Source organism: Papio anubis, chromosome 16 (assembly GCF_008728515.1).
Source record: "Papio anubis isolate 15944 chromosome 16, Panubis1.0, whole genome shotgun sequence".
Classification (NCBI taxonomy): domain Eukaryota; kingdom Metazoa; phylum Chordata; class Mammalia; order Primates; family Cercopithecidae; genus Papio; species Papio anubis.
In genome coordinates this window covers 13,907,227-14,477,477 of record NC_044991.1, presented here as the reverse complement: position 1 = coordinate 14,477,477, position 570,251 = coordinate 13,907,227, and the positions used below count along the sequence as shown (strand labels likewise).

The following is a 570,251-nucleotide window of genomic DNA, read 5'->3' as shown; positions in this document are numbered from 1 at the left end:
TAGTCCGCCACGGGAGGCTGAGGCAGAGAATGGCGTGAACCTGGGAGGCGGAGCTTGCAGCAGCCAAGATCGCGCCACTGCACTCCAGCCTGGGCATACAGCAGCGCGAGACTCCGTCTCAAAAAAATAAATAAATAAAAATAAATAAATAAATAAATAAATAAATAAATAAACAAGGGGTGGAGCAAGGCCACATTTCGGGAAGAGGTGGGAATTTCCTGGAACTTGAATGGGGTGGGTAACACGCAGTTTTGTACCAAACATGGGCATACATGGAACTGCTGTGGCGCGGGTGGGGGTGGGGTTTAGTGAGACAAGGAGGGTATGATTGAGTGTGAGGCGAAACGTGAGTCCGACCCAGCACTGAGTTAGATCTTACTGGTCTTAGCCGGATTGGCCACTTCCTGTTTGTCAGGGTCCTGTGGGCCCGTCGCCTCCCCCTGTCCCTGCAGCTGGTTTCAGCAGCTCCTTCTGTGTCCGTCATGTGAACCTGCTGCCTGGAGTTCTTGTTTCCTCTGTGACCTCCCAGTATTCCCATCTCAGCATGGCCCGCTGTCAGCTGGCTGCTCGTGACTGGCCGAGGTTAAGTTTTGTTTGTGTCTAACAGAAGCGCCCATCTGATATGATCCCAGTTCAGTTTCCCACAGCTTGCAGTTTAAGGGGGGTGACAGCCGTTCTCAAGGCCTCGTAGGTATTGTTTGCCCAGGACTGTTTCAGGGCTGGATTTTGTTTTAATTTTGCTTTTATATCCACCAGCCCCACCCCATCAAGAAATACACACATTTAGTGCTGGAGGTTCCCTCCATCCAACCCTGGGTTTCCTTCCTCCTTTTGGTGAAGAAGGAAAAAGAAAAAACAAGACAGGCCCTCGCTCAGCCGAGTCAGCACTGCGTTCATTTCCCTAAGCCCCATTTCCTCAGGACGGCTTTCTCCCCTTACAGAGTTGCAGTGGCAACCAAGTCAGCTCTGCTCAGGAACCGCTCTGGACAGCAAACTGGCCTGTGCTGAGTCCTGTCCAAGACCAGGGGAGGGCGGGGAAGATTAGAAGCAGAGAGCTCTCAGCCCACCCCGGAATCCTTAGGAAGGGCTGGGCTGGGGGACCGAGGGAAAACTCTCCCCGCAAAACAAAGATAATCTGTGATTTAATAACAGGCCCAGCTGGGTTCAGAGGTGACAGTGGGAAGCCGTGTACCCTGAGACCAGCCTGCAGAGGACAGAGGCGACATGGAGGTGTCTCAAGGATCAGCGCTGAGGGTCTCGCCCCCGTGCCCCGTCAAAGAACCTCCTCCACTGCCCATCTGAGAGTGCCCAAGACTAGCATGCCCCTTTGCATGGTAGTTGTACTCAATGCTGTGGAGTTTGAGAAATTATTTTTAACCTTTAAATACACCCACAGGTAAGCTATAAGGGAGAATGCAGAAACCACGGGCATTTTTAAAACATAAGGAGTTTTAATGTTAAGGAGTTGAAGGAGCAATGTCAAAGAAACGTTGGCCTTGGAATCAAATCCTGAGCTTCCTGCTTGATGGTTTTGGGCAGCTCTCACTCTCTGGATTTTACTTTCTTCTTCTGTGAATTAAGAATGAGGTGGCCGGGCGCGGTGGTTCACGCCTATAATCCCAGCACTTTGGGAGGCTGAGGCGGGTGGATCACGAAGTCAGGAGATTGAGACTATCCTGGCTGACACGGTGAAACCCCATCTCTACTAAAAAAAAAAAAAAAAAAAAATAGCTGGGCGTAGTGGCGGGTGCCTGTAGTCCCAGCTACTTGGGAAGCGGAGGCAGGAGAATGGCGTGAACCCAGGAGGCGGAGCTTGCAGTGAGCCAAGATCGTGCCACTGCACTCCAGCCTGGGCGAAAGAGCGAGCCTCCGTCTCAAAAAAAAAAAAGAAGGAGGTCTCTTTTGTGTCCACAGCAAGGAACAATTTTACATCGTGTCTCAGTGCACACACAAATACATACCGGTCCCAAGTTCCTTATCTGCCATTCCATAATTTCCAGATCCCTGCAAACCACATATTTTGGGGGTAGCTGACTTTGAGAGTAATCCTGCTCTGTACTGATTTGAGTTCTTTATAGGCCTACCATTATTTTTTACATTTAATGTGAATATTTGCTTGTTTCACTGTTGAAACATGCATGGGTTTGATTACAGGGAGCAGTCCAGCCTCTGCTGGGAATGGTCAGGAATATACCATATGCACCCCATGTCCTTTCTAAAATAGTGAAAATTCGGAATGCCTAAACACATCTGGATTCCAGGAATTTACCTTAAGGGATATGTATTTGAAATAACTCACAAAAGCAATACTCACCCCTGCTATGCTTGGTACGCTCTGATATTTTCAAATTGATTTTCTTTTTAACATGCTGCTCTTGAACCAATGATTTCATAACCCAATGATGTGTTGAAACTCACATTTTGAAGACAGGGGTATAAAGTGTTTGACACCCAACAGGCATGTGGCAGATAGAAGTGATCACTGGGATGTTTCCACTTCCTTGGCCTGGAAGGCTCACTTTGTGTTGGTGCTGAGCTGAAAGGGATTCATTCCTCCCCAAAGCACTGTGGCACTCCCCTGGTGTTTCAGTGTTCTCAGGCTACCATGGTAAAATATCACAGGCTGGGTGACTTCAACATCTGGCTTTTCTTTTCTCACAGATCCAGAGGCAAGAAGTCCAAGGTGAAGGTGCCAGCAGGGTTGGAGTCTGGGGAGGACTCTCTTGCTGGCTTGTGGAGGCTGCCTTTGTGCTGTGTGCTCACGTGGCCTTCTTGTGTCTCTTTCTCTTCTTATAATAGGACACTAGCCCTCTAATAGAATTAGAGCCCTACGTTTGTGATCTCATTCAGTCTTAATTGCCTCCTTAAAGACCAGATCTCCTAATGTAGTTACCTGAGTTGAGGGCTTCAGCATATGAATTTTGGGGATACACAATTCCCTTGATAGCACTGATGATTCCATCAAACATATCCCACACCACAGCTGTCCAGGAAAATTAACATGTAACCACCTTTTATGCAATGGCTGTTATGCACTCCCACACTTTCCTCCAACCTTATCCTTTCTTCTTTCCAACTAGAGAGCAGCATCTTTATTGAGGATGCCATTAAATATTTCCAGGACAAAGTGAGCACACAGAGTCTGATACTCCTGCTGACTAATGATGAAGCCTGGAATGAATTCGTGGCTACTGCTGAACTAACCAGGTAACCTCCATGGGTTTACCTCCATTGGACGCCCCAGTGATGCCACCCAGATGTCCCCTGGGCTAGCTTTCCCTGACAGACACACCTCCTCCAGGCAGCACCCTCTGCTGGGCGTGAGGATGACCTCGGCACTCCAGGAGGAACATTTCCTCCCTGTCCTTCGCTGGCAGTGAGTAGCCTCAGGCTGAGGGGACAAGAAGCCCACAGGGACAGGGTCATTTCTGTCATCTGCTGGTCATGGGAACTTTGTGAGTTACTTTCTCACTTTCAGCCTTTCTTCATCCATGAAGTTTTATTGTGAGAAAAATGAGATCATGCATGTAAAGTGCTTAGCATAATGACTAACACATAGTAGGTGCACAGTTAACATTAATATCTAACAACCCTGGTGGAAATAGAACAGGGTTAAGGGTCTTCTTCCTGAAGATGGGAGCTCAGCAGGACTTCCTTTAGGACAAGTCAGAAAAATCTTGACCTAACCAATGCGTGTTCCTGGGGATGCTGGCTGGGGCCCTTTTTCTCATCTGAAGAATTCCATAAACACGGCAAGACCTTTCTGCTGGTCCAGGATGCTGAGAGGCTGGAGTGGAGTTGCACAGCGCTGGGTCTCTTTCCGGTTCTGTCTGTGCCCAGTCCCTGGGCTCTAGGCTTATGTCATGCAGACTGGAAACTGTCATCAGCCCATAGGAATAGCAATTCAATGTGATAGGAGTATAGTGAAGGCCTTAGAGTGAACTCCAGGTCAAAGGTGGGGAACCAAGACCAAGATCCTGCCCAAAGGCCCAGGGAGACCAGAGCCAGGAGTCAGGATGGAGAAAGAGTCAGCCTTGGTTGTAGAACAAGTGGGAAGTTTGGGGCACCAGGGCTGGGACTAGGGTGTGGCAAGAGAGGAACCAAGGGCTTGAAACTTAAGGAGGTCATGAACTTGCAGAGGACATGTGAGTGGGAGAAGGATATTTCTTCCCTGTCTAGATGATCCCAACACTCATGGACATAGAAGGTCATGGTTGCCTGTGTGTCTCACACTCTGCCTGGGAACTGGCAAGTTCCGGGCTACCGTTTGAGACCTTCTTCTCTTCTACACAGAGAAACCCCTGACAATGGCAAGCAGTATGCCTTAGTGACCATTTCCATAGTAGAATGAGTTGCTGCCAATTTGTGTAATTTCAGGGGTACTGAGTAGACTGATAAATCGCTAACCAAGAAGGGAAACACTTCCTCTACCCTCTTGTCCAAATTCAGGTCTTTTCAGCATTAACAATTTATATAGATGGTTCTGAAAGTGTCCTGAGTCTTCTAGAGGTTCCATAAAATTGCACACGGCCTTGTCGTGCGCACAGGTGAAGCTGTCACTGCTAAGGCATCAGTCAGGCTGGTGACATCTGCGAGTGAGACCTGGAAGGTTGGGGGTGCAGGGGGTAGGTCAGCAGGCGGTAAGGTGGCTGGAGAGTCCATGTGGAGCCAGAATGAATACCCAGATCTCCCACTCCAGTCAACTGGGCAGTGCCCGGACCCAGTAGCCTTCAGCCAGAAAGTGAAAGGGCGTGAGGCCTTGGAAGGGAGCAGACGCCAGGCAAAGTGATCTCCTGTCTCTCTGAGGTTTGGTTTTATTTGAATTCAAAGTACTCAGAGGTAGCCAGACGGCAATGTCTGAGGGTACCTTACCTTTGACACCACCTGCAAATTAATGGGGATTCCTAAAATCGTCCTTAGATTTTATAATTCACTAGAAGGATTCATATAACTCACTAAAAAGTGCTATTGCACGATTGTGGCTTACCACACAGAAAGAACACAGATTAAAATCAGCCTAAGGAAGAGACACACAGGGCAGAGTCTGGGAGGGCTTCAGGTGTGAAGCTTCATTGTCCTCAGGATGCTGTGATCTGCTGTGTCAATGTGGGACAAGACACATGGGGTATTGCCAACCAGGGAAGCTCACCCAGTTAAGGAAACATTCCTGTGAATCACATTAATCAGGAAGGAAGCCTTTATTCAGGATGGTTGTTACAGGGAAGGGAGACTGAGCCCAGCTCCAAATACAGTAAAGACAGAGAGGGAGTCACAGCCAACACCAGGGTGAGGGGCAGGAGATGGAACAGTTCTAACAGGAGACACCAGAGTGGGATGTTCCTGCCAAACTGGCCTAACAGGATTCAGGCTAAAGGCAGATCAGACACTCACCCATCAATGGTGGGAGTGAGGAGCATGATCAGATAGCAAAGAGTGCTCAGACAGCAAGCAGGGAGGATGCTCCCTAAACTGACAGGGCGATTCTTGCTGAACTGGGCGGTGTAGGACCAGAAAGCAGTGGGTGGGTGTGAAAGGCCAAGGTCGGCGCCTAGTGAAGAGGCTCAGAAGAGCCCAGCTGGAGTTTGATCAAACAGAAAGTCTTTCTCAACCCATGCCTTAGTGTTCAGAGTATTTGCTGGGGCTGGATCACAAGCTGCCCTCATGGCTGACCTGGAGTCTCCAGTCCCTCCCTGAGGTCTAACCACTTTAGTACACATGTCCTCTGCAGGTCAGAAAAGACACCAAATAGCGCCAAACTCCATCATCCGTCATATTGCTATACTGTCCCATGGCCAAATCATCAGGGAAATAAAGATGTTCCTACCAGGCAGGACACTCCAAGAGCCTGGACCCAGGAGCTGAGGACAAAGGGAAGGTCTCTCTTTGGGAAAAGTTCATGATTCACTTTGCTGTCATCCTGGGAATAAGGTGTCTTTATCCCACTCTCACTGTTCTTTGTTCATCTACAGAGTTTTCCCCTCTCCAAACACTTTGGCAGTCACGGTGTTGACCTGCCCTTGAGTGAGGAGGCATCTTTATCAAACACCTACCATGAAAGAGCATCTGAGATGCCTTTAAGATATTTATTTCCATATGGAATAAGTACTGAGGGGTATCTATGATGAACAAAACATATTTGAGCTTAAACTCTCTTCATTTGTAAAATTTGTTTCTATTTGATGATAGTGAAAGCTCTGCAATTTACACAGGATAGAGATCGCATGGAGCTCATTTCACAGGGAAACTGCATTTCTTAATCCTTTAATCTTTCCTTGTGCAGGGATGAGGCAGATGAGTTCCGTGAAGCTCTGAACAAGCTTGCAGAACACGTGATCAGGAAGGACAAAAACTGGCAAGATAAAGACCAGCAGCACAGAAAGTGGTTTTTGAAAGTTTCCTCTCTTGAAAAGGGACCTTCAGGATCACATAATAAAGCTCTATATCCTTGCAGACGGGGTTGAGCAGGTCCACAGAGGCACCACCATCACCAATGTGGTGTCCAGCACTGCCGGCGTTATCTCTGACATCCTGACCCCCCTCAGCCTGGGTCTGGCACCCCTCACAGATGGAGTCAGCCTTGTGCTCTCAGAAACTGGGATGGGGACAGGAATAGTGGCCACTGTGACCGGGATTACCAGCAGTATTGTGGAACAAGCAAAGAAGTTGTCAGTACAACGCCAAGCCGGAAACTTAGACCAAAGAGACCCTGATGTAGCGAAAGTGATGAAGGAATTAATGAGTGAGAACACACCCAACTTTCTTTCCTTAGCTGACAATTCTTACCAAGTCATACAAGGCATTGGGAAGGACATCCGTGCCATCAGAGAAGCCAGAGCCAACTCTCAATTGGTACCATCTGCCAGACCCCTTGAGATCATTGGAATCTCAGCTGAAAGCGATGAAGAGGTGGAGAGAGTTACTGAAATCCCCGCCCTGGAAATAAGCAGAGGAAACAAGGCTCTGGGTGTGGCCACTGGAGGCATCTTGCTTGTGCTGGATGTGGTCAGCCTTGTATACGAGTCAAAGCACTTGCAAGAGGGGGCAAAGTCAGAGTTAGCTGAGGAGCTGAAGAAGCGAGCTCAGGAGCTGGAGGGGAAGCTCAACATTCTCACCAAGATCCAGGAGATTCTGCAGGCGGACCAAGAACTGTGACCCCAGAGCAGGGCAGCCACCAGGGGAAGTGTGCCTGGCACAGGCCAGGACAAAATGCAAACTTTTTTTTTTTTTTTTTTTGAGATGGAGTCTCGCTCTATCACCAGGCTGGAGTGCAGTGGCACGCTCTCGGCTCACTGCAAGCTCCGCCTCCGAGGTTCAAGCCATTCTCCTGCCTCAGCCTCCCGAGTAACTGGGACTACAGGCAAGCGCCACCATACCCAGCTACTTTTTGTATTTTTAGTAGAGATGGGGTTTCACCATGTTGGCCAGGATGGTCTCGATCTCTTGACCTCATGGTCCGCCTGCCTTGGACTCTCAAAGTGCTGGGATTACAGGTGTTAGCCACCACGCCAGCCAAAATGCAAACATCGTATTAGGTGGATAAACAGGGTGAGGTAAAGTTTATGGAACTGAGTGTTAGTGACTTTGGCATATCTGCAGCTGAGCACAGCAGGGGAGGGGTTAATGCAGATGGCAAGTGCACCAAGGAGAAGGCAGGAACACTGGAGCCAGGAATAAAGAAGGAAAGGGGACTGGAGAGTGCGGGGAATGGGAAGAAGCAGTTTACTTTAGACTGAAGAATATATTGGGGGAGGAATAGAGGGGAGGTGTGCAGGAACCAGCAATGAGGCCAGGAAAAGAACCAAAAACGCAGAAAGTCAAAGAGTTAGAACTGTTGGATACAGGAGAAGAAACAGCGGCCCCACTACAGACCCACCCCCAGGTTTGACGTCCTTCCAAAAATGAAGTCTTTCCCTGGTGATGGTCACTCTGTCTTTCCAGCATCCTCTCTCCCTTGTCCTTCCCAGCGTGTATCTCAGTCAGCCAGTGGCTTCTTGATGATGGTTGTTGGGGTGGTTGTTGTGTGACGGTCCTCTCTAGGTTACTAAAGGGTGTATGTCCCCTGCTTCAACCCTGAAGGGCAGGAGGTGGGCCATGGCCATGGTCCCCAGCTGAGGAGCGGGTGCTTTGAGCCTGAACTTCCCAGAGGCATCTGGAGAAACCAATCAATGAAAAACAGTCCCACGCCTACCCCATACAAACAGTCAGAAAATTAATGAAAGAAGCAGGCACTCGAGCGCAGAGCTGCTGTTCTGCCACGCAGGAGGACCTGTGTGAGTCCTAATAGCCTACCCCACTACCGCTGGACTTATTCGGTCACCTTTGGTCTCAGAGGCTCCTTCCCAAGCTTTGGGGCCACTAACCCCAAGTTTTTTCTCAGAATGGTGGAGCGGTGGTTGTGACGGCAGCAGAGTCGGGGCCTTTGGCAGCTGCAGGATCTTCCAGACCTGGGACGCACGATCATGAAGTTCCAGGGGAACCAAATGCTGCTGGAGATAATTCTGTAGAAACAAAAACGGTATGAGATGCCAGAAACAGGTCAAGGAACCTTTTGAGGTCCAGGTTCACCTTACTCCTGTGGTCACCAGACTTCGCCTCCCCACTTCAGTTTCATATCAGCTAGAAGGGGCTGACGATGATCCTTGGCCACCACCCGCCTTGTATTCTGAGACTGGGTCCAATTCAACACTGATGGCTGTGCCTTTGTGGTGCTGATGGAGGCTCCTGGGTGACTTCCTCCTGCGATCCTTCTTCCAGGGCTACAGGCTTCCATGCACTTCCCTCCCGCTCACTCACTGACTGTAATTTTCCCAGCTGGTCACTTCCCTGAGAGACAAAACCCCAACACTGGGGCACCACGAAAGCCAGCTGTCTGTCTCGAGCTGAGACATGGTTTCATCTCGGTCAGAGCCTGGGATTGACATCAGGACACTGATTTAGTCAGAGGACTGTGTGATTGGGAGAGGATGAGTGAAAAATAGACACAAAGAGAGACATCCAGACAACACCCCATCCAGTCTGTCTCACATTTGCCCAGACTCCGCAACGGTCTTCAGCTCCCCTGTCCCCACCCCATGTCCTGGACCCGCCCACACTGCTGTGAAAACATAGTTTTTTTTTTTCCACATTTCTCACTCTGGCTGCAAGGCTGCTACTCATGGCATGATCATGGTTTCACTACATCTTGGACCCTCCTGGCCTCAAACTATCCTTCCACTGACTTTTATAATTGGAACATCCGCAAATGCCCTAATGCCTCATTAATTTGAACAATTTTTTTTTTCTGCAGACAGAGGGTTTCCATCTTGCCCAGGCTGGCATCGTAACCTCAGATTCACTCTTGGTCTTCCAATGGCTGCAATTATAGTAGCATGAGCCACAATCACTGCGGCTCACCTAAGAACATATATATAGATTTGATCGACACCTGCTTTCACCTCCAATGCTTCCCATTTCAGGCACAAAGATGGAGACCATGATGCTGCTGCCTAAAGTAGCCTGTTGTGGCCTGGGGTCCTGTAGGAAGAGCCAGAGGCACTGCTCTGGTGCAGAGGGTTTGTGTGGGGCGGATCAGGAGCAGAACTGAGGGATCCAGAGGGAAGAGGAAGGATATAAGGAGAAGTTTCTTGAATGGGCCAGGCTGTGGGCATTTCCCAAGGCCTCAGAATCTTTGTCTCCAGGGAGAGAGAGACTTTATCCACTGCTGTTTGACTGCCTCAGGGGACATTAATTCGTCAGTATTTCCTTTCTGTGGTGGAGCCTGCGGGCACCTCAGCTGGAGCCTAGAGCATAAGAGACAAACGGATGTATACACCCCAGAAACTCCTAAGCTCATAACGTGCAGGGCCTACCGAACCTTTCTCTTCTGTGTAGTATCCTGCAGAATGTTTACCTCAGTCTCTAACTCTCCATCAAAATAAGGTTTCCTTTGACTTCGATTCATCTACTCTTCCTGAAGAAGTCAAGAGCCACGCCACTCCACTGCTGGCACCAACCGTGTTTTACTTTTTTATCACGCTTCATCAATTTTTGATTATTCACATCTTTCAGATTTTTCTCGGCATTGAGGGTACAAATACTCATAAGGACATCCATCCACTTTGCCCTGAGCTCTTATTGAGTTAGCTGTGATATCCCACTGTAATGCCTGCTCGAGATTCTTTTAAAAGCACAGAAATGGAGTCTGGCTGGTTTAACAGGAAAGAAGAGCAAACGAAGCAATCTTAGGATAGAAGCGAAACCACAAAATCTACACACCAGGAAGGACAGCAACCAGGAAAGTCCATGAAAATGTGGTCGACCCCGAGGCCTCTGCGCTCAACAGCTACCTTGCAAGTCCATACTTCGTGAGTCCTAGTGTCTCTGATTAAAGTTTCACACCAAAAGACAGAATAGGCGTACATTATATACCCGGACCTTCAGGTATCTGGAATAGAAAAGCCAAACTTAGAGAGAAGTCTTGGGTCACAGCCACCCACGCCTACTGTATACACTCAACTCCTCAGACGGCACACATGTCCTCTCATAGAAACAAAATGACTCTTCACCTGTTACGGATCCAATTACCGCAAGGACGACACAAATGCACCTGTCACTTCTCCAGCTGGAGCCATACTATTGCTCACCTCCCAAACATCCTCAAGTTCTGCTCATGGAGAGGAGGGACCTGTGCATTGTCCATTTTTCTCTTGGTCCATTGGGGCCCATCCCAATTCTGAAAGCCCAGCCAGGCTGGGAATAGAAAAACTAGAGGTAGATGTCTTTCTACAGTGTCAAAGATGTCAGCATTGAGGGCCCATAGGATTACCAATTTTTCATGAGAGAACTAACTATTCAACATTCGCTCTCTTCTTCCTGTAGTCTGAGGTTGGGGTGAAATACAGCAGCTTCCCAGTCAGTCTCTGTGTGTATGGCTTGCAGGAAAGGAAGAGGTGGGCTGAGGTCCACCACTGACCATTGCTGCCACTATTACAAACCTTTGACTGGTTTTTCCACTCAAATCCTCTTACTGATTTGAAAATCTATCCCTTTTCCAGGCTGTCTGAACTCCTGCACGCAGGCTGTGGGATTTTCATCAGCTTTTACCACTGTTAGAGCAGAGCAAAACCTCGATCCTCCTGTCCTGTGTGTCACAACAACACCTGGGTTCTCTCTGATAATCAACAAATAACCAACCCGGTGACCCTGTGCTATCTTCACACTGCCAGCCTGAGTAGCCAGCGGGTGTGGTCAGGAACCACCGTTGTCAGCCCTTGAAGGGGCATTCCCCAATAAAAATTCCTGGTAAAAAATCCCAGAGTCATAGGTATTGAAAACAAAACTTTTGAAAGTGATTCATTGTTTGTAACCATAGAGTTATCACCCTCATCTTAACCGCTTACTGCCCAGGTTTATAAATTCTGGCTATCACAGGAACACCTTAGCATGGATTCAGAGCATAGCACGTTCTAAAGGCAGCTCCCAGCCTCTGACACGGAGTTGAGTCCCCTTTGGGCCATTTCCATGGGATCTAAGGCTGTCACTTCCGGGGGTGAGATTCACCGGGTGCCAAGTGGTCAGCCTTGATGACGAGTTCCAGCCAATCAGCACCAAAAGCTCAGGAAGCTACTAGCTACAGATTCCTGCCTTGGGGGAGCTAGGCACTTCTCCCGGGCCCTGCCTGCACAATGAGGTTAACCATTTAGTTTCTACAGATGTTTTCCTCACTTTAATAGTAAAAACACACCCCTAGGTGGAGATTTTATATGGTAATAATACATGTAATATGTGTTAGAGCAGAGAGATGCTAATCGCATGTGCCAATCCCAGGTCCACCTTTGCACACTTGACCTGACTGGTACCTTATGAATATGCATGCCCAGCTCCCATAAAGGGAATTCCCCACAGGCACTAGGGGCCTTTGAGCAGCCGCTCTGCCTCTCACAGCACACTTTCACTTTGCAGTAAACTTCTTTGCCTACTCTTGGACATGCTCTCAAATACTTTTGTGCAGCAAAGTCAAGAACCTCAACTTACCCAGCAACAACAGCCTCAGAAGAAATGTGGGACTGCTTATCTCACTACCTTCCCTCCCTCTTGCTTTCTTTCCTCTGTCCCCTCCTGCCCAATTTTTCCCCTTTAAATACTGAGGGACTCAAGACTCTCTTTGGAAAAAGCATGGGCCCCACATCCTACAGTGACTTGTGTCTGTTTCTCCCAGGTGCATCCTCAACCTTGGCCGAATAAACCTCTAAACCAATTGAGAACTGTCTTGAACGCTTTTTGGTTTACAAGTCTTGGTTCCTCTCTGAGTTGATGGATGAAAGCCACTGCCCTGCCCCCTTGCCTCAGTTTCCTCACCTGCAAACTCAGATCATGATCCTGGTTTATTGAGGGAATGATCATAAGACTGCAATCAAATGGGGAAGTAAATAAATGCATTGCAAGCTACAGCGAGCAGTTCCTGTGTGATCACCTTCTGTTCCTCCCTCAAAAGCTGGTGTGTGTGTATAGGGTGGTGGCCAGGATGTCCCATGGACATTTGTCCTGGATGAACTAGGACCCCCTGGAAGGGCCAGGTTGACCTCTGTTGTCCAGCCCCACTCCAGCCCTTCTGCCTCGGACAAAGCAGAACCGTTTGACAGCAATCCAGCTGCGTGACTTCTCAGCTGTGAGACTGTGGCCAAGCAGTGGACTTAGGCCCCTCCCTTCGAGGTGTCATGGGAGTGGGGCACAGGGCAGTGGACTCCACAGGGACAGATGCTGGGAGACTTCTCAGAGGAGGCAATGCCGTAATTGAGCTCTGAAGGATAAGCCTGATTTTTCAGATGGTGGAAGCCAGTGCTCCAGATAGAGGAACCCACATAAGCAAATGTCCAGAAGCCACATGGGCATGGCGTTGAAAAACAGTCATAGAGTTCAGTATTCAGTAAGCACCTGGTATGTCTGAGAGGTTGTGCTAATACTGATAGCACGGGGGCGAGTAAAGCAGGCACGCTGGGAGTGTGGGGGGCACTGGAAGGGGGGTAACTGGAGGGTCCCACAGCCTGTTAGTGACAGATGTTTCTTCCTGAAGATCATAGCAAACCCCCCTGAGGATGCGAGGCAGGTGAGTTGATGAGAAGGTTCTGGAATGTCGGGTCTGGGGTTGCTCCTGTAAGTGCAGCAGCAAGGAGGGAGGGACTGGGCTGAAGCTGGTGCTGGCGAGCAGTGTCTTTAGTGGGTGTGCGTGATCACGAGCTGCTGAGAAGTTGTGACTTGGTTTCCATTTCAGGCTCTCCAGGTGGGAAAAGATGAAAGTTTTAAAGTTATAAAATTGGGCATTTTACCCATTTTTATTTCCTTTCTTTTTTTTTTTTCATCTTTGATCATCAAGCTGCTGAGTTTCCACAGGGCACAGGACTGCCCAGTCTCCCTGACAACTCCTTGGGACCTTCTTCCTAAACTGTGGCTAATGGAAGGTGACGGCAGTGATGTCTGAAACCTGTAGGTGTTTCTCTTAAGGGAAGATTCTTGTGCTCCGTGTCCTCTTCTGTTCTTTGGGCTGGGATGTGTGGGTGGGCACCAGCTTCCACGTGGAAAACAGCAACTCCCTCTGAATGGCGACCCCTGGTCGACCTTTGGGAGCAAAACCACCTGCCACTGAAACTTCCTAGCAACGTTGGTGTGAATGTCTCAGTTCAGCAATCTCCTATATCGTTGATTGAAGATATTGGTATTTGGGAGCTCTTTGTTATGGCAGCCTGACATTGGCAACCTAACTAACTCAAGGCCCACCCCTCGGTTCCATCTCCACCCTTGGCTCTGAACCTCTTCCTCTTTCCGAATTCTGCCTTTGTGACCATCTCCTTTGGGCTGGTCAAAGGGCATCATTTGGACTACACCCTGTTGGTGGTGGATTAATTGTTGGTAACTTCCCCTAAGCAGGAGGATTTTGCAGCTGGGTTTCTCTGCCTGGTGGTTTTCAAAATTAGCTCCTGGAATTTCTAAGCACCCACATCATTGTTAACTGAGCGCTGTGCATGGAAGAGCCTGGTGGGAAAGGGAGGGGAATAGAGTTTTGAAGTACATTTTAAGACTACATTGTGAGATGAAGACAGAAAGAAAAGTAATGTTTAAGTCCATTTCAATGCTGGGATATTCGGTTACAACTCCAGTACACTGGGAGGCTGAAGCAGAAGGGTTACTTGAGGCTAGGAGTTTAAGACCAGCCTGGGCAACATAGTGAGACCTCATCTCTACCAAGAAAGTTAAAAAATTAGCCAGGCATGGTGGTACATGCCTGTAGTTTCAGCTGCTTGGTCTCCTGAAGTGGGGGGATCGCTTGAGTGCAGAAGTTTGAGGCTGTAGTGAGCCATGATCCTGCCGCTGTACTCCAGCCTGGGAAACAGAGCGAGATCCTGTCTCTAAAAAAAAGTGGGAGGCAGGGCACGTTGACTCACGCCTGTAATCCCAGCACTTTGGGAGGCCGAGGTAGGCAGATCATGAGGTCAGGAGATCGAGACCATCCCGGCTAACACAATGAAACCCCATCTCTACTAAAAATATGAAAAAATTAGCCGGGTATGGTGGCGGGCCCCTGTAGTCCCAGCTACTCGGGAGGCTGAGGCAGGAGAATGGCGTGGAGCTTGCAGTGAGCCGAGATTGCGCCACTGCACTCCAGCATGGGTGACAGAGTGAGACTCTGTCTCAAATAATAATAATAATAATAAAAACGGAAGCCATGGCCTGTTGTGTAGCCTAGGGGAAATGATCTCATTTTCTAAGTCTGTTTCTGGTCTGTACATGGGCACAGGAGAAACATCAAGAATACTAGAGGGTGCACGGAGAAGATGAAAATGTAACCAAGAGGCCGGGCGCGGTGGCTCACGCCTGTAATCCCAGCACTTTGGGAGGCTGAGGCGGGTGGATCACGAGGTCAGGAGATCGAGACTATCCTGGCTAACGCGGTGAAACCCTGTCTCTACTAAAAGTACAAAAAAAAAAAATTAGCCAGGCCTGGCGGCGGGCGCCTGTTGTCCCAGCTACTTGGGAGGCTGAAGCAGGAAAATGGCGTGAAGCCTGGAGGCAGAGCTTGCAGTGAGCCGAGATCATGCCACTGCAGTCCAGCCTGAGCGACAAAGCGAGACTCCATCTCAAAAAAAAAAAAAAGAAAATGTAATCAAGAATCCCATTTTAAGAGTTTATTTTTTTTGTTTTTGGTCTTCTCTCTTTGTCCATTTCTTGTTTTGCTTTCAGTAATGTGTGAATCTTTGCTCTCCTTTTCTATGAGGAACTCCCCTTCCATGCACTGTATTTTATTTAATCATGTGATTGCTTAGAAATTCCAGGGAAGAAATCTTGAAATCATCCAGGAAGCTACGGAATTACCTCACGGCTACAGTGAATTTCCAACCTGGCTGTCCTGGAGATGCCCCTAGTCGGTACACCAGATGGGGCAATAACTCGAGATGGTCATTGGACAAGTCGCTGGCACCTCTTCACCACTCTCGCATGGCTTTCATATCAAGTTTCCCTTTTGAAACCCCTGCCCTCAACTCAAAATCTGAAAGGGTTTCTTTAAGGCACTAGCCTGACCTCATTCCCCGATACGGGCTTTTGGAATGAAGTCACTTTCCTTTCACTGTTTCTCATCCTTGTTCATTTGCCTTTGCAAGCAGTGAGCAGCTGAAGTTTTCTACAGTTACAAATGGAGATCATGCAGACACCATGATTGCTCACTGCTCTGTATACAGAGTGAGTGCTCAGAAAAATTGATTCTTGTTTACTGAGCATCTACTATATGCCATGCATATTCCCCACCCTGCCTGAATTTATTCTCTTAGGAATTCTGAGAGATAAATTCTATGATGAGCTTTATTCTACAAGCAAGAAAACTGAGTCATGAAGCCAAAAACTGGGGCAAATTCCAGCTGTCTGATGCCAAATATCCTCTCCAGCTCATGGGAGGGAGGGATATCTGGACAGGACACTGGGACACTCTCTGTGATGTCAACATTTCAGGGCAGCTTTTGCAAATTGCTGGACGTGGGGTCTGTTTCGGGAGCATGTTAGTCCTTGATGTGGGTTACAGTTGGTCATCACCGGCCCAGCCAGACCCAGCTCCCTGTGGCCATCAGCCATAGAACAGGTGGGACATGGGCAGCATATTCTGGTGGTATTCAGAGTTCTGTGATTCATCTTGAGCCAACAGGGAGAAAGTGAGGAAGAAAATTAAATTTTCAGAACACTTGAGAGATTTTGGGAAGTCACTTGCTTTGGGGGAAACAGGATGGTCCAGAAATCAAAACAAAACAAGAACCAGAAAGGCCTGGCTAAAGCCCAGCTCTGCCTCTTTCTGGGTAAGTCATTTCACTGCACTTGAACTTTCGATTTTTCTTCCGGGAAACCAGGTTAGTAAATATTTTCATGACAGGGCTCTTGTTGAAACTCGTATAATTATGTGAGTAAAAATGTTTAGCAAACCTAAAAAGGCTCCGGTGCTATTACTTTTTTTCTGCAAAGGTTGTGTTTGAAAGAACTTTTAATTTTTTTAATTGTGATAAAATATTCCTAACTTAAAATTGATCATATTAACCATTTTGAAGTGTACAGTTCAGTGGAATTACATTCACTGTTGTGCAACCATCATCCACATAACTCTTTTCTTCTTGCAAAATGGAAACTTTGTATCCAGTAAGCAATAACACCTCATTCTCCCTCCCCCAGGCCCTGGCAGCAAAACTGAAACTTTGTATTTACTAAACAAGAACTCCTCATTCTAAACTCATTCTCCACACGGCCCCTGGTCCCTGGCAACCACCTCCCCGCCAAGGACAAAGGGAAGACCTCTCTTTGGGTAAAGTTAATTCTTCACAGAATAAGGTCTTTTGGATCCAGTCCCACTTCTTTTTGTTCATCTACTGGGTTTCTACTCTACTAATACTTTGCAAGTGATGGTGGTGACCTGCCCTTGAGTGAGGTGCATCTTTATCAAATGCCTGCCACTAACAAGCATCTGAGATGACTTTAACTCACGTGCTCCTGGAATGACGAAGTAATGCAGCGGATCTATGATGTACAAAACATATTTAATGTTGGCAGAAAAGTGTTTGCATTTGTAAAACAGCTTTCCATTTGATTTCTAGTTTTTACTCTCAAACTATATGATTTCCACAGGAGAGATCTAATTGAGCCCATTTTACACATGAGTAAACTGCCGTTCTTAATCGTCTGACTTTATTGGTAAGGGGATGACGCACATGTGCTCCCTAAAGCTCTGAATAAGCTTACCGCACACAAGGCCATAAAGAACAAAGACATGCTGCAAAACGACGGGCAGCACCGGGAGTGGTATTGAAAGACTTTCCTCGGTTGAAAAGGAAGCTTGAGGAGCATATAAGAAAGTTCCGTGCGCTTGCAGACAGGATTGAGCAGGTCCACAGAGGCTGCACCATCCCCAGTGTGGTGTTCAGTACTGCAGGTGCTGCTTCTGACATCCTGACCATCCTGGCCTGGCTCTGGCACCCGTGACAGAAGGAGCTAGTCTGATGCTCTTGAAAACTGGCATAGTGCTGGGAACAGCGGTTTCTGTGAGTGGTATTAACACCAGCATCATAGAACACTCAGTGACATTTTCTGAAGCATCCAAAGCCATCAGCCTGGTCATAGGCAACACTGGCCTAGTGAAGGGGATGCAGGAGTTTGTAGGTGAGAACATCGTTGACTTTGTTTCCTTATCTGACCATGTGTACCAAGTCGCAGAAGACGTTGGGAGGGCCATCCTTGCCATCAGACGAGCCAGAGTCATCCCTCCCTTAGTGGCCAATGCCATGCACCCCTTGGCAACTCGACGAGTCTCAGCTGGAACTGGTGCACAGGTGGAGAGAGCTGCTGAAGGCACTGCTCTTGCAATGAGCAGATGAGCCTGGGTCAGGGGTGCAGCCACCAGAGGTGTCTTCCTTCTACTGAATATGGTCAGCCTTGTGTGTGAGTCAAAGCACTTTAATGAAGGGGCAAAGTCTGAGTTGGCTGAGGAGCTGAGGTGACAGGCTCAGGAGCTGGAGGGGAGGTTAAGGAACTCTAGCCTGCGCGACAAGAACAAAACTCTATGTTAAAAAATAATATGATAGATAGATAGATAGATAGATAGATAGATAGATAGATAGATAGAGATACATATACATATACATATACCTGAGGCTGGGTAATTTATTTTAAAACATGATTTAATTGGCTCATAGTTCTGCATGCTTCATAAGCATGGCTCCAGCATCTGCTTCTGGTGAGGGCCTCGAAGCTCACAATCACGCCAGCAGGGAAGGGGAGCTGGCATGTCAATGGTAAGCGTGGGAACAAGAGGGGGGAGGCAGAGCTCTCACACTCTTTTAAACAATTAGATGTTGCATGAATTGAGTCAAAACTCACTCAGCTCCAAGGGGATGACGCTCAGCCATTCATGAGGAATCTGCCCCCATGATCCAATACCTGCCACTAGGCCCCCTTCCAATGCTGGAGGTCACATTTCCTCATGAGGTTTGACGGGGACACATATTCAAATCATATCATTCGACACAACCCCCCCATCACATGTTCTTCTCACATTGCAAAACACAGTCATCCCTTCCCAGTGGTCTCCCAAAGTCATAATTTGTTCCAACCTCAAGTCCAAAGTTCTAAATCACATGCAAAGACCCCTCCTTCCAGCTAGGAGCCTGTAAAATCAAAACAAGTTACTTACTTCCAGGATAAAATGGTGGCATAGACATTGCATAAACACTCCCATTCCAAAAGAAATAAGTCGGCCAAAAGAAAGGGGCAACATGCCCCCATGCAAGTCCCAAACCCAGCAGGGCAGATGTGAAACTTTAACTCTCCAGAACAATCTTTGAATCCATGTCCCATACCTAGGGCAAGCTGGCACAAGTGTTGGTCCCCCGAGGCTTTGAGCAGCTCTGCCCCTGTGGCTTTTCAGGGGGCAGCTGCTGTGGCTGCTGCTACAGATGGATTACAGTTGAGTGCATGTGGCCTTTCCAGGCTCAGGATGGAAGCTACTCGTGGCTCTAAAATTATGGGATCTGGAGGGCGAGTGCCCTCTTCCCACAGCCTCACTAGGTAGTGCCCTAGTGAGGACTCTGTGTAGGGGCTCCTACCCTACCTTTCCCCTCAGCACTGTCCTAGTAGATTATCTCTGTGGGGAATTTGTCCTGCTGCAGGCTTCTACCTGGGCACCCAGGCTTTTCCACAAATCCTCTGAAATCTAGATAGAAGCTACCAAGTCTCCTTCACTCTTGCATTCTGCACACCTGAAGACCTAAACCATATACGGAAGCTGCCAAGGTGGCTTTCACCCTCTGGGGCAGTGTCCCAAGCCACCTTTAAACTGAGGGTGTAACTGGAGCAACCAGTAGGTGAGGAGCAGTGTCCTGAGGCTGAGAAGGGGACCAACATCCCAAATCAGGGCCCTTAAATCATTTTTCCTCCCTGAGCTGCTGGATGAAAGCAACTTCCTCTCCTCTTGCTTCAGTTTCCTCATCTGCAAAATCAGATCATAATCCTGGCCCATTGAGGGGATGATTATAAAACTCAATCAAATGGAGAAGTATTTGCGAATGGAATGTATTGCAACATGTATTATGCAGTCCCTGTGTAATCACCTTTTTGTTCCTGCTTCACAAGCAGGGTTATGTGTGTAGGGGTGGGGGGAGGTGGCCACGATGCCCCCAGAGATGTTTGCTGAGGATGAAATAGGCTTCCATGGAAGGGTCAGTTTGGCTTCTGTGGTTCAGCTGTCTTTGAGGCCCTTCTGCCTGGGGCAAAGCACAAAAGTCCAACAACAATCTGGTTGCCTGACTTCTTAGCCATGGAAGTGTGGTGAGCAGTGGTCTCTAGTCCCTCCACCCAGTGTGCCTCGGGAGTGGAACATGGGGCGGTGGCCTCTGCTGGGGAGGATGTTGGGGGTTCTCTGAAAGGAGGCAATGCCTGATTTTGTCATTGAAGGATGAGCACGATTTTTCCAGGTGGTGGAAGCAGGTGCTCCTGGCAGAAGACCCCTCATAAGCAAATATCTAGAAGCCACAAGGCATGGCCTTCAACAAGAGCAGGCCTGGTACGGTGGCTCATGCCAAGGTGGGGGCATCACTTGAGGCCTGGAGTTCAAGAGTAGCCCAGTCAATATAGTGAGATCCCATCTCTAACATATTTTTTCAAAAAATTAGCTGGGTGGCTGGATCATGCCTGTAGAACCAGCTACTCAGGAGGCTGAAGTGGGAGGATGGCTTGAGCCCAGGAGTTTGAAGCTGTAGTTCGCTGTGATTGTGGCAGTGCACTTCAGCCTTGGCTACAGAGTGAGACCCTGTCTCCAAAACATAAACAAAATAACCCCAACAGCATTACAATAAATATACAATAAGCATCCACACGGCATGTGTGGGAGACTGTGTTTATGCTGATGGCATGGGCAGGAGGAAGGCAGGCATCTGGGGAGTGTGGGTGCACGGGAGGACAGGGAGTAACTTGGAGGGTCCCACAGGCTGTCAGTGGCAGGTCTTTCTTCCTGAAGACCACTGCAGACCCCCAACCCTGAGGATGCAAGGCAGGTGGGTTGGATGAGAGGGACCTGAGTGTTTCGTCTGCGGCTGCTCCTCTAAGTGCAACAGCAAAGGGGGTGGGCCTGGACTGAAGGTGGTGCTGGGGAGCAGCCTGTTTGCTGTGCTTCATCACGAGTTGCTGGGAAGTTGTGACATTCACCTTCCCTTTCCAATTTCCTAGTTATCTGGGAGGCCAGAGGACGTGTCTGATTATTACACAGGTGCACAGCTGGAGGTGGGATCCACACAGCTCGGAACAGCTGGATCTTGCTCAGTCTCTGTCAGGGGAAGACCGGTAAGTCGTGGGGACCGCTGACCTGCCCCCCATCTCTTATTCTCACAATAGCTCCATGAAGGAGGCTGATCATTCCGGCTTTGTAGGTAAGCCCAGAGACATTAGTAACTGGTTCAGATCAGACAGGAAAGCAGTGGTCGAGCCGGGATTTGCACCCAGGCTTGAGTCTGATGCTCCCTCCCTCCTGCTGTGCCCTTAAACAGTAGAGAGAGGCCGGGAAACAGCTCAGATGGGTTCACAAAGCTCCCTGGGCTCAGCTCTGGTTTAGACTGCGGAGACACGGCTGGGGGACCCCAGAAGGAAGGTCTGTGTTGGGGGTGCCTGTCTCTTTGGGAAATTTGAAGGAACCAAAGAAGGTGGAGGTGGGGAGGTGACCCGGACTCTGGTCTGTCCTTATGGCCTGGAAACACCCAGGCTGGCCCCAGGGTGCTGCTGCTGAGGCCCAATGGGAACAACAAATTTATTTTGAGATACAAGGAACCTAGAGGTCATCTCACCCCCTGCCAAGTCTGAGCACCAACTTGTGCCAGGCCCTGTGGGGAAACTGAGGCCCTGGGAGGGGAGTGACTTGCCCAGGGTCCCGTGTCTGGAGGCTGAGCGGGTAGATCATAGGACTCCACGTCTCTGGCCCTCACCTCTGTCCCTCTGTTCAGACCTCTGGGGGGATGGAGAAGAAACAGGCTGTGCTGTGTCCCTCATGGGAAACATGGCTGAGACAGGGAGTGAGAAGGGCATGTTGTGGAATGGTGTGTGTGGCATGATGCCAGCTTTGCAATCAAGAGATCCAAAAGCCTCACTGTGGAATTGTGGATATAACTACAGGAGTGACAGCTTAGATCTCTCCGTTTGTAGAAGCAGAATCAAACCTGGAAACTTTTGGATTATCAAAATTACACAGTTTTGCTTGTATATCAGAGTCACAAGGCCAGATGTTGGCCTCCCCTCTGCCCTCCAAGAGCTGTGTGACTCTGGGCAAGTCACCTCCACTCTCAGCCTGAGTATTCTCCCCTCTCAAAAACCTGATAGAGCTGCCAAAAGCACATGAAATCAGGGGGAAATTACCTGATAGAGCTGCCAAAAGTACATGAAATCGGGGGGAAATTTCTGTGAAATCTGAGTCATGGTCTTATTTTTCTTCACTAAGAAGAGATGCCCGTCAAGATAGAAAGCACTATGGCTGTGGCTTGTAACCCCAGTGCTGTGGGAGGTAGAAGCGGGAGGATCACTAGAGGCCAGGAGTTCAAGACAGCCTGGAAAACACAGGAGATGTTGTCTCTATGAAATTAAAAATTAACAAATTAGCCCAGCATGGTGGCGTGCACCTGTAGTCCCAGCTACTCAGAAGGTTGAAGGAGGAGGATCACTTGAGCCCAGTAGATCTAGGCTGCAATGAGCTAGGATGGCGCCAAAGCACTCCAGCCTGGGCGACAGAGCAAAACCGTTTCTCAAAAATGAAATGAAAATGGTGATTTCTCAGGAGGACCACACTGTGTCGACCCCTTTATTCCTGCTCAAGGAGGAGGCCCCGCAGTGACATGGAGGGAGCTGCTTTGCTGAGACTCTTTGTCCTCTGCATCTGGTGAGCTTGGCTCAGAGTGCTGAGGTGGGAGGGAGGGCCCCGGTCTGGGCTGCACAGTTGGGCAGGGCTTGGGCTGGGCCTGGGCCATCTGGGTTTCTTTCAGGAACCAAAGTCCCTTCCCAGAATTGACCAACCAGCAGACTCGCCCAGGGAGAACCTGCTGTATCCTAGTCAAGGCTAACGGGCAATATCCAGCCTCAATTCTCAGCAGAGGCCCCAGATCAGGGTTTGAGCCAGGCCAACAATGACCAAAGAGGATGGGATCCTGGGTGCAGCTCCTCACAAGTGTCGGGCAAGTCTGAGGCCGCAGCTCTCTCTGCCCTCCTGCTCCTCTGCTCTCTCCTGGTCCTCCTGTGTCCTCGTCGTTCATGGTGTTGAAATGGCTGCCCTGGCCCAGGGAGTCATACAGTGAGCAAAGCAGGAACAAGGGGAAGGGAACCCCCTCTCCTGTCACCCCTGTCCCTTATAGCAAGAAGCACCCAGACACCCCTCTGCATACGGCCTTTGTGAACTGCTGCCCAGGACTGGGTCCGCCTTCTACCCTTGGTGCGTGGGGTCCCAGAAGACAGACATCTGTGTGTCTGAACCCTGGGATAAAGGCAGGAAGGGGAAAGAGGGAGGCGAGTGGCTTTTGAGAGGGGGCTTTTGTATGAGAGCTGGAGGATGGAACCCCATCAGGGGGCCCGGAAACCACTGAGCTGTTAAAATAAAGGCTGCAAACAAAGACCAGCTGCTGGAAGTGGGTGTGCCAGGGAGTGAGCAGAGACACACGGTGAGAAAAGAGAAATGGTAATGCCTGGAGCCGCCCCTGACTGCGATGGGCCTGAAGCCGTATTATTAATAGTAATTATAGTATCATTATTAGTCATTTTCATCTTATTTGTATCCTCCCTCTATCTCTCCTCTCCACCTTTTCCTAACATTCTATCACCAGTTTTATGTCTTCCATTAGCAACTTTGTAGCTGTAAACAGTTTACTTACAACTTTCTCATGCCCTCAGTTGTACCCAGTATTTCTTGACTTCTCTCTTTAAAAAATGACGATATTAATCTTCCTTCTCCTTCCTTCAGTGCTTCACATCCCAACTGCTACCTTTGTGCTTTAAATTTTGTACTAATTGGTATTGGTAACAAGTATATTTAGTTCTCACATTTCCATGTCGTGTATATGGTTTTTTTGTCCTAAAGAAGAGACTACTGAGAGCCAGTGAGACTGAAAGAATGGGCATCTTCATGTACTGCTAGTTTGAGTGTGAATTTGGTACAATGTGCATACAGTGTGGCTGTAGGTATAAAACCTAATTCTACTCCTACGCATATCTTAAGGAAATAATCTCAAATGTGAGCAAAGTTTTAGGAGAAGGAGGATGTTCTTTGTAGCATAAATTACATGAAGAATTAGAAACACCCTGTCCATCAACCAGGAAGGACAGCAGAGGGGACAGGGCAGCACCAGGAGGGCTCGCAGCCACAGCAGGGGCTGAGCCTACATCTGAGTAGGATCCAGGTCTTTGTGGGACAAAGGACCTAGAGAAGCTGACGTGGGGGACAGGCTGTCCAATACTGCAGCAGCAGTGAATTCACCAAGACGCATTTTAGTTGAGCACAGAGTGTGAGACACGGATTTGCAATGAGGAGTCATTTCCCATGAGCGCACATGACTGAGTATTGTATATTGAAGGAGAGCACAGTCATTGAAGACATGGGGCTGAAGCTAAGTAGTCCTGGCTCTAGCACTATTGTGAAAAACACGGGCAGGTTCCCTAACTTTGTGGATTCCTCTGTGTTTGAATGGGGAAGGTGGTTCCCATCTCCCGGGCTGTGTGTGGTCATCGAATGAGACACATGTAAGGAGCCCTGCACATCACAGACACGCAATACACACTGGCTATCATCAACCAGTTATCACACATGTTCTCAGGCCCAGGTCATTGTCAGAACCTTCTTCCCCATCTCTATTCCTGTGTACGGACTCTGTAGTTTTCTGTAATGATTGGCTGTCCCTCCTCTGATTATCTTCTCCTCATACCCCAACAGGACAAGCGGACTTTTCCTTGGTGTGGGAGTGAGGGCAGAGGAAGCTACAGCGAGGTGAGTGTCTGTAAATAGCAGGTGATGGGGACTCAGTGACAGAGAAACAATCTGGGTTAGGTTGGTCTTGACATTTGCTGCCACCCTAGAAGGATGTGCAGAGCCCCGGCTGCTCAAGCCTCCCTCTGTCCACAGGTAGCTCACATTCAATCCCACAATTTGTTTTCTCCTCCTCAAGGGTGCAGCAAAACCATCCAGGTGGGACAGATACAGGAGATCCTCAAGGTAAGCCCCTCAGTGACCGGGCTGCTGGCACCATGGACCCAGGTAGGCTCGCCTCCTCTTCCCTGGCTGGTTCCCACTCGCACCTAGCATGGAGGGTGGTGCCTCCACAGCTGAGTGAGCCCCAGAGGAACCCAGATGGACAAGGAGACCGATGAGTCTGCTCCAAGCCCCAAGAGAAGCCGCATAGAGTCCCCCGACCCAGGGGTCTGTGGGGCCATCTGCATCCTGACGTCTCCTCGGGGAGGCACGGCCCAGGAGCCCACTTCTTCTCTATCCTGGCACTAGCAAATGTCTCAAGTGGGGCAGGACGGCCTTGGGGAAATGGAACCAGCAGGGGAGGGGAGTGGGGGGAGAGCAGGGTCCAGGAGGGGAGGGCTGGGAGAGCAGGTTGACCAGCAGCCCCGACCTGTCACCTCCCACTCTGCTCCCAGCTGACCCTGGGTGTTTCTAGCCGAGGCTGGTCCCCTCCCTCCAGCTCTTGCCCTGCACCAGCCCCTCTGCTCTGAGTGGCCTTGTGGGAATGTATCAGGCCTGATCCAGCTTCCAACTTAACTGGACCCCAGTCTGGCCTTTGCCACGTCCCCTCTGTGTGACCTGGCGCTCCTTACCTCCCCTCTCCTGTACCATGAGAATAATACTTCTCCATGTTGTCTTGAGGATCAAATATGACACAGCTATCTGGCCTGGCTGGTGCCTGCCACACGGTAGGGCCTCCCTAAGGGCTGGTTCCCATCCCCTCTACCTGTCTCCTGTTGATTCCAGGTGGAAGTCACCCAGTCCTCCCAGCTGTGTTAGGGGCACCCGCCCTGCCCTGCCCACCACAAGCACCTGCTGAGCAGGGATGACTGCCCCAGGCAGGGGTTGAGTCCAGTCATCTAAAATACCCTGGTCAAAGAAAAATCTGAGGCCCAGTAGAATTTTAAAGAGTTTATTTGAGTAAGAAAGAATTCTTGAATTGGGAAACAGCAAACTGGAGGAGGCTTCGTGCTATGGTGAAAAAGGGTGGGAGACAATGTTTATCAGGTGAATATGAAACTGCAATAAGGACATGACTTGATTGGTTGCACTTACAAAACTTCCTGTTTTGGTTTACCTTGTTGGAAAATCCCTGGTCACGTTGGTGCTGGTGAGTTTAGGGAGGTCTCCGAACGCAGGTGAGACCGGACCTTAGCCTTGCCCAGGTTTTTGACATCGAAGAGAGAAAAAGGTTAAGTCCAAGCAAAAGCAAAAGCAAATCAGCCATTGCAAAGCAGACGCGCAGGCCCGGGGTGGAGGCAGGCGGACTCAGAAGAGCCAGTCGGGCCCAGTGTGGTTTGGGGTTTCTGCCTTTGCTGGTTTATTAAATTAAGGGGTGGAGTAAGCATAAGGATTTCTGGGAAGAGGTGGGAATTTCCTGGAACTTGAATGGGGTGGGTACCACGCAGTTTTGTACCAAACACAGGCATACATGGAACTGCTGTGGCGCGGATGGGGTGGGGGTGGGTTTAGTGAGACAAGGAGGGTATGATTGAGGTGAGGCGAAACGTGTGAGCCCGACCCAGCACTGAGTTAGATCTTTACTGGTCTTAGCCGGATTGGCCACTTCCTGTTTGTCAGGGTCCTGTGGGCCCGTCGCCTCCCCCCTGTCCTTGCAGCTGGCTTCCCCTCAGCAGCTCCTTCTGTGTCCGTCATGGGAACCCGCTGCCTGGAGTTCTGTTTTCTGTGACTCCCAGTATTCCCATCTCAGCATGGCCGGCTGTCAGCTGGCTGCTCGTGACTGGCCAAGGTTAAGTTTTGTTTGTGTCTAACAGAAGCGCCCATCTGATGTGACCCCAGTTCAGTTTCCCACAGCTTGCAGTTTAAGGGGGGTGACAGCCGTTCTCAAGGCCTCGTAGGTATTGTTTGCCCAGGAATGTTTCAGAGCTGGATTTTGTTTTAATTTTGCTTTTATATCCACCAGCCCCACCCCACCAAGAAATATACAGATTTAGTGCTGGAGGTTCCCTCCATCCAACCCTGGGTTTCCTTCCTCCTTTTGGTGAAGAAGGAAAAAGAAAAAACAAGACAAGTCCTCGCCCAGCCGAGTCAGCACTGCGTTCATTTCCCTAAGCCCCATTTCCTCAGGACGGCTTCCTCCCCTCACTGAGTTGCAGTGGCAACCAAGTCAGCCCTGCTCAGGAGCCGCCCTGGACAGCAAACTGGCCTGTGCTGAGTCCTGTCCAAGACGAGGGGAGGGCGGGGAAGATTAGAAGCCAGGAGCTCCTAGGCCACCCCGGATTCCTGGGCTGGGCTGGGCTGGGCTAGGGGGCCAAGGAAGAAACTGTCCCTCCAAAACAGGATGATCTGTGGTTTAATACCAAATCACAGGCATTTTTAAAACACAAGGAGTCTTCGAAGCAATGTCAAGGAAACGTTGGCCTTGGAGTCAAATCCTGAGCTTCCTGCTTGCTGGTTTTGGGCGGTGACTCTCGCTGTCTGGATTTTACTTTCTTCTTCTGTGAATTAAGAATGGGGCCCCTTGTGTGTCCACAGCAGGAAACAATTTTACACCATGTCTTGGTGCACACACAAATACATACTAGTCCCCAGTCCATTATCTGTAATTCCATAATTTCCAGATCCCTGCAAACCACACATTTTGGGGGCAGCTGACTCCAGGAGTAATCCTGCTCTGTACTGACTCGAGTTCTTTGTAGGCCTACCATTATTTACCCCATTTAATGTGAATATTTGCTTGTTTCACTGTTGAAACATGTGTGGGTTTGATTACGGGGAGCAGTCCAGCCTCTGCTGGGAATGGTCAGGAATATACCATATGCACCCCGTGTCCTTTCTAAAATAGTGAAAATTCGGAATGCCTAAACACATCTGGATTCCAGGCATTTACATAAGGGATATATATTTGAAATAACTCACAAAAAACAATACTCACCCCTGCTATGCTTGCTACATTCTGATATTTTCAAATCGATTTTCTTTTCAAAATGCTGCTCTTGAACCAATAGACTAATTTCATAACCCAATGATGTGTTGAAACTCACATTTTGAAGACAGGGGTATAAAGTGTTTGACACCCAACAGGCACGTGGCAGATAGAAGTGATCACTGGGATGTTTCCTCTTCCTTGGCCTGGAAGGCTCACTTTGTGTTGGTTCTGAGCTGAAAAGGATTCATTCCTCCCCAAAGCACCGTGGCACTCCCCTGGTGTTTCAATATTCTCAGGCTGCTATGGTAAAATATCACAGGCTGGGTGACTTCAACATCTGGTTTTTCTTTTCTCACACTTCCAGAGGCAAGAAGTCCAAGCTGAAGGTGCCAGCAGGGTTGGAGTCTGGGGAGGACTCTCTTGCTGGGTTGTGGAGGCTGCCTTTGTGCTGTGTGATCATGTGGCTTGCTTGTGTCTCTTTCACTTCCTACAATAGGACACTAGCCCTCTAACAGGATTAGAGTCCTACCCTTGTGATCTCATTCAGTCTTAATTGCTTCCTTAAAGGCCTGATCTCCAAATATAGTCATCTGACTTTAGGGCTTCAGCATATGAATTTTGGGGGCACACAATTCCCTCGATAGCACTGATGACTCCATCAAACGTATCCCACACCACAGCTGTCCTGGAAAATTAACACGTAACCATCTTTTACACAATGGCTGTTATGCTCCCCTACACTTTCCTCCAACCTGATCCTTTTTTCTTTCCAACTAGAGAGCAACGTTTCTCTTGAGGATTACCTTAATTATTTCCAGAAAAACGTGAGCCCACAGGAGATGCTACTCCTGCTGAGTGACCATAAAGCCTGGGAGAGAGTGGTGGCTACTGCTGAACTGCCCAGGTAACCTCCATGGGGTTATCTCCATTGGGAACCCTGGTGATGCCACCCAGATCTCCCTTGGACTAGTTTTCCCTGACAGACACACCTCCTCCAGGCAGGCCCCTCTGCTGGGCTTGAGGATGACCTTCTCGGCAGTCCAGGAGGAACATTTCCTCCCAGTCCTTCGCTGGCAGTGAATAGTCTCAGGCTGAGGGGACAGGAAGCCCACAGGGACAGGGTCATTTCTGCCATCTGCTGGTGATGGGAAATTTGCGAGTTACTTTCCCACTTTCAGCCTTTCTTCATCCATGGAGTTTTATTGTGAGAAAAATGAGATCATGCATGTAAAGTACTCAGCATAATGACTGACACATAGTAGGTGCACAGTTAACGTTAACATCTTACAAGGTTGGTGGAAATAGACCAGGGTCAAGGGTCTTCCTCTTGAAGTCCAGCAGCACTTCCTTTGGGACAAGTCCGAAAAATCCTGACTTAATTGATGTGTGTTCCTGGGGATGCTGGCTGGGGCCTTTTTTCTCATCTGAGGAATTCCATAAAGGCGGCAGGACCTTTCTGCTGGTCCAGGATGCTGAGAGGCTGGAGTGGAGTTGCACAGCGCTGGGTCTCTTTCCGGCTCTGTCTGTGCCCAGTCCCTGGGCTCTAGGCTTATGTCATGGAGACTGGGAACTGTCATCTGTCCAATAGAAATAGCAAGTCAATGTCATAGGAGTATGGTGAAGGCCTTAGAGTGAACTCCAGGTCAAAGGTGGGGAACCAAGACCAAGATCCTGCCCAAAGGCCAAGAGAGACCAGGACCAGTGTCAGAGCCTGGGGTCAGGATGGAGCAAGAGTCAGCCTTGGTTGTAGGACAAGTAGGAAGGTTGAGGCACCAGGGCTGGGACTAGGGTGTGGCAAGAGAGGCACCAAGGGCTTGAAACTTAAGGAGGTCATGAACTTGCAGAGGACATGTGAGTGGGAGAGGAATATTTCTTCTCTGTCGGGATGATCCCAACACTCATGGACATAGAGGGTCATGGCTGCCTGTGTCTCTCACACCCTGCCTGGGAACTGGCAAGTTCTGGGCTACCCTTTGGGATCTTCTTCTCTTCTACACAAAGAAGCCCCTGACGATGGCAAGCAGTATGCCTTAGAGACCATTTCCATAGTAGAATGAGTTGCTGTCAATGTATATAATTTCAGGGGTACTGAGCAGACTCACAAATCTCCAACCAAGAAGGAAAACACTTCCTCTACCCTCTTGTCCAAATTCAGGTCTTTTCAGCATTAGCAATTTATATAGATGGTTCTGAAAGTGTCCTGAGTCTTCTAGAGGTTCCATAAAATTGCACATGGCCTTGGCGTGCACACAGGTGAAGCTGTCACTGCTAAGGCATCAGTTAGGCTGGTGACATCTGCGAGTGAGACCTGGAAGGTTGGGGGTGCAGGGGGCAGGTCAGGAGGCAGTAAGGTGGCTGGAGAGTCCATGCGGAGCCAGAATGAATACCCAGATCTCCCACTCCGGTCAACTGGGGCAGTGCCCGGACCCAGTAGCCTTCAGCCAGGTGAAAGGGCATGAGGCCTTGGAAGGGAGCAGACGCCAGGCAAAGTGATCTCCTGTCTCTCTGAGGTTTGGTTTTGTTTGAATTTATAGTACTCAGAGGTAGCCAGACGGCAATATCTGAGGGCACCTTACCTTTGACGCCACCTGAACATTAATGGGGATTCCTAAAATCATCTTTAGATTTTATAATTCACTAGAAGGATTCATATAACTCACTAAAAACTGCTATTTCACGATTGTGGTTTATCACACAGAAAGAACACAGATTAAAATCAGCCTAAGGAAGAGACACACAGGGCAGAGTCTGGGAGGGCTTCAGGTGTGAAGCTTCATTGTCCTCAGGACGCTGTGATCTCCTGTGTCAATGTAGGACAAAATACATGGGGTGCTGCCAATCAGGGAAGCTCACCCAGTTAAGGAAACATTCCTGTGAATCACATGGAATCAGGAAGGAAGCCTTTATTCAGGATGGTTGTTACAGGGGAGGGAGACCGAGTCCAGCTCCAAACACAGTAAAGACAGAGGGGGAGTCACAGCCAACACCAGGGTGAGGGGCGGCAGATGGAACAGGACTGACAGGAGACACCAGAGTGTGATGTTCCTGCCAAACTGGCCTAACAGGATTCTCGCTAAAGGCAGGTCAGACACTCACCCATCAATGGTGGGAGTGAGGAGCATGATCAGATAGCAAAGAGTGCTCAGACAGCAAGCAGGGAGGACCCTCCCTAAACCGACTTGGGGAGATTCTTGCTGAGCTGGGCAGTGCAAGTCCAGCAAGCAGTGGGTGGGTGTGGAAGGCCAAGGTCGGCGCCTAGTGGAGAAGAAGCTCTGAAGCGCCCCGCTGGAGCTGGTCAAGGAGAAAGTCTTTCTCAACCCATGTCTTAGTGTCCAGAATATTTGCTGGGGTTGGATCACAAGCTGCCCTCATGACTGACCTGTAGTCTCCAGCCCCTCCCTGAGGTCTCACACCTTTAGTCCCCAGGTCCTCTGGAAGTCAGGAAAGACACCAAATAGCGCCAAATCCCATCATCCATCACATTGCTACACTGTCCCATGGCCAAATCACCAGGCAAAGAAAGATGTTCCTACCAGGCAGGACACTCCAGGAGCCTGGAGATCACTTCCCAGGAGCTGAGGACAAAGGGAAGGCCTCTCTTTGGGAAAAGTTCATGCTTCACTTTGCTGCCATCCTGGGAATAAGGTGTCTTTGTCCCACTCTCACGGCTCTTTGTTCCTCTGCAGAGTTTTCCCCTCTCCAAACATTTTGGCAGTCACGGTGTTGACCTGCCCTTGAGTGAGGAGGCACCTTTATCAAACACCTACCACGAAAGAGCATCTGAGATGCCTTTAAGATATTTATTTCCATATGGAATAAGTACTGAGGGGTATCTATGATGAACAAAGCATGTTTGAGCTTAAATTCTCTTCATTTGTAAAATTTGTTTCTATTTGATTGATAGTGAGAGCTCTGCAATTTACACAGGATAGAGATCGCATGGAGCCGATTTCACAGACAGGGAAACAGCATTTCTTAATCCTTTAAACTTTCCTTGTGCAGGGATGAGGCAGATGAGCTCTATAAAGCTCTGAACAAGCTTATAAGACACATGGTCATGAAAGACAAAAACTGGCTCGAAGAAGTCCAGCAGCACAGAAAGCGGTTTTTAGAAGAGTTTCCTCGGTTGGAAAGGGAGCTTCAGGATAAAATAAGAAGGCTCTGCGACCTTGCAGGTGAGGTTCAGAAGGTCCACAAAGGCGCCACCATCGCCAATGCGTTCTCCAGCACTCTCGGCGTTGCCTCTGGTGTCCTGACCTTCCTCGGCCTGGGTCTGGCACCCTTCACAGCGGGGAGCAGCCTTGTGCTCTTGGAACCTGTGACGGGGTTGGGAATCGCAGCCGCCTTGACCGGGATTACCAGCGGTAGCGTGGAATACGCAAAGAAGCGGTGGGCACAAGCCGAAGCCCATGAACTGGTCAACAAAAGCCTTGACACGGTGGAGGAGATGAACGAGTTTCTGTATCACAACATACCCAACTTTATTTCCTTACGTGTCAATCTTGTCAAATTCACAGAAGACACTGGGAAGGCCATCCGTGCCATCAGGCAAGCTAGAGCCAACCCTCACTCAGTATCACATGTCCCAGCCTCACTCCACCGGGTCACTGAGCCAGTCTCAGCTACAAGCGTTGAAGAGAGGGCTAGAGTTGTAGAGATGGAGAGAGTTGCTGAATCCCGCACCACAGAGGTGATCAGAGGAGCCAAGATCGTTGATAAGGTCTTTGAAGGCGCCCTTTTCGTGCTGGATGTAGTCGGCCTCGTGTGCCAGTTAAAGCACTTACATGAGGGGGCAAAGTCAAAGACAGCTGAGGAGCTGAAGAAGGTGGCTCAGGAGCTGGAGAAGAAGCTAAACATTCTCAACAAGAAGTATGAGACTCTGCGCCAAGAACCGTGACCACAGGGCAGGGCAACCACCAGGGGAGAGATGCCTGGGATGGGCCAAGACAAAATGCAAACTTTTTTTTTTTTTTTTTTGAGACATAGTCTTGCTCTGTCGCCAAGTTGGAGTGCAATGGCGCGATCTCAGCTCACTGCAACCTCTGCCTCCTGTGTTCAAGCAATTCTCCTGCCTTAGCCTCCCAAGTAGCTGGGACTACAGGCGCCCACCACCACGCACAGCTAATTTTTGTATTTTTAATAGAGATGGGGTTTCACCATGTTAGCCAGGATGGTCTCTATCTCCTGACCTCTTGATCCACCCACCTTGGCCTCCCAAAGTACTGGGATTACAGGTGTGAACCACCGCATTTGGCCCAAACCCAAACATTTTATTAGGGGGATAAAGAGAGTGAGGTAAAGTTTATGGAACTGAGTGTTAGTGACTTTGGCATTTCTGCAGCTGAGCACAGCAGGGGAGGGGTTAATGCAGATGGCAAGTGCGGGAAGGAGAAGGCAGGAATTCTGGAGCCTGAAACAAGGGAAAAGTGGGAACTGGAAAGTGTGGGGAATGGGAAGAAACAGTTTACTTTAGACTAAAGAATATATTGGGGGACCCAGCACGGTGGCTCACGCCTGTAATCCCAGCACTTTGGGAGGCTGAGGCAGGCAGATCAAGAGGTCAGGAGATCGAGACCATCCTGGCTAACACGGTGAAACCCCGTCTCTACTAAAAATACAAAAAATTAGCCGAGCATGGCGGCGGGCACCTGTAGTCCCAGCTACTCGAGAGTCTGAGGCAGGAGACTGGCGTGAACCTGGGAGGCGGAGCTTGCAGTGAGCGAAGATCACGCCACTGCACTCCAGCCTGGGTAACAGAGCGAGACTCCATCTCAAGAAAAAAAATAATAAAAAATAAAATATAAAAAAAAGAATATATTGGGGGAGGAATAGAGGGGAGTTGTGCAGGAACCAGCAATGAGAAGGCCAGGAAAAGAAAGAGCTGAAAATGGAGAAAGCCAAAGAGTTAGAACTGTTGGATACAGGAGAAGAAACAGCAGCCCCGCTATAGACCCACCCCCAGGTTTGATGTCCTTCCAAGAATGAAGTCTTTCCCTGGTGATGGTCGCTCTGTCTTTCCAGCATCCTCTCTCCCTTGTCCTTCCGGGGCTGTGTCTCAGTCAGCCAGTGGCTTCTTGATGATGGTTGTTGGGGTGGTTGTTGTGTGACGGGTCCCCTCTAGGTTACTAAAGGGTGTATGTCCCCTGCTTGAACCCTGAAGGGCAGGTGGTGGGCCATGGCCATGGTCCCCAACTGAGGAGCAGGTATCCCTGAGAGCTCAAACTTCCCAGAGAGTATCTGAGAACCAATCAATGAAAACAGTCCCATCGCTCTTACCCGGTAAGTAAACAGTCAGAAAATTAGCGTGAAAGCAGCTTAGCATTGGGAGGAAGCGCAGATCTCTAGAGCTGTCCTGCCACCGCCCAGGAGTGACCTGTGTGTGAGTCCTAATAAACTCACCTACTCACCAAGCTGGACTTATTCGAGTCAATTCTTTGGTCTCGCAGCTCCTTCCAAGCTTTGGGGGCCATCAGTCTCAAGTTTTTCTCGTAACGGTGGTGATGGTGGTTGTGACGGCAGCAGAGTCGTGGGGGCCTTGGCAAGTAGCCAGTGATCTTCCAGACCCGGGGACACTGATGGGCCGATGAAGTTCCAGGGAAACTTGAAATGCTGTGTTGGAAAGAGGTTAATTTGGGAAGAAATAAAAAAACGAAAGGAGATGCCAGAAACAGGTCAAGGAACCTTGAGGTGTGTCCAGGAGTTGAATCCCACTTGTGATCACCAGACCTCGCCTCTCTGAGTCTCAGTTTCCTCATCAGCTATAGAAGGGGGCTGGACAAGGTGATATCTCAGGTCCACCCGGCTCTCCCCGTCTTGTATTCTAGAGACTTGGGTCCAATCAACATGAATGGCTGTGCCTTTGTGGTGCTGATGGAGGCTCCCCTGGGCTCTGACCCCCTCAGTAACTGGGACCATCCTTGTGTGCCACATTGCCCAGGCTGGTCTCAAACTCCTCAGCTCAAGTGATCTGTTCACCTTGGCCTTCCAATGGGCTGCAATTACAGGCATGAGCCACCGTGCCCACCTAAGAACATAGATTTGATCGAGCACCTGCTTCCAACCCTCCAATGGCTTCCCATTACTCTTAGCACAAAGATGTAGGTCATCATGCTGCCTAAAGTAGCCTGTTGTGGCCTGGGGTCCTGTGAAGGAAGAGCCAGAGGCAACGTTCTGGTGCAGAGGGTTTGTGTGGGAAGTGATTCTAGGAGCAGAACTGAGGATCCAGGAGGGAAGGAGGAAAAGTTGACACAAGGAGAAGTTTTTGAATGGGCCATGCATGTGGGCAACGAGACCTTCTGAGGTGCCTTCAAGAAGCATCCTCAGAATCTTTGTCTCCAGGGAGGAGAGAGGGAGGCCTTTACGTGTCCCAGAGGTTCTGGCACATTGTCTCTTTGTTCTCATTGGTTTCAAGAACCTCTTGATTTCTGCCTTAATTTTGTTATTTACCCAGTAATCATTCAGGAGCAGGTTGTTCAGTTTCCATGTAGTTGTGCGGTTTTTAGTGAGTTTCTTAATCCTGAGTTCTAATTTGATTGCACTGTGGTCTGAGAGACTGTTTGTTATGATTTCCATTCTTCTGCATTTGCTGAGGAATGTTTTACTTCCAATTATGTGGTCAACCTTAGAATAAGTGTTATACAGTGCTGAGAAGAACGTATATTCTGTTGATTTGGGGTGGAGAGTTCTATAGATGTCTATTAGGTCCACTTGGTCCAGAGCTGAGTTCAAGTCCTGAATATCCTTGTTAATTTTCTGTCTCCTTGATCTGTCTAATATTGGCAGTGGGGTGTTAAAGTCTCCCACTGTTATTGTGTGGGAGTCTAAGTCTCTTTGTAGGTCTCTAAGAACTTGTTTTATGAATCTGGGTGCTCCCGTATTGGGCACATAAATATTTAGGATAGTTAGCTCTTCTTGTTGCATTGATCTTTGTTGGTTTAAAAGATCTTTTTTGATCTTTGCTGGTTTAAAGTCTGTTTTATCAGAGACTAGCACTGCAACCCCTGCTTTTTTTTTTTTGCTTTTTTTTTCTTTCCATTTGCTTGGTCAATATTCCTACATCCTTTTATTTTCAGCCTATGAGTGTCTTTGTACGTGAGATGGGTCTCCTGAATACAGTACATCAACGGGTCTTGACTCTTTATCCAATTTGCCAGTCTGTGTCTTTTAATTGGGGCATTTAGCCCATTTACATTTAAGGTTCATATTGTTATGTGTGAATTTGATCCTGTCATCGTGATGCTAGCTGGTTATTTTGCGCATTAGTTGATGCAGTTTCTTCATAGTATCATTGGTCTTTACATTTTGGTGTATTTTTGCGGTGGCTGGTACTGGTTTTTCCTTTCCATATTTAGTGCTTCCTTCAGGAGCTCATGTAAGGCAAGCCTGGTGGTGACAAAATCCCTCAGCATTTGCTTGTCTGGAAAGGATTTTATTTCTCCTTTGTTTATGAAACTTAGTTTGGCTGGATATGAAATTCTGGGTTGAAAATTCTTTAAGAATGTTGAATATCGGCCCCCACTCTCTTCCAGCTTGTAGAGTTTCTGCAGAGAGATCCACCGTTAGTCCCTTTGTAGGTAACGTGACCTTTCTCTCTGGCTGCCCTTAACATTTTTTCCTTCGTTTCCACCTTGGAGAATCTGACAATTATGTGTCTTGGGGTTACTCTTCTCGAAGAGTATCTTAGTGGTGTTCTCTGTATTTCCTGAATGTGAATGTTGGCCTGGCTTGCTCGTTGGGGAAGTTCTCCTGGATAATATGCTAAAGTCTATTTTCCAGCTTGGCTCCATTCTCCCTGTCACTTTCAGGTACACCAATCAATTGTAGGTTTAATCTTTTCACATAGTCCCATATTTCTTGGAGGCTTTGTTTGTTCCACTGTCATTCTTTTTTCTGTAATCTTGTCTTCATGTATTCTTTCAATAAGTTGATCTTCAATCTCTGATAATCTTTCTTCTACTTGATCAATTTGGCTATTGATACTTGTGTATGCTTCACGAAGTTCTCATGCTGTGTTTTTCAACTCCATCAGGTCATTTATTTTCTTCTCTAAACGGTTATTCCAGTTAGCAGCTCCTGTAACCTTTCATCAAGGTTCTTAGCTTCCTTGCATTGGGTTACAACTTGCTCCTTTAGCTCAGAGGAGTTTCTCATTACTCACCTTCTGAAGCCTACTTCTGTCAATTCGTCAAACTCATTCTCCATCCAGTTTTGTGCCCTTGCTGGAGAGGAGTTGCAATCATTTGGAGGAGACGAGGCATTCTGGTCTTTGGAATTTTCAGCATTTTTGTGCTGGTTTTTCCTTATCTTCTTGAATTTATCTGTCTTTGATCTTTGAGGCTGATGACCTTCGGATGGGCTTTTGGGGAGGGGAGGTCCTTTTAGTTGATCTTGATGTTATTGCTTTCTGTTTGTTAGTTTTTCTTCTAACAGTCAGGCTCCTCTGCTGCAGGTCTGCTGCAGTTTGTTGGAGGTCCACTCCAGACCTTTTTTGCCTGGGTATCACCAGCAGAGGCTACAGAACAGCAAAGATAGCTGCCTGTTCCTTCCTCTGGAGGCTTCATTCCAGAGGGGCACTGACCTGATATCAGCCAGAGCTCTCCTGTATGAGGTGTCTCCCAGTCAGGAGGCATGAGGGTCAGGGACCCACTTGAGGAGGCAGTCTGTCCCTTAGCAGTGCTCGAGTGCTGTGCTGGGAGATCTGCTGCTCTCTTCAGAGCCAGCAGGCAGGAACCTTTAAGTCCACTGAAGTTGCGCCCACAGCTGCCCCTTCCCCCGGGTGCTCTCTCTGTCCCGGGGAGATGGGAGTTTTATCTATAAGCCCCTGACTGGGGCTGCTGCCTTTCTTTCGGAGATGCCCCCACAGTGAGGAGGAATCTAGAGAGGCAGTCTGGCCACAGCCGCTTTGCCGTGTGCTGTGGTGAGTTCTGCCCAATCCGAACTCCCTAGCCTCCTTAGCACTGTCAGGGAAAAACTGCCTACTCAAGCCTCAGTAATGGCGGATGCCCCTCCCCCTACCAAGCTCTAGTGGCCCAGGTCAACTTCAGACTGCTGTGCTGGTGTTGAGACTTTCAAGCCAGTGGTTCTTAGCTTGCTGGGGTCCATGGGAGTGGGACCTGCTGAGCAAGACCACCTGGCTCCCTGGCTTCAGCCCTCTTTCCAGGAGATTGAACAGTTCTGTCTTGCTGGGGCTCCAGGCACCACTGGGGTACCAAAAAAAAAAACTCCTGCAGCTAGCTCAGTGTCTTTCCTAAATAGCCACCCAGTTTTGTGCTTGACACCCAGGGCCTTGGTGGTGTAGGCACATGAGGGAATCTCCTGGTCTGTGGATTGCAAAAACTGGAAAATGCATAGTGTCTGGGCTGGATAGCACAGTCCCTCATGGCTTCCCTTGGCTGGTGGAGGGAGGCCCCTGGCTCCTTGCACTTCCTGGATGAGGCAATGCCCCACCCTGATTCTGCTTGCCCTCCGTGGTCTGTACCCACTGCCTAACCAGTCCCAATGAGATGAACTGGGTACCTCCATTGGAAATGCAGAAATCACCTGCCTTCTGCATTGGTCTTGCTGGGAGCTGCAGACTGGAACTGTTCCTATTCAGCCATCTTGCCAGATCTTCCCCTATCTTCTTTTTTTTGTTTGTTTGTTTTTGTTTTTTGAGACGGAATCTCACTCTGTCTCCCAGGCTGGAGTGCAGTAGTTTAATCTTGGCTCACTGCAAGCTCCGCCTCCCAGGTTCATGCCATTCTCCTGCCTCAGCCTCCTGACTAGCTGGAACTACAGGCACCTGGCTATTTTTTTTTTTTTTTTTTTTTTTTTTGTATTTTTAGTAGAGACGGGGTTTCACCATGTTAGACAGGATGATCTCGATCTCCTGACCTCGTGATCCACCTGCCTCAGCCTTCCAAAGTGCTGGGATTACAGGCGTGAGCCACCGTGTCCTACCGATCTCCCCCTATCTTAAGCTATTTCTAGAAATAGAATGACTAGGTCAGAGGGTATTAACATCTAAAAATGTTTTCATACCTAGAACCACACTGTTATGCAAATAAATTGTATCAATTTACACTCACACCCGCTTTACAGGAGGGTGCTCTTTCTTTCAGTCTTAAGAGTTCTCAGTAGTCTTTCTCTTTAAAAAGAAAAACAGATCTTTACATAGAGAAAAGTTTTTCAAGTTCAGCTTGTGATTATCCTGCCTTCAGAGATGAGGGAAAAGAGCGAAAGTGGATCCTGTTTAGGCATTACTTTAAGAAGACAAAAGAGCATTTTTCAACCACCCCTTCTGAGACCAGACTAAAGTGACAGTCAAGGCACTTATAGCTATAATAGCAGCGGATATGGTTTTGGGCTGGGTCCCTGCCCAAGTCTCACATCAAATTGTAATCCCCAGCATTGACGGTGATGCCTGGTGGAAGGCGACTGGGTCATGGGAGTGGATTTCCCCTTTGATGCTGTTCTCTTGATAGTGAGTTTCCTTCATCTTCTGCCGTGACTGGAAGTTCTCTGAGGCCTCCCTGGAAGCTGATACCACCATGCTTGCTGTGGAGCCTGCAGAACTGTGAGCCAATTAAGCCTCCTTTCTTTATAAATTACCCAGTCTGAGGTATTTCTTTTCAGCAGTGTGAGAATGGACTAATACAGCAAATAATGCTAAGAGTGGCAAACGTGTGGACTTTACTATGCACCCCTAACTGCTCTAAGATGTTAGAAAAAAAAAAACCTCACTGTACTCTTTCAAGAACCTTTGGAGCATGTATCATTTGTATCACCGTTAACAGATAAGGAAACTGAAACAGATGTTCAGTGACTCGGCCAAGGTCAGAAATCTATTGATGGCTAAAGACTGTGTTCCAACCCAGTCATATGGATTCCAGAGCCCACACACTGCCTCTGCACCCTCTCTGCTGACAATAGAAAACTTGAATGAGATCAACAGGAGATCAGAGATTTCAACAGATATTTGGAAGACAGAACTGGCTGAAGAAGTGACAACCGAATAGAGATGGGTGAAGGGAGCTGCGATCCACAGCACCACCGAGAGGACATCCAGCCAAGAAGAATCGCCTACTAGGCAGAGCCTCAGAGAGAGAGAGAAGTTCAACAGCCCCACGACCCATACAGGATTCAAGGCAGCCTCGAGTCTACACCGGTGAAAAAAATCAGAGAGTTCATTACTCAATCAAAAAACCCCAGAAATAATATCTTCGTATTCTGACACTTTAGGGGGTTCCCATCCAATCACCTGACAGGTAAGCCTGCCAGTGGACTTGTCTTCCTCCTACATAGGAATGGACTTAGGATCAGACATATGAGAAAGACAAAATGAGGAAAAGAGACCAAGACTAACAAATGCGAAATGAGCCCAGAAGAAACGAATAATTTTGAAAACGGGCAATAATTTTGAAAAACTCAAACTCATGTCCTTGCAGAGATTTAAACTCATGCTGGCCGGGCGCAGTGACTCACACCTGTAATCCCAGCACTTTGGGAGGCCAACGCAGGCAGATCACCTGAGGTCGGGAGTTTGAGACCAGCCTGACCAACATGGAGAAACCCCTGTCTCTACTAAAAATACAAAATTAGCTGGGCATGGCGGCACGTGCCTATAATCCTAGCAACTGGGGAGGCTGAGGCAGAAGAATCGCTTGAACCCGGGAGGCAGAGATTGCAGTGAGCTGAGATCGTGCCATTGCACTCCAGCCTGGGCAACAAGAGTAAAACTCTGTTTCAAAGTAAAATAAAGTAAAATGTTATGCTTAACATGAGAACTAGATGCACTGAAAAGGCGGGGAAAACAATAGAACAAAAAAAAAATTCTTGGGAATTAAATGATTGACAAAATAAACAACTCAAGAGAGGGTTGAAAAAGTCTAGAAAAGCTTCCAGAAAATAAATCAGAAAGATGACAGGAGAAATGAAGCTAAAGTGGAACTGAAATGTTACCATACATCATGATTTCCTAGAAAGCTACTTGAAAAAGAGCTGTAGGGGGAGTGGGAAGGACGTGCGTGTGTGTGCACGTGTGTGCACCCATGGTGAGGGGGTAGGGATAACCAAGAGAGAAAAAGACATGGGATCCAGGAAACAGGAAAATCAGCCCAGTGAGAAGGGAATCCAAGGATCGCGGCTGAGCGTGCAGCAGGCCTACAGAACAACCAGTCCAGGACGGAATAAGAAGGGAAGGGTTCTGTAGAGACTTCACAGAATACCTCATATGATTCACAATTTGAGGGAAACTGAGGAAATCATGAAGGCAAACAGTGCAAGGGGCGGGGGGAAACAAAGGCGATTAGAAACATCAGGAAAAACTAAGGCTGTGCCACAAAGCATGTGCAACCATATTGTACAACTCAACTCTATAGTAAACAGTATTTAAAACATCACAAAAATGTAAACACGCTTGTTTGATTTTTAACTTAGAGCACAAAACAACATTTAAACATGAGAACCAAATAAACTTGTTGCCAATCAGTACCAAAATTAAAGTACAATGGTAGTGGTTGGGAAGTGAGGCACTGAAAAAGAAGGAAGATTAATATCCTCATTTTATAAAATGGAGAGTGAAAAAACACTGGCCATAGTGAGGGCATAAGAAAAACATTGTAAGTAAACTGTTTACAGCGACAAAGTTTCTAACGGAGATTATAAAATTAGGGATGTAATATTAGAAGGTGGGGAGGGGAGTTAGAAGTGTAAAGATAACTTAATAATAATAAATAACAATAAGTAATGAATAAAAATATTAATAAACTATCCTAATAGGAAGCAAATAAATAGTGAAGTCTAAATTTCAAAATGGAGAAAAATAAAAATGCAGTAGCTTATATTTATTGACCATCTGCTTTGCACCAGGAACCTTCTAAGTGCTTTGCAAGCATTAACTTGTTTTTAGTTATCACAACAACCTTGTTAGAAAGATACTATTATCACCTGCACATTTCAGATGAGGAAATTGAAACTCAGAGCAGTTAAGCTAGTGACAGCACCTGGTTAGTGACACCCAGAATGCAAACTCAGGCTTCCTATCTCCAGGGCACCCACTCTCACTATTTCATGTCCCAGCATCAGAACATTATTTAAATATATTTATTTACTCCCTAAAGAAAAAGCTAGGGTTGGACATGGTGGCTCATGCCTATAATCCTAGCACTTTGGGAGGCTGAGGCGGGTGGATCACCTGAGGTCAGGAGTTCAAGACCAGCCTGGGCAACACGGTGAAACCCATCTCTCCTAAAAATACAAAAATTAGCTGGGGCATTGGTGGTGCCGTAATCCCAGCTACTCGGGAGGCTGAGGCAGGAGAATCACTTGAGCCTGGGAGGCGGAGGTTGCAGTGAGCTGGGATTGTGCCACTGCACTGCAGCCTGGGTGACAGAGCAAGACTCCGTCTCAAAAAAAAAAAAAAGAAAAGAAAAGAAAAAAAAGAAAAAGCTAAAATTGGGACTAATTGCTCTTAATTAGGGTGGTAGAGCCCTCTGTACTAATTGATTGGTCGATTGGGAAGGGGTGGGTAGAGCCCTCTGTACTAATTGATTGTCGATTGGGAAGGGTTGAGTAGAGCCCTCTGTACTAATTGATTGATTGATTGGGAAGGGGTGGGTAGAGCCCTCTGTACTAATGATTGATTGGGAAGGGTGGGTGAGGCCCTCTGTGTACTAATTGATTGATGATTGGGAAGGTAGTGGGAGATCCCTCTGTACTAATTGACTGATGGGTGGGAAGGGGTGGGTAGAGTCCTCTGTACTAATTGATTGATTGATTGGGAAGGGTGGGTGAGGTCCTCTGTACCCCAATTGATGATGCCCGTGTTGGCAAAGCCATTGATTGATTGGGAAGGGGTGGGTAGAGTCCTCTGTACTAATTGATTGGTCTTATCCATCTGCTGCACTCACTTATTACTTTATTTTTTTAATTTAGGAGGACAGAAGTCACTTTATAGTAGTTAGTAACTGCTAACCTCAATAGCGAGTTGGGTTCTGGTGTCACTTTCCTTAAAGGTGATGGAGCAATGTGAGAGCATGTGCCAATGAGAAATAAGCCTGCCTCTGATACAGAAGTGCTGGGAAGGGAAGAGTATAGTCCCTTTAAATGATATGGAAGAGGGAAGCTGAGCGCAGTGGCTCACGCCTGTAATCCCAGCACTTTGGGAGGCCAAGGCGGGCAGAGCACAAGGTCAGGAGTTTGAGACCGGCCTGGCCAATATGGTGAAACCCCGTCTCTACTAAAAATACAAAAATTAGCTGGGTGTGGTAGCAGGTGCCTGTAGTCCCAGCTACTCGGGAGGCTGAGGCAGGAGAATCGCTTGAGCCTGGGAGGCAGAGGTTGCAGTAAGCCATGATTATACCACTGCACTCCAGCCTGGTGACAGAGCCAGACTTCGTCTCAAAGGAAAAAAAAAAGAAGTGGGGGCCTCACACACAGTTTCCTGGATAACAGGAACTATTGTAAGAGATCTCAGCAAACCACGACCATGCACAAAGAATCACAGCCCTGCACAAAGGCCACCTCTATGAGGACATCTGCCCAACAAGTGTCTGTTCAACCTTGAGCTAAGGTGACCCTTGTTATTAATTATTGTACCTAGGGATCATTATTTAAAATAACTTACATAAGTCTCCTCATTTTTCCTTTAAAAACCTCTGCTTTCAGCAGGGCGCGGTGGCTCACACCTGTAATCCCAGCACTTTGGGAGGCTGAGGCGGGTGGATCCCCTGAGGTCAGGAGTTCGAAACCAACCTGCCCAACATGGAGAAACCCCATCTCTACTATAAGTACAAAATCAGCCAGGCGTGGTGGCACATTCCTGTATTTCCAGCTACTTGGGAGGCTGAGGCAGGAGAATTGCTGGAACCTGGGAGGCAGAAGTTGCAGTGAGCCAACATTGTGCCATTGCACTCCAGCCTGGCGACAGAGTGAGACTCGGGGGGCGGGGGAGGAGGAAATAAAAACCCTCTGCTTTCCTTTGTCTCCCCAAGTCTGCCTGTGGTCCCACCATGGGGTGTCTTCACACATCATGTATTCCTGGATTTACAAATCCTTCTGCTCATTCCAGAATAAACTCGTTATCTTCGGAGACTCCCTCTCTGCTGTTATTTTAGGTTGACAATAGACTCCCTGAACGTAATCTCAGAGTGGAGCAACCAGAATGGGGACTGCAGACTCAAATCCAGGTGAGAAACAGGTGTCTCTTAACTCCAGGGACGTGGGACGTGAGCAGAGACCATCCATTTGGAGATTCCAAGGATCTAGTGACTACAAATAGGGCTCAGCTTCACCATCGACACCACAGGAAAAGTCACCCTGGATGTCTGCAGCTCCAGAGGAGGGGGCTTGGGCCAAAATCTTGGGTCCAGACAAAATTTCAGCCACTGAGAAGGCAAACCCAACTTCAGCCACTGAGAAGGCAAACCCAACTTCAGCCACTGAGAAGGCAAACCCAACTTCAGCCACTGAGAAGAAGGCAAACCCTGAAATTGCTTTGGAAGAGGTATGGTGATATCACTACCACCATCTAGTGGAAGCTGGAAGTGTCGACGGCCAAAGGCTCCCAGCCACCACCCCCACCCTGCCCTGCCCAGCCAATGGAGAGGTGTGCTTGGCCAGGTCATGCCAGATGTCATTGTCTGTGTGCACCATGACAGGGACCCCAGCGCCCTGTTCTGCTCTCTTTTTCCAGGGACCCTGGAAGCAGGTGGCGAGCTTCAAGCTGGGCATTTGACAATGGGGGCTTCTGAAGGCATCAGTGGCTAGCGGAGACAAACAGCCTAGGACTGCAAAGTGCAGGGGAAGGGAATTGTGTTTCATGCCCACAGCCCCTGGGGACCCCATAGGAGGCTGAGGGAGCAGCCACTGGTCCCGGCCACTCACAGCCCGGCCACTAGCAGCATCTCATGGACAATCCTTTTTGTCTTTCCTCAGATGGAAAAATTGGGCTCTGAGTAACAGGTGTCAGCTTCAGGGAGGTTTAGAAGTAGGTATCAAAATGACAGACACAGTCAAGCTCATAATATTTTCCCGCTGAAGTCAAGACAAATGTGTGTTTCATTGTGGTGCACATATAACATTTAAGAGAACTGGATTCATTCACAGAGTTAACAGAGTTTTTGGATTCAAATTTGAAATAGGTCACTGAGTAATTGATTTAAATGCAGGATTTCAGGTTGAACTCCTCTCTGAGGGTGCTGCAAATAAGCATTAGCCCAGGGAGAGGGAGAAGCCTCTAGCTCGGTGGATGTCAAACAGGAGAAATGAGGAGTGGAAGGTGGGGAGGGTGCTGTGAGCACCCACAGCACCAGGATCTCTGGAACATGCACCAAGGAGCACCACCAACCTCTATCCCCTTCCCTCCAGCAGCCAGGAGACAAAGGAGACTCTTGTCTGGAGTCATTGCTGTGCCAAAACATGACCTTAAACATAATAGCATCTTGGCTGAGCGCGGTGGCTCACACCAGTAATCCCAGCACTTTGGGAGGCCGAGGCGGGAGGATCACCTGAGGCCAGGAGTTTGAGACCAGCCTGGCCAACATGGTGAAACCCTGTCTCTACTAAAAACACAAAAATTAGCCGGGCATGGTGGTGCGCACCTGTAGTCCCAGCTACTTGGGAGTCTGAGGCAGGAGAATCATTTGAACCTGGATGGCAGAGGTTGCAGTGAGCTGAAATCACGCCACTGCACTCCAGCCTGGGCGATAGAGCGAGACTCCATCTCAAATTAATTAATTAATTAATTTAATTAATTAATAGCACTTAGCTGCTGTGGAAAACCATATGGCAGTTCTTTGAAAACTTAAACATGGAATTACCATAGGATCCTTCAATTCTACTTCTGGGAATACACCCGACAGCATGAAAACAGGGACCTGACCAGATGTTTGTACAGCCATGCTCACAGCAACATCGTTCACCATAGCCAAAAGAGGGAGGCAACCCAGGTGTCCATTGACAGATGAATGGATAAGCAAAATGCGACGTGTACACACAGGGAATATTATTCAGCCTTAAAGAGGAAGGAAACTCTGACCCATGCTACAACAGGGCTGAACCTTAAGGACATTCTGCTAAGTGAAATAAGCCCGTCACAAAAGGACACATGCGGTAGGATTCCATTCATGTGAGGTTCTTACGGTGGTCAAATGTGTAAAGATAGGGAACAGAGTGGTGGTTGTCAGGGGCTGGGGGAGGGAGAATGAGGAGTTCATGTTTACTGGGTACAAAGTGTCAGTTTTGCAAGAGAAGAGTTCTGTCGGTGATGGTAGTTGCGCAACAATGTGAATGTAATTCCACCGAACTGTACACTTAAAAATGGTTAAAAAGACAAATTTTAGGTTATATTTTACCACAATTAAAATATTTTAAAATCCCTTCAAAGCCCAACCTTTGCAGAATAATAATAATAATAATAATAATAATAATAGCACCTGAGCCCTTTTTGGTTTGCAAAACATTTTCACACACATGCTTCACATACATGCTTCAACAACGGCCCTGTGATAAAAACATTTATTAATTTGGCTTCCTAGAGGAGAAAACTAAGGTTCAAATGGGGTGAAATGGCCAGGTGCGGTGGCTCATGCCTGTAATCCCAGCATTTTGGGAAGCCCAGGCAGGTGGATCTCCTGAGGTCAGGAGTTCGAGACCAGCCTGGCCAACATGGCAAAACCCCGTCTCAACTAAAAATACAAAAATTAGCCGGGTGTGGTAGAGCGCGCCTGTAGTCCCAGCTACTCAGGAGGCTGAGGCACGAGAATCACTTGAACCTGGGTGGCACATGTTGCAGTGAGTCAAGATCGCACCACTGCTCTCCAGCCTGGCTGACGGGGACTCTGTCTCAAAAAAAAAAAAAAAAAAAAAAAAAGGCCAGGTGCAGTGGCTCACGCCTGTAATCCCAACACTTTGGAGGTCAGGAGTTTGAGATCAGCCCGACCAACATGGTGAAACCCATCTCTACTAAAAATACAAAAATATTAGTCGGGCGTGGTGGTGCGCACCTGTAATCCCAGCTACTCAGGAGGCTGAAGCAGAAGAATCGCTTGAACCTGGGAGGCGGAGGTTGCAGTGAGCTGAGATTGCGCCACTGCACTCCAGCCTGGGTGACAGAGTGAGATTCCATCTCAGGGGAGGGAGAGAAAAAAAAAAGATTCTGACAAAATGCCGTGAAGATCATCTGTAGACCTTGTTAAAGTGGAGTCACATTCAGAGGGTTGGGGGGCGGGGTCTGAAAGTTTCTAAGGGGACCCACATGGAGCCAATGCTGTCGGTGCAAGGACCGCCATCCAGCAGCAAAGATCCAGTGTACTTTAATAGACAAGGAAGCTAGCCGGGAAGGGAGTGACTTGTCCAGGGTGACAGGCCAGGGTGGCACATAGGAAGCTAATGGCCAGGGAATGTGCATGCAGCTGTTTTGCCAAAAATTAGCCACCTCCTTAAGCTGACCCAGATAGTGTCCACTTTTTTAAAATTATTTTTTATTTATTTTTTTGAGACAGAGTCTCACTCTGTCACCCAGGCTGGAGTGCAGTGGCACAGATCTCCGCTCACTGCAACCTCTGCCTCCCGGGTTCAAGCGATTCTCCTGCCTCGGCCTCCAGAGTAGTTGGGATTACAGGCACGCACCACCCAGCCCGGCTAATTTTTTTGTATTTTTAGTAGAGATGGGATTTCGCCATGGTCTTGAACTCCTGATCTCAGGTGATCCCTCTGCCTCGGCCTCCCAAGTGCTGGGATTACAGGCGTGAGCCACCGTACCCGGCCTTGAACCAAGGTTTCTAAGATGCTCTTAGCCTCCTTGGATCTGGCCTAGCACACCTTTCCATCTTATCTTTTCTGCACAACCGCCCACAGCTAGCCCAGCCTACGCCTCAGCCAGTCTGGCTCCCTGACGATGCAGAGCCGGCACCGGCTGCAGAAGCCAGGCCCAGTCCTGTCCAGGGCCCCCTGGCCGCAGACAAACGCTACAGACACGGCTGGTAGCACATGGTTCTCTTTATTGTGATGCTCAGTGGAAAACATCCGTAAACCAGCTTACTGTAGTGGTGACAGCCGCAACACATGCTAAGGCACTTTTATTATATAAAAAAGGGGTGGGGTGAGAGTTTCACTCACTCCTTTGTGACAGCAACTGGGACCTGAATTCAGAGCTTTGTAGGCATTACGCAGCTTTTATATCGCTTCGTGATTTAAGAGTTTGTTTCCTTTAAAAAAAAAAAAAAAATGCCTTCTTTGCCGTAAGTCTCAATGCAGCATATACAAAAGTTAGGAATACAAGTAAATTCGGCAACCAGTGTAGACCAGTGAGGACGAGCTAACTCTCTTATAAACAAAGGCAGTGAGAAAGACTCGGAATTTTATCATTTATTACGAGAAAGGGGAAAAAAAGAAAACCTTGTTTTGCTTTCAAAAATATCTGTGCAGGTGGCAGATTTTTAAACTATACGAGTCAACGGTGCAGGTAAAGGACCCTCGGGCCCAGTCCTAGAGTAGACACGAGATCGCCTGGCAGGGCTGCTGGCCCCTCGAACGCTCTGGCTGTCATACTTGGGACAAGTCCCTTAACCATTAAATATATTTGGTCCCCAAAAGTGTTGGGAGAAGCCACTGGAAGGCTGCTGGCCTTCCCTGCTTGACCCCGGCAGCCTTGCTGTGGCAGAGGCAGGCTGTCCTCGGTAAAGGAGGGGAGGGGGCATTGCACTTGAGACATTTTAGAATCAGGAGGGAGACAGTGGACAGGGGCGCTGCCTGGGACAGGGCGGGGAGGAATCCACTCCTCCCCCCACCCCAGCATTCTGTGCCCTGCACAGAGGTGGAGCCCCAGGGCCTGCTCCTTCCGGACCGCCCAGAGCCACGGGAGTGGGAGGCCCAAGGGGCAGAGGTGTGTGAGGTCACCACGTGTGATTGCCAACAGCAAAGAAAGGAGGAGTGGGGGCGCTGGTGGCAGAGGTCAGGGAGGCTGACGACTGCGGGGGGTCCGACTACCAAAACGCCTTCAGTCTGAAGAAAAATAGATTCATAGAAACTCTGGCCCCTCCCCGGGGGCCTGCCCTTCTCGCCTCAACATCTTGTGCTTTTTGGCAAGAGGGGGCTGAGGAGCCTGCTGGTCGCTCTCTGCCTGGGCCCGGGCCCTGTCTCTTTGGTATCAGATTCTGAGCGGGGGAGGGAGCTGGAAGGGGATGCAGCAGAGGAAGCCAAATGCCCTCAACAACGCCTGGAGGGAAACAGGATGGGGGGACGGGGCTGAGGGCAGGGGGAGGCGTTCACAGCAGTCCCAAGAAGGTGGGGAGAGGCCTGCTGCAGGGTCTGGGAAGGGGAGGCTGTGGTGTCCGTCTGCCCATCCATCTCAGGCTGCAGGAGAAGAGACTTATTCGGCAGGTTTGGCCTCAGCCCCATCCGCTTTGCCATCCACCTCCTCGTCGGAACCATCGCCAGCGCCTTTCCGGGCCATTCGGCGGGGCATGACAAACGGCAGGTCCCCGCGCCTAGGGGCAGAGGCAGAGGCAGAGGGTCAGTGGGCGCAGACAGGCCAGGGGCGGCCGCAGCACAGCACACACATCTCAAAGCGAATTCGAGAGGGAAACCAGGCGCCTGGCCGCTCCCACCAGGAAGAAGCAAGGCGGAGCCTTGGGAGCCACAGGTGAGCTGGACAGGACCGCTCTCAGGAAAGCAGGCAAAGCTTCCCGCAAAATGTTTCGGTGTCAGACATCCTCACACACAACCGTAGCACAAAAACAGTTCAGGCAAACAGGACCAATTACAACAGGAAAGGCACAAAAGTAAGTGTAAAATGCCACCCTCTGTTGCAACTCCTATAAAACCGGTGAAACCAAGACAGGTAAACAGGTGTGCTTGTTCACACAGAGTACAAAGCCGGGCACCCTCTTTCTACCACATGGCAGAAAATTCATATCCATTACTGACTCCTTATGCTTAAAAAAAGAGTGCCATGAAGGCCTGGCGCAGTGGCTCACGCTTGTAATTTCAGCACTTTGAGAGGCCGAAGTGGGTGGGTCACCTGAGGTCAGGAGTTTGAGACCAGCCTGACCAACATGGTGAAACCCCATCTCTACTAAAAATACAAAAATCAGCTGGGCATAGTGGTGCATGCCTGTAATCCCGCTACTCCAGAGGCTGAGGGAGGACAATCACTTGAACCCGGGAGGAGGTTGCAGTGAGCTGAGACTGCACCATTGCACTCCAGTCTGGGCAACAAGAGTGAAAATCCATCTCAAACAAACAAACAAACAAGATCCCCATGAAAAAGAGGTAAGAAATGAGAGTCTCAGAGAATAAGATCCTCTGCTTCAAACATTCACTACTTGTTGAGTGTTAACACTCCCTGGGAAATGCAAAGGAGCCTTTTTCACCTCTGTAGACATTGTTTATGAGGCCCGTATTCATTTTGTAGATATTTATGAGGCACCTAATATGTGCCAGGACTGGGCCAGGTGGCCTCAAGCAACTTCTAATTCAAAAGACAACAGACTTTTAGGACAGGCTAGGAATAAACTACCTAGAGTTTACTGTGTGTTCAAAACACTAAGCTGAAGCCTCAAAGGCAAGAAGCCAGAAGGGACAGAGACTGCTTTGTGCAGTCCTTTCTTGGTGTCATTTGTGGTTTGCTTGTGGGCTGTGGTTGAGGAACAAGCTACCTTTTGAGAGAAGTGCCGAGGCAAAGGGGTGGGTTGGGCGGTGGGGGCTCACCTGAGCTTGTTCTTGAGGGAGCTGACCTCGCGGTTCATGGCATCGGCCGTCTCGGTGGCGTCCTCCAGCTCGCGCTGCAGTTTCCGGCGGGAGGCGTTGGCCCGCTGGGCCTCCTCTTCGGCCTCCTCCAGCTGCCGCTTGAGCTGCTTCAGGCGGGTGGATGCCTTGTCGGCCTGTGGAGATGGACGTGTGGCCCGTGGCCCTGGTTAGGGGCTCTGGGCGTGCAGCCAGCCAGCCTCACTGCCCTGCCTGTTGCCCCATCTGCTGCCCAGCCCGGCTGCCCTTCTCACTGCCCCACCAGCGCCCGCACCTGGTCCTTGTACTGCTCGGCATTCCTCCGCTCATCATCCACCTGCAGCAGCACATCCTTCAGCTTCTTCTCCGTCCGACGCACCTGTTTGCAGGCTGCCTGGCGCTCCCTGCATGACAGACAAGGTGGCTCAGAGGGAACACCCTCCTTCAGAGGGTCCGGCCAACAAACCCTAACATGGACCACCTGTTCCCCGGGGCTCGCTGGCATCTAGGGATCACCTAGGGAGGCCTTTGCTGGACACCTATGTGTGCCTGGCTTCTTACGATGGGCACTGCAAAAAGCCCCATTTACAGATGGGGAAACGGGCGCAGGTAAGGGAAGTGACACACCTCAAAGGGCATCTGTGTAACCGGAAAAGAGGTTTGGGGGCCTACTGTAACCCCCATTCCCTCCAAGGAAGTCTCAGTCCTGCTGAGCCCACAGAACAACTGCCCGGGTGGGCAGGACCCCCCTCTACCTCCTGCTCTGATTCACCCTCAGAGACAGCCACTAAAGCTCCTGGCTTTAGAGGTGGAACAGAGAATCCCGTTCAAACCCCTCAAGCTCCCCCAACCACCCAACCTGTGGAAGGGATGGGGGCCCCATCAGGAGGGAGGGAAACAGCCCCCAGGACTCAGGAGACAGAGAGCTGGTTGTGGCCCAGATTTGGGCAGGACTGCAGGGGGGCTGGAGTTTTTGCCAGGATGGCTGGGGTTGGGCGGGGTCAAGGGCACGTACTTGGTCTCGTTGTCCAGCTGCTCCTCCAGCTGTGCGATCTTGGCCTCGAGGGCAGTGATGGAGGCCTTGTACTTGGACTTGACAGTGCCCTCCATCTCCTGCAGCTTGACCTTGAGCTCCTTGTTCTGGCGCTCCAGCTGCTGCCGAGCATTCTCGTTCTTCTGGGCGTGGCTGCGCTCCAGGTTCAGGTCGGTGTTGATCTGGTCGATCTACAGAAGGAGGGCCAGTGACCTCGGGAAGGGCTGGGGCCCTGGCTGGAGGGCACGAGCAGGGCCGGAGGAAGGTGGCAGCAGGATCTCACCAAACCCTTGGGGTCCAGAGTCTTGGGTCTCCCAGAAAAGGGAGGATTAGAAACTTCTGAACACCCAACACAGAAGCCAGAGGGGACTCTTTCATGTCCAGGTGCCTGGACATGTTCCCATAAGCACCTGGGGAGCAGCTGGCACTTGGCCTGTGCTTCTGCCGGCTGGGTCTGAGGCCAGCTCTGCCGTGGTGGCTCCAGAGCCCAGGGTGGGAGAAGGCCTGGCACCCACCTGCAGGTTGGCCTTCTTCAGCCGGTCGTTGATCAGCTCCGTGTTGCCCTGCTCCTCCTCCAGCTCCTCCTCCAGCTGGGCGATGCGGGCCTCCAGACGCCGCTTCTCCTCCAACGCCAGGGCTCTGTGGGGTGGGTGGGAAAAGTGAGGGGCCTACCCTGGGGGCACAGCTGGTCCCCCTCAACTCTGTCCCCTCACTCAGCTCACCCTTTGCCACTGCTGTTGGCGATCTCATCAGCCAGCTCATCCCGCTCCTGCTGGGCCTGGCGCTTGGCACGCTCCGCGGCTGCCAGTTCCTGCCACAAAGACCCAGAGTGTGACCTGAAGGCAGCCACAGCCCTGCAAGACCATCCTTCCCAGCCCCGGGCACCCTCCTCTCAAGCCCTTCCCCAGGCCCACCTCCCCCAGGAAGCCCTTCCCCCAGAAACCCTCTAGCTCACAGGCTGGTGCCCCCCTGGAGTCATAGCTTAAGCACCACATGTTTCTAAAACTCTTACATTTAAGTGCTAGGAATCAAGCCAGGTGCCAGGGTGTGGCGATAAGAAGTGTCCTGGCCTAACCAGGGAGACCATGTGGACAGAGCTACTCGGTGTGGCCCCTCCCTATTTGGGTGAGCCAGAGCCTAGAGTCAGCTCCGGAGGCCACAGGCAGATGGCTACACCCTGGTCGCACTCGCAGCCAGCACATCACACTGCAGGGCACCCTCCAGAGCCCGGAAACACTTCAGGACAGGCTCAGGTGAGACGGGTAGGGTGGCCGAGGGGACGCCCAGACCCCTTCTCACCAGGCACCATTCATAGCAGGAGGTGGTGGCAGCCCCAAAGCCTCATCTCATGTGAGGGATGCCAGTTTCACACACACACACTCTCATTGTACCAGGGAGCCCCGCTATGTAATGGAACCCTGGAGGCAATCGTTTGTAACATGAGAGCCATCCCCAGCCAAATCCTGGAGCCCAGTCGGACCCTAGCCCTGTCCTCAACTGAAGGCCCCATGCTGCCACCTGCTGGCTGCAGGGCAGCGGTGCCGCTCTCCACTGCAGCCCCACCCACCTCCTGCAACTGGATCATCTCGGCCTCCATGCTCTTCAGCTTCTTCTCGTTCTCTTTGGCCTGGGCCAGGATCTCCTCACGGGAGGCGCGGGTGTCATCCAGCTCGCGCATGCAGTCCTTCATCTGGGCCTGGGGTGGCGACAGAGGCTTGGCACCCCACCCAGCTCCTTGGCCCTCCACCCCCACCCTCGTGGGTCACCTCGCCAGCAGGGCTCATGGCTGGTGCTCCGCTCGATGCTTTATTTAACCAACTAACCGTGGTGACAGGGCGAAAAGGCAACTAAAGGCAAACACCTCTGTGACCCACCCCATCATGCACACTTTGACAGTGCTGGTCACCGTGGACGTGAGCCCAAGCTGAGCTTCATTTCCTACTTTCTGTCCCCTCCTGTGGGCCGGAAGCCGGTGCCCATGGTGCCACCCCTAAATGTGCACCTGCCCCTCAACACCAGTGCCCAGGCTGCCGGGCCGTCCCCACCACAGGCAGGAAACACCTTTCCTTTTGTTATTCTCCTGTTATTTGTTTTAACACTAAAGATCTTTGTCAAATAGCCTTTTTTTCCTTTTGCAGATAAACCCTAAATTGAGATTCCCCAAACCAAAGAGTATGACTGGCTGTGTACAGCTCGACCACACCAGTAAAAAAATGCCACCAGCAATCAGAGTATCTATGCCCACAACCTTGACCACAGAGAGGTTTTAAAGTTTTTGTGGGTTTTTTTTTTAACACGTAAAAAAAGTTTTTTTAAACTAAGGTTATTCTTGTTACATGATATGGTGTATCAGAGCTGTTTTTACGTGTTAATTATTCTTTAATTATTGGTGAGGTAAAGATTTCCAAGTACGTGTCCCGCACTCTGGGCTGCTGCTCAGAACCATCACCCCAGAGCCCAGAAGGCTGGAGAGTGTCAGCACCCGGCTGATTCTGGAAATCTGCATTAAGTGAGACCTTCTCGAACTCCACCCATGTCTAGGCTTGTACTTGTTTGCTTCTGTGTTTTATGTACTCAGTCATTCACCGTTTTGCAAGTCTGCTGTTGGACTATCATGTTTCCACTCACCTCCGAGCCTCTGAGTCTCTGTCAGTGAGATGGGGCTGGAAGCACCCAGGACCTTCCCAGGAGGCACCACCCTGCCAGGTTCCCGCCCTGGGCCCGGCCCCTTCACATGTAGTTGTCTGGGTCGGGCCCCGCCCGCCCTCACCTGCAGCTTCCGCAGCTGTTTGATGGCTTCCTCCCGGTTCTTGTTGGCTGAGTCGATGTGTGCCTCCAGGTCCTTCAGGTCCATTTCCAGCTTCTTCCGGGCAGCCACTGCCATCGAGCGCTGCTTCCTCTCATCCTCCAGCTCTGCCTCCATCTCCCGCACCTGGGGGAAGGAAAATCAATAGCTTGGGAAGCTGGACCCACTCAGAGACCCTGCCCTAGCTCTGAACTCAGGAGCCTCAGGCCGGTTCTGCAGGATCCATGGGGCCTTGGGGGGCCAGTGGGGATTACTGACCATAAGAACTCTAAGAAGGTGAGTCACTGAACCCCGAGACAGGGGGCTGGAAAGAAGGGATATGGGAGGGGAGGCGTGGTCAAGGGGCCCTAACATAATCCAAGTGGAAGGAGAGAACAGAAGCCTGCGTGAAGCCAGGGCAGCCTTGGGCACTCGTGGGGTAGCAGGAGGCCATGCACACCTGTCTGACCAGCTGCTTCTTCTTCTCCTCGCTCTGCTCGTCCCGGCCCTGCAGATCCCGCTCGAACTGGGCCTTCATGGCCTGCAGGTTGACCTCCAGCCGCAGTTTGGCGTCTTCAGTGGCCTGCAGCTCATCCTCCAGCTCTTCCAGCTGCGTCTTCATCTCCTCCACCTGCTGCTCCAGGGCCCGCTTGGACTTCTCCAGCTCGTGGACCTGAGCCCCAGAGAGCCCAAGTCAGGAGCAAAGGGACTGGCAGGTCCCTGGGTCTGTGAGACCCGGAGTCTGTGCACACACCGACCCTCTGTGATGACCCCACTCGGGCCCCTCCCAAGAGCTGGCTGCCAGGTCCAGCACTCACGCTCTTGCCCACGTCGTCCTTGGAGCTCATGAGGTCCTCCATCTCCGTGCGGAACTGCTTGTTGAGCCGCTCCAGCTCCGCCTTCTGCTCCATGGCTTCCTCCAGGGCCCGGGCCAGCGACAGCGCCTTGGTCTCCTTCTCTCGGGCCTCCGCCTCAGCCCGGTCGCGCTCCTCTGCGTACTTGGCAGAGATGGTCTTCTCCTCTGCCAGGAGCTGGGAGAGAGGTGGGCACCATGAGGCTCAGCACCACAGGCTCAGAGCTACGGCCCCCGGCAGGGCAGAGCAGCTGGGCCTAAGCTCCCTGGGGAAAGAGGAGCCCAGAGGCCATGGCGGAGAGGAGCAGTTCTAGGAAGCACAGGCCCAGGGCTGTGCCCGGAAGAACACACACAGTCCTGTGCATCCTCATGATGGGATGACTGCCGACTGGGGCAGGCACTGCTGTGAACGCCATGTCGTAACATCTGTTTAATTTTCATCACTTACTAATCGTAACCCTTTATGGCATGCTGCCCCTTCCGTGAGAGCCCTCCAAACCTGTAAGAGCTTTGGTTCTCCTGAACCAAAGTTGGCATTTTGTTGGCATTTTTCATGGAGTGAATGCCAAGCTGGCTGCCAGGAAGCCTGAACCCCATTTGTGGTCTCCTCTAACGAAAGCTTCTGTCCCCTGGCATCTGTTCTCTGTGTGCACCCACCTGGCTCTATCCTATTTCCCCAGCTTCCCTTCCTTTTGGCCCGAACCTTAATTATTCCATGGGTGGCTGATCACTTCCTAAAGGGCCAGATAGTGTATTCTTTAGAGTACGCAGGCCCTACGGTCTCTGCAGCAATGGCTCAACCCCACTACCACAGCTCAAAGCAACCAAAGACAACGCGAGAACGACGGAGTGTGGCTGTGTTCACTCCATCTTTCCCCACGAAACGCAGTGGGCTGGACCCGACTGCCGCAGTCAGCTGCCCGGTGTCTTCTACTGTTCTATCCCGCCCCTGAGTCCGCATCCCCCTCAGCTGCCCTCTGATATTTTGGAAAAGGAAGCGATATGAGTGCATAAATAAATCGTTTAAAAGACAGTCAAACCACTTAATTACAGAAAATCTGAAAAATGTAAAAAACCAGAAAGGAAAAGTCACTCCTCAACCCATCACATGAAGACACCCTCTTCCACTGGCCTTCTCCCTGGGCCCCTCGACAAGCCAGAGACTGGGGGGCCTCCAAGCGCTGCCCCACACGGCCCTCCCGGGCAAGACCTTGAGGGAGCCCAGGTTTTCTCTGATGGGCCCTTCGCCTTGGACTCAGTGCTTGAAGAAGAAATACAAAGGATGGAGCCAGTGGCCACACACCTGGTCAAACTTCTTCTGCTTCTTCTCCAGGTTGCATGCGCTCTGGCGTTGATGGTCCAGGTCCACCAGCAGGTCATCCAGCTCCTGCTGCAGCCGCGTCTTGGTCTTCTCCAGCTTGTCGTAGGCGGCCACCTTCTCCTCGTGCCGCTGGCTCAGGCCCTCCAGGTCCTTCTGGAGCTTCCTCTTCACCTCCTCAGCGGTTTCCAGGCACCCCACACTGTCCTCCATCTTCTTCTTCATGTCGGCCACCTGGGCAGACGCCAGGAGTAAGCAGACGCCCGAGATGGCACCTGCTCAGGTGGCACACCCATCCCTGGGGCAGCTGGGAGCCTGCCTGCCACACCGTGGAAGGGGCACCAGGGATCTGCCCAGTTATGAAACCGTCTCCCCCAGTCACTTCCCTCTCCATGGGGGCGAGACAAATGGAGCTTCTGCAAAGGGGCATACATCTACCGTGTGAAGCCCGGGGGAGGTTGACCCCCAGGCCCACTGTGGGGGCTCCCAGCCCTCATCCACACCAAGCCTCTCGCTCCACGGAGACCACTCCCAGAGAGCAGGGCCAGTGCCCTGAAACCTGCAGTCACGCACACTCACGGGCTGCTCCCACCCTGACTGCGGAACGGACTCCCAGCCCATCCCGAGGTGGCTCAGGCCTTCTGGCCTGGCATATGGAGGCCCAAGATAGGATCTAGAGCAGGAGCTCTGAATATATATTAGGCTACGGACCCCTTGGCAGTCTAGAGAGGCCTAGGGACTCCTTCTCATGACAGTGTTTTAACAGCCATTAAATAAACATATGGGATCACCAAGGCAACCAGTACAGAAAAATGCAGTGTTCACACATTCTAAAACACCATGGCTCAGGAAGCCACGTGCTGCTAGGTAGCACATCAGACAGCAAACTCGGCGTAGGCCTGGGAACCACGAGGCCAAGGAGCTCGGCCGCAACCCTGACAGGGTAACTGGCCATTTCTACAGATGACGAGGGTGCAGGGACTGCCACCACCGTGGCTTGCTGCCTACATCCATCATGGAAGCAATGCTGAATTTCAGCTAAAGACTGGTGAAAATAAAGGTGTAAAATAGTGAAAATAGTGGTGTCCCCCATCTAAGTCCACAGACCCCTGGATTCCTCTCCTAGGGACTCAGGCTGAGAGCCCTGATGTGGGAGAGCAGGGTGGGCTTCCCTGGGGGAGAGCAGCAATGGGCTGGCCCAGTGGGCAGGGCTGTCCTGCAGTGCCCAGGCCAGTGCCCGGCCAGCAGCTCCCCAGCCTGCAGAGTGGGGCCGGTTCCCCAGCCTCCAAACCTGGGCATGGAGGGTGGCGATCTGCTTCTCCAGGTTGTGCTTGGCCTCCTCCTCCTCCTCCAGCTGCTCCCGGAAGGAATTCTTCTCGTCCTCCACCTGCTTGAGCTTGGTGCTCAGGCTCAGCTTCTGCCGGTTCTCCTCCTGCAGCAGCTCCTACTCGCAGGTTGAGAGGGGTGTGGGCGCTCAGGAGAGCGGTGTCTGAAACCCAGGAACTCCACACCCTTGAGGAGAGAGAGGAGCTGGTCCTGCTGATTTAGGGGATGGCCACGTAAAGACCTGACGGGAGCTAGGAGGATGCAGAGACCCACGCACGGGATGAAGGAGATGAAGGAGAGGATGGGCAGTCCGATGGGTTCTGGAGCTAATGTCGTGGACACCGGGGCCTTCCTGGAGGAGTTCACCTTCTGGGAACCTGGCACCACCCTTACCTGAGTGTCCTGCAGCTGGGACTCCAGCGCGGAGAAGTCCTTGGTGAGCTTGCTGGACTTGCTGTCGGACTGGCTGAGAAGCCCGGTCACGTTGTCCAGCTCCACCTGCACCGGGCGGGGAGACGCAAAGGACCATGGACCCAGCCCCACCGCTCCTGCCCCACCGCTCCTGCCCCACCTCAGCTCCTTTACGTAAAGCTGGACCTGAGTCACAAGCTGAAGCGTGAGGGTCTGAGGAGCCAGTTTGAGAAGAGAGAGAGACACAGAGCACACATGCACCCGGGGGTCTGGGCCACCACTGCTGCTGGCACCCACTGCCCGCGCCGGGATCCCGGCGGAGGCCTCACCTGCAGCTTGGTGACCTTGTCGGCCAGCTCCGTGCGCACGCGCTCTCCCTCGTTGAACTTGACCTGCAGCTCCTGCAGCTGCGCCTCCACTTTCTTGCGCTTGTGCTCCGAGTCCCCTTTGCCCTGCAGCAGCACCTTCACCTCGTTGGCCAGCTCCCCCCGCTCATTCTCCAGGGTCTGCTTTGCCTTCTCGAGGTTGGCTTTCACCTGGCGGGGAAGAAAGCAAAGACGTGAGTGGCGGCCTCCTGACACAAGGCTGGCTGGTCTGTCATCACTGGACTCTAGATCCAGACATTGCTACTTCTGCAGCCCTGACGACGGTGCGCCCGAGTCCTGGACTCAGAAGGCTCAGGCCTCATCTGTCCTGTCCTCTTCTCTCTTGGCTGGTGGGTGACACTTGGCTCCTGTCTTCACTGCTTAGGACCTCAGCTTCCCCATCTCTAAAATAATACCTGCCCAGCCTTCTACCCTGGGTAGAGGCCAGGTTCTAGAGCACAGCACTGGTGTTGCAGATGTTAGCAATATTTATAATGCAATGAGGGGAACTGTAATTGTTTGTAGTTAGACTTCCAATAAAGCCTGTCTGAAGTCTGATGTTTAAAGTAACGACGTAATGTTTTCACCCTCACATAACTACATGAGACAGACCTATCATAATCTTCCCTTGTGAACAGGGAAACTGAGGCACAAGTCACGAAGACCCTAAGATGGGGAGCCTGGCCTCAGAACCAGGCAGTTGAGTTGGATCCTGCAGCTGCTCTGCAGGACTGATTCGGATTCTGTGGGCCCAGCACGGGGAACCCTGCCTTCCCGCTGCGGTCTCAGGGAGGCTCCGCACCCGCTTCGTCTGCTCCAGCTGCTCCGCCAGCTCCTCCACGGCCTGCGAGTGCTTCTGCCTCATCTCCTGGATCTGGGCCTCGTGGGTCTTGGCCTCCTCCTCCAAGGTCTTCTTCAGGATGTTCACCTCCTGCTCACGTTTCGACCTGGACAGAGAAATCCCCTCAGAGTGGAGGCTGGGAGCACTGGAGCGAGGCTGCCCCTGGGGCTCTTCCCTGACCAAAGAGAGGCCTGACCAGGGCACAGGCACTCCAGGCAGCTTCTCTACCCATCGGCCCCTCCTGACCATCTATCCCATGGGCCGGCCTGAAAGACGCACTGTGAGAGGCTTCTGTAGCCTTTCAGCTTTAAAGCCCGCCCTTGCCTCACCCCCAACTTTGAGTCAGATTCTTCAACAGGCTTTCTACTCTGTAGACAGAAACCGCTGAGGAACCAGCAGCTTCCATGCCTGCTGGCGCATAACAGGGCCACGGGGCGCGCGCGTGTGTGTGTCTGTGTGTGTGTGAATGCGCGTGCGCACAGAGGCCCGGGGTCCATGTCTCCAAGCCAAGGCCCCCGTGGCTGCCCTCCCCATCCCCAGGGACTTGGTCCCAGGGCACACCTGAGCTCCTGCTGGGCAGCTGTGGTATCCAGCGTGTCCTCCAACTCTGTTTTCAGCGCCTCCAGCTCTTCCCCAAGGTCCCGTTTCTGCTTCTCAGCTTTATTTCTGGAAGCACGTTCAGACTCCAGGTCTTCCTGGAGTTCCGAGATCTGAGATTCCAGCTCCCGGATCTTCTTGAGGGCCATGTTCTTCTGGGCAGCTTCCTCTTCCACTCTGCCAAAGCGACCAGCAATATCAGTATAAGGTCAGTTTCACCCCCAAGGAGCAGAGTTTGCGGGACAGGCCTGAGAGAGGTGCGGCAGCCAAAGCTGCCTCTGGTGGTCACAATCATGGCACTTAGGGTGGCTGTCAGCAGAAACAACATCTGAGGCAACCAGACTGAAGGGCAACACCCCTCTGAGAACCAGAAAACCTTATAGGGGAATTGTTTCAATTTCCAAAGTAAGATTCACTGCTTCAAATATTTTTAAAAGTCAAATGATTTGTGGCCGGGCGCGGTGGCTCACGCCTGTAATCCCAGCACTTTGGGAGGCCGAGGCGAGCGGATCACGAGGTCAGGAGATCGAGACCATCCTGGCTAACACGGTGAAACCCCGTCTCTACTAAAAACACAAAAAAATTAGCCGGGCGTGGTGGCGGGTGCCTGTAGTCCCAGCTACTCGGGAGGCTGAGGCAGGAGAATGGCGTGAACCCGGGAGGCGGAGTTTGCAGTGAGCCGAGATTGCACCACTGCACTCCAGCCTGGGTGACAGAGCGAGACCGTCTCAAAAAAAAAAAAAAAAAAAAAAAAAAGTCAAATGATTTGTTAAATGGGAAGGAAAGGAAATAAAATATTACACCACAGGATGACTGCAACTCAGTAAAAATATGAACGTGCTATGGACTTTAGATGGTTGTGAGGAGTCAATGTAGGTTCACCAATTAGAACAAACACACCACTGCGCTGGGGGGTGTTGGCAGCTGGGGAGGCGGTACGTGAGTGGGGCAGCGGAAGATGGAGAAACTTCTGCTGACTCCTGCTGTGAATCTAAAACTACTCTACAAAATAAAGTCGCTTTCTTTTTTTTTTTTTTTTTTGAGACGGAGTCTGGCTCTGTCGCCCAGGCTGGAGTGCAGTGGCCGGATCTCAGCTCACTGCAAGCTCCGCCTCCCGGGTTCACGCCATTCTCCCGCCTCAGCCTCCCAAGTAGCTGGGACTACAGGTGCCCGCCACAGCACCCGGCTAGTTTTTTGTATTTTTAGTAGAGACGGGGTTTCACCGTGTTATCCAGGATGGTCTCGATCTCCTGACCTCGTGATTCGCCTGCCTCGGCCTCCCAAAGTGCTGGGATTACAGACATGAGCCACCGCGCCCGGCTTCTTTTTTTTTTAAAAACAGAATCTCACTCTGTCACCTAGGCTGGGGTGCAATGGCACGATCTCGGCTGATTGCAACCTCTGCCTCCTGAGTTCAAGCGATTCTCCTGCCTCAGCCTCCTGAATAGCTGAGATTACAGTCGTGTGCCACCACACTGGCGAATCTTTTATATTTTTGGTAGGGATGGGGGCTTCACCATGTTGGCCAGGCTGGTCTCGAACTCCTGACCTCAAGTGATCCATCCGGCTTGGCCTCCCAAAGTGCTGGGATCACAGACATGAGCCAACATGCCTGGCCAAGTCTTTTTTTTTTTAAGCGTACCTATAGCAAGAAATTAGCAAAGGACTATTGTAGGTGGGTGATAGAGTTGTGGATGACTTTTTTTCAAATTACAAACAAATAAACAAAAGACAAATGAGGCCCCTCCCCATGCCCTGAGTGCACAAGAACTGCTTTGCTATGAAATAAGCGGCTCTTCTAAGACAACAGTGGAAAGAATGCTCACAGCTCTCTGATGCAGAGAACCAGGGCCAGCAGCAAGCAGGAAGGGCTGGCCCAGGCCACCTGGCCTCAGGCGGGGTCCTCACCTGGCCAGGGCGGCCTGGAGCTCCTCCTCTTTCTTGGCCAGCTGCATCTTGAGCTCCGCAATCTGCGCCTGGAGCTCGGCGATCTGGTCGCTGAGGTCCGTGGAGTCTCCCTCCAGCTTCCGGCGGGTCTTCTCCAGTTCCTGTCGCTGCTTCTCCTCCCTGCGGAGGCGCTCTGCAAGGAGCGGGGAGCCCACATAGCCCTCAGTGCCGTGGGTTCTGTCTCCGTGTCAATTACTTACACAAAATACTGAGCACTCGTTATGAGACATGTGTCAGGCTGAAAGCATCACAAATACACAGACACTCGCACCCAACTCCTGGACGCAGGAAGAGGACATCACCGCAAACTGCCGGCCCCTGGCGTGTCTCTCTCCAACTCACCCCTCGTCCTTCCCTGCCAGGAGTTAAGTGCTCTCCTAAAGCTGGTGTTCGTAACCCCCTTGGTTCCCTTGAAGGCTGTACCATGTCTGTATCTCTAAAAAACATGTTCAATTTTGTGCGAATCTCAACTTATAAGATGGAACTGCCTTGTGTGAATTCCACAGTTGGAATCACAGAGTCAGGGCTCGGTGTCTAGCTTTATAACTCTGTGATGTCACTCGGGAAAGCTACTTTCTATACCTCGTCTGAATAATAAACAAAAGGAGACGGCCTACTTCATTAGGATGGTGTGAGGCGCCAATGAGTTACTATCTTAAAAAGGACCTAGAACAGTGCCTGGCTGGTGATGTTTATTCCCTGCCATGCCTTTGCCGCCCCATCCCATGATCTTGAGATGTAGCCCGTGAAGTTTCGCTGGAATAGATGTGTATGGACATTTATCTAGCATTCCATGATGTGAATACACCGCAACTTATTTATGTACCCATCCTGCAGCTGGCAGGCATGGGGCTGTGTTCATCGCACACTCTGATACACAACGCTGCTGCAAGCATCCTGCTCACTCTCAGCGCAGACGGCTGAGTGATGGATGGAACGGCCGGGTCACCAGCATGCCAAGCTTCAACCTCACTAGGACTGCTGGATCGTTCTCTAACGCCGTCTACCAGTCTGCAGTCCCAGCAGCAGCGTGTGTGTGCTCTGACGGCTCCGTGTCTGTGTTAGCGCTTATTAGTGTCAACCTTTCATGTCTGTCCATCTGGTGGGCGCCACCCCTAGACCTCCTGGATGACCAAGTCTTCCGCGCTCCTCCCAGGTGAGGCAGGGTATCTGTGGGCTAAGAGATCTCTCTGTGTCCGGACCTCTCTTCTGCTGGACCTGACTCACCTCATCCCCTGCAGATGTGAGGGGGCTGGACAAGGCTGTGACACCAAGCCGGGGAAAATCCTCCCGGCAGTCAGGCTGTGGCCTCCCTCCCCTGGGTATGAGCTCAGAGTTCCCACAGTAGTCAGGGTTGTCCTGTTCCCCCAGTTGTCCACTTCCCTCAAGGGGCAGGGCCGGGGGTCCTCAGACAACCACGGACCTGTGCTTCTACCCCAGCGCCCCCTCCCTGCCACAGATCCCCAGGGCACACAGAGACAAGGCAGGATTTGTCACCCTGCCCCAAGTCAAGCAATGAGCTTCTGCGGTAACTGTCGAGGACTTTACAGTACATACGTGTTCACATGTATTTAATGAAATTTTCACAGTACCCTAGCACTGTGTCCCCTTTTTAGGTAAAACTAAAGCTCATGGAGCTTAAGTCACAGGTGTAAGATGAGCCAGCTAGTCAGTGACAGAGCTAGTGAGTCCTGTGGGCCAAACCCAGAGCCTCCTAGGCAGTCTCAGAAGCTTCCAAAACCCACGGCACACGACAACGGGGCGGCGCCAAAGCTCTCCTTTAAACACACTTCATGCAGGGGGGCAACTAGCCACAGAACAACAGGGGCCTGGAGGCTCAGGCTCCCGCAGGCACCAGACACGGCTCCCCTCGACCTGTGACCTCAGGTCTGAAGGGCAGCAGCCAGTGCTGTAGTGTGGCCCAGGCTCACCCGTGAGCTGAGGAGGCCTCGGTATTGCGGTCAGACAGGCCAGTCCCTGCCCGCCAGCCCCTGCCCATCACCTCCTGCCCGTCACCCTCTCACCTTCCAAGTCGGTGATCATTGCCTCATGCTTGTTCTTGAGCTTGGCGAGGCTCTTAGATTTCTCCTCCTCTTCCGTGAGGTTGGTGGTGAACTCAGCTATCCTGTCTTCCAGCAGTTTCTTTTCCTGGGGAGAGGGGAATAGGCCGGCATTTAGTGTCGGTTGAGCAGAGAACACTAGCCTCAAAGCATGAGTCGCCCGGAAATTTGGGGCTGAATGGAGAGGGCTTTAGACACTTGATCAAGTTCATGAGGATTTTCCTGGATCAAAGGATAATTTTGAAAGATCACCAGCTTCCCTGAAATAGCGAGGTATATGCTTCCTCAGGATCGAAAAATGTGGGTGCCCAAGCCCTTCCCCTTCCCCTATGGGCTTGGGTGAGAAAGGCTTCCAGGTGACAGCTAGTGTCAGCAGGGACAGATGGCTCCACTCCTTCAGGAGGCTGCCATACGGCGCTCACCTGCGCCACCAGGCCACCTTCTCCGTGCCCCTCTCTCACCGGCCAGGTGGGCCACGGCCCCTCCCCCTCTTTAGCCCCACGGTACCCCGGGCTGCTGTCCTTGCTTTCTGTTCTGTGTGGCCCCCGCAACAGCCCTGCCCAGGGGCCACAGCTTGGCACAAGCGCCTCAGTCCTCTCATCCCAGTCCCGGGCGAATGTCCTGCCACCTCAGCCTCCCCAGCCTTTGGGGCTCCCGTGGTCTGAGGAGCCCCAAAAGGTGGGGAGGCTGCCTTCTCCTCTAACTGGTTCCCCAGTTGCTATCTGCTCCCTGGGCAGACACTGACAGGGACCAACTCATTCTCAGGAGGAACAGCTGCCACCCAGGGACAGTGGAGGAGGAGTACCCTGCATCTCAACAGAGAGTCACCAAAGTGTCCCCAACCCCACAGTGACCAACGCCTGCAATGCTGCACAGATGGCCACCTTTACAAAGGCTTGGGTCTCACGGGTGGCAAAGAAGAGCTTTCCAGAGGGGAAAGGACAAACCCTTCCCCAGGGCCCCTTCGTTTATGAGGAAATCCCTCAACGAAGGCCCATGGGACCTCCAGGGAGCACCTGCAGCGAAGCAGAAGCCCTCATGCTGCAGGCGGAAGAGCCAGGAAGCAGCAGCGGCAGGGCTGGGGCCCGGCCCAGCAGGGGTGACCACACTCTCCCATCCACGGCCCCCCTGGAGCAGCTGCAGGCGGCAGCCGCGGGCCTCACCTTGGCCAGCTTGCAGTTCTGGTCCTCCAGGATGATCTGCTCCTCCTCCAGCTTCTTCAGCTTCGCCTCGGTGGTCACCTTCTCCAGCTGCAGCTTCTGCCGGGCGCTCTCCTCCTCCTCCAGCTGCTCCTCAAGCTCCTGCCGGGGGCCAGAGACACGGTGAGGACAGCAGGCCCAGGGTCATGGCCAAGGTGAAGACAGCAAGGTCCGAAGGCCAGGTCCGAACACCAAGGAGAGGATATGAAGGTCTGTGAGCCCAGGGTCATGGCTGAGGTGGGGACAGCAAGGTCTGCAAGCCCAGGGCCACAGCCGAGGCAGGGCCCAAGCCCTATTTGTAGGATTCTAGATTTCAAACTGGGACACAGGGCCAGAACACCAGTGCAATGTTCTGAAGGGTTTCTTGCAGCAAGCTCCCACCCATGAAACACGCAGGATGCAGAGCTGCTGGCCCTGTGCCTCTCTGGCTAGCCAGGGCCAGGGCTAATGGCAGGGAAATCAAACTGGCCTTGATGCCGGCCCAGGCAGTACTCATGGAGAGATCTCAGATGCACATGTCACAAACTACCAGCCCAAAGGGAACTCTTCTCACTGAGTGCCCCAAGCAGACAGCGTGAGGAGCGGCCTCCTCGGACCCTAATTCCATGTTCTCCCAGCTCCTGGTCCCTGCTTCTCTGCCCCGCCCCGCCCCTCCAGTCCCACTCCTCCCCGGGTGCAGCAGGCAGGAACCTGGATGTTCTGCTGCATCTTCTTCTTCTCCGTCTGCAGGTGCTGGCAGCGCTCCTCCTCCTCCTCCACCCTGGCCTCCAGGTCATGGCAGATCTCTTCTAGTTCCTGCTTCTTGGCGGTCAGGCGGGCCCGGAGCTCCTCAGCCTCGGCACACAGCTCGGTTTCTGCCTGGAGCTGCTCCTGCAGCTGTAATTTCTCTGCCATGAGCTGCAAACAGCAAGTGGAAAACACAAGCTCCTCGCAACACCCGCAAGTCACTCCATCCTCAAAAGATGGACGCCGTGGCTCAGGATCCCAGCAGGAAAGGAACATGCGGACAAGAGTAGCTTTCATCTGGAGAGCTCTGAAGCTTCCAGGCACCTTCCAGACATCGTGTCCTTGATTTTTCACTACCCCATGAGCTCCACAGAAAGGTCCCGGGAAACGGGCTCAGGTCATGTGGTAGAGCTGAGGTTTGAACCCAACACTGGTGAACGTTCCATTCTATTAGGTGGCCTCCCTACATCACATAACCCCAAATCCGGTCGGCAGAGAGACTGGTCACTGTTCCTACAGTAATAGGAAACTCAGTCGTAGGAAACCCCTATAGTAACAGAAGAGGCCAGCATGCCGTGCCTACCGATGGCCAGCAGGTGGCAGCACCGGGCAGGTCACGCAACCTGGACGGAGCCTGCGCTGACACCCACCTGCGACTGCAGCGTCTCCATCTCCGTGAGCCTGTTCTCCGCAGCCAGCTGCTTCTCTCGGACCTTCACCAGCTCCTCCTCCTTGGCCATCATCTCCTCCTCCTGCCGGCTCACCTGCAGCAGCGGCTTGACCTGGGAGAGGAGATGGAGGTAGAGACATGCTTGGCTGGAAGATGCCCGCCTCTGCCAACAGGTGTGAGGCCTCTCCCTTACCTCTGGAAACATGAAAGTGAGGGGCAAGAAGACATGCTGTGGAGGGGGCTACAGCCTTCCTGGAAATCCATCTGGTGCTCTGTACCACGGGCCTCTGACCTGCTAACTACATTCCAGGGAAACTATCCCTGCGTGCGTGTGAAGATGTTCACCTCGGCATTGTTTATAACAGCAAGAAAATGAGGAAGGACCCATCTCTGAAAAAGTACCCAGATAATGATGTGGCCCCTAGGGAACAGTACGCTACCTCTAAAAAAACGATGCTTATGAAGGAATCATAAATGGAACGTACACACTACAATACTGTTTATGTGAGTCAAACTCAGCTATGGAAGAATGCATACTGTTTACATAGCTGAGGTTTTATAGGCAGTGAGAAAAAGAGCGAGAGAATAAACACTAAAATAGCTGCTGCTGCTGGTTTAGGGTAAGGGTTTATGTGTGAATTTTTATTTAATTCTTTAGACTTTTTGTTAGTTGGCTTTTTGCCATTACCATAAATTATGGATTATATACAAAAGCAGCCCGGACAAGTTTAAAAATAACGAGTTTTTTTTTTTTAAAGGCCAGGAAGGCCAGCCTGGGCAAGAGAGTGAGACCTTGTCTCTACTAAAAATCAAAAAGGGCCGGGCACAGTGGCTCATGCCTGTAATTCCAGCACTTTGGGTGGCTGAGGTAGGAGGACTGCTGGAGCCCAAGAGTTTGTGACCAAACTGGGCAACAGAGTGAGACCACACCTCTACAAAAATTACAAAACATTAGCCAGGTATGTATGGTGGTGTGCACCTGTAGTCCCAGCTACTCAGGAGGCCTTTCTAGCACGCACCTTGGTGAACAGCCGCCACCACTGCCAGTTCCGCAGCTTGAGGTAGGCAGCGCAGTTCCGCTGGAGGACCTTCATGGCGGTCAGCTGCTGCTGCCGCTTGGCAAACGCTCTGTGGGGTGAGGAACATGGTCAGTGCGGGGCAGTGGACAGCAGACCCGACCTAACAGTCCTGGCCTTGTCCTCAAGGCTTTTCTGGGGGTCTACCCTTGCCTGGGGTACCTCAAGACAGAAATTCAGGGAAGTGGCCTGGCCTTGGGGTTGAGATATATTTCTCCCACTTACAGGCTGTGTGACCCCATGAGGCTCTAATCTTACAGTGGGCGAAGGACCTAAGTCACCAGACTACCCCTCCACTGAGAAGCCCACGGGGTGACGGCTCCTGTGAAGTAACCACAGATCTCACTCAGCGTGGGGACTGAGCATGACCCTTGGTCATTAAGCTGACTGGCCCTGGGTGACTCTGGACTTCAGCTTCCCACCCTTCGTGCTGTTCCTTATCTGAGCTTTTGTTTGGTGGGAGAACGTCAGGAGATGATGTTCTGTGAAGGTGGGCTGCGGGTGTCAGCGGGAGGGCTTTTGGATAAACAAGCCTCCATCTGTGCAAATGCCACACGCTCGGGCTTCATCTCCCAGAGCTCGGCGCTCCTGCTAGGACCCTCAGCCCCGAGCACAAGCGGATGAGTGTGCAGTGCCCACACCCGCTGTCCTGCAGCAGGGGAGCCCTCACTCCCCAGGGAGTCAAGGATGAGTCTGGACTCAAGGATGGTCTGCTCCCCTGGAATCACAGGGTTCTTTAGGGCAGGCTCTGGGTGCTGTCCCCACAAGGGTCACACGGTGAGGAGTCCTGGTAAGCAGGATCTTTCAGGCAGGCAAATCCAAGCAGAGTCAGCCTCTTCCCACCCATCACTCTAAACCTCAATCAGAAATGCCCGATTCAGCCAGGCGCAGTGGCTCGCGCCTGTAATCCCAGCACTGTGGGAGGCTGAGGTGGGTGGATCACTTGAGGTCAGGAATTTGAGACCAGCCTGGCCAACATGGCGAAACCCTATCTCTACTAAAAACACAAAAATTAGCCGGGCGTGGTGGTGTGCACCTGTAACCTCAGCTACTAGTGAGGCTGAGGCAGGAGAATCACTTGAACCTGGGAGGTAGAGGTTGCAGTGAGCCGAGAACGTGCCACAGCACTTCAGCCTGGGCGGCAGGGTGAGGCTCCATCTCAAAAAAAAAAGAACTGCCCGATTCTACTCCTCAAAGGTAGAAATCCAGGAACGGGGTCAGGAAGAGCCACGTGGGCCTCCCTGACAGGCATGTGACCAGCTGCAGTGGGGTGTCCTAGACCACGGCCTGCTAAGTGCTCTTTGGCAACAAAGGGCGTGGTAAGGCCTGGAGTGTGGGGCAGGAATATCTCCCGGGACTCACTTCCTGGCCAGGTAGCCCCTGCAGCAGGCCTGGAACCCTATGATGACGTCAGTGATCTTCAGGTCCCGCTCCTCCTCCAGGTGGGCCAGCACGCCGGCGCGGAAGAAGACTTTGCTCTGGCCAATGCGGTACAGGTTGCTGTCGAGCTCCAAGGCTTTTATCTAGGTGGGAGGAGTAGGCTGTTTACCTGGCCAGCAACTGGCCACGGCTCCGTGAAAGGGTGGCCCAGGCACAGCTGGAGGCGTGTCCTTCACCCTTCTTCCTACTGGCTGACGAGCATCTGGAGAGCAAAAAGCCATCTCCTCTCCCTCCTTCTTCCTGTTCCCCATCTCCCCGTCACCAAATGCAGGTTTTGCACACAGTAGGTGTTGAATTTTTCCTTCTCTTTTCCCCCCACCAACTCCCCACTCTGCAGCCAACGCTTTCTGATTCTTTAGAAAGAACGTGAAGTAAAACGAGGCCAAAGGTAGCGGCTGTTAACCTGGACACGCCAGAAACAGGATGCTGGGAAAGGGAAAACAGGAGCAGGGTGGGATTTAGCCCTGACTTGGTACTGAGCCACTGCAGGGCCTTCATTCAACCGGAACGCAAAGCATGCGCACGGCACATCCAGCACTGTGCTAGGGCTGGGAGTGGGGAGGGAGGCAGGAGAAGCCCAGATCATGGTGCACCAGGCCAGCTGCCCTGGCTGTGAGCTGCCCTGCTCACCACAATGGGCGTGGAGTCAGACCCGTGAGCAAGAAAGCAGGAGAATGTCCCCCAAATGAAAGAGGCCATCATCTTACATCAGAGCCTGGCCATGGCTACAGTTCTTGTCTCCTCCACACCACCCTGGTGCCAAACACCATCCCTGGCTATCTGAGGCCGAGGGGCTGCTGCAAAGGGCGCCCGGCAGAGTCAGACGCAGAGCATCAGAAGGGACACAGCCTGGGCACCCACCGACCACTGACACAGCAAGGCGGGCCCTGGCCATGCGGGCGCTCCCCTGACAAGGGGCTGCCCATCCAGAGAGGCAGGGACAGCAGCTCAACTCACCATGAGCACGCACGCCTGTTTCCCATCCATGAAGCCCTTGGGAATGGAGTTTGGAGTCAGGATCTCATATCTGAGGAAGGAAAGAGAAGTCTGGTCATTTTACCCATTGCCTCGATTCCACGTGCCTGGAATATAGGCAAGAGATTAAGATCATTTTTACAGTGCAACAGACACAGAATTCTTTACACAAACTCTCCTAAGGAAAGAAGACACAGGCAAATACCACCCCGCTCTTTTCTTCGGCTGAATGACACAAGGAAGGCTTAATGTTTTCCGGAAAGTGAATGGAAACTCGTGTAGGACTGTTTCAATCACTCGAGGGTGTGCTTCAGGTTGGGCTCACTAACTGCTAATTGCCTGGGATCCTCGGCTGTCACCCACGGACAGTCATGCTCACATAGCTTCCCTGGGATGCTGCAGGGAGCTGATAATAAACAGAGATGCCCCAAGAAATAAAGGGCTGCATGCCGACAGCAACTGACACTCAGCACAGTCATTAGAGAAATAGGAAGATGTCGCCATCTTTGCACATAGCAATGCACGGCCGTGTTTTATGACTTTCATTTCTACAAAGTTCCTGTAATATCCCAGGTCTCTGGCTGATTCTTTCACATTTCTTTTCATAGCTCCTCTAACTGTAGCAAATAGCACCAGGGCCGGCAGTGACTAGGAGCAAAAGTCAACAGGATGACGATGACCTGCATTTTGGTATTAAAATGGGGAAGTCTCCTTTCCTGCAAAGGGTGGAAAAGAGAAGGCGGTGGGGAAGAGCTGGCCAGACTCAGTTCTACATGGATGGAGGACGTTGTTCCTTCACGACAGGACCCAGCCACGGAGCAGCAGCCCACCTCTGGGACTCACTGCGCACACAGCCGGGTCCAGGAGAAGCGGGCTCCGGGCCCTGGCTCACCTCTGCCGAAACTCCTGGAAGACCACCCTGTTGGGGAAGCCCTGGCGGCAGATGCGGATGCCCTCGAGGACGCCGTTGCAGCGCAGCTGGTCCAGCACAAGATGCGGGTCCAGCTTGCCGGCCTGGGGAAGAAAACACACGCATGCGGTCTCACTTCTGTGCCTAAAACAGTCAGAGAGAGGTCGGGGAACCCCTAGGAACCTGACAGGGCAAGAGCCTAAGGGAGGGGGTTGCTGCAGCCCACAGGTTTTGACAGTGAAGTCAAAGGATCCAGGTCTGGGAGGGGCCGGTGTCACCAAGAGGAAGTGTGGGCTGTGAATGGAGAGTATCTCCTAATCGAGCCAAGGCCCTCCCTGCAGAGAAACGACGGAGGGCTTTGTGCAGGCTGGGGGGCTGGAGGGGTGCTTTTGTTGGGGAGACAGACGGGCTGAGCGCCCCACACCACGGTGCCCCGCCCGGGCCATCCCACCAGGCGGCCGCACCTTCTTCTCGTGGTTGGGGATGATGCAGCGGACGAAGTTGGGGTTGGTGTTCCTGAGCGTGGCCATCAGCTTGGCCAGCTGCTCCTTGTAAAGCTGCCCCACGGTACGGAACATGCCCTTCCGCGTCTTGAAGGCACCGGGCAGCGCTGTCTCCGACATGCCGGCCACCTGGTCCAGGCCAATGATGCGGTCCACTGTGGAGACCACAGAGACCAAGTGAGTGCCCCCGCAGCTGCACCCAGAGGAGGGGGAGCACGCAGGAGAGAGAAACAGGCACACATGGGACAGGAAAAAAGGAGACAGAATGAAACAACAGGACCCTTTCCACTTGGAACCTACACAGGGTGCTAAGGTCATCCCCAAACACAGCAGAAAGCCAAGAGGGCTGCAAAGGCACTGGGCTTGTCTCTCACGGAGCCATGCGTCTGCCACAGCCACCTCACCTTCCCATCACCTACCTTCCGCCACTCTCGAAGCTCTTATTTCCAAAAAGACTCAATGAAGCTAGTCAAGTATTTTGGAATAGTGAGAATTCTACTAGCCTGTCTCTAAGGAGGGGTGTGAAAACCTGGCTTACAGAATTCTGCTGTCCTATGGTCACAGTTAGAAAAAAAAAATCAGTATCTTGAATTCTCACTGACCCTGTCGTAAAAGCACCAGGCTAGGAGTCAGGAGGCGGAGACTGGAGCCACCCTGTCACTGTCTGCAGAACTCGGCAGGGTCCCCTCTATGTCTACGCAGACATCTCAGGAAGAGAGAGCTCCAAAGAACCGCTCTTGATCATAAATACTCCAAAGTTTAGGGATCTCTTCACGTCCTTGTATTTCATTTTGTCTCCTGGTGCACGGGTCTTTCTCATGTTAACCGACCCTCAAGGGAAGCAGCCCCTAGCACTGGAACTCACGCCCAGCAGCAATTAAACCAACTGCATCCTCCAAGGTAAAAAACAAGCCAAACCAAAGTGGCCAGTGATTTGAGATCAGTTTAAGCAAGAGCTAATGTTAAATGTGAAGTCTTCCATTACTGGATGTCAAAGTGAAGAATACTGACGAAGCCCGTTTCGTATTCCTTCACGGCCAGGTTACTATTATTTACTTGAAGACAGCAAAAAGGATGCTTGCTTAAGACAGAAGCCAGGAGTGTGGATGAAGCCTACAGACCAGTCAATTAAAATGGGAGGTGGCTGGGAGTGGTGGCTCGTGCCTGTAATCCCAGCACTTTGGGAGGCTGAGGCAGGTGGATCACCTGAAGTAAGGAGTTCGAGACCAGCCAGGCCAACCTGGTGAAACCCCATTTCTACTAAAAATACAAAAATTAGCTGGGCGTGGTGGCAGGCGCCTGTAATCCTAGCTACTTGGGAGGCTGAGGCAGGAGAATTTCTTGAACCCGGGAGGTGGAGGTTGCAGTGAGCCAAGATTGCACCTCTCTACTCCAGCCTGGGTGACAAGAACAAAACTCTGTCTCAAAAAAAAACAAAAAAAAAACAAAAAAAAGGAGTCATCTTTGATCTTACGTACCCACCACAGGGCCAATATTCCTGGCTACCACAGGTTTCCTGGGCGTGGCAACTTGCAAAAGCCACTCAAGTTGTCCAGAGAAAGGTTAATACGGCCTCACCATAACTGGCCCTTTTAGCTGAGTGTGTCCTGCCCCACGCAGGCCCCACCCACACGGAGCAGACCTTGCCGAGCAACTGTTGAATGAACACACAGCTGCCACTTCAGCTTTCAGGTGCACAGACACACGCAGTGTGCATACCTGAGCCTTATGCTAAGACACTCGCAGCCATTCAAGCCGTTTAAGACACTGTCTTTAGGGATGAAGCTCTAAGGAGGATACAAATTTTTAAACAATTTTTGCTGTTTTAAGATTTTTTTTTCTTTTTTTGAGGCAGGGTCTCACTCTGTCACCCAGGCTGGAGTACAGTGGTGTGGTCACAGCTCACTGCAGCCTTGACCTCCTGTGCTCAAGTGATCCTCCCGCCTCAGCCACCTGAGTAACTGGGACTACAGGCATGCACCATCACACCTGGCTGATTTTTTCTTTTAATTTTTTTGTAGAGATGGGGGTATCCCTATGTTGCCCAGAATGGTCTCAAACTCCTGGACTCAAGCGATCCTCCCGCCTCAGCCTCCCAAAGTGCTGGGATTACAGTGTTTTAAGATTTGAATGTGACATCTCCAAATTCCAGACATAGCCCCTCATTTGCCCAGTTTGCTACTATAGGCCAGCAATAGGCACAGTGCGGGGAGCCTGCCCAGGAGCCCAGGGCCAGATCAGGGAACTGGGGTGTAAGCAGGCAGGAGAAGCCAAGGGGCAGCGGGGGCGAGAAAACCTAGGCAGAAGCATTTCTTGCACAGCTCTGGATGCACCACACACACAAGAGACACCACTCGGGCGGCCAGTCACCTGGTTCTAGGTGGAGAATAGGAAAGCGATGATAGAAATAGGCTCTCTGAGTGCTCTGCATCTCTGCAACAGAGAGGTTAAAGCAAAACCCAGGCAAAGGAAAAGGAGAAACCAACAGAAAGAATTAAAAAGAACCACTCAAAGCAACCAGCCTACCAAGGAGTAGAGGCGGGAATGCGACATGGCACGGGGCTGGGAGCCTAGGCTGCAAGGCTCGGGGCCGCCTTGGACTTTCCCACATGCTGAAAGCGTTCCGCCCAAGAGGACCCGGCCACGGTGTGGGCTCGAGGGCGGCGGCCTCCTGTTTCAGTCCGAGGAGCCCTCTCTCATGGGAGCTACAGAGGGCGGAGACCACCTGGCCTATGTCAGGGGGACGAGTGCACCCCTTGTTTGGCGGCTCGGCCCACTGTGGAGGTGGGAAGATGACCAGCCGCAGCCAAGAGGAGGCAGGGGGGGAAGGGCAAAGGGCGTACCATCCTTCCACAGTTCCGAGACAAACTTGTCAGAGGACTGGTGGAGCAGCGTGGCGATGTTGTCATTCAGGGGGTCCATGTTCTTCATCAGCCACTCGTCAGCTTTGTAATCCACCTGGCAGGGTCAGAGATGCAGGAGTCACAAGCTGCGCTGGGGACACGCGTGCTCACAGGCTCTCCAGAGCACAGGCTGCCCTCAAGCGTGGAAAAGTCAGAAAACGTGGAAACCCTTTGACCTAGCATCTCCACCCCTAAGAAGGAAGTGATGAGGATAAGGGGCACGAGGCCTCAAGACATTCCCTGCAGCATCTCGTGCAGAGCCAAAGCCTCAAAGCAAGGCATGGCCAACAACGGGAGCCTGGTTCTAGACATGGCATGGTGGCCACACAGTACCGTGCCGGGTTTCAGCTTTTTTAAAAATTTTTAGGTAATATGAACAAAGAAAACAATCCTGGAAGGACGACAAAATGTTACTATTTCTTTTTAGTCATAAGACAAGTCATTTTTGTTTTTTCTTTGTCTTTTTAGAATGTTCACATTTTCTCTGAGTATGTGTCAGTTTTATCTTTTTGGAAATATATTCTGTTTTTAAATATATTTTTTTAATCGGGCAGCCTCCTAAACCAGAGGGTTCAGAGAGACTCTCAGAAAGAGATTCATTTTTTCTCATTTTTAAATAGTTAGGGGCTGGGCGCGGTGGCTCACGCCTGTAATCCCAGCACTTTGGGAGGCCGAGGCGGGTGGATCACCTGAGGTCAGGAGTTCGAGACCAGCCTGACCAACATGGCGAAACCCCATCTCTACTAAAAATACAAAAATTAGCCAGGCGTGGTGGCACATGCCTGTAATCCCAGCTACTGGGGGGCTGAGGCAGGAGGATCGCTTGAACCTGGGAGACGGAGGTTGCAGTGAGCCAAGAGCGTGCCACTGCACTCCAGCCTGGGGAACAGAACGAGACTCCATCTCAAAAACAAAACAAAACAAAACAGAGATAGGGTCTATGTTGCCCAGGCTGGTCTCAAACTTCTGGGCTCAAACTGTCTTCTTGCCTTGGCCTCCCAAAGTGTTGGGATTACAGGCATGAGCCCCTGTGCTCCGCTAAAATATGTACTTAACAAAACAAGTAATACACCATGACATTTTCATTGCAAAAGGGCCCAGAACAATACCCAGAGAGCAGCAGGGACCTGGGCCTCCCTCTTCGCAACACAGACTGCAACCCAGAGGTGCTGCCCTCAGTATGCAGGCGAATGCGCGCTGCTGTTTATCATGAGGTAGGTGATGCCAGTTTCCTTTCCCCAAGCTCAGACCCTCCCACCCAGGCCAACATCCTTGTCCTTTTAGCTGCCACGGCACAGCCCACAGAAAGATGTATCACAGCTGATGCCATTGCACAGGCCCCTTGGTGGGCTCTAGGGTGTTCCTAATGGTTCAGCATTACAAACAATCCCACGGCAAAAGCCCTCCTGGAAGCTTCTGCACTGATGAGCGTGTGCGTTTCCCAAAGGTGAGCATGGAAAGGAGGCTCAGGAAACATTCCTTGGTTAATGGTGTAAATCGCTTTTTTGGCTTTATTATTTTTTTCATGGGTAGTTTAAGACAGTTGCTTGCTTTTGCAGCCCCAGGAACCAGCCAAGCTAAGTAGAAGAGGCGGGCAGTGGGGAGCCATGGCCTAGAACCAGGCCTGGGCTCCTTGTGGCTTGGGAGCAGACCTGTGAAAGCTCCCAGATCTCACCAGTCACCACCAACTAGTCACCACCAACTAGGAGATGGCGAAGCTCCTGCCTAATCACAGCAATTAACTGATAGGGTCTTTGTGCTGAGTAAAACCAGCTTTTGTCTAAGCATGCACCTGTATGGACTAAGCTGGGTCTAAGCCCCAGTCACATGCAGACTGGGAAGATGTCTGCTAGGTAAGTGTTGAGGGCAGGTCCACCACTGACTGACTGTGGCAGACTTGGCAACAGCAGCTGTCACCCACAGCAGTGGCAATTCCCTGCCCCGCCCCCCCCCCAAACTAGGACATGTTTGGCGATGTCTGGAGACATTTTGGGTTGTCACAACTAAGGACGGTGCTCCTAACACTAGTGGGTAGCTGCTAAACATCCTAGCATACACAGGAGGGTCCCACAGTAAAGAATGACCCAGCCCACAATACCAGGAATGCCAAGGTTGAGGAGCTCTGCCCCGTAGCACCGATCCGTGCCACGTGTTGGGCCTCAAGAGCTTGTTTAATCCACATAATCCTGTATGGTGGGTGGTCATTCTCATTTTCCAGATGAGAAAACCAAGGATCAGAGAGGTTAAGTAACTGACCTGAAGTCAAACAGCTTGAGTGGCAGAGCTCTATTCAAACTCTGAGCCCATGCCTTTAGCCAAATCTCTGCACCTGGCAGACAGGCCCAACAGTAATGCATGACAGCGTGACGACAACCAGCCTGGGCCCCGCAGTGCAGTGTTGCAGGCTTCTAACAGCACGGACCAGGTGAGGGGGCTCTGCAGGCTGTGTAAATGCAATGCTGATGCTGTCACCGGCCACATTACTGGGTGAGTCACTGGGCAAGAACTGTACTCAGGCCACACCCCCGCATCCTCAGGAGCTGCCCGGCTCCTGGTCCTAAAGAGCCTTGACTCCACCTCTCCTATGAAGGTCTGGCCGGCACCTCCCCATGAGTGCTCCTCACCTTGCCGGCGTAGTGGATAATGCAGAAATCAGCTTTGTCCTTCAGCTGCTTGGGCTTCTGGAACTTGGGGTGGGTGCCCTGCTCCTGCATCACCTTCTCCACGAAGCTCTTGTCAGTGGCTTTGGGGAACCAGCACTCCTCGTCCAGCAGGGCCAGGATGCCCGGGGGGCCTGCCTGGAGGAAGCACAGCATCAGCACAGGTGAGCACACCCTGGGAGGGGCACCCCTTCCTTCAAGAAGCCAAAGCCCGGACATCAGAATCCGCTGAATCCCACAGAGGGTGGGCAATGCACTCCCCAGGAGGACCATTGAATATTTCTCGTTTATAAAGAAACCTCTGAGGCCCAGGCTGCAGCTGAGACCTTTTCCCAAGGATCCATCACGGTGGTTCTCCAGCGTTAGTGAAACCCCCAGTGGGTGTGAGGAAAAGTGCAGATCCACTGACCCGCGGGGCCAGAGTCTGACTTCACCGTGTACTGGGGTCTGCCCAGGAGGCTGCCCTCAACAAGTACCCTGTGATCCTGCCACAGGAGATACCACCGCACACGCTTTGCGTCTGCACGTCTATGATGAGATAGGATACTTAGGAGGAGCCCCTTGAGGAAGAGAGTCCCAAGTGTGCCTTCTGCACACTGAGTTTACAAGACAAGAAAGCAGATTTGGACACTTCAGAGAGGCTGTCTGACAAAACTTGAAGCCTACTGGGTTCTTATTAGTTGGAAAATTCAATTGATTAAAGAAAAAAGCTCATTACAAAAGTAAATTGTTCGCCAGGCGCAGTGGCTCACGCCTGTAAGCCCAGCACTTTGGGAGGCCGAGGCAGGCGGATCACCTAAGGTCAGGAGCTCAAGACCAGCCTGGCCAACATGGTGAAACCCCGTCTCTACTAATAATACAAAAATAAGCCTATAATCCCAGCCACTCAGGAGGCTGAGGCAGGAGAATCGCTTGAATCAGCGAGGCAGAGGTTGCAGTGAGCCGAGATCACACCATTGCACTCCAGCCTGGGCGACAAGAGCAAAACTCCATCTCAAAAAAAAAAAAAAAAAGGAAATTTTTTTCAAACTGAAAAAACTTTGTCCTAGGCCTTCTGATTAATTAACCATAATCAAAAGAAGAACCAGAGACTGAAACAGCTCAGGCTTCATTACAGATCACACCCCCAACAAGCCTGAATCACAAACAGGCGACCCAACCTCCACCTGGCAAGAGGTTTAAGTATGAACTCGCTGGAAAAGGTTCCTCTTTTCCGTCTTCACACAGCTAATGCTGGTGATAAAAGCACTGCTGTTGTGCTGGTTTTATGGAGGGATGAGCTGAGCTTTGGTACGTGTACACCTGGGCAGAGCACTCAATGCCCAGCGTCTGCACAGCTCCATGCTACAGTGAAAGCAGCCCGTGATAGGGCCTTACTACATCCATGCATGGCTGTTTCTTTAAGACAAAGAAATGCTTATCGAGCCCAGCCTTCAGGAGGATACTGGGTGGTCTTCTGGGACTGAAAACAGGATGCTAGGGCCCCAGCCACATCCGCACCTGGTCCAGCAGCTGGGAGAAGCCCAGCCCACAGCTGCAGCACGGAGCATCTCCTCTAATGGAGGCACCCACCCAGGCCTCCGAGGCACCGGATCTCAGCCTCGGGGCTTCGTCCTCCAGGTGCCACCAAAAGGAAGGGGTGTTAAGACACCTCCACAACCAACACAGAGCTGAGGGGAGGAGCGGGTGCCCCGGAAGGGAAAAGCCAGAGGCAGGTGTGAGGTCAAAGCACGCCTGGCACTCACTGGCTTCTCAATGAGGTCGATGCAGGGCTGCAGGTCGAGGCCGAAGTCGATGAAGTTCCACTCGATGCCCTCGCGCTGGTACTCCTCCTGCTCCAGGATGAACATGGTGTGGTTGAAGAGCTGCTGCAGCTTCTCATTGGTGTAATTGATGCACAGCTGCTCAAAGGAGTTCAGCTGCAAGGAGAGAAAACAATGTCAGAGAGACGCCAATCCTGCACTAAGAGGCCCAGACACCCCTTGAGAAGGAGGGCGGGGTAGGGATACAGGAAGGGCCTCCTTGGGAACCTCCATGCTGCTGCCTTTAGAGCCTGGATGCTCCTGACCTTCCCTTTATCCACCCAGCAGTGGGCGACATTTACTCTTTGGAGCCGGGAACTACGGGCAGTCTGGTAAAGCCTTTTCAGAATAGTGCTTTAAATTGCATCCCATAGATTACAAATAAAGTAGTTAGGTTGAACTATAAACATCAAAATATTGTGATCGCGTAATACATTGTGCTTCCTTGTTTTTTATTTTTATTTTTTATTTTTTGAGACAGAGTCTCATTCTGTCACCCAGGCTGGAATACAATGGTGCAAACTCAGCTCACTGCAGCCTCTGCTTCCTGGACTCAAGTGATCCTCCCAGCTTAGCCTCCCTAGTAGCTGGGGTCCAGGCACACACTACCGTACATGGCTAATATTCGTATTTTTTGTAGAAATGGGGTTTCAACGTGTTGCTCGGGGTGGTCTTGAACCCCTGAGCTCAAGCAATTCTTCTGCCTCAGCCTCTCAAAGTGCTGGGATTACAGGCGTGAGCCACTGCACCAGGCCTTTCTATGTTTTCATTGAAGAGATGGGGCCTTGCTTTGTTGCCCAGGCTGGTCTCGAACTCCTGACTTCAATTCTCTTGCCTCAGCCTTCCAAAGTGCTGGCATTACAGGCGTGAGCCACTGCACCCAGCCTCTGTGCTTCCTTATTAACAAGAACTAGCCATGGGCTTAATAACTTCCAAAACTGTGAGGTAGTGATGCATAAATGACACTACCAGATCTCTGCAACAACCGGAATGTGACATGAAAACATCTGATTTCTACTGGTGACAGATCACAAGCACTGCTAATACAACTGTGGTTTGTATAGTTTGTTCAATTCACAACTGGAAAAAAATACATGATTTCAATGAGACGTTAGTAAAAAATAAAGATGTAATTTTCTCATCCCAGCTCCATGGCTCCTCTCAAACCTCCCATGGACTCCAGGTTAAGAACCTCTAATCTACTATAAGTATCGGTTTCCCTACTAGACCTCAAAGTCGTCACAGGCCAGGAAAATGCCTAATCCCGATGCTCAGGGAATATTTGCTGGGAGAATAAACAGGAAGCACCTGCCCAGGAAGCCTCCAAGAATGTGACCTAAAAGGTCCCATCCTCCGAGCCTGGGCAACATGGCGAAACCCCATCCCTACAAAAAATACAAAAATTAGCCAGGTGTCATGACACATGCCTGTAGTACCAGCTACTCGGGAAGCTGAGGTGGGAGGATGGCTTATGCCCGGGAGGTCGAAGCTGCAGTGAGCCATGTTCACACCACTGCACTCCAGCCTGGGTAACAGAGCAAGACCCTGCCTCAAAAAAAATAAAGAAACCAAAAGTCTCATTTCTCCAGTATTTCCGATTGAAAATGAGCACTTCTGTTTCGCTTAAAACACATCTAACTGAGCCTGGGCCACACCGTGAGGCCTTACCTCTACAAAAAATTTGTAAATTAGCTGGGAGTGGTGGTGTGTGCCTGTAGTTCCAGCTACTAGGGGGCTGAGGTGGGAGGATCGGTTAAGCCCAGGAGATAAAGGCTGCAGTGAGCTATGACTGTACCTCTGTACTCCAGCCTGAGTGACAAAACGAGACCCTGCCTTTTTTTTTTTTTTTTTTTTTGAGATAGAGAGTTTTACTCTTATTGCCCAGGCTGCAGTGCAACAGTGCGATCTCAGCTCACTGCAACCTCCGCCTCCCGGGTTCAAGCAATTCTCCTGCCTCAGCCTCCTGAGTAGCTGGTATTACAGGCATGCACCACCATGCCCAGCTAACGTATTTTTAGTAGACACAAGGTTTCTCCATGTTGGTCAGGCTGGTCTCAAACTCCCGACCTGAGGTGATCTGCCAGCCTCAGTCTCCCTAAGTGTTGGGATTATGAGCAACCATGCCCAGCCAAGACCTGTCTTTTAAAAAAGAAAAAAAAAAAAAAAACCCACACCCAACCAAAGTCTCCATGCAAACGAGATGGCCAACTCCGATTGGTGCGGGACCATGAGAAGCAGGGTTCTTAGCCAAGGAGAAGGCAACCAAGAGGCCAAGAAGGCAGCAGGGTGGGTAATGAAGGGCGAGGCTCACATCAAAGATCTCGAAGCCGGCGATGTCCAGGATCCCAATGAAGGAGGCGCCCTGCCTCTTGGTCTTGTCCAAAGCCTTGTTGATGCGCAGCACCAGCCAGCGGAACATCCGCTCGTAGGTCGCCTTGGCCAAGGCTTCGATGGCAAAGTCAGCCTGCGGGGCACACCGGGGGAGCGTGGCGTCAGATACAAAGGATCTGAAAACCCTCATACCCTTTGCCCCAGTAATTTTAGAGTCCTCCCCCTAGAGGAACAGCCCTAAGTATCTGGGGGGGAAAACAAAAGTCTTTCATGTACAAATACGTTCACTGTGGTGTTATTTAAAATGATGAAAAGTAGAAACAACCTAATATCTAACGATATGGGGACAATAAACTTAGATCTTTCCAAATAAAACGGGGACACACTAAAGGATTTATAGAAGAAGTGATGCTTCAAAATAAGGCAGCGGTCTACGGTCATACCACCCTAAATGCGCCCGATCTCATCAACATAAAGCAGTGGACAGAGGGGGCAGAGGGAGATAAGACAAACGATGAGCCGAGACTCGCCGTGAGTTAGTAACTGCTGAAGCCGCCTACGTGATGGGCACGTGAGGCTCTTTACACTCTCCCCCTTCTCTGTTTTGCACACGTTTGAAAAGCTCTGTAATTAAAAGCCAGAACAAGAACTAAGTTTAACTCTTTTTTTTTAAGTCTTGTAGGAAATAGCTGCCCAACGATATTCATCATGGGGAATTGTTTTCCTTCTCTCGATTTTTCTGTATTAAGAGTCATGTAGTATTTTTGTAATAGAAAATGGAGGTTTCTCCTTAATTGTCAGGGAAACGACAGGTGGCAATAGTAATACGCGATGTCTCTTGAAAACGGTCTTGTCTTTCATGCAATGCTTCTGCACAGAAACAGCCGTGAGCTGTCAGTGTACGGCGAATGGGAGAAGGACTAACAAAATGAGCTTCCAAGTATCTTTGAGAGATGGGTTTGGCACCCTAAAAACAACCCTGACCAGCACCATAAAAGAAACTAGAAACCCCTGAGAGAGGCAGAAAACGGTCCGCAGAGGGAGGGACGTCCACTCTGGGGGCAGGCAGGCACATCAGTCTGGCAGGAAGGAGCAAGCACTGCTGCTCATCTCTCAGCACATGTGGCAAGCCCAAGGCAGCAGGTGGTAGAGAAACAGCCACTTGGCACAGGCTTGAGGACGGCGGGAGCCGCCACCCTGGCACCAGAAGGAGTTGAGCTACAGTGGCATCAAGTTCCTCCTTTACACCAGAGAGGACATGCCTATATCCTTGATGACCAATCAGTCAAAATACCGTCTCAATGTAAAGAGGCACAGTGCAGCCTCAGGATGGCACTTCCTAGGCGTGAAGCCTGGGCGTGCCATGAAGCTTCTCCAGTGCTCTAGATGGAGTGATGCCACCTCTCTCAGGGTTGCTGTGACGACTGCATCAGGGAGTCATGAGAAAGTGCCAGGACGGCCCGGAACAGCCTCAACTGTGCTGCTGCAGGGACATTCACCCAGGAGGCAGCGGCTGCCCTGGCCCCAGAGGACATACCTGCTCTTTAGTCTGCGCCTTCTGGACGTAATCCCGTCCCACCTTGATGCGCGGGGTGAGGATTCCTCTGGTGAAATCGGTCACATTGATACCCAAGAGATGGGACACCTTTTGGGCAGCTACAATTTTTCAGAGAATAAGGGAGGGACAAAAAGTCCTAATTAGACCCAAGAGAACAAGTCCCTCTGCTTGACCTGGGAGCAGAGAGGAAGAAAGCCACGGGGTGAATGAGCAACTGTTATCAGGACAACTGCATCTGGGCCCTTCTTTAGCAGGGCCACCGACACCCAACACCCCCCCGACTCGGCAGCCGCATGCAGGTCAGTGGGCAGGGCAGCTGTACTTCCCCCACGGGGCAGGGAGGAAAGCATCCTGACTGGAGGCCCCAGTGGCGACAGTGGTTCCTCTGTCCACTCTCAGCCGCACACCTTGGAGTGCAAAAGTAGGTCCCTACCCACCAACGCGACTGAGAGGAGCAGGCCGGCCTGGTGTTGGGGCACGGAACAGCACAGGATCCCACAGGAGTGTCTTTTTTTGTTTGTTTTTTGAGACGGAGTCTTGCTCTTGTTGCCCAGGCTGGAGTGCAGTGGCTCGATCTCAGCTCACTGCAACCCCCACCTCCCGGCTTCAAGCAATTCTCCTGCCTCCGCCTCCCGAGTAGCTGGGATTACAGGTGCACGCCACCATGCCTGGCTAATTTTTGTATTTTTAATAGAGATGGGGTTTCACCATGTTGGCCAGGCTGGTCTCTAACTCCTGACCTTGTGATCTGCCTGCCTTAGCCTCCCCAAAGTGCTGGGATTACCGGCGTGAGCCACCGCGCCAGGCCAGCAGTGTCTTTTACAATCCACACACCCATGCGTTACATCTTTAGAGAGACCCTAAGGAAGGCACGTTAAGACTGAATAACTTGTATGGGGTCATTGGCTGCAACCCTAACAAAGGGGATGAGTCGGGTGCGGCAAGCACATAATTTCAAGATCCCGACATAGTCACAGGCAAGGCTCCCATTCAGGTGGAGCTACGGCAGAAATCATTAGTGTCCTGACAAACGGTTTGGTCTCAGGAATGAATGAGGGAAGCCCTGGTCCACGTGATCACAAGCTGAAGTTATTCTGAAACGCTTACTTGGTGAGAAAAAAAGCAGGGTCGTGTTGACGTATGTTTTATATCTGTATAGAAAATACCGACAGATATACGGCCATAAACACACCTAACATTAGAAAGAACGGTGTCCGGAATTTCCGCAAGACCTTCCCTCCTGGGCAAATCCACGGCCAAGCACCTGCCCCGTTATTTCCGGCGAGAGGCCCCGGGTGTTACCTGTGTTGTCGGGCATGGATGCCTGGTCAGTGTTCCGCTCCTTCTTGAAGACGATGTTGCCGAGCTGAAGAACCCCTGAGATGACCCGCAGCAGGCCTTTGGGTGCAATCAGAGGCGGCTCAGAAGCACACATGGGTCATGGTGATTCCCGGGGGTGGGGGTCACTCGCCCAGGGATCCTCAAGCGAGACAAGCCAAGCAGGGACACCCCCCAACTCCCTGGGGCCACAGGGGCGCCAGGTCTGGGTCTAACAGTGTGTAGTGGGCCCAGCCACCCTAGAGGGCTCACCCGCTCCCGGCCAGCATGGCCTGTCCACACTGCCATTCATGCCGGGCTTCCCCGGCACACAGCACCCACCCATCCCCAGCTTCTCCCACACTCCCCGAGACAGGACATGAATATTCTACTTTCAGCAAATGGCAAGGGCTGTGCAGTGGACCCGGGCCCTGGGCAGTTAAGGACGTGTCCTTTGCACCCTTTCTGTGTAAATGCCTGGGGTACCACCAGGAACAAATAACCCTGAACCTCAAATCTGAGGAACCATTTTCCCACACACTGCAGGCCTTCCCCTCCCCCTGGCCTCTCGCAGGCTCCCCAGGCCCATCGGCTGCCCTGATGCCCCTGAGAGCATGGGTATCAGCCTTCCCCCACTCCACCCTCCCCCACAGGAAGGCCAGCCCTGTACCCATTTGCTCCTCTTCTGGGATGCCCATAATCCTCATGGCCTCCATGGTCTCCTGGAACATGTCCTTGTCCTGCTGCCCGGGGATGGTGACGTGCCCATTGGACAGGAAGCGGTATTTGTTGTATGGTTCCAACAGGAGATCAGCTGTAAGGGGTGGAGGGCAAGGGCGCCTCAGCGAGGTGCTGAAAGCAGAGGCTCCATCAGCGCTGTGACCTCGAAGGTTGGAGGGACTGGGACAGACCCTGAGCCCTGACGCGCCCTGAAAACCGCAGAGTAGCCAGCGACGTTCAGCTTTCCTCAGTGTCTGAGACTCTGACACTCACATCTCCTGGCCCAGAAGAGCGCCAGGGCCCTGTGATTTGCAGCTACATGTGCAACCCACCTTAGCTTTTCTCTGGCATGGTCAGAAACAGACCAAGTCCTTAGGATGGCGCAGAGAACAGGAGTCGCTCTCACTTCTCCCCACTAAACCCAAGGCCAAAAGTTTTCATTTCCCAAATGATGTATATGGCCCAATTCTGGCAACAGGCCCAGAGCCCAGCAGCCCTGGTGTCAGGCTGCAGACTGACTACTCACTCTTCAGGTGCTCTCCAGCCCCAGACAGGAGATAATAGAAGATGTGGAAGGTCCGTTCTTCCTTGGCTTGGCGGATAGCACGAGATTTCTCCAAAAGATCTTTGTAAACATTAAGGAAGCAACACAAGGCGGGGGGAAGGCAAGCCCTCCACTGTTCTCTTTTTTTTTTTGGAGACAGAATCTCACTCTGTTGCCCAGGCTGGAGTGCAGTAGCACGATCTCGGTGGAGGATCACTCCGCCTCCTGGATTCAAGTGATCCTCCTGCCTCAGCCTCCCAAGTTGCTGGGATGACAGACGCGTGCCACCACACCTGGCTAATTTTGTATTTTTAGTAGAGACAGGGTTTTGCCATGTTGGCCAGGCTAGTCTTGAACACCCGACCTCAGGTGATCCACCCGCCTTAGCCTCCCAAAGTGTTGGGATTACAGGCGTGAGCCACTGTGCCTGGCCAGCCTTCCATTGTCCTCTTATTCTGGTCCAAAGGAACTGAACTTCATGAGGAAGAATGGCACAAAACGGCAAAACACAGCAAAAGCAAACTACCTGGGTTCTCACCTACAAGGGGCACGCCGTGTCCAAGAGGAGCTCACACCCTCGGGAGCCTTGTCTCATTCTTACAGGTAATGGGAACGAGAACATTCCCACACGCAAAGGCTAAACGCTGGCACATGGGAGAGATAAAGTAGCATCCCCCAAACGCCCACCTCTGGGAGCCACACTAGACGGCTTTCAACAGCTCCATCCCATTCAAGCAGGTGGTTATCCTGCCCGTAAAGAAAGCAAGCCCTAAGCTCTGTGTTGAGTTTGCACTGAGCCGATCCTGAATGTCCCCCCAGCTCCACAGACAAGGTGTCATAACAGGCCCACAGGGGGAAAGTGCTGGAATCAGGAGGCAGCGTCTTCTCTACAGAGGTCACGCCTCCCCTCCGGATCCAGAACTCTTATACCCACGAACCACAAGGATACAAGTCTCAATGTTGGCTCCAACAATGTAGCCGTTGACATCAAAGTTGATGCGAATGAATTTACCCTAAGTAAAAAAAGATAGCAAGAGATCGGGGTGCCCCTGACATGGGGAGCTAGAGAGCAAGGGGGAGACCAGAGGCCCCCACCCCCCCTCCGGTGGGCACAGCTTGGAGGGAGAAAACCCAGAGACAGGACCCATGTGCCAGGCCAGGGGCTCCCTATGCCTGCACCGCACGGGCCCTCAGGACTCAGGCGCCACACTGCCTGAGGCCACGAGCCTAAGACAAGCCGATCCCACACCCGGGTTCCTCGCAGATGGGGAAAGAGACCAGTTATCTGGAAGTGTTCCTCTCTGCCTGACCCGGGAACTAACTGGCTACTGGTGACAGCACAGCACTCTGGAGCAGAGTAGGCAGTGCCCTCACTGGCCTTTCCACCTCTCATGGGGGAGGCTGAGGAAGCTACTCGTGGCCTTCTTCCTTAAGAGGGGCAGGGCAGGTCCACACCAGCTGGCATTCGGTCCGCCCTAGTCCACACAACAGGCCAGATAGCACTGAGTCTGAACCGTCCTCGGTTTTGAGGGGAGCGCACCCAGGAGAAGGCAGCATGAACCAAAGCTCCGGGCAGGGCCCTCTGTCCCCAGAGCCAGGCGCCACCGCACTACTCACGAAGCGGGAAGAGTTGTCATTCTTCACGGTCTTGGCGTTCCCGAAGGCCTCCAGGATGGGGTTGGCCTGCAGCAGCTGCCGCTCCAGCTCACCCTGCAAGGAACCCAGGGGCACAGTGAAGGCCGGGCAGCGACCTGGGCTACCGAGCCTGCCCTGCCTGGAAGAGGGACGATGGCAGAGCCGTGTCAGCATGTCCAACATGCCAGGAACAGAGGTTTCCGGGTGGGCGCCAGTGTGCCACTCCAGCCAAAGCCAGGTCCCGGTATCACCCAAGTGTGGCCTTCCCGCCAGGCTTTGGAAACCTTGGTCAGTTTGAACTTACTTCCGTGGCCCTGGAAACGGCAGGCAGGAAGCTCCCTCAGCTCTAGGAATCTGGCCCTGGAGGACCTATGTGAAAGCAGCACCCAAACTAGCGAGCTGGCGGCACAGACACCCTGGGACAGTGTCTCCACCCTGTATACACCAGCTTCCCTCTACCTCCTTGCCTCTAATCTTCACATTTTTATTCCTTTTCATAGGAAAAGCAAATGAGGGGATTGGATCTGGAAAATATACACGCTCATCTAATCTGTGTCCTGATAAATGCTTCATTTTCTGTATCAGCCCCTCCACTGCTGCACCCAAAACCCACCACGGCAGGCAGTGAGCACGGGATCCATGAGGCCCACCTTGGGCTGCAAGCTGTTTACTGAGAATGTCACTAAATCCTGCTGTGGACTCCAGGGGTGCTTTGTGGTAGACAAAATGCATCCTTGTGCCTTCTTATCCCTACACCCTCACCATACTCAGGGGGCAGGACAGAGCGGCCCCATTTCACAGAAGAGGAAGCTGAGGCCAAGGGAGAGGAATGACGTGCTCAAGGTCATCCAGCTGTCAATCAGCAGAGTGGGCTGGCAGAACTCCAGTCCGCTACCTAACCCGTCAGCCACTGCCCTGTCTTCGAACCTGTGCAGCAGGCCCATTCAACCAGGGAATAACTAATGCTGACTGAGGAAACTAGGGAGCTGGTTCCCCTTAATGCCTGAGTGCCTCTGGGGGAAAGAACATCACACAAGGGCCAGGCCAGGCTTTGTATTTATTAAAGACTGGAGTCAAGCCAGTGTTTTCCGGGAACAGCAGCCGCCTGTGAGTGATGACAAGGAAAACTGGAATAGGAGCTCCCAGGACAGCCACGGACCCTGGCCTTACAAGCACACCTGCCATAGATGAGACTCATCTGCAGAGCACTGGGGACACTCTGGAGTCTAGCCAAGCCAGACTGGAAGCCCACCTGAGACCACAAGGGACAGAGCAGAGCCTCCTCCTCTGGCAGTCCTCCTAGGCCAGGACCTCCCAACCCAGGGCTAGGAAGCCTTACACTTGTGAACCATCTAGACAAGTGAGGGCATTGCTCTGACCGCCCCTGAAGGAGGGTCAGCGGGGCCAGGTCAGAGGGCAGGGGTCAAGCCCACAGAGCAGGCTCTACATGTGCGCTGGGCACCAGTGGTAACTGGACACTGGGTTTCCACCCACAGGCCTCGGGCGGGCCTAGGAAGTCGGCTGAGGCAGCCCACGGAGCCAGATTTGGATGAGAATGGCTCCCCCACCCACTACGCCGTTCCTCTCACAGCACAGGCCAGGCTGCCAGGCTGCCAGGCTGGCTGAACCGCTCCCGTTCCCGCAGACAGAAGGGAGCGCGGCCCCCTCCAGGGCCTGTGCTTGCCCTGGCTTGGAGGCGAACTGAGGCCTCTGTTTGGGACCACACGCTGTTGCCGTGGAAAGTGGGGCCGCGGGGCCAAGTCGGGAGCAGTCACTTCAGATTCCAGAGCCGTGTTCCCTGCTGACAACAGTGATGACTAACCTATGGCTTTTCCTCTACCGACATCTAATTAGGCACAGAAGAGATTTTAATTTTTCAATGAAATCTGCATAACATGAAGTGACGCGGTACTGTCTAAGGTTAGGGGTTACCCATTGGTTTCTGAAGGGCTTCACTGGGTGGTGTTTCTGCCAGTGAGCCCCAACAAGTACACAAATAACAGACCAGGGAGAGGCAAAGGTCACCATTTAGGCTCCGGGTATCTGCCCGGAAAGCTCCTTGGACCAAGCTCTGCTTTGCCAACCCCGCAGCCCAGGCCAAACCTGGCCTCCCCACAGCAAGGTGAGGTCTGGAACAACCCCTCTGCTGGTGTTGGGAGGGTCAACTTGGCCACTGCAAGCGAGCGAGAGACTGCTGGCTCCCAAACCAAGTTCAAGGGTATTCCATGCCCCGGCTGCCTGTGGAAAATCACAGCACAGCTTCAGGCAAGGAAATCAACCAAACCGGCCAATGGCCTTTCACACTAACAGCCTGAGCTGTGACTGGAACCCTGGGGCAACCTATTCCCTCACTCTAGTGGGCTCAGGGCAGGGACAGGGTGCCTAGCAAAGTCTGCATTTTGACAACGTGGCTCCCACTGTCACCCCCAACCCCAGCCTGCTGTCTTTGCTGAGTGCTGCCTTCCCCTCTACAACAGGAACCCCCGATGTAAGGCATATGAGCTATTTCACTGCTCTCTGTGTCCTGTCTCCTGTCTTCCAGGACAGGGACTCCAATGTCACCCTCCCAAGAACCAGTCATGTACTAGGCAGTCAATAAATACTTGGGAAAAGGATTTTACTGCAAATTCGGAGATGGAAAACCACGGCTAGAGAACTCCTAACCTCACAGTTTTGTTTTTAAAATAGGCCTCCTAAAAAGAATGCAAAATGGGGGGTAGGGGAGGGAGACAGGGAGAGAGGGAGATACGGAGACAGGGGGAGAGGGAGAGAGAAGAAAAGAAACTTTATTAGTTTCTAAATATAACTCCTGACACCCCATGGAAAAAGATTCCAAATGTCTTGAGAAGCTTGGCGCATGAAAAGTTACTTTTGGTTGGGTTCCAGAAGACTGTACTCATTAGGCCATTCTGCAGGCCACACCCCAGACCTGCATGCAGACTCACACCCCTCCTTACTTACAAACGCCGCACACAGCACGCCAGTAAGGTGGAGCCACCGCTGGGAGCGACCAAGCTCCCCCTGACGGCTTCAAGGAACACCACTGGCACTTAGGTTTCACAGGGGAGTTTAAGAGTGTGCTCGAGAGACAGCATCCCACAGCCATGCTTGTCTGATCACCCCAACCTCTGAAAAACTCCAACATGAGAACTCCCCAGCACTGCTTCTGACTGGCACGGCGGTGGCAGGCGAGGGCCGCCGGCCATCTGCATCTGGTCTGGACCACAGAGCATGGAGGGCTCCGTGAGAGCGGAGTCCCCGTCCACCGTGCCGGGGTCAAGTTCTGCATGGGACATGACAGCTATAGTGCGCTGTGGGGAAATCTGGGCATGACTGGAGTTTCTGAGAACAACTAGGTGTGAGGCCCATCTCCATTCTGCAGGAACTGTCACTTCAGAGTGCACAGGAGGTCACTGTGTGCCACACCCAGCCCCTCCTCCCAAGACAGTCAGTGAGCTGAGCCTAAAAGAAGAGTTCTAGCTGCAGAAAGTGACAAGTGTGGGGTGAAAAGCTGCTTAGAACAAAATACAGAATTCAAGGGCACACGATGGGCAGAACACGCATTCCCAGTGCAGAACGTGCAGTAAACGTGCAGCTCACCTAGCGAGGACGCTGCTGGTTCAACCATAATCCATCAAAAGGGAGAGGAAAAAAATGGAGGTGAGACGACTTTCCAATTGCCCTTTCTCTCTTCGCTGGGGTGGTGGGGTTGGGTGGCTGTCTGCCCAGAGGCATTTCTTTTTTTTTTTTTTTTTGAGACGGGGTCTCACTCTGTCACCCAGGCTGGAGTGTAATGGCATGATCTGGGCTCACTGCAAGCTCCGCCTCCCGGGTTCACGCCATTCTCCTGCCTCAGCCTCCCGAGTAGCTGGGACTACAGGCGCCTGCCACCACGCCCGGCTAATTTTTTGTATTTTTAGTAGAGACGGGGTTTCACCATGTTGGCCAGGATGGTCTCGATCTCCTGACCTTGTGATCCGCCCGCCTCGGCCTCCCAAAGTGCTGGGATTACAGGTGTGAGCCACCGCGCCCGGCCCACCCAGAGGCATTTCAACATCAGGGAAAAGAAATGGATTCAAACACAGCCTCCATCAACTTGAGGACCAAGTCTTGGAATCTGCCTTCCAGCCTCAAACACACAGCAATGAGCTGCAAACACCAAGAGGGCTGCTACGCAAACTCCAGGACCTCACCAGTTTCCACAGCAACTCAGAAGGCTAGGAGGCCAAGGACAGAATGGGCTTGCTATTGCTGGACCACTCCCAGGACAGGCCACGCCGTCGCCTCAATGGAAATGGGCCCAGCCTCTGCTTCATTCCCCAAAGCATCCTCATGTAAAGCTGAGCCACGACCACTAAGTGCTCTTCCTCCATCATCCCACCAAGGCCCAGCAAGCGGCCGCGGGGACGAGGACCACAGCGCTCACCTGGTCCTTCTTGCTCTTGTGCGAGGACGCCACGTACGCCAGATACTGGATGACCTTCTTGGTGTTCTCTGTCTTGCCAGCTCCAGATTCACCCCTACCAAGAGAGGCAAGGAAGTCTCGGGCTTAGGCATGGCCAAGTCCTTGACCTCTGTCCCTTCCCACTGCACACTCCACTGCCTCGCATTCTGTCAGGTGCCCATGAAGGACCCAACGTGTGGCAGAAAAAGGAATTGCCACATAAACATTCTGGAATCCTCATGCAGTCCACTTCCCATGGCTCTCCAGGGGCCGGATAGAAGTAAACTGAAATCCACTGCCTGCCCTGGTCACTTGGCAGCCTTCACATCCAAGTGTTTTAAAAATCAGTTTTAGGCAGCTGTGGACTTAGGGGTCAAAGGCACTTGTACATGTTCCTTTGAAACGTCACTTGAAGGAACGTTCTGTGCCATTAACTCTCTCGGCAATGGGGTTTATGGATCTCCTTGTTAAGTTCAGAGGGTGAGAGGCCCCAGTGTCTACTTCAATCCAGGTAAAGAAAAGCCACCATCCAGAGCAAGAAGGAATGCCTTCCGCCCAGAAGTTACGGAGGAGCTGGTTCCCAGCCGGATTGGGGGGAAATCTTGCTTTTCCTTTCTGCCGTAAGCGCCACCCTCCTTCCCACTGGCTCCTGGAGGAAGGATGATTCAGACTGAACTCATCCATGCGGTGGGATCAAACTGAAGTCCTGTCCCATGGAGAAGCGGAGGAGGGGGCCTTGACTTGGGAATCGGGGACTCCACCACCCCCAGCTGTGGTTTCGGTAGGAGTCCTCAAGAATGAGAACAGATTGGGGTGAAACGAACCACTACCCAGACGGAGAAATACTTACGTGCACAGGATGGATTGATCTTCTCGGTCTGAAACAAAGGAGACATCAGATTAACTCCCACCAGATACAAAAGCCTCCCCCGCTTGCTCCCGAAGAGCTGCCCGTTTCCGAGACAGAGTACAGTACCGCAGATGCTGTCTTTGCGGGGATCTCGCAGCCCACCCTCACACCTGGCTGGGAGGAGCATTTGCGGGGGAGAGTGCCATTGGGCAGCTGCTCCTGCCACCCAGGAGCTCAGACTGCCCACCCACACTGTCCAGCCCCCACCAGAAAACCAGAAATAGTTCTGCGTCTCCCACCTTAGAGGAACGAGTGTGTGGAAAGCTCTCCAGGAGTCGACTTTCCTGGGAGCTGAGTGGGACCTGCCCTGTGTGTTTACAACTGGGGGCTGAGATGGTTGGAAATAAGCCCACTGCAGGTGCTCTATATACTACCCCCACTGAAGGAAGGAGCTGGAGGAGGAGGGGTGATGAGGCCTGGCTTTGCAACGGGACAGCCCTGGGATAAGATGCTGCCTCACAGCCTGAGACCCGGGACAGGTGCGCAGGCTTCTCTGAGCCCCAGCTCCCTCCTCCGCAGCGTGGGATAACAGTACTTGTGTCCACAAGACATGTGAACGTACCAGCATGGCGTCTGGCAAGTGGAAGGCGTGCAATGATGTCACTTTAGAGGTAGCTTGTAAAGAATGACAGCTTCTGATGGGTTTCTGTGACAACCTGTTCTCTAGCCGGGTGTCAGGAACTTTCAGCAACTATCAACAGCTCCATGAACTGCTCAGCAGGAAGGTTATAAATACCCACCCTCCCCCGGCACAGGAGGGGCAGTAATGCCCACACTCTGAAAGCTAAGTTTGCCAGAAACACGAAGGCATCCTGGCTGTTCAGTACTGCGTATTCAATCTTAAGCAACAGCTGAAGATACAAACTCATTTCTTTCCGTTTTATCCCACCCCATCTAACGGCCTCACCATCCCTGAAGTCAAATTGGCCTGAATCCAGCATCAGGCTACTTACAAATATTTGAGCTGCAGTAAGGTATTTAATTCTGAGTCTCAGCTTCTACATCCACAAAGTAGATCTGCTACTAACTCCCTTGCAGGATTAGTTGGAAAGATAGAAATAACACATAAAAAGGACCTGCCGCAGTCCCTGTAAAGAGAGTAAGCTCCACAAATGGTTGCTGTCTATACTGACTTCCCCACGGCGACGTCGCCACGATGGGTGGCAGTGGTGTTGTCGGGGCAGCGGGAGCATCCGTGGCTGTTGGTACAGTGTCGGCACTGAGTGGAAACACGGATTCAGCGACGTGTGAAGGACACACTGAGTGGCTCGCACCGCCTGGTCAGGGCCCTGCATGACCAGGCACTGGGAGAATGACTCATGGCTTTCCACGCGCATGGCCTCGGGAGACACATTTAACCGTTCAACACCAGCCGACACCGACCCGCTAGGCTGCCTGCCTCTTCTGAGGTGAGCTTTCTAGCGTGCCTGACCTCAGCCGCTGGTGGGGCTGGGCCCTGCCTCCAATCTCTTCTTCTGCCCGCTGGTCATTCAGGAGGGCAAAGGAAGCCCAGACAGAAAGAAGAAAACACAAACCTCACACCCAACACCAAAGGCAGCTACCCCTCGGCGGCAGCTTCCTCCCAGCCCCCTAAGCATCAACGGGGTGGGGGCGCAGAGGGGCTGGGTCACTCCCATTCACAAACACACCCCACACTCTGCTCTCTGATGTGGAAACTGCTCAGGAGACAAGCTCGAGGGGGGCCTTACTCCCCCTCGCCTGTCTCAAAAAACACAGAGTCCTTCAAGCCTGCACAGCAAGGACAGAGATTAGAGACCTGCATCCTTGACCAGACAGACGGGAAGACAGAAGGGAGGGAGGCGGCAGGAACGACAGCCTGGGGAAGACAGAGCAATTTCATCGCTGGCCCCTAACAACGGTGTGGCAACCGATAAGGGTTTGGAACAAACATTTCTGTCGTCCCAGCCCCTTGCCCTCCCCCACTGCGTCTCCCTGTGGTCTGCCCCAGCTGTGGGCATGTTTAGTCACCGGCTCTGCTAGCAGGCAAGAATGTACCTGCGAGTGCTGGCAAGTCGTGAGCAGCAACGGCCCAATGCTACCATAAAAGGAAACATTCCCCAACCCTTCCAGAGGAACCGTTTTCCCAGGGCTGTCCCTAGGATGGCTGGAATTCCTCTAATTGTGTGAGGAGGAGTCAGAGGCTCCGCTGCTGAACAACAGGAAGCAGAGCCCCCGAGCACACTCGAGGGCATGCACACACAGGCACATGCACGCACAAGGACACGGACGCACACACAGACACACAAGCATCTGTGCCTACACAGTCACATATGGAGGCAGGTGTACAGAGGGACGTGTGCACAGAAATACATGCGTGCACACGTGTGCAAAGCCATATACATAGATCCACACATGGGCGCACACAAGGCACACAGCTGCACACGCATTCACAGACGCATATCCACAAGCACAAGTGCAAACACAGGCACCCAAGGCACATGTATTCACAGGTGAATGTGAACATACATGTATGTACCTAGCCATGCACACACACGGACGTATGCACAGGCACACGCACTTCAAATCCCGAAACCCCAGTGCCAAACTCAGTGTCTCCTCTCCATCCACCCCAGCATCCCCAGCTCTCCCACTTCTCCAGCCTTCCCCCTCCAATTCCTGAAGCCAGTTTACCACTGTCAACACAGCCTCACCATCCCTTAAAGAAATCTGGATTTGTTCTGCCAGGAACATTCATTTGGACAAATGCTTTCTGAAAGGCAAACGACTGGGAAGCCTCCCCATTGCTTCACCTCTTGCCACACTGCTTAGTATCCCAAATCCACCTGCCCTATGCACCACAAATCATACCATGGCCCCATGCAACCGGAAAGGTCTTTCCAATGCTCAGGAAGGGTTTTGGTCTGTTATCTTGTGTGGCCTTCAATAACCTTACAAGGTATTGTATTGTAATGTACAAAGCAGGTATTATCGTCATTGTTTTGCAATCTTTCCACACAGCGGTTCTTCTGGATTTCTTCCTGATCTCAGAGGCCTCTCCTCTGGGCAGTGGGGTGGTTAGAATTTTTAGCAACCAGTGGGCTCTTGATCTGACTCAGTTTACTCTGCAGCCCACCTCCCCACCCTGTGCATTCTGGTGGAGACCGCCAGTGGCGCCCACCCCATCAACCCTTCCCCGCACTGTCATCTCACAGGATGAGCACATTCAGAGTCCGGCCCAACCCGCTTGTTTTGGCTCAAGTCCTTATTTGGCCTGTAATGACTGAAGGCTTATTTGAAAACGCCCTTCCTTCCTCTACACGGGAGGAGGCCGCCAGGGACAAGCCTCTTCTGGGACACGAGCCCTCTGCCAGATGAAAGTCTAGCCGTGGTAGGCGCCTGAACCCCCTGCCCCAGCCCCTCTCTTGGTGAGGGTGGGGTACAGACTGGGTCATGAGTCACTCTGTAGTAGTTTTCATTCTTTTCAAAAAGCAGTGGCAGTCCTTCCTCAGACAAAATCTTCCCAAATCCCTGAGCAAGGGACAGTGGGTGGTGGAGACTGTGTTCCTCAGAGCACAGTTTGACAACCACTGGTCCATGTGTCTGGAGCAGCTCTGCAAAGGAGGAAGCCACAGCCAAGAGTGCTACGGCCCTGGGTTCTGCTCTTCCCCATGCAGTGCCTGGCCCCTCGACCTCTCTGGGAATGAAGGGACTGCTCTGACGATGGAAGGAAATGGTGTTCCTGTCATACACGGTGTGAGGCAGGCGCCCAGGCATGCTGTCCTCACCCGCCTGCTGTCTCGGAGCTCCCAACTGAGCAATTCCTTGGCACCGCCACAAGTAAGTCTGTTATAAATTCAGGAACCAGGCCATTTTCTCCCTGGATTTCATTTTACACCTGAAATGTCCTGAGGCCAAGCCCATGCAGTGAAGGCACCTGAGCTGATGTGGCCATCTACCTGTGGACAAGTGTTTCCAGCCAGCTTAGCACGCTGGGCCCAGGAGGGAGGAAGCGGGAACCTGACCGCAGGTATTTCATCCCAGGTGCAGACTTCTGCGGGGGGCTTAAGGCTCACTTCCTCTGTGAGAGGAGCTGCAGCTCACTCTTGTCCATAAAAGGCCACGAGGCTCGCAGAGCGGTGACATCAGCCTGACAGGAAGTACAGAGGAAGGGGCCTGCTTCACCAGCAGCCACTGCTGAGACTGACTCATCACCCCGCTCCCAAGATCACACCTCCCAAGGTTCCAGCATGGAGCAGCTCTTTTGGGTTCCACCTGGGAGACACCCCATCTTCGGCTCCGCTGGGCTTCTTGAGAAATGGGTATGGGCCAAGAAAGAAAGACAGGAAAAAGGGCAGTTTCAGGTTGGACAATATGCCCACGTTGGGTGAGACTGATGGGATAATCTGAGACAAATGGGACCAAAACCTTCCACCACCAGGGAACCTTCTGCTTTCAGGGAAACTCCAGAGTGGCCCCTGGGGGTGGCTCGCTATATGTGTTGGCACTGTGAGCCCTGCCCTGTGTCGCCAGGATGGGCGTCTCAGGCTGTCCTGGGCAGAGTCCTAGACCCAGAGTCACTTCTCCCCAAGACCCTCATGTGGACAGCATCTGGGTCTCAGTTGGTCAAAGCACAAAGCACCTGTGGGGCTGAAGCTTGGAACTTAGGGGCTTGGGAAGGCCTTGTAGAGGACCTAATTCAACTTGACCCCAAGATCAGGGCATCATTCTTCTTTCCTCAGAAACCCAATGACTTGATCAGAGTTGCACGAATGGGGCTGAGAACTCAGGCCTCTGGAGGCCTCACCCACCCCCGGACTCCCCTCCATCGAATGACCCTATGGGCCCAGCACTCAGCACCTCCCGCAGGCCTGCCTCAGTGCTGCAAAGAAAGGGCCGCGACACTCTCATGACGGGAAGCTCTGCTTCTCCACAGCCAGCTCAATTCACAAGCTTGGGTTACAAGTCTTTGGGAGGCAAACAGAGAGGTAAAGAAAAGCACGTGCAAAATGATGCTTCATATTAGCAGAGGCTGCAGATCTGTGCCGAGTCGGGTGGAGCTTCCCGGCAGCCTGCCTGCCTAGCAATCCGCCAGCAAAGGAGGAAGCCCCTGCCGTGGCTGCCAGCCACACAGTGTGGTCATGGGCACGTGTGCCCTCCAGGCCCCCACGGTAGGCCCAGACCAAGGTACATGCCTGCTCAGCAGCATCCACGCCAGAAGCCAGTACGACCTGGCCCAGTGCCTCTGCCCACAGCCCCTGTGTTCCCCCAGGTGGAACCTTGGTTTGAACCTGCAGAGACCCAAGTCCCCAGTCACAGGAGGCAGAGAATGGGTAGCCCTCCCGTTCCAGGCACCCTGGATAATTAAAAAAAAAAAAACCTTGAGGGATTGCTCTTAACTTTCATTATGTCAGAGACCAAGCGAGGCCCCAAACAAGCCTTCTCTTGGCCAAAATGCATTAGGAAAACACAGGTAAGTTCCCAGCACACAGGCAAATCTGCCAGAAACAGCACTGCTGGGCGTTTCTCTGCCCTTCCCGTGGGCGGGGCCAGGAGGGGGAACCTTCTCCTTCTGGGGTTGTTGCCAAGGCAGCTCCAACAGGTTTGTCAGACTGGAGGGAAATTCAAAAGCCACATATGAGTGCTGACCACCCACAGCACATGCCACCAGGACACTCCCAGTCCAGTTCTGCCTTGCTCCTACCTGACATTCCCCTTGGGAAAAGGAAAGACAAGGCAGGAGGGGCCCCTGTTGAGTTCTGCAGAGGGCTGGAGCAACAGGGAATAAGAGGGAAGGAGCCAGGACACACACAGGGAGCATGGCAGACACAGCCAGGCACTGCCCATGACAAACTCGGCTCCCTGTTGGGGCACAAACGGGCCTGCAAAGACAGCAACCGGCTTTGTGAAACTCCCTTGGATGAGTCAAACGTGCCTGAAAGCACCAGGGACATCAATGGTAGGAGGTGAACAGTAACAGCACGTGAACATGACGCCTTGGAGGAGCGGTCAGTGGAAGAAAAGGCGTGTCGGTGACTGTTAGGCCAGGATTTGCTCCTGCAGCACGGCTCACACTTCCTCTCCTTTCAGCTTAGACCTGTGCCCTGTTGTATCTGTGGACCAGCTCATGTGGAAGAGACAAGATCTTCAGGAAGAATCCTGATACCAGGTGGGAATGACATCCTGAGCCCCCATCAGCTCTGTCTGTTTGCCAAAAGAACAGCTTGGGTCCTCGAGAATTTATCGTCAAGGTCCACACGGGGCTGACAGCCTTGGTCAAGACAAAACAAATTTGACAGAAGCCATTTGCAGAATCTCAACTTTTATACCTGCAGACTTTCAGCTCACTTATCTTTCTTTAGTATGTAGGGAATTACTTTGGTTCTCAACTGATACCGTCATTCCAGAAATCAGGTAGGTAAAGGAAAGCAATGCCTTTCTCTGAACACACTGTTGTTCAGCCCTGACAAATTGGGACACAGTTCAACCGAAGTCTCAGAGCCGGAGCTGGAGAGAACAGGAAAAACGGGCTAGTAGGTGACACTCACCAGGCAGCAAGAGAACTCATCACAGGAGGCCAAAAGCACAAAGTGGCTTAGTGATGAGGGATTTGATGTGAGTTTTTGTTGTTGGTTTGTTTCAGGGGATGGGGAGCAGAAACAAAAACACTGGGCAAAGCTTCCAAACACCGCCACCCAAAGTTTCAGGTTCTAAGAGGGCACTTGCTTCTTATCTCCTGCTCAGTGGGCCCAGAGCAAAGCATGGTGGGCCTGTTTGGTTGGATTTACAAAAAAAAAAAAAAAGTAAGCCTAACGCTGAATCCTTGAAAAGGGCCCGTTAACCACAGATTCCTCTTCTAGAGAGAAGACGTTCTAGAAATGAGACTGACAGGCAGGACCATGGGTAGTTCAGCAGCCTCATGCTGGGGCCCGGCTTTCCTTCCTGGGGGAGGAGCACGAAGCAGCCAGCTCACATCAGCTCGAGGACAGCGCCTCCCGGCTGCAGCCATGGTGTTGGGTGGCGGCCCAGGGCCTGCTTCCCACAGCACCTCTCTGGTCCACCAGCAGCCCAGGGAACAGAAAAGCATTTCAGGGCTGCAGAAGAACCAACTCTGGATCAAGCACATCTCCTAAAGCTCCGCTGAGGCTACATCAGCCCCAGGCCTCAGCTCAGCTCTGCGTGGACCAGACCAGACAAGCCAGAGACCGCGTCTGCTATCGCGTTCCAGTGTGTGGCACGGTCGCTGCAGGGGAAGCGGCTGTGACAACTCACTTCCTGCGCCTGGACTCTCGGGGGAGTCTTTTAGGGGAGATTCAAATGGCTGCCTGCAAGACGCATTTGGCCATCACCTTCATTAAGCAAGCAGGAGTGTGGATGGAAGGAATGAGCGATTTGAAGGCTCCGTGGAAGGCGGGGCAGTTCAGTCAAGAAGTGTTTAGACTCCTACTGCCAGCTCTAAAAGGTACTTATTGCAGGCATCACACACACGGCGTCTTACTTCTTACCATGGCCCTGCCAGGGAGTGGTAAGAAGCCCAAGAGGAGGACAAGAGAACGAAGGCTCAATCAGAATGAGTTGACTTGTTCCAGCCAGGTTGCAGTTAGGAAGTGAAAGAGGCAGATTCCTGCTCTGTCTAGTCCAAAGCCCACAGTCGCTCCGCCACAACACACTTCCTCTTGCTCAAAGGCAATACATGGCACTTTTCCCAAATCTAAGGCTGAGACAGGCCCAGCAGCCCCTTTTTGGTGCCCTATAGAAGTGCTGTGTCATCTATCAAAGGCCCATACCCACCCCAGCAGCTCTCGAGGCTCAGTGGGGCGCCCCTCCTCTGTGCTGGTCTCTCGCTCTCATCTTGAAGCTGATTTGCCTGTCTCTGGGCACGAGTCAGTCACCTCCTCCAGGCAGGCCCCAGTCTGCTGTGTGTACACTCTCTGCAGAGTGCCCGGCACACACACAGTAGGTGCTCAGCCAGCACAGGAAGACCAGCGGGTGCAGACACAGAACGCCCCATCTTGGAGAGCCTGCGCTGCCTCCACGGGCACATTTGGGTGCACAAGGCCTGCTCCCGACCTCCCCAGCAGACAGCAAGGCCTTTGTGTGCTGACGGCTGGCAGGGCTGGCAGGGCTGGCAGGGCTGGCGGCCTCCCGGCTGGGTGCATTCCTACTTCAGCAGAGTCATCCCATCTGTGGCTTCCACGGCGCTCCTTCCTCAGCTGCCTGTCCCGGTGAGTCGATTCAAATGGAGCTTTTCTGCCCCCTTGAAGCATTTTCCTGAGCCTCTGCCGAACATGGCACTTTTCCTCAGAAAGACCTTGGAAAGCAGACAGTTCCACAGGAGACACAACTAGCGGGGCAGGGAGAATGTGGAGAGAAGGAAAGAGAAGGCCCCTCCTCCCCGAGTGCTCCCCAACCACTGAGCCGGAGATAAGAATTCCTTCAACACCCGCCAGAGAAAATGAGGGGCACCAATGCCCCGCGGGCCTGTCCCGGCGTAACAGGCACCAGGACAGGAAATCAGGAGACTGCTTTCTGGCGTTGGCTCTCTGTGGGCTTTTGACAAGCCAGTTAACACATCTGTGCCTCCCTCTTTACGTATGAATTCGAAGAGCCATGCTCAGACGTGAAGATACACAAAAATTCTACCCCTCATAGTTTACAGAAAAAGGTCAGACACCGAGGGGCATGTGCACACTCACTGGCACTGAGCAGCTGCTGGGTGACCGACCACTTCTGGTGCAGCTTCCACTGGGAACCAGAGATTGGGTGGGAGGGAGACTGGCACAGAGCAAAGGGTTAAATTGCTCTCAGACAAGTTTAGGCCTAGAATGAAAGCAGATCTGCTTCCCCCAAAATGCTGGGAACTCATTAAAATATTAATACCATAAAGTCACCGAAAGTGAACCAAACCTGGCATTCTACCTAATTCATACAGAAGGGGCTTTTTCTACCCACTGGGGAGATAACTGGGCTCATGTCAAATTCCTCAACCAGCGAGTTCTCCTATAGAGACATACATATCTTTCCCCACAGGGGAGACCCCAGAGGGTCTGGCCCAGGATCCAGAAGCACCATTTCCTAGGCGAGGCAGACCTTTTGCAGACCACAGCTGCTTCCGCCTGAACTCTGCAGCAGACATTGTGCCTGCCCTGGGACACAGCCCCACCCACCCCCGCCTGGCAAGGGCCAGCAACACAACGTTTATGCTCTCTCACTCTCCTGGCCTTGGCCAGTTCAAAGGCTTCAGTGCCATCACAGAGTTCCGAGGAACAGTCCAATCCCCAAGGCAGGAAGACCCAGGAACGGCCATGACAATGAATTAACAACATGGGAAAGCCATGGGCAGGAGGGTGAGGCCATGCTGGGCACGTCTGGGATGCCCTGTAACTACTTACTGACTGACACACACCACTGCCTTTCTGCAAGATCCGACCACCCCAGGCCTCACAGCCACACCTGACAAAACTCCCAGGACACCTGACGCTGGCTCAGTCGTGCTGGTGCAGGTGTAGGCAGCAAACGTCTTGTTTTGTAGCTAGGACCACAAATCTCTGTCTACAAACATGCCTTGTCTCTCCACCTGGACCGCCAGGGCATCCAGTAACAGGATAATGTCAAAACCTCCTGGCATTCTGGCACCTTCTGTCACCTACCTCCACGGCCTAATCCAAGGCACTACATGCTGTCATGCCCCACCCGTGGCCACGGCAGACAGCACTAATCCATCTCAGAATTCCCGCATTGAGTCTCAAATCCTTGCCAGCACAGGGCTCCAGGCAGCCACTACTGATGGATCAGAGATGACACTCAAAGTAAAACTAATCTGCAATGCTTAGTCCAGTAGTTCTTAACTGGGAATAATCTTGACCCCCACGGAACATCTGATGGCAATGTCTGAGAATATTTTTGGTTGTCACAACTGGAGAGGGAAGGTGCGGCTGGCATCAAGTGAACAGAGGCCAGGATGCTGCTAAAAATCCTGCAGTGATCAGGAAAATCCCCCACCCCCAACAGAGAATCATCCAACCTCAAATATCACTAGTGCCAAGTGTGAGAAACCCTGGCTTAGTCTGACAATAAGTGAGTGACATATAATTTATCCTCCAAACTGGGGTGCTTCTAAAAGTGAAAGAGAGTGCTATTAATAATAACTGTGGAACAACAGGCATAAATCAGGACTGTACAGGCAAACCAGCACACTGAACAGATAAAGGCAGAGGCAGGTCCCCAGGAAGGGTCAAAGAGCTCCTCTCCCACAAGTCCCCAGACAGAGCCACCAACTGCCCTATTTGGCAGAATAAATGCTAGTATGTCACAAGCCACAGTCGGCTCAGGAAGGAAATCTTTGTCTAGTTCTTGTTTAAAGGAAAAGCAGAAAAGGAACTTTCCGACTGTGCCTTTTAAGATGTAAGTGGCAGAGAACAAACCTGTTTCCCCCAAAGCCAGGTAGGCGGCATGCACTAAGACTTCACTCCAAAAGACAGGGGCAGATTTGAACAGCCTGCAGACCCTGAGGCTCCACGGGTGACACCTGACCCAGGGCAAGAACCAAAGCTTGCTCTGGACATTTTTCTTTTACTAGTGAACCAGCCTGTCATAACATGGACAACTTCTGTTACTAACTTCCTCCCTGCTGCAAGAACAAGAAACCTATTACTAATTGCTCTGCAGGTCAGCTATACACAAGAAGGAGGAACTTCCTTTTCTTTCTTTTTTTTTTTTATCTCGGCTCACTGCAAGCCCTGCCTCCCGGGTTTACGCCACTCTCCTGCCTCAGCCTCCCGAGTAGCTGGGACTACAGGCGCCCGCCACCTCGCCTGGCTAGTTTTTTTGTATTTTTTAGTAGAGATGGGGTTTCACTGTGTTAGCCAGGATGGTCTCGATCTCCTGACCTCGCAATCCACCCGCCTCGGCCTCCCAAAGTGCTGGGATTACAGGCTTGAGCCACCGTGCCCGGCCTTTTTTTTTTTTAAATTGAGACAGAGTCTCCCTCTGTTGCCCAGGCTGGAGTCCAATGACGCAATCTCGGCTCGCTGCAACCTCTGCCACCCGGGTTCAAGCAATTCTCGTGCCTCAGCCTCCAGAGTAGTTGGGACTACAGGCGTGTGCCACAATGCCTGGCTAATTTTTTTGTGTTTTTAGTAAAGACAGGGTTTCGCCATGTTGGCCAGGCTGGTCTCGAACTCCTGACCTCAGGTGATCCACCTGCCTTGGCCTCCCAAAGTGCTGGGATTACAGGCGTGAGCCACCACGCCCAGCCGAAGAAGAAGGAAAATAGCCTAGAAATGTCCTCTGTCAGTCAACGTGGGAGCTCAAGAGCTGCAGCAAGTCCAACGCTAGGCAGAAGGCAAAGTGAAAACCTCTCAGACTGAGGGTTAGAAAACACATGGACCCGATTCCTGCACAGCCTGCTTTAAAGGAGGCACCAACAATGCAGGCTTCCCATGCTCACAAATGTATTTCCTATCCCTGGTCTCCAAAAGATGAAATCGCCCACCTGGCTGGGTGCAGTGGCTCACGCCTGTAATCTCAGCACTTAGGGAGGCCGAGGTGGGTGGATCGTGAGGTGAGGAGTTCAAGACCAGTCTGACCAACATGGTGAAACCCCATCTCTACTAAAAATACAAAAAAAAATTAGTCGGGCGTGGTGGCATGCGCCTGTAATCCCAGCTACTTGGGAGGCTGAGGCAGGAAAATCGCTTGAACCCAGGAGGCAGAGGCTACATACAGTAAGCCGAGATCACGCCACTGCACTCCAGCCTGCGCGACAGAGCGAGACTCCATCTCAAAAAAAAATAAAAGAAATCGCCCACCTACCTGCCCTCATAATTTGCAAATCTGATCAAACCACTTGATTCAGAATCTTGACAAATCATGAAGAGACTCTTCATTCCACAGATGCATGAGGGCAGCCCCTAAGTTCCTATTAAGGCCATTTGGTTATGGCCAAGACAAAGGGAAGCTCTGGTTCTCTGCATCCTTTTTTTTGTTTCCCAATTACTTTCAATATATGGAGCTTTCAGGCCATTCCCACCAAATTTTTGTTGTTGTTGAACAAATAAATATTGAATGAATCTCTTGGAGAAGGAGTCCCACGGGTTAACTGAAGACAGTCTGAAGTCCAGACCTAAAGACTCTCTCTCCTGCCTCCTCAGTACACATTACTCAGTCTTAATGTCTTGCCTAAAAGCAAAATTGCCCAGTTGCTAGATAACCATCCCAATCCAGGATCCAAGTGTGAGAACAGACCCTTACTCAGTAGCTCAGATCTCAAGATGACTCCAGAATACACTTCTTGCACTAGGCCAATTAAGAGAGCTGGGAGCAAACTGACTCATAACCTCTAGAGACAAAGACTCAGACTTTTCTGGAATCCCACAGAATGTTTTTCCACCAGGCTGTTCTAGTTAACATTTTGAAACAGACATTCTACTTTAGAACTGAAGGGCTGACTTCCTCAAGGAATTTTGATAGACGTGAACATAAGCCAAAGACTCAGCCAAACTTGAGCATCCTACATAATGCATCAAGCTCAACAGTGAAATGCCTCCTTCACAGCACGGCGCGGGTGGTGGGGGACAGGCCGCGGGCTGCCACTCTAAACCACTACACCAGGGACAAAGTGGTTAACCCAACAAGATGCATTACCACCACTGTAAGTATGCAATGTAATATAAGTCCATTACCATAGACTGCAAAGTTTAAAGAAAAAAGGATCCTTATATAATGGGACATAACAAACCACTATCCATACAAGATAGGAGAACACAGCCCTGCCTGAAATTGGGTTTCAGTCAGGATTACATATGCCAGGTACTTGGCTAAGCTCTGAGAATATAAAGGCAACATGGGCCCTGTGTATATCTAGGGGAGAAAAAGAAATGTCTAAACACTGCAGTCAAATAAAGCATCACCAGGGCTCTGATGCAAATCTAGCCCAGATATTCTCTTTGGAGGCCCTAATGCTTCAGTCATGTTTTTAAAAAAAGAGTAGGGATTTGCCAGGCATTGCAGGCAGATGGAGCAGGTAGGGTGTTTTGAAGCAGAAAGAGCTTTTAGGGAAATGTAAGGAGTTCCACATAGCTGGGAAGGTGGAGAGGCAGGCAAGGGGCCAATTTTGAAGGGCATTGTACACTACCACAGAGTCTCAGTGTTATTAGGCTGGTGCAAAAGTCATCACAGTCTTTGCCATTACTTTTAATGGCAAAAACCGCGATTACTTTTGCAGCAACTTAATAGCCCTGGGGGAATGAGGAGCCTTTCTATGATTTGTCAAGATTTCAAATCAAGTGATTTGATCACATTTACATCCCAGAAAGATGACCAGCTGGTGGAAGCACAGGGTGAGGGACTCTATTAAGAGTGAAGTTGGCCAGGTACAGTGGCTCACGCCTGTAATCCCAGCACTTTCAGAGGCCGAAGCGGGTGGATCACCTGAGGTCAGGAGTTCGAGACCAGTCTGGCCAACATGGCAAAACACTGTCTCTACTGAAAATACAAAAATTAGCCGGGCATGGTGGCACGTGCCTATAATCCCAGCTACTAGGGGGACTGAGGCAGGAGAATCACTTGAACCTGGGAGGCGGAGGTTGCAGTGAGCTGAGATCACGCCACTGCATACTCCAGCCTAGGTGACAGAGCGAGATTCTGTCTCAAATAAAAAAAAAAAAAAAAAGAAATAAAGGGAGTGGTAGAGACCGTCCGATGCTGGGGAGAGGTGAGGTAGGAACTCCCGAGAGCCATGGACTTAGCAACATACAGGTCACAGGTGACCTCTGTCGGCCAGTCTGGAGAAGGAGTGGAGAGAGACAGCCAAGGTGAGGGGAATGACCATGAGGTGGGGATGGAGGCAGTAAGCACAGACATTTCCTCCACAAAGCTTCACTGCAATGGAACAGAAGGGGCACAGAAGCCAGAGTGACAGCGGGGCAGAAGCCACCCGAGGCTCTGCATCTGTTTGTGTAGAGATGGGAATAACTCAAATGTGTTTCTAGACTGTGGGGAAGGAGCAAGAGAGGAAGAGGGAAAAACACAAAGGGAAGGGAAGAACAGGAAGAAGAAGGGGCCTAAAAGAAAGCAGAGGGGACAGGCACGAGAGCTCTTGAAAAGTATGAGAAATTGGGAGAAAAATCAGGAAATGTATATTTTAAAGCTTCTAGAACATTCTATCAACATGTAAACATGTCCTCTGGATAGCCATTGGCCCTGGCTCTCATACAGAGGTCTACAGACCTCCATGATGCACTGCCCATCACCAGCCACTAGATCGATGTGGCACCAAATGTGACTTAGCACCTGTGGAGGTGTCGATGAGGCCCCAGGTGAAGAAGACTCAGCCCCAGGTGGGCTCACACTGCGTCACCCACCTTGCATCATACTCCTGTAGGCGGTGTCTGTGATGGCATAGATGTGAGGGGGCATCTCGTGCCTCTTCTTGCCCTTGTACATTTCCACAATCTCTTCAGAGTAGATGGGCAGGTTCTTGTAAGGATTGATGACCACACAGAACAGGCCTGAATAGGTCTAAAGAAAAGAGCGGCAGATAGGAACGGGTTAGGAAGTCTGATTCTCACTAGTGTACAAACTTCGCAGCAAAATACGTGCGGCTTCAAAGGACCTGAGTCAGCCTGACGTGAAGGCACTCCCTGATGGCCCTTGCTCCCAGTGGCCCAGCTCCCACAGCCCTGTTGCAGGTGTGGCGCACCGGCATCCTCCTTCTGCCCTGTAAGTGAAGATCCTCCCTCTCCACTGCAGGAGTGCTCCAGCCTCGTAGGTCACTGAGTGTGTGTATCCACCAGGCAAGGTCTTTGGCTAAACGGACAGCAGAAGTCCAGTTACAAAACTCAGAACCGAGGACAATGAGAGATGTGTTTGTCGTCGTGAGAGAGACATAAACAGAAGAGGGCTCAGCTGCAGTGCAGCAAACTGCAGAAACCCAAATCATTCCACACTGAAGGAGGCTGAGAGATAGTGAAGCTTACATCTTTCTAGCACTGGAAAAACGCACTGTGTCCTAAACCAATTAGATCTTTTGTGGGATACTGGGAACCAGACAGACACCTCTTTCTCTGGAATCTTCTAGAGACATTCACATGCAAATCCCTCAAAAACTTTAAGACTATTTCACGTTCCCTGTGAGCTTTCTCCAAGACTTCTCTGGAGGGGAACACAATTAATCAACATCCAGGCCGGGCGCGGTGGCTCAAGCCTGTAATCCCAGCACTTTGGGAGGCCAAGACGGGCGGATCACGAGGTCAGGAGATCGAGACCATCCTGGCTAACACGGTGAAACCCCGTCTCTACTAAAAAATACAAAAAAACTAGCCGGGCGAGGTGGCGGGCGCCTGTAGTCCCAGCTACCCGGGAGGCTGAGGCAGGAGAATGGCGTGAACCCGGGAGGCGGAGCTTGCAGTGAGCCAAGATCCGGCCACTGCACTCCAGCCTGGGTGACAGAGTGAGACTCCGTCTCAAAAAAAAAAAAAAAAAAATTAATCAACATCCTTAATGTGAGGTACCTAAAATACACCCAATACTCCAAGTGTGACTTAATCAATTTCAAATAAGACCCTCCAGAGTCAGATATCCTGAGTTCAAATCTCAGCAAGGGTAAGGTTCTTAACCTCTCTCTCCCTCCATTTCTTGATGTGAAAAACGGGGACAGGCAGAGCTCTAGACCTCATTGGGTGGTTAAGAGGATTAAATGAAGCGCTTACACAGCAGGCAGCGCAGCCTTGGAGAGTAGCTCTGGGCAGGTCAGGAGAACCATTTCCAACAGCAACAGTTTACACACATCTGTCCTTCCTCATCTTCAGGTAAATACACCTTACCTTGTGACTGCCTCCGTGTCTTCAGGTAAATATACTTTACCTTGTGACTACTAATTCTTTTTCTAATAAACTTCCTGTTATTTTTTTCTCCCAAGATCCCTCTCCCCCATCAAAAAAAAAAAAAGACAGAGACTCCTAATAGCTGCGCAAGACTCCCAAGACCACCCAGGTGGTAGGTGCTCAGTTGGGGGACGCAACTCTCTTTAAGAAGCTGGAGCAACCCAAGTACCCCCTTCCTAAGAAAATGGGCCTGAGGGACCCAGCGAAGTGAGGCCAGGGCTCCACGTACCACATCAACTGCGGCCCTGCCTCTGTGAAGTGACGATGGAAGGTCACAAGGCATTGGGTAGAGCTGGGAGCAGACTCGGGTCTCCAATGCCAACCTCCTTGGTCATGGAGGCCGGTTCTCCAAGCTCCTTCCAACCTTCTGCTTTCTCCATCACAAATGGCCTGCACCTTGATTGTTCATGAAGCAGCCACCAGTCCATGCACTATGGGGTCAACCCAGCCCCCTTGACCTGTGCCCTTTCCAGTCACTCCAAAACTGGGGATGGATCTTGTGGCTGAACCCAAAGACAGGGTCCACAAAGGAACCAGTCATGAAGAGAAGGCTCTTCTCAGGCACTGGCCAAAGGCTATTGGCACAGGGAACTTCCAGGCAGCAATTAGACTAAAGGCAGAACGCAGAGGGCCCCACCAACCACACAATGGTATGTATTCAAAACAGCTGAGGCCAGATACAGGGGCTCACACCTGGAATCCCAGCACTTGGGGAGGCCAGGGTGAGAGGATCGTTTGAGGCCAGGAGTTCAAGACCAGCCTAGGCAACAAAGCAAGTCTCCATCACTACAAAAAATTAAAAAATAATTAGGTGGGTGTGGTGGCATGCACCTGTAGTCCCAGCTACTCAAGAGGCTGAGATGAGAGGATCACTTGAGGCCAGGAGTTCGAGGTTGCAATAAGCCATGATGGCAATGCTGTGCTCCAGCCTGGGTGACAGAGGGAGACCCTGTCTCTTAAAAAGAAAAGAGCAGCTGAGCTTAAAAATGGACAAACATGTTTGGCTGCTTGGAAAAAGGGATGCAGGGCCCTTGATTTCCTTTCTTCCTGGGATAATTAGTTACTTGTTTTCCCTCCAACTATTCTTTTCACAAGAGACCAGGAAAGCTCTGAGGCAAAGAAGTGCAAACACGGTATTGGCAACCTACAGGCCCGGGCATTTCAGAAGGAAGAGAAGCGGGAGCCTATTCTGGTTTTCCCTCTGCATCAATGTTGAATGGGGACAAGATAGAAGGCCAGGGAACAGCAAGGTCACCCCAGGAGCTCAGAAACAATCAAGCTTTGTTCCTGGACTTTCAGAAAACCCACACTCTAGGAAATCCAGCCCAGGAAAATCAAGGACACGTGGTCGCACACTAAGGGAGTGCCATGGAGCCAGATGTTTGGAAACAGCTGGTGCTGACAGCAGAAGGGGACTGCGGGTCATTAGGACAAGTCTTTCTGACAGCTGGGTGGGCAGATGGTCCTGTGGAGTGGTCTACGGGAGCTCCAAGTTCTCTGGGCTAATCCCATCAAATCAGTGATGATGGAGCTAAGCCCTGTGGAATGAGCACTGAGGCTCAGGTGGGAGGAAGGAGATTCACTGGATGCTCGTGGAGGCAAGACATCGAGCAAAGCGGCTTTGCTCCCACGCGGCGCGGCCACGCCATGGTGCTGCTCCATTCACAAGCCACAGAGGCTCTTTGTGCCCATCCGCCCCCATCCCAGGGCCTCACCCCCTGAAGAAAAAGACAGAGCAGCTGTGGCTCAGAATTAGCCACGCCGCCCACAATGCTGGGCAAACAGGCCGCACGAAGGCTCCTGAGGTCATGATTTGGAAGCTTGATGGAGAGATAGACCGTGAATGAGGCAGCACCTCCTGCCCAGGCGGCCCCGCCCAGGGGCACTGACATCTTAACAGCTCTGCACCTGCTGGGGTCTCCACTACAGTGACTGCAGAGGCCATCAATGGGCCTCTTAGTGATGATGCTTAGAAGAAGGCTGGTAAGAGGCAGGAACAACTGCACACCAGAGGTGACAGCAAGGAAGCGAAAATGAGAGTTAATGCCTCCAGCCAAAGAGTCCTGGAGAAAAGGCGTAGGCACTACCCACCACGCCTACCCACAGTAAAATCTCCGCGTGTGGCTTGCAGAGGAAAGACGCAGCCACTAACACTGAATATATCTGAATAATGACTGTTCCCTTTTGTGGGAGGGAAAGGCTCTGTGCAGGCTCAGGCAGGTTCAGGTGCTCCGCTTGTTTTAATTCATATCCAGTGGATCCCAAAAGAGACTCAAGTTAAAAAGGCACCAATAAAGAGCTAAGCAGAGGAACAGGAGTTACTTTCACTTGTAACACACATCAGCAGCCTGAGTCCAGGCCCCCAGGCCCTGCCCCGAGCCAGGTGCTGGCTGGGCGCTTTAGAAAGTTCCCATGGAATCCTTGCAGATGAGAAAGTGAGACTCCATGTAGCTATGTCTCATGGTCAGTAAGGGGTAGAACTGGGATTTGAACCAGGTCCTGGAGGCTCCAACTGTAGCACTTAAGGGCTCTGCTTTACCGAGCAGAGGCCGTCTCAGCTTAGTGGCACAGCAGAGTGGGGGTGACATAACCTATAAAGCCTGCCAAGAGGAGCACCTCTCAATCCCAGACAATGAGGCTGCGGCTCCCATGTCACCGCCACAGACACTGTGCTTCCTTAAAGCACAGTCTGTCGTTCATTTATTTGCAAGTCACTAAGTCTGAATTTCAGTGGTTAATACTCCTTAGGGACAGGGGCTTTTAATTTGGTCCACATGATAATCTCATCAAGAAACAGATGAGACATAATTGGGCTGAAAATCAGGAACCCAAGTTCCAGTCTCAGCCTGGCCAACACCTGGCTGTGTGACCCTGCTTAAGTTCCTTGCTATCGGCTGGGTGCAGTGGCTCACGCCGGTAATCCCAGCACTTTGGGAGGCCGAGACGGGCAGATCACGAGGTCAGGAGATCGAGACCATCCTGGCTAACATGGTGAAACCCCGTCTCTACTAAAAAATACAAAAAAAAAAAAAAAACCTAGCCGGGCGAGGTGGCGGGCGTCTGTAGTCCCAGCTACTCGGGAGGCTGAGGCGGGAGAATGGCGTCAATCTGGGAGGCGGAGCTTGCAGTGAGCTGAGATCCGGCCACTGCGCTCCAGCCTGGAAGACAGAGAAAGACTCCGTCTCAAAAAAAAAAAAAAAAAAAAAAAGAAGGCTGGGCTTTAAAGGAGACTGTTCCCCATATCTACTTGTTGATAGGTCCTTGATGAGCCAGGCTCATCCCCAAAGGGTGGGCATCAATGGCAGAAAACAAGGACCTCGTTGTCACAGACTGACACAGACTGATTTAGCAATCAACAAGGAAATGCAGTCCTTGTCAGGAATTCCGGGCAAATAAAATGCCCCATGGCTCCACTGAAGGCTTTAGCACATGGAAGCGCACTCAGAAGCATGAGTCTACCTCGTAGAAATGTGCTTAAGTCTTTCTGAAATCATACAGAAAATTAAACAGCTGACCCTTTGAGAGCTGCTATCTCTGTAATGGAATGAGCCTGCCACCACCTCCTTTTATTACACATGTGATCGTGAGCAAAATCCCTCAGTCTGAAAGTTGGTCTTCCCATCTATAAAGTGGGAAGGCCATAATAGTCTTTTCTCTTTTTTTTATTTGAGACTCTGTTGCCCAGGCTGGTGTGCAGTGGTGCAATCTCAGCTGACTGCACCCTTGACCTCCCAGGCTCAAGCGATCCTCCCACCTCAGCCTCTAGCAAGTAGCTGGGACTATAGGCACGCCACACTATGCCCAGCTAATTTTTCTGTTTTTTGTAGAGATGGGGTTTCGCCATGTTGCTCAGGCTGGTCTCAAACTCCTGAGCTCAAGCAATCCTCTCGTCTTGGCCTCCCAAGGTCCTGGGATTGCAGGCATGCACCACCATGCCCAGCCTATAATAACCTCTTCATGGCTTTTTTCCTCCAGGTCAAAAACATTTTGAGGACTGTTTTATTCAGCCCAAAGTTCAAGGTGGCTAGAGCAGCATAAAGAAATAAAGAGCTATTTTAGGAATAATAACAAGCAGATATTTCTTTCCCACTGGGGACAAAACCAGAAGGAAATATCTTTGAGTTGAACAGAGGAATTTGAGGTTGATATTGGACAGGACTTTGTGATCCCAGAGCCTGTTGCCTCCAGGATACATAAATGCTCATCTCCCTGTCTCCTAACTTGGTGATGGGCTGTCTTTCTGCATTTCTTTCTTGCCAGAAGAAAGAAAATGACACCCCTGATCTGCTGCATGTGCTGGCCCTTTGCACATGCTGGACTCTCAAAACACTCCCCCTTGGTCAAGCCTGGCAAGGGACCAGCACTCAAGTGCTGGACAGAGTCCCGGAGCAAGTCTTACTCTTGGTGGCTCACCTCCGCTCAAAGTATACTCCCTAGTGAAGTAAGCCACACCAACATGCATCCATAAAGAACAAGATGGGCCAGGCACAGTGGCTCACGCCTGTAATCCCAGCACTTTGGGAGGCCCAAGCAGAAGAATCACTTGCGCACAGGAGTTCAAGACCAGCCCTAGGCAACATAATGAGACCCTGTCTCTAATAAAAATATAAAAAATTAGCCAGGCGTGGTGGCACAGGCCTGTAGTCCCAGCTACCAGAGAGGCTGAGGTGGCAGGATCGCTTGAGCCTAAGAGTTTGAGGCTGCAGTGAGCTGTGATCATGCCACTGCACTCCAGTCTGGGCAACAGAGCAAGACCCTGTCTCAAAAAAAAAAAAAGATGGCAGAGATACCAAAAACGGGCTTGGGGCAAACCGTGAAGGGAGAGGGGATCTGGTGACGCAAGAGAAACAAAGCAGGAAACCAGGAGATGGCACTCCCTACTTTAGAAGGAATCTACTACATTTTTGGAGTGCAAAAGGCTTATTGGAAAGAAATCAGAGATAAAGCTATTTTTAAAAATATTTTAAAAAATAACATATTTTATCTTAAAAAATACTTTAAATGAGATATTTTATTTTAAAATATATATATATATCTTTTTTTTTTTTAGATAGGGTCTTGTTCTGTTGCCCAGGCTGGAGTGCAGTGGCGTGATTTCGGCTCATTGCAAGCTCTGCCTCCCAGGTTCACGCCATTCTCCTGCCTCAGCCTTCTGAGTAGCTGGGACTACAGGTGCCCGCCACCATGCCCAGCTAATTTCTTTTTGTATTTTTAGTAGAGACGGGGTTTCACCATGTTAGCCAGGATAGTCTCAATCTCCTGACCTTGAGATCTGCCCAGCTCGGCCTCCCAAAGTGCTGAGATTACAGGCGTGAGCCACCGCGCCCGGCCATAAAAAATATTTTTAAAGATATTTTTAAAAATAATTAAAATTTTAGAAGATATTTTTTAAGATATTATTAAAAATAATTAAAATTTTTAAAAAGAGGCTGGGAGCGGTGGCTCAGGCCTATAATCCCAGCACTTTGGGAGGCCAAGGTGGGTGGATCACCTGAGGTCAGGCATTCAAGACCAGCCTGGTGAAACCCCATCTCTATTAAAAATACAAAAATTAGCCAGGCATTATGGCAGGTGCCTGTAATTCCAGCTACTTGGGAGGCTGAGGCAGGAAAATCACTTGAACCCGGGAGATGGAGGTTACAGTGAGCCAAGATCACGCCATTGCACTCCAGCATGGGCAACAGAGCAAGACTCTGTCTCAAAAAAAAAAAAAAAAAATTAAAAAATTAAAAAAGAGAAGGAATCTACAACATTGACCTGAACCTTCATATCTCCACCAAAACTTGAGGACAAAGGCCAGTGGGTGGGCATCCCTCAGACAGGGCCATATTCTTCTCCCTACATATGTTCTAAAACATGCTTCCTGTTTTGTTTTTGGCTGCAAAGGGAAAAGAATAATGTTATGGGAACATCCCACTAGGATGTTCAGATGTCAAAGTCCAAGGATGTCACCCCAGCACTCCTTCCAGACCCCTTCTCCACCAGAGAGCCAGGGCCCAGGCATGTGAGGGTGATGGGAAGACCTGGCCCGTCCCCACTTGGAGTCCTCAGACCCATCCTGCAGGGTGCCAGGGCAGCCACTTACGTAGATAAGCCCTGAGTAGTAACGCTCCTTGAGGTTGTGCAGCACCGAGGCTTCGTTGAGGCACGTGAGCTCCGCCATATCCTCCACCTTGGAGAACTTGGGCGGGTTCATCTTCTGGATGTCATCCTTGTTCACCTTCACCTTCTTCCCGTTCTCCACCAGCTCCACGATGGCCTCTTCGCCCACCTCCTCCTTGAGGCTGGCTGGCTCGAAGCCACTCTTGTCGGAAGGCACCCATACCAGCTTCTTGGCAGCCCAGTCGGCCTGGGCCAGCGGGTTATTGATGAAGTTTTTATCCACATAGAGATACTTATCGGCAGCTTGCTGTGCCATGGTGACTTACAGCCAGGACCTAAGGGGGAGGAAAAAGACAACACTTTACATACAACTACATCAGCCACACGAGATCACTCATACTCACACCTCTTCTTTTTGCAAACTGTATAGGATTAAGACGCAGTAAAACTCTGTATAACCAGGCTATACAATTTTCTTGCTCCACACTTTTGGAATAAAGATGTGCATCACTGAAAAAATAAGTTGGGTCCAGGACAGTGGCTCATGCCTTTAATCCCAGCACTTTGGGAGGCCAAGGCAGGCAGATCACCTGAGGTCAGGAGTTCAAGACAAGCCTGGCCAACATGGCGAAACCCCATCTCTACTAAAAATACAAAAATTAACCAGGCGTGGTGGTGCACACCTGTCATCCTAGCTACTCGGGAGGTTGAGGCAGGAGAATCGCTTGAACCCAGGAGGCGGAGGTTGCAGTAAGCTGGCTCACATCACTGCACTCCAGCCTGGGCAACAGAGAAACAGGCTGATAGCAGGGATTTTGTTAGCAATTAAAGGTAAGGTGTATCATCCTAGGGTCAATACACAATCAAACAAATCCATCAAGAAAACTATCGTGCCGAATGAACGTAACAAGAGTCTCCACGACAGATGCAATTCAAGTCGCTATGCTACACATAGAAGGTAGCAAAGTAGCCACACAGTTTAGGAGGATTTCCAACAAAAACAGGTTTCTAATCAACCAAAAACACGCAACTGACTACAACCCCACATGGCAGAAGTTTCCAGTTTAAAAAACTTTTTTTTTTTTTTTTTGAGACAGAGTCTCGCTCTGTCGCCCAGGCTGGAGTGCAGTGGCCAGATCTCAGCTCACTGCAAGCTCCGCCTCCCGGGTTCACGCCATTCTCCTGCCTCAGCCTCCCAAGTAGCTGGGACTACAGGCGCCCGCCACCTCGCCCAGCTAGTTTTTTGTATTTTTTTAGTAGAGACGGGGTTTCACCGTGTTAGCCAGGATGGTCTCGATCTCCTGACCTCGTGATCCACCCGTCTCGGCCTCCCAAAGTGCTGGGATTACAGGCTTGAGCCACAAAAACTTGTTCTTATTTCATGAAGTCAACTAAGACAAGAGAAGAAAATAAAACACCAATATATGTTGCCACCAGATTTGAATTCCATCTTGATAAGACAGCCCAAAAAAAAAGCAAAGAGAAAAGATGCCAGGTTCCAAGAAACATGTAGAATGCTAAGAGTGCTTCCCTTTGGGGACACTAAGGTCAAAAGTGACCCTCACAATTCATGGGCCAAGAGAACTTAAGTTCATGTGTGTTTGCTTTTTTCAAAACTCATCAACAAAATGAAGATATAAAATAGGCCGGGGACGCTGGCTCAGGCCTGTAATCCCAGCACTTTGGGAGGCCAAGGCGGGCGGATCACCTGAGGTCGGGAGTTCAAGACCAGCCTGATTAACATGGAGGAACCCCATCTCTACTAAAAATACAAAATTAGCCAGGCATGGTGGCGCACGCCTGTAATCCTAGCTGCTCGGGAGGCTGAGGCAGGAGAATCACTTGAACCCGGGAGGCGAGGGTTGTGGTGAGCTGAGATTGTGCCATGGCACTCCAGCCTGGGCAACAAGAGCAAAACTCCGTCTCAAAAAAAGGACATAAAATAATAATGCTGTATAGATCTGTGTGGTTTTATACTTTATGAAATGCTTTCATACATATTTCGCTATCTTGAAAGGTCTTTGTCATAACAACTCTGTAAACCAGGTAAGGTATATATTATTATCACCAATTTATAGATGAGGAAACAAGTTCCCTGGATGTAACGGGCTTTTCCATAGTCATTCAGTCCTGTGGCCTTTCCACGGCTAACACAGTCGTTATTCCTGCTCAGAGGCGCAGGCTGGGATCACCTGAGGTGGCCACCCTGGTGTAAAACAGACTCAGCTCGTGGCCACCAGAGGAGGCAGCCCAGAAGCTCACTGCCCAGCTCCCGCCGGGAAATCAAGAAAGATCAGGAAGGTGCTTTTTTTCCCTCTGAGATCAAGCCCCCTCCCCTCCGGCCCTTGCAATTCAGAAAGTCCCCAGATCCAAATACGGAATACCAAGGGCTTTCGTGCTTCCAGATTCCAAGAGGGTCTTGGATCCCAAGGAGGCTAGGGGCATGGGAGGGAAAGAACAAAAGGAAAAGTCTAGGCTGCCCAGAACTTTTCATCTGGGCTCATTAGCGGTTTTCAGTCAAGGCCGAGGGGCTCCCCTGGACTCACTCCAGGAGGGGCTGTTTTCCAGGAAAAAAACCTGTTTGCTGGCTCCCTTTTGCCAGGACGGACACAAGTCCCAGGAACAGAGCTTGGCAGCGTCACCAGCTGCCCCGGCCGGTGGCTCTGTTGACGTTCCCAACACAGGCAAACCCCACAGACTCTTGTGGGGACCAGGGGGGTACATCCACTCTGCAAGGATCACCCTGAGAGCAGGCCGGGCTCAGAGTGAGTCAGAGCAAACAAGACAGGAACGGTGGCTGTGAACTGCCTGGCAGCCCCGTCTTTGCTGCGGGTCTGAGGTCTAGGGTCTACATCAGGAGCAGCCCCCAGGGCACCACCAGCTTATTTTCAGCTGTCTGCACTTCCACCCTGGCCAGTCCATTCAAGCAAATCCAAGGTTTCTCCCCGCCAGGTAAATCCTAGTTGTTCTTTGCCTCCCTACCATGTGTCTGACCACTAACTAGTCAATAGGCACCCCCAGCGTCCCAGCACCCAGGCTCCCCAAAGTCTCCCCATTGCGTCCCTGCCTGCTCAAGACCTTGCAGCAATCACAGAACACAGGTCTCAGGGGCTGCTGGTTCTCAGCCTTTTCACAGACCCCAAACCCACGAAGGATAACTCCATGAATAGCAGAGAGAGACTCACTTGAACCCCATGCCCCAAAATCCTAAGTATGCTGCTGACCCCGCCAATGAAGCCATCTGAGGACATCAGTGCCCCTCATGAGACACCTACTGAGAGCAGAAGGGGCAGGGGACAGTTATTAAGTACCTCCCAGCACCAAGCTCCGTTTATTCACCACCTCACCTAACTGGTAACCATCCTGGGAAAGAGCTGTCTCAAGATTCATAATTCATAAACTAGGAAACAGATTCCCCAATTCATAAACTAGGAAACAGACTCAGAAAGGGCAAGTCACTTGTCCAGAGTTGCCCAGCCCAGGCATGGAGTGGGATGCTAACCCAGGGACACCTGGCCCCTGTGCCTGGCCTCCTCCCAGAACACTTGTGCCTGGGGTCCCTTGGAAGCCAGGCCGGCACTGGAGCTGGGCCCTAACTGTCCCCATGAGCTGAGTGTGATGTGGGGGGTGGAGAGGAATGCATTCCAGAGTGTTCAACAAATATTTACCGGATGTTATCGGGCAGGCAGGAAGGCTGAGTGAGCCTTCCCAGTGTGGACCACGTGGTCCATCAAAAAGCAGGCACGTTACAACTCAAGATTTACTCCTTCAGCCCGCTACTGTCGGCAGCAAGCTTGCAGCCCATCAGCAATGGCAGAATGAGCTCTGACCCTCCTCAAACTCTGCTTCACCCCAGCAATGCCAACCCTAACAGCAAAGAACCCATCTGGTAGTCTGGCTTCTCGGCAGCCCATGGCCTCCCTCGGGCTGCAGGGCCCAGGCACTCAGACTGCCCTGGAAATCTGCTTCGGAGGGTCACACACATCACACCAGCTGGTGGGGAGGAATTCCACCCAACCAACCGCCCTCAGAACCTCACCCTGCCCGACTTTCGGGCCTTGGTGGGAGGGCAGGGGACAGTCACAGGTCAGTGGTGTCCACGCGAAGGCTAGCAGAGGCCTGGCCACCAAGCCATAGTTCTTGCAAGAGGAAGAGAGAATGCATCCTGCCAGGGACACCCCCCGCCTCCAAAGACCAAGGCTGCAGCTGAAGGTCACAGCCCCTGCTTGCCTGGGCACCTCCCTCCCAGAACTTTTCATTAAGCAAGGCTGGGCTCTGCTCAGCCTGGCCAAGGACAGGGCTATTTGGTTTCAGCGACTCTGCTAGAATGACGTGGGTTAGCAGCAGCGCCAAGATCAATACACGGGTTAGACCAGCAGGGAGAGCTGCAAAGGTCAGGATAAATAGTGGAGTTTCTATGAAAGTCCCCTCGCCCACCTGGGCAGGATTAGCCGCATTCAATGATGGGGAGCCATAGGGCTGCAGCAGAGCTGCTGTTTCCATCTGTATCCGGTGAGGAGGCTCCTGTGCCCCTGGGGGCGTGGTGTGTGTGTGTATTAAGTGTGTTTAGTCAGGTTAATACTCAGACCTCTCCAGGATGCATGTAAGTTAAACCACCTTATCTATAATCCATATGCCTCATTTATGAATGGAGGATACTAAAGAGCTGCTAAAAATTCAGTAAGGGGCACGACAGCAGGATACCCAGGAGGCAGTCTATCAAACACAGCAGCCAGCATGCAGCCACTCCTCCCTACTCTGTCCTGGGGCTGTGCTAAATGGCCTCTTTGAAACCTTTTTTGAGACAGAGTCTCGCTCTGTCGCCCAGGCTGTAGTGAAGTGGCAAGCTCTCAGCTCACTGCAACCTCCACTCCCAGGTTCAAGCAATTCTCCTGTCTCAGCCTCCCAAGTAGCTGGGACTACAGGCGCCCACCACCATAGCCGGCTAATTTTTGTATTTTTAGTAGATGCGGGGTTTTAGGTCAGAGTGGTCTTGAACTCTTGATCTCAGGTGATCCGCCCGCCTTGGACTCCCAAAGTGCTGGGATTACACTCATGAGCCACTAGCCCAGCCGAAACTTTTTAAAACTGCCCATAATATAAAGGTAAAAGAAAAATATTCCCCTAAATTCCTAAACTCCCCCTACCACCCTTCCCCTCCTTGCAAAATCAGTTTTCTCTTTCTCTGCGTGGTCCTTTCTGGACCTGGTTCATGGAAACACTTGATTTTTAACTATGAGGCAGAGGACAGAGTTTCAGATTTTGTATTTTCCTTACTTACTATGACTGTTTTCCTGTAGGGCGAGGATTTGCTTGGTTTTTGTTTTTTTGAGATGAAGTCTTGCTCTGTCACCCAGGCTGGAGTGCAATGGCATGATCTCAGCTCACTGCAACCTCCGCCTCCTGGGTTCAAGCGATTCTCCCACCTCAGCCTCCCAAGTAGCTGGGACTACAGGCGTGTGCCACCACACCAGGCTAATTTTTTTGTATTTTTAGTAGAGACGGGATTTCACCATATTGGCCAGGCTGGTCTCGAACCCCTGACTTCAGGTGATCCGCCCGCCTTGGTCTCCCAAAGTGCTAGGATTACAGGTGTGAGCCACCACACCCAGCCTCAGATTTGCTTGTTAATCAATTTTATCCAACCCATTTTACAGGTGATGATGCAGCAGTGGCCCTGAGAGAAAGCAACTCTACTCAGTCACACAAGCTGGGAGAATGAGGACCTGAACACAGAACTCCTGACTCCAAGGCCTCAATGTCCATCATTTAATAGCTGCATCATATTCTCAAGTGTGTGTTTTTTTTAAGGACCACTTACAAGGTTTTTTTACCACCACGCCCAGCTAATTTTTGTAGTTTTAGTAGAAATGGGGTTTCACCATGTTGGCCAGGCTGGTCTTGAACTCCTGACCTCAGGTGATCTGCCTGCCTTGGCCTCCCAAAGTGCTGGGCTTATAGGCGTGAGCCACCACGGCCAGCCTTAGTGTACCACCACCTTCAGACACATTCCCAGAAGTGGAGTTACAGGAGCAAAGAACATACAAACATTTCTACAGTCCTGGGATGTCCCATCCAGTTGTTTTCCAAAAGGGTTGAATCGATGTGCACTGCCATTTGAGCAGGATGTACATGTGAAAGCAACCAACCAGCATCCTCAACCACTAAAACACACACACACACACACACACACACAGAGGAAAGATCTCCAGGGCTCAGAAAGTCCCGAGCTCCTGTGGGAATGGGCAGGCCAGCAAGAGGTTCAGAAGGAAGCAAGCAGCTCTCGCCCCTGGAGATGAGACTGGATCTGGCTGAGGCCATCCCCCAGCGCTTTCCTTCCCGCCGGCTTCCTGCGGGTGCCAGTCCAACTCCAAGAAACCCAAGCAGTTGCCTTTTTAGGCCATAATCGAGCAGGACACAACCAGAGGCTAAATTAGGACTCTCAGGAAATGATGAAACTGAAAGTAAATAGGTTGACCAAAAACATCTTCTTTCAACCCAAAATGTAATGCCTCAATTATTTGCCTTCTCCCCTTCCCCGCAAACATCCATATGGATCTTTTATTTCTCCCTGTTTTCCCAGAGAATCCTCTCCCTCCCTCTCTCCCTCCGTTTCTCTTTTTACTTATTTGTGGGTTTGTCTGGAAAATGAACAGCTAGCACCTTAAAGACAGAACTTATTCTACTCTCAGATCTTTGGTCGAAACGTTGAGAGCATTTCCACTCCCAGACAACGAGGGCTGATGTAAACCTTTCCATGGGCCAAGTTCTAGGCTGGGAGCGTCCAAGTCATCACCTTCATCACAAAGCTGCATAGACCGAGGGCCTGCTAGTAAGCGCTGTGTGTTCTCACTCAATCCTTGCAATAATTTCATGAGGCACATATATACTCATTTTACAGGTGGGGGAAATGGGGCTCAGACAAGACACAAAACCTAGGGTCAGACTCAGCCCCGTGTGGCTTCAATTCCCTGCTCCATTTCCCCTTTAGCTGCCTTCCTGGTGAGGTCAAGGGGGCTACAAGAAGCAAACAGAGAACCCCCCTTATTAATTAAGAAGACTTTAATAATGCCACCTCAAAGCTATAAACCCCATCTTCCCATGCTGGCTCGCACAAGGGACTCCATCCTTCCAACCTAAATTGCTGGGGGCTAAGAAGGTGGGGGTGTGACCTTGGGTGAGCCATTTGAGTTCTCTGTGCCCAGTCTGCCAGGAGTTAACCTAACCAATCTCCAATGGCCCTGGGCATGCCAAGGTTTCAGTTCAGACACCCCAGCGGCCTCAGCCCAGACACTGAAAGCCCTATTCCAGCCTCACCACTGATGTACGCAAGCAGCCCCTCTGTTTGTTTGTTTCCCTCCCCACTCCCATCCTGGAGAACACAGGTGAACATGTCCTTTCTCTTTCTCCTTGCAGCTGCTCGTTTTGAGTTAAATAAAACTGTCAAAGTAGCTGGCTTCCATTGTTAAGAAAGATTCTTTGGGCCAGGCGTGGTGGCTCATGCCTGTAATCCCTGCACTTTGGGAGGCTGAGGCAAGTGGATCACCTGAGGTCAGGAGTTTGAGACCAGCCTCGTCAAAATAGTGAAACCCTGTCTCTACTAAAGATACAAAACTTAGCCAGGCGTGGTGGCACGTGCCTGTAATCTCAGCTACCAGGGAGGCTGAGGCACGAGAATCGCTTGAACCCAGGAGGCAGAGGTTGCAGTGAGCCGAGATCATGCCACTGTACTCCAGCCTGGGCAACAGGGTGAGACTCCATCTCAAAAAAAAAAAGAGATTCTTTGAAAGCAGCTGCTATAATAATGTAGAATTTTTCAAGCTCATTTGATTCACTTATTCAATCAACTAATACACAGAGAATCCACATGCAAAAAGATCATGACAAAGGCATAAAGATCCCAAGGGGTTTCTAATGAGGTCACGCAGCAGGACGGGCATGCACACGCACACGTCTAGGTAACTAGATGCAGTGTCCACCTGGGCAATGTGGTAGAGTAGACAGAAAGCAAGTTCCTTGGCTTCCTTCTGTCCTGTTCACTGCTGAATCCAACACCCAAAGGCAGTAAGCACCCGCTAGACGGATCTGCCGTGTGGATGAAAGCCAAAACTCCTTGCTCTGTGGCCTTGGGCCGGTGCCACCTCTCTGGCCTCAACCGTAAATGCAGATAATATTTTCTGCTGCCTTCCCTGCCTCACAGGGCTGCTTAATGCAGCATGTATTCCTTAAACGCACATAACGACAAGACAGGACGCCTACCACTGTGGAACATTCATGCAGAGAGGAAGACCCACCACAACCAGCTCCACCACAGACTCAGTGAAGAAGAGGAGAGGAACACGCAATTTGCCGTGGGAACAAAGCGAAAAGGACAATTCCTTGGACGCTCAAGCGAGAGTGTCGTGGAGGATGTGACATTTAAACTGTGTCCTGGAGGATGGGTAAGATATTGACGGGGAAAGGAAGAGATGGTGGAAAAGTATTCCGGGCCGAGGGAGAAAAGCAAGAGCCAACGGGCCGGGCGCGGTGGCTCATGCCTGTAATCCCAGCACTTTGGGAGGCCGAGATGGGTGGATCACAAGGTCAGGAGATTGAGACCATCCTGGCTAACACGGTGAAACCCCGTCTCTACTAAAAAAAAATACAAAAAACGAGCCAGGCGAGGCGGCGGGCGCCTGTAGTCCCAGCTCCTCAGGAGGCTGAGGCAGGAGAATGGCGTAAACCCGGGAGGCAGAGCTTGCAGTGAGCGGAGATCCAGCCACTGCACTCCAGCCTGGGCGACAGAGCAAGACTCTGTCTCAAAAAAAAAAAAAAAGGGGGCCAACGTACAGAAAGAAGGCACAGTCGCTCACTAACCACATACAAAACAATGCCACAGCACTACGGCTATCTAGGGCCAGAGAATCCTTTGTGGTGGGGCTGTCCTGTGCCTTGTGCAGTATTCAGCAGCAGAGCAGCACCCCGGCCTCTACCCACTAGATGCCAGTCGCACCCTGTCCCCAGTTGTGACAACCAAATATGTCTCCAGACATCACCAAAGGTGGAAGCTGAGGGTTGGGGGGGAAGACAAATTGCCTCCAGTTGAGCCCACTGATTGAAGGGGTTCGTATAAGCGAACGCTGCACTATGAAGCCATACCTCTCAGTCGTCATCCTCCCCCATCTCTGAAGTGCACGGGCCAAATCTCCTTAACAAAACAGACGTCCTCAGGGCAAAATGATTCCCAGGACCCCATAAAAATGGCCATTATGGATGGCATTGTCACCAAGGAATGACAGCCCTTGTAACATGCTGTATTCTAAGAGATCTGACCTAGATTCACCTGCTGGACTGTGCTTTAAAGATCTTGAATAGCCAATTTAAAAGTAAACCCATCAACCAGGCGGAAGAGACTGATGTGCCTCCCCAGGCAGGCAAGAAGCACCTTCAGAACCTCCAACACGGCAGCTCAGCCTGCGACTCATAAGCAAAGTCACCAGCATCAAAGGATCCAGATGATTAACGGAAGACAAGCAGGAGCCACATTTTGGAGGCCGGGGGTGGGAGTTGTTGACATGGCTGTGCCAGCTCACCCCACCCTGGGAATCCCATCAAACACTTTTTTTTTTTTTTTTTTTTTGAGACAGAGTCTCTCTCTGTTGCCCAGGCTGGAGTGCAGTGGCGTGATCTCGGTTCACTGCAACCTCCACCTCCCGGGTTCAAGCAATTCTCCTGCCTCAGCCTCCCGAGTAGCTGGGATGACAGGTGCACACCACCGCGCCCGGCTAATTTTTTGTATTTTAGTAGAGATGGGGTTTCGCCATATTGGCCAGGCTGGCCTCGAACTCCTGAGCTCAGGCAATCCACCCACCTCGACCTCCCAAAGTGGTAGGATTATAGGTGTGAGCCACCGCACCAAGCCCAAATGCTATTTGTTGAATACTTTAGGCAAATCAATCTGGATTAGACCCAGGAAATCCATAGCTTCCACCACTGGGATACCCGGACTATTTCCCGCCCAGAGCTCTTCCCCACTCCCCTTCATATATTAATAAATATATTTAAACACCTACCAACGAGCCATCTCCACCTGGAGGACACACCGTCACACCTGAACTCCCCCACCTTCTCTCCCCAGACCCATACCCTCTTCTGGGTGTCCATCTCTGGGAGACGCTGTCCATCTGGCCACCCAAGACAGTCATCGTAAACTCCTCCCCAGCCCTCCGCCAACACCACTGCCCGTGCCCTATTCCAGTCCAGGCCCACAAGCCCTCCCTTCTGGGCTGCTCCCAGTGCCTCCCTCCTGGCCTCCCCTGCCACTTCTACAGAACTCCTTTCTGATGACTCACAAATTCAAATTCCTATTTATGTGAATTCCTATTTTATCGATATTACTTGGTCAGTTCAAAATGGTTCAACAGCTCCACACCTTCTCCAGAATAAAGTCTAATCTTCTCTGCATGGTAAGCAAGCCCTCTAGGACCCCACCTGTTCATCTTACCCCTGCCCTTCCTTTCTGCCACAGTTGTCCCCAGCGGCATATAATCAATTCCATTCACATTACACTCCGCTCAGGCCTCCAGGCCTTCAAAGAAGCCAGAGAAGTGTCCTTTGTACTAGGAACCCTCTCGGAGATCTCAGCTCAAACACTCCCTTCTCTAAAGACTTTTTGCAGCAGAAAGACGTGTCATATATATGTCCCTCTCATCTGTGCTCTGTACTTGTTCCACTGTAACCAAACAGCTAAATACTCACTATTTGTAGTTTTATTTGAGGACAGGAAATGGATCTCATTCATCAATTCCAAATGTCTAGCACAATGCGGGGCCCAGAGCAGGTGCTCAGTTAAAGTGTCCTGAATGAATGGATGAGGAACAAGGCCAAAATGAGCAAGAAAGACTTGACGGGGAAGGTCCCAAGAGGCTGGAAAATCCCCTTGGGCTGTGGCTGTGCAAAGACGGCCAGGGCTGGAGAGCTGAAGGTAACAGGAGAGCCAAGTTGAAACCACACACGCATGAGGGTTACAGCCACCTAATTTGTTACAAACACCAAACCATTTATGGACTAGTTTTTATATCCTCAAAACAAAAAGGGAAAGAATGCATATTGGGGCTTTCAATCTACAGAGAGAAATAGGACTGAAGATAATTTATTGGTTTTGCATATAGTTCAACCATCTCTGTTTTCTAGAACCTTCTAGCACCCCCTGATTAAATGTAGAGGCACCTACCGCCTACTACCAGTCCAACAAACCAGAAAGAATCTTGGCTGGCATGGCCCCTGCTCTTGCTAGGATGCCATGAGAAGGTCGTGTGCTCTCCTGGAAGGCTACGCCTCCATCTATCAAGTAGGTGCTGGCAACATCGACCTTTGGTATCAACTCAGAACTGAGAGACGGAAGGGTGGAAAAACCACAGCCATGTGAGGTCCTGGTTCTGCAAATCCTAAGATAAATGCTTGTAATGCACCATGATGGGGTTTATGGCTTTGGGGCCAGACAGACCTGGGTTGGAGTCCCAGGTCCCCTACTCACAATTCCTGTGACCTTGAAGCTGTTAGCACCTCAATTTCCTAGCTTTAGAATGAAGGGGGAAAAAAAAGGAGTTGTAGCTCGAGTTCCCAGCGGAGAATGGCATGATAGGAATTCCCCTCCCAATTCCTCTATCTTGTGATCCTGAGCTATTTAATCCCCACTCTTCCTAGGAATGACACCTGGGCCCTCTGCAAATCAGTTTCCAGGAGTCTAGTGACTCTTTCTGCAGGTTATGTCCATCCATAGAGGACAGCTCTCAGGGACGGTGACTATCAAGACAGCAATCTGCAGAGGGAAGACAGTTTCATGGCCGAGTAAGGATGGAATGCTGCCTCCCTATGGCCCTCTTGCAATCACGATATGCACAAAAGGTTGTAGGAAGCAGCCTGCAAAAAGAAATCTGTTTAACTTCCGGCCGGGCGCGGTGGCTCACGCCTGTAATCCCAGCGCTTTGGGAGGCTGAGGTAGGCGGATCACGAGGTCAGGAGACAGAGACCGTCCTGGCTAATGAGGTGAAACCCCGTCTCTACTAAAAAATACAAAAAAATTAGCCAGACGTGGTGGCGAGCGCCTGTAGTCCCAGCTACTCAGGAGGCTGAGGCAGGAGAATGGCGTGAACCCGGGAGGCAAAGCTTGCAGTGGTGCACTCCAGCAGGGGCAGCAGTATGAGACTCTGTCTCCAAAAAAAAAAAAAAAAGAAAAAAAGAAAAAAAAGAAATCTGCTTAACTCCATCCCAGGAATATCCTGCAGGAAAAATCGCTCTCCATGCTGGTCTGGGAAATGCTGGTCTGGTGAGATGGGCACAAAGCCTGTGGCAGAAGAGCTGGATTTGAGTCTGGCGAGGTGCTGACCAGCTGTGCAATCCTGCAGGCACCACCCAGGCCTCGCTTTCCCACCTGCAAGATGTGCTGTCTGCTCACAGGTACGCACAAGCCCACTCTCCGCCATACACACCAGGGCTGTCAGAGCAGTTATCTACAGGGTGGGTCAGCAAAGTGGCTCCTCTGTCACTCAGGGCTAACCTACAGCAGCCTCGACCTAGGCCCTCACTCTCCCTAGGCTAACAAGGGGTGAGGGGCTCCTCCCAGCTGCCCAGGGCCCAGGAGGTAGGAGCTGAGGACTGCGGGTGGGCCCCCCTTCCCTTCCCACCTCAGGAATGTTGTTTGCTTACAGAAGAAGCTGGAACTTGTTTCCATTAGCAGTATTCCAACCCAAGCCTGTGCTGATGCTTAGCAGATAAGAAAACCAGAGAGGGACTTAGTGCCCGGGCCTCAGAGCCTGCCCTGTCTGCCGGCTCTGCCTTTGCCTCCTCGAAGCGGGTATGGAGGGAGGCTCAGGTGATTGCTGAAAGTCCAGGGAACACTGAAAGATGACAGCATTTGCCTGTCCAAGGGAGGGCCTGTGGTCACTTTCACTTTGCCTGGTACCCAAGGAAACCCAGACTACCAAAAATACCACCAGTATGTATTTCAAATCATGTTGTACACGATGGATATAAACAATTTTTGTCACCTTAAAAATTAAATGAACTTTTCTTTTAAAAAAAATGACACCAGACACCAGAAGGTGGTACATAGATTCCCTCTTCCTGCATGGGAAGGGGTGGGGGCAGTAGCTTGGGACAGGCTGGAGGGGATAAACTGGGGCAGCTAACCCAGGATCTTATCAGCCATTTAGGAATGTGGACTTTATTCTAGGGATAGTGGGGGAGGAGCAGAGGTGACATCATCAGATTTGTATTTTCAAGTAATTGGTTGGGCGCGGTGGCTCATGCCTATAATCCCTGCACTTTGGGAGGCCGAGGCGGGTGGATCACGAGGTCAGGAGATAGAGACCATCCTGGCTAACACAGTGAAACCCCATCTCTACTAAACAAAATACAAAAAATTAGCCAGGTGTGGTGGTGGGCACCTGTAGTCCCAGCTACTCGGGAGGCTGAGGCAGGAGAACGGCGAGAACTCAGGTGGAGCTTGCAGTTAGCCGAGATCGCACCACTGCACTCCAGCCTGGGCGACAGCGCGAGACTCCGTCTCAAAATAAATAAATAAATAAATAAATAAAGTAATTGGCTGGGGGTGCACAGTGGCTCACACCTGTAATCCCGGCACTTTGGGAGGGCAAGGCAGGTAGATCACGAGGTCAGGAGTTTAAGACCAGCCTGGCCAAGATGGTGAAACCCTATCTCTACTAAAAATATAAAAATTAGCCAGGCATGGTGGTGGGCGCCTATAATCTCAGCTACTCGGGAGGCTGAGGCTGAGAATTGCTTGAACCCAGGAGGCGGAGGTTGCAGTGAGCCAAGATCGTGCCACTGCACTCCAGCCTGGGCGACAGAGCAAGACTCCACCTCAAAAATAAAAAAAAAAGAAATCATCCTCCCTTACCTGCACAGAGGGGGCAGTGAGAAGCCAGTGGTTAGAAAGTACTGGGGACTTGCAATGAGGGAGCTTCCAATCTAAGAGAAGAAAAGACAGTTCCCTGACCAGGCTAGATGGAGAGTGATTAAATGACACGAGAGGGACAAGTGCAGACACAGATTTCACCCTCTCATCTCCTACTCCAAAGAGTCTGGCTCGAGGAGAGTCCTGAAATCACCGTCCTACAACAGTGAGAAGTAGTCCAGGAATCCCAGGAGCTCCAGGGCCAGTGTTTCCAAAGCATCTTGGGCACAGATCTCATGCAGGATGTGTCACATGGACTACACAATAAAGTGTCCAACTGGGTGTCCTCCAGTAAGATACCAACCTCAGGACCACAGAGACATAGCTTTGGGTCCTCAGCACAGAAACCATTTCAGTGCAGTGGCACGATCTTGGCTCACCCCAAACTCTGCCTCCTGGATTCAAGTGATTTTCCCGCCTCAGCTGGGACTACAGGCGTGTGCCAGCACGCTCGGCTAATTTTTGTATTTTTAGTAGAGACGGGGTTTCACCATGTTGGCCAGGATGGTCTTGAACTCCTGACCTCAAGTGATCCAGCTGCCTCAGCCTCCCAAAGTGCTGGGATTACAGGCGTGGGCCACCACGCCCGGCCTGAAACCATTTCTTAATGAATAAGTCAATCAACCAGTGAGCCAGGGCAGAAAGCAGCAAAAACTTGAGGCCAGCCTTGCCATCACCCCAGAATGACAGCCCACCTAGCATGGATAGAAGTGTGCCTCCCACAGCCTTTATAACCCCACCCCAACTCCTTCCACCAGTGCCTCTCAACCATCTTTCCAGCCACACCTCTCTTGTCCCCTGCTAGAACCCTCCATTCCAGTCACCAGAGCACACTCCCCAGAACAGCCTTTGCTTCAGCTGTCACCCAGAGACAAGCTGGAGGGCCCATCTCCCTAATTCTCCACAGACTGAGAGTCCCCAAAACCAAGTGGACATGCCATCTCCCCCAGGCAGCCTCTCCTAGTATGAATTTCGCACAGTATGAATTACCCTAGTATGAATTACTCATCCTTCTCCCTCCTCCCCGACAGGCCCAGCACAATCTGCCTTACACCAGAACCATGGCTTCACTGCCCGTGTCCTCCAATGTCTCTTAGAACTCTCTAGAGGTGGCCAGGTGCGGTGGCTCAGGCCTGTAATCCCAGCACTTTGGGAGGCCGAGGCAGGTGGATCACAAGGTCAGAGGTTCGAGACCAGTCTGACCAGCGTGAGTGAAAACCCTCTCTACAGAAAAAATACAAAAGTGGCTAGGCGTGGTGGCGAAGCCTGTAATCCCAGCTTCTCAGGGAAGACTGAGGCAGCAGGGTGGCAAAGCCAGAGGCAGGAGTTGTAGTGAGCGAGGGTCAGCACCACTGCACTCCAGCCTGGGCGACAGAGCGAGACTCCATCTCAAAAAAAAAAAAAAGAACTCTCTAGAGGCAGGGACTGTCTCCCCACCCCTCTTGCTCTTGCCCAGGGTGCTGCAGAGGAGCAGCAATGCTTGTTGAAAATAACTGAATTGCTCAAAATGCTTACAAGTATTTTCTGGGAACCTGGCAGTCCAAGAGAATGACCACTCCAAGGGTAGCTGGAGGGAGAGACGGAGGGAGGGAGGGAAGAAGGAGGAAAGGAGGGAAGGAAGGAAAGAGAGGAGGAAACAGGTTAAGCAGCTTTTGCCCCACGTTAAGAGGTCAGGCAGACAGACCTGGGGCTGGATCTACAGATAAATCATCTACACTGGGCCCTTGGCTTTGCTTTTAATTGGTTCAATATTTGCACAGTGACATCACGCCTGTGCCTTACCTACTCAATAACGAGCTTTCTCTCAGCCACCCAGGAGAAACTGCAAAGAAAAGCAAATTGTTTCAGGTACGGTGGGGGCGTCCCCTCCTAAACAGTGAGGGGCAGATGATCCCCTCTGACTCGCCCCCAGGTTGGAAATGGCTGACAGGGGAAGGGTTTGATTGAGTTCACCGAGCACGAGCACACCAAGCATGTCTCCCTGCAGAGGGTATCTCCCCAGCTGGGTGGAGGCTTCCCACACCCCCAGGAGGGGCAACTTGAACCCTTCAGATTCCTGCAGCAAAGTTATTCCTTCCCTTAGCTTCTGCTGATAGAATGGTTTTTCTTTCCTCAAGCATGTGAGCACAGTTTGCCGAAACCCAATGCAGAAAAATAACCATACTCAGAAGATGTAATTATATGGCCCCCGTCTCGGTGGGAAAGTGCAGCATGAGGGCTTTCTGAGTCCACATCACGACTGCTGAGAAGTGCAACCGGAGACCAGAAACAGAAGACCCCTTTTGAAGGTCGCCCAGCCTAGAACCCGTCAGACCTTCAGCAGCTTGTTATCCTCTGAGTGATATTTAAATAACACCAAAAAAGCGAATGAGAAGCCACTTCCCTCTAGTAGCCATTTCACCTCTAGTCCTGCGGGGCTGAGGGCTCCAAGGCAGAGATCAGGTCACCACTGCATCCCCAGTGCCCCACATATGGGAGGTGCTGAACTAAAGTCATGGGAGAGGTTCCCATCTTCCCAAAGGTCCAGACTCCAGGGACCAAGTCCAGTCAAATCTGTGTCACTCATTCTTAAGTGCCTGATGTTAAGTCCAATATCGTCTTCCATCTTATTGTCCAAATAGAGGCATGACTATCGTGTGGCTCAGGTCTCCCCTTAGTAGGACAGACAACAAGGGCCACCCACAACAGGCCATAGCTTCTCTGTGGCCATCCAGGGCCCTCACCCTCCGTCCCATCCTCTGCCTCACTGATAACTATATTTTGTTTCCGAGAGACACATCATTGGCCAGGGGTCAGCAACAATCTTCCTGAATTGATCAAGCGGTCATTGCAGTGGACTCTGATCATGGACTTCGAAAGGAGAGGGACCTGCTAATGGTGATTATTCACTTACAACCTTCACAGAAGACATCTGAGGACGAGCCGCAGCCAGGAGGTAGACGGGCTGCATGTGCAAGGCAAGAGCCACCACTTAACTAACAAACTTTGCCAGCTTGACTTGGGCCCCAAGCCTCAGTTTCTCCACCTGTAAAATGGAGCTGATCCCAGCTACCCCCACGGACAGCTACAGGGAGCCCCAGCGGGTCTAGCTGACAGCCCCCACCCCCACTCCCACCCCATCAGCCCCTTCTGCATTGGATCGGAGTACCGTCTAACTCACAGAGCCACTGTGAGGACAAAATAAGCTCCCAGAGCTGGACTCGGGGCAGCCCCGCACACCAGCCCCTCCCCCGTGATCTTTGCATCCTCTCAAGACAGCCTGTGTCGCCACTGAGCTCACAATGAGTCAGTTACAGACGCTGCCCTCACACAGCTGCCCTCACACAGCCCACTTCGAGGGTTTGAAGTCACATCCTGCCTAACCCAACTCGACATGATTTATTCCACCCCAGGAATGTAGCTCATTTCCCAGAATTTTGTTAAGCCCTTTAGTTAAAGAGTCTGATCTGGCAAGGGGCTCCCTTTACAGCCCTGGCTGAACACGCAGCTCAGCTCAGGCCTGGAGGCAGGAACCACCCTAAGTCAGGGCTGCCAGAGGCGCCAGGGCATCTCATGCTTGGGGCCCCAACATTCATCTCAAGCTATAATTTTTATTTTTTTTAATTTTTTTATTTTTGAGACAGAGTCTCACTGTCACCCAGGCTGGAGTGCAGTGGCACAACCTTGGCTCACTGCAACCTCCACCTCCTGGGTTCAAGCAATTCTCCTGCCTCAGCCTCCCAAGTAGCTGGGATTACAGGCATGTGCCACCGCACCCAGCTAATTTTTGTATTTTTAGGAGAGACGGAGTTTCACCATGTTGGCCAGGCTAGTCTCGAACCCCTGACCTCAAGTGATTTGCCCGCCTTGGCCTTCCAAAATGAGCCACTACACCCGGCCTTTTTTTTAACTTTAATTTAAAAACTTTTTGTCGGCCGGGCGCGGTGGCTCAAGCCTGTAATCCCAGCACTTTGGGAGGCCGAGACGGGCGGATCACGAGGTCAGGAGATCGAGACCATCCTGGCTAACACGGTGAAACCCCGTCTCTACTAAAAAATACAAAAAACTAGCCGGGCGAAGTGGCGGGCGCCTGTGGTCCCAGCTACTCGGGAGGCTGAGGCAGGAGAATGGCGTGAACCCGGGAGGCGGAGCTTGCAGTGAGCTGAGATCCGGCCACCGCACTCCAGCCTGGGCGACAGAGCCAGACTCAGTCTCAAAAAAAAAAAAAAAAAAAAAAAAAACTTTTTGTCACAAATACAAACATGTCTAACAAAACTGTCACAATGTGACATACACATGCTATTCACTCTGACTCTTTTCCATTCAAGTCTATTTTATTTCATTTCTAAACATACTGGTTGCCAGCCGGGAATGGTGGCTCACGCCTGTAATCCCAACACTTTGGGAGGCCAAGGCGGGTGGATCACCTGAGGTCAGGAGTTCAAGACAGCCTGGCCAACATGGCAAAACCCTGTTTCTACTAAAAATACAAAAATTAGCCAGGCGTGGTGGTGGGCACCTGTAATCCCAGCTATTTGGGAGGCTGAGGCAAAAGAATCACTTGAACCCAGGAGGCGGAATTTGCAATGAGCCAAGATCCTCCACTGCACTCCAGCCTGGGTGACAGAGCGAGACTCCATCTCAAAAATAAATAAACAAACAAACAAACTGGTTGCCACTCACTGCACCAATGAATCTCACTTGAAAGTTTTTGAAAAGCACCACCCTGACTTATCTACGCTAGGAAGCGGAGGCTCAAACAATCTGCCCAAGATCACACAGTCAGGCCAAGCAGAAACTCAAGTCCAAAGCCAAAGGGAAACTCAGTGAGGGGTTGGGGGTCAGGGGGAGCATCCTACTCCAGGCAGGTGAGAGGCAGCTGTAGCTACCCGATCACCTGACACATTCATCTCGTGACACTGACATCATTTGATCCCACCATCCTTGGCAAAGTGAAGGGTCATGCTGCCCCTCCCCCTAAAAAAGGAGAGCGCCTCAGAGGCTCAGGGAGGCTAAGTGACTTGCCTAGGTACAGGGCTTCCCAGGAACATCCTTGCTGACGTGCAGGTGCAAGAGCATAAGAACGAAAGAAGAGCCCACCTTCCTCAGCATCCAAGGTAACAAGAGATCAAGTCTGGCATCAGAAACATCGCCCCTCCCATCTCCAAGCCCAGCCCCACACGGAAGAAATACCCAGAAGTGACGGTGTTCTAAAGGCTTACATGCAAGAAGGATCATCAGGGAGGGGAAGGCCACTGTGCTGGAGCTATAGTGATGAGCCCCAGGAAGGTGATCCCCACATACTCCTACCCCTGGGGTGGCACAGCCTAGACTAGAACAAACTCTCGTCCTGATCCTAACGGCCCCCGGGCTGCATCTGTTACGCGACACTCACACATGTGCACACTCTACAGATGGAAAACCCAAAGCTTCTATTTGTCTAGGTCAGTGGTCAAGGACCCCTTTGAGAACTTGTGAGAGGCGGTGAATGTCTTGCATACCACGGTAGGGGGCTCGCAGAGACTCTGCAGCGTGGTGCACGGACTTTTAGGAGTCCCCTGGTCACAAGCTCAAAGGTAATGGGGCACTAGAGTGGTCTCCTTTTCTACCAAGGCAACATGAACAAAGACTTGAGGCGAGATCTCTTCCTTCGTCACCCTCTGGAGGGTTAAGGAGGATCTCACTGAGGAAGCAAAGCTGTGGGCAGAATAGCCCAATAGTGAGAGTCCACGTGGCACGGGAGGGAGGCTGACTCTTCTGCGCTGCTCTGGGGTGCCCTGGACTCCAGGAACAAGAAGCCCAAAACTGAAGGGTGAACGGTCTCTCCTCCCTACATTTCCATCCCTTGGTCCGGTTCTCAACTGAGCCAGCACACAGCCAGCCCTGAGCACATAGAAGGCATGGCAGGCAGTGCCAAGCTTTCCAGAGAAGCATCCCAGAGCCTCTTGCATTCCCCGGGGGAAATGATCAAATACAAGTGAGGATGAAATCCACTTATTTCATACTTTACAGAAAAATTAACTTATCACTCCTAGACTGGGTTACAGCAGCACCCTTGTCTGAAAGGCTGGCCAACCCCAGTGTCCTTAAGCAGGGAGCCTGGCCGGCAGGACGACCTTACCACGTCCTTCCCCAGAAACGTGACTACCGCTTACCTTACCACCCACCAAGCAGTGCTCCTTTGCCCAGGCCACAGTCTGGTTTGAAAGTGGCCAAAGCTGTTAGCTGCATATGAGAGAAGGAAACAGCAGTAGCCCCTGCCCTAGAGAGCTGCCAGATTTGGGCCATGCCATCCTGCCCTGGACAAAGCCCCAGGCCCCCTCTTCCCCTTCCCACTCCAAGATGTGTGCATAGAGACTTGCACACACACAGATACACGTGCACACAGACACGTGCAAAGATCTGTGCACACAGAGGTGCAGAGACATGCACACAGAGACCTGTGCACACAGACAGGCACATATACAAACACACACCCACAGATGCCTGCACACAGGCACCCCAGAGGATGCTGGGATATGGCTGAATGTGATGCTCCAGAGTCAGGCCAACCTGGAGGTAAGCACTGGATTCTCCTCACTGGTTCAGGAAATCTGGCAAATTACTTAAATGTCCTGAACCTCCCTTTCTTCATCTGTACAATGGGAATGAAAAAGCCCACCTCCCAGGACCCTGCTGGCAATTAAATAATGGTCACTTGCACTTTATTCTGAGTGCTTTTCACCAGGAATCTCACTTTACCACACAGCATCCTTGTGAGGTAGGTTCTACTGGTATCCTGTTTTGCAGATGGGGAAAGTGAAGGCCAGAAGGCTTACTTGCTGAAGGGCACACAGGTAGTAGCTGCTGGTGTCTGTACCCTGCAGGTCTCACTTGGGGCTCTGGGTCTTCCATGCCTAACCACTCTGCTCCACTGCCTCTAGGGGTGCAATAAGACAGCGAATGCACCCAGAGCATCCGGCAAGGCTCCACGTAGGACCTTGTCAACAGCAGTTGCTCCAGGATCAGGAAGGGAAAGCGCAGAGGCGGACCCGCAAGCTTTCCAGTCGCCCAGGGCCAAAGCAGCAGTATCTGCCCTCCTGGCTGCTACCAACCCCCTCCAGCAGACTCACTTTTAACCCATTTTCTCTAAGATAACAGTGCCGGGAGGTGGAAGAGTGTTATCTCCCCACCCTTACCCCTCCCAGCTGTCTAGATCGCCCTGAACAGCCAGGAATTTAATGAGCCTGGAGTTGTCTCTGACTCCCAACCACAACCAATTCGGAACGCCCCAGGTCCTGCAGCACAACAAAGGCTGCCCTGCAAAGCCCCGGAAGGGCCTGCGAAGCCTGCCCGGTCCGCAATAGAGCATCACATTCTTCAGATTCTTGTGTAAAAGCCAGAAGTAAGGCAAGGGGGTGGGGGTGGGGGGGCTCTAATTTCAACCTGAGGGTCATTAAAGCCTGTGACTTGTATTAAAAGGGAAGAGACCTATCCCTCTGTACTATGCTGGTCCTCCAAGGTGTATGATACTGCACAGGTCTGCACACCCGGACCTCACAACCCAGAAGCGCCCTCAGCCTAGCGTCCCCGCTTTGAGGACATCAAGGCTCCAGGACACACAGCTGGTCAATGGCAGGAGGGATTCTGCCAGACTGATCTCCAGCATCGTACTGGTGGCCACTACGTCTTTCTGTCTAACATAGGTTGAAAGTTCTAGCCAGAGAGTCCGCAGAACTAACCCCAGGTAGAGTTCAGGGGAGACGTCGAGGTGCTGATGGAGACTTGTGAATTCCACAGTGCTCAGCAGCAAGTAATTAATCTCATGACGAGGCGTTTTTCATGAGCACTTGGCATTATATACCCACCTCCCCCTCGCCCTGGCAAAGGCAGGAAACAGTGGGCGGCAGGCCGGCTCTGGGCAGAAGGCGGGCTGAGAACGGCATGCTGGTGGGCCAGGAAGGTACGAGGGGGTGGTATCCATTCTTCAGAGGGAGAACAGCAAAAATCCAGGTTCCCCACAAGGACCAGGCTGACCAGACCTCACACCAGCCTGTCAGCCCTCACCTGCTGTCTACCCAACAGGTCTCTTAGGATGGAACAGGGAAGGCTGTAATTTACACCTGGTGCCCTAAAGCCAACTAGGTAATGCAACCACTGCTGTGTGGCTATGCATGGAAGTCTACAAAAACCCAGTTTCACAACTATTGTCCATAAAGTGGTTGAAGTGGGATGAGAAGGCAGGAGAGACGATGGAAGTAGATATGGAAAATAACTGGCCTGAAAATGAGGCGCTGGGAGAGGATCTTAGATCACTCACTTTGCTACCTGGGGCCAGTCACGTAGGTTTTCTTGGAGTCTCAACATTCCCAGCTACAAAATAGGAACACTAATACTGCCACCCTCATGGGATTGAGAGACTCTTGTTGCGGTAACCCGAAAGTGACTTTAACCTTTACGACGTGATAGAAACATTAGACTGAAAATTGTAAACGGATAAAAATATATAACCTGGCACGGTGCCGGATAAACTGTGGACAGATAAAACATATAAACAATAAAGTTAAACTTTATTGAGCGTCAAAATCCTCTGTGGCATTTCTTATTTTCCTCATTCCACAGATAAGGAAAACTGAGGTACAGAAAGACGGCATGACTCACTCAAGGTCCAAGGGCCTGCAAGTGCGAGAACCAGGATTAGGGCAGACGGTCTGAGTCCAGAGCGCCTGCCTATTTACCTAAGCACCAGACCCACGCCCATCATGCTGGCGAGGCTCAGAAGCCAAAGAAATAAAGCTACCTACCCAGGGCACATCAGGGTCTGTGCCCCCCGCATTCTGGTATGAATATCCTCACCGTTTATGAATATCCTCACCTGTCTCTCAAGCAGGTATCAAGTACTCACCATGGGGAAGGCACCATGCTAGGGTCCTGGCGGCAAGGCCTCTAAAAGGGGAAGCGAGACCAGCACATAAGCCAGCACAGAGAATTGCTAAGACATGAAGCAGTCTGCTGGGAACAGTGGCATAAGCGAAGTATTCAGCAATGCACACTCGAACCATAGCCATCCAACACTCGGGCCAGCAACTGGGAGTTTAGGTTAGAGTCCTGCACCAGCTTCCTACAACTGTTCCTCTTTACCGCTGTCAAAAGGGCTTATGACGTAACAGAGGGGAGGAGCCACCTCCAAGAACAATTGGCCCACAGGCACCGGGCAGGAGGCAGGGGGCAGCCCCTGGTACTCAAGTGTTTTGATCAGAAGTAGAATCCCGGAGCAGAGAGTAAAGTGGGACAAAAGGAAAAAGCGCTGGTGAACCAGGGGTGGGGAGTGAGGGGGCGGGAAGCAGGGCAGGAGGGGCATTGATACTTATTGGGAGTCCATCATGAACTAGACACTGCTGAGAGCATTTCATACTTCAGCTACCCAGAGAACACGGACAGATAGTTCTATGAACCAGAGTTTACAGATGCAGAAACTGGAGCTCAAAGCACTTAAACAACTGGTAAAGTACCGTCCTGGAGGGCTCGTCCCCTGGACCTGAAGGCATCAACAGAATGTCCCTGGATCAGAGAACCCTCTGCTGACACAAACCCACTCCTCTACTCTCTTCTTCCCTGTGATGGATTGAATTGTGTCCCTACCAAAAATATCCATCATGTTGGAGCCCTAACTCCCAGTACCGCAGAATGTGACTGTGGTATTTGAGGACAGGGCCTTGGAAGAGGTAATTAAGTTAAAATGAGGTCCTTCGGGTAGGCCCTAATCCCATGGCTGGTGTCCTTATAATACAAGGAAGAGACACCAGGCGTGTGCGTGCACAGAGGGAAGACCATGTGAGGACACAATGAGAGGACGGCCACCTACAAGCCAAGGAGAGAGGGCTCAAAGGAAACCAAGCCTGTCCACACCATCGTGGACTTCCAGTCTCCAGAACTGAGAGAATAAATGTCTGCTGCTTAACCACACAGTCTGGCACTTCATCATAGCAGCCTGAGCAATTTATTTTTTTTTTTTATTTATATTTTTATTTTGAGACAGGGTTTCACTCTTGTTGCCCAGGCTGGAGTGCAATGGCGCCATCTCGGCTCACCACAGCCTCCGCCTCCCAGGTTTGCGCGATTCTTGCGGCCTCAGCCTCCTGAGTAGCTGGGATTACAGGTGCCCGCCACCACGCCTGGCTAATTTTTGTATTTTTAGTAGAGACAGGGTTTCACCATGTTGGCCAGGCTGGTCTCGAACTCCTGACCTCAGGTGATCCGCCCGCCTTGGCCTCCCAAAGTGCTGGGATTACAGGCGTAAGCCACCATGCCCGGCTGCCTGGGCAATTTATTACCTCTCACCATACCCCTCACCTGACTTGGGCTCTCTACAGCTCTTACTGTCTTGACCTACCTAGTAAGCGTGTTTGATTATTGTCTGTTTCCGCCACTAGAGAGGAAACTGCAGGGACTTCAGTTGCCTTATTCAATGACACATCCCCGGAACCTAGAACAGTCTCTAGCAACTGACACATATTTAATGAATAAATAAATTGAATGAAAATGGGATGTAAACCCACCTGCTGCTTCTGAAGTCACCCACTCCCTGTCCCACACCCCATTTCCTGCTGCTTTCTCTATTCCTTGCATCCACCTCTACTTCCTCCAATATAACAGCTACTAAATAATTTTAAATAGTATAAATTCAGACTGCGTGCAGTGGCTCGCGTCTGTAATCCTAGCACTTTGGGAGGTCGAGGTAGGAGGATCACTTGAACCCAGGTGTTCGAGACCAGCCTGGGTAACATAGCAAGACCCCATCTCTACCAAAAAATTTTAAAATCAGCCAGGTATGGTGGCGTGCACCTATAGTCCCAGTTACTTGGGGGGTTGAGGTGGGAGGATCACTTGAGCCCAGGAGGTTGAAGCTGCAATAAGCTATGACTGTGCCACTGCACTCCAGCCTGGGCAAAAGAGTGAGACCCTGTCTCTTAAAAAAAAAAAAAAAAAAAAAAAAAAAATTGACGGGTAATAAAAAAAAAGTTAGGTTAAGATTTAGGTTGTGTTTTTGAGTTTGTATTTAACCATGGGAGGGTATTAAGGACTGACAGAGCTGTCCCAGTGAAACCTCAGGCCTGGTGCTGATCCAGGTCCCAAGAGCAGGCTGAAGGGGGGACGAAAGGAGCTCAGAAAATCTGCAAACACACAAGGGCAGCGGTGGCCACCGTGACCACCTGGGCCCCCAGCCCTGTTTGTGCCCTTAGTAGGGTGGGGAACAACAAGACTTTGGAACCTTTCCCATGAGCAAACCACTTCTCTCCCGCTGTCTAGGAAGACAGCAGAATTCAGGTCAGCTGGATTTGAGTGGGGAGCCGGGGTTAGGAAACGTGGGTCTTGGACACCGAAAGAGGCAGCCACAACACCTGGCAGAGGAAGCCTTTCTCTGGAATGAAAGGAAATACCAGAGCAAAGGCAACTCTTGCATTCCAATTTCTAGCCCCTTGACCACCCATCTTCTCCCCTCAGGCCCACCCCCAAATACTCTCTTTCTACAAGCATCTGTCTGCTCAAAAGTAGCCACTAGGATTCTGAAACTTCCTCTTTACAACAAAACTAAACTGTTGCAACTTGTTGCTACCATTCTCACACCATCCTGGAAAACGCGGGGCCTCAGCAGAGCCCAAGTCGCCTGCCAATGGCCTTCCGACTTTGGAAGACCACTCCACCCCACTATCCTCCCCCTGCCCCTGCCCTCAGCTGCCCCTGCTCCACTGCCACCCTCGGTAGGGTCTCTCTCAGTAGGGCCAGGGGCTATTTCCCAAGCCTCCCTGTTGTCAAGGTCTCTTGGAGACTTTTTCTCTCCCTCACTTCCTCCCAGTGGGTTTTCTGGCCAGGGGCCTTGGAAGTGACAGGCACAGTGGAGGCGGGGTGAACAGGTTGAAGAGCTTCCTCCAAAAGCCCAGAAAGATCTCCCAGCTCCCTTGTTCCTAAGCTTTCTCACCACTAATGACAAAGTGGTTTTACCTGTTTTCCATCGGCTGGAATCGACCGGAATTGGGCATCCAAGCAGCTGCCACCTCCTCAGTCCCCTCAATCACAGCCACACCAGAGTGAAGTGGCATGCTTCCTAGGTCTACACTGCGAGCCCCTCCAGGACAGGGCCTGGAACCTCACATTCATCTGCATCCTGACCAGCGGGCCGTTTCTGGCCTAGATCTAGAACAGATGTACTGGATACGTTTGCTGAATGAATTTCCAAGAGTCAATAAAACCCATGGAACTTTCTGGCAACATGAAACACGGCCCCTCCCCTCAGTGGACATAAGTGGGTCATTAAATTATGAATTGTGGAGACCAATGCAACATAGGAACTTCACATTATAGTACTAAGTAACTCAGAACACACACAGTCTCTGTTCTGCTTACAATTTTGTAAAATACATGTGTCTATGGACAGGAAACCCAGAAAAATGCAAAACAGTGGATGAGGTGCGGGGCAAATCTGCTCGTTGCCAGCTTTGTTGCAATAATGCTTGTGGAATAAACACCACACACACCCCCTCCTTATTTCTTTTTTACTTTAACAAGAGAAGAACTGGCTGGGTGTGGTGGCTCACACCTGTAATCCTAGCGCTTTGGGAGGCCGAGGCAAGTGGATCACCTGAAGTCAGGAGTTCAAGACCAGCCCGGTCAACATGGCAAAACCCTATCTCTACTAAAAATACAAAAAATAGCCAGGTGTGGGTAGTTCACGCCTGTAACCCCAGCACTTTGGGAGGCCAAGATAGGCGGACCACCTGAGGTCAGGAGTTTTTTAGACCAGCCCGGCCAACATGACAAAACCCCATCTCTACTAAAAATACAAAAATTAGCCGGGCATGGTGGCACGCGCTTGTAATCCCAGCTACTCGGGAGGCTGAAGCAGGAGGATTGCTTGAACCCGGGAGGCGGAGGTTGCAGTGAGCCAAGATTGCGCCAGTATACTCCAGCCTGGGCGACAGACTGAGACTCTGTTTCAAAAAATAATAATAAATAAAAACAGAAGAACTGATTCTAATAACAATTAAGTCTCTCTCAATATTCCATGAAAAATCTCATGCCAAGACCTTTGGCTGGAAAAACGTGCTGGCCACACAGCCAGAGGACGCAGGCAGCGTTCCCAGCATCCACCCCGAGGTGAGTGACCCGGGTGTGGAATCCTGCCCTCCCACATTTCCTGGGAAATGGGGCAAGGAAGCAAGCCTTCACGGGCCGCCTTGGCTTATGAAGAGGCTGGGTCTTGGCCGAAGGAGGAGAGGAAGCGTTTCACCAGCCCCAGGTGACTCACAGGGCCTTCGCCAACCTGAATCACCTCTGAACAAAGATCTGCCTGAGTCTGGGCAACTGAACGAGGTCCCACCCCTGCTCCCCGGGCTTGCCACACCATGTCTCTACTTTACAATCTCAAAGCCTGCCTCCTTCAGGAAGCCTTCTCAGACTCCCCCATGCCTTCTCCTGGGTTCCCAGCATCTGTATCTGGTGGGAGGCCATCAGCAACCAGAAAGAAGGGCCCATGTTTCCTTTCCCTCCGTATTCCCAGCACCCAACCAGTGCCTTGTACCTAGAATCAGTTCCAAGGAGTTACTACTGAATGACTATGGATCTGACGGGTGGATAGATGAGGGACGAACAGAACCCAATGGTTTCAAGTGGGCTGATGTCAGGAGCCCACGATGCAATATGATGGCAGGTCGTCTGGCTAGCTGGTTCCCCAGAGGGCACTACTCAGACAGGCACAGCAGTGCCTGGATTCACGCTAGGACCAGGGTCTTTCCACCTGCTCTCCCTTAGGTCCAAGCACATTCATTTGAAAAATGGCCAGTGGGGTTAAAGGTGAAGTCAGTAGCCAAGGCATCACTGCTGACCTGGCAACCCCGCTGTGGGTTGCCAACTGCTGTATGGGAGATCCCATTCTGCTGCAGCCCAACATTCTCTCTGCACATTGAATGAATGCTCAGCCACTGGCGAGGGTGGAGGCCTCAAGGACCAGCCCAGCCGCTCGCCGCCAAGTGAGGAAACACAAGTCCAGGAGTGCAGGGCGTCTCCAAGGCCACAGAGTCAGGAGCTGGAGCACCCAAGTTTGAATCCCTGCACAGTATCCCCATCTGCAAAATGAGGATAAGTCCCTACCTTATGGAAACAAGGGAAGAATTAAATGAGATAATCCATGTAAAAGCCCTAGCAATGGCCAGGTGTAGGTGCGGTGGTGGCTCATGCCCATAATCCCAGCACATTGAGAGGCCAAGGCAGGAGGATCACTTGAGGCCAGAAACTTGAGACCAACCTGGACGACACAGTGAGACCCCATTTCCATTTTTTAAAATATGTTAAAATTTTTTAAATAAAAGATAATAAATCTTTAAAAGCATCAGCATGGTACCTAGTACATACAAGTGCTCAATAATTTCTCTTTTTTTTTTGAGACAGAGTTTTGCTCTTGTTGCCCAGGCTACAGTGCAATGATAAAATCTCAGCTCACTGCAACCTCTGCCTCCCAAGTTCAAGCAATTCCCCTGCCTCAGCCACTCCAGTAGCAGGGATTACAGGCATGCACCACCACACCTGGCTAATGTTGTAATTTTAGTAGAGATGGGGTTTCACCATGTTGGCCAGGCTGGTCTCGAACTCCTGACCTCAGGTAATCCAACCACCTCGGCCTCCCAAAGTGCTGGGATTACAGGCATGAGCCACCACACCCGGCCAATAAAGTTTAATAATTATAATTAATAGCAAGGCTGTGATGTGACCCAGACAGCAGCTCTTCCTCCCTTCCATGCCCACCTTCCCATCCTCCCTCCTCCTCTCAGGCAATCCTAGCCTCCAGAAACTTGGCTCCAGATGCTCAGATGTCTCTAGTGACTCAGGGTAGCATGGGCTTCCCTCAGTATCCCAACTCGCTGTTGGAGGATAAGGCTGTTTGGTGACGGGGACAGTCTGTCAGTCCTCCATCCCTGCTGAGCCCCACCAAGACAGCACAGTGCAGACCATGTAACTGGAGCTTAGGGAGTCTCTGCGGACTGATTTGGCAAAGGGCAACTCCCTAATGCCCAATACTTGGTTCTTAAATATAAAAAATGAAAACTCGAAAATGCCTCCCTACCACCTTTCTCCTCCTAGGGATTCCCCCATCAGTGTTCTGTAAAATGACGAGGTCACTAACTGGCATTCAAAAGCTTTTGGCTGTCTAGGCCTCCCTGTCACAGGCTTAGAAGTGAAGACACCAGCCAGGCACAGTGGCTCATGCCTGTAATCCTGGCATTTTGGGAGGCCGAGGCAGGTGGATCACCTGAGGTCTAGAGTTTGAGACCAGCCTAGGCAGCATGGTGAAACCCGTCTCTACTAAAAATATAAAAATTAGCTGGGCATGGTGGTGCACGCCTGTAATCCCAGCTACTCGGGAGGATGAGGCAGGAGAATCGCCTGAACCCGGGAGGCGGAGATTGCAGTGAGCCAAGATTGTGCCACCACACTCCAGTCTAGGCGAAAGAGCGAGACTCTACCTCAAAAAAAAAAAAAAAAAAAGTGAAGACACCAATGAGACCTGAACCCCATTTGTGCAACAAGGACTAGGAGCTGATTCTAACTGTCCCAAACATGGAGTTACAGTCTGGGGACAGAAATGAAAGAAGACCCCGCCTTCGACCTCCTCATCCGCATAGGACAGTGAGTTCTCAAATCTTCTCCCCCATTCTGGCCCAGTTAGATTAAGTCACCCAAACTGTCCCAAATGTCTCGTTCTTTATGTTTATCAGACAGGAAGCTGCCTCCTCTAGCTCAGTGACTTAATGTGAAACACAGGAAACGCAGTGGCTTTTGAACATAGACAACTCTAAATAAAGGTGCCTCTATTGCTTTGTAACAGGCTTTCTAAAAAAAAAAAAAAAAAAAAATACTTAACCCAGCTCAGATCAGTGTAACGAGATGAACTGTACTGTATGGGAAAAGGATGCAAAAGTTGCAGGCATCAGAAACCCCAGCATCAATGCCGGGGGTGGGTTCCAGCAGTTTCCTCAGTCATCTTAATCATCACACCTTGTTATCAAGGGACAGGCTTGTTGGATAAATATGAAATCTTTAAAACTTGAACCTGGCCGGGCACAGTGGCTCACGCCTGTAATTCCAGCACTTTGGGAGGCCAAGGCAGGTAGATTGCTTGAGCTCAGGAGTTTGAGATGAATTTGGGCAACATGGCAAAACCTCATCTCTACAAAAAAAAAAATTAACCAGGCGTGGTGGTGTACACCTGTGGTCTCAGCTACTTAGGAGGCTGAGGTGGGAGGAATGCTTGAGATGGAGGCTGAGGCTGTAGTGAGTTTTTATCGCACCACCACATTCCAGCGTGGGCAACAGAGCAACATGCTGTCTCAAAAAAAAAAAGGAGAGAGATGAAGAGGAGGAAGAGGAGGACCAGACCACTTCACATCCATTTATAATGCTAAGAAAGAGGCTTCTCCATGGTGCAGATGGGAAAACTAAGGCGAGCAGCAGGAGAAAAGGCGGGGGGTCTGGTCCTAGCTCTGCCTGATCCCACAACTTTGTTTTGTTCCTTCTCCCATGCATTTTGTGTTGAAAACACAACAAATTATCACCCAAGACATTAAGTGACCTAAAGTTACTAGAAATCAGGGCTGGCTGAGGACAGTGGGCAGCGGTGTGGCTTTCTGAATGGCCCACCCTGCTGCCTGGCACCACCCCATGTGAAATATTGATTTTTCGAGCTGTGGGAACTTTCAGCTCAAGTGGCCACGTCCAGCTGGAAGTTCAGAGAAACCCAAAACACTTCCCACCCCATTCCTTAACCCTAGTGCCCCCTGCCAAAAAACAACAAAAAAGACGAAGGGAGTAGAAGAATAGACTCTTAAGGAAAGATTAAAGGAGCTAAGTATGTGTTGCTTGGCTAAACAGGGAATAAACATCAAAAAAAAAAAAAAAAAAGGGAGAGTCACCATTTAGAAAACACGTTTAAATGAAGCCTCCTGATTCGGAAAGGCACTGGGATGAGTGGAAACCAGGGGCTGAGGTTTTCTACTGACTCACAGAATGAGCTTGGGCAAATCACTTTTTCTCTAATTAGGAAAAAAAAAAAAGAAATGTTATTTTAATTATTCCCAACATCTCTTCCAGCCAGGCATTCTATAATTCTAAACTCAGTAGGGAGGGTTTTCATTGCTGTCGCTGATTTTTCTTTTAAGCAGGGGATCATTTCAAATTAGAGGTAAAATGAAAGAAGAAAGGCTCTTCTTTCTAAGGCCCACGTTCCCAAAATGATGTAAACGTCCTTCTGATGAGTGGCAACCTACTCAAGGAGATTAGCTTCGAGCTCCCCAACACATTAAAAATTGTACAGAGAGGCCAGGCGCGGTGGCTCACGCCTGTAATCCCAGCACTTTGGGAGGCCGAGGTGGGCGGATCACAAGGTCAGGAGATGGAGACCATCCTGGCTAACGTGGTGAAACCCCGTCTCTACTAAAAATACAAAAGAATTAGCTGGGTGTGGTGGCAGGTGCCTCCAGCTACTCAGGAGGCTGAGGTAGGAGAATGGCGTGAACCCGGGAGACGGAGCTTACAGTGAGCCAAGATAGCACCACTGCACTCCAGCCTGGGCAACAGAGCAAGACTCTGTCTCAGAAAAAAAAAAAAAAATAATTTGTACAGAGAGACATTATGCTTGGTCCAAGAAGGGGAGAGAGGGACCTCCCTGAGAAGCCCCCTTTCTCCTCTGGGACATACCATAAGGATGATAAGGGCCTCTGAGTGGTACCAAGGAAGTGACACGAGGGTGGGGGAGATCAGCTACCTGTAACCCCACTACAGGCCTCAGCCCAACCTGCGTGGCAGGAAGCCACACCTTTCGGGAAGGCCATGCAAGGCTCCCTCCAGCCACAGCAGGAGAGTCCCGGGCTAGAGATGCAGACAGCCACTGAGGGACTCCCAGCTGCTCCGGTGCTCGGCAGAAGTCCAGCCAAGGGCTTTCTCTGGGGACACCTGCCCGGTTGCTGAATCATCTCAGGCTCAAGAAGCTAATCGTGGGAATGGGAACCTGAGTAATTCCAACACAAGCCTGCCTAGGTTACTTTTTAAAGAGACATGCATCAGACCGAGTAGGCAGCTCCCCTCCTGCCTCCCAAATATTTGGTGCCATCTAAGCACAAGGGATGGGGGCTGGGTACAGATACAGGCCACCTGCCTGTGCAGTGGCAGTCCCATTTTAGAGCTGGGCTCATAGTGTGTACTCACGTGTGACTCACACCATTCTCCCAGGAGGCCCAGAGGCTGCCTTGCAGGACCTCAGGACCCTGACGGGGTCTTCCAGACCTTGATCAGGAAAAGAGTCAACCAGGCACAACAGCAGCACCGGCAGCTCCTCCCAGGGCCCACACCATCCAAGGTGAAAGACAGCCATCCTTGAGAAGAGGGGCAGTGCCCTCCGATTCAAAACACCCCTCTGATCACATCTTCTCAAGAATTTGGGCTTTTCCAGTGTTGTTATACATAAAAACCACAGGCCAGATGTCTCAGGGGAAACTGGGGACAGAGTGGGAAGGGACATAATAGTGGATGCAATGACCCCAAGTTAAAAAAGAAGGCCGGGTGGCCGGCTGCAGTGGCTCACGCCTGTAATCCCAGCACTTTGGGAGGCCCAGTGGGGTGGATCACCTGAGGTCAGGAGTTCGAGACCAGCCTGGCCAACATGGTGAAACCCTGTCTCTACCAAAAATACAAAAATTAGCCGGGCGTGGTGACAGGTGACTGTAATCCCAGCTACTTGGAAGGCTGAGGCAGTAGAATCGCTTGAACCTGGGAGGCGGAGGTTGCAGTGAGCAGAGATCACACCGTTGCACTCCAGCCTGGGCAACAGAGTGAGACTCCGTCTCAAAAAAAAAAAAAAAAAAGCAAGCCAGGTATGTGAGGGCCTGGGTTGGGCTTCAGGTTGGGGTGGGTTCCCTAGGGCAGGACAGCTTATGATTTGGAGCCAAGCGAATTATGGAAACCTTGCAAGAGGGATCCCAAAACGCTCTCCACACACACGTGCAGGCTTTCTCTTCTCATACAGCAAAGAAAAATCAATCATCTTCCATTTCCCAGAATATGAAGAAGTGGATCAGAAGGGACTTCTGTTTAAGGGGTTACTCTAGTGATGTGACATCATGGGAAGAAAACAGGACCCTAAGGTTTCAAGCACAAAGACCCTTCCCTCCTTCCTTGTACAAGGTAGGCATTCCGTATGCAATATGGAACCTAAAGCAATGCACTTTAAAGTTGAGACCCACAGATTGGCCAGCTGGACCTCTTATTTTTATAGTTAAGAAAAATGAGAAATAGCTGGATTTTTGATTCTTTAAGGACAATATGGCCGGGCGCAGTGGCTCATGCCTGTAATCCCAGCACTTTGGGGAGAAGAAGCAGATGGATCACCTGAAGTCAGGAGTTTGGGACTAACCTGGGCAACATGGTGAAACCCCATCTCTAATAAAAATACCAAAAAATTAGCTGGGCGTAGTGGCGCACGCCTCTAATCCCAGCTACTCAGAAGGCTGAGGCAGGAGAATCGCATGAACCCGGGAGGTGGAGGTTGCAGTGAGCAGAGATCGATCATGCCACTCCAGCCTGGGCAATAGAGTGAGACTCCATCTCAAAAAAAAAAAGTATTCAGTGAAATGTACTGCTCACTCCCTGTTGCCTATGCAACCACCATTACCAGGGTCTCAATATCTTTCCAGAAATACTGCATGCACAGAGCGGAGTTTACATACCATGTTTTACACAAAAAGAAGCACCATTTACACTACGTTGCGTCTGGTGTTTTTCACTTGCAACATAGCTTGCAGAGCACGCCCTATCAGTATATATGGATTGACCTCATTTTTCAAAGGGCTGCAAGGATTTCCACTGTACAGCTGTACCATGATTTAGTTGACCTTTTTAATAGACAGCTTGTTTCCTGTCATTTTCTATGTCAATGTGGAGATGAAGATTCTCAGATACTCCCTTTAGCACATCTGAGTTTATCTGTGAGATAAATTCCTAGAATGCACTCAGAAGGAGTATGCTTTGACAGAGACTGCCGAACAACTTTCTTTTTTTATTGTTGTTCTTTAATGTAATAGAGACAGAGTCTCCCTATGTTGCCCAGGCTGGTCTAGAACTCCTGGGCTCAAGGAATCCTCCCCTCTTGGCCTCCCAAAGTGCTGGGATTACAGATGTGAGCCAACATGCCCAGCCCCAAACGACCTTCTAAAAAGAGGATTGTACAATATACACTCTCATCAATAAGGTACGAGAGTGCTGGCCAGGTGCAGTGGCTCACGTCTGTAATCCCAGCACTCTGGGAGGCCAAGGCGGATGGATCACCTGAGGTCAGGAGTTCGAGACCAGCCTGGCCGACATGGTGAAACCCTGTCTCTATTAAAAATCCAAAAATTAGCTGGGCGCGGTGGCAGGCGCCTATAATCCCAGCTACTCGGGAAGCTGAGGCAGGAGAATGGCGTGAACCCGGGAGGCGGAAGTTGCAGTGAGCCGAGATCATGCCACTGCACTCCAGCCTGGGCAACAGAGGAAGACTCCGTCTCAAAAAACAAAAAATAAAAGAGTGCCTAGGAAATTAAAATTACTTGATTTTGCTGGGCGTGGTGGCTCATACCTATAATCCTAGCACTTTGGGAGGCCAAGGCGGGTGGATCACCTGAGGTCAGGAGTTCGAGACCAGCCTGGCCAACATGGTGAAACCCCATCTCTACTAAAAATGCAAAAACTAGCTGGGTGTGGTGGTGCACCCCTGTAATCCCAGCTACTTGGGAGGCTGAGGTGAGAAAATTGCTTGAACCCAGGAGGTGGAGACTGCAGTGAGCCGAGATCGCACCATTGCACTCCAGCCTGGGCAACAGAGTGAGAACCCATCTCAAATAAATAAATAAATAAATAAATAAATAAATAAATAAATAAATAAAATTACTTAATTTTTCAGTTTCTCAGGCACTCCCATGCATAATTTGTGGGCACATAAACTGGTATGATGTCTTTGTAGGGAGATATGGCACCTCCTAGGAAATCAAACCTGGCCAGGCACAATATTTCACACCTGTAACCCCAGCACTCTGGGAGGCTGAGGCAAGAGGGCTGCTTGAGCCCAGGAGGTTGAGACTAGCCTGGGCAACACAGCAAGATCCCATCCCTACAAAAAACACAAAAATTAGCCGGGTGTAGCGGTATGCACTTGTAATCCTGGCTAGTCAGGAGGCCGAGGCAAAGAATTGCTTGAGCCCAGGAATTTGAGGCTGCAATGAGCTATGATCATGCTACTGTACTACAGCCTGGGCAGCAGAGCAAGACCCTGCTTCAAAACAAAATCAAAAAAACACAAAGGAAATCAAACCTCCCCTTGCCCAGAGCCAGGGTTGGAAGCAAGGTCTCCAGTCACCCAAGTCCAGTGCTCTTCCTATATCACCCTTTGGCTGTCTCCCAGACCACGGGAAACCACGTGTTTGAACTAAAACCACAGTCTGCACACCTTCTGTCCCAGCCAGGACCCTGTGAAGAGATTACTCAGCACAAACTCATCACCAAGTGCATTCAAAAGCATCAGCAGATGGGCCTCATAGCCACTTGCCTATTCACCATTCGGGCATCACAGTCCACAGCCACAATACACGCATACCTTATTGTGCATAGAGGCAGAAAGAACATGGAGCTAGAAGCCAGGAAAACAATCTATCCTCCACCCTCATCCCCGCCCCCTCAACCTGATAACCCAGGGAGTTAAGACTGATCATTTATACTAAAAAAAAAAATGTGGGCGGGGGGCCGGGTGCAGTAGCTCACGTCTGTAATCCTAACACTTCAGGAGGCCGAGGCGGGTAGATCACCTGAGGTCAAAAGCTCAAGACCAGCCTGGCCAACATGGTGAAACCCTGTCTCTACTAAAAATACAAAAAAAATTAGCCAGGTGTGGTGGCGGGCACCTGTAATCCCAGCTATTCGGGAGGTTGAGGCATGAGAATTGCTTGAACCCAGGAGGTGGAGGTTGCAGTGAGCCAAGATCGTGCCACTGCACTCCAGCCTGGGTGACAGAGACCTTGTCTCAAAAAAAAAAAAAAAAAAAAGTGGGGGAGGGGGTGCTGGGCATAGTGGCTCATGCCTATAATCCTAGCACTCTGGGAGGCTGAGGCAGGTGGATCACTTGAGGTCAGAAGTTCCAGACCAGCCTAGTCAAAATGGCAAAATCCCATCTCTACTAAAAATACAAAAATTAGCCAGGTGTGGTGGCAGGCACCTGTAATCCCAGCTATTTGGGAGGCTGAGGCAGAAGAATCGCTTAAACCTGTGGGCAGAGGTTGCAGTGAGCTGAGATTATGCCACTGCGCTCTAGCCTGGGCGAGAGTGAGACTCATCTCAAAAAAAAAAAAAACCACATACAAGCCGAGCACGGTGGCTCACACCTGTAATCCCAGCACTGTGGCAGAGGCCAAGATGGGCAGATCACCTGAAGTCAGGAGTTCGAGACCAGCCTGGCCAACATGGTGAAACCTCGTCTCAACTACAAATACAAAAACTAGCGGGGTGTGGTGGTAGGCACCTGTAATCCCAGCTACTCAGGAGGCTGAGGCAGGATAATTGCTTGAACCCAGGAGAAGGAGGTTGCAGTGAGCCAAGGTCGCGCCATTGCACTCTAGCCTGGGCGACAGAGCAAGACTCTGTCTCAAAAAAAATATATATATATATACACACACACACACACACACACACATATACAGCCACTACATAATAGGCCATGTACATACTTTATTTCTTTCAGTTCACGCATCTTACCCCACAGGGTAGGATCTTGATTCCCGTATTACATATGAGCACATCCAGGCTGTGAGGCTAAGTGACTTGCCTAAGGTCACAAAGCTAGTAAGCGGCAGGGTCAGGATTTGAACTCGGCCTGTTTCCAAAGCTCACGTTCTTTCTACTATCGCACTCTTCTCAGCTCTAAAAGTGGGATTCAGTAAGCCACAGGAGCAGCACTGCCAGGGCTCCATTCTTTTGTCAGCAGAGGACTCCAGCCCAGGGTCTCAGCACACCAAGGGTTAAGGCTGAGAGGCAGTGACTCTCTGGGGCTGCACAAAGGGAAATGCACTTCCTGCCCCAGCAGGCAGAGATGCTGTTTTATGCTCAGTAAATTAGGACGTTTGTTTAATTAAGACGACACACAGATTTTGTTATTCTAAATATTTTTGGAACATAATGCTTGGGAGGAAGCTGTCAAGGCATGGGTTTTTTCGGTTTTTTTTTTTTTTTTTCTCTTCTTCCTTTGCTTTGGGTTTCTCTTTCTCCCCCTCCAAGAGAAGAAGGGTACGGCTCGGAGGAAAACGACAGCCAACCCCTCCTCTCCTTTTGAAATAAAGATGTCAAGCTGGTGAGGGCTGTCTTAAGTACTTTATTGAAGAATTAGCTAGAAGAGGAAGTAAAGGAAGAACAGCCAGGCTGATTTCTAGCAATACCCTACCAGGCTACATAACAATGCTGCATTTTTTGAGTGTGTTTTTCTTCTTTTAAAGAGCTAACAGATCCTTGTTTTGTTTTTTCTGGAGCAAGAGCGGGCAAAAGGCAGGCTGTGATTAACATGCGTCCTTCATCCTACAAGAGAGAAGTTGTCCCATCTCCAACCCCTTAGGTTAAAAAGTTTAAAAATAAAAGCAAGAAAGCCAGGGCCCTGATCTTCTCTCTCCTCTACCCTGCTGAACCTTTCAGATGAGCAGCCTCACAGAATGCTGCTCTTTTCTCCCGGACTGGAGAGCTCCCCAAACGGAGCCTGCCAATGCCGGCTCTCCAGACACCTGGATCTGCCCACCTGCGCTGCCAGGGCTTGCTGAGTATGAAGACTGAAGTTCTTTGGTGTCACCCCACAGTCATCTAGGGCGCAGTGGCTCTCCAATTACACTAAGCAATCTCTCCATGTTTTTAATTACCCTCCAATTACCCACAAAGAGGCTCCTCACTTTCCAGCACCGCGTGCTTGCCTCAGTTTGCCAAACCTGCAATGTGCTTCTCCCTCGTAGCAGCTCCCTCCTCGTCCCAGAGAAGTGGCCCCTCTCAGCCTTGAAATTCCTCGAGTCCTTTGTCTATGGCATACTTGGGACACACATCACAGGCTGCCTTTGTATTTCACTCGTTCTGCCACTTTCCCCTTGAGGACTGTAAACTCCCCAAGGGCAGAGGCAGGGCCCGGGATTTCACAGGGCAGTCTGGCTCCCTTCTCCCAATCTCCATGACTCACAGTACCTTTCCGGGGTCCCTGTCATCTCCACCTCACGTTAGACTCATCTACGGATTTGTCTCAGTTCTCCCCTAAGTGCCCATGGGCACGGGCCAGGTCTTACTCAACTCCCATCCCCCACCACCTGCCAGAGTCCCTGGCACAGAGAGGGCAGTTAAATATTTGCTCAATTACACATCTGTGTCCCCTTCCCCCCACATAGCAGCCTTGTATACAAACTGACTATTATTAATTGAGTGATTGTCTCAAAAGGCCTCCCTCCTTACCAAAAAGGAACTCCTAAGCCATCAGGTGAGCCAAACACTGGCCCAGACAGTGGAGTTAGAATGGCCACAGTGTTGCGCCGCATGGAGAAGGAGCCAAGGTTCTCTCCCCTTTCCACAGTTACTCAACAGTTACTTTGAAATCCTGTTAAACCCAGAAAAGGGCGCAGTGAACCGAAAAGTGGCTGGGCCTCTCTACTGCCCGGTGGAGAGAGCGCCTGCCTCCACGACCTGGGACTTCCCAAGGAGTCTGCTCTCCACACCCGCTGGGTGGGGCCGAACGTTCACCCTGCCCCCCACCTCAGGACAGCCGGCAAGCTAGTGCTGGGGGTGCTGCCTCTCAGTTTGAAACAGCGGGGCTTCCCTGGAGGAATGAGGATGCCGCCGTCCTATCTCCTGCGCGTGGCCCCAGAACAGGATGGGGTGGGGACTCCAGCACAGGGAAGCGGGTGCGGGGAGTGGAGAATAGAAAACTCCGATCTGGCTCAAACAGGAAAGATGCAATCGCCCAGGCCTGGTCGTAACGGCAGAGCCAGCTGCCCCCGCGACCCGCCTGGGCAGGATGGCCCCTGGGTGCGGTGGAATCAGGTGCACGCCTGGGCGGCCCCGACGGCTGCTGCATTCCGAGCCTCCCTCCCCCGGGGAACAGAAGTCGGAGGTCCAGGGCTGGAGCAGGGGCTGGGGGTGGCCCTTCCTGCCTCGCGCCCAGGTCCCCGCCGGGTCCTCCTTGTCCGGGCAGCCGCCGCACCTCCCCCGGGCCCTCCTCGGCCAGCCTGACGGCAGCGGGCGAATGAGGAAGTCGGCCGCGGAGGCGGAAACCGGGCCGGGTGCAAGGTCTGCAGCGGGACGGTCCGACTCTGACTCAGGAGGACGCCCTGACAGCTGCCAAACGGTGCCCGCTGCCCGTTACCTCCGTGCCTCAGACGCCAGGAACTTCCACCGGAGCGGCTGCCCCGGGCTCCCAACCCGTGAGGCTGGGTCCCAGGGGCCGCGGCTCCCAGAAGGGGTTAAAAAGTTTGCCAGAGTCGGGCCTGGGCGAGGCGAGGCGAGGGCGGGGCGCGTGCCCCAGCGGCAGGGGGAGGTCGGCTCCGGTGCCCAGTCCTGGGACCGCACCGGGGGACACGAGGGGCGCAGGGGAGCGCGGGTCCCGAGGCCGCCCCTGCACCCCGAGGCCTCGCTGCCGCCGGCCCCCTCCCCGAGTTCCCGCGCGGGGGTCCCGGTCCCCCTGGGAAGGATGCGGTGCCGGGCACCGGGCCGCCGGCGTCCGCGCCTGCCCGCGCGGGTGGCGGGCCGCACCGAGCCCAAGAACCACAAGTCGGCCCGGCGGCCGCGCGTCTCGCCCCCGCCCGCCCGCCGCCGCCGCCTGCCCGGGGCGGGACCGCGGTGGGGCTCGCTCACCTGAACCTGGATCTGCCCCGGGAACAGGAGCTGGTCTCCCGAGAGGACTTTCTCGAGCGCTCGGGCGGCGGCCGGGTGGGGCGAGCGCACGAGGCGGGAGCTGCAGCAGGTCAGCCTTGCTCAGCCTTCAGTGCCCTGCCCAGGAACCGCGGTGATCTGCGCGCCTCACCGCACCCAGCTCGGCTCCTCGCCGCCTTCCCGCCCCGCCCTCGGAGTCGCGGGCCCATTCCCAGCCCGGAGCCGGCTCCGGGGCGGAGCCTGGAGGCACAATCCCGCCCCCCTTCCTGCTTCACCCACTGCAGGCCGCGCCTGGCTTTGATGGGCAGACGTGTTGGCCTCTGGAAAGGGGAGTGGGCGGAGCCTCTGCGGCCAGATGGGTGGGGATTCATCCTCCTCTTTCGCCCCCACCTCACCACCCGCTCCACCTTCCTCCGCTTCCTAGGCGGGAGCCCCGCCCTCTAGGGCGGGTCCAACGGACAGCCAGGTTCTAGGACAGGATTGACACAGAGGGAATCCAATCAGGAGGCGGCAACTCGGGGCGCGGAGGGCTCCGGGCCGGGATTTTGGTGCCTTGCCTGGGCCGGGGCGAGGCCCGCCGGGAGCCGACAGGGAAAGTCTGGAACTCCCCGCCCCGCAAGCCGACTGGGAAGGTCTGGATACCCCGCCCCGCGAGCTGTGCTCTCAGTCTCATGTCATCCCACCAGAAGGACAGATATTAAGTACCATATATGGGAAAAATGCTATTTTACATAATTATGATCCCTGTGGGGGCGGGCATGGACTCAACCCTGGATTCCATTGTGGGCGTCTTGAGTTCGATTCCTGACCCTGCCCCTTTAGAGACCGCACGTTGCTGCCTTTCAGCCTCCAAACCTTTGCTCTGGCCATTCTTTCAGCCTGGAATACCCTTCGGAGCCTCTCTTCACCTCCATGTCATTAACTCGCATACATCCTTTCAGATGCTTGTTACAAATTGCACTTTTTTTGTTGTTACTGTCCACTACAAGAGGATAAAAAATGTTTTCATTTTTAAATGAAAAATCTTTTGATCCATTTGGAATTTATTTTTGGGGTGAGGAAGAAACCTGACATAATTTTTGTAAAAGCCACTTGTCCAGACACTATTTTCTCCACTGATTTTAGTTGGCACCTTCATCGCCTATTCAACTATTTTATACTTTAAGCTGTTTCTGACTTGTATACATTGATCTTTCTGTGTGCACCTGTGCCAATCCCACAATGCTTTAATGATGATACCTTTATAATACATTCTATATCTATGAGGGTAAATTTCTCATCCTTACTCTTTCTTACTGGAATGTTCTTCCTATCATGACTAAACTATTCTTCCAAATTAACTTCAGAAAAAAAACTATGTTCTAAAGGCAAAAAAAAGCTGGGAAAAAAAGATTTTGCAACTCTGTGACAAAGAATTACTATCAGCAGTATATAAAGATCTCTTCCCAGTTGATAAGAAAAACCTCAGCGGGGCACGGTGGCTCACGCCTGTAATCACAACACTTTGGGAGGCCGAGGCAGGCGGATCACCTGAGGTTGGGAGTTCAAGACCAGCCTGACCAACATGGAGAAACCCCGTCTCTACTAAAAATGCAAAAAAATTAGCCAGGCATGGTGGCCCATGCTTGTAATCCCAGCTACTCAGGAGGCTGAGGCAGGAGAATCGCTTGAACCCAGGAGGCAGAGGTTGCAGTCAAAAGAGATCATGCCATTGCACTCCAGCCTGGACAACAAGAGCGAAACTGCGTCTCAAAAAACACGAAAAAAGAAGGAAAGAAAAAGAAAAACCTCAAAGACTCCAAAATAAAAATGGCCAAAAACAGGAACAGGTGATTTTAAAGAAGAATTATAAATGGCCAATAATTATTTTTTAAAAGTCATCAGAGGTTGGGCACAGTGGCTCACACCTGTAATCCCAGCACTTTGGGAGGCTGAGGTGGGCGGATCACGAGGTCAGCAGATCAAGACCATCCTGGCTAACATGGTGAAACCCCGTCTCTACTAAAAATACAAAAAATTAGCTGGGCATGGTGGCACACGCCTGTAGTCCCAGCTATTCAGGAGGCTGAGGCAGGAGAATGGTGTGAACCCGGGAGGCGGAGCTTGCAGTGAGCCGAGATCATGCCACTGCACTCCAGCCTGGGCGACAGAGTGAGACTCCATCTCAAAAAAAAAAAAAAAAAAAAGTCATCAGAAATGCAAACAAAACAACATAGCATGCCATTTTCACCTAATTCAAAAAAATAAAAATAAAAATGCTCAATATTGGTCAGGTTTATAGATACAGATGAGAAAGTAAATTGATCAATTATATCTGGAGAATCTGATCCAGAAAGAGGATGGAGGCAGGACACTGGATCACCCAGCTGGGAGTTCAAAACCAGCCTGACCAAATAGCTTTTATAAAACCCCATCTCTATTGAAAATACAAAATTAGGCTCCTGATGGCATGACACTACCCAAGAGCCAGAGGTTGAGGCAGGAGACTGATTGAACTCCAGGAAGTGAGGTGGTGCCATGTGAGCCGATCATGCTATTGCATTCTCCCAGCCTGGGCAACACAGCAACTCTGTCTCAAAAAAAAAAAAAGAAAAGGCACATAGATATGAACTTTTGAGACGGAGTCTCGCTCTGTCAGCCCCAGGCTGATGCGGCCGGATCTCAGCTCACTGCAAGCCCCGCATCCCGGTTCATGCCATTCTCCTGCCTCAGTCTTTGGTAGCTGGGACTACAGGTGCCCGCACTACTCGCTGGCCTTTTTTTTGTATTTTAGTAGGACAGTGCTCTACCTCGCAGTTGTGGGATGGTCTCTGATCTCCTGGACTCCCTCGTGATCCTCACTGGCCTCCCAAAGTGCTGGACATAGGCTTGGCTTCACCTGCTACCATTTATAAACCTTTTTTTTTTTTTAGACGGAGTCTCATTTGGCCGCCCAGGCTGGAGGTGCAGTGGCCCTGATCTCAGCTCACTGTGCTTCTCCACCTCCCGGGTTCACGCCATTCTCCTCCCTCAGCTCCCCTGGTGAGTAGCTGGGACTACAGGCACCCGGCCATCTCACCAGCTAGTTTTTGTATTTTTAGAGACGGGGTTTCACCTGCAGTTCGCCAGGATGGGCCCTGGACTCCTGACCTCGCGGATCCACCTGCCCCGGCCTCCCAAAGTGCTGCTGCTGCTGATTACAGGCTTGGAGCCACCGCGCCCGGCCGGCCTATGAACTTTAAAGTTCTTTGCAACATTGTTTATAGTCACAAAATGTTAGAAATAAATGTACAATATATTACAAGATTGAATACATTGTGATATATTCATATGTCAAAAAGTACAAAAAAGTCATTAAAATTTTTATGTAGATTTGTATTTGCCGACTGAAAATATACTAAGTGGCCAGATGCAGTGTCTTATGCCTGTAGTCCCAGCACTTTGGGAGGTCAAGGTGGAAGGATTGCTTGAGCCCAGGAGTTCAAGACCAGCCTGGGTAACATGGCAAAATTCCATCTCTACAAAAAAATACAAAAACTAGACGGGCATGGTGGCGCACATCTGCATTCCCAGCTACCCAGGAGGCTTAGGTGGGAGGATTGCTTGAGCCTGGGAGGTTAAGACTGCAGTGAGCCTTGATCGTCCACTGCACTCCAGCCTGGGCAACAGAGTAAGACCCTGTCTCAAAACAGAAAAGAAAAAGAAAATCTGGCCGGGTGCGGTGGCTCACACCTATAATCCTAGCACTTTGGGAGGCCGAGACAGGCGGATCACGAGGTCAGGAGATCGAGTCCATCCTGGCTAAACAGTGAAACCCTGCTTCTACTAAAAATACAAAAAAATTAGCCGGGTGTGGTGGCAGGTGCCTGTAGTGCCAGCTACTCGGGAGGCTGAGGCAGGAGAATGGTGTGAACCTGGGAGGTGGGGGTTGCAATGAGCCGAGATCGCGCCACCACACTCCAGCCTGGGTGACAAGACAGAGACTCTGTCAAAAAAAAAAAAAAAAAAAAAAAGAAAGAAAAAGAAAATCTACTAAGTGAGGAAGAGCAAATGTATAGAATACTGTTACAACATGATTTTGTCCTAGTGCGGTCGTTCACACCTGTAATCCCAGCACTTTGGGATGCCAAGGCAGCTGGATTGCTTGAGCTCAGGAGTTGGAGACCAGCCTAGGCAACATAGCAAGACCTCATCTCTACTAAAAACAAACAAACAAAAAACAAACAAAAAAAAGAAAACTTAGTTGGGCATGGTAGTACTTGCCCACAGTCCTAGCTCCTCAGGAGGCTGAGGTGGGAGGATTGCTTGAGCCCAGGAGTTTGAGGCTGCAATGAGCTGTGAGCATACCACTGCACTCCAGCCTGGGCAACAGAGCAAGACCCTGTTTCTGGAAAAAATAAAAATAAAAAAGAAGAAGAAAGAAAAAATACAAAAATTAAAAGATTCATTTCATGCCAGGCACGGTAGCTCACGCCTATTATCCCAGCACTTTGGGAGGCTGAGGTGGGCGAATCACCTGATGTCAGGAGTTGGCCAACATGGTGAAACCCCATCTTTACTAAAAAAACAAAAGTTATCTGGACGTGGTGATGTGCAGCAGTTATCCCAGTTACTCAGGAGGCTGAGGCAGGAGAATCACTTGAACCCAGGAAGCGGAGGTTGCAGTGAGCTGAGATTGCGCCTCTGTATTCCAGCCTAGGCAACAGAGCGAGACTTCTTCTAAAAAAAATTAAAAAATAAAAAGACTCAGGCCGGGCGCGGTGGCTCAAGCCTGTAATCCCAGCACTTTGGGGAAGCCGAGGCGGATGGGAATGGGGTGAGACCATCCTGGCTAACAGGTGAAACCCGTCTCTGCAAAATACAAAACTAGCAGGCGGTGCGGGTGCCTGTAGTCCCAGCTACTCGGGGAGGCTGAGGCAAGGAGAATGGCATGAGAGCATAGGCCCAGACTTGCAGTGAGCTGAGATCAGCCATGCACTCCTGTACAGGCAACAGGCTAGACTCCGTCTCAAAAAATAAAAAAAATAAAAAATAAAAAAGACTCATTTCAATGTCACCACTTCTAAAACATCTTTCCTAACTGTCAAGACCTGTTAGGAGCTCCTCCTCTGTGCTCCATTCTCTTTTATCCATTCTCTCGTTGTACTTACACACTGAGTTTTAATTGTTCATTGACTTTCTGCTTTTCCTGCCCAGGCTGGAAGCTGCCTGTGGACAGTCAGGGACTGAGCCCTATTTGTCTCTCTGGGCCCAGAACTAGCACAAGGCCTGACATAAAATGACCTTTAGTGAATGCTTAAGCAGGGCTCAGCCTGTTTCCTTATCTGCAAAATGAGTGTGATAACTGTGCCTGGCCCAGCCCACAGGACTGTTGGGAGGAACACAGGAGACTATGGACCTGAAAGTGTTTTATAAACCACTAAGCAATGCGCACTTACAAAAGAGCATTATTGGTAATGATTATTTCCACTTTCCTCATGCCCCGGCCTCCTAGCATCACCCTCTCCAGGGAAAACTTAAGGTCACTAAGAAGACAAAAGGCCTCCATCAGGCAGGCCCTGAATTCTTTCCTCCCCATCCGCTAGGCTACATGGGTCCTTATAGCTAAAGTAGCTCTCTCACTTGCATAAAGCCTAACCCCTTTTCCATCCTGTAAGGACCTGCACCCTTAATAGTTTCTACTCCTATAGATTTTGAAAAATATTTCTTCATTTTGTCTGAGTATTAATATTACATTTGGTGTGGAAAATACAAAAAAAAAAAAAAAAAGAAAAGAAAAATCACCCATAACCTTAAAACCTCAACACAACTACTATTAACAAGTTTCCTAGGCCGGATGCAGTGGCTCACGCCTGTAATCCCAGCACTTTGAGAGGCAGAGGCGGGCAGATCACCTGAGGTCAGGAGTTCGAAACCAGCCTGACCAATATGATGAAACCCCGTCTCTACCAAAACACAAAAATTAGCCGGGTGTGGTGGCAGGCACCTGTAATCCCAGCTACTCTGGAGGCTGAGGCAGGAGAATTGCTTCAACCCAGGAAGCAGAGCTTGCAGTGAGCCAAGATCACGCCATTGCACTCCAGCCTGGCAACAAGAGCAAAATTCCATCTCAAAAAAAAAAAAGCATAGGAGAATATCTTCATGACCTTCAAGTAGACCAAACTTTCTTAAGACACACAAAAAAGTATAAGCCATAAGAAATGGATGATTAGCCGGGCGCGGTGGCTCAAGCCTGTAATCCCCAGCACTGGGAGGCCCAGTGGGTGAGATCACGAGGTCAGGAGAATCAGAGACTATCACAGCTAGCATGAGTGAAACCCGTCTCTACTAAAACTAAAAAACTAGCCGAGGCGTGGTGAGCACATGATCTCAGCTGGGGAGGCTGAGGCGGGGAGAATAGGCGTGAACCGGGGAGGAGCTTACCGTGTGAGCGAGATCACGCCCTGCACTACAGCCTGGGAGACACAGCGAGACTCCATCTCAAAAAAAAAAAAAAAAAAAAGAAATGGATGATTATTAAATTGAACCTCATTATTATTAATATCTTCTGTTCATCAAAAGACACATTTAAAAGAGTGAAATATCAAATCATAGACTGGTAGAAAATATTTAAAATACGTATATCTAACAAAGAATATGTACCCAGAAGTTACGAAGAACATCTACGTTAAGAAAAAAGGGGCTGGGCTCGGTGGCTCACGCCTGTAATCCCAGCACTTTGGGAGGCCGAGGTGGGCAGATTGCCTGAGCTCAGGAGTTCGAGACCAGTCTGAGCAACATGGTGAAACCCCGTCTCTACTACAATACAAAAAATTAGCCGGGGTGGCGGCAGGCATCTGTAATCCCAGCTACTCAGGAGGCTGAGGCAGGAAAATCACTTAAACCCAGGAGACAGAGGCTGCAGTGAGCCACGATCTCACCACTGCACTCCAGCCGGGGCCACACAGTGAGACTCCGTCTCAAAAAAAAAAAAAAAGAAGAAAAAGAAAAAACGGCAGGGTGCAGTGGCTCATGCCTGTAATCCCAGCATTTTGGGAGGCCAGGGGTGGGGGTATCACTTGAGTCCAGGAGACTAGCCCAGGCAACATGGCAAAATCCTGTCTCTACAAAAAAATACAAAAATTATCCAGGCAGAGTGGTACACAACTGTAGTTCCAGCTACTCCGGAGGCTGAGGTGGAAGGATCGCTTGAACCCAGGAGGTCAAGGCTGCAGTGAGCTCTGTGTTGTCCAGGCTGGAGTTGCAGTGGCCTGATCACGGCTCACTCTTACTGCAGCCTCGACCTCCTGGACTCAAGCAATCTCCCACCTCAGCATCTCAAGTAGCTGGGACTACAGGCACTCACCACCATGCCCCACTAATTTTTTTTTTTTCTTGTTTTGTTTGTTCTTTTGTTTTCTTTTTCTTTTTCCCCCCCCCCACTACTGGCCTTGCAGAGCAGGGCTACTCTATAGGCAGTGTGCCCAGAGTAGCACCTGGCCAATTTTTGTATTTTATTATAGAGATGGGAGGTCTCACTTTTTTGCCCAGGCTGGTCTTGAACTCCTGGGCTTAAGTCATCCGTCCACCTCAGCCCTCCAAAGTGCTGGGGATTATAGGCATAAGCCACTACACCTGGCTGGATTGCCTATTAAAGTAAATCCATTTTTAATGTGATAAACTATGCTATAAATTCAAATATAGATACAAAAGAATACAGGCTCATTTTAAAAGTTAGAAAACATAAGAAAGAATAAGAAAACACCTTCGTTACCTGTAGTTCTACTCTCAAGTCCAAGATTCTTGGTGTGTTTCCCTATCGTTTAACTGCTTTCTCCTTAAATCCAGCACACAGTGTCAAGCCGGGCTCCCACCATCCTGGTTCTTGCCAAACCTGTCCGCATGCCTGACTTCCTGCTCTGCTCAGGTTTCCAGCCTCTCTCTGTCAACCACACTCATGCGCAGTCCTTCTCCTTCCTCTTCCCTGGCTCCCAAGACCCGTCACTCCTCCTGACCATCTTACCCAGCCGTCCTCTCCGCCCCAGCACTCTTGTCCCACTCTGATAATGGCCCTCCTTTCCTCCCCTCCACACCATGACCTTAGCTTCCCAACATGGCCCTCCCCCATTGTCTCTTCCAACTGCCACCTGTATCTTCTGCATCCTCAGTTAATGGTCCTGAAGCCCAGCTGTAAGCATCAGCTCGGCACAGACTTACGGAGTTCTTTTCTTTTCTTTTTTTATTTTATTTTATTTTATTTATTTATTTATTTTGAGACAAAGTCTGGCTCTGTCGCCCAGGCTCACTGCAACCTCCGCCTCCTGGCTTCACACCATTCTCCTGCCTCAGTCTCCTGAGTAGCTGGGACTACAGGGGCCCGCCACCACGCCCGGCTAATTTTTTGTATTTTTAGTAGAGACGGGGTTTCACTGTGTTAGCCAGGGTGGTCTCGATCTCCTGACCTTGTGATCCACCCGCCTCGGCCTCCCAAAGTGCTGGGATTACAGGCATGAGCCACCGCGCCCGGCCTATTTTTATTTTTTGAGACAGAGTTTCGCTTTTGTCTCCCAGCCTGGAGTCCAGTGGTGTGATCTCGGCTCACTGCAACGTCTGCTTCCTGGATTCAAGCAATTCTCCTGTCTCAGCCTCCCAAGTAGCTGGGATTACGGGCATGAGCCACCACGCCCGGCTAATTTTTGTATATTTAGTAGAGATGGGGTTTCTCCATGTTGGTGACGCTAGTCTCCAACTCCCGCCCTCAGGTGATCCACCCACCTCGGCCTCCCAAAGTGCTGGGATTACAGGCGTGAGCCACCGCACCCTGCCACGGAGTTCTTATATCCCAGGCATGGTGCTAAGCGTTTGGCATATATATTAGTTTATTAAAGCCCTTCCTCAGTATCCACAGGGTGTTGGTTTCATGATGCCCCCGCCCCCCACCGAGGATACCAAAATTCACAGATGCTCAAGTACCTTGTATGAAATGACAGTATTTGCTAAATAACCTATGTAACCATCCTTCCATATACTTTAAATCATGTCTAGATTACTTATAATCCCTAATACGCTGTAGAATGTAAATGCTAGGTAGTTATTAAAATGTTTTGGCATTTTTTAAACCACAATCAGAGGTTTTTTCATTTGTATTATTATTATTATTATTTGAGACGGAGTCTTGATCTGTGGCCCAGGCTGGAGTGCAGTGACGCAATCTCAACTCACTGCAACCTCTGCCTCCCGGGTTCAAGCGATTCTTCTACCTCAGCTGGGATTCTCCTACCTAGCAGCTGGGATTACAAGCCCGTGTCACCACACCTGGCTAATTTTTGTATTTTTAGTACAGACAGAGTTTTGCCATGTTGGCCAGGCTGGTCTTGAACTCCTGACCTCAGGAGTCGGGGGTTGCAATGAGCCAAGATCCAGCCTGGGCAACAGAGTGAGACTCCATCTCAAACAATTAATTAATTAATTACAATAAAATAAGGTTGATGATAATCCCTACAAAACCGGGTTGTTGTGAAAATTAAATGACTTAACTAAATGTCAAGCACCAACAACAGGGCCAGCACAGAGTAAGTGCCAAGTGGTATTTGCTATGATGATGTCATGATGATTATGCATCTTCATATCTTATCTCCTCTCAGAGGTTCATTTTTCATTCTCCAAATATTTCCTGAGGGCTTGTGATTTGCCAGATCCTGTACCAGGTGCTGGAACTCGGTATTAGACAATCCACAGTCTCTGCTCTCAAGACATCCATGCGGGTACCTATTAGTAACAGGTCAGCCTGGTAAGTCCTGCAAAGGCTTCAGCACAGGGTGCTGTTGGGGAAAGAGGAGGTGGGGTGTGTAGGGTAAAGGGAAATAGCAGCTCATTCTAGTGTAGCCCAGAGGGGAGAAGACAGTCTGTGCACAAGCTCAGTGTAAAGGGAGGGAATGTCAAGAAGGCAGCAGGGTTTGGAAGGGGCAAGGTCCTGCAGCAGATATGGGGTCCTGGGAACCTCAGCATAACAGCATCAACCTCACCTGGAGCCTTTAGAAATGCAGTCTCAACTGGGTGTGGTGGCTCATGCCTGTAATTCCAGCACTTTGGGAGGCCAAGGCGGGCGGATCACGAGGTCAGGAGTTCGAGACCAGCCTGGCCAATATGGTGAAACCCTGTCTCTACTAAAAATACAAAAGAATTAGCTGGGTGTGGTGGCGTGCACTTGTAGTCCCAGCTACTCGGGAGGCTGAGGCAGGCAAATTGCTTGAACCCAGGAGGCAGAGGTTCCAGTGAGCCGAGATTGTGCCACTGCACCCCAGCCTAGGTGTTAGAGGGAGACTCCATCTCAAAAGAAGGAAGGAAGGAAGGAAGGAAGGAAGGAAGGAAGGAAGGAAGGAAGGAGGGAAGGAGGGAAGGAGGGAAGGAGGGAAGGAGGGAAGGAGGGAAGGAGAGGAAAGGAGAAAAAAAAGAAAAAAAAAAAGAAATGCAGAGTTTTAGGCCAGGAACAATGGTTCACACCTGTAGTCACAGCACTTTGGGAGGCTCAGGAGGGAGGATTGTTTGAGCCCAGGAATTCAAGACTAGCCTGGGCAACATGGCAAAACCCTATCTCTACGAAAACTGCAAAAATTATCTGCCGGGCACAGTGGCTGACACCTGTAATCCCAGCACTTTGGGAGGCTGAGGTGGGCAGATCACCTGAGGTCAGGAGTTTGAGACCAGCCTGACCAACTTGGAGAAAACCTGTCTCTACTAAAAATACAAAATTATCCAGGCGTGGTGGTGCGTGCCTGTAATCCCAGCTACTCGGGAGGCTGAGGCAGGAGAATCGCTTGAACCCGGGAGGTGGAGGTTGCGGTGAGCCGAGATTGCGCCATTGCACTCCAGCCTGGGCAACAAGAGCAAAACTCTGTCTCAAAAAAAAAAGAAAAAAAAAAAAAAGGCCGGGCGCAGTGGCTCACGACTGTAATCCCAGCTCTTTGGGAGGCCGAGGCGGGCGGATCACCATGTCAGGAAATCGAGACCATCCTGGCTAACATGGTGAAATCCCGTCTCTAATAAAAATATGAAAAAAAAAAAAAAGAGGGGTGTGGTGGTGGGCGCCTGTAGTCCCAGCTACTCCGGAGGCTGAGGCAGGAGAATGGCGTGAATCTGGGAGGCGGAGCTTGCAGTGAGCCGAGATCAGACCACTGCACTCCAGCCTGGGCAACAGAGTGAGACTCCGTCTCAAAAAAAATACAAATTATCCAGGCATGGTGGTGGCACATGCCTATAGTCCCAGCTACTCAGAAAGCTAAGGTGGAAGGACCACCTGAGCCTGAGAGATTGAGGCTGCAGTAAGCCAGATCAGGCCATTGCACTGTCAAAAAAAGAAAAAAAGAAGAAGAAGAAAGAGAGAGAGAGAGAGAGAGTAAAAGAACAGAAGGCAAATGCAGAGTCTGAGGATCCAGCCCAGACCCACTGAATCTGAATCTGCATGTTAACAAGCCCCCAAGGGGCTGGCATCGTATTAAAGTGCGCAAAGCACTGACTTAATCAGGAAGTGTCTTGTGGTTGTGCTGGGGAGTTTTTAATCCATCAGACATCAGAATCTCTAGGGAGTTTTTTGTTTTTTGTTTTTTTGGTTTTGGTTTTATTTTAAGAGACAGGGTCCCACTCCGTCGCCCAGGTTGGAGTGCAGTGATGCAATCATAGTGCACTGCAAGCTTAAATTCCTGAGCTCAAGGAGTCCTCCCACCTCAGCCTCCCAGGAAGCTAGGACTACAGGCACATGCCATCATACCCAGCTCATTGTTTTATTTTTTTTGTAGAGAATGAGTCTTGCTTTGTGGCCTGGTCTGGTCTCAAACTCCTGGGCTCAAGCAATCCCTCTCCCTCAGCCTCCTAAATTGCTGGGATTACACACGAGCCACCATGCCCAACCACCTAGAGAGATTTTAATTAAACCAGTATCTCAGGTGGTGAGTCCTGAACACCCACATTTTATACCATTCATTCAGCAAATGATCACTGAGCACCAGCTCTGGGACCTCCATCTGAAGGACCACACCTCCTCCTTCCCTGGATCCGCGCTCAGGGCCCCTCTCTAGTGTGCACTCAACAAACATTCCGGGAATCTGATGCAATGGTTCCTGTGCCTGATTCGCAACACTGTCCATCTAGGGCTCACCCTGGTCTGCATACCATTAACACTTCCCCACTGCCCCTTGAGTCTCTGAGTGTGGTAACTCCTTCCAGAGGCCTCTCTGGATCGTCCTGCCTGGCATGGATGTTCTCCTCTGTGCTCCCGTTGTACTTGGGGTTGCTTCTGTGTTATGGGTTTTTTTTTTGAGACAGGGTCTCACTCTCTCGCCCAGGCTGGAGTGTAGTCACGTGATCTTGGCTCACTGGAGCCTTAACCTCCCAGGTTCAAGTGATCCTCTTGCCTCAGCTTCCCAGGTAGCTACGACTACCTGGGAAGTAGATGGGGTCTTATGACCCAGCTAATTTATTTTTCGTAGAGATGGGGTCTTTCTATATTGCCCAGGCTGATCTCAAACTCTTAGCCTCAAACAATCTTCCCACCTCAGCCTCCAAAAGTGCCTGGATTAGAGTCAAGAGCCACCCCACCTGGCCTTAGGTTGCTTCTGTTATAGCATTCTCGTGCTGTCAGCTTGCCTACCTCTGGACAAGGAGGTCATGAGCTTCCTAAAGACAGACGAGTGCTTTATGCTTATATCCCAAGTACATGGCACGGAACCTAGCACTCTGCAAGACCCTCAATAAATGTCCATGGCGTGAATAAACAAATAAGCTAATAAATTGAAATAAGACTATATGTGGCCCAGGCGCAGTGGCTCATGCCTGTAATCCCAGCACTTTGGGAGGCCAAGGCAGGCGGATCATTTGCTCCCGAGTAGCTGGGACTACAGGCGTCCGCCACCACGCCCGGCTAGTTTTTTGTATTTTTTAGTAGAGACGGGCTTTCACCGTGTTAGCCAGGATGGTCTCGATCTCCCGACCTCATGATCCGCTCGCCTTGGCCTCCCAAAGTGCCAGGATTACAGGCGGGAGCCACCACGCCCGGCCCATGCTTCTGTTTTTTAAACAGCGTTGTCAGGATAAAATTCACATACCTTGCAACTCAGTTGTTTTTAGTATATTCACAGAGCTGTGCAACCATGACCAGTAATTCCTGAACATTTTCATCACCCTAAAGAAACTCCATATCCATGAACAGTCACTTCCTGTTTTCCCCCAACCTCCTCCCCCAGCCCTAGGCAACCACTAATCTACCTTCTGACTCTATAGATTTGCCTATTGTGGACATTCCATATAAATGGAATCATACAATATGTTGTCTTTTGTGTCTGGCTTCTTTGACCTAGCATGATGATTTCAGGGTTCATTGTGTCGTGGCATCTATCAGTATTTCATTCCTTTCTATTGCCGAATGCTATTTCATTGTATGAATGCGCCACATTTCATTGATTCATTCATCAGATAATAATGAACCTTCCCACAGGTGGACAGCATTTGGCTTTTGCAATAGCATTTTCACGCCACCTTGCTTCATCCTGATGTTCACTGTTTGAGGAGGCTTGTGTTTAGCCCCATTTTGCAGATGAGTGAACCGAGGCCAGAGTGAGCCGTTGTGACTTGCCACAGAGATCACAGGCTATTAAATGGCAGAGTCATAACTCGGAGCCCTTTTCTCTGTGCCATTCTGCTTCCCTCCCCAATCCAACTCATGCCACATGTCTCTGTTCCCCTCATACACCCACTCTTCATGGTGTCCACAGTGCCCTCTGGCCACCTAGACTTGGATACACAGAGGTTTGGCTGTGTGCTCTGGGAGGGTGCCAATCCCTTATCGGATCTGGATTTCTAGGCCAAAGGTCAGCCTTCCTTCCAGCCTGAGTGCATGCAGGCCACTTCTGGGTCCCAGATGTGGGTAGGTGGGGTATAGCCAAGAGGAACCCCACAGCTCATGAATCCATCAGGCCTCACCATCCACTCTGCAGAAAAGGGACCTCTCCCACCTGCCCGAGCGCCACCCGCCTCTTCCCATCGCCACTTCCTTCTGCTTAACCCTTCTTGCCACGCCCTTTCCTCTCCAACCACAGAGAACTTTAAACACACTTCTTTTATGGCACTTGCCATACTGGGGCACAATTATGTTTTTATATATCTGATCCCCCAACCTGTGAGCTGCAAACCTCAGGAGTCCCAACCATCTTTGTATCACAGGAACTGGCACTTAATAGGAACTTGGTCAGTAGTGGTGGAATGAATAGATCTTCCTGTATTTTAATAATAACATCTACTGGCCAGGCACAGTGGCTCACACCTGTAATCCCAGCACTTCGGGAGGCCGAGGCTGGTGGATCACCTGAGGTCAGGAGTTCGAGACCAGCCCGGTCAACCTGGTGAAAGCCCATCTCTACTAAAAATACAAAAATTAGCTGGGCGTAGTGGCAGGTGCCTGTAATCCCGGCTACTCGGGAGGCTGAGGCAAGAGAATCACTTGAACCCAGAAGGAGGTTGCAGTGAGCCCAGATCACGCCATTGCACTCCAGTCTGGGTGACAGAGTGAGACTCCATCTCAAAATAAATAAATAAATAAATAAATAAATAAATAAATAAAATAATAATAATAATAACGGCCAGGCGCGGTGACTCACGCCTGTAATACTAGCACTTTGGTAGGCCAAGGCAGGTGGATTACGAGGTCAGGACTTCAGGAGCAGCCTGGCCAAGATGGTGGAACCCTGTCTCTACTAAAAATACAAAAATTAGCCAGGCGTGCTGGCAGGCGCCTGTAATCCCAGCTACTCGGGAGGCCGATGAAGAGAATTGCTTGAGCCTGGGAGGCAGAGGTTGCAGTGAGCTGAATCATGCCACTGAACTCCAGCCTGGGCAACAGAGCGAGACTCCATCTCAAAAAAAAAAAAAAAAAAGGCCAGGCACGGTGGCTCACGCCTGTAATCCCAGCACTTTGAGGGAGGCGGGGCTGATCTTGAGGTCAGGAGATTGAGACCATCCTGGCTAACACCGTGAAACCCGTCTCTACTAAAAAAAAATACAAAAATTGGCTAGGCGTGGTGGGGCACCTGTAGTCCCAACTACATGGAAGGCTGAGGCAGGAGAATAGAAGTGGCTTCGGGGAGGCAGAGCTTGCAGTGAGCTGAGATCGCGCCACTGCATTCCAGCCTGGGCGACAGAGCGAGACTCTGCCTCAAAAATAAATAAACAAATAAATAATAATAACATCTACCATTTATTGCATGTTTGCCATCTTATGGTGACAATAACTCCGTGATGTGATGTCTAATCTCCTTCATATAGAAGAAGAATCAAAGACACAGAAAGGCAAAGTTTACAAGCCTAAGCCATCTCAGACAATAAGAGATGGAGTAGATGACTAAAAATAAATAAATAAACAAAGCCGGGTGCCGTGACTCACACCTGTGATCCCAGAAAGTTGGGAGGCTGAGGCTGGGTGGACCCACCTGAGGTCAGGAGTTTGAGACCAGCCTGTGACATGGTGAAACCTCATCTCACAATGCAAATTAAAAGCTGGGCGTGGTGATGCACACCTGTAATCCCAGCTACTGAGGAGCTGAGGCAGGAGAATCACTTGAACCTGGGAAGTGAGGAGGTTACTGATGAACCAAGATCGCCACTGCATGGCTGGGGCAACAGAGTGAGACTCCATCTCAAAAGAGGGAGGGGCCGAGGTGGCGGTGAAATCACGCCTGAAATCCAGCACTGGGAGGCGGTACGGATCCACGAAAGATCGGGAGATCGAGACCATCCCACCGGCTAACGTTGACCCGTCTCTCATCACAAAAATTAGCGGTAGAAGTGACTGTAGTCCTTCAGGGAGGCTGAGCAGGAGAATGAAGCGTGAACCGGGGTGAACGCAGTGAGCCGAGATCGGCGCCCGCAACCTCCAGCCTGGGCGATGAAACAAGATAAAGTCTCAAAAAAGGAAATGCCTAAAGTATCATTAGAAGTGAAAAAAAAGAAAAACGGAAAAGGAGGCCAGAGCCCAAAACTTTTCAAACTTTACTGTCCTGTGATCTCTATTATTAGATCTCACTTTAGGTCTCGAGAGAAAACTGGCTCAGAGAGGTTAAGTGATTCCAGGACCGGGTGTTGATCTCTGTTCAAGGGTCAAGAGGAGAACTTGCTTGAACACATCACCATCATTGCATTTTTTTTTTTTTTTTGAGATGGAGCGATCCTCTGTTGCCCGGGCTGGAGTCACAATAATATTCTTGGCTCACTGCAACCTCTGCCTGCTGGGTTGGTAGTTCTCATAAGCCTCCTGAGTAGCTGGGATTACAGGCGCATGCTACACCGGCTGAATTTTTTTGCGGAAGATGAGTCTGGCTCTGTAGCCTACGGTGGAGTGTAGTGGCACCATCTCGACTCTGCAAGGTCCACCACCTCCTGGGTTCACGCCATTCTTCTGCCTCAGCCTCTAATTAACTAAGGACCGGTGCCCGCCACCACGCCTGGCTAATTTTTTGTATTTTTAGTAGAGATGGGGTTTCACCGTGTTAACCAGGATGGTCTCAATCTCCCAACCTCGTGATTGGCCCGCCTCAGCCTCCCAAAGTGCTGGGATTATAGGCGTGAGCCACCGCGCCCAGCCAATTTTTATATTTTTAGTAGAGATGGGGTTTCACCATGTTGGTCAGGCTGGTCTCGAACTCCTGACCTCATGATCCTCCCGCCTTGGCCTCCCAAAGTGCTGGGATTACAGGCGTAAGCCACCACGCCTGGCCAATCATTGCATATTTTGTTCACCTTGCATTGCTCAAGTGGGAGTTTCAGTTTCCACTGGGAAGCTTTAACAGGAAATGGGTAAATCAAAACGGTGGAGATATTGGAACACTCATATATTGCTGGTGGGATTGTAAAAAAGTGCAGCCACTTTAGAAAACACTGTGGCAGTTCCTGAAAATATTAAACATAGAAGCCAGTTGGGCGTGGTGGCTCATGCCTGTAATCCCAGCACTTTGGGAGGCCGAGGTGGGTGGATCACTTGAGGTCAGGAGTTCAAGACTAGCCTGGCCAACATTGTGAAACGCTGTCTCTACTAAAAATAGAAAAATTAGCCAGGCTTGGTGGTGCAACCTCAGTTACTCGAGAGGCTGAGGTGGGAGGATCACCTGAACGCCGGATGTGGAGGTTGCAGTGAATTGCGATCCTGCTGCTTCACTCCAGCCTGGGCAACAGAACGAGACTCTCTCTAGAAAAAACAAAAACAACAACAACAACAAAAACTTAAACATAGAGTTACCTTATCACCTAGAAATTATTTTCTTTTCTTTTTTTTTTTTTTTGAGACGGAGTTTCGCTCTTGTTGCCCAGGCTGCAGTGCAATGGCCTGATCTCGGCTCACTACAACCGCTGCCTCCTGAGTTCAAGCGATTCTCTTGCCTCAGCCTCCCCAGTAGCTGAGATTACAGGCGCCTGCCATCATGCCCAGCTAATTTTTTGTATTTTTAGTGGAGATAAGGTTTCACTATGTTGGCCAGACTGGTCTCGAACTACTAATCTCAGGTGATCCACCCACCTTGGCCTCAAAAGACTGGGATTACAGGCGTGAGCCACTGTGCCCCGCTGACTTCTTTTTTTGAGACCGAGTGGGCTCTGTCGCTCAGGCTGGAGTGCAGTGGTGCAATCTTGGTTCACTGCAACCTCCGCCTCCAAGGTTCACGCCATTCTCCTGCCTCAGCCTCCGGAGTAGCTGGAACTACAGGTGCCCGCCACCACGCCTGTTCATGCCTGGCTAATTTTTGCATTTTTAGTAGAGATGGGGTGTCCCCATATTGGCCAGCCTGGTCTCGAACTCCTGACCTTGTGATCCTCCCGCCTTGGCCTCCCAAAGTGGTGGGATTACAGGCGTGAGCCACCACACCCAGCAGTGCCTAGCTAACTTTTTCTGAGTTTTTCTTAGAGACGAGGTTTCTCCATGTTAGCCAGGCTGGTCTTGAACTCTTCGCCCTCCCAAAGTGCTGGGATTACAGGTGTGAACCACCGCACTTGGCCTCATCACCTAGAAATTCCTACTCCTCGGTAGAAGAATCTGCCAAAGAGAGATGGAACCATATGCCCACAAAAAACTTGTATATAAATGTATATGAATGAATGTTCACAGCAGTGTTCTTAATAATAGTGAAAATAAGGAAAACAATGTCCATGAACTGAAGAATGGATAAACAAAATGTGTAATATCTATACAATGGAGTATTATTTGACAATAAAAAAGAATGAAGTGGGCCGGGCGCGGTGGCTCATGCCTGTAATCCCAGCACTTTAGGAGGCCGAGGCGGGCAGATCACGAGGTCAGGAGATCAAGACCATCCTGGCTAACACAGTGAAACACCGTCTCTACTAAAAACACGAAAAAAAATTAGCCGGGCATGGTGGCAGGCGCCTGTAGTCCCAGCTACTCAGGAGGCTGAGGCAGGAGAATGGCGGGAACCCGGGAGGTGGAGCTTGCAGTGAGTGGAGATCGCACCACTGCACTCCAGCCTGGGCAACAGAGCGAGACACTGTCTCAAAAAAAAAAAAAAAAAAAGAATGAAGTGATTATACATGGTAATACATACATGAACCTTGAAAACATCATACTAAGTGGAAGAAGTCAGGCTGGGTGCGGTGGCTCAGGCCTGTAATTCTAGTACTTTGGGAGGCTGAGGCGGGCAGATCACCTGAGGTCAGGAGTTCAAGACCACCTTGGCCAACACGGTGAAATCCCGTCTCTACATAAACACAAAAATTAGCCAGGCGTGGTGGTGCGTGCCTGTAGTTCCAACTACTCGGGAGGCTGAGGTATGAGCAGTGCTTGAACTGGGGAGGCAGAGATTGCAGTGAGCTGAGATTGTACCACTGCATTCCAGCCTGGGCAACACAGTGAGACACTGTCTCAAAAAAAAAAAAAAGTGGAAGAAGTCAGCCGCAAAACGCCACGTATTGTATAATTCTATTTATTTATTTATTTATTTATTTGAGATGGAGGAGTCTCCCTCTGTTGCCCAGGCTGGAGTGCAATGGTGCAATCTCAGCTCACTGCAACCTCCACCTCCCCGGTCCAAGCCATTCTTCTGCTTCAGCCTCATGAGTAGCTGGGATTACAGGCACTCATCACCACGTCCAGCTAATTTTTGTAATTTTAGTAGAGACAGGGTTTCACCACGTTGGCCAGGCTAGTCTCAAACTCCTGACTTCAGGTGATTCATCTGCCTCAGCCTCCCAAAGCGCTGGGATTACAGGCGTGAGCCACCGTGCCCGGCCTGAACACAGCCTCATCTCAGTGTGGCCCAGCACGGCACCCACAGCCAAGCTTGGCATGTTTGACTTGGTGTGGGAGTGTCTCTCAGACTCTTTTCTTCAAGGTGGCGTTTTTAACATTTGGCCTCATATTACTTCTGTGTGGCAAAGGATTTTATGATCATAATATAGCCCTTGCTGGGAGGTCAGGCCATGTGGTGTTAAATTCATTTCAAGATAGGGAAGCCAACATCCAAAGCTGTTTCAGCAGCCCAGCCCAGCTGGGTGCTAATGGAATCAGGGTGACATCACAGGATTTCATCAATTTAAAGCAAATGCAATTTGACTCCCCAGTACAAAGCAGTTGGGATAGAAGGGTATGCATCCTGGGTCTGGTACCCAAACACCTGGGTTTGAATCTTAGTTCTACTACCTACTAGCTGAGTGAAAATTAAAGATTACATCTTTTAAAACCTAGCACAGTGGCCGGGCACAGTGGCTCACGCCTGTAATCCCAGCACTTTGGGAGGCTGAGGTGGGCGGATCACAAGGTCAGGAGATCGAGAACATCTTGGCCAACATGATGAAACCTCATCTGTACTAAAAATACAAAAATTAGCCAGGTGTGGTGGCATGCACCTGTAGTCCCAGCTACTCGGGAGGTTGAGGCAGGAGAATGGCGTGAACCTGGGAGGCGGAGGTTGCAGTGAGCCAAGATTGCGCCACTGCACTCTAGCCTGGGCTACAAAGGCAAAACTCCATCTCAACAAAACAAAACAAAACAAAACCCCTAGCACAAAATCAGGGCCATACATACAGATAGTATTGGGACAGGGGGGAGGGGCGTTGTTTGGTTGGTTTTTTTGGTTTTGCAATGGCGTCTCACTCTGTTGCCCAGGCTGGAGTGCGGTGGTGTGATCACAGCTCCCCGCAGCCTCAACCTCCTGGGCTCAACCAATCTTCCCACCTCAGCTTCCTGAGTAGCTGGGACTAAAGGTGCATGTCACCACGCCCAGCTTACTTTATTTTATTGTTATAGTGACAGGGTCTCCCTGTGTTGCTCAGGCTGGATGGTGTTTTATTGTTGGGTAGAAAAGCGGGCTGGACTGGGGTCCCAGCTTTGCTGTTTCCTTGCTGTGTGATCTTAAACTAGTCATTTCTCATCTCCGGGCCTGTTTCCTTATCAGTCAAAAGACAATAATGTGATAGGCCCCATCTAACTAACAAGGTTATCTGGCAAAATGTGTGGGGAAAACACTAGAGAAACCCAAGAGGCCTACACGGTTATGTTGGGCAACGTGGAAAGAGAGTGACTTGCAAGATTCTGGAGACGAGAGAAGGCTCTGAGCAATGCTGAGGTGCCCAACAGAGGGGCGAAGACCCCAGAGGCAGAGTGATTGAGGAAGCACTGCTGTTGCCCAAGAGAAACCCCTCCACCTCGAAGTCATTCAACCAAAGGAAATGGAGACAAAACCGCAAAGCACCGTTGGGCAAGACAGGGAGGTGCCAGCAAGTGGGGCAAGAGGCTCACAGCTGAGTGCCTCCTGGTAAACAGGCTGCAAAGGGGTCATGCTGCTGGAGGTAAGATGCAGGGGATAGAGGTAGCCCTACTGTCATTGCTGATGCCCAGGTTTAAGGTGGCTCCCAGGGGGCTGGGGATTCCTACTGTGCTTATAGTCCCTTCCTCCTTCAGTGGCTTCCCATGGTCTTCAAGAAGGACAATAGCAGCTAACATTTATATAGCACCTAGGATGTCCCAGGCACTTTCTGAAAACACTTCCATCTATTCACTCCTGTAATCCTTGCAACAACCCTATGAGGTAGGACTTAGATTCTCCACGTTACAAATGAGGTCACTGACACACAGAGAGGCTGAGCGACTTGCACAAGATCACAGAGCTTGTAAGTGGTAGACCCAGGCTTCAAGCCAAGGCCATTTGGCTCCAGGACCCACTTTTTTATTTTTTGAGATGGAATCTCATTCTGTTGCCCAGGCTGCAGTGCATGATCTCAGCTCACTGCAACCTCCACCTCCTGGGCTCCAGCAATTCTCCCACCTCAGCCTCCCAAGTAACTGAGATTACAAGCGCCCACTGCCACACCTGGCTAATTTTTGTTTTTTCAGTAGAGACGAGGTTTCACTACGTTGGCCAGGCTGGTCCCGAACTCCTGACCTCTGGTAATCCACCCACCTCGGCCTCCCAAAGTGCTGGAATTACAGGCCTGAGCCACCGCACCCAGTTCCCAGGACCCACTTTCTTAGCAACTCCTCTGCTTTTTAGCCTTGAGATGGGGATGACTGGCCTGACAGCCAAGTAGCAAAGTGTTGGGATTACAGGTGTGTACCACCACGCCCGGCTAATTTTTGTACTTTTAGTAGAGATGGGTTTTACCACATTTGCCAGGCTGGTCTTGAACTCCTGACCTCAAGTGATCTGCCAGCCTCAGCCTCCTAAAGTGCTGGGATCACAGGCGTGAGCCACCATGCCCGGCCAAAATGCTGTTTTTGACACTGCTATGGGTAAAGCACCCACTACAGAGTCTGGCACGAGTGGTTTGCCCTGAGGGTTGCTATTGGAATGTAACTAATTAGGCTGCACACAGGGAATCGCTGGGTGGCCCTAAGCCCTCAGATCTCCAGTGCCCATGCTGGACTGATGCTATCAACAAGGACAGCTGGATTAGTAGTTCTTATGTCTATGACTATTCTTATTATTATTAAGGTCCTAAAAACCACACCAAGCCCTAATCCCTTTGCTACTTGGCTGTCAGGCCAGTCATCCCCATCTCAAAGAAAGAGAGAGAAAGAAAGGGTGGCTCTTAATATTATTGTCCCTACAACACACCAGCAAGCTGGGCTTTATAACCCTACTAAAAGGGTAGAAACTGAGATTCACAGAAATGAAGTGGTTCCTAAAGTCACAATGACAGGGACCAAAACTGGGACCAGAACCCACAGCCAGGTTCTCTTCCCTGCAATCCCCCACTGCCTCCCTAGAGAACTCTAGCTCACTGGATGTGGCTTGTAAACCTTTTGCTAACTGCTTACAGCTCGGTCACCTGGGTAGAGGCCAGGCTGGCCACTCCTAGAGAATCTAAGACGTCTGGACCAGTGACCATCTCCTCTCCCCTCCTCCACTGTCCAATTTAATTTCATGTCCATTTTCTGGACACTGAGTAGGAACATGGCTATTCCTCCTGCTCTCCCTCAAGCAGGAGCACAGTTGTCCCAGATACTACATGGCACCCTCCCTTATTTCACTGAGGACACTCTTAAAATGTCACCTCCACAAAGACGCCATCGCTAAAGCCCTATTCCAAATGAAAACCAATGTCGGCCGGCTGTGGGGTGGGTCTAAGCCTGTAATCCCCAGCAGTCTGGAGGCTTTAGACGGGCGGATCACTTGGTCAGAGATCGAGACTATCCTGGCTAACACGGTGAAACCGCGGTCTCTACTAAAAAGCACAAAAACTAGCTGGGCGGTGGCGGGTGCCTGTGTAGTCCCAGCTACTCGGGAGGCTGAGGCAGGAGAAATGGAAGGAACCCGGGAGGCGGAGCTGCAGTGCAGCCTGGAGATCCGCCACTGCACTCCAGCCTACATGAGCGAGACCTGGTTCTTCAAAAAAAAAAGAAAACCAATGCCACTCTCTAGAGCCTGCCCCCCTTCCCCTGTTTTTCTTCTTTCTTGTTGTTGTTTGTTTTGTTTTGTTTTTCTGTTGAGTCTCCACCTCCTTGCTGCCTGCGGCTAGAGGCAGTGGTGAGGATCTTGGCCCACTGCAACCTCTGGCCTCCCCGGTCCAGGCACTCTCCCGCCTCAGCCTCCTGAGTAGCTGGGATTGCAGGCATGCCTCTGCCACCTTTTGTGGCCTGGTTAATTTTTGCATTTTAGTAAAGACAAAGTTTCATTCTGATAGTGCCACAGGCTGGAAAGTCTCTCAAATTCCTGACCCTGTAAGTGATCTTGCTCAGGCGGTCTTCCAAAGTTGGGATTACATGTGTGTGAGCCAATGCACCGGGCCCCTTTCCCTGCTTTAGTTTGTCCTGCCACGCCTGACAAATTGCACACTGTGTTGTTTTTGTATCCATTTACCTTTGCTCTCACTAAAACATAAACCCAGGAGGGCAGGAACTTCGGTCCTGCGTCTCTATCTCCAGTGCTCAAACAGCCCCATTTAATAAATGCTTGTTATTGGGCTGGGCTGTGGTTCAGGCCTGTAATCCCAGCACTTTGGGAGGCCAAGGCCGGTGGATCAATGGGTTGCAGACTCCAAGACCATCCCAAGCACATATAGTGAAACCCTATCTCTACTAAAAAATTAAAAAAAAAAAAATTTTTTTAAATTAAAAATGTGGCCGGGCGCTGCGGCTCAAGCCTGTAATCCCAGCACTTTGGGAGGCCGAGGCGGTGGATCACGAGGTCAGGAGATCTAGAGACCATCCTGGCTAACATGGTGAAACTCAAGGTCACTAAAAAATATGCAAAAAACTAGAAGCTGGGCGGGTGGCGGTCTCAGCTACTCGGGAGGCTGAGGCAGGAGAATGGCGTGGAACCTGGGAGGCGGAGCTTGCAGTGAGCCGAACGCGCCACTGCACTCCAGCCTGGGTGACAGCGTGAGACTGTCTCAAAAAAAATGTCAAAAATAAAATAAAATAAAAAATAAAAACGTTTGCTGAATCAATAAATGATACCGGAGCCAAGGCTATGAAGCGGCTGATGTGAACCATCTGGGGACCACAGGACTATGTTGGTGATATTCTAAGAAGTACTCTTACTAAGTACAAATTCGTCCCGAAGTACAGGGTGGGCAGATCAGTTCTGACCTGGCAGGCAGGGTTGCAGGCCCTTGAGTGATCCCTTTAGGCTGCGGGGAAACTCAAAGGTGGCACTGGGGAACAGAGAGGAGAATCAGCGCGGAAGGGAAGTCGGCAAGGCAGTCATGGGCAAAGATGTTTCAGGGCAGGGAAACCGGTTAGGAGAGAGACAAACCATGGCTTCGGTTTAGGGCTGATGAGCAGGTGAGAAGGAGGCTAGGGCCGCTGGTAGAGGGCTTTGAAATGCCAGGTTGTTGGGAGTTTATGGCAAGTCTCTTGATAGTGTCCTAAGAAGAAAGAATCTGTATCTATATCATCATCACTATCTCTATCTATCCATATACTACACATATGAATATATAAAAATAATGTGTTTTATTTATTTATTTATTTATTTATTTTTATTTATTTATTTATTTGAGAGATAGGGTCTCACTGATTGTCGCCTAGGGCTGTATGTGTAATGGTGCAATTTCAGCTCACTGCAACCTCCTCCGCCTCCCAAGTTCATGGATTCTCGCAATTAGCCGGCTTCAAGCAGCTGGGATTAGGAGGCGCTGCACTTCACCATGCCTGCCAATTTTTTAGTAGAGACAGGGTTTGCTAAGGGGTGTTGGCTAGGCTGGTCTCAACTCCTGGCCTCCCAAGATCCGGCCAGCCTCGGCCTCCCCTGAGGCTGGGATTACAGGCATGAGCCACTGCACCGCCTTTTTTATTTTATTTATTTATTTATTTATTTATTTATTTATTTTTGAGACGGAGTCTCAGGTTGTCAGCCTCGCCTTTTATTTATTTATTTATTTATTTATTTATTTATTTATTTATTTATTTATTTATTTTTGAGACGGAGTCTCTGCTGTCGCCTAGGCTGGAGTGCAGGCTGGATTTTGGCTCACTGCAAGCCTCACTTCCTGGCTTACGCCACTCTTCCTACCTCAGCCTCCCTGAGTAGCCAGCTGAGAGGCTAATTCCCTGCCACCTCGCCCGGCTTAGTGTGTTTTTTTTTTTTTTTTGTATTTTTCAGTAGAGACTGGGTTTCACTGTGTTAGCCAGGATGGTCTCTGATGTCCTGATCTCGGATCCGCCTGCCTCGCCTCCCAAAGTGCTGCTGGGATTACAGGCTTGAGGCTCACCAAGGCCTCTGGCCTAAGTGCCCGCCTTTTATCGTATATGTAATAATTCTTTTTAGTAGGGTTCTGGAAGACTCAGTTTGGGCATAAAAGGTTTTACAATGAAAATCTCCTTTTCACTTGTATTCCCACGGCCCTCGCCAGGGAAATTTGCCCACCCAGAGTAGTAACCAACGTCGTTATGTTTTGTGTCCTGCTCCAGCCGATTCATGTTTACAGCGAGTCCCTCACATCCGCCATTTCAGGTTACACGGGCGCAGCGGCGAAGAGCGCAGCGGCGAAGAAGTTTCAGGCCCCTGCCCAGCCCCACTCGCCGCGGCCAGGTAGTCCCTCCACCCTTCCTGCCCGGAAGTCCTGCCTGCCCACCCCAAGGACAGGTGGCTCCTGCCAGGGCACGCCTGTCCTTACTAGCCCATGGAATACGTTATGCAATTGATGTCCCAGCGCCTCTACGATAACCACGGTTGCGGAGGCGCCGCAGGTCGCCCAGGTTCCAGTTCTCAAGATGCTTCTGGGGAGGTCTGCCACGTTTCTAATGCGGCAGGAAGAACCGAAATTGCAGGAGAGACTGAGAAAAGTCACAGCCATCAAGACTGCTGGCTAGGGCCTGGTGGCCCTGTAATCACACAGGCCTTGTGGGCTTCAATGGAAACTGGAGGCCAGGATCCCTCGGGCTGACCCTCCCCTCCCTCCCATGCACTCCCTGCCAAGCGCCAGGTGCCCGGTGCCCACGTAGTCTCGATGAACACAGAAATCACTGCAGATGTAGCCACGCTTACCTGAGTTAAGGATCGCCAAGGCCCGTGAGAGAGCCAAGGCCTCGCTGCTGGGGTTCAGAGCCTCTCAGAGAACAACAGGCAAATTCAAGTTCTGCCTCCACCACTTGTTAGCTATGCGACTTTGGGCAATCCACGTCACCTTTCTAAGCCTCATTTTCCTTATCTGGAAAATGGGAATAATAACACTGCCTCCCAGCTACGATATGAGGACCAATGGCTAGTCAAATGGAAAGCAAGAGGGTCTTTGCCAGCCGTTGTGCTTGGTGGTTAAGAGTATCACTTGGGTTAGACAGAATTCAAATCCTGCTTTTCCCAGTTACTTGTGTTCCAACCTTAGGCAAATCACTGACTTTATCCTCTGATTCTCACTTTCTTCAACTGTAAAGAATTCCATGAGCTGTTGTTAGGATTAAATGAGTTAAGGTTTATTGATTGAGATAGGATCTCTGTCACCTAGGCTGGAGTGCAGTGGCACAAACACAGTTCACTGCAGCCTCAACCTCCCAAGCTCAAGCAATCCTCCTGCCTCAACCTCCCAAGAAGCTGGAACTACAGGCATGCACTACCACACCTGGTTAATTTTTTTCTTATTTTTGTAGAAATGGGTCTTGTACTCAGTGCTGCCTGTGACTGGTCTTGAACTCCTGGTTGAAGCAATCCTCCACCTGAGCCCTACAGTACTGGGACTTCAAAGTGCACGTGCCCAGCCTGGAGTTAAGGTTTTCAAGGCACTTGGCATGACAGGCTTACTTTCAGAACCGTGGCACCTCCTGGAGCCTGGTTTAATCTCATCAGCTGTCTTCTGGATACGATAATGTTTGCCCTGCCTGCCACATAGGATCGTCATGAGTCGTAAATGACTTATGACACGTTTATAAACAGAAAAATATTATACCAATGTTAGTTAGTGGTATGGTGAGGCAGCCAGCACACTGAAAAAGCATGAGCTCGGCCCTGGCTGGGCCTTTTATTTACTGTGTGACCTTGGACAGATGATTTCACCTGCTGAATTTTTATCATGAGAATATATTCTTTTTTACCTAGCCTGAGCAACAAAGCAAGACTTTGTCTCTACCAAAAAATTTTTTAAAAATTAGCTGGGCATGGTGGCATGCACCTGTAGTCCCAGGTACTTGGGAGGCTGAGGTGGGAGGATCACTTGAGCCTGAGGAGCTGGAGGCAGGCTTTGTTGCCCAGGCTAGAGTGCAGTGGTGAGATCTTGGCTCACTGCAACCTCTGCCTCCCGGGTCCAGGCAATTCTCCTGCCTCAGCCTCCTGAGTAGCTGGGATTACAGGCGCCTGCCACCAGGCCTGGCTAATTTTTGTATTTTTAGTAAAGACAAAGTTTCACCATGTTGGCCAGGCTGGTCTCAAATTCCTGACCTCAGGTGATCTGCCTCCTCAGTGTCCCAAAGTGCTGGGATTACATGTGTGAGCCAATGCACCGGGCCCCTTTCCCTGCTTTAGTTTTCTTCATGTCCTTGCCATGGCCTGACAAATTGCACACTGTGTTGTTTTATCCATTTACTCTTTGTCTTCACTAAAACATAAACTCCAGGAGGGCAGGAACTTTTAGGGTTAGTCCCCTGCCCTATCTCCAGTGCCTGGAACAGCCCTGCATTTAATAAATGCTTGTTGATGGGCTGGGCGCGGTGGTTCATGCCTGTAATCCCAGCACTTTGGGAGGCCAAGGCCGGTGGATCACGAAGTCAGGAGATCGAGACCATCCTGGCTAACATAGTGAAACCCCATCTCTACTAAAAATTATTAAAAAAAAAATTTTTTTAATTAAAAAATGTGGCCGGGCACGGTGGCTCAAGCCTGTAATCCCAGCACTTTGGGAGGCCGAGGCGGGTGGATCACGAGGTCAGGAGATCGAGACCATCCTGGCTAACATGGTGAAACCCCGTCTCTACTAAAAATACAAAAAAAAAAGTAGCCGGGCGTGGTGGCGGGCGCCTGTAGTCCCAGCTACTCGGAGGCTGAGGCAGGAGAATGGCGTGAACCTGGGAGGCGGAGCTTGCAGTGAGCCGAGATCGCGCCACTGCACTCCAGCCTGGGTGACACAGCGCGAGACTCCGTCTCAAAAAAAAAAAAAAAAAAAAAAAAAAAAAAAACTAAAAAATGTTTGTTGAATCAATAAATGATACTGAGCCAAGGCTATGAAGTTGTGCTGATGAACCATCTGGGACCATAGGGGACTATGTTGGTGACATTCTAAGAAGTACTCTTACACAAGTACAAATTGTCCTGGAAGTACAGGGAAGGCAGAGATCAGTTCTGACCTGCAGGCAGGGACGAGGAGGCCTCTGAGTGATCCCTTTAGGCTGGGTGAAACTTCAAAGGTGGCACTGTAATGAGAGAGAGAATCTCATGCGGAAGGAATGGCAAGGGCAGTCAAGGGCAAAGATGTTTCCAGGGGCAGGAAACCGGGTTAGGGAGACAAATCCATGTGGCTTTGGGTTTAGGGTTGATGAGCAGGTGAGAAGGAGGCTAGGGCCGGTTGCAGAGGGCTTTGAATGCCAGGCTGTTGGGAGTTTACAAGTCTCTGATAGTGTCCTAAGAAGAGCAATCTGTATCTATATCATCACTATCTCTATCTATCCATATACACATATGAATATATGCACACGTGTGTTTATTTATTTATTTATTTATTTAATTTATTTATTTATTTGAGATAGGGTCTCACTCTATTGCCTAGGCTGGAGTGCAATGGTGCAATCTCAGCTCACTGCAACCTCCGCCTCCCAAGTTCAAGTGATTCTCTTGCCTCAGCCGCCCAAGCAGCTGGGATTAGAGGCGCGCACCACCATGCCCAGCTAATTTTTTTTAGTAGAGACAGGGGTTTGCCATGTTGGCCAGGCTGGTCTCGAACTCCTGGCCTCAAGTGATCCGCCAGCCTCGGCCTCCCCGAGTGCTGGGATTACAGGCGTGAGCCACTGCGCCCGGCCTTTTTTATTTATTTATTTATTTATTTATTTATTTAGGGTTGCAGTGAGCCGAGATCATGCCTGCGCCAGCCAGGTAACAGAGTGAGACTCTGTTTAAAAGAGCCCGAGGCCTTGGTGTCATCTCATAATCCCAGCAGCACTGGGAGGCCAGAAGTAGCAGATTAGATCCTGAGGATAAAGGATGAGACCATCCTGGCTGGGTAGAGAGCCCGTCTCTACTAAAATGTCAAAACTAGCAGTGGTGGCCGAGAGCCTGTAGTCCAGCTACTCGGAGGCTGTGAGGCAGGAGAATGGCCTGAACCTGGGAGTAGGAGCTTGCAGTAGGCAGATCATGCATGGCCTAAGGTGACAGCACTTGAGACTCCATCTCAAAAAAAAAAAATAAATAAAATAAATAAAAATAAAAAAAAAAAAAAAAAAAAAAAAAGCTAGAGCATAATGGCTCATGCCTGTAATCCCAGCACTTTTGGGAGGCCAGGGGAGCGGGCCGATCCAGGGTCAGCAGATGGGAGACCATCCTGGCCTAACACAGTGAAACCCTGTCTCTACCTAAAAATGAAAAATGGCCGAGGCATTTGGGCCCCTGTAGTCCGACTAACCGGGAGGCAGGAGCAGAGGAGGAGATAAATGAACCGGAAGTAGCGGGCTGCTGATGGTAAGATCGCCACCGCATCAACCCTGGACAACAAGTGAGACCATTCACGAGATGATAAGAACTGAAATTTCGACATTCCGCCGACACCGGTATCTGGATTCATCCAGTTAAGTTAAGATCAGGAGTCATATCGTAGGCTGGAGTCAGTGACAAGATCAGCCCCTTGGTCAGTGTCCTCTGTCTCAGCCTCCTAAGTACTTAGCACAGGATTTGCAGGCATGTATCACCACACCCGGTGAATTTTTTTTATTTTTAGTAGAGACAGGGTTTTGCCATGATAGCCATGGTTGAACATCTCAAACTTCTGACCTCAAGTGATCCACCCACCTCGGCCTCCCAAAGTGTCAGGATTACAGGTGTGAACCACCGCACCCGGCCAATAGTCAGGATCTTTCTGCTCAGCCTTTCAGCCAACATTAATTGACTCCAGAATTAGAGGCCATTAGAGTGGGAGGGACCTTGGGAACCATCTCAGCCAGTGAACTCCAAAATTAAAATCACATCAGGCTGGGCACGGTGGCTAATGCCTGTAATGCCAGCACTTTGGGAGGCCGAAGTGGGCAGATCACCCGAGGTCGGGAGTTTGAAACCAGCCTGGCCAACATGGTGAAAGCCCGTCTCTACTAAAAATATAAAAAATTAGCTGGGCATGGTGGCAGGCGCCTGTAATCCCAGTTACTCAGGAGGCTGAGGCAGGAGAATCGCTTGAGTCTGGGAAGCAGAGGTCACGCCACTGAGCCGAGATCACGCCACTGCACTCCAGCTTGGGCGACGGAGTGATCATCTTAAAAAAAAAAAAAGAAAAAAGAAAAAAAAAAAACACAGCAACAAACAAACACATCAGAATCCTCTGGGGTTGTTGTCAAAAATACAGAGTCCTTGGTCCTACCTCAGACCAGCTGAATCAAAATGTCTAGGATGGGACCAGGGAATTAACTTTTTTTTTTTTTTTTTTTTGTAGAGGAGAGATCTCACTATGTTGCCGAGGCTGGTCTTGAACTCCCAAGCTTGAGGGATCCTCCTGCATGGGCCTCCCAGAGTGCTGGGATTACAGATGTGAGCCACCACACCTGGCTGAATTTACATTTTTAAAAGCTCACCAGGCGATTTTAGCAACAGCTTGGTTTGGGATCCACTGACAGAGTCAAACCCTCTTTTACAGATGAGAAAACCAAAGCTCAGAAAGGGTCAGTGACTTCCTCAGGACCACGAAGAGAGTAAATGATGGAGCTTGGATCACAATCCCAGCTTCCTGTCCTGGCCTGGGCTTATAACACCTGTAGCTGTCACCTGTTGCCTCTGCCTACCCAGTGTCATACCCGTCTCCTGACAACAGCATGTCCGCTTTCCCTTTGAGAAGTCACCAGCCTCCCATTCTCAACCCCCGTGAGTCAAGTTGGCCTGATCCTTTTTCTCAAGTCTGGAGTGGGCACATGACTTCGACCTAACCAATCATGATCCTGGGAATATGTTCCAGGATGGTCTTGAGATCAAATCCAGAGATAGAAGTAGCCGCAGGCTGTTTGCTGGAACAAGTTAAAGAAGCTCTTTCTTTTTTTTTCTTTTTTTTTTGAGACAGAGTTTCACTCTTGTTGCCCAGGCTGGAGTGCAATGGTGCGACCTCTGCTCACCGCAACCTCTGCCTCCCGAGTTCAAGCGATTCTCTTGCCTCAGCTTCCCGAGTAGCCGGGATTACAGGCATGCGCCACCACGCCCGGCTAATTTTGTGTTTTTAGTAGAGACGGGGTTTCTCCATGTTGGTCAGGTTGGTCTCAAACTCCCGACCTCAGGTGATCCACCCTCCTCGGCCTCCCAAAGTGCCAGGATTATAGGTGTGAGCCACTGTGCCCAGTCTTTTTTCTTTTTGTTCTTTTTATTTTTCTTTTTGTTTTTGAGACGGAGTCTTGCACTGTTGCCTGGGCTGGAGTGCAGTGGCGTGATCTCGGCTCACTGCAACCTCCGCCTCTCGGGTTCAAGTGATTCTCCTGCCTCAGCCTCCCGAGTAGCTGGGATTACAGGCGCCTGTCAGCATGCCCAGCTAATTTTTTTGTATTTTTAGTATAGATGGGGTTTTGCTATGTTGGCCAGGCTGATCTTGAACTCCTGACCTCGTGATTCGCTCACCTCGGCCTCCCAAAGTGCTGGGATTACAGACATGAGCCACCGTGCCTGGCCAAGATTTCTTCTTTTTCTTTTTGAGATGGAGCCTTGCTCTGTCACCTAGGCGGGAGTGCAATGGCACGATCTCAGCCTCACTGCAACCTCTGCCTCCTGGGTTCAAGCAATTCTTTCATCTCAGGCTCCCGAGTAGCTGGGATTACAGGCACCCACCATCAAGCCCGGTTAATTTTTGTATTTTTGTAGAGATGGGGTTTCATCATGTTGGCCAGGTTGGTCTTGAACTCCTGACCTCAGGTGATCCGCCCTCCTCGGCCTTCCAAAGTACTGGGATTACAGGAGTGAGCCACCTCACCTGGCCAGAAGCTCTCTTTCCCTTAAGGTTGCTAATTGGCCCGATGTGAGCCTGGACAGAGCAGCTGGTGGTCTTTGCCGTCATGTTGGGAGAGTCCGCCTGAAAATAAACCTTGCACAGAGGAGAACAGGGCTGAGGGACAGAGTCCTGACAGCATCATCTGGACTCCTGCACCCAGCTCCACCTGGACTTTTATTTGTAATTATTATTTATTGCCAACCAATACATTCCCTTTCAGTTCCCCCATGTTGGGGTTTTGCCCTTGCAACATCAAACAGCTGGGGACAGGGTGCTGGGGTTCAGAGCAGCACCGGTCAGACGCCAGGTGTCCATTGAGGGGCTGTGGGGAAAAATTGAGTGCAAAATGCTGATTCTGCCTTTCACAAGCCAGGGACACAGGCAGCAAGGGGTGCCTAGGACAATGTTCTAGAGCAGCATCGTAGACATCTGGGCTCTCATTTGCTCTCCTCCCCAAAAAATAAGCAGAGGAAGCATAATCATCTCGGAATGATGAGGAATCCACGGCTCAGAGAGATGAGGTCACTTGCCCAAGGCCACACAGGAAGTGGCAGAGCTGAGGTTTAGCCCAGGTGTTTTCAAGTCTCAGCCAGGATGCTTGGTGTTCCTTTGGCCACTCCCTATGGGGCTGGGTTCTGCCTGGAATCACAGCCAATGTCTGCTGAGTGTCTGCCATGTGCCGGGAACTACTGTAAGCACTTTACATGTTTTTTGTTTGTTCGTTTTGTTTTTTTGAGACAGAGTCTCACTCTGTTGCCCAGGTTGGAGTACAATGGCACGATCTCGGCTCACTGCAACCTCTGCCTCCCGGATTCAAGCAGTTCTCCTGTCTCAGCCTCCCCAGTAGGTAGGTGGAATTATAGGCACCCACCACCATGCCCGGCTAATTTTTGTATTTTTAGTAGAGGCGGAGTTTCACCATGCTGCCCAGGCTGAGGCAGGAGAATAGCTTGAACCCGGGAGGCGGAGGTTGCAGTGAGCCGAGATGATACCACTGCACTTCAGCCTGGTATCAGGCTGTCTCAAAAAAAAAAAAAAAAGGAAAAGAAAAGGAAGAACAGAAGAAAAGAGCACCCCACACATATCCATTCCTCTCTTCCTCCATTAAACCGGAGCCAGGGGCTGGGGCTGGGGCTGGGTGTGTGTGCTCCTCCCTTCCCAGGCTCTTGCTGGTTTTCAAAGGACCAGAGAAATGTCTCCAGGACTGCCGCTTCAGTCCACGTGACCAGGATGAAAGTCATTAACAAAAGGCCAATGTTTGGGGAAGAGCCTTTGCCCTCCTTTCAGGGCCTCAGCTGGGGGTCAGGGAGATAAGGCAGGAGCAAAAATAAAACTGAAAATGTGTTTACTCTGAGATGAAAGTGCATTGCTAAACGCTAACCGCAAGGACTTGTATACAAAAACCACATGTCTGGGGCTGTTCTGGAATGTCACAAACTGCAATGGCAAGAAAAGGCAGCAGGCAGGACCAGGACACCGCTCCGTGGGAGCCCCCTCTGGTGCCCTGGCTCTGTCACCTCCTAGGGTCTGTGATCTTTCAAACCAGACCTCAGCCTGAGCAGCCCACCCAGCCACGTGAGCCACCATGCCCAGCCTAATTTCTTTTCTTTTCTTTCATTTTTTAAACAGAGGCCAGCAGGCCAGGTGCTGTGATTCACGCCTGTAATCCCAGCAGTTTGGGAGGTCGAGGCAGGTGGATCACCTGAGGTCAGGAGTTCCACACCAGCCTGGCCAAGATGGTGAAACCCCGTCTCTACTAAAAATACAAAAAATTAGCTGGGCATGGTGGCGGGTACTTGTAATCCCCAGCTACTCGGGAGGCTGAGGCAGGAGAATGACTTGAACCCGGGAGGCAGAGGTTGCAGTGAGCCGAGACCGCGCCACTGCACTCCAGCCTGGGTGACAGAGTGAGACTCCGCCTCAAAAAAACAAAAACAAAAAAGCGGGCACCTGTAATCTCAGCTACTCCAGAATCTGGGGGCGGAGAATTGCTTGAACCCGGGGAGGCGGAGGTTGCAGTGAGCTGAGATCCCGCCATTGCACTCCAGCCTGGGCAAGAGAGCAATACTCCATCTCAAAAAAAAAAAAAAAAAAAAAAGACCGGGCGCCTGTAGTCCCAGCTACACGGGAGGCTGAGGCAGGAGAATGGCGTAAACTCGGGAGGCGGAGCTTGCAGTGAGCCGAGATCGCACCACTGTACTCCAGCCTGGGCGACAGAGTGAGACTCCGTCTCAAAGATAAAAGAAAAAAAAAAAGAAAAAAACAAAACAAAACAAAAACATGAATGAGCTACTCTTGTGAGCAGCCCTCTGGAGCTGGAGTTTCACTCCTGGGAGACGAGATGCCACTGTGACTGAGCAAACAGGAATAGCTGTTCCACTAGAGTCTCACAAAGCCCCTGGCTGGAGGAATTTCTCTAGGAACTCCCAGGAGCAGCTGAGGAAACATGAAGGGGTGGACATTCCCACAAGCCAAAGAAAAGTCGTTTGGTTACAGAGACCGGTGTCTGTGTTCTTCTAGAAAACATGGGCTCTGAGGAAATCAGGGAAGACTCTGACAGGAGCCACCAGGCAGAATCCTCCAGATAGACTAGAATGAGTACAAAGGAGCACAGAACAGCTGTCACTGGGTGGACTGAACAGACCTTTCTCACGTGTTGTTATTATTTTTATTTTTATTTATTTATTTGGAGAGAGTCTTGCTCTGTTGCCCAGGCTATAGTGCAGTGGTGAGAACTTGGTTCACCGAAACGTCCACCTCCTGAGTTCAAGCTATTCTCCTGCCTCAGCTTCCTGCGTAGCTGGGATTACAGGAGTGAGCTACCATATCTGGCTAATTTTTATATTTTCAGCAGAGATGGGGTTTCAGCATGTTGGCCAGGCAGGTCTCAAGCTTCTGGCCTGAAGGGATCCACCCGCCTCAGCCTCCCACAGTGCTGGAATTATTGGCATGAACCACCACACCCAGCCTGTTATTATTATTATTTTTAATTTGAGATAAAACAGAAGCCATGTACTTTTGAATTATTCTAACCAAAAGTCTCCTGTTGGGGCTCACACAGAACCACTAACTGTCAACGGTCTGAAGATGTTTTTCTGCTGCAAGCCTCAGCTTCCTCATGTGTAAAGTGGGGAAAATAATAGTGCCTGCCGGGCGCGGTGGCTCAAGCCTGTAATCCCAGCACTTTGGGAGGCCAAGACGGGTGGATCACGAGGTCAGGAGATCGAGACCATCCTGGCTAACACGGTGAAACCCCGTCTCTATTAAGAAATACAAAAAAAAAACTAGCCGGGTGTGGTGGCATGCGCCTGTAGTCCCAGCTACTCGGGAGGCTGAGGCAGGAGAATGGCGTGAACCCGGGAGGCGGAGCTTGCAGTGAGCTGAGATCCGGCCATTGCACTCCAGCCTGGGCGACAGAGCGAGACTCCGTCTCAAAAAAAAAAAAAAAAAAATAATAATAATAATAATAGTGCCTGCCTCCTAGGACTTAAAGTTATGTGTGAGAAATGCTTAGTGCTGGGCATGGTGGCTCATGCCTCTAATCCCAGGGCTTTGGGAGGCCAAGGTGGGAGGATTGCTTGAGGCCAGGATTTTGAGACCAGCCTGAGAAACATAATGAGACCCTATCTCTACAAATTTTTTTTTCTATGAGGCATTTTATTTGTAAATATATGTATTACATCCCTAGGAAAAAAAAAAAAATCACAGGATTTTCCCTCCTGTGTTTTTTTGTTTGTTTGTTTGTTTGTTTGTTTTGAGACAGAGTCTCACTCTGTCGCCCAGGTTGGAGCGCAGTGGCCGGATCTCAGCTCACTGCAAGCTCCACCTCCTGGGTTTACGCCATTCTCCTGCCTCAGCCTCCCAAGTAGCTGGGACTACAGGCGCCCGTCACCTCGCCCGGCTAGTTTTTTGTATTTTTTAGTAGAGACGGGGTTTCACTGTGTTAGCCAGGATGGTCTCGATCTCCTGACCTCGTGATCCGCCCATCTCGGACTCCCAAAGTGCTGGGATTACAGGCTTGAGCCACCATGCCCAGCCTCCTGTTTTCTTTTCTTTTCTTTTTTTTTTTTTTGAGATGGAGTCTCACTCTGGCACCCAGACTGGAGTGCAGTGGTATGACCTCAGCTCACTGTGGCCTCCGCCTGCTGGGTTCCGGCAATTCTCCTGCCTCAGCCTCCCGAGTAGCTGGGACTACAGGTGCATACCACTATGCCCGGCTAATTTTTTGTATTTTTAGTAGACACAGGGTTTCACCGTGCTGGCCAGGCTCATCTCGAACTCCTGACCTCATGATCCGCCCACCTCAGCCTCCCAAAGTGCTGGGATTACAGGTGTGAGCCACCGCGCCCGGCTTCCTGTGTGTTTTCGTCTTGCTTCTTCATGGTCCATGATGCCAGCTGAGGTTGTGAGTACAATGAAACCAAACTGGCGGGATGGGAACAGATTATTCCGCCACTTTTCTAGATCTTTTGGTTGTACATCAAATCTGGTGTTGATCACTCCACACTTGTTTAGCCTGCCTGTGAGGTTCACAACAATTTTCCCAGCTCTGTGATCATCAGTGATTTCAAATTCGCCAATGTAACCATGCTTCATCATCACAGTGAGAAACCGGACGATGACTTTGGAGCACAGCCTAATAAGCACCTGGCGTTTGCCTCTCTTTTCGGCATTGTTGATGCTCTTGAGAGCATCAGCTAGGGGCCTGGTGCGGTGGCTCACGCCTGTAATCCCAGCACTTTGGGAGACCGAGGCGGGTGGATCACCTGAGGTCAGGAGATCGAGACCATCCTGGCCAACGTGGTGAAACCCCGTCTCTACTAAAAAAAAATACAAAAATTAGCTGGGCGTCATGGCAGCGGCCTGTAATCTTAGCTACTTGGGAGGTTGAGGCATGAGAGTCCCTTGAACTCGGGAGGCAGAAGTTGCAGTGAGCCAAGATCACGCCACTGCACTCTACCCTGGGTGACAGAGTGAGACTGTCTCAAAAAAAAAAAAAAAAAAGAGAGAGCATCAGCCAGGACATTCATGGCACCATTGTGGCGGCATGGAAAGATGGTGGAAAGAGGACCACAAATTTGTTTTAAGACAGAGTTTCACTCTTGTTGCCCAGGTTGGAGTGCAATGGTGCGATCTTGGCTCACTGCAACCTCTGCCTCCCGAGTTCAAGCGATTCTCCTGCCTCAGCCTCCCAAGTAGCTGGGATTACAGGCATGCGACACCACATCCAGCTAATTTTTGTGTTTTTAGTAGAGATGGGGTTTCTCCATGTTGGTCAGGCTGGTCTCAAACTCCCGACCTCAGGTGATCTGCCCACCCTGGCCTCTCAAAGTGCTGGGATTACAGGAGTGAGCCATTGTGCCTGGCAAAAAATATATATATATATTTTAAATTAGCCAGGCATAGTGGTGTGCACCTGTAGTCCCAGCTACTTGGGAGGCAGAGACAGGAGGATCGCTTGGGCCTGGGGTTTGGGTCTACAGTGAGCTGTGATTGCACCACTGCACTTTAGCCTGGGTGACACATCGAGGCCCTGTAAAAAAAAAAAAAAAAAAAAAAAAGAGAGAAAAGAAAAAGGCTTAGGATGTCACCTAAGTATGTCATAAGCACTCAGTGAACACTGGCATCGAGAGGCTTCTCTAAGGCTCAGTTTGGCACCAGTGAGGGCCAGGAGCCTGGTGGGGGCAGGGAACCTGGCCTTCCTTGGGTGAGAAAGGTGCCTCATTCTTCCCATGGCCTCACTTTTCTGGCTTCCATAGGACCCTCTTGTGATTTAGTTACCCACATGCCCTCATTCATTCAGTCAAAACACTTTTATCACAAGCTCTGAGGACACAGTGACAAACCAGACGAAGCCCCTGCCCACAAGCCCCTGAAGGATGCAGACACTGGGTAGAGTGATGAGGCTGTGATGGGGGAAATCATGAGCCACCCAGGGAGCAGAGGTGACCATTGGCCCCACACATCCTCCCCGCTGCCTCTCACCTATCGGCTCTGCTTGGTCTGATTTCTTCTTCTGGAAAATGGAATTCTCAGGGTTGTTTTCAGGGTTCAAACAAAAAGCTGGACTGGTGGGAAAGAACTTTCTAGACCTCTATGTACATGTAGGCAGATGACTAGGACTACATTAGGAAAAAGCGGAAACTGACTGACGGAGGGACGCTAGTGGTTAGCGGGCTCTCTCCCAGGGCAGTTACAATCACTCAGTGTTTTTTTTTTTTTTTTTTTTTTTTAATGGGGGGGCCTGTCTGTCCGTCAGGCTGGAGTGCAGTGGCCGGATCTCAGCTCACTGCAAGCTCCGCCTCCCAGGTTTACGCCATTCTCCTGCCTCAGCCTCCCGAGTAGCTGGGACTACAGGCGCCCGCCACCTCGCCCGGCTAGTTTTCTTGTATTTTTTGGTAGAGACGGGGTTTCACCGTGTTAGCCAGGATGGTTTCGATCTCCTGACCTCGTGATCCGCCCGTCTCGGCCTCCCAAAGTGCTGGGATTACAGGCTTGAGCCACCGCGCCCGGCCAATCACTCAGTGTTAAGAAGCTTTAAAGTAAAGGGATGATGCTCTTAATGGCCCATCCTCTCTGGGCAGGAAAAAGGATAGGGGCATTTGGGAGATGAGGGAGGGAGCTGAAATTTGGTTGCTTACCCTGTCACCTAGAATATCAGGGCCTGGCTGAGCAATGGGAGGGTCAGGAGCAGAAGCTGATGGAGCCCAGTTACCACCTTGTTCTTACCCAGAGCACAGACCTAGAGGTCAAGGAGCTGAGGGGCTGGGGAGCCCAAGCTCATGGCATCAGCAAAGGGACTGCATCAGTTAGAGGACGGGCTAGGCTGCTGTAACAAGTGTGGACAGTGTCACTGCTTCCATAAGACAGAGATGTATTTCTTCCCCATGTAACAGTCGTAGGTGCTCGAGGGCTGGCACGGCAGCTCAGCAGTGCCGGGAACCCAGACTCCTTCTATTTTATTGCCATCCCTAGAGGGTTGCCCTTCTTCACATGCTCTCAAGCCACAAAATGGCAATCCACCTGTCATGCCGGGGGAAGGGGAGAGGAGACAGAGAAGGGGCTGGCACGTTCCTTTGCTATTAAGGGTGTGTGATAGCCAGCCTACAAGATTATTCCCAGTGAGCCTCGCATCCTAGCATGTGCGCCCTTGTGTAGACCCCTCCCATGTTGAATAGGGATGAGCTGGGTAACCAATAGGGTATTTCAGGAAAATAGAGTGTGACTTCTGAGGCTAGGTTGGAAGTTGCCTGGGATCACAATCCAAATCAACCACGTGTACTCAAATTTTTGTCTCTGATCTGCTTCTGCTTCAAACCAAGTTAGGATCCCCAAATGCAAGAGGCTCTCTCTTGGGCCACCCACTGTGGGGGAAGCCAGCTGCCATATCGTGAGGACACTCAAGCAGCCCTGTGGAGAGGTCCAATGGCAGGGAACTGAGACCTCCTGCCCACAGCCAGCATCAAGTTACCGGCCATGTAAGTGAGGTATCTTGGAAGCAGATCCTCCAGCCTGAGTCAACCTGCAGATAACTGCAGACCCAGCTGACATCTTTTTTTTTTTTTTTTTTTGAGACAGGGAAGGTCTAGCTCTATTGCCCCGGCTGGAGTGCAATGGCATGATCACAGCTCACTGCAGCCTCGACCTCCCAGGCTAAAGTGATCCTCTCACCTCAGCCTCTCAAGGAGCTGGGATCACAGGCATGTACCACTACACCCACACCCAGCCAATTATTGTTTTTTGTTTGTTTTTTTTTTTTTTTTTAGACGGAGTCTTGCTCTGTCACCTTGGCTGGAGTGCAGTGGCACGATCTCAGCTCACTGCAAGCTCCGCCTCCCGGGTTCACGCCATTCTCCTGCCTCAGCCTCCCGAGTAGCTGGGACTATAGGCACCTGCCACCACGCCCGGCTGATTTTTTTTTGTATTTTTAGTAGAGATGGGGTTTCACCGTATTAGCCAGGATGGTCTTGATCTCCTGACCTTGTGATCTGCCCGCCTTGGCCTCCCAACATGCTGGAATTACAGGTGTGAGCCACTGCGCCCAGCCCCCCCTTTTTTTTTTTTAAAGATGGGGTCTCACTGTGTTGCCCAGGCTGATCCCAAACTCCTGGGCTCAAGCAATCCTCCCACCTCAGCCTCCCAAAGTGCTGGACATGTGTGAGCCACCATGCCCAGCCTCCAGCCAACATCTTGACAGCAACTTCATAAGAGATGCTGAGTCAGAACCACCCAGCTAAACCACTCCTAAATTCTTGACCCACTGGAACTGTGCAAGATAATAAATATCTACGGTTGTTTCAAGTTGCTAAGCATTTCAAATCTTAGCAGCTTGAAACAACCGTAGATATTTGGGGAAATCTGTTAGGCAGTAACAACTAACACAGGTCACCATTCAAAAGTTGCAGTTGGCCGGGTACAGTGGCTCACACCTGTAATCCCAGCACTTTGGGAGGCCAGGGTGGGTGGATCACCTGAGTTCGGGAGTTCGAAACCAGCCTGGTCAGCATGGAGAAACCCTGTCTCTACTAAAAATGCAAAAAATTAGCCAGGCATGGTGGTGCATGCCTGTAATCCCAGTTACTCGGGAGCCTGAGGCAGGAGAATCGCTTGAACCTTGGAGGCGGGGATTGCAGTGAGCCAAGACTGCGCCATTGCACTTCAGCCTGGGCAACAAGAGTGAAACTCTGTCTCAATAAATAAATAAATAAATAAATAAATAAATAAATAAATAAAAATAATAAGTAATAAAAAAGTGCCGGACACCCAGACTGCAGATCTGGTTTCTGGCTTCTACTCTTAATTCTTTCCTTAACTGGCAAGCCTGAGGCAAATCCCTTGTCATCTCTAGGATTCTATCAGCACATCTGCGAAATGGGGGTTGTTGCCTTATGACATAGGTTTTCAAATCTGTATGTTTCACAGTGAAACCCTTTGTGCAAAAAAAAATCTTACGCTAGAAGCCGGCACTGTTAGGACTCCAGTGTTGTGAACCCCGGTGGGACTTACATCTGCCAGCACCTGTGACACTCTGCTGAAGGGCTCGACCCGAGCTCAGAAGGCTGCAGGTGCTGAGAACTTAATGCCCTTTGGGAGCAGCTCTCAACTTCGCCTGTGCTTCCTCAACGCTTGGGCAAATAACTGGGAGGTCCTGTTCACTTGCTAGAAAACATCTGCTTCCCTTCTCTGTCTCTCTCCCACTGCCTTACCTAAGTTGCCTGGGATCACCATCCAAATCAACCACGTGTACTCAAATTTTTGTCTCCCATCTGCTTCTGCTTCAAACCAAGTTAAGATCCCCAAATGCAAAACAAGTACCAGCTATGGTCCCAGGAGGCAGGTGGGTCAGTGAGGGCTGAGCTGTGCAGGGGCCTTCCCCAGGGCTGGGCCCGCACATGGGCCTTGAGCGATAGATTACTTTATTTACTTATTTACTTATTTATTTTTTGAGACAGAGTTTCGCTCTTATTGCCCAAGCTGAAGTGCAATGCTGCGATCTCGGCTCACTGCAACTTCCGCCTCCCGGAGTCAGGCAATTCTCCTGCCTCAGTCTCCCAAGTAGCTGGAATTACAGGCATGTGCCACCACACCCAGCTAATTTTGTGTTTTTAGTAGAGACAAGGTTTCACCATGTTGGTCATGGCTGGTCTCGAACTCCTGACCTCAGGTGATCCACCCGCCTCGGCCTCCCAAAGTGAGCCACGGCACCTGGCCTCAATAGGATACTTTAACAAGGACGGGATTGATCAAAACGTGGTTAGGTTGGCCGAGTGGGGTGGGGAAGGAAGGGAGTAAATAGAAAAGCCCAACTAGGGAGGGAAGCTCATGAACTGAGACACCAGGTGTTGGGACCCTGACGTGACAGTGCTCTGTCCCATCCTCCATGGTGACCAAGTTGCTCAGTGGCAGTTATCTCCGTATCTTCCCTTTTCACCCAAGACCATGTTCCTCTTTTGACCAAGAAAGTAACCCAAAAGGGATTGTGGTCGCTTTCTTATCATGCCTGTGGTGGAGGCAGAGGATACACGTCAGGCCCTTCTCAGGCCCATGGCCCCAAGCAACTCCTCCAAGGATGACATCCCAGCTACGCCAGGGCCACTGCAGGACACCTTCCAAACTGAGCCGGAGGAGGGAAGGAGCTCCATGCAGTGTCCTGCGATTCAGGCCCGAAGCACGGTGGGCAGCGTGTTCCTAGGGAGTGAGCACTGGGAAGGGAGTCCAGCTGCTGACTTACGGCATGGTCTCACCCAAGAGTCTTTATCCTGAACTTCTTCAGAATTTCCTCCTGAGTTTCTTCAACAACATCCACACACCAAGATCATGGGACAGGATATGTGAAAGGGCTTCACGAACCACAAACCATCAACAATCGTGCAGTTCAGCTGCAAGTTATTATTCCAGTGGCTTCTGGGGGGCAAAGCCCTGTCCTTATTCCACATTGTGTCCCAGAGCCTGGCACAGGGCCTGATGAATGGCAGGAGCTCAGTCATTGCTTGTTGAATGAATGAATGAGGGAATGAACGAGAGAGTGGATATATCATCCAGTTTGACAATTCAATTCAACCAACTATCGCTGGGGGCCTACTATGTGCAGGAGCTGGGCTGAGCACTGTGGAAAATCACAAAAAACAGATGGGTTTTGTTTTGTTTTGTTTTGTTTTGAGACGGAGTTTCGCTCTTGTCGCCCAGGCTGGAGTGCAGTGGTGCAATCTCAGCTCACAGCAACCTACACCTCCCGGGTTCAAGTGATTTTCCTGCCTCAGCCTTCCCAGTAGCTGGGATTACAGGCTCCCGCCACCATGCCTGGCTAATTTTTGTATTTTCAGTAGAGACAAGGTTTCGACATGTTGGCCAGGCTGGTCTCGAACTCCTGATTTCAGGTGATCCACCCACCTCAGACTCCCAAAGTGCTGGGATTATAGGCGTGAACCATCGTGCCCGGCTTAAATTCCAGTTTCTTTAAGCCAAATGAGTCAAGTCTCTGTCATTTGCAAAAGATAAAGTCCTGATTAATACACTTAAGTTTACAGATGTAATTCAATAATACCCCTTCTCAGGGATGCCTGCCCTGAACACCACGTGGCTCCTCCCTGCTCCAGCACGCTGTCCTCCGACCATTTGGTTTCATCCTCTCCTTGTTCCTTAGCATCTTGCATGTGAATTGTGCCACTCCATTGAGATTTGAGGCACTGTTTAAAAAAATTTTTTTTGGCCATATGCAGTGGCTCATGCCTGTAAACTCAGCGCACTGGGAGGCCAAAGCAGCAGGATCCCTTCAACCCAGGAGTTTGATACCAGCCTGGGCAACATGGCGAGACCCTGCCTCTACAAAAAAAAAAAAAAATTAGCTGGGTGCAGTGGAACATGCCTGTGGTCCCAGCTATTCAGGAAGTTAAGATGGGAGAATTGCTTCAGCCCAGGAGGTTGAGGCAAGGCTACAGTGAGCTATGATCACACCACTGCACTCCAGCCTGGGCGACAGAGCAAGACTCTATCCAAAAAAGAAAGAAAAAAGGAAGAAAGGAGGGAGGGAGGGAGGGAGAGAGAGAGAGAGATTGATTCACAAGGCAAAGAAAAGAAAAAGAAAGGAAGGAAGGAAAGAAAGAAGGAAGGGAGGAAGGAAGGAAGGAAGGAAGGAAAGGGAGAGAGAGGGAAAAAGAGGAAGAAAGAGAAAGAGAGAGAGAAGTAAAGATTTCAGAAGACTCTATGGCCGGGCGTGGTGGCTCAAGCCTGTAATCCTAACACTTTAGGAGGCCGAGGCGGGTGGATGACGAGGTCAGGAGATCGAGACCAACCTGGCTAACACAGTGAAACCCCATCTCTACTAAAGAATACAAAAAATTAACCGGGCGTAGTGGGGAGCGCCTATAGTCCCAGCTACTTGGGAGGCCGAAGCAGGAGAATGGCGTGAACCCAGGAGGCGGAGGTTGCAGTAAGCCGAGATTGCGTCACTGCACTCCAGCCTGGGCAACAGAGCAAGACACCATCTCAAAAAAAAAAAAAAAAGAAAAAAAAAAGAAGACTCTACCATAACAAAAAAAAAAGAAGAAGACGGAAAAACAGAAAGAGACAAAAAGAGAAAGAAAGCGAGAGAAAGAAAAAGAAAGAGAAAAACAGAGAAAGAAAGGTGGGCAGACCACAAGGTCAGGAGTCCAAGAGCAGTCCAGTCAATATAGCGAAACCCCGTCTCTACTAAAAATACAAAAAATTAGCTGGGCGTGGTGGCACGAGCCTGTAGTCCCAGCTACTCAGGAGGCTGAGGCAGGAGAATCATTTAAACCCAGGGGGCAGAGGTTTCAGTGAGCCAAGATCATACCACTGTGCTCCAGCCTGGGTGACAGAACGAGACTCTGTCTGAACAAAACAAAACAAACAACAAAAAAAGAAAGCTCAGGTGTTTTTTTTCAATTTCTTCTTCTTCTTTTTCCCCAGAGACAGCATCTCACACTGTTGCCCAGGCTGGTCTTGAACTCCTGGCCTTAAGCAATCCTCCTGCCTCAGCCTCTCAAAGTGCTGGGATTACAGGAGAGGTACCGCACCGGCCTCAGGTGTTTTCTGGGCTTCTGTGCATTTCTGCTTCTCTCTGCGTTTCTGTCTATCTCTGACTCTCCCTGTCTGTGTCTCTCTCTTTCTCCCATACTCTTGCCACCTTTCTCTGTGTAGTAACTTACTTTCCCCCTCTGTTTCCTTTTCTCCTGCCTCTGCCTCTATGCCTCTGACCGCTCATTTTCTGTTACCTTCTGTCTCTGGTTCTCTCCTCTCTCTCATTGTATTTTTTTTTCTCTCTCTCCCAGGCTCTTCCAACTCCTTCTGCCCCTTTCCCTTCCTCCTCCTCCTCCCCCTGCCCCACTTCCTCCCTCCCCCTCCTCCTTTCTCCTCCCACCTCTTTCCCTGCCCTGTCTACCCCCTGGAGCTCCCGGCACAGGGACCCAGCTGGCCTCTCAGAAAGAAGAGGCTCCCTGGGGGCCCAGCAGGAAGTGCAGTTTCCCCTTTGACCTGTCAGTTGGCCACTGGGGACGCAGCTTCCCTCCCACTCCTGTCCACCCAGGCAGCCCGTGCAGGCTCCCTGGAGCTCGGGATAGAGTTTTGAGTCTCGCATTTGAGGGGCTCTGAAGATAGGCTTTAGCCGGAGTGGGAGAGAAGGGGACTGGGCTCCAGGGGAGGAGAACCCCATTTTCACGGGGCACCTCCTGGGTGCTGGCTCCCCACCAAGTCCTGGGAAGAGAGATTGTCAAAGGCCACAGTCCCTTTCTGGGAGACAGGAAGACACAAAAGGGAAAGAGCTGGGGGATGGGGGGCAAGAGAGGTCTCTGTGGAGGCGGGGCTTCCGGGCCAGCCTGGGTGAAAAGAACCACCCCCACACATTGCAGGGCTCCTGAGATATTTTTACCGGGAATGATGACCCTTAGGAGGGGCAGTGTGGTGTCAGAAAGCGTCCAGGAGTCGGAGTCAGAGGTCCGGCTTCCGAGTGCATATCCACCGTGCTGTGTGCAACCTTGGCCATCTGGGGTAACCTTTCCCTGCCCGTTTGTGTCAGAGGCATTGGAAACACAGCAACTCCATCTTGAATAGGAGCTGGGTAAAATGAGGCTGAGACCTACTGGGCTGCATTCCCAGATGGTTAAAACATTCTAAGTCACAGGATGAGCTAGGAGGTCAGCACAAGACACGGGTCATAAAGACTTTGCTGATCAAACAGGTTGCAATAAAGAAGCTGGCCCAAGGCCGAGCACGGGGGCTCACTCCTGTAATCCCAGCACTTTGGGAGGTTGAGGCGGGCAAATCACCTGAGGTCGGGAGTTTGAGACCAGCCTGACCAATGTGGAGAAACCCCGTCTCTACTAAAAATACAAAATTAGCTGGGCATGGTGGCACATGCTTGTAATCCCAGCTACTCAGGAGGCTGAGGCAGGAGAATCACTTGAACCTGGGAGGCGGAGGTTGCAGTGAGCCGAGATTGTGCCAGTGTGCTCCAGCCTGAGCAACAAGAGCGAAACTCTGTCTCAAACAAACAAACAAAAAGAAACTAGCTCAAACCCACCAAAATGGCAAAGACAGTGACCTCTGGCCATCCTCACTGCTACACTCCCATCAGCACTATGACAGTTTACAAATGCCATGGCATCATCAGGAAGTCACCCTCTATGGTCTAAAAAGGGGAGGTATGAATAATCTACTTCTTGTTTAGCATATAATCAAGAAATAACCATAAAACTGGGCAACCAGCGACCCTCAGGGCTGCTCTGTCTATGGAGTAGCCATTCTTATATTTCTTTACTTTCCTAATAAACTTGCTTTCACTTTACTCTATGGATTCGCCCTGAATTATTTCTTGCCTGAGATCCAAGAACCCTCTCTTGGGTCTGGATCAGGACCCCTTTCCGGTAACATTTCTTCATGTATAAAATAGGTGTAAGTGACCTGCTTATTATAAAGTGGTACAGAGTCAAGGGAGGGAGGCATTAAAGGAGCCAGAGGTAGCAGAGGGAACCCACGCTGACTGACCTGCAGTGGCTATAAAAACTGCCATAACGGGTGGATCACCTGAGGTTGGGAGTTTGAGACCAGCCTGGCCAACATGGAGAAACTCCGTCTCTATTAAAAATACAAAATTAGGCCAGGCGCGGTGGCTCAAGCCTGTAATCCTAGCACTTTGCGAGGCCGAGACGGGCGGATCACGAGGTCAGGAGATCGAGAGCATCCTGGCTAACACGGTGAAACCCCGTCTCTACTAAAAAAATACAAAAAACTAGCCGGGCGAGGTGGCGGGCGCCTGTAGTCCCAGCTACTTGGGAGGCTGAGGCAGGAGAATGGTGTGAACCCGGGAGGCAGAGCTTGCAGTGAGCTGAGATCCGGCCCTAAGGGCCTTGCAAGTTGGCTAGTCCTGGGGTCTTTCCATGTAGCTATATGTAGCAAACCATGTCTCCCTCGGACATCCTACCTGGAACTCCCATGGGTAGGACAGAGAAACTAGAGTCCTGGGTCCCACGGTTACCCACCGCACCAGCTCCGCAGCCTTGGCGTTTTTGTCTGTTTGTTTTTGAGACGGGGTCTCACTCTGTCACCTAGGCTGGAGTGCAGTGGCATGATCATGGCTCACTGCAGCCTCAACCTCCCGGGCTCAAGTGATCCTCCTGCCTCAGCCTCCTGAGTAGCTGGACCCTAGGCATGTACCACCACACCCCGCTAATTTTTTCTATTTTTTGGTAGAGATGGGGGTCTCACTATGTTGCCCTGGCTGGTCCCAAACTTCTGGGCTCAAGTGATCCTCCTGCCTCAGCCTCCCAAAGTGCTGGGTTTACAGACGTTGAGTCATCACCGATACCTGGCCCCTCGGGCCTTCTTATTTTTCTCAAGTATCTCATGTTTACTGCCCCTCACCCAGGCCTTTACTTCTCCTCCTCCCTCTCCAGAGGCAATGTGCCTAGCACTTAAAAGCAGGGACTCCCGGCTGGGTGCAGAGGCCATGCATCTAGACCCAGCAACTCAGGAGACGGAAGCGGGAGGACTGATTTAGGCCAGGAGTTGGAAACCAGCCTGGGCAACCTAGTGAGACTCATCTCTACAAAACAAAAAAGCAGGAACTCTGGAGTCCAAATACTGGTCCCTGCACTTATCTGCTGTGTGTCCTTGGACAAGTTACTTACCCCTTCTGAGGTCTGGCCCCTTCATCTGTGATATGGGGATATCGTGGTAGCACAATCACAGGACTGTGTGAGGAATAAATGGGAGTCCTCACATCCGGCCTGCAGCAGTGCCTGACTCCCGGCGCAGACCCCACAGTCTCACTGTTTACTTCACACAGCATCGATGTGGGCCCTCCCAGAGGCCATTTCTGATACCCTACATCCTACTCCCCCACCCTGCATCCATTCCATAAATACTCATGGAGTGCTCTCTGGTGCCAGGCTGGGCTGGGCATGACGGGGAGACTAGTAGGAACCAGGCAAGGTCTCTTCTGGGAGCTCTGAGACAGGAGCCCCGAACCCTGTGCGGGAAGCCCCAGGAACTTGCTCTTGAACATTCTCGGGCTCCCCAAGGCCTCCTTCCCTGGGAGCTGAATGAATTGGCCTCACCCGCCAGTCCCCAGGTGACCCCGGGAGGGAGCTGAGAGCCTGGGACGGGTGCTGGGTTCCTCCTTCATTTTGTTCCTCGGAGTCTGTGCCTGTGCTGAGAAGAATGGCCCCTGGCCCTCTTAACCCTGGAATGCTGAGCATTTCTTAACACCACTAAGGAGGAAGGGGTGGAGGCTTCCTCCCCCAAGCTCTAGAAGGATCCAAATTATTTGCTAAAACCACAGTCCAGGCGAGGTCTGGGCAGATGGGGGTCTCAGGAAGCAGGCCGAGATTCTGGCTCTCTTACTCTGTGGGGAGCGGGAAGAGCAGCTGTCCCTAAAAAGGAAAATTAGCCATGCCTGGGGGTGGATGGATGGAGGGGAGACAGGAAAAGAACTCTTCCCCCGTGGGGCTGCAGGGCTGGGGGGCTGCCCTGGACATGCGTGGGCAGCCTGTCCTCCCAGCTCAAGCCCCTTCTCATCCCACTCCCTACTCCGAGTCTCCACCAGGTCATCCTTTTCTCTCTTCCCAGGCCTTATTTGTCAAACGCCTCTTTCTAGGGCCTCTGTTGGCTGGAGTCTAGTCTCAGATCATTCATTCCAGAGCTATTTACTATGTGCCAGGAGCTGCACTTACTGGGGATCCAGGCAGCTCAGGGAGGGGGACAGTGTGCTCCATGTGGGCAGGGGCTATGTCGTGTCTTCCATGGTGTCCCCAGTGCCTGGCTCAGCCTGGCCACAGGCTAGACACTGGAGCAGGTTTTGGCAGGGCTGGCCCAGCTTTCCCAGCACCTCCAAGCCCACTCTTCGTCCTCACCTGCATCCCACAGCTCCTTTCTCTCCCCGTCCCTTCCCCAGCTCTGCTCCCCTAGCCCCCACTGCCCTGTTTGCTCAGCTGCCTGTGGCGGCCTGCACTCCACCTCCACTGGGCCCACAGCCAAGGTCAACAGGGCCAGCCTCCTGGCCCTGGAGATGTGGGTGCAACACAGGCTCCAACTGAGGGGCACCAGACCTCCCGGACTATTCCTAGGCCGGCTCTCCGCTACCCACCTCGGCCACATTCTGAGTGGTCTCCCAAATTCAGACCCAAGAGGCCAATTTCCTGGGCTCTTGTATCAGTCAGGGCTTGACCAGAGAAACAGAACCTGGAGGAAATATAGAGGCAGAGATAAAGATGGACAGATGGATTGCAAGGAATTGGCACATGTGATTGTGAGGCTGACTGGGAAAGGCTGACAGGTGCAGGCAGGCCGGTGGCAGGGGTGGGCTGGGGCTCAGGCAGGGACTGAAGCCACTGGCCGCAGGTGGAATTTCTTCCCATCTCCAGATTCCTAACTCCATCACCTCTGCAAATTTCCTTTTGCCATGTAAATCCACATTTGCAGGTTTGGGGATCAGGACGGGACATCTTCGGGCCATCTGGCCCACCATTGAACCCCCAAGGCCTACTTCTCGTCTCTTCCATTTATTCATTCACTCATGTCTTTTCTTTTTTTTTTTTTTTTTTTTGAACTGAGTTTTGGCTTGTTGTTGCCCAGGCCGGGTGTGCAGTGGCACAGTCTTGGCTCACTGCAACCTCCGGCCTCGGGCTTCAAGCTGATTCTCTCCTCCTCAACCTCCTGGAAAGAGCTGAAATTACAAACGTGAGTCACCACCGTTAGTTTTTTGTATTTTTTGAGACGGAGTCTTGCTCTGTCACCCAGGAAGGAGGCAGTGGCCGGATCCTCTCACTGTAAAGCCTCGGGCCTGGTTTGTGCCATTCTCCTGCCCTTGTGCCTCCCTGAGTAGGCTGGGACTACAGGCTCGGCCACCTCAGCCTGGCCATTTGTTTGTTTTTTTCAGTAGAGACGGGTTTCACCCTGCATAGCTATGATGGTCTCATCTCCTGACCCTGGATCCGCCTGCCCTCGGCCTCCCAAAAGTGCTGGACACAGCAGGCTTGAGCCACCAGCCTCGCTGCTTTTTGTATTTTAGGTAGAGATGGGATTACCCATGCTGGCCACACCCCAACTCCTGGCCTCAAGGGATCTGCCCACTTTGACCTCCCAAAGTGCTGGGATTACAAGTGTGAGCCACCACGCCCGGCCTCATTCACTTATCTCTTTTCCCAGGGTCCACCTACCCAGGTTAGACCTGCTGGCTGAGGACACCGAGGGAGGTAGACCATGGCCCTGCCCACCATAATTAAGTATTGGAGGCCACTGTCTAGTGGCAGAGGCAGCCACAGAAACAGATAGAGATACAGAGAAACAGGTGACTCAGGGAGGTCAGGGCACAGGACCTTTATGACATGTGGGGAGGGTGAGGTCTGAGAATGGAGGAGGGAAAGACTGGCTGTTGGAGGGAAGGGGGTGCCTGTGGGGCCTCTCCTGTGGAGCCCTGGGACCCTGCTGTGCTCGGGGTACAGAGTCCACAGCGAGGGACAATGCATAGTTAGGCAGGCTCTGTGCAGTCAGTTTTACTCCAACCCTTTGTTGGTAAGAAGGGAGGGAATGGGTTATGTTAAAACAAACACAGAGAGAGCAGGGAGTGGAAGGCCACATTCACAGGGTTCCTTCAGTAAACAATAAAGACCTGGAGGAACTGTCGAGTGGGCCTGTAGTTCAGTTCCTTGACCTGCCTTTTCCCTCCCCGCTTTCTCCTCCTGTATCCCACTAGCTCCTCTTGCAATGAGGCACTGCTGTGGGTTTGAGAAGCGCTGAACGGCCCAGAGCTCAGCCTGGACTAGAAAGACTCAGGCGCACCGGGCGTAGTGGCTCACACCTGTAATCCCAGCACTTTGGGAGGCCGAGGCAGGCCTGAGGTCAGGAGTTCGACACCAGGCTGACCAACATAGAGAAACCCTGTTTCTATTAAAAATACAAAATTAGCCAGGCGTGGTGGCGCGTGCCTGTAATCCCAGCTACTCAGGAGGCTGAGGTGGAGAATTGCTTGAACCCGGGAGGTGGAGGTTGCAGTGAGCTGGGATCGCACCACTGCACTCCAGCCTGGGCGACAACAGTACAACTCCATCTCAAACAAAAAAAAGACTCAGGTCCTCCTTCATTCATCCACAGACAGTGCACAGAGATGCCCAGCCAGGTTCTTCCTGCCAACACACATCTGAGGAAGGGAACTGGCCAAGGGCTGGCTGGTCAATAAAAGTCCCCTCCATTCACAGCCTTCCCTGTCCCCATCCCCCAACCTCTGGCTTTCACCAGCTTCCTCTAGCTTCTTTTCAATACAGCTTTCACTGCTGGCCGCCTCTGTGTCTTTGGTATCCCACTAGGTGCCGGGCTCTCTGCTCAGCAGTGCGGATGCAAGAGGAAACCAGGGTGGCCTATCAAAGCAGCGCCTGGGTTTGAATTCTGGCCTCACCACTTAAAGCCGAGTGGGGTAAGTTTCCTTTCCTTTTCTGTCAAATTAGGGTATTTCCCCACCCTCACACCTGGCTTAAGGCACTCATCTTCAGCTCAGGAGGAATCCTGCCCACAGTTACAAAGGCCCAGTTACTCAATCTCCTGCTGCAATAGACCACACCCTCCACTTCAACAACAGTCCCTAGAAAAGCAACCACTGTGACTACCAGGTTCACCACAGCGTCGCCAGTGTCTCTCACCGGGTCTGCCACATGGCAGGGGCACAATAAATGTCCCCCTTCCTTCAGCTAATGCATATTAATCAGCAGACAGGTGCTAAGCTAAGACTTAGGCATATCTTTTCTCATTTTCCAGCTGAGTAAAGTGAGACTCAGAGACGTCAAGTGGCTTACCCATGGTCACAAAGCACAAAAGTGACTAAGCTGATATTTAGAACTAGTTCTTCCACCAGACTTTTTCCACTTCACCCAAAGTGTCAAAGCGTAGAAGTGTGGATGCAAGGAAAGGTGTGGCCTTTTGGGGAGACGACCAGAACAACAGATGAGAAATGGGCTGGGGCAGGTTCCCTATGGGCATCGAAGGTCAAGTTGGGGACAGGAAGGCTTAGGCTTTCATCCTATATGCTACAGGACTGGAGGTTTGTTCCTGCTTTGGGCCCTTGTGAAACTAACGTAGAGGCTGGGCACGGTGGCTCACGCCTATAATCCCAGCACTCTGGGAGACCGAGGTGGGCAGATCACCTGAGGTTGGGAGTTCGAGACCAGCCTGACCAACATGGAGAAACCCCATCTCTACTAAAAATACAAAATTAGCCGGGCGTGGTGACGCATGCCTGTAATCCCAGCTACTCGGGAAGCTGAGGCAGGAGAATTGCTTGAACCCAGGAGGCAGAGGTTGTGGTGAACCAAGATCATGCCATTGCACTCTAGCCTGGGCAACAACAGCGAAACTCCATCTCAAACAAACAAACAAACAAACTAAAGTAGTCACAGGCAGAGGACTTATCACAGTACTCAATTTTCTTACCTGAAAACATAGCACAGATAAACTGATAAGGGTTAATAATCCCAGTGGAGAGAGTTTGAGCCTTGGCGTCAGATATATCTGGGTTAAAATTCCAGCACTACCACTTCCTGGTTGGGGGATCTCGGCAAACAAAATTTTTACCCTTCTGCGTCTCAGTGTCCAGCTTAGGAGAATAGGTCTGATCTTTTTTTTGAGACGGAGTCTCGCTCTGTTGCCCAGGCTAGAGTGTAGTGGCACAATCTTGGCTCACCGCAACCTCTGCCTCCTGGGTTCAAATGATTCTTCTGCCTCAGCTTCACGAGTAGCTGGTACTACAGGTGTGTGCCACCACGCCCAGCTAATTTTTGTGTTTATTTATTTATTTATCGTTTTAGTAGAGATGAGGTTTCACCATGTTGGCCAGGCTGGTCTCAAACTCCTGACCTTAAGTGATCCACCCACCTCAGCCTCCCAAAGTGCTGGGATTACAGGCGTGAGCCACCGTGCCCTGCCTGATTTTTTTTTCAAGACAGAGTCCTGCTGTATCACCCAGGCTGGAGTGCAGTGGCTCGATCTCGGCTCACTGCAACCTCTACCTCCTGAGTTCAAGCGATTCTCCTGGCCCATCCTCCTGAGTAGCTAGGATGACAGGCACGTGCCACCACGCCCAGCTAATTTTGTATTTTTAGTAGAGACAGGGTTTCACTATGTTGGCCAGGCTGTCTCAAACTCCTGACCTCAGGTGATCCACCCACCTCGGCCTCCCAAAGTGCTGTGACTACAGGCATGAGCCATGATGCCTGGTCACTCTACGGGCTTTTCATTTCTTTCTTTCTTTTTTTTTTTTGAGACAAGGTCTCTCTCTCTCACCCAGGCTAGACTGCAGTGATGCAATCACAGCTCACTGTAACCTCGACCTTCCAGACTCGAGCCATCCTCCCATCTCAGCCTCCCAAGTAGCTGGGACCTCAGGCTCATGCCACCAAGCCTGGCTAGTTTTGATTTATTTTTTGTGGAGATGAGGTCTCACTTTGTTACCCAGGCTGATCTCGAGCTCCTGGACTCAAGCATCTTCCTGCCTCGGCCATCCAAAGTACTGGGATTACAGGTGTAAGCCATGGTGCCTGGCCTCTTTTTCTTTTTGTTTGTTTGTTTGTTTGTTTGTTTCTTTCTTTCTTTCTTTTTTTTTTTTTTTTTAAGAGTCAGGGTCTCAGGCCGGGTGTGGTGGCTTATGCCTGTAATCCCAACACTTTGGGAGACTGGAGTGGGTGAATCACTTGAGGTCAGGAGTTCGAGACCAGCCTGGTCAACATGGCGAAACTCCATCTCTACTAATAATATAAAAATTAGCCAGGCATGGTGGTGCGTGCCTATAATCCCAGCTACAGGGAGGCTGAGGCAGGATAATTGCTTGAACCTGGGAGGTGGAGGTTGCAGTGAGCCGAGACTGAGCCACTGCACTCCAGCCTGGACAACAGGGCAAGGCTCTGTCTCAAGAAAAAAAAAAAAAAAAAGAGTCAGGATCTCACTCTGTCACCCAGGCTAGAGTGCAATGGCACGATCATACCTCACTGCAACCTCCAATTTCTGGGTTCAAGTGATCCTCCCACCTCACCCTCCCAAATTGCTGAGATTACAAGTGTGAACCACCACACCTGGATAATTTTAAAAATTTTTTCGTAGAGATGGGAATCTCACTATATTGCCAGGTCTGGTCTCGAACTCCTGGCCTCAAGGGATCCTCCCACCTCCCAAAGTACAAAGATTACAAGCATGAGCCACCACACCCAGCTAATTTCTTATTTCAGTAAATGGGGCCTGGAGGTGGAAATTCAGCACTGGACGCAAACCGTGGAGTCTCTAGAGCCTAATTCAGAATATGGTCAGAGAGTGGACACCCACCAGGTCCAGGCACCTGGTTCCTGAAGCCCCCAAGGATTTAAAATAAGGAGTTCTCATATAAGGTAACAAGGGTGGCCAGATTTAACAAATACAAATACGAAACATCTGGCTTCAATTTCGGATAAATAAATAACTTTTTAGCATAAGTACGTCCCAAATATTATATGGGACAAACTTACACTAAAAAATTATTTTACTGGGCCGGGCACGGTGGCTCAAGCCTGTAATCCCAGCACTATAGAGGCCGACGGGCTGATCACGCAGGTCAGAGATCGAGACCATCCTGGCTAACTTGGTGAAACCCCGCCTCTACTTCAAAAAAAAAAAAATACAAAAACTAGCCGGGCGAGGTGCGGGCCATCGCCCCAGCTACTCTGGAGGCTGAGGCAGGAGAATGGCGTAAAACCCGGAGGCAGAGCTTGCAGTGAGCTGAGATCTGGCCATTGCACTCCAGCCTGGCGACAGAGCGACCCCGCCCCCAAAAAAAAAAAAAAAAAAAAATTCTTTTACTGTATTGGAAATGCAAATAATTCAAATTTAAGTAGGCATCTTGTAGTTTACCTGGCAAACCCTAAACATAGTCAAAGAAAAAAATGAGACAGTTCCCAAAGTGTGCTGATATGAAATGCTGTCTGTTTGGGCTGTGGTAATAAAATACCTTAGACATGGGTAATTTATATGAGGAAATTTATTTATTTATTTATTTATTTATTTATTTATTTTTTGAGATCGAAGTCTTGCTTTGAACACCAGGCTGGAGTGTGTGGCTGATCTGGCCAAGCCCTCGGGTTCACGCCATTTTGTCAGCCTCTCCCGGTAGCTGGGACTACAGGGCACCCACGCCTCGGGCCTCGGGTTAGTTAGGAGTTTTAGTAGAGACGGGTTTCGTCGCAGCGATGGTTCGATCTCCTGACCTCGATCCGCCGCTCGCCTCCCAAAGTGCTGGGATTAGCTTCTGCCCGCCCATGATGATAGAAATCTCTATTAGCCAAGTGCCGTGTCTCACCTGTAATTGTAGCCCTTGGGAGGCTGAGGCAGGTGGATCATCTGAGGTCAGGAGTTCAGGTAATCTACCTACAACATGGTGAAACCCTGCCTCTACTAAAATACAAATAAAAATTAGTCAGGCCTGGTGGCACGGTCTGTAATCCCAGTTACTCGGGAGACTGAGATGGGAGAATCGCTTGAACCCGGGAGGCGGAGGTTGCAGTGAGCAGAGATTGTACCATTACACTCCAGCCTGGGCAACAAGAGTGAAACTCCATCTTAAAAAAAAGTCCTGGTGCAGTGGCTCACGCCTGTAATCCCAGCACTTTGGGAGACCGAGGCAGGCGGATCACGAGGTCAAGAGATTGAGACCATCCTGGCCAACATGGTGAAACTCCGTCTCTACTAAAACTACAAAAATTAGCTGGGTGTGGTGGCGCGTGCCTGTAATCCCAGCTACTAGGGAGGCTGACGCAAGACAATTGCTTGAACCAAGGAGTCGGAGGTTGCAGTGAGCCGAGATCACGTCACTGCACTCCAGCCTGGGTGACAGAGCAAGACTGTCTCAAAAAAAAAAAAAAGAAAGAAAGAAAGAAAAGAGTATAGGAAGTATGTTAAGTATAAGCAACTGGAAAAGTGGGCTGCTTCTTGGAAGAGGACCTAGGTGGTAGGAACAAGACAGGGTAGAAGACTTTGCCCACTTTGTACCCTTTGAATTTGTACCATGTGACTATTTCATGCAGGCAAAAAAATAAATAACATGATGAGGCTGTTTTGCCCTGACCCCACTCCCTGAATACTTAACCTCCTGCATTCTAGAAATACTCCAGAGCTTGTCTTATTCTTACCAAAATTCCTGTAGGCCTTTGACTCCTGACTCACCCTGTCTGCAGTGTCCCCCAGGCTGCAGGGGTAGCTGAGTCACAGCCACCCTCAGCCACCAGCTGTTTTCCATCTGCCGGCCTTCCTGGGGAAGAGCCCCTTCCAGCTGTAGCCCCTGTCGATTGAAAAAGTCTCATGTCCTTTCCATCTCTCCCCGCTGCACACTGTCTCTAGCCCTAGACTGTAGTTCACGTGAATTTGACCTCCATTTATTGGACATGCCAGGTACTGTGCTAGGAACAATGAAAACCATCAGACAAATCTGAAAGGGAGGGATCACTAGACTAAGAGGGAGAAATGTGTAGATGGGAGTAACTTTCTGCGTGTCTTTGCAGGAGGTGGCATGTGGGAAGGCTTCTTGGAAGAGGTGGCACCTGAGCTGTGGAGGGAACGGCACTCCAAAGGGTACTCCAGAGGGACCAGCGTGAGCAAAAGCCTAGAATAAGAAAGAAAGATGAGGTTGGGGCCGGGTGTGATGGCTCATGCCTGTAATTCCAGCACTTTGGGAATCTGAGGCGGGTGGATCACTTGAGGTCAGGAGTTCCAGACCAGTCTGGCCGCAATGGTGAAACCTCGTATCTACTAAAAATACAAAATTAGCCAGGTGTGGTTGTGCATGCCTGTGATCCTAGCTACTAGGAGAGTAGGTTGAGGCAGGAGAATCTCCTGAACGCAGGAGGCGGAGTTTGCAGTGAGCCGAGATCACGCCACTGCACTCCAACCTGGGCAACACAGGCTCTTCCCCAGGAAGAGCTCCATCTCAAAAAAAAAAAAAAAAAAAAAAAACACTAAAAACAAAAATGAAAACAAAAAAGAAAGATGCAGTTGGAAAGGTGACTGAGGCCAGATTCATAGGGCTTGATGACTGACAGGGTGAATCTGATGCTGGCTGAAGAGAAGGTTGGACAGAGAGACATGTTCTAGAAAGCTGGCTCTGTCCTCTCCTTGAAGTTTCTTTTCTAAAATTTTTTTTTTTTTTGAGACGGAGTCTCATTCTGTCCCAGGCTGGAGTGCAGTGGCGGGAGCTTGGCTCACTGCAATCTCCGCCTCCCGGGTTCAAACGATTCTCCTGCCTCAGCCTCCCAAGTAGCTGGGATTACAGGCGCACACCACCATCCCCAGCTAACTTTTGTATTTTTAGTAGAGACGAGGTTTCACCATGTTGGCCAGGCTGCTCTCGAACTCCTGGCCTTGTGATCCGCCCGCCACAGCCTCCCAAAGTGCTGGGATTACAGGTATGAGCCACTACGACTGGCCTCTAAAAATGTTTTATGCCAGTTAAGGTTAGCAGTGGAGGGTTGTGTACCAACTTTAGTGACACAAATGTGAGTAAGTTCTGATAATCCACTGCCATCGAGCCAGCCTTCCTTGAAGTTTCTCTTGCTGGGCCTATGGTGTTCACTCAGTGGAGACAGTGTTTGAGAGTTGTAAGAAGAACATTCCTCGGGACTTCAGGAATTTATCAGCAAGTCTTTATCGAGCACCGTGATGTGTACAGCTCAGCACTAAGCACAGGGCAGAAGGCAGGAAAAGCAAACACAGACACAGGGGCTTGCCCTCAAAGAACTTACTACAGTCACGGGGAGGAAAACAGCACATCTTTGTTTGTTTGTTTTTGAGATAGAGTCTCTCTCTGTTGCCCAGGCTGGAGTGCAGTGGAACGATCTCGGCTCACTGCAACTTCCGCTTCCCGGGTTCAAGCGATTCTCCTGCCTCAGCCTCCCGAGTAGCTGGGATTACAGGCACCCGCCACCACGCCCAGCTAATTTTTGTATTTTTAGTAGAGACAAGGTTTTGCCATGTTGGCCAGGCTGGTCTTGAACTCCTGACCTCAAGTGACCTGCCCGCCTCGGCCTCCCAAAGTGCTGGGATTACAGGCGTGAGCCACCGGGCCCTACCTAGTTTAGTGCTCTCTACACAGCGCCCACTGCCTCCCACGGGGCTGGGAGCTCAGGGCTGACATTGGGGAGGGCTTCTTTAAGCAGGGTCTTGCCAGGCACTGGATCCCAGGCAGTCCCATGTGGGTGGCACACACAGGTGCTCCTCCAGGAAGGACACAGGCTTTCCCCTGGACCTCCCTACTCTGTAACCTGGGGGACTCTGTCCTGGTTGAGCTTGGCTCTCAGCAGCTAGCCAGGGTGATCTGGGAAGAAAACCACGATTTCCATATAATTATCGCCATCGAGGCTGGTCCGGTGGCTCACACCTGTAATCCCAGCACTTTGGGAGGCCAAGGTGGGCAGATCACCTGAGGCCAGGAGTTGGAGACGAGCTTGGCCAACATGGCAAAACCCTGTCTCTATTTAAAATAAATACAGAAATAAAAATTAGCTAGGCGTGGTGGCACACACCTGTAGTCCCAGCTTCTCAGAAGGATGAGGCATGAGACTTGCTTGAACCCAGGGGGCAGAGGTTGCAGTGAGCTGAGATTGTGCTGCACTCCAGCCTGGGCAGGACAGAGCAAGCACTCCCAAAAAAAAAAAGTGACTACGCGGTGGCTTACACCTGTAATCCCAGCCTCTTTGGGGCCATGTGGGCAGATCTGAGGTCAGGAGCTTGAGACCAGCCTGACCAACATGAGAAACTCCATCTCTACTAAAAATAAAAATTAGGTCAGGGCGCGGGTGGCGATGCCTGTTGTCCCAGCAAGCAACTCGGGAGGCTGAGGTAGAGGAATTGCTTGAACCTGAGGCAGAGGCAGGCACAGTGAGCAGAGATCGCCTGTACCCAGCCTGGGGACAAAAGAGCCATTCTCATCCAAAAAAAAAAAGAAAAAAAAAAAGAAATGTGGATGTATTCCCTGTATCGTGCTGGAAAAGGCAGGGAAACGGATCCCACCTGGAGCCTCTATAAAGAATATCGACTCGGGCGCAGTGGCTCAAGCCTGTAATCCCAGCACTTAGAGGCCAAGACGGGCGGATCACTTCAGAGGTCAGGAGAGGGAGACCATCCTGGATGCACATGGTGAAACCCCCGCCTCTACTAAAAAATACACAAAAAACTAGCTGCTTTCAGGTGATGGTGCCTGTAACGCAGCTACCGGGAGGCTGAGGTGCAGGAGAATGGCTTGAACTCCGAGAGGCAGAGCTTGCAGTGAGCTGAGATCCAGCCACTCGCACTCCAGCTCAGGAGGCTGCATGGTGACCTTAATCTCAAAAAAAAAAAAAAAAAAAAAAGAATATCACCGCGGCTCATGAGTGTTTCATGCCTGTAATCCCAGCACCCTGAGAGAGGCCGAGGTGGGTGGATCACCTGAGGTCGAGTTTGAGACCAGCCTGGACCAACATGGAGAAACCCCTGTCCGTAATTTAAAATGCAAAATTAGCTGGGCGCTGCAGGCGATGCCTGTAATCCCAGCTACTCAGGAGGCTGGAGGCAGGATAATCCCCCCTGGAACCCAGGAGGTGGGAGTTGCTGTGAGCCAAGATCACACTACTACAATCCAGCCTGGGCAACAAGAGCTGGGGTAAACTCTATCTCAAAAAAAAAAAAAAAAAAAAAAAAAAAAAAGAGAGAACATCAAATTCTGCTGACATCTTGATTCCAGGCCTGTAAGATTCATTTTAAATGGTGGTATGGTTTATGCCTATAATTTCAGCACTTCTGGGAGGCTGGAGGCACTAGAATCCCCTCGGGAACTGCAGGTGGAGGTTGCAGTGAGCCAAGATCAAGCCACTGCACTCCAGCCTACGACAGAGAGAGATCTCTGTCTCAGGTGGATCACGTGTGGTCAGGAGTTCAAGACCAGTGTGACCAACATGGTGTGAAACCCCGCCCTCTAATACTAAAAATACAAAAAATTAGCCGGGCGTGGTGGCACATGCCTGTAATCCCAGCTACTTGGGAGGCTGAGGCAGCAGAATTGCTTGAACCCGGGAGGTGGAGGTTGCAGGGAGCCAAGATCGTGCCACTGTACTCCAGCCTGGGTGACAGAGTGAGACTTCATCTCAAAAAAAAGGAAAATTAAAAAATAAAAGTAAATTAAACATTTTTGAAAGATTCATTTTGGACTTTTAATCTCTGGAATTGTAAGCTAATGGATTTGTTTTATTTTAAGCCACTAAGTTTGCAGTAATTTGTTACAGTGACTATAGAAAATTCATCCTAACCCCGAGACTCAGAAACGCAAATGTGGTCTTTCTGTCTGCAGAAATGGGACTCAGACTCAACCGCAAGTTGACTCAACAGCTGACCAGGGTCAGGGGTTGAAAGGACCAATAATGCCAAATTTCTTTTCCCGGGGATGAGTGTTGGGGAATTCTGCTGTTTTTAAATGTCAGAATTGTTATGGGAAGCAGGAATGGCTTTGGCCAGGCAGAGCAAAGAGTTTCCAAATTTTGGACCAACTCCAATTGATAAGAACTGGCTGTGCAGAGCTCTGTGAAGCGGGAGCAAAGTCTTGAGGCTGAGCCCAGGCTCCCGGGGAAAGGGTGCAGGGATCGACTGGCAGTGTCTGCTCTGGGTGTTCCATGGGAGAGGAGCTATGTCTGCTGTTCTGGATTAGATGAGTTTCTCCTTCGCTGGCACTAGGTCTGACTCTTCTTCCCCGGGCTTATTAGTACGCGCGAAACAGAGCAAACAATTAATTAGTGAGGGAGGGAGGAAAGAGGAAGGAAGGGAGGAGGAACACAGCGAAATTGAAGTTTGTATTCAGGGAAGCCAGGACCAGAACAGATGGGTGGCCTTCTGGGGTGGGGAGCTTCTGATTGGCCTTTCCAGCATCTCTCACTTCCCTTTTCTGGTCATAGCAACCCCTGTCTTTGAGGATCATCTTAATCTATTCAGGATGCTTATAAACAACAGAAATTTACTTCTCACGATTCACAGTTCTGGAGGCTGGAAATCCAAAGTCAAGATGTTGGCAGATTCAGGGTCTTAAAGACGGTGCTGGCCGGGCGCGGTGGCTCAAGCCTGTAATCCCAGCACTTTGGGAGGCCGAGGCAGGCGGATCACGAGGTCAGGAGATCGAGACCATCCTGGCTAACACAGTGAAACCCCGTCTCTACTAAAAATACAAAAACTTAGCCGGGCGAGGTGGCAGGCGCCTGTAGTCCCAGCTACTCGGGAGGCTGAGGCAGGAGAATGGCGTGAACCCGGGAGGTGGAGCTTGCAGTGAGCTGAGATCCGGCCACTGCACTCCAGCCTGGGTGACAGAGCGAGACTCCGTCTCAAAAAAAAAAAAAAAAAAGAAAAGAAAAAAGACGGTGCTTTCCTCACTGTGTCCTCATATAGCATAAGAGGCAAGAGAGCTCTCTTGGGTCTCTTTTGTTTTTCTTATTTTATCTGTATTTATTTATTTATTCTATTTTTTTTGTTTTTATTTAATAGAGATGGGGTCTCGCCATGTTGCCCAGGCTGGTCTCAAATTCCTGAACTCAAGTGATTCCCCGACCTTGGCCTCCCAAAGTGCTGGGATTACAGGGATGAGTCACCGTGCCCAGTCAATTTCTTTTACATGCCTGTTTGTGCACTTTTATTTTTATTTATTTGTTTTTTTATTTTTGAGACAGAGTCTCGCTCTGTCACCCAGGCTGGAGTGCAGTGGCGCCATCTCGGCTCACTGCAAGCTCCGCCTCCCGGGTTCCCGCCATTCTCCTGCCTCAGCCTCCTGAGTAGCTGGGACTACAGGCGCCGCCACCTCGCCCGGCTAGTTTTTTTCTGTTTTTTAATAGAGACGGGGTTTCACCGTGTTAGCCAGGATGGTCTCGATCTCCTGACCTCGTGATCCGCCCGTCTCGGCCTCCCAAAGTGCTGGGATTACAGGCTTGAGCCACCGCGCCCGGCCCTGAGTCTTTTTTATAAGGGCACTAATCCGGCCGGGTGCCGTGGCTCATGCCTATAATCCCAGCACTTTGGGAGGCTGAGGCGGGTGGATCAACTGAAGTCAGGAGTTCGAGACCAGCCTGGCCAACATGGTGAAACACCATCTCTACTAAAAACACAAAAATTAGCTGGGCGTAGTGGTGGGCGCCTGTAATCCCAGCTACTTGGGAGGCTGAGGCAGAAGAATCACTTGAACCCGAGAGGCAGAGGTTGCAGCGAGCCAAGATTGTACCACTGTACTCCAGCTTGGGTGACAAGAGCGAAACTCCGTTTCAAAAATAAATAAATAAATAAGGGCACTAATCCCACTCATGAGAGCTCCACCCTCATGACCTAATCACAAGGCCCCACTTCCTAACACCATCACCTTGGGGGTTAGGATTTCAATCTATGAACTTGGTGGGCAGTGAGCACAAACTCCGTTCATGGCAAGGATCTGCCCCTCCACCATCCATTTGGTGATGGTGAAACTGCCAAACACAGGGTCCTGTCCCCTCTTCTCAGAGGCAGGCCTGTGACCCGAGCTAGGCAACCTGGCTCTCTTTCCCAGAAATTGTCCCTCTTTTTTTTTTCTTTTTTTTTTTTTGGAGATAGGGTCTCACTCTCTCACTCGGGCTGGAATGCAGTGGTGCAATCATGGCTCACTACAACCTCTGCCTCCTGGGTTTCAAGTGATCCTCCCACCTCAGCCTCCTGAGTAGCTGAGACTACAGGTACACACCACCACAACCAGCCAATCTCTAACAATTTTTTTGTAGAGACGGGGATCTCAGCTGGGCGTGGTGGTTCACGCCTGTAATCCCAGCACTTTGGGAGGCCGAGACTGGTGGATCACTTGAGGTCAGGAGTTTGAGACCAGCCTGACCAACATGGTAAAACCCCGTCTCTACTAAAAATACAAAAATTAGCCAAGCATTGTGGTGAGCACCTATAATCCCAGCTACTCAGGAGGCTAAGGCAGGAGAATCACTGGAACCTGGGAGGCGGAGTTTACAGTGAGCCGAGATCATGCCACTACACTCCAGCCTGGGCACCAGAGAGAGACTCCATCTCAAATAAAAGAGAGATGGGGATCTCACTTTGTTGCCCAGGCTGGTCTTGAACTGCTGCACTCAAGTGATCCTCCTGCCTCAGCCTCCCGAAGTGCTGGGATCACAGGTAAGAGACACCACACCCAGCCAAAAATTGAACCTTGAGGAGAGACACTCAGAGGGGAAGGGCGAGACTGGGAGTTAGGAGTTACAGCATCTGAAGGCCACATCCTGGCGAGATGGCCACAGACTCAGCCAGTGAAGAGGAAGTGGTGGGGCTGGGGCCAGAACCCTGTCTGTGTGACCCCTGAGACTGAGCTCAGACACCCCTAACCCTGAAGGCACCTCTTTCAGGACCAACAGCCAAAGGCACAGAAGCCACTGGCCTGGGAGAGACTGTCGCTGGGAATGTCCCTGCTCTCTGAGGGCCGGGCATCCGGCCTCCCTCCTCTCCAGCTCCTCTGTGGTTGAATTCCAATCAAAACCTCCACCTCCATTTCTATTCTAATTAGTCATTTTCCATGGCTGGAAACCGTAAAACCCCATTGATATTAAATCATCTCAGTAGAAGGAAGAACAGGCCAATCATCAGAGATGTTCAATTTCAGAAAATCTCTTTTTTGTGGGGGCAGGACAAAGTCTCACTATGTCGCCCAGGCTGGAGTGCAGTGACGCGATCTCAGCTCACTGGAACCTCTGCCTCCTGGGTTCAAGCGATCCTCCTGCCTCAGCCTCCTGAGTAGCTGAGATTACAGGTGTGTGCCACCACACCTGGCTAATTTTTGTATTTTTAGTAGAGATGGGGTTTCGCCATGTTGCCCAGACTGGTCTTGAACTCCTGACCTCGTGATCCACCCACCTCAGCCTCTCAAAGTGCTTGGATTACAAGCGTGAGCCACCGTGCCTGGCCCAGAAAATCTCTTTAGTCGGGACTTGAGAAAGGGACTGGGGTCCATCTGGTGGGAATGGGAGGGGCGTTCAGGGCCTGCTGCCAGTGAGACCTGGGTTTGTTCCCTCCCGCCAGGCTATGTGACCAAGGCAAGTCCCTTCATTCTTGGAGCTTCAGTATCCTGTCTGTGAAACAGGCAACGAGCACATTTATCTCACAGGGTCCCTGCGAGGCACATTGGGATAACATAGGTGAAGGCCTTAGCACAGTTCAGGGCAAAGCAACATGACTTCTCTCCTCCCCAGGGGCACTTGTACCATGTTGAGAGAAACTAGGTTAATACATCCCTGCCACACATAACTACCGCGTGCCTGCTGTGTGCTGACCACAACACTAAGAGCCTTACATTGGGTCGAGCGCGGTGGCTCACGCCTGTAATCCCAGCACTTTGGGAGGCCGAAGCAGGCGGATCACAAGGTCAGGAGATCGAGACCATCCTGGCTAACATGGTGAAACCCCATCTCTACCAAAAAAGACCAAAAAATTAGCCAGGCGCGGTGGCGGGCACCTGTAGTCCCAGCTACTCAGGAGGCTGAGGCAGGAGAATGGCGTGAACCCGGGAGGCGGAGCTTGCAGGGAGCCGAGATCGCGCCACTGCCCTCCAGCCTGGGCGACAGAGTGAGACTCCATCTCAAAAAAAAAAAAAAAAAAGAGCCTTACATGTAGTCCTTTATTTAATTTTCACAGTGATGACAATGATTCTCGGTGCACAGATGGAGACTCTGAGCCCAGAAAGGCTAAATAAACTGCTCTCAAGGACACCAGCACTTTCTGCAAAGAGCCCCAGATCCTAATTAGGACTTATGTTGCCTGCGCTGGGAAGAGACCCTGATGCCTCCCTGCTGCAGGAGTCCCGACTGCAGACGTGGGGTCTCAGTCCCCGCCCCAAGAAACTGTAGGTCCAGTTGGAGGAGAGACACCCACAAGGAACATTGAACTGAGAAGGAAATTGGACTGAGGAAATTGAACTGAGCAGGCAAAGTGGGGCCTCTGCTATATCCAGGGTCTCCAGAGAAAGGACTAGAAGCCACTATCCCAATTCTGAGGCCTCAAGGAAGCAGCAAGTTCCTGGGAGGAAACAGTATCCCACGGGTTTCATCCTCCTCCTGTCACTCTTCTAGGTGGGGAGGGAGGGCTCCCCCATGTCCCACACAAACACACAGAAAGGAGAGTCCATAGCAGCACAGGCTCAGAACCTGAAGGGCTTGGGGACATCGCCAGCCCCATACCCTCGTTTTATACACCAGGTAGGGCAGGAACTATGGCAGGTCCACAGAAAGGGGCCAGCAGAAGCACAGCCAGGACGCAGACCTCCTGGGCTGCCCAGTTTCTCCTGAACAGAACATTTCCCTTCCCTAGCAGCCCCCAACGTGGAGCACTGGATTTGGAGTCAGGAGACCTGAGTCTTCTGCCCTCACTCTGAGACCAGCTCCTGTGTAATCATGAGTGAGCATCTTCCCATCTCTGGGCCTCGGCTTCCACCTCTCTGAAATGAAGGGGTTGGATTCCATCCAATGTTATAAGAGCCAAAGGTTATGAGTTGGTGGCGCCCCCACCACTCCAAGTGTCTCCAATCTCTCCAGTGGCCTCAGAGGCCCCAGACAGAAGAGAAACTTGGACAAAGGCTTGGGCGGGGGTGGAGGTGGGGATTCTGAGCCCTGGATCCACCCTCTGCTGAGTGCCAGGCCTACAGGCGGGCAGTCAGAGCAGGCAAGAGCCATCCTCTACACAGAGGGAATTGGCCTCTCGTGGATGGACAGAGGCCAGAACCCAGCTGGGGTCTCAACCACCCTTCTTTCCTCCACAACCCCATCCCAGGAATGGTGGCATCCGAAGCCAGCCTGGCAAGGGAACTGGTTGTCAAGTGGAGACTTCCTGGAGCTGGGGGCGATGGGGGCTGTGGGTGACGGGAAACGTTCTCCAGGTTTGCTTCCTCCCTTTCATGCCTGACCTCAGGACTGACCTGGGAACCAAATGGGCAGCCATGGGGTATTCTGATGGGGGGCTGGCGCAGAGAAAGGACCCATCCCCAGCTGCAGCCTGCAAGTTAAAATAGCTGTGAAGATCTGTCTCCCAGAATTCTTTTTTTTTTTTTTTTTTTTTGAGACGGAGTCTGCCCCAGCTTGGGGTGCAAATGGCCGGATCTCGCTCACTGCAAGCTTCCACCTCCGGGCTTTACGCCATTCTCCGCCTCAGCCTCCCCGGTAGTTGACTACAGGCGCCACCTCGCCCGCTTGAGACGGAGTCCGCCCACGCCAGTTGGGTAGTATGCCATTCGTCACCGTAAAGCCTGAAGATAGCTCGGAAGAAGTTGAATTACAGCCCGCCACCACGCCGGTTAGCTTAGAGTTTTAGACAGGTTTCATTTCAGGGATGGCTGATCTCCTGACCGGATCCTGCCACCAGCCTCAGCGTGATTGCGGCTTGTCAACGCTACCGTCGTCTCCCCAGAATTTAAAAGCCAAAATATTTTATGAACCACCACCAGTCCATTGCGCTCTGGAGTGGAAGAACTTTTCTTTTTTTTTTTGAGACAGAGTCTTGCTCATCACTCAGGCTGGAGTGCAGTGGCGCTATTTCGGCTCACAGCAACCTCCACTTCCCGGTTTCAAGCAATTCTCCTGCTTTAGCCTCTGGAGGAGCTGGGATTACAGTGTACCCATCACGTCTGCTAATTTTTCTGCTTTAGAAAAGACGGTTTCACTGATAGTTATTGTTGGTCTTGAACTCCTGACCTCAAATGATGCACCGCTTCAGCCTCCCGCCCAACAGTTTATTATGATGCATGAGCCATCAAGGCCTAAACCCCGAATCCCTTTTTTAAACTGCAGGTATGGTTGAGTGCAGTGGCTTATGTCTGTAATCCCAGCACTATGCGAGGCTGAGTTGTGAGGATCATTTGAGCCCAGGAGTTCGAGACCAGCCTGGGCAACATAGGAGACCTCGTCTCTATTTTTAAAAAAAAATACCAAAAACCAAAAAGTTGTGTCATGACCCACTGGTGGGTCTCAAAATTAATTAAGTCAGTACTCTGAGTAAATCAGAATTTTTTTTTGAGTTGGAGTCTTGCTCTGTCGCCCAGGCTGGTGTAATCTTGGCTCACTGCAACCTCTGCCTCCCTGGATCAAGCACTTCTCTTGCCTCAGCCTCCCAAGAAGCTGTGACTACAGGCGTACACCGCCATGCCTGGCTAAGTTTTTGTATTTTAGTACAGACAGGGTTTCACCGTGTTGCCTAGGCTGGTCTCAAACTCCTGAGCCCTGGCAATCTGCCCACCTTGGCCTCCCAAAGTGCTGGGATTATAGGCGTGAGCCACCGTGCCCAGCTGTAAATCAGAATGTAATAATGATATGATAACATAAAAGAGAAAATATCAGAACGCACCTGGGTAGTAATAGTAAACTGTCTTCGCTGTGCTCATGCCTCTAATCCCAGCATTTTAGGAGGCCAAGGCAGGAGGACTGCTTGAGGCTAGGAGTTAAAATCAGCCTAGGCAACACAGTGAGACCCCATTCCTACAAAAAAAAAAAAAAAAAAAAAGAGAAAGAAAAAATTAGCCGGGTACGGTGGTGTGTGCCTGTAGTCCTAGCTACTCCAGAGGCTAAGGTGGGAGGATCGCTTGAGCCCAGGAGTTCAAGGCAGCAATGAGCCGTGATTGTGCCATGGTACTGCAGCCTGGGCGACAGAGTGAGGCCCCAACTCTGAAAAACAAAATAAATATAACAAAATAAAATGGTCAAAATGGCCTGATGCAGTGGCTGGAGCCTGCAATCATAGCTACTTGAGAGGTTGAGGCAGGAGAATCACTTGAGCCCAGGAGGTCGAGGCACCACTGAATTCCAGCCTGGGTGACAGGGTGAGATCCTGTCTCTTTAAAAAAGGAAAAAAAAAAAAAAAAGCAAACTGTCTCATGTTGTGTGTTCTGCCAGGTTGTGATGTAATGTATTTCTTACTCTGGGTCACAGTCACAAAACCTTGAAATGTCACTCACTGGCTTGGCTCATGCCTTCAAGCCTTTGTTCACCAACAGGGGAACCAGCACACAGCGTCTTCCTGACTTGCGGTTTCACCGCCTTCCTCAACTCCTGGCCCACACTTCCGACCACACACTCGGGCCACACCCTGGGCCCCACCCCAGCAGCTGCCCATGTTCACACCTCTTTCTGCTGTCACCTCCTCTCGGCTTGATGCCCACACCTCACCCAAGGGAGATCCTGTTCAAACGTCACTTCTGGCCGGGTGTGGTGGCTCACATCTGTAATCCCAGCACTATGGGAGGCCCTGAGGCAGGCGGATCACCTGAGGTCGGGAGTTTGAGACCAGCCTGACCAACAGGTGAAACCCATTTCAACCAAAAATGGGCGCAAATTCAACCCGGGTGTGGTGGCATGTGCCTGTGGGGCCCCAGCCACTCTGGGGAGGCTGAGGCAGGAGAATTGCTTGAATCTGGAAGTGAGGTTGCAGGAGCTAAGATTGAGCCGCACCACGCAGCGCGGGTGACAGAGGTAGACTGCCCCAAAAAGCACGCCGAGTGGCTCACGCTTCTGTAATCCCAGCACTTTGGGAGGCCTGAGCTGGCAGAACGCGAGGTCAGGAGATCGAGACTATCCTGGCAAACACGGTGAAACTCCGCCTCTACTGCACAAAACAATGTAGTGGAGGGCCTGTAGTCCCAGCTTCTCACGCCGAGGTGAGAAATGGCGTGAACCCGGAAGCGGGCGGAGCTTGCAGTGAGCCGGAGAACGCACCACTGCACTCGCCTGGGCGACAGAGCGAGACTCCGTCTCAAAAAAAAAAAAAAGTCACTTCCTCTGCCAATCATATCTTCTCCAACCCTGAGGGACCAGGCACGATGACCCCTTTACCCTCTGTCAAATTGGTCTGTAATTGTGGTCTGGCAGAGGGGAGGGGAAGGGCCTCCTGATTTAATGGAACAAGAAACGCAGGAATGAGCCATGGATTCATGCAGATGGGGCCTGCAGCAGAGGCTTGCTGTGCACCTACTAGGCGCTGCGTACCTCACAAGCCACTGGGGACATCATACCGCGAGAATAAGGCCACTTTCCCGAATAAGGCCACTTTGCCCAAGGAAAGTGGTCAAATGTGGGAGCCAGGTGTGCAAATCCCCACCCCAGGGTGATAACAGCCCCAATAAAGGCACATGCAAGGAGGCCCTTCAGAGCTGGATAACACTGTTATAACAGTGTCACCAAGCAAAGGTCTAGAGCAGGGCTGAGTGAGGTGGCGGGGGGTCTTCCAGGCAAAAGGCAAAAACTCTCTTGGTACTGTGTAGGTCTTCCATAGCACATGCCACATTAAAAGAAACATTTGCCTGGCGAGTGGCTCGAGTCTATAATCCCAGCACTTTGGGAGGCTGAGGTAGGTGGATCGCTTGATCCAAAGAGTTCGAGACCAGCCTGGACAACATGGCAAACCCCGTCTCTACAAAAAAAAATACAAAAATTAGCCAGGTGTGGTAACCCATGCCTGTGGTCCCAGCTACTCGGGAGGCTGAGGTGGGAGGATTGCTTAAGCCTAGGATGTCAAGGCTGCAGTGAGCCATGATTGTGCCACTACACTCCAGCCTCAGTGACAGAGTGAGACCCTGTCTCGAAAAAAAATAAAAGAGAGAAAGGAAAAATTTTATTTTACATTTATGTATTGAGGGCAGGGACCATGCCTGCTGGGCTGTTCACCACTGCTGAGCAGGATTCCTGGTGTGGCATCCCAACACAATAAATATTTACTGAATGGATACCCAGGAAACTGCAAAGGGTTCAGGCTAGCCTGAGAGTAAAGTGAAAGAAGGAAGTGGTAGAAGAGCCCAGAGGTCTGTGGCCCCAGAACCTGGAGGGCACCTGTGGGCTGGATCTTTCTTCTGCAGGCACTGGGGAAAAGTAGGAGGGTTTATTTTATTTAATTATTAATTAATTTTTTGAGATGGAGTCTCACTCTGTCACCCAAGCTGGAGTGCAGTGGTGCAATCTCAGCTCACTGCAACCTCTGCTCACTGGGTTCAAGCGATTCTCCTGCCTCAGCCTCCCGAGTAGCTGGGATTACAGGCATTCGCCACCACGCCCAGCTAATTTTTGTATTTTTTAGTAGAGACGGAGTTTCATCAGGTTGGCCAAGCTGGTCTCGAACTCCTGACCTCAAATGATCCGCCTGCCTCGGCCTCCCAAAGTGTTGGGATTACAGGTGTGAGCCACCGCGCCAGGCCGGTAGGAGGGTTTAAACAGGAAAGAGACAAGCAGTCAGATTCATAGTTTAGAAAATCCTCAGGCCAGAACTGGTGTTTGGGTGGATGCCTGGGGTGGGCATCTGGAAATCAGGGACAGGGGGCAGTAATAACCCAGGCGAGGAGACTTGAGTCTAGAGGCAGCCAAGTGGGGCGCTCTGGCGTGGAGGAATTCATGTGCTGCAGGTGTGTGCAGCTGAGGCAGAGCTAGGCTCTGGAGCTGCCAGAGGCTCAGAAGCCTCCCTCTCAGATCTCTCCCCTTCTCGCCACAGATGGGAAGGAGAGAGGCACTCACCCGATCCACCGTGGCAGTACAGTACCTGCCTAACCTGTCACTGTTGGGCATGGTGGCGTATACCTGTAGTTCCAGCTAGTGGGGAGGCTGAGATGGGCGCAGCACTTGAGCCCACCACTGAACTCTAGCTTGGGCGACAGAGCGAGACCCTGTCTCTAAAAAAAGAAAAGAAAAATTACAGGCCGGGCATAGTGGCTCACACCTGTAATCCCAGCACTTTGGGAGGCCGAGGAGGGTGGATCACGAGGTCAGGAGTTTCAGACCAGCCTGGCCAATATGGTGAAACCCCATCTCTACTAAAAATACAAAAATTAGCCGGGCATGGTGGTGTGCGCCTGTAGTCCCAGCTACTTGGGAGGCTGAGGCAGGAGAATAGCTTGAACTCGGGAGGCGGAGGTTGCAGTGACCCGAGATCACACCACTGCACTCCAGTCTGGCAACAGAGCGAGACTCCGTCGCAAAAAAAAAAGAAGGAAAGAAGAATTACATAACAGTAAGCAACCTAGCTAGATTTGAACCAGGCCATGCAGCTCTAAAGCACTGACTTTTGCGGAGCTGCACTCTGCATTGTGGCATAGAAAGGTGAGTTCAACGCTGGGCACTTAGCAGGCGCCCAGTGGGCTGCGCCGTCCTGGAGGAAGGCTGATTCCTCCAACCCCAACTCCTGGCTTGTGGGTGGGTAATCCAGCACATTCTACCCACCCTGGCAACCAAACTTTGTGGCCGAACAAGCCGTCCGCGGCTTGTTCCGCTAGTCCCAGGCTCCTGCGCATCCGGACGCGATGAGGAGCAGGTGCGCGGGGCCGGGGTGTGTTCGAGGGGGTCTTGTGTGCCTGGGCGGCCTCCCCGCGGACGGCGGACTGGGCCGGGGCGGCACTTCCTGGCAGAGAGGCGCGGAGGGGCGTGGCTCTGGAGAGGTGCTCTGGCGGGCTGGCGGGCTGCGGTGAAAGGCTGGCGGACGCAGGTGACGACAATCGCTCCATAAAGGGCGCAGCAGCGCGACGCTCGCCTTATATGGGCAGGCTCGGCGCGGGAGGGGCGGGGCCAGGCGGGCCGAGGGCGGGGCGTCCCACCCAGCTGGCCCCGCCCCTAGGCCCGGCCGAACACCCGCGGGGGAAACTTCTCTGCGAGGGTGGAGCCTCCCCAGCGGCGTCCCCAGGTCCCGAGAGGGGTCCCTATCCAGGCTAAGACCACGACGGGCTCCACGCTGCAGGGGCTCGACTTGCAGAAACCCTGGGACCTGCCTTCCCCAGGGGTCTGCCTTCCTCAGGCCCTGCTAGGGCACTGACTGGGCTTGTGCTGTGTGGCGTTTTTTCCTTCACCCCACGTGGGCCGCAGGTCCTCCCTAGGTAGCCGAAGGAGGGTCCTTTAAGTGAGCTCACTTTGGAGCCCACAGATAACCAAGCCTGCGCCTGCCCGCTACATGGCGAGGCTTCCCCAATCCGGTCAGTCCCAAGCAGGTGCCTTTCTCTAACTGGCACAAAGGAAGTCTTCTAGCCAGGCTGAGCCCAAGCCTCGCTAAACATGAGCCGTGGATCCATCAGAAGTGTTTGGTAACTGGGCCTTTCTTGGCCAGACAAGACTTTAACCCTAAGAGGAAGCTGCCAGCACGACGCAGCCCACCATATTCTCCCTCCAAGCTCTCTTCTTAGCCCCGGTCCTTAAAAACCCATATCTGTCCAATTGCTACTTGCCGTCCACTCGTTAACAGTACTCCACTTCACAGCCTCCCCATCACCTGAGTGTCCTCCCTGGGCTCAGCGCACAGGGCTCTGTGAGTTTACAGTTCCCTGGTTGGTGTTCTGTGCCTCCCAACCTTGCACCTGCTGCTCCCTTCCGGAAAGCCCTTTCCTTGCACGCTCCCAGACACGTGCTCATCCTTCAAAGAGATACTTCTTAGTGTCCTCTTCCTGACATTTGTAGTGATTACTTAACCTTTCCAAGCATCAGTTTCTTCATCTGCAAAATGGGGGTAAAATAATCCCCACCTCACTGTGTTATTGTGAGGATCGAATGAGTTAATGCTTGTGAAATGCCTGGCATATAGTAGCTGCTCATGAAAAACTCGTTGTTGACCAAATTCCTCTTCCTGTGCTCTAATTGCTCATGCAGTGTTGTGAGTGCCAGGAGGTCCGGCCTCTTCCTTTTCCAGCTATGCATACCCGGTTCCTGGCACATATATAGGTCTTGAACCAGTGTTTTTGACTACTGAATGAATTTCAGGCAGTAGGGGTCAGGGAGATAAAAGACCCCTAACTGCCATGGTCATCAACCCTCACATCTGCCAGGATGTAGGGCATTCTAACTCTCCCTCCTCAGTTGCACAGAGCTTCATGACAACTAGGAGGGACACAGGATGGATATGGACCCCATTTTCCAGATAAACCTATGAGTGATTAGAAGTGAGGTAACTTCCCCATAGTTACACAATGAGTGGAAGAGTCGGCACCAGGGTGACCAACATGTACTTCTGTTTTGTTTTGTTTTGTTTTTTGAGACAGAATTTTGCTCTTGTCGCCCAGGCTGGAGTGCAGTGTCGCGATCTCGGCTCGCTGCAACCTCTGCCTCCCAGGTTCAAGCAATTCTTCTGCCTCAGCCTCCCAAGTAGCTGGGATTACATGTGTGAGCCACTGCGCCCGGCCCAATGTGTACTTTTTAAATTTTTTTTAGCACTGAGAGTTCCACGTCTCAGGAATCTCTTTAGGCTCAGGCAGCCGGGATGGTTGGTCACTCCAGATCAAGTTCCAAAGGTTAGTCTCTGAGGACCATCACCTTCCGACCTCCCCTGCACCTGTCCCATTATTCCCAAGTATTTTACTGAGTTCCTGAATGGGACACAGTGCTCTCCAGCCCAGAAGGTCCAGCAGATTTTTAAAAGTCACACTGTTTCTGATTCCCCAAAAAGTTAGACTTACAGCATAGTAGCGATGGGGGACAAGGACATTAGAAGGGCACTGAGGTCAGGCGTGGTGGCTCACACCTGTAATCTCAGCACTTTGGGAGGCCGAGGCGGGTGGCTCACTTGAGGTCAGGGGTTTGAGACCCGCCTGGCCAACATGGTGAAACTCCATCTCTACTAAAAATACAAAAATAAGCTGGGCGTGGCAGCACGCACCTGTAGTCCCAGCTGGTTGGGAGGCTGAGGCAGGAGAATCACTTGAATCCAGGAGGCAGAGGTTGCAGTGAGCTGAGATTGTGCCACTGCACTCCAGCCTGGGCGACAGAGCAAGACTCTCAAAAAAAAAAAAAAAAAAAGCCCGGTAGGAGTTTGCTTCACTTTGACAGCGACTCATGGAGCACTCCTGCACCAGGCCCTGGGCCTGGGACCAGGAACTGAGAGAAGGCTGGCCCCCACCTTTGGGACTCCAGCCAGGTTGGGGAGACAGATGTGTAGACACAATGCCAACAGTTTGGTTCCTTGATGGCTGGAGAAGGGAGTGATCCACCACGGTTTCTGAAGAACCCCCTCCTGACGTGGCCACTCACCAGCGGACCTCAGGCCTGTCCTCTCCTTTGGCTGGGCCTCGACCCTCTCTGTGAACTCAGGCAGTTGGAGCTGGTCCCTGAGGGAAGCTCGTGACTTGAGGGGAGCTGAGTTCTGGGAAATACATCCTCTGGAGAGGAGGCACCAGAGGCCACGCATGCCTGAGTGAGTGTGGGGGCGCGCCCTGGCCTCACTAGTCAAACACCAACTTCATCTTCCCAGGCTACCCTGGCCGAAGCAGCCCTGGCTCCTTCCTTGCCTGCCTCATCCTCCCAGGCCACTGTCCACGAAGCTGGCCTCTCTGCGTGTTCCCCACAGCCCCTGGGGGTGGGGCCAGAGTAGGGCAAAAAGGGCCTGGGCCTGGCCCAGCAGGGCCCCTGCCGCTCCTTCGGAGGCTCCTGTTCTTGTGGGCTGATAGCTGCAGTCCTGCAGCCGGCCTGGCTGTGGCTCAGTGGTCAGGGCCAAGTGCAGAGCAAACACTGTGCCCACTGGGCAGCCATTTCACAGTCACTCCCAGGTTGCATGGGGTCCCCAGCCGGGCAACTAAGTGCAGACGTGAAACAAAGAACTTTCCGAGATCAGGGATTTGACCCTTGGAAAAGAGACTCACTAAGGGAACTGCTTCCTGTCACTCCTCAATCACCACTTTGAGAAATAATATTCTCTCCCTCAACCTCACTGCCAGCCTCAGTCAAAAGCAACCCGAGGACTGGCAGTGGGAGCTCAGGGCCACCTTGAGATTCTCTGCTCTCACTGCTGGCTGAGCCTAGGCAAGGCTCCTGCCCTCTCTGGGCTTCCATTTTCCTCTCGTGCTCCAGACTTCCTAGCTTCCTTCCCCATCTCAACATCATAGGGACCCTCTGAGATGGGAACTACTAATAGGGGAAATTATACGGAAAACCAGGCCGGGCACACTGGCTCACACTTGTAATCCCACCACTTTGGGAGGTGGAGGCGGGCGGATCACCTCAGGTCGGGAGTTCGAGACCAGCCTGACCAACATGAAGAAACCCTGTCTCTACTAAAAATACAAAATTAGCCAGGCGTAGTGGCGCATGCCTGTAATTCCAGCTACTTGGGAGGCTGAGGCAGGGGAATTACTTGAACCCAGCAGGCAGAGGTTGTGGTGAGCCAAGATCGCGCCATTGCACTCCAGCCTGGGCAACAAGAGCGAAACTCCATCTCAAAAAAAAAGGAAAGCACTAATATGTCTGTTTCACAGCGGAGAGAGGACACAGTGGCTCAGACACAAAGAGGTGCCCAAGGTCACACAGGAAGTGGCGGAGGTGCTGGGGTCCATCCAGGCCTCCCTGGGGAGAAGAGAGGCATAGGGCCGGGTATAGAACGAGTCCTCTGTAAGGTTACACACGTCATTCATTTATCTTGCAGATTCTGGGGCTCCTCCTTTGTTTTTTTCTATTTTTGAGACAGGGTCTTGCTCTGTTGCCCAGGCTGGGGTACAGCGGTGCGATCATGACTCACTGCAGCCTCGCCCTCCTGGGCTCTAGCAATCCTCCTGCCTTGGTCTCCAAAGTGCTGGGATTACAGGTGTGAGCCTCCATCCCCAGCCTGGACCTGTGCTCCTCCTTTGTGGCTGGCCCCATGGGAAGGGTAAGGGCATGGAAGGGTGCTCAGGGAAGAGATGCACTAGGAATGGGCTTGGAGAGGGCTGTTGTCTTAGGATCCGAGCCGTCCTAAACTGTAGTCCAGGATCCCTGGGGCTTTTAAAAGGCACATTCTCAGCTCCCACCCCAGACCCAGAACCATAACCAGATCCTTGGCCAGGCATGGTGGCTTACGCCTGTAATCCCAACACTTTGGGAGGTCGAGGCAGGTGCATCACCTGAGGTCAGGAGTTCAAGACCAGCCTGACTAACACGGTGAAACCCTGTCTCTACCAAAAATAAAAAAATTAGCTGGGCTTGGTGGCAGGTGCCTCTAATCCCAGCTACTCAGGAGGCTGAAAGGCAGAAGAATCACTTGAACCTGGGAGGTGGAGGTTGCAGTGAACTGAGATCATGCCATTGGACTCCAGCCTGAGCAACAGAGCGAGACTCCATCTCAAAAATAAAATAAAATAAAAAATGACCATATCCTTATGGGAGCCATTATTTTGAACTCAGAATCTCAGAAAAATCAGGATTTGGGGCCTGGAACTTTCTTTGTTTTTTGTTTGTTTGTTTGTTTTTGTTTTTGCAGAGTCTTGCTCTGTCGCCCAGGCTGGAGTGCAGTGGTGTGATCTTGGCTCACACTACAAGCTCCACCTCCCGGGTTCCCGCCATTCTCCTGCCTCAGCCTCCCAAGTAGCTGGGACTACAGGCGCCCGCCACCGTGCCCAGCTAATTTTTTGTATTTTTAGTAGAGACAGGGTTTCACCGTGTTAGCCAGGATGGTCTTAATCTCCTGACCTCGTGATCCGCCTGCCTCGGCCTCCCAAAGTGTTGGAATTACAGGCGTAAACCACCGCGCCCGGCTGGAATCTGGAACTTTCTAAGGCAGAGGCGGCAGAGACAAAGAGGTGGCTGGAGGTGGGGCAGCGCCGAGCCAAGTCTCAGGACGTCCCTGCTGCTGAGCCTCCCCTCCCCCAAAGTAAACCGGCAGGTGGGCAGCGCAGGTGGGGCCCAGCTCAGGTTTCACTCCTTCCCTGCTCTTGGGGACAATAAAATGCTCCCTTTGCCCTGGAAATCCCACTTGTATCAAATCCAAAAGAAGAAATAAGCTCTTATGTCCAAACAGGTTTGTTCCAACCTCATTTATAATGGAAAAAAATTAACCGAAAAATTCCTTAGTATCCGACAATGGGAGAAAGGTTAACGGTGTGACTGGAGCTGAGTGACACACAAAAGGGTGTTTGTGGAGTGCAGGGGGCTCCTGCTGTGTGTGGGGAGGGTGGAGAGGCCATGGGGAGAGGAGCAGGGACCCCAGAGTCAGACCGTCTAGGTTTAAATCCTGTCTGTCCCTTCCTAGCTGTGTGACCTGGGGTCATACCCCAAAGCCCTCTGTGCCTCCATGTCCCCCTCCATAAACAGGCACTGGGCTGGGCATGGCAGTTCACGCCTGTAATTCCAGCACCTTGAGAGGCCAAGGCAGGTGGATCACCTGAGGTCAGGAGTTCGAGACCAGCCTGGCCAACATGGTGAAACCCCATCTCCACTAAAAATACAAAAATTAGCCAGGCGTAGTGGCAGGTGCCTGTAGTCCCAGCTACTCAGAAGGCTGAGGCAGGAGAATCGCTTGAACCCAGGAGGCAGAGGTTGCAGTGGGCCAAGATCATGCCACTGCGCTCCAGCCTGGGCGACAGGTGACAGAGCGAGACTCTGTCTCAAAACAAAACAAAACAAAAGGAGAGAGAGAGGCTTGGGGGATGTGAATGCACAGAGGAAAAACTATGTGAGGACCCAGCAAGAAGGTGGCCACCCATAAGCCAAGCAGAGAAACCAACCCTCCCAGCACCTTGATTTTGGACTTCCAGCCCAGAACTATGAAAAAATAAACATCTGTTGTTTAAACCACCCAGTCTGTGATGTTTTGTGATGGCTGGCCTAGCAAACTCATACACATTACTAACACACAATAAGAGAAGCTTTTAATAGGGCGCTTACCACATAATTGCATCGTGTTCTGACATTACATTTATGATCTCATAACCATGAGGAGGGTCCTATCCTCCCATTTCAGAGATGAAGGAAACTGAGGCTTGGCTAGTGAGGGAGAGGGCTGTAATTAGAACCAGGTCTGTGTGACTCCAAGGCCCCACCAAAGCCTCCTCCTGGGACGGACTGTGAACTTCCCTGCCTCTGTGCCATGCACACGCTCTCCCCTCTGCCTGGAATACCCTTCCCACCGCTTGCCTCTCAGGCTGAGTCCCATTTGATTCTTCAAAACTCTGCTCTTGGCCAGGCGCGGTGGCTCATGTCTGTAATTCCAGCACTTTGGGAGGCCGAGGCCGGCGGATCACGAGGTCAGGAGATCAAGACCATCCTGGCATGGCAAACACGGTGAAACCCCGTCTCTACTAAAAATACAAAAAAAAATTAGCCGGGCCTGGTGGCGGGCGCCTGTAGTCCCAGCTTTTGGGAGGCTGAGGCAGGAGAATGGCGTGAACCCGGGAGGTGGCGGAGCTTGCAGTGAGCGGAGATCGCGCCACTGCACTCCAGCCTGGGCGACAGAGTGAGACTCCGTCTCAAAAAAAAAAAAACAAAAACAAAAATTCTGCTCCCCCAGCCAAGGTGGCTCACACCTGTAATCCCAACACTTTGGGAGGCCAAGGCGGGTAGATCACTTAAGGTTAGGAGTTTGAGACCAGCCTGGCCAGCATGGTGAAACCCTGTCTCTACTAAAAACACAAAAATTAGCCAGGCGTTGTGGCAGGTGCCCGTAATCCCAGCTATGCAAGAGGCTGAGACAGGAGAATCGCTTGAACCTGGGAGGTGGAGGTTGCAGTGAGTCGAGATTACACCACGGCACTCTAGCCTGGGCAACAGAGCTAGGCTCCATCTCAAAACACAAACACAAACACAAACAAAAAAAAAAAACACTTCTCAAGCATCACCTCCTTCCCATGCTTTACCCGACAGCCTCCTTTTACAGATGTGCTGCTTTTCAGGGCTTGCGGCCAGTCTGTGCTCTATCGCCATGGCGGTAAATGTCATCTCTCTTGTAGCATTTAGACTTCAGATTGTGTCCATGTGTTTGCTGTGAACTCCTAGAAGGTAGGGGCTGTGTCTTGCTCTAGTTCCTATCACCCAGCAGGCCCAGAGGGGCCCGCACAGACGCTTGCTGGCTGAGGTTGCCAGTTTGGCCTGGAGAAAGTATGCCGGCCTTGGAGTGGATCCTGAGAAAACAGAATCTCCTGCCTCCTTGTGGGGTGGGGGTGGGGGGAGATGGATAAGAGAGGCCCGGCGTGGTGCAGTGACTCATGCCTGTAATCTCAGCACTTTGGGAGGCTGAGGTGGGTGGATCACCTGAGGTCACGAGTTTGAGACCAACCTGGCCAACAGGGTGAAACCTTCTCTCTACTAAAAATACAAAAATTAGCCAGGTATGGTGGCAGGCGCCTGTAATCCCAGCCACTTGGGAGGCTGAGGCTGAAGAATCACTTGAATCCAGGAGGCGGAGCTTGCAGTAAGCCAAGATCTTACCACTGCACTCCAGCCTGGGGGAAAACAGCAAAATTCCATCTCAAATAAATAAATAAATAAATAATTTTTAAAAAAGGCTCAAAGTCCCTACTCTGGGCATGAGAGGAGGGATCCTTTGACCCTCCTGGGGCAGCAGTGTGGCAGAGGGGGAGGAGCAGGGCATGGGGTCAGGCCACCCTCAGTCCATTTCACAGGGTGTGGCCTTAGGCACTGTCACCACCTCTCTGGGCCTCTGGTATCCACATGTATGAAATGGAATTAGTCCCTCCTTCCGCGGTGTTAGGTCGAACAAGGCATGGAAGGAGCTTCTGGTGGTGTGGGTGCAAAGGCTGGACACTGGATGGCTTCCTTGCTGGGACGCTGAGCTAGAGGGCAGACCAGAGACAGAGAGCTACTTGCCTAAGCTTGCCCAGCAAGCTGGCTGAAGGTGGGGAAACTGGCTTGTCCCCCAGTTGGTAATTAACAGCTCTGTGTAGCAGGGGTGTTCTTGTTCCCAGGAGATGCTCCACTGGCCGCCACAGAGGTATGCATGAGAGTGCGCTCAGAAGTGGCTGGGAGGCATGGAGAACGGAGGAGCAGGTTCAGGGTGAATTCCAGCAGGCATTCTCCAAGGGTGAGGTCACTGCCTCCAACTCCCTAGGGCTGTCTGAGACACAGGCACCACCAAGCCAGCTCCAGAGCAGGAGGAGGTGGTGGCAGGGACCAGGGCCAGGGCACAGGGCTGAATGTAAGGCTGGTACAGCGACGGGCCCCTCCCATGGTGCTGGGGTCCTTATCTTGGGAAGCCTGGTGTTTCCTGTTTAAGATGTGACTGGGGGTAGGGGGAAGGAGAAAGCCACGCAGCTCAACACTTCTGGAGCTTCCAGTGGGTGCCAGCGCGCTTCCACCTGCTGAGCCGTGACCTCATTTGCAGAGACTGTCATGAGCCCCAGCTTGGAGATGCTGCAACGGGGGCTCAAAATGGCGAAAAACCTTGTCCCAAAAGGACAGCAGTATAATGAGCAAGAACAAAGAGAATTAGAAAGTAAAGACATTGGGGTTCATTCTTTTCCCCCTTTTAAAAATTTATTTTGGAGCTGGGCACGGTGGCTCACGCCTGTAATCCCAGCGCTTTGGGATGCCGAGGCAGGTGGATCATTTGAGGGCGGGAGTTTGAGACCAGCCTGGCCAACATGGTAAAACCCCATTTCTACTAAAAATACAAAAATGAGCCAGGTGTGGTGGCAAATGCCTGTAATCCCAGCTACTCGGGAGGCTGAGGCAGGAGAGTTGCTTGAACTCAGGAGGCAAAGGAGGTTGCAGTGAGCAGAGATTATGCCATTCCACTCCAGCCTGGGCAACAAAGCGAGATTCCATCTCAAAAACAATAAAATAAATAATTTTTATTTTTTATATTTTAGAACAAGATCTCACTCTGTCACCCACACTGGAGTGCAGTGATGAGATCACAGCTCACTATAGCCTCAAACTCCTGGGCTCAAGCAATCCTCCCACCTTACCCTCCCAAGTAGCTGGGACTACAGGTGCACATCACCATGCCAGGCTAATTTTTTTTTTTTTAATTTTTTGTAAAGACAGGGTCTTACTATGTTGCCCAGGTTGATCCTGAACTCCTAGGCTCAAGTGATCCTCCTGCCTTGGCCTCCCAAAGTGCTGGTATTACAGGCATGAGCCATCGTGTCTGGCCACGTCCGAGTTCAAATCTGAGCTCTGAACTCCATTCATGCCAAGTTACTTAAGCCCTCCAAGCCTCAGTTTCCTCATCTGTAAAATGGTGGTAACAACGGTCCCTGCCTTTGGGGTTGCGGTGGAGACTCAGTGAGAGGATTCATGTAGCATGCACTCAGTAAGTGCCAGCCGTCACTGCCAGCCTATTTCACCATCGTGAACAGAGCCTCAGAATGGAGAAGCAGCCTGCCCAAGGTCACACAACTTGCAGGTGGCACAGGCAGGATCTGAATCCAGATCAGATTCTTCCCGCCCTACTTCCATCACCGTGGAAGGGCTAGAGGGGCCCTGCTGCCAGGAGGTGGCTGGAAAGGGAGGTTCCTTGGAACAACCAGTGGCCCAGGTTTCCTGCAGAGCCAGGGACCCCAGCCCTGGCCGGGATAAGGGTCACGCCTCCAGCTGGTGTTCCAGGCAGCGCAGAGGAACTGCGGCTGAGGGCCTGGCAGCCTTACTGTCGCCAGCATCCTGCCCTCCATGGATACGGCCCCAACATTGTTCTCTGGGCCCTTCCCTGCCCAGAGCCCACACATTTGGGATTTCCACAGCCTGGCCAGAACTACCTTCACTTCCTGTAACAGCTTTCCCCAGGCAGCCGGGGTGGGGGCTGAGCTGGCCCTGGCCCCTGGCAGGGGCAGGCCCTGCTGGGAAGGCAGTGGCAGCAGCGCCATCAACATCCTCTTGACCTGATAGGTCCTTACCTGAGTCCTCCCTCCTCAGAGACACAGCTGCCCTCCTCATGCCCCTCTCCTGAGGCCAGGGTAGAAAAGGCTCCGCCTCATTTCCACTTTAGGGCAGGCTGGAGTCAGGGCATGGTTAAAATCCTTGCCCTGCTACAAAGACGCTGCCACCGGGGCAAGCTTCCCCTTCCCTCTGCCTCACAAGGGATGCTGGGTAGCCGGAGGTCCCTTACGCTGCCCTGACATCGGCTCAGGGATGACCGCAGCCCCCTGCTTTGAGGTCTCTGGGCATAAGTTCTTCAAGGACAGGGTCAGTTTCCCTCCCATGTTCGGGAGGTTTATTTATTTTTATGTTTTATTATTATTATTCTTTTGAGATGGAGTCTCGCTCTGTTGCCTGGAGTGCAGTAGTGTGATCTCGGCTCACTGCAGCCTCTGCCTCCTGGGTTCAAGCCATTCTCCTGCCTCGGCCGCCCGAGTAGCTGCGATTACAGGTGTGCACTGCCACACCCAGCTATTTTTGTATTTTTAGTAGAAATAGGGTTTCGCCATGTTGGCCAGGCTGGCCTCGAACTCCTGACCTCAGGTGGTCCACCCGCTTTGGCCTCCCAAAGTGCTGGGATTACAGGCGTGAGCCACCGTGCCAGGCTCCGTGTTCTGTATTTAAAAGGAACCTGTGTTTGTGGCCACCAAACGTTCACTCTGAGCCATGCTGGTGCTGCCTGCAGGTGAGTGTGCCTGCCCGGAGTGGTGTCTCAGTCGTCTCAATGCCCACCCTGGCGCTCCATCTCCTCTGTGGGCTGGCACCTGCTCCCTGGTAGGGTGGAGCTGCAGGGCACAAGGGAGCGCAGAATTCAAGCAGCCAGCCCAGCAAACTCGAGCTTCCATCCCTGCCGCCTCTCTGCAGGCAACCACAAGCACTTGGTGTCAAGAATAAATATACAGGGGCCGTATCCTGGGTTGTCTTTAGGCTCGGCAAGCCTGCGACTTTGTCCCCTTTCCCCGGCTTCCCAACCTGGTGGCTAAAGCCTTTCAGCAGGTGTCTGCCAACCCTGTCCACAGTCCTGGGGCCCAACGTGGCACCCAGAGGATGACCGTGGGCTGACAGCCCAGAGCCAGCGGCATCCCCGGTGAGGTCAGTGTCCTGGAATTGGTCAAACAGGATCACCCAGAGGATTCTGTGAGCACAGCCAGCGTGACTCATGGCCATGATCAGCTTCATGGGCACAGGCTGCCAACCTGGGATGGCCACAGCCACCGGCTCACCTTGCAGGGCAACACACCTTTTAAGGAGAGGGAGCTGGAGCAGCGCCCGGGTCCTGCCACTGGCCAAGGCCTCTGCCACAGTTCTCCACGCCCACCCGGGCAGAGAGGCCAGACCCCCACTGGGTTCAAATTTGGCATCATCACTTTTCAGACATGACCTTGGGCAAGTCAATTTCTCTGAACTGGTTTTTTCACTTATGATATGGAAATAATACTTGCCTCACAAGAGTGGAATTCGATGAGGTAATGTGTGTAGAAGGTGCGTGGCAAATGGTGCCTTTTAAGGAGTGGCAGTGGGGTCCGGTGGAAAGGGCCCAGACTCAGGAGTCAAGGCGCCCCAGCATTGTGCTCTGGCCCCACCCTGGGCTCACTGGGTGTCATTGAAAGAGTTACTCAACCTCTGATTTGCTCCGCTCCCACTGTGTCAAATGAGCCAACACCACCTGCCTTGTTGCCTGTTGAGATGAAGATCACACACACGCCACCTTCTATCAGATGAAGGGAGGTAGCGAGGTTGGTGCCTGGGGGTGGGTGTGGAAGGCTGCCTGGCCTTGAATCCCAGTTCAGCTTCTCAGGGGCTTTGTGAACTGGGGAAGGCTCCTCAACCTCTTGGGGCAGGTCTCAGGTGGAACATGAAGGGGGACGCCTCCTTGCAGGGCTGTGGTAAGCTGAAACCCTCAGAACAGTGCCAGGTGCCTGAGAGGTACCTCCTGAGCCTGGACAGGTCCTGCTCATCTTATCCAGGGCTTTTGGCCTTTGGAGGATGTTCACTCCACGAACTTGTCTCCTCTGACACCAGTTGCTGGTTTTGTTGCCTCCATGTGACTGTGACAGTCCCTGGTGCCTGGGGTCCTTCAGAGGCCACGGGCCTCTCTCCTCCCTCAGTCTCGGCAGCGTTCCCAAGGCAGTCCTTGGCTGGGCCCCTAGAGAACACAGGCAGTTCTTTTTTTTTTTGGAGACGGAGTCTGGCTCTGTCGCCCAGGCTGGAGTGCAGTGGCCGGATCTCAGCTCACTGCAAGCTCCGCCTCCCAGGTTTACGCCATTCTCCTGCCTCAGCCTCCCGAGTAGCTAGGACTACAGGCGCCCGCCACCTCGCCTGGCTAGTTTTTTGTATTTTTTAGTAGAGATGGGCTTTCATCGTGTTAGCCAGGATGGTCTCGATCTCCTGACCTCGTGGTCCGCCCATCTCGGCCTCCCAAAGTGCTAGGATTACAGGCTTGAGCCACCGTGCCCGGCCACACAGGCAGTTCTAACAGGAACAGGGTGAGCCTCTGAGAGCAAGCAATACGAGCCCCATGGCATCCCTGGGGCCATGGGGTAGGCTGTCAGACCCCCCTGCCGCCAAGTACCTGACTCACAGGAAGCTGGGGCCTCATCCGGGCAACCGAGCCCTAATGACAGCTTGGCCCTAGGAGTGAGGCAGACGGAAGGCTTTCTTGACTGGCAAGCCTGGCTCCCTTGGCACACTCCTCTATAGCCAAGGGGAGCTGGGGGCCAAAAGAGGGTGTCTGGTCCCAAGGCCCAGAAGTTCCTGCAGGCACCCATGGGAAGGATAGCCTGATCCCCACAGGGCCAGGCACCTGCTGGGGCAGCCAGGAGCCCATCAGACGGGGGTGGCCTCAGAAGGGTCAAAGGGATCAGCTATGGGAGCCCAGGTTTCAGAGGCAACCACGTCTGGATAGAAACCCCAGTTCTGCATCCCATGAGCCTCAGTGTCTTCATCAGGGAAATGGGGACAACAGCCTCTTGCCTTAGAAGGGCACGAGGACTGGCACGTGGCATCCTCAGAATAGCAGCCACAGCTGACAAGCATGATAGTGAATAGGAGGGGCTGGTTGGAGAGAGTGCTGTGGAGTTAGGGGAGGATGCAGGGACAGTGGACAAGCCCCCTGGGAAAGGGTCACAGGTGCTCTGAGCCCACACAGATGCAACATTGCAGACGGTGCAGACCCTTGCTTTATTGGTCTGACTTGTTCACAGTTCAGCCCCCGGCTCAGAAAACCAACGGGCCAGCTAAGGAGCGAAGGAGGTGCCTCGAGACTTCCAGAGTCAAGGTTCTCCAGGGCTCCCCAGCCCATTAATCATTTTCTGCCCCACTGCCTGGGAGGTGAGGTGGGAGGGGGCTCCCTGGGGGGTGAGGATGGGTGACTAGAGGGGATTTCAGTGTGGGACCCAGGGTTGCTCTTCACAGTAGGAGGTGGAAGGGATGACTAAGTTCTTTATCACAGACCTGCAAAAAATGAGAGAATTAGATATTATTCTCACTAATTTGGGCTTCTTTTTTCTTTTTCTTTTTCCAAAACAGCAGCAGGAAAGAGAAATGCAGGTGGAGATGAGCCAGGCACGAGGCTTCAGATCGGAAGGGACCAGAGATGAGGACCAAGGTGTGGCTGCCTGACCAGGAACGCTGTGGGCTGGCCCGGGCTCTCTCCACGCATCCTGGGAGAACTGCCACAGGCCCTAGAGGGAGGGATGAAATGCGTGTGGGAGGGAAGACGGCGGTCCCCGGATCAGCAGCAGCACCATCCTCTGATGGCCCCTGGGCAGTCCACCAGCTCAGAAGCACTCAGGGCTGGAGCCCGGGCTCTAAGCACAGGCCCCAGAGGCCAGACAGGAGGGAGGCAGCAGGAAGGGCTGGCGTGGAAGGGCTGAGTTCTACTGGGGTCCCACGCGGGCAAGGGAACCAGGACTCGCCCCTGCTTGTCAGCCAATCAGCTTCTTCAGGAAGGCCTCCAACTGATCCTCATCCTTGATGCCTACAAACTTGTCCACCACGTCCCCATTCTTCATGGCCAGTACAGTGGGCACCGCCGACACCTGGGTGGGGAGGACAAGGGGGTCCAAGTGAATTGGGAGTGAACGCTTCTCAACTGCCACTCCCAAGCCTTTGTGGGGAAGGCTGGTGGCTTATCCAGGGCACTGATTTCCCAAAGCCATGGGCAGGCCTAGAGGAACGTGGCGTGGCTCTTCCCTTAGTGCAGGGGTACTGCAGGGCCCGGTGGCCACCCGTTGAAGAAACTTCTTCCATTGCGGGCTCCCAGCAGTACCCTTCCTCCCTTAACCACAAGACTGACTCACTGGCCCAGTGGTTTTGCTGGAATGACAGGAGAGATGAAAATAGCCCATGCAGCTGCAGGCCAGGGCTGGGGGTGGGGAGGAGCTCGGGGGAAGCCTGGCCCGGGGGGAGACAGAAGCTGGGGGACAGTTCGAGTCCTGGCTTTGCACTCACTAGCAAGGGGGCCTTGGCCAGGTCACAGCACCTTTCTGAGCCTCAGTGTCCTTTTCCATAAAATGGGGGTAATGTCTACCTTTAGGGTTTGGGATGAACATTAAAGATTCAACAAGTATAGGCTGGGCACAGTGGCTTACATCTATAATCCCAGCCCTCTGGGAGACTGAGGCTGGAGGATTGCTTGAGTTCAACAGTTCCAGACTAGCTTGGGCAATATAGTGAGACCTTGTGTTTATTAAACTCCCCCCCAAAAATTAGCCAGGCATGGTGGTGTATGCCTGTCCTCCTGTACTTGGGAGGCTGAGGCAGGAGGATCGCTTGAGCCTGGGAGACTGAGGCTGCAGTGAACTGTGATGCTGCCACTGCACTCCAGCCTGGGTGACAGAGTGAGACCCTGCCTCAAAAAAAAAAAAAAAAAAAAAAGAAGAAAGATCTGAGCATAAAGCAGAGCTCAGGGTGGGCGCCGTGCCTCACACCTATAATCCCAGCATTTTGGGAGGCTGAGGCGGGAAGATCATTTGAGGTCAGGAGTTCGAGACCAGCCTGGCCAACACGGTGAAATCCCATATCTACTAAAAATACACAAATTAGTTGGGCGTGGTGGCGGGCGCCTGTAATCCCACCTACTTGGGAGGCTGAAGTGAATCGCTTAAACCTGGGGGGTGGAGGCTGGAGTCAGTGGAGATTGCACCACTGCACTCCAGCCTGGGTGACAGAGTGAGACTCCGTCTCATAAATAAATAAATAAATAAATAAATAAATAAATAAATAAAGCAGAGCTCAGGTTCTGGCTGACCCAAGCTTCGGTGTTCTCAGATGCAAGATGGAGATACTAACGGCACTTCCATTAGAGGGCATGAAAGCTGAATGAAATAATGCGAGTAAAGGCTCAGCACAGCACCCGGCAAATAAGCGTAGGAACCTGGCATTGTGCCTGGCATACAGTGGGCATTCAAAAAACAGTGGCTGCAGAGGGCACAAGGAAAAGTCCAACACAGGCCCCACGAGAGCATGTTAGCTTGCTGCCGTGATGAGTGACAGGGTCCAGAGACTCAGGGACTTCTACTGGACAGCGTGGGAGGAGAGGCTTGGCCATACACGACCTCATGCTTATTGGCGGGTTGCAGGCAGATGGCAACGGCAACATTCTTGGTCTGTGAAGCATTTACTCAGTTCCCTCAGGGACCTGCATAGGTTACGTGGAATGCGGATGAGACTGTGGCCCACCAGACTGGCATCGTGAGGTCTCTGCTGCCTGGGATCCCTGCCTGGCATTAGTTGGCATTTGAGAAAACCATTTAAACAGAACAAGATAGGCCGGGCGCTGTGGCTCACACCTGTAATCCTAGTACTTTGGGAAGCCGAAGCGGGCAGATCACTTGAGGTCAGGAGTTCGAGACCAGCCTGACCAACATGGTGAAACTCCATCTCTACTAAAAATACAAAAATTAGCCAGGCCTGGTGGCGCATGCCTATAGTCCCAGCTACTCGGGAGGCTGAGGCAGGAGAATCGCTTGAACCCGGGAGGCGGAGGTTGCACTGAGCTGAGATTGTGCCATTGCACTCCAGCCTGGGCGACAGAGCAAGACTCTGTCCCTGCCCCCAAAACAAAATAAATAAATAAAAATAAACAGAACAAGATAAACACAGACTTTTCTTACACACAAGTTCACTACAAAGTAAGAGCAGAGATTCACACAAACGTGCCAGGTCTTCACATATCCCAGTGCTGCCCTGCCGCAGACCATCTTGGAAGTCAGTAAGATTTAGAATGTTCAAAAACCGTGCACATGATAGTCAGGAAAGGCATGCAGGCCAGACCATCCCACCCTCACCCACTAACTTTATGTGGCAGGCCCCGCACCCCACTCCTCATGGGCACTTTGGGGACAAACACAGCAGGTCAGAGGACACAGTCCTTGTCCTTCTTAGTGCCTCAGGCCCCTTCAAATCTGTCCCTAGGCTGATGTGGGTGGCAAACCCTGTCTCCAGGCAGAGCAGGGCCCGAAAAAGTTTCCTCCAGGAGGCTCCAGGGAGCGCCTGAAGCCACTAGGGCCTTCCCAGGCATTCTTCGGTGCCCTCTAGTGGTCTGCAGAGGCAGCTGGAGCGCCTCAAAGCCGGAGCCTCTTGGCAGAAGTACAGAGCTCAGCGGCCGGCTCCCACCTGCACACGGTCCTATTCCTTTAATTAAAATAAACGCTTTATGCCACTGTATAAGAAATGGCCTAACCTTTTTCATGGCAGGACTCTAAGTTCACTGAAGAGGCTCAGAGAGTGGACTTAACGTTCCTTAAGAACTCCAGATAGGGACAAGCACACTGGCTCACACCTGTAATCCCAAACACTTTGGGAGGCCAAGGCAGGAGGGCAGCTTGAGGTCAGGAATTCATGGCAAGACCTCATCTCCATAAAAAAATTTAAAAAAAAAAAAAAAAAAAGGAACTCCAGATGAAGGCCATAATGATCTCACTCATGTAAACCTCCACACATGCTTCAACACGCACAGACCCTGCTGGTGTCAGGTAGACAGCAGATGTGCTGTGAATGGAGGTCTGGTCATTACTGATCAAGGGGATTTTTTTGAAGTTGAGCTGAAACGCACACACACAAACCCCCCACTAGGGCTCACAGGAAACCTGAGCTGGAATGGGACTTCCCTCGACCCCAAGGAGGCGGCTGAGGCTCTGCTGCTCCTGTGTTTGGCTCACACATCAGGAGGGGCCAGTGCCTGTAAACACTGCCTTCCGTGGAAGGGCACAGGGCCTTGGCACATTCTTCTGGAATGTTCTGAGTGTGAAAAAGGCAGTGACTGAGCCAACTGAGGGGCTGAGGAAAAGATACGCTAAGATGTGCTGCCTGTCCTGTTCCATGAAGCCATTTGGAACCTCCTATCCTTGGATGAAGACCCTCTGAACTCAGGGCAGGAGTTGGGGAGTGTGTACGTGTGCAGTCTCTTTCTGCTAACCCTCAGCCCGCCTGCACCACCACCGAGCTCCATGTCCTGGCATGTCTTCTCCTGTCTCACCCCGATGGCATCCATCTGTTAACTCAGCTAAGGGCCTACCAAGGGAAAGGCACAGTGCTAGGTGCTGCGGAACGCTGCAACCTCCTCCTCGGCTCATTGCAGAGTTAAAAGGAAAAGATCACTGTCACATGCTGGGTGCTTTTTCGTGTCAGGAATGATATAAACACCTGTATACACTATCTCACACTCTCCTGGCTGTGGGTAGGGTCATTTTAATGATGAGAATACTGAGGCTCAAAGGGTGAGCAACTGTTCCAAAATGACGCGGTGTAGGCTGGGCGCGGCGGCTCCTGCCTGTAATCCCAGCACTTTGGGAGGCCAAGGAAGGCGGATTATCTGAGGTCAGGAGTTCGAGACAAGCCTGGCCAACATGGTGAAACCCCATCTCTACCCAAAACACAAAAATTAGTGGGGCGTGGTGACAGGCACCTGTTGTCCCAGCTATTCAGGAGGCTGAGGCAGGAGAATGGCTTGAACCCAGGAGGCGGAGGCTGCAGTGAGCTGAGATCACGCCATTGCACTCATTGCAGTGAGACTCTGTCTCAAAACAAACAAGGCCGGGCGTGATGGCTCATGCCTGTAATCCTAGCACTTTGGAAGGACGAGGCGGGTGGATCACCTGAGGTTAGGAGTCTGGGACCAGCCTGGCCAACATGGTGAAAGCCCGTTTCTACTAAAAATACAAAAATTAGCCGGACGTGGTGCCACATGCCTGTAATCCTAGCACTTTGGGAGGCTGAGGCAGGAGAATTGCTTGAACACGGGAGGCAGAGGTCGCAGTGAGCCGAGATTGCGCCACTTCACTCCAGCCTGGGTGAAAGAGCAAGACTCCTTCTACTAAAAAAAAAAAAAAAAAGCTGGGATCTGAAACAAGATCTGTTTGACTTTGCAGTCCAGGGCATCAAACTCCGTTGTGCTTCTGCCCAGCAGCAAAGAGACAGACATCTACTGAGTCCCAGCACGGGGAAGAACATGTGGGGACGCATTAAAGGATTTCATGCTTCAAATGCAAAACACCAAGTGTTTTGTAAAAGCTTTTAGATGTGAGAGGGTTCTTGGAAAAACAATTATTGAAAAATTCAAATCTAACTACATGACATTCTGGCGAAATTAGGGAGACAGTGAAAAGATCAAGGGTTGCCAGGGCTGGAGGGAGGAGGAAGGAGAGATGAACAGGCAGAGCAGAGGACACAGAGGCAGTGAAATGACTCTGGATGATGCTAGAATGGTGAACACCGGCTATGACACATTTGTCCAAACCCACAGAAGGCACACCAAGAGTGATCCCCGATGTAAACTTTTGGCTTTGGGGGGTAACGATGTCCGTGTAGGTTCATCAGTTGTGACAAATGGATCACCCTGGTACGGGCTGTTGGTAGTGGTGAGGCTGGGCACGCGGGAGAACAGGGGGCTTCTGGGAAGTCTCTGTACCTTCCCCTTCCTCTCCATTTTGCTATGAACCTAAAACTGCCCTAAAAACATAAAATCTTCAGAAAGAACAACGACAAAAAACGAGATCAGTGACTGCCGGGGGGTTAAGGTGGGGAGGGGCGGGAAGGAGAGGTGAACTGCTGGAAAACAGGGGAACCGAGGGCGGTGGAACGGTTCTGTATGGCGCTGGAATGGTGGACACAGGCCATTATACATTTGTCCACGAACTTTCCTTTTGGCAAGCAGTCTGTGCCGAGAGCGGCAGCTGAGACACAGGCTTTCAAAGAGCAGTTCCTCCCCACAGAGTCAGTCCGGGGCCTTCAGAAGCAGAAAGTCAGTCTGGGGCCTTCAGAACACTGGCTTCTCTCCATGTTGGCTCAGGACGCCCAGCCTTGGCATCACCTGGGAGCTTGTTAGAACTGCAGTCTCGGTGGCTGGGCGCGGTGGCTCACGCCTGTAATCCCAGCACTTTGGGAGGCTGAGGCGGGCGGATCACGAGGTCAGGGATTTGAGACCAGCCTGGCCAACATGGGGAAACCCCGTCTCTACTAAAATAAAAAAATTAGCTGGGCATGGTGGTGGGTACCTATAGTCCCAGCTACTTGGGAGGCTGAGGCAAGAGAAGAGCTTGAACCCGGAAGGCAGAGGTTGCAGTGAGCCGAGACTGTGTCACTGCACTCCAGTCTGGGCAACAGAGCAAGGCTTCATCTCAAAAACACACACACACACACACAAATGCAGCCTTGGTGGCCGGCACAGTGGCTCACATGTGTAATACCAGCACTTTGGGAGGCTGAGGTGGGAAAATTGCTTGAGCCCAGGAGTTCAAGACCAGACTCGACAACATAGGGAGACCCCCATCTTTTCTAAATTTTTTTTTTTTTAAATGAAACAAACAAAAAAGAAATGCAGGGCTGGGCGCGGTAGCTCACATGCCTATAATCCCAGGACTTTGAAAGGCAGAGGTGGGTAGATCAACTGAGGTCAGGAGTTCAAGACCAGCCTGACCAACATGGAGAAACCCCATCTCTACCGAAAAATACAAAATTAGCCAGGCATGGTGGTGGGCGCCTGTAATCCCAGCTACTCGGGAGGCTGAGGCAGGAGAATCGCTTGAACCCGGGAGGCGGAGGTTGCGGTGAGCTTAGATTGTGCCATTGCACTCCAGCCTGGGCAACAAAAGCAAAACTCCATCTCAAAAAAAAAAAAAAAAAGGCACTCACATCTAGAAGATGAGAAAATAAAAGGATAACACCTCTAAGTGTGAGGTGAGAAGCAGAAGCCCAAGAGGAAAGCACAAAGGCCGAGGGTCCACTCCTGGCCCATTCTCTCCCTGCCTTCCCCACGAGCTGGCAAGGTTGGGATGGTCAGGAGAGAGGCAGGTAGAGGTAAAAGAGTGGAGACTTTTGCATCCTGCTAAGCCAGGGCAGTGCCGAGTGTGAGGAAGAGGGGCTGGAGCATTGAACACCAAGGCCCTGAGGGACTTTCCCTTCGCTCTCCCTTGGCAGACAGTGAAGTCCTAGGGTGGGCAGTTAGAGCATAAAGTGGTTCAAGGGGAGAAATTTGTGTGAGGAAGGAGACTTACCTGAGGGTGTGTGCGGGGGGCGGGGAGGGTGTCATGAGAGCTCGGGGAGAAGCGCATAATTCCCTGAATATAATTTATTTAAAGCAGTTTTTCTTTTTTTTTTTGAGGAGTCTCACTCTGTCACCCAGGATGGAGTGCAGTGGCGTGATCTCAGCTCACCGCCACCTCCACCTGCTGGGTTTAAGTGATTCTCCTGCCTCAGCCTCTGGAGTAGCTGGGACTACAGGCGCCCACCACCACACAGCACTAATTTTTGTATTTTTAATAGAGAGAGGGTTTCACTATGTTGGCCAGGCTAGTCTTGAACTCCTGACCTCAGGTGATCCATCCACCTTGGTCTCCTAAAGTGCTGGGATTACAGGTGTGAGCCACTGCACCTGGCCTAAAGCCGTTTCCAACAAGGTCAACCAACATTTGAAAAAGGACTTGAAGGTCGGGAGTGGTGGCTCATGCTGGTAATCCCAGCACTCTGGGAGGCTGAGGTGGGTGAATCACTTGAGGTCAGGAGTTTGAAATCAGCCTAGTCAACATAGTGAAACCCCATCTCTACTAAAAATACAAAAATTAGGCCAGGTGTCGTGGCGCACGCCCGTAATCCTAGCATTTCGGGACGCCGAGGTGGGCTGATCACCTGATGTCAAGAGTTCGAGACAAGCCTGACCAACATGGTGAAACCCTCTCTCTATTAAAACTACAAAAAATAGCTGGGCGTGGTGGCGGGGGCCTGTAATCCCAGCTACTTGGGAGGCTGAGATAGGAGAATCGCTTGAACCGAGAAGCGGAGGTTGCAGTGAACCGGGATCATGCCACTGTACTCCAGTCTGGGCAACAGAGTGAGACTCCATCTCAAAAAAGAAAAAGGACTTTAGGCCTTAAAGAAGGCCGTCATGGGGGGCACTGTAGTTCTCTCAGGGGAAACTTGTTCCTCAGGCTCTCTTCAGAAAGAAAAGAGGAAGGAAGGAAGGAAGAAAGGAAGGGAGGGAGGGAGGGAGGGAGGGAAGGAGGGAGGGAGGGGAGGGGTCAGGAAGAACCCTGGCTGGAGCTTCCTAAACCCTGCAATGATGTCAGACCAGGGTTTGGTAAAACAGCATGGCTGAGACCGAGCGATGTGGGCCCAGCAGCCTTGAAGACTTTCTGTGTGACAGTACAGTCCCCAGGCAGTGGAGGGGTGGGAGCGGCGGGGAGAGATTGAGAGGATTCCACAAGAGGCATCTCCCTCTCACTTCCGAGGCTCTACCACAGGCCTTCAGTGCCCACTCCCACAACTGCCTCCTGGGGACGGTCCTCAGCCTTCTTGCCACCCCACAAGACACTGGGGCAGGGTCTACGGGCTTCTTAGCATCTGCAGTAGTTACCATAATCCCTGCACATGGCTGACCCTCAGGTGGTGTCTGCTGAATAGTTATGATGTGGTGTCTGGCAGAGCCAGGAGGCTTGAGACATCTGAAGCCCACGTGTGACCTGTGGGAGGCCCTAGGAGCCCCAGTCCGGGCTCTCACCCAAGGCATAGCCAGGCAGGGGAAAGCGAGGAGCGTCCAAATGGGCAGACAGATGCCTCCCTCACTGAGCAGTCAGTGGCCAAACTTTCTGAAAAAGTGACTCACTCCTCCCGCAGCCCCTGTAAGCAGCCCTCAGTTACTAATTCCCAAGGCCGGCCTGCTCCAGCGGCCACCTGCAATGGCCATCGCGTTTGTCTGCCTGGTCTCCATCTCCCCTGCTTCTGCTCATCGCAGACTGATATTCCTTTGGGTAGTCACTCCCCACTCCCTGCCTATCTCAAGGGGTGGCCAGTCTGTTCTCACCCCGCCCCCCACCACCCATTTCCTGCCACAGAGCACTGGTTCCGGGATGGGTGCCTCTATTTGAGCTGGTCTAGTGAGAATGAAACCTGGACTTGTACACTCTGAGGAAGACAGAGGCCTCTTTCATTCACTTGTTACATGGAGGAGGAAGGAGGGAGGGGTGAAGGCTCACTCTGGCCAGGTTAAGGTATTTCAAGAAAATCAGAAATCCAGATTTTCACATGACATCGGAGTTTCAAATATCAGCATCTGGTTCCTATTACTTTAAAATACTTTGAGTGCCAGACTAAAAGTGTCTGTGAGCCAGATTGGGCCCAGAGGCTGCCAGGGGCGCCCTTGGCTCTGCAACAGCGCTACCTTCAGCACGGCGATCCAGAGACCCGCCCAATCTGGCTGCAGTCTGCTTTCCCCAGCTCCATGCTTGGCCCTTCACTCTGGCCACCCAGACAAAGTGGGCCTTTCCCCTTTCTCCAGGCAGTGGTCTCCAAGCCCCAGAGGATGCCCCCACCCCAGACACCTCCAGGCACCTGGCCCCTGCTGGCCTGTAAGCAACCCAGGCTCATCAGACCTCAGGGCTTTTGCTTTGCCTCAATAGTTCTTCCAAAGACCCACATGCTTCCTGTTTTTGCTCAAAGGTCACCTTCTCAGGGAGGTCTACCCTACCACACCCTTTAAAAAAGAAACCCGCCGGGCGTGGTGGCTCACGCCTGTAATCCCAGCACTTTGGGAGGCCAAAGCAGGCGGATAACCTGAAGTCAGGAGATTGAGACCAGCCTGGCTAACATGGTGAAACCTCGTTTCTACTAAAAATACAGAAAATTAGCTGGGCGTGGTGGCATGTGCCTGTAATCCCAGCTACTCGGGAGGCTGGGGCAGGAGAATTGCTTAAACCCGGGAGGCAGAAGTTGCAGTGAGCTGAGATTGCTCTATTGCACTCCAGCCTGGGCGACAAGAGCAAAACTCTGTCTCAAAAAAAGAAACCCTGGCCGGGCATGGTGGTTCAAGCCTGTAATCCCAGCGCTTTGGGAGGCTGAGGCGGGCGGATCACCAGGTCAGGAGATCGAGGCCATCCTGGCTAACATGGTGAAACCCCATCTCTACTAAAAAATACAAAAAACTAGCCAGGTGAGGTGGCTGGCGCCTGTAGTCCCAGCTACTCAGGAGGCTGAGGCAGGAGAATGGCGTGAACCCGGGAGGTGGAGCTTGCAGTGAGCCAAGATCGCACCACTGCACTCCAGCCTGGGCAACAGAGCAAGACTCTACCTCAAAAAAAAGAAACCCTGCCCCATACTCAGTACTCCCGTCCCCTTTTCCTGATGTATTTTTCTCCATTGAACTTATTATCTAAAACAGGGGTCAGCAAACTATAGTTTACAGGCCCAATACAGCCTACTGCTTGCTTTTGTAAATAAAGTTTTATTGGAACACAGGCACGCCCATTTGTTTGTGTAGTGTCTATGGCTGCTTTCGGCTATGAGTACGGCTGAATGGTTGTAGCAGAGACCACTGCCCTGCAAGGCCTCAAATACCAACTGGTCCTTTAGAGATAAAGTTTGCCGACCCTTGATTTAAAATACTAGAATGTAGACTCCATGAAGGCAGAGACTTTTTGTCAGTTTTGTTCACTGCCTTATCCTCAACACCAAATAACAGTACCTGGCACTCGAGGGACTCTCAAATATCTGCTGAATAAATGGACAAACCAACCAACCAACCAAGTGAGGCGACTCCATGCCTTTGTGCACGCTGTTTCCTCAGCCCTTCCTCCTTCTCTGACATCCTTCATGGCTCGACTCAGAGGTTCTCTCTAACGTGAAGCGTTCCTGTCCCCTCCAGCTCCCCCACAAGCCAACAGTCCCTTCTTCCTTTATGCGTCTCTTCTTTTAGCACTCCTCACCCTATACGGAGATGATCTTTCTACCTGCTGTTCTCTAGGAGTTGCCTGGAGACAAGACCTCATCTTATTTGTGTCAGAATCACAAATGCTTGCACATCGAGCTCCCAAATGACTGCTCATTGAACATGTGGGTAGATGAATAAAGGAATGTACCAATGTCCGAGACTAAGAGAATGACCTGGTGTTTTCGGGTCATACTATCTACTTCCTAAAGGTGGCGGAGAGAGACAGGTGGCTCAGAGGCTCAACAGCCACCTCTGCAAAGTGCTCTGAGCTCCTAAAAGCTCTGGAAAAACAGGCCAGGCACGGTGGCTTATGCCTATAATCCCAGCACTTTGGGAGGCCGAGGTGGGTGAATCATGAGGTCAGGAGTTCGAGACCAGTCTGGCCAACATGGTGATACCCTGTCTCTACTACAAATACAAAAAATTAGCCGGGTGTGGTGGTGTGCGCTTGTAGTCCCTGCTACTCGGGAGGCTGTGGCAAGAGAATCACGTGAACCTGGGAGGAAGAGGCTGCAATGAGCCAAGATCACACCATTGCGTTCTAGCCCGGGTGACAGTGAGACACCATCTCAAAAAAAAAAACCTCTGGAAAAACCAAGACACCTTGCTTACTGGCTACCTGGTACTCCCCAAGATATCTCCTACACCAGCTACCCCTGGGCCCGACACCCCTACACTGGCTGCCCTGTGGCAAACCCCTGGCAATGCATACCTCATACTCAATGGCGAGGTCTGTGTGGTCATCAATATCCACCTTGGCCATCACCACCTTCCCGTGCTGCTTGGCCACCATCTTCTCTAACCTCGGCCCCAGGATCTTGCAGGGCCCACACCACCTCAAAAGGCGAGAAAGGAAGCGTCCAGTCAGTCAAAAGACCGCTCAGCATCCCCTACTGGCTTCCCAGACCTGCATCTTTCCAAGGAATATTTTAGCCTTATTATCTCTGTCTACCATGTTTAAAAATTAACACAGGCTGGACACGGTGGCTCACACCTGTAATCCCAGCACTTTGGGAGGTCCAGGCGGGCGGATCACAGGTCAGGAGATGGAGACCATCCTGGCTAACATGGTGAAACCCCATCTCTACTAAAAATACAAAATACTATAAAAATACAAAAAATCAGCTGGGCATGGTGGCAGGCACCTGTAGTCCCAGCTACTCGGGAGGCTGAGGCAGGAAAATGGCGTGAACCCGGGAGGTGGAGCTTGCAGTGAGCCGAGATTGTGCCACCGCACTCCAGCCTGGGCAACAGAGTAAGACTCCGTCTCAAAAATAAATAAATAAATAAAAAATAAACAAAAATAAAAAACAATAAAAATTAACACACCAAATGGTAACGCCAGGAGATTCTGCACATGGGTAAATTTCACAGATCCCAGACTTCTAAAACACAGGCCTCATCAGAAGACTCTCAGAATAAAAGTGACTTATTTCAGTATATTTCAGATAAATATACTGTCATATAAAAGAATATGGGATTGGAAATTAAAAGGTTCAAACAGAGGCTCCTCACCAACCAGCCGATTATTCTGGGGTCCTAGTTTCTTCATCTGAAAAAGAGAGATTATGGCTCTCAAAGCCATTAGGAGAGATCAACTAAGGCAATGTGGGTAAGCATGTGTTGGAAGCTGCGGGGTTATTTCAAACACCATGTGGACTCAGAACTAAAAGGAGGGGAACCAATGGCCAGGAGTGTCTACAATGCGTCAGTCCCCGGACAAGCATTTTTTCTGCTCTTACCAAACACATCCCTCAACTCTGCAAAAAGAACGCATCTTCCAAAGAAACTGAAGCCCATACGAGTTAAGAAACCTGTGCAAGATTAGAGAAGCACAGCCAGGATCGTTCATAACCCAAAGCTGTGTTGAAAGTGTTTTCTTTGGCCGGGTGCGGTGTCCCACGCTTATAATTCCAGCACTTTGGGAGGCCGAGGCAGGCGGATCACCTCAGGTCAGGAGTTCGAGACCAGCCTGGCCAATAACATGGTAAAACCTTGTCTCCACTAAAAATACAAAAATTAGTCAGGAGTGGTGAGTGGCACCTGTAATCCCAGCTACTAGAGGAGGCTGAGGCCCAGGGAGAATGCAGCCTTGAACCTAGGAGGCGGAGGTTGAAGTGAGCTGGTCGTGCCACTGAACTCAGCCTGGTCGACAGAGACTCTGTCTCAAAAAAAAGAAAGTGTTTTCTTGCGGTAGCGGTGGCTCATTACTTGTAATCCCAGCACTTTGGGAGGCCGAGGCAGGTGGATCACCCTGAGATCCAGGAGTTCAAGACCCAGCCGACCAACATGGGAGAAACCCCGTATCTACTAAAAATACAAAATTAGCCGGGGTAGTGGCACGTGCCTGTAATCCTAGCTACTCGGGAGGCTGAGGCAGGAGAATCGCTTGAACCCGGGAGGCGGAGGTTGCGGTGAGCCGAGATCGCGCCATTGCACTCCAGCCTGGGCAAAAAGAGCGAAACTCTATCTCAAATCAAAAAAAAAAAAAAAAAAGAAAGTGTTTTCTTTCACCCATAGGCTACTCTGTGATCCCACAGCCCCTGAGTTGACCACTATCACTGCCCTGATCACAGTTTCCCCTCTCGCTGGGGAAGCTCATCTAGGACAGGCCCGGTGCTGTCATCTCTATGTATGTGGCACCAAGGACAGTGCCTGGCAAAGAATGAACAACTCACACCCCACTTCCTTACCAAACAAAATGAGGCACTACCCCATTTATCGTGCATTTCGGAAGCCCTCTCTGGAATGCTCACTACACCAGCAGGCCAAAACAGTTCCACCTTTCACAAACCCCTGGCTGACAACTCCTATTTTATTCTCAGCACTTACTTATCTATTTTTGAGATGGAGTCTCGCTCTGTCGCCCAGGCTGGAGTGCAGTGGCCGGATCTCGGCTCACTGCAAGCTCCACCTCCCGGGTTTACGCCATTCTCCTGCCTCAGCCTCCCAAGTAGCTGGGACTACAGGCCCCCGCCACCACGCCTGGCTAGTTTTTTTGTATTTTTTAGTAGAGACGAGGTTTCACCGTGTTAGCCAGGATGGTCTCGATCTCCTGACCTCGTGATCCGCCTATCTTGGCCTCCCAAAGTGCTGGGATTACAGGCTTGAGCCACCGCGCCTGGTCAGGCCTGAGGGTTTTAAATGCTGAAAATAGGCCGGGAGTAATGGCTCACATCTGCAATCCCAGCACTTTGGGAGGTCGAGGTGGTGGGGGGTGGGGGTCATCTGCAGTCAGAGTTCAAGAGACCCCTGGCCAATATGACGAAACCCCGTCTCTACCAAAAATACAAAAAAATTTTCTGGGTGTGGTGGCAGGCACCAGCAGTCCCAATTACTTGGGAGGCTGAGGCAGGAGAATCGTCTTAACTTGGGAGGCGGAGGTTGCAGTGAGCTGATCAAGCCACTGCAGTCCAGGCTGGGTGACAGAACGAGACTCCGTCTCAAAAACAAAAAAAAAAAGAAAAAAACCCCTCAGGCCTGGTGCAGTGGTTCACGCCTGTAATCCCAGCACTTTGGGAGGCCAAGGTGGGAGGATTGCTTGAGATCAGGAGGTAGAGACTGCAGTGAGTCATGATCACACCACTGCACGCTACATTCTAGCCTGTGTGACAGAGTGAGACCTTGTCTCTAAAAGAAGAAAGACAAAAACAACTCATAACGCCTAAAAACCCAGTGTGCAAGACCTTATCTCCTATTACAAGTGAAGAAGGGAGCACAAAGATATCAAGTGGCCTACCCAAGGCCACAGGGTAAGTCAGAGAAACAACTGGAAAGATGGCAGAACAATCTGTCAGAGACCTGACCAGAAGGCCCTTCAATTTCTTTTTCTTTCTTTTTTTTTTTTTGAGATGGAGTTTCCCTCTGTCACGCAGGCTGGAGTGTGGCACGATCTTGGCTTACTGCAACCTCCACCTCCCAGGTTCAAGTGATTCTCCTGCCACAGCCTCTTGGGTAGCTGGGATTACAGGTGGCCGCCACCAGGCCCACCTAATTTTTGTATTTTTAGTAGAGACGGGGGTTTCACCATGTTGGCCAGGCAGGTCTCAAACTCCTGACTTCAGGTAATCCACCCGCCTCGGCCCCTGAAAGTGCTGGGATTACAGGTGTGAGCCACTGTGCCCGACCTGAAGGCCCCTGAATTTTTAACTTCTGCTACACTGGTTTCTCCCAGGATGCCTCATTCAGAGGGCTTTGTCCAGCTTTTGTGTAGCTAGGTGTCTAGCCAGGCCCCAAAGGTCTAGAAACAAAAAAGGCCAGGCTAAAAATCAGAAGGCCAGAGGGACTTAAATATCTCTAAAGCAAACTCAAGACGGAACTGAAAGGACACTCCTTCCTATGCCCTGTATGCTTGGACACCATGGTAATGACACTGACTTTTTTTTTTTTTTGAGATAGAGTTTCGCTCTTTTTGCCCAGGCTGGAGTGCAATGGCATGATCTTGGCTCACTGCAACCTCCGCCTCCTAGGTTCAAGTGATTTTCCTGCCTCAGCCTCCTGAGTAGGTGGGATTACAGGTGTGCACCACCTAGCTAATTTTGTACTTTTAGTAGAGATGGGGTTTCACCATGTTGGCCAGGCTGGTCTCAAACTCCTGACCTCAGGTGATCTGCCTGCCTTGGCCTCCTAAAGTGCTGGGACTACAGGTGTGAGCCACCGTGCCCAGCCGACACAGATAACTTTTTGCCAGCCCTTCTTGCAGTTTTCACGGCAAGGTGTTAAAATAAACTTATCTGCAGGGCCCAGAACTGATATACACCAAAAGCAAGGTGACAGTCATATTTTTCCAACTCTGGTCCATGTTGAAGATGACGCTGAGCTTTCTGGACATTAAGAAACAGAACATGTGTTTCCCAGCACTAACTGCAGTCAGCTTCGCAGACTGTTCACTCATCTGTCTTCTACTAGACTGTACTCCCCTTGAGGGCAGGGACTAGGCCTTACCAGTCTGTATATTGAGTCTACATATGAGCAGCATAGAACATGGTCCTGGGACATAGCAGATATTCAACAAATACTTGAACAAGTAGGACCCTAGTCTTCTGTGGACCCCCAATACTCACTGTGCGTGGAAATCCACAACCACTGGCGTCTCACTGTTGACCACTCGGTCTTGAAAGTCAGGTCCATCCTGGATATTAAAGGTTGTCAAGGAGATCCTGGTGGTGTATATTGTCCGGGCTGGGTTGAGTGTTACAGTCAGGCCACCAGGATTGTATTGTGGGGTCTGCAGGGCTCTGGAAGTAAGGTGTGGCCACCGACCCTGAGAAGGCTTCCTGGAGATGACGGAGGCCAGGAACCTCCTTAGGAGAAGTCGCTGAGCCATCTGTGAGAGAAGAGGCAGAAGAACTGGGGCACACAAAAGGAAGCTGACACACTAGAAAAATAAAGAGATTTGGGGATTAGTCGGGGCTCAAAAAGAGGCAGAGTGGGAAGCAAAATGCAAGGAAATAATATTTAAGATTTGTAGCGTAGAAGTGAGGAAGCTGAGAAACAAAGGAAAGGAATAGCTAGGCAAACCGGGACAGGAAAACTGGCTTCACAACCAAAAAGAAATCGGGATTTAGATTATAACAGAAGAACGGGAGGGAGAAACCAACATTTAATAATTTATGTAAGGACCAAGTACCTTACATATATTCTTGATCTTCCTACAGCAACTTTGAGGAAGTTGCTATTGTACTGCCCACATTGCAAGTAAGGAAAGGCATCCCAGGCTCAAGTAAGTTAAGTGACATGCCCAAAGTAACCCCACTATTAAATGACAGCCAACACTGGAACCCAGGGTCGTCTGAAAAGATGAAACGCAACAATTGGAGGAACTAAGAGTATGGTAGGAACCAAAAACGAAGAGACATGTACTGGAGGGAACTAATAAAGAAGGGACATGAATGGAGGGAACTGGGAAAAATCGGACGCCACCAGGGACCCCGGCTCTCCGGCGAGCTAGGTCCCCCCCGCCCGCCCGGCCGCCAGCCTGCGAAGGAACGCGCTCGCGGCATGCCTCAGTCACGACACCACCTCCAGCCAGCCCCACTGGGCTCCTACCTCCCTGCAACGCGAGCGGAGGGATGCACAGCTTAGCCCTCCCTGCCTGTCAAGGGCACTCCTGTCGTCACTTCCTCAGGGAGGCGGACATTAACGTCACTTCCGGGGACAGGCAGGTGGAACACCATCCCTCTCGAATTTTTTTTTTGAGACGGAGTCTCGCTCTGTCGCCAGGCTGGGGTGCAGTGGCGCGATCTCGGCTCACTGCAACCTCCGCCTCCCAGGTTCAAGCGATTCTCCTGCCTCGGCCTCCCGAGTAGCCGGGACTAGAGGCGCACGCCACCACGCCCAGCTAATTTTTGTATTTTTAGTAGAGGCGGGGTTTCACCATATTGGCCAGGATGGTCTCCATCTCTTGACTTCGTGATCCGCCCGCCTCGGCCTCCCAAAATGTTGGGATTACCGGCGTGAGCCACAGCCCCCGACCTGTCCCTCTCTAATTTGAGGAGCGTCTGGGATTTTCCGCCAATGGGAATGGCGGGAGGAGGCACAACTGAAAGGGCGGGGCCTCAGCTAGGGACCGGAAGCAATGGGCAGGCCGTCGGAGGAGGGATTGGAAGAGGCGGGCAGGCCCTGGTCGGGACGAAGGCTGGCGCGGGGCGGAACCGGAAGGGGTGGGCGGGCCCTAGAGGAGGGACCGGAAGAGGAGTTGATGGCGCAGGGGTAGTAATGAAGGGTGCTTAAGGGAGAAAAGGCAGTTGAGAGGTCCCCGTGGTTTTTCATTTTGTCAACTCCTGTTGCTTGATTTTAATTATGTTTATTTATTGGTTAATGACAGAGTCTCGCTCTGTCTCCCAGGCTGGAGTTGCAGTGGCGCGATCTCGGCTCACTGCAACATCCAACTCCCGGGTTCAAACGATTCTCCTGCCTCAGCCTCGCAGGTAGCTGGGATTACAGGCGCGCGCCATCACGCCGGGCTAATTTTTATATTTTTAATAGAGATAGAGTTTCGCCATGTTGGCCAGGCTGGTCTGGAACTCCTGAGCTCAAGTGATCTGCCCGCTTCAGCTTCCCAAAGTGCTGGGATTACAGGCGTGAGTCACTTTGCTTGGCCTCCTGTTTATGACTGGCGCCGTCCACTTCCTACAGATGTTGACAGGTTCTGTTTCTTCATTTAATAAGTAAAGCTAAGCTCTTCAAAGGCATGGTGCCCTTTATATGTAAAAGAACTCACCCGTGGTTTAGGGGTCATCCTTAAATGGCCCTCGTCTGTGTCCACCTAAAGGAAAACAAACAAAAACTGAGGCGAGCTTAATTTAAGCAGGGAGTTTATTTGGGTCAAGTTCGAAGACTGCAACTTGGAGCAGAGATTCAAGTTGTCCTGAATATACACTTGGATTAGCAGCAGCTGAAAGAGCGTTTTTAAAGGAAAAGAACAGGCAGTTTCTCAATTGTTGATCAATAATTTTTTTCTTTTTTTGAGACGGAGTCTCGCTCTTGTTGCCCAGGCTGGAGTGCAGTGGCGTGATCTCGGCTCACTGCAACCTCTGCCTCCTGGGTTCAGGGGATTCTTCTCCCTAAGCCTCGCAAGTAGCTGGGACTACAGGCATGCCTCACCATGCCCAGCTAATTTTTGTATTTTTAGTAGAGATGGAGTTTCACCATGTTGGCCAGGATGGTCTCCATCTATTGACCTCGTGATCTGCCCACCTCGGCCTCCCAAAGTGCTGGGATTACAGGCCTGAGCCACCTCGCCCGGCCTCTTTTTTTTTTTTTTTGAGGCCAGTCTTGCTCTGTAGCCAGGCTGGAGTGCAGTGGCGTCGCTGACTCACTGCAGCCTCCCGCGTCCTGGAGTTCAAGCGATTCTCCTGCCTTAGCCAGTAGTTGGGATTACAGTCGAGCACCTCCACACCCGGCTAATTTTTTACATTTTTGGTACAGACTGGGTTTCACCATGTTGGCCAGGCTGGTCTCGAACTCCTGACCTTAAGTGATAGCTCGCCTCGGCTTCCCAAAGTGCTGGGATAACAGGCATGAGCCACCGCTCCCAGCCGCCCTGCCCATTTTAGTATCTGCTTTTCTGTCTCTAGCACTTTCTCTTCACGGCTGCCTGTCGGTCCTGTTCAGCTGCCACCCGGTATTTTCTGGGGGCCAGTTTGCCTTGTAATTCGTTCTAAATTTCAAAGGAGGACCAGTCCTGTTTGTCCTTTTCCCATAGTCACTTCACCCTGATTGGCCTCAGGTTTCTCATCTGAGCAATGGGAAGAATAACGCCTTTCTCATAGTTGGGCTGTGGGTTGCAGTAGAGACAGAATCCATGTAATTTGCTTACAGTGACTCATGCAGGGGAAGTATGGGGCACATAGAGGCTGGGCTCTCGGCACCCTGAGGGGCTCTCCGAGGCTACATGGTGGCTCCTCTGTCCAGCTAGAGCTGAACAGGCCCCAGGTCTGGCTTGAGGTCAAAGAAAGCAGGCTCCAGGGAGGCACAGCTGTGAGGGCGGGGAAGGAAGCCAGGACTGGCAGCCTAAGGCTGAGGTAAAACACCACCTGTTACCAATGGTATTTGCGAGTGGTTTCAAACTGCGTGGGATGTGGACATCAATTAAGGTTTGCAAAATTAATTTAGTGGGTGGTAATCAACTTTTTAAAAAAACAAACATGGGGCCAGGCGTGGCTGCTCACACCTGTAATCCCAGCACTTTGGGAGACCAAGGCGGGCAGTTCACTTGAGGTCAGGAGTTCGAGACCAGCCTGGCCCAGACATAAGGTGAAACCCCTCTCTACTAAAATACAAAAATTAGCCCGTGTGGTGGTACCGCCTGTAGTTCAACTTCACCCAGAGGAAAGCTGAGAAGCCGGGAGAATTGCTGGAATTGGGAGGCAGGAGCTGCAGTGAGCTGAGATCATGCCACTGCACTCCAGCCCTGGAGCTGGAAGTGAGACTCACCCAAAAAATTAAGGAGAAAGCAGCAGGTGTCACATATTTAGGCATCAGTAAATTATTTGCTGCAGCATCTCAGATCCTTATTGGAACAAATGGCTCAGTCACCCTTCAGAAACTGGGTAGGCAAGATGTGTGTAACAGGATTTGATATTATGAGTTTGATCCTATCAGAGATTATTTTTTTTTTAAAGTTTTGAAAAAGGCAGGGTGGGATGACAGGATCCAAGTTCTGGTTTACCTGTAATCTGTATGCAATCAACGCATCTGGTGGGGAGAAACCCTTAATTTAGAAGTTTCAGCCTCATTCAAACTATCCCAAGTATTATTGTTAGAAATACATTTTTGGTGCTGCAAAAGAAATAGCACTCAAACATAAATTTTCTCAGCAAGGCAATTTTACTTCTATAGAATGGTGCATCTCATGGATGGAGCAATGGCGAGAGCACACCTGAACAAGGGAGGGGAAGGGGTTCTTATCCCTAATGCAGGTAGCCCCTACTGCTGTCCCTTATTGGCTAGGGTTGGACCACACAGTCTAAGCTAATTCCGATTGGCTATTTTAAAGAGGGCAGGGGTATAAGCCAGAGTGGTGGGGTGAGCAGTTTTGACGGGAAAGACGGTTCCGGACCAGGTGACTGAAGGTGACTCAGGTCAGAGCAGGTGATAGAAGCTAGAAGGGGATTGTTTACTGAAACTAGGGGCAAGAAGACATAAAGAATGAGGAAGTTACTTTAAAATGAAGAACAAAGAACAGGGGAGCTGAACACAGTGATACATTAGTTCTTTGGAGAGGATCTCAGAACTCATTGTACTTAACAATTTACAGGCTAAAACCTTTGAAGAGGAATTTATTATATCCTACAATTTCCCCCCTTTCAATTTTCATAGTACTTCCTCTTCAAACTTTTTTTTTTAACATGTCTTGGCTTTGCTGCTCAACTTGATCCTCTAAAAGAAAAAGCTGATGTGAATAAGGTGGAGGAGAGAGGTAAGGGAGGTTTTAGTAAATGCTGCTTCTATAAGTCTTTGCACTAGCACACGGATGCATAGTATGACACAACACCCAACAAGAATGAGTACACCTATTACGGCTGCAAGAGAAGTAAGAATTGAGGCTATGATTTCTTTCCATTTACCGAACCACCTTACTAGCCACCCTGAGAAAGGGTTATTGACTCCAGAATTTTAGCTAGTTCACTGGATAAAGTGGTAAGTCTTTGTAAGGCCCTTGTTATGCTCCCAGTTGGGGCAGTCTTGTTTGGGATAAAGGTACAACACTGAGTTTTAATCATAACACAAACACCTCCTTTTTCGGCTAATATACCTAGGGCCATTCTGTTTTCCCAGGCCATCTGGCTAGTGGGCCCCAATTGTTCTGCTATCCCTTTGACAGCATCCATGGTGTAATTAATAAACCACTGCTGATTATAATAGATGTAATTTATCCAATCTATGTTTTTATTAATTGTCACTCACGAAAATATTGACTTAAATCCTGCAGCTATTTGATCTCGGGCTTTAAATTCATCTGGTACTCCTCATGGAACTCCAATAGCATTTATATAAACATGGGGGTCAAAGGACCCATGTGGGGCACTTCTCTTATGATTTTCTTTTTTTATCGTATTGATGGATTGCTAGGGTGAAAGGGATGGCCAGTTGGACTACAGCACGAGTACTGCTATAATTACTTGGCAGAGTACCCAGCAATAATCCCCTGCAATACCACCACACATCTGCTCGGGGATGAACAAGGGCAGACTGATTGGCAAGCTCTTGAAAAGGCTTGGTTTCACTGCACCCTGTTAAGTCTCCAAGGGATGCTAACTTTTCCCCCTGCCGTGAAAGGCACGAGGTGAAGTTAATATCAAGGGCCGGAGGCCAAATGGCCCTTGGGGGCTGATCTGCAGGGCTCTTGACCTCAGGGAACAGCAGTGAGTCTTGCATGATTCATCGCCCCAGGCTGTGGAGTTCTGGAAGACAGCTACCATACAGCTCACGCCTGGTCCGTGAGAGGACCACCCACGGGGAAAGGGGACAATTTGGGTCTCTGGCCTGCCTGTCGCACAAGCATAAGTTATTTTTGTTTAGTGTGTGAACAGAATATTTAATCAATTCCAGCCAAGCATTTGCTTCCTGATACCCTGTTTCAATTGCTATAGTTTGTTTTAAATCTCTAACTTCTACAACAACTACTTTGGCTTTATCATTGGGTATATGACGAGAGAAGGTTTAGTTAGCGGAGAACTTAGGAGAGGGAGAAGGGGGTGCAGGAGGTGAGGAGGCAATGAAGTGCATTTCAAGGATCCTATGTGGTCCTTCCCTGAGACTTCTGCTCCTATACAGTAGAAATGGCTTAATGAAGGGAAAAAACTCTACTAGGGAGGAGAGATGGTAATCTGTACTGGATTACATTGGCTCAGCTGACAATGGGGAGGGGTAACTCCTTTAGTAAAATGAATATATGGTTTTAAGAAACTGCAGGTACTCGTTGGGGCGGTCCATTCTCGCTCTTCAGTATTTTGTAGAGCATTGGACTAACTTCAGGCGAGAAGCTCTGCTCTAAGAGGACAAGATTCCCAGTTTATACTGGAATCTTCATCAAACTCTTCCCAAACTAACTCATCCCAGTTAACAGATTTCCAGTCTGAGGAGAGCTAGGAAGGACAAAGATACTTTTCTGAAGTGGAGAGTTGCCTCTGGTTTGGGAAATCTCCACAGGGCATCACAAGGCAAGCATCGAAAGTTAATAGTTTGGGGTGAACTTGACCTAGTTACATTAATAACGAGAGGACTAGCAGTAGAAGGGAAAAAGAAAGAGATGCAATATAAGAGGATCAAACCCGTTTTAGCTTTAGCTTGGTTGGAGTTGGCCCTGGAATAGCTGTCCATGATTCTGGAGGGGTGGTGCTCTTTTGACCCAGGTGTGATGAGTCCATCCTCTTTCCGCTGTTCGAACTGCAGTCTCAGTAGTTAGAAGCACTAGGTAGGATCCTCCCCAAGCTGGTTTGAGTTTTCCTTCCCTCCATCTTTTGACAAGGACATGGTCCTAAGGCTGATGTTGGTGTCCTGGAAACTCTAGGCGTGGCACCTGTGCTAAAATACCTTTAGTTCTGAGGGAAGAGAAAGTGGAAGATAAACCAAATATATGATTTCTGAGAAACTGATCTTTTGTTTTGAACGTGGGAATGTCAGCAGTGGAGTGCAAACAGGGCAACCCATGCAACATTTCATAAGGGGCTAAGCCAACATCTCTCCGAGGAGCAGTTTGGATTCTCAACAGGGCAATGGGAAGACATCTAGCCCATGGCAACCGAGTCTCTAAGACTAATTTGGTTAGGTGGCTTTTTTATAGTATGATTCGTTCTTTCCACTCTTCCTGATGAAGGTGGGTGCCAGGGAGTATGATATTCCCATGTTATATCCAGTACCTGGGCTAATTTCTTAATGACATGTTCAGTGAAATAAGTCCTATTATCTGAATCAAATGTCTTCTATTAAACTAAACTTGGGTATAATATTTTCAACTAATGCCTTGACTACATTATTAGCAGTTGTACTTGAAAAGGAAATAGCTTCTACCCAATGAGTAAGGTGATCTACTATTACTAATACATACTTTAGACGACCAGATGGAGGCATCTCTGTGTAATCAATCTGGGTACTTTGGAATGGCCTTAAGCCTGGACTCCTTCCCCCAAGGGGTAATCTTTTTATAGTCTGTTTATTGGTTTTCTTACGTACTAAGCGATTGTTTGGCCAGGGTATAAATTCCTATGCGCCCATAAACTCTGACGACTACGTCACACACAGCTTGGGGCCCCCAGTGGGTCCCTTGATGCAGCTGGAACAAGATTTCCCTCATAAGGGGGTTTGGATAATGTTTCTCTCTGGTCTGGCAATATCCATTTTCCTTCTGAATTCTCTTTAGCATCTATTTTTATTAGTTTTATGGCCAAAGAAAGCCAAACACCATTTTGTATTTGACAATGCTTACTGTATGATTTTATACCAGATAAGCTACATTTCACCTTTATATTAGTGTGCTATTAATGTTAAACTCAATTTAAATAAAATCTTGTAGACACAGTTATCCAATTTTATTTTATTTTTATTTTTATTATTATTTTTTGAGATGGAGTCTCACTCTGTCACCCAGGCTGGAGTGCAGTGGTGAGATCTCAGCTCACTGCAGCCTCTGCCTCCCGGGTTCAAGTGACTCTCCTGCCTCAGCCTCCCGAGTAGCTGGGACTACAGGTGCGTACCACACCTGGCTAATTTTTTTGTATTGTTAGTAGAGATGGGGTTTCACTATGTTGGCCAGGCTGGTCTCAAACTCCTGACCTCATGATCTGCCCGCTTCAGCCTCTCAAAGTGCAGGAATTACAGGCTTGAGTCACCGTGCCTGGCCTCAGTTATCCAATTTTAATGTCTGACTAAAAGGTAAGTTTTGTTTGTTTGTTTGTTTTTGTTTTTTTTTTGAGACTAAGTTTCATTCTTGTTGCCCAGGCTGGAGTGCAATGGCATGATCTTGGCTCATTGCAACCTCTGCCTCCCAGGTTCAAGTGATTCTCCTGCCTCAGCCTCCTGAGCAGCTGGGATTACAGGCATGTGCCACCACACCCGGCTAATTTTTGTATTATTAGTAGAGACGGGGTTTCTCCATGTTGGTCAGGCTGGTCTCGAACTCCCGACCTCAGGTGATCCACTGCCAGCCTCGGCCTCCCAAAGTGCTGGGATTACAGGCGTGAGCCACCACACCCGGCCAAGGTAAGATTTTTATAGACTCTTTTTAACACTTTATCATTTTTGTTAAAGACCAGGTTAGTAAGAAAAACCTGTTTTGCTTTTATTTTAATGTCTAGTTTACAGAAAAACGGGATGGTACCAGAAAAACTGGGGTACTGGGAGAGTACCCCTTTAACTTTAGCCAATATGTCTACACATGGAATTTCTTTTACAATTAACATTTCAAAACTTGCTTAAACCTTCAAAACATTTTTTTAACCTTTTAATGTAGGTAAAAATATACGTTCTTATGCCTCCTTATAATCCTTTTACCAAAAGTATATTTTGCTTTTCTTACACACCTTGCACATAAACTGTTTCTTCAGTAGTTTTACATTCAGGAGGCCTAATTACTTTTAAATTATACAACATTTTTTGCATAAATTTCCTTTTATAACATTTTTCACGACTTTTACAGACAATCTTTGACATGCCTTAACTTTCTGACTTGTAAACATCCATTTCTTTAAACAACCAGTTCATTTACTTTAGGACAAGAATTTACCATATGAAATTCTTTTTACTTTAGGACAAAAATTTACCATATGAGATTCTTTTTACTTTAGGACAAGAATTTACCATGAGATTCTTTTCACGTAATTCTCCTTTTTTTAATGTCAAAAATGATAACTGTTATTTTCCAAAGCGAACTTCCTTCACGTCTGGGGACTAGACTGCCTAAGGCCACAAGATTAGAAGTTAGGAGAATACATGTTACACTGTTAACTTTTAGCAAACTTTGCTTTTGTTGAAAACCTTGTAAGTTTGGGATTTTAATTATGTGCCAGGTGTAGAGCCTAGGACCTAGACAGAAGTGCAGATAAGGTCTGGCTTATTCCAGCATTTAACTCCATGTGTCCTAGGTTTTCCCTAGCTGCAAAGCGGGCTAGTGGTACAGCTAAGAAATGGTAGCCTGTTTGGATATCTGATTAATAGCTCTAAGGTCTTGCACTAACCGGTATGACCTGTCTGGCTTCTTTACAGGCAGTATTGGAGTGTTATAGGGAGACATACAGGGTTTAACAAGTTCATCATGGAGAAGACCTTCAATTGTCAATTATAGGTTTTAAATTTACCCTGGCCTTGAAAGGAATAGGATACATTGCCTTCTCTTTACTACTTCCCCAGGGGTTTTTAATTTAACATGAAACTGAGGAATCTGTAACTTTCCTCGATTCTCCTTTTTTGACTATACCTTGGGATGAATGAGTTCTTTGTCTGCGGTGGTGAGCAAGTTTAAGGAGGGGAGGAATTTTCCCTGATTAATATAGAGGCCTATGCCAAATTTTAGCATTAAATCTCTCTAATAGGTTTGTTCCTGCCTCTGGGATAAACAGAAATTTAATATTAGCTGATTTGCTTTTATATATGACTTTTGTTCTTTTTCCCATTTCGGACATTCTCTTTTGAAGTGACTTACTTTTAATTTGAAATATTTGTTTTGTCCTTTTTCTCTCCCTTTGCCTCTCCCTCTCTGCCTCTTTCTCTCTCTCTGCCCCTCTCTCTCTTTGACGCTGACTCCCTCTTTGCCTTTCTCTCTGCCTCTGACTCTTTCTCTGACTCCCCCTTTGCCTCTCTCTTTTTGCCTCTGTTCTGTCAGTCTTTTTCTCTCCTCTAAGTTTTTTTTCTCTACCTTTGAGTCTCCTGGCTTTACTCTTTCATACCCTTTATATTGCCTGGAGAGTGGGGGTCTAGGTTCTTTATAGGTTCTGGCCCCCTGGGTACTTTGTTGTATGGTGGACAGCAGAATTTTTGCCTTCTGCTTTTGTTTTTCTTCATCTTTTCTTATATATACTTTTTCGGCTTTTCTTAGAAGCTCTTCTATAGGTTTATCTTTCTAGTTCTCCATCTTTTTAAATTTCTTGTTAATATCTGGCCAACTGTTAGTGACAAAATGAAATTTTACCATTCACTGCCCAAGAGGATCCTCGAGACCTAGACTAGTGTATTTTCTCATTTGTTCCTTTAATCTAGCTAAAAATCCTATAGGCCCTTCATCTTTCCCTTGTTGTATATCAAATGTTCAGGTAAGAGTCTGAGTTTGGGGTACTGATTCTTCAATCCCCTTTATCATCAATTCCCTAAAGTCCTGCATATTTTCTCGGTGGGCTGTGTTGTTATTGTCCCACTGGGGGTCTTGGGTGGGAATTTTTTGATCTGTTGTAGGAACATTTTGGCCAGGAGGGTGTTCATGTTCCTAGGCTCCCATAGCAGCTCTATGGATCATGCCTCTTTCTTCCCCTGAGAAGAGGGGAAAAGCGAGGTTCTGAGTATCTTTTTTACCTTGCTCTATCTTGCGTTGAAGTCCTTTTAGGGAAAGGTGCTTAGGCTGGTAGTGAGTGGGCTCTTGGGACGATTCTCAAGAGGCAGGATTATAAGAAAGGGGACAACAGGGATAGGAGAAGGGTCTGGGACAGCAGCTGCTTTTTTTTTGTTTTTGGTCCTTTCATTATCCTTCTAATATTTTAACATTAGGCCTAGGGGATTATTAGGGGGAATATTATTGTTGCTAGCTTTCTCCTTTTTATCTCTTACCTTACTTGGGGCATTTCCCATCTTGGGTCCTGGTTAGGCTTAATCTCTCCTATTGGAGATGTCTCGCCTATCCTTTAGCTCCACCTGCTGGAGGCTCCTTGCATTCACGCACACTTTCAACCCCGAGAATATCCTGACCACCAAGGAAATACTTTGTCGCCCCTGCGATGTTTCTTACCTTGGTCTGTGCAGAGAGTTATTTGGTCACTGTGGTATGTGAGGATCCTTTCCCCCAGGTCACCAGCCGGTTTCTTTCCACGTTGCTGAGAGTATAGGTTTATTCGTCACACCGGTGGGTCTCAATTCCTTACCCCTGTGACCACCGCAACAAGGCAGCGGGGCATGCCTCCTCATGGGAGAGGTCTAGACCCTCCTCAGAGGAGAATGGGAATCCCAAACAAGCCACCAAATTTGTTAGAAATAATTTTTCGTTGCCACAAAAGAAACAGCACTCAAATTTTCTCAGCAAGGCAATTTTACTTGTATAGAAGGGTGCCTCTCGTGGATGGTGCAATGGCGAGAGCACACCTGGATGAGGGAGGGGAATGAGTTCTTATCCCTGATGCAGGTAGCCCCTACTGCTGTGTTGTTCCCCTATTGGCTAGGGTTGGACCACACAATCTAAGCTAATTCCTATTGGCTATTTTTTTTTTTTTTTGAGTCGGAGTCTCGCTCTTTTGCCCAGGCTGGAGTGCAGTGGCCGGATCTCAGCTCACTGCAAGCTCCGCCTCCTGGGTTTATGCCATTCTCCTGCCTCAGCCTCCCGAGTAGCTGGGACTACAGATGCCCACCACCTCGCCCAGCTAGTTTTCTGTATTTTTTAGTAGAGACGGGGTTTCACCGTGTTAGCCAGGATGGTCTCAATCTCCTGACCTCGTGATCTGCCCGTTTTGGCCTCCCAAAGTGCTGGGATTACAGGCTTGAGCCACCGCGCCCGGCCCTATTGGCTGTTTTAAAGAGAGCAGGGGTATGACCCGGAGTGGCGGGCTGAGCAGTTTTGATGGGAAAGTCAGTTCCGGACCAGGTGACTAAAGGTGACTCAGGTCAGAGCAGGTGACAGAGGCTAGGAGGGGGTTGTTTACTGAAACTAGGGGCAAGGAGACATAAAGAATGAGGAAATTAAACTTTAAAATGAAGAACAAAGAACAGGGGAGCTGAACACACTGATACATTGGTTCTTTGGAGAGGATCTCAGAACTCATTGTATTTAACAATTTACAGGCTAAAACCTTTGAAGAGGAATTTATTATATCCTACATTATCACGGAGTAAATAATTTATCCCTGACAGAATAAGGCTACTGGAGTCCTCTTCTTGTAACTCTGAGAATAACTGGAGGGAACTGTGTCTGCAGACAGTGGGGCCAGGTGGTTAAGTCTGGATTGGGCCAGGCATGGTGGCTCACACCTGTAATCCCAACACTTTGGGAGGCTGAGACAGGTGGATCACCTGAGGTCAGGAGTTTGAGACCAGCCTGGCCAATGTGGTAAAACTCTGTCTCTACTAAAAATACAAAAATTAGCTGGGTGTGGTGGCAAGCGCTTGTAATCCCAACTACTCAGGAGGTTGAGGCAGGAGAATTGTTTGGACTCGGGAGGCAGAAGTTGCAGTGAGCCGAGATCGTGCCATTGCACTCCAGCCTGGGTGACATGAGCGAAACTCCATTGCAAAAAAAAAAAAAAAAAAGAAAAAAGAAAAAGTCTGGACCTAAGCCAAGAGGGGAAGAGGACATCCCCATGAAAGAGCTTTGGATCCAGAAAGCCTGGGTTCTTAGAATTTTTTTTCACTTTTGTTGTAGCATACTTTATTCTTATTTTTTTGAGATGGGGTATGGGGGTTTCACTGCAGGCCTTGCTTTGTCACCTAGGCTGGAATGCTGTGGCTCGGTCTCTGCTCACTGCAACCTCCGCCTCCCAGGTTCAAGCGATTCTCCTGCCTCAGCTTCCCAAGTAGCTGGGATTATAGGCATGCACCACCATGCCCAACTAATTTTTTTATCTTTAGTAGAGACCAGGTTTTGCTATGTTGGCAAGGTTGGTCTCGAATTCCTGAGCTCAGATGATAGGCCCGCTTCAGCCTCCCAAAGTGCTGGGATTACAGGTGTGAGCAACTGCACCCAGTGCATGCTTTATTTTAATTTAATTTAATTAATTTATTTTTTGAGACGGAGTTTCCCTCTTGTTACCCAGGCTGGAGTGCAATGGTGCTATCTCGGCTCACTGCAACCGCTGCCTCCCGGGTTTAAGTGATTCTCCTGCCTCAGCCTCTCAAGTAGCTGGGATTATAGACATGTGCCACCACGCCTGGCTAATTTTGTATTTTTACTAGAGATGGGGTTTCTCCATGTTGGTCAGGCTGGTCTCAAGCTCCTGACCTAAGTGCTGCGATTGTCCTTGGAATTCTGAGTGGATCCATGAAGAGCTAGTAAGAACCAGTGAAAAAGCAATCACCTATGATCCTGGGCTTTGAAAAATCACTGTGATTATAGTATGCCCTTATAAATGAGACTAAGATGCCTGATGGGAGAATGCAGACTGCTGGTGAGGAAGGACAATGAAGCAGAGACTAGGAACCAAATTCATCATCATTATCACATAAAGGCATTAGGAAATGTCACCTTACACATGGTGAGCACATATGGGTGCCCACCACAGAGACAGCAGGATAAGTTTTACAAAACTTGACCAGGCAAGTTAGAAGCAAGGCGTGGTTAGGATGGCAGAGGGCAGGGAGTAGGGTGGGGGAGAACAGCCAGCTGGAAGATGAGTCAGGGGGTGCAACTGGGGAGAGCAGCTCTGAATCTTGCTGCTCAAGGAGAAAGTTGCTGAGATAAGATGGCTTTCAGGGAGCTGTCCTATTGCTGCTGGAGAGCAGCCTGCTGGGCCTACGATGATAAGCAGGGCTGACCCTCTTGGGCTCCGTAGCTAAGTTCAAACACTGCTGAAAATGGGGCGGAGTTGAGGCAGTGTGTGGCAAGTGACACAGACGGGGACTTGCAGCTGGGGGTCCCTGGGAATTACTTGACATCTCTCAGCTGGTGTCTTCAGCAGTCTGGGGCAACAATCGCAACTGCCCATGATGGTTGTTGAGGATATGAGAGCTTTTGTTTTAAAGCACTTGCCACAAACCCTTAAGATGCAGATGGGTCTCCCCTGTGAAGCGCTCCACAGGCGGGACACAGGCCCATCTGAGGAGGGGCCTGGAAGGAAGAGGAGCACTTGAGAGGGGGCAGAACCAGGCTGGCCTGGGGCTCAGCGATCGCTCCACTGCAGAGAAGCTGGGCTGAGGAAGGCAGCTCACACCTGGTGGAGGATGCCCTTCTTCTGCCCCCGGACAGGAGGGAGGAGACCACCATATCCCCGACTTGCAGCCCTCACGTGCTGTCTGGTGGCTTTGGTGCAGTCACTGCCATGATCTGAGTGGTCTTTGGCAATCACGCACCGGTGGGAGCGTGAGGTTGCGGGGAAAGAGGAACTGACCATGGGCCTGGGTGGGGAGGCCTGGCCACTGTGCCCACAGCCTAGGAAGGGACAGTCAGAGCTCCTCCTTGTTGCTATCGAGGGACTGGGCCAGAGGCCCTGGAGCCAGGGGGGCACCTAGTAGCTCTTGGTCGCCAGGATGCTGGCTGCTGTCCTCCAGGTCCCTGCCCGTGGGGGCATCGTCCCGTAGGAGCCTGCTCTCCACTCTGTGCTGCCGAAGGCTCTCGGTACTCACGAGTCCCTGCATCCTCAGGTACCCCTGCTGGCAAAAGGGTGGCAGCTTCTGGCGCGTGAGGGCGAACAGGAAGCAGGACTCTACACAAAAGCAAAACGAAGAGAATGAGCCAGGCTGGGATGGGTGGGGAGGGGTGCAGGAAGGGGAGCTGCCAATGCCAGGTGTGGAGGCTTCACTGCGGGCCTCGCCTGGTATCTTCCATCCCTTGAAACTGGGAGCTGACCTTTCTGGGCATCACACATCCAACTTGAGTAGGTCATGAATCATGACCCTCCACGAGGCTCCAGGGCAGGGGACTGCCTTGACACTCTGGAAGAAAAAGGCTCCAAAATGAAAGCAAACCACAGCAATGCCTCAGCTCCCAGAGATCAGGGCTGAGCCTGGGGCTCTGCAGGCGGCCACACAGGGGTTAGGGCTCTGACCCTCATGACCCTGCACTCGGCCTGGTGCAGCTGGGAACTCAGTGGTCAGTCCCACTGTGAGCTCAGATCTGCCTGCAAAGATGCATTCCCTCCACGTTTGAGTTGCAAATACCACGTGCAAAGTTCTGATCTAAACAGTGTGGGGATAGAAAGATAAACGGGTATATCCTCACCGATCCCACAACAGAAAGCTGGTGCATGCATCAAATTTGTCCAATCAAAAGATAGCTGTGGATACTTATCATGTAGAAATATGAAGAAACGGCCAGGCGTGGTGGCTCACGCCTTAATCCCAGAACTTTGGGAGGCCGAGGTGGGTGGATCGCCTGAGGTTAGGACTTCGAGACCAGCCTGGCCAACACAATGAGAAAGAAACCCCGTCTCTAGTAAAAATACAAAAATTAGCCAGGCGTGGTGATGAACGCCTGTAGTCCCAGCTACTCGGGAGGCTGAGGCAGGAGAATCACTTGAATCCAGGAGGCAGAGGTTGCAGTGAGCCGAGATCATGCCACTGCACTCCAGCCTGGGCGGCAGAGCGAGACTCTGTCTCAAAAAAAAAAAAAAAAAAAGAAATATGAAGAAACAACCAAAAGAAGCCGTGCGGAGAGAGAAGCTACTAAAAGGAACAACCACTAGGGCTAGGAGTTCCTTGTGGGAATGAGAATGAAGGTAGGGAATAGGCAAGGTGGGTGATATAGTTTGGGTCTGTGTCCCCACCCAAATCTCATGTTGAAATGGAATCTCTAATGCTGGAGGTGGGGCTGTTGGGAGGTGACTGCATCATGGGAACGGTTTTTTTTTTTTTTTTTCTTAAGGCAGAGTCTCCCTCAGTGACACGATCCTGGCTCACTACAACCTCTGCCTTCTGGATTCAAGTGACTCTCCTGCCTCAGGCTCCCCAGTAGCTGGGACTACAGGTGCCTGCCACCACACCCAGCTAATTTTTTTGTTTTTTAAATAGAGACTGGGTTTCACCATGTTGGCCTGGCTCGTCTCGAACTCCTGACCTCAAGTGATCAGCCTGTCTCGGCTTCCCAAAGTGCTGGGACTACAGGCGTGATCCAGCATCCAGAAATAGATGCTGCCATGTGTCCTATACAGCCTGCAGAACTGTGAGTCAATTAAACCTGTTTCTTTGTAAGTTACACAGTCTCAGGTATTTTTTTATAGCAATGTGAGAACAGACTAATACAGTGAGAAAAAGTCTTTTAGCCAAGTACTTATAAGACTTTAAACAAACAGAAAAGCTGACGCAGATATGGGCTCAGCCTTCTGAGGGCGTCAGAGACAAGAAGGGCAGACGGAGAGTCCGGAATGGGCTGGAGTCCTTCTGTAACTCTGAGCGAGCCTTCTCGCCTCCCTGAGCCCCTCTATCTCAAGTGAAAAATGGGCACCGTACAAAGGATGTCGTGAGGCTTCCATGGGTGACCAGGCTGAAAGGTGCTCCAGAAATATGACTTCCTGTTTATTTCTGACTTTTATCATGGAGGCCCCTGGCTGGCCAGGTCATGGCAATACTCTCCAAGCAGGGAAGACAGCAGATGCACGAGAGGACAGCGGGAAGACTGGGAGGGCAGCAAGATGGCCGTTTGAGGCCGAGCCCGTGATTGGCTCAAAATATAATCAACACTTTAGGAGGCAGGCGGGTGGATCATGGGAGTCCAGGAGATCCCGAGACTATCCTGGCTAACACGGTGGAAACCCGTCTCTACTAAAAAATACAAAAAAAAATTAGCGGGCGTGGTAAGCGAGGCCACTGTAGTCCCAGCTACTTAGGAGAGGAAGCTGAAGCGGAGAATGAAGCGTGAACCCAGAGCGGAGCTTGCAGTGAGCCGAGATTGGCGCCCGCTGCACTCAACCTGGGGAACCCTGCGCCGAGACTCCGTTTCAAAATGGCCGTTTGGCAGGCACCACCTTCTGACGACATCATCCCCTCTGCAGGGGCTCAGCAGAATCTCGGGCCAGCACTAGCAGCTGCACATCAGCTACAGAACGGAGGGACGGCTGCCACTATGCCGACTACTGCTCTGGTATTCTCAGTCAAGGCAGCCGTGGCCTGTACAGTTAAACAGTGTCTAGAAAGTGGGAGATAGGAGGCTAAAGGGCCTGGGATGATGCGTCGGTGGAACCCACAACTCAGGGTTGGAATTCACTCCATCACATACCCTGGCATTTTTGTTGTTTGTTGTTGTTTTTGAGAGGCAGTCTTGCTCTGTTGCCCAGGCTGGAGTGCAGTGGCATGATCTCGGCTCACTGTAACCTCCGCCTTCCGGGTTCAAGCGGTTCTCCCGCCTCAGCCGGCCGAGTAGCTAGGATTACAGGCGCCCGACACCACCCCCAGCTAATTTTTGTACTTTTAGTAGAAATGGGGTTTCACCATGTTGGCCAGGGCTGGTCTTGAACTCCTGACCTCAGGTGATTCACCCACCTCGGTCTCCCAAAGTGTTGAGATTACAGGCGTGAGCTATTGCACCTGGCCTAAAAGTGTATTTTTTGAGAAGGTGTGCATTTGCTTCTGTGATTTCTACAGCCCAATGATCTCATGAAGTTTGGCCCCAAATTTACACAAGTGGGGCCTACTGGTTGGATATTTTCAGAGATTTTCTCTCCCACTCTATCTAGGACCAAAACCATGCGTCTCATCTATTTCCTCCCTCGGAGGGTTTTGGCTCCCAGCTTTCCTACTGAGATCCAAGCTTTATTTGCGTATCTCTAAACAGGCCTCCCATCCTGCTCTAGCTCTGTCTTCCACCCCAAGGGGTGGTCTATTAAAACCCAGACTCTGGGCTCTTGACGACTGGCAGGGGTCCAGCTCAGCAGGTTTAGTGCTTTTTTCAGGTCTGGCCTCTGGGGAGTGGCCTTATTTCCCTGCCAGTTCTTTATGTATACATAGATATCTCTCTCTCTCTAGCCCCTGCTAACCTTTTCCTTTTTTTTGAGACAGGGTCTCGCTGTATTGCCCAGGCTGGAGTGCAGTGGCGTGATCTCGGCTCACTGTAAGCTCTGCCTCCTGGGTTCGCGCCATTCTCCTGCCTCAGCCTCCCGAGCAGCTGGGACTACAGGCGCCAGCCACAATGCCCGGCCAGTTTTTTTGCATTTTTAGTAGAGACGGGGTTTCACCGTGTCAGCCAGGATGGTCTCAATCTCCTGACCTCGTGATTTGCCCACCTCGGCCTCCCAAAGTTCTGGGATTACCGGTGTGAGCCACTGCGCCCAGCCCCCTTTTTATTTTTTTTGAGACGGAGTTTCGCCTTTGTCACCCAGGCTAGAACACAGTGGTAGATCGTGGCTCACTGCAATCTCCGCCTCCCGGGTTCAAGCAATTCTCCTGCCTCAGCCTCCCGAGTAGCTGGGGCTACAGGCGCGCTACCATGCCTGGCTAATTTTTGTATTTTTAGTAGAGATGTGGTTTCACCATGTTGGTCAGGCTGGTCTCGAACTCCTGACCTTGTGATCCACCTGCCTTGGCCTCCCAAAGTGCTAGGATTACAGGTGCGAGCCACGGTGCCTTGCCCTGTTAATTCTTTTGAAAAGACATATTATCGGCTGGGAGCGGTGGCTCACGCTTGTAATCCTAACACTTTGGGAGGCTGAGGCAGGCTGATCACAAGGTCAGGAGTTCGAGATCAGCCTGGTCAATATGGTGAAACCCTGTCTCTACTAAAAAATACAAAACTTAGTCAGGCATGGTGGCATGCACCTGTAGTCCCAGCTTCTCAGGAGGCTGAGGCAGGAGAATTGCTTGAACCCGGGAGGTGGAGGTTGCAGTGAGCTGAGATTGCGCCACTACACTCCAGCCTGGGCAACAGAGTGAGACTCTGTCTCAAAAAAAAAAGAAGATACATTATCCAGTATTTTTAGGTATACTGTAATTTAGCCCACGGCATTGTCAGGAATGGTAGTCTGGGGTTTGGATTTCCAGATATGGGTCCTGAAACTCCACGGGGCTTGGGTGTCTGCGACCTTTTTTCAACCTCGAGCTTAGACCCTTTGTCCTTCTGGGAGCTTAAATTACCTGCATAGAAGCTTCGCAAATCGGTGTCCAAACAGTTCTCCAGGAAGCGCCTCAGAGGTAGGATGTGCCCGATTGGGGCAGTCCAGTCTGTTAAGAAGTCTTCCACGATGTGATGGATGGCTGTGGGCCGAGGCAGGGGCCAGTGTGCAGGGCGGAACCTCACCTCCTGTTCTGTGGGGAGGAGAGAGGGGCCACGTCAGAGCCGCGAGGCTGGGCTTCCCCTCCTTGGGCCGACACAGCACGGATCCCACACAGCCCAAACACTGCCCTCACTCGCTCGTGCTCGGCTTTCCCGACAGCCTCCCAAGCTGGGCTGTGGTCAGCCTGTTCAAGAGCCACCTGCAGATATTTGAAAGGCTGCCATGAGGAAGAGGAACTAGGCTTTTCCCTTGTGGTTTCGGAAGGCAGTGCTGTAACTAGTAACTTCAGGCTGGCGTTTCTCTAACACTCACATGGACTGAGATCTATTGTGCTGCTTCATTTTTATTTTTTATTATTATTCGAGACAGAGTCTCACTCTATTGCCCAGGCTGTAGTGCAGTGGCACAATTTAGGCTCACTGCAACCTCCACCTCCTGGGTTCAAGCGATTCTTGTTCCTCAACCTCCAGAGAAGCTGGGTTTACAGGCACCCGCCACCACACCCAGCTAATATTTTACATTTTTAGTAGAGATGGGGTTCTAGTCTCTACCATGTTGGCCAGGCTGGTCTCAAACTCCTGACCTCAGGTGACCCAGCTGCCTCAGCCTCCCAGAGTGCGGGGATTACAGGCGTGAGCCACTGCGCCTGGCTGTGGCTGCTTTCAAACTGGCCTTTCTGTGAGAAGACTCAGAGGTGAGGCGAGGGGTCTCAGCACTCATCTAGTTCAGCTTCCCGCTGCTGTGGACTCCCTTCTGTGGTGTCCCAGTCAGACGGCCATCGAGTCATGACTTGGCCATCGCTATTCTGGGAAACCTGAATTTGGAGGTGACCAATTCCCCCACTGAACAGCTTTAACTTTTTTTTTTGAGACAGAGTCTCGCTCTGTCGCCCAGGCTGGAGTGCAGTGGCACAATCTTGGCTCACTGCAGCCTCTGCTTCCTGGATTCAAGCGATTCTCCTGCCTCAGCCTCCCTAGTAGCTGGGACTACAGACGCCCGCCATCATGCCCGACTAATTTTTGTATTTTTATTAGAGACGGGGTTTCACTATATTGGCCAGGATAGTCTCAACCTCCTGACCTCGTGATCCGCCCACCTTAGCTTCCCAAAGTGCTGGGATTACAGGCGTGAGCGACTGCGATCAGCCTGTTTTTTTTTTTTTTTTTTTTTGAGAAAGTCTTGCTCTGTAGCCCAGGCTGGAGTGCAGTGGCGTCATCTTGGCTCACTGCAACCTCCGCCTCCTGGATCCTAGTTCAAGCAATTCTCCTGCCTCAGCCTCCTGAATAGCTGGGATTATAGGCATGTGCCACCATGCCCAGCTAATTTTTGTATTTTTTTCACGTTTTTAGAGATGGGGTTTCACCATTTTGGCCAGGCTGGTTTGGCCAGGCTGGTCTTGAACTCCTGACCTTGTAATCCGCTTGCTTTGGCCTCTCCAAGTGCTGAGATTACAGGCGTGAGCCACTGTGCCCAGCCTCTTAGTGCCTGCACCCCTGCACCCCTGTCGCTGCTACCTGCTGACATGACTTCTGCCTTTGGGAACAACCCGTTTAAACCACCCTCTTCCACCCGACTGCCCTTCAAGCTCTGAAGCAGGGGGTGCGTTCCCGAGGTTGTTCATTTATCAGTAGCTACTCTGTGCCTGCACCGGGCTGGCATTCTGTGTATGCTGTCAGAGTTAACCTCATGGAACCCTACAAGAAAGGTACTGTCGTAATCCCCATTTTACAGAGGGGAGGTTGAGGCTCAGAGAGGTTAAGTAATGGTCCAAGGTCACACAGTAACAAAAGGACAGGCCCAGGGATTTTGCCCAGTTTCTCTGTACCATGTTAACGAGCTCTGGTTCCCTCACTCTTCAGACCCCTCCCACCCCACCATGGTCAGCCTCCTCTGGAGACCTGCAGCAGGGCCGTGTCCCTCTTACTACACGGTGGCTGGCGGAGAGCACGACACTCCCCACGTGTCCTGTGTCGGTCACAGTATGTGTCAGAATCTGGAAGCATCATTTATCGTTCTCGGACCTTCTGCCCAAGTGGTCTCTAGGCGGAGTGCCGCAGCCGTCCCCCGGTCAGCTGAGCGTGTGTGTGAAGGTTTCAGGGTGGGTGACAACCCTGCAGAGGGTGAGGTCTGAGGAGCCCACAGGTTGGGGGAGGGCAGAGACCTGCTCACCGGTGGGGAGGTATCTGTAGTAGTAGATGACAGGATGGAGGAAGTTAGACTGCCAGGCGTCTTCCGTGTGCCCCACAGACCGGTCATCAAAGAAGACGTCCTTGTCGGGGCCAGAGAAATTTCTGCCGTATTCCATGTTGATGACGAAGAGCCCGTGCCTTGCCTTCCTCCCTGTGAGTGTCTCCAGTTGGGCCAGCATCTGTATGGGGAACTCCTCCAGGTACTCAAAGGCCATGGCATTCCTGGGAGAATGGCAACACGGGGGAGGCCCTCAGTGCTGTGGCAGAGGTGAGGGGTGCGGCACGGGGTAAGCATGCGTGTGTGCGTGTGTATCTCCCCTCTAAGGAGCGTCAATCAAGCAGTGCACCCCTCACTTAACATTACCGTTTCAGCTGAGCTCTCACACACATGTGGGGTAGAGTCCAGAAAATTCCATGTAACCTGAATGGGATATCTGGGGAAAGAGTGTCTCAGGCAGAGAGAATAGTCAGGAAAAAGCCCTGAGGAGTATGTGAGCACTTTGTGTTCAAGGAACAGAAGAGGCCGATGTGGCTGAGGGGAGTGAACAAGGGGCAGGGGCAGGAGAGGGGTTCAGAGGCCTGAGAGGTCAGATCAAGGAGGGCTGTGCCTCCCATGACGAGACATGAAGGGTCGTCTGGCCTGAGAAGTGATGCTGCTGGTCGCTGGGGAGGACTAAGCAGAGCTGGGATCAGCGTGCCTCAGGTTTCTAAGGACCACGCTAGTTACTGTGCTAGGAACAGACCCCAGGCCAAGTGGGGCGGCTGTCATATGGGTGCAGGCAGTAGAGCCTAGTGATCGGGACCGAGATGGTGGTGGTAGAGCGGGTGAGAGCTGGCTGGGTTCCAGACATCATCTGAAGGGAGAGGTAACAAGACTTGCCCATTGTTTGCATGTCAGGTGTCATTCGAGACAGGGGTGCCGGGCACGCTGACTCACGCCTGTAATCCCAGCACTTTCGGAGGCCAAGGTGGGTAGATCACCCGAGGTCAGGAGTTTGAGACCAGCCTAGCCAACATGGTGAAACCCAGTCTCTACTAAAAATACAAAATTAGCCGGGTGTGGTGGCATGCGCCTGTAATCCGTTACTCAGGAGGCTGAGACATGAGAATCGCTTGAACCTGGGAGGTGGAGGCTGCAGTGAGCCAAGATCACACCACTGCACTCCAGCCTGGGCAAGACACAGAGAGACTCTGAGTCAAAAAAAAAAAAAAAAATTAGCCGGGCATGGTAGCGGGTGCCTGTGATCCCAGCTACTTGGGAGGCTGAGGCAGGAGAATTGCTTGAACCCAGGAGGTGGAGATTGCAGTGAGCCGAGATCACGCCACTGTACTCCAGCCTGGGTGACAGAGCAAGACTCTGTCTCAAGAAAAAAAAGACAGGGGCAGGGGCATGGAGGGTGACGCGAGGGTTTTGTGCAGAGTACAGCTGTGCTACCTGCATGTCCCTGAACCTGGTATGCTATAGCACGTCCTGCCTTTGGATCGGGCTTTTCCCTCTGACTGAAGGTTGTTCCCCTGCTTCTCCCTGCCACCTGTCTCCCCTTGCCCCTCACCCCTCTGTGCCCTGCACCGTTTCCTTCTCAGGGACTGTCCATCCTCTGTGATCTGCTGCTTATCACTAAATTGACTCTGATGACGGTGGCCGGCAAGGCCCTGGCCTGAGGGAGCTCTGAGATCCACGCGGCTGCCTCTGACTACTGCTCATCCACGTGATGCCAAACACTTTCCACAAGTGACCTTTACTCCTTCCTTTCTTGCTGCAAGGTAGGCACAATTTCCCCATTTTGCAGATGAGGAAGAAGGGCTCAGAGAGGCTCACTAATGTGCCCATGGCCACCCATAGGACTGTCTGTAGAGTTGATAGCACTGTTTTTCCCCAGAACAGACATGTTTCCCCCCAGCAGCCTTCAACTTAGGAAAGAACTGGGCACCCCGCACCTGGAATAGGAAGAGAAGCGCTATGCAGTGTGTGGGGGAAGCTGGGCCGAGGGGAGTAGGACCGGGATAGGCTACTCACTCCTTCAACAGGATGACATCGGCCAGCACACCGAACATCTGGTAGAGCCCAGAAGCCTCGTTCACGCGCCGCACGATGGAGCTGGTCAGCTGTGTGATGGGGAGCTCGGTGGCAGGCCAGGCGACGCTGTGGTGGCGGTGCTCCAGGAGCCGGTGAACAGCACGCACTGGAACAGCCAGAGGAAGGAAGGGCATGCTGCACTTAGGATTTTATCTCTGGTCACTGGGAGGGATGCCCAGGGGATGCCCAGGCCTCATCAACCCCTGAGAACGCCATACACACTGGTCTGCATGGCCCAGAGCAAATGTGTAGGTGGTGAACACATGAGGGGAGGAGATGGCAGCTGCCTTTAAAGCCGGGCCAGCAGGTATGTTCTGGAAAGGACCAGACAATCCATATTCTCTTGCTTTGTGGGTCATACACATACAGCATACAGTGATGCTGCTCACTTCTGCCCCTAGTGTAAAAGCGGCCAAGACAATAGGCAAAGGAGTGAGCACAGCTGGATTTGGTCTCCAGGCCAGAGTCTATCTGCCCTTGCTTCAGGCCATCTGCACGTGGGAGTCCCACTCACCCCACCTCACATAAGGAACATCAAGTCTGACACAGAGCCTTCCCTAGAAACCTTCCCCGCTTCACAGCTCTGTTTCCATCAGAGATGAGCCTATGGAAATCTTTGATTTCGCCCTCTCTTTCACAGCCTAAATCCATCTGTCTCTAAGTTCTTTTTTAAAATATTTTTTATTTATTTTATTTTTTTATTTTTTATTTTTTTGAGATGGAGTCTCGCTCTGTCGCCCAGGCTGGAGTGCAGTGGCGTGATCTCAGCTCACTGCAAGCTCGCCTCCTGGGTTTACACCATTCTCCTGCCTCAGCCTCCCGAGTAGCTGGGACTACAGGCGCCCGCCACCTCGCCCGGCTAGTTTTTTTTTTTTTTTTTTAAGTAGAGATGGGGTTTCACCATGTTAGCCAGGATGGTCTCGATCTCCTGACCTCGTGATCCGCCCGTCTCGGCCTCCCAAACTGCTGGGATTACAGGCTTGAGCCACCGCACCCGGCCATATATTTTATTTTTTTTAAGACAGGGTCTCGCTCTGTTGTCCAGGCTGGAGTGCAGTGGCGCGATCTCAGCTCACTGCAACCTCTGCCTCCCGGATTCCAGGAGGAACTGACTCCCAGAATTGAGTCCAATCCTTTGCCCATACTGTAAGACCCTTCTGCAGTGGTCCTACACCTATTATTATAGTCTTCTAACCTGGAATAAAGTCCACCTTACTGTCTTCATTTTTATTATTATTTTTGAGACAGAGTCTCAATCTGTCACCCAGGCTGGAGCGCAGTGGTGTGATCTTGGCTCACTGCAACCTCCGCTTCCTGGATTGAAGTGATTCTCCTGCCTCAGCCTCCCAAGTAGTAGGGATTACAGGTGTGTGCCACCAAGCCTGGTTAATTTTTGTATTTTTAGTAGAGATGGGTTTCACCATGTTGGTCAGGCTGGTCTCAAACTCCTGACCTAAGTTGATCTGCTGGCCTCGGCCCCCCAAAATGCTGGGATTATAGGCATGAGCCAGCACATCCGGCCTGCCTTACTGTCTTTAAAAAGAAAAAAGAAATATAAACATAGAATGTCTTTGAGTGGCAGAATAAAAGATTACTCCCCCTAGTTCCCTATATTTTCACATTTTTGATGCTCAGGCTAGGCGTGGTGGCTCATGCCTGTAATCCCAACACTCTGGGAGGCTGAGGTAGGTGGATCGCTTGAGCTTCGGAGTTTGAGATCAGCCTGGGCAACATGGCGAAACCTTGTCCCTACCACATAAAAATAAAAACAACAAAATTAGCTGGGTGTGGTGGTGCGTGCCTGAAGTTCCAGCCACTCAGAAGACTGAGGTGGGAGGATGGCTTGAGTCTGGGAAGTTGAGGCTGCAGTGAGTTGAGACGGCGCCATTGTACGTCAGCCTGGGAAACAGGACAAGACACTGTCTCAAAAAATACTACTACTACTAATTTTTTAAAGCTCAGCTGTAAGATTTTGACTCCATTCTTTCAAATAGACTCACCTAACTGAATATTGTATGCCTCACTGAGTGAATTTCAACCAATACCCTGTCCTTCTCAGAAGGTTAACCACAGGAAAGGGAATATCTAATTTTTATTTATTTATTTATTTTTGAGACGGAGTTTCACTTTTTGCCGAGGCCGGAGTGCAACGGTGTGGGCTTGGCTCCCTGCAACCTCCACCTCCAAGGTTCAAGTGATTCTCCTGCCTCAGCCTCCTGAGCAGTTGGGATTATAGGTGGCCGCCGCCACGCCCGGCTAATTTTGTATTTTAATTAGAGATAGGATTTCACCATATTGGCCAGGCTGGTCGCAAACTCCTGCCCTCAGGTGATCCGCCCACCTCAGTCTACCAAAGTGCTGGGATGACAGACGTGACCCACCGCGCCTGGCCACATCTAACATTTTAGACTCCTCTCCATAGAGAGGGCACCGGTTTGCTTTCTATGAAAGAAGAGAAGACCTTTGTAGAAAGTGTCTTTCAAGAAAGCGCCTGGGCCTTGGGAGTTTAATTCTCATGATGGTGAGAAAATCACGAAAACTCTGAGCCTGAGTTTCACACTCTGAGGAAAATGGAGATTTCACACCCACCTTTCGGGGTGTCGGCGGCCCTGCCAGGGTTGTGTTTTCAGTGCTCAGCCCACTGAAGTCACCCAACATGCATGAATTCATTTCTCTCACTTCCTTTTTATTTCCCATTTATTCTTAAAATCGCAAATATCAATTTTTGGTTGGGGATTATTTTAGTGCAATAAATAGAATTATGTTTTTAAAATATATTTGAGTATTTTCTTTGTAAACATTCTCAAGTTAGCAGAAAATTTATACCCTTGGTACTGAGAGTTTTGAAAAAGAACTGATATAATTCAATTGCAATTTTTTTTTTTTTTTGAGACAGAGTTTTGCTCTTGTTGCCCAGGCTGGAGTGCAATGGTGTGATCTCAGCTCACCGCAACCTCCGCCTCCCAGGTTCAAGCGATTCTCCTGCCTCAGCCTCCCGAGTAGCTGGTATTACAGGCATGCGCCACCACACTCGACTAATTTTGTATTTTTAGTACAGACAGAGTTTCTCCATGTTGGTCAGGTTGGTCTCGAATGCCCAACCTCAGGTGATCTGTCTGCCTCGGCTTCCCAAAGTGCTGGGATTACAGGTGTTAGCCACTGCGTCTGGCCCCGATTGCAATTTTTATTGAAATGTGTCAGTACCCAAATTGTCTGTATGGGCATGGAGCTTCATAGCTGCTTGGTGGCCAGGTATTGCCTTATTTAGCCCTCACAATGGACCCACGATGGTGGAGAGTTCACCTCATTTCCATCTGTGATGTTAGGATGTCCATCAGGGGCTTGGAAGCTTCACCTCTAGGACCACCCAGCTGGGGAGGAACCAGGTTCACATTCTTCAAGCTCAGCGTTCCTGCCAACACAGGATACTTAACCTGTCTGGGGCTTATGCACATAACATAGCACTTCCAGATGTATCTACTTTTATGCTTGATTTTAATTTTTTTTGAGACAGGGTCTGACTCTGTTGCCCAGGCTGGTGTGCAGTGCTGTGATCTTGGCTCACTGCAACCTCGACCTCCCGGGTTCAAGCAATTCTCATGCCCCAGCCTCCTGAGTAGCTGGGACTACAGGCATACATCACCACACCTGGCTAATTTTTGTATTTTTAGTAGAGACAGGGTTTCGCCATGTTGCCCAGGCTGGTCTTGAACTCCTGGCCTGAAACAATCCACCTGCCTCGGCCTCCCAAAGTGCTAAGATTATAGGCATGAGCCACCACACCCGGCTTACGCTTGGTTTTATTTTACTTTTTGAGACCGGGTCTTGCTCTGTCGCCCAGGCTGGAGTGCAGTGGCATCATCACGGCTCACTGCAACCTCGACTTCCTGGACTCAAGGGATCCTCCTGCCTCAGCCTCCCAAGTAGCTAGGATTACAGCCGTGGACTTTTACACTTTATCTGATACTTCCCTAGATGTGTCTTCAGACCACAAAAACCTGCTGTCACTTCCCCAAGACGATTTATGACAATGAGCTACTGACAAGCAATCCCCTAATGCTTCTGGACATAGAAGCAGATTTATAAGCCCTGGGATGCTGAGAGTGGCTCTGTCTGGGGACAGTTCTGCCTTCTCAGCTGAGCTCACCTGTATATCGGAATCCGTGGATGAAGCCCCCAGCAGATTTCCGGTAGTCCACCGAGTGGCTGGCGGTACCCAGGATAAACAGACCCCGGCTTCCTTTGGATTCGTAGCTAGCTCGAATTAGCGGGTACTTCTTGCCGAATGCATTTCCCGAGTTAAGTCGGAGGGACCTGTCAGTGGAAAGGGCTGTTGATGAAAATAGCTGCTATGTGGGAGGCACTTATTTAATTAGTTTGAGATGGAGTTTCGCTTGTCGCCCAGGCTGGAGTACAATGGCACGATCTCTGCTCACTGCAACCTCTGCCTCCTGGGTTCAAACTATTCTTCTGCCTCAGCCTCCTGAATAGCTGGGATTATAGGCTCCTGCCACCGTGCCCAGCTAATTTTTATATTTTTAGTAGAGACAAGGTTTCACCACGTTAGCCAGGCTGGCCTCGATATCCTGACCTTATGTGATCCGTCTGCCTCGGCCTCCCAAAGTGCTGGGATGATAGGTGTGAGCCACTGCACCCAGCCAGGAGGCACTTATTACAGTGGCACTTATTACTGGCACTGAGTGTCTTACTTTTCTCGTCTCATTTAAACCTCACCATGACCCTAGCAGATGGGTATTATCATCTCCACTTAAGAGATGAAGTCGGCCGGGCGAGGTGGCTCACTCCTGTAATCCCAGCACTTTGGGAGGCCGAGGCGGGTGGATCACAAGGTCAGGAGTTCGAGACCAGCCTGGCCAACATGGTGAAACCCCACCTTTACGAAAAAATACCCAAAGAGTTAGCTGGGGGTGGCGGTGCATGGCTGTAATTCCAGCTACTTGGGAGGCTGAGGCGGGAGAATCACTTGAACCTGGAAGGCAGAGGTTGCAGTGAGCCAAGATTATGCCATTGCACTCCAGCCTGGGCAACAGAGTGAGACTGTCTCAAAAAAAAAAAAAACAAAACAAAACCAAAAAACCAAAAAAACAAAAAAAAAACAACGAAGTCAGGCCAGATGCAGTGGCTCACGTCTGTAATCCTAGCATTTTGGGAGGCCCATGGAAAGGAGGGTCTGGACAGGCACAACAGCTTCTCCTTTGTCTTTCTGCACCCTGGTCAGAAGGCAAATGAAAGACTGGATGGTGCTTTGATACCAAACCTCCCGAGATAGTTGGCAGCAATATTTAAAGTCTAGGCTTCATAAAACAGCCCTTCAAGATACAATGATAAATAACTTTAGCAACTAACATTTTATTAAGCACATGATATATGCCGAGTACTTTCTCTGATTTAAGAGATCTCTATCTCTTTTGTCTCATTATGTTGCCCAGGTTGGAGTGCAGCTGCTATTCACAGGCATGATCATAGCACACTGCAGCCTTCACCTCCTGGGCTCCAGTGATCCTCCTGCCTCAGCCTCCTGAGTAGCTAGGTACTCATCACTGCACCTAGCTCCCAGCACTTTCTTTCCTTTCTTTCTCTCCCGTCCTCCTTTGTCTCCTCTTTTTTTTTTTTTTTTTTTTTGAGACAAGAGATCTCACACTGTCGCCTGGGCTGGAGTGCACAATGGCGTGATCTTGGCTCACTGCAACCTCCGCCTCCAAGATTCAGGCAATTCTCCTGCCTCAGCCTCCTGAGTAGCTGGGATTACAGGCACATGCCACCATGCCCGGCTAATTTTTTTTCTATTTTTGGTAGAGATGGGGTTTCACTATGTTGGTTAGGCTGGTCTTGGACTCCTGACCTCATGATCTGCCCACCTTGGCCTCCCAAAGTGCTGGGAATACAGGCATGAGCCACTGTGCTCGGCCATCTCTTTTTTTGTTTGAGACAGGGTCTCACTCTGTTGCCTAGGCTGGAATGCAGAGGCATGATCTTAGCTCACCACAGCCTCGACTTTTTGGGCTCAAGCAGTCCTCCCACCTCAGCCTCCTGAGTAGCTGGGACCACAGGCATGTGTCAACATACCTGGCTAATTTTTGTATTTTTTGTAGAGATGGGGTTTCACCATGTTGCCTAGGCGAGTCTTGAACTTCTGAACTGAAGTAATATGCCCGCCTTGGCCTCCCAAACTGCTGGGATTACAGGTGTGAGACCATGAGCCACCATGCCTGGCATCTGCGCACATTCGTCTTATTTTGAGACGGGGTCTTGCTCTGTTGCCCAGGCTGGAGTGCAGTGACGTGATCTCAGCTCACTGCAACTTCCACTTCCCAGGTTCCAGCGATTCTCCCACCTCAGCCTCCCAAGTAGCTGGGATTACAGGCACCCACCACCACGCCTGGTTAATTTTTTTATATTTTTAGTACGGACGGAGTTTCACCATGTTGGCCAGGCTGGTCTCGAACTCCTAACCTCAAGTGATCTGCCTGTCTTGGCCTCCCTAAGTGCTGGGGTTATAGGTGTGAGCCACCGCACCCAGCCTCCAAGCACATTCTTATGTTAATCCTCGCAATAACCATATGAGAAAGAAACTTAGAATCCCATTTTAGAGATGAGGATACTGGGCCACAGCCTGGTTAAATAACTTTCAACGAGGTCACAGATTTGGCAAACTGAGAATCTCAAGACAATTCCCGCACCTGTGCTCTCAGCCACTACGCTACACTGCCTTCCAGCAAATTCCCCTCTGTATTCTCTCTGAGCCGGCCTTTCCATCTCACAGGTGGAGGCTCCCAATGCCGATGAAGATCTGCTGGTACTGCTCTAGGACCAAGGTTCCTCAGGGCCACCTGGGACCCTCAATGGTCAGAGAGCTCATGTCCTGGAGGGAAACCAGGCAGCACTCACATCCATTCTTAGGGTGCTGTCCTGAGAGCTCTGTCGCCAGCCTACTGAACAGCCAGTCTGTTCCCCTAGGGAGGGGTCAGGAGGGTTCGCTAGGAGAGCCCACCTCCTCCCGCATGGAACTCACTTATTGAAAATGGAGAAGTCAAAGTTCCAGCCCAGGCAGCGGATGACTCGGTCATAGGGCACGCGCATGGCAAAGTTGTCATTGTCGTCCTGGGGGAGGGTGATGGCGTCGGCACTCTGGTTGGTGCTGGCTTCTTCCAGGAAGAATTTCAGGGTGACATGGAACTTGCCTTTGCTATCCTTCAGGATGGCCAGATCCCTCAGGTCAGACTCGAGCAGCCCATCCAGGGACTTCAGCTGGTAGGTATCCAGCAGGCCATTGTTGATGGCTCTGGGCCCACAGAGAATGCAGGGAGAGAGACTCAGAGGAAAGCTGGGCAGTGCAGCTGGGGTCAGGAAGGGCAGGGGAGGGTTGGGGAGGCTCTTTCCACACTCTGGACTCCCAGCACAGAACACACACGCAGGGATGTGGCCTACCTGAGGTCTCCAACGTAGTGGGTGGCCCAGGACAGACGGACCCGGGAGCGGCTGAGCATGTGGATAAAGTTTGTGACACCCAAGATGTTCTCTGCCGTCTCAAAGGCTGAGTTCCCACGGCCCAGGATCAGCACATTCTGGCCTATAAAGTCCTCAGGGTCTATGGACACAGACTCGTAACCCTCCACATTTTCAGAGCCAGGGAAGTCAACCTGGTTGGGGACTGATAAGCCAGTGGCTACAAGGAGGACGCTGCAGGCAGGGACAAAGGAAGGATGGCTTAGTCTCTTAGCTATAAGATCACTAAGTGAAAACCACTCCCTGGACCCACGCACCCACCTGCCTCACTCCAACCACTGGCCGCTAAAAGAAAATAGGACATTCATTCATTCATTCGTTAATTCATTCATTTGTTTACGCCCTCACTCCAGTGCACTTGAGAGGCTCTGCCCTTGCCTCTCCCTGAGCTCACAGTATTTTCCCTAGCACTGTACTGGGGGTTAATTTTGCTCTGTGAGAGAGGAGAAGATGACATTATGAGAAATGGAGAATTCACCTAACTTTGCACACAACAGTCAGACCAGGTATCATCACCCTTGGTGATGAAAGGAAACCTGATGTTCTACTTTCCCCTTTCTGAGTTCTCTGACGGATGCATCTATCTACTGAGCAGTAATTCTGTACCAGACCCTGTACTAAGTGTATCTGTGCACCATCTTACTGACTCCTCCAAGCAACCTGGAGGTGGTACATGGCCTGCTTTACAGGTGAGGAGGCACAGGCTCTTCAGGTTCGTGGCCTAAAAGCTTGTAAAGGCAGCAGAGCCAGAGTCTAAACACATATAGGCCTGATTTCAAAGTCCTGCTCCTTCCATTGGTAAGGATCGCCATCCAGGGGAGGGCAGCTGGGGACTTAGATCCTGTCGGCCTGCAGAAGAATGCTTTGATCACAGGGTGGTTTCAAAAATAGAATCGAAGGCTGGGTGCGGTGGCTCATACCTGTAATCCCAGCATTTGAGGAGGCTGAGGTGGGTGGATCTCCTGAGGTCAGGAGTTCAAGACCAGCCTGGCCAACATTGTGAAACCTCATCTCCACCAAAAATATAAAAAATTAGCCAGTTGTGGTGGTGCGTGCCTGTAGTCCCAGCTATTGCGGAGGCTGAGGCAGGAGAATTGCTTGAACCAGGGAGGCGGAGATTGCAGTGAGCCGAGCTTCTGCCACTGCACTCCAGCCTCGGCGACAGAGTGAGACTCCGTCTCAAAAAAAAAAAAAAAGCGAAATACCCATTTTCTTCCATTCCTCCCACACCTACTGGCCAATCAAGGTGTGTGGTTCGTGTGGGGAAGGTCCCAGCTTCTGCAGGTGAGCTCAGGCACAGGCCTTACCTGCACTGGTGCATTTGGCCCTTCTGGTCGGTTAGGATGAAGTAGTGGCCATTCCAGGCCCGTCGGTCCTTGTCCAGAGTGACGTGGGCGATGGTGGTGTTGTACTGGACACGGAGCCCCAGTGTGTCCGCGAAGTCACCCAGGTAGCGCACCATGTCGCGGGCGTCGGGGAAGTAGGCACGTGAGTAGTGTCTGAAGAGCAGCCGGGGGTCGTGGCTGAGCAGAGAGTTCCAGTCGTGGCGGAGGTTGAACTCGGCATTAGCCTTGCCAGTGTACCGCTTGTTGATGCTGATGAGCTTGCGGTGCCGCGGGTAGCGCGTGAAGAAGCTGCCGGGCCGCGGGGCGCGCTCGAACACTTCATAGTCGCGTCCAGCGCGCTGCAGGAAGTAGGCCATCTGCAGGCCCGCGGGCCCAGCGCCCAGCACGCAGTAGTCCCGGCGCGGGGGCACCGACAGCGCTGGGTGCAGGGCGATGGCCAGGAGCAGCCCCGGGGGGCCCCACAGCGGGGCCGCAGCGGAGAGGCCCATCCTGCAGCAGACCAGAGGGGTAAGGCCTCGCACCCGGCCGGGCGGCCGGGAGACACGAGGCCCAGAAAGAGGCGGGGCCTGCGGGAACTCTCACTGCAATCTGCGTCAGGGCCAGGCCCAGAAGCCACGGTCTTCACACAAGCTCATTTGCCCAGACTCCACCGTTTCAAGCTGGGACCTGGGGCTCCCAGGAATCCCAAGCCCCTCCATCTTAATCTCATTCACGATCTCCTTCCTCAGGGGCACCGGCTCCCCGCTTATAATTGTAGTAACCTCTGCCCTGGGGAAGGAGAGGGTGCTCCCCAGTTTTCCCCTAATTGGAGGGTGCCCAACACTCCTTTGAACCACCCGTCAGGCTGGACCTTCCAGAGGTGCACTTCGCCTTGGCCCGGCTCCAATGCCCGGGCTGGAGTCTGAAGGGGGTGTGGCCTGCGTGTGCCCCGCCCCCTGCCAGGCTCCGCGCGCCCCAGACTGTTCGGCCACGTGACAGGGATGCCCCGCACACCTGCTGCCCGCCAGCTTGCGCTTCAGGAGCCGCCAGGTCCCCACGCCCGCAGCTCCGGCCTCCCCGCTTCCGACCGACCCCCGAGAAGCACGCGAACCTCCCAGCCGCTCCGACTGCAGCCGGTGGTCTAATGAGGCCGCGCTTGGCTTGCTCGCTCCGCGGCGGCCCCGCCCCTCGCGCCCGGACCAATGGCAGGGGGCGGGGTCACGTGCGCGGCGCACTGCACGCCGGGACAAGTTGGCGGGCTGCAGGCTCCGGGCTCGGCGCGCTGGAGAGGCGCGCACATGCTGCGTGCGCTGCTCTGAGGGCTGGCAGAGGGGCCTGGGGCTGGCGCGCACCGGCTGGGGTGGAAGGTCTGGAGATCCGGGATGGGGAACTGGGTCCTTCTTTTTAAAATGTGCCTCTCTACACGGAGGGAGGGAGCACGTGATTTTTGGAGCTAATCCTACCTCTCATATTCCATGAATGTAGCCAAACACTTAAACTAGTTGGCCTACCCAGTTTTGTGGGACTGGAAACCAGTGTGGTGGAGCCAGGACGGATAAGCCAATTAACAAGCGTTTGCAGCAGTGACTCAGTGTACTGCTTACCAAGTAACATACACGACTGTCTTGATCTTCCACCAAACAGGAGAGGCGGGCAAGGCATTGTTTCCGACGTTTGGTGGCTAACTGGTCAAATGGAGACATAGGGATGAAGGGATATGTTTGCAATCACAGGAAGTGGAGCCTGGAATTAAAACTCAGTGGAGGCAAGATAAATGGCAGGAGGGAGATAACGTGAACTGGATGATCAAGGTTGGCTTTCCAGGGGTGGCATGTGGCCACTGCATGAGATTTACATGGGAAGAAATACGAGGTCAGCGTAGGAACCTTCAAAGTCCAGTGAAATGGGGCTGAGTGTTCTTGTGGTAAGGGCAGGTGGAAAGAACTGCGAGCTTGCAGCTTTGCATGGCTGGAGATGTTTTCTTTTCCTTCTTCTTTTGAGACGGAGTCTCGGAGTCTCGCTCAGTCACCCAGGCTGGAGTGCAGTGGCGCGATCTCGGCTCACTGCAAGCTCCGCCTCCCGGGTTCACGCCATTCTCCTGCCTCAGCCTCCCGAGTAGCTGGGACTTACAGGCGCCCGCCACTACGCCCAGCTAGTTTTTTTGTATTTTTTTTAGTAGAGACGGGGTTTCACCGTGTTAGCCAGGATGGTCTTGATCTCCTGACCTCGTGATCTGCCCGTCTCGGCCTCCCAAAGTGCTGGGATTACAGGCGTGAGCCACCGCGCCCGGCCAAGATTCTTTTAATTAAACATCGTAGCTGGGGACTCCTTAGAAAAACTTCCCTGACCTCTCAGGCCTACAAGTACCTACCAAAGAATGTCATTTACTTTTTTTTTTCTTTGAGACGGAGTCTCACTCTGTCGCCCAGGCTGGAGTGCAGTGGCGCTATCTTGGCTCACTGCAAGCTCCGCCTCCTGGGTTCACGCCATTCTCCTACCTCAGCCTCCCGAGTAGCTGGGACTACAGGAGACCGCCGCCACGTCTGGCTAATTTTTTATATTTTTAGTAGAGACGGGGTTTCACCGTGTTAGCCAGGATGGTCTCAATCTCCTGACCTTGTGATCCGCCCGCCTCGGCCTCCCAAAGTGCTGGGATTACAGGCGTGAGCCACCGTGTCCGGCCGAATGTCATTTACTTTCTTTAGTCTGTGTCAACATCAGAGAAAAGCTCCTTCAGCAGAAATTGTCCAGTATCTGTCATACGGAAGTTCAGGTATTTGTTGAATAAGCACTGGAGCCAGAGAGGTTAGGCAAAATACTTTGCCAAAAAAAAAGTAGGGATGTCTTATTTCTTTTTTGAGACAGAGTCTTACTGTAACCCAGGCTGGAGTGCAGTGACACAATTATGGCTCACTGCAGCCCTAACCTCCCAGGCTCACGTGATCCTGGCTTCAGCCTCCCAAAGTGCTAGCATTACAAGTGCCACCATGCCTGGCTAATTTTGGTATTTTTAGTAGAAACGGGGTTTTGCTATGTTGCTCAGGCTGGTCGCGAACCCCTGACCTCAAGTGATCCACCCACCTCAGCCTCCCAAAGTGCCAGGATCATAGGCATGAGCCACTGCACCTGGCTTTTTTTTTTTTTTGATAAAGGGTCTCCTTCTGTCACTTACGCTGGAGTGCAGTGGTGTGATCATAGCTCACTGCAGCCTTGAACTCCTGGGCTCAAGCACTCCTCCCACCTCAGCCTCCTGAGTAGCTGGGACCACAGGTGGAAGCACCATGACTGGCTAATAGTTTATTTTCTTTTTTTTTTTTTTTTTTTGAGACGGAGTCTCGCGCTGTGTCACCCAGGCTGGAGTGCAGTGGCGCGATCTCGGCTCACTGCAAGCTCCGCCTCCCAGGTTCACGCCATTCTCCTGCCTCAGCCTCCGAGTAGCTGGGACTACAGTCGCCCGCCACCACGCCCGGCTAGTTTTTTGTATTTTTAGTAGAGACGGGGTTTCACCATGTTAGCCAGGATGGTCTCGATCTCCTGACCTCGTGATCCACCCGCCTCGGCCTCCCAAAGTGCTGGGATTACAGGCTTGAGCCACCGCGCCCGGCCGGCTAATAGTTTATTTTCTTTTGTGGAGACAGGCCTTGGTCTCCCTGTGTTACCCAGGCTGGTCTCAAACTCCTAGGCTAAACTTATCCTTCTGCCTTGGCCTCCCAAAGTGTTGGGATTAGAGGTTTGAGCCCCCATGCCTGTTTCCTCACCTCATAATGGTACTACTCCTGCCAGCATCACACTTCTGTATGAGGCTTAGATACTACAGAAAGCTCAGCATTAACACCTGGCAGGGTAATTACTCTAGAAAGTGTCCAGAACAGAATAACGTCCACTTATACAGAAGTTTACATACCCTCGGCTGGGTGCGGTGGCTTACGCCTGTAATCCCAGCACTTTGGGAGGCCGAAGCGGGTGGATCACCTGAGGTCAGTTCAAGACCAGCCTGGCCAGTATGGCAAAACCCCGTCTCTACTAAAAATACAAAAATTAGCCAGGCATGGTGGTGCATGCCTGTAATCCCAGCTACTAGGGGGGCTGAGGTAGGAGGATCGTTTCAACCTGGGAGGCAGAGGTTGCAGTGAGCTGAGATTGTGCTACTGCACTCCAGCCAGGGCGACACTCTGTCTCAAAAAAAAAAAAAGTTTACATATCCTAAACATCCAGAGCTCTTATGACACACTGCTTTGTAGGGACAGGCCTGAGACTGTCACCAGCCCAAGCCAAGCTTAACAACAGTTCACAAACCATAGCACAATCAGCCAGTGGGACATCCATCAAACTCTCCGTGACAGCCTCCCTCATGCGCAGCAGCGCCACCTCCTCCACGCCCTGCTCTGTGCTGTACTAGCATTCTGCACTCCAGCTCCTCCCAGTGAACTCTCCAAAAGCAACAGTTGGCTCTTCACACAGCCAGCAGGCACTCGTGCTTGTGGAAATGAACTTCTTACAACAAATGATGACACCCACATTCTGAATTCCACATAGAAATTGCTGAATCTCATCCCCACTCTGCCAGGAATCTTTGAAGAAAGAGCTGTAAATCGTTAATGCAGATAGACGACGAAGGAGAGACTAAACAGATGTACATTTTATTTCATCTGCTAAACGTCAGAGAGCAAGTTAGATACACATTCCACTAAGCGTCAAAGGCCCTCATAGTCTCGGTGGAAGGATAAGCTCCAGCTCCACATCACTGGTTTAAGTTTCTTCCTCTGAAAGACACAAAAAATGTAAGAGAGATAAGTCAGGTTGTGTGATATGGCGTTCACTTTCCTTTCTGAACCTCTGCTGGACTGCGTGTGAGTTTTCAACACTTCCATTCAGAAGTGAAGCCTTTTAGATCCTCACAGGGCCGGGCAGGTATTTCCTTCAGTCACCAGCTGGTGGAGCTGGAGAGACAACTTTCAAGCTATTTAACCCAGAGCGGAGCTTTTCCCTCTAGACCATGGGCTTCCATCCAGGACTTCCCTCATCTTTCTCTACCTCTGCCACAGTCCAGCCACTTCTCTAAAACACCGCTATCCTCCCCAACCACTTGATGTGATCTAAAGGCTCTGGAAGAAGCTCTTGGAGGCAAAGTGAATGCTGCTTCATACTTAAGTCTCGGAATTCTCAAAGTTTTATCAAGGTTAAAGATCACAATGGCTACAGAACTTGCTCCCGTGCTAGCCCACAGATCACTCTAGACCTCAGAAAGTGGGTTGCTACACACCTTCTTCTTCCTCTTCTTCCTCCTCCTCTTCCTCCTCGTCTTCATCAGAGCTGAAGGTGCCATCAGGGAGGCTGTAGACACGGATGACCTGCTTGTTGGGGTCCTTGAGGATGAGGTATTTGCCCTCTTCCAGCTTCATGCAGATGTCGATGACGCAGCGTAGAATGCCCCAGGCATTCTCCACGCTCAGGTTGATCTGGCTGGCAAACTCATTAGGCTTGAACTGCTGGGTGCCCAGGATGACGTGGCGTGAGGAGTCTTTCACGTGGTACCGAGACACATAACTAACAGAGGAAGGGATATCAGTGGTCAGAGCAGGTGGCACAGAGACAGCAACACTTGGCATCAAATGTCCATTAAATGGTGCTACCCGGTCCACTGCTATTTTCAAGGGAAAGGGAAAACTCCGTCTTCTGAGTGTTCAGTTCTGGATTTCACTGACATCATTGCCCTAGTTCAGGACTCCATTCAGCATGCCTGCTGTTTGGCATCTGTCTCCTAACTGATCCCTCCATCTCTACCCCATCCCTGGATTTATCTCTGCCAGTCAATTGTCCAGTACACGGGGAGGGGAGGGCCAACCTCCCTACCCAGACCCTTCCTTTCACAAGATCAGCTGCCAGCTCCTGCACAGGACCCTCACCCAAGCTTGAGGTATTCAGATCCAGCCAGCAAAGCACAGCAGGTCCACCGGGCCAACTTGTAGCTGTTGTTCTTCAGCTCCGTGGCAATGACGGCCCCTCGCTGAGAGTCCAGCTTCTGACGCCAGTCAACGCCGTTACAGTGCTGCAGGAGAGCCCCGTTAGAGAAGCAGAAGCAAGCTCTAAATGCCCAAGGTGCTGGGACCTCCTCTGGCAGAGAAGGAACTCCCCAGTCTGCTTGCTTAGAAAGTGGGTAAGTACGCACTAAATCTTATCATTTAAGAGACAAAGACATGGTCCCTTCCCTTGCACAGCCTGCCGCACAGTAGGCACTCAACGACTTACAGTTCCTCTCTTCTAAAAGCTCACCTAGACAGGGAATGATGGACACACACACACACACACACAACCACACACATACTTTAAACAGCAGAGGCCAGTGTTTACTGTGTGTTGCATGGTAAGGAAGGGCTTCACAGAGGATGTGTAACAGTGAGCCAAGTGGAGAATATTGGCACAAGTGCAGGTACAGACAGGAGCTCCTGATCTGAGAGGCATGGTGGGATAGGAAAGACAAGTGGAGTTGGCCTTAGATGGGGGTGGAAGCCTGCAGTGGGTGCAAAGCTGAGTCTGACATTTTACATAAATGCACACACAGAAGAAAAGGACCCCAAAGAGATCCTCTTTTCTACCCATATCACTTATAGACATGGGAAGTTGGACCCAGAGTGAAATGACTGGTCAAAGGTCACATGACAGAGGTTCCCAAACTTTCTTGGTTCATGGCAACCACAGGGCAAAAGAAATACTCAAGAATTCCTTTTAATTTTTTTTTTTTTTTTTTTTGAGAAGGAGTTTTGCTCTTGTCGCCCAGGCTGGAGTGCAGTGGTGTGATCTCAGCTCACCACAACCTCTACCTCCCGGGTTCAAGCGATTCTCCTACCTCAGCCTCCCTAGTAGCTGGGATTACAGGCGCCCGCCACCACGTCCAGCTAATTTTTCTATTTTTGGTAGAGAGGGGGTTTCGCCATGTTGGCCAGGCTGCTCTCGAACTCCTGACCTCAGGTGATCCGCCCGCCTCGGCCTCCCAGAGTGCTAGGATTACAGGCGTGAGCCACAGTGCCTGGCCAATAATTCCTTTTATTTAGTTAGGTTCAAACCATGTAGTAGTATTCTGACAAGATGTCTCTGGTGTTTCCCTAAAAAATTTAAGATATCCTGCAGCACCGCTGTGAGTTTGCTTTTTTTGAGATGGGGGTCTCACTATGTTGCCCAAGCTGATGAGTTCAGGATTTGAACTCCTGAACCCAAGCGATCCTCCCATCTCAGCCTCCTGAGCAGCTGGGATTACAGGTGCGCACTACTGTGTGCAGCTTGCTGGGGCACGTTAGAGTCTTTCTCCCAATCTGCACTGCTGATGAAGCTGTGTATTGGCTTGATATCAGTGAAATCCAGGACTGAGTCAGAAGACAGCAAAGCCTTCTATTCTGCTAATAGCAAATGTAAAAAAGGAGCTGGAGATATTAGAGGCTCAGAGCTTAGGTGGGAGAAAGACAATGCTGAGGGACAGCTGGCCCAGAGGCAATGACAGGACGGGGGGCACATGGAAGGGGAAGGTGTTTTAGCAGAAAAACAATGGGAAGTGTAATAAATCAGAGTAGATTTGAGAAATCATTTTCAAAGAGTTCGTGGTTGAGGCCTGGGGTGGTCAGAATTCTAAGATGATCCCCAATGACCCTTGCCCTTGCAGAGTCTCCTCCCCTTGACTGCAGGCAGAACCTATGGCTAGGATCAAATATCACCCCCATGATTATGCTACCTTGTATGTCAAAAGGGATTTTGCAGATGTAAAAATCAGTTAACCTTAATACACACTACCTGGCTGGGCCTCACCCAACCATATGAGTCTCTCAAATCTAGGTGTAGAGATCAGAGACAGAGGAAGTCAGAGATTTGAAGCACGAGAAGGATCTGCTGTGCTGTTGCTAGCTTGGAGATGGAGGGGGCCACGTGACAAGGAATGCAGGTGGCCTCCAGGAGCTGAGAGGCGCTCCCAGCTGACAGCTGGCAGGGGGATGGGGGCCTCTGTCATCTAACTGCAGGGAAATGAACTCTACCCACAATGAAAATGGGCTTGGAAATGGCTTTTCTTTCAGAACCTCCAGATGAGAACTCAGTCCTGTTTCTATTGACACTGTGATTTCTGCCTTGTTTGGATTTGTGTCCCCACCCAAATCGCATGTCAAATGGTAAACCCCAATGTTGGAGGAGGAGCATGGTGGAAGGTGACTGGATCATGGGGGCGGATTTTCCCCTTTGGCGCTATTCTTGTGATACAGAGTTCTCAAGAGATCTGGTTGTTTAAAAGTGTATAGCAACTTCCCCCTCTCTCTTTCTCCTACTCTGGCCATGTCAGATGTGCCTGCTTCTCCTTTTCTTTCTGCCACCATTGCAAGTTTCCTGAGGCCTCCTCAGTCACGCTTCCTGTAGAGCCTGCAGAACTGTGAGCCAATTAAACCTCCCTTCTTTATAAATTACCCCCTCTCAGGTATTTCTTTACAGCAGTGCGAGAATGGACTAATACAAGGACCAAGCACACAGCACTGGACTTCTAACCTACAAAAATGTGAGCTAATAAATCAGTATTGTTAGGCTGGGTGCCATGGCTCATGCCTGTAATCCCAGCACTTTGGGAGGCCGAGACAGGCGGAGCGCCTGAGGCCAGGAGTTTGAGACCAGTCTGACCAACATGGAGAAACCCTGTCTCTACTAAAAATACAAAATTAGCTGGGCGTGGTGGCGCATGCCTGTAATCCCAGCTACTCGGGAGGCTGAGGCAGGAGAATCGCTTGAACCCTGGAGGCAGAAGTTGCGGTGAGCCGAGATTGTCCCATTGCACTCCAGCCTGGGCAATAAGAGCGAAACTCTGTCTCAAAAAATAAAAAATAAAAAATAAAAATAAAATATATAAATCAGTATTGTTAAGTCACTAAGTTTCTGTTAATTTGTTATGGAGCAAAAGATAACACAAAGTTGTATAATAAAGAAGTACGTATGGCGAAGAGAGCTGTCCAGGTGACTCCACTGGGGTCAAAAAGGAGGGGAGCCAGCAAAGACAACATGCGAAGGGAACAGGGAAACGGGTGAGACCAGAGTAACGCGGTAACACAGAGGGCAAAGCAACACAGGCGCAACGATCCCGAATGCTTTGGGGAGCTCACCGGGAAAAGTCCAAGAAAAGGCCACTGGCCCCAGAGGGAGGTCACAGCAAACCTCCCAGTGTGCTCCTCCAACAGGTGATGTGGGTGGGGGTGCGGTGGAAATGGAAAGTGGAGGAAAAGTGAAGGAAGCATGTTTCTTTTAAGGTGCCTCTGAAGCATCAATTCCAAGCCAGATTGTAGAATCCATGAGTTCAGGAAATGAGGAATTGGAAAAAAGGTATGAAAAGACTGAAGGCAGTGGCTCAATGAAAGAAGAGGTCAAAAAGAAGAGCGGCCAGACTTACAGGAAACTGCCAACCCAGATAATAAGGAGAGGAAAAAATCAGATGCTCAGAGAGCAGAAGCCAACAGGAGGCCACAATGGAACAGAAATTAAGAAAGTACTGGAAGAAGGGAGTTAAATGGCTCCTGTGTAAATAATAAGCAGAAAAGTCCTTAACACTTAACATAGTTCTACACACACAGTCATGCTCTTTCTCGGCAAGGAACTAAGCAGAGGATAAAACTCACAAGACAAAAAAAATCCAGGTAGCTCTATAAGTAATGAAAAGGGATAAGAAACAGTCTACACAACCTAGCCTGCGTAAACAGGCACTGTAGGGAACAGAAACATGGTGTCACCAGGAGGGTGATGGAGATGGCAGCTCACCCTGGAATCCCACTCATTCAGTGTCTTGATGTTGATGAAGGACACTTCCCCGTTGGCTCCAGTCATGACGCCATCGTGCTCACAACGGACAATAAGGTCAATATCGTCTCCAAGCTTCCACCTGCGGTAACTGCAGCGAAGGAGAAACTCACGTGGTCACTGGGGATTCGACAGAGTGGGGCCCATGCTCCAATCTGGTCACAATACCCACCAGAGAGGTGACCTACCGGTACGCAACAGAGGCGATTTCATTCTTATCCATGTCGTCCTCTACAAATGGGTTTGGGTTGGGGAAGTTGTATCTTTCCTTCCCCTGCAAAAACAAAGGTGTCACAAGACAGAGCTAACTTTGTTGACAAGGCCAAGGCCAATCAGTCAGACCCAGCACCTCTGGCCAGGTTCCTGGGGCCCTTGATGGGGCTCTGAGCTCGCTGCCTGTTTTATGCCTACTTGACCCCTCCTAACTGTTAGCACCTGACGAATGAAAACGAGTTCGTAACCATGCCCATCTCTACTTCATTTTTTGCCATGGCACAAATCACCATTTGATGTAAATCAATTTATTATTTATGGTTCACTATGTTTTCTCCTCCACTATCATGAAATTCTGTAAGGACAGGAACTTTGTTCAAAGTCAGACAGCCTGACCCCCAAGCCCAGGCATGTAACTCCCCTGCTAAAGGTGGGGACTGGGTCTGTCCTGCTCAGTCCCACAACCCAAGAGCCTAGCAAAAAGCAGATGCTCCACAAGTAGCAGCTGGTTAAATAAGAATGAATCAACGCCCAGAGACTTGTTTCCTCACCATTCTCAAGCACTGCTGGGAGAAATTGTGGTTGATGTAGGTTGCCTCCATGGCCAGGTTGCGGGGTGAATTGAAGGAATTACCTTCATCTTGAGGGGGCTCATTGGCAGTCTCACTCACTGTCAGGAGGTCTGCAAAAGCGTGGCATGGTCACTCACCATGCAACAAAGAGTCACTGACAATGTGCGCAGCGCTGTGGGGAGATGTGGAGAGGCAAACAACACAGGTCCTTCCTTCAAAGAACTGCCCTCTCCTAAAGTGGGTCTCCCTGGTGTGGAACACATAAGCGGGGAGTGGGGCAGCTGCTCCAGGATAACTCAAGATAGTACCCGACATTCAGTTCAATCACACAGGAAGGAAGCTGTCCCTTTTCAATCGTTCTGGATTCCTCAAGAGAATGATTTTGTAAGCTTTTTAAGACCGCAGGCTTCAGGCTCAGAATATAAACTCTTTTTTTTTTTTTTTCTTTGAGATGGAGTTTTGCTCTGTCACCCAGGTTGGAGTGCAGTGGTGTGATCTCGGCTCACTGCAACCTCTGACTCCTGGGTTCAAGCGATTCTCCTGCCTCAGCCTCCTGAGTAGCTGAGATTACATGCACGCGCCACCATGCCCGGCTAATTTTTGTATTTTTTTTTTTTTTGGAGACAGAGTCTTGCTCTGTCGCCCAGGCTGGAGTGCAGTGCCTGGATCTCAGCTCACTGCAAGCTCCGTCTCCCGGGTTCACGCCATTCTCTTGCCTCAGCCTCCCGAGTAGCTGGGACTACAGGCGCCCACCACCTCGCCTGGCTAGTTTTTTGTATTTTTTAGTAGAAATGGGGTTTCACCGTGTTAGGCAGGATGGTCTTGATCTTGTGACCTCGTGATCCGCCCGTCTTGGCCTCCCAAAGTGCTGGGATTACAGGCTTGAGCCACCGCGCCTGGCCTAATTTTTTTATTTTTAGTAGAGATGGGGTTTCACCATGTTGACCAGGATGGTCTTGAACTCCTGACCTCAAGTGATTCTCTGTCTTGGTCTCCCAAAGTGCCAGGATTACAGGTGTGTGTCACCATGTCCGGCCTGTTTTGTTAATTTTTGAGTGACATGGTTTTATGATGTATAAATACATATACGTATGGCATAAAATATGTAAGTGTATGTACTGTAAGCAAACACTGAAGAAGGTATGCAAGATGGCAAAACTCAAAAAAGTGGTATTTAAACGAGTAAAATTTGGGCCAGGCATGGTGGCTCATGCCTCTAATCATAGCACTTTGGGAGGCCAAGGCTGATGGATCACTTGAGGCCAGGAGTTCGAGACCAGCCTGGCCAACACTGTGAAACTGTCTCTACTAAAAGTACAGCAAGTAGCCAGGCATAGTGGCACATGTCTGTAATTCCAGCTATTTGGGAGGCTGAGGCAGGAGAATGACTTGAATGTGGGAAGTGGAGGCTGCAGTGAGCCAAGATTGTGCCACTGCATTCCAGCCTGGGTGACAGAGTGAGACTAGGTCTTGGGAAAGGAAAAAAAAAAAAAGAAAGCAACATTTGGAAGCTTGCTATTAGGGTGCAGTGAGGACTCCAAAAGCTGAGGCCCCAAGCAGGCACTGCAGTGACAGTCTCTTCTAATCTCAGAATACAGAGCCTGGGAGAGATTCAGATGCTGCTGCTGTCAATGCCCTTGGGAAGATGGACCACTTTCTATCCATTCTCTAGCACCAGAGACTTGTTCTATACCAACAAAAATACTCAATGCCTTTGAGTTGTTCCCCAGGCATACTTCTTACCAAAGTCAGAGTTGTCTCTCTTGTCAAAGAAGAGTTTGGATCCAACTCTCTGGACGACAATGTCCCAGGAATACACTGAGCGGGTACAGCTCATCAGCGTTGCCAGGATGGCATCAGTGGCAAACACATTCCCCTGAGTTTTTGCCAGCTGCAAAGAGGATCAAAGAGAGAAGATGGAAAGACGCTCCCAGGTCTCACTGCCCACTCACAAGGACGGGAAAGAACTCCTTTGCTGACCACATAAATCCTTAAGAATGAGGCCCCACCTCATTGACCAAAAACGCTGTACCCAGTCAGCCAGCAAGTTTCGGGTGGCAGTGGCACGCAGCCCCCTAAGCACCTGCTCGATTCCAGCCAAGTGCTTCAGATGCTTTTACCTTTGCCCCAGTGGTATGCGCTATGTACCTCTACCCCTGGCTGCAGATGAGAGAACTAAGGCTCCACAGACTGAGCCAGGAAGCGTGGCGGAACTGGGCTTCAAGTCCAGCTGTGCTTAACATCCACGTTTCCGGTCTACCTGGCAAAATGCTTTTACATATAATACATACATTATTCCCATGTCTTCTGTTCTTTCTGCAGCTTCAGCTGTAGAAACCGACAGCATTCCTACCTAGTGGGAGAGGGGCAGAAGGAGGTGCACACCTTGCGGATGACAGGGTCGTCTGTGGTGGTGACAGTGTGGAAGATGCGCTTGATGCTCCGCAGCGGCTTCTCGCTCCTCGTGGTGATGCGGTCAAAGGCTTTGTCGTAGTATTCCAGGGCCCCACAACACTCGCTGCGGGAAGAGCAGACAGAGACATGCCAGGTAAGGGAGATAAACCCCAGGTTTTTCTTTCTAAGCCATAGATCCAGAAGTCTTATCCAAAAGTCTAAAAGAGGTGGAAAGCAATTTCTGGCCAGAACAGGAGAGACGAATCCCCAGTGCCTGCTGAGTTCCTGCCCACTTAGGTCCTGGTACAGAACAGAGCAAGCACAACTCATTCAGCCCAACGCCCCCATTTTAAAGGTAGGGCGACTGAGGCTAAGACAGGAGATGACTAGTTTCAGAGGCACCTGGGTAGGCTGATGTCTGGTCTGGTGCTCTGGTTTCCCACTACCTAAGTTCCGCCTGCTTGTCCTTTGAGGTAAGGAGCTATTTGAAATGCCAGGAGAAGCAAAAATTCTCCTGAAGAATTGCTGTGTTTCTTTTCCTGCCAAGAGTTTTGTAACTTAATCTTATTGCTGTTTTGCTCAGGACGCCAGGAAACAGAAATATACAGTTTAATAATCAGCAAATTCCATTCTTTCTTTCTTTCTCTTTCTGCCAAAAGAATTGTATAACTAATTTCTTCTTTGCTGAGGATGCCAGGAAGTTAAAAAGAAGTTTGCAGTCAGTGAACTTCTGCTTTTCCCCTTGGTCTTGATTTTTTTTTTTTTTTTTTTGAGATGGAGTTTCGCTCTTGTTGCCCAGGCTGGAGTGCAATGTCAAGATCTCAGCTCACTGCAACCTCCACCTCCAGGATTTAAGCGATTTTCGCGCCTCAGTCTCCTGAGTATCTGGGATTACAGGGGTGTGCCACCAAGCCCGGCTAATTTTTGTATTTTTAGTAGAGACTGGTTTTCACCATGTTGGCCAGGCTGCTCTTGAACTCCTGACCTCAGGTGATCTACTGTTCCTGGCCGGTCTTGATTTTTTTCAAACACCTCTGTTAACCTTATGCAATGTGTTTTGAGTAAATGGCTTCAAAGCCTTTTTGGAAATACTAGGGCTTAAGAAAATATCCATCACCAGATGGTCCACACACATAAGAGCAGGGTAGAAAGTAGTAGAAGATGCTGCTTACATGTCCTGTGGCTCTGATACTTCCAAGTAGCGCATCTTCATCAACTGAGGAAAATCCATTTCCTCTTTCACCTCCCAGTCACTACGAACTTCAACTGAAGAGTCTCGGGGTTTCTGCAGTTGAAAAACATTAGAGAAAAAAAAAGTTATAGTACATACAAAACATAAATAAAAGGCTAAAAATACAAGGAGCACTCCAGCCTGAGTGACACGAGATCCTGTCTCAAACAACAACTGCACAAAATGGAGGGGCTCAGTGGCTCATGCCTGTGATCCCAGGACTTTGGGAGGCCAAGGCAGGCAGATCACCCGAGGTCAGGAGTTCGAGACCAGCCTGTCCAACCTGGTGAAACCCCATCTCTACTAAAAATACACAAATTAGCCAGGTGTGCTGATGCATGCCTGTAATCGCAGCTACTCGGGAGGCTGAGGCAGGAGAATAGCTTGAATCTGGGAGGTGGAGGCTGCAGTGAGCTGAGATAGCACCACTGCACTCCAGTCTGGGTGAGAGCAAGACTGTCTCAATAAAAGAGAGAAGAGAAAAAGAGCTTTTATTCAATAAACTGAGTGATGGAGTGCTGACTGTTTTATAAGACAGAATCCCTGACTCCCAGGAATGTATGGTCTGGAAGAGGACCAAAGGGATCAAAAGTTCAGAAACAAACGGGGTTCCACTCCCAGGTAATGATGTCACCTGATAAACATGTAGCAGGTCCTTTATATTTCTCTTGGGGTATTAACTATCCTTGATACAGCATCATATCCAACAAAATGTAGCTTCACTTTTGCTTACACGTGTTCTGTTCTCAGAATGCCCACCCAAGCATATGCAGGTGAATGTTCACAACAGCATCAATAATACTCAAAAAGTAAAACCACCCAAATGTTCATCAGCGTGTGAAAGGCTCAAAAATACATGATGTATCAATTCAAAGGACTCTTATTTGGCAATAAACAAGAAATGAAGCTCATTTGGGCTGGGTGTGGTGCCTCACGCCTGTAATCCCAGCACTTTGGGAGGCTGAGGTGGGTGGATTATCTGAGATCAGGAGCAGGCGGATTATCTGAGGTCAGGAGTTTGAGACCAGCTAGGCCAACATGGTGAAACCCTGCATCTAGAAAACATACCAAGAAAAAAAAAAAAAAAAAAAAAAAAAGCCGGGCGCAGTGGCTCACACCTGTAATCCCAGCACTTTGGGAGGCCGAGACGGGTGGATCACGAGGTCAAGAGATCGAGACCATCCTGGCTAACACGGTGAAACCCCATCTCTACTAAAAATACAAAAAATTAGCCGGGTGCGGTGGCGGGCGCCTGTAGTCCCAGCTACACGGGAGGCTGAGGCAGGAGAATGGCATGAACCCGGGAGGTGGAGCTTGCAGTGAGCCAAGACTGTGCCACTGCACTGCAGCCTGGGCGACAGAGCAAGACTCCATCTCAAAACAAAACAAAACAAAACAAAACAAAAATAGCCAGATGTGTTGGCGCACGCCTGTAATCCTAGCTACCTAGGAGGCTGAGGTTGCAGTGAGCCAAGAGCGTGCCACTGGCACTGCAGCTTGGGTGACAAGAGTGAGATTCAGTCTAAAAACAAAACCCACAACCAACAACAAATGAAGCACAGCTGCCCTTGAGCAACAAGGGTTTGAAGTACATGGGTCTACTTATATGCAGATTTTCTTCAAACAAACATGGACTGAAAATACAAGCCGGGCGTAGTGTCTCATGTCTGTAACCCCAGCACTTTGGGAGGCTGAGGTGGGCGGACGGCTTGAGCTCAGGAGTTTGAGACCAGCCTGGGGAACATGGCAAAACCCCATCTCTACAAAAAATACAAAAATTAGCCAGGCGTGGTGGTGCATGCCCGTAGTCTCGGCTACTCAGAAGGCTGAGGTGGGAGGATTGCTTGAACCCAGCAGAGAGAGACTGCAGTTGGCTAAGATCATGCCACTGCACTCCAGCCTGGGTGACAGAGCGAGACCCTGTCTCAAAAAAGAAAACAAAAACAAAAACGGTATTCTTGGGATGCAAACCCCGAGTATATGGAGGGCCAACTTTTTGTATATGTGGGTACCACAGGCCAACTGTGGGACCTGAGAATGTGTAGACTTTCACATACTGAAGGACAACTGTACTGGCACATGCTGCCACATGGATGACTCTTGAAAACATGCGAAATAAAAGCCACCAGTTACAAAAGACCATATATTGTATGATTCAATGTATGTAAAATGTCTAGAACGAAAAATCCAGACACAGAAAACAGACTTGTAGCTGCCTAGGGCTGGGGTATTGGGCGTGTTAGCGTTTGGCCTTCTGGAACTCGCGGCAAGCTGGTTGCTACTGTGGCAGTGTCGGGAGGTAGGGCCTTTAAGAGATTAAGTCATTAAAAGGAATAAATGCCTATGCCCTTCTCTCAGCAATGGGCTAACTACCCAAAGAGTTTAGCCCTCTTCTCTGTTGCACCCTCCTCCCCCTTCTGCCTTTTCTGCCATGCTATCAAGCAGCATGAGGCCCTCACCAGATGCCACTCCTGATCCAGGACTTCCCAGTCTCCAGAACCATGAGCTAAAGAAACCACTTTATAACTTACCCACTCTCAGGTATTCTGTTCTGGCAACAGAAAACAGATCAAGACAGGGTGACGGCTAAAGGGTAAGGGATTCTTTTGATGGTGATGAAAGTGGTCTGAAATTGACCAGATACAGAACTCTGCAAATATGTTAAAAACGACTAAATTGTACGGTATGTGAAGTATATCTCATCTAAGCTATTATAAAGACAACCAAATAAACAGAACCAAATTCCAAGGCAGAATTCTGGTATAAATGCATTACCTGTGATTTCTGATCCCATTTCTGCCTAACTCCAAATTGCTTCTGGAACTTTTTCTGCAGTCGAATGCGTTCTCTGGAAAGACAGAAATATGATCTCAGTGCAGACCTTAAAATCAGTGGCTTCTTCAAAAGGCACAGGCTGCCATTCTCCTCAGCTAAAACTTGCCATCATCACTAACTCCTATGAACTATGAAAAATGGGCTTAGAGAAAGGAAGAGACTCAGAGGGTGCACACTGGAGGTGCTAGAAAAGGCACACTGCCTCTAAATACTGACCAGGCATATTTTACTTCATCTATAGTGACTGTTCACTGATAGCTCCAATCTGGGGTGTAGTGGCCGCTGGACCACACACCACCAGGAGGCTCCCAGGACCAGCATACATGGGGCTTCCTGGAGCTGTCCCACAGCAGAACTGAGCCAAGGTAAGCTCCAGAGCCTCTTCTTGCCTGCCTGGGTTTCCCTTCAGTGCACACGGCCAGCACAAGGAGTTAAGTTTGCTGCCCATGCTATCTGCCATGAACCAGCCTGAGAACGACAAGCCAAAAGGTGGCTTAACTGGTTGTAGAAAGTATTTTCCTCTTTTTTTTTTTTTGCAATGATGGGGAAGACAACCACCCTCCTGCTTTTGTCCTACTGTTTCCAACTACGGCCAGTCTGGGAAGGGTGTCTTGTTCCAGCAGGATGAAAATCTCACCTCTCTTTCTGTTTGGCACTCTTAGGCAGGATCTGCAGGTTGAACTGCAACATGTTCCGACGATCTTTGTCTCTGCGGAGGTTCCTCTGGGCATCAGCAAGAAATATCCGTTAGCATCTTGGAGATTTGGCTCACAATAGGCAGAACGAGCGGGAGGTCTTTAGAGTAAGTTTAGGATGCCAAATCCCAAGTTTCACATCTTGCTCTGTGTTTTCACTCTACGGCATCAATAGCTTGGGGGTGTTAGGGGGTAAGTACTTGGACTTCGCTTAGACTTATATTCCCATGACATATTTTTCATTGAAGTATGTTTACTGGGTCTTTTTAGAGTTGCTGAGTTTGCCTCTTTAAGTAATAATACGCAACCTGACTGGACCGTCTACTTAATAAAGTCTGCACACACCAATTATGTGTGGCAACAGGCACGGGTGCAACTTCTTATCCAGCACAAATGCTTTTAGCATACAAGTCTGATGTCCTACCTACTGGTAAACAGAAACATAAACTATTTAAATGCATCCCTGAACCTAGTTCAAGTTTACCTTGGTACCTCTTGTTATGGAACAGTGACCTGAGATTCACCTGAGAAGACCTCTAATATGCTTCCCTCTCTCATTAGGAGTCACAAGGTAGCACTTTTAGGCAGGTGATGGCCAACAGTAACAGCCCCAAGATGGTGGTTGCTGGTTCTTGGCCTACCTGGGCAAATCTCATCCGATTCCGCTGGTAGGCCGTCTTCTGTGTGCGCGCTGTATCCACCAGCTGGAAGCTACTTTCATCCTCCTCGTGGAAATAAGCATATTGACTTCCACCACCAAACTGAGAGGAGTACTTATCTGGAGGCAAAAGTGCCGGCATGTAGTAACTACACTCACAGATTTTACCAGATACGCACCAGTCTAAAGCCTTGCTATTTCCAGGGTGGTCTTGAGACCTGTAGCACTGGCTGGAAGCTTGTTAGACACACAGACTCACAGTCCCACCCCATACCCACCGAATCAGAACCAGCATTTTAACAAGATCCCCAGGTGATTCATATGCACATTCAATTTTGAAAACCTCTGGTCTAAAGAACTTTCTAAGCGAAGACTCTGAAGGACTCAAGCTAACCCATTTCACTCTCTGCTTTATTGTGTGAGAATCTGAGGTATTTATTGCTAACCATCATCTCCATTATCAGGGACCCACAGCAGGTATGTCTAATGGATCACGATATACTTTCTTGCCAATCTCAGCCTCAGCTATCCTAACTTAGTTCTCCAGGCAGCCACCTGCAACTATCTGAAATGGCACAGAGAAAAAGCCTTTTTATAGTACCAGGATCTTAAAACCAGGGGTTTTAATTTTTTTTTTTTTTTTTTTTGAGACAGGGTCTGGCTCTGTCACCAGGCTGCAGTGCAGTGGCATGATCTTGGCTCACTGCAACCTCTGCCTTCTGGGTTCAAGTGATTCTCCTGCATCAATCTCCCGAGTAGCTGAGATTACAGGCGCATGCTACCATGCCCGGCTAATGTTTTCAACAGGTTTTTAAAAGGGCCCCAAATCCCATTTTAATAGGCTAGACCTCTTTAATGAACAGACTAAGTTTTGGGGGCTAGTTCCAAAAATGTGGTTACTGTTAAAGTCCAGACTACATCCCTAAAAGCTATGAATTATTGTTGCCAGTTCCTTCCCATTCCAAAAAAGCTTTCAGACGAAGGTCATTAGAATAAAGAACAACTTTCCCAAGGCCCTGATTGGGGCATTCAGCCGCAGAAACACTTACTTGTGTACCTCTTATCTTGGTACGTGGCTCCTGTCCAGTCTGCAACCTATGAACAACAAGGCAAGACAGAGAATGCACAGGTCAACCAGGCAAGCTTCTGCAGACCCGGAAACCCCTGAAAGCGAGAGGACAGCGTGGGAGAGTCTCAGAATTCGTTCACCACACCTCTCTAAGTGCCCAGCTCTCCTATCACTACACCCAGAGATGACAACCTTTCTCAGCTGCCATCCCTATAAAAAATTCACGAGTTAAGATTTTGAGACAATAAAATCTAAACAGGGACTCGAGAGTAGCAGCCACAGCTGCAAAGATTCAGACTCCTGCTGACAGGCAAGTACCTTTCCTAGCCGATCTCCTTTGCTGAACGGCTGGTAGGGCATATCCCGAAACTGCTCGGGAACCGCACAGGGACCCCAGCCGGAGGGGTTGTCCTGGATCACGGGTGTCATGAACTTTGCCATCTTCCAAAACCTGAAAAATATAAATCATGTGAGTAGTGGCATGAATGAAGGCCTCAGAGTACAAAAAGCCCTCCATATGAAGTAAGCAAAGACATAAATGACAGAATTCAAAAAGCAACACGCAAACTGGAACCCTCAACTGTTGAGCGACTCCTACTGTTGGTTAATTATACTGTGAATATGTACTTAAAACTGAGAAGAATGCAAACAAAACTGATTGACCCTATGTCATTAATTTCACGAAACTCTTTCACTGTAACATCTTTAAAAGGAGGCAGCACCTTGTGCTTGACAGAGTGTCATACTGATTGGTAGTTTTTCTTTTTTTGTGTTATACAATGTAAGTGTTTGAAAAAATTCAATGGTGTCACATTTGATAAAATGTACTGATGTTTTTTCAAATACAGTAACCTTGTTTTGGTTCTGAGATATACCTTCACCAATTCATACAAACTCAACTTCCCTAAGACTTAGTAGTCTTTTTCTTTGTTTTTGGAGACAGAGTCTCACTTTGTCACCCATGCTGGAGTGCAGTGGCATGCAACCTCCGCTTCCTGGGTTCAAGTGATTCTCCTGCCTCAGCCTCCTGAGTAGCTGGGATTACAGGCAAGCGCTGCCTGGCTATTTTTTGTGCTTTTAGTAGAGACGGGGTTTCACCATGTTGTCCAGGTTGGTCTTGAACTCCTGACCTCAAATGATCCGCCCACCTTGGCCTCCCAAAGTGCTGGGATTACAGGCGTGAGCCACCACGTCCAGCCGCCTTAGTCTTTTTCATCTGCAAAATAAACAAGATCCTTGTTTTAAGCACTTTGTAAAATGCCACACAAGTTTTCAGACTTGCAAAAGTACATTTATGCATATAGAGTGCTGAGAAAAAAGGATCTTTAAGTATATCCTGAAATTCAATTTTCCTTTCTTATTGTTTCAATTTTCTGCCATCAACGCAAATCTTGTGTGCAGAGCAAGCGGACATAAACCCAGGCAAAAGAACTGCCAGAGGGCCAAGGAGGTCCCCATAGACCTCAGGCCCAAAGTGGCCATGTCAGATGTTCATGAATACTGTCAGGCACTGTTCTTAGTGGTGACCACTCATTCATTCATTCAATCCTGCCAACAATCCTGTGAGGTAGGAGCCAATGTTATCCGCACTTTCCAGATAAGAAAACCAAAGCACAGAGAAATGAAGAAATTGCCCAAAGTTGAAATGCTAGTTGATGAAACACGTGAACCAAAGCAGTCTGACTACAGTGTCTGCACTCTGCATAACGCTATAGCGCTCTCAGGGGAATTAAAAGACCTGGGTTCTACAGCAGATGGTTGCCTGACACTTCCTATAAAAAAACCTATGCATTTATCTTCCGTTGTAGCCTTCTGAAAATGCTTAGAAGGCATTCACTACACAAATATTTCTTGGAGGCTGGATGCAGTGGCTCATGCCTGTAATCTTAGCACTTTGAGAAGCCGAGGTGGGCGGATCACGAAGTCAGGAGTTCGAGACCAGCCTGGTCAACAGAAACCCAGTCTCTACTAAAAATACAAAAATTAGCTGGGCATGGTGGTGGACACCTGTAATCCCAGCTACTCAGGAGGCTGAGGCAGGAGAGTCGCTTGAACCTGGGAGGCAGATGTTGCAGTGAGCCAATATCGTGCCATTGCACTCCAGCCTGGGCAACATAGCAAGACTCCGTCTCAAAAAGAGAAAAATCCAGTATTTCTTGGAGGCTGGAGAACAATCAAAATAACAGGTATGCTGAACTTAGTAAACTCTCCCCAAAGCCCCATGCTGGGGAGATTGAGGTTTCCTTCAGAGATGACATTTGGGTGACAGCAACACAGAATAAACCTAGAAGCTTCATCTTCCTAATAGGAACTATAGGAAGAGGACAGAAAAAAAAGGGTGGTGGTCTCAGAACAATTCGTATTAAATAAATACTGCTGAGCTCCTACGTGTCAAGAACTATGCCAGATACTTTAACACCATTAACACTCCCTCACCCCCACTTTAGAGGCAAAAATTTGAAGCCCAGCCTAGCCAAGCAGCTGACGTCATCATTTCAAAAGAGATTTCATTTCCAGGGGTGCCTGCTGTCAGTCCAGCTTTCTTTCCATTATATTACAGCTGGGCAGCAGCCCGCAAAGATCGGGGGTTTGAGACGATACGTATTAATACCAGAAGTGAGTCTCAAGACACACTTTTAAAAATCAGGTTCTGTCAGAAGCTCAAGAAGTGAAAAGGCCCGAGGCTTGACCTGCATCACCTCTCTGGAAAGCCAGGGGTGAGATATCCTGGCTTTAATACATTTTTTTTTTTTTTTAAAGGAGAGCAGAGAGGAACCAGGAGAAACTGAGCTGCTCAGTAAAAACGAAGTAACAGCTGTATTGGTCAGAGGGGCAGGATAGGGGGGCTCCAAGAAGGCACTCAGAAGGGGCTCTGTGGCTGGCAGGCCACTACAGATCATACGCCGTCCATCGCTGAACAGGGGGTGGCGTAACTATCCTAGCCTCCAGATTCACAAAAAATGGAAGGTAACCTATGCACTGGGAATTCCTAAGAACAGGGGCCAAACACCGCTCAACCTGGCACCCCTAAGACCCCACTTAAAAAGTCAGGGTGTCTTCGGCTACTTCAGAAAGACCTTGTTGTTACCCCTCCGCCTTAACCGAGATGGGTTAACTGGCAATCAAATTCACCCAGCCCATGGGCAATGAGCAGGGCCTAGGGCCAGGGACCTCACCCACAAGTTCGTGTCCCGCGTCCAGTAGTGTGCAGGACGTGGGGCCCCCGAAAGTGGATTCCTGCCCCGCCCAGCGGAGGAACAGCAACAGCAGGAAGGGACTAAGAGAGGTCTCTTCCGTGAGGCCCCCGAAGTCTGGACCTAGTCCGAGCCGGCTCCGGAGGTCCGCAGGAACCTATGAAACATGCCGCTCACCTGAAACGGCCTCGGCCGGCCGGGATGGCAACAGATGGTGCTGGCCGGACACCGCGTTAGCAGCAGCACTCCGAGAAACCAGGAAAAAAGAAAACATGCGCGCGCAGCGGACGCCGCCGTAAACACGACCGGCGCTGTCGTAAACTGCGCTCCCGCTTCCTCTGGGTTGGGCGGAAGAACTTACGAGCCGTAAAGCGAAGGTCCACCCGGAAATCCGTTACTGCGTTTCGCCAGGCGTCCTTATTAGCCTCTGAGGCGTCGAGACGCGAGAGGTGTGATTGGTACTACGTCAGGCGGTATCCGGGAACGCCCAAAGAGGGCGTTCATCACTGAAACGTGGCGGCCGCGCAATCGAAGCTAGAGGCGGGGAGCGGCTGGCGCCCCTCTGTGTCCCACAATGCTCGCGGCACGCCTTAGCCCCCATGTATCTCATAGTCACCCGCGACTCCTCGCCTGCTCTATCCGCCTGCTTAGCGTGAAGCTCACCGCAGGAGAGGTTGGTCGGGGTCTTCGGCGGACTTTATTGTTACCCCTCCGCCTTTATAGTTGTGGAAAGTGAGGCTCAGAGGTGCCAAGTGACCTGCCTAGATCAGACTGCTAATTTAGGGTTCTAACCGCCAGAGTTCAAACCATACTTAAACGGTTCTCAAACTTAATTGTAGGACAGGGATTTCTGGAACACCGTTTTTATTTATTTTTATTTATTGTTTGAGACAGGGTCTCTCTCTGTCGCCCAGGCTGGAATGTGGTGGCAGGATCACGGCTCATTGCACCGTCGACTTCCCAGGCACAAGCCATCCTCCCAGCTCAGCCTCCCGAGTAGCTGGGTTTACACAGGCACACACCACCACGCCTGCCTCAATTTTTGTATTTTTGGTAGAGATGGGGTTTTGTAATGTTGCTCAGGCCGGTCTCAAACTCCTGAGCTCAAGCAGTCCACCCACTGGGCCTCCCAAGGGCTAGGATTACAGGCATGAGCCGCCGTATCCGGCCAGCTAATTATTTAGAAAAATTTATAGAGACAGGGTCTCACTATGTTGCCTGGGCTGGTCTTTAACTCCTGGTCTAAAGTGATCCTCTCGCCTTAGCTTACGGAGCAGCTGAGGCTACAGGTGCATATCACCTTGCCTGGCTAATTTTTAATTTTTTAATATTTATTTATTTATTTATTTATTTTGAGATGGAGTCTCTCTGTCATCCAGGCTGGAGTGCACTGGCAGGATCTCAGCTCACTGCAACCTCTGCCTTCCAGGTTCAAGCGATTCTCTTCAGCCTCCCAAGTAGCTGGGATTGCAGGCGTGTACCACCATGTCCGACTAATTTTTGTATTTTTAGTAGAGACAGGGTTTCACCATGCTGACCAGGTTCGTCTCGAACTCCTGACCTCAGGTGATCTACCCACCTCGGCCTCCCAAAGTGCTAGGATTACAGGTGTGAGCCACTGCACCCGGCTACCCAGCTAATTAAAACAAAATTTTAGGCCGGGCGCGGTGGCTCAAGCCTGTAATCCCAGCACTTTGGGAGGCCGAGATGGGCGGATCACGAGGCCAGGAGATCGAGACCATCCTGGCTAACACGGTGAAACCCCGTCTCTACTAAGAAATACAAAAAATAGCCGGGCGTGGTGGCGGGCGCCTGTAGTCCCAGCTACTCGGGAGGCTGAGGCCGGAGAATGGCGTGAACCCGGGAGGCGGAGCTTGTAGTGAGCTGAGATCCGGCCACTGCACTCCAGCCTGGGCTACAGAGCGAGACTCCGTCTCAAAAAAAAAAAAAAAAAAAAAAAAAATTTTTGTTGACACGAAGACTCATCATGTTGCCAAGGCTGGTCTTGAACTCCTGGGCTTAAGCAGTCCTCCTGCCTCGGCCTCCCAAAGTGCTGGGATTACAGGTGTGGGCCACCACACCTGACCAGGATGGTATTTTAAAAAATTCAGATTCTGAGTCTCACTTGGATAGATTGTATGGATATGTTTATGCTGGAGCCCAGGAGCGCCGCATTAACTGTGATTCTGAAGTGACAACTCACAAACTGCTTTACTGCAGTAGATAACAGTGCTGTCCTCTCTGCAACTCCCAGGCTATGGAGTTCCTCCTGGTGTCTTTGTTTCAGAATTTTAAAACAATGAAAGATAATCTGAGGGCATGACTTTATTCAAACCTCAGATCCTCTCTACCTGACATAGGCTTCCTTAGCCTAGCATGCCTCCTTTATTAGAAATTATTAGACATATCTGATGTCTAGGCTCTGCCACTTTTTTTTTTTTTTTTTTTTTTTGGAGACAGGGTCTTGCTCTTTTGCCAGGCTGGAGTGCAATGGCACAATCTCAGCTCACTGCGACCTCCACCTTCTGGGTTCAAGTGATTCTCCTGCCTCAGCCTCCCAAGTAGCTGGAACTACAGGTATGTGCCACCACACCTGGCTAATTTTTGTATTTTTAGTAGAGATAGGGATTCACCATGTTGGCCAGGCTGGTCTCAAATTCCTGACCTCCAGTGATCCATCCACCTTGGCCTCCCAAAGTGCTGGGATTACAGGTGTGAGCCCACCGTGCCTGGCCCACCAGCCTTCTTTCCATCTCAGCAGGGCCTCTGCACTTGACGTTCTTTCTGCATGGCACGCTCTTCCCCCAGATTTCCTGGTGCCTGAATTGGTCTCATCAGCTATGCCTCTGCTCGAGAGTTAACTCCTTGTGCAGGCCTTTTCTGACCATCATTTCTGAAATAGGTGATTGTATTAGTCCGTTTTCATGCTGCTAATAAAGACATACTCCAGACTGGGAAATTTACAAAAGAAAGAGGTTTAATGGACCCACAGTTCCACATGTCTGGGGAGGCCTCACAATCATGGCAGAAGGCAAGGAGGAGCAAGTCACGTTTTACATGAATGGTAGCAGGCAAAGAGAGAGAGCTTGTGTAGGGGAATTCCCCCTTTTAAAACCGTCAGATCTCGTGAGACTTATTCACTATCACAAGAACAGTGTGGGAAAGACCTGCCCCCATGATTCAATTACCTCCCACCGGGTCCACCCCACAGCACGCGGGAATTCAAGATGAGATTTGGGTGAGGATACAGTCAAAGCATATCACTGGCATAGAGTAGGTGCTTAAGTAGGTATTCATTGTCTGAGTTAATGAATAAAAGAATCTGGCCAGTGTTTTTTTCTAAAAGTTCATTGAAATTGCCATGGACCCTGCCATTCATGCAGGTGGGGAGAAAGAGGCTCAGAGTAGTTGAGTACTTAGCCCAGTGAGTAAATGGTGGAGCCAGGATTTGAAAGCAGTTTTGTGGACTCAGAAGCTTTTACCCCTTACAGGGGTGGTGAGGAAGGCCTTTCTGAGAGGCCAGAGAGGCCCCAGGGCAGAACCATCCAGCCAAGCCCACCCCAAATTCCTGTCCCACAGAAACTAAGAGAGATAATAAAAAGACAGTTGCAGGGTTGTGTCACTCCTCCTCTGTCTCTTGCCTGCTCTCTCTAAGGAATTCAGAGCCTTCCCATCTTGAATACCAGCAGCAGCTCCAGAATTTTCCCATGGGACGGGCTTACTGAGAGCCCTCTGGTGAAAGGGACAGCCCTGGGCTTGCCTGGGAGCTGTGTCTGTGTGACAGGTACCCTGTTTTCAGGAGGATGGAGGTTTGTTGCGGGGAGAGCATTCTCGAGACTGTGAGGGGACTGAGCCTGCTCCTGAAGCCATCTCTTTTTTAGTCTCACTCTGCAGTGACAAGATCTCGGCTCACTGTAACCTCTGTCTCCCGATTCAAGCGATTCTCCTGCCTCAGACTCCCGAGTAGCTGGGATTATAGGTGCCTGCCACCATGCCCGGCAAATCTTATTTTTATTTATTTATTTATTTGAGACGGAGTCTCGCTCTGTCAGCCAGGCTGGAGTGCAGTGGCACTATCTCAGCTCACTGCAACTTCCACCTCCCGGGTTCACACATTCTGCCTCAGCTTCCCGAGTACCTGGGACCACAGGTGCCCACCACCACGCCTGGCTAATTTTTTGTATTTTTAGTAGAGACGGGGTTTCACTGTGTCAGCCGGGATGGGCTCAATCTCCTGACCTTGTGATCTGCCCGCCTTGGCCTCCCAAAGTGCTGGGATTACAGGTGTGAGCCACCGCACCTGGTCAGATTTTTGTATTTTTAGTAGAAATGAAGTTTCACAATGTTGGACAGACGGTCTTGAACTCCTGACCTCAGGTGATCCACACGGCTTGGCCTCCGAAAGTGCTGGGATTACAGGCATGAGCCACCATCTCTTGGCAAAATACTGCTGAGCATTCAGACAGAACAGAATTAGGAGAAAGAGAAGGAACGAGCATCGATTTCTTGAACACTCTGTGCTAGGCACCTCATGCATTTCAATTATTCTAGGCTGTGAGTGAAGAGTTGTTGCCAGAATCTGAAGTGTGTTCTGAGAACTTGGCCAAATGTAGGGTGACCATATAATTTACCATTTAAATTGGGGCGCTTTGGGGGCAAGAAGGGGGTTACTATCATTAATTATGCCAGATAAAAGGTGTAAACTGGGATCGTCTCACTTAAACTGGGAGGTATGGTCACCGTAGGCAGAAGGGAAATAAAACGGTCATTAACAAATCACACCAAAGTTTAGTGGCTTAAAACGACAACAGTCTTTTTATTGTATCTCTTAGTTTCTGTGGGTCAGGAATTAGGGGAGTGCTTGGCTGGGTGGTTCTGACCTGGGGTCTCTCATGCATTATAGTTGGGCGTGGGTGGAGCTTCTCTTTCTCTCTCTCTCCATTTAGACTCAGGATCACTCTGCGTAGTGAGTCTGTGTGAGGAGTTCAGAGCAAGCACTCTGGCGAACAAGCTGGAAGCCACATTGCCTTATGTGATCTAGCCTCAGAAGTTATGTGATATCACTCCCATCCCTGTAACTTGTTGGTTCCAAGTGCGTCACAAGCCTGCCCAGAGTCAAGGGGGAGAGAGGACAGAGACTGAATTTTTTGCTGGGTAAGGCACGAAGTTATGGAACAAGTATGTGGAGTGGGAGATATTGTCGTGGCCATCTTAGGGGTATGAACTCTGCCGTGGATGCAGACTGGCCTTTTCTTTTCTTTTTTTTTTTTTGAGACAGAGTCTTGCTCTGTTGCCCAGGCTGGAGTACAGTGGCCGAATCTCAGCTCACTGCAAGCTCCACCTCCCGGGTCCACGCCATTCTCCTGCCTCAGCCTCCCGAATAGCTGGGACTACAGGCGCCCGCCACCACGCCCGGCTAGTTTTTTGTATTTTTTTTTTTTTTTTTAGTAGAGATGGAGTTTCACCGTGTTAGCCAGGATGGTCTCGATCTCCTGGCCTCGTGATCCGCCCGTCTCGGCCTCCCAAAGTGCTGGGATTACAGGCTTGAGCCACTGCGCCCGCAAACTGGCCTTTTCTAAGAGTCATCAGTTTGGTTATCTGCAGACATAACTGAAGAGCGTGGGGTACATCAATGCCAGGCAAAGTTTCTGAGGGAGTCTGGTGCAGAGGGACGGGCCTGGACTACGATCTTGGTTTATCAAGGGGGAACCTGGTCAGTTACCTTGCACCCTCTTTGGAGGAAGAGTGAATGGAAAAGTGCCTCAGTAGAGGACAAATAGGAAGGGGATGGTCACAGAGCCAGGGCTGGCATTGTCCAGGGCACAGGCTCTTGGCTGCGCTGACCCAAGCATCATCCCCATTTCCTGGGCAAGACTGTCCTCCCAAAAGAGAGGGGGCTTCAGGCTGCTCTGTGATAAACGCTTTTTTTTTTTTTGAGATGGAGTCTGGAGTGCAGTGGTGCAATCTTGGCTCACTACAACCTCTGCCTGCTGGGTTCAAGTGATTCTTGTGACTCAGCCTCCCGAGTAGCTGGGATTACAGGTGCCTACCACGAAGCCTGGCTAATTTTTGTGTTTTTGGTAGAGATGGGGTTGTACCATGTTGGTCAGGCTGATCTCGAATTCCTGAGCTCAAGTGATCTGTCCGCCTCGGCCTCCCAAAAATCTGGGATTACAGGCATGAGCCACCACGCCCAGCCGATAAATGCTTCTTAATGCGGTTGTTTATTCTGACTCCCTCCCACCAATCAGTGCTGTGACACCGTGGATCCTCACGGAACTTGTGCTGTAGGGAAGCCCATGCTGGTTGGGCTGTAGGAAGTGCTCCATTCTGTTGGTGGGGTATTTACTGTGCTGTCCAATAATAAGTGGATCTTCTGCTATGCGTCAGCCTTGTAAGTTTGGTCAGAGGGAGAGGGAGTCTGCCCCTGCCTTGTGTGCAGATATATCCCGGATATCCTGTTGGATTCACCTCGTTGGGACCTGTCAGTGTGGCCAGCCTTTCTTCCAGAGTGGCAACCTGCATTTCCTTGCTTATCTTTTAAGAAGCACCATAGGAATTATCATCCCATTTTACAGATGAGAACACTGAGGCTCAGAGAGGAGGAATGTCTTGCCCCAGGTGGGCCAGCTGGTCGGGATGCAATTGGAATGGAAACCCAGGTGTGGCTGAAACCAAAGCTGGCACTCTCCATGCACAATTCCCAAACCCCCAAAGCTCTGAAAAGCTAAAGCTTTTTCATGAGATTGGGGCAAGCATCTGATAGCAAACCTGATATGAATTGGATGTGAGGTTATTTATAGTCTTTATTTTGTCCCACTTAGCGTGAATATCTAAACATTTTGCTGCAGAAAAATGAAAGGGTTTATGGAATATTGCTCCAGAGCTCACTGGCATGTCACCTGATACGCAGTAGATCCACTTGAAAACCTTTCAGGAATCCAAAGAATTCCAAGTTAGAAAGCACACTGAGGCCGGATGTGGTGGCTTCAGCCCTGTAATCCCAACACTTTGGGAGCCTGAGGTGGGCGGATCACCAGAGGTCAGGAGTTCGAGACCAGCCTGGTCAACATGGTGAAACCCCATCTCTACTAAAATACAAAAATTAGCCATGTGTGGTGGTGGGTGCCTGTAATCCCAGCTACTGGGGGAGGCTGAGGCATGAGAATCGCTTGAACCTGGGAGGCTGGGTTACATTGAGCCAAAATCGTGGCACTCTAGCCTGGGTGACAGAGTGAAACCGTGTCTCAAAATAAATAAAATAAAATAAATAAATAGATAAAGCACATTGAGCCTTGAGGATTTCAGATAAGAAATTGTGGAGCTGTGCTACCTGTACCAAACTTTTCTGTCTCAGTTAGGCAGAGATCACTACCCCCATTTGGCAGATGAGGAAGACTGAGGGCAAGGAACATGGTGTCCCAGGTAGAACGGCAGCCATTTTATCATCCTGTTGGAGGGTGTGCCAGCAGGAAAGGAAGCTTTTGAGTCACCAGCCCACCCTAGCCTCCCAAGAACCTTGTTGTCTCAGCAAAATTTCAGAACTAGAAAACCTGGAAAGATTAAAGCCCCAAAGAATGCCGCAAGTCCCCCGGAAGAAAGGGAGGCTTGCTGTACGTTCCAGTGGTCGGTATTCAAAATCATTTTTTATTTCAGCTGCGTATACACTCACCCATCACAGGACCGGTTCTCAGAATAGAGAGGTACCTGTTGAATCATCCACCCTACTTCCTGCCTCGTGTGGGCATGTCTCCAAGTGCTGAGCCATCCGCTTCGCTACCGTGGCCTGAGATATATCAGGATTTGCAGGCCTGGCGACAGGAGACAAAATAGATTCCCATTTCCTTCAGAACCATTTAGCTAGTTTAGAGAGTGTGTGACTGTTTCAATGGGATGAGCAATAACCAGGCCTCTCCTTGGCTCCTTCTCTCTGCCCCATATGTTTTCTTCTGTTGGAAGCTAGGACTTGGTGTCTTAGGGCCAAAGATAAACACTGATTTTGGCTCAATCTGGCCGCACAGCTGTGGGCTAGTAGGTGCCCCTCTCTGAACCTCAGGCCTCTGCTTTCTGCAGCACAGTGTTGTTCTCAGCCCTGTTTTTTTTTTTTTTTTTTTTTTGAGACAGTCTCACTCTGTTGCCCAGGCTGGAATGCAGTGGTGCGATTTCAGCTCACTGCAACCTCCGTCTCCTGGGTTCAAGCAATTCTCCCTGCATCAGCCTCCCGAGTAGCTGGGATTACAGGTGCCTGCCACCAGGCCCAGCTGATTTTTGTATTTTTTAGTGCAGACAGGGTTTCACCATGTTGGCCAGGCTGGTCTCGAACTCCCGACCTCAGGTGATCCACCCGCCTCAGCTTCCCAAAGTGCAGAGATTACAGGCATGAGCCACCGCGTCAGGTGTCTCATCTCTTCATACCACATGCCTTGGTTCCCACTGCCCTGGCGGGTGCCTGGAGAGACTTGTGGTTGGGACCGAGTGACCGCAAGGTGATATTTAAGGTGGTCTCATGGAGCAGTCTGACATCACTGTAATGCAAGCAGACATCTGGGGAGTCAGATTGCCTGAATTTGAATTCCAGCGATTTAAATTTTTGCCACTGTTGTGTGACCTTGGGCAAGTTGTGTGACCATTTGAGCCATAGCTTCTTCATCTGTAAAATAGATGGAATCATAGTATGTACCACTTTGGGAGGGAGGGATAATAGAATTAGGTCAGACTATGTATGTGACATGCTTAAGGCAGTGCCTGGCATGCAAATAAGCCTTTGATACGTGCCAGTGGGGTTCACCTGGTTACCAGAAACTTGGAGGTAGGGGGCTTTGGGTGGGGCAAGACCTTGCAACATTTAAAAAGCAATCACTGGTCACTTGTGAGGTTCCAGGCCCTGGGTTGGTCACTCAGCATTCAGGGGGAGACCTTGCCATGCTATCAAGTAACCTAGAGTCTATTTTTTTTTCTTAAGATGGAGTTTCACTCTGTCGCCCAGGCTGGAGTGCAATGGCACGATCTCGGCTCACTGCAACCTCCGCCTCTGCATTCAAGTGATTCTCCTGCCTCAGCCTCCCAAGTAGCTGGGATTACAGGTGCGTGCCACCACACCCGGGTAATTTTTGTATTTTTAGTAGAGACGGGATTTCAACATGTTGGATAGGCTGGTCTCGAATTCCTGAGCTCAAGTGATCCACCCGCCTCGACCTCCCAAAGTGCTGGGATTACAGGCATGAGCCACTGTGCCCGGCCAAATAACTCAGAGTCTAATGGGGCAAGTAGGTGTGGCTAATCCAGGGGCTGCAATACCTATAAAGTCCTTAATGAAATATATTTTGAGTCTATGTTTAAAAAGCAGATTTCACCTAAAGATCCAGTTTCCTGGCTTCTCTTAAGATCTGGCAACACCAGGCTGGCCTTCCTGTGATATGAGAAGAAGCTGGAGCTGAATAGGAGCTGCCCCCTTAGTCAGGGGTTCTTTACTTTGCCTCAGTCCCCACTACTCCCTATTGCACCAGATTCGACCTTCTTCATAGTCATGCACGTTTGCCGCCTGGGCCTGTGGGAGTTTGCTGATAAGTTGCAACGCAACGCTGTGGGTGCTGTGAGAGCACGATGAGCAATAATAACTCAGCCTTGGGCAGTCAGGAAAAGCTTCCCGAGGGAGGCGAAGTCACAGCTGCTTGTCTATAAAACCTGCAGATGCTGCTGAACACCCTCATCTTTATGGCTCAAGGACGTGAATAAAGGACGCAAAGTCACAGCTCACGAGGAATCTCTGGCAAAAAGCGACTGAGGCCCAGTGACTTGTGTGGGGTCACACAGCCTGCTGATGGCAGAAGTGGGGCTAGAACTAGGATTACCAACCAGAAACATTTCTGGACTACTTTCCCTAGAACCAGGGCTGTCAACCAGAAACAGTTCCGGGCCACTCTACCTCCCTTGTCTCTGGATTCCTCGGGAGTTAGGAGGATACGTACTCCGGCATCTTAGACTTGAGTCCTGCCTCTGCCACTTACTTGCAGTATGACCTCAGTTAAGTCACTTCCTTTCCTTAAACCTCAGTTTCCTCATCTGTAAGGTAGGGCTAAGGATTCTGACCTCAAAGGAGTGTTCTGAGGGCCAACCATTGAGAAAGTGGACGGGGGCAATCTCAGACATCTCATTAGCTCAAGAGGACTCTAGATACGTGAGGGTCATTATGATTGTTGACAAATAGCCACTTCTCCCAACAAATTTTGGCATCATCTGTTTAACAGTGACCTTGAAAGGGAACCATCCCCCACTTTGCCCTTGCCAGTCCCTTAAAGGAGCACGCATGGCCTTTGGTCAGGCTTGGACCCTGGAAGGGAGAGCTTTGGGATTCTCTGACTTTGGGTGTGAGCAGGGCCCTGGATGCAGAGCCCAAGGGTTCCCCTCTCCTGGGAGGCTCCAGGGTCACAGCAGGTACTGGGGTAGAGATGGGAAGGAAGCAGAATTTCCTGGGCAGAAGAGGAGAAATGTCAATAATTCTTTTGTTTTCTTCAAGGCACCTACCTGCCTATCAGGGGGTCCCCTTAAATCCCATGTCTGTGGCTGGAACTATTGAGACTCTTCTACTTTGGGGAAGTCCCACTGTCCTGAGTGCAAATCCTGACTTTTCTCCATATTAGTTGAGTGTGACTTTGGACAAGATTTCAAATTCCTCAAAACTCCAATGTCCTCATCTACAAAATGGGCCCCTTAGAGTACTTATTTGGTAAGGTTTAGTGGGAATTAAGTGAGATTATGTGTGAAAGCGTTTAGCACAGTACAGAGCTCAGTCAATGCCTGTTATTACTGTGATTGGAAATTAGAATGATTACCACCCATCATGTTTGTATAACACTTGACCATTTCTAAACTTACGCTTCTCTTACGCCATTTGATCTATGCAATGACTCTTTGAGGTGGCCAGTGCAGGGATCATGACCTCATTGCATAGATGAGACAACTGGTGCTCAGAGAAGGCAACAGTCTACTCAAGGTCACACAGCTTGAGCATGGCAGAATGGCAGAGCCAAGTTCAAGTATTGTTCTTTTTTTTTTTTTTTTTTTTTTGAGACGGAGTCTGGCTCTATTGCCCAGGCTAGAGTGCAGTGGAACGATCTTGGCTCACTGCAACCTCTGCCTCCCGGGTTCAAGCGATTTCCTGCTAATTGTCGTGTTTTTAGTAGAGATGGGGTTTCACCATGTTGGCCAGGCTGGTCTTGAACTCCTGGCCTAGTGTTCCGCCTGCCTCAGCCTCTCAAAGTGCTAAGATTACAGGCGTGAGCCACCGCACCTGGTCTCCAGTCTTCTGAGATGAAGAATGAACAGCACCTGCCACAGGGCCAGCCCAGACCAGACCAGGCTTTGACCACGTGGTTGGTTGTTCACCCGGGGTGCTTCATATCTCCCAAAAACTCCTTGATAGAGAAATAATCCAGAATGTTGTTTCAAACCCTTGTTGCCTCTGTTTGTACTCTGAGCCTGTACCACCTCTAGGGACGAAGAAACTTCTCCTTGCCCCGTGGTGTCAAACGGACTTTTCCTTGAATTTGTCCTAAACGAATCTCAGCAGCCTGCATTGGGTCGGTCAAAGCACTCGGCCAGAAGGTCTGTGTGCTCTGCACTGTGGCCACAGGATGGTGCTGTTCCACAACTCATGAAAAATCAGGCCCGGTCCCCGGACTGCATTTCAACGCATCAAGATCATTTAAACACCTACTATGTGCAAGTCGCTGTGCCTGCTGCCGGGAGGGCTTCAGTTATTCCATACTGTTATGTTAAGCTATATTAATAATAGCCGTAATAACATCGGTACAGGTCTTCATAGTTTATTGAGCAATTTACATGCATTATCTGGTTCTATCTGCAAGCAGTCCTGATGCGTTAGATTAGGTGGGTCTTTCCGTCCCACTTGAGGAGGAAACTGAGGCACAGAGGGTGATAGAACTTATGTAAAGGCATGGAGGAGAGAGGCACATGATAGACATTTGATGAATTATAGGTGGTGGATGGAATGAGGCAGACCCAGGCATCTGTCTCCTCCAGGCTGTTATTCATCCGTGAGGGCAGGGATTGTATCTTATTTGTCTTTCTGTCCCCGCTCCTAGCGTGGCTTCTGATTGAGGGCTTCCGCAGACCTCTGTGGCAGGCAGAGGAGAGGCAGGGGGATGCCCTGCAGGCTGCAATGCCGAACAGCTCCTGGAAGGCTCTCTGAGGGTGTGCAGGCTGAGAGAGGCGGCTTCTGGGCTGGAGATTGCAAAGAGAGGAGGTCACTACCATCACTGTGTAGCATTTGCAGGCCATGAATGGCTCACCATAATTCAGTCCCTGAAGGTGCCAAGTAGCTGAGTGGTCAGGAATGATTCATTCATTCCACAAACGTTTTCTGAGTTCCTGTTACACGCTAAGCATTAGGAATACAGATATGCAAACACAGCCTCTGTCACCCCGGAGCTTCCAGAGCAGTGGGGGAGATAGAGGGCAAAGAGCTAGCAATGTGGTTTGGTTTGAATTGCCCAGAAGTCTGTACTGAGTGCCACGGGGTAACCAAGTCTAGCAGGCGCAGGGTGAGGGCTACAAGAGGAGGAGACCTTTTGCAGCATTTGAAGGATGAAATGAGTTTGCAGATTACCAAAGAAAGGCACATGAGGACTGGGGGAAGGAAAGCGTCAGGGGCAGTGGGGTGTCAAAGGACGTCCGTCCGTCATGCGTTTGAGGATGGGTAACAGATGCAGTAGGAAAGACAGTGGGACCAGCAGGGAGGGCCTTGAAAGCTGTATCCTGAGGACTGTGAATTGCATCTTGTATTTGTCAGGGAATCACCATGGTGGGAGCTGTGCTAGGAGCTCACAGTTCCACGGGGAAGGTGGGCAAAGAGAGGCCCATCACTCATGTTTACTGAGCCCTGACTATTTTGTGGTGCTAAGCACTTCTTGGGGCTGGGTTTATTGTCTGTCTTACAAGGCAGGTACTGTGATCATCCCATTTTATAGACGAGTAAACTGAGACTAGGGATGCTGACATAAGGTTTTCCCAAGCTCATAAAACTGGTACTAGTGGAGTCAGGACTTGTCTTTTTTTTTTTTTTTTTTTTTTTTTTTTTTTGTTTTTTTTTGAGATGGATTTTCACTCTGTTGCCCAGGTTGGAGTGCAGTGGCATGATCTTGGCTCACTGCAACCTCTGCCTCCCAGGTTCAAGTGATTCTCCTGTCTCAGCCTCCTGAGTAGCTGGGATTACAGGCACACGCCACCATGTCTGGCTAATTTTTAAAATATTTTTTAATAGAGACAGGGTTTCACCATGTTGGTCAGGTTAGTCTTGAACTCCTGACCTCGTGATTCACCCACCTTGGCCTCCCTCCCTCCCCAGAGGCGACCACTCTTACAATCTCTTGTGTTTTTTATTTTCTAGAGACTTTACCTGTTTGTTTTGTAAGAGGTGTTTTATATAGACATAAGCACAAAAGGCAAGACAAGTGCCTGTTAACCACAGATGTGGGCTTTGGGACGAGCCACTGTGGGTTTAGATCTTGACTTTTTTTGAGAACTTGACAAGTGTCACCATTAAATGATGGTTTGGGCAAAGAGTGGGCAGGCTTGGAGGGTGGGATGAGGATGGCAAGGGGTAGGGATGTGGACATCAAGAGGTCTGTGTGCACAAGTGTGACGGTGTGGGCCTGGACTGGGGGTGAGGTGATCAGATAGGGACAGGAAATGCAGACCGCAGGGGCCTGGTGAGAGGCCAAGCAGGGATGAGGCAGGGGAGAGTGGCTGCTGTGGGGCTGTCATAGCCGGCAGGCGTTTGGCAGGGCAGAAGGCACAGTAAGAGGAAGAGAGGCAGCCTGCGGGCTTGGCTTAGGACAGTACTTCTCTAAGGCTCATGCTGACTCTGGAGCAGTTCCAGCCCACCGTGCCATGCACACGAGCCAGGAAGCTAGGTGGGTGGGCCTGGAAGGAGGCCATGGGCTCAGGAGCCCGGGAGGTCTGGCCCCGGTGCCTGGTGGGGATTCTGTACAAGCCAATCCCTCTCCAGGCATCTGTGCAGGTCAGTACCACACGGAAGCCCCTCGTCCCTGTTGGTCTTCACTACGGAGCGAGAGGCAGGGAAAGGCTTCAGAGATGCCGGGCTGGGATAGGCTGGGGGCTTGGAATTCCTCCCCAGAGGTTTTCAGGGTGGCATCTGAGCAAGTGTCCACAATGTGCAGCGCTCTCCCAGGCAGGATGGGCACCCGTACATGTTTGCGTATGTGTACTTTACATGTTATATGTAATGCAATGTAATACACGTTATTTTGCTTGGTTCTTACTTCCCCTTTTAGAAGCCAGTTGATATATGATGAGTTGGTGCCTCCCATTCTTTTTGATGCACAAACGGCTCGTTGAGGATCCTAAGTCTGTGCCCCAGTCCCCATAGTCCTTTCACTTCCTGGCTTCCTGGAAGAACAAGATGCCCCCATCTCTTCTTCTTCTTTCCCTGCCCCGCTCCCAGAATCAGCTGGTTTTCCAAGGACCCCGAGTTTTCTTCCCTGAGAAATGCTATTTGGGTGGGGGAGAGGGTGGGAAGCAACAAGCTGTGGGGGAAGCGCCCCAATCTGGGCAATCCCTTTGCTCTTGTGACCTTGAGCAAGTCCCTTGGGGCATTAGGGGACCAGTTGCGTCCTTTCTAGACTCATCTGAGGCCAAGAAGATGTGGGAAGCACTCATCCTGTGTGCCCGGGAGCTGGAATGGCACAGCCCCAGCTCTGCCCCTGTGTGGCTGTGTGATTCTGGGCTCCTTAACCTCTCTGAGCCTCAGTCCTCATCTGTGAGATAGGAATAATACGAGGCTCACTCCCTCTTTTTTTTTTTTTTTTTTTTTTTTTTAGAGACAGGGTCTTACTCTGTTGCCCAGGCTGAAGTGCAATGGCATGATCATAGCTCATTGCACCCTTGAACTCCTGGGTTCAAACGATCCTCCCGACTCAGCCTCTCAAAGTGCTGGGATTACAGACGTGAGCCATTGCATCTGGCACGTGGACATTTTTGACATATCTCAACTAGGGAAGGTACTCAATAAATGCTAATTACCTGCTTCCTCCCCTTCATCATTTGACTTCAGTACCCTAGGAAATGAGGACTGGGATATTGGATGGTTTGGGAGAGGAGGAAAGAGGTGTCCAAGGAAAAGGAAGAAATTGGAAAATAGAAGACCATGGAGAAATAAAAGAGGAGGGGTTAATTCAGAACAGGGAAGACAGGCCGGGCGCGGTGGCTCACGCCTGTAATCCCAGCACTTTGGGAAGCTGAGGTGGGCGGACCACGAGGTCAGGAGTTCGAGACCAGCCTGGCCAATATGGTGAAAAATACAAAAATTAGCTGGGCATGGTGGCCCTCACCTGTAGTCCCAGCTACTCAGAAGGCGGAGGCAGAAGAATCGCTTAAACCTGGGAGGCAGAGGTTGCCGCCTCTGAGATCGTGCCACTGCACTCCAGCCTGGGCGACAGAGTGAGACTCCATCTCAAAAAAAAAAAAAAAAACAAAAAGAGTAGAGAAGACGATTTTAATCATCAATAAAGGAAGGCTCTGGCTGCTTGGGGGAGGTTGAGAGCCTCTTGCCATTAGAGGTATGCAAGTAGAGGCGAGGGATTGTGAGCCATACACATGTGTTTATGAGGACTCTCATTGGCCAGGAGGTAGATTCCTTCACTCAGCAAACTTTGGGAGAGGGCTATCCTTGCCTGGTCCTGTAATGGGGCAGGGGAAGCCAAGGTGAATAGGACACCATCCCTGGCCCCAGAGAGTGCCCAGCCCAGAAAATAAGCTGGTCACTGAGATCCTTGTACTCTGCAGTTCTGTGCTTTGAAGCATCCAAGCCTTGGAGGGAGTTGGCTGGGGATTTTCAGTGTACGCCTTTTGGTATTGATCCACTGGAGTTGGAGCTGGCTGGGGAACGGCAGGAGGAGGACGCCGCAGTGTTATTAGTGCGGAGGACACGCTGTAATCTGTCAGTGTCACCCTGGTTGCAGCTGGCCAGGAACCATCCTGCTGTTAACGCCTCCCTTCCCAGCAGCCACGGAGCACACAACTTGTACAGCACCCCCGAGTGCCTCCACCTCTCCCTGTAGGAGGGAGAGTGTGGGCATTTATTCTTTTCTGCATCTCCCTGGCATGAGTCCTCTTCTCCAGTCACACTAATTTATTCAGTGTTTCCCAACACACCTACCTCTGTACCTTCAGTTACCAGAATTCCCTACCAGCGATGGTCACTCCTGTCCATTCAGCCATCCACGTGTCCATCCATCCAATCATCCATCCATCCACCCACCCATCCATTCAATCATGCATTCATTCATCCATCATCCATCCATCCACCCATTCATCCATTCACTCATCATCCATCCATCCACCCACCTTCCATCCATTCAACTTTGCAATCCACTTCAGTTCAATTCGATTCAACTCACCTTCATTCAACTCATGAGGTTACTGGGCTTCACCACATGCCACATACATGTGATAAATGAGGCATACCTCTGCCTTCAAGGAGCCCATGGGAAGAATCCTCCCTGTTCTCCATGGCCAGCTTTCCATCTCACCTCTGTTAATCCTTTGCCAGTCCCTTCAGCAGAAGCAATGGACTCTGAAGGGCTGTCCTGTGAGGAGAGGTCAGTTCTGGCTTTCATGAATTTCAGAGGACAGAGCTCAGACAAGGAGAGAGGCAAAGGGTGGGGAGGAGGTGAGAGTGAGATGAGCTAGTGGGACGGCGATTTTGGCTCTGTGGAGGGAACTGCTTCCATTTAGCTGTGAGTACTCAAGCAGTGTATTGGGGGATGAAGGGAAAGAGAAGGGGGCAAGGAAACCACTATTGGAGAAGTGGGTTAGTGTGGTGGTGAGGAGGTGAGCTCTGCAGCCAATGGACTGCCTGAGCTCATTGTCTCAGCTCCATCATATTCCTGCTGTGTGAACCTGGGCACATATCTTAACATCTCTGAGCCTCCATGTCCTTATTTGTAAAATGAGGATAATAAGACCTATCTCACAATGTTGCCTTTAGCATTAACACATGAGGTGCTTAAATTAATGCGTGGCACAAAGGGAGAGCTTAGTAGATTCCAGCTGTGGTTATGACTGCTCCTATTACGTACCAGCTACTATGCCAGGAGCTTTCATTCCAGTGTGTCCTCTGGGCTAACCCTGTGCGGGGATTATTGAACCCATTTTGCAGATGAGGAAATGAAGACCCAGGGAAGCTATCTCTTGAGCGCGTCATGCAGCTGGCGAAGGGTGGAGCAGTGCTTCAAATGCAGACCTTTCCAACTCCACTGTCCCTGCTCTCCTGCGTGCCCTTTCCTGCCTGTTCTCAAGGGGTGAGTGCTTTGAGATGCAAAGATTGTAAGACTTCCATCCCAGCTTCTGCTTAGGGCACCCTTTTGGCCTTCTCCAGTTGTAGCCCTGAATTGTTAATTACTGGTTTATGTGTGTTTTCTCTGTTCCCCAGAGACCATGAGATCAAGAAAAAAGATTTTCTTCTCCACGGCAATTGAAGTGTTGACTTTGACAATGAAAGTTACAGAATGTATGACGTTTCCCTTTTGGCCTTGCTTGCCAAGAAGCTTGTGCTTTTTGTCAAACTGTTTCCTTCCCCTTTCCATGGTTTTGGTCTTCTACCTTTGACAGCCTTTTATTCATGTGTCTTTTACTGTAAGCTCTTCTACTCATAGAATAAGCTGAATATTTAAATAGAGATTGAATTGAATGGGAAAGGGTGGGTTACAAATTATAAGTAAATAATTCATTTTATACTTAATTTAATTCATTTATTTACTTTTGAGACAGAATCTCACTCTGTCACCCAGGCTGGAGTGCAATGTTGCGATCTCACTGTAACCTCCGCCTCCTGAGTTTAAGCGATTCTCCCGCCTCAGATTCCCAAATAGCTGGGATTACAGGTGGCCATGCCTGGCTAATTTTTGTATTTTTAGTAGAGATGGGGTTTCACCATGTTGGCCAGGCTGGTCTCGAACTCCTGACCTCAGATGATCTGTCTGCCTTGGCCTCCCAAGTACTGGGATTACAGGTGTGAGCCACCATGCCCAGCCTACGAGTGAATAATTCAAATAAAATCACGAACTTCAGGAAGGAAAAATGCCTTTCTTGTATCAGTCACAGTGTTTAGCCCTGAGCCCTGGCTCTGGCTGGGTGAAGTTTGCATGGAAAGCCCAGTGATGATTTTCCCTGTTGTGTCTGGATCAGTGACTCTCCTTGCACTTAGAATATAACCCTCCCCTTTGGATTAGGGCAGCAGTCCCCAACCTTTTTGGCACCAGGGACCGGTTTCATGGAAGACAATTTTTCCACGTACTGGGTGGGAAACTGTTTCTCCTCAGATCATCAGGCATTAGTTAGAGTGTCATAAGGAACATGCAACCTAGATCTCTCTCATGCACAGTTCACAGTAGGGCTCACGCTCTTGTGACAATCTAATGCTGCCGCTGATGTGACAGGAGGTGGAGCTCAGGCGGTAATGCTCCATCACCTGCTGCTCACCTCCTGCTGTGTGGCCCTGGTCCATGGCCCAGGGACTGGGGAGGCTGGGATTAGAGGACTGATCCCTGCCCACTTCTTCTACCTTACCCTGTATAATTTGACCCCTTGCTCACCCAGGATAACTACTTAAGTCATCTTTGAGATGTTCTCACAAGCCAGGTGCTTTTCCTACCTCAGAAAAAGAGGCTTTGTGGCTGGGCATGGTGGCTCACACCTGTAATCCCAGCACTTTGGGAGGCCAAGGTGGGCGGACCACCTGAGGTCAGGAGTTCAAGACCAGCCTGATCAACATGGAGCAACCCAGTCTTTACTAAAAATACAAAATTAGCTGGGAGTCGTGGCACATGCCTGTAATACTAGCTACTCGGGGAGGCTGAGGCAGAAGAATCGCTTGAACCTGGGAGGCGGAGGTTGTGGTGAGCTGAGATTGTGTCATTGCACTCCAGCCTGGGCAACAAGAGCAAAAACTCTGTCTCAAAAAAAAAAAAGAGATTTTGCGTGTGCTGTTCCCTCTGCCTGGAACCCTCTGCTCTCTCCTATCCCCTGCTTCTGTCTGGCTCATCCTTCCTGTCCTTCAAATTTCTGCTGAAAGTCAGCGTCTTACGGAGGCCTCCCCTGACTGCTCTGTCTAAAGGGGTTGTGGTAGCTGGTCTATAAAGAGAGCTCCCAGTGCTTCCTGGCCTCTCCTGTGTATGCTGCTGATCCCATCGAGAAATAGACTCTATTTCTCCTCCTCTTGGAACTGGGCTGGACCCTGGGCCTGCCTTTGGCCAGTGGAATGTGGCAGAGGTAATTTACTGATGTTTCTGAGGCGAAGCCTTCAGATGACTGGCAGATTCTCCTTCCTGCCACCTGGAACCCAGCTGGTATGCTGTGGGAGGCACATATCACATAGAGAGACACAGTGGGAGAAATGGGGTGTTCAGCTCAACAACCCAGTTGAACCCCCAGCCAACAGTCAGCGTGGACTCCAGCCATGTGCATGAGCCAACTTGGCTGCTCCAGCCCAGTTGAGCCCCTGAATGACTGCAGGTCCAGCTAACATCATACAGAACAGAAGAACCACCCAACTGAGCCCGTAGAACTGTGGGAGACAATAAAATGATATTGTTGTTTTAAGCCACTAAATTTCCAATAATCTAAAGAGAGGTTAATCCCTGATACATTTCTCTCTTTCTCTCTCTCTCTTTTTTTTTTTTTTTAAGAGAGACAGGTTCTCACTATGTTGCCCAGGCTGGAGTGCAGTAACTATTCTCAGGTGCAGTTATAGTGCACTGCAGCCTCGAACTCCTAGTCTCAAGCGTTCCTCCTGTCTCAGCCTCCTGGGTAACTGATATTCTAAAAATCATTGCCCCAATGCACTTACTTCATAGCATTCACAATAATCCATAATTATATAATTATTTGATTCTTAACTTGCTAATTTTCCCTTTTTTCTTTTTCTTTTCTTTTTTTTTTTTTGAGACAGAGTCTCGCTCTGTTGCCCAGGCTGGAGTGCAGTGGCGCGGTCTCAGCTCACTGCAACCTCCACCTCCCGGGTTCAAGCGATTCTCCTGCCTTAGCCTCCCAAGTAGCTGGGATTACAGGCATGCACCATCACGCTTGGCTAATTTTTTGTATTTTTAGTAGAGACAGGGTTTCACCACGTTGGCCAGGCTGGTCTCAAACTCCTGACCTCATGATCCATCTGCCTCAGCCTCCCAAAGCACTGGGATTACAGGCATGAGCCACCGCGTCTGGCCAATTTCCCCTTTTTTCCTGTAGCACATGAGTTACAGAAGGCTGGGACCATGTTTGTCTTGATTGCGGCTATCCCCAGCACTGAGCACAGTGAATAGCATGTCGCGGGAGCTGAACGAGTGAATGAATGAATGGATGAATGAATGAATACAAGGCATCACAGTGGTCTTGAAGTATTCCCAAGAGCCAGTGTAACTCTCTGTGGCTGGAGCCCAGGCTGAGATAGCACCAGAAGGGAGATGGGTACGGCCTAAGTCTCAGCTCTCTAGGGCTTTCATGACTCAGAACTGTACAACATTCCCTGACACCACCTCTATAACCTGGACCTCCACACCCCTGCCAGGAAGAATCACCCTTTTCCTTCGCTTTACCCTTCTGTATCCTGCACAGCTCTCCATTAGGGGACCCGGGAGGTCTCTGCACATGCTCGTGTGTACAAATGATGGAGGCAGGACAGAATAATGGATATGAATGAGGGCTCTGGGTGCAGAGACCCCCACCTTTGAACCCCAGTCCACCACATTCTAAAGATATCTTGGTACCATGGCTACAGATATTGAGTGTTCACTCATATAGGAAGTGCTGTGTAGGTGTGAGCTTACATTACTGTTGCCATGTGCCAGACACTACTCTAACATCCTGAATTCATTTACTTCATACAACCTTATAAGGTGGTTACTATTATCATTCCCCTCTTACAGATGAGGCAACTGATGTGTGGATGACTTGCCCAAAGTTGTGGGTCTGAACCCTGCCAATGTGGCTACAGAGCCCACCTTCTTCTTTTTTTTTGAGACAGGGTCTCTCTCTGTCGCCCAGGTTGGAGTGCAGTGATGCAATCATGGCCCACTGCAGCCTTGAACTCCTGGGCTCAAATGACTCCTGCACCTCATCCTCTCTAGTAGCTGGGACTACAGGCATTCACCACCATGCCCAGCTAATTTTTATATTTTTTGTAGAGACAGGGTTTCACCATGTTGCCCAGCCTGGTCTCAAACTCCTGCGCTGGAGCGATCCACCCAGCTTAGCCTCCCAAAGTTCTGAGACTAGAGACATGAGCCACCATGCCTGATCCAGAGCCTACCTTCTTAACCCTCATACTGCCTCTCTCGTTCTCAGGGTAGAACCCTCGTTCTGCCTCTCTGAGCCTCAGTTTTCATACCTGTAAATGGGATAATAATGCCTGTTTAATAGGGCTATGATACCATGATCTGGCAGTGCCTGACACATTGTAGAATCTCAATAAATCCTAATTTGCTGTGGCAAGATAGATAAACAGACTTCCTGTGAGGGCTTTGAAGGCCTTACTGTGAGGGTGCTAGGGAGCCATTGAAAGTTTTTGAGTAAGACAGTGACATAACAAAGCTGTGGCTTAGCTCCAGTCCTACCTTTTCCTGCCTCTGTCCCCCCACCAACTAGCTCTATGCTGCCTGAGGTTGGTATCTGAGTTTCACATCCCTGTCTTACCTCCCCGTGAGGTTCTGAGATTTGAGCTGTTTCAGGGTCGTGACAGGTCATCCCAGGCCTGGAGTCAATGGGGTGGGAGGGATATTCTTGGTCTCGGGGGTCTCATCTCAAAGGGCTGCCTCAGAGATCCCATCTAGGGCCCCATTTCTGTCTCTACCTCCAGCCCTACTGACTGACAGAGGTGCCTGGGTTTCGCATGACTGACTTCGTATTCCCCTTGGAATCCCTTCTGCAGCAGGGTGGATGAGGTGAGACAGGCTGGTAACTCGGTGGAAGAGGGAGGAGGGAGAAAAAACAAGGGAGCCAGAGCGGAAGAGAGTGGGAGACAGGGGGACAGAGAGAGAGACAGTGTTGGAGAGAGGGAGAGCCAGAGTGCGGGAAAGATGGTCTCACTGCTTCAGGGTGGGGCGCACCTCGTGACAAAAATGGGCCACCTGACCTTGTGCTGTGTTCCCTTGTTCTGAAAGATATGGTGAGGCCATCTGACCTCGTGCTGTGTTCCCTTGTTCTGATGGATGTTGTGAGTCTGTGTGAGTGCACACACATGCACATGTGGTTTGTGTGTCCACGTAGACGTGAGCGTCTGTGACATAGCATGCACCCCGTCTCCTGGCCTGTACATGGAAGTACACAGACGGGTCTCCAAGGACCTAAGGACTAAGCATGTAGAGAGCCATGTGGAGTGGCCTACGTATGTCCTCAGCCCCAGTGTCACCTCCTCCATGTGCCTTGCCCCCCATTTGTTCACCCTCCTCCCCCTGTGGTGGCATTATCGCCTTTCTTGGTCAGTCTCTGTTTACCTGTCCCTGTCTCTGCCTCTATTGAGAGCTTCCTGCAGGGAAGTCCACATCCTTGTCATCCCCGTACTCTTGGGAGCAAGATCAAGGCTTGGTGGGGCAGGTGATCAATAAATGCTGATGACTGATTGAGTATATTTATGTGAATGGATCTACTTCCAGAAGTGTGTGTGGGTGTATGTATGTGCATGCACATGTGCACACATGGGAACATGTATGTGGCCATACACACATGCACATGCACTGTGGGGTGTGGATGTGTCTCTAAGATGTCCATGAGTGAGCCTCTGGGCGCACACCATTCCCACAGAGGATGTGATGCAGTGATATGCTGGCAAATGTTTAACAACTGACTCTTCATTGAAAAAAAAAAAAAAAAAGCCCTGGGGCCAGGCAAGGTGACTCACCCTGTAATCCCAGCACTTTGGGAGTCCAAGGCAGGTGGATCATGAGGTCAAGAGATCGAGACCATCCTGGCCAACACGGTGAAACCCCGTCTCTACTAAAAATACAAAAATTAGCTGAGCGTGGTGGCGCACACCTGTGGTCCCAGCTACTAGGGAGGCTGAGGCAGGAGAATCACTTGAACCCGGGAGGCGGAGGTTGCAGTGAGCCAAGATCGCACCACAGCACTCCAGCTTGGCAACAGAGTGAGACTCCGTCTCAAAAAAAAAAAAAAAAAAGAAAGAAAGAAAACGAAAAGTAAGCCTTGATTAGCAGCATTTGCCCATTGCTGCAGTGTAAATATTCCCACCATGGCCGGCTTCAAGCTGCTGATGTGGCGTCACGGAATATGGAGTTAGCTGGGAAGGGATACACATAACTGGCTCACATGAGCCCATAGGAGTTAGGAGTTGGCTTCAGTACACGGAAGGATTCATGTCTGTGGCTGCCCAGCCTGTGGTGGGCAGGGGAGGCAGGGCAAAGTTCCTCTGGTGATGGTAATGCTTCTTTCCAGAGCTGTGCCCTGGGGGACCAGGCAGTTGGTGGCTGCCAGCCAGCTTTCACCGAGCGGCCTTAGAAGTCAGTCTAAACCAATACTCCTTGTTAGGCAGGTCTAGATACTCACCAAGACAGAAGTGCCTTCCCTCACTCCCTGCAGATGCTTTGAAGTTTTTGGATTTGGTGAGGTCAGCATGACTGCAAAGAGGAATTGCTAAGCCTGAAGCATGAATGGAGGAGGGGGAAGGAGGAATGCTTCAAACCTCCATCTGAGGCAGGTGGCCAGGGATGCTGGAAGGTCTGGAGGCTTGGGCCTAGTGCCTGCTTGAAGCCGATTCACTGTGCAAGCCTGGACACATCGCTTGCCCTTGCTGGCCTCCAAATGTGACTTTCTTCCATGAAGGGAGAGGTCTTCTGAGCTCCATAGCTTGTCACTGACTCTCTGGGAGTCGGTCCCTAAACTGGGCTCTGAGTGTTAAAATCTACATTCAAAAGCCAGAGAGAGGCTGTGTTGGCCTTAGACAAGAGCAAGAGGGGATCCTGCCCTGGCCCTTCTCAGACCAAGCCCTTTCCCACGTGGGGAGGAATTCACAGGCCAAGGCGATGTGCTCACCCCAGGCCCTACCCTCTTCTAGACACTTGTCTGATGCTTGCTAGTTTAGAATTTCTGCTCCAAGAGTCCTGCCAAGCTGGCTTCCAGGGCTAGCTGCCATCTGTCCTCCTGAGGATCTATGTCCTCCTGCCTTAAGCAGTGGTTTTGGGGAAGCTGGGTGTGCAGGCTGGGATGGGTGCCCACTTTGTGGGAGATGCCCTGAACGTGCTGAGTGGAGCTGGAAGTGGGAAAGGAAGAGGGGTGGGTCATGGGCAGGGAGCTGTGGTCTAGGCTTCCAGGGTGGACTTGCCCCATGCTGCTACTTTAAGGAGCAGAAGGCAGAGGAGGTTGAGAATTCTAAATTCAAACCTAACACTTTAGGTTGTCACAAGGACATATTTGCCAGGACAGAGGATAGACCATATTTTTAAATTTTGTTTTATTTTATTATTATTTTTTTGAGACAGAGTCTTGCTCTGTCACCTAGGCTGGAGTGCAGTGGTGAGATCTCAGCTCACTGTAACCTCCACCTCCTGGGTTCAAGCAATTCTTTGCCTTAGTCTCCTGAGTAGCTTGGATTACAGGCCCCCACCACCACACTTGGCTAGTTTTTGTATTTTTAGTAGAGGCGGGGTTTCACCATCTTGGCCAGGCTGATCTTGAACTCCTGACCTTGTGATCTACCCTCCTCAGCCTCCCAAAATGCTGGGATTACAGGCATAAACCACCGTGCCGGGCTGATAGACCATGTTTTTAAGGTAGTTAGTTTGATGTGCAGCTGTTAAATCTTCAGACTTAAGTTATGGAGAGTGAGCCTCCCTTTCTACTCTTGCCCTGGACCCCACAAGTGTTAGGGGTGAGGCTAGAGAGAGAGAGAGATAATTGAGATTGGTGGGGGCTTGGCGGTGTGGCCCCAGCAGACTGAGGCTGAGTTGAACAGGGAGTTTTGAACATTGGCCCCTTCTGGAGTAGACTTTTCCGGGCCGCATGGTACAGGGCTTACCTTCTCTTAGGTCTGTGCAGCGTGCAGGTGTCATCTGCTTGCCATCTCCTTTCTCTTGAGCCCCAGGAGAGCTGTACAGTGAATATGCTTCCCCCCGCACCGCCCGCATCTTAGATAGCGCTGTTATCTTAGCTGTTTCGGGGCATGACAGGTCATCCTTCCAATGGGGCCTTTCTCTGATGTCAAAGGTCACATCCTCCTGTTAGCATCCCATCTTGTCTTTCTCATCTCTTCAAGTTAAGAGAGTCCCAGGGGCCCTCCCTATTCTGCCACTCCATGGCTCCCCTTCTCCCTGAGGAGCACCCCTCTGCAAGGAGCCCCCCTGAGTAAACTGGCAGGGTCATGTCCATTCCAAACTGCACACTTTCATGGGGGAAAATGGAAATGCTGGAGTGTGATTGGGATGTTGAGTAGGGCTGGTTTATTCTAAAAGAGAAAACTCAAGGACGTCATGCTCTCTGTCTTCAAATATCTGAGGGGCTGTCATGCTGAAAAGGGAAGGGATTTATTCAGTGTTGTTGGAGTGTGAAGGAAGAGGTGGATTAAAATTCAGTGTGCAGAGAAGACTTTTGCCAAAGAGTGCTGCTCAGCGCTGGCTGGTGCTATCTTTGGAAGGGGTGAGCCCTCTGTCACTGGAGGCGTGCAAGTATCCCTAAAGGATATTTAATAGGGAACTCATGATCTAGAGGCTGGGGGGACGCCCTACTGCCCAGCCTCTAAAGCTCCCATCCCCAAGAATCTACAGCTTTAGGATTGTTTTAAATAGGATGCCAGGAGTTGGGGAAGGAATTAAAGAAATTCACTGAAGTGAGGACCAAAAGCTATAAAAAAAATCTTTATTTCATGTACCAGGAATTTTTTTTTTTCAGTTTTCTGCTTTTTAAAATTTTTTTTCTGTTAACAGTCTGAAAAAAAAAAAAAAGACCCACCAAGAAAATAAATGGAGGTTAGTTTCTTGAACTGGTCTGAGCTGGACATGAGCAATCATCCACACCCTGGGAAGCAACACCCTTGCAGTTCCGGTCCTGGCTCCTTCCCTCCGGACCCCCTAGCCTCCTTCTCAGCCACAACGATGTCACCCACACCCCAGTGGCTTTCTTCAGGCAGACCCAGAACCCAGGCCTCGCACCATGGAAGGAAGCACTGATTGCCCTCCCAAACGCTCTGTCGGAATTCAGAGAATCGGAGCTAGTTTTTCTCTTCAGGCAGTACCCACTTGGGTGCTGTTTCCTTGGGGCCTCTCCATTCTCCCTTGGCTCTTGTCCTTGATCCCTTTAGGTCTGGAATCTGGCGGGGTGGCGGGCAAGATTGGGGTGGGAGAGGGGTAGAGTTGAGTTTCTGCCCAGACTGAGGACAACTTGGTGGTGGTTACCACACCTTGAATTGTCTCCCATCGTTCTGCCCCAGGGCCCATGACCTCCCCCTGCACTTCTGGGCTGGGCTGGCCGATGTTCTGCCCTGTGCTGGCCTGGAAAACTAACTTTCCTTTCCCAGGCAAAAGACAGGAAAGGCAGGTGAGATGTGCAAGCTCAAAAAGCCTTGCGAGCCATTCTCTAGAACTCCCCAGAGAGCTCAACCTCAGGAAATGCCAGTGTTAAGAAAGATGCAAACCGAGGGAGACTCACAGGCAGAGGCAGGGGGCCTCACCTTGACCTTCAGTCACCTGGGAGTGACTTGCAGCCTGTTCTGAAATTTCCAGTTCAGGAAAGTTGTTGGATTTCTGACAGTCTGAACTGGCCCTTGTCACTCTGGGGAAGAAAGGATGCCCCTGGCCTTTAGTCTGTGGTGCAAGTTTAACTTTTGGGGTTGGTCCTTACACTGGGACGGAACTGCTAACGTTTTCCTCTCCATCCCCTCAGCCTTAAGCCCTCCCAGCAAACCTCAGAGGATGCTCTTTTTCACAGATCCCCAAAGATACTGGGAAAGCTCTGGTGGCAGATCTCTTCTTCCAAGGAAGCCTCCTTAACTCTCCATGATCGCAGCAAGGGGACACAAAGTGAAGAAGGCCTTTGGGGACCCCTGTGTCTTTCCCTTCTTTGCCTGAACAGCGTTACGTTTGCTCACATGTGTGTATTTTTGCTTTGACATTGGATGTGGGGCAGGGGTTTGGGGAGCACAGTGAGGAGGTATATGGTGTGTGTGTATGTGTGTGTGTGTCTGAGAGGCTGACTGATGATGAGCCTGGGGGCCTGGTGGCAGCTGTCCTGGTCATCCCTGGCATATCCTTGGGGCAGGTGGCAGATCTGAAGTCACAGATACATAGAGCAAGAATGGGCCTTTAGTGCTTATCTGGGTCAATCCACATGCTTACATGGGGGGAAAATTAAGGGCCAGAGAGGCCATGCAGCAAGGAATTCCGGAATCCAGTCCTGGATTCTAGATGGGTGCCCTTCCCATGCATGCGAGTGGTGTGTGCGTGTGTGTGTGTATGCGTGCATGTGTGTGTTCATGTGTGTGCTGTGTTGGAAGGGTGTGAATGAACACAAAGGCCAGTGTGGAGTTGTTGTGGTCCATGGCTGTGGAGGGCATGAGTCAATTTCCTTTGAGCCACACCCCTGGCTATGTATGGGATGGAAGGGTTGAGACTGAGTGTGTCCCTGTGAGTGACTGCGGTGCTGGGCTAAGTGGACTGTGTATGTGTGTGTGAACGTGCATGCATGCGTGCGCGTGGGGCGTGTGGTCTCTTTGTTGGATTCTGTCTTCCCCCATTCACAGCACCTTCCTGGTCTGAGGAAGCCACCTTTCCATCACAGAGACCTCCTGCAGCTCACTAGGACCTTCCCCAACTCCCTCCAACCTTCAAGCCCAGCTCTCACCTCTCACCACAGTTTTGCTTTGTTTTTGTAAATGGATTTGTATATTCGTTTTCTGTTTTTTTTTCTTTACAAGTTCCCTGCTAAATTTTAAGTCCCCCACCCCACCCCATTTTTTGTTTTCACAGTTTAAAGCTGGAAAAGAATTAAAAGAAAAATACTATCTGATTTTCTTGCAAGTAAATCCACTTATTTTATATTTACATTTATTTATAGTCTGTGGTTTTTTTATTAAAAAAAAATCACCACTTGTTTTTCCTTTTTCTTTTGTAAAAAGAAACCTTTTTGCAGTGTCATTGTTGAACCCGCTGGGCCCCAAGAGGGCACCAGTGAGTCCAAGGACCCCCAAAGGGTCAATGAACCCCCTTCCCAGGGAACTGGGGGGCTTATGAGTCTGGGGGTCCACCATCACCCCCAGGGTCATCAGGTGGCCCTGAGGTGAGGGGTGAGGAGGGAGAGCTGTTTCATGTCCCCCGGGGGTTGGGTGTCTCCTGACCCCAAGGACAGGAGCTTGGGGACATGACCCCAAGAGGCTGACCCTGAGGACTCCGGGGTTTCCGGCATCTTGGTAAGCCACCGGCGGCCTCCCCTCTCCTTCCCTTTCCTCAAGGCCTAGGAAGTCATCACAGTGGGTTAAGGACCATTAAGGACTGGGAACCTGGGACCAGGCAAGCCCCAAGTGTACCCCGCTCCAGGCACCCTAACGGAGAGGAGGGACAAGGGCTCGGTCACCTGGAGGCCTACAATTGCCCCATCAATGCTGGGTGGAGGCAGCTCAAGCCCTGAGCCTTCCCTGCGTTCCTGGGGCACCCACCCAGGGGCTCCAAGGACCTGGCAGTGACTGCAGGCTCACCTGGCCCCGGGGCCCCTGAGTCTCGCCCCCCCACTCTCCCAGGGAGGCAGGGCCCGCTGGGGGTTAAAGGGAACAGAAAAGTAACTCTCCCGGCGTTAAAAAAAAAAAATAACATAAACCCTGAAAAATACAAAGGACATCCCCTTTCCTTTCTGTTCATATATTTTTTTTTTGCTTTAATGTTATCTTGGTTCCCTTTTATTTTTTCATTTAAATTGATTTTTATTAAATGTTAAAATAATGGTACATGGGAAATCATGCATTTTCTTTTAGATTTATTTTCTATTTTTAATTTTTTATCCCTCTCGCTTTTTTTTAGAGTTTGTTTTTCTTCCTTCGTTTATGTTTTCCCACATTTCCTGTTGTTTTGCTTCTTTGTTCCTCTTATATTTTGTTCTTTTTTTTAAAATTTACTTGTTATGTTTTTCTCTTTTTTTGTGGTGTGTGTGTGTGTGTGTGTGTGTGGTTTTTTTTTTTTGTTTTTTTGTTTTTTTCTTTCGCTTTTGGGAGGTTTCCCCGCGGATGGTCTCGGTGCCCCCGCCCCGCCCCGCCCCCGGGGACCGCGCCCTCCTCCCGGCTCGGCCCCGGCGCTGGCGAGGCCCCGCGGTTTTCATACGGGGGTGGTCCGGCGGTTGGCTGTGTTGGAGTGGAGAGAGTCCTTGTTCTCCTTCTGGATACAGTTGTGAACCTGGAGGAAGCTGTTATCCCTGTCGGAGTTGTAGGTGGCGGTGGGCGTGGTGGCGGCCTTCAGGGGATCCCTGCTGAGCGTGTACATGGAGATCTCCGTGGACGGCAGGGTGTTGAAGCCCTTGATACCCACGGGGGAGGCGTCCCTGGAGTGTGAGGGCTCCGTGGAGCGCGAGCTTGAGCGGCTGCGGCGCTGGTAGCGGTAGCGGTAGCTGGGGATGCGGGTGATGGCAGAGGCCTGGAGGTAGTCCGTGGCGCGGGCCGTGGCCCGCAGCTGTTTGTGCCGGTCGATAAACATGTGCACCGCCAGCACCCCGACCATCTCGGCGATGATGAAGGACAGGGCCCCGAAGTAGAAGGACCAGCCGTATGAGTAACTATTCTTTTTGGAGTCGCTCTTGGAGGGGTCTCCGGCATTGGCAGATATGTACACTATGATGCCAATGATGTTACTGAGACCTGCGGGGTGCAGGGTGGCGGGGTGGGGGGATCAGAGAGAAGGACGTTAGTTTCTCAGGAAGTCGGCCACTGGGCAGCCCTAAAGGTCGGGGACAGCTCTGTGGGCCTTCCCAGGTCCCGCGTTTTCATGAACAGGTGGGGCAGTGTAGAGGGACATCTGCCAGCTTCCCCTTAACATTTTCTTTCCATTCAGAGAGAGCCACAAGGGAAGCGTTAATGGAAACAGACATGGGCAGGGCGGGAGAAGGGAGGCATTTCACAAGGTGCTGAGTAACTGATATTGTTCACTGAGGCTTCACTACCTGCTTTCACTGCTTGGTGCTTCTCAAGCAGGGCACAGATGAGGAGACAAGCACAGAGAGGTTAAGGAACTTGCTTAAGGCTGCACAGGGCTTTGAAGCTGGTGTAGCAGCGGGTGAAGGTGGGCTCCTGGAGCCAGGCTGCCAGCGTTCAAAGCCTTGGCAAGTTAACCTTGGTTTGAGTTTCCAGATCTGTAGAATGGGAGTCAGGTTAAGCCTTACTCTTTAGGGTCACGGAGAAGGTTAAAAGGGTGAATACATGTGAGTACTCTTAGATGTTGGTGGCTCTTTTCTTTTTTTTTTGTTTAGATAGAGTCTTGCTCTGTCACCCAGGCTGGAGTGCAGTGGTGTGATCATAGCTCACTGCAAGTCTCAAACTCCTGGGATCAAGCGATCCTCCCACCTCAGCCTCTCTAGTAGCTGGGATTATGGATGTGCCACCACGCCCAGCTAATTAAAAGAAAAAATTTTTTGTAGAGACACGGTCTTGAGGCCTCGCTATGTTGCCCAGGCTGGTCTCGAACTCCTGAGCTCAAGCAATCCTCCTGTCTCAGCCTCCCAAAGTGCTGGGATTGCAAGCATGAGCCACTGCACCCGGCCTGATGTTGGTCATTCTTATTAAATGGCTCAGGCTACACCCAGGTTCTTTTTCTGGCATCTGAAGTGAGTGTGACTCATCTGTCATGTAACTGGGCTCAGACATCTGGATGTGGGTGCCTGCCTGCTCCCACCTGGGTGGAACAGTGAGGGGAGAGTCCACCCTCGGTTTCCAAGGTGAAGCTGAGTATCCCATAGGGGTTGGAACAGCGAGGTACTTGGGTGCCCTCTCTCCAGCCTCCTCATGGGTTTACTTGCACCAGGAGGGAGAAGGGCAAGTGGCAATTGGCCAAGTACCCTGAGAGGAAGCGGGGATTTGGGCCTTTTTCCAAGTGGTGGGAAGAAGATGGGCCACTGGGCCAAGGGATGGGATATGGGGATGCTCCTGGAGGATTTGGTGGAGGCTCAGGCGTTGCTACAGGACAGGAGCCCCCACCACAACCTTTCTCCCCTGCAACACGACCTAGTGCAAGTCCTGGAGATTCCTCTCCTGTCTCCCCATCTCTCTCTGTCAGGCCCTCGTGGCCCCTAAGCACCCAGACCCCAGCCTTCTTCCCAGTGGCAGGCCTGGACTCCAGCCCACTCAGATCAGTGGCTGTTACCTGCAGACACAAAGAAGATGCCGGCACTCAGGATGATGTTGTGTCGAGTTTTGTAGAACTCGCTGGCTGCGATGCAGAGGCCACCCATGAAAAGCAGAATCACACTCAGGATCGGGAAAATGCTTGAGGCCCTCACGGCCCCTGTGGAACACAGAGTCAGGGAGAAAGAGAACGGCATGGCTGTGAGACTGAGGCGCACAGAGGCAGGTGGGAGAGCAGCCCTGAGGCGCTGGGGGTTTACGGACACAGCCTTAGAGGAGGGCTGCTTTGCAATCCCAGGGAGAGAGAGACAGCAAGCAAGCCACTGCCCAGCTCACAGCCCTGTAGGAGCTCCCCAGTGCCTCCAGGGCCAAACTCCAGCATGCCATCAGGCACACAGGGCCCTGTGTGACTTGGCCTCTGCCCTCTTCCAGCTCCCACGGCTCCCAGTCCTCATGTTCTCTCTTGTCCCACCACAGCAAACTTCCCATGACGTGTCATTTCATGCTGCTGACTTTTGAAACACAGAGCTTCCTACTGGAATGTCTTTCCTATTCTTCAGTCAGCAAACTCTTCTTCATCCTTTAAAACCCAGCTCTAAGTCCCCTCTTCTGTAAAGCCTTCCCTGACTTCCTTAGGCAAAATTACGAGCTCCCTCATCTACGCGTTGGGGCCCTTGGGCACGTTGAGAGGCAGTGTGGTATAGTGGTTAGGTGGAACCACATGGCTTGGATTTGTTTCTGGCTGCAGCATTTATTAGCTGTGCAATAAAAAATGTATCTCACCTCTGTGTGCCTCAGTTTCCCCATCTGTTAAGCAGGGGTGGTAATAATGCCAAGCTCCTAAGATTGTTGTGAGGATTAAATGAGTTGATTCAGGCAATGCACTTAGATAGGTTTCTGGCGTCTATAATAAACATTCAACGCATGATATTATAATAAATATTGGTGTATACATATGCTTCCACCATGAACCATGGGTCATGAGGCAAGGACTGGGACTTTACAAAGAAAACATTTCTTCTCTTTATCCTCTCTGTCCAGCGACACAGTAGGCTGCCAATAGAAGCTCATTAAGTGAATAAACATGGGGTTGTGGTCCAGAAGGAAGGAACAGGCATGTTGCAAAGAAAACAAAGTAAGAAGAGAAACCCTTCCAGATAAGGACTGACAAACAGGACCGGAGAAGAAAAGAATATGGTAATGAAAAGGGAGACACAGAAGGTGAGGGCCAGGGCTCCTATAGTTGGGAATGGATGGGGGAAAAGTAGGGCAGGCAGCTAAGGGCAGAGGCCAGGGTTACATGTGTTTGTGGGGGGAGTAGCACCTGAATGAGGACCCAGAGGTGTTGGGGAGCCCTTCACAAAGTGTCTTTGCAAAGTAAAACATTTTTTTTTTTCTATCCAAATTCAAATAGGCAGCTAGTGACCTCAGGACCCAGCTCTGTGTCCTGGGAGCCATGGGCCAGGCAGGTGGCAGAGCCGGCTTGAGGCAGGGGTGAGGGAAAATATGTCTTTTTTATTATTATTATTTTTTGAGACAGAGTCTCCCCGTTGCCCAGGCTGGAGTGCAGTGGGGTGATCTCGGCTCACTGCAACCTCTGCCTCCTGGGTTCAAGTGATTCTCCTGCCTCAGCCTCCCAAGTAGCTGGGATTACAGGCGTGTACCACCATGCCTGGCTAATTTTTGTTCTTTTAGTAGAGAAGGGGGTTCACTATGTTGGCCAGGCTGATCTCGAACTCCTGACCTCGTGATCTGCCCACCTTGGGCTACCAAAGTGTTGTGCCCAGCCAAAGATGTCTTCTTTAAATGTTGCTTAAGTGGCTTCTAAGGAAGTCGAGTCCTGATAAATTACAGGACCCTCTGGCCAAGCCCAGGGATTGGTCAGGGAGGTTGGTTTTGGAGGGGAAGGTGCCAGGAGTGGAGCTTCCTCTTATCCCCATCCCCGTCCCCACCCCTTTGGGTGGCAGTGTGTTCAAGAAGGATCCGTGAGAAGAGAATTTCTCTATATAGAACTGTAGGGATTTTTCTTTTTCTTTTTTAAAATTTATTTTTATTTTTATTTTTTGAGATGGAGCCTTGCTCTGTTGCCCAGGCTGGAGCGTAGTGGTGTGATCTTGGCTCACTGCATTCTCCACCTCCCGGGTTCAAGCGATTCTCCTGCCTCAGCCTCCCAAGTAGCTGGGATTACAGGTGTGCACCATCACACCCGGCTAGTTTTTGTATTTTTAGTAGAGACAGGGTTTCGCCATGTTGACCAGGCTGGTCTTGAACTCCTGAACTCAAGCGGTCTGCCCGCCTCGGCCTCCCAAAGTGCTGGGATTACAGGCGTTGAAAGGGGATTTTAGGCAGTTTGCTGCGATGTGTGTGATGTAAAAACCCTTCTTCTGTCCCAGTCATGGATCTGCAGCATAGTCTACACTGCTCACGAATGGGTGAGTGGGTTATCTGGGGGGACTTGAAGAAGGGCAGAGCTCTTGGGGCAAAACCGAGCTGCGTATAGGGAAGCAGGGGTGGGAGGATGGGGGCCTGAGGCGGCTGGGCTACTCTGCAGCCTCAGCACCCTCCTTCTCTTGGGCGGGATGGGGTTTCTCCCTCCCCAGACGAAGGGAGGTGTTCTCTCCTTGCAAATCATTGCTAAGACAACACGCTGTGTCCTCAACCTGATCCCCCAGCCCAAACACACCCACATCCACACCCATGCATGCACAGACATGCATGACTAAAAAGCCACCTTAACTTGCATCTTTATAAGCAAGTGAGGATGGTGAGAGCTCATTGAAAACCCAGGAGAAGAGAGAGAATATTTGTTAAGCATCCACTCTGGGTTGGGTCTTGAGCGGGTGCCTAACATATATGATATAATTTCATCCTCATAACAGCCCGGCAGCGTGTGTTTTTTTTGGCCCCAATTTACAAACAAGAAAACTGAGTTTCAGAGAGAGAAACTCCCCTGCCACCAGCTAGTGAACCAGGATTCATATCCAGACCAGCTCAACTTTGGGAGCACCCTGTAGTCTCCCTATGTGACTTCCAAGGAGCCCAGAAAGGGTGGGCGCCACAGAGCCTGGAGAACTGGGTTTGGGTCCTAGCTGTGCCACTCACTTGCTGTGTGGCTAAGGCAGGTGACGCGCCTCCTCTGTTTTTCCCCTGTGTAACATCGGGTATGGACCGTTAGATGGTTTCTTTTTGTTTGTTTTAGAGAGAGATTCTTGCTCTATACCCCAGGCGGAGTGCAGTGGCATGATCTTGGCCCAGTGCAACCTCCCTCTTCTGGGTTCAAGCAATTCTCCTGCCTCAGCCTCCCAAGCAGCTGGGATTATAGGCGCCTGCCACCATGCCTGGCTACTTCTTGTATTTTTAGTAGAGGTGGGTTTTCGCCATGTTGGCCAGGCTGGTCTCGAACTCTTAACCTCAGGTGATCCACCCGGCCTCCCAAAGTGCTGGGATTATAGGCCTGAGCCACCACTCTCGGCAGTTAGATAGTTTCTAATAGCTCTGCCCTTTCCATGTGGACATGGTCCTGGCCAGCCGCAAAGGGGAATGACAGAAGAAAGAAGGAAGGAAAGAAAGAGGCCGGTATGGTTTCCTAGGGGCAGCAGCAGCAGCAGCTCAGAGGAACAGGCAGAAGAAAGGCTCTGGCCTTCCCCCTCCAAGAAAATGGGCTCTTCCTACCCACGGGATGCCTGCAGGTGGCCGACCCAATTGTGTCCTCAGAGCAAATGGACTCACAGCAGCCCAGGGCTTGATTTTTCCAGTTGCGCCCCATCCGCTGTGGGAACCCGGATGCCCCAGCTCAGCCTTCCTGCCGGCAGGGGGAGGGAGGGTCGGCTGCGGAGGGAGCTGGGATGCATGCGTGTGTGCGCCAGAGGCCAGGCATGTGTGGACAAGATGGAGGGCGGCAGGAGAGGAGGGAGGGGTCTGCTGTGTTGCAGCCAGCAAAGAGCAATGTGGAGGAATCAGAACGGCTTCAGAAGCCACCGAGGCAGCGTATGACATGCTCTAAATAATGGCCACCAGCGGGGAATACAGACAGAAGCCTCTTCGGCACAGCAGAGCCAGCCCCAAGCTCTGGCCTCTCCTGGAAGAGGCCCCTTTGCCAAGAAAGAAGGCAACAGGCCGGGTGCGGTGGCTCACACCTGTAATCCCAGCACTTTGGGAGGCCGAGGTGGGTGGATCACCTGAATTCAGGCGTTCGAAACCAGCCTGGCTAACATGGTGAAACCCTGTCTCTACTGAAAAAATACAAAAATTAGCCGGGCATGGTGGCGCGTGCCTGTAGTCCCAGCTACTAGGGGGGCTGAGGCAGGAGGATCGCTTGAACTTGGGAGGCGGAGGTTGCAGTGAGCTGAGATCGTGCCACTGCACCCCAGCCTGGGCAATAGAGCAAGACTCCATCTCAAAAAAAAAAAAAAAAAAGACAACAGTGGGCAACTAACAAATAGCACCTAAGCACAAATAGCTTAGGCCACCAGACTTGGCAGGGCCCAGATCCAGGTGGGAAGGAAGCTGATTTAGGAGCAAGCAGGGACTCCTACATTGGAGAAGTTTCTTGAAGGAGGTATTTCTGGCTGGGTAGTGTCACAAATGGAATAGGGATTTTGGAGTTAGTCACATTTGACTTTGATTCCTGGCTTTGTCACTTATCAAAAGTGTGACCCTTGGGCAGGAGTCATTACTGCTCTGAGCCTCAGTTTCCCCATCCTGTGAAATGGGAATAGTAAAAATAATCTCTAGCTTATAGGAATGTTTTAAGGCTTTGCTGCTGCAAGTGCGGCCTGAGGCCCAGCAGCACTGGCATCTAGTTAGAAAGGCAGTCCTGCCAGGCATGGTGGCTCCTGCCTGTAATCCTAGTACTTTGGGAGGCTGAGGCGAGCGGATCACCTGCGGTCAGGAGTTCGAGACCAACCTGGCCAGCATGGCGAAGCCTTGCTTCTACTAAAAATACAAAATTTAGCCAGGCATGATGGTGGGCACTTGTAATCCCAGCTACTTGGGAGGCTGAGGCAGGAGAATTGCTTGAACCCGGGAGGCGGAGGTTGCAGTAAACTGAGATTGTGCCACTGCACTCTAACCTGGGTGACAGAGCGAGGCTCCATCTCAGAAAAAAAGAAAAAAAGAAATGCCGCCCCTCAGCTCTTTCCCCCAATTGAGTCATAATCTGCATTTTAATAAGATCCCCGGAGCAAGATTTGCATGCATATGAAAGTTTGAGAAGTGCTATTATAAGAATTAAATTGGGGCTGGGCTCGGCTCACCGCTGTAATCCCAGCACTTTGGGAGGGTGAGGCGGGTAGATCACTTGAGGTCAGGAGTTCAAGACCAGCCTGGCCAGTATGGTGAAACCCCTTCTCTACAAAAAATGAAAAAATTAGCTGGGCATAGTGGTGCACGCCTGTAGCCCCAGCTACTCGGGGGTGCTGAGGCAGAAGAATCGCTTGAACGCGGGAGGCGGAGGTTGCAGTGAGCCGAGATCTCACCATTGCACTCCAGCCTGGGCGTCACAGTGAGATTCCATCTCAAGAAGAAAAAAAAAAAAGAATTAAATTGGGTCCTACCTTTTACTGTGTCTCACACTAGAAGGTACACAGTAAAAGGTAGCAATTTTTATTTCTGAGGTCCCTCTCCCCAAAATGTCAGTCCAGATATAACTTCCCTATAAATCGTCCTGACTTTCCACAAAGGCAGGCCTGGTCTTGGTGCCAAAATCTATCACAAGGGGCAGAAAATATCTGATTTATTTTATGAACAAATATTTACTGGTCTCCTATGAGTAAGCATATGGCACTTCACATTACCTGCCAACATTATGGAGCCCTTCCCCTGTACTAGGCCTTGTTCTAAGAGTGGTGTAAGCCTTATACCAACCCCATGAAGCCATGGGCTTTGGCTTCAAGGAGATTACACATGCCTAAAGCTGACACTGGCAAACTTGTTCTGTAAAGGGAAAGACAGCAAATGTTTTTGTCTTTGCTGGCCATATGGTCTCAGTTGCAATTTCTTAACTTTGCGGTTGTAGCACATAAACAGCCATAAACAATATATAAACAAATGAACGTGGTTGTCTTCCATTACAACTTTATTTACAAAATCACTTTGGGAGGCCGAGGTGGGTGGATCCCCTGAGGTCAGGAATTCGAGACCAGCATGGCCAACATGGCGAAACCCCATCTCTACTAAAAATACAAAAATTAGCCGGGTGTGGTGGTGTGTGCCTGTAGTCCCAGCTACTCGGGAAGCTGAGGCAGGAGAATCGCTTGAACCCAGGAGGCAGAAGTTGCAGTGAGCTGAGATGGAGCCACTGCACTCCAGCCTGGGCAGTGGGTGACAGAGTGAGTGAGACTCCATCTCAAAAAACAAAAAACAAAAAAAAAAATCCGGTAGTGGGCTGGTTGGGCTGGATTTGGCCTGCTAGTCATACTTGGCCACCTCTGGCCAAGAGTATACTCTGTATTGGGAAAAAGACCACGTGGTCCGGGGCAGGGAGATGCTTTGCTCTAGGCTAACTGTGAGTCCGGTGAGCAAATATGGACTAAGTGCCCACCACTGTGCCAGGCCTGGGCTTGGCATGAGAGACATGAGGGGTACAAAACAGGCCTTATAGAGCTTACACTCTCATGAAGGACACGTATGTCATCAGATAATCATACAGCCTGGTAACATACTATGAAAGAAAAGTACCTATATGGCACCATGATGGTGGGTGACAGGCTAACGTCACATGTAGACAACTATGTCCACAGAGAGCTTAGAGTATGCCGAGACTGTTATGAGCACTGCACATACACAAGCTCGTTAGTTCTGATTACAACTCTATGAAGTAAGTACTTTATATTATTTTTATTTTTAAAATTTATTTTAGTTCTACTTGTTGCATTATCTTAAGCAGCATATAATAGTATGGCCTCTGAAATGTGATAGACCCGGATTCAAATCCAACGCTTTTATTTTTTAATTTTTAATTATTATTATTTTTTTTTTGAGACAGAGTCTTGCTCTGTTGCCCGGGCTGGAGAGCAGTGGCGTGATCTCGGCTCACTGTAACCTCCGCCTCCTGGGTTTGAGTGATTCTTGTGTCTCAGCCTCCCAAGTAGCTGAGATTACAGGCCATGTGCCGTCATGCCTGGCTAATTTGTGTATTTTTAGTACAGATGGGGTTTCACCATGTTGGCCAGCCTGGTCTCGAACTTCTGACCTTAAGTGATCTGCCTGCCTCAGCCTCCCAAAGTGCCGGCAGTACGGGCGTGAACCACCACATGTGGCCTGAATAAGTACTTTAATTATGCCCATTATACAGAGACCAAACTGAAGCAAGGAGAGGTTAAGCCATTTATCCAAGGTTTGTGAATCCAGGCAGTCTGACTCTAGGGTCTGTGCATCTAACCACTGCATTCCCTTCCCTTCTTTTCAGGCTCTACACTTTGCTGCCCTTCAAAGCATCCTCTGAGCTTATGTGGAGATCAGGATGGGCCTCCCTGAGGAAGTGGTGGTGGATCTGACCTCTAGTGAATAAGGAGCAGCTAACCAGGCACAATGAAGGCAGGGCTGTGGGAGAGAAAGCAGCAGGAGCCGGGGTGGAGGAGGCATGACTTGTTCAGACCTAGAAGGAGGCTGGATCACGAGGAGCCAGTGGAGGAGTGTGGGGAGCACTAAAGGAGAGGAGGCAGGCCAGTCTGGGCCACGTGGGACCTCATGGGTTGAGCTAAAGAGCTTAGCTTTATCCCGAGAGCAATGGGAAACTTTAAAGCGCTTAGAACAGGCAGGTTGTCATGATCTGATTTGCATCTTAAGAAGCAAACGGGTTATGAAGGGGTCAAGGCTGGCTGCAGGGAAGCATCGAGAAGGCTGCTGCAGCTGACCAGAGAGGAGTGATGCCGGTGCTTGGGCCAGGGTAGGTACAAAGGGCATGGGCAGAGGCAGATGTGTTTGAGAGATGTTTAGGAGGTGAACTGAAGCTTGATGGATGGATATGGGCAGTGAAGAGGGTGGCATTGAGGATAACTTCTGGGTTTCAGACTTGTCAGCTGGGTGGAAAAAAACCACTTGGGGGACTGGGAGAAGACCCAGCCTAGCAGTGAGTAGAGAGAAGGGGAGGAGGCTGGGTGTGGTGGCTCACGCCTGTAATCCCAGCACTTTGGAAGACCGAGGCCGGTGGATCACCTGAGGTCAGGAGTTCGAAACCAGTCTGGCCAACATGGTGAAACCCCATCACTACTAAAAAAATTACAAAATTAGCCAGAGGTGGTGGCGCATCCCTGTAAACCCAGCTACTTGGGAGGCTGAGGCAGGAGAATCGATTGAACCTGGGAGGTGGGAGTTGCAGTGAACTGAAATTGTGCCTTTGCACTCCAGCCTGGGCGACAAGAGTGAAACTCTGTCTCAACAAAACAAAACAAAAAACAAACAAACAAAAAAAGAGAGTAGAGGAGGAAGATCAAGGTTTGGTTTTGGACATGCTGAGTTTGAGATGCCTTGGGGATGTGCACGTGGAGCGTGGGTGAGGCAGTTGCATCTGCAGATGTGGAGCACAGGGGTGCCATCTGGGTTGAAGCTGTGTCACAGGCACGCAGAAGAGCTTGCCCGTGGATGAGGAGAGGCTTAGGCCTGAGGCTTGGGGAGCCCCAGTGGTTAGTGTTCCTGGCCCCCATTTCCTTTTCTGTAGAATGGAGATGAAAATCCTAACTCCATCTACCTTACGGGGTTGCAGGGATTAAGCAGGAAGAGGAATGTGGACGCTTTAGAAAATGCAGGATGTCAGTGAACTGTGAGCAATTTATTATTTTCTGTGCTGGTGACAGAAATAAAGAGTATCCTAAGTGCCCAGGAGGCAAGTGACATCTTGCCTTCTGGAAGGGGTGGCCTGAGCTATCCGTTCTTCGCAAATCCGCTTTTTGGCCAAACTCCCTAGACAAATCATTTTTTGATCTTGTGCCTCGGTGGGCCCCAGCCTCTGTGGCCATCATGCTGTGACGTGGTGCTTCACGGTGGGCATAGCCGGAGGCCGGGCCAGACAGGGCACGCAGGGCCCCCTGAGGTGTCTGGCAGTGGAGGAGGGTGGGCTGGTGGTCAGTGCAGGTGGGGATGTGACGACTGGGGTAGGTCAGGAGACCTGGGCCTGCTGTGCATTCTTTGCCTGGCTCTCCATGGGACCTGAGCGTGTGTTATCCCCGCTCTGTCCTCAGATCTGCACTCTGATGGGGTTGGAGTACATGATCTCTAAGGCCCTGTCCCTCATTGATCGTCCTGTGCCCACTAAGACCTCTCTCCAGGGCCCGCACAGCCAGGCCATGCTGCTGCCTTACCTGTTCCCTGTGCGAGTAATGACCTTGAATCAAAATAGTCACCATAATCAGGTATGTGTGTGGCGGGGGACAGGTTCCTTATTTTCTGTGCCTAGTGTTAAGCTCTTATCCCATCCGGGATTTGATTCATCATTAGGATGAATTAGGATCAATCCCCATTAGGGGATACAGTCTACACTCACAGACCTGCACAGACTTGCTGGGTTGCAAGGAGGTTTCTAGTCTCTTGGGCATCTCTTCTCATCTTCTCCTTCCATGCTGTGCTGGCTGGTGTAGCCAATGGCCGTGAGAAGGGATGCATTTCAAAAAATACCTGTGTGATGCATGTTTATAGCAGCACAATTTGCAGCTGCAAAAATGTGGAACCAACCCAAATGCCTATCTATTAATGAGTGGATAAAGACTGTGGTATATATACGGTGGAATACTACTCAGCAATAAAAAGGAATGAACTAATGGCATTTGCAGCAAGCTGGGTGAGATTGGAGACTGTTATTCTTTTTTTTCTTTTTTTTGAGATGGAGTCTCGCTCTGTCGCCCAGGCTGGAGTGCAGTGGCCAGATCTCAGCTCACTGCAAGCTCCGCCTCCCGGGTCTGCACCATTCTCCTGCCTCAGCCTCCCAAGTAGCTGGGACTACAGGCACCCGCTACCATGCCTGGCTAGTTTTTTGTATTTTTTTGGTAGAGACGGGGTTTCACCATGTTAGCCAGGATGGTCTCGATCTCTTGACCTCGTGATCCGCCCGTCTCGGCCTCCCAAAGTGCTGGGATTACAGGCTTGAGCCACCGTGCCCGGCTGGAGACTGTTATTCTAAGTGAAGTAACTCAGGAATGGAAAACCAAACATTGTATGTTCTCGCTCATAAGCGGGAGCTATCCTGTGCGAATGCAAAGGCATGAGAATGATACAATGGACTCTGGGGATTTAGGGGGAAAGGGTGGGGAGGGGGTGAGGGACAAAAGGCTACAAATTGGATTCAGTGTATGCTGCCTGGGTGATGGGTGCACCAAAATCTCACAAATCACCACTAAAGAGCTAACTCATGTAACTAAACACCACCTGTTCCCTAACAACCCATGGAAATAAAAAATTAAAAATAAACAAACAAAACCCCCAAAATGCCTCTGTGTGTGCATGTGTGTGCGTGTGTGTGTGTGTATGTGTTTGTGTGTATATGTGAGAGAGAGAGACAGAAAGACCTCAAAGAAGAAAAAGGAGAACAAAGATGGTGGGTGAGACAGAGAAAGAGAAGTCAAATGCTATGGTTTGGAGCATGGGTTCCAGAGGCAGCCCACTTGGGGTCTCCTCCTGGACCCCCACTGGCTGTGTAACCTCTGTGCCTTGCCTTTCCCATCTGTGTGATGGGGACACTGGTCATCTCACCTTCATAGAGTGGTTGTGAAGATGAATTAAGATAATGTTTCAAGTGTCAAGGCTGGCACATCGTCAAGTGTTCAATGAATGTGTGCTATATATAATAGCACATGAAAAGCATTTTGGGAGCCCAGGGAGCTAACTTGGGGAGTACCATCTGTGCAGGATGCCGGATACGTCCCTGCTTCCTGCTGTCAGTAGAGATTGGTGACCAGTCACACAGGCTCAGGAGAAAGGCTGCCTGAGTCCCTCTTCCTAGGTGTGACCTGGTCCCCCTGGGGCCTCTGCTGCCCCCTCTGCCATATGGAGATCACAAGCACACCTAACTCACAGCACACCTAGCTATGAGGAGTAACTGAGTACACACACTTGAAGCGATGAGAATAATGGCTGGTACACGAGGAGCACCAGCAAATCGTAGTCATCATTCCAGCGGAGTAAATTGTTGCTGTCTCTCATGGGGCTTTGGGTTATCGAGGCCGCTGTTTATTAAAGTGCAGGTTATGACTCATTACTAGGTCATGAAATCAGTGTAGTGGTAGCAACCAGCCCTTAAAGAAATGAACAGGGCAGGCGCGGTGGCACAAGCCTGTAATCCCAGCACTTTGGGAGGCCGAGACGGGCGGATCACGAGGTCAGGAGATCAAGACCATCCTGGCTAACACGGTGAAACCCCGTCTCTACTAAAAAATACAAAAAACTAGCCGGGCGAGGTGGCGGGCGCCTGTAGTCCCAGCTACTCGGGAGGCTGAGGCAGGAGAATGGCGTGAACCCGGGAGGTGGAGCTTGCAGTGAGCTCAGATCACGCCACTGCACTCCAACCTGGCGACAGAGTGAGACTCCGTCTTGAAAAAAAAAAAAAAAAAAGAAAAGAAATGAACTAGGATAGAATAGAAACTGCTGACCAGTGTGCATTCTGGACGGTGGCTTTTGGTGATCATTTTGCTCTGGTCTGCAGATGTGATTGAGTACAAGTGGCAGCTTAGATGCTTCCTAACCATGGGATGGGGTCACAATGGTTTAAGCCACATTGGTTGCAATGACTTCTGGAGATGTCTCTCAGAAGCCCCCTTATGGCAATGCTTTCCAGAAGGGGCTGACAGCCCTGGGCAGGGGACAGGTAGCAGGATAATGGACCTGGATAACACTCCCAGCGTGCAGTCCCAGAAAGTGTGCTGGGCTGGGGCAGGTCATTTTCCCTCTTGGGCCTCCATTTTTCCCTCATCTGTAAAATGGGCGAGTGGGGCTGGGTGATCCTAAGGGAGTGTCTCACTCCAGCATTTAGAAGCTAGGATGATGGGCTGGGTGCGGTAGCTTATGCCTGTAATCCCAGCACTTTGGGAGGCCAAGGCTGGCAGATCCCTTGAAGTGAGGAGTTCGAGATCAACCTGGCCAACATGGTGAAACCGCGTCTCTACTAAAAAATACAAAAAAATTAGCTGGGTGTGGTGGCGTGCACTTGTAATCCCAGCTACGGAGACAGGAGTATTGCTTGAACCCAGGAGGCGGAGGTTGCAGTGAGCCGGAATGATGGATCACTACACTTCTAAAACTCTAGGGGGGTGAGGCCTGGTGGACACCCCTCATGCTGTTCCCTGGGGCTCTGGGAAGACCTAAAAAGCACTCTTCATGGGAGGCTCAGAGAAGTTGTGTAACTTGCCAAAGGTCACAGAGTGGAGCACCCCTTGAATTCAGGCCCCTTTATTCTAAATAACAAGCTTGGGACTTGACACCTGGTCTCCCCACACCTCCCTGGCTCATGCTCCCCAGTGGGACTGGAGAAGCTGGGGAGAGAGGGACAATGGCGACGAGGGACACTGTCTGAGGCAGGGAAGGGTGACTGTGGCCCAGCTTGATACCCAGTATCCTCCTCTGACCTCATTCTGGGAAGAGGGTGAGCATGCCAGCTGCTGTAGGGCGGGCGGTACCTTGTTTATTCACTCAGCAAACCTCTCCTGGGTCTGATCCTGGGAAAGGCCCTGTGCTGGAGGGGGTGGGGGGGGGGGAGGAGGACACTCTATTTGCAGCCACTCCTTGTGGTGTCCTCAAGCTGTTCACAGTCCGTGGGGAGAAGATTCCGTAACAGAAACCAAGATGAAACAGACTGGTATAGAGTGGTCACCTCCCCACACAGCAGCCTCGTCCTACATTCCCAGCCTCAGAGAAGGGCAGTGATGTTCGCCCCATCTGCCAGCCAGAACTGCTCGCCGTCCACAAGACCTCTCTTACTTCCCCCATCCAGGCTGTCAGTAAAAGCTGCCAGCTCGGCTGGGCATGATAGCTCACACCTGTAATCCCAGCACGTTGGGAGGCCGAGGTGGGTGGATCACCTGAGGTTAGGTGACCAACAAGACCGGCCTGACCAACATGGTAAAAACTCGTTTCTACTAAATACAAAAAATGAGCCGGGCGTGGTGGCAGACACCTGTAATCCCAGCTACTTGGGAGGATGAGGCAGAAGAATCACTTGAACCCAGGAGGTGGAGGTTACAGTGAACTGAGATCATGCCACTGCACTCCAGCCTGGGCAACAAAAGCAAAACTGTCTCTAAAACAAAACAAAACAAAACAAAACAAAAACAAACAAACAAAAAACTGCTGGCTGTCGTGTCAAATACATCTAGAATCAAACCCCTTCTCAGCTACCTCTCCACTACGGGGCCTGAGCACCTGCCTTTTGAGCCTGGAGGATAGCCGTGGTCTCCTAGGTGGTCTCCCTCTCCTGCAGAAGCTGGAGTGATACTGGTAGCCTGAACATCAGACCATGCCTGTCCCCTGCTCAGAACCCTCCCACGGTGTTCTCATCTCAGGGGAAAGCAGAGCCTCCCGAGTCCTGGTCCCCACCCCTTCTCCCACCTGCCTTCCCCTCGTCTGCTTATCACAGGGTGTCCTGGCTGTTTTGAACCCGCCAGTCTCAGATACTTTGCACTGGCGGTTCCCTCTGCCTGAATGCTCTTCCAGGATATCTGCACCTCCCAAGCACTCCCTCACCTCCTTCAGGCCTCTGCTCCAATGTTACCTTTGCCGCAAGGACTTTCTGACCACCCTGTTGCAAACTGAAACCCTCCCTGGGGGCCCATCTCTCCTCCCTGTTTCCTCTTTGTTCTTTGCACTCATCACTATGCAATGGGACGCAACAGTGAGCACGGATTGTGGTGAATGCCTGCTGAATGTTCACTGGCTCCGGACAGGTGTGAAGAGCTGTCCAACTCTAACTCCCTTAATCCTCATGGCAATGCTAGGAAGATGACATGAGCATCGTCCCCACTGCGAGGAAACCGAGGCCCGGGGAGGTTCACCTGGAAGTGGCAGAGCTGGATTTGAAGCCCCGAGTGTGCCAAAGCCTGCCTCCCACTGGTGTCCAAGTTCTGTAAATTCACCCCCTAGAAGCCCCTCGCATGGGTCCTCCCTGCCTCGGCTGCCTTCTGCCTCCCTCCTCCGTTCCACTCCTGCTGTTGGCTTCCCCCAGGCTGCCTGTCATCATCCTCAGGTGGTCAGTGAATCCCTGGGGAGGTGTCAAGTTTAAAGGCAACTGGGCGTACATCTCTTGTGTGTGTTGGGGGGAGCTGAGTGGGGGCATCGGCTTTGCAGAGGGCTCACCTCCCTTCCCCCTTCTGTCCACTTCTGGCTCTGGAGTGTGGCCTGGTGATCCACCCGTTGAGGCCTGTCTGTGTGTGTGGCCTATGACACACTCCTTGGAGGGAGTGCGTCAGAGACAGCAGCCAGCCCTGGGCCCCTCACCCCCACCTCCAGCCCCAGGCTCTGAATATGGAGTGGGGAGACCTGAGCATACCCCGCAGTCCTGGACTATGAGTGGTCACAATAGAGTGGATTTTGGGGTCTTGCACACATTAGGTCTTAATACATGACTGTTGGAGGAAGCCAAATTCCTCTGATTCTTCTTCCCTTACTCCAAATCACAATAGGACAGCTAGGAAATGTCAACTCCTATCTCCTGGACACAACACGCACGCATACACACACACACACACTCAACACACATGGACCCACATACACACAGACACATGCAAACACACTAGTGCTTACACATTCAGACACAGACACTCAGACGCGCAGACATGCAGGTACCGAAAGACACGGAACACGGCACGGACTCACGCCCTCATGCACAAAGACAGATGCACAGATGCATGCTTGACATTCAAGAGAAGTTAGGCCGGGCGCGGTGGCTCAAGCCTGTAATCCCAGCACTTTGGGAGGCCGAGACGGGCAGATCATGAGGTCAGGAGATCAAGACCATCCTGGCTAACAAGGTGAAACCCCATCTCTACTAAAAATACAAAAAATTAGCCGGGCGTGGTGGCAGGCGCCTGTAGTCCCAGCTACTCGGGAGGCTGAGGCAGGAGAATGGCGTGAACCCGGGAGGCGGAGCTTGCAGTGAGCTGAGATCACGCCACTGCACTCCAGCCTGGGTGGGCCACAGAGCCAGACTCGGTCTCAAAAAAAAAAAAAAAAACAAAAAAAAAACCAAAACCAAAACCAAAACAAAAACAAAAAAAAAGACATTCAAGAGAAGTCACACCCCAGTCACCACCGCCTCATTCCTCACCACGCTCCTCAATCTTTGGTTAACGAGGGAGGGAAGAGGATATGGAGGCCACCACAGCAGACACGTTCGATGGGCCCACAGCGCTGGTTGGGAGAAACAGTCCAGTCACCATTCATTACTGGATAAGCCAGTGATAGGTGGGGCTAAGTCCATGTTGGTCATGCCTTTATGGAGCCCGGGGTGGTGACCAGGGGCTCCTATAGCTGTTTCTCTATCAGTGTGGTTCAGGAGCGGCTGGGGGACTCCTCAGATACTCATAGGCACTGGGGAGTAAGAGTGTCCATTCATTCATTCATTTGTCCATCAGATATTAATTGAGTGCTTTCCTTCTGCCAGGCCCTCCAAGAGGCTGGGCAACGTCTTAAGCTTGGCCTGCTGGGTTGAGCGCAGTGAGCCCCACCATCCTTTTCACCCCAGGAGATGAGCTCTGAATTGCTGTCCAGCCATGCCCTTCTGGCATTCTCTGTCCTGCCTCTCTGCTCTACATCCCCAGTTCAGCTGGTGTAGCAAGGATGGTGGGAGTTACCCCAGACACCTCACTGGCCACTCCTGCTCAGCCCCCTTTCCTGGAGTGTCCTCATCTCCCTGGCCCCTAAGCCTTCATGGTGTTCTGGAGCTTAGTGTCTGGGCCTCTCCCCTTCTCTCTGTGTACCACTCCCTTGGTGAGTTCATTGAGTCTCACAGCTTTAAATATCACCTACATGCCAACAACGCGAAAACTTACTATCTCTGGCCGGGACCTCTCCTGTGAACACTGGACTCAGGTTCATACCGAGCCTGTGACATTGCCCCAGGAAGTCCCACAGGCATCTCTAACTGAATACGGCTGATATTGAGCCCCAGTCTCAACCTGTTGCTCCCCCATGGGCACGAGTCTTGGCACCATCCTTGCCTCCTTTCTTTCTCTCGAAATCCACATTCAGCCTTTCAGAAAATCCTGTGTGTGGTGCCCTGGAAATATTTTCAACATTGATCCTATTTCACCCCTTTCACTGCTACCACTCTGGTTCAAGCTGCCATCACCTCCTGCCTAAATTATAGCAACAGAGTTCTAACCCTTCTGTCAGCTTCTGCCCTCATCCCATTTCAGTCACTTATGAACACAGCAGCCAGAGCCTGTTCAAAAGTGAGATGGTGTCGGTCAACCAGAGCAAACCCCCAAATTCTCACTACAACCCACAGGGTCCTTGGGACTCTCCACACCTGCTCTTCCTTTGCCCTTCCTTGCTCACTCCATTCTTCTCTTACGAGGCTCAGTCCTGTTCCTCAGATATTCCAGGCATGCTCCCAAGCCAGGACCTTTGCACTTGCTGTTTGTTCTTCTTTTTATTTTTATTTTTTGAAGTGGAGTTTCGCTCTTGTTGTCCAGGCTGGAGTGCAATGGCACAATCTTGGCTCACCGCAACCTCTACCTCCCATATTCAAGGGATTTTCCTGCCTCAGCCTCCCGAGTAGCTGGGAATACAGGCATGCACCACCATGCCTGGTTAAAGTTTTTTTATATTTTTAGTAGAGACGGGGTTTCTCTGTGTTGGTCAGGCTGGTCTTGAACTCCCGACCTCAGGTGATCCACCCGCCTCGGCCTCCCAAAGTGCTGAGATTACAGGCGCCTGCCACTACGCCCGGCCGCTGTTCATTGTTGATCCCATCCCTACTCTAGAATTTCCCATCCCCTGTCCCTGCTTGATTTTTTTTTCCATAAGTCTTATCTCAGTCTAACATATTACATCATTCACTTGTTAGTTTCATTTTTTTGTAGATTGCAAGTACCCTGAGGACCATAACCTCAGTACCTTGAAAAGGACCTGGCATACAGGGGGGTCCACTCCAGAAAGATCTGTGGAGTGTGTGAATTGCTCACACTTACAAGTGAAGGAAGATGCTACATCTGTTTCATGGACCATGTGACTTCACAGGAAATTTAAGGGGCCCCAGCGATGTGTGTTGCTGGTGTGGCTCAGCTTGGTCCAGTTCTTCATTCTGCAGAGGTCTTGGGTTTAGGAACACTCTGGTGGCTGGATTGTGCCCCATCCAGCTCACACCTCTGCTTTTCCAGGAAGAATTAATTTAGGGTTGGGTGTGGTGGCTCACGCCTGTAAGCCCAGCACTTCGGGAGGCTGAGGTGGGTGGATCACCTGAGGTCAGAAGTTCGAGACCAACCTGGCCAACATGGCGAAATCCCGTCTCTACTAAAAATACAAAAATTAGCCAGATGTGGTGGCGGGCGCCTGTAATCCTAGCTACTCAGGAGGCTGAAGCAGGAGAATTGCTTGAACCCAGGAGGCAGAGGTTTCAGTGAGCCAAGATTGTGCCACTGCACTCCAGCCTGGGTGACAGAGCAAGACCCCATCTTAAAACAAAACAAAACAAAAAAAGAATTAATTGAGCTGTTTGGGAACATCGAAAACAAGCCCCAGGTCCCTTAGGAGATGCTCTACATGGGTGGAAATCTGCTCTTTGGGGAGAAAGAAGAGTTGCTTGACTGCTTCTTCCCTCTCCTTTCACCTCTGTCCCTATCCTGAAATCTGTCCCCGGCCCCATGGCCCATGCTCCATCAGTGGCCACCCCTGCTGCTGTCAGCTCTGTCTCCCAAACATCTCCTTCCTTCTCACCATCACCATGGTTACACTCTGGTTTCCCCCCCCCCCCCACCCCCCCACCTGGGCTCCCTGCCTCCGTTTCCAACCATCAGTACCACAGCAGCCAGGCTGACGTGTCTAAATCGGTCATTCCCATCACACTTAGAATGAGAACTGAGGTCTCCCCTTGGTCCCAGGCCCACATGACTGGGTTCCTGTGCTGTCTGTGCTGTAGGACCCCACTCTACCCCTGCACTGGGCTCCTGCAGGACCAGCCACACCGCTGATCCTCAAACATGATGCTTTGTGTCTGCTTTAAGGACCCTGCTCTTGCTCTTCTCTCTGTCAGCTACTCTTTTCCCTAGAAATCTTACCTAGTTCCCTTTCTTCACTCAGAGAAACTGTGGGACCACCTTATCTAAGTGACATGCCCCCAGGACCCACTGGTCCCTCCCCCATCACTCTCCACTCTCCAACTCCTCCCAGACCACTCAGAAACTATCTCAGCTGGGGCTGGGCATGGTGGCTCACGCCTGTAATCTCAACACTTTGGGAGGCCGAGGCAGGCGGATCACCTGAGGTCAGGAGTTTAAGACCAGCCTGGCTTACTTGGTGAAACCCCATCTTTACTAAAAATACAAAAAATTAGCCAGGCATAGTGGCACACGCATGTAATCCCAGCTACTCGGGAGGCTGAGGCAGGAGAATCACTTGAACCCGGAAAGCAGAGGTTTGGTGTCATTTGCACTCCTACCTGGATGAAAGAGCAAGAGACTCCATCTCAACAACAACAACAACAACAACAACAACAACAACAACAACAAAACTATCTCAGGGTGCAGAGGGCAGGGAGAGGGTGTTTCACACTTGTTTATTACTTGTTTCTTACACTAGGATATAACCTTCATGAAGGCACTGGCCCTCTTTGTTTGATTTACTCTTGGATCCCCAGGACTGACAATAGTGCTGGCACTCAGTGAGTGCTTAGTAAATATCTCTCGCGTGAATGAATGAATGAATGGGCTCTGGTGCCATCTTCTCTAGGGAACCCTTCTGGAAGGACCTCCTCTGGTCTGGGTTAGGGAACAGGTTCCCTCAGCACCACACGCTTCCTTCTATTCCAGCATGCAGCATAAACATTAGGTCCATAGGTCTCCCTCCAGATGGCTAGCCCTCAGGGAGAGGGGCTGCTTCTGCCCCCTTACAGCCTCCCCTGCGGCAGATGAGCTGTGCACATGGGTTTGACAGACCTTAACTAGGAGTGGACTCAGGCCCTGCCCACCCCAGGTGCAGCTCAGCCCGCCTCCTTGGGCCTAAGCTCTGCACACCTCTGGGAGCCACCCGCCTACCTCTGGCGAATGGGGACCCAGCTGTTTTCTTCTGGAAGCCTGTTGCTTGCATTGATCTCGGGGCATTAGACTATGATTTACTTGAGTGTTCACATATTCACCCGCCCAGCCACTTCATTGCTGAGTCATCAAAGTGCTTTTTTGGGTCAAATTCCCTGCCATGGCCTTTTCTGGGTGCTTGGGATGAATGGGATATAGCTCTGCCTTCAAGAAGCTCATAGCCTCTTGGGGATCCCAAGTGTGAACCAGTGAAATTGCAGCAAAATGTGATCAGGGTTGAATTGTAGACATATGCAGGGTGCCAGGGAGGCCCCGGAGGAGCTTCTGAATCAGAAGCAGGGGTAGGGAGTGGGGGCAAGGGGAATCCTTCTAGAAAAATCATCCCTGTCTCCCAGCTTCTCTCAAGATCTAGGTTAGAACTTCGTAGAGAATGATAGAAACTCACGTCTTCCAGCTTTAAAAAATTATTTTTGTTGTCCAGCCCAGGACTAGCATTTTATAGACCAGGGGTCAGCAAAATATACCAAATGAAGACTGATGCCTGGTTGTGTAAATCAAGTTAAACTTCACTGTAACACAGCCATACATATGCCTCCTTATTGTCAGTGGCCACAAGAGCAGAGTTAGGTAAATGGGACAGAGACTGTATGGCCCAAAAAGCCTAAAATATTCAACATCTGATCCTTCACAGGAAAAGTTTGCCGACCCCTGTTACAGATGTTCAAAAAATATTGTTGGATTAAGTCAACTCAAATCAGACCTTCAGAATCCTGTGTTGCCAATCTGAGTCCAAGTCTTTTGTCCAGGGACACCAAAATGAACCAAATACTCTATGCTCTATGCTCTTCTTTCTTAAAAACAAGGAAATGGAGGTGTTGAATTGTTAGGAATTGCCACTGAAGAATCCTCTATCTCTTCTTAACAAAAAGCATTCATTGAGCCGTTATAAGGGCAGCAATGAATGAGACAAGTTTCCTGCCCCCAGGCGCTTACTGCCTAGCAGATAAAGCATGACATAATTCAGACTCCACCTGGTGAGCCCTGTGCTCCGGGAGTGTGGCTCCCAGTGTGAGGCTTGGCTTTGCTTGCTGGCTTCTGCCTTCTACATTCAGGCCTCACCTCTATCATGCAGTGTCTCCCAAGTTGAGCTGTTTTTCCAAGGGCCCTCCCCGCCAGGCTGTGCTCTTCTTGGGGCCAGGGACTGCGTCTCCCTCATACATCTTGGCCTCCCCAGCACTGAGCACAGGATCCAGCACACAGAAGGAGCTCAACCCACATTTACTGCACAGCCGGGCTCCTGCAGCCCCACCCCAGACACAGTCGTAGGTAACAGGTAACCACAACCAAATGGCCTGTTAGGAATTCCAGTTAAGAGCAACGTCTTGAGGGAATTCATAAAAGGAAATGACGAGCAGGGTATGATATTTTTTCCTTTAAAAAAAAAGAATCTAAAAATTGCATCGTGTTGCCTCCTTCTCTCTTCCCAGCTGCCTGACTGACTTCACATTCCACGGGCTTTTCAATGAAACCAGATTCCAGGCTGACCTGAGAGCTGGGCTTGATGTGAGAAGTAATTATTGAAAGAGACAGGGGCAATCTATATAATAAAATGCCTCCTACATACTTCATAAAAGTGATCTGAGGGTAATGGCAACCGTTGTGCTGTTGGGGAGGGGAGGTGGAAGGGTCTGGAGCAGAGGCGGGGATGCTCCTGGGAGGAGAGCAAACCTCCTTCCAAAGAGATGGCCTGAGAACCTTTGGCTTTGCTGTCCCAGGCATCAAGGACTCTCAGCCCCTCTCTTGGAAATCCCTTTCTCAGGGAATAGGTAGCCTTGTTAGTTTTTGCTGATACTTGAGACATTTCCTTGGGGCCTCAGACTGCTTTCTCTTGATAATATGTCTCAGGTGGATTTAAGATTGCAGCTGTTACATCAGGATTTAACTTTGACTTACTTGACTTGCGGGGGAAGAAAAAAATCTCTCTCTCTCTCTCTTTTTTTTTTTTTCATTAGAAGTTCCAATCTGGCACTGCCTGGTGGGTTACTTCATCCAATTATTCAAGAAATATTCACTGAGTGCTTATTACATGCCAAGCACTGGGCCGAGAATATAATGGTGAATGCTAGGGTGAGTCCATACACTAGCAGAGTTGGGAGATGGTTACTCAAATAGTCAAGGACCCCACAGCAATGATAAAGTACTGTCCTCTGGGAACTCATGCAGAAGGCAGGAAGGACTTCCTGGAGAAGGTGATGTTTTAGCTGAGGTCGACTGAGTAGGAGTTTGCCAGACAAAGACGGGGAGGGAAGGGCATTGCAGGCAGAGGGAACAGCATGTATGAAGGTCTGCACTCCGGAAAGGAGAGAGATTCAGCTTTTGCCTGCCCTCTGCTGTGATGAGGGCCTCTAGATAGGCCTGGTCCTTGACTCTGTGAAGGATGGAAGGGCAGGGCCCACCACCAGGAGGGAGATAGAAACAATTGTGTGCACTCACGGAGGAAATATTCAGCTGTGTCAGCTTCGTAATCTGCATCCTCTGGGAAGTGATCGATTTGCTTGCACAGACCTTTGAAATTCCCTGCAAAACAAGGGGAGAAGGAGGGCATGAAACATCATAGTTTTGGGGGTGCTTAGGGCCCACCTGCCTCTTCTAGACTTCTGGCTCTTTGGAAACTCACTCAGCCGTCTCTCTCACCCCTGAAGGAAGGTTTCATTTTGTCTGTTTGGACATCTGCCTGGTGAATCACAATACACACCCGCAGTACTGCGGAGAGGATCTAAAGCCGACGACTTCAAAACGCTGCCTTCTGTCCCTGCACCGAAGCTTCTGAGGATTAGCGGAGGCTTGGCAGCGGTGGAGGCTTGATTCCGGGCTGGGGACTGCCACGGAAGAGGCTGGCGAACACTCCTCAGCCCGTCTCTGTGCCCCAGCTTGGCTGGGAGTCACCCTGCATTTTACATGTGAGAAAGCAGCAGATCACTTTCTAACAGGGACACACCCCACACTGGTGCTGCCAGATGCTGCCACAGCCCTTTAGAAGAGCCTGCAAAACACTTTCCCATCTGCAATTGCACGAAATTCACCAAACCCAGCCGCCAACCGCTCTGAAATAAATATGGGGGTGGGGAGGAGATTGAGCCCCCTGGGGGCTGTACCCTTGGCCAAGTTCTTGAACTACAACTCAATTTGGTTCCACCACAGGCCTGTGAGAGGGGTCTTATCATCCCCATTGTACAGATGAGGACACTGAAGCTCAGCGAGGCAAAACTATCTGAGTAAGTACTTATGGCTAGGAAATGATGGAATCAGGGCTCCAACTAGGGTCTTTTGACTCTAAACATTTCCTTGGTGCCTGCTGGGAAGGTGAGAACCGGCCCGGGGCAAATCCCAGCACAGTGTCACAGGCAGGTCCTCCCCTATGTTCACTGATGAATGAGTGAACTCTTGAATGCAGCCTTTCCAAAAACTGATAAGTAGCATAGACCGTACAATCACCACAGCATCGGCTTCCTGACAGCAGAGATTGTTTCATTCACCATCTTATCCCCAGCACCAGCATAGGCACAGCGAACGTCCTTTAACCTTCTCTGAATGGAAGAAGAATTGGGTGGGGTGTATGCACAGTGGGTAAGACGCAGGTTGCACAGCCAGACTGCCTGGGTCCAGCTGTGTGTCACTTAGTGTCCTCACCTGAGAGTGGCAATAACAAGAATTCTTCCCTGGCAGATTGTCGTGGAGGTTCACTGAGCTGATGCATGTTGAGTAGTCAGAACAGTGCCTGACACATTTAGGAAGTCCTTGGGGGCATTGACGTGAGAGAGAAATGAAATTTGACTATGTCCAGCCACTGACTTAGTAGCTAGTGTGACCTAATTAATAGAGCCCTCAATACATGTTGGCAATGATTTCCTTCTACAGTCCTGAGACTATGTCTTATAAAGTAGGGGCAGATTCCAGTGTGTACTATAGATATTACTCAGGAATTTTATGGTATTACATATACCTTTTTTTTTTTTTTCTGAAATGGAGTCTCACTCTCTCACCCAGGCTTAAGTGCAATGGCACGATCTCGGCTCACTGCAACCTCCGCCTCCCGAGTTCAAGCGATTCTCCTGCCTCAGCCTCCCAAGTAGCTGGGGTTACAGGCACACACCATCATAACTGGCTAAATTTTTGTATTTTAGTAGAGACGGGATTTCACCATATTGGCCAGGCTGGTCCCCCACTCCTGACCTCAAGAGATCTGCCTACCGTGGCCACCAAAAGTGCTGGGATTACAGGCATGAGCCACTGTGCCCAGCCTAGACCTATATGTATGTACAAAATATATAATTATATATTAGTTTGGTGCAAAAGCAATTGTGGTTTTTGCCATCCAAGTAATAGTGAAACCGTAATTACTTTGCACCAACCTAATAGTACGCAGGTATATAGTATACAGGGATACTTATTACTACATAGAAATAGAAGCATTTTAGGAACTTCTGGCTATGCTGCATATAATGGAAAAGAGGAACCTCTGTAACTTCCTTTCACACATGAGCTCTCCCTGTACCAAATTCACCAACTTTTTCTACAAGAGAAACAATTCCCCAGAGCATATCGGGACTTCCGGTCGCTTCACTGAAGCTTGGTAGGGCCACTCAAAATGGTCCCATGGGCAGGTGTCTTCTCTGAGTGTTTTGGGTTCCGTGCTTTTTGCTGTTCCCACCCCTCTCCTGTCATGGCCTCTCTGCCCTCCTGCATCTTGGGGTGTTAAAAGGAAGCCTTGTCCCCTCCGTAGTACCTTGTTTCCCTAATCCAACCACACACCCTTCTCTGTGGGAAAAGTCTTCATACCAGCTGCTAAGAGGATAACAAATTCTCCCTATTGTTACAATTACAAATCAGTGTATTTGAAAAGCACTTTGCGAAGCACTTTCATATCCTTTCAATTCAATCTGACAAATATTTCAGCAAGCCGGTGCCAGGCATCTTTATAAAGAATCTGTGCAGGAGTGAGGCTCAGAGAGCAGTACTGACATGCCCCGAGGCGTCCCACAAATTGAGGACAGAGCTTAACCCAGAAGGGCCCCAGCTGCATCCTGGTGGGCCACACCCACTCCTGTTCCCCACAGGAACAGGAGGGTGGAAAGGGAGGGATTATGAGGATGGATCATGGAGTCCAAGCTGGGTAAACAGGGAAATGAGGACCTGAAGGGCAAGTGAGGCAGTGCAAAGGCAGGGGTGCGGGGTGGAGCAGGGAGGGCAGTCAATGCTTTTGAGCCTAGGGTTGGGGTGGGGTCAAAGCATTATTGAAATGGGGGTGCATGGGAGTGAGCTGCAAGGGTGGCACGTGGTAGCCAGAGAGTGGAATGTAAAAGACAGAGTTGAGGGGGTGCGGGTATTGGAAATGCCAAGGGCAAGGATAAGACCCCACAGGAACAGGAGCTCACATTCTACGGGGAGCCTGGTGGCTCCTCCGGTGCAAGCCTGGGCCTCACTCATCCTTGGACCATCGGCTCCTAGCACAGTGCCTGGCACAGAAGGAGGGTTCAGGAGATGCTAACAGAGAGGCTGTGTGAGATAATCAGTGGCCCAGACCTCTCCTCGAGGCCTAGACCTGGGTATCCAACTGCCTATTTGATGTCTCTTGGTGGATGTTTTAAAGGCACTGAACGTGAACTCCTGATCTTTCCCTCCTGCCTGGTGCTCTGGAGGCCCCAGTTAGCTCGGCAAATGCTTCTCCAGGACTTCCTGGTGTAAGCCTGAGCCTAGTTGTCAGCGCCAACATCTATCTCTTCCTCCTCCCTGCAGGCTCCATCCATCAGGGTGTCCTGTCTGTGTTAGATCCTTAGTGTCTCAAACTTGCCTGATGCCTCTGAGACAGCACCGCCCACCACCAGGCCACCATCCCTGCTCCCTGGATGGCTGCCGTGGCCTCCCCACTCATCAGTTTGCACCCACTCTTATCCTTCTCTACAGAGCTATGACAGTGATCCTTTGTACATGCAAATCTGATCATGCCACCTCCAGCTCGGAAACACTCCAGCTTCCCAGTGCTCTCGGGGAAAAGCTCAACATCTCTAACAAAGCCTGACCCTCAACCTCCACCTCTGGCCTCACCTCCCACCTGCCTCCTCCCTCCTTGCTCATCTCTGCCTTCTTTCCTGCCACGCTCCCTCCTACCTCAGGACCTTGGCACATGCATGCTGGTCCTGCTGCCTGAGCGCCCACCATGTCCTTTGTTGCCTCTTTCTCCTAACCTCCCTGTGTCTCCCTGCACTGTGCTACTGGGGTGTCCTCCATTAGCTGGCTAGTGCTGGCTGCTTTGTGTTGGAGGGAGATATTAAGGCCTGTATGCTACTAGTGGGAATGTTCTAGTAGAGAGGGAAGAAGGGAAGGACTGGGGGCAGTGGCTCAGGCTTTAGCTTTGGGAAGCTGAGACAGGAGGATCCCTTGAACCCAGGAGTTCAAAACCAGCGTGGGCAACATAGCAAGACCCTATATCTACAAAAAATAAAAACTAATTAGCCAAGTGTGGTGGTATGTGTCTGTGGTCCTAGCTTACTTGGGAGGCTGAGGCAGGAGGATCCCTTCAACTCAGGTGTTTGAAGCTGCAGTGAGCTAGGATAGCACCACTGCACTCCAGTCTGGTGACAGAGCAAGACTCTGTCTCGAAAATAAAATCAAAATAAAAAAGTAAAAGAAAGGAGGACAGAAGGGATAACCTGCAGAGATGGGGGCGCAATACAGATGCACTGTGCAAGGAGATGAGGCCCAGGACACAGTGCAAGGATGGGTGGTGCTGTGCCAGGAGGGACAGCAGAGCTCGTGGGTGCAGTGCTGGGGATGGGCAGACATGGTGGGAGGGTATAACACTTCACTTCTGCTTCCTTCTATTTTCCCGACGAAATGGGAAGTAGGAGCATTAACTGAGAGGACGGGGAGGAAGGATTGGGGATGGGAGGACAGAGGAAGGGAAGCGAGAGTGGGAGGGAGTGGACCAGGCTGTGAAGTATGTGTGTCAGTGGCATGAAGGTCTCTTCTGAGATTCTGTGGCTTTCTCCGGCCACATTCGGGGCGTGGGTGCAGTTAGTTGGAGAGTCGCCTCTAACCAGGAGGAGGTTTGTGAGGTGAGTGCAACAGGGAGAGGGTGGAAAGGGAGGGATTATGAGGATGGATCATGGAGTCCAAGCTGGGTAAACAGGGAAATGAGGACCTGAAGGGCAAGTGAGGCAGTGCAAAGGCAGGGGTGGGGGTGGAGCAGGGAAGGCAGTCAATGCTTTGAGCCTGGGGTTGGGGTGGGGTCAAAGCATTATTGAAATGGGAGTGCATGGGAGTGAGCTGCAAGGGTGACACGTGGTAGCCAGAGAGTGGGATGTAAAAGACAGAGTTGAGGCGGCGTGGGTATTGGAAATGCCAAGGGCAAGGGTAAGAGCCTGAATGAGGCGGCTTGGGACAGGTGGAGGTAGGATGATCTTCAAGTATGCACTGGAAAGGTCATACAAATTAATAGATAAGGCAAAACTACAATGTTCGCTCATATGTTCTGTATACATCAAGTATATATTAAGAAACTGCCTACCCGGTTAAAATGTGAAGGGCAAATGATTCATCAAATTATTCTAATAAGCCCCAAACCACCGACTGGGTTTTAGAAATGAATAGTGTGATCTTTTGATGATGAGGCTGTTATGAGCTAAATGATGGCTTGACTGGACCATGCTTTGACACAGGGAACCATACCAGATGCTCCCTAAACTTCCCTGTTAGAGTAAGGGTCATTCCATCTCGGCGAGTGCAGAATCTTCTCCTAACTTGTCCTCTACTGTTTGACTGGAGGACCTCTCCATGCCCAGCAGCCTCAGGAGGTCAGGGCCACTCTGCTTCTCTTGCCCCCACCCTTGGGGTGGGCCTTGGAGCTTATAGAACCTGAGAACAGAGCTGAGATCTCAACCCAGCCTTGGGCAGCGAGGAGAGGAGATGGAGCCTTAGTCCCAGCTCCTCTCTTCTCTCTGCCGGGCCCAACACAGGAGCCACCCCTGCCCCCGGCCAGCTTCCCTGACATAGCAAGACTGGTTGGTACAACAGAATTTCAATATTTAACAATGGGTGAGGCAGCGCTGGCACATCAGGTTGGAGTGAAGGGGTCAAGATCAGGGACTGGAGGGGCTGCTTGCCTGGTTGTGGAATCTCCAAGGATGATAACGGGAGCAGCATTGGAGGCAGAGGCAGTGAGCCAGCGCTCAGCTCCCCAAGGACTGAATGACGGTGGCCATGAGGGAGTCAGACAGGTAGGCTGAGATGTGTTTCACAGAGACAGGGAGTTTAGGGAGGAGGCAGGGAAATGGACCGGAAATGTTGATGAGGTCCAGGGAGGCCTGGGATGTGGGCAGTAAAACACTCTCCCACACAGTGAGAGTTTGCAGGGGCGGTGGTGTCCTTCGGGGAGAGCCAGGTTTCCATTAGAGCAAGGACAGGAAGGGGGGATTCTGCTGGCACTGTGACCTAAATTCTAGAAGGTGCCATGGCAAGGATTTAGGAGGGCGGGGGAGTTAGAGATCCAGCCAGATCAGGGGACACATGGCCCTGAGGGACAAGTGATGAGTAGGGAGGAGTGATGGGGGTAAACTGGGATACAGGTCACGGTGAGATTGGTTCCAACGCCTCCGGTGGAGGTGAGGCTGTGAGGGTCGGCTGGAGGAGCACAGGGTCTCCAGGAGCACTTGGAGCTCAGTCGGCCCTGGATTCAGTCTAATGGTGGTGCTGGGGAAGGGTGTGGGAGGGGAGGGGGTACTAGCAGCACTCAAGCATTAGAGGTGAAATTTGAACTTTGTAGGACATCTGCGTCAACAGATACCACTCCAGTAAGAGGAGAGTGGTGAGAGGTGATGAAATGAATGAGATTTCATTTCCCTAAGGCCAGCCTAGAGTTCCATTGTATTTCCTTCTGGTTGGTGGTAATCCACCCTGGGGGTTGTGATGGCTTCAGGCACAGATGGATCCAGGTGCTCCAAAATCTGGAATCTCTCCATCTCTGACTTTCCTCCTAGCTGGCTTCATTTCTAGGCATCCTCTGTCCCTATGGTAGAGACTAAGGGTCAAATGCCTAGCACTGGGATGGTAGAGGAAAATCTAACCTAATCTCTGCCTTTCAGGCTCACATTCTAGGGAGAAAGACAGACGGTACAGAATTTACTAGAGTGCAACGCCTCACATAATATATTAGAAGGAGGTGTGAGGCCTTATGGCAGCACAATTGTTCAGCTATCATTTATGTAGCACCAACTCTATGCCATGCTTCGTGCAATCTGCTGAGAACCCAGAGAGGGAAAAATACACTTTCTGTCCTCAAGGAACTTGCAGTCTATGGTAGCAGACAGAAAACACACGCTGTGGTGTAGAGGATGTGTGTGATGACGGAGGACAGTGGAGCGTGTCTGGGGCACACAGAAGGAAGGCTTGTCCAGGTGTGACAGTGTGTGGGTGACACAGGTCTCCTGAGGAAGAGCAGGTGCCTGAGCTGACACAAAGTGGAGGAGTCAGCCTGGTGAAGCAGGGAGGGGTCTGTGTGTGTGTCTGTGTGTGTGTGCTGGCGTGTGTGTGTGTGTGTATGTCTGATAAAATTAATAATATCTATAATATTAATACATCTTGTGTGTCACAATACATGTGTGTGTGTGTTTAATGTGTGCATGGAGTGTGTGTGTGTGTGTGCATGTAATAATAATGTCTATGGAAAATTATTAATGTGTGTGTGTGTGTGTGTGTTTAATAATGTGCATAAAGTGTGTGTGTGTGTGTGCATAAATGTGTTTAATGTGTGTCCACATGTATAATGTTTAATGTGTGTGTGTGCACATGGAGTGCTTGTAATGTGTGTGTGTGCATGTGTGTGTGTTTGTGTGTGTGCATGGTGTGTGTGTGTGTCCATGTATGTGTGTCCTGTGTGTTATGGATGTAATAATGGGTAATGGGTAATAATGTTGTGTGTGTGTGTGTTCTCTCTCTCTGTGTGTACATGGGTGTGTGTGTGTCTGTTCATGGGTGTGTGTCTGTGTATATGTGTCTGTGTGTGTAGGCGTTGATGACGTGGTGGAGGGGTGAGGAGGGCTTTCTAGCAAGAGCAGTCAGGGAAGTGTGGGACACAGGAGGGAACACACTGTCCCCGTGGGTGGGAGAAGGTTTCTTAGAGCAGAGTTGGGAGTAACAGGACTTGAGAGAAGGCCGGAAGCCAGCAGTGTGTGTGCCGGCTCGCCCCTGCTCGAGGGAGCTCATCGCCAGTGTCTTCCCAGCTCTTGTTAGCAGTTTGAAATTGAATACGGTTGGCGTATTCACACCGTGGGAACCCACGGCAAATGCTACAAACCAAGGTCCCCACCTCCCACCCAGGGAACTGGTTGTTAAACATTTACCAGCACACCACTGGATGAAGGGTGATCCTGTGTGAGGGGTCAGCTGGTACAATAGACGTGACAAATTGGTGGGATTGGAGATTTGCAAAAGGACTGGGCCCATCGGAGGGCTGGGTGGGTGAGGGTGAGGGTGGACGATGACTGGAGCGGAGCGCAGGGGTCTCACTCTCCCCTGCCCCCTCGGGAATTGGTTTTGAGCTTCAGGAGGAAAGGGGATGCAGGGAAGACTCTCCCACCAAGAGTTATTCAGCTCAGGGGCTCAGCAACCATGACTCTCCATTTAACCCCCATCCCAGAAGAGTGGCAGTGCCCGGCCAACCGCCAAGCCGAGTGAGTTGAAGCCCCGCCGAGACGGAAAGGCCAAGGGCTGCGCCGTGAGCTGGCACAGTTCTGGCTCCAGGAGTTCACCGTTTCAGGCTGAGAATTGCAGCTTGCAGGTATTAAGTAGTTTAAGAGGAGGTTTCATCAGCTTTGTAAAAAGCACATTAATATCTCACACCAACTGCTGTCTTGTTTCTTTAGACACAATAAGCTCCGCATAAACCTGGTCATTAGGGGCTGAACAGACTCTGTTTTATTTTCCACATATTCATGAGAAGCTGAAAGAGCAGCTCTGGAGCCAGGAGGGGACACGGTGGAGCGAGCTGAGGCGTGGGGAGGAGGCTGTCTGAGTAAATTTTTAAGTGAAGCAAATGAAGGGTTTGGTGGGAGCTGCTTTCTCTGTGTTTTCAACCTTTGCTGCTCCTGGCTTTTTACTTTCCTGGCAAGACCCTCCCCGACGGCAGGGATTCGGGAGGCCTCAGGGAGGGTGGGTGATGCCTGGCTTGTTTCTGGCTGGAACCCCAGGGCTCTGGGCACAGCGCAGCCCCCAGCTTGGGTTGGATGGTTTGCAACAACAGAACATGTGGCATCCTATGAGTTTGATCGTTCTTTCATTCGTTCATTCATTCGTTCAGTGGGTAGTTTCTTTTTCTTTTTTTTTTTTTTTGGGATGGAGGGAAGGGAGGAAGAGCTAGGGGTCAAGAAGGGAGAGGGCAGTGTCAATGGCTACTTTCAAATGCCTGCTGTGTGCTAGCCACTGGGCAGGGTGAGATGAAGTAAGTGGTCTGTCCTGCTTGCCTGCCATGAATTTGCTCCTTCCATTGACTCTCAGCTCCCACTTCACTGAAGTCCCCAGCACTCAGGAGCTGACCCCAACAATGAGCAATTGCTCACCCAACCTTCAGTTGCATCCTGTCCTGGCTCTCGTCTCCATAGCTACCTCTTTAGTTCTTCTTCTTTTTATTGAGACAGGGTCTTGCTGTGTTGCCCAGGTTGGAGTGCAGTGGCGCAATCATGGCTCACTGCAGCCTTGACCTTCTGGGCTCAAGAGATCCTCCCACCTCAGCCTCCCGGGTAGGTGTGACTACAGGCATGTGTAGTCTAATTTTTGTATTATTTTGTAGAGAGGGGTCTCGCCATGTTGCCTAGGCTGTTCTTGAGCTCCTGGGCTCAAGTGATCCGCCCTCCTCAGCCACTCGGGTTCCTTCTTTAGTTTTTCTTTTCTTTCTTTCCTTTTTTTTTTGGAGACAGTCTCTGTCTGTTGACCAGGCTGGAGTACAATGGCACAATCTCAGCTCACTGCAACCTCCGCCTCCCAGGTTCAAGCAATTCTCTTGCCTCAGCCTCCCAAGTAGCTGGGATTACAGGCACCGGCCATCACCCCTGGCTACTTTTTCGTATTTTTAGTAGAGATGGGGTTTCGTCATGTTGGCCAGGCTGGTCTTGAACTCATGACCTCAGGTGATTCACCTGCCTCGGCCTCCCAAAGTGCTGGGATTACAGGCATGAGCCACCGTGCTGGGCCCCTTTAGTTCTTTACACGTGATTTGGGGGAGGAGATTGGGCTCCACAGTTAGAAAGATCTGGCTTCTAAGCCTGGCTCTGTTACCTAGTAGTTGTATGAATTTGAGCAAGTTATGTGAAAACTGTGCCTCAGTTTCCTTTGCTGTAAGAAGGCAATATCGGTCCTTGCCGAAGGGGTAAGGGGATTAACTCTGAAGACTCAATGAAATAACAGAAGTGAAGGGCCCCAGTGCAGTTCCTAACCCAGAACAGATACTCAACAACGTAGGTCCTCCTTTTTCTTCTTCTTCAAATGACGCCTCTTTCAGGAGGCCTTTCTTGATTGCCCTTAGCCGGGAAGACTTTTCCTCTCCTATGCTCCTTTGCAGTGATTTTTTCAGCATTTTAATGGGCATGGGAAGCCCCTGGGCATCATGTTAAGCCAGGTTCAGATTCGGTGACACTCTGTATTTCTCATGAGTTTGCAGCAGTACCCACGCTGCCAGGCCCCAGTGGGGGGCCACGCTTTGGGTTGGGTAGCGAGGCTGCCAAGCACCTTTTAGCTGCTTTGGTCATACTCTGTTTGTGTATTGTTGTTTGGGAACAAGAAGCTGGAACTCTGTAAGCTCCTTAAGGGCAGAATTTCTTCTAGAGGATTCCCTGAATGTATCATATTTTCCTTGATTCTAAGACGTTCACATGCAAATTTCAATGTTTCTGAAATTGAGATGTGTCTTATAATTCATGAGTTCACTTCACTGCAGTGTGTCTCTTTTTTTCCTCAAAAATCATTATCACATTGATGGTGTGCCTTTTAATTAATGGTAACGGCTGCCTGACAAAAGTTTATTGAACAAATAAATAAATGAATGAGTTAGTGTGTGTGGGTGGCCAGGGACTGTACTACACATTTCCATTCACCTAAACAGTTGAGCATCATGCCAAATGTTAGAATCCCTGGGGCACCAGGATCTTTTGCACTTCTCTGATGAAAAACCTACTTGACTATACCTGGCCAGGCCCGGTGGCTCACGCCTGTAATCTCAGCACTTTGGGAGGCTGAGGTGGGCAGATCACCTGAGGTCAGGAGTTCGAGATCCCCCTGGCCAACATGGTGAAACCCCATCTCTACTAAAAATACAAAAATTAGCCAGGCCTGGTGGCAGGGGCCTGTAATCCCAGCTACTCAGGAGGTTGAGGCCTGAGAATTGCTTGAATCTGGGAGGCGGAGGTTGCGGTGAGCCAAGATTGTGCCATTGCACTCCAGCCTAGGCGACAAGAGTGAGAATCCATCTCAAAAAACAAACAACCAAACAAACAACCAAACAAAAAACACCTATTTGACTATTTGACTATATCTGGCTGAGCATGGTAGCTCATGCCTGTAATCCCAGCACTTTGTGAGGCAGAGGTGGGCCGATCATCTGAGGTCAGGAGTTCTAGACCAGCCTGGCCAACATGGTGAAACCCAGTCTCTACCCAAAATACAAAAATTAGTTGGGTGTGGTGGCACACACCTGTAGTCCCAGCTACTGGGGAGGCTGAAGAGGCTGAGGTGGGAGAATTGCTTGAACCCAGGAGGTGGAGGTTGCAGTGAGCTAAGATCACGCCACTGCACTCCAGCCTGGGTGACAGAGTGAGACCCCGCCCCCACTCCATATCTATTTGAATATATCAAAATATACATATAGCCCGCAACTCAGCAATTCTGCTTAGAAATGTGTGTTGAAGAAACACTTGCATACATGCACACGATGTATAAGAATGTTCATAATAGCACTGCTCATAACAACAACTAACTGGGAATAGCCCAGATTTCTATTATCAGAAAAATGATAGCAACTTGTAGTATATTGATGTAATGTAGTATACGGCAGTGAAAATGAGTGAATTACAGCTACACAAGTCAACCCAGATGAATTCCGCAAACATAGCACTGGACAGAAAAAATCAAGCTGCAGAAAAATACATATGGCATAATTCCATTTTCACAAAGTTAAAAACATGTACAACTAAGTTATAGATTATTTAGAAATACATGTGTATGTGGCAAAACTATAAAGTCAAGCAAGAGAATGATAAACATCAAGTTTAAGAGTGTTTGTAGCTGGGCGTGGTGGCTCACACCTGTAATCCCTGCACTTTGGGAGGTGGAGGTGGGAGGATCGCTTGAGCCCAGGAGTTCCAACCCAGCCTGGGCAACATGGCGGAATCCTGTCTGTACAAAAAAATAAAAAATAAGCCAAGCATGGTGGTGCACACCTGTAGTCCCAGCTACTCAGGGTGCTGAGGCAGGAGGACTGCTGGAGCCTGGGAGGTTGAGGCTGCAGTGAGCCATGATCGTGCTACCGCACTCCAGCTTGTGTGACAGAGGAAGACCCTGTCTCAAAGAAAAAAAAAAAAAAGAATGTTTTCCTGAGATAGGGTAGGGCACACAACTGCTTCAATGTCCCAGGAATGCTCTATTTTTTAACTTGGTAGTGAGTGCATAGGCACTCTTCACTTTATCGTTATTCTTTATTCCCTGCTGTGACAGAGGCTGTTTCCAAATATATCTTGTTCTTTTCAAGTTTTCCCTGGACATATGGCTTCCCAGAATGTAGACTTTAGTTCCCAACTTCCCTTGCAGCTAGAGGTGGCCATGTGACAAAGTTTTGACCCATGGGATGCAAGCGGAAATGGTGGGAACGACTTGGGAGGAAAGGCCTTCAGGGCATGGGATGTGCCCTTCTCAGTCCTTTCCTCTTGGCACGTGGACTAAGGAGCTCCAACCGCCATCTTGGTCGATGAGGCAATCTTGAAAATGGAGAGCTGCATGATGGTAGAATAAGATAAAGGGTATCCGAGCCACACCACCATGGAGTGTTATAGCAGTCGTGGACAACTTATCTCCATAGCAGTGCAATGAGAAAGAAATAAACTATTAACTATCTTTATTTTCTTACTTTTAAGTTTTTTAGAGAGAAGTTCTTGCTTTGTCACCCGGATTGGATTGTAGTGGCATGATCATAGCTCACTGTGACCTCGAACTCTTGGGCTTAAATGATCCTCCTTCCTCCATCTCCTGAGTAGCTGGGACTACAGGTGCATGCCACCACACCTGTCCTGTCTTTTTAATTTTAGGTAAATAAACCAAAAAAAAAAAAAAAAACAAAAATAAAATGCACAAAACTTTATAGCCAAACCTAATCCTAATGAACATAATCTGTACAAGTTAAAATAATCTTAAAAAAAGCTTGATTTTAAATTTTTTTTTTTTTTTGATATGGAGTCTTGCTCTGTTGCCAAGGCTGGAGTGCAGTTTTGCGATCTCAGCTCACTGCAACCTCTGCCTCCTGGGCTCAAGCAATTCTTGTGCCTCAGTCTCCTGAGTAGTTGGGATTACAGACATGTACCACCAAGCTTCGCTAATTTTTGTATTTTTGGTAGAGATGGAGTTTTACTATGTTGGCCAGGTCTGGAACTCCCAACCTCAGGTGATATGCCTGCCCTGGCCTCCCTAAGTGCTGAGATTATAGGCATGAACCACCGCTCCCGGCCTAAAATTTTTTTTAACTACATTTTATTGTGTATACTTTAAGGTATACAACATGATGTTGTATGATTACGTATATATAGCAAAAGGGTTGCTATAGTGGAAAAAATAAACACATCCATCATCTCACATAGTACTCAGTTTTTCCCTGTGTGGCAGGAGCAGCTATAACCTCATTTAGCAAAAATCCTGAATACAGTACACTATTATTAACAATAGTCCCCATGTTGTACATTAGGGCTCTGGCATTGTTCACCCTATACATTTGCTACTTTGAATCCTTTGACCTATCTCTCTCCATTTCTTCCCTCTCACCCCAGATCTTGGTAACCACTGTTTTATTCTCTATCTCTACATACTTGATATTTGACTTTTTTTTTTTTTTTTGGTAAAGATTCCACATCAGTGGGGTCATAAAATAGTTTTCTTCCGTGTCTGGCTTATTTCACTTAGCATATTGTCCTCCAGGTTCATGCACGTTGTGGCAAATGGCAGATCTCTCCCTTTTTAAAGGCTGAATCATAAATAATATTCCATTGTATGTAAACACCATAGTTTCTTTATTCATTCATCCATTGATGGACATCTAGATTGTTTCCATATTTTGGCTATTGTGAGTATTGCTGCAATGAACATGGGAGTGTAGATACCTTTTTTATTTTTTTTATTTTTTGTGGGGACAGGGTCTCCCTTTATTGCCTAGGCTAGAGTGCAATGGCACAGTCTCGGCTCACTGCAACCTCCGCCTCCTGGGTTCAAGTGATTCTCATGCTTCAGGCTCCCGAGTAGCTGGGATTACAGGCGCCTGCCACCATGCCTGGCTAGGTTTTGTATTTTTAGTAGAGAGAGAGTTTTGTCATGTTGGCCAGGCTGGTCTCGAACTTCCGACCTCGTGATCCAAGCGCCTCGGCCTCCCGAAGGGCTGGGATTACAGGCGCGAGCCACCGCACCTGGGGAGTGTAAGTATCATTACAAGGTGGTGATTTCATTTCCTTTGGGTATAAACCAGAAGACATATTGCTGGGTCATATGGGAGTTCTATTTTTACTTTTTTTTGAGGAAACTCCATACTATTTTCCACAATGGTGGCATCAACCTACATTACCACCTAACAGTGTGCGAGGATTCCCTTTTCTCCACACCCTCGCCAACACTCGTTATCTTATGTCTTTTGATAATAGTTACCCTCACGGGTGTGAAGTGGTATCTCACAGTCATTTTCATTGGCATTTCCCTGAAGATTAGTAATGTTAAACACTTTCCCATTTACCTATTGGCCATTTTAATGTCATCTTTGGAGAAATGCCTATTAAAGTCCTTTGCTCATTTTTAAATTGTGTTATACATTTTCTTGCTATTGAGTTGTGTCTGTTCTTTATAAATCTTGGATATTGAGACTTTAGTTTAAACAAGAATATATATTTTAAAAACCTCGGATATTAACCTTTATCTAAAATATGGTTTGCAAATAATGTTTCCCAATCTGTACGTTGCCCTTTCATTTTGTTGTCTGTTAAAATAGCCTTCTTTTGTATTTATTATTAAACACATTCTAAAAAAAAAATATATATATATATATCATATAAATAAATATATATATATATATATTTTTGTTTTGTTTTTTGAGACAGAATCTTGCTCTGTCACCCAGGCTGGAGTGCAGTGGTGCGATCTCGACTCGCTGCAACCTTCGCCTCCCAGGTTCAAGTGATTCTCTTGCCTCAGCTAACCGAGTAGCTGGGATTACAAGCACCCGCCACCACGCCTGGCTAATTTTTGTATTTTTAGTAGAGACGGGGTTTTGCCATGTTGGCCAGGCTGGTCTTGAACTCCTGACCTCAGGTGATCCACCCGCCTCAGCCTTCCAAAGTGTTGGGATTACAGGCGTGAGCCACTGCGCCCGGCCTACTTCTTCATTATTATTATATCTGTTATGGCGATCTGTGATCAGTGATCTTGGATGTTACCATTGTAATTGTTTTAGAGTGCCATGAACTGCACCATATAAGATGGAGAACTTAATTGATAAGTGTTATGTATGTTCTGCCTGTTCCACCAATTGGCCATGTCCCTGTTTTTCTCCCTCTCCTTGGACCTCCCTATTCTCTAAGACACGACAATACTGAAACTAGGGCAATTAAGAACCCTACAATGGCCTCTAAGAGTTCAAGTGAAGGAAAAGGAGAGTTGAACATATCTCACTTTAAATCAAAGCTAGAAACAATTAAGCTTAGTGAGGAAGGCATGTCATAAACTCAGGCAAGCTGAAAGCTAGGCCTGTTATGTCAAACAGTTAGCCAAGATATGAATGCAAAGGGAAAGTGCTTAAAGGAAATTAAAAGTGCTACTCTCTATGAATGATAAGAAAGTGGAATATATTTGCGGATATGGAGAAACTTTGAGCGGTCTGGATAGATCAAACCAGCCACAACATTCCCTTAAGCCAAAGTCTAATCCAGAGAAAGGCCCTAACTCTCTTCAATTGTATGAAGGCTGAGAGAGGTGAGGAAGCTGCAGAAGAAAAGCTGGAAGCTAGTAGAGTTTGGTTCATGAGGTTTAAGAAAGAAGCTCCTGCATACACTAAAGTGCAAGGTGAAAGGGCAAGCTGCAATAAATTATCCAGAAGATCTGGTTAAGATCATTGATGAAGGTGGCCACACTAAACAACAAATTTTCAAGGTAGATGCAACAGCCTTCTATTGGAAGAAGGTGCCATCGAGGACTTTCGTAGCAAGAGAGGTCAATGGTTGGCTTCAAAGCTTCAAAAGACAGGCTAACTCTCTTGATAGGGGCTAATGCAACTGGTGACTTTAAGTTGAAGCCAAGGCTCATTTACCATTCTAAAAATTTTAGAGCCCTTAAGCAATATGCTAAATCTATTCTATCTGTGCTCTATAAATGAGATAAAAAAGCCCAGATACAGCACATCTATTTACAGCAGGATTTACTGAATACTTTAAGCCCACTATTAAGATCTACTGCTCAGAAAGAAGATTTCCAAATATTACTGCTCATTTACCACGCACCTGGTTCCCAAGAGCTCTGATGGAGATGTACAAGGAGATGAATGTTGTTTTCATGCCCGCTAACACAACATCTATTTTGCAGCCCATGGATCAAGAGTAATTCTGACTTTGAAGTCTCATTATTTAAGAAATACATTTTATGTAAATGATGAGTTGATGGGTGCTGATGAGTTGACGGGTGCAGCACACCAACATGGCACAAGTATACATATGTAACAAATCTGCACGTTGTGCATATGTACCCTATAACTTAAAGTATAATAATAATAAAAAAGGAATACATTTCATAAGGCTATAGCTGCCAGAGACCGTGATTCCTCTGATGGATCTGGGCAAAGTAAATAAAAAATCTTCTGGAAAGGACTCAACATTCTCGATGCCAATAAGAACATTTGTGATTCGTGGGAGGAGGTCAAAATATCAACATTAACAGGAATTTGGAAGAATTGGTTCCAACTCTTATAGATGACTTTGAGGGGTTCAAGATTTCAGAAGAGGAAGTAATTCAGATGTTCTGGAAATAGGAAAACAGCTCGAATTAGAAGTGAAGCCTGAAGATGTGAGTGAATTGCTGCAATCTCATGATAAAACTTGAGTGGATGAGAGGTGGCTTTTTATGGATAAGCAAAGAAAGTGGTTTCTTGAGATGGAATCTATTCCTGGTGAAGATGCTGTGAACATAACTGAAGTGACGACAAAGTTTTTAGAAGATGATATAAAGTTAGTTGATAAAGCAACAGCAGGGTTTGAGAAGACTGACTCCAACTTTGAAAGAAGTTCAACTGTAGATAAAAAGATATCAAACAGTATCATTTACCATAGAGAAATCTTTTGTGAAAGGAAGAATCAATTGATGTGGCAAACTACATTGTTTTCTTAGTTTAAGAAATTGCCACAACCATCCCAGCTTTCAGCAACCACCACCCTGATCAATCGGCTGCTATCAACATCAAGGCAAAACCCTCCACCAGCAAAAAGATGGTGACACGCTGAAGGCTCAGATGATCAGTAGCATTTTTAGCAACAAAATATGTTAAAGTTATGTATGTACATTGTTTTCTTAGACATAATGATATTGCACACTTAATAGACTACAGTGTAGTGTAAACATAACATATTTTTTTTTGAGACAGAGTCTCACTCTGTCACCTAGGCTGGAGTGAAATGGCACAACTGTAGCTCACTGCAGCCTTGACTTCCTAGACTTAAGCAATCCTCCCACCTCAGTCTCCCGAGCAGCAGGGACCACAGATATGTGCCACCACGACTGGCTAATATTTTATTTGTCGAGATGGGGTCTCACTATGCTGCCCAGACTGGTCTCAAACTCCTGGGCTTAGTAGTCCTCCCGCCTCAGCCTCCCAAAATGTTGGGATTACAGGTATGAGCCACTGCCCTTGGCCTAACATAACTTTATTTTTTGAGACAGAGTCTCGCTTTTTTGCCCAGTCTGGAGTGCAGTGGTGTGATCTCAGCTCACTCCAACCTCTCTCTCCTGGGTTCAAGCAATTCTCCTGCCTCAGCCTCCCGAGTAGCTGGGAGTATAGGTGCCCATCACCATGCCCGGCTACTTTTTGTATTTTTAGTAGAGATGGGGTTTCACCATGTTGGCCAGGCTGGTCTTGAACTCCTGGCCTCAATTGATTCACCCACCTCAGCCTCCCAAAGTGCTGGGATTACAGGCATGAGCCACCATGCCCAGCCCCAACATAACTTTTATATGCACTAGGAAACCAAAAAATTTGTGTGACTTACTATGTTATGACATTTGGTTTATTGTGGTGATCCAGAACCCAATCCGCAGTATTTCCCAAGTCTGCCTATCTGCCTGTATGAGAGAGGCAGTGACGCCCAGTGGTTAGCTTCACCGGGTCTGGAGGCTGGCTACCTGGGTCCACATTCTGGTTATGCCACTGAACCTCTGAGCGTCGGCTCCTCCGCTGTAAAACGAGGAGTCAAACTTCTCTCATAGGATTGTGAGAATTGCATAAAACACTGTATTGAGAGGGCTTAGCATCGCGGCTATCACCTAGCTCGATAAGAGGTAGATGTGATTACATTTTGCTGGGCCCCATGGTCAGGGTACAGATAGATCACATAGTCCCTACTTTTAAGAAGCTCACAGACTAGTAGGGGAGAGACTGGTGATTCCACTCTGCTATGCCAGGAGAGCCTGCCCAAGGAGCTATGGGAACTGCATGCGCTTAGATCCTATGAAACAGGACTGTTCAAATGACTCTGTCAACCCCAGACTCCCTGGAGTAGGCGGATAATGAATAAACACTGTCATGTGTCAACAGCCCTAAATTCATCTTAAGAGGCCCTGTGGTGTGGTGGCTATGCCTCTTGCAGGAGAGCGTGGGTCTGAGTTCTCTTTCTGTCGTGTATTAACCATGTGTTCTTGGACAAGTTGTTCATCTTTCAGCTCAGTACTTCAGCTCGTCCTTGAATTTTTATCAAGTGGCTACTAGGTGTTGGTGTTGAGTAGGTGCCACAATAGAGAAAGGATCAATACAGACGGATTCCCTGTCCCCCAGAGCTGAGTCTTGAGAGGCCCCTAGACAAATAATTAATGCACACGACCCGGAATGAAACCACAAGGGCAGCGAGGGCATTGGCTGGTCGCCGGGAACAAATGGCCATGAGCCAGGCATGGGGCCAAGCGCTTTACAACAAGTCTGTTGAGGTGGACACTATTAGTCTCCGTATGTTAGAGATATGGAAGTGGAGGGACAGAGGGGTGAAGGAACACCCCTAAAGATTCGTTGCTCGTGTAAGTGGAGGAGCTGGGCTCTGACCCCGGGCAGGAGGTTCTAGGTGTCTGCTGGGCTCCACTGTTAAAGCACAGTACAGGATGCTGGGTAGCAGGGACAGTGCATGGCATAGTCTGGGTACTGGTGGGTTGTCAGGAAGGCTTCCTGGAAGAAGCACCATCTCGGATGAGCTGTGAAGGATAAGTAAAAAATTGGCAGATGAAAGGGAGGGCAGGGAGGTGCTTGAGAGAAGAGCAAGTGAGGGCCAACCAGAGACAGGACGGGACACTGAGGCCAGAAGTGTCATTTAGAGGACGGAAACCAGATGGTTGGCCTGTGTGTGTGTGTGTGTGTATGTATGTGTGTGTGTATGTCTGGGTGTGTGATGTGTGTCTGTGTGTCTCTGTGTGTGTGTATGTATGTCTGTGTGTGTGTGAGTGTGTGTCTGTAGTGTGTGTGTGCTCTGATAATGTATGTATGGTGTCTGTGTGTATGTGTGTGGTGTCTATGTATGTCTATATGTATATGTGTGTGTGTCTATGTGTAATGTATGTAATGTGGTGTAATGTATCTATGTCTATGTGTATATATGTATATTTATGTATGTCTATTAATGCTTAGTATGTATGTCTATGTATATATGTGTATGTGTATATGTAATATATGTATATGTCTACATACACCATATGTGTGTGTATGTATGTGTGTGTGTGTCTGTGTGTGTGCATGTGTGTGGTGTGTGCGTCTGTGTGTGTATGTGTGTGGTGTATGTGTCTGTGTCTGTGTGTATGTGTATTTGTGTATGTCTGTGTGTAGGTAATGTATGTCTCATATATATATATATATATATGTAATATATAATAATATATATATATATCTGTCCCTGCATATGTATATATATGTAATATCTAATAATAATAATACATAATAATGTAGTATGTCTATGTCTAATAATGTATATATATATATTTAATATATATGTAAAATGTGTATTCTATATATATCTCTAATATATATATGCTTATATGTATATGTATTAATATATATATATAGCACAATAATACATATATGTGTAATGTCTATGTGTGTAATATATATGTATTACATGTATAGCTATAATACATATATGTGTGTGTCTAATGTGTGTGTGTGTGTGTGTCTATTAATATTTATTATTATGGGTAATGTTATTGTGGTGTACCAGTCAGGAGAGACAGCAGCAGTGGTCAGATTATTCAGGGTCTAAGAAGCCATTTCGTATATGAACTTACGAGCAATGGGGAGCCACCGAGGGGCTTTAAGTAGGAGGTTAATGTGACCAGATGTGTTTGCCCTGGCGGCTGAGTGGGGAAAGGACTGGAGGGGCAAGACCAGAAGCCACGGGCCCAGATTCCTCCAATGGGTGAAAAATGCCTGTGGCCTTTCCTACTTGGCAAAATAGACCTCAATTTTCTAACCACAGTTTTCCCCAAAACTCTCTTGGCCCATTTCTTTTTTTGAGCCAGGGTCTTGCTCTGTCACCCCAGCTGGAGTACAGTGGCACAATCACGGCTCACTGCAGCCTTGCACTCCCCAGGCTCAAGTGACAGGTGATCCTCCCGTCTCAGCCTCCTGAGTAGCTAGGACTACAGACATGCACCACCATACTCAGCTAATTTTTGTATTTTTTTGTAGAGACAGGGTTTCATCACGTTTCCCAGGCTGGGCTTAAGTGATTCTTCCACCTCTCAGCCTCCCAAAGTGCTGGGATTACAGATGTGAGCCGCTGCACCTGGCCCCCTTGGTCCATTTTAATCACATATGTATATTCAGTTTTGTGGCATAGAGTCAGGCCGGAGTGCTCAAACACCACCTACACCATTGACCCATGAGATTGGAAACAGCTCATGCAATGAGGACCCACAGGCCTGGGGATGCCCATGTAGGCACATTCCCATTTCCAGGCCAAAGACACCGCCCCCTGCTCAGAAATTGCCAAGATTTTCCATTGCCTGTCACATAGAACCAGACATTCCCAGCTACATCCAATCAGACCCAAAGCTCTCATTTTCTCAGCTCTGACTCTTCCATCATGCGCTCCCAGCTGAATTAAGCTCTCCTCTCTTCTCCACCTAAAACAACATCCGTTTCGCTCTGGAGGGCAGTGCTAGAAGCCACGGGTGGTAATGTACAGGTAGACCCGAGACTAGGGTGAGATGTCTAGGGTGCCAAATTTAAGGAGTCCCGTAAGCATCTCCAACTTTGCACCTTGCTTGCTTTACCCTAGTTGGGCCCTGTGTAGGGAAGGAGAGGTCAGGTTGATACCTGGGTGAGTGTTGTGTTTTCAGAGCTGCCTCCCAAGGTAGTGAGCTACCTATCACTGGAAGAGTACCAACACAAGGGGTTCAGCTGCCTCTTAGGGATGCTGAAGAGAGAATTTCTACAATAGCTGGGATTCTGAGGTTCCTTCTATCCCTTGGAAGCTGGGATTCTAAGGAGCCTTCCCTGATCCTCACAGCCTGAGCTGCCTCTCGCTGCTTTCATCTCTGCTTTTACCTCTAAGATCACTCAGCTGGCAATTAACCACAGGCTACCCCATGACATCTCTTGTATTGCTGTCTTGTCTTAGTTCAGATTTCACAAGCTTGGGTGTCATTTTCCTAATGGAATTGCATGGAGGACAGGGATTGAACTGAATACTTTCTGTTCTCTCTCTCTCAGTAGATATGGGAGACTTTAAAAATCCTCTCTGTCCCAATGCTTCACATATCACCTGATTTACGCATCACATCAACCCCTTGGGTAGGTTCTATTAATGAGCCTGTTCCATAGGTGAGAAACTGCAGGCTCATAGAGGTTGATAAATGTTAGCCATTATTTTTAATACGGACTCAGGACTGATGCTATCAGACTACCTGGGTGTGTATTTGCCTTGGGCAAATTCCTCAATGTCTTTTTTTTCTCAAATGAACCTGATGTTATGAACATATATTTAACCTCTTTGAGCCTCAGTTTCCTTACTGTAAACTGGAATAATATCATTACCTATTTCACAGTTTCTCGTGAGGGTTAACTAAGCTAATCTATGTGTGAACCTCTTCGAACAGTACATGCAGTGAGCTCTCAGCACCTGCTAGCTATTGTTAATTATTATTATTGTGGTTATCACAAGAAGGCCAGGCATTATCAAATCTAGAAGAAGAATGAACAAAATGTGACTCTCAGGGTTTCTAGGTGGCCTGTCACCTGCAGAGCCTCTGGGTTTTCTCAGCACTGTCCCTCATCCCAGGAGAGAGGATTCTGCCTCAGAAGCCATTCATGTGTATGGATGTGTGGGTCTCTCCTGAGTCTAATCGGCAGGAATCAGCCCCCCAGAGCGTGATCGGGAGGAATCAGCCCTTCCAGAGTGTGATCGGGAGGAATCAGCTCCTCAGAGCGTGATCGGGCAGAGATGAGTCGCGTCAGAGCGTGATCGGGCAGGGATCAGTCCTCCCAGAGCATGATCGGACGAATCAGTTGCCCAGAGTGTGATCGGGCGGGAAATCAACCCCCCAGAGTGTGATCGGGCAGAGATCAGTCCCCTCAGAGTATGATCGGGACGAATCAGTTGCCCAGAGTGTGATCGGACGGGAAATCAACCCCCCAGAGTGTGATCGGGCAGGGATCAGTCCCCTCAGAGACCCCCCAGAGCACGATCAGGCAGGAATCAGTACCCCAGAGTGTGATTGGGAGGAATCAGCCCCCTAGAATGTGATTGGGCAGGAATCAGTTCCCCAGAGTGTGATCGAGAGGAATCAGTCCCCCAGAGCATGATTGGGCAGGAATCAGTCTCCTAGAACGCGATTGGGAGGAATCAGTCCCCCAGAGCGTGATGGTCTCTGGGACAAGTGTAAAGAGTGGTATTGAGACTACGAAGCTGAGGGCAAGAGTTGGTCTTTAATGAGTGATTGACTAACTTAATAAAAACACTTTTGGAAGCTTTCTCTGTGCCAGGGAGGCAGATCAGGATGAGAAGGCCAGAATCTTTGCTCTGAAGTCTTCACAGATGAGGGGCGGGGGGCGAGGACAGAGGAGTGGACGCCAGCCTGTCCACAGAGAAGCGGATGAGAAAGCTGGGCTACCTCCCACCACGATCCCCAGGAGTAACGGGGCTCCCGTGGGACAAGGAAAATTACTGAGAGAAGTTGCAGCTGATCCAGACAGCTCAGGGAAGACCAAGGTCAAGGAGGCTGAGTTTTTTCTCTAGTTGTTGCATATGTGTGGGAGAGGTGGGGGTTCTTGGGGAGACCGCCAAGGCCTCTGCCACCCTCGCTGAGGAAGAGTGGGCTCGGGGAAGACCCCCAAGGCCACTCCCCACCTCTCTACTTCCCGTGGCTGTGGTCAGTAGTGGCTGCTTTAGTTGCCATTGCCATTAATTTGCATTGGGAAGGCAAACACTGCATTCCTGTCATTTAAAACAATGTAGTGTTGTGACACTCTGGAATCTGAAGATAAATGTTTAATAAAAGGATTCAATTTGATATGATGTCGGAACTTAATTAGATCCACAATGCACAGAGGGCTTGGCAAGCCCTTCAATTAGGAGCTACTTAAGGGTGTTGTGTGGGGATCTGCAGTGCCGTCAAGGGGCTGCAGGGGCTGGGATGGTGCCTCCCAGCCTTGAGAGCTGCCCTCTACAGATTCGGGCTCAAGGGCACTGCTTTTTGGCAGTTCTGGTAGAGGTGATGGAGGGTCCTGGCCCATTCTGTGCTTGGAACTCTGCATATGCTAGGATTGTGGCTGCAGCATGTGACCACAGAATGATGCAAATGAACCTGACCTACTTGAGGCTCAGGGCTACGACCCCAGGTCAGGTGCAGACTCTTCAGAGGCAAACCATGGACAGGGAAACTGCCTTTAAGCCCACTTGGCCCAGAGTCCAAGGGCAATGAAGGTCAAAGCTGCCAGGAACTGGTAAACAGCCGTGTTTGTGATCCCGGCCAGGACTGACAGCATGCGGGTGGGGTACTGATATAGCTACATCAATAGTCAAATACGAGTTTATAAAATGCCTGCTGTCCAAGCACCCCCAAATGCCCCTTCTGCCCACTGCTTTGGCCCCTCTGGCCCCTCCACTGAGATCTCTTGAGCCTTCCCAACAACTAAAGTGTGGGAGCCTGATCAGTCACGGGTCTCCAAGCTGTTGTTCCAGCACCGTGACCAGCGTCTGTTCTATCCGGTCAGGACCCAGGCCTCAGCAGTTGTGAAATCTGCTGACCATCACCCCCAATTCCAGCCTGTAAAAAAGCCGTCTCGGGGACAAGGGAGTAGAGACCTGGGACCATGAGTTTCAGCATCAGACTCCATGAATTCAGGAGTGTCAGTGCTGCTGGCTATGAGTTGTGTGGATACCCTGAGCCTCCTCTTTAAACCGGGTTAATAACACTGACGTCAAAACATGGTTGTGAAGATTAAAGAGCATAAATAATGTGGGTGGTTCCAGGGCGTAATGATAAGCACTTTGGCTGCAGACTCCAGCAATCCAAGTTCAAGTATCAGTAGGACATTTTATTAGATATAGAATGTAATGTGTAAGAGTATAGTATCTGGAAGAACCAGACTGTGTGGGTTCAAATCTCAGGGCTGCCACTTCCTAGTCATGACCTCGGGTAGGACATGTCACCTCTTAGTGCCTTACTTTCCTTATTGGAGAATACAATGGTGAGTATCTGCTGGGGTGTTGGAAGGATAGATCAGCTAATATTTTTAAAGGACTTAGAAAAGTACTCGGTGCATAGTAGGAATTCATTAAATGTCAGCCATTACTATATTAGTATAATATAAGGTGCCTGGCACATAGTAGATGCTTAATAAATGGTATTGACTACAACCACGTTGAGAATAATCTTCTACTCTGCCTGGGGTAAAAGCCTCTAGCCTCCTAAGTCCCTGAGACCCTTACTAGTTTTCTTCATTGTTTTTACCAGCCAGTATCTTCCATACATTCATAATTTATTGTCCCTGGAAATCTCACAGCTTCTTGGAGGAGAGAGGTCACCTCGTGGTTATGCCTCTTCCCACATCCCTCTCACATGGCCAGTGTCCACCTGGTTATTTGGCTGGTCACACGCTCCACCACGAGTACACAAGACACGTCCAAAGAATGTGCTTCCCACGGTCTTCAGCCCTCACTTTCCAAAACATACCCCCTCCACCACCTTCCAGCTATGCTACCACTTATGCCACTTAGCAGACACCTGATATGTTTTAGCTCAATGAATGAATGAGAGAACCCAGACCAAAGAAGTATTTTCTCCTAAACTTGGGAGAGGATACTTTTTACCAGTGGTTTACCTGCTGCAGGTATTTCACTGGTTAGACATGTCCTTTCCTACTCACACTGTGATTTCCAAAGCGCATTCTGCTGATTCCAGCCCTAGGAGATGCTAAGAGGAGATACAAAATAAAGGGGTTCCACTGGCAAATAAGTTTGGGAAATGCTGAGCAAGGGGAGGTTAAACAGGTTTCCTTACCACAGGGCTTTTCTGTGCCTTTACTATGCTAATTGCATTGTCAAACTCTAATGTGGGAATATAGTGCTCAATGTTTCCAAAAGTTCATTTCACTACAGACTCTCTCTCTCTCCCTCTCTCTCTCTCTCTCTCTTTCTCTCTCTCTCTCTGTGTGTGTGTGTGTGTGTGTGTGTGTGTGTGTGCATGTGTGCCTTTCAACTCACGGGGCTACAATCTTTGGATCACTCTTTGGGGAACACTGCAGTAAATGAATCTTGGATTTCACACCTGTACTTTCGTGCACAGCAGGGGATAATGAAAAAGCAGGATGCAAAGGTTTCTAATGCCTTTCTCCCTCAAGTGCTAGTGTGGGAGGCATTTCTATACATGTCCCTACAGCCAGTATCTACACATGCCCCTACAGCTTTTGCTATGCCCTGTTGATATGATTTGAGTAATCTGACCACCTGGCTTCTTTCTTGATGTGCTGTCTTCCCTTGGCATCTGGGTCCTCAAGGTTGCTTAGTTTTCTTCCTGCTCATTTTCAGACTCCTTTGCAAGGTCCTCTTCCTCTGATTATCTTCTACCTTTGGTGTTTCTGGGGCTCTCTCTTTGGCCGTCTTCTCTTTTCATTCTCCATATGTTCCTTGGAGAATCTCATCTCTGGCTTCCATTTTCATTTACATGCCGATGACCCACAATTCTATATACAACCCAGTCCTGTCTTCTTTCCCTTGACTTCTTGATGTGCTGGCTGTCCCTCCATGAATATCCCACAGATATTGGAACCTCAACTTGAACTTAGTGTCCATTTCCTCCATTCTCTTAGGCTCTCTCAATAATAAATCATGCCTTCCTCCAGCCCATTTCCCTGAAAACCTCGGAGTCATCCTTGATTTCTACCTCTTCATCTCCACTCCCAGTAAATCGCCAATTCTTTAACATGTCTTGAATCCGACCCCTCCCAATGTTCCCTGAACTCTTAGAACACTCTCCAACCTCCAACTGGTTCCCCTGCTTTCCTCTTCTCCACCACCGATTACTTCCGCTCTGTAGTCACTGTGATTTACAAAAGGTGAAATTGGAGCTGCCTCTCCTCGGTGCCTCCACATTCCTACAGGATGAGGTCCAAACTGTTTGATAAGGCCAACAGGGTCCATCACAGTTCGACAGCTGCTTTGCTCTTCAGAAACTACAGCCTGCTCAAAGTCCCAGGACCCATTGAGCTCTTTCCTATCTCTGGACGTTTGCCATGTGCTTCATGGCTGTGCTTCCCAACTCACTTCTCCTCTCTGCCCACCTCTGGATACGCTCTATTGATGCTTCACCTCTGGATATGCTCTATTGATGCTTTAGTGTTCAGTTTACACATCATTTCCTCGAGGAAGGCTTCCTTGAAGACTGCCCCTTCCCCCACATCACACCAAATCCTGAGCCGGCGGCCCCTTCTGGTTCCCATGGCACCCCACACTCTTTGGTATGGCAACATTCCTGGACTACATTGAAAGGCCTGTGGCCTGCTTCCTTGCCTGTCTCCTCCACTGGTGTGAAAGCCCCTTGAAGGGCTGCTGCATTTCTCATTGTATCCTTAGGCAGAGACAGCCTGCCTACCCTTTCATGTTTCCTATGCACCAAGCACCATCCAGTGCCCAGTCAGCACATCCACAGATAGCAGGCAACCTGAACCTGAACCTGGTGGGAGGGTGGTGGGAGCAGCAAGTGGTGAGGCCTGTGATGCCATAATCAATTTTGCTGGGTTTAACATAGCTACTGAAAAGCTTGTGGAAGGAAGGGATTGCACCTATTGACTCAAAGGAGGTTTGGGGTTTTTCTGTGGTTTGCAATGATCCATTTGCTCATTACCAGCTGAGATCTGGAATTGGCAACACTGACATAATGGTTTATGTCCGTGGACCTACTGCACATGGAGAAGGAAACTTCAGAGTCTGGGGGAAGAAACCATTTCACATTTTCCAGCTTCTCTTGTCCTTGCCTCATCTCTTGAGTGGGGCCAGACAACAAGGGCCTCTGTCACTATGATGCAGTTTACTTCCTATCTCCCTCTCTAGCAGAGGTCTGCTCTTGGAGAAGGGACTATGTGTGTTTTGTTCACAATGTACCCCACTGCCCAGCCAGGGCCTTGGCTTGCACCAGGTGCCCAGTAAATGTCTGGGGAATAAATGAATTGAATGAATGTATTCGCAGCCATATGTCCACTACAGCATATAAGGCTGCATCTGATTTGGTTGGGAGGGCAAGTGTGTGTACAAGGTTTGTAGTGATTGGCAGGAGTGTCACAGAGAAGACTAGTGAACAAACTGTACAAACTACTGTCCAGTGGATGGATTTCCTGTATCTCATGGGTACCACATCGGCAGGGCCCTACTTGGTTTGGTCTGTGATGACTGCTACACTCAACTGCTGCTCTCCACAATCTGTCTGCTGAGCCACACTGGATTCCTGGTTTCTCTTTCCATACAAAAAGCAGACTTCCCCTCTGGGCCTCTTGCACTATGGCTCCCCTGTCTGGAATGCTCTTGTTTTGTAATCACAAGGTGGGCTCCTCACTTATTCAGGACAAAAATGATATGACCATCATCCTCTGTTTCCTCAGCTGGGTTAATTTTCTTCTTATCGCGTACCCTGCATTCATCTTACCACTATCACATTTGTATCTGTTTTTATGTTTACTGTTTGTCCCATTAGAATGGACAGCCCATGAGGGCAGGGCTTTGCTCTGCTCACTGTTGCGGCACCAGCGTGTAGACCCATGCCTGGCATGTAGCAGGTGCTCGGTAAATATTTGTGGAACACTCTGTCTGATTTAGCTTTCTGCTTTCCAAAGAAATAATGTCACAATAGTGTTAGTTAAAAAAAATAGTGTTAGTTAAAAAAAAGGAACTCACAGATGTACTGCATGTCAAGGCATGAAAGTGTGTCTATGTTCAAACATTCTCTTATTTATTCCTCACATAATATTACTTGACCACACACGTGATAGATGGAATGTTTATCTCTCCCATTTTTCAAACCCAGGGCTCAGAAAAGTAAAATCGTTTGCCCCAAAGACCCTCAACTCAGAAACTTATGTCATCTGACTCCAGATCTTGTGTCCCTTGAGTGACAATGTCCTTGAATTACTTAACCTCTTGTTGCCCTGGTGTCCTCATCTGTGATATGGAGATAAGAAAAGTATAATCCTCCTAGTGTTGTGTGAAGGTCAAATGAGTTAATTTGGTGCAATGCTTAGAGAAGTGCCTGGTACATACTAAGAACTCTGTAAATGTTACTTATTATTGTTGAGTCATTTTAATATTGAATTATTATTAAAATCTTCCCTTGTTAGAATTCTATCCTTGAATTTCTGATGCATTTTTCATGCAGCTGCGTTTTAGGTAAGGCATATTAAATACCTGTCTTTCACTATTGGGATTTATCTTGGTAAGGCTGCACTCTATAGTCTAGGGCCTTATGATTTACTGGATTTTACTGTCTCCAATTGTTGCCATTCACCTCTCTCCCCAGTGAGAGTGTAAGTTCCTGGAAACTAGAGAATATTGCTGATAGAGGTCTGGACAAAGCTTGACTGTTTTTCCTTTTTCATTGAGCTCTGTAATCCATCTGGAATTGAGTTTGGTTTTTTTTTTTTTTTTTCCTGTATGGTGTGAGGCAGGGGTTGAGAGGCATTTTGTTCCCTATATGGAACTAGGTGGCCCAACACCATTGCATCCTGCTTGTTTGGCTCATAAGATTCTCTCTGCTTCAACTGTCATCTCCTTTCTCATGACATATTTGAGTCTTCCATGTTCTTCAAAGCACAATTAAAATCCTGCCTCCTTTACAAAGTCTTTCCTGACCAATGCACTATTCATTTATACCATGATGATCTATTTATTTTCTACTCTATGTTGGACATTGTGCTAAGCAAAAGGATGCTGGGCACTGGGGAGAGTGGTGAAAGAATCAGAGGCCATCCCTTCCCTCAAGAATCACACAGGCTGGGAGGGGGACAGGTATTGACCAAGTTATGGTGCATGTGGGTGTTGGGAAGTGGAATTCTGGGCTCCTGGAGATGTGTAATTGGGATGTAACCTAATTTGGGTTTTCAATGAAGTCTTTCCCAAGACATCCATGTTGAAACTGAGACCTTGAAGATGACTAGGAACTTGCTAGACCAGGACATGGGGGTGGGGAGCTTGGTATTTCTCCATCTTCCAGTCTTGAAGAGCACTGACATATTTAATATTCTTTCTTCATGTTTCATGTTTATCTATCTGGATAGATGTTCCTTGGGGATTAGGAGCATAAACTATTTTTTAAAAATCCATTACAGAGCCTAGCACAGGACTGAAAGCAAAGTAGGTGTTCTATGTGTGTTAGTTCAGAGGACAGGTAAAAGCATTGTGTCAGTTCAGTCATGCTGGAAATGCTGTAATCTGGTCATTTGCTCAGAGGAGGGAACTAAATGAGAGGAAGTATGCCAGCTTTTGGAGACAGATAGATCTGGTGTAAACTTTGGCTTTGTCACTTACCAGCTATTCATGTTAAGCCAGTTTACTTAATCTGAGTCTGTTTCCTCATCTGAAAAAGATGTATAATCATATCTGCTCCATAGGCTTATTATAAGTTTAAAAGGAAGAAATCCAGTAAAACCCTGATCCTGGGCATCTGGTAGGCAGTCAATAAAACATCAATCTCTTTTCCCATTTTAAATTCAAAAGGCAATGTGGTGTGATGGGATGGATATGGGCTTTAGAATCAGATAGCCCAGTGACCAAACTCTGACTTCATCACCTCTCTGCTTGACTTCTCTGAGCCTGTTTGTTCACCTGTAGAATGGCATACTAGCTCCTGCATTTGAGGAGCTCTGGGAAAATTAGGTGAGATAAATTGTGTTGAACACCTATCACATTCTAAGGGTTGGTAACCATCAACCCAAACCTTAAAAGTCCTATATGTTTTAGCTACTTGCCAAGAGTATACGCATGGGAGCTCTGCAGTATTTACCTAGCCATGGCAGCTGATCAATAAACATGTGCAGTATGATTGTCTGATTCTAAGCACCATCCTGGGTGGAGGTGGAGGGCAGGAGGAGGGACAGGTAGTGAATTCTGAATTGTGTGCTGGTGACACCAGGTGGCTTCTGGATGGCTTCCAGGACTCTGGGTCCAGGACACTGCCAGCCTCTTCTCTGTGACTTTGCTCCGTTGGGTTTTGGTGGGACCAACCTCCCCTTTCTTCCCAAGAGGAGCTTGCCACCATATGGTTGCATCTTCATCTGGACTAGAACCTGGGTGAAACCCAGAGGAAAGCAGCCAAGTGTGCCTGCAGGGGCCCCTCAGAGGCAGCTGCTCCTCTGTCACATCCCAGGCTGCAGAGGCTGCCCCAGTCTGCTGCCAGGTCTCCTTGCTTCCCTTACATGAGCGACTGGCTCTCCCCTTCCTGGGGAGACGGGTGGCAGCTGCATGGCCTAAGTGCCTGCTCTACCTCTCTGCCTCCCTGTTAGCTGCCAGGGCTCGCCTTCCTGTAGTCTTGACAAGTCAGAAAGAATGAAATGGACACAGTCAGGCAAGAATTGATGATACTGGATGTGGCTGCTATCCCTGGTCTTGCCTCCACCTTTGAAAGGAAGGAGAGAGACAACAGAATGGCCTGCAGATGGGAATAAAACTTAGAGAAGGGCTGGGCACGGTGGCTCCGCCTGTAATCCCAGCACTTTGGAAGGTTGAGGCGGGTGGATCACAAGGTCAGGAGATCAAGACCATCCTGGCTAACACAGTGAAACCCCGTCTCTGCTAAAAATACAAAAAATTAGCCAGATGTGGTGGCGTGTGCCTATAGTCCCAGCCACTTGGTAGGCTGAGGCAGGAGAATCATTTGAACCCAGGAGGCAGAGGTTGCAGTGAGCCGAGATGGCAACACCACCCTCCAGCCTGGGTGACAGAGCAAGACTCTGTCTCAACAAACAAACAAACAAAAAACCGAAAACAAAAACAAAAACAAAACAAAAAAACCTTAGAGAACAGGGCAAGAAATTAACTTTTAGGGAGTGTCTACTACATGTCTGGCACTTTCCATAAAATAGCTTTTGAAATTCTCACAGCCAATTGTGTGGCTAATGTTATTATTTATATTCAGATGAGGAAACCGAGACCCAGAAAGGTGAACAGATTGCCCAAGATCGCAGTGTTTCCATGTGGTGGAGGCAGGATTTCAACTCAGTTCTGTTTATCAATCTATGCTCATTCCACTGCATTAGGATTTCTCCAACTTGAGTAGTGTAGGGATGTATTAAATGAATATAATTCTCATGGCACCGCAGGATGACAGAGTTTAAAAAATTCTGAGGTTTAAAATGTAAAAACATTATCACGAGGTGCAAATTTCTTACGCTCACGCTTACAGCTCTCATACAATTGTCAAAATTACCAAGGAAATACAGAGTTGCAATACTAATAGAAGTCAAATGAACAATGTTGATTGAATGCGATGGGTGATGTTTTGTCAGAGTGTCTGTTGAGTTCACTCTGCTTTGTCCAATATGTACCAAGTGTTGACTCTGTTTGTCTGCTGATGTTTTCACTTTGAATTATCTTAAGACCCTCCTACATAAAGACCACCACAATGTTATTTGACATCAGTTGACAGTAGCCCCATCATCCACCTTGCCTCTGTTCTTCTCTCATCACTCAGTGATAATCAAGGCGGTAAAGTTCCTGGCCAGTGATGCTTGCCTTTGTGATGTAAAATCAAAGTCTCAATTTGTCCAATAACTTAAGAAGTGAAAGTGTTATTCTACGAGTCTCACTTTCCACTGACACAGACTGCAAGAGAGAAGTTCAGTCTTCCTAAGGTAAAAGATTTTAATCTGAGGGTCGATTGTTGTCACTTGAAATTTGGACATACATGCCACTCTAGTGGCAGCTGGACATGTTTATCAATCTGTTAAGAGTTAAATGCTGTCACTTGGGGTCATCGCTTTGTGTAAACACAAAGGCAAACTCCAGCACTGAAATGGCGCAGCCGTGCTGGGTTGGAAGGCGCCTCTGCAGATCCTTACAAGCCAGTTATGCTTAAGTGGATTTTAAAAGATTATCATCAACTAGAAAACACATTCAAGCGTGTGCATACACACACACAGTGCCTGGACTGCTGAGTCTGGGAAGGACTAATAGACTCTGGGAAATCCTTTCCCATCTTCTGTGACTTCGCTCAGATTACAACAGAGCAGGCCAGCAAAGACAAGTAATTGGACACCTCACCTTTCAGTACAAATCTTCCAAATCTGTTTGCAGAGGGAAAGTGGCTCAGAGAGGCATTCCTTTCCTGGCATAAGAACTTAAGGCAGGTGGTCCTCTGGGATGCAATTGAATGACTTTCCACTAAGTGATAGCAAAACTCATGCCCCAGAGTGATGCCTGCTGTGCAGAGAGAAATGTGTTCACATGGATGCGTTTCGAGAAAAAGGATTCTAATGGTTTCTTTTCCTTTCCTTCAAATAAACAATCACCACATAGAAAATCTGTTCTGCTTCTTTTGTCAGTTCACTTGTTTTGGGATACGGTGGAGTGTTTAAGAGCACAGACTTATGAGTAAGACTCCCCAGATTTGAATTCCAGCAATATTATTGACTGTGGGCCTTGGCCAAGTGACTTAACTTCTCTGCACTTTTTTTTTTTTTTTTTTTTTTTTGCTCATCTGTAAAATGGTGCTAGTGGTAATGTGTGACTACCTACTGGGTTTGTTACGGAGCTCACGTCAGACACACATATTAAATACTTACCACGGGGCCTTGCATCAGAGCGTCTAGAGCCAATGAGAGTCACGTTTGCATTATTTACCGGGTTCTCTCTTGAATCTGGCCTGAGGCCAGTAGGAGCTCAAAAAAGAATAAATATTTACTATTCCAATCCTTATCCTTCAAGGCTGATTTGAGTTGCACCTCCTCTGGGAAGCTTTCCCCACTCCTGGAAATCTAGCATCAGAGCTGCCAGCACCTAAGCAGCCTGCTCCTGACTGTTAGGTTTGACAGTGCAAGTCTGTCTGTTCCGGTAACAAACTTTGTGTTTAGAACTGTTACACTGTATGAGATGGGAGCAATTCAAGGGCAAAAAAAATGACTTGCTTTTGGATTAAACTTGCTGCCTGGATGAATGACTAATAGATCTCTTATAGGTATTGAACTCATTCTTGAAACTGCTAAAGAAATCAGGAGAACAGAATGAATTTTATCCCTAATGTCCATAGGTGGTTTTTTATTTAGGAAAACAAAGATTGGCCGGGCGCAGGAGCTCATGCCTATAATCCCAGCACTTTGGGAGGCCGAGGCAGGCGAATCACCTGAGGTCAGGAGTTCAAAACCAGCCTGGCTCACATGGCAAAACCTGTCTCTACTAAAAATACAAAAATTTGAGTTCGAGACCAGCCTGACCCACATGGCGAAACCTCATCTCTACTAAAAATACAAAAATTTGCCAGGCGTGGTGGCACATGCCTATAATCTCAGTTACTCGGGAGGCTGAGGCATGAAAATCGTTTGAACCCGGGAGGCAGAGGTTGCACTGAGCTGAGATGGTACCACCGTACTCCAGCCTGAGTGATGAAGTGAGACTTTGCCTCAAAAAAGAAAAAAGAAAAAAAGACAAACAAAGATTAAGTATGAGGTGTGTGTATGCGTGTGCGTGCATGCACACACACACATACACACACAAACACTACTGGAGCTTCCCTCTTGCCTTTCTGCTGCATGCACACACAGGCACTGTGACGCATACTCCCCTGTGCTCCCCTGTGTCCTCCCCTGCCAGTGCAGTCTCCTGGGTACAGTGCCTTATTCACCCTGACATCACAGAATCGAAAAGGTGCTGGAAATAGTAGTTGCTCAATAAAGATTTCTTGACTAGCGCTGCATTAAAAAGACAACAGGAGCTTCAGCCAGTGAAGACAAACTTGCAGGTTTGCAAGACAAGCCATACTGTTTTCCAGCAGGTTGGTTCATGTATTTGCCAACGCCGACAACAATGAAACAGCAGGTGACATTTACTGAGTGCTCCCTATCTGCTGCTCACTCTGCTCAAGGGTTTCTATTTACGATCTCATTTAACCCTCCAAACACCATTACGAAGAAGGCACGGCTCTCATTCCCTGTTTACAGATGAGGAAACCGAGACACAGAGATGTTAAGTGACTTGTGCACGCTTGCTTAGCTAGTCAGTGGAGGGGCAGGATTCAGACCTGGCCAGCTGGCTCAACCGACATTTCCTGAGCCCCCAACTATGTGCTAGGCACACGCTAGGTGTGGCACAACACTTGAAATCGGCAGTTCTCAACTGTTAGTGTGCCACGGAATCTCCCGCGGGGCTTGTGGAAATGCAGACTGCGGGGCCCTATGCCCAGAGTTTCTGATTCAATGGATTCGAGGCAACACCAGAAAATATGCCTTCCTAACAAGTTCCCCAAAGTGCTGAGGTCCAGGGATGGCAATTGGAGATCCATCGGTTTAGATCTTACTTCCTTACCTTTGGAATAGGAAAGGAGAGTTTAGCAACGTATGTAACACAAGCCATCTTGCAGGAACAGAAGCCAAAATACGCCCGGTGAAAGCAGACATTCGGCTCTGGACCTCCGTGGGGAGGGTGGGAACAATTTTTAGGTTTCTGTTATATGCCAGCCATGCTCTGACACTAAATTACTTAAAACATAAGACAAGGGCCGGGCGTGGTGGCTCATGCCTGTAATCTCGGCATTTTGGAAGGCCGAGGTGGGTGGATCACCTGAGGTCGGGGGTTCGAGACCAGCCTGACCAACATGGAGACAACCCGTTTCTACTAACAATACAAAAATTAGCCAGGTGTGGTGGTGCATGCCTGTAATACCAGCTACTTGAGGGGCTGAGGCACGAGAATTGCTTGAACCCATCACGCCATTGCACTCCAGCCTGGGAAACAAGAGCAAAACTCCGTCTAAAGAAAAAAAAAAGAAAAAAAAAGAAAAAACAAAAGGTAAGACAAGTCCTCTTTCTCATTCAGTCTTCAAAACATGGATTTTTATTTATTTTTATTTATTTATTTATTTTTTTTGACAGGATCTCACTCTGTCTCCCAGGCTGGAGTGCAGTGGCACGACCTTGGCTCACTGCAACCTCCACCTCCTAGGTTCAAGAGATTCTCCTGCCTCAGCCTACTGAGTAGCTGGGATTAGAGGCATGCACCACCATGCTGGGCTAATTTTTGTATTTTTAGTAGAGATGGGATTTCACCACATTGGCCAGGCTGGTCTCAAACTCCTGACCTCAAGTGATCTGCCTGCCTCAGCCTCCCAAAGTGCTGGGATTACAGGCATGAGCCACCACAGCCAGCCCAGAATGTGGATTATTAATGGAGGCATAACTCTGGAGAAGATACAGAAGTGTGATGAGTGAGTGTTGCATTTGGCATCCATATGCTGAGGCCAGGCAGCCTCGACTAAAACCACAGCTCTGCCCCTTCCTGCTGGTGTAATCTTGGGCATATGGTTTAATTGTCCTGTGCCCAGTTTCCCTCTCTGGGAAATGAGGGAGCAGGAATATCTACCTGATTGCACTCATTGTGAGCACCGAGTGAGTTAGGACAGGAGTGACTGGCCAGAGTCTGCCCCTGTGACTTCATTAGCTGGTAATTGACACAGAAAGACTGAGACTGAAGAGTGAAGGTTGAGCCACTGAAAGGGACTCAGCTGAGTGTCTGGGGGGGAATTGCTTAAAAACTGACAATAATGATGATGATGACGACGATGGTAATAAAAATGATAATGATAACTACTATTAGTATAATTCATTAAGACATTTGTGGGCCAGTCAGTGTGCAAAATGCTCTACTGCAAAATTTCATTGAATCCTCTCATCATCCCAATTATTATTTCTGCTGTCAGGATGAAGAAAGACTGGGGTTCAGTCTCATTAACCCCAATAATGCTCTGTATGACCTTGGGCAAGTTGTTTCACTTCTCTGGGCCTCCAAGATGGGGTTGGTCCCAAAGTTCTTGAAGGGCCTTTTGGTTTGCAGATTCTAGACTGTACAGTTCCTAAGGGACGACTCCTCACCTCATGTCATTAACATGCATCTGTTCTTACAGCCTTGGGGATCCCCAGAGAGGGGACCTTCTTGCCTTTGAGCTTCAGATATCAGGGGTCCTGGTTCCCTGGAATCCATGATTTGGAATTCTAGAATCATTTCTAAATCATGCAACACCAGCAAATCCTAGGAGTCTGTGTGGGAGGCAGCAGGGATGGCCTGAGGCAAAGCTGTGAACCAGGCAGAGGCTTCTCTCACCTTCCCAGCCCACTCCTGGTGGTGAGAGCAACGACAGTCCTTCGTACGGTACTGACTGAATGCCAGGTACCCCACATCATCCCCCTGAGCGCCCTGAGCCCTGTAGCAAACCTATGAGGTAGGGATGAGGTAGGGGGATGCTCTCTTTTCCACATGAGAAAACAGGCACAGAGAGGTCAGCCTGCTTACCTACAGCACCCAGGCTGAGGGTTGGAGCCCGGACTTGAACCCAGGTCTGTCTGACTCCAAAACCTTTGCCAGTGAAGACCAGCCTAAACTGTCTCCCTCCCTGCGTATCTTTCTTTCCCTTTTTTTCCTCTTTCTGAATTCCCAGTTGCCATTTCATCTTGCTGGTCCCCCCTCCAAACCTGCCCCTAGTTCTTTGGGAAAGGTCCGATGAACACCTTCAAGGTAGCTTGAATCATCCCCAACCCTAGGGCCTGATTCTGTGACTCTGGGGTGAGATACCCCTTGATTAAGAACCATAGATTAGGCCGGTCACAGTGGTTCATGCCTGTAATCCCAGCAGTTTGGGAGGCTGAGGCAGGTAGATCACAAGGTCAGGAGATCGAGACCATCCTGGCCAACATGGTGAAACCCTGTCTCTACTAAAAATACAAAAATTAGCTGGGCGTGGTGGCGTGTGCCTGTAATTCCAGCTACTGGGGAGGCTGAGGTAGGAGAATCGCTTGAACCAGTGAGTTGGAGGTTGCAGTGAGCTGAGATTGCGCCGCTGCACTCCAGCCTGGCAACAGAGCGACACTGTGTCAAAAAAAAAAAAAAAAAAAAGAAAAGGAAGAAAGAACCACAGATTAATCCTTGGGGTCCCTTCCAGATGTAACATTCTTTGAGGTTAGGATCCTAACATAAAAGGTGTCAATAAGGGATCTCTGAGGCTCCACCAGGCTTTGTGCAATCCCCAGCAGGGGAATGTAGCACGTTTCAAAAATTAAAGTTTATTCTGTATACAGAGGAGAGAGCACTGGATAGAGAGTCTGAAAACGCAACTTGCTGTGTGACCTTGGACAAGTTGCATCCACTCTCTGGGCCTCATTTCAATTGACGGTTGGATGAGATGGCCTTTCTTCACTCTATAATTTGGTGATGACATTCTGCCTTGAGATTGCATGTCCTCCCACCCACATTCTCTTGTTGGAGGGCAGGGTCCTTCAGGGCAGGGCACTGGTACCCCTTCTTTGCCTTGGTTGGTGTCCCCATGGTCTAGATAGCACCCTCACAAACTCTGAGTGCAGTAAGTATTGTCCAATGAATGAAGGATGCTTCCAAGTAGGTACTAGGCTGCTTGATTCTGCAAACTGTAATGTATTACATCCAGATCATCACCGATGATAGCAGCTAATCTGGGTTTTTAAAAGGAAACTGTATTATGCTTTGCCTGACTTGATAAAGTAGCTCGGCTTTGGAGAAATCGTGTTTATCTTTAACTGCAGTTTAAAAAAATATTTTTTAGTAAAACCTTCTGAAAGTAATTGACTATATGTGCTTTTCTACCTCTAGTCATTTTCTTGGAAAAAAGCAAAAAAAAAAAAAAAAAAAAAGAGAGAACAAGTGCTACTCAGAAACAGGAAATGCTACTTGGGAATTTAAAGGCACAGGCATGAAAAATTTAGCAGATTGAGCTAGCTACCTTAAAACCTGGTTTTGCATTGACACCTTTTTTCTGTTTGTTTGAGATGGAGTCTTACTCTGTCACCCAGGCTGGAGTGCCGTGACGCAATCTCAGCTCACTGCAACCTCCGCCCCCTGGGTTCGAGCAATTCTCCTGCGTCAGCCTCCCGAGTAGCTGAGATTACAGGTGCTTGCCATCATACCCAGCTAATTTTTGTATTTTTAGTAGAGATGGGGTTTCACCATGTTGGCCTGGCGGGTCTCGAACTCCTGACCTGAGATGATCCACCTGCCTCAGCCTCCCAAAGTGCTGGGATTACAGGCGTGAGCCACCACACCCGGCGACACCTTTAAAATTAGTATCAGTTGCAGACTAACTGTGAGCTCAAAATTCGAATCCTATTTCTGATGCTGACTTGTTTTAGTCTCTGAAGGAGTCACTTAAATGCTCGATCCAAGCTTGCTTCTCTGGCAAAGGATGACAGCATCGACCTACCTCATTCTTGACTACTGCTTCTTTTTATTTCCCCTCTCTTTTGAAAGAATCATCTGATCCATACCAGTATTTATTTTTATCCTCTTCTTCTTCCTTCCTCTTCCTCCTCCTTCCCTCTCCTCCTCTAATAATTGAACAAAATGTAAGATCGGAGAATAGATACTGTCATGGTTTCATTGGTCTGTTCTCTTCTTTATCAATGAACACAATATTTATGACATTTTTGTGGATTTCCCTGCAAAGACAAGCTGAGAACCTTAAACAACTAAGGGGGAGCTTTTTAAAGAGTTGAGTCATGTTTTGGTTTTTGTCTCTTCAATGGTTTGCTTTTGGGAGATTTTCCGGTTCCAATGTTAAAAGGTGTCACTTTATTCAAGCAGAAAAGTCCCAGTTGATTAAGAGTCTGTAGCTATACATGGGGAGATCTTGGCCTCAGTCTTGGCCAGAGGAAAAACTGACAGCTTTAGAGTAAAACAAAGACCCCAAAGATGGTCAGCGCAGTATGGGGTGACAGGCATTTATTCGGTGCAAGCCGACTTCGTTTAGTCATGGTATAATCCTGCAAACTGGTTATCCTCATTTTATAGATGAGGAAAATGAGGCTCAAAGAGGCTAAGTGACTTGGCTGGGGCCATATAGATAGGAAGTGACAGAGCTCTTCTGATGCCAAAGCCTGTTTCTGTCAAAGTCTGTCACTCCTCTGAGCAGGCATCCTGGCATCAGGTTTGAGACAGTAAACTAGAGCCAGATATGAAGAGACTGGGGGATCAGATGAAAGCTCCCCAACTCCCACCCCTCCCGTCCAGGACCTGGGGGAAGGAGGAAGGAGTGGGCAGGGGTGGAGCCTGTGTGCCTGGAATAGTGGGAAGTGAAAGTGGGAACTGGATGAGAGTGGGGATGTGTGTGTGTGTGTAGAGGGAGAGAAAATGAATGAGAGAATCAGGGTAAATACATAATTAGGTGTTGTTTGCGTTCAAAATGAACATAGTGTTACACTTTATTTGTGATTTTAAAAGCAGGGCATGCTCACGGTAACACACACAGTCTATACAGAAAGGAACAATAAAGAAATAAAAATTGCTTGTCAACCCACTAGCTAGAGGTAACGGTGACCCACAGCTGGACTTTGAGTTTTACATTCTCAGGCTTAGCTGCCTTCTACTCACCTCAGTCTTGCCTGTTGGCAAGTTGCCATGGAGACCACTCAAAAGCAGTTAGCATGAATGACTTTGATATTTTCTTTCTTTCTTTTCTTTTTTAAGAAGCTGGAGTGCAGTGGCACCGTCATAGCTCACTGCAGCCTCGAACTCCTGGGCTCAAGCCATCCTCCCGCCTCAGCCTCCCGAGTAGCTGGGACTACAGGCGTGCACCACCATGCCCAGCAATTGACTCTGATTTTCGAATTTTAGACTCACTTGTTACTTCAGGGTAACTGTTGTCACCTGATAACGTCTTTGGTTTTATTTTATCTAGGATGGATTTTAAGGCTAACAAAATATGATTATATTTTCAAAGTCATGTTTCAAAGATTAAGGACTTGGAAACATTTCGATATGGTATTAAGAAAAAAAGAGAACATAAAATTGTGTATACAATGTGAACTGAATCCTCATAATACATATGTACATTCACAGAAAAAAGACAAATAACTTTCAGTATTTCTCCTAAAGTGTTATCAATGATTATTTCCAGGCGAGAACGTTATGAATTATTTTAAATCTTCTATATACTTTTCTGTACGTACTCAAGTTTTTATAATAAGCATGTTTTGCTTATACAATCAGAGAATAATGTGTGCTATTTATAAAAAGGAATAGATATTTGGGGACGAGATGTTTTTGAAAGGTACACAGTGACTAGCATATGCAGAGAAAAAATAGAGCAAAACATAAAGCCATTTCGCATTGACCTTAATCAACACGGTCGCCCAGATGGATATTAGAGAGGGAGTAAGGGTAACTGGAGGAAGGAATGTTCGTTTGAGTTTCTGAAATATTCTTTTCCTGCAAATGCTTCTGCTCTGCACCATGTGTGGAAACACTAGTTATAATGGGCAAGGGAAAGTTTCTCTCTGTAGAAGCCCCAGAAGTCCTCTCTTATTTATATTTAGGGTTCTGCTTTCCTAGTGGAAAGTGGTGGTTTTATCCGTGGACATCTGCCAGAAATCAAACAGAAGGGACAGGTAGGAGAAAATGGTCTGTAATTTTGGCTCTAGGGATGTATGCCATATAATAAATGTCCTCAGCTTGGTGTATGTTTCTGGTATGAAACTGTCAAGAACTCCCCTAGAAAGCTCTGATTGTTTGGGTTCATTGGCAGGAAAGCGTGATCCTGCCGTTCCTCCCAGGTGGATATGATAAGCCCCTCCAACCCCCACTGCTCTTTCTTTTTGAAATGAGGGGTAAAGACAACAATAAAAGCCAAGAATCGTTAAATCTCAGGAGAGAGTGGAGAGGTGAAAGAAGATCTGTTTTATGGTGCACCTTCAATAAAAAAGATTTACAGGTAAGTCATTTTCTCTTCTTTCTAGGCACTCGATTGAGAGGATTCGGGAAACTAAACCCCAGGGAGAGCTTGGCATAAATAAAAAAAATCTGACAACTGTCAAAACAAACAGCAACCAATCAGAAATACAATGTCGAGGGAGGCTCCAGTTCCAAAATGATTCAGAGACAGTGTTTGCTTGTTACAGCGAGAATACGGACTTAGAGGAACATTGGGAAGGAATTAGGATGCTCTTCAAAATCCCAAACTTGGAGACCAATTGAGTGAGGTGGGTAAGACGGATCTGATTTTATATCTTAAGGAATAACCAAAGCCTTAAATATTGGTGAAGAATATGTTCATTCTTCATTCATTCATTCGTCATTCATTCATTCATTTATTCACTCAATAGACACTCATCCAGTGCCTTCCCTGTGCAGGCTGTGAGCTGGTGAAGGAGATGCAGAGTGGAAGGACATAGCTCCATCCCCAGGGAGCTCAGAGCTTGGGGGAGGGACCATAACCATAAGGCAGAGTGTAACATACAGTAAGCAGTAAATGCTGGGTGTTATTGTGGGAGATAGAGGAGAGGGGAAAAACTGTGTATGTGCGTGTTTGTGTGTGTGTGTGTGTGTGTGAGAGAGAGAGAGACAGAGAGAGAGAGAGAGAGAGAGAGAGCAGAGGAAGACAGATGATCAGCAGACCTGATCTTGAAGGATATGAAGGAATTAGGCAGGTAAAGGGGGCCAGGTTGTGAGAAGAAAACAAATCAGACAAGTCATTTGTCCATTCACTCACTCACTCCATTCATTCATTCATTCATTCATTCATTCATTCATTCATTCATTCAGCATATATATTGAGCTCCTACCGGGTTCCAGGCACAAGTTCCCAAGGTTCCCAAGGACCCAGTGAAGAAGATAGAGAAAGTCCCTGCCTTCAGAGAGCTTATATTCTAGGGGAACAGAGAATGAGCAAGTAAATAAACAAATTCACAAAGAAGAGACTTTTAAATGGTGATGTGTCACAAAGCCTACAAGAAAGAATTATGTGATCTGAGGGCATGGGGGCGTAAAGGTGGCCAGGGAGCCCATCTCAGAGAAATCACCTTCCATGCTGCCCCCTGAGTCAGTCATACAAAGCCCGGGGAAGTGCATTTTGGGGAGAAGGAACAGCAAGGCTTTTAGGCAGAGACAAACTCGGTGTCGACGAGGACCAGAAGAAGGCAGTGCATGAGGGAGACCATGGGAGGAGGCAATGTGGCCACAGAGGTAAGCAGGAGTCAGATGACATAGCACTGTGGGCTCTGGTGAGGACCTGAAGAATTGTTTGTAAGGGGTGGCAGTGGGTAGGTAGACCAGTTGGCCAGGTATTGTGGCAGACCCAGTGGGAAGCCATGGTGGCGTGGGTGGAGGTAGAAGCTGTGGGTGTGGACAGGAGATGGCAGTTTGGGATCATGTTCTGGAGGCAGAGTCAACCTTATCCACAGAAGGATTTGATGTCATGGGTGAAGAGAAGAGGAATCAAGGATGACTCTCAGGAATTCTGCCTGAGCACCACATGGATGGTGACCATTTTTCCAGGAGGGGAAGAGGAATTTTGTTTGGAGTCAGGAACAGCAAGCATTTGGGAATCAAATATACCTCAGGATGGCATAAATCCAGGTTCATGAAAAAGGTAGGGGATAGCTGGAGGGGCAGGTAGAGGTCATGAAGGACCCTGTTGGCCCCGAGAGAGCTGAACCCAAACCTTGAAGCTTCAGGTAGACCCTGAAGGCCTTTACAAAGCGAAGCAACACTGTTAGGTATTATCTTTTGAGACGTGAGCTTCCAGTGTAGATGTTTGCATGGAAGGATGTGGTGAGAAGCAGAGAGATAAAATGAATTGAGATGCTGCTGTAATAGCCCAGGCAGAGTTGGTGATAGCCTGAGGAAGGTGGGAGGGAGAGATGTGGACAGATTCTTGAGCTATTTATTTATTGAGACAGAGTCTCACTCTGTCACCCAGGCTGTGTGCAGTGGCACGATCTTGGCTCACTGCAACCTTCGCCTCCCGGGTTCAAGTGATTCTTCTGCCTCAGCCTCCCAAGTAGCTGGGTCTACAGGTGCCCGCCACCACACCTGGCTAATTTTTGTATTTTTAGTAGAGATGGGGTTTCACTGTGTTGGCCAGGCTGGTCTCGAACTCCTGACCTCATGATCCAGCTGCCTCGGCCTCCCAAAGTGTTGGGATTACAGGCGTGAGCCACTGCGCCCGGCCCTCTTGAGATCTTTAATGGGCAAAAGATGCAGGATGCAGCAACGTGGTACACGTGTGAGATGAGAGAGGCGAGGACGAAGGAGCTCCTGTTTCCTGGGTTCTGTAAGTTCGCAGATGGTGTTTTCATCCACTCCAATTCAGCGGAGGAAGGTGAAGAAGGCAAGTTAAGTTATGGACTCAGATGTAGGAGATGTGGTGTGTCACTTCCCTAGGGTCCATGTGACCCTTCCTCCCTTCTCACAGGACACTGATCTTGTGAAACTACTGCCTGTCAGCCCCCGCCTCTGTGTCAGCAGTGTCCTTCAGGGGAAGCTGGCCCCACCCTCGCCCCGGGATGGTCTTCCTGTCCAGGCAGGTAACCTATCCTTGACCAATGATTAGCATGAGAGTGGTCCTGTGACCCACTTGGGCCAAAGAGACAGGAAGAAAGGTTTTGTGGGGTCTTCTGGGAAAGTATCTTCCTTGTTTTTATCGAAAAGCATCCAGAAGTGACCCTTTCTGGTCCTTTGTGGATGTGTGGCCCCAAGACACTGTCCTGTCCATTCTCAGCCTCAGGATAGTAAGAAAAACAGGTGAACGAGGTAGAGCTGCCTGGTTATGTGAGCAACTCATTTATTTATTTATTTATTTATTTATTACTGTGAAGCCAGTTTGGGTTGTGTTTTCTTACCTGCAACTCAAAGCATCTCAACAGATATGAGGGCCAGCGGGACAACCAGATGGATATTCCAGCAGGGACATGGGCTTTCTGGCTAGGGCTGGACTTCAGGCTAGGGTCTGAGATGGAAAAAGGACTCCAATGCTCGTGCCCTTCTGAGAGTTGGATTCAATAGGAATTGGAATCATTTTCCTATTCAAAGAAAAGTTTTATTTTTAACAAGGAAAGAAGTGGAGTAATGCAAGGAAGAACTTCCTTGAAGAACACGCCACACTGTGTGGTCATGTACAGGGGTGGATTATGGAACCTCTGTAATTACAACTCGAAAGGAGAGATGCTAATCATTAGAGTGATTCAGGCACTGTTCAAAGGGAAGCTGAATGACCTATTTTCTGACTTTTTTTTTTTTTTTTTTTAAAGTGGGAATCCATTTTATGTTGGCTGCCCCAGATGGCCTCTGGAAGACATAGGCTGCTCGGAGGAAAGAAGAGGGGAACTCTCAGGTCTGGCACACAGGAAGACCAAGTCCAGCTTTCACACGTAGGAGCTGTGTGATCCCCCTGGGCCTCATTTGTAAAAAGGAAAAAACAACTGACTGTCCCCCTGCAATCAAGGTGGTCCTGTGAATTAAATTGGGAAATTCATGTAAAGAACCTGTGCTATGCCCAGCTAATACTAGGAGATTCTCTCTCTCTCTCTCTCTCTCAATCCCTTTTGTCTCGCTGCTTCTCTCTCTCTCTCTCTCCCATTAGTTTTTCACCTCCAGCATCCTCTCATGACTCATGATATGTTTACCAGTGACCTCTGCTTGTCAGATCTGATGGTCAGTTATCTGTCCTCATCTTACTTGACCCATCGGTGGCATTTAATTGGTTGCTCACTCCCTCCTTGAACTCCTTTCTCACTTGCCTTCGGGCACCCCATCGCTTGGTTCTCTTCCTACCTCACTTGCTACTCATTCTCAGTCTCTTTGTGGATTCCTCCTCATCTTCTAGACCCCTAAATGGTGGAATGCCCAGGTCTTCATCCTCAAACCTCTCTTCTCTAGATATCCTTACCCTTCAAGGCTGCTTATCTCAGCCCAAGTAAAGCCCAGCATCCTTTGCTGGGCTATAAGACCTTACCCAATCTATCCCTCTTCCGAATCTTCTTTGCTACCTCTCCTACCATTCACCCCTCCAGCTCACCCAATCTACTTGCTGTTTCTGGAAGATGCCAAGCATATTCTCCCTTCAAGCCTCTTTGCTAACTGTTCTCTCTACCTAGAGCCTCACTACCTCACTTCTTCAGGTCTTTGCTCAAATGTGAGAGTGACCCTCCCTAGCCACTGCATAACCTCACAACTTCCTACCAGATCATTCTGCATCCTTCTCCTTACTTTATGTGTCTTCAAAGCACGTATCAACACCTAACTCATTTTATATTTATTTGTGCATTCACTCTTTCTCCCGTCAGAATGCCAGCTCCATATCTTCAGATTCTATAACAGTGTTTGGCACTAAGGGGGTTTCCAATAACTATGTGTTGAATGAATGCATTCATGGAGGGTAACTGCTATTGTTCTTCCTAATGTCATTATTTTTCTCAACTTTAAGATTCCAAGGTTTATGCTTACAAACCAAGGGGTAGAGCTAATGACTTCCCAAGATCCCTTTTGGTTTTCCAACCTCTGGATCTATAACACAGCAGATGTAAATTGCTTACATGGGAACATGTCCAAACAGAATTACTGATGCTCAAGGGCTTCAGGATCGCCACACTCCTGGACGTCCTAGACTTCCTAAAAAGTCATTCTGAGCAATATGGTTAGACAGCTATTTAGACATGTCTGTTTTGGAGGCAGTTTGACCTATGGTGAGAATGTCAAATGAAACAAAAACATTCTGACATTTTAAGAGCTTAATTTACTCACGATAAAAGGCATAGCATCTGAATATGTCAAGTTTATAAGACGTGGGCTTTAGAACAGGAATATGTACCTCCGTACTGCAAGGGCATGCCCGTGAGTTGATTGACTTGTTAAAGGAGCAAGCCAGTAACACGTTGGAAATAAACGGAGGATGCATCTGCAAAATACATTTGAAAGTTGGTTTCGGTGGATCTGTCGCTCTCACTGCAGTTTGGAGTTGGGTTATATGTGAAATTAAACAGTTGCCAAGATGATTCAAACAGATGCAGCTCAGAGGCCACCCCAGAAGGAGAGGACCCCAGTGATGGTTGCCAGTCAGTAGGATGTGGTGAAAACAGCATAGACTTTCGAGCCATACAGACTTGAGAGTGAATTCTAATTCAGTTGTGTATAAGCTGAGTGATGTCAGGTAAGTTACTTAGCATCTCTGGGCTTTGCTTTCTATCTTCATGTGGCAGAGACTACTATGAACCACCCAAGGCTGTTTTCCCTATAGTCTAGCACTCAGCCTGACCACATTTCTCAACCTTCCTTGTGGTTGGCCTGACCACAGGCCTGAGCTCTGACCAGTGGCTGTGATGAATGGGATGTATGTCACTTCTAAGCCTACCCATAAGAGCCTCTCCTAGATGATCTGCCATGATTTTTCTCCTTCTGGTTTGAGGCAGGGGATCATGGTGACTTCGGAAGCTGTGTGTTGGAGACAGTGGAGCTGTATGACTGAAAGGCATATGTCCCCGAATCAATGCTTGGAGGACAGCTGCCTGTTTTGGACTTAAAGTGAATGAGAAATAAACTTCTATGAATTGAACCACTGTGATTTGGGAGTTTATTTATTATATCAGATACCATTACCCTGATACCTTTGCAAAACAGGGGTAAATTTTTTTTTGGGAGGGTTGAAATAGACTTTGTTTTTGGAGCTCCCAGGACAGGTCTGGTCTGGTATGTAGCAGGCGTTTAATAGATTAGCTCTTACTATCCTCTTGCTTAGTTAGTTATCTACAGTAATCGTTACACATAGACCTTGTGCCGGGTTTTACTAGGCTCTGCAGAGGATTCAAGAAGTATAAAACATAGTCCCAGATCTCAAAAACTTATAGTGGGGAAGACAATTATCTTTCATGTGTGTATATGTCCTAAAATATCAGGCTTCTGAAGGACAAGATTGGAGTGAATGTCTCTGGGATTAACCATGAGAATTCAGAGGAAGAAGGTCACTTTGGTTGCCCTGGTTAGGGAAGACTTAATGAATCACCCAGACATTGGAAGAAAGAAGTTACACAGGCCATGATGAAAAATGGTCAATCAAGGCGGGGCGAGGTGGCTCACGCCTGTAATCCCAGCACTTTGGGAGGCTGAGGCGGGTGGATCACGAGATCAGGAGATCGAGACCATCCTGGCTAACATGGTGAAACCCCGTCTGTACTAAAAATACAAAAAAAATTAGCCAGGCATGGTGGCGAGTGCCTGTAGTCCCAGCTACTCGGGAGGCTTAGGCAGGAGAATGGCGTGAACCCAGGAGGCAGAACTTGCAGTGAGCTGAGACTGCACCACTGCACTCCAGCCTGGGCAACAGAGCGAGACCTCGTTTCAAAAAAAAAAAAAAAGAAAGAAAAGAGAAAAGAAAAATGGTCAATCAAAAAAAGAATTTCTATTTTATTCTATTCCTGGGAGAATGAGCATATATATTTATTCTCTTAGCAGGTATTCATTGCTAACCATGTTAGTAATATCAGCTACTTAGAGAGTTAACCTAGAATATGGAAAAAAGCTATAAATGAGGACAAAGATGCTTGTTACTGGGCCACTTATCGTGTTAAAAGACAGAAACAACCCAAACATCCAATAGTGGGAGAAGGGTTAGGTAAATTATGGTGCATCCCTTTGATGTCATCTGTCCCTAAGAAATCCCAGGAAACTGCAGCTTCAGTTAGCACCCCCATATCAGTGACTCCCACATTTATAACTCTGGCCCTGATATCTTGAAACTCCCTGCAGGCAGTTTCCCGTATCTCCAACTCACTACAAGTTGTTGCCACTTGGCTGTCTCCAATGCACCTCAACCCGAGCTCATGATCCACTCCCTTTCCCATGTCGCTCATCTCCCATCCCTCCAATGTGGTCTTTTCCCAGCATCTCCTGCTCACCATCTCCAGTTGTGAGAGTCAGGATTCTGGGAGTCATCCTGGATATTTCCTTTTCCCTCATCCTCACACACAATCCATTAGGTCCTAAATATTTTTGAAATCCATCCTCTTCTCTTCATCTCTGCCGCTGCCTCCTTGGCCTAAGTCACTAACTCCTTGCATCTCATTCTCTGGTATAACTTCCCAACTGGGTTTTCTGCATACCCCCGAGGCTTTTCTCCAGTCAGTTCGAGATCAGATCTGATCATTTCACTCCTGCCGTTTCTCACCCTCAAAACTCTTCAATGACTTCCCACTGCTTTAAGAATAAAAACCAACATTCTTAACATGGCCCACTGAGTACCTCATTGTCTGAGCCTTGCTTCTCTCTCCATCTTCATCTCATTCTATCCCTTTCCACCTCCTTCTCCATAATCCAGTCCCGGGATGTTGCATAAGCTGTTCTCTCTGCTCAGAATGCACTTTACAAGCCCGTTCCTTCCCCAACCCCCAAATGTACCAGTGCCAGCTTCACACCCACATACCCTCCATTTCTCATAGACTCAACCACCTCAAGGAAGCCCTCCATGATTTTGCGCCTAGATCAGGTTCCCTTGGGACTGGCTTCTGTGGCATACATACAACCTGGACAGAGGGAAAGGTGGCTCAGGGGTGTCCTAGAGGGTGAGGCAACAGATGTTAAGAAATTGTCACTGATAATGCAGAGTGGATATTCTACTTTTAAACAACTGAGTCATTGAACTGTACATCATAGATCTGATATTGAAGTTGAATCAGGACTAGCCATTCATGCCAAAAATCTTTACTCTGTGCCAGACACTGTGCTATTTACCCTACCCTCGTAGAACTTCTCGTTTATTTAACAAGTCTCAGAAATCTGCGTATCGGGAAAGCAAATCTGTATTGAAGGAGTTTCCATGAATGTCTTCTATTTCCTTGAGAAAGACGTTTAATTTTCTAAATCTCAGTTGCAATCACAATCCTTAAAACTGACTGCCCTGTGGTGGTGTGGGCAGGCATTCACAAGGCTAAAATACTTGGAAATCTCAGGCCTTGCTTGTAATGCAGAGAAGGAGCTGGGCTTTGAATCTGACCAGTTAAAAGTGTGGCATTCCCAAGACCCGTACTTGATCCCTCCAGAGGACTTGTGTTATTAAACCAGAGAGCAGAGCAGGTTCTGGCTGGCAAGGACCCAGGGATTAACGTCCAGGGCGTTAACATCATAATTGGGCCAGCCTTGAAGGCAGCAACATCTGCTGTGTGAGGCTCTGGTGCCAGAGCCCACGTTGCACCTCCTGGCTGGCCAGGGCCTTGGTCTTGGGAGGCGGCCGAGGTGGCCTTAAGGCTGCATTTTCTTAGCACATACTGAATAGCTACTGTCAGGTGGTGAAAAGCTCTCATTAGGGCCAAGAAATTGACTTGTGTCCTGGGCTTCTCAGAAAAACAAGGGGGACTTATGGGAGAGGCTTTGCGCCTGAAGGTGCCCAGGGACTGGTAATTGAGTTACTGTTCAAGTGATGAGAGACTGTGGCCACTGACAAGTATTAGTGGAACGAGGTTGGCAGGCTGTTGCAAGCCTTCCTACCAAGGCCAGCCTGCATTTTCTCTTTGGCATGGAGTATAAGGGGATTCATTTTCTTTAAAAATGTTTACATAGGCAGTAGAGCCCAGTGATCAGGTGGGCAGCATGGAAGCTGGGCTATCGGTATCTGGAGACGGCAAAGGGATGTTGGGTTGTTGAGAGGGGCTCACTGCACTCCACACTGTCATATGCATCATCTCATTCAATGACAAGGGTCCTGGGGAGGTTGATTCTCTTATTTTCCAGTTGAGGAAACCAACGCTTTAAGAGGTCAGTGACCTGCCTCGAACCACACAGCCATGAACGATAGATGATGAATTAGAATCTTATCTGTTTCCTGGCCAGGTGCGGTGGCTCATGCCTGTAATCCCAGGACTTTGGGAGGCCAAGGCGGGCAGATCACTTGAGGTCAGGGGTTGGAGACCAGCCTAGTCAACATGGTGAAACTCCATCTCTACTAAAAATACAAAAATTAGTGGGGCGTGGTGGCGGGTGTCTGTAGTCCCAGCTACTCAGGAGGCCGAGGCAGCAGAATGGCTTGAACCCGGGAGGCGGAAGTTGCAGTGAGCCAAGATCGTGCCACTGCACTCCAGCCTGGGCGACAGATCGAGATTCCATCTAAAAAAAAAAAAAAAAAATTCTTATCTGTTTCCAAAGTCCATACTGCCTTTACTCCACTGTGGGTTCATGTGCGGACATGTCTGAGTTATGTCAATATCATCGGTGCTCCATATCCTGCTTCCAAAGGGATCTCGCATCCACCCATTTCCCATCACCGCCTGTGGCCCAGGTGTCTCCCATCTGGATGACGGCACTGGCCAGTCTCTCTGCCTGTTTCTTGCTTCCTTCTTTGCTCGCCCTGCCCACAGAACAGGAGCAGATTGACGCGCGTCCCTTCCCTGCTTCACACCCTTCAGAGGCTTCCCATGGCCCTTTGGCTGGAATCCAGAACACTTAATGAGGCCCACGAGGCACTGCATCTTCTGGTTCTACCTGTGTCTCTAGCTCTGTCTGCTTCCATTGCCCCTGCTCTTTGCTTTGTCCATGCTGGGCTTCTGGTACTTTCTGGAAGACTCTAAGCTCTTAGTCTTTCACTGGTGCCTTTGCATGTGCCATTCCTTCTGCCTGGAACACTCTCCCCTAATTTTTCTCTGGATGACTTCCATTCAACCTTAAATATTTCTCACTGGGAGAGTGTTCCTGGCCCCCTCTGTCTAACCACACTCCTCTCTTTAGTGCCCCACACTCTCTTCTTCACTTTTTAAATACTTTGCAAATACATTTCCATTTGTGATATTGTTGACTGTTTTCAGTTTTTCTCCTCCTCTATTTTATGCACTCTTGAAGGTTAAGGACCAGGACAGTTCTGCTTCCCACAATATCCCCAACGTTTCACACACAGTACATTTCCAATAGGCACTTTTTATATTGAATGAATAAATGGTTCTCAAGAACTGTTAGCATTGTCTCTGCAAATGTAAGTGCATGTGAGCATATTTATAGACTCCAGTTCATTATAACTCAGTTTTCATCCATTTATTCATTCATGAGTCATTCCCATCAATATTTACTAAGCACCAACTGGGCGCTGAAGATGCAAAAGTGACTGAGAAAACGTGCCAGCCCTTCCGTAACTCAGTTGGGGTGGGGTAGATACGTAAGGGCCTGAGCTTCCGAGGCAGGTGTTCCAGGTTGGATCACGGATCCTCAAGTTACTCATCTGTGTGACCTCAGGAAAGTCACTTCACTTCTCTGAGCTCTAGATGTCTCCTCTATCAAGTGGAGCTAACCACATCCATCTTGTGGGGCTGTTTTGATGCTATGTTGACATAAAAAGTACATAAAAACAAAGTTCAATAAAAAGATCTTGTTGTTGTTTATGACGATTACTCAAATGGGGCATAAAGGGAAGGTAGGTCAGTTCTTCCTAAGGAGTGAGGGGTTTTAGGAAAGGTCTTATAATTGACTGCCATGGAGGCATCTGGACAGGAGGGGAAAGCTTTTTGGGTAGAAGGAAGGGTGAGAACAAAGAGGGACTTATGTGTGTCTAGGATTGTGGTATTTTGTGAATTTGTGTCCTCCATTTCTCTCTCTCCCTTCAGGGGCACAGAGCACCCTCTCTTCTTCCCAGAATGGTTCAGTTTGTCTTTTGGGAACCCCACCTTCTCTGTCTACTCCTCCCCACTGTGTCATCTCTGTTTGTATCCTCATCCTCTCCATGTAAGCCTGTTCCTCTGGTTACCCCTTTCCCCTCAAAACTGGGAGGGCTGAAGGGTTGGGAACATCTCAGTCATCCATCAAATGAAATTGGGAGTTGGCAGCTGTGGTTTCATTAATGACTGCTCAACCCTTCTCTCCCCACATCTGGAAGGCTTGTGCCCCAGGATGGATGAGCCAGTGATACACAGTGAGAGACGCACTGGCTCCCTAGAGACAGATGGGAACCCTGAGGCCCTGTCATCTGTCTCGTACCCTGGGCAGGAAGCCCCCATCAACAGATTTTTTGAGGAGGGGCCATTTAGGCCCCACAGGGACATTCTCCAGTGTCTCCTGAGTTCCTGTCAATGGGAGTCAGTTTCAGTGTGTATCAGCAGCACGAGCCTCAGTCTCCAAGTCCGAAATTCAGCACCACATCAAAAGGGAGCAGCTCTTCAAGGAAGAAATAGTATCATATCCAAGAGTTGGGACTCTGGGACCCAGACTTCCAGGGTTCATATCCCAGCCCTATCATCCTGGCCAGTTAATATTGCTGTGCCTCAGTTTTCTCATGTGTAGAATGGGAACGAAGATCGTGGCTCCTTCACAGGGGTGGTTGTGAGGAATCTTTGCAATGACAAGCGGGAGTGACTCAGAAGCCTGCTGCGTCCACAGAAAAAGCCTGTGAAGTGTTGACGATCGTTATTTCCTCTTGACGGAACCCTTTCAAAGCAAAGGCTGGAGTGAGATTACGAGGGCCCAGAAAAATCCTCAGTCTCCAAAAATCCTTCTTCCTGCTCTCTGAGAAGTAAGATCCCTTCACGGAGGAGCAGTGCCTCTCTTCGCATGGTCATGGGAAGCTTGTGGCAGGGGCTAGGAGTCCGGCCTCTGCAGCTGGGCAGCCTGCAGGGCTCAAGCTTGGCTGCTTACTAGCCAGCTGGCCTTGGCTGACTGCCTACCCTTTCTGCATCTCGGTTTCCTCACCTGCAGGATGGGAGCCATAAGACCCACTGCAGAAGGCGGGGTCTGAGCCTTCAGCATCACCTTCCCTTACTCACTCCTTCCCAGGTCACTGAAGTTGTCTCCTAAAGGGCCTCTTTGTTTCCACGCTTGTTACTATGCAGCCTGTCCACCCAGCAGCCAGAGCCAGCTTCTGAAAACCCAAGTCAACGAAAGTCGCTCCTTTGCTTAGACCCTCCAGTGGCTCCTGATGTCCCTCAGTGTAGATTCTAGAGTCCCCATCCCCATCCCAGCCCACAAGCCCTTCCGTGTCTGCTCTCCTCTTCTTCCCTGCTCCTGCCTCCTCCATTTCCCCACCTCATCCACGCTGTCCTCTCCCATCTGTCTCTTTCTTGGGGCACACCAAGGACTCCCAGGACCTACGCATTTGGTGTTCTCTCGACCTGGAGTACTCCCCGCCCCGCCATGCCCTGCCTTCAACATAGCAACATGCCTTTTGGCTCATTTTCTTCAGGGCTCTGTTCAGTAACCGCCTCCTCTGAGAAGGCCTCCATGACCACCCTATCTTCTACAGTATCCCTTTCTATTACTCTCTGTCCCCTTGCCCTGCTTTATTTTTCTGCAGAGCACTTATCACCACCTGATAAACATTTATGCATTTGTTAGTTGATTGCCTCTTTCTTCCTATTAGTCCGCAGAGCTCACGAGGGGAAGGTCTTTGTCTTTTTTCTCTCTGCTGGATCTCCAGTACCTAGCACAGTGCCTGGCTCAGTGCAGATAACCAATAGATGTTTCTTGCACAAATAAACAAGTTTCCAGTAGGCAGTAAGGATGAACAATGCTTGTGAAAATGTGCTTGGTCCATGGTAGGTATTTGAAAAATGTTAGTTTTTAATCCCCTCCTTATCAAACTAGAAGGTTCATTTAAAAAGCAAACATCCTTGGGAGGGGCAACACATTGACCTTAATTCACACCGGATTCCTGTACAAGGAAAAGGTCTAGTTGGAAGGGCAGAGGAAGGCAAGTCAGGGGCCCTGTAGACAAACTTCACTTGCTAAGAAATTTTGTCTCTGGCCAGCTCTGTTTAGGTCTGTGTCTACGATAATTCTCTAGGCAATTGAATTGCATTACCCTTTTCATTCTAATAATATGAACAGAATTCAGATGTGGTATTTGATGATGTCTTGTCTATTGAATAACTTCAGGACTTGCCTGGCACACGGCAGCAAATTACTGTCAACTTGAGGGCCGCCGGACCTCTGCCAAAGTACCAATATTTCCGTGGAAAATCCTGGTCGTTTACAGTTTATGTCTCAAAAATGAATTTTTATTTCATTGGCTTAATCTTTAGCGTTATCAGAACATGTGCTGATTCCCAGGGAGACTTCCAAGGTGAGATCCTTCTAACAAGACCAGAGCTGGGAGAGCTCCTGAAGGGAACAAAAGACAAGCGCTCCTTGCCTGGTTGGAATTGCTGTTTGTACGATCCCTGCTGAGAGAGAGAAGAGGGTAGACTGGACTCCTTCCAAAAATCAGAGGGGAAGCTGATTCTGACTTGGGAGGGTATAAAAATCTCGAGGCCAAGGCTGTCAGCTCGAGGGAAGGAGGTTGGGGAGACAGGGGCACGTATGAGCATCTTTTCCAGTTCTTAAAAACAAATGCCTGGAAATCGGACACACCCAACAATTCTCTGGCCCTGGCACATAGTAAGCACTCAACACATGTTAGTTGAATTCAGCTGGAGAGGGTTTGGAAGCTGTGTTAGCTGCTGTGCTCTGGATGGGGATTCGACCAAGTCTCTTCCACTCCGCCCCCAGTGCATTCGTATTGCCTAGTAATCTGTCACAAATACCCAGCAGTGCTGAAGCCTTTGGCTGTGTCAAAGGGAAGGATCCAGCCTTTCCCAGGGGAATTTCCCCATTAGATACATGGTACAGCTCCACCCACACACTGGGTCTCTGAGTCAGAAGGGCATGTTTCTGCTGCAACTAATTTTACTACTGTTGTTGCTATTGCATCAGTAAAGCCCTGTTAGCGTTTAGAGAAGGATCTGCACCACTGAGATCTCGAGATTGGTTATTTTGATCATGAGGAATTTTCCTAACCAGTCTCCCTCGCTGCATCCTCATCTGTCCTTAGACATAGGGGAAAGACAGACTACACTGTGAGAAGCATCATCACCGAAACTTCTCCTGCAGCTTGTCTGCCTGGCAAAGACTTGTGTAATCATGGATAATTAGGATAGTGGTAGCAGACAGCTAACCCAGCACCGATGCAAAGCTACTGAGTTAGTGACTGTAGTAAATTTAAGTAAAGAGATTATTTTGAGCATCAGTTATGGGCAGATGTGACAAGTAAGAAGGGGTGTCTAGTGATCTTTTCAAAGCGAGCCATGAAACAGTTGTGTGGTCAGATGATAGAAAGAAATTGGCAAGAGAGATCCCTCCTTCCTTCCTTCCTTCCTTCCTTCCTTCCTTCCTTCCTTCCTTCCTTCCTTCCTTCCTTCCTTCCTCCCTCCCTTCCTCCCTTCCTCCCTTCCTCCCTTCCTCCTTTCCTCCTTTCCTTCTTTCCTTCTTTCCTTCCTCCCTTCCTCCCTTCCTCCCTTGCTTTCCTTCCTTCCTTCTCTCTCTCTTTCTCTGTCTCTCTTCTCTCTCCAATAAATATTTCCTAAGCCCCAGCTCTATGCTGTGCACTATCCTAGTCCTTTGGGATATAGCAATGAACAAAACAGACAAAACTCTTTGCTCATTTGGGACTTACATTCTAATGATCTACATCTATCTATCTAACTATCCATCGTGTGCAGTGACCTTAAATTACACAGACAATACAATCACAAAACAAACAATCAAAGAATATGCCAATCAGAAGGGAAGGTCAGGACCAGAGGAGAAGTAAAGAAACACCAATGGGCAGGCCTCAGCATCTTAAAGGGTTTCTAATGCTACTCTGTGCAACCGAAGCTTCCTGACAGCCAAAGCAGAGAAGGAACGTATGTTAGTTACATGAATCTTATTGTTCAGGAAGGGGCATCACCACTGTCCCTATTTCTTCTCATGATAAAATGTGTTTTCTAACCATATTACCTTATTTAAGCCTTAGGACAACTTCAGACTCAGTTACCATTATTAGTTCCATTTTACAGATTAAAAAAACCTGGGGCTTAAAAAAGCTAAGCACCTTGCCCAAGGTTACATCTGGAAAGTGGCAGAGTTGAGAGAAATTCTCAAGCAGTATAAACTCAGAGCTCTGTTCTAACCATGCACTTCACTGCCCCTGCTATGGGCAAACTGAGAAAGTACATCAATGGTCCCTGGGTAAAAGCCCAAATGCCCTGGAAGATAGTCTCCTGGCAGGGATCTGGGAAAAAATAATAAGACAGACACACCCATATGCAATGAGAGAACTAAATATTAAGTATAAAGTTCATCTGCTTTTAGGCCCAAGACATCCCAATAGCCCAAGAATGGGAAAACCAGAGCTGTGAGGTCCCAGACTCCAGCTGAACCAGGCTAAAACTGGCCTGAAAATCCTACACCTAATTCTGTCATCACAAAAGCATGATCTTTGTAAGAGAAAGGAGAAGCAACAATCCCCATTAGCTTGACGTCTTCCTGTTCTCAGCCTCACCCCTTTACAGCAGAACCTCATTAGGTCTTTGAGAGCTGTGCTATTGTCTTGGCCAGTAGTTGGAAGATGCTCTCCAAGGTGATGAAGCAAGTGGGGCTTATTTTTCTTCTTTTCAGATTGGCTTCTTGCCTCTGACTCACCACTCCTGGTAAATCACATGAGTGTTCTAGCAGATTGTGAAGACAACCTGCATGACCAAACTGAGAAAATGTGCCAATTTGTAAGCGTTCAAGTTTACTACCAGGTAATGCTAATACTGAGAGGTAGCATGGCTGAATGACTGGCAAATTTCTTAAACTTTCTATGTCTCAGTTTTCTCACCTGTAAAATGGAAATAATCATAATAAAAAATAATACTGACCCCAAAACGAGTTGCTGTGAGAATCAAATGAGCAACTAGGTGCTTAAAACAGCACCTGGTGAATAAGACCCATATATGTATTTTTTTCTTTTCTTTCTTTCTTTTTTTTTTTTTTTTTTGAAGTTGGTTATATTCCTTAAGGCAAAATTGCTTGGTAATGGGGTCATCTCTGGGATGATGAACCTGGCAGAGTTACTTCATGCCGTTGGATAAGTGGGGTCCCAGTGGATGCTATGATGACAGATGACACAGAAAACAGTATCCCTCTATTAAATTCACATAACAAGACCAAAGCTTGCACCACATCCAATTCTCTGTTGCATCTCAGAATTCTAAGTCCTTCATTAATGTTCTAAAATGTTGAATTCTGTGTGCTATGCAGTTTTTAAGCAACATCTGTTCATCAACCCCAGAGGTGACAGCGAGTCAGTGTTGGGGGTTTTTCAAAGCATACCCACGTCTCTTGGCTCCCTTGCAGGAATGTTAGGGGGTCTAATTAATTACTGTTTGCAAAGCAACCGAGAAATTCTCCAGTGAAAGTTGCTGTAGAAATGCAAGTTTCTGTATGATTATTACACGTGCTTATAATTGTTTCCAAAGTTTACTTATTGGGCAGGGAAAGGGAGAATATATTTTCTTCCTTGACGGCAATGGATAATGCTTTGTAAATTGGCATTTATGAATGCTAAATCACTTTATGGAAACATTGTATCTCTAGAGCTACAGGAATCTCATAATGGGAAATGCACATAAAGGGTTTCTTCTTTCACTTTCGCACCCTCCCCTTCATTCAACTCCCATTTCCATAAACAAATGTGAAAAGAAACATTATAAGAAGCAACCATGTGTATCCAAACTTTAAAAGCTCAAATGCATATTTTAATACAAAATTACCTGCATAGAGTCAGGCTTTTTTTGGATAGCACATCCTTCGCATTAATTTATGCTAAAGATTGAGCAACATTAGGTTGAAATCAAAGCTTGAAACAGATGCAAAGGAAGTTGGGGATAGACATAAGCTGGAACAATTAAAATTATGTGCTAAGCTCACCCACCTCAAAAGCTATAGAAAATATCGGCTTGCCTTGATTTTGTAAAGATTTGTGTGGAATATCTAAGAGCAAGCCTATGTCTGGGAAATATCTTTCCGTGGTTATATATGTATTTCTTTTTTTCCCATTTCATGGAGAAATAACTGTTTTATAGGTATAGTTGAGCACTAGCCGAGGAAACTTACTCCCGTCTTTTAATGTTTCTCTTTCCTAACTCAAGTTTGAGATAGTGACATTACTCCTGGCATACTGAAAAAAAAAAGTTCACTGGAATTAAAATTTAGCAGTACACAGAGGCAAAACACAAGACCTTGTCTGCTAGCTGTTCAAGTGGTGATGAAATCCGAATTAGATAAGAATGCTATCGTTGCTCCTATCTGCAGCTCCTCAGCCAAGTTTTATCTATAGCAGCACAAAAATTGATTTGCAATCAGTTACATTTGTTTTTTAAAATCCCATCAAATCCAAGAAGCCTATTTTAGTCTGTAAAATTGAGCAGATAATTGCCTCCTTTATATGAATAAAATGTAAAACCCGTATCTGGAATAACAGCCATTTTCTTATTCCTCAACAGACGCTTTGGGCTCCAGTCACACCACACCTCCTAGATTTTCTAGTTTTATGCTCTTTTCTTCAGCTTGGGATCCTCATCAGCTCTCCCCCAACCCTTTTCTTCCCCCGGGCTCCCCACAACCCCACGCTCCCAGCTGCAGACATTGAGCTTCTCTCCTCTGGACTCCCATAGTATTTTTTATGTTTTGAGATTTCTCACATAATAATAAATGAAGGAAAGCCTAAATGAATGAGCTAGGTCCTGCTTACTTAATGAGGGCCCCTTCCTTAATATTTTCTCATAGCCTGTGGGATGGCAGTCTGATCACAGGGGTAGGCAGTGACATTCTTGATTCAAATCTACAGTCACTGCCAGCCCACAGCTCCGGAGGGCTTTCGTTTCTAGTGGATTAGCCATATTGCAAATGGTCAGTCAGGCCAATGATTCTGGCATATCTTGATTTTAGGTGCTTATGGATGCTGTCCCTTACAGAGCTGCATCTGTCCTGTTCATTTACTTCGCAAAAAAAGCCTTCCGCTTCTCTCTCTCTCTCCTCCCCATCCTGGTCCAGGCCACTGTCATCTCTTATCTGGACACCTGCAGTGACCTCCTCACAGGTCTGCCCTCAGTCTTGCTCCTCAAATTTTTATTGGTATCGTAGCCAGAAGGGCTATTTAAAATGCAAATATGGGCCAGGTGTGGTGGGTCACACCTGTAATCCCAGCACTTTGGGAGGCCAAGGCAGGTGAATCACCTGAGATCAAGAGTTTGAGACCAGTCTGGCCAACATGGTGAAACCCCGTCTCTACTAAAAATACGAAAATTAGATGGGTGTGGTGGTGGGCTCCTATAGTCCCAGCTACTCAGGAGGCTGAGGCAGAAGAATCTCTTGAACTCAGGAAGCAGAGGTTTCAGTGAGCCAAGATCATACCATTGCACTCCAGCCTGGGCAACAGAGTAAAAACTCCGTCTCAAAAGGAAAAAAAAATGCAAGTCTGATTACGTCAATTCTGAGCATCTTATGTAGCTACTCCGCCTTTCTTCGTGGTCCATCATTATCTCAATTTGCTGTCCCACCTCAGGACCTTTGCACGCCCTGTTGCCTCTGGCTGGAGTGCTCTTTCCTTGCTCCCCTTTTACCTAGTTACCAGGTTACACACTCTCCTAACTCCCTGTGCTTTTCCTTCACAGTGCATAGCACAGTTTGTAGCTGTTGTTGTGTGTGTGTCTGTGTGTGTATGTGCACGCATGTGCATACGTGTGTATATGTCTAAGCTCCATGAGAGCAGGAACTGCATTGCTTTCTCTCTACTCTTTCCTCAGCGCTTAGGCTCCTCAGACATGAAGTAAGGATTTAAAAATATTGTTGAAATAATAAATGATTCTTGGATAAATGTCAGATCTTTGTCTAATAAAGCAAGAGCCAGAGGAGAAATGTTTATGCTCAAACATGTATTTTCCGGCTCTGGGGAAGGTGCGCATCAGTCAGTTAACAGCGTTGCCCAGCTCAACTACCAGCAAGTCCTTTTCATCAACCTGAGAAATGATGCAATCTTTTACCCAGTATAAATTCAGCCCTTTATAAAATGATTCCATCAAGTCATGGCAAGTGTCCAAGAGAAGCCCATAATGAAATGCAAATAAAAAATTTAAAAAGAGCATATGCTCTGCAAATTAAGCAACAGAAAAAGTAATATCGTATACTGCCAATTCTTTATCAGTGAAATCACCCAGAATTCAACGTGGTAGGTCCTAGACACCCATTGCTCTGGGTAACATGAAATAAACGGCCCTGTCTCGCTAGGTTCCTGCCGGCATTTCTAGCTTGTCTTGCCCTCTGGCTGTCAGTTCTCCTATTCCAGCACAACCTCACTCAGAATGCCTAGGCAAGTCTACACTGGGAACATGTGGGGTTGTCTCTGCCTTGAACTATCTACCTTCTCACCTTCCACTTCACCCTTCTATCTGCAGGGCCTCTGAGTGAACATCTATTCACTTCCAGCTCAAGTAGCCTTATCCAACAAATATTTCTTTATCTGATTGACGTTTTGATTTTCCCTTTGCCATCTCAGTAAATGGCTCTGCCATAACCCTCTTTGCTCAAAATGGGAACCTGGGAATCTTCTTTGCTTTTTTTTCTTCTCTCTCCAATACCAATCATATCCCATCCATCAGTGAGTCTTGTCTTAACACTGCCCCTTTTCTCCAACTCCATCATCCTCATCTTAACTCCTATCTCTAACTCCCCGTGCAAAGGCCTCTCACTTTCAACCCTCCCATTACATCCTTCTCTCAATGGTCAGTGTAGTCTTCTGAAAGTAAATTAGTTTGTACCTAAAACTCTTCTATGATTTCCCATGTCTCCAAGAAAAATATTCGAACTCCCTTCCATGACCTGGAAAGCCCTAACGAGTTGCCTTTTGCCTTTCTAATTTAGATGCTGCCCTCACTTGGGGTTTTCCCAACTTGGCATCATCACTTCAGGTGTCTTAATGATGACATGTCCTCCGCTGAGCTCCCAATCTCCCCCAGTCTCAATCTTCTGCCACGGCAGCTCCATCTTTCCAGTGGCTCAGACCAGAAAGCTCAGAGTCACCCTTGACTCTTCTTGCTAATTCACATCCTGTTTCCAGCAAATCCTGACAGCTCTACTTTTTTTTTTTTTTCTTTTTTGAAATGGCGTCTCTCTCTGTTACCCAGGCTGGAGTACAGCGGCATGATCTCAACTCACTGCAACCTCCATCTCCCAGATTCCAGCGATTCTCCTGCTTCAGCCTCCCAAGTAGCTGGGATTACAGGCACCCGCCACTATGGCCAGCTAATTTTTGTATTTTTAGTAGATATAGAGTTTCACCATGTTATCCAGACTAGTCTCAAACTCCTGACCTCATGATTTGCCTGCCTCAGCCAGGGCTGGGATTACAGGCATGAACAACCGCGGCCGGCCAACAGCTCTACTTTGAAACTGTGGTATGGTTTGGCTGTGTCCCCACCCAAATCTCTTCTTGAATTGTAGCTCCCATCATTCCCACGTGTTGTGAGAAGGACCCAGTGGGAGGTAACTGAATCATGGCGGTGGGTTTTTCCTGTGCTGTTCTCATGATAGTGAATAAGTCTCATGAGGTCTGATGGTTTTACAATGGGCAGTTCCCCTGCACATGCTCTCTTGCCTGCTGCCATGTAAGACGTCCCCTTGCTCTTTCGCCGCGATTTTGAGGCCTCCCTAGCCATGTGGAACTGTGAGTCCATTAAACCTCTTTCCTTGATAAACTACTCAGTCTTGGGTATGTCCAAGATACCCAAGTGTGAGTATGTGTGAGGACAGACTAATACAGACTGTGTCTCAAGAGAACCACTGTCCACTTCTCACTTCTCCTATGACTATCCTCATCCACGCCACCACCAGCTCCTGCCTGGACAACGGCACTGGCCTCCTCCTTTGCTTTTCTGCTTCTGCACTTGCCCTCTCTTCCCCTGCCACCAACCTCTCTTCACTCAATTCTCAATTCAGCCTCTGGAAGAATGATGCCAAAATACAGGTCAGGTTGGGTCACTTGTCTGCTCAAAACCCTACAGTGACTCCCACCTTACTCAGAGGCAAAGCTAACGTCCTCACAGTGGCCTATAAGGCCCCATGATCTCCCTTCACCCTGATACCTCATTAGTCTCATCATCTACTCCTTTCTGCTTAGCTGGTCTCGCTCCAACCACACTGGCCTCCTTGCCATTCTATTTTCCTTTATTTTCTTGAGGCAGGGTCTTGCTCTGTTGCCCAGGCTGGAGTGCAGTGGTTTGATCATGGCTCACTGTAGCCTCAACCTCCCAAGGCTCAAGAAATCCTCCTGCCTCGGCCTCCCGAGTATAGCTGGGACCACAGGCATGCGCCACCACACCCAGCTAATATATATATATATATATATATATATATTTTAAATAGAGATGAAGGTCTCACTGTGTTGCCCAGTCTGGTCTCAAACTCCTGGGTTCAAGCAATCCTCCCACCTTGGCCTCCCAAAGTGCTGGGATTGCAGGCGTGACCCACCGCACCCAGCCCATTCTATTTATTGTTATTTTTTTTGTAGAGATGGGGGTCTCACTTTGTTGCCCTGATCTTGAACTGATCTTGAACTCCTGGCTTCAAGTGATCCTTCCGCCTTGGCCTCCCAGAATGCTGGGATTTTAGGCATGAGCCACCGCACCTGGCCCTCTTTGCCATCGTAAAACACAGCAGGCACACTCCTGCCTCAGGGCCTTTGCGTTGGCTGTGTCCTCTACCTGAGGCACCTTTCTCTAGATATCTGCTGTTTATTGTTCTTTAGATATTATTTTCTCATTCATCTCCTTCAGGTATTTAGTCAAATGTTACTTTCTTCCTGAAGTCTTCCCTGCGCACTCTATATAAAATTGCAAACTTCCCTTCCTAGAAACATTCTAGTCCACTTTCCTGATTTATTTTTCTCCTCAGCTCTTGTCTCTAGGTAGCATACAGGGCTGGATTCTAGGCCATACAAACTGTGTGGTCCCATAGACCCTGTGCCATTCCCCACTGGTTACTGCTTTCTTCCCAGGAGCCTAGGATGAAGGTCAAGGTCTTTAGCTCAGTCTCCAGGCCCTGCCTACATCTGCAGCCCTCCCTGTCTGCAGTGCAGTCTCTCGGGCCTTCTTCTCACCCTGCAAACATGTTTTCTGTTTTTTGCAAGCAAACCCTTCTTCCTCTATTTCCAAAACACCCTTCATCCACTTTAGGTCTTGCTTACCCTCAGGTCTCAGGCTCTTTCTGAATCCCTGAATGAAATTTCCCCATGATTCACTGTAAAATGGATCCACATACCTGTTTTCTGTGGATGTTATCATAGTAGGGACTATGTGGTTATCAATGTGCTGTTTTCATGGATGACTCTTTTGCCCATGACACTGTAAGGGCAGAAGGGACCACGCCTATGAGATTTTTGCATCCCCATTTCCCAGCACGCTGCCACCAGGCACATAACAGGGGCTCAGTAATGTTGCTTGGTGGGGGGAACGTGTGGCAAGACACCCTGTGAGCAATTAATTTAGGTTGGGTCTCCACTGCTCTAGTTAGTTTTCACACCCCTTCCCAAGGAGGCAGAAGAGCTCTCAGGGCCATGTTAATAGCATTAGGACTGTAGGGCTAAGATGCAAAGTTGCCATCAGAACACAGTCCCCATGCTGGAGTACCCCTAGGCTGTAGGCAAAGACAGAGATGTTTTGTTTGGCAAGCAGAATTGGCCTATACATTGTTGTTGTTATTTTAAAATTCGAGCCAGGTGCGGTGGCTCATGCCTGTAATCCCAACACTTTGGGAGGCCAAGGCGGGTGGATCACCTGATGTCGGGAGTTCGAGACCAACCTGACCAACATGGAGAAATCCCATCTTTACTAAAAACACAAAAATATTAGCCGGGCATGGTGGCATATGCCTGTAATCCCAGTTACTCGGAAAGCTGAGGTAGGAGAATCGCTTGAACCTGGGAAGCTAAGGTTGTGGTGAGCTGAGATCGCACCATTGCACTCCAGCCTGGGTGACAAGAGAGAAACTCGGTCTCAACAATAAAAATAAAAAATAAAAAAATAAAAATCGGATGAGTTGCTAACATTGAAAAATTGGGAGGTTTCACATAAAACTTTGAGTATTTGGCTTCTTTCAAAAAAATCAAACGATCTAGCAACCTTAGCACTGCAGTGCCTCAGTTGGCTGCAGCTGACCCGGGGCTGCCTGGGCTGGGGCCTGTATGTGCTTCAGTTGCCACATGGAATTCTTCCTCCATCACGCACCTGCCTGGCTGCTCTGGACACCAGAGGCTGTGGTGTCCAGCCTTGGCTTATAGAAACAACAGAGCTGGATGATCTGAAGTAAGAAGAGTTCCAAGGTTGGGAGGGGTCAAGGGAGCCAGTCTGAAGAGGCCAGAGGTGTCTGCAGACAGGGATGGCTCTGAAATCTCTGGGAACCCCGGCACTGGGTTCCCAGCCTGGGACAGTCCCCTGTGTCCAAGCTTGTGGGACCTTCAGGACCAGAAGGGCATGGCCAGGAGACGACTTGAAGAACTACCAGCCCTTTCTTGGAGGTTCTTGATGGTGTAAGACCTCCACGATTCCCACATTATAAGAGAGAGAGGAAGAGTCCTCTTGAAAACATGACAGACTTTAGATTTTTTTTTTTTTTGCTACTCCAGTAAGTACAGTGTGTGTGTGTGTGTGAGTGTGTGTGTGCGTGCATGCATTTGGGGGGTACTTTCAGAGTTAGAGTTAATTGATTTCAGAACAAAAAAAAAGAGTAACGCAGCTTTCCTACATGCAAGCACTGTGGACAAAATTCACACCTGACTCAAATAAATTATATTCCCTATATTCTCAAGAGAGTCAATCTTTCTCTTTGAGGAATGTTTTTTTTATCCCTCTTCAATCTGTTTGTATGAAGAATGTGGGTATACTTTATTCCATGTTTCTCTTTCTTCTTGTAGTTGTGTGTGTGTGTGTGTGTGTGTGTGTGTGTGTGTTTCAAGACAAGGTCTTACTCTGTCACCCGGGCTGGAGTACAGTGGCTTGATCACAGCTCACTGCAGCCTCAACTTCACAGGATCACTTGTGCATGTCACCACGCCCGGCTGATTTATTAATTTTTTTTTTGTAGAGACAGAGTATCCCTATGTTGCCCAGCCTGGTCTTGAACTCCTGGGCTCAAGCGATCCTCCTGCCTTGGCCTCCAAAAGTGCTGAAATTACAAGTGTGACCCACTGTGCACAGCCTCTTTTGTAGTTTTAAAGCCCATATTTATAAGAAGTTCATTATGACACTGCTCATTGGCACATATATTTTGAAAGACTGCGGGAAAAGCTGCGTCTCTTAAGACTCAAAAGTCAAAAGCCAGATGTCACAGGCTATTGAGAAGAGCTGTTTTAACTTCAGACTCATAAAAAAAGTTCCAATTTAATTCAGACTTCTATGGCGTCAGAGCAATCTTCATCTACAAGAGATTCATGAGGATATTCTAGAACTTCAGATTATTACATTTCTTTTCTAGTTATCGAAAACAAGCTCTCAGTTCCTTTAGGCAAATGTTATGGGACATATTCTTGCTATTCCTATCCCAACTTAGATTTTTGCCAAACTAGTGTCTGAATCTTTGCTTTGCAGACTCAGGAAAAGTGTGGAGAGGAGCAGAGAGGCATTAAAAAAAGGGAAAGGATGATGGAGGAAACCCAAGTCTGTCTTGACTAAGGGGAGCTGTGATTTGGGAGGGGGGAAAAGAGAATGCTGGGGCCAGGCTGGGGAATTTCGGCATTTGGTGGAGGAAGCTCTAGAAGTGAGAAATGTCTCTGTGGGCTAGAAATTGGGTCCTTTTCAGTGTTCTTATAAGTAGGGTTTGGATTGGAATTCCTTTATAATTATTATTTGACTTCTTCATACGTGACTCTTTGCAGAACTGAGCCACTTGGAGCTCTATAATTTGTTAGGGTTACACAAATGTAGCCTACCGGGCTTATGGCAAAATAGTTTCTATAAGGAGAATATCAACTTTTCTACCTGAGATCTTGGTTAAACAATTAAAACCTGGATCAAGCCTCACCTCCTTGGGTGAAGCCTTTACTCCTCTAGCAATTAGCTAGCTTGTTGATGTGCCCACCTTAATTTCTTCATAGTTCTATTTTAGTACTTACCCCTCTGTATGCCAATTTGTTAGTTTATATGTTTGTGTACCTTCCATGGCCACGGGGTTATGCAGAATAGGGACCAATTATGTTTTATTGCCCTTTATAGATTCAGCGCACAGCTAAGACTGCGGCAGCTGGCACACATTAGGTATTTAGTAAATGTTTGCTGAATGAATAAATAAGACTACCAATGGGTGCAGTTCACTTAAGACTTTCTTTTCTTCCCTTTCTTTCCTTTCCCTTCCTTCCTTCCTTCCTTCCTTCCTTCCTTCCTTCCTTCCCTCCCTCCCTCCCTCCCTCCCTCCCTCCCTCCTTTCTTTTTTCTTTCTTTCTTTCTTTCTTTCTTTCTTTCTTTCTTTCTTTCTTTCTTTCTTTCTTTCTTTCTTTCTTTCTTTCTTTCTTTCCTTCTTTCTTTCTTTCTTTCTTTCTTTCTTTCTTTCTTTCTTTCTTTCTTTCTTTCTTTCTTTCTTTCCTTCTTTCTTTCTTTCCTTCTTTCTTTCCTTTTTCTTTCTCTTTCTTTCTCTCTCTCTCTCTTTCTCTCTCTCTCTCTCTTTCTTTCTTTCTTTCTTTTTCTCTTTCCCTCTCTCTCTCCCTTCCTTCCTTCCTTCCTTCCTTTCTTTTCTGACAGTGTTTCACTCTTGTTTCTCAGGCTGGAGTGTACTGGTGAGATGTTGGCTCACTGCAACCTCCACCACCTGGGTTCAAGTGATTCTCCTGCCTCAGCCTCCGGAGTAGTTGGGATTACAGGTGTGTGCCACCACGCCCAGTTAATTTTTGTATTTTTAGTAGAGACGGGGTTTCACCATGTTGGCCAGGTTGGTCTTGAACTCCTGACCTCAGGTGATCTGCCCTCCTTGGTCTCCCAGAGTGCTGGAATTACAGGCGTGAGCCACCGCACCTGGCCCACTTAAGACTTTCAAGTATCTTCAGGTTCATAACCAAGGGCTACTGAAGACATTCAGATAGTATAGGATGGAACAATCTAATAAACAGACTCACCTTATGACTTCTAGAAACTGATTTAAGTGAGGAAATGCATGTTTCCAAGAAGTCGTATTGGGTCCTTGCAGTTATGGTCCTAATGAATGATTTGGGGAAGGGGAAGACTGTGAATTGGCAAGTTAGTAGAGGATTCTAAGCTGGCCTACAAACACAGGCTCATTTTGGACTCCTGTCTTTTTCTAATGACCCATATCCAATCAATAAACAAATCCTGTTGGCTTCACCTTCAACACACAGCCCGAATCCAACCACTTCTCATCACCACCTTCACCACCCCTAATTCAAGCCACATCTTCTTACACCTGGATGGCTGTAACGGGCTCCTAACTGGTCTCCCTGCTTTCACCCCAGCCCCTACAGTGTGTTCTCTACCCACCAGCCAGAAAATGACTCTCCTCCACTCAAAGTCCTCCAACAGCTCCCATGACGCTCAAAGCAAAAGCCACAGTCTTCTCAGTCTGGCCCCTGCTGCCTCCCTGACCTCACCTGCTCCAGGGACTTTGGCCTCCTTGCACCTCCTCAAATGCACCCGGAGTGTTCCTGTTACTCTTGCCTTGAGACTTTGCCCCAGACGTGAGCATGGCTCTTTCCTTCACTTCCTTTGGATTTTTCCCAGCGAGGCCTCCTAGGCTTCCCCGTTTAAAATGGCGGCGTTCCTGGCCAACGCTCCCTGGCCCCCTTCCTGTTTAATTCTTCTCTGCAGCACTCAGCTCCAGCTGACCTATATTTTGCTTTATTTATTGATCGGTTGTCTGCCTATCTCCAGTAGAATGAGGGCCCTTCATGAGGGCCAGGACTTTTGTTTGCTCTGTCCGTGATTGGATCCCAGTGCCCGGAAGAGCATCTGGCACACAGAAGTGCTCGACAGTGATTTGTGGAGTAAATGCAGACAGCTCTCTCAGGCAGTGGGTGGGTCACCTCCATGTGGCTTCTGATGCTTGCTAGGATCGTACTGGGATAGTTGTGTATATGTGTGAGATGTCTGCAGCTTAATCATTAAGGATTAACATAGACTTTTTGCCTTCTTCTGGAGAGATCCAGTGGCTCTGGGCATGGAAGGGTAACTGAACAAAGAGAACCCAGGCATCCAAGGAGTGAGACAAGTCTTCAGTTCCACAATGGATAGAAACCAGAGGAGATTATAATTTGTGGTCAAACTTAATAGAATCTGGCCTCAAAGGAAAACAGTCCCAGCCCTGGAAAGCTCATGCTACTCCCATGTCAGATAGAGGGGCCTGGCCTGGACTTGGGAGGGCTCTGCCTGGGTGAAGAAGAGGTGTGCACGTGGCTCCAGGAGCCCAGCTGGAGGACACTGGGGCTGGAATTGCTTTTATTGGATAAGTCTTCTCTCGATTGAGGAGTTCATCTTAAGAAATTTTGATTCCTATGCTGGATAGGGCTGGACACTGGATTTACACTCTGTGCCTATAATTTTTAAAAACCTGTACAGAGTTTTTGTTTTTATAAATCTTAGAACTTTTTTTTTTTTCTGGACACAATAAGATTGGCCTGCAAATGGACAGTGGTTGTAATGAGCAAAAGCGTCATGAGGTCTGTGTGTTTCCTTTGCTGTGGCTTAGGGAGTGGAGGCTTGCAGTTCCAGAATATTGAGTAAGCACAGAGAGCTCTGGAGCCCCAGGGAGCCAGGCAGGTTGTAAAATCCCAGTGTGGTTATGGTGCTGGGGCAAAGAAAAACTCAAGTCTCCATTCACTCCCAAGCTCTTCAGAATGTCTGAGGCTCTAGAGAAGCTCACTGAGACTGTGAAGTAGGCACAGGCTTTGTGTCTTGGGGGATGAGCCTAGAGACTTTTCACTTCTGGGGGTTTGTCCAGTATGTTCCTCTAAGGTTGTCATAATAAGTGTAATACCAAGTATTACAGCAGGTACTGGTTTGCATCAGGGCTGCTGACATTGTCAGTGGGCATCGTTAATAAGCCAGTCTGAAAAACAAAACTGAACAAAGACCTCACAAAGCCACAGAGGAGTGAAAAAAAAAAAAAAAAAAAGGCCCATGAACTTGAGTGTGGGCAGGTATAGAGGGAAATTATGCTAGTCTTTATTTGAAGGAAGATTGCCTGGAGCTGTGAACTTCAGACCAAGACAAGAACCCAAGATCAAGGCAGATTCTACCTTAGTATTAAGGGAAAGTTCTCCTCTCGCCAACAAGGGCAGGGAGTGACAGGCATTAGAGAGGCCATGGGGCCTGGGAGAGGGAAGAGGAGCAGAGAGAAGCATGCACTGCATGCTGGGCTTTTCACACATGAGAAGGCCTTACAAATAACTCTCCAGCAGATACTACTATTCCCATTTTCTAGATGAGGCTAATACAGCTCAGAAGCGAGGTAATTTACAATCTCAGGGCTTCTAAGTGTTGGGGTGGGATTTAAGCCTGTCTTCCTCATCCATCTCTTTTTTAATTCCTTCCTTCCTTTATTCAACGCATGTGTATCCAGCCCTTGCCCAGGTGCCGGGTACCCTGCAGGGACCAAAACAGGAATGCTCCTGCCCTCAGGGAGATTTCAATCTATGGGCATGATGACAGTGAACAAAGTAACACACCATAATGTAATCACAGATGGCAATAGTGCTCTAGGGGGAATAGGCAGGGTGTGGGGACAGGGCAAGAGTGTGGGGGGCAGGGACCCCTTAGGTTGGGTGGTCAGGACTGGCTCCCTGCAGAGACTGAAGATAAGATGGAGCTTGGTATTGGGGTGGGGACAGCAATGATGCTGGGAGGGAGGGAAGGGGTGTGCAGGTTATAGGAGCTGAGGGAGTGCCAGACGGTGGTTCTCCGAAGTGTATGTATGCCCTTTCACTCCAGCATGTGGCTTGGCAAGAGAAGCATTGGAGTCAGAAGAGGAAATACCACATTACACAGTGGGTAGGAAACCGACGGCCCTTAGAAGTCTAAGACGGTGTGGGCTGAAAATACCAACTGCTTCCCGCTAGGTGTAGGCACAGGCCTGCTGAGAGATTTCTATGGCATTATTAAGGGAAAGCGGGAGGGTGGGGGCTCCGTCCTCTTGTGGGTGAGGGCCTGGGTAGCAACCTGTCTTCCCATAGCACAGGCTCCGATCCTGCCAAGTCATAAAAGAGGCTGGGGTAGGGCCACGTGGAGTCAGGGAATGGGGAGAGGGCTGTCCCCCATGGCGACCCTGATGCTATTTCTCAGGGAGGAGAAAGGAGAGGAAGGAAGGCATTAACCAGGTCAAAGGCTGCTCCACAGTGAACACTGTGCTGTTTCATATGACTTATTTCATGTGGGGAAACTGAGGCTCAGAGAGGCAAATTACCTTGCCCAAGTTCACGAATCCAGTTTTGGAGTCTTCCTGGTTTCAAAACCCAGGTTCCCTCCTGTGAACCGGGCTGAGGGGCAGCAGATTACCTGGCCCCCCAGGAAGGAGTGGGGCCAAAGAAGCAGCACCTGGGGTGATTCTGGGGCCAGGGGAGGGAGGGGATGGCAAGGGTGGGATGGTGCGGGGACACAGGCACACAGGTGAAATGCTGATGTACTGAGATAGGCTTTGCTTGGGAGATCAGAAAGACCTGCGTTCAAATGCCAGCCTGTGCCAACTGCTGGAATTTAGCAGCCAGATGGAACACCTTGAATATCTGCGCGGCCCCTCCCCCAGCCTGCCACCCCCGAGAGGAGGCCCTCACAGCTCCTCTTGCCTCTGGCTGCCTGAGTAAGCAGTCCCCTAGAAGAGCCTGACTCATTCACCTTGGCTTCCTGCCACCAGAGCTGCAGGGAGGACAGTAGCCCAGTGGCCGGTACCTCCCAGCTTGCACTGACTGCCCAGCCTCCTCTGGGGAGCAGATGGGGACAATCCCCCCACGACTCTGCTCCTGGTACCCACACAAGCCCGGACCTCCCAGGTCAGCTCTCATTCCCCAGCACAGACCTGTCCCACCTTCTTGTATGTGGTTCTGTGTTTATGTGTCATTGTCCCTCACTAAGCTGTGAGCTCTTGCAGGGCAGGGATGCCTGAGTCATCTCCCGTCCCCAGTGCTCATGACAGGACTTGGCACCATCGAGGGGCTGCTCAGCAAATATTTGCCGAATTCCCTTCCAAATCGAACAGGAAATCCCCCTACCCTTGCCGGGGGGCAGTTGCTGGTGGAGCCGGGCCCCTGACCGCGGCTTCTGTGGGCTGCTCACCCAGCTGCAGCCCTCCGGTGCCAGGCGCGTACAGGCATATGTCACATTTCAGCATTGTTTTCCTTCCGATGCTGCTTTCGATTGCTGGTTTTATTCCAGCCCATTCTCACTTTCTGTCTTGGAAAATCACAAGGCAACTCCACGCTGCTCCTGGAATTCTTGCCAATATGATTCAAGAGGAATTGAGCGCACGGCGCTGAGCTCCCCCCAACACAAAGATGCTGCTACTTTCAGTGTGGTGGCCTTCCTTCCACCAGCCTGCCCAGGTGAGGGCGGGGCGCAGCGTATGTGCTTGGCTGGCTCGCCCAGTTCTCACCCACAAAGTGCCCCCGGTGAATAAGCCCAGGGCTGGGAGGTGTGGGTTGTTAGATAAACATGGAAGCAAGGTTGCCCTGTAACAGCCCAGACCCTTCCCTCATCCCAGTCCTCACTCACAACCTACTCTCCTAAAGTTTTTAAAATCATGACTTCTTTCTAGTTTCTTACGAGCTATGAGCTAAATGACTTACTCTCCTCTGGCCTCAGTTTCCTCAACTGAAAAATGGAGATGATTGTTACAGGATTAAATGAGATATAGAGGCAGTACCCAGCACAGGGCTGGGTGTACTGTGGGCATTCAGTGACTTCTGGCTGTGATGCTGATGAACTGTGTGTGTGATGAAGTGTGTGTCAGTGCTGGCACACACTTTCTGAGTGCAGGCCTTCGCCGGGAAGCAGGTTCCTTGGTGCTAACCCCTATTACTGTGAAATCAATCAACTCAGTGCTTGGACCATCCCAGGCACACTGTTTGAGAGCAGGCTTGGATTCGGTCTCCTATCGGTCTCTGGAAGAGTCCGGAAGTGGAATGGGGAACTGAGGCTGCCATGTCAGAGGCAGTACCCGACGGGGTATAACTCTCTACAGCTCCTCTGAGCAGGTTGGGGAGTGACATTTACATGCAGGCTCCTGAGATCACATGTTCGATGGAATCATATTTATTTCCTCCTTAGTCGGAGATTACATGGTGAAGTGGGAGAGGTGTGGACTTGCCCTCCCATCATGGCCATTTCTGAGTTGAGTGACATAGGACAAATCATCCAACTTCCCTCACGCTTATGGGACTGGGATGTCAGGAGGTTCGGTGTGGACCTGAGTGTAAGGGGCCCGCGTGGGGCCTAGGGTGTGCAACTGAAAACAGAACCCTGCTCTGCTCCTAAGAGCATCGACCTTATCAAGCGATCCTGTCATCCCAAATCTGTTTTGTCGGAGGCCTCCTTGGTGAAGGGCCACAGCATCTGAGGCGGAAGGCAGAGTAGTTTTTGTAATTGGCTCCACTGCATGTCATCAAATGAAAGGGAAACCGAGACTGACAGTCCCCTAGCTGTGAGGGGACCTCGTCCAGAATGTGTCACAGGATAAAACCTCTGGAATTGGAGGCAAGGTGGCCTCATGGGCCTGGGAAGCAGGCTGACTGGATTTGAACAATGTCTCCATCCTCACTCCCATGGGACCTTGGCCAAGCCTCTTAACGCTTTTCTGAGCCTCAGTTTCTTCACCTGGAAAATGGGGCTAGCAATATTCCCTTGAAGGCAGCTTTGTGAGTCTGGTGTGTCGATAACAGTTCTGCTTCCCATGGACTCGTTGCCATTCTTTTTTTTTTTTTTTTTTTGAGGCGGAGTCTTGCTCTGTCGCCCAGGATAGAGTGCAGTGGCATGATCTTGGCTCACTGCAATCTCCACCACCGGGATCAAGCAATTCTTCTGTCTCAGGCTCCCTAGTAGCTGGGATTACAGGCATGCACCACCAAACCTGGCCAATTTTTTTGGTATTTTTAGTAGAGATGGGGTTTTGCCATGTTGGTCAGGCTGGTCTCGAACTCCTGACCTCAGATGATCCGCCTGCCTCATCCTCCCAAAGTGCTGGGATTACAGGTGTGAGCCACTGCGCCTGGCTGACTCATTGCTGTTCTAAGCCATCTTGTGAAGTGGTTACAGCGATCACATCCTCACTTCACAGATGGGGAAACTGAGGTGCAGAGCGGTCAGTGATCTGCTGGTTCATTCACTCCTTCATCCCATTTTCTGACCTGACCCCTGCTCCCTTCTCTTCTCTTATCTGCCACCCACCCACACATTGGAATCATGACATGAATTACACACATGTCCCCAAACTCGCCAGGCTAACTCAGGCTTCTGCCTTTAAATTCCCTCTGCCTGTAAGGTCTGTCTCCTTGTCTCTGCCTGACTCAACTGTGTGCGTCCTTTAAGGCTCAGCTCAGGTGCCTCCTCCTCCAGGAAGACTTCCCTCCTAAGCACTATTGGTAGGTTCTCCTTTAGCCTGGGCTCACCTATACCTGGGTGTGATCACCTCACAGTAACACCTAACACGGAGTAAACTGACTCCACACTTTCTGTCTCCTGGGTACTGTGCATGCCCCTTACAAACACTCTTTCATTTAGTTTGCCCTACAACTCGCCAACGTAGATGTTATTTTTTTCTGTGTCATGGTTGAGGAGCCAGGATTTGAACTCAGATGAGTCCTTTTTAGCTCTCCATGGGACACCTGGTTATGCACTTCTCTTTACTCATCTCTTTTACTGGACCTTGGCGTAGTTATCTCTGTATCACCGGGGCCCTGCACCACACAGGGATTCAAATAATAGTTGTTGAATGAAACCTGAGCACTCACGATATGTTTCTAGAATAATAAGAGTTAAAAAAAAAAAAGAGAGAGAGAGACAGAACTCAGTGAGGTACCTCAGGATCCCATCCTCCTCCATGGTTTAAGACAAGTTCTCATCAGGAGCCCCAGTTCTTTGAGAGGAGACAGACCTTGCCCAAGTCGGTCTACGGGTGGGTGCCTGGTCCAGTGCCTGGCATGGAGGACGTGCTGAGAAAACACGGATTTGACCGGTAGCTGTTTTTCTCCTTTGAGTGTGATCACTTAGGCAGTTCTGCTTTTTTGTGAACCAAGACTACTTGGGGACCTCCGAGTCAAAAGTACCCTTTGGTTTTCGCCAAGGGGTACTTCGAGGAAAGGGCCACCTCTACCCTCTATACTCAGGGAAATTGGATTTCTGATGATTGCTGCACACATAAGCAAGCAATAAAATGACAAAGCAATATTAAAGTTCAAGCGCTCAGAATACCCATCTTCTCCAGGCATCCTGAGTTTTTTTTTCTTTTTAGAGCAAAACCCTGTAATATTAATAAATGACAGAGAGAGAAGGATAGAAAAACGACTCTTTCCCTTTGACATGGTGAAGATCACAGGGACTAGAAGGACCTTTAGTCTTTATTAATGCGTCGCGAGGGGGCCTCTCCCACAAGCTGTGGGAAGCAGACATACAAAGAGTTTGCAACGCTCGCAGTCCTCAGCATCCCTGGGCGCCTCAGATGACTGCCTGGTACTGTTCAGAGTCTAGCAGGACCGCGTCATGGGGACCCGCTGTGTCCTGGGCAAGAACAAGGCAGCCCTAACCCAGCTCCCATCTGTGGGGGGCTGGAAGACAGGGAAATTCAGGACACAGGCCTTGATCACATGGGCCTGTTTCTAACCAAGGGCACTGATGCCCTGAAGAGGCTCGGAAGGAACCAGGCTGTCAGTTGCAGGGACGAGCACAAATCACGGCTAAGAGGGGACATCCCTGAGTTCATTAAGGACCGCATCCAATAATGAGCACCTTTGTTTTTATACCTTCCTGCTCCCCTCTGGACCACCTGGCTAAATGCATCTTCCCACCCTTCCTCCCCTATGGCTGGAAATAACATGAGGGTGGCTGGCAAAACCTATATTATGCAAGCCTAATTCCACTGACTTAGTGAGTCAGAAATTGCAAGGTACATACAGGAGAGAGGAACAGGATTGAAGTTTATAGTAAGGATTTAAGAGCCAAGAGGGTCAGACACACACACACACACACACACACACACACAGAATGAGAAATGGAGAGGCATATTTTGACATTTGTCCATTCATCTATCTGCCCATTCATTCATTCAAAAATGCTTATTGATCACCTACTCGATGAGACGCGCTGTTCTAGCCACTGGGGCTCCAGCAGTGAACAGGATGACCAAGGTCCTTGTTTCCCTAAAGCTTACACTCATTCCACTAGAGAGCATCCCTGGGTGCCAGGCCCATCACAGGGTTAATCACACTAAGGATGCATTATAATGCAGAGGATGGACACCACCCACACCCTTTCCGGGCAAGGGATCTAAGCGTCAGGGAGATCAACCTGTCCAAGACCTCACACTGGGTTGTGGACCTGGAATCTGAACCTAGATTTGAGGCCGACTCTCTTTCTACTCACTGCTCAAAGCTGACTGACAAACCCGAGCTGAGAGCAGTGGTGCAATCGGGGAGGAAGCATCCAGCTGAAGTGTGCTCAAATAAGGCATCGTCTAATTCGATTATGCTTGCTAGACTGCAATGTAATAAAACAGAGTTTTCATATAAGCATCATCTCCTAATGTTTACAGAACAAGAAAGCAAAATTAAGAGAGGAATTTCCAGGGAAAAAAGCATGTGTTTTAGGCTGATGTAAAGAGAATAGACCCAGAAGAAATTGATTTTTGAGTTTACAACTCAGCTCTGATGAGGGGATGCCTGGTGGATTGGGAGGGTAGAATCCCATGAAGGGCCAGGCTGGTGCCCAGAGGGAGCTGGTGAGAGTGGGAGGGCCTGCTAGAAGGAACCCAGGATGGAGGAGAGAGGCTGACAGGGACAGGCTTGTTAAAAGGAAAGAGGGCTGGTGAAGGCAGCCCACAAAAGACTTGGGTGGCCTGTAGGATTTATTTCCTACACCTCCTTGCTCCTCTCCAAACCTCCAGCTTCTCTTCCCAGTGTCTACCTTTCACAAGCAGCCAGAATGACTTTTCTAGCAAAGTGGAGCCTGATGACGAGTATGTGGGCCCTGGAGCCAAGCTGCCTGGGTTTGAAGCCTGCTCTGTTCCTTCCTATGTTGTGTGACCCTGGGCAGGTTACCTAACCCTTCCAGACGTCCCTTTCCTCATCTCCAAGTGGGGATTGAAGTAGTGCCAGATTCACAGGGTTGTCACGAGGACTGATGACCAGTGTACATGAAGCAAGTACACAATGCCTGGCACATAGTAAATGCTCAGTTAGCATGAGTTAGAATGAATCGCTTTCATTATTTTAAATCTGCTCAGATGACTCCTGTTTTTAAAACCCATGAGTGCAAAACCCAACAACTCAACACAAAAATGGGCAAACAACTTGAACAGACATTTTTCCAAGGAAGGTGCTAGTTAAAATGACCAATAAGCAAGCACATGAAAAGATGCTTAATATCATTAATCATTAAGGAAAGGCAAGTCAATACCACAGTGAGATACCACTTCACTCCCATGGGATGGTAGCTATCAAAACAAAAACAACAACAACAACAACAACAACAAAACAAACAAAAAAACAAGAAAATAACAAGTGTTGGTGAGAATGTGGAGAAATTAGAACCCTTGTGCATTGTTGGTGAGAACGTAAAATGGTACAGCCACTGTTAAAAATAGAATTACCACATGATGCAGCCATTTCACTTCTGGGTATCTACCCAAAAGAATTGAAACCTGGGTCTCAAAGAGATATTTGTATAACTATGTTCATGGTGGCATTACTCACAATAGCTAAAACCCAGTAGCAACCCGTGTCTGTCAACAGATGAAGGGATAAGCAAAATTGGGTATATACATATGGTGGAATATTATTCAGCCTTCAAAAGGAAGGCTGTTATATGCTACACCGTGGATGAAACTTGAGGATATTATGCTAAGTGAAATAAGCCAGACAAAAAGATAAATATTGTTGGGTGCAGTGGCTCAAACCTGTAATCCTAGCACTTTTGGAGGCTGATGTGGGAGGCTCACTTTAGCCTAGGAATTTGAAACCAGCCTGGGAAACATAGTAAGATCTCGTCTCTACAAATAATGGAAAAAATTAGCTGGGTAAATAGTGGCGTGCACCTTTGGTCCCAGCCACTTAGAAGGCTGAGGTGGGAGGATTGTTTAAGCCCAGGTGGTCGAGGCTGCAGTGAGCTGTGATCATGATGCTGCACTCCAGCCTGGGTAACAGAGCAAAACCCAGTCTAAAAAAAAAAAAAAGATAAATACCGTATGATTCAACTTATATGAGGTCCGCAGAATAGTGACAATCATAGAGACAGAATACAGAAGCATGGTTGCCAGGGGCTGAGGGGCAGGGGGGAATGAGGAGTCATTGTTTGATGGGGACAAAGTTGTAGTTTTACAAGATGAAAAGAGTTCTGCAGATAGGTGGTGGTGATGGTTGCACATGAAGGTATCTAATGCCACAGGACTCTACACTTATAGATGGCTGAGATGGTAAAAGCTATGTTATGTGTATTTTACCACAATAAAAAATAGAAAAAAAAATAAAACCAGCAAGCCTATGAGTGGAGGCTCTTCACTGCCTTCAGAGGGAACCACACTTCCTAACTTCCTAGCCTGGCACACAAGGTCTCTGTGGCTCTTCTAGTTTCTCTATCACGATCACCTCTCTCCTTCCTGTCCCCCACTAGACCGGATGGCCCACTTCCCCTGCCAGGACCTTACTCTTTCATATTCCAGGCCTTGCTGTTCCTTCTTTCTCTGCAAGAACTGCTCCCCAACCACCCCACTTGACCCACATGCAACATGGGATCATCTTTTTTTTTTTTTTTTTTTTTTTTTTAGATGCAACCTTGCTCTGTCACCCAGGCTAGAGTGCAGTGGCGCAATCTCAGCTCACTACAACCTCCACCTCCAGGGTTCAAGCAATTTTCCTGCCTCAGCCTCCCGAGTAACTGGGATTATTGACACCCGCCATGACGCCCGGCTAAGACGGGGTTTCACCATGTTGGCCAGGCTGGCCTTGAACTTCTGACCTCGGCCTTCCAAAGTGCTGGGATTACAGGCGTGAGCGACTGTGCCCAGCCGGGACCCACTTTTAAGATACTGCTCCCACCTCGGAGAGAACATTCCTCACCCTTTTCCACCCTGGAACTTACTACTTCCTCTTTTGTGCTGCACTGAGCCCCTCTCTGGATTTTGGCCCTAACCCCTCTTGATTTTATGCTCTGAGCTATTTATATGACTGTTCAGCCCCCTGGACAGTGAGTGCCCATGTCTTGCACTTTGTGACCACCCCTTACTCCAGGCCAGCCCAGTACTTTGCACCCAGCTTCAGTGAGTAGCTGCTGAATGGATTTGGCTCTCAGAAAAGAGGAAGTGCAGGCTGGATGGGGACTTATGACCTGTTATTATTACAAAGTAAGCATATGCCTAGGTGATGGGAGATACGGAACCCACACAGAACCTTGAAAGGCCGTTTGGTTTATTTCCCTGGTGAAAAACCCTTTGAGACAAAGAGCCTGGGGAGGGAAAGCTACATTTCCCCTTCATGTCGCCTCTGAAGAGAGAGGCATAAAGCAAGGGTTCGTGTTTCTCCTTCGAGAAATTAGGTCACTGGGTGTCGTTAAGTGTGCCTGACAGAGCTATGCTAATCAGTTCTCTTCTGGCCTAAATATCTGGTAATTATCTTGGTTTTTCGCTTTGCCAGACTTGGCTTCCTAAAACAGTTCATCCACGCTGTTACTTCTCGGCTCAAAATCTTCAAGGATAACGTTCACCACCACCATCAAACAGCAAGCACGCTCCGCTCTTGCCTCATGCTGGGCACTGTGCTAAACGTTTTACCTGCACGAACTCTTCAGACACCACCACAGTCTCTGAGGCAGGTGATACGATTAGGTCCAGTTCAGAGGGGAGGGGAAGGAATGGAGGCTCACTGCTTCCGGGGCCTGCAGCTCCGCATCCTGACGCCTCTGCCGGGCTCTCGGCCCCTCTCTCCCTCCTTATCCTTGTTTCTGACTCCTGGCTGTCAGTCCTAACCCTGATCATGCACGGCCCATGCTTCCCAGGACAAGCCAGAGCTGCAGGCCATCCAGGGTCCCTGCCTTCTCCCGTGTACATCCCCATCACTATTAGCCCGGGTTCTCCCGAGAAACTGAACCAATAGGATATATGTAGAGAGATGCAAGTGGAGACTTATTACAGGAATTGGCTCATGCTATTAGGGAGGGTAAGAAATCCCACAATATGCCATCTGCACGCTGGAGAACAAGAAAGCTGGTGGTGCAATTTGGTCTGAGATCAAAGGCCTGAGAACTAGGGGAGTGAATTTTATTTTATTTTTTTTGAGATAGGGTCTTGCACTGTTGCCCAGGCTGGGGTGCAGTGGCACAATCACCACTCACTGCAACTTCAATCCCTGGGGCTCAAGCAATCCTCTTGCCTCAGCCTCCAGAGTAGCTGGGACTACAGGTGTACACCACCCCTCCTGGCTAAATTTAAATTTTGTGGTTTTTTTTTTTTTTTTTGGTAGAGGCAGGGTTTCACCATGTTGCCCAGGCTGGTCTCGAACTCCTGAGCTCAAGCGATCCACCTGCCTTGGCCTCCCAAAGTGCTGGAATTACAGGCGTGAGCCACCGGGCCCACCCAGGTGTAAGCATTGGTCTGAGTCCAAAGGGTGAGAACCAGGAGCACCCATGTCAGAGGGCAGGAGAAGACGGATGTCCCAGCTCAAACAGAGAGGGTGAATTTGCCCTTCTTCAACCTTTCTGTTCTATCTGGGCCATCAGTGGATTGGATGACGCCTGCCCACATTGGTGAGGGCAGGCCTTCTTTTCTTAGCCTGCTGATTCAAATGCTAATGTCTTCCGGAAGTGCCCTCCCAGACACACCCAGAAATAATGTTCTACCAGCGATCTGGGTTTCCTTTAGCCCAGTCGAGTTGACACATATATTTAACCATCACACCGCCCACCCTAGAATGCCTGCCTGCGTCAGTTCTGTATCTCCCAGGCATCCTTGAAGGCATAGCTTGTGTCTAGACTCTGCCAGAAAGTCCTCCCTGAGGCCGGGCGCAGTGGCTCACTCCTGTAATCCCAGCACTTTGGGAGGCTGAGGCGGGTGGATTACCTGAGGTCAGGAGTTCGAGACCAGCCTGGCCAACATGGTGACACCCCATCTCTACGAAAAATACAACAACAACAAAAAATTAGCCAGGCATGGTGGTGGGTGCCTGTAATCCCAGCTACTTGGGGGGCTGAGGCAGGAGAATCACTTGAACCCAGGAGGCGGAGGTTGCAGTGAGCCAAGATCGTGCCATTGAACTCCAGCCTGGGTGACAAGAGTGAAACTCTGTCTCAAAACAAAAACAAAAACATCCTCTCTGAACTCCTAATGCACTTGGAGTTCAAACCACCCGCTTGACTGTTTGGCTTCTCAGCGATGGTGTGTTTGTGCATGTACACGCATGAGTGTGTGTGCTCATGTCAACACTCTCTTTCCAGAGTTATTCATTTTTCTTTTTTCTTCATTACAATTTTCTCTCTCTCTCTCTCTCTCTTTTTCTTTCTTTTTGAGACAGGGTCTCACTCTGTTGCCCAGGCTTGAGTGCAAAGGTGAGATCTCAGCTCACTGCAACCTCTGTCTCCCGGGTTCAAGCAATTCTCCTGTCTCAACCTCCCGAGTAGCTGGGATTACAGATGCCCACTACCACGGCCAGTGAATTTTTGTATTTTTAGTAGAGATGGGGTTTTTTCATGTTGGACAGGCTGGTCTCAAACTCCTGACCTCCAGGCGATCCACCTGTCTTGGCCTCCTAAATGCTGGGATTACAGGTGTGAGCCACCATGCCTGGCTTCTTTCCATATTTAGATTATGAACGATTTGAATGCCGGGATCCAACCCTTTCTGTCTGTGCCTCAGCCCTGATTTAACTAACTATAAGATTCCCCTTCCAAACTTCATTCATTTAAAACATCAACAGCAGACATCTAGTAAACTTTTTACTGGGTGCCAGATACGGTGAGCAGCGTTGGGTGCTGGGCTAGATGCAGATGGACAGCTGGCTAAAGGGCAAATATGAAAAGAGAATTAAGGAAGAACCAATAGATGAGGGCCAGTTCATTTTTTGAAACCCAAGGATCCACCATCCCAACTTTTGGGACCTAAGAAGTTATGCTGTTAATTACAAACAAAATGAAATATCAAATATAAATATAGATGGTAGCTTAGCATCTTCGGGCTGATTGACTTGTCCGGAGGGGTCTACTTTAGAATTTGTATCTTTATAACCTGACATTCTCTCTGGGCTGTTACAAAAGTAATGATTATCATGATAGCCAAAAAATCGAGCTTTTGTGGTAAGCTTTACTTAAAATGTATTTAACATTGCACCTCCAGGGCAGTGTTCTAGAAGCCAGGAAGGGGCTCTAGCAGGATTTTTTGTTTGTTGTTTGTTTGTTTGAGACAGGGTCTCTCTGTTGCCCAGGCTGGGTGCAGAGGCATGACCTTGGCTGACTGCAACCTCAACCTCCTGGGCTCAAGCAATCCTCCTACCTCAGTTCTTCCAGTAGCTGGGACTACAGGGGACACCACCACAGCCTGCTAATTTTTTAAGTTAGCCTCATCATGCCTAGTTCTCTGAAGGAGAAACTGAAGCTCAGAGAATTAAAATCATCTGTCAAAGGGCAAGGAAGTCAGAATTGCAGGCCAGGTCCAAAGTCTATATATATATATTTTTTTTGAGACGGAGTCTCGTTCTGTCACCAGGCTGGAGTGCAGTGGCGTGATCTCGGCTCACTGCAACCTCCGCCTCCTGGGTTCAAGTGATTCTCGAGCTTCAGCCTCCTGAGTAGCTGGGATTGCAGGCACGCGCCACCACGCCCAACTCATTTTTGTATTTTTAGTAGAGACGGGGTTTCACCATGTTGGCCAGGCTGGTCTTGAACTCCTGACTTCATGATTCGCCCGTCTCGGCCTCCCAAAGTGCTGGAATTACAGGCGTGGGCCACTGCGCCCGGCCAGTCTCTTTATTTCCGAAGTTCTAAAATTATATACTTAGAAAGAAATGCTTTAACCTTGCAGTAATACATTCTCTTTAAGGTCAGGAGTAAATAAGTAAAAATTAATCTGACAATCTCGAAGCAGGTTGAAAAATACCACTCTGTACTCCCCTTGGATTTGTCTCCCAGAATTGTTCCACTCATTGACAGCTGATTGGCTTAAATAATTCATCCCCTTTCGTGAGGCCTATTGCTTCAAATTGGTATTTGCTTGATGAGGGCTGTGACTGATGGGTGATTGCAAGCTGAAATGTTCCACCATACAAGCAGAGAGAGGCTCCAAACGGTTACCCAGTGTTTTAAGGCAAATCTGGGCGTTAGGATCTCATTCTTCTGCAAAGCACCAAATCGCCAGCAAACTAATTTTTTGGGTATTCTGACCATCTGTGCATTCCCGACCTTCCTACTGACCGAAGGGAGAGGGTTGACCACGTTTCCTGGGACACCTGGAGACATCTGTGTTCTAAGTTACAGGTCTGGCTGGAAGCTGCGTGCTACAAGCGTCTACATGGGGCCTCTGCCTCCTTGATCTCTGTGGCAGAGCTTCCATCTCCTTTTCAGGCAGCCCAACGTTTGGGGAGCCAAATCTCTTTCTGTCAAAGGGGGACAGTTTGCTAGGAAGAAAAATGGCCAGCCTTTGAGAAGAGAAGAGAGAAGAGGTGTATTCTTGGGGATAAGAGGTTAGAGATTAGGACTGAGGATAGGAGCAGGTAAGACGGGGTAACTTTCAGCAAAAGGCAATAAAGAAAGGGAAGAAGAGACACATTGCATTCTCAGACAGGGTAAAGACATCTCCTCAGACCCATGGCAAGAGGTGAACATGGACCGTGGTGTGCTGGGGTTGCTAAAGTTACACAGATTGGGAAGCCAGGGAGGGGCCTTGGTGGAGCTACCTTTTTTTTTTTTTTTTTTTTTGAGACAGGGTCTCTCTGTTACCCAGGCTGGAGTGCAGAGGTGTGACCTTGGCTCACTGCAGCCTCAACCCCCTGGGCTCAAGCGATCTTCCCACCTTAGCTCTTCAAGCAGCTGGGGCTACAGGCGCACACCACCACACCTGGCTAATCTAAAATATTTTTTTTTAGAGACTCGGTCTCACTTTGTTGCTCAGCCTGGTCTTAATCTCTTGAACTCAAGCAGTCCTCCTGCCTTGGCCTCCCAAAGTGTTGGGATTACAGGCATAAGTTACTGTGAATAGGGGTGGGAGGGAAGGCCAGGAGCGAGAGGAAACCGGGAAACCACAGGCACTGAGGTTTCTCACACAGGCTGACTTCAGTGAGGCTTTTGCTGAGAGCAGTTACTCTAACGAGCTGAGTCTTAGGAAGTCGGATTCCCTAGCTTCTCAGCGTGACCTTGAACCTGGGAGCAATTTCCATTCTCCTCCAGTTCTCAGTTCACGAAGTCGGTTCTCCTTCTCCAGGATGCCTGCAAAGCCCATTCTTCCCAAGGCATCACAAACCACCACTGGGCACGATTCAACTCTCCACATAAACACCCCACCCAGGCCCACTGAATCTCAATCTGTACTTTAGTCACATGCCAGCTGATTTGTGCATCCCAAAGTTTGAGAAGCAAACGAGAACTGGAAGCTCCTTGGGCTAAGGACAGCATCTGCCTTGTAGCTGTTTCTATCTCTGGGCACAGGGATGGGGCCATCATGGGACTTGCATAGTATATGTTGAAGGAGGCCGGGCGCAGTGGCTCCCACCTGTAACCTCAGCATGTTGGGAGTCCACAGCAAGTGGATTGCTTGAGTCCAGCAGTTTGAGATCAGCCTGGGCAACATGGCAAAACTCTGTCTCTACAAAAAACGCAAAAATTAGCTGGGCGTGATGGTGCATGCCTGTAGTCCCAGCTACTCAGGAGGCTGAGATGGGAGGATCACTTGAACCCAGGAAGTGGAGGCTGCAGTGAGTCATGACTGTGCCACTGCACTCCAGCCTAGGTGACAGAGTGAGACCCTGTCTCCAAAAATAAAACACCAAAATGTGCTGAAGGAGTGAAGGAATGAATCTCCCAGAAAGCAGACAATGAGGCGGGGAATGGGTCCAGCAAAAGAGAAGAAGGCAATTGATCAAGCTGAGTAGGCAGCAAGGATTAGGAAAAGATGGAAAAGACTGGAAATCGAATTCTCTGAACTCTAATAACATCAGAACTATCAGTAAACCTTCTTTGTGGATGGTAGCTTGCCTGTGAAGAAAACACCTCGCAGAACATACCCATTGATCTCTTTTATGAATTCTTAAATGTTGTGGAAATGGCGCCTCCATGGAGTGGCTATTTCAGCACAAAGCACCATCAGGGGCACTGCAGGCAGGAGAGGTAGCAGGAGAGAGGACAAGGAGGAGGTCTGGGCAGTGTATGCTGGCGGGGAGCGAGAGCGGGGGCCTGCCCCTTCGCCACACTCGCGGCTGCTGAGAGCCAGAGGGGGACACCACAAGTGGGAGAGAGGTGCTTCGGCCTCTCTCTTCAGAGGTTCCTGCCTTGATACAAGGCCCTCACATGGGCAGAGCACTTTACAGTTTACAAAGGACTTTACAGTTTATGAAGCACTTTACAGTTGATGAAGCATGAGTTATCACGAGTCAGCTCTACTTGTCACTTCCAGGAAGTGAAAACAGGCAGGCAGGAGAGGCGGCAATGTGCGTCACGAGTGAGGGTGTGCCCTCAAGTGAGGGTGGCCGGGGTGATTTGGTAACGGGGTCCCCTGTGAATCTCTCTCGATAGCACGCAATCGCTGGGGGGCCACGGGCAGCCATCCCTGCCTCATGGTCAAGTAAGACACAGGCCTGGTGGTGCACATGCTTGGCCAAGTCAGCCCTGGCCATTGAAGAGGTTGCCTAGTTGGGCCCCCACCCCACTGATGGCTGCAGGCTGATGCTGGTCCCAGCTGACGGTGCCATGTGGTGGGCTCAGAGCCAGCCTGCCCTCTTGGCTCCACCACCTCTGAGAAGGGACAGGGGTGACCATGGGAAAGTGACTTCACCTCTCCCACCTCCCACTTCCTCAGCATGGACTGGAGATAAACTCATTCCATTCTCATTTAATTCTTAAAACACACTGTTTTTTGCTTGCTTTTTGATTTTTTATTTTTTTGAGACAGTCTTCCTCTGTCACCCAGGCTGGAGTGCAGTGGCGTGATCTTGGCTCACTGCAACCTCCACCTCCTGGGCTCAAGTGATTCCCCTGCCTCAGCCTCCTGAGTAGCTGCAATGACAGGCGTGCACCACCACGCTCAGCTAATTTTTGTATTTTCAGTAGAGACAGAGTTTCACCATATTGGCCAGGCTGGTCTCGAATTCCTGAGCTCAAGCAATCCGCCTGCCTTACCTCCCAAAGTGTTGGGATTACAGGCATGAGCCACCACACTTAGCCCACACCTGTTGATGAGGACTCTTTTTATCCCCATTTTACAGATGAGGAAACTGAGGTCTAATGAAGAGCACTGAAAGAGCTGGATTGAACACAGGCAGTTTGAATCCCGGGACCCTGTTCTTACCCACTGTGCTATGCCACCGGGAAGAGGGAGGTAGGGTGCACAGTGGGCACCCAAGCCAGACTTGAGTCCCAACTCTCTACTAATTGACTGTGTCCTTGAGTAAGTTACTGAATCTTCGTGGGCCTCTGTTTTCTCATCTGTAAAGTAAGTTTGATTATATTACCTGCCTCAAAGGATTGTTGTGAAGATTAACATGAGATGACAAAAGTAAATCGTTAGAACAATGTCTGGCACATAGTAAGTGTTCAATAAATCCTGCCTCATTATTCACAGGGTTAGTGAGAGCATTAAACAAGGTAATTTATTTATTTATTTTTTTTAGCATGCTTATGAGGTTTTATAAATTCTTTTTTTAATTTATTTTTTTAAATTAATTAACTTATTTTTTATTATACTTTAAGTTCTAGGGTACATGTGCACAACGTGCAGGTTTGTTACATATGTATGCATGTGCCATGTTGGTGTGCTGCACCCATTAACTCATCATTTACATTAGATAGTCAGGAAACAACAGGTGCTGGAAAGGATGTGGAGAAATAGGAACACTTTTACCCTGTTGGTGGGACTGTAAACTAGTTCAATCATTGTGGAAGACAGTGTGGCGATTCCTCAAGGATCTAAACAAGGTAATTTATTACTTTTTGAGACAGGGTCTCACTCTGTCGCCCAGGCCCAGTGCAGTGGTGTGATCATGGCTCACTGCAACCTCGACCTCTCAGGCTCAGGTGATCCTCACGCCTCAACTTTCAGAGTAGCTGGGACTACAGGCATGTACCACCATGCCCAGCATTTTTTTTTTTTTTTTTGTAGAGATGCAGTCTCACTATGTTGCCCAGACTGGTCTTGAACTCCTGGACACAAGTGATCCTCCCGCCTCGGTCCCCAAAGTGATGGGATTGCAGGCATGAGCCACCATGCCTGGCTTAAATAAGGTAATTTATGAGGTGGGCGACCAGTTATAAAAAATGTAAGTACTCTCCCCTCTTCTCCTTTCCTGATCCAACATTCAAGCTCTGGTCAGTTTCCAAAGCCCAGTGGGAGTGGATTCCATCCTGCAATACACATAGACCTCCTTTTATGTCGATTTTTCTCAAAGAACTGGGAGTACTTCCAAGATGGCAAGTCTCATATGGGTAACGGTCCTTGGAACTATGTCCCATTCAACAGCCACAGAGCCTGCTGGGCTACGTTAAATTTCCAATGTCACCCCACCGGGGGACGGCATGGCCTGTCCTGGCAGTGTCAGGGCACTGGAGGGCCCAGCTCACAGCTCCCCATCGCCGTGCCTCTCTCCTGCCTCCAGCCTGTTAACCTGTTATCGTAATATCCCGCTTTCATCCCTTCTCACTTTCTGTAGGGAGATATTGAGAAAGAGAGAGAAGGAAGAAAAGAAAGGCTGATTTTACTATTCAAGTACTACCACCAGTGACAGCAACTAGAACAACAATAGTAAAGTGATTATAACACCTTCTGTTCAACAGGCTCCACCATGACAGCCCTGCCTGTGCTATGGTATTGAAGCCTCACGATGACCCTATGAGGTTAGCATGGCTGCCATCCTGAATCTGTAGAGGGGAAGTAGATTTGCGGCCCCAGGGCTGGTGAGAGGTGATGCTTATACCAGTCACACCTGGCCCGTGTGACATCAAAGCCTCCTGTGTGGTCCCGCCCCACCCCTTGTGGAGCAGGCTCCCCACAGCGCTGTCTCTTAGGAGGGCCAGCCTCCCAAATATCCCAAATATCTCTTGGGGGTATTTGCCGCCCCAACATGGGTTTTCACAGACACATTTGATCTTGCCGTCTCTGTAGCTGTGACCACACACGCGTACTTTGCACTTTGACCTTTCTTTCAGTACCAGTGACTCAGAAGTCCCTCTAAACCTGAATCTTACCGGTGGCAGAAGATCATTCTCTGGTTGGAACCATGGCCCTCTCTTTAGGAGAGTGGAACTTGCCACCTGGAACTAATGCAAATGACTACTATTGATGGCGTACCCAGGATGCAGCACATAGCCCGGTTTAGGATCTCAGTTAAGTGCAACATCACTCATTTTGCAAATGAGAAATAGGAGGCTCAGAGACGCTAAACAACTGACCTAAGGTCACCCGCTGGCTCCTGTGTTAACTCGTTCAATTCTCAGAGCCACCCTGCGAAGCACAGGGCTTCGAGTCCATACTACCTTCCTTGTGAGGCTGCTATGAGGCTCAACTTGCTACAGCTTTGCTGGCTGTGGCTCACTGTGAAAATGTCAGCATTTTCCTCTTCCTCTGTTTTACAGAGGTTCAGAGAGGTTAAGGGCCTTGACCAAGGTCACAACGCTCAGAAGCAGAAGACACAGACAGCCTCTAGCCCAGATTCTCTGCCTCCATATCCGGAGCTGTTCCCTCTACCCCACTGCCTGGGAACATCTGCTGGATCAGCCTCAGCGAATGCCCTGGAAAAATGGCAGGGACCTAATTTCCCTGAGCTGCTTGATGGAGCTTGCCTCTCTTTCTGCTTCTTCTAATATCGCGCGTGTGTGTGTGTGTGTGTGTGTGTGTGTGTTTCAAAAATCTTTTGTCAGCAGCAAATTCATCTGAAATTGCAGCAAGAATAATACTTCGGTGTCACCTTTACTCTTCTCTGGTTCTAACAATCTTACGGTATCAAACAATCCCTGCTTCAGAGGAAAAATAATAATGAATGACTTAAAATAACTCTGCTGAAGAAAATGAAGGTTTGATTTGAATTGCAGAGGGAACGACTCCCTTTTAGCCCCCCTCTCTCTTCATTTCCTGGAGAAGGCTTTCAGAATCTGCAAGATCCTTCTGCACTCAAAGATTCTGACAGTCAAGAAAAACCGGGGCCAAATTATTTGATCTGAAAGTATATTTATCCCCATCATTCCAAAATACCACCAAATATCACCTAAGGAATAGGAAGCATTGGTGTGTCCGTCTCTATTCTTCTCTAAGGAGCCTTAAGCATTCTCGGGTCCACCGGAAAGGATACGGTTTCCCCACCACTGCATTGCCTGGATGGGTGTCTTCCTCTGGGGCAGGTCAGAGAGGTTCATATGCTACAGAAGCCTATTAAAAGCTTATCTCATTAATCACAGTGATTCATGCCAATAAAAAAGAATTTTTGGGAGAATGCAGATTTAACCCATGTGGCCTTATTGGATCAGATTCATTATAACTCCATGTCTAGGTTCTCAAAGGAGATAGCAGGTCACAAGTGTATGCTTCAACCGAAACCCTCCTTAACCCACATGGGCATAAATGAAGCTGAAATTACCAGAGAAATACACACTGGCATGTGCTGAGCCTGTGGTGCCGTTCAACCAAATAAAGTTCCATGGTTTAATACATTTCTCCGTAGAGTGTCACAGCAGACAAGGTTGTGAATTACACATTCCATTTTTGCTCTTTGAGAATGGTTCTATTTAACCCAGTGGCCAACAGGAGTTCAGCTGATTAATAAAAGTACATTCTTTTTAAGTATAATTTTGAGTATTGTTGTGGTTTGACTGACCCATGATTGCACAGATTTCAACAAAGCCAGCTTGGAAGCTGCTAAAATGAACTTATTACTCAGCTTTTATTTACAAAACGTACTTTGAGGCTTCAAGTCTTGCACTGATGCCAGTGGTCGCAAAGGAGAGAGAATTGGTATTGAATCTGGTGGTATGCTGAAACGCCAAGGGGGGGCAGCTGCTCACCAGTCTGGCTTTCTAGGTAAAATGAGGCCACATAAAGTGATGGAATGGTTATCTTCCCAAATGCCAATCTGTGTTGGTTTGCAAAGTGCTGAAGAATGAATGACACTCCGTCCTGGCTGAGATTTATGTCACACAATTTAGGGTAGGAGGAGGAAAGCCTATTTTCAGTCTAATGTTACAAAGGGGCAAGTCAATGGAATTGGGAGGAAATGGCCGGAACCCAGTAGCTCAATTTTTAACCCCAGGGTGAATCAAAACAGCTTCCCTGTTCCCCTTCCCCTCTGACCTTAGGGATCAGCCCACTCTCTCTATTACCTTCTACTACCCTCTCTCTACACACATTCACATTTGACCCAATTCCCCCTTCTAACCAAAGACTCGACCCAATTCTCAAGCCTTCTCCCCCACAGTTCTGACCCAATTCTCTCATCATTTCCACAAAGACGTGACCCAATTTGCCTCCATCCTTCCCCCGGCACATGCGATAACATTCCCCCTACAGCTCCCACACTACGGATATGACCTCATTTCCACCTCCATGCCAGTCATTCACACCTGTTCCCCCTCCATTTCTTCACGATGGCCAGGAGCCACCATGGTTACCTTCTCCTCTTCTTGCAGTTAGGACACCACCCCCTTTTCTAAAAACACCAAGGACACAGCCTCCCTTCTGCAGTAGCTTCTTCTTTCCCCAGGTATATTCACAGGGATTTGACCCAATTTTCCCACTTCTCAAACCCTACTTGGCTCATCGATCTCTTTGCACATCATCTTCGCAAGGACACGTGGTTTGTGTCTTTGCTGGAATGTCAAGTCCTCCGACAGAGCCTATGCTCCCAATCAACGCTTGCAGCACAGCACTGAGTAGGTAGTTACTGCAGCCCCTGGCATGGCCAGAGGAAACTTCACAGTTGGCTGTGCCTTAACTGATACTCAGTTATTAGGTTATTATTTAAAGAAATCATTTTGTGGGCAGCTGATCTGCCAGCATTTTGGATTCTCTTTCTTTCTTTCTTTCTTTCTTTCTTTCTTTCTTTCTTTCTTTCTTTCTTTCTTTCTTTCTTTCTTTCTTTCTTTCTTTCTTTCTTTTTCTTTCTTTCTTTTTCTTTCTTTCTTTCTCTCTCTTTCCTTTTTTCCTTTTCCTTTTTTAAAAAAGGAAGCACAATGAGTGCTGGTGAAGTGTGGTAGGGCTGTCAGTCAGGGGCTAAAGTCCTTCATATAAAAACATGGGCAGGAGCGAACCGGCCACTGAATGCTGCCCTCACTACGTCAGTAGGGCTCCTGGAGAGGTTATAGGAGATGGCTCTCTGAGGGCCCTTCATTCACGGCTGCTACCTAATTAAAAAATAAATATGTTTCAATTATCACAAATGATTTTTATTTATCCACTAGGAACCAGATCACAATCAGTTATGCATTTTATGAAAGCTATTAAACAGTTTTCAGGTGAAAGGGCATTAAGTTCTATCAATGTTGGGGACTGATTTGGGTGAATAGCCTTGGAGGCGATTGGTTGAGGGAAGACTGGAGAGGGCTTTTGTAGCCTTGCCCTCGTTTTTGTAACTGTTCCTCCCTAGGTCACTGCCCACTTACGTGTGATGGAGAAAGAGCCCACTCCACCACTCCAACTCTCCCTGTTCTCTGAACTTGGCTGAGTTTGGATGACACTCAGGGTGGAACTCAATTCCATTCCATTCCTTCAGATCCATGTTCATCTGTGTCCCTTCCCTCCTTATCCACTACCACCATCCACAATCCGTTATCCACCCTTCCTTCCTTGATCCACCACCACCTGCACCATGGCTATAATTACTACCACCACCACCACCATCACCTCCACCACTATCACTACCACCACCGTCACCACTACCACTACCACCATCACCACCATTACCACTGTCACCTACCACCACCATCACCATCATCACCACCACCACCGTCACTACCACCACCATCACCATCATCACCACCACCACCATCACCATCACCACCATCACCATCACCACCTTCATCACCACCATCTTTATGACAATCATTATTACCACCATCAATCACCACCACCTTCATGATCACCTGCCTGCATCATGGTTACAATTACTACCACCACCATCAGCACCACCTTCATGATCACCACCACCTGCATCATGGTTACAATTACTACCACTACCATCAGCACCACCTTCATGATCACCACCACCTGCATCATGGCTATAATTATTACCACCACCACCACCACCACCACCACCACCACCACCACCATCACCATCACTACCACTACCACCACCATCACCATCATCACCACCACCAGCAGCACATCTGAAAAACCCTGATTCTGGCCTTTATCTCTATAATTCTTTTCTTTTTCTGTCAACTTCTTTATTTATACATTTATCCATTAAAAAGAATGAGAATGAAAAATAGAAAAATTATTCCTTTTATTATTTTAATAATTTGTATCTTTTTCATGAGTGAGAAGGTAAAGATCTATCTATCATCTATCCATCTGTCTGTCTATTAATTGATTGATCATTTTCTTTTGCTTGTTGGTTGTATTTCCATGGCTCTTCCCTTTTAGTTTGTCTTCATCCCTCCACCTTCTTTTAGTTGGTTTAGCGCTTGGGGCCTAAAAGTAACTGATGCAGCACTTTAGAATATAGAGAATGCTTCCAAGCCCTTGCAGAGACTGGACTTTTCCTACCTAGTGATAGCATAGAGAAGAGCAACTACATGATTTTATCTCTTTGTGGGAAAAGGGGTACATCTTTTTATTCAGAGTCAAAAGTTTTTAAAAAGGAAGAAGACAGGAAATCTGAATCTTTGGTCCGCACCTGGCGCTTTAGCATAATGATCTGCACATTGTTGACATCCTGTAAATGCTTACTGAATTAAATTTGAGCATCAGCCTTTGGGCAGGAACAGAATTAAATCCATTTTTTTGGGGGCAGCCACTTTTATTCCAAATATCTTTTTGGGTTACATTTCTTTTTCTTTTTTTTTTTTTTTTTTTTTTTTTTGAGACGGAGTCTCGCTCTGTCGCCCAGGCTGGGGTGCAGTGGCTGGATCTCAGCTCACTGCAAGCTCCACCTCCCGGGTTTACGCCATTCTCCTGCCTCAGCCTCCCACGGGTTACATTTCTAATTTCTCCCACCCTTTCCTTTTGTCTCTTATCAAAACTCATGACACTGATGCTGAAGTAAAGTTGACCATTTGTGTTTGGAATTCATTGGATGGACTAGGGTTTAAATCCCTGCACCACCAATGACTGACCTGAAAAAAAAATCACTTGACTTCTTTTGGCCTTAGTTCTCTCATCTGTGCAACCACCCTGCAATACAGGGTGGTTGTGGGAATTGAATGAAAAAATAAGGACTATACAGTAGATCCCAGGGGATCCAGCCCATGGTAGCTGGATGCATGGCATGTGTATGTTTCCTGTAGATAATTACTTCCCCTACTCTCTATTGGGTCCATTTCTGGTACAGCCAAAGGATGCCAAGGCTGCATGCTCTCAGGGACCAACTCCCCCTCTACCATCAGCCCATCTTCATGATGCTCAGCCATTAGGAGACTCGGAGAATTGAACTGGGGAAGTATAACAGCAAACTGGGAGGCAGAATTCCTGTGTGAATTTCTGTTCCTTTACACACTGCAGGAATGCTACGAGACAGCTCATTTCTAAGCTGCGGAGGGTTCCCACAGCTTGGCTGAGACTTGGGGGAGAAGACGCAGGGCTTGAAGGCCCTTGCAGGAGTGAAGCCAGTGAAGAGAGGGAGTCCCAAAAAACCCGACTCCCACCTCTACCCCTGTGAGCTGTGGGACTCTGGCAAATCACTTAATCTCTCAGCGCCTCCGTTTCCTCCTCTGCAGAATGAGGATAAGAAGCCTAAAACAGATTTTGCATGGTGGTTGTGGGGATAAAATAAAACCTTTGGCATACAGGAGGGTGCTCAATAGGTAGTGTTTTTCTTCCCTTCCTTCCCTCTCCATCCTCTCCTTCTTTTCAAACACTTCCTTTGTATCTTGTATTCCACCCCCCTCCCGACTTCTTCCCAGGTTTCTTGAATCAAATTTTCAGATATGCTGGCTACTCAATGGTGGCTTGTATACAACCTGAAGTTCTTAGGAGGATGGACACTAAAGAAGCCAATAAGTGATAAACGTTTGACTGCATAAACAAGAATAATAACAACACAATTATTTGGGATCATTATTAAATCGTGAGACCAAATGAAGCCAACATAATCAAAATTGAATCGAAAGTCAGTAGAGAGTCACACCCTCTAATTTGTTTGAAGATGCTGCCCTGGTTTATTACTGATGCTCAATCATACAGTTATTTAAAGGACATCTGGACTGACAATACTAATAATGGTGACAAATCTTCCCGGCATGGATGGCTCTCACTTTCTTTTAATTGAAGGGAAGCTATGGAAGTGTTTTCCTTCATTTAAAAAAAAAAAAAACTTCCTTTTTTTTTTTCCTTAGGCCATCTGTCTGGCTATTAAAATCCCATCAGCTTCATTGCGAGAACACTTACTTCCCCCACGCCTGCCATCCCAAAGGGGGCTCTTACAGTCAACTAGCTCATGATCGCTCCGGGCCTTCCAAAGGGAAAGTGCATTTGCTCCCAGCGCTTCCTTTGCAGGTTCCTGTCTTTCTTTCCTGGCATCTCATTGCTGTATAGACAAGATATTTTGTGATTTATTTCCACGGCCCCGCATTAATACCCAGAAATTAGTTTATATCCGTAACTATGTGTTAATTCATTCAACTGTATAAGAAGTAGCTATGCCTCTTCTCAGCAGTTTAGGGTCTAACAAGACAGTGCTGGATCTCCCAAATAAACACTCTTGGGTCAAAGTGCAATACTTCAGGATTAGATGATGGTGGATGAAGTCCTTGGATCTAAGAGATTGAGTCAGGACTAAGAGTCAGGAAGGAAATGCCTGCATTCTCTCTGACCCAGCACCTGGGTTCCTCAAACCTTACACTATTTCTCTTAGGCTTGTGAGTCACATTATCCCATCCCTTCCTATATACCCCAAATCCTTTTTGTCCTTATTGTTATGGGAGACAGTCATTCCTGTTACGACAAAACTGCCTTTCCTCTCACACCCAGGTATGATCATTACGGAGAAATCTCACCGCTTCCTCCAAGCAAGCACCTCTTCCGACCAGAGGTAAATCCTATACTTGGAAGGCTCTAGGGTGGAGAAAGAAATTCCTTCCCTGCTGATTGACAGGGAGAGCTAATTCCTCTTGTTCTGATGGTGTCTTGAGAGGGGGCATCTCCTGAACACCCTGGAGGAAACCAAAGGGAAAATCCTCCAGTACAAATCGGTGTGTCAACAAGGGAGGCAGCATCTCTCTCTCTTTCTCTCTCTCTCTCTCTCCCCCCTCCCCGCCCCCCGGCTATCATCCACACCACCATCCTTTCTAGATGGAGGGATGGGTCAAATTGTAACTAAGAACCGAGTGCTCCCGACGCCTCAGAAAGGCCCTTGGATTCCAGGCGACTTCTGTGAATTGGCCTCTGACCTTCTTTTCACTTTCTATGCCAGTGTCTCTTTTATCACCTAAAGAAAAAAGCTGATGAGCAATGGAGCTGAAGAGCCGCCCATCTCTCCACATCTTTCAAACATGCTTTATCAGTAGGAACGACGCTTTTGCAAAGTGAATGGTGGGCCATTGTGGTATCTGAGATGAATTTAGGCAGTATAGGGATGAACATTTAAATAGGTTTAAGCTGAGTATTTTGAAGGCGTGTTAAAAATATAACTAGTGAATCGAACCAGTGGTTTCTTGGATACTATTGCTTAGGATGAGGCTCGATTTAAACAGGGGATCGATTTAAAGATACGCGTTTGAGGCTGTGTGCAGTAGCTCACACCTGTAATCCCCAAAATTTGGGAGGCCGAGGTGGGTGGATCTATTGAGCTCAGGAGTTCGAGACCAGCCTGGGTAGTGTGGCGAAACCCTATCTCTACAAAAATACAAAAAAAATTAGCCAGTGCGATGGTGCACCCCTGTAGTCTCAGCTCCTCAGGAGGCTCAAGTAATAGGGTCCCTTCAGCCCAGTAGGTCAAGGCTGCAGTGAGCCAAGATTGTGCCACTGCACTCCAGTCTGGGCAATAGAGCGAGACCCTGTCTCAAAAAAAAAAAAAAAAGTAAAAAAAGATATGTGTTTGATTAATAACAGTATGGGTGGTGGATTTAAAACAACAGCGCTATCTTTTGATTTAAAATAACAGCACTATCTTTTGAGCCTCCACTCGGTATGCAAGTCTTTTATACAGATTTTATTTTAATTTTTATAACACACTGCTTGAGAAGCATTTTTATTTCTGTTTTTGTGCGTGTGTGTGGCGGACAGGAAATGGTGGTTCAGAGAGGTGAAGCGCCCTGCCCGAGGCGGCAGAGCGAGTCAGGATTCAAACCCAGGCCTGTGTGATGCTCAAATCGGGCTCTTTCTGCGGGATCACGCTGCCCAATCAATCTGGGAAGAAAGTAGGGCAGGAGGTGGTTGGGTTCTAGGGAAAATCTATTGGTCCTGGGCTGCGGTGGTGTGTGGTCCTGCCGTCTGAGGCTCTGGTCTGTAATTTTAGCCTAGGCTCCAGCCACAAGCTTTGTGGCTTCCTCTCATCACTCAGTCCACAAATATCCATGCCCCGCCTGGTTTCTCTGTGTTCTCTGTGTCTCACAGAGCTCTCCCTGGGCAGCGTTTCTGGGGGCGGCAGGGGTGTCTCTCCCAGCTTGGGGGCGGGCAGGCCTCTCTCTGCATCCTGCTGCTGTTCCTCTTCGTTCTGACCAACTGTCGTGGACCCTCTGGGCTCCAGCATTCCATCTGCTCTGAGAGGGGCCCGCCCGCGCCCAGGCGGCTTCCATCTCTCCCGGGGGCCTCTGCCAGCCTTCTCACGCTCTCTCCCCACCCTGTGCCACCTCGCTATGCTGAGCTGCTGCCCACCATCATCCTTTCCACCAACCCACCTCTGGCTCCCGTCCTCTTGTGGTCTGCAAAGCCACTGACTTAGACCCGGGATGGCAGCTGGCTTCATTTACCCCCATGGCTCTGCCCCCACCTCACCCACACCACGCGTTCTGCCTCTGGCCACGTCCTGGTAACCCTGGTGTCAGGTACCTCGGCTGCCGAGGCCCATTGGGAAGCCCCAGAGGCACAATGTTCTCAAGCCGGAGGACAGGCCCTTTGAAACAGACCTTTCCGGCCGGGTTCTTATGTTCTTCTGTGAACTCAGTTCTCAGGGGAAGGATTCCGTTGTTCCGGCACCGAGGCTGGGAGAGCCGCCTACCCTAGAAGCGGCTGATTCCACTGGAAGCCAAGGCACAAACTAATGTGTTCCTCCCTTCCTCCGTCCATCTTTCCATCCTTTCTCCTTTTCTTCTTTTGTTCATAATTACTATCATTATTTTTGCTGAGATCCTACTATGTGCCAGACCCTGCCTTAGCTATTTAATTCCTACTGATTGGACTATCCCCATTTATTCACCAAGAGTGTGAGGTGTGCCAGGCACTGTGCCGGGCAGCCGGTCACAGAGGTAAATGTGACACCATCCCTGTCTCAAGGGCTTTACCACCTGGTTGAGGAGACAGAGACTTGAAAACAGAGAAGCATAAGAAAGTGTCTGCATCTTTGCCGGCATCTGAACTGGCAGAGGCTGCAAATGTCTGAGGGTGGAGCCCTTTGGCTTTGAGGCCAGCAGGAGAAAGGGGAGAGTGGCCACCACTCCTGGCATGGATGGGCCCCTGTCTAATCCCTTCACTATGTCAAAACGGACACCAAGGCATACCGAGACAACAGCAACAGCTCGCTGCCACAACCCTCCCCAGATATAAAGGCGCATCTCTAAGGAGATGACCCTGTCATAGAGCAAGTCCAGAAGAAGGAAAAACCTCCCTTTCTCGGTGCTGTTTCAGGCTTCTCTTTGGCCAAATCCTGCTGCTCTTTCAAGCGGAAGGGCCCTTGGATTTGAAGACTTTGTGGGACAGATAGGGGAGCCCAGAGCTCCCCTAAGGGTATTAGCTGGGATGTAATGGGGAGGAAGGCGGATAAACAGACACAGGCTCGCAATGGTCCTGCCTCCCAGAGGTAGGCATTTTATCCACCCTCAGAGAGGCAGCAGCAGGGACTGTGTCCCGGAGGGAATGTTGCGGTGGTAGAATGGCACAGTGCCTTCCATCCCACAATTATGAGTGAGCTGCTACTACGTGCTAGGCACCGTGTCGGGTGCTGGAGACCCCACACTACTTGCTGCCTGGGACCCGGGCACATGGGTTCTAGTCCCTGCACTGCCACTTGCTGACTCCGTGGCATAACCAAGTCCCTTCCTTTTTGGGCCTCATGTTCTTCAAAGTTAAGGTGAGGATTTGGACTAGATGAGCCCTGTGGAGTCGCCGCTAGTTAACTTCCCTCTCTCCTTTTCCCATAACAACAGAAACTCGTTTTCCTCCAGGCATGTGGCCACCTAGAATAAAGGTTATCTTTTCCAGATTTCCCTATAGCTAATGTATGGTCACGTAGCAAACTTCTGCCCAGTGAAGCTAAGGCAAAAATGTTGTGTGATACCTTCCAGGAAGCCTCCTTAGGAGCCAGGTGACAGGTGCCCTTTGCCCTTGTCTTTTTGTGCCATCCTCCACCTTGATCCATGGGATGTGAAGGCAGTGGCTGGAGCTCTGGCAGCCCTACTTGACTGTGAGGTTGAAGGGCCCACTGTGGGGATGATGGAGTGGGGAGCGGGCAGGGGTCTGCATTGTTAACCGGTTTGTGGAGGCTCCAGACCAGCCTTGTACTTTACACCCCCAGATTTGTTTACTTGAAAGAAAGAAACTTCTTGCTTTGTTTAAGCCACCGCTAATTTTATTTTTCTGTTACTTATCATCAGATCTAATCCTTCTTGATACAATCTCTAAAAATCTCTTCCAGGTGTACTGTTCCAAGGTTGTGACACTAGGTTGTGAACAACCTCTTTGTCTTATTTAAACCACTGTTAGTTTTATTTTTCTGTGACTTATGGTCAAATTGAATCCTTCCTGGTACAAGCTCTAAAGTCTTTTCCAGGTGTGCTGTTCTGAACTTGTGGCATTAGGGGAGTTCTTTGGGTAGTCATTCCCTGTGGTTGGCAGAATAGCAGCTTCCCAAAGATGCCCACATCCCAATTCCTGTAACCTGTGAGCGCACCACATTGCATGGGAAAAGGGATTAAGGTTGCAGATGGAATTAAGGCTGCTAATCAGCAGACTGTAAGAGAGGGAGATTATCCTGGATTATCTGGGTGGGCACGTGGTAATCCCCAGGGCCCTTAGGTGTGAGCGGGGAAGCAGGAGAATCACGAGAAGGACTCTGTTCAACAACTCTCGCTTTGAGGATAGAGGAAGCAGCTATAGGCCAGGGAAGGAGGCAGCCTCTAGGAGCTAGAAATGGCCAGCAAGTAGATTCTTCCAAGGCCCTCCGGAAGGGACACAGCCCTGCCCACAGCTTGATTCTAGCCCAGTGAGACCCAGGTTAGACTTCCAACATCCAGAACAGTCAGATAATAGGTTTTTGTTGTTTTAAGCACCAAGTTCATGTAATTTATTACAGCAGCAATGGGAAACATGCACTCCCACTGTTGCCTAATGGGTAAAATGAGAATCCTAACACCCGTGTTATAGAGTGCCATGCAGCTAGGGGAGGTGACAGACACGTGGTCCTCAGCCCAAGGCCCAGCACACGCAAGACTTTCAAACAGTAGCTCTCGGGGAAAATCACTGTTTCTTCTTATACCTCTGGTCACCTCCTTTAACCTTAAATGATAATATTAGCTGAAATGGGGTGGGTGCAGTGGCTCATGCCTTGTAATCCCAGCACTTTGGGAGATTGAAGTGAGAGGATTGATTGAGCCCAGCAATTTGAGACCAGGCTTGACAACATAGCAAGGTCCCATCTCTTAAAAAAAAAAAAAAAAATTAGCTCAGTGTGGTAGTGCACACCTGTAGTCCCAGCTACTCATGAGGCTGAGGTAGGAGGATCGCTGGAACCAAGCAGTTTGAGGCTGCAGTGACCCATGATTGTACCACTGCATTACAGCCTGGGTGACAGAGTGAGACCCTGTCAAAAAAAAAAAAAAAGTAGCTGAAATGAAATGGACTGATAGAGGTGCTGGGACTGAACTAATGGCTTTCCCAGGTCTGTGCACTCTGAATTTATTAGGTGCCTGGGAAGAAGGTGGTTATCCTCATGGAAGAGGCAAAGAAACAGGCCCAGCCCGCCAGTGGCAGGGGTGGGATTTAGATCCTTGTCTGCCAGAACCCGCTGGTCATGCTCTGAAGCCTTGCATCTCAAACTGTGGTCTGCAGACCTGTGGCATCAACCTCACCTGGGCACCAGAAACGGAGTCTCAGCGCCCACCTGGAGCCCCAGATCAGTATCTGCATTTCAGCAAGATCCGCAGGTGATCTGTGTACACATTAAAATTTGAAGGTGCTGCTCTAGACCAAGTGCTCTGCTCTCTTCTTAACCTCATCCTTTTGGGAACAGACTTGGGTGATTCCATTTTCTTCATCTGCTTTGGGCCTATCTCCTTTGTTCTACTGTTGGTGAACTCCTATTCATCCTGCAGAACCCACTGCAGAGGGCCCAGCCTTTAGGACCTCTTTCCTGACCTCCTCAAATAAAGTTGCTCTCTTTTCTCCCCTTTACTTGTGCCTTCATCGAGTCCCTGAGCTCACTGGTAATGGTTTTGGTGTCTGCCTGTCTCTTCTAGGCTTTGATCTCCTTCAGAGCAGGGGTGGGTCTTCTTCCACCCAAAAAACATTTACTAAGCACCTACTGTGTGCCAGGCACTGCTCTCAGTCCCTGGGCTATGGCAAGTCAATAAGACAGACAAGGACCCTGGTCTCATGGAATTCACATTCCAATCAGAAATAATACATACAGTAGACAAACAAATTCAGAGAGCGTAAAATCCAACAAAGAAATTAAAATCGGCAAGAGAGACCGGGAAGAGGAAGGGCAGACTCCCTTCGGCAGCTGATTTGCTTCTGTGATCTGTGAACTAGCACAGAGCCTGGCTTACATTAAACATTCAAAAATTATCAAGTTAAATCAGGTCTGACCATTCTCTGAGATTCAAACGACAGGTCTTTAAGTTACTATTCTTTCTGGGCAATTACTGGGCAATTTTTCCTCCCCAGAAAACGAAAATTTCTCTCTTCTCCATGAAGCCTTCCAAGGTAGAAATGAGAAGTAGTAAATCTCTCCGTCCTGCAGCAGGTCTCCCTCCCGTCTCTCTGCAGCCAGCACCAACAGCGTGGCCTGTCGCCCTGGCACCTGGCATTCAGTTATTGAATAAAACATGCCACGTGGCTGGTCACCCCAACAGGGTGTGCTTCCCGAACTGGGGTCAAGGTCAGAAAATGTCAGCCTCTGAAAGGGAAGCTGCCAAGGTGGCCTAAAATGGGTGAGCATCTCTCTCTTTAAAAGCAACAACTCACCCTGGGGAGGTTGTTTAAAAGGGAGTAGATGAGGCTAGCCTTCCACCTGAATCTTATCAGCAGGCCCTGCTCAGGAATGTGGGATAGTGATGCATTTATTTACAGATGCATGGCTCTCTTCTTCCCTCTGTCTGTGTGAGCTGCTACACCCTGTCTGCGCTGGTGTCGTTTTAGTTCTGTCTTCAACTGTCAAAAGACAAAGACTCTACCTCTAATTTGCCACAGGCGTAGAGGAGGATTTGCAAACTTGGACGCCTACAGAGGCCAGGCAACGGCCATGCATGGTGGAGCGGAGCAGCCATGTAAGCCACGTAAGACACTCGGGAGCGGTGGGGACTTGGGGGGAAGTGCAAGGCACCTGCCGCACGGAAGAGACATCTGCTGCCCAGATCTTGCTGATGGCTGCCAAGCAGGGATAGGGCCCAGGGTTACACAAATCTTTTTTTTTTTTTTTTTTCCCAAGGGAACCAAAAATGTGGATTTTTATGGGAAAGTTTTCAATATGTAGAACATTTGAGGGCCAAGCACAACTCGCTTGCCAATCAACTGCTAGCATCATAAATAATAAACACACCACTGGTAATGACAGCACCCGACATTTGTCAAATGCTCGCTATGTGCCGGCGCCTCGGTAAGCACTCTATGTGGAGCATCCCACCAAAATTTCACAAGTAATTCGGGAGGGAGGCACAATGATTATCCCCATTTTACACGTGAAAAATAGACTTAGGCTATATTCCTTGTCCAAGGGAGCATAGCTCATAAGTGACAGGGGTGGGATTTGAACCCAGGTTGTCAGATGTGAGCTGACATGAACTCCAGGCCTGGCTGGGAGAGAATGCATCTTTATAACAATGATGACGATGATGGGAAAAATCTGAGATTAAATATGCATCATAATCCCACATGTCAAGCTTTTTCTCTGTATTCACTCACTCATTCATTCAACAAACGCTGAGCAATCTCACCATATAATCATCCCTTTGTGATGAGGTCTCTGCGCAGTCTCATCCCTCGTTACTAACACCTTCCCCTACCTCCTCTCCCGTACCTGGTTCTCCCACAATAGTATAAACCTCAAGTGGTCCCCTAAACACTTCATGCTTGTTCACACCTATTCCTCAGACAGCACCTGGTACATGGTAGTAACTTGGTAAATTTTGTTGAAGAAATAGATGAGGGAACTCATGATCTAGAGGAAGACACAGGAATGGAAACAAGCAACATAAAAGGTATTAGATGCTGGGATCTGGAGGGAGCTGACCCCAGGTGGGAGGGAGCAGGGTGGGAGGCAGCAGACAGAGGTGACAACTTCACTAAGTCCTGGAGATAAAGTAGGATGTGGCTGGGAAAGGGGCCTTTTGGCAGAAGGCAGGGGAGAGGGAGTATCTGTATTCACTTCTCCGCCTTCACAAACTGCAAGGAGACCAATGTCCTTGCGTTTTGAAGGACCGTCTGTTTTCAAAGCAGTGAGGAAATCTGGCAGCCCCATAACTTTTCCCCACTCTGCCCTGGGTAAGGAGCATATCCTAATCTAAGCTCAAAATGCTGAAGACTTCATCATGCAAGGAGTACAAACAGCCTTTCTGTTCAGCATTGCCCTCAACATCTGAAAGAAATTTATTTATAGACTTGGGGGCCAATGGAAAATGAAAGATATAATTAGTGTCATAGAAGGCTGTACACAGGTTTTGAGGTTGGACAGGCTTGGGTTGGAATCCCAGCTTTGCCATTTGCTGTGTGACCTGGGGCAAGTTACTTAACATCTCTGAGCCTCTTAAGATGGAGTTAATGGGTATCACAGCACATATCTTCAGAATTGTGAAGATTAAATAAGAGCCTCTGGAGAGCATCTAAAACAGTGCTTAGCACAAAGGAAACGCTCAGTGAATGACTACCTATGATTATTGTTGTTAGTATTAGTACTGAAGTTATGGCAGAACAGTTGTTTTGCAGGATTACCTACTCTGCAAACATGGTGGAGGAAAACTGGAGACAAGCGCTATCAACACTAGGGAAAAATCAGGAAGGAGAAAGGATAAAATGTGTCCCTTAGCAGAGATAGAGAGATCCAGGTTGGGGGAAAATATGATAGAAAAGAGTGCATACATCCCTTAAGCAGAGAAAATGAAGGAGGAGAGCCATGGGGCAAAACTGGGATAAGAATCGGTCTAGGGGTTGGCAGTGGCTGGTCGCCAGTGAGTTTTGCCTAGTGCAAGGTCAGAGAGGCTGGCACTGGGGCATTGAAGTTGCGTGATGGAGGGGCTGGCAAAACGAGGGGTGGATTCTTCGTACAACGAGGCTCCAGCAACCGTGCACCTGGGATCTTGTACCTGATCCTTGGCATGCTTGTTAGCAGAAGGAAGGCTACCCAAGGTCAAAGAAGTTCAGGAGAGAGTGAATGAATATAGTGAATGAATATGTCAATAGTGGGACGGCACTCTGCAAAGGCAAACCCAGTGCTGCTAAGTAAGTGCCTCTGGGCCCGGAGGTAACTAACAAGGATTGCAATCGAGAGAAAAGATGACTGCTTCCCAGAAGGCAGTGACTTATCAGCTTTTATGGCAAAGCTGGGGCCCAGGAGGCACCCCAGAGGACCTCCCAGGTTGCAGGGGAAACACCTGCTTGTTATCAAGGGTTTTTCAGCATGTGGTTTCAGCCAAGCTTAGGAGAAAAGACTGGTCAATGGATGCCTGGAGTTTTTATTTAAAAGCCCATCTCCTTCACTAGGTGGGCAACTCCCTGAGGCCAGGCACCATCTCTTTATTCGTTCATTTGACACCTAGCTCCCAAGCACTTTCTTAGTGCCAGACATTAGACAAGACTTTGGGGAGATGGTGATGGACAAGGCAGACATTGTCCCTGCCCTCATGGGGCTTCCAGTCTTACAGGGGGACTCAGGTCAGAAACATGTATGTGCTAAAAAAATAAAAACAGAAAATTAAAAAAGAAGCCAGGCGCAGTGGCTCATGCCTGTAATCCCAGCACTTTGGGAGGCCAAGGTGGGTGGCTTGCCTGAGGTCAGGAGTTCAAGACCAGCCTGGCCAACATGACAAAACCCCGTCTCTACTAAAAATACAAAAATTAGATAAGCATGGTGGCATGCACCTGTAATCCCAGCTACTCGGGAGGCTGAGGCACAAGAATCGCCTGAACCCAGGAGATGGAGGCTGCAGTGAGCCGAGATTGCACCACTGCACTCCAGCCTGGGCAACAGAGCGAGACTCTGTCTAAAAAAAAGAAAAATAATGTTAAAGAGGGGGACAGGACTGGGGGGGCTACTGTAGACAAGGTGGTCAGGAAGGCTCCTTGAGAAGGTGATATTTGAATAGAGGCTTTCTGTAGCCACATATTTGTAATGGCAGGGCCTAGCACATAGTATGTGTTCAGTCATGCTTGTTATGCTGGGAAGTGAGAAGAGAAGGGGGGACAGGACGTCTCTCTATTGTACATCGCTTACAATCTCCCTTCTCCCCTTTACTCTCTGTTTACTACGTCTAACTTAGTGCAAGTCACCTGGTCACTGCAACCACCTTGTCACCTGCTCAGCAAGTCTCACCAGCCCAACCCACTCCTCATCCCATCCATTAAGCCCTCAACAACCAGTGACCTAGACAGTCAAAAAGCCAGTTGTGACGATCCTACCTGGCTTCCTACCTTTCTGGGCCTCCCTTTTCTTTCATGCTGAAACACAAATGTCTCTGTGAGGCATTTCTGTGCCTTTGGGGTCATATCTATGCTGCCTTCCAGCCTCATCCCTCTCTGCTTTCTACCTTCCATGGGACCATTGGCATTGCCAATGCCCAACACATGGGCATCTGTTTCTGCACATGCTGTTCCTGCTGTCTGAAGTACTCTTTCTTTCCTTAGCTTGCTCACCCATACTTTGCATCCTTGAGAACTTAGTCCTCCCTGGCATCCCTTCCTCCCCAATCCCTGTGCTCCCAGAATCCCCTGTACGTACATTTCATGCTCTGCAGTTATCATCGTCTGTTCACTGGGGTATCTCCTCTACTAGACTAAATTCCTTGAGGGCAGAGATTGAGTCTTTCAACTCTATCCTAGAGTCCCACACAGTACCTGGCAAAAACTCGGGAACAGTTGTTGGAAAAGAGCAACCATCACCCTTTTCCTCCTCAAGCAAGTTGCTGGTAAGGCCACATTCTGCTCTATGCTGCTTCCTGAGTCACGGGGCAGGCACCAGCTGCATGCTGGAGAAATCCTCTGGGCTCTCTTAGCACCCTGCCTACGTTTCTTCCTGCTAGCAAGATAGCTGACCGTCTTCTTTTGATTCTAAGGCATGTATTTTAAGTTGCAAGATTTTTGAAATTAGAGTGTATTTTATAATTAATGTGGAACATTAAATTTGTCGCCCTCTGCCCTGAAGGCTGTTTTTTGGTAGATAGGTCATTTTACAATCAGCTGTGTCTTAGAACTGAGCGAATACGGAACTGGGAGAATAAAGCCTTTTATGTACCCAGGAGAAAGGACTGGGGACTGGCTAGGCCATCGCAGTTCACCAGCAATCCCACAGCTGGTGACACGCATTTCCTAGCATTGGGGAGCACAGTTAACATCTCTCTTATTCCTATTTTCAAAAAGTCTGGTGTTATAACTGAGCCTCATTCAAATTGCCACTGAAATCCTCAATAATCCTAACTGATTGTAAAAGATGCCAAGAATCTCTGAATTTGTGGGAGGGTAATAAGAAGAGGTGGCACTAGGCTATAGGGCTGTCTCAAATGTCTAGGATGAAACAGCACCGTTTTGCAAGATTCTTTTTCTTTAGGGTCCCTGCTAGGCCTCCCCTGGAGGGTCTTGGAAGCAGGGTTAGGAATTTGTTCACCACTGCCTACCTAAGTTTCACACAGGGTGGGCATCCACTATCAACACATTTTAAAATTTAGTTGATTGAAAGTTATTTGAGTCTATTTCCACCCTTCTCTGAACTGTCATGGGTAGTTGAGAAGCCTAAGAAACCACTGTATTCAGATCGGTGTGGAAGCAAAAGCAGCATGGCAAAGAAGGAAAGGAGCTGGGCACGGTGGCTCACGCCTGTAATCCCAGCACTTTGGGAGGTCGAGGTCGGAGGATCACTTGAGGTCAGGAGTTTGAGACCAGCCTGTCCAACATAGTGACACCCAATCTCTAGAAGAAACTTAAAAATTAGCCAGGTGTGGGGTCGGACGCGGTGGCTCACGCCTGTAATCCCAGCACTTTGGGAGGCCGAGGCGGGTGGATCACGAGATCAGGAGATTGAGACCAACATGACGAACGCTGTGAAACCCCGTCTCTACTAAAAATACAAAAAAAAAAAAAAAAAAAAAAAAAAAAATAGCTGGGCGCCGTGGCAGGCTCCTGTGGTCCCAGCTACTTGGGAGGCTGAGGCAGGAGAATGGCGTGAACCCGGGAGGAGGAGCTTGCAGTGAGTGGAGGTCGCGCCATTGCACTCTAGCCTGGGCAACAGAGCTAGACTCCGTCTCAAAAAAAGAAAAAAAAAAAAAATGAGCCAGGTGTGGTGACTTGTGCCTGTCATCTCAGCTACTCCAAAGACTGGGGCAGGAGAATCACTTGAGCCCTGGAGTTCAAGGCTGCAGTAAGCTACGATCCTGCCACTGCACTTTAGCCTGGGTGAAAGAGTGAGACTCTGTCTCTTAAAAAAAGAAAGAAAAAAAAAAAGGCAGAAAGAAAGAAAGGAAAAAAAAAGGGAACAGCTGCTCCAATCCTTACAACAACTATAAAGGCAGATATTTTTATCCCCATTCTGTAAAGTAAGTATAAGTCACAGAGACAGAATTGACTAACCCAAGGTCATACAGCGTATAAGCGAGAAGCCAAAAAACAACAGAACGCGATGCTTTAATAAGACTAACAAAGCCCTTTAGGTCCTGATCACTTCCACTTGCCCCTCCCGCCCCATCCAGCATCACCTCCCTGCCACTCCCCCACCCCCGGCCCCTCTCAGTTTCCTATCCACCCTGGCGTTCTCTCTGTACTAGTCTCATTCCTTCCTCACCCATCTCTGGACATGCTGCCCTCCAACCTGGAACGTGCTTTCTTCCTCTCTTCACCTGGGTTAACTCCTATTCATCCTTCAGATCTTCACTCCCATCTCACCTCCTCAGGGAAGCCTTCCTTGGTTAGCTACAATCCCAGTATTGTGAGCTCACATCTCATGCATCTCCTGTGAATAGCGCTTATCAGAGCTGTAATTTATATATATGTGAGATTATGTGAATTGGAATTCAAATGATGTGAATCGGAGTTCACCAAGGGCAGTGACCCTGAAGGACGCTGCTTCCTATGATGTCCTCACCTCCTGGCCTAGTGCTTGACGCTTTATAGGGGCTCATGAAAGATTTCACCAATAAAATAAATGAGTGAAGGAATTGCCCCATCTCTGGCTGCGAGCTAACGTGGAAACTTACAATGCCTATTGCATTTGAATATGGGTTTTTGACCAAAATACTTATATTTGAGGTTAAAAGGAGATATTACATTTTGATAACATATTTCTTGCATTATCAGTCTGGATCTATATCTTCTCCTCCTCTCGACCTGAAAGTGAGCACTCAAGGGAAGCTCTCCCCCAGGATCTGTGACAGACACTTTAGATGGTGTGGAGGGAGGAAGGTGTGGCCAGGATCTATTTAGAGGACTTGCACCCCTGGCACTTCCTTCGCAGGCATTTATTTTCTCTCCAAGCACTTTTTGTTTCCATTATCTTTTTTTATTATTGTCCTTTATGCATTCTGTCATTCTCCCTCTCTCTCTTTCTCTCCATCTCTCTCTCCCTCCTTCTATCCCTCCATCTTTTCTCTCACTCCTTCTTCTGTATTGAGTTCATTATTTATTTTTTAGAATGTTAAAAAATAATAATGCTTTGGCCACCACAGCTCACCATGCAGGAAAAATAATCCTTTGGCAGTATGGAGGGACCACCCTTTCCGAACACCCACACTGTAGCAGGCAGTAGTCATGGGTTCATTTATTAACAAGGTAGATTGACTTCTTGCACTGTCATGATTGCTGTGGGCACAGCAATGAGCAGAACAGATGAAAACCCCTGCCCTCATGGAGCTGACAGTCTAGTGGTGAGAGACAGACACCACATATAATGAGTAGAGGACAGAGCGTGCTACAAGGCAGTAAGCACTCTGTAAAAATGAAACAGCAAAGGGGGATGGATGAGGAGTGGAGGTGGAGATTGCTGATTGCAATTTCAAATAAGGTGGTCTGAGAAAAGGGAGGACAGACATCCACTCATTTAATCCCTAAGCCAGCAACTGCCCTTTAAGGAGGAGATTATGCCTCCTTTTTTTCCAGATAAGGAATTTGGGGGTTAGAAGGGTTGAGTAACTTGCCCCAGATCACACAAGGCTGCAGTGCAGGAAGCAAACCCAGGTCTGTGTGGCATCAATTCTTTCAATGAGACCACAAAAACTTCATCTGAAAACTTCGGTGAGTTACATAGGACGTACATTTGCTGTTTTCTGAAAATGCTTGAAAACATAAACCCACAGATCATTTACACTGAGGACATCTCTGAAATGAAAGGACAAAATAAAGAGGCACATGGTGAGTGTGGCCTGAAGTTTGGGGTTAGAAATTGACTGCTGCATTTCCTTAGACTCAGCTACTCAGCTCACAGGCGGTGTGGACCAGGGCACAGTCATTGTCACCCTGAAAGGTGCAAAGCGGCTCAAGATGGCAGCTAGGAGGGAGGGGTGTGCAGGGGAGTGACGGGGTTGGGACTCATTCTTCCTGAGATGCTCAGGTTGAGTGCTCAGTGAGGGATGCTCAACAAAAAGCAGACTGGATAGAACAGTGCTTGTTAGTGAATATAAGTGGGAGGCCACCTTGGCTCGGGTCTACTGCCCAGAGCCCTCTGGAGGCTTTCAGAGTGCACGGGATAGGGGGACAATGTAGCTCGATGAGTCATAAGGAACTGGATTCAAGTTCTGGCTCAGCCACTGCCTGCTACATGACTTTGGTGTGTTGTTCACTCCTGTGAGCCTCATTCAGCTCACCCGGAAAGGGCAAGCAAGGGCAGGGAGTGTGGTGTGAACTGACCAGGACTCCAGGTAGAGACGTCAGGTTTGGCTAACACGGCGAGAATGGCTGGGAATGCTAGGCCTCGCTGTATGGAAAAGCTGCTGATTAGAACCCAAGCCTGAGGGAAAGTTGTCAGGGTTCTTTGAATTGGATGGGAGGTTTGTGAAAGAGTAGAAGGTTCTACTGGAGCTAAGCAGGGGTGGGCCATTCTAAGGCCTCCTCTCTGCTTAGAGGTATCTGTTCTAGGGAATATTGATTTCACACTGAACTTTGGTATACTTTAAAAGCAGAAAAGGGAAGAAAATCAATTGATTATTTTTTTTTTCTTTCCTATAGAGGCTGTGTGCATGGATCGTTTTTCTTTACCTTTCCTTGAGTAATTTGCCTTCACTATAGCCAATTAGGAGCTGTGCAACCTCAATGACTGACTCCTTTTGAATTCACTTATCTTATAATAGTGAATTCATGACTCATTATTATTCTTATAAAAAACGAAGTTCCAGGAAGAACAAACAAATCATTCTGACTTCTGCACCCCCTTCTCTCCCTCTCTCCTTTCTCTCCCTCTCTCCTTCTCCCTTTCTCGCCACTCTCTTCCCTCTTTCTCTCTCTCTCGATCACTTGGTTGTCACATGTCCTTATGATGTTTGCATTCATCTCGGTAATTTTAAGAATTTCTGCATCAATCCATTGATAAATATTTCTTATGCACTTCCTGTGTGCAAAGTACCTAAAGAAAGTCAAATTATCTTGGGAATTATGGAGCAATACTTGCACAGTGTGAAGACCTGTTAGTAGCTTCCAAATTCAGCCCACCCATGCTAGAAAGCAAGCGTGTCTGGGAAAGGCTATTGGCTTTCCTAAAATAAAAGATGCATCCTTTTTCTTTTTCTGCAGAATAAGAGACCCATGGCTGAGCTGAGTGTGGAGCACTGTATCACCTCGCAGGCCATCATGAACTTGGAAAAGACAATTTGGGACCATTGAGATACTTCTTGCTCAAAGAGAGCAAAGATGTAGAGTGGCTGGCAGAGCCCCCATGAGCAAGCATCCTGGTGGGGGCAAGACAGGAGAAGCCACTGATGGATGAGGAGCTGAGATATTCAGCAGAGGGAATCTGACAGCCTGGACAGAGAGTAAGATTTCTGTTCTGCCTCACAGTAAGGCAAAACGGACAGAGGGGGAGAGAAAATACGGAGTTTGCTTCCTCTACAGACCACATTATGCCTGCTATTGGCTCGACCTCTGCAGGTCTGGAAATCCTTTGGGGGAGCCACAGAGCCAGAACAGAAGGGAGGAAGGCATAGGAGAGACTAAGCACCAAGAGTGAATTTCTCGCTGTCCCTGGAGACGATGTTTCCTTTAGGTGACAGCAGAGGTTAATATCCTGAGCAGCAAGTCACCAGGCAGCCTCGAGACACCTTGCTTGAACAAGCTGTTTTAGCATCTTGTTGTAGATTTCATTGAACTCTTCTTCTCTGAGCATAATTCTCTGAGCCAATTCATCTCTCCATGCAGAGATTCTTAATTCAGCTTTCTTGAAAAGTTCACGAACTTCTATCACTCCCCACCTACCTGTATCCACATAGACACTGTCCTCTCCCACCCACGCTCCTCAAATCCCCCTAAGGACACCAGCCTGCCAGGGATTTCAAGTTCACACACACAGACTTTTCGGTCTGCAGAGGGAGAAAATAAGGGTGCTGGTTTTTCCCCTGGCCCTTCTCCCCCTCCCCCTGTGCCTGTCCCTAACAGGTGGTCATGTCTCTTCTCATTCTTCAGCAGACTAGTTAATTTCAAAAGCAGCCTTAGAGGCAAGGACTTTTTTTTCCTGTTCTTATTTTCATCAAGAGGTGAACAAAAATAATCACCTCGGGAGACAAAAAGCACTAATGAAAACCAGAGAGCGAAAGAGATCAGAGGACGCCAGGGTTGTTTTTCATCTGGAGTCACTAGCGGCATCTTAGAAAGACGACGTGAATTCTGTTTGCAGCTTCTCCAGATTGGGCAGAAAACACAGATCAAGTGGTTAAGGGGTAGGGGGTGGGGGGATCTTTTTTGAAAGTCCAATTTTTCACACACACAAAAAAACACAAGTTGAGGGAACCCAAAGCACTAACAACTTGATCTCCATAGAAAGCACCCCCATCGTGAGTGCTCATAAAAGCAAGCACACTGCCAGCCCCCAAGGACTGTCTATGCCAACTTCCAGAAACAACTGAACTTACAGCCTTTGGAGATCAGTGCAGTCTTTGAAAATAAGAGGCTTACAGTCTCCAAACCATTTGCTAAGTGGCCAAGGCCCATCTTCCTAAGGTGGTCCCAGGCCTGCAAAGCTCCAGTTGACAGAGGCTTTGGAAATTAAAGGCCAGGTCAAAAGCAGGCCCGGAGCTCCAGCCCTTCCTGCCCCGGCCATGGCTACAAGTGGAAAGGGAGTATCATCCCTGAGGAGAGCCTGGCAGGGCCCCACAGTACTGCCCTGGGGCAGCGAGGCCCCGCTGGGGAGTGTGGCCCAACCCACAGTGCCTGTGCGCATCACACAATCCTTGGGAAGTGTTGCAATTCTAACCCTTTACAGACGATTCAGGGAGAGAGGGAGTGTGCAGCTTGGAGAGAAAGTTGAAGAGGGTGGGCAGCACATTTGGGGATGTGGACATCAAATAGATGGAATTTTAATGAAAATACTTAAGCCTTCTTAATGCATGGGTGATATAAAACTGCCTCTAGTCTGTTTGCCTTCTGGGAATTACACAATGTTTAAAAGATCACAATATTAAGAATTTGGAAATAAAACGCAGATTTAGAAAAGTATATTTATGCCAACCCACCCATTTCTGGGTGTATTTACACTAAAACAATGTCTTGTCTCTCCTCTAGTCTCTTGGCTACCTATCTCCCTTCATCCATCTAACTAAAATCCAAGGAAAGCAAATTGTCACTATGATCATTTCCCTAAAGCGGTCCTCATTCACTTTGCTTTTCTTCTCTTTTGGAATAAAAGTCTGTCATAAATGTTTAATTAAATGGAAGTCTTCCCACTGTTAATGACTAGCTGTATGAAAGGCTTTTCATTTTTTTAAGGAGGGGGTGTGTGTGTGCGTGTGTTTAAAACAGTCCCTATTAATTTCTTGATATTGATTCTCTGGCTGGGGAAGAACATATAGTATTCAGCATAGAGCTCCTCTGCAGAATATGTTAAAGGCAGCAGTTTGGATTGAGAAAGGGCACCAAATGCAGTATGCGTCAAATAGACCATCGCTCAATGAAGTCACTTAGCTATTCAAAACATGTTCAGCCATCACTCAACCGTTTGCACCAAGAATGTTGGAAGGGGGGCATGGGATTTGTGCTCTTTCCCAGATGTAATCATTTCCCAAAGAGTGGCTTTTGCTCAGTTTGGGTTAGACCCTGGGGCCACATCAGTTTCTCCCTCACCCATCCATTTCTCTCTCTTCTCCCCCATCCCCTGGTCTCAACTCTTTGCATCACCATCCCATGTTGAGCTTAACAAACAATCCTGCAGTCCCTGCTTCCCGACGCTGCCTCAGATGGCCTCCAGTATTGGTTCATATCAGAAGCAAAGCACATAAGCCTTTTTTTCCCCCACACGGAAGCATATGTATCTCTCTGTGCTCGTCTTTCTATGGGTGGCTGTAGCTTGCACACACAGACATATATAGCCATTCAAATACAGTCCCTCATATTAAAGTCTGTTGCCAAATGCAGGTTGGATGACCCACAGGAGTTTTTTTCTGTGCTTATTAATGTGTCCCAGAAGTACATGCCTTCATCCATAGCCTGATCCCCCAGCCTTTACACTGTGGCAGCCCCTGTGCTCACAGCACAGACACACATGCCTCAACACTCCGCAAGATCAAGGCAAACAGCTGACACCCCTACTCCCCCCTCAACCTCCCCATGCCCTCGCCTCCCTCCCTCTCTGCCTGCCTGCACAATGTCTGATTCTCAAGCCGGCTGCAATGCTGACTCTACTAGCTTCTGGCTAACAGACATGTCACTCTGTGGAAGCCTAACCTGCAAGTGAATTGCTGTTTATTAGAACTTGGGCTTGTTTCCTGTGAGAGACGTATGTATTTTTAGACTTTGTAAACGTTAAAACACACAAATACACACACGCAGCCAGCCACCTCGAACGATCTGTGTGGCTCATAGACATTACGAAATGCTCTTGAACTCAGCTTGAGATCCTGGAATAATTAGGATTTACCACATAAGGATTCTTAGAAACAACATATTCTTTTTTTTTAAATAAGGAGATTTGCAGATGGTGATGCATCTAGGACTTTTGGGGAGTAAGGAGAAGAGGAGGGAAAAGGGAAGAGCATTTTTGAATTCTTCATTGCGAAAAGAGAAACAGCATAGACAGAAGCAATTATTTTACCCTCTCATAGATGGCAATGCTAAATCGGATGGTAAATCCTAATGACTCCAAAGCAGGCAGAACACCTTTGACTTTTAAAGACAATCTCTTGTCATTTTCACCATGTCATAGATTATTCCAATGAGGATGTTTGAGGGGAAGAGGGTGGTGGAGGCAAGGGAGTAGAGTATGGGTTTTGCTTATTGATTTTTTTTTTCCTCTGAAACTAACCCAACCAACCTTGATCGGTGGTGGAAGGAGTGAACTAAGAAAATGGTGGAATGTAAAGGGGACTTATTTGGAGGAGGGTGGGGGGGGGGGGGGAAAGGGGGGGGGGGGGGGGGGGAGGGGGGAGGAGATGGGAAGTCAAATACCTTCTAGGCAGCAGGTTCTCCATAATCCGGAATGGGTCATAACTTCCTCGTTCTTTTTGCTGGTTTCATTCTCACTGACACTTTTGGTCTTGCAAACCCCTCTGGAGTAGAGCCAATAGTCGGTTCCCACAGCTATGGTCATCAGGCTGAAGGCAGCGAAAGCACCAACGGTGGTTAAAAGCATTTGAACACCTCGATCAAACAGCCCCATAATTCTTCATTATATAAACACCCAACCGACTTCTGGTTCTCGGGAGAGTGTGTGTGAGGGTGCAAGTACTAAAGCCAAAAAAAAAAAAAATAAATAAAAATAAAAATTATTCCACTACTAATATAATGGATATATGTATGAATAGAGAATATGGAGAGTTATAAAAAAAGGGAGGTAAGAAAGCTCACGGAAAAGAGTGTAAATTATAAAGATCACACGGGAAGAGGCTTGCCTTTTGAGATCAGAAACTGTTCCAGTTGCAGTGTTTTTTTTTTAAAAAAAAAAAAAAGAAAAAAAAATAAAAAGACACCCCCCACCCCCCCAAGTGAGATGCCTTAATCTCTTTTTCTAAAATTCTGGTCTCCAGTTTCCATATGTGATAGCTAATTTGGAGATGGCTTCCACAGTGAACCAGGGAACAGCCGAATTCTCAACACCATTTCTCATGGTCGGGACCTAGACAGTTAGAGACTGTAAGAGCCGAGATGCAACCTTCGGTCTTCGTTCTCGGCTCTGCGGCCTGCGCCATGAAAATCCTTTGCTTCGCCAGTTCTCTTCCTTGAGGGGTCTCGGCGCTTTCGTTTCAGACCAGACTTCCCAGTATTCTGTAAGCCCTTGAGCTCAGCTGCACAGGTGCGGGGGTCTCGCTTTCCATGGTTTTGCCCGGGCAGCGGCGGCGGCGGCGGCGGCAGGGCGGGCAGGCGCGGCGGCGGCGGCGGCGGCGGCAGGACGAGCGGCGGTGGCGCTTATTGTTGTTGGTGGCGGGGGTAGTGTTGGCGAAGTGGGGGAGAGAGGGGGTTTCTCCCGGAGAATCGAGGCGGGTTTCCCTCCCGCTATCTGCAAAGCTCCTGGAAACGAGGGAGCCGGCGTCTTGCTGCAGGGTGGGCCGCGCGCCTGCCCCCCACTCGCTGCCGGCTGGGCCCCCGCGGAGGCGCTCCCACCTACTGCATTACGGGTGGTGCTGAACCGGACAGCTCCCTGCGCCGCCCGCTCCGCGCGCTCCCCGGCTCCCAGGGCCGCCCTCCAGGAGGGGGGCGCGGGCCAGAGTCCTCCCTCCCCGGGGCAGCAAGGCCAGCGCAGAGCGGGGGCCGCCTTTCCTCTTTTTACCCCTCTCCCAAATCCTAAAATGAGCGCTCTCCTGGGCTCCCGGGGCTTAGAGGAAGGCGTAGCTAGAGATAGCTCTCTCCCTCTCCCTCTCTCTCTCTCTCTCTCTCTCTCTCTCACACACACACACACTCTCTCTCTCTTTCTCTCTCTCTCCCCTTCCCTCCCCCTTGGTGTTTCTTCCAGCTCAGCCTCCTTCTCATTCCATCTCTACGTGCCCAGAGCTTCAAATACAACCCTCCCATCACAGTCAGACGGGCACAAAACTTCAAGGAGCCGTTTCTCTGCCTGGAAGCGGAGAGCATGTAACCTGGACGGGTAATTACAAACACGTCTTTACGTGTTTTTTAAATCATTGTTTTCACTTTTCTTGGCTGGGGATTTATTTTGTTGGTCCGTTAGCTGTATCTTCTTTCGGTTTTCCTCTCTCCTCTCTGTCTCTCTCTGGCTTACCAGGGGGTGTGCATTGCTCTGTCTGTGTCTCTGTAGTTTTCCGTGAAATTCCAAATCTTGCTTCTACAAGCAGACATTTTGGAAAGATTATTCGTGGAAAAGGGTGCAAAAGGGCGACTCGTAGTTGGGGCTTGAGTAATGATTTTCATTTCAGGGATAAACATGTTCTCAGGGGAAGTGGGTGAAATGTGAATCCTTCTAAGTATCCTAAGTCATTCATAAACTGGTTTGGAAGAGATAAAAAATCTTCCTTCTATGAACACTGGAACACCGAAACCCTCCCCTCTTCCTCAGAAGAATCATTGTGTGTGGGTTAATTACAGTGTCGCCTCTCATTTCTCTTATGTGCAACTTTTCCTTAATGTGACCTCTGGTAGAAAGAAGCACATTAATTTCTGCTGCTACAGATTACATTTTTTTCTCTGATCACTTTTATAGTTAAGTGAGTGAGAGCACATGAGGCATGATGGGGGTGCATATTTTTGCATGTTTTTGATATTTTGTGTGTGTATGTGTGTGTCGGTGGGGGGGGGACCCTGGAGAGGATGTGAGTATGATGAGTCAATTGAGGCAGGGGGAGTTGAGATGTTTCAATCCCATAACTCAATTATTCAATACTTTCTTCTCTCTCCCTCTACTTTTTTTCTTGAGATTATTTGCTTGACAATTTCTCAGTGATGTGGTGATTATCAGAGAGTATATAAAAGATGAGTGAACTAAAAACAGTCTTTCTTTGGTGTAAAGTCCATTGCCTGACTTCCTTCTCTCAGCTCTGAGTTGGTCTGCAGGTACGACCAGTGTATTCTTTTTGACAGAAAAACTACCTGTTTCTTCGCCCAGCACAAAATTTCCTTTCTACCACTGTTCTTTTCTCAGAACGGAAAGGCTCCCATGAGGGGCAGTTGCAGTGCTTCTGGTATCTGGGAGAGGTTCCTGGTGTCTGGAGAACAGAACCAAGGTTTCTGCAACCTCTGCTAAGGTACCTTTGGGGTACAGCAAGAGCTCTATTTGCAGACTGAAGACTTCTCCACTTTGGTTTCTTGTCCTGTGAGGATGGGGATGGGTATTGGAATGGGGAGGGCTGATCTGCTGATCCCATACAGCAGGGAACCTAGCAAGTTCAGCCAGTGGCTCAGGTGGCTGATTTTCAAGGCTTCTGTCCTTGAAGCAAAGGTGAGGGGCAGGCACCAAGTCCTCTTAGATAGGCTAGGCCTTTTGAGGGGAGTGGAGAGATGCTTGGGGGTAGTCACATGAGCCAAAGAGGCTTGCCCTCACTTATTGCTGTCACCTTGGTTGTCTTTGACCTGTCCAAAAATCCCTTTAGACTGCAGATAGAGCCCTTCTTCTCATCTCCCTCCCGCTTTCAGACCAACCTCTGAAGGTTTTACTCAAAAGAAAAAATCAGTAACAGAGGCTCAGAAGCTTCTGTTTGTCCACAGAATCTGCTAATATCTTAGCCACTGACAGTGGCTGCAGCTTTAGCACCATTTGATTAATCTTCTGGTCAGGTGATCATTGAGAAAAGGGAAAGGGGTGGGGGAGGAAAGCAACAGCTTTTAGGCTTCCAGCATGGACAGTGCAGAGACTACCAGAGAGAGAATGGGCCTGGGGCACAGCTTGACTCAGCTCAGTAACGGCATAGCTCCAAACAAGTTAAGTTCCTAGAGCCTCAGTCTTACCATATGTTAAATGGGCACTTTAGCACCTGCCTCTTCCTTTCTGAAGCTCCTCCCAGCTTCTCCCTGCTTTTTACCACCAAGCCACCCATCCTATTCAGACCTCCACCATCGTACATATAGCACATAATTGTGTATGTGTTGTCTCTTTCACTGATTTGAAAGCTCTTTGAGGTCAACAGCTGTGTCTTGTTCACTGTTATATCTTTGGGACCTGGAGTATAGCTTTATACATAGTAGACACTTGATGAACAATGGCTGGAGTGATCAAAGTAAGGGTTAAATGGTAGATGTGAAGTGCCTGACACATAGTAGGCACTCAATAAGTGTGGGTTTTCTCTCATTTCTCCTCCTCTCTTTTACATCCAAATTGGCCTCCTCCTCCTCCTCCTCCTCCTCCTTCTTCTTCTTCTTCTTCTTCTTCTTCTTCTTCTTCTTCTTCTTCTTCTTCTTCTTCTTCTTCTTCTTCTTCTTCTTCTCTTTTTCTTCCTCTTCTTCTTCTTCCTCCTCTTCTTCTTCCTCATGGGGTCTGCCTGTATCACCCAGGCTAGGGTGCAGTGGCGTGATCTTGGCTCAGGCACAACCTCCACCTCCTGGGTTCAAGCAATTCCTGTCTCAGCCTCCCGAGTAACTGGGATTATGGATGCCTGCCACCATGCCTGGCTAATTTTTGTATTTTTAGTACAGCCAGGATTTCACCATGTTGGCTAGGCTGGTCTTCCCAATCTAATTCTTCTTTTTGGGTTCCTTCTGCTGACCAGGCAAGGCTACCTGGGAAGAGCTGGCTTGTTACAAGCCCCGTTGGTTGGTTGGGACGCACCAGGCATACTTAGTACTTAGTAGCTGCTAAATGGATACTCTTAGGGGGGCAGCTTTGTATGCCTGCATTTGGTTACTTGGGAAGGGCTTAGAGGAAATTAGCTGAAATGCCACAGGCCTATTTTGAGCTGCTGCTTTGATGTAGTGAAAATAACATGGGATTTGGGCGCAGCAGACCTGGCCTTGAAGCACAAAGCTGCTATTTCCTCACATATGACCTTGAACAGTCATTTAATCTCTCTGGAAATTTGTCCCTTCATCTGTCTAGAAGGACCACAGATATGAGCATTATGGTGTGATTGTCAGTGTTACATGTTAACAGCAATGTGAAAAGATATCATTTGTTGGGCATTTGCTTTGTGCCAGGCACTGACCTAAGCGGAATCCCACAAAGATCCTATGAGATAGGTGTCATAATTATTCCCATTTTACAGATGGGGAGACTGAGTCACATAATGGATTAACTATCTGGCATAAGGTTCCCCAGACAGTAAGTGGCAGGGCTGGGAATCTAGTCCAGCAGCTTGGCTTGAGAGCCTCTGTCTTAACTGCTGTGTCTTGACCCAAGACATGAACTTTCTGAGTAAGGGTATTGCACTGAGGCTATTTACTTCTCATCCACAGATCTGCCATGCATTTGTGGAGCAAATCCTAGGAGCTAGGCATTTTCACACAGATTCTCACACATAACTCCCCAACAATCCTGCAAATGCATATTAATAACTTTTCCTATAGGGAGAGTAAACAGAGGCTCAGAGAAGTCATCTATCAAGTTGCAAGGTCATATTTCAAGTAAATGTAACAGCAGATATTTGGACACTTTGCACTGCTTCAAGTTCTACTTCCTATAGGTCCAGAGTTTATTCATTCAAAGAATTGAGCACCTACTGTTTGTGAGATATCATGCTAATTCCTGGTGATGGTGAGCAGGACAAACATAGCCCCTGCCTCCAAGAACCTATAGACAAGCAAGAGGAGTATACAGGTGAAGAATGAACACATCGAAGTAAAGAAAATAATGCAAAGGATATTGTGAGGCCATGGGGCAGGGAGACCAAACTCAACCTTAGGGACTGAAGGACATCTTCCCTGAGGACAAGATATTTAAACTGAGGTGTAGGAATGAGAAAGAGGTACCTAGGCCAAGCTGGGGGTGGTTAGAGGGTGCAAAGGAAGCTTAGAAGAGGAACATTTCAGGCTGGGAGAATAGTTTGTGCAAAGGTTCAGAAGTGTGAGTAAGATGATTGGCCAGTTTTGGGGGAAAAATACTAAGCATGGCCGATCCCAAGACGATAATAGGAAATGTGTTAGGCCAAGCACCTGGAGACCATGGAGGGGAGTTTGGAGGATGAGCAACAACCTGGAAGAAGCTGGTGGGATATGGAAGGAGAGAATCAGCCCTGGAGGCAGGAAGACTGTGGGAGACAGGAAGGCAGTTGCTGCTGAGCTCTAAGCAAGAAGTGATGGTGGCTTGGACCAGCACAATGGCAACGGGATGGGGAGAAGTGAAGGTAATCGGGATATTTGGGAAGAAATTGATGACTATTGATGTTCATTACTGAGATGGGCAACTGCGAGGCAGGAGCAGGTTGGGGTGTGGCGGGGGGTGGCGGGGGATGATGCAGGAAGGTGGGGAAAGTCAAGAATTCTGCTTTGGCCATGTATCTAGTTTTGCTACATTCTATTGCCTGTTCACTTCCTGCTCTCAGCCTCTATCTTCTTGGCATGTGAATTAATTAATTAGCAATGTAAAGAACTCATGCAATTACATTATAGTCCCACTGGACTGTAGGCCTCATGAAGAAAGAGATTTGGGCTGTTCGCATTGTATTTCCAACACTTGGAACAGAACCTAGCACACACTAGGTGTTCAATCAAAACGAATATCTTTCTTGCTATAAAATTTCAAATGCATGTCTTCTCTGTGTTAGGCCCTGTGCTGAGGTACAAGGGATGCAGATGGGATTAAAATATCATATCAGAGAGATTGACAAGTACACAGCTGACCCAGGGCATACCGACCAGCCTGGGAGAGGGGTGGGTGTCTGGCTTTCCCCACTACGTGTGCCCACAGTCCCTGTGTTCATCCTCTTGTGGCACTTCCGTGTTTTGAATTGCTGTTTCGTGTCTGAACTTGTCTGGTGCATCGGTTTTCACAGCTGTCAGTTCCCACAGCTAAGCAAGCCTGCTCCGTTCTCTCGGGCCACAGAGCTGGTACATGGTAGGTCTGCAATGCTTATTTGATGAATAAATGGACATAGTGAAGACATGGGCTGTGGAAGTCCAGGGCAGGAAGTATTCATTTCTGTCTTGCAGTGTCTCAGAAGGCTTTGGGGACAAGCTGACCCTCAAAGACCAGGGGAAAAGATCACAACTGGTGGAGGAACAGAGGAGGGCATTCCCAGCATGGCAATCACACGTACAAGTGCAAAGAGGCGTGAAGCCGCACGAGGGACCTCCAGGAGGTTGGTGTGACTGACGGTGGTGGACAGGAAGGCTGGAGCCCAATCCAGAGAGACTGCTGTGCCTGGGATTAGGGACCATCCATCGGTATTGCTGTCCTGGGGCCCTCGTCCCACCAGAAGCAAAGTGGGAAAAGAACAGGCTGTGGCATCAGAAGGCCCTTGGTTTGAATCTCAGCTCTCTGCTGCTTATGCTCCATGACCTGAGGCAGTGATTTCACCCCTCTGAGCCTCAGCTCTTCCTCACTAGTAAATAGTGACCTAGTTTGTTCTGCTTGTAGGCCTTTTGCACTCGTTGCTTCCCCTGCAGGAATGCTTGTTCGGGTCTTAGCTTCCGTATCACCTCCAGGGCAGCAGTGCTGGTCACTCTGGATGACACTGGCCTGCTTTGTTTTCATGATCACAGCCTCACATTCTCTTGTTTATCAGCTGAAATCTCTCCCTACCCACCCACCTCCCCCAGGACATCAGACGATATCTATCTTGTTCATTGCAGTATCCCCAGTGCCTAGAAAGTGCCTGGAACTGCATAGATGCTCAGAGAATATTTTTGGGATGTATGAATAAGGCTATGGTTGTTGGGATTAAGCAAGGGAAACCCTATTTACGTATTTGGAAGATAGGAGGAGCAGGTCTCTAAAGCCCCTGAACATTGGTGGGTGAGTGGGACTTGTGGAAATGAGGGTGCCCTGAGCTGATGATGGGGTACGTGCAGGGGTGAGGCAGAGTGAGGGTCAGACTTGGGGAGGTGGCACTGGCCTGGTGCCACCCGCGCCGCTCCCCCAGGGCCTGCTCTTCTCTCTCGGGCCACAGAGTTGCTCAGGCCCAAGCTGGAGTATGCCATGCAGAAAGGTCTAGATGGGGCTGTCGGCCCCGGGGCTGGGAGGGAAGGAGATGCAGTGAGGTGGCAGGTTTTACTCCTTACATCTGGGAGCTGCCCAGGAAATCTCAGGGAGCCCCTGATTCTGATGCCAAAGGGGGCTGGGGTGGTGGGCAGAGTGGGGCTGGCCAAGCTTGGAAAGTGGGGTGTGTTGAAGGGGAGTGGTTAGCTCTGAGCCTGGTGAGAACTGAAAACAGAAACCCTGGGTATAGCCACATCCAGAACAAGAATCCCCAGAGAGAAATCACTTTCCCACCCAGGACAGGACTGTGACCCCCAAGAGAGTCCTGAGCCACCGAGCACGCTAGCCTTTCACCCCACCACCCCGGACTGGCGTGGGATTTCCCCTGAAACTAAACTACAGCAAATACAATTCTAATAGCAAACTAATCACAAAGTTACAGTTTAGAAAAAGAATGAAATAACAAATGTGCACATAACGATGCAGAGGAAGAGCAAGAAGAATATGAGCTGGCCGGGCGTGGTGGCTCACACCTGTAATCCCAACACTTTGGGAGACCGAGGCCGGCAGATCGCTTGAGGTCAGGAGTTTGAGACCAGCCTGACCAATATGGTGAAACACCGTTTTTACTAAAAATAAAAAAATTAGCCAGGCATAGGGATAGTGATGCGTGACTGTAATCCCAGCTACTCGGGAGGCTGAGGCGGGGGAATCACTGGAATCCGGGTGGTGGAGGTTGCAGTGAGCCAAGATTGTGCCACTGCACTCCAGCCTGGGTGACAGAGTGAGGCTCTGTCTCAAAAAAAAAAAAAAAGATTGTGAAAGGATGGAGCAGGAAGCAGGGCCATTTCCAGCGACTTTTAAGGGAGTGGCCATCCAATGGTGGAGGGAGACAGTGAGATGCACGAAATCTATTTGGGCAAGCAAGGTTGGGAGGGGACACAGAACAGTCCTGCATGGCCTAGCGACCAGGCTCAGCCCCTCACAGCTTCACTCTCCGGCCCTTCCTCCTTCCAGCCAGACCAGCCTCCCTCTGTCCCTGGATCCTGGTCCCTTGCCCACTCAGGGCCTTGACATCACTGTTTCTCTGCCTTGGCCACGCATCTCTTGGCACCGGACTCATGCCCTTTTTCCCACAGGTGTCTGTTCCTAAAGGCCCAACTGACCACCCAATAAAGGCTGCCCCACTCCCCATCATTGCAAATTCTCTGTCTGCTGAAGTTTTATCAGCCCTTAGCAGCAGCCCTCACCTCCCATAGATTTTTATTTTCTTACTTATAGTGCAAGGATGGGGCCTGGCTATGTTACCGCTTCCCTGCCTTGCACATGGAATCTGGCACACATTAAATATGTGAGGCTCAATGTGGCAAATACATGTGGACTGAATGGGAAAACCCCTGGGTCAGCAGGGTGAGAAGTGGAAGCAAAGCAGGAAGAGGAGGAAGGAAAGGGAATGACCCGGTTGGAGTATCCCGGGAGGGCTGGCCTAGAACTCTGCACAGGGAGGACAAAGGGGTCTTCGGGAGAAGACAATGGATGGCTTCAGAGGTCCCTGGGCAGAGTGGAACCTGGAGAGGTGACAAGGAAAGAAAAGGAGGGGACTTCTTTCCATGTGGATTTCAGCAGATCGAGGAGGAGGTGTCCCCAGGATTGCTGGGGACAGGGCTGGGTGCCATGCAGGCTGGGGAGTGGATCCTGGGGGTCGGGGTCCAGTCTGATGCTGGCCAGCATCGTGGCCTCAAGTGACAACAGCCCAAGATCTCACTGGCCCTGTCTGGAAAATGGGGACAGCATCACTTGCCTTGAAGTGCTGTTCTGATAATTAAATAAAATAATGTAGAGAAAGTACTTCCCGTGCCTACTCCATAGTAAGCCCTAAATAAATATTAGCTACATGTTGAGCTCCTACTGGGTGTTGTGTGCTTTGAATAAATACCAAAAGAAAGAAACAGACGTAACCCTGCTCAGAAGCAGTCACGCTCAAGTGGAGAGAGACCTGCAGGCAGAGCTCAATATAATGTGGGCAACAGGATGGGGAGAGGGCGGAGGGAGGCACACTGGGTAACACACCCTGTAGTGAACAGGGAATGTCACCTGGGTATTCAGGAAGGGCTTCCAGGAGCTGGGACAGCTGCTCCAGGTCTTGAAGGATAAGTGGAAGACTCAGAGACCGAGAAGGCTAGGGAAAGGTTTTTTAGACAAAGGGAATAGTAGACCCAACCTATATGGGGCATGAAATTGTTATTCAACAAAAGTTAGTGCCAAGGGCAGTGGCTCACATCTATAATCCCAGAGCTTTGGGAGGCTGAGCCAGGAGGATTGCTTGGGGCCAGAAATTGGATACTAGCCTGGAAAACAGTAAGACCCCATTTCTATAAAAAAATTTTAAAAATTAGCCAGATGTGGCTCATGCCTGTAGTCCCAGCTACTGGGGAGGCTGAGGTGGAAGGATCACCGGAGCCCAGAAGTTTGAGGATGCAGTGAACTGCACTTGAGCTTCGGCGACAGAGCAAGACCTCATGTCTTAAAAAACTTTTTTTTTTCAAATTAAAAAGCCCCATAAGTTTGTTGAGCACCTAACATCAGTGAACAGGACTGGCATACGTACTCCCTGCCTCTAGGAACATTGGAACATACATTCCCAGGAGGCAGCTACTATGTAATTGACTACATGATTGATTGATAGTTTAATTGTAATTGTGGTAAGTGCATTGTGCATTTGTGGGAGCTACAGGTAATTCCGTTTCTCCAAAGTGCTAGGAGGAAACTGGGAGAGATCAGCTAGAAAGGGAGGCGGGGCCTGATCAGGGGATGCCTTCAATCCAGCTTAGTGCCTACTATGTGCTAAGCTCTGTGCAGCGGATACAAAGATAAACAAAACTAAGTCAGTCACCGGCAGGAACCAATGACTGAATGCAGCACGATCAAGGAGGTCCATGGGGTGGGTGACGGGGACATGGCAGGGAGGGCTTCATGGAGGAGGTGACCTTTCCCCTTCCCCCAATTGAATAGCAGTCCAACAGCCTGCTGTCCTGCCTTTTAAGGAACAGGGCTTCCTGACCCTGCAGGCTTAGAGAATCACTAGTCACATCCAAGGGTGGCTCAGTAGCAAAGCGTTCTGAGCCTGGTGGAGTTTCTTTTTAGGCGTCTGGTGCACGTGAAGGAGGTGTTGGTATCATACAGAGGTATAGACCCAAAGAGCAGTAGGTGAGAGGACCAACAGGCTGCTCCTGTGTCCAAGGGCTCGAGAAATGCTGGCTCTGCCCCACTCTCCCAAGCTGGGGACAGGTTACTGTAACTCTCTTCGACTTTTTGCTCATCTGTAAAACGGGTGTGATGGTGGAGTCATGGGGCTGCTTTCGTCATGGGGATTGAATGGGATCTTCTTCGGGGAAGTTTTCATAACGAGTGCTTTGTCTGTGCTGCCAAGTGCACCACCAATTCCATAAATGTGGCTGACCTGGCTCCTTACACAGGAGGTCAAAATCACCAAGGTTTCTGAACATCTATAAGCTGTGGTCCAGCACCATATTCTGAAAACAGGTCTGATTAGGAACAAACTGTAATGAGTAGACAAGGACCCCATCTCCTGGCCCCTGATGGGTTTTGCAGAATGTCAAGTTTCTCTTTTCCTAAAATAACTTCCTCTTCAACAACCTACGGGTGCCTGAGTCTCTCTGTTGGTATCAGTCGGGCTATCTGATACGTTTGTGGGTAGTCTTATCTGAGCCAAGTAACCTACTATGTGCTAACATGTCAACTCACTCCAAGGGCCTGCTTGGAATTCAGAACCCACTGCCATGCAGAGAGACATGGGGGGTCTTCCACAGGCACCCAGGGGTGGATCCCTGGCCCCCAGACTGGGATAGGCTTGCTGTCCTAGCTAGGTTCCCTCACCCTCTTCCCTGGGTCCTCACCTCCTGTCCTGCAAATACTGTTTTGTCATCTTTCCTAAGAAGCCTCAAATTCTGAACGACGGGGTCCTTGTCCCTTGCGGTTGTCATTTTGCCCTTTGTATCTTGCAGTGTTTGGCACAGAACAGGGCCTGAAGACACACAGCTTGTTGATAAATGTGGGGTTGGGGTAAGTTAGAGAGAAGAGGAGGAAAATTGATAGTAACAGCATATTCTCTTCAACAGCAGGAGATCCTTGTTGACCACCTGGTTACCACGACACTTGGGGAGAATGGCTGTGTGCTTGGTATAATTCACGTCGTATGAACTCATTTAATCTTTATATCAAGTCCTCAGGGGAAGTTCTGTCATGTCTCTCATTTTTCAGAGGGGGAACCTGAGGCACAGAGAGGCTAAGCAATTTGCCCAAGGTCACACAGCTAATATGTGAAGAGATATATGTGTGCAATTTATAGGCAGAGCTGTAATTTACACACAGCTCTGCCTGTTGGCAAAGTCCTACCCAGTACATGATCAGGGCACCAGAGTGGGGAGAGACTCTGCTGGTTAGGTGACTCCCCCACTTCCACTTACTCAGAGTGGCAAGTAGGTGTCTGCCGAGCCCTGGACTTCTTCCCAGCTCCTTGCTGAGCTTCAGGGCTTATGCCTAGGCCTGCTGTTGATGCTAAGGGGACTATATTTACCTGTGGAGGCCAAACTGAGTGGGGTAGTGGAAAGAACCTGGAGTCTGGAGCCAGAAGACTGGGTTAGAGTGACCTTGAGGAAGACGCCTCCCCCTCATGGAGCCTCATTTCTTCGTCTGGAAAATGGGAAAAATAATAATGACTCCTCAGTATAGAATTCATGAATTTACATCAGGGACCTACGACTCTGTGGTACACAGAGAATGCTCAAGAAAGGTGTGAGATTGTAGCATTTCCCTGCTTAGAACCTTTGATGACGTCTACACACAGCTTGTGAGATCTGACCTTCAATCTCATCCATCACCTTCCTCCCCTACTCCCACAGAGTTCCAGCTACACTCCTCTTGTTTCTCTGAACAAGCCAGGTCCTTTTGTGCTATGCATTCTCCCATGAAATCATTTTGTCTTTATACATAGATACATACGTAGATAATCTGCAGAAGGGCATAATCGAGGTGAAGTCATACCTGTTAGTCCCTTTTCAGCCTTGCTTTTTTTCTCTTTTGCTTGTCTCTTTCCTCTTTATGTATATATCCCTCTCCCATCTCCATACCCATGTTAACAACCGATATATCTCTACACGTACAAGCAATCATAAACAAAACAGACGTGCAGATCATCTTCACACATAAACGCACCTGCGCATATCCAGATGCACACTCACATACTGGACCATTCTTTTACAGAATGGGATTATATGAGGCACCCTTTCTGTGTCTTGCTTTACTCATTCAAACACTGCCACCCGTGGGAATCACTCCAAGTCAGCCTCTGTAGCTCTAATTCATTATTTTAATGGCAGAATCATTTTTCAAAGTGAGGAACTACTATAATTTCTTCATCCAGTCTTCTATTGACGGACGTTCACTTTATTTCCAGTTTTTTTTCCCCCTCTGCTATAAGCGGTGCTGCAATAAGCCTCCTTGTACATACATCCTTCTAACTGGATATTTTATTTTGATGGAATAGATTCCCAGGAGGGGGATTGCTCAATTGAAGAGCCTATGTATTTTTTATTTTAGTCAATGTTGCCAGATTGCTTTCCAAAAGTGCTGTAACACTTTGCGTTTTCTCCAACAATTCATGAGCTCTTTCCTACTGTTTCCCAGCAGCCATTCCAGCAACAGGTGTTAGCATTATTTTTAATTTTTGCCTCTCTAGTAGGGGCAAAGTGAAATCTCAGTTAGTGTCCTATACAATGGTAAGTTTGTGCATATTGTTGTATGCTTGTTAGCCATTTAGATTTGTGCGATGTCTTGCTTATTTTTATCCTTTGCCTAACTCCTTGTTCATTGCTTATCAGTTTGTAACAGCTCTTTGCATATATAGATATTAACATTTTGTTTGATATCTGTGTTGCAAATATTTTTATGCTTAAATCTTTTGTTTTTATATCAATGTTGTGAATATCTATTGCCAGAAAAGTAATTTTTATGTAGTAAAATATGTCTTTCTTTAAAAATATGACTCTCTTGGTTTTTTAAAAAAATGCGCTGAGATCACCCTTGTCATTTCCTGCATTTTCTTCCAAGATATTTATCATTTTAATGCTGGGGGCTGTTAACTGTTTAATCCATCTGGGGGTTTATTTACGTGTGTGATTGTAAGAGGAGGTTTCAACTTTTTTACAAAAGCTAGCTGGTTGTGCTGGCAATGATTAATAAAACAGTTGCTCCTTTTCCAGCAGAATTGAAATACCATCTCTGCCACGTGTTACATTCTCATGAATACTTTGATCTAGTTCTGAGGTGTCTGTTCTGTTCCACTGATCTGTGTATCGCTTCCTCACCAGCACCATTCAGATTTGATTATAGGGGCCTTAATATGTTCTGATCTCTAATAAGCCGAGTTCTTCCCCCATATTCTTCTCTTTCGCAGGATCTGGTTGTTCCTGGCTCTGCATTCTTCTACATGAACTTTGAGCTGGTTTTATTCAATGGTGTCTTATATCACCCCTGGATCCCAGTGCCTGAGATGGGGCCAGACATTCAACAGAGGAGCAGGAGATGTTTGTTGAATCTTGTTGATGCTGTCATACCTCCCCAGTGCCTCCTATCCCCCCACCCCCAGGACTATTGGATGTTAAATAGTATTCAAACCAAAGATAATATGTAAGTGTGTACATAGCAGACAAATGTAACTGAATGGAGGAAGCTTCAGAGGCCTTTAAAGCAAAGAGAGAAGTCGCTCCTGTATTCAACACATGTTTATTGAGCATCTGCCGTATGCTAGACCTTATTCTTGGGCCTGGGGATATAGCAGAGGCCAAGGGAGACAAAAGTTCAATTTCAAGGTGTGACAATGGTAATGTGTTAATTCTTTTTAGGTGAGATAACGATATTGTGGTTATGTTTAAAATAAAGAACACTCAGCCAAGTGCGGTGACTTAACGCCTGTAATCTCAGCAGTTTGGGAGACCAAGGCCAGAGGATTGCCTGAGCCCAGGAGTTCAAGGCCAGCCTGGGCAATACAGTGAGACCCCATCTCTGCAAAAATTACAAAAAAAATTAGCTGGGCACGGTAGCATGTACCTCTCGTCCCCGCTACTTGGGAGGCTGAGGCAGGCGGATCTCTTCATCCCAGGAGTTTGAGGCTGCAGTGAGCTGTGATCATGCCACTGTACTCCAGCCTGGGCAATAGAGTGAGAGCCTGTCTCTAAAGAATAAATAAAATAAAATAAAAAATCTTTACCTTTTAGAGATACTTCCTGAAATATTTACAGGTAACATTTTGTAAAGTCTGTAATTTGTTTCTAAATAACCTAAAGTTGGGGGAAATGGATGAAAATACAGATGAAACACAATTGACCATAAGTTGGCAATTATGGAAACTCAGCAATAGGGATTTATTATACAGGTGAGTACCCCTTAAACAAAAAATGCCTGGGACCAGAAGTGTTTGAAATTCAGAGTTTTCGGATTTTGGAATATTTGCATATCATAATGAGGTATCTTGGGGATGGGATCAAAACATGAACTCAAAACATGAAAATCATTTGTGTTTCATATGTACCTTATAGACATAGCCCAAAGGTGATGTTAGGCAATATTTTAAATAATTTCGTGCATGAAACAAAGTTCATGTATTTTGAGGTCAGGTGTGGAATTTTCCACTTGCGGCGTCCTGTTGGTGCTCAAAAAGTTTTGGAGTTTGGAATATTCTGGATTTCAGATTTTCAGATCAAGAATGCTCCACATGTACTGTTTTCTCTACTTCTGTGTGTACTGGAAATATTCCATGATAAAAAAAGTTTTAGAAATGCATACAGAGCTTATTATGTTCCAGGCATTGTTCTAAGTGCCTTACGTCCGTTCATTCATCAAATCTTCAAAATGGCCCTAGGAGGAGGGTATCATCATCCCAGTCTTACAGATGAGAAAAGTGAGGCCCCATGAGATCCAGTCACTTGCCCAGGGTTAGTCTCAGTGAGTGAGTGAGAGAGCTCCCTGGCCCCACGGCCTTCCTCTCAAACACCATGTCTTGCTGTCTTTCCCATCTCCTACTTATTCTAGTGAGCCTGCAAATGGACAGCTAAATGAGATGGGATTCTTTTTTTTTTTTTTTTTTTTTTAGATGGAGTCTCGCTCTGTTGCCCAGGCTGGAGTGCAGTGGCCCCATCTCGGCTCACTGCAACCTCCGCTTCCCGGGTTCAAGTGATTCTCCTGCCTCAGCCTCCCGAGTAGCTGGGACTACAGGCGCAGGCCACCATACCCGGCTAATTTTTTGTATTTTGGTAGAGACGGGATTTCACTGTGTTAACCAGGATGGTCTTGATCTCCTGACCTCGTGATCCGCCTGCCTCGGCCTCCCAAAGTGCTGGGATTACAGGCGTGAGTCACCACGCCCTGTCAAGATGGGATTCTCTCATAAAGCAGGAAGGACTATGAAAGATACAGAAGGTACAAAACAGGGAGAGAGAAAGGCTGGTAGTGGGAGAAGGTGAGACTGAGAGTGAAGAGATGGTGTCCTCTTTTGGGGGAGGTGATCAGAGAAGGCCCCTCCAAGGAGCTGAGACCTGCACGGACATATGGGAAAGATGTTCAGACAGAGAGGCTGGCCAGTGCTGTCGCTGAGCTTGAACCAGAAAGGATCACAGTGGGCAAGGGTGAAACCTGTTTGGGCACAGCGGCAGGCCCCAGATCTCACTGCAGGCTGTTATGAGGTGTTTTTAGGTTCAAAAAAAGTGAACTGAGCCATCTCAGTAAGATCATAATGATTTATTGGATTTATAAGCTCTATGATCATTTAAATACATTTACCTACATTTTGTGGTGCTAAATTCATCTATAACAGAGGAGTAATTTAATTCTGAAGCCAAATTAACTGCTCTTTGCCTTCTCGCAAAGTCACCCACTCTTGATTTTTTTTTTTGCATAACTTAATTCAATTTTTCTGCCTTGCTACATTTTCTTCAGCTCCTACACATTTTTTGGGAGGTGGTTATAATGTTATTATCTTATTATTAGTCACTAACCAGGAATAATTCACTTTTCCAATTGATCTATGCTGCTTATAAAATACCACATCAACTGGAAGCACAGTCTGGTTAGTGAGTTCTGAGAGCCAGTTTAGACAGATCACTGTGTGTGGGACAGGCTGGGCCCAGGTGACGATGACCTCTGATGAGCTGAATTTGCCTGTGGTCAAATGGTCCAGGCGTCGGAAGAGCATCCACAAGCCAGATTCTCAAGGGTGCGGCAGGGGTACCTGATTATGTCCAACTCATGTTGTGTGCTGAATATTTTACACAGTTCCTGCTAGTTTGCATTTGTCCTAAATAAATTTCTGACAATGTCAAGTTCAATGGATTCTCTAGATAAAATGTCCCTGAGCACCATGTTTCCCCTGAAAAGATGGCTGGCTACACATGCACATCTGTAGTGTAGCCTTCACACAAACCACACTTATTTGGGTAAAGTAGAAGTGTGTATGTGCGGGTCAATAGATCCTTCTGCCATCGTGACTTAAGCCTGGGGAGTGCTAATTGTGCATGAATGGGGTTTTGGGGCATAAGCCATTGCTTGGTTCACGTTATGGTAGTATCAGTCCTGAAGCTGTGTATTGGGAGAAGAGAATGAGGACGGAGCATTAGGTGAACTAAAAGGAGAGGCTATAAACTGAAGCTTTTTCTTTGGGTAAGAGCAAGCCAAATTTATTCATGAATGGCTGTTCCTGGCCTTTGCTTTCCTGCTGTCATCTAATCAGGTTTTCCTAATTCTTGACGAGTTTTTTGAGAAGAACTTAGGGATACAGAATCAAAAAGAAAGGGGGAGAAAGAAATGGACAAGAAGCACTCTACTTAGGGTTCAGGAGAAGTTTTTCAGGGTGTTGGAAGAAAGGGTGGGAGAACCATAGGGGCGACGAGGGAGGCAAGTGGGAATAGAAATTTTAAAAGATATCGCTACAGATAATCTCTGATCCGTAGAGTAACCTGGTGGGCTTTGCCTGTGGCTTTGACCAGTCATTGGCCCTTCTGAGTCTCCTCGTCTCCCCATCTCTCAGAACTTGGACCCCAGGAAGCCAAAGGGCCTTTGTAGTGCTCACATTCAGATGTCGAATGGCATCCTCAAACTATGCTTGGTCCAGGACTGTGGAGAGATCTGGATTCCTATTGACTCAGAAAATTACTCAGTATTATTTTATCTGGAGTAAGCCTCATCCCTCTTCTGTGCCTTGATTACTCTATTGGCTCAGCAAGGACACTGAAAGAAACACAGGGAACTCACAACGTGATATTCTCGAAGTTGGGTTTCTTTTTTACTTTTTTGAGACAGAGTCTTGCTTTGTCTCCCAGACTGGAGTGCAGTGGCAAGGTCATGACTCACTGCAGCCTCAACCTTCTGGTCTCAATTGGATCCTCCCATCTCAACCTACCAACTAGCTGGAACTACAGGCACATGCCACCACGCTCGGCTCATTTTTAATTTTTTTTTTTTTTTTTGAAACAGGGTTTTGCCATGTTGCCCAGGCTGGTCGCAAACTCCTGGGCTCAGGCAATTCTCCCACTTCGGCCTCCTGAAATGCTGGGATTACAGGCATGAGCCACCCTGCTCGGTCCAAAGTTATTTTAATAAAGGAATTCCATGGTGCAGGGTAGACCGCTTCCTTCCATCTCTCGTATGTAAACTACTTCCTTTTCTTGTTCTCTTTTTCCGCTGAACCATTGTCTCCTTCTCTCCTCCTCAGGAGGCTGGATGGGGACACATTCCATGAGCGACATCTTACCAGAGGGTGGCCATGAGCTTCATCACGTTCCGCAACTGTTAATGACCACTGGTGCTGGCCCTGATACTCTCTGAACTCCTCTCTCTGTGCCGCTTCTCTGCGAAGAGTCCTTGAAGCTCTGCTGAGAGCGAAACCTCTTCTTTCAGCTCATGTCAGTCTTGGGATTTTCCCACCATGTTCGGATTCTGGCTTGGAGGTGCTATCTGCTGTTGACTTGGGACATAAACCAAGCCGTTATTTGCCTCTTTTGGTTTGTTATGTTAACAAGCTTTCGAGGCTTGTTCTTTAAGATTCCCAACCCCATCATATAATGATAGGTGCTGGAACGAGACTGGTTGGGTTCAAATTTTTGCTGTCGCTAACTGGCTTTGTGAACACATGTCAGTTACTAAATCTCCTCATACCTCAGGTTTAAAAATATGTAAACAAGGAGTTCTAGTAGCACCTGTGGGCCTTAGTCAGTTATTGCTACAGAACAAACCACCCCCAGACTTAGTAACATCAACAACTACTACTGTTTTTTTCATTCATGCATCTGGAGAGAGGCTGGGGAGGAGGAGGCTTGGGTTTGGCTTATCTAGGCAGGGTTTGCTAGGCTTGGCTCTGAGCTATGAATTAAGCACAGGTCTTCTCCATTTGTCTTTCATCTTCTTTGGGCCACTGGCTACATAAGGCATGTTCTCATGGCAAAGAGGAGAATTAAAGGGAAGTCCTATTGGCCAAAGCAGGTCAATGGGAGAGAGAAGCGTACGCCCCTAGGGGAGAGACAGAGGGGAGTGAATTTTTGTTGAACAATTATCCTAACTACCACATTGTTGTGATAGTTAAATGATTTAATAACTTTAACAGGCTAGTAACAGTACCTGGCATGGAGTAAGTGTTCAATAACTAACAAACATTGGTAGGGATAATATCAGTACTAGTGGTAATATTAATATTGGCATTTTAATAGTATATGCACACCTCAGGTACTCTTTTCAAAATATACATTCACACTAAAGTGTAAATGTCTGCTAGTATAACACAGACCTCAAATGTGTATGTTTAACAGAAGCAGTTAAGCCAAAGAGGTGAATGCATAAGGGTAGATTTTGGAGACTCAGCAAAATCTAATTAATGATGAAGAAAGGGGGTTCTGGAGTAAGTCGAATCTGGATCAAAATGCAAACTCTGCCACTTTTTTTGCTGAGTGAACATGGGCCAGTTTTTCACCCTCTCGGTGCTTCATAGGGTAGTGGGAATTTGATAAGCTGTTGTAAGCAAAGCAAGTCAGAAAGCACCTGGCCCGTAGCAAAGCCAATAAGCACCCCTGGGTAAAAAGGTCTGGCGTGGAGGGAGGAGGCAGCAGAAGCCTCTCATAGAACCCAAAACCTTGCCAGCAGGTGGTGAGCTCACCTCTGCCCATGGGTCTTTCCAGTAAAGGTTCATTAAGCACCTACTATGAGCAGGCATATGCTATGGAACCACAGATTCACTTCTGCTCAATCCACTCATTTCCACAGTTCACTTGCCTCATAGTAAATCTGGCGGCAAGTGAGTTCCACTGGATCTTAGATACAGCTATGAAAATTAAAATTAAAATGGCCACACGAGGGTTCTGTGGCAAAGCAAGTTTAAGAACCTGCACTAAACAGCTGAACAGGTTCTATGGCTGCGGGACTTCGAGCCTTGTCTAGGCTCCTGTGCCTGATACTCTCCCAGAGGGCGATGCGGAAGGCAGGCATCCAGACTTAAGTGACCACAGAACCCAAAAATCTGGAACCTGACTTTGGGAAACAGTGCTCTAATTTCTTAGCATCTCTCCACCCCCACCCCTCCTTGCACTGTTACCTGCAGGCATTCCTTCCCACCTTGCTGGTCCCCATAGCCCCATTCCTAGTCTCTCCCCTCCCTCGGGAAGTGCAGTAAGCTTTCCAAGCTTGCATCCTTCACCCGGGTGGCACAGTGTCCCCCACACAGGATGAGGGGCTCTGTGCCTGCTATTTTCTGGTTTCTTTCTGTGGGATGTCTTCTTCCTCCCCTGCCTGGCGAATCCTGTTCATCCTCCATGCCTCTGCCCCTTCAGGCAGCCTCCTGCTGTCCTGGTCTGGGATCAAAGCCCCTTTCCAGATACTCTTGGCCTCCATAGTGATGCTCTCTCATACCTAATTACTGGCTGGCATCTGTGAGCTTCCTGCTGTCTCCTTCCCCTCCTATTTTGACTGCCTTGAGGTGGGGGCAGCAGTGCAGCCCTGTGGTTAAGCTTTTTTTTTTATTTTTTATTTTTACAGAGTCTTGCTCTGTCGCCCAGGCTGGAGTGCAGTGATGCCATCTCGGCTCACTGCAACCTCCACCTCCAGGATTCAAGCGATTCTCCTGCCTCAGCCTCCTAAGTAGCTGGGGTTACAGGTGTGCATCACCACATCTGGCTAATTGTTTTGTATTTTTAGTAGAGACGGGGTTTCACCATGTTGGTCAGCCTGGTTCCGAACTCCTGACCTCGTGATCCACCCACCTCAGCCTCCCAAAGTGCTGGGATTACAAGCTTGAGCCACTGAGCCCGGTCAACCCCATGGTTAAGCTTACATGACTGTAGGGGGCTTTAGGTCCTGTGTGACTCTGGGCACCTGCCTGTGCTTCAGTGTCCTGCTCTGTGAAATGAGAATAACAATTGTAGCGCCTCATAGGATGTCATGTGGAGGGAGAAGCAGCCTTTCTCTCCATTTCCTGCTTTCCTTATGTGGGGAGGTAGCACAATGAAATGGAAGGGACTCAGACCTGGAGCCTGGGTTTGAATGCTGCTGTGAGACAAAGGGTGAATGACTTCACCCCCTGAAACCTCTGCTTCCTTCTCCAAACTATGGAATGCTTCCATTTCCATTTCTATTGCATGGGGTTGAACTAATAATCTGAGGCTATGCATCTATAGGAGCTGACAGAGTAGGTGCTTAATAAATATTTGGAAAGAAATATATAGACTTGCACTCAGCACCACAGACCTGCGGCATGCAACCTGCTGGGCTCCCTGAAAGCCTGAGTGGGGAGGCATTTAGAGGACAGGTGAGTCTTTTGCTTCATTTCACAGATGAGGAAACTGACGCCCAGAGACGGCCAGGACTCACCCAAGGGTACACAGCCAGTAGGGGTTACTAGATCTTAGATAAGAGCCCAGGTCTTCCTGACTTTCAGTCCAGGGAGATTTCAGACCCTCTAGACGGGACTCAAGACATCTTGGGTTTGGAGAGCCTACAGGGATAGTAAACCACAAAAAAGGCCAGGCACAGTGGCACATGCCTGCAATCCCAGCACTTTGGGAGGCTGAGGCAGGAGGATCACTTGAGCCAAGAGTTGGAGGCCAGCTTAGGCAACAATGCGAGACCCCCATCTCTACAAAAAAATGAAAAACAAATTACCTGGGTGCGGTAGTGTGTGCACGTAGTTCCAGCTACTTGAGAGGCTGAGGCAGGAGGATCCCTTGAGCCCAGGGATATAAGGCTATAGTGAGCGATGATTGCATCACTGCAATCCAGCCTGGGCAACAGAGCGAGATCTTGTTTCAGTCAATTAATAAATCAATAGATAAAACCACACAGATAGCAAAAGAATGGGAGTGTAACTATTTCTGACAGTGCCTTACACTAACTGGCTTTAGTTTTAAAATGATCAAATACATTCTTTTTTCCTTTTGAGACAGGGTCTCACTCTGTCACCCAGGCTGGAGTGCAATGGTGTGATCATGGCTCACTGCAGCCTCAACCTCCCAGGCTCCAGAGATCCTCCCACCTCAGCCTCCCAAGTAGCTAGGACTACAGGCATGCGCCACTACACCTGGCTAATTGATTTTTATTTTTGTAGAGATGGGGGTCTTGCTAATGCTGCCCAGGCTGGTCTCGAACTCCTGGCCTCAAGTGATCCTCCTTCCTCAGTCTCGCAAAGTGCTGAAATTACAGGTGTGAGCCACCATGCCTGGCCTAATTTCTTCAGTGTTTCAGTTGTCTTGAGATCTGCAGTATCCCCTTTGCTTTCAGCTTAGCCTGAGCATGATTTGAGGGTCACTTACCTCCAGATGCAAGTATCCGGCAGGCACCCCCCTATCCTGTGGCACAGTCCAGTGCGGACAGCTCTTTTGGGCTTGGGCCTGCCCCTCTTGGTCAGGTGTGGTGGTGAAGGGAGATATAGAGAAGCCATATTCCCTGAGCCCTTCTCTGGATGGGGCACAATGCTCTGTGCTTGCCCCCACACCAGCTAGAGGTTAAGGGGGCTCCCTTTGGGTCTGAGTCCCAGGATCACCATGCACCAAGCCATATGACCTTGGGAAAGCCACCTGCTCCCAGGCCTCAGTTTGCTCATCTGTCAAATGGAAGGGATGCTGGCATTTCCATCAGTGGTGTTGTGGGGATAGGATAGAAGGAGATAAGGCAGTTGGGGCGCTTCGCAGAGCACATGGTAATCAGAGTCATCAGTATTGTTTCCTTTAATTGCAACTCCTAAAATCAGGATCCAAGGGACCTCAAAGACACACCCAAGGTCTTTGGCCTCAAACTGGGAATGGTTGTGTTACCCCTTTCTCTCACTCTCATGGGCCTCATGGCTCATCTCCATGCTGGAGCATTCTCTGGGCATCGCGAAGGGCACAGCGTTACTCCCTGGCATTTGCAAAAGCGCCTGGCATGGGTGTGGCGTTTCACTGTGTATAAGCCCCTTCCTCTGCCCAGTCCATACCTACCCCTCACATACCTCTAGCACTTTACAGTTTGTACTCATACAGCATCTGCCAGGCTTAGGATGCCGACCCTTGGTTTACAGAGCACACAGAGGCCCGGAGAGCCACAGGGAGCCCAGGGAGCCATGCGGGCCCCAGGCTTTGCCTCTGGGCAGCCCCACGGGCGGTGGTGCAATTCTGGCTGGGCTCCAGTCCCCTCGGGCTCTACCTCCTTGTGCTCCCTCTGCGTCCTGCGGAAGATGAAGTCTTCCTGAGCGAGGCTCGGGAACGCTGCCACTGTTCAATGAGCTAATGGTGAAATTGGAAACTCAAGGGCTGGAGGCAGAGAATAAAAAAAAAAGACAAGCTTTGATTCACGGGCAGCAGGATGAGTGAACGGGGAAGACTCATCCTGCGGTCATCAGAGGAAACGCCTGGGTGGCACGTCCTTCGTCCTTCTAGCAAAGTCTCTCCTGGAGAGGGGAAGGTCATGCAGGTGGCAAGCTCGGTGCCCGGTGGCAGCCAAAACCAGGACGGGGAGGCGAGGGAGTGGGCTTGGGGCAGACAGGCCTGGGCTCCAATCCCAGCACTGCTGCAATAGCAACCGTGCCCCCCTCACCTGGGAAGCAGGGTGATGGTGTGTGTTACCTCAGGGGTCCCCTAAGTAGAGTAAGTTAGCTGGTAGAAGCTGGGCACAAAATAGATGTTCACAAAATAAAAACCCCTGGAAGCTTCTCTAGTGGACCAAAGTGGAGACAATCTACTGTCTCTTTAGAAGAGGGGTGAAAATCTATCAGCTGCCGCCTCTGGTCCTGAGTGAGTGATTGAGCCATTTCGACAGCCCTGGTCGGATTTCTGGTGTGGGGTAGCCAGCTGGAGTCAAGAGAAGGTTTCTAGAGGTAATCACTCACATTACCTTTAGAATGAGCCATTGGGCCCGAGAGAGAGAGGGAAAGGGTAACACAACCATTCCCAGTTTGAGGTCAAAGACCCTGGGTGTGTCTTTGACGTCCCTTGGATCCCCGGTTTGAGGAGTTGCAATTAAAGGAAACAATACTGATGACTGTGATTACCATGTGCTCTGCTTTGGTTTTAAAATGGTCAAATACATTCTTTTTTTCCTTTTGAGGCACGGTCTCACTCTGTCACCCAGGCTGGAGTGCAAAGGTATGATCATAGCTCACTGCAGCCTCAACCTCCCAGGCTCCAGCGATCCTCCCACCTCAGCCTCCCAAGTAGCTAGGACTACAGGCATGCGCCACTACACCTGGCTAATTGATTTTTATTTCTGTAGAGATGGGGGTCTTTCTAAGGCTGTCCAGGTTGGTCTCGAACTCCTGGCCTTAAGTGATCCTCCTGCCTCGGCCTCACAATGCTTTATCTCCTTCTATCCTATCCCTGAAACACCACTGACAGAAATGCCAGCATCCCTTCCATTGGACAGATGAGCAAACTGAGGCCTGGGAGCAGGTGGCTTTCCCAAGGTCACATGGCTTGAGGCATGGTGATCCTGGGACTCAGACCCCAAGGCAGCCCCCTTAGTCTCTAGGTAATCACACACATGTCTAGCAGGTTACCACGTGTATTCTCGCATGGTCTCTCTCATTTCTTCACATGGACTCATTGAGCTGGGTGTTATGATCGCTGCAGGTGAGGTCGCTGGGATCTGTGGGGCAGAGACTTGTCCCAGGTCACACAGCTTGCAGATGATAGCACTTGGCCTCCAGTCTGGAGCTCCTGCCTCCAGTTCCTTGGTGCTTTCTCATACTGCATCTTAATTTGGGAGGAAACGGAGTCGCCTGGGAGAAGGGGAGGAATGAAATTAGAATGTTAGCAGGAGAATGTTATTGTGCCTTGAACAGTTTTAGAAATTCCTCCAGATCCTTCAGACCAGTGAACTCACCTGCAGACACACTTTGTGATAGAAAGGCAATAGGCTGCAGCGAGAAAGTCTCTGACTCACCTGTTTTTTTGTTTAAACTCCAGATTCCCAAATTAATAGAGCTTCCTCCGTGTGCTGGGAGGACGCCAAGCAAGCTTCCCGGCCTGGAACTGGGAGATAATAGTAATTAATGGAGCCAGTTTGTGTGATGACCCTCAGCTTGTGAGGTAAATAGGAAAAGATTCTGTTCTGTTTTATTTTTATTTTTTCCTAATAACTGATCCCCTGTGCTCTGCTGAGCTTCGTTTTTCTTGCTGGGTAGCTGGTTTCCTCTAGGACACCTCATTCTATAACTTTCCAGTCACTTTTAGTTATTAAAAATAACAATCTTGTTTTGTTAGTAAGACTCAATCCTGTTCATTTCGAAATGGCAATCTCACATGAAACTGGGTGCTTTCTTCTGGAGTATGTGTGTGTGTCTGTGCCTGTGTGGGCATGTTCATGTGTGTACGTGTGCCTGTGCGTGTGTGGGTAGTGTGTATATGTGCATGTGTGTGTGCATGTGTGTGTGAGCAAGTACAAATGTGTATGTGTGCCTGTGCATGTGTGGGCAGTGTGTGCATGTACATGTATGCATGCACGTGTATGTGTGTGTGCATGCGTGCGTATGGGCATGTACATATGCATATGTGTACATGTGTTTGTGTGGGCGCGTGTGCATGTACATGTGTGCATGCATGTGTATGTGTGTATGAATGTGTGCATATGGGCATGTACATATGCGTATGTGTACATATGTTTGTGTGGGCACGTGTGCATGTACACGTGCTCATGTACACGTGTGCATGCATATGTATGTGTGTGCCTGTGTGCATGTGTGCGTACATATGTGTATGTGTGCCTGTGAGGGGGTAGTGTGTGCACATGTGTGCACATATGTATATGTGCGTGTGCACGTGTGTGGGCATGTTCATATGGGTACGTGTGCCTGTGCGTGTGTGGGTAGTGTGTACATGTACATGTGTGCATGCATGTGTATGTGTGTGTGCATGTGTGCATGTGGGCATGTACATATGTGTATGTGTGCATGTGCTTGTGTGGGCAGTGTATGCTTATGTACATACATGTGTGGGTAGTGTGTGTACATGTGTGCATGCATGTGTATGTATGTGCATGTGCAGGTACATATGTGTATGTTTGCATTGCTTGTGTGGCCACTATGCTTATGTACATGCATGTGTGAGCAGTGTGTGTACATGAGTGCATGCATGAGCACGTACATATGTGTATGTGTGCATGTGCTTGTGTGGGCAGTGCATGCTTATGCACATGCATGTGTGAGTAGTGTGTCCATGTACACATGAGCATTCATGTGCATGTGCATGTGCAGGTACATATGTATACGTGTACCTGTGCTTGTTTGGGTGGTGTGTGCTTATGTACATGCATGTGTGGGCAGTGTATGCATGCACATATGTGCACACATTAAATGTGTGTGTGTGTGCACGTGTGCATGCATGTGCAGTTCTTGGGATCTTGGAAGATGCAGCTCTGGCTCAAATTCTCCCTTTTTATCCCAATTCTCTCAGACAAGTGGGACAGTTCTGGCTCCCAGAGCCCCTGATCTTGATAGCGGGTGGACCTTGGCTTAAGTTCATACCACCTACTGTGATGTCCACCCAAGCCACAGGAAACATGTGAGTCCTTGCCACACCAGACAGCGGTCACCCTCCTCTCTGCCCTGCCATCTCCACTGTTGGTTTCTCCACGCACCACAGGGTTGTTAAAACCTGGTGGCTGAGGGCGCATGGCAGGCTGAATGGCTCGGAGTGGTTGGAGACGTGCTCATGGTTCCTGACCTGGGGAGGGGCAGGTGAGATTAGGTGTCAGGCGCTCCTGGTCTCATAGAAAGACAGCGGGGCACTCTGCCTGCTTCCCTCAACACCTCTCTTGCATCTCTCCCTGGTAAATGCTGTCCTATCGGTTTGGTGTCTCTTGTCGCTGGAGCTAAGGGAAATCCTAGGACTCCAAGAAGGAGACCTTCTTTGAGATGGCTCTGGAGGATTTAGTAACTTTGTTCTTCCCAGTGAAACTCTGGGGTGGGAGGAGCCCCCAGGACCTCCCAGCATCCTGTTACATGCAGTCCTATTCACAGAGCCCCTGGGCAGTGCCTTCTCAGGACGCTCACCGCAGGTTTCATAACCCTCATTTCACAGATGAGGAAGCGAAGGCTCAGAGACACAAAAGAACTTGTCCAAGGTTACATGGGCAGCTAGTGGCAGAATCGGGATTTGGATCTGGGTCTGCCTATCTTCAGAGACCCAGGAGTCATGGACGTTTGCTGTTTAGGGTCACCCAGAGTCTATTCCTCCTCCTTCTGGTTCCAGTACCCTAATGTCTTTTAGAGTCATTGCTTCTTCCCCATCGGGTGCAGTCTTGGGGTCCAGTCCGTTAAGGCCCCCTGCCCTCCCTTAGACACTGACCCAAACTGAGCTCATCAGACCCTCTGTCCTGGACCCCGAGCCAGGAACAGAGAGCAACAGGGACAAGCACCCCATCCCCAAAGAGAGAGAAGCAAACAGCAAAGAGCAGTCATTCCAGCCTTGGACCGACCAGGCCATTGAGTAGCTCCAGCTTCCCAGGCTTGGGAGCTGCTGCAGTTCCTGCCCATTTTCAGGTCTGGGTTTTCAGATCCCACTCAGTGGGCTAGCCAATATCCTCCAAATAAATCACCCCACCCCTATTTTATCTATTTATTTATTTATAGACGGGAAGTTTTGCTCTGTTGCCCAGGCTAGAGTGCAGTGATGTGATCATAGCTCACTCCTACTTCAAACTCCTGGGCTCAAGCAATCTTCCTGCCTCAGCCATCCTGAGTAGCTGGGACTGCAAGCATGCAGCACCATAGCCAGCTAATTAAAAAACTTTTTTATTTTATTTTTTCAATGTTGCCCAAGCTGGTCTTGAATTCCCGGCCTCAAGTGATCCTCCCACCTCGGTCTCCCAAAGCATTGGGATTACAGGCGTGAGCCACCACACCTGGCCTTCCTATTTTATTTACTTCAGTCAGCCACAGTTGGTTTCCATTGTTTGCAATAAAATAATCCTCTCTGGTACCCTAAGCGTGGTGTTGGGGGATCCTGCTCTTTGCCTGCTGGGAACCCCCTCTGTTCTCTGTGTATTGATGAATTATGACATTGAAGGCACTCAGAACAGGGCCTGGCTTTCAACAGATGACTCTGTCATTCTTATTACTGTTCTCGTCTTGGGCTCCAGTTCACGTCGGGGTCCAGGCTGGGGTGTGTGGCCAGGTCTGGCCCTCCCAGGCCTTGGGGCTGTTGGGATCCCCATGGAGCCTGAACTGACAGGTCTTGGTTTGTTTCCTACCAGGCAGATACCCGTGAGGCATCAGATGGGCGCTCACCACAGCTGGCATTAATTGACCATGTGACCGCCTGGCAGCTGCCACCTATGCTGTGTTCCAGGGGCGCCAGCCAGGAAGGGCTGGACTCGCCATCCTCCCCAACTGGTATTATGAAGTGTGACGATCGTTATTGTTCTGAGCACCTACGATGTGCCCGGCCCTTTAACGATAGTAAGGGCAATCCTAATCATAAAAGCCACAGCATCAAACATTGTCACAGTTCGTTTTTCCCAGCATTCTTATGGGGAGGCGTGTGCCTATTTTATGGATGAATAAATTGAGGCCGAGGGACATTGCTGGGAAAACACGGAAGGTGCTTGGGTTCCAGTTGGTGTCTCAACGTTAGCAGTAGTGCTGGCTGGTTTCTTTAGATTTACTTCAAGGTAAACACAAAAGTATTTGATTTTCTAAGACAGCACAGCTTGATCGACATGAGAAACACACACACTCCTATTAATGTGGCTTTGATTATGCTCTTTACAAAATATTCCTGGCTCTATTTTATTACAGGGCCTTCACCTCCTCCCTGTGTCATGTCTGGATCCTTGGGGACAAATGGGAACATCCTCACGCATGCTGGTTATGCACTGATGACTCCCAGATTTCTGGTTTTTTGTTTGTTTGTGTTTTGTTTCTTTTTGAGACAGTTTCATTCTTGTCGCCCAGACTGGAGTGCAATGGCGCAATCTCAGCTCACTGTCACCTCCGCCTCCCGGGTTCAAGTGATTCTCCTGCCTCAGCCTCCCAAGTAGTAGGATTACAGGCATGCACCACCATACCCAGATAATTTTTGTATTGTTAGTAGAGATGGGGTTTCACCATGTTGGCCAGGCTGGTTTCGAACTCCTAACCTCAAGTGATCTGACCGCCTCGGCTTCTCAAAGTGCTGGGATTCCAGGCGTGAGCCACCGCGCCCTGCCAACTCCCAGATTTCTATCTCCAGTACATCCTAGACTGGCTTCTCCAACAGCCTTCTTGACACCTCACTGGGATGGCTGGAAGGCACCTCAAGCCCCATACATCCATACTCTTGGGCTCCCTCTCTCCCTGACTCTGCTTCTCCCACAACTTCCTTCACCTCCCAGGCTGGCAACTCCATCCTCCTTACGCTCAGTCCAAAGCCCTGCAGTCATCCTTGGCTTCCTCTCTTGCTCTCTCACCCACATCTCATCCATTAGGAAATCAAGCATGGTTCAGGAATTGGTCACCTCTTTCTCTTCTACCACTTCCACCCTGGTCTGAGCCACCATCCTTTCTTGCCTGGATTACCCCATTATCTTCCTACACTGCTGCCAGCTCCTATACCGGCCCCACCTTCATCCCTTCCCCATGCAGAGACTGGATGATCCTTTGAAGACAGGAGTCAGACTGTGTCCCCTATCTGCTCAAGCCTGGGTTATGACTTCCATTTTGCTCAGGGTAAAAGCCAAAGGTATAAGGGCCCCCAGGACCCTCCTGATCTGGCCTCAGGTCCCACAGCACTCTTCTGCCTGCTCTGCTCAGCCACACTGGTCCCTTGCTGTCACCCCCTACGCCAGGCTGGCTCTTGCCACAGGGCCTTTGCACCGGCTGCTCCCTCGTCCCTCTCGCTACGCACACAGCTCACTTCCTCATCTCCTGCGAGTCTGCTCAGTGAGCTCCTTCTTCCCTGACCACACTAAGATTGCATTGTCCACATCTCACACCCCAAACCCTTCCTCTCCCTCATGCTGTCCCGCTTTTTCTTTGTTTCATAGCAAGTATCACCTTCTGATACCCTTATGGAAGGATTTCACTTATCTACTTCAGGAGAATTTCCTGAAGGTGATTTATGATTACTATTTGTTGTCTGACTTACGTCAGCTCCCCCAGGGTGAAACTCTTTGCCTGTTTTGTCCCTAAATCTCACAAACTTCTGGAGCACTGCCTTGCACGCAGTGGACACCCTGTGGATGAATCCCCAATAGTTTTCCTTGGATCCTCAAATTTCTCCCTGACACTGGAGCCACAGAGCATCATTTCATGCCCTTGTACACAGCATCATTAGAATCTGCAGAAAACAAGAATGACCCTGCAGTGGAAGCTGCTGGCTCGGCTGTTGTTCTCACCTTTGGGCTCCACCCATGCCAAAGCCCTTATAGGCTCCTGCTCTGTCACACCTCAGGGCCTTTGCACACGCTGTACCTCTTTCTGCCCAGTGGACTCTTGGGTGTCACTCAAAGCCCTGGTAAGGTGTCGCCTCTTCCCTGAAGCCCTCCAGGACACTCCCACCCTCTTCAGTCCTGGGAAACACTTAATCCCTCTTCCTTTCCTGCAGTGACATACCTATGGCATTTCTCAGTGTGTGGGTCCCAGTGTCCCCCTGGGTCATGGCTCTGTGTCCATTGCACCATCAGATTGTGGGCTCCTTGAGGGCAGAGGCTGGGCTCTTGCTCTGTGTCCTGACCTGGCCTGGGGTTTGGCACAGGGCAGGTGCCCAGTCAGTGTTTGTGGGGAGGACAGAGTAAACCTGACACAAGCCAGGAGATAACAAAGGTGGTTGTGAAGACCCTTTCAAGGTCACTGGCTGGTGGGGAATGAATACTGTCTTATTATTTGATCATTTATTTATACTCTATTTTCAAATAGGATTGGAGATAGCCTGAGATGAAAGGCATAGATACGGCAAAAGTGAAGCTCTGCGTCTTGAGTGCCTCCTCTTCCTCCTGGTTCTTCCTCCCTGGCTATAAACATGCCCCAGTCTCTGTCTTCTTAACAAAAGTGCCCTGAACTCTCCAGCAGCTCTATGGCCCTCTGCAGCCCAGGCTTTCAAACCAGGCCTGCAGCCATTTTCTATGCTCAGACCCACTTTCTGAAGCTGGAGTCATCTTATTTCTGCCCCATCCCCCTAGTAAACCCATCTTAGCCAGGGCATCATGTACTTCTATGTTACTAATACAACAGACACATTCAGATCTAAGTCCCTGGAGTTCTGGGTAGCCTCGGGCATTTTGACCCCTCTTCCCTTCTCCAACCCCTTGTTTCCCTTGGCTGATGTGACGCCACATTCTTGGGGTCCCTCCTAACTCTCTGGTTTCTCCTTCCCACCTCCCGTCCTCTGCTCATCCCATAAACATCTATGAACCTCGGGACTCCCTCTCTCAACCCTTCTCTACTCCACTTTGGGAGGCCAAGGCAGGAGTTATCATTTGAGCCCAGGAGTTGGAGACCAGCCTGGGCAACCTAGCAAGACACTGTCTCTACAAAAAAATTAAAATTCAGAAATTAGCCAGGCGTGGTAGTGCACATCTGTAGTCCCAGCTACTCGGGAGGCCAAGGTGGTAGAATCTCTTGAGCCTGGTAAGTCGAGTGTGGCAATATGTCAATATGGCACCACTGCACTCTAGTCTGGGTGACAGAGTGAGACTCACTCCTGTAATCCCAGCACTCTGGGAGGCCGAGGCAGGCAGATCACCTGAGGTTGGGAGTTGAAGACCAGCCTGGCCAACATGTCAAGACCCCATCTCTACTAAAAATACAAAATTAGCCTGGCGTGGTGGCACATGCCTGTAATCCCAGCTACTCGGGAGGCTGAGGCAGGAGAATCACTTGAACCCAGGAGGTAGAGGTTGTGGTGAGCTGAGATTGTGCCATTGTACTCCAGCCTGGGCAACAAGAGCGAAACTTGCTCAAAAAAAAAAAAAAAAAAAAGGAAGAAAAGAAAATGTTGAGCTCTTGGCAGTTTGTGAATTCCTCTCCCTTGACCTTGGGACAGCAGCGTGATTGTGACCATTTGACAGATGAGAAAACTGAGTCTTCAAGAGGTTACAGTGGTTTGCACAACATGACTCATTTAGCAAGTGCTGGCTCTGGACAGTGAGCCCAGGTGTTCCAATTCCCAGGCCCTGCCTCCTTCCTTTCGGTGATATGGTCTTAAGAGAGTTAAAGAAGTGGGTCGAGAGAGCTCAAAAATAAGCCACTGGGCGTTTGAAGTGTGCATGCTTTGGGCTTCCTCTTTCTTGTTTTGCTTTTATTGAAATTTTGCAATCTTAAGCTTCCTAAGTCTTGGTTTGCTAACCTGTGAGATGGGAACGATGACCTCCTGCCCCTTCCTGGGCTACTGTGAGGCTTAAACGATGGTGGATGTAAAGCACTTAAGAAAACTTCCGGCACACAGTAGGTGCTCAATCAATGTCAGTCCTCCTTCCCTTTGAAGAGGACCAAGGGTCCAGCCTGTCTGGCTTTGAGAGCTGGTGACATATGCCCACTGTCATGCAGTTGACTGTGGGTGATGGATTTGACCATCAGCCCTGCTGCAGCCCCAGCACAGGCTCTGAGAGCCAGCCAGAAGGCTGAGTCAGTTCTCTGGGTGAGTTCCTATGCTCTGGCCACGAATTTATGGAGGAGGATCCAGTCACACAGCTGCCTTCTGGCCGGGATGTCCCTGCACAGTCCCTAGCAGCAAGGCCACCCTGAGAACATGACTTGCGATGGTGTCTGATTCCATCTCCTAGCCACATCTCCAACTCCTGGGTTCAGCCAACTGGCAGGTATTTCCTGGACTCAGGAAATGTGAGAGAAGGAAGCCTGTCCCTGCCCACCTAGAATTTCCTTATCAGTATCATCATTTGTCTGTGCTCTTATGGGACCTCACAACAGAGTCTCAAGGTGGGTGGCATGCTCTTCCTCTGGACAGATGAAGAAAAGGATGCTCAGAGAGGTAGGGTGACTATCCCCCGGTGATAGGATAGTAAGCGGACAGGCTCCCCCAACCCTGCTCTTGTCCAAATGTGAGCACAGATTCAGATTCAGGGTCAATGACAGCCAAGTGAATTGAGCCTGCATCCCTTGATGACCAGAGGGAGCCAAGCCTCCTTCTCTCCTCTTGCTACTGAATGGACTTTATGTAAGGCAGAGAGGAATTTGTACTGCATTAAGCCCCTGAGCTTTTGGGGTTTATCTGTTTCTAGAATTACCCAAACTAGTCCTGGTGGTAACTGCAGAATGAAAAGAGAATTGCTCAGGAAAACTGTGTCGGGTGAGAAAGAAAGGGTGAGGGAGGGAGTCCCAAGGCTTGCAGATGTTTATGGGATGAGCAGAGGACCGGAGGTGGGAGGTAGAAATCAGAGAGGTGGAAGGGACCTCAAGAGTGTGGTGTCCAGGAGAAGCAAAGAGTCCAGGAACCACTGCACCTGGCTAGCATTTTCTCTGTTTAAGCTGCTGCAATCTCCCACTCAGATGCTCCTTAGGGGTCATCTATGGCTTACTCTGTTCTTCTGCAGTCTCTTCTCTTCACAGCAGCCACAGGAAGTTTTTGAAACAGAAATCAGATCATGGCAGTTCCTTGCTCAAACTGTTAAATGGGTTCACATGCATTCCTGACACCCTGTCCCTTAGCTTCTTTTCAGCCCCTGGCCACCTTTTCACCTTTTTGTCACCCTGTGCTTCTTCTTCTTCTTCTTCTTCTTTTTTTTTTTTTTTTTTTTTTTGAGATGGAGTCTTACACTGTTACCTGGGCTGGAGTGCAATCACGTGATCTCGGCTCACTGCAACCCCTGCTTCCCAGGTTCAAGTGATTCTTCTGCCTTAGCCTCCCGAGTAGCTGGGATTACAGGCACCCACCACCACGCCCAGCTAATTTTTTATATTTTTAGTAGAGACGGGGTTTCACTATGTTGGCCAGGCTGGTCTCGAACTCCTGACCTCGTGATCTGCCCGCCTCAGCCTCCCAAAGTGCTGAGATTACAGGTGTGAGCCATTGTGCCCAGTCCACCCTGTGCTTTTTCTTGTTCCAAGGCCTTTGCACATGCTCTCTACTCCGCTTGGAACATATCTATCTCTTGCTCTTCAACTGGACAACACCTCATCCTGCTTCAGATTGCAAGAGACATATCACTTTCTCAGAAATGCATCTTTCTGCTCCTCTATCTAAATTAGGATCCCTGGGTTTCTCTCCTACAGCATGCCATCTCTTTCACTCTGCATGATTTGCCATTGCATTTTTATTTGTTTGCTTTTTAATGTCTGTCTCCCTCTTAGAATGTAAGCTTTGTGAGGGCAGGCACCATGTCCGCTTTGCTCACTGTCAAGTCCCCATCCCCAGCACAGTGCCTGGCACCAAAAGGGCACTCAACACTTTTGGTGGAACGAGCAGAGGTATTTGCTGCTGTTTCCCCAGTGTGCCTGATCCTGCCATTCCATTCTTGTGCTAGAAAGGGTGCAGCCCCAGGATCCAGCATGTAGGAAGGAGAAGTGCCCTCATGAAGGCCCTTCCTGCTTTCCCAGGTCCCAAGGAAGTGCAGGAGGAGGGAGGGCCTCTTGCACCAGCCCTCTGGTTCCAGAAGAGCAGCCGACCTGTCTCCCTCGCCTGCCACAGTCCCAACTTCCCCTAGACAGCACGGAGGCCACCTCTGCAAAACTGGGCCCCAGATGACAAGGTTCTCCTCTCACCGGGACCACTGGGACACAGCGCGACAACTGACCTATATTAATCACAAGCGCTATTTGCCATCTTGGTCCCCTCCCAGCCAGCATCAAACCCCACCCTGCACAAGCATTTCCATCTATCCAAGGACGTTGTAAAAATAAAATGATCACAGCCCGGCCCTTGGGGAGCCTCGGCCTTACAGTGTGTCCTGCTCCGAGGCGGACAACATCCACAACCCAGTTTGAGGAGGAAAAGCAGAGAGAAGGAGGAAAAAACAGGAGAGGAATTTGCAGAGGGGAAGAGGGTAAGGCAGATACTCAAGAGCTTGAAGGCATGAGGGCAGATGAGATGAGAAAGAGAGAGACAAAGTGGCAAAGAGGAGGAATGAGAGCAACACACAGAGAGAAGAAAAATTAGCAAAAGAGCCCAGGGGAGATATCAGGGAGCAGGACTAGAATTCTAACAAGAACAGTGGAAGCATTATAAAGAACATTAAAGAGTCCTGGAAGGAAATTGGTTAAAAGGAGAAGAATGGGATGAAAGGAAGAAAATAAATGAAAAGCAAATAAAACAGACTCTTCTGCCCGCCCCCTAAATGAGATCGGGCTGTTTGCTGAAAATAGAAGCAGAGGAAGTGAAACAACCCAGGAATAAACCAAGGCTGAAGGCTGGACAGTTGGGAAGGAAGGGATGATGGGTAAGACAGAAAGCAATTCGAGGCAGACCCAAGTGACAGCTGGAGGTGGGGGCGGTTGGACGACGACTGGACCGGCCCTTGAAAGCTGGTTGGTGTTCTAGCCATGGGCCAGGCATGTCCAGTCCTCAGAGGCCCGGCTCTGAGGCAAACTCTTTCCTGGACTCCACACCTGCCCTGCTCTTCCCTGCCCTGCCCTGCTGGGAGTTTTCAGTCCCAGGAGGTTGGCTGCTGGTTGTTCAGGAACAAACTGTTCTCCTAAGGCCCAGGTCAAACCCATTGACTCCATTGCTTCTTCTTCAACCGTGCCCTCAGAGGCTCTTGGGCAGCCAAAGGTTCTGTCTGGGAACGTATAGTCTCTCCCGGGTCCATCCTGGGGATGCACATTTGGACAAATGCACATTTGGACATTTTGTCTCCAAATGTGCCGTAAAAGAAGTCAGTGCACTCAAAATTGCCATCCTTCTGTCTCCCTTCACTAATTCACTATTCAACAAGGTTTAACTGAGCACTTAGTATGTGCCAGGACTCCGGTGAATAAGACAAAGTCCCTGACTTGCAACATTTTGAGTTCTTCTTTCCTCCCATCTTTGCCTCCTTCCTTCTTTTTGGCTCATATTCACCCCTCCAGTGTATCAGTTATTCTTGCTGCATTGCGAACCACCCCAAACTTACTGGGTGCAAACCAACACCAATCATTTGTGATTACATCTCTCATGCATCGGCAGTTGACTGGGCTCAGTCATGTAGTTCTCACCAGGGTCTTTCACTCAGTCACAGTTAGATGGGGGCTGAGGGCTAGGGGCTGGGGCTGAAGCTGGTTTGAAGGCCTCCTCCCTCATGTGTCTGGTGGCTGGGAGCTCACCTGGAGCTGACAGCTGAAACTCCTAAGTGTCCATCACCATGTGTTCTGGCTCCCTTACTGCATGGTGACTGGGTTCTAAGGGGTTGTGATGCCTTTTCCAACCTACTGTCAGAAGTCACATAGCGTCACTGCTGTTGTATTCTATTGGGAGTACTGCTCTGCTCTAAGATAGTCATAGAGATCCATCCAGGTTGAAGGGGAGGGGACACAGACCCCACCTCCTGATGGAGGAGTGGCAGTGTTCCTTGCAGGACGAGTATGTGGGAGCATCTTGGAAAATACCATCTGCCGCAATTTGCCTTCTGGCCACAGCTATTCACGATGATTCATACCCACCCCTGTTATGAGCTGAACTGTGTCTCCCCAAAAGTTCATATGTTGAAGCCCTAATCCCAGTACCTTAGAATGTGACTGTATTTGAAGACAGGTTCATTAAAGAGGTGATTAAATGACAATGAGGTCATTATCATGGGCCCTAATCCAAAATGACTGTTGTCCTTATTAAAAAAGACTAGGACACAGACACACACAGAAAGAAGACTGTGGGAAGACACAGGGAGGAAGCAGCCGACTCTAAGCCAGAGAGAGACCTCAGAAGAAACCAACCCTGCTGACACCTTGATCTTGGACTTCCAGCCTCCAGAACAGCGAGAGAATAAATTCCTGTTTGTTAAGCCACGCAGGCTGTGGAATTTTGCTATGGCAGCCCTAGCAGATGAATACATGCCCCTCATGCAAAACCTGTTCATTCCTTCCCCTCAAGATCTGTGTGGCATCTGCTCAAAGGCCAAGATCCAGCCAGGTGCAGGTAGGAATGCATCTCCTCAGGTGGCGTTTCTTGGGTACAGCTCCTTGAGTGCCACTCCCATTCAATAGGAAGACCTGTGAGCTAAAGAAGTGAGTTATCTGCCCTCCTACTCCTACTCCACAATGGTGGGTCAGGCACAGAAAAGCTATTAACACCATAGGCACCCCTAAACTAAAAGTGGAGGAGCAGGAGACACACAGGAGTCACTGGTCTAGAGCAATTCTGAAATCCATCTGGCTCAAGTTCCATCCTTCCTTCAGGACTTGATGAAATCTCTGCGGCTCCATGTGCAGAGAAGCAACAGGACTTATCAGCAAGAGTGTAGGCTTTGAGGCCAAATAGGCCGTGTTCAAATACTGCTCTGTCAATAAGAGAAGCTAAAAAATGAACTATTATTTTCGCATGTTGCCAGTTCCTGGAATAGTCCTCAGTCCAACTGCCTGGGAAAGACTCCCCACATGGCTCCTTACTCCGGCCTCTGGGCTCTTGGTTCTTTCCTCTGGACCACCCTTGGGTTTCCATAAAAAATGTCCAGTGTTTGCAGCTGACCAGTTTTTCTTAACCTGCTTTCTGCCCATAGAGATTTTATGGTCCAAAGTCTCCCTTTTCATTTGGTGCCCTCTCTAACCCTTTAATTCAAAGCCGAAACAGGCCCTTTAAAAATTGTATAGGTTTCTTATCTTATGAGTCAATTTATAATCCCTTCCATTAGACAAAAGTCATACCCACAAATCTCTTTTTCACCTTGGGCTCTTGGCAAGACTGCCTTTATGATTCTTAGAAGCTCTATTATTTAACAGAAAGGGTCTTCAACATATGCTGTTAAGATCCTTAGAAGGCCTTTGTCTGCTTGAAAAGGTCTATGAGGTACCACCTTAAATCTTTCTAAGGTCTTAATAAGAGGCTTTATAGTTATGTCCTTGGATTCATCTTTAAACTATTTTCCTATTAATGACCCTGGCTTTAATCTTTGCCTGGAAGACATTTCTTATTCTGAGAAGGAAGAAAGTTTTCAAACCAAGGAAGTCTTTGTTTCTTTATATTTAATAGTTAATTTTTTAGCTTCCCTTATTGATAGAGCAGGATTTGAACACAGGACTATTTGGCCTCAAAGCCTGCACTCTTGCTGATAGGTCCTGTTGCTTCTCTGCACATGGAGCCTGCAGGGATTTAATCAAGTCCTAAAGGAAGGATGGGACTTGAGCAGTAGATGAAGGGAGGGCATGGCAGGCAGGGATGCCACATGGATGACGACACAGAAATGGTAGGAAATGCAAGGTGCATTAGGAGACAGAGGCAGCCAAGTGCACGATCCCTTTCCATCCCTCTCTCCCTTGTTTTGTCCTTCACACATTCGATTCCTACTTCCATTCCCTTATGACCACTGTTTATGTGCTTTTGTAGCACAAGCCCTCTGATATCTTCCACACTACACTCCACCCTTCAACCGGTTGGCTCATGTGAGTTCCATCGTCCCTGAGAATGCCTTTTCTCATCTTGTCCACCTGGAGCATGACTTACTTATCTGTCAAGGCCCAAGATGACTGTCACCTCCTCTGTGACATTCCATATGAGTTGTGATATTCTAATGGTTATAACAATAATGCCAAATGCCTCAGTGTCTTAACACAACAACAGTTTTAGTTCTCACGCAGTTGAATGAAAGTTGGCTGTGGTGAGGCAGGTGGGCTCTGTTCCCCAGTTATATGTGGTTCCTTCTGTCCAGTGGCCCCACCGTCCCGTAGCACAGAAGTTTGCAAACAATGACCCGTTTTTGTAAATAAAGTTTTATTGAGACTCAGCCTCACTCATTCGGTTACACGGGCTGCTTTAGCACTTTGATGGTAGAGTTGAGTAGCTGCGACAGAGACTTTGTGGTCCAGAAAACAGAACATTTGCCCTTGAGTGTTTACAGAAGAGGTGTGCTGATACTTGCTCTGGGATTGGTAAGTCTGGAAAAGAGATTGTGTGGAGACTCCTCTGGGAGTGATGCTGCACATCACTTCCTCCCACACTCCACTGGTCACAGATGGTCACATGACCCCAGCAGGTTACAAGGAGGCTGGGAAATGTAGTCTTCCTGGATGCTCAGGAGGAAAATGAAGCAGGTCCCACAGACACATAGCCTTGTCTGTCCATTTACTTCGTAAATAGCTACTTAGGCTGATCGTGGTGGCTCACGCCTGTATTCCCAACACTCTGGGAGGCTGAGGCAGGCAGATCGCTTGAGTCCAGGAGTTTGAGACCAGCCTGGGCAACATGGCAAAACCCCATCTCTGCGAAAATACAAAAAATTGGCTGGGTGTGATGACACATGCCTGTAGTCCCAGCTACTTGAGAGACTGAGGTGAGAGGATCACCTAAGCCCAGGAGGTCAAGACTGCAGTGAGCCGAGATCATACCACTGCACTCCAGCCTGGGTGACAGGAGTGAGACCCCATCTCAAAATAAATAAATACATAATTTTTTTAAAAAAACTACCTAGTTCACGATGGCTCTAGTCTGGAATTCACCTCTTTGTGTTCTTTTCAGTTTGTGCTTGTTCCCCCGCTGATCCTCAGATTCCTCTCTCTCCACTCCACCAGTGCCTGATCCAGCCCTCCCTGCATGCTGACACTGGGCTCCACCCCAGACACGTCTTCGTTAGCAAAACAGACCCAGTCTGTGCCCTCATGGAGCTCCTGGTCCAGCGGGAGAGACAAACAACAAGCAAAGTATCACAACCAGCCATGCAAACACATGTAAAGTGGCAACTGCGATGATGAAATGCTCTGAGAGAAAAGGGGCAGAGGCCAGGCGCAGTGTCTCATGCCTGTAATCCCAGCACTTTGGGAGGCCGAGGTGGGTGGATCACTTGAGGTCAGGAGTTCGAGACCAGCCTGACCAACATGGTGAAACCCCGTGTCTACTAAAAATACAAAAATTAACCAGGCGTACTGGCAGGCGACTGTAATCCCAGCTATTTGAGAGGCTGAGGCAGGAGAATCGCTTGAACCCGGGAGGCGGAGGTTGCAGTGAGCCAAGATTTCACTGCTGCACTCCAGCTTGGGCAACAGAGCAAGACTCCACCTCAAAAAGAAAAAAAGAAAAAAGAAAAGGGGCAGAGTCAGAGCTCTGAGCACATCTAAGGGGGAGGGATCTGATTTAAACCAGTGGTGCCAGGAATGCTTCCCAGAGGAGGTGACATTCGGGTTGTGAGCTGAAGAATAACTCGTTCACCAGGTGGAGAGAAGCTGGGCAGAGGAGGGGCAGGCAGGGGGAACAGCCTGGGCAAAGGCCCTGAGGTGCGAGGAAACATAGTGACTTTATCCTTAATCATCACAGGCCCTTATTATTATTATAATCCAGCTGAGGCTCAGCGAATACTTACTAGGTGCCAGACAGCATGATAAGCACTTTAATTGGAGCAACACTGTGAGAACGAAGCAAACAAAAGCAGAGGCTGTTAATGTCCTGCCCATATTCCTTCAGCCCACCGCAGGGGCACCCTGAAGACAGTTCTCTGCTTACTGCCAGTGTCTTGGGTCACTCTGCAGGCCTGAGAGGCTCAGGATGGGAGTGCTGGGAGTTGAAGCTCCCCCTCACCAATGACGGATGGGAGCTGGAGGGTAAATACTCCAGCTTCCTTGCCCTGTGGCTGGCAGATCTGAGGCGTCTCCTGCTAATGCTGCCTCTCAGAGGCCCCCAGGTGATAGAGGCCGTGTTCCGCACAGGGGTACCCCATAGCAGTGCACACCCTGTCTCACTTCTCCACCCCTCCATGCTACTTTTAGGGCAACCTCCAAAATAAACTGCTTGTTCCTGAACACTTATCTCAGGGTCTGTCTTTGCAGGAAACAAAACTAAGAAATTGTAGCAGGACGAGCCACAGACAAAACTCCTCAGACATCGAGTTAAAGAAGGAAGGGGTTTATTCGGCCGGGGGCATCGGCAAGACTCCTGTCTCAAGAGCTGAGCTCCAGGAGTGAGCAATTCCTGTCCCTTTGAAGGGTTCATAATTCTAAGGGGGTGCGCGTGCGAGGGTCGTGATCAGTTGAGCAAGCAGGGGGTACGTGACTGGCGGCTGCATGCACCGGTAATTAGATCGGAACAAAACAAGACAGGGATTTTCACAGTGCATTTCTATACAATGCCTGTAATCTATAGATAACAGAACCGATTAGATCAGGGGTTGATCTTTAACTACCAGGCCCAGGGTGTGGCGCCGGGCTGTCTGCCTGTGGATTTCTTTTCTGCCTTTTTAGTTTTTACTTCTTCTTTCTTTGGAGGCAGAAATTGGGCATAAGATGATATGAGGGGTGGTCTCCTCCCTTAAAACTATTAAGCATCTATTAAGAACTATTAAGTACCCCATTTGCTAGATGAAGGAACTGAGGCACAAAAAGTTAACACAGAGTAGCCAGGAAAAACAAAACCAAAGGAAGGCCTTTGAAATGAAAGTGCCAAAAATGTGTGTGTGTGTGTGTGTGTGTGTGTGTGTGTGTGACACAGAGAGCCCGGGGATGTGGGGGCCAGGGGGAGTGAGGCAAGATGAGGCTGGTGAGGTGGGTGCACACCAGGGCAAGGATTTGGGTCACTAACCCAGGGGCACAGGAGGCCTCTGAAAGCTTTAGACAGGCAGAGTGACATGCTATGTTGTGAGGACACAGGTACCCTGGAGACCTTGGCGAACCTGGATTAAAAGGGTCCAAACAGATGTAAGGAGGTGATTAGGAGGCTTTGGTGGTCATTCTAGGAGGCCCTGGGGACCTGCCAGGCAGGGGCCACTGAGCTCTTCAGTGGTCTCCAGAGCCCTGGGGTCCATATGCAGTCCAGTGCCCAGTGCGTGTCCTAAGAAGGGCACACACTGCCTGCCTCTGTCCCTCCCCTCCCCAAACCCTTTCCCCTTCCTCTTAGGTCACTGAGACCCTCGACACTCCTATCCCTGGGTCTCTGGCCTGGGGAGGGTGTGGGCTGGGGAGTCAGGAACTCCCTGCTGCCTGTCCAGGCTGGCAGCTGCAGCAAGAAGGCCAGCCAGACCTCCTGACCAGCAGCCGGCCAGGCCCCAGAGGCTAGCACGTGGCTGTGCGGGTGCCACTGTCTGCCCCAGTGCCCTGAGCTCGGCGCACCGCCAAGCAGATGGCCTTGTAAGTGAGTGCGATCAGAACGGGGTCAGGAGGGTCTGCTAGTCCCAACTTCTCCTCCGCCTCTGCTGGGCTCCACTGCCTTGGCCGCTGTCCTGGAGGTGTTGACCAGCTTGAATGGCGAGGGGCGCCGTGCAACCAGGTGTGGCGAAGTATGGCGTGATGTGACCCAGGCGTCCAGTCATGCAGGGTGTGGGGGACACGGATCCTGGGGGAAAGTGATAGGACCGTGGCAAGGGGCGTTGGCCACCCTGCAGTCACCTCGGGGAGCTCCTGACTGCACACTGAGCCCCTGAGTGTGTGGCTTGTGGTGTCGGCAGGACTGGCATCCCTAGGGAGGAGCAGAAGGGAACTGGAACTTGCTGGGGGCCTACTATGTGCCTGGTCCTCAGTAGGTGCTTCCTTCGGTTATTACTGGCCCCTTGCCCCACTTCAGAAGCCCTCCCTCCACCCTTCCTGGGGGCCTTTTTCTCCAACCCTCCAGGCTAGGGGTTCCAGCTGCCCCGGTTCACAGTGTTTATGACCTGGATCTTCCTTGTACCCTGGGACAGGCCCTCCAGGACAGCAGTTTCCCCGCAGGCCTTTCCTCCAGCATCCCCAGCCGCGGGATCCTTCCCGGGCGCCTGCGTGTCTGCTTGAGCTGCTGCTTTGTGAGCAAATGAACACAGGGTCTATGCGAGTCCCACCCCCTGCATGCTAGAGTACTCAGCTTCACCTTTTTGAATGTCAGCTTCCTCATCTGTAAAATGGGCAAAATCACTCAAACAGGCCGGGCGCAGTGGCTCCTGCCTGTAATCCCAGCACTTTGGGAGGCGGAGGCAGGCAGATCACCTGAAGTCAGGAGTTCGAGACCAGCCTGGCCAACATAGTGAAACCCTGTCTCTACTAAAAGTACAAAAATTAGTCGGGTGCTAATTTTTTCACCACTGCACTCCAGCCTGGGTGACAGAGCGAGACTCCGTCTAAAAAAAAAAAAATTAAGTCACTCCCACCTTGAAAGGTTGTGAGGATTAAAGGAGATGAAGGAGGTAGAAGCCTGGCACAGAGGAAGTGCTGATCAGAGGCACACTGCCCGCTATGTGGCTGGGGCAAGTCTCTGCACCTCTCTGAGCCTCCCTGCCCCAGCCCTAAAGTAGCCCTGCCCTGCCCAAGGAAGGGAGGGAGAGAAGGGAAGCTGACATGGTGTGTGAGCTGCGAGGGTTGTGCACTGGGACGGCTTGGGCCTGTATCTTCCCATCCATGCGATTCTAGGTTTGGGTAGGTGGAGGCGTCTCCCAGCTCCACCTAGCACTAGCAGTCCAGGGATCTTGGAGCTCCCCCTGACCCACGTGGCTCTCTCTCCCTCCATCACTCACCTTTCTTTGGGCCTTTGCACTGCTTTTGCAGCCCGTGGGTGGGGGCTGGTGCCGGGCCAGTCCTGCATGAGGCCCCAAGGCTGCCCATGCGGTGTGGGGGAGGAGTGGGATCCCCACCTTACCTCAAGGCTCAGCCCTAGGCAACACCCCCATATCCTGGTGTCTGCCTCTCTCTTGGGAGCTGGGAGTCCCAGAGCCTACAAGAGAAGGGAACATGTGGCAACTCCAGAAGGGCGAGGACAGAGAAGGAGGCTCTGCTGAGAGCTCTTGCTGCAGGCTGGGGACTGCTGTAGCCACCCCTTCTGAAATGCAGCGAGGGCAGCCACCCTGGCCAGGCCCCCACTGTGTGCCCGGCATGTTCCCACGGCACATCTCACCTTCACAGTGGCCCAGCAAGGGAGGAACAACCATCCCATTTTACAGATGGGGAAGCTGAGGTTCAGATAGGCTTGCCCAAGGTAATCCCCAAGTGTGTCTGGCTGCTTCCACCATTCCACCGGCTGCTGTTATAGAATCAATGGTCAAGCCGGCCACAGTGGCACGCACCTGTGATCTCAGCCACTCAGGAGGCGGAGGCAGGAGGATTGTTTGAGGCCGGGAGTTCAAGACCAGCCTGGGCAACATAGCGAGACTTGGTCTCTTAAAAAAAACAAAACAAAAAACACATAGCGAGTGAGAGAGAATCAGTGGTCTTTTCCAACCTCCCATTTTCCAGAGGTAGTGAAACCCCAGGGAGTGGCAGGGTCATAACAGCAGCAGTGGTGGAGTGAGGACTCCAGTGAAGCCTGCATCCCTCCTCCACCCCTCCCTCTCCGTCTTCTGCAGCTGTTTATGGACATTCTCCTTGTGCAGGCGCGGTTCCCATCCTCAGTTCCAATCTGACTCTGTCCCACACCACACGCCTCCTGGAGTGCTCATCACACGCTGGCCAAGGCGTGTGTGGGGCCCTCCCTGAAGCGCGGTGGACAGAGGTCCAAGCTAAAACACAGGTCTATCAGCCCAGCCAAGGAGGCCCTGGAGAGGCTGCTGGGGGGTCAGAGAGCACAGGTTCCCCTCCCTGCCCCAGGCCAGTCCTGCACCTCGCTGAGCCTTGGTGCTCTGTAACTGTCTCATGAGTGAAAGCATGAATGAGGGAAACTGTGGGGACCCCCCTCCCTTAACTCCAACTCCAAAATTACATCACCTGCTCCCTCAACCAAAACCCTTCAGCGGCCTCCTCCTGCACTTCAGGTAACTCCCAAGCCCTGGCTGGGCTTCTGATCCTTCTTCTTTTTTATTTTATTATTTTATTTTGTTTATTTTATTTTTTTTGAGATGGAGTCTTACCCTGTTACCCAGGCTGGAGTGCAGTGGCGCAATCCCGGCTCATTGCAACCTCCGCCTCTCAGGTTCAAGCTATTCTCCTGCCTCAGCCTCCCTCCCGAGTAGCTGGGATTACAGGCATGAGCCACCACGCCCGACTAATTTTTGTGTTTTTAGTAGAGTTGGGGTTTCATCATGTTGGCCAAGTTGGTCTCGAACTCTTGACCTCCAGTGATCCACCCGCCTTAGCCTCCCAAAGTGCTGGGATTAGAGGTGTGAACCACTGCACCCGGCCACAAAGCCTCTTCTCCCTGTGCTCCCTTCACTCACAGTGCCTGGGAGTTCTGGCCTTTTGCCGGCCACGCCCCTCTGCTGCAGGACCGTCAAACATGCTGTTTCCTCTGGCTAATGTACAACTCCCCGTTCACTGCCTGACTCCTGCTCCTTCATGTCTCCACAGGGAGGCTTCTCCTGGACACCTCCTCCCTGCTAAGACTCCTTTGGAGTCTTGTTTAGAGTGTTCTGGTATTTTCTTTCCAGTGATTTTTACAACCTGTGGTTCTCTACGGGATTGTGAACTGGCTTATTGTCTCTCTCCCTCACCAGCGTGTGTGCTCCATGGAGCAAGGAGTAGGAGGCTTATCTGCCCTGTCCAGCCCTTAAGCCTCCGCACCTAGAGCGGGGCCTGGCCTGTGGCTGGTGCTCAAAAAGCCAGGGCCTGTTGAGACACACAGGCTCTGTGCCTAGGCTGCACACTGTGCGTGGAAAGCCAAAGAAGTGAGAGACATGAGGACTCCAGGGATTGCTAGCCCACTCATGTCATGCCAGAGGCCCCGAGGCAAAGGCCCTCCCAGCCAGGGCAAGAGACCAACCAAGCTCAGGCCTCCTAGCACCCGCTGAGCCTCTCTCCAGTCCTCTCTGGGGCCACGGCCGGCCACTCTTCCCAGGGGTCACTCACCGGAGATCCAGGCCTCCCAGTCCCAGAGCTCCTTTGGACGAAGGGTGGGGAGCAGTAGACTTCACACCCTGAGATTATCCGGGATAGGATGACAGCAGCAGCAGCAACTAAAACAATAGTGTGAGTGGTGAGTGTTCCACCCAGCAGGGGCTGGGGCGTCTGCAGCTATCGTTGGGCTGTGAACCCTCCGCAAACATCTGAAGTGGGTGATGTTACGGCCCAGAGAGGTGACATGACTTGTCCAAGGTCACTCAGTGAAGTAGAGGCTGAGCAGAGACTCGCACCCAGAGGCTGTGTGATTGCAAAGCCTTGGGTGCCACGTGCAGATGAAACCGCCCCACGCTGCTTCTCGACCGTGACCACCTTCTGCCTTGAGATCAGCAAGCACCTGCGGGGAGGCAGTTGGGAAGGGCCCGACCTTCCTCTGGAGGTTTCCTGAGATTCACAGAGTCTGACGGCGGCTGTGGCGTCGCTGGGAGCCCGCCCTGGGGAATGCAGGTCGCGGGCCCATTGCATCCTCAGCTGTAATGTAAAACTGTGGCCTTGGCTTCCTGGGGTGGCCGTGAAGGTTGAGTGAGAGGAAACACATTGGGAGAGGCTTTGGGGGAGATTTGGGGACGACGGTGAGGCTCACAGGGATTAAGCCCCCTGCTTGTCCCTTGCGTTCAGCTCGCCCCTGGGCAAGGTGGCTGCTGTGGGAATCTGCAATGAGGCAATGAGCCAGGAAGCAAAAAAAGACTCACAGATGTCAAGAAGGAGCCCGAGGTCACAAGAAGAAGCCAGGTGCCGTGTCATCTGTCCGGGGTGCGTTCTCCTCTTTTGCGAAGTGGGACACAAACATCCACTTCAAAGAGTTGCCATGTGAAATAAAATCAAGATACAGGGCATGAACCGCGGATTTTTTTTGAAAGTAATAGGATGCTTGTTCATACAACTTTTTTCTTTGCTGAAAAACTTCCCTTTATACTGCAAGAATCCACCATGATCTAGGGCCTACCTGCCTTAAACAATTTTTTAATTGATATATCATAGTTGTGCATATTTTAGGGGAGTATATGTGATATGTTGACTGTCTGCTTTTAATTTAAGTGCCGTCTGATAAATGATATGGCGACCAGGGGATCTCTGGACTTGGCACTATGAGCTCAGTACGGTCCTTATCTCAGGTTATTTGATGTTTACTGTTGGAATGGCTTGGTCAACTGAAAATTAGGTCATTTGGGCCAGGCTCAGTGGCTCACACCTGTAATCCCAGCACTTTGGGAGGCCAAGACAGGCGGATTGCCTGAGGTTGGGAGTTCGAGACCAGCCTGGCCAACTTGATGAAACCCCGTCTCTACTAAAAATACAAAAATTAGCCAGGCGTGGTGGCATGCGCCTGTAATCCCAGCTACTTGGGAGACTGAGGCAGGCGAATTGCTTGAACCCAGGAGGTGGAGGTTGCAGTGAGCCGAGATTGCGCCATTGCACTCGAGCCTGGGCGACAAGAGTGAGACTTCATCTCAAAAAAAAAAAAAAAAAAGAAAAAGAAAATTAGGTCATTTTTATCCATGGACTAGTTCTTTTTTGGGTACTTGTAATCAACATATAAATATACTGTGCGAACCGGAGAGGATACACTGAAGGTAAGCAATACATCATGGCGTCCACCCAAGAGTCAACCTCCAACTTAGCACAAGCTGTGGGGCCAGAACCAGCCTGTTCTCTATTTTTGTGTGTAGCTCCATGCTTCAAATGTATCTTAATTTTATTTGCTTTTCTCAAATCTGAAATAAATTTTAGTTTTATTTATATTATTTATATTATTTATAACTATAGCCATACACACACACACACACACACACACACACACACACACAACAGCAGCCGCCACAGCAAGGTCAGTGCTCCCACACACAGGTCTCCTTCCCATCCTCTCCCTGTCCTCAGTGAGGTCCCAGTACAAAAAGCACCCTGACCTTTGATGGTAGAGATCCTTGCTCCCAGTGCGATTCTACAACCCTCAGAACGACAGGGTCCCCCTGGGCTGTGAGCACAGCAGACCAGCTCTTTCTTGGGATTTTAAGAAAACAGACAAGCTTCGCGCACAGCTGGGTTGCAGCAGTTTTTTCTTTTCCTTCTTTTTTTGCCTTCAGCCGTGGCAGCCTGCTCCTGATTTCTCTGGAAAGGCAGCTCCTAATTAGAATGGATCGAAGAGTCTTTGCTTCAGCTTTGTTCTCGGTCTCGACTGAATCGTTGCTTTAGGGCTTAATCTGGTGCAGCCGCTGGTTGGCTGATACCCTTGGTTCTCTGAGCTCCTCTCTGGCTCGGGCAGCCTGGCATCCAGGGGGCACCGAGAGCTCTGCAGTGTCACTCTGCCCCCTCTCACTCCAGCCCTCTCTTCCTTCTCTCTTTTTCTCTCCACCTGCCTTCTCTCTCTCTAATTTCCTTTCATTAACGACCCAGGGCTGTCCAGGGTGCCAGTACCCACTGGTAGGAGTGTAAACCGGTACAATTTATCTGCAGGGCAATTTGTCAAATACTATTAAAAGCTTTTTAAAAAAAGTACGTAGACTTTGACTTGGAAAGTCCCTTTCTAGGAATGTGTGTCCTGCAGAAATAATTGGACAGGGGTCCACAGATATGTGCAAGGGGACACTGTCCTTGGCAGTTTTCCTGATGACCACCTGGAAACCTGGTGTCCTTCAACGGGAAATCATTATGCATGCGTCATGTAATAAACCAACTGCAAAAGAACCTTTGGGGGTAAATCAGGGAAATTTGAATGTGGACTGAACAGTAGATGCTCCTGGAGGATTACTGTTAATTTTATGTGGCGTGATAATGGCCTTGTGGTTGGTTTAGAGGCAGTGACTGGAAGGCTGATATTTGGTTTAAATGATTGTAACCACCATCATCATGGCAGGGGAGCAGGATGGATCAAGTGTGGCAGGATCTTGGAAGTCCTGACTCTGGTTGTCAGGCAAATGAGCGTTTATCACGTTGTTCTGTTTTTGTGTAGGTTTTAAAATTCTCTCGATTTACAAATAAATAAAATGAAGATGTAAAATCATATATATATATACGATTATACATATAATGGTATATATATACACATATATCTTGAGACAGAGTCTTGCTCACTGTAACCTCCCCATCCTGGGTTCAAGAGATTCTCCTGCCTCAGCCTCCTGAGTAGCTGGGATTACAGCTGCCCACCACCATGCCTGGCTAACTTTTGTATTTTTGGTAGAGACAGGGTTTCACCATGTTGGCCAGGCTCATCTCGAACTCCTGACCATGAGTGATCCGCCCACCTCTGCCTCCCAATATGTTGGGGTTACAAGTGTGAGCCACTGCACCTGGCCTAAAATCATATTTTCTGACCTGAAATAATATCCTCCAGATATTATTAAATGAAAAGAGATAAATTCCAAATAGTATATATGGCATTATGACATTTTGTTTTTGGTTTCAAAATATGTACATATTTTTACATGCAGAGGAGAAACGGAGGAGGTGCACACGCTTGGATGTGACGGATGGCTATCTCTGAATGGTAGGATTTGAATATTTTCTACTTTCTTCTTTTTGCTTTTTAGTAATAGTTTCTTCTTTTTTTTTTTTTTGCAATAAGCACACACTATTTTCATGCTCATAAAAAAGCCATAGTTACTACAGATGATTTGGAAATCACCTATGAGGCACTGAATGTGTACTATATATCATACCTTCTAAAAGGAGGTTTTATATATTTCCGTCCACCCACAAAAACTGGTGAGGTTAGTGGTATTATTCCAATTTCATAAATAAGAAAATTGAGGATCAGAGAGGGTCAGTGCTTTGTTGAAGGACACACCGCTGCAATCCTAATTCTACTCTTCTGGTATGAGCCAGTGCTCTAAACCTTGGCTGCATCCAGAGGGTCTACAGGGGTATCAGATGTAGTCCCTGCCCTCTAGATGGTGACCCTGTCTTTGCTCTCCTGGTCTCTTGCCCCCATTCTCTTCTCTGGTCACTCCTCTCTGCCCCCCGGAACCAGTTACACAATGGCTTTGGTGAAAATGCGCTTTCCCTCTCAGATCACAGGTGAAACTCGAAAACTGCCCGTTCAATATTTTCTCCTAATGAGCCTTCCAAGCCTTCTTGCCTTTTTAGAATGGAACCAAGTTCTTAGCTACCGTGCTCCTCATATTCATCAGCTCTGTTTGCTGGCAGGGCAGAAGAATGAACGGGCATCGTATACCTAAACATCATACGATCCACAGAGGGCTGGCCAGTCCGAGTTCTTAATCCTGGCTCCATCACTGACAATTTGCAACCTGGGAAAGTCACTCTCTCTGTGTTTTCTCTGTCTCTAAAGTAAATAAAGGATAACACACTTTAAAAATCAATTGGTGTTCTGAACGAAAAGGATGGGTGTGTGAAACGAGGACAACTCTAAGGGGCTGAAAATACATTTCCCCAATTTTTGCAAATGCTGGAGATGGTGCGAGCCTTGTCTTCCTTACCCCTTGTCCCCATCAGCCCTCGGTTTCCTTACCTCCAGGCACCTTCTCTCCCACTCTACCCTCCAATTCCTCCAGGCTGATCTTTCCAAAGCAAAAATCCAGGTGAGCCACTTCTAATAATGGCTCTCCACTCCCTTCTGGAAAATGTCCAACTCCTCTGCTCTGGGTACAAAGAGCTCCATGTTCTTGCTTCATCCTTGTCTCTGACCTCACCTGCTGGGCACCCCTCTCTCCCCAAACCCTACAATGCACACAGTTCCCCAAGAAGACCTCCAGCTTCATGCGTCAGGGACTTTGCATATGCTTCCCTTTGGAATTCTCCTCCCTGGCTAACATCAGGTATTTCCTGCAAGGTCCCTGGAAACCCTTCCTAGGCAGCAGACCTGGAGCTCCTCCAGGCCACTTCCTCAGTCCTCTCTGATCTCCAATGCAGGGCAGGACCCTGGACAGAAATGAATGCTGGAATAGGAAGCACAGGTGCAAAACCAAGGGTTTCCCTCCGCATCTCCAGGATGGGCACCAATCGTCCAGTAGATGTGGCTTAGTGTAAATTTCAGTTCCCATCCTGGAATCAGTTGAATCTGTGCTTCTTGCCACTCCAGTTTGGGCCACGAAGTTTTTAGTATTCCATTTTTAAAAACACAACATTTTAGTACCAAAATGAATGCATTTTATTTATAGACACTGAAGCAGGTTGCCTCCTGCCCCCAACTCTCCTTCCAGAAGACAGTCTATCCCATGCATGTTTCCCAGATATGGAAAGCTACAGGGCTCCTTTCACAGCAGAAATAGTGTCCAGGGAAACCCGCCTGGTGGGTTGCTCCTACCCCATCCACATCTGAATGGACGCGGCAGGGAAAGGCCTGGGTGTCACAGAGGCAGTGCTTTGGAACTGAGCGACTGTTTCTGAACACCCATCCCACATGCGACTGGCCCCACAGTGTGTCCACCCTCCCAGTCATCTGGGCTTCCCCGCCCTCTGTGGCTGAATCAGGTGATGTCAAGAGGCAGCTAAAAAGATGCTGCGGAATGGCCAGCCCAGAGCCATGAAAGGAGACAAGAGGCCGGATCCCGGGCCAAACCGCTCTTACAGAAAGCAAGAATTGTAGAGGACAACAAACAGAACCTTCTTCTGAGATCCTAAAGGAGACTGAGGAGGTGGTTCCTCTAACCTCCCTCAGGATTTGAAAGATCCACTTTTTGGGTTCCACTGGAGTTTAGAAATCCAGAGTCGGCTCCTCTTTCCTCTCCATAGGTTGCAAGTGACTCTAGGGGCAGGTCTGCATCTCTGGTGTCCCTCCACACCTCCCACGCTCATTGGACTTTACTGAGGTTCAGTGCTGGGCACCAGGAAAAGAAAGTGCTCCACCTCTGAGGGGGCACTGGTGAGCCAACCATGCCTAGAGGGTGCCAGGTGCTCTGACCCTCAAATCCTGCTTAAAGGTCACCTTCCAAGTAAGGTCTTCCCGACTTCCCCATTTTAATATTGCAGCCCCCGCCCTGGCATGTCCTCTGCACCGCTCTGCTCTATTGCCACCTAATAGACTGCAAAATTTACCTGTTCAATCGAACACCTCTCTCACCCCCCTAGAACGTAAGCACCCTGAGGGGAGGCATTTTTGTATTACTCACTGACAAATCCCCAGGATCTAGAACAGGGATCGGCACATAGTAGGTGCTCAGCAAATGCTTGATCCAAGCATTCATTCAGCAAATGCCTTCATTCAGGAATAAAATCTGCAAATGCAGCATGCATTTTGTCAATGTTTGCTCATTGAGAGTGGGGTCTTTAGGCAAGTGAAGTAATTAATAGCCACTTGTGAGGTTCCCAAATAGTGCTGGGCACTATGAGGATATAAAAGCTCTGATGTCCGGCTGGGCACGGTGGCTCACGCCTGTAATCCCAGCACCTTGGGAGGTGGAGGCGGGTGGATCACCTGAGGTCAATTGTTCGAGACCAGCCTGGCCAACATGGTGAAACCCCATCCCTACTAAAAAATACAAAAACTAGCCAGACGTGGTGGTGCGTGTCTGTAATCCCAGCTACTCGGGAGGCTGAGGCCGGAGAATCGCTTGAACCTGGGAGGCTGAGGTTGTGGTGAGCCAAGATTGCACCATTGCACTCCAGCCTGGGTGACAGAACGAGACTCTCAAAAAAAAAACTCTGATGTCCATCCACCACTGGCTTCCTGTTGCCTTTGGAATAAAATAGAAATTCCTCCCACTGTGGCCCCTGCCTACCTCACCTCCCTCTGCTTCTCCAGCACACACCAGGATGTGTCTTCACCGGCCTTAAGTTCCTCTATGTTCCAAGCTTGTTCGTGCCTCAGCGCCTTTGCACTTACTGACCTTGTTGCTGGATCTCAGTGCGAATGTCCCTTCTTCTCATAGTACTTCCTGTCCCCCCCAAACCAGTTACCCTGCAAATCAACACCCACCTCAGCTGCGTTTTGTCATCTGCACTGCCTGAAATGATCTTGATCATTTATTTGCTCGTAGAACCAGTTTCTTGGAGAATCTCAAATCCATGGGCTCTGAAACAAAACCATTTTACTTTTTCCTGATTACTTTTTTCCATCAAGGTCTGCAGAGGTCCCCTTCCTGCTGGGTCTTCCTAGCAGGCTGATCCCGACACGTTTCAGACCATCCTAGTCACCGAAAGGCAGGCCAGGTCAGCTCAAACTCCCGAAGTATTTGTTCAAATCTCTTTTCCAGAAGAGTGGGGAGGGGAGCAAGATCTTTTCTTCCTGTCTCTGGAGTAACTTGGAACAGAGGGGCCAGGAAGGAGCCGCGCGTCTTCTGCACAGGCCTCCTCTGGGTCCAGTTCCATCTGTTGTTATCTCCGTGGTGGTGGGGGGCGGGGGAAGTGCCTGGTGGTTTTGGGGCTGAGCCTCCTCTGTTGCTGCGGTCTCCTCAGGAAGGGGCAGCCATATTCCCCTCCAGCCCTGCCAGTGAAGAGGCCCCCTACCCTTTTCCAGGTGGGAAATAGCTTCCTTTGTCAGTACCTGTCTGGTCGGCCACATGACTCCACTCCACGTGGGTCCTTCTAGAAGCCCTCCGTGGAACACCTGTGCCGCCCTTCCAGATGTGATCCTTGCTTTTCCTGCTCCTGGTGCAGGCTTCTCCCCAAGCCTCTCCCCACGGAACGCCTCCGAGAGGGGACCAAACAGCTCTGGGGATGTGTGCTGAGCTTCCCAAGGGCGCCCTTGCCACCCTGTGCTGCAGCTGCCACCAGGTTCCTGCAGCTCAGAGAGCATCCGACTGGGGTGCCGTCCCAGCCTCCTCTTCCTGGCAGCATCCTGTCTCAGGAGGATCCTCTTGGGCCTCCTTCCCTTGGCGGGGCAAGGGGGTGACGGGGGGGCACCCACTCACCAACACAGTGGTCACCCTCACTCCCGTCTCTCTTGACCATTCCAATCTTATACAGACAGGGAGGAGCGGGGAGCAGGGGGAGGGGGAGCTCACAGCAGCAGGACCAATTCTTCCGTCTTTACTAGGGCCATGGGGAAGGGGGCTGGCCCTAAGCTTCCATATCTCTTTAGGAGGTGGTTTACTTAGCATCTTTGTCCACAGCTGTGGCCCTGGTAACCAATTCTGGAGCAACTGAAAATGTGCCCGCTGCATCCCTTTGGTTATGATGAGCCTTCCCTTTCAGAACATGTAGCACAAAACGAGCAGCCTGGCTGCTAGTGCCTAGGAAAATACCCAGCAAATGGTAGGCCCTTGCTAACGACTTGCTGAAGGCATGACACGGCCGCTACAGTGGCTTCATGTTGAGTAACAGGAAGAGAAGGGGGATGCGAGAGCCTGACCTTGGCTGACATCGTGTGCCCAGATGCCCTGCACACCCGTTACTTCACTTCTCACAGTGACCTTGAGAGGCAGCCTAACCCCCACCTGCTCCCAGCCAAGCTCGGAAGGAGGCAGAAGAGGATGGCGGCTGGGAGCCGGGCTCTGGCGTCCATGATCCTGGCTTGGCCACCCCTTGGCTAAGTGTCTTAGTTCTCTGACTCCAGCTCCTCATTTGTAAAAGGAGGATGGTGAGACGCTGCCCTGTAAGGACTAAATTAGCGAATATATGACATGTGCTTAGCTCGTGTAGAGACATGGCAGGTCGTAAATAGGAACCAGGGCAATTTCCATCATTATCATTGGGACAGGCTCAGGTCGGTCCACCCCACTGCCGGCACTCTCTGCATGACGCCCCTCGCTCCTCTGGAGGGAGAGTGATGAAGTCCTCTGGGGCATGGGGGCTGAAAGAAGCCGAGACCCCTGGGGGAAGGTGATAGTCAGGGAAGGCCTTGGATGCCAGACCTTGGCCGGCAGCCTGATGTAAAAGGCGATGAGGCACCTCTGTGGGTCTTTTAATCAGGGCAGTGAGATGATGAAAGTGGTGTTTTAGAAGATTAATCTGGCAGCAGAGACAGGATGGAGAACAGTCAAGCTCAGTGCAAACGATGATGCCGGTTGCCCAGCTCCCCAAGGAAGGCGGGAGCCCTGGCCTTCCTGCACTCAGCCTTCCCTACAGCCGTAGAGGCCGGGCCCTCCAAGAGACAGGCACCAAGGGATGCCGGCAGAGGGCACTGTTCTGCCGGTGACGGAGCCACCTCCAGGGAGGTCTGGCATCTGGCTAGCCAGGAGCAGGCAGCAGAATGGACTCTGTCAGCATAAGGAGGGGGCCATCAGCCCCGTCTCAGCCTTGGGACAGGTTCTGAGCTGGGCATTTCAGCTGTGGGAAACTGTAAGCAAACGCTGGGCCAGGCCTTTTCAAAGCCCACCGTGGGCTTCGCTTTTGCCGTGGGAGGCCCTTTAGGGAGCCGGTGCGCCCTGCCGCGCAGAGTGGGCAGGACCACCCCCTCGAGCAAGGCGACGTCCCGAAGCACCAGCCTCACAGAAGGGAGGGCCAGGGTTCTGAGTGGGGCTCCCGGCTTCCCTGGAACCGGCAGTGACGCAGTGGCCAAAGTGTACAGTGGAACTAGGGCCACCCAGGCCAAGAGTGAAAGGAGCTGCTGCTTCGACATTTTCTCCTCATTTTATTTAAAGCCGTCATTATACATTAAAAGTGCAGAGGTAATTCTGTCTTCTCCGGTTGTGCAGCACGATCTGCTCCAGCTGTTCACGCCAGCGCCCGGAAAACCTCCACCTTCTCCCGGTAGAGCTGGTGGAACTGCTTGGCCAGGCAGTGGAAAGGGGCTTCGAAGTTTTCCATCTCCTTCTGGAAAGACAGTTTAAAGAGTTGGCTGTGTTACTTTTAGAAGGGTCAGAGGGCCAGCACTCACTCCATGCTTCCCTCATTCAGGGGCTACCTACTTTCCACCTCATTTCATCCTCACACCCTTTGGGGTAGCCACTTTGATGGATGCCAATTTTACAAAAAGGAAACTCAGATGGATTCAGGAAACTCTGAGATGAAGGTACCTTGCAGGAAGCCACACACCTTATGAATGGTGGAGCTGGGGCCTGAACCCACGTCTGTTTCTACAAAGCCTGTGCTTTTAGTTGTAGTCACTGTATGTGTGATGAGATGTGAAAATGAGACCCTTCCTGTCTTAGTTTTGACTGAGGCTCAAAACGCCAAAGCAAAATACCAGGCAACCAGGAGCCCCCCATCCCGAAGAAGAGCTAGACAGCACGGGGCACCCTCTTCCTAGGCTGGTGCTGGACCCAGGCCTGGGAGGAATCGAGGTGAGGTGGCAGCTGGGCAAGCCAGGAGAGGGCCGCGAACGAGACGGCCTCCCTGCCTCCTTTGTCAAACTAAACGGCTGCAGTGGCACTTCCCTGGACCAGCGGGGGCCAAGTGGCGCCAGCCTGGTGCTGTCTTAAGGGGCCTCGGTTGGAACCGCCTCAGGGAGGGTGATGGATCCCAATAAGAATGAACAGCCAGGAACTGGGGCTGCAGGACGGGTGAGGGGGCACCACCTGTGAGAAGCAGCCTGCAGGTGAGACAGCGCCACTGATGGGGTGGGGAGGGGCATCTCAGAGGTGCCCATAGGGCACCAGCCGGATCCACCCAGCAGGTATGGAGTGGGCCACGACAGACCCCAACAAACACGCTGCACTACTGGCTCCAGTCTCTCCCTCCCGAGGACTGTGAGAGGAGGTGCGACTTTAAATGAAGTTCAGAATTTTGACAATCACCCAGGGCTGGGCACTTTATACCTGAAATCATGACTATTTTTGTGACTAAAGGGGCTGAAAAGAATTTTTGTTACCTGAGAGAGAAAAGAGAAGTTAAGGAACTTGCCCTAGATTTTATCTAAGGGGTGGAAAAAATGGGCCCCTCCAGGTGCGTAGGGACAGGCTGGAGGCGAGCGGAAACGGCAGCCTCTCACTTCACAGCCACTCTCGCTCTGTGGGGACACGTGTGCATTCAAAAACTTTTTCAGAAACAAGCTGGCAGAAAAAGGAATGTACTACTTTCAAGACAGTAGCTCAAGCTATGAATGCACTAAGGACCTGTTTTGAGACGATCCCTGGCAGCTGGCAAAAGTGCAACCTTGAGAAGAGGCCGTGAAATATCCCCAGCGAAACAGAAGGATTTCCAAACTGAACAACGCCGCACAGAAGGCATCGAGCGCGGTGCTTTCGCTGCACAGGTGAGTCGTCTGGGGCCCAGCAGGTGAAGTGGCCCAGCTGGCTGGTGTGGAGCCCAGCCCAGCATCCAGATTCTCTGATTTGGGAAGAGCTGCCTTTCCTCGAGGCCAGCTGGGATGAGAGAAATGTGTGAAGGAAACCAGGTCCCTTGGAGAAAGTTACCTGGACTTTCTAGCCAGGGAAAGCCTAAGCAAATAAAACAGTTGGCCAAGAGGAAAGACAGCGGTGGCAATGCTGAGAGAGTGTGGAGGAAAGAGTGGCGCGTTTGTAGCCCAGACGAACATTTACAGTAAGCGCCCAACAGCCAAGGACTTGAAGGCCATCAACCTCCAGCTGGACATGAGAGCAAGAACTCAGTACATCCTGCCGGGCACTGCTGTTTGTGCAGAGCACGAGGTCCCAGGCAATGCCAGTGTCGGGGTAAAACACTGCTTCCGTCAAAAGCAGAGTTAAGAGTGGAATGGAAAAAGACTGAGGCCTGCATAGCGCACGCACGGGGATCTCTAAATGGATTCGAAAACACTCAAAAACGCAATCTTGGGAGATCTCAACATAAAAAGGAAGGAATTCAATGCAGGTGAGCCTCAATAGACACCACGGCGTGCTCCTGAAATAGATGGAAATTGAACTATTTTCCAAATACGTGAAGAGGGTTGCCAATGACAGGAATCCTTTTGTCTGATCACTAATCATCATCTCGCTTACACAGTCAGGACAGCTGTGGGGTAGGTCTGTTTAGAGTGAGGGATTCTCAGGGCAGGTTCAGGCTAGTGTTCAGTCTGGCCTAGAATTGTGTTCTGCAGTGTCCCAAAGCAGGCTCTGCGGGAGGCCAGGGTACCCCTTCTAGAAAACCCAAGTTTTCCAGCTGGACAGGCCTGACCGCTAGTCCTGTTTCTAGCCCTTGGTTAACTGTGCGACCAGGGCAAGCTACACAACTTTTCTGAGTCTGTCATCTGTACAACACAGGAGTGTTACGTTGTAGGGCTGTTATGAAGCCTAAACAACGTGTGCAAAACACCTAGCACACAGTAGGCCCTCAACGAACATTACTTCCCCACTCCTCGCTTGCCTGGGAGGGCAGTGATCACTGTGGACTGTTCTTGCACTTGTCTGTAGGCACCTTCTTTGGGTCGGCAGGATGGTCACTGCGGCATTTAGGCAGAGGAGAGAAGGAGATGGGCTTGGCATCAGGCCTTGGCTGCGTCTCAAGCTGCGTTTGGTTATATTTCCTTTTTAATTACAGCTTTCTTAACTGAGCTGCCAGTGGTGCTTCTGTGAGCCTCAACTCAGGGGGGACTAGTTAACTTGCACAGATAATAGCAAGTGCTTACTGCAGCCTCTTCAAGCATAGTTTATACCCACCCACTTCAACACCTGAATAGAGTTTAACCGGTAGCCCACTGGCCTTTGGTGACTCATGTTTTGGAGGTTGGGGTGGGTTTTAATTTCTGAGTTCTATCAAGTGTTCCAGGGAATATGGAATATTGGGGTGCGGGGACAATTTCACAAATGAATGGAGGAAGGGGGAATACTGAAATCCTGTTTGCTAGGGCACTACTGCCTACTGCTTTGCACAAAGGTGTGCTGCAGAAAAGATGAGGAACCTACTGTACAGGAAAAGCTGATTTGGACTTCATTAATTTAGCATTTGTGATAATTGGACCAGGGGCAAGGGTGATATTTACCTCTGCACAAGCCATGAATACAAGGATTTAGTAAGTAATAACAGTATAAACAAGATTCCAGGGGCAACATTTATACTTTAAGAAAGCTAACATCTACTGAGTGTTTACCAGGGGCCACACTTTGTGATCCGTGTTTTATATGCACCATATTACTTGATTCTCATATTTATTACTCAATGGGGATGTATTTTATTATCCTCATTTTACAGGCCTGAGGCACCAACAGTTGAAATAACATGTCCAGGTTCCCATGGCGAGTTCTCCTGCTCTCCATGGGAGGTCAGAGTGCCTGCCTTTACCACTGTAAAGGAAGCATGCTGCTTTGAGGGGATTTTATAAGCTTGGACAGCAGCACTGGTCAAGGTTCCTAGATGCAACAGCGGAAGTGCCTAGAGCCAAAGTCAAGCTGGGACAGCAGATGACCTCTAGAACATTAACCAGCCCATGCGAAGACGATCTCCAGAACATTAACCAGCCCATGCGAAGACGATCTCCAGAATCAGGTCTAACCAGGCCACGTGAAGATGAGGTCCAGAGCATTATGCAGCCCATGACTGTGCCAGGCCTGGTGGTCTCCCCAGCTAGCAACCCTGGCAAGGGGCAGGGCAACCAACACCCCAGCCCCTGCTGGTTCTGAGATGGATGTCTGGGGCCACTCCTGCTCCTAGAGGGCAGGTCATCACTTCATGCCCTTCCTAGTGGAGTCTCACGTGAGGGATCTGATTGGTGCAGCTTGGGTCACATGCCTGCATCTTGGCCTCAGGGAGGAAGGGACTTTAAAACTCCCAAACACAGGAAGCGGGTTCCTCAGTGCTGGACAGCTAAAATCATGATACATGAGGTTGGTGCAAAAGTAATTGCAGCTTTTGCCATGAAAAGTGTACTGAAGATGCTGATAACAAATCACTTGCTTTTTCTACTTAATGAGGTCTTTTGATCTTTTAACTGGTAGGAACTTTGTGGCCTGGAGTCACCCTGGGGCTGCAGCAAGGTGAGGATGGGCGGCACTGATGGGAATTAGAGGCCACAAGTCCTAGTCCTGGCTCCACCCTTCACTAATCATGGGACTTTGGACAAGTCACTTCAGCAGCTCAACACTGGAATGGGAACTGTGAAGCCAACTTCTGGTTCACAGGCCTGATTGTGAGAGCCACAGGAAACAATGTTCCAGCAACATCTGAACCCAGAATACTGCATGCAAACGTCAAGGGTCATGATCACCGCACACCATGCACTTCTGTTTCTTACTAGTTGAGATCTACCTTTTCCCAGGGTTGGCTGGCTAATCTGCCTTCCTGTTATGTCTAAGCGGCTACTGCTGTACTGAGAAGAGATCTTGGGCTAAGAATGTAAACATCAGTTCCAAATGAGACTCTGCATATGGTGGAATAACAGCTCCCTGCACGTGAGGTCATGTGCAAGACCGCTGCCAGCAGAGGCCCACTCCAGACTTGGCGACGAGGCAAGTGGAGATACTCACCACGGATGTTTCAAAACATTCCAGGCCTTGGCCCAGCGCCCATGCCCGGGCCTCAGCTGAGTCCACTGCTCGCCTGCCGACCAGGTCTGTCTTGTTCCCAACTAAAACACCTACTCAGAAGAAACAACCAAAATATGACACTTCACTGTCACAGTCTGGAAGGACAGCGGGCGAGATGAGAGCACTATTTTTGAGGGGTGTAAAGCATCCTCTAAGAGCTGCCTGACTCAAGGTGGTGAGACCCCACAGGGAAAGCCGGGGGTCTCTCGTGCTGGCCCCGATGGCCACAGAGAGACAGGTGGGCTTTGCTTTTCATGCACAGCTTCTGCTAGATCTTTTTTCTAGACCTCATGTATATCTGTTTCCCTTGCCTCCTTAAAGGGCTGCAAACGCGTGAAGGCGAGGGCCAAATTTATGTGAGCCTTTTAATAATTCCTAGCACATGGAGCAAACTGTAAACTGGTCATTAATACTAATCTAAGGACTCGGCTCGGAGTCAGGGATTCAGAGGTAATTTAGTTCAGCTCCCAGCTGCATCAGCTGCAGCTAATTTTTGAGCCTGTCTCTGGAGATCACTTTCCCCGGTCTATAATGAGGAGAATTTGTTGATCTCACATAGGGACGAAAAATAAACTGATTTAAAGCATTCAGAAGTGACAACAGGACTTGAATGTTTACTTGTACCCCATATACAAGAGAAAATTAGGAACTCTTCCCTGGGGTTAGCTTTCTGGAATTAACAACTGATATTACAGCACCCTCCCCGTATTGAATCGCCCCACAGCTCTGCCAGGTGCGTGTCCTCATTCCCATTTCCTAGACTGGGAGAGGTGTGTGTGGTGACTCACCGAGGTTGGCATGGCTGCTAAGCGGCAGGGCCAGTGTATGCCTCAGGCCATCAGAGTCAAAGCCCAGGGCCCCTTCCCCACCCACAGCTGCCTCTGCAATGCCCTTGTGCTCTTGAACCGAAGGACAGCGATGCCTCTGGGAAACATGGGTGTCTGCAGCTCGTACCTGGGAGAGAGGTGCCTGGAGCCTGGGCCCGAGCCTTCTCCAGCCACTTGCTGCAGTTGTTGAAGGACTGTTCACTGGTTACATCATAGACGAGACATAAGACATTGGGACTCTCCCACTGTGCAAGAGGGACAGGATGAGCATGGGTCAGTAACAGGAAAAGTGACTTCAAGGCTGGGAGACAATTTGGCCTTTCAAGGGAAAAGCTATGGGGAGCAGAGGGAAACAGAAAACTATAAAGGGGACGGGAGTCAGAAAACAGCCACACCCACAGAAGTCAATTTCCCCAAAGGAATGAACGGAGGGCCCCGTTCAGTGGCGGGAGGCAGGGCTGGGGCGGTGCCGCCAAGGACGAGAGCTCCTGTCTGGGCCAGGCTCTGCTGGGCACTTCTGCGCCTCACTGTGAAGCCTCCCAACGCGGTGGAGCGTCTGAATATTTCCACTTTGTAGCTGAAGAAACCGAATTCAGGGAGGCTAAGTGACTTGTCCAGGCCTGACAGGCTTTAAAAACAATGACAACGATGACAGAGATGGGGGACGACTGAGGTCTTCTCTACCCAGAAATCTGCTTTCACCTGTGGCTGGCCTCGTTCAGTCATTCTCCACTCATTCTCATTGAGAGCCCACCACCATGCAAGTTATGTTTCTGTGCTTTCCAGCCCTGAAAGAAGATTCTTTCTTCATTAGCCAGCCCTGGGAGCTTGTTTGCTTGTATCTTCTTAATAAGGGCTGGCTTTTTAAAATGCAGAGGACACTTTCTGCTTCTCTTGCCATCCCTGCATCAGCCTAATCCAAACCACACCGACAACTGGACAGGGCTCCATGACCCAATTAAGAGCCGAGGCTACACTCTCGGGGGCTGTCGCCTTCAGGGGCTGCTCAGAGTCCTGGGGTGTCCTGCTGCCTACCCCGATGTCGGATGGCCCTGTACAGGCTGTGGGTGCGCACCCTGGTGCTTGTGACTCTTGGTCATGCCCTGGTTTCTGGATCCCCCAACCTTGCACAATTAGGACCTGGTTTATTTCTGGGGTGTCAGTAACCTTCCAGGATACAGAGGAGAATCCTTTTCCCTCCAGATTGGATTCCCTTTTGGATCCTTGGAAGGCCAGCCCAGAGTCCATTCTAGAGGGCTCCTCCTCACCCTATAAGGCTGTGCTGGCTCCTGGCAATGTCCAGGATGGGAGGACCGTGAACTAAACTGATGAACCCTTCACTCCACAGATTAACTCTTGAACTCCTGCTAGAACACACTGAACTCTGTTACATGCATGCAGGAGACACCTCAGCATGGTTTTAACTCAAGAAACCCTCCTTCTTCCAGGCTTCAGTGAGGGGATCCTGGAGAGGCCTGGCATCAAGTTAAAGCCGGAGCGGGTGAACCGGGAGTCAGGGCCGGCTGGAGGGAAGGGTGTGAGCTGACGGGTGGCACATGGCCTGGATTTGCCCAAATACATCTTCCCTTCTGCCGGGCATGGCAGCCCCAGTGCCAGGCCATGCACACAGTAGGCAATTGGGGTGAACATCGTGAACCGATGCATGGAGCCAACCCTGTATGAAATCACTATCATTAGATCTACTTTTCTTAGGCGACCAAAAAAAAAGGGACAGAAAACAGTTTCCATTAAAATGTGGCTGTTCTTGGAAAGGCAGGGGACGGCTCTGGAGAACTCAAACCTTCTAATTAGCTCACTGGCCCAGATTAGTGAGACTGTTACCATGGAAGGTACAGCAAGCGGATCCTGCGAGGCTGGTGGGACGGGGGTGGGTGGGGCATGGTGAGCCCTGGGCAGCAGTAGGGGCATTTCCCGGAGTAAACCCCAGTGGAACAGCAGAAAGTGAGCCTCATTATAGGCTGAGGCCTCTACAGCACTTCCCAGAGGGGAAGGAGGCAGTCTGTACTGTCCTGGGAGGTAGGCGACACCATCTGAAAGGACACCATCAGGAGGGTGTTGCTCTAAAGGAGGGAGGCCTCACAGGGGGAGGGCTGCAAGGACCGAGCCGCAAGGCTCTTGGCCCATTGGATCCTGGGCACCCCGGAGCTGGGGCCCGGGCAGTCACGCACATCAGCTGCTCCTTCTTGCCAAGTAGCCACGAGTCCTGGGCTGGGAGGAACGCCCCTAAAAGAGGAATGCCATGGGAGCTTCCCAACAGCACAGTGCAGGGAAACTGCTGTGTGAGCACTGTCAGGGGCCAGCGTTTCGGCAGGAGGTGGTGATGGTCAGGAAAAAGACCACGTGCTACTTGCCAATTTATCCAGCATTTCCGAAAACAGCTCCTTGCCGGCAGAGTCGAAAATGAAGAGTTCCTACAATCAGAAAAGCAAGAAAGTCTCCACGTGGAAAAACCACAAGCTACGAGTCATTGGTATCACTCTCAGCTCACACTAGACTTGTCTTAGGGGTGAAATACAGGCACCCACATCTTCACACATGCTCTGTCCTTTCTCCCAGGCACGAGAGAAGATGACGGGGAAAGGAGCGAACTCCAGAGTCTTAGGGAGGCGGTACGACGGGTTCTCGCACCGACCAGCACTTTCTGTGTGGAGTCTCACCTCTTGTAACCCTGAATGCAAAAATACCAGGAACAAGCTGACTTCCCACCTGGCAGAACAGAATGTTAAACAGGCCGGCGAGCGCTCTGGTTTCCAAAAGGTCATTCTGCACTTTGTTAACCAAATTGATTTTCAAATCTTAGAACAATTCTTCCTAAAGGAGGTCACTGAGTAGGCCTGGGGAAGGTGTTTAAAGTAGGACATTCTGTCACCCTTCTGGGATGGCTAAGGAGTGATGCAGACAGAGGGTGCGGGATGACCCTTCCTGCCCCGTCCAAACCTTTGCCAGCTCACGTGAGAGCCCCCAGGGCTGCTCCCCTAGGAAATCACCCCTCGGCTCCCCGCCAAGCTCCCTCCTGGCACTGGGTATTTCCTGGCTGGCCTCTGATCCCCAGCATATGCCGTCTGAACATCAGTGCCACGGTCTCTTTTGCATATTGGTTACCTGGGCACTCACCTTTCTCTTCGTCAGAAGCACTTATACTTTTTTTTTTCTCAGACCTCTTTAGGAATCTGGTGAAAGCTACAAACCCTCTCTCTAGAAAAGTACACACAAACATAACACCTTGCAATCCACTTTCAAGAGTCCCAGGTTCCCATACAGAGACTCAAGAACCTTGATAGTAGAGAACACGTTCTTTGAGGGCCAGGCCCATATCCTAGTCCTCCTTCCTTCCTCCTCCACCTCCTCAGTCCCTCCCCTGAATGCTTCCCGATTCTATTCCGAAATGCTCAGACAAGCCACAGCCTTGCACTACATCTCTCCTAGGGAGGGTGGTGTGACCACAGAGACCCTGGGCCCAGCTGGGGGAGCCCTGAGTTCCCTTGGGTAAAGGCATCACTCACCACACTGTCTCCCGTGTCAGGAACTGGCACTGTCTTCACCACCAAATCCATTCCTGTTGTCTGCCGAGGAACACCAAGAATGTTAGCATTGAGGGCCCCCAAAGCGGGAGCCTGTTACAGGAGGACACACAAGCACCCCGATCCCAGGGGGGCTATCTCCAGTGGAAGGGTTTGTTCTGGACTCATTCTGGTGAGAAGCAGCTCAGTGTGCAGAAGTCAGAGAGGACCCACTAGTCCTCTCCACCTCCCTGCCCCGACATGAGCTGCTACACATGGTGGCCAAGTTGCTTGTGGCCAGTCTGCTCTGTAGCTGACCTCTCACCCTGGGCTAGTGGAAAAATCGATCTCTACGTGGCCCTCCGAGCAGCCTCTCATCAGCTGTCTTAAGGCTTCTTCAGGGAACTTCGCAGTCACTCACTCACGGTGACTGAGTCCTTCTCTTTAAGCCGTGGCCAGGTCTCGACTCCCCAGCTCACCAAGGTGTAGCTCTTCTGGAAATGGGCTCCGTCACTGCGGAAGATCTGCGCCAGGGCAGTCTTGCCCACTGCTGGGTCTCCTGTGAGGTCAGAAAAGAAGAAAAAGAACGCCTCCGTTCTCATCCGACTTGAGACTCTCTCGCTGCAGAACATTAGTCTAGAAACCAAAAACTTCAGTGAGTTTTGAGAGATGTACTTGCCTCTCACAGGAACTTGTTCTGAGGCCGTGGGCAGGGCACAGGTCCGTGAGACTGATCTGCAAACCTCACAGCAGCCAGAGCACGTTCCTGCATGGCTAAGCCTTTTATCCACGGGAACTGACCCAGAAGGCAACAGAGCTTACGGAGGGCTCTGGGGCCCTGGAAACGGAACTGACGCTCTTCCACTGAAACACACCCTATGGGGAAAAGCTGTCACTTCCAAACTGGAATTTACTTTGAAGTCTTGAAGGTAAAGAAGTGTGACTGGCACTGACAGGCAGACTCACCTGTTAACTGACCCAATCTGGGTTGATAGCTTCCACCTGAATACTATTTTGGGTGGGGGGTCAGGGATGGAAGGGTCTCTGCATTTGTGGGAAGCAAGAAGTATGAGGCTATATGTTCATCATCCTGAAATCTCTTTCCGAATGCTATGCTCCGTCTCCATCGCAGAGTGCCCGTCTGTGACCCGAGGATTCATCTTCCCAGGGGCCTCTCCACCAATTCTATCTGCAATAGCAGTCACCTCCTCCAAGCTCGTCTCTCACCTACTGGCTTTATCTCCCTCTCCTCTGCTGCTCAACAGCCCCAGAAACTGGTCCCTCAGAACTAAAGGTTTATGTCGCAGTTTTCGGTCTCAGACCTGAGCCTTTCACAAGATGGCCGGGCGCCATTTAATTGAGCGCTCCTCCTGTGCCCGTCACAGGTGCTGGAAGCTCTCCCTGCCCATCTTTAATTTCCCTTTGCCCTCCCCATTTTCCGTCTCATGACTCTGCTGAGCCTCCTTCGATGCCGATTCTTTCCATGTTCTACCTCTTTTCCTCCTGAGTCTTACATGGACTTGCACTCCACCGTCCAGGCCCTGGCAGAACACGTGCTTTGCGCTTCTCATCCTCTGGATGCTTAGCAAAATCAGCACCGCACTCCACGGCTTCCAACTCGCATCACTTGGTACCATCTCTTCACCTTTGCTTCCCACTTTACAGTCGGCTTCAACACTTCTTTCCTCAACTTCTCGACAGTCTGCCACTGTTCACTTTTCAGTTTTGACTTTTCCCACCTATAATTTTCTCTTGTAAGACAATTATTTCAATGCTTGTGTCATTTCATTTTATGTGAACTCCTCCAGGTTTGAGTGAGCTATTCAGGTCCTGCTTTTCTATTTGTCATCACTCCTTAGAAGGGAACCAACAAGTGCTGAGCCCCCCTCATGGACCTGTTCACACAATCCCATTCATTCCTTCTCCGCCAAGGTATCATTAACCTCACCTGACAGATGAAGAGACTGAGGCTCAGAGAGGCTGGGTAACTTGCCCGGGATTCCAACCTCATGCTCTTCCCAGGCCTTGCTCCTCTCCTAGAGCTCAGGGACCACTTCTGATCCTTTTCTTGTTTTGAGACGGAGTCTCTGTCATGCAGGCTGGAGTGCAGTGGCGTGATCTCGGCTCGCTGCAACCTCCACCTCCCGGGTTCAAGTGATTGTCCTGTCTTAGCCTCCTGAGTAGCTGGGACTACAGGTGCGCACCACCAGGCCCAGCTAATTTTTGTATTTTTAGTATAGACGGGGTTTCACCACATTGGCCGGCCTGGTCGTGAATTCTTGACCTCGGGTGATCTGCCTGCCTCTGCCTCCCAAAGTGCTGGGATTATAGGCATGAGTTCTGACCCATTTTTAATGCTGCCCCTCCAGGCCCTCCTCACCGCAGCCTTCCACGACATCTGGGGCAACCACAGCCTAGACCGTCACGGGGTACCCGTCCATCTCGGAGCAAACAGAGCGCGTCGCTTTCTTTCCTTGGGCCCTGACTGCGCCTGCCCTGCTGACTCCAGTTCTGCTCCTGAATCCAGCTGGAAATCAGCTCCTCCTGCTTATGAGATTCCTCACAGATTTGTTAATTTCATAAATCTTTCCTCTGACTGTCAGTCACAGTCACCAACACTTACAGGAAACCGCCTGTGTTGGCTATGAGGGCTCAGAAGCACAGGGAGGTGAAATAACTGATAAACACATTTGCAGAGCAACAGGATGACAAGTGCAAATTCAAATAGCACAAACTGAGAAGCAAGGCGTCTGGGGAGCATCGAGGAAAGAAATGAATGAGAGGGTTCACTGGAGAAGGAGGCTTCCCTAGGGGCAAGGGCTGGGCCTGGGGGTGACAGCACGCAGGGCTCTGCAAGACCGAGAGGATGACGTCTGCAAGGGCACGATGTGAGGTCACCTGTGACCTCACAGTTGCCAAGGCCGATGGCCTTTTCTTGGTTCTCATCCTCCTTGACGTCTCTGAAGGATGTGAGTCAGCCTGAAGCGACCCCTTCCTTCCCGAGTCCGGTCCCCATGGCCTCAGTGACCCTGCCCTGGCCTAGTTCTCCTGCCATCTGCCTGCCCCTATGCTCCCCGAGTATAGGCATTCCCATAGGCCTGTCCTCGGTGGCGCTCTGCTCCCAGTCCACTCCATCCCACTGACTCTTGTTACCTTGACAGAGGGCAGGCTCTCCCTCCCAAGCTTTGTCTATACATCCAAAAACCTGTGTGCATTGCCAGTTGCCATTAGAATGAAGGATGTTCCTCCAACCTCAGTCTGTCTACGGCCAAGCTCTGTCATGCCCTGGTCCTGAGTGGGTCGTCCCCCTCGCCCATGCTTTCTGTTCGTGATGCCACGATGTATGTATTTTCATCGTCCCCAGATTCAACAGGTCACCTCTGACTGCTCCTCCTCCTTCCTCCTGTCTCCAGGTAGCCTCCCTTGCATTCCTCACATCCTTGGCTGAGTCTCAGCCCATCTCTGCGCTGCCCTCTCTGCTGACCCCGCCGCCCCAGTTAGCTCAGACCTCACGGCTGGGTTTCTGTCTCAGCCTCAAGTCCTTCCGTGGTGTGCTGGGGAGGGGGCCTCTGCAGACACGTTTCTCCCTTGCTAGGAGCTTCCTGTTAGGCTTTGCCAATGGGAATTCTGGAAGAAGAGGGGAAGGCCGGCGTCAGGGGAGAGGACGTTGCTCTTCCCGCCTGCTTCTCCTTTTTCTTAGCACTACCCTAGCAATGGCCTGCACCCCAGCAGCACTAACTGCTTCCGGTCTTGGTTTTTTTTGTGTGTGTGTGTTTCCCTACTCCTAGACCAGCCTTATTGCTGCCCCCAGAGGAACCAGCACCAGTGGGCAGTGCCCTCTTCTCAGAGATCCACACCTCGGCTCCCAGGGCCCCTCCTCCCTGCTTCTGGGCTGAGAGCCCCACATGCTTCCCTCTGCTTTCCCAGCCCGAGAGGCGGTGCTCCTTCCTGCAGTTACTACCCGTGCTGCCTCAGTCTCCCCCTTTTCCTCTTCCAGTCCTCCAGCACCTGTGTCATTAACATCCTACTGAAATCCTCACCACTGAAAGGCCGAATAGAGTTGCTGGTTTTTGCCTGGCCCCTGACTTACGTAGTCCTTGGTACCGAGAGTGATCTTAAAACACAGACCCTCCAGGATGGTTTGGAACTGGTTTGGTATGTCTTGCCCTGAACACAGGGCTGGGCTCCTCCCAGTGGGAAATGGGTCCTGGTGCTCTGTGGCATGCGGCGGGTGACTGAACTCCTGAAGGTGCTGGCACCAGCCGGGCAGGGCCCCTTCTTCAGGGGTCCGGATCTCAGCTCCCTGGGGCTCTTCCAGCTTCTGACACCCCCGACCTCTGCTCGCCACTCTGCGTCATCTCAGTGCTGCCTTCTTGCTTCCTCAGTTCTCCACCGCCTGATGAACCGATTCCATATAATTAAATGTCTCCGCTGAAATGGCGACTGCGCTTTCTGTCTTCCTGACTGTGCCTCAACTGAAAACACTTCTCTTCTCTTCTTTCTCTCTCCCGGCTCTAATCCGCCCAGAGCGTGGCATCCACAGATGGACCCTCATAACACAGTGCCTCCATCTTGGCAAACCTTCACACAAACCCCACAGAGGATTCCTTCATGGCCTACCCATCTCCACGGTCAGCCCTAACCCACCTTCCCACTCTCTCCCCAACAATCCCTTACCCCAAATCTGGGCTCTGCATTCCTGTTCTCCCAGTCCCTGAAAATTCCTCAAGGCCACCTGCTTCCAGGTACCCCTAGACCAAATTCAAATCCCGTCCATTCGCTGCAAGGAAATCTCAAACAATACCCTTCCTGCACAGTCTCTGAAGGCCATCTCTCCCTCCTTTGTCTTTATCTGTGTGGCTAATGTGGATCATTGCTCAGTGGCAGTGCAAGATGTGATGTCAGAGCAACCCTCCCAGGAGGCTCTATTACTATCTCCATGTATATCAAGAGGCAGAATATCATGGTACTTAAGGGCACAGACTGTGAAGCCAGATTCCAGCTCCATCACTTTCTAGCTGTGTGACTTTAAATCAGTGAGTTAACCTCTCTGTGCCTCAGCTGCAACACGTATAACACAGGATAATCACAGCACCTACCTTGCAGAATTGTTATGAGGATTTAATGAGTTAGTATGTACAGTGCCTGGCATAGATAAGTACTATTTAAGTGTTTTTATAAAAAGTAAATAAAATATAGATCAATGTCAAATGTTGTTTTCTCTCTTCCCCAGAACCAGAACAAGCAGCAGCTGTGCCTGGAGGTATTTCCCCGCATCTGGCACACAGAGGGCATTTGCTTTGTGTTCGCTGTGTTACAACTTATCACGTGCATCTTAATTCTTCCTTGAATGCAACTGCTTCATGCTTGCATGCCCACTGCACCTTGCACGGTGACTCAGACACAGCAGGTGCCCAGTGAGTATCTGTTCAACGCATTAACACTTGAACTGAACATCAGGTCCTCCAATGACTAGTTACGTGAGAGAAAAAACAGAATAACACAGTTTCAGCAGTAGGTCTGTGGGTCATGGATGGGAAAATAAAACCAATGGTGTGTGTGTGGCAGGGGTGGGTGGGGGGGTGTCAAAGGGGGTTGATTTCTGGGCTGAGGTCTTTTGGCCCCTGGGAACTTTCAAGAGGAAATGCTGTGGAAGCCTTGAAGAGGCTGCAGATTGAGGCGCAGGCTGGAGTTCAGGAGCCATTAACTAGGCAGTGGCTGCATTCAGGTGAAAGAACTGCCCAAGGGAGTTGGGGTAAAGAAGGGCACAAAGAGGCCAGGCACGGTGGGTAGCTCATGCCTGTAATCCCAGCATTCTGGGAGGCTGAGGCGGGCGGTTCACTTGAGGTCTGGAGTTCGAGACCAGCCTGACCAACATGGCGAAACCCCATCTCTACTAAAAATACAAAAATTAACTGGGCATGGTGACATGTGCCTGTAACCCCAGCTGCATGGGAGGCTGAGTCAGGAGGCGGAAGTTGCGGTGAGCTAAGATTGTGCACCACTGCACTCCAGCCTGGGAGACAGAGTGAAATTACGCCAAAAGAAAAAAAAAAAGGGCCGGGCACAGTGGCTCATGCCTGTAATCCTAGCACTTTGGGAGGCTGAGGCGGGCGGTTCACCTGAGGTCAGGAGTTCAAGACCAGCCTGGCTAACATGGTGAAACCCCGTCTCCACTAAAAAATACAAAAAATTAGCTGGGCATGGTGGTGGACGCCTGTAATCCCAGCTACTCGGGAGGCTGAGGCAGGAGAATCGCTTGAACCCGGGAGGCGGAGGTTGCAGTGAGCTGAGATTGTGCCATTGCACTCCAGCCTGGGCTACGAGAGTGAAATTCCATCTTTAAAAAAAAAAAAAGAAAGAAAAAGGCCCAGAGGAGCACAGCTTGAGGACAGTGTAGCTTCGGCTAAAGCCCTGGAAATCAGACTAGGACCCAGGGTCTGGATCATACAGCTCTGCCGCTTTCAGCTCTGTGACCCAAGGCAAATGTTCTCATTTTTCTGGGCCTCAGTTGCCTCATCTGTAAATGAAGATGGCAATAAGACCAATCCCCCAGGGTTGCTATGAGGATTCAGTGAGACCACCTGTACCGAGGGTCTAGCACCGAGCTGATGCACCCAAAGTGCTCATTAAGTTAGCTCCATGATGAAAACCGAATGTAAAAAGAACACAGAGAGAAGCCCATTTAAAAAAAAATGTAACTTCAGAAAATAATGTTCCCACCTTATCCATAAGGAAATTAAAGCTCAAAAAAGTGCTTTGTCCAAGATGACACAGCCAGTAAGAGGAACAGGCAAAATTACTTTTGTTACACAACACTGCCTCCTCTGGTATTCTGGAAACTGGAGACTCTCCTGAGAACCATTAATTTCTTTTGCTCCAGTATGATTCAGTTACTACTGTCAGTCATCTTTCTGTGTGACCCTTTTATTTTCAAAGTATAAAAGCTATTAAAAATATCATAATTTATTCTCAGTCTGGAAGAGGAGAATTTTTTTAAAAAGAAATCTTTTTCTCTATATAATTTCTCGCCACTTCTTTCCTGAGCTGGCCAGGGAAGCCTGAAAAGGTCACAGGTCTGAACAGAAACACGAGTTAAGAGTTTTGGAGTTGAGCAGATCGAGGGGCTGAAATCCTGCCTAGGAGCTTCAATAGGGGTTGACCTTGGCTGACATCTCTCAGTGCCTCAGTAAGATCAGAACAATCCAGTACCTGGCCAGGCGCGGTGGCGCATGCCTGCAATCCCAACACTTTGCCAGGCTGAGGCAGGCGGATCGCCTGAGGTCAGGAGTTCGAGACCACTCTGGCCAACATGGTGAAACCCCGTCTCTATTCAAAATACAAAAAAAAAAAAAAAAATTAGCCGGGCATGGTGGTGCGTGCCTGTAATCCCAGCTACTCAGGAGGCTGAGGCAGGGGAATTGCTTGAACCAGGGAGGTGGAGGTTGCAGTAAGCCGAGATCGCACCACTGCCCTCCAACCTGGGTGACAGCGTGAGACTCTGTCTCCAAAAAAAAAAAAAAAAAAAGAGAACAATCCAGTACCTAGCCCAGTGTGCTATGGTGAGACGATTACACGAAATATGTGTGCCTCACATGCAATAAGGACTCAGTAGCATGCATATGTGTTTCGTAGTCTATAATCCAAGCTATTGTTTTTCTAAATGTGCAGAGTGATACAAGGGGCACACTACAAATGTGCATGCCATATATTCATCCATTCTGAAAGTATTTATTGAGTACCCACTATGTTCCAGGCATTGTTCTGGATGCTTGGGATGTATCAGTCAACAAAACAAAGATTCCTGCCTCTGGGAGTCTCAACATTTATGCCCTTCTTGGAGAGGGGCAGCACAGTAACTTTGGGTCTTAAAGACAACACACAAGTGCCTTTTGCAAACTCTGGTCACTACACTCAGGTCACCGTTATCAGAGGGGGTGAGGTCAGGGGAAAAAAATCCCATAGTAAAGACTACCAAAGTCACTGATGCCTAACTTTGGGGTACAGTAAATGTTTAGCTAAAGCACTCAAGGTTTGCTTAAGTTTTGTTTGTTTTGTTTTAACAAGTCTGCTCCTCCAGAGTTTTAACTAGGGATTTTTTAACGAGTCAGCTCAACTGGTAAAGGTGGTCTCAGAGTATGTGACAGGGAGCAGGGGAAAATCCACCGGAGCTGCGAAGTGCCCTGGAAGATCATTCTTCCGCGCCTAATGTAACTTACTGTATCAGTAATTGCAGTAACTCGCCTTCGGCAGAGAGAAAGGAAAAGAAGGTAGGCAATTTAGGTGAACAAAAGCTTTGGATGAATTATGAAGGCTCTGGACTCCAGAGACCACCGTATTCAAGCGCAAATTTTCAGACTCACCTGCCAGGATGCATTTGGCTGCCAGCTTCACCATGGTAACCAACACTCCCGCGAGCCGTACCCAGAGCACAAGAGCGGCTGCTAGAGGCGCGGGTGGGTGGGCTTCGGGCCCTGGGCTGGCCTGGGACGGGAAGGTGGGGAGGGCTGATCTCAAGGGCCAGTGGCCGCGACGGGACTGGGGATGACCAAGCCCGGCCCTTCTGGGCTGAGGGCGAAAATCGGGCGCTGGGGGCAGGTGGGCAAGGGAGGGCTCCAGGTGGGCCCGGCTCCAGGCCCGACACGGCAGTCTGAAAAGGTGCAAGAGAGCGGACACGGTCTGTGCTTCCCGCCCAGCCCCTCAGCACAGCCCTACCCAGCGGGATCAGGGAAAGACGACCCGGCTCTCCTCCGGCCACAAGTACAGCACCTAACGCACTCTCTAGGTAACCATAGCCCACCTGCCCCGCCTCCTCCTCCTCGCTGACCCTCGATTGGCTGCCGCCAAAAGCTCTCACCCTCGAGGGCTCCAAAAACCCAATGGGAGTAAGGAGTTGGGATAACAGCCTTTTCTTGAGATGCAACTCGTAGGATTATCTGTTCTTCAAGTTCATTGTGCTTGACGAGTGGTTGCTATTGACGTCAGTCAGCTTTATATCCCGCCCCCGCTGCGCCCCAGAGTCCCGAGATAAAGAAGCCTCCACGTCAAGCAGCCAGAAGCGGTGATAAAAGAAGCTTTCTGATTGGTCAGAGCCTGGCTTGACCCGTCTTCGGGTTGGATGGGGATTCGCCACTCCCGCTGTCCTTCTAGAAGTGGGTTTGCCTACAATGGGGCAGGTTGGGCGCTAGACAGTCTGGAGTGGCGCCTGCGCAGTGGGCCAGGCCGCGGCGTAGAGGCCGTTCTGACTTTCTTTGACTTCGCAGCGGTTCTGGCGGTTTCCCCGGTTCCCGGGTTCTGCACAACGCGGCTATGACAGTGCATCGAGAAGTTCAGTCCTTGCCCCGCATCCCGCAGGGAAATGTAATTTTAAAAGCCCAAAAATGTTATGAGCTTTAAAATCTAAAATATGAAGGTCTTTAAAGTGATGTTTGTGAACAAAGGGAGAACAAGTACACTTTGATGGGGCTGAGCGGTGAGACTCGGAAACTTGAGGTCGTATTTTCCTCTTAGTCCATTTACTCTGCAAAAGGAGAATGCATCACTCACCTCGTTGCCCGTCACCCAGGGAGGCTCTCTGCGCATTTACCGGGTTGGGGGTGCCTCTTCCACGTGGTTGGGGGTCAAAGACCTAAATCACTGCCATCTCCCTGACCTGGGCAAGTCATCTCATCCCTCAGCCTCTCAGGATGGGCCTAGGAGAACCTGCCTCGTGGGGTGATTGTGGGGATGGAAGGAGAGAAACTTGTAAGTGCCTGGGACATAGTAGGTGCATACATGATTGTGGGGTGGATGGGAGAGCGGAAGCTTATCTGGACAGATTTGGTTTATCATCACTGTCATTGGTTGGCCGAATGTACCCCCTGTTGTCACTCCTTTGGGGCCCCTGGGATCTCTGATGGCTGACGCTGAAGGGAAGAGCAGCCTCTCAGCAAAGGTACCTGCCTGAAAGTTCCACATTCCCTCCAGACGCCTAGAACATTCCACCTCTCTGCCACTCTCCATCTCAGAGTGGCGGCCAGCCTTGTGTTGGGGAATAAACACACACTCTATGAATGACTGATGGTTTCAGCTGCAAATCCAGAGTAAATGCAAGTTGTCTGAAATGTTCTTTCCTTGGAGTTCATTCCTGGTGTTACAGTAAAGGTCTGTTTCTCCTTCATTCTCCGTAACTGCTTTTCTTCTTTGGTGACATCACGTGAGTCGTCTCAGACACCCCAGGTCCGGTAAGCAAAAAGCCTCTTTCTGGTCTTCTGCCTCCCTCTTGCCAGCTCCCCTCCAGGTCAACCAGTTCACCATGAGTAACCCTGTTAATCCCATAAGGGGCCCCATTCAGTGCGTCACCCTCCTGAGGCAGCTCCACTTAGCTAAGACACAGACACACATCGGGGCAGCCTCTGAAGCCTCGGTTCCTTCATTTTGCAAGGTGGGTAATGACAGAGCAGGGACATCGCCAACTTGGAGAAGCGCCGCCATTTTAAAGTTCCCCTTGATCAGAAACTGCCTAAGTCCAACCCAAAGGTCATCAACCTAAGGGCTAATGTCAAAATGACCATAAACCACAAATGACATCTCCAATCAGAAACATTACAACCCTAAGATAAACCGCTCCCCCCTCCTCCACCAGAAACATGCAACCCCATAAGCCCTCTTGGTGACTCCAACAGATGCTCATGTTGAGAACTGCTTTTCTTAGCTAATGCCAGAACCCACCTTTATCTACTCTGTTGGGCCATTTTACTGTTTCTCAAGCTCTTCGGGAACGTTCCCACCTTAGGGTCTTTGTACACACTGTTCCCAATGAAGCTGTATGATTTTCCTTCATGATCTTCGGATCTCAGCTCAAATGTCATGCCTTCAGGGAGCCCTCCCAAACACACAATTTAAGCATCGCCCCCAATCTGTCAGTCTCAATCTCCTTGACTTACTTTACTTTCTTCGTAGCGTTCACTACTGCCAGAGATTACACAGTCTGTCCCTCTGTATCCGCGGGGGATTGGTAACCACGGGTATCAAAATCCGGGGCTACTCAAGTTCCCTATATAAAATGGTGTAATATTTGCACAAAACCTACACACATCCTCCTGTATACTTTAAGTCACCTCTAGATTACTTCCAGTAACTAATAAAATGGAAATACTATGGAAATATTGGTATACTGTATTTTATTTGTATTATTTTTTATTGTTGCTTTTTTCTAATTTTTCTTTTCCCCAGATGTTTGCAATGTGCAGTTGGTTGAATCCAGAGATGTGGAACCCGTGGATGCAGAGGGCCACCTGTATTCCATATTTATTAGTTTATTTGTATGGTATCTGTCACCCGCCACCAGAAGGTAATCTTCGTGAGAACCAACACTTGGTCTCTTTTGTTCACCCAGTATCTAGGACAGTCCCCAGCATGGTGCGGCACCCAGTAAATACTTTTGAATGAATGAATGACTCTCATAGACTTGACCCTTCCGGTTGTGTATTCATTCATTCAATAAGCACCAACTCTTGAATATCAATTTTTGGGCAGGCAATGGGCTTACTGCTGGGAGGTGTGCAATGACCATTCATATGGGGTGACCTGATCCTGGGTCTTCTCCCACCCCCAGCCTGCACCCCTAGTTACACCCATATGTTCTGTGGAAGATGAAGGGTTAACAGTCCTGCTTCCCAAAGCCAGGGACTAGACTGTTGGGGTTGATTACTGGGGCCTTGGGTAAGAGGGGAGTGGAGGGGCAGCTGCTGACAAGTTGTTCCCAGGAATTGTTCAATCATCCTGGGGCTGAACACGTCCAGACATCCCTGAAGAACAGCATGCGGATGAGCCACGGCTCCCTGCCGGGGACAGCAGCAACCTTCCACGCACAGCGCCACGGCTGATCATCCCCACTGCAGGGCCCAAGCCCCTTGGCCACTGTGCTGTGATAGCCAGGGGGTTCTCCTTCTGCCTGGGCCCCGTCACAGCCCTGTCATTCATAGGGTGTAGTAGCAGAATTGTTGGATGCAATCCAACAGTTGGGTAAATAGGAGGGTTTAGGGGAAATTAAATACTTGAGAGTTATTCTGCATGAATTCTCAAGAAGAATACCTTTCACACATTAAAGCAGATTTGCTCAAATGCCCTCATGTCAGAGGCAATGCCAAAAAGAGTGCTAGTAGATTTGTAGAAATTTTATGTATTTAGATCAGGGTTTCCCTACCTCGGCACTATTGATACTTAGGGGTGAAATGTTCTTAGTTATGGGGGCTGTCCTGAGCAATATAGATGTTTGACAGCATCTCTGTCCTCTGCCCACTAGATACCAGGGTAAGCTCCCTTGCTGAGACCACCAAAATTGTCCCTGGACGTTGCCAAATGTCCCCTGAGGGGCAAAATCTTCCAGGGATGAGAAGCACTGATTTAGGTGTATGAACCCACTGAATAAAGGATATTGACTTTGCACTTGAAATTTGCAAGACCATGGGACTCGGGCTTCCTGGGCTTGAATCCTTGTCTTGCCACCTCTCCTCTGTGTCTCAGTCTCCTCCCATCTGCTCCGGTAGGCGCTTTGAGGCTTAGAAGAGTCGCCACATGCAAGGGGTCCCCAGCACTCCTGACACGTGGTGAGACTCAGGGAGCACCGGTTCTGATGAACAGCCACTGCGGTGGCCATGACTTCCTGGAGGGGGATTTATAATGCGGTGGTGCAGTTCTGTTTTACAATTTCCTATAATGCACTGTCGCATCTGGTGCACTGCCTTCACTTGGTAATGACCTTTGCTGTTCTTTTTTCCACTGTTCACGTGGGCCTGGTTGTTTATGTCTCCGCTGATGCAGTGCTTGGCGGTGGCCATCTCAATAAAGGGCAGAGGAAATGGGACTGACTCACCTTCTGTGCGCCTGGAATGCAAAGTGGAGGCCTGAGCTGTGGCCTCGGCGGGGCACGGAGGCCGCGATGTCCTGATTCTGTCAGCAGGGGGCAGCAGCAGCCGGGAAAATACCTGCTGCAGGAGGGCGGGAGGGCTGCCGCCTTTTGATTGACTTTGCTGCCGCCTTTATTTAAAGTTGAGCTAATCATCCCTCCAGAGCCACCCGGAGGCCCCCTTTCAAAGCCCGAGATACTCCATCTGCAGAAGCCAAGAGCTGCTTTTCCAGAACGTGCCACGTTAGTGCATCTCTGTCCATTTGCTCGCCAACTGAGAATGAGAGGCTGAGACATCCCTTGGGCGCCTCCCTTTGAGGCACGGTGCTTTGATTTACATCCCAGAGCCCAGAGCTCCTGAGTCCTGCTGGAGGGTTCTTCTCGCACCTGCCGCCGTCCCTCGCTGCCCACTTTCCACACTCCACGCATAAAGCCTGTGTGGTTATGTTCAAGGAGGGCCAAGGAATTCCGGGTGCCTCAGGCTGGAGCTGTGTCAAATTCTGCTAGAGACAAAGTTGCGTGGGTCCCTGACTCTCTACCCTTTTATTCCCTTCCCCAGTGCCCACTCCATATAACACCCTGTAGCTGCACGACAGCTTTTCTCAGCTCAAACATCATTTGCCCTCCACATCCTGCACACTCTGGACACCAGTGGCAGTCACCACCACTTGTCGTTACTGGCGGGGCACACTATGCAGGCTCTAGAGCCAGCCAGACCCCTGGGGTTCAAATCCCAGCTCCACAGCTTCCTTGTTGTGTAACCCTGGGCAGCTGACTACACTTCTCTGTCCCTGTTTCCTCCCATGTGGAATGGGAGCATGAATAGATCCCCGGTCCTGGGGTTTTGTAGTGGGGATTAAATGACTGGCCAGAGCAAGCCTCTTCTACCTACTGGTGCAAATCTTTGAGGAAGGACCATGTTTCCTTGGCAGCCGTCATATCCCGCTGCCTGGTTGATAGTAGGAATTCTGTAAATATGAGTCAGAAAGACTGCACTTTAGTGTGGGTCTCTGTAGGAATCATTATCTTAACCCACTGGTTCTCAAACTGAGCGGCTCGTGATACTAGTTAATAACATGCTAATAACAGCCAGGCCGGGTGCGGTGGCTCATGCCTATAATCCCAGCACTTTGGGAGGCTGACGTGGGTGGATCACCTGAGGTCAGGAGTTCGAGACCAGCCTGACCAATACAGAGAAACCCCGTCTCTACTAAAAATACAAAAATTTGCCGGGTGTGGTGGCAGGCGCCTGTAGTCCCAGCTGCTCAGGAGGCTGAGGCAGGAGAATCACTTGAACCCAGAAGGTGGAGGTTGCAGTGAGCTGAGATCGCGCCACTGCACTCCTGCCTGGGTGACAAGTGAGACTGTCTCAAAAAAAAAAAAAAAAAAAAAATCACTCATGGCTGGGTGGTCAAGTCCAATGCCGGGCTTTAGGACAGGGGACACTTTGCACTTACTATGTGGCAGGCCTGGAATAAGCACTTAAGCCTCATGGTAACTGCATGACGTGGGGACTATCATTATGCCCATTCTACAGATGAGGAAACTGAGGCACAGGGAAGTTCAGCAATATACTAGCCATGAACCCACCTTCTTAGCCACTGGCCGCACTATCTCTGATGGAACATCTCTGCAGAGGTGGCACAGCCTCTGCTTCCTCCTGCCATTCCTTTGCCTTGCTTGGAGATCCCTCTTCTCCTGCTTCTCTTCCTGCTCCTCCCCACTCCACTGGACTTTCTCCCCTACCTTGGAGGCTTCTTTGCTCCCCGCTCCTGAAGCGGCTCCCCTAGGGCTCATCCTGACCCTCCCTTCCCTCCAGGGGCTTCCTGGTAAGCACTTTCTCTGTGACTTGACAGACAGCAGGCCACTCGATATGGCTGCGCTTGGGACCGTAATACCTGTAACCTCCCTCTTCTTTAAAGAGTTACCACAAGGGTCATAACTGACACCACGTAATGCCTAAGACATGCTTTGCAAACTGTTAAATGCTGGACAAAGGTAACAGTTGTCACGGCTACCATGATCAGCTCCGTTCAGAAGTTGGTTCCCTCATCGTCTCCTCCAAATATTTTTGGCACAAGTTGTCAGCACCCAAATATGGCATCTGGGGGCTGGAATTCAGTAGCCTTCTAACAGGTTGTGAAAATATCCATTAGATGTTCAGGCTACAAAGCTCGGGGGGCGGGGGGGGAGCTTTCTCCAACGGAACTGCAGAACGGAACTGCAGGGGAAACACAGGTTGGCCGAGAGAAGAGCGTTATCCGACTGGGCCAGTGGGACGGGACTCCAGGCTGCCTCCTGAGCCTCTTGGAGCTGTAAACAGGCGTAATTGTTTTGGCAGGAGGCATCCCACTGTCAAAGAGGAAGCTGATGAGATGCAAAGCAACCCAGACGCTTTCAACTTCTTCCACTCAAGGGTGGTGTGCTCAGTGGTACGAGCACCCGGTAGAGGGACAGGAGGGCAGACATTTAAGTCAACAGATCTGAGTTTAAAGTCTAAGCAAAAAACATGTCTGTGGCCCACTCTCAGTATCCCCATCTCGCTTGCTGGGAAAGATTTTGAACATCCTACCAACTTAATCATTGTTGGGGAAAACACAGTTTTGGGATATGCCGAGCTGGAGAGTGAGCTCTGAATTGTGTAAAATACTCCCCGACTGCTGGACTTCACCTGGTCTGGTAACTCTTACCTGGGCTCCATCCATTTTCCAGAGGAGGAAACTGAGGCTCAGCTAAATGCACCAAATGACACATGGACATGAAATAGCTAATAAGAAGGATTGAGACGAGAACTGAAATCTTCTCTCTCCAAACCTGACCCCCTTGGCTTACTGGCTGGGTGACCTCGGGAGAGCTCGTGAACTTCTCTGAGCTTCTGTTTCCTTATCTGTGAAGTGGGGCTGATGTTAAGACCTATCCCTGAGAGCTGTGAGGGTTCAATGGGATTCTACGCGGACACCACTTGGCCCAGCCGAAGAGTAAACACTGGGTAATGCTCCCCGTTATTACTACTTTAGGGCACACAGTTGTTACATAAATAGAGGAGTGGATGAATAAATAAAAACACTCTTATCTCTACCAGGGACTGGAAGCTTTCTTTGTAAGAAGCCCATGAACTGTAGGCAATTTCCTTTTGATGACAATAAAATGCCCACTGAAGCAGTTTATGGTGGCAGAAGAATTGGGCCTCGCTTCCTCTGTGATTCACATTCTTGAAGATCTTTCCAAATGCAGAGAAAGGGCTGGCCCCAGATCATCCGAGATGGTCTCTCTGGTGATGCTGACAAGGTGACGTTTTGGATGATTATGCAAGAAACCTTCCAAGAACTGACCCTCTGCTCCAGCAAAAAGCTTTGAATTTTGCAAAACTGTCGGAGCATAGCAATTCCTCATCTGGCGCTAGCTCACCCGGTGAGCTTTGCAGGCATCCCAGAATTGTCTCTGAAACACTCTGCCCAGCCCATTGCCCTCTGCTCACTCCTCGAGAATTAACAGATGTGAGCGCTAGAGGAGAGGGTGACAAGTGGCCCGAGACCTGGAAAAGCCGGGGTGGTAAGAGCGGGGCGCAGGCTTCTTGCTGGAGCGAATCCAAGGCGGCCCTGCCGGCTCCCTGGTGAATACAGAGAGCATCAGAGCACGCTCTGTTTCCACAGCACGATGTTCAAGGGCCTGGTCCCCTGCCACATTCGCTCTGGGCTGCGGAGAGCTGGCTGCTTTCTAGTTTGTGTCCCTGAATACTGCACGTGCATCGGGACTGTGGTGCAAATAACCCCACAAGATAGACTAGTTTAGCTAGGGCTCTGGGATTACATAAACCACATATAATTCCCAACTCCAACACTGCCTTGGTGGGGCTTCCCCAGTGGCCAACTCACAGCAAGGACTAGAGTACAAGTGGTTTATTGTAAAGTGACTCCCAAAGCGCCTCCAGGGGAGTGGACAAGTGAGAGAGGGAGAAGGAGGAAGGCGGAAGGGGGAACGAATGAACCCACCACCACCACCTGTGGTCTACAGAGGTTCAGGCCTGCCCGGGCTCGGGAGACTGCCTGGAGCTGACCTCAGATCATCCTGGTAGAGGGAAGGAAGCTGGTGTGTTCTGATCCAGCTCACTGTTCTGTGTTGGTCGAGGGCTGCGTGGGGCACTGCTCTCAGGCACTTCTGCCTTGGCCTGTGCAGGGGCTGAGTGGGCTCCCACAGCCCTTGGACAAGAGGCTTAGGTCTTCAGGGCGAGGGGGATGGGGGTGCAGGTCCCCCAGTATCTGGGATACGAGATCCATCACCCAGGCTTGGATGGAAAGTATACTCAACGGAGGAGGTGCTCAAGGCATGAGGCGATTACTATTACAGTCTGCTACTCATGTGTCTGGAAGGGCCTCTTGGTGCTGACTAAAATAACACAGAGTAGCAGCAACAAAAGGGAGACAGTGGGGAACAGAGAACAGCCCTGTGAGGGAGGTGTGATTATGACCTGTAAGAGTTAAAGAAAGAGGAAAGAAACATGAAAAGTGGCTCAACAGTTAAATGCAAGTTTATTTTGGAGGATGAACCTTAGAGGGGCTTCTGGCCGATTTTGGTCAGGAGCACTCTCTCTTACACAGACTAAGAGTATTTAAGAGTATTGAGGGTTTAAGAGCAAGAGCATTGTGGAACTTTCCAGAGAGATAGTAAACACTTATATGGTGAATTCTGTCCCCCTTGGACAGAATTCCAAGTCCCATGGACCCAAGGGCCTTCTATACATTTCTGTGACTGAAAGTCAGTTGAATGACTGAGAGTCACTAGGTTTAAGGTGGTCAGAGAATTTTGGAGCCATGGGGGCTCCTGAGCAATTTGAGTTCTCCCATCTCTGAGCACCTCTGATAGCCACCGCTGGCCTATGTTGAGCACAGACTTAATGCTGACCTTTCTTTTCTTGCTTTCTCTCTCTCTTTTCTTTTCTGTTTTTCTTTTTCTTTCTTTTCTTTTTTTTTTTGAGACAGAGTTTCACTCTTGTTGCCCAGGCTGGAGTGCAATGGCGTGATCTCAGCTCACTGCAACCTCCGCCTCCTGGGTTCAAGTGATTTTCCTGTCTCAGCCTCCCAAGTAGCCGGGACTATGGGCCCACGCCACCACGCCCAGCTAATTTTTGTATTTTTAGTAGAGATGGGGTTTCACCATGTTGGCCAGGCTGGTCTCGAACTCCTGACCTCAGGAGATCTGCCTGCCTCAGCCTCCCAAAGTACTGGGATTACAGGCATGAGCCACTGCACCCAGTTGGCCCTTTTCTTGCTTAACGTGAGAACGATCTGTCTTTCAAATACCCAACTTAGATGCCACATCTTCTATGGTACCTTTTAATTTTTTATTTTTTTAGAGACAGGGGATCTCCTGATGTTGCCCAGGCTGGACTCAAACTCGTGGGCTCATGCAATCCTCCCACCTCTGCCTCCGGAGGAGCTGGGTCTACAGGTGGATGCCAACGTACCCTGTATGGCACCTTTTTCTGCCTGTATTGGTTCCTCAGGGCTGTTGTAACAAGTTACTATAAACTAGGTGACTTAAAAGGACAGAGATTTATTCTTCTATGTTTCTGGAGGCCTGAGATCCAGGCATCAGCAGGCCCCCAGTGAAGGCTCTGGGAACACTCTCTCCTTGCCTCTTCCGGCTGCTGGTCTCTGGCTGTGGCAGCATCACCCCAGCCTCTGCCTCCACCTCTGCCTTCACTGGGCTTTCTTCTCTGGGCCTCTGCCTGTCTTCTCATTTTCTGTCTCTTTTAAGGACACCTGTCATTGGATTTAGGGCCCACCCTAATCTAGGATCTCATCTCATGATCCTTACCTTAATTACATCTGCAAAGACCCTTATTCCGAATAAGGGCACGATCCGAAGCTCCAGAGGACCTATCTTTTGGGGAGTGCTATTCAACCCACTACACTACGTGTTGTAAATTTTCTTTGATTTCTATAGCATTGGTTAGAATTAAGTCTGTTTCAGGTACAGACTGCAGCAACTTAACCAAACAGGGGCCTGTTTTCCTCCTGTCTTTTTCATTGTTGTTGTTTTTGTTTGTTTTTTGAGACGGAGTCTTGCTCTGTCGCCGGGGCTGGGGTGCAGTGGTGCGATCTCAGCTCACTGCAACCTCCGCCTCCTGGGTTCAAGTGATTCTCCTGCCTCAGCCTCCTGAGTAGCTGGGATTATAGGTGTGCACCATCACACCTGGCTAATTTTTGTATTTTTAGTAGAAATGGGTTTCACCATGTTGGTCAGGCCGGTCTCGAACTCCTGGGCTCAAGTGATCTGCCCACCTTGGCCTCCCAAAGTGCTGAGATTATGGGCACGAGCCGCCCTTAGGCTGGCAGCTTGCAGGCCAGCGGGAGGGCTTTAAGGAGCCATCAGGGACCCAGGCTTTTCCTGGACTTCTAATGCCACCGTCATCAGCTACAATTTTAGTTTCTGTGGTTGTAAGAAGGCAGCTCCATCTCTGGGCACCAAGGCTGCATCCTAGACATGGCAAAGGAGGAAGGCCAAGGCCAGAGGCTAAGAGGTTCTGCTTCTCGAGAAGCTTCCATGCAAACCCCACCCAGGGTTGTCTGTGGACACCCATAGATCAAAACTGTGTCCTCTGATCAGGGGAATATTTTCCACAGGGCACATTGCTGCCCTGCCTCTAAATGGGTTTCTGATGGAAAGAAAGAGGTGAGAATTAGTGGTGAGTAGGCAACAGTGATGGTCACTGGGTAATCATATATAATGTCACCTATAAAAAACTAAACTCCACAGCATATGCATGTCCCCAGGTCACTACAGAAGAGCCTCAGTATTTTAAAGGACACGCGATAGTATGTTTGTGGATGCACATCATGTTTCTTGACCTCTGCCCTTCTGCGTTGCTGCAGCCAGTCGCCTGTCTGCACACTGCTGCCTGACCCTGAGGGAGGCTGGGGTCTGGTGTGGGCACTAAGGTATGCCCAGAGGAGCGGCATCAGGAGCAGCAGCTGGTGGTGATGCCACCACCAGGAGACACCATCAGAGCCAGGAGGTGGCAGGCACACTGCAGGGACAGCCGCCCAGGCAGAGCAGCCCACAGGAGGGACGTGAACTGCAAACTCATCTCCTCTGAACCCAGTGACATCAGCCTATCAGAGCCTTAACTCTGCTGGCATTCTGAACCCTGGGTCAGGTCAGGAAGCAGAAAATAAAAACAGCCTGGAAACTTCTCTGCCTCTTTAGGAAGTGGCACTTTCTTTGGATCCATCCGTGTGACACCTGTGCTCAGTAGATGTCTGGTGAATGATTGATTCAACAAGGTAACAAGGAGCCAGCAGGAGGCTAAATGGGTTTTTAATGACCTGTAAATCATCTCAGATCACAGCGTCTCTGAGTTGGGAGGAACGTGTTGTCTAGGGGACATGTTGTCTCATCTCCGTTTGCATGCCTCTCATGTTGGGATGCTCACTGCCTTGCAGAACAGCCGGTCTTACTGCTCTGCAGCTCTGAGGGTAGACAGGGCTTCCTCAGGTTTAGTCAAGAGCCATTGCCTTCTCAATCTCACTAGTTGGTCCTGATTTTGTGCCCACAGAATCACACAAAATAAACCCAGTTCCTCTTCAGACTCCACTCTCTGCCCCTAATTATAGAAAGGCATCATTTTCTCCGTATGTAGGTGCTTTGCGTTCCGTTTTGCTTTGTTTTCTGTGTTTATTTACTCAACAAAGCTGTATTAAGCACCTCCTTTGTGCCAGGGACTGTATGAAGTGCTGGGGTTACAATGGTGAAGGATTCCAGCTCGCAGGAAACCTAAGAATCAAACGGGGAAGATGGGTGAGGACAATGATGGTTGCGGTGAAATTCACATGACACACAATTAACCATTTTAAAGTGTACAAGTCAGTGGCATTCAGCGTGTTCACAATCTTGTGTAACCACCAACTCTGGCTTCAAAACTTGTCACCACCCCAGAATGTACCCATTAAATAATCACTCCCCATTCTCTGCTTCCCGATCTCCTGGAAACCACTAATGTGTCTTCTCTCTCTACGGACTAACCTATTCTGGATATTTCAAATATTTATTTATTTACTTATTTTATTTTATTTTTTTGAAGACAAAGTCTCGCTCTGTCGCCAGGCTGGAGTGCAATGGCACGATCTCGGCTCACTGCAACCTCCGCCTCCTGGGTTTAAGCGATTCTCTTGCCTCAACCTCCCTAGTAGCTGGGACTACAGGCATGAGCCATCATGCCCAGCTAATTTTTGTATTTTTGGTAGAGACGGGGTTTCACCATGTTAGCCAGGATGCTCTCTATCTCCTGACGTGATCCGCCCGCCTTGGCTTCCCAAAGTGCTGGGATTACAGGCGTGAGCCACTGCACCTGGCATTTTAACTTTTTAAGAAATGGCCAAACTGTTTTTCACAGTGACTGCACCACTTTATGCTGTCACCAGCAATATATGAGGGTACCAATTTCTCAGCATCTTTGCCAGTACTTCTTATTTTCATGTTTTTGGATGATAGCCATCCTGGTGAGTGTACAGGCACCTCATTGTGATTTTGCTGTGCATCTCCTTAATTGCAAATGGTGCTGAGCATCTTCTCACATGTCTGGTGGCCATTTGTATATCATGTTTGGAGAGATGTCTCTTCAAGTCCTTTGCCCACTTTTTAATTGGGTTACATGATGTTTAGTTTTATGTGTCAATTTGACTGGGCCACAGGGTGCCCAGATGTTTGATGAAACATTCTCTCGGGTGATTCTGTGAGGGTGTTTGGGGGTGAGTTCATATTTAAATTAACTGAATAAAGTGATTGCCCTCCTTAATGTGGGTGAGACTCATCCAATTAGTTTAAGGCCTGAATGGAACAAAAAGGCTGACCCTCCTCCAAGGAAAATAAAATTTCTTTCACTGCCTTCAGCCTGGGACATTGGCTTTTTTCCTGCCTCTGGACTCAGAAGCTACACCATCAGCTCTCCCAGGTCTCCAGCTTGCCGATTCATCATGCAGATGCTGGGTCTTGTTCATCTCCCTAATTGTGTAAGCCAGTTCCTTAAAATAAATTTTTTAAAAAAGTAGATGGAGTTTTGCTCTTGTTGCCCAGGCTGGAATGCAATGGCATGGTCTCGGCTCACTGCAACCTCCGCCTCACGGGTTTAAGTGATTCTCCTGCCTCAGCCTCCCGAGTAGCTGGGATTACAGGCCTGTGCCACCACACACAGCTAATTTTGTATTTTTGGTAGAGACAGGGTTTCTCCATGTTGGTCAGGCTGGTCTCAGACTCCCAACCTCAGGTGATCCACTCGCCTCAGCCTCCCAAAGTGCTGGGATTATAGGCGTGAGTCACCGCGCCTGGCCACAAATCTTTTTATGCACTACATACATGTGTGTATACACACACACGCACACGTACATATACAAGTGGAGAACTCTCAGATCTGAAAATCCGAAATCTGAAATGCTCCAAAATCGGAAACTTTTTGAAAGTCATTGTAATGCTCATTGGAGCAGTTTGAATTTTGAATTTTTGGATTTGGAGTGCTCAGTCAGTAAGTATAATGCAAATACTTCACAACCCAAAACAATTCAAAATATTTCTGCTCCCAAGCATTTGGATAAGGGATACCGAGGCAGGAAGATAAGAAGGGAGCCAAGAATAGCAGGCCTCTGTCCCATTTGCTGAACCGCCTCTTGTAAACAGTCTTCTGGGTCTAAATAAACCAACATCAGATTCACCCAGTTTGAATCTTCCTAGACTAACGTGTCTGAGTGGCCGCAGATGCCTTGGGGACGGGGAATCTTTATTGGGAAGGCAGAGAGGGAAAGAGGCTGAATGCTTTGAGAAGTGATTGCTTCGATGAAGTCATCCTTCTAAAGTGTTTAGCTGTGTCGGGCACAAGTAGGCACTCAGAAATTATTTGTCAAGTCAGTGAATACATGTTTGCAATTTTCACTTTTATTGGCTGTGTGGTTTGGGCAAGTTGCCTAACCTCTCTGAACCTTCCTGTATAAAACAGACAGACATCTCTTCCTTGGATGGCTACAGTGTGGATTAAGACACGGTGCCTTAGTCCATTTGGACTGCTATAACAAATACCTTAGACTGGGTGATTTGTAAACAACAGAAATTTATTGCTTACAGTTCTGGAGGCTGGGAAGTCCAAGATCAGGGTGCTGGAAGCCTCGGTGTCTGGTGAGGGCTCCTGCTTCACAGATGGCTCCCTGTTGCTATAGCCTCACATGGTGAAAGGGCAAAGGGCTAGGAGCCTCCCTCAGGGCTCCTGTATGAGGACACTCATCCCATCCATGAGGGTTCCACTCCTATGACCCATCACCTCCCAAAGGCCCCACCTTCTAATACCATCGCCTTGAGAGTTGGGTTTTGACTGTAAATTTTGGAGGGACACAAACCTTCAGACCATAGCAGATGGTATATACAAAGTGTCCAGCAAGGAGGGAGACGCAGATTTGGAATCCAGCTCTGTCCAGCCCCAGGGCTACAGCCCAGCACAGTAATATTATCCAGGGTCATGGTTGATAGCAGAGGGTAGCTCAATCCCAACTTCCCACCCATCCTTTCTCTCCGTGGAGTCTTTGTTCTGATGCTCCTGGCTCTTCCTTCTCCCCTGAGTCCCCTGTCTCCTAGCTCTGGGACCAGGGCTAGGAGATACAGGGATCCAGTGATCATTCATCACTCCGTGAAGCTGGGCCCTCCCAGCTCTTACTAAAACCACTCAGAGACAGATTGATTTGGGGCCCTTCCTCTGGCCTGAGCTTTCTCCTTTCTGCTCCCAGCCTCTCAGACAAAAAGGCATAGAGATAAGCAGCGAGCCTCCTCTGACCATGACAATGAAGAGAAGGAGCTGCATTCAACAGATGAGAAAACCCAGAGGCGGCTGGTGGTGCAGGTGTCAGGGTGGGGGTGGCTGGAGACTGAGGAACTGGAGCCCAGTGATACCGCGCCACAGAGGGGTATGCTGGGCAGGGAGGGCTTCCTGTCATGCCTGCATTCCTTACTGAGTTAGCAGGTCCATATGGATGGCACCACGGCAGGGGTGGCACAGCAGGGGCCAGGGGCCAAGCCCCATCCTGCTCTGCACTGCTGTATGGCCTTGAGTGAGTCACAAGCCACATTGGGCCTTTATGACCACATCCGCATCAGGGTGGGTGAAGCCCAGCATCTTTTCGATGCCAGGTTCTGGGATTTAGCAGGACCCCTGCAGATGTGCCCTGCTCTCAGGCATCGGGTGGTCTTTGGGAGAGGTGGACGGGAATCAGATTGTCACATATTGCTTTTTTTTTTCATTTCACTTACAGGAGTTGCGCAGGGGCTCTAACCTCAGCTGGGGGTGATCCTCCAGAGTAGATTCCTGAGGATGAAGAGGATTGAGCCAGGGAAAGGGGGACTGGGGAGGACAGGGAGGCAGAATGGGCCAGGCTGAGGGAGAAGGGCTGGGATGGAGGCTGGGTCATGCCCGCAGGCAGGAACTCTGTGTTTGGCTCCGGGATTTGAGTCTATAGATTGGGCAGTCGCTGGAAAGATTTAAGCAGAACAATGTGATTTGATCTATGTTTTGGAAAGAGCCCTTGGGCTCTGGGTGGAGAGGGGAGAGGGAAGGGGAGAGGAGGCCAGGAGACAGGCTGGGGACCACTGCAGTGGTTCATGGACACGAGGGCGGTCCCACCAGTGTCTCCCAGAGATGGGGAGAAGCCAGCCCCCTCGACACAGTGAAGGTTGCAGTGTAGAAAGAAGCCAAACCCGTGTTACAGACACTGACTGGATATTAGTCGCATTTGAACAGATGCCCGTGTCTGAACTGGAGACTCTTTACAAATGGGAGACCCAGGCTGCCAGGGTCCTCTATGTCGGGCCCAATCCCACCCGTGATGGGGCCCAGATTCAGGTGGTGGCCAAGGGCAAGAGACATGGCTGGGTGGAGCACGACGTGGGAGTCAGGAGGAAGAGGGCTTGGCGAATGACTGCTGGGGTCAGCAAGGCTGTCCCTTGTCATTTCACCTCCCCCGCCACACTCCTGTGCTCCCCTCCCATCCCCGCTCCACAAGATGCCCAGCGCTGTCACCCTGCGCTGTGCACAGTGGTATGTTGAGTCATTAAGCCCTGCATTTAATTCCAGCTCTGCCTCTTGCCGGCTGTGTGTCCCCAGAGGGCCTTGGCTTTCTTGCCTGAAAAGGGGTAATGGTAGTGCTTATTGCCGACGCTTGTTGAAAGGAGGAATGAGATGTCGTAGTTTAGTAAATAGAACCCTCCCAGCCCCAAGGTGGCCGCCATTACTGCTGCCTCTGTTATCCTGCAGCAACAGCACAGGGGCCCTGAGCCTTTGCAGGGAAGCCATTTCCTCCTTGACCTTCCCAGGCCCCAGGCAGAGTCTTTTCAAAACAGGGTCCTGGAGCCAATGCCCTGCATCCCCCAAGAGGTCAAAGGGCCATGCTCTCCGATGCGTGGCTGCCGCACCATTTGCTGCCCTGAGTCTGAATTGCATGGTGTGGGCTGTCATGCAGGTGCAGAACAAGAGGCACTGAGGCCACTCCAGGCCGGCGGGCAGCTGTCACTGTCGTCCTGACCTGCCTGTCCTCTCACAGGGCTCTGACCTGGTTTCTGGGTGAAATGCTCCAGCTCCCCAGCCCCCGCCCCTCCGCTTGCATTCCACACAGACCCAGCATGGGGTGGGCCCTCTTCCTCTTCCCCAACCCCACCTCGGTGTCCAGAGTTGGGCCCTCTGAGACCCCACATGGAGACCCAAGTCTGCATTGGTCCTGACTGTTGTGACAAGCATGTGTGTATACCAGTGCCCTCATGCCTGCCCACATGCACGTGCACATTCCCACTTCCACGCCTATTCCTACGTTCTCCACCTCTGGCTCACATGCCACCTTTATGCAGGCCCTGGCACCTGGCTGAGCCCCTGGCAGCTGCTGTGTTGACCCAGTTCCCAGTGTTGGCCTTGAGTCCCCTCCCAGGCCTAGGACTGCTTGCTCTGAGCCTGGCTACCACCCTGGATGGGGCCTGCCCATCCCTGCCCCTCAGCCTGGGTCCTGATGGGTTGTCTGCCCCGGGCTGGGCCCTCAGGGAGAGGGTTCCTGACAACCCTGCCTAAGGGCGACACCTCAGAGAGCAGGGGAGGTGCAGGGCATGGGGTCTGGTGAGAGAGAGACTACCACTCCAATGCCCTGTCCCCACCCAGGGAAATCTAAGATAACTTCCCCAAGGCTGTCTTGGGGAACAGCAGAAGTCATTCTGTAGGCCATGTTCACCCCCAGCATCTGTCCCCATGAGGGGACAGAGGACTTTTCATGTCCTCAGGGGTGCCCCTCTCCCACCCTCAGGCCACGAGCCTTGTGTGTGACTGACTCCACCTGTCTCCAATCAGGATCCCTCCTCCCGGCCTCTGTGTCTGACTCAGGAAGGGATACAGGCTCTGGAGGTGATGCTGGGGTTGGGGTCCTTGATCCTCCCCATGGTTGCCGTGTGACTTTTAAATTCTACGTGCCTTAGTTTCCTCATCTATACAAGGGATGTAATAAATAGCACGCATTTCATAGGGCTGTTGTGCAGATGAAATCCTGTAAAGGACTCAGCACAGAGTAAGTGCTCAGTAAACGTTAGTTGCTAGTATTAATGGGACTAAATTTGGGGCCTTCTGATAGAGTGTTTGGGAACAAGAAATTCTTTTTTTTTGCTGGTAATGCTGAATGTTCACCTTGAGCTGCTGCGGGAATCTTGCCATCATGAAGGCAGAGCCCTCCTGATAACAAATTCAGCACAAAGGAAAGCAGTGCTCAGAGAGAGGAAAAGAGGGACTTAGTCCTGATGATATCACTTGAATCCCTTGATCCAGCTGTTCCTGAAGACCTACCCCTAACTATTCAGGCACATAAGCCAATCTAGTCCTTTGTTTCCTTCCTTTTTAGCTTAAGTTACTTGAGTTGGGGTTCTGTGATTTGTAACAAAAAGTCTTAATGGTATCCATCCATCTATGTGTCTATCCATCCATCCACCCACTCATCCATTCATCCACCTGTCCATCCATCCATCCATCCATCCATCCATCCATCCATCCATCCCCCAACCCATCCACCCATTCATCCATCCATCCATCCATTCACCCACCCATCCATCCATTTACCCATCTGCCCACCCATCTACCCATCCATCCATCCATCTATCTATTTATCCATCCATCCATCCACCAACCCATTCATCCATCCATTCATCCATCCATCCATCCATCCACCATCCACCCATCCATCCACCCCGTCCACCCACCTATCCATCCATCCATTCATCCATCCATCCATCCACCAACCCATCCACCCATCCATCCACACACCCATCCACCCATCCACCAACCCATCCACCCATTCATCCATCCATCCATTCACCCACCCATCCATCCATTTCCATCCGCCCACCATCCATCCATCCATCCATCCATCCGTCCATCCATCCATCCATCCATCTATCCATCCATCCGTTCATCCATCCATCCATCCATCCATCCACCCACCCACCCATTCATCCATCCGTTCATCCATCCATCCATCCATCCACCCACCTACTCAACCATGGACCTGCATTCAAACCCCAATACTAACAAATCCTATCTTTGTGGGCTTAGACACATCACTTCCCCTCTCTGAGACTTAGTTTTTTAGAGAATGGGAGTTTCATCACCGACCTTATGGGGTGGTGTTAGGGAGTAAGTGGGTAACCTCTGTAGAGTGCCATGCTTAGTACCTAGCGCAGAAAAGAGGCTGTTCCCTTCCATTCTCTCCTATCACATCTTTTCTAACTGTCGAAATCTGGCCCCCACCCCCTGCCCAGATGCATCTGGAAAGCCAATGCCTGACTAGGCCTGGGTCTTCCTCAGCAAGCAGAGTCTGACTGGTACAACCTTTATTGCTTCTCCAGCATTTTCCAGAAGAATGGTGTCATTAGAGGGCCACAGGGGATGGCGGGAGTAAAAAATAACATAAACAAACTGAACAGAAACGCAGGAGGGTGGCAAGAGGGGCTGAGATTGAGTGTTCAGGGCAGAGAGGTGGAAGACCTGGGGCAGTCAGTGCTTCTTAGCTTTCAGCCACCAGAGTGGAGAATTCTGCAGAAGAAAAATGACAAAGGAAAGTGAGTCAGAGGCTGGAATGCAAGAGAGACTGTCCATACCTGACTGCAGGGCCCTGGGTGGTGCTTTCTCTGGGTTCTTGCTTCTGCTGCAGGAGCCCCAGAGTGTGAGTGTGAACATGAATGAATGAATAAATGAATGAGTGGGCAGATGAGTGAAGTGAGGTGGAACATGATGGGTCTACCATATCTTTTGCTTCACCATGTCATGCCACACGCAAAATCAATAATAATAACTACAATAATAACAATAGCATTAATAATAATAGTTTTCTGAATGCTTATCATATGCCAGGCACTATTCGAAACACTTTATATACAATATCTCATTTGACTCTGACAATAATCCTATCTGGCGCATTTTGTCATTGTTCCTGTTCTACAGATGAAGAAACTGAGGCTCAGGGTTGAGTAATATTTCTGGACTTCTCTGCTGTTTTTCTCCCCAGCAGATGAGAGAGGACAAGGAGTTTGCTGCCACATGCCACTACATGTCTCTGAGATGCCATGTCACAGCCTGGTGGAGAGTGTGGGGTCTCAGGC

The 570,251-nt window shown here is 49.8% G+C and overlaps 9 protein-coding genes and 5 long non-coding RNA genes across 24 annotated transcripts in view; 7 read left to right on the top strand and 7 right to left on the bottom strand.

The window, feature by feature from the left end:
• The first annotated feature begins 1,833 nt into the window (after window positions 1-1,833).
• On the top strand, window positions 1,834-7,256 carry LOC101005180 (apolipoprotein L2-like). The gene is given in 3 exon segments (XM_031656337.1): window positions 1,834-3,207; window positions 6,281-6,391; window positions 6,393-7,256. Coding segments are annotated over 3 exon segments (1,062 nt in total). The 5' UTR covers window positions 1,834-3,016; the 3' UTR covers window positions 7,153-7,256.
• A 15,117-nt stretch (window positions 7,257-22,373) lies between these two features.
• On the top strand, window positions 22,374-32,535 carry LOC101006107 (apolipoprotein L1). The gene is given in 5 exon segments (NM_001302101.1): window positions 22,374-22,417; window positions 24,455-24,508; window positions 24,687-24,733; window positions 28,416-28,542; window positions 31,641-32,535. Coding segments are annotated over 5 exon segments (1,167 nt in total).
• Window positions 32,536-47,597: 15,062 nt separating this feature from the next.
• On the bottom strand, window positions 47,598-154,258 carry MYH9 (myosin heavy chain 9). The gene is made up of 41 exons (XM_009217225.3): window positions 153,999-154,258; window positions 114,129-114,480; window positions 106,523-106,679; window positions 92,142-92,169; window positions 91,274-91,367; window positions 86,830-86,922; window positions 86,162-86,225; window positions 85,195-85,293; window positions 84,619-84,762; window positions 83,934-84,029; window positions 82,611-82,729; window positions 81,054-81,206; window positions 78,686-78,859; window positions 76,905-77,078; window positions 74,221-74,335; window positions 71,339-71,532; window positions 70,857-70,978; window positions 69,947-70,016; window positions 68,912-69,072; window positions 67,493-67,601; window positions 66,454-66,585; window positions 65,768-65,974; window positions 65,042-65,179; window positions 63,843-63,966; window positions 61,780-61,951; window positions 59,836-60,048; window positions 59,236-59,380; window positions 58,398-58,604; window positions 58,051-58,155; window positions 57,623-57,775; window positions 56,317-56,565; window positions 54,979-55,191; window positions 54,621-54,833; window positions 54,146-54,307; window positions 52,943-53,071; window positions 52,098-52,186; window positions 51,891-52,014; window positions 51,358-51,566; window positions 50,638-50,746; window positions 50,328-50,500; window positions 47,598-49,105 (listed from the first exon to the last, which is right to left on the bottom strand). Exons 2-41 carry the CDS (start codon window positions 114,459-114,461, stop codon window positions 48,988-48,990), a joined length of 5,883 nt encoding a protein of 1,960 aa, XP_009215489.2. The 5' UTR covers window positions 114,462-114,480; window positions 153,999-154,258; the 3' UTR covers window positions 47,598-48,987.
• Window positions 154,259-238,806: 84,548 nt separating this feature from the next.
• On the bottom strand, window positions 238,807-256,349 carry TXN2 (thioredoxin 2). Of its 5 annotated transcripts, XM_009217229.2 has the most exons (5): window positions 255,894-256,349; window positions 254,909-255,171; window positions 250,558-250,681; window positions 239,563-239,685; window positions 238,807-239,098 (listed from the first exon to the last, which is right to left on the bottom strand). In XM_009217229.2, exons 2-4 carry the CDS (start codon window positions 255,169-255,171, stop codon window positions 239,572-239,574), a joined length of 501 nt encoding a protein of 166 aa, XP_009215493.1. In that variant the 5' UTR covers window positions 255,894-256,349; the 3' UTR covers window positions 238,807-239,098; window positions 239,563-239,571. The 5 variants fall into 5 exon arrangements, with proteins under 5 accessions (XP_009215493.1, XP_009215490.1, XP_009215491.1 ...); XM_009217226.2 differs by having other exon boundaries at window positions 238,807-239,685; XM_009217227.3 differs by having other exon boundaries at window positions 238,807-239,685; window positions 254,909-255,222; window positions 255,894-256,061.
• Window positions 256,350-268,667: 12,318 nt separating this feature from the next.
• Window positions 268,668-288,675, bottom strand: FOXRED2 (FAD dependent oxidoreductase domain containing 2). Its single transcript, XM_021921508.2, has 8 exons — window positions 287,494-288,675; window positions 286,109-286,360; window positions 285,693-285,962; window positions 282,807-282,973; window positions 278,600-278,765; window positions 276,563-276,804; window positions 274,254-274,424; window positions 268,668-269,896 (listed from the first exon to the last, which is right to left on the bottom strand). The coding sequence occupies exons 1-8, from the start codon at window positions 288,018-288,020 to the stop codon at window positions 269,637-269,639; spliced, it is 2,055 nt and encodes a 684-aa protein (XP_021777200.1). The 5' UTR covers window positions 288,021-288,675; the 3' UTR covers window positions 268,668-269,636.
• Window positions 288,676-292,128: 3,453 nt separating this feature from the next.
• On the bottom strand, window positions 292,129-310,721 carry EIF3D (eukaryotic translation initiation factor 3 subunit D). The gene is made up of 15 exons (XM_003905479.5): window positions 310,363-310,721; window positions 307,310-307,442; window positions 306,972-307,017; window positions 305,906-306,042; window positions 305,207-305,292; window positions 304,510-304,582; window positions 301,676-301,788; window positions 300,495-300,627; window positions 299,853-300,000; window positions 298,089-298,219; window positions 297,513-297,598; window positions 297,286-297,415; window positions 293,418-293,560; window positions 292,775-293,058; window positions 292,129-292,274 (listed from the first exon to the last, which is right to left on the bottom strand). The coding sequence occupies exons 2-15, from the start codon at window positions 307,430-307,432 to the stop codon at window positions 292,261-292,263; spliced, it is 1,647 nt and encodes a 548-aa protein (XP_003905528.1). The 5' UTR covers window positions 307,433-307,442; window positions 310,363-310,721; the 3' UTR covers window positions 292,129-292,260.
• Window positions 310,722-319,216: 8,495 nt separating this feature from the next.
• LOC108580738 lies at window positions 319,217-327,915 on the top strand. 2 transcript variants are annotated; one of them, XR_001892259.3, is made up of 3 exons: window positions 319,217-319,268; window positions 327,386-327,527; window positions 327,659-327,915. It is a non-coding gene; the product is annotated as an uncharacterized LOC108580738 (long non-coding RNA). The 2 variants fall into 2 exon arrangements; XR_001892258.3 differs by lacking the exon at window positions 319,217-319,268 and having other exon boundaries at window positions 325,655-327,527.
• Window positions 327,916-331,422: 3,507 nt separating this feature from the next.
• On the top strand, window positions 331,423-337,311 carry LOC116270735. The gene is made up of 2 exons (XR_004178901.1): window positions 331,423-332,162; window positions 337,153-337,311. It is a non-coding gene; the product is annotated as an uncharacterized LOC116270735 (long non-coding RNA).
• CACNG2 (calcium voltage-gated channel auxiliary subunit gamma 2) lies at window positions 335,671-478,417 on the bottom strand. The gene is made up of 4 exons (XM_031656336.1): window positions 477,186-478,417; window positions 363,205-363,288; window positions 341,559-341,699; window positions 335,671-340,060 (listed from the first exon to the last, which is right to left on the bottom strand). Exons 1-4 carry the CDS (start codon window positions 477,394-477,396, stop codon window positions 339,525-339,527), a joined length of 972 nt encoding a protein of 323 aa, XP_031512196.1. The 5' UTR covers window positions 477,397-478,417; the 3' UTR covers window positions 335,671-339,524.
• On the top strand, window positions 404,598-408,178 carry LOC103888349. Its single transcript, XR_652824.4, has 3 exons — window positions 404,598-404,655; window positions 404,843-404,923; window positions 407,972-408,178. It is a non-coding gene; the product is annotated as an uncharacterized LOC103888349 (long non-coding RNA).
• Window positions 478,418-478,439: 22 nt separating the features above from the next.
• On the top strand, window positions 478,440-527,424 carry LOC116270734. The gene is made up of 3 exons (XR_004178900.1): window positions 478,440-478,818; window positions 526,534-526,589; window positions 527,249-527,424. It is a non-coding gene; the product is annotated as an uncharacterized LOC116270734 (long non-coding RNA).
• Window positions 527,425-532,551: 5,127 nt separating this feature from the next.
• Window positions 532,552-550,520, bottom strand: IFT27 (intraflagellar transport 27). 6 transcript variants are annotated; one of them, XR_642471.3, is made up of 8 exons: window positions 550,072-550,520; window positions 542,188-542,267; window positions 541,712-541,771; window positions 540,560-540,619; window positions 538,315-538,432; window positions 537,301-537,410; window positions 535,205-535,280; window positions 532,552-532,756 (listed from the first exon to the last, which is right to left on the bottom strand). XR_642471.3 is itself a non-coding variant. In XM_009198792.3 (7 exons), exons 1-7 carry the CDS (start codon window positions 550,103-550,105, stop codon window positions 532,658-532,660), a joined length of 615 nt encoding a protein of 204 aa, XP_009197056.1. In that variant the 5' UTR covers window positions 550,106-550,520; the 3' UTR covers window positions 532,552-532,657. The 6 variants fall into 6 exon arrangements, 5 of the variants coding, with proteins under 5 accessions (XP_009197056.1, XP_003918707.1, XP_021788954.1 ...); XM_009198792.3 differs by lacking the exon at window positions 535,205-535,280 and having other exon boundaries at window positions 542,134-542,267; XM_003918658.4 differs by lacking the exon at window positions 535,205-535,280.
• On the top strand, window positions 550,458-554,144 carry LOC103881110. Its single transcript, XR_642469.3, has 2 exons — window positions 550,458-550,793; window positions 550,972-554,144. It is a non-coding gene; the product is annotated as an uncharacterized LOC103881110 (long non-coding RNA).
• Window positions 554,145-569,466: 15,322 nt separating this feature from the next.
• Window positions 569,467-570,251, bottom strand: part of PVALB (parvalbumin) — a 16,751-nt gene continuing 15,966 nt past the window's right edge. Inside the window, exon 4 of the mRNA XM_009198793.3 lies at window positions 569,467-569,685. Coding sequence (XP_009197057.1) covers window positions 569,657-569,685 — 29 coding nt within the window. The 3' untranslated portion in view covers window positions 569,467-569,656. The remainder of the gene's footprint in view (window positions 569,686-570,251) is intronic.

Coding starts and splice junctions, on each gene's coding strand:
- FOXRED2 (XM_021921508.2), bottom strand. CDS start 288,020: ATGGGCCTCTCCGCTGCGGCCCCGCTGTGGGGCCCCCCGGGGCTGCTC. Junction 282,974..285,692: donor GACTTCTCCATTTTCAATAA/GTGAGTTCCATG, acceptor TTCCACTGACAG/GTCCCTCCGACTTAACTCGG. Junction 269,897..274,253: donor TTTGCGAAGCTTCTATGCAG/GTAATTTAAGCT, acceptor GCTTTTGTGTAG/AGTCCTGCTTCCTGTTCGCC.
- EIF3D (XM_003905479.5), bottom strand. CDS start 307,432: ATGGCAAAGTTCATGACACCCGTGATCCAGGACAACCCCTCCGGCTGG. Junction 305,293..305,905: donor ATCGGATGAGATTTGCCCAG/GTAGGCCAAGAA, acceptor GCTGATGCCCAG/AGGAACCTCCGCAGAGACAA. Junction 304,583..305,206: donor AGTGCCAAACAGAAAGAGAG/GTGAGATTTTCA, acceptor CTGTCTTTCCAG/AGAACGCATTCGACTGCAGA.
- IFT27 (XM_009198792.3), bottom strand. CDS start 550,105: ATGGTGAAGCTGGCAGCCAAATGCATCCTGGCAG. Junction 538,433..540,559: donor CGGAAATGCTGGATAAATTG/GCAAGTAGCACG, acceptor CCTCTTGCACAG/TGGGAGAGTCCCAATGTCTT. Junction 537,411..538,314: donor TCCAGGCACCTCTCTCCCAG/GTACGAGCTGCA, acceptor TCTTCTGAGTAG/GTGTTTTAGTTGGGAACAAG.
- MYH9 (XM_009217225.3), bottom strand. CDS start 114,461: ATGGCACAGCAAGCTGCCGATAAGTATCTCTATGTGGATAAAAACTTC. Junction 70,017..70,856: donor TTCCAGGAGTTTCGGCAGAG/GTGAGCCAGGGC, acceptor TTCCTTCCTCAG/ATATGAGATCCTGACTCCAA. Junction 54,834..54,978: donor AGGACGACGTGGGCAAGAGC/GTGAGTGCTGGA, acceptor TCTGGGGCTCAG/GTCCACGAGCTGGAGAAGTC.
- TXN2 (XM_009217226.2), bottom strand. CDS start 255,171: ATGGCTCAGCGACTTCTCCTAAGGAGGTTCCTGGCCTCCGTCATCTCC. Junction 250,682..254,908: donor GTTGTGGATTTCCACGCACA/GTGAGTATTGGG, acceptor TCGCCTTTTGAG/GTGGTGTGGGCCCTGCAAGA. Junction 239,686..250,557: donor ACCTCGCCATTGAGTATGAG/GTATGCATTGCC, acceptor CTCCCCACCCAG/GTGTCGGCGGTGCCCACTGT.
- CACNG2 (XM_031656336.1), bottom strand. CDS start 477,396: ATGGGGCTGTTTGATCGAGGTGTTCAAATGCTTTTAACCACCGTTGGT. Junction 363,289..477,185: donor GAGAACCTGCTGCCTAGAAG/GTATTTGACTTC, acceptor CTTGTTTTGCAG/GGAATTTCAAAGGTCTGTGC. Junction 340,061..341,558: donor CATCTTCTTTGTGTCTGCAG/GTAACAGCCACT, acceptor TGCACCCCGCAG/GTCTCAGTAACATCATTGGC.